Source organism: Siniperca chuatsi, linkage group LG21, assembly GCF_020085105.1.
Source record: "Siniperca chuatsi isolate FFG_IHB_CAS linkage group LG21, ASM2008510v1, whole genome shotgun sequence".
Taxonomy (NCBI): Eukaryota; Metazoa; Chordata; class Actinopteri; order Centrarchiformes; family Sinipercidae; genus Siniperca; species Siniperca chuatsi.
The window spans coordinates 10,091,198-10,619,779 of NC_058062.1; the positions used below are offsets into that span (position 1 = coordinate 10,091,198).

General features: G+C 40.7%; 31 protein-coding genes, 3 long non-coding RNA genes and 1 pseudogene across 72 annotated transcripts in view; 15 read left to right on the top strand and 20 right to left on the bottom strand.

Moving 5' to 3' along the window:
* Window positions 1–6,763, bottom strand: part of LOC122868637 (GEM interacting protein) — a 14,651-nt gene extending 7,888 nt beyond the window's left edge. Inside the window, exons 1-5 of the mRNA XM_044180776.1 lie at window positions 6,019–6,763; window positions 4,390–4,480; window positions 3,788–3,884; window positions 3,504–3,543; window positions 1,269–1,394 (exon numbers count right to left, since the gene is read on the bottom strand). Of these exons, the coding sequence (XP_044036711.1) occupies window positions 1,269–1,394; window positions 3,504–3,543; window positions 3,788–3,884; window positions 4,390–4,480; window positions 6,019–6,064 (400 nt within the window). The 5' untranslated portion in view covers window positions 6,065–6,763. The remainder of the gene's footprint in view (window positions 1–1,268; window positions 1,395–3,503; window positions 3,544–3,787; window positions 3,885–4,389; window positions 4,481–6,018) is intronic.
* Window positions 6,764–7,384: 621 nt separating this feature from the next.
* Window positions 7,385–14,972, bottom strand: colgalt1a (collagen beta(1-O)galactosyltransferase 1a). Its single transcript, XM_044180794.1, has 12 exons — window positions 14,601–14,972; window positions 12,082–12,192; window positions 11,865–11,982; window positions 11,084–11,218; window positions 10,754–10,958; window positions 10,532–10,651; window positions 10,281–10,357; window positions 10,045–10,151; window positions 9,811–9,943; window positions 9,605–9,732; window positions 9,303–9,509; window positions 7,385–9,182 (listed from the first exon to the last, which is right to left on the bottom strand). Exons 1-12 carry the CDS (start codon window positions 14,822–14,824, stop codon window positions 8,915–8,917), a joined length of 1,833 nt encoding a protein of 610 aa, XP_044036729.1. The 5' UTR covers window positions 14,825–14,972; the 3' UTR covers window positions 7,385–8,914.
* A 99-nt stretch (window positions 14,973–15,071) lies between these two features.
* On the bottom strand, window positions 15,072–18,067 carry pgls (6-phosphogluconolactonase). The gene is made up of 6 exons (XM_044180798.1): window positions 17,909–18,067; window positions 17,294–17,584; window positions 17,106–17,213; window positions 16,884–16,985; window positions 16,134–16,274; window positions 15,072–15,700 (listed from the first exon to the last, which is right to left on the bottom strand). Exons 2-6 carry the CDS (start codon window positions 17,555–17,557, stop codon window positions 15,554–15,556), a joined length of 762 nt encoding a protein of 253 aa, XP_044036733.1. The 5' UTR covers window positions 17,558–17,584; window positions 17,909–18,067; the 3' UTR covers window positions 15,072–15,553.
* Window positions 18,068–18,293: 226 nt separating this feature from the next.
* On the top strand, window positions 18,294–27,427 carry LOC122869510 (zinc finger protein 595). The gene is made up of 8 exons (XM_044182619.1): window positions 18,294–18,815; window positions 18,947–19,025; window positions 19,117–19,219; window positions 19,381–20,066; window positions 24,483–24,795; window positions 25,056–25,192; window positions 25,292–25,397; window positions 25,512–27,427. Exons 1-8 carry the CDS (start codon window positions 18,517–18,519, stop codon window positions 26,123–26,125), a joined length of 2,337 nt encoding a protein of 778 aa, XP_044038554.1. The 5' UTR covers window positions 18,294–18,516; the 3' UTR covers window positions 26,126–27,427.
* On the bottom strand, window positions 27,390–29,672 carry LOC122868645 (zinc finger protein OZF). 2 transcript variants are annotated; one of them, XM_044180797.1, is made up of 4 exons: window positions 29,239–29,672; window positions 28,998–29,116; window positions 28,623–28,728; window positions 27,390–28,553 (listed from the first exon to the last, which is right to left on the bottom strand). In XM_044180797.1, exons 1-4 carry the CDS (start codon window positions 29,513–29,515, stop codon window positions 27,685–27,687), a joined length of 1,371 nt encoding a protein of 456 aa, XP_044036732.1. In that variant the 5' UTR covers window positions 29,516–29,672; the 3' UTR covers window positions 27,390–27,684. The 2 variants fall into 2 exon arrangements, with proteins under 2 accessions (XP_044036732.1, XP_044036731.1); XM_044180796.1 differs by having other exon boundaries at window positions 28,977–29,116.
* Window positions 29,673–29,688: 16 nt separating this feature from the next.
* On the top strand, window positions 29,689–33,038 carry vac14 (vac14 homolog (S. cerevisiae)). The gene has a single exon (XM_044180793.1). It carries the CDS (start codon window positions 29,845–29,847, stop codon window positions 32,194–32,196), a length of 2,352 nt encoding a protein of 783 aa, XP_044036728.1. The 5' UTR covers window positions 29,689–29,844; the 3' UTR covers window positions 32,197–33,038.
* A 986-nt stretch (window positions 33,039–34,024) lies between these two features.
* trim35-13 (tripartite motif containing 35-13) lies at window positions 34,025–39,084 on the top strand. 2 transcript variants are annotated; one of them, XM_044180801.1, is made up of 7 exons: window positions 34,025–34,352; window positions 36,315–36,730; window positions 37,679–37,774; window positions 37,872–38,102; window positions 38,213–38,235; window positions 38,337–38,455; window positions 38,546–39,084. In XM_044180801.1, exons 2-7 carry the CDS (start codon window positions 36,329–36,331, stop codon window positions 39,082–39,084), a joined length of 1,410 nt encoding a protein of 469 aa, XP_044036736.1. In that variant the 5' UTR covers window positions 34,025–34,352; window positions 36,315–36,328. The 2 variants fall into 2 exon arrangements, with proteins under 2 accessions (XP_044036736.1, XP_044036735.1); XM_044180800.1 differs by lacking the exon at window positions 34,025–34,352 and having other exon boundaries at window positions 34,934–36,730.
* A 111-nt stretch (window positions 39,085–39,195) lies between these two features.
* On the bottom strand, window positions 39,196–45,234 carry slc27a1a (solute carrier family 27 member 1a). The gene is made up of 13 exons (XM_044180799.1): window positions 44,765–45,234; window positions 44,275–44,442; window positions 43,781–44,175; window positions 42,768–42,935; window positions 42,183–42,252; window positions 41,989–42,080; window positions 41,800–41,909; window positions 41,485–41,694; window positions 41,278–41,404; window positions 41,037–41,174; window positions 40,629–40,793; window positions 40,350–40,496; window positions 39,196–40,246 (listed from the first exon to the last, which is right to left on the bottom strand). The coding sequence occupies exons 2-13, from the start codon at window positions 44,439–44,441 to the stop codon at window positions 40,089–40,091; spliced, it is 1,947 nt and encodes a 648-aa protein (XP_044036734.1). The 5' UTR covers window position 44,442; window positions 44,765–45,234; the 3' UTR covers window positions 39,196–40,088.
* A 124-nt stretch (window positions 45,235–45,358) lies between these two features.
* ptger1c (prostaglandin E receptor 1c (subtype EP1)) lies at window positions 45,359–48,840 on the bottom strand. Its single transcript, XM_044180802.1, has 3 exons — window positions 48,567–48,840; window positions 45,949–46,872; window positions 45,359–45,817 (listed from the first exon to the last, which is right to left on the bottom strand). The coding sequence occupies exons 2-3, from the start codon at window positions 46,870–46,872 to the stop codon at window positions 45,575–45,577; spliced, it is 1,167 nt and encodes a 388-aa protein (XP_044036737.1). The 5' UTR covers window positions 48,567–48,840; the 3' UTR covers window positions 45,359–45,574.
* A 959-nt stretch (window positions 48,841–49,799) lies between these two features.
* LOC122868650 (adhesion G protein-coupled receptor E2) lies at window positions 49,800–58,467 on the bottom strand. 3 transcript variants are annotated; one of them, XM_044180804.1, is made up of 20 exons: window positions 58,387–58,467; window positions 58,119–58,175; window positions 56,578–56,655; window positions 56,138–56,299; window positions 55,859–56,017; window positions 55,507–55,653; window positions 54,851–54,913; window positions 54,644–54,687; window positions 54,442–54,546; window positions 54,033–54,186; window positions 53,660–53,782; window positions 53,332–53,522; window positions 53,078–53,242; window positions 52,766–52,960; window positions 52,279–52,496; window positions 52,110–52,170; window positions 51,936–52,027; window positions 51,516–51,684; window positions 51,342–51,437; window positions 49,800–50,800 (listed from the first exon to the last, which is right to left on the bottom strand). In XM_044180804.1, the coding sequence occupies exons 2-20, from the start codon at window positions 58,147–58,149 to the stop codon at window positions 50,759–50,761; spliced, it is 2,295 nt and encodes a 764-aa protein (XP_044036739.1). In that variant the 5' UTR covers window positions 58,150–58,175; window positions 58,387–58,467; the 3' UTR covers window positions 49,800–50,758. The 3 variants fall into 3 exon arrangements, 2 of the variants coding, with proteins under 2 accessions (XP_044036739.1, XP_044036738.1); XM_044180803.1 differs by lacking the exons at window positions 58,119–58,175; window positions 58,387–58,467 and adding an exon at window positions 57,382–58,102; XR_006376153.1 differs by lacking the exons at window positions 51,516–51,684; window positions 58,119–58,175; window positions 58,387–58,467 and adding an exon at window positions 57,382–58,104 and having other exon boundaries at window positions 50,759–50,800.
* A 6,022-nt stretch (window positions 58,468–64,489) lies between these two features.
* Window positions 64,490–206,874, top strand: adgrl1a (adhesion G protein-coupled receptor L1a). Of its 11 annotated transcripts, none has more exons than XM_044180809.1 (27): window positions 64,490–64,805; window positions 70,905–71,079; window positions 154,779–154,966; window positions 167,438–167,651; window positions 168,824–168,933; window positions 175,295–175,309; window positions 183,077–183,284; window positions 183,505–183,769; window positions 185,090–185,417; window positions 189,237–189,530; window positions 190,852–190,955; window positions 191,964–192,149; window positions 192,344–192,382; window positions 193,923–194,103; window positions 194,279–194,401; window positions 195,291–195,499; window positions 195,584–195,757; window positions 196,345–196,554; window positions 197,051–197,271; window positions 197,558–197,624; window positions 197,806–197,897; window positions 198,076–198,244; window positions 198,517–198,672; window positions 199,880–199,976; window positions 202,862–202,984; window positions 204,446–204,463; window positions 204,629–206,874. In XM_044180809.1, the coding sequence occupies exons 3-27, from the start codon at window positions 154,897–154,899 to the stop codon at window positions 205,540–205,542; spliced, it is 4,587 nt and encodes a 1,528-aa protein (XP_044036744.1). In that variant the 5' UTR covers window positions 64,490–64,805; window positions 70,905–71,079; window positions 154,779–154,896; the 3' UTR covers window positions 205,543–206,874. The 11 variants fall into 11 exon arrangements, with proteins under 11 accessions (XP_044036744.1, XP_044036746.1, XP_044036747.1 ...); XM_044180811.1 differs by having other exon boundaries at window positions 154,782–154,966; XM_044180807.1 differs by lacking the exons at window positions 64,490–64,805; window positions 70,905–71,079 and adding exons at window positions 116,000–116,823; window positions 132,812–132,902.
* Window positions 206,875–213,540: 6,666 nt separating this feature from the next.
* Window positions 213,541–225,931, bottom strand: LOC122868653. Of its 3 annotated transcripts, none has more exons than XM_044180817.1 (17): window positions 222,540–225,928; window positions 221,988–222,022; window positions 219,058–219,296; window positions 218,037–218,633; window positions 217,757–217,863; window positions 217,411–217,539; window positions 217,227–217,272; window positions 217,042–217,095; window positions 216,838–216,919; window positions 216,608–216,721; window positions 216,185–216,247; window positions 216,014–216,106; window positions 215,796–215,882; window positions 215,652–215,693; window positions 215,481–215,537; window positions 214,672–214,771; window positions 213,541–214,571 (listed from the first exon to the last, which is right to left on the bottom strand). In XM_044180817.1, the coding sequence occupies exons 4-17, from the start codon at window positions 218,122–218,124 to the stop codon at window positions 214,533–214,535; spliced, it is 1,101 nt and encodes a 366-aa protein (XP_044036752.1). In that variant the 5' UTR covers window positions 218,125–218,633; window positions 219,058–219,296; window positions 221,988–222,022; window positions 222,540–225,928; the 3' UTR covers window positions 213,541–214,532. The 3 variants fall into 3 exon arrangements, with proteins under 3 accessions (XP_044036752.1, XP_044036756.1, XP_044036755.1); XM_044180821.1 differs by lacking the exon at window positions 216,608–216,721 and having other exon boundaries at window positions 218,037–218,327; window positions 218,532–218,633; window positions 222,540–224,912; XM_044180820.1 differs by lacking the exon at window positions 216,608–216,721 and having other exon boundaries at window positions 213,541–214,592; window positions 214,672–214,864; window positions 222,540–225,931.
* A 1,969-nt stretch (window positions 225,932–227,900) lies between these two features.
* On the bottom strand, window positions 227,901–244,418 carry ppap2d (phosphatidic acid phosphatase type 2D). The gene is made up of 6 exons (XM_044180822.1): window positions 243,539–244,418; window positions 232,106–232,263; window positions 231,639–231,925; window positions 231,454–231,511; window positions 229,669–229,845; window positions 227,901–229,487 (listed from the first exon to the last, which is right to left on the bottom strand). The coding sequence occupies exons 1-6, from the start codon at window positions 243,744–243,746 to the stop codon at window positions 229,383–229,385; spliced, it is 993 nt and encodes a 330-aa protein (XP_044036757.1). The 5' UTR covers window positions 243,747–244,418; the 3' UTR covers window positions 227,901–229,382.
* LOC122868655 lies at window positions 232,270–251,998 on the top strand. Of its 2 annotated transcripts, XM_044180824.1 has the most exons (6): window positions 232,270–240,831; window positions 247,152–247,274; window positions 248,390–248,542; window positions 249,168–249,224; window positions 249,760–249,823; window positions 250,129–251,998. In XM_044180824.1, the coding sequence occupies exons 2-6, from the start codon at window positions 247,269–247,271 to the stop codon at window positions 250,485–250,487; spliced, it is 639 nt and encodes a 212-aa protein (XP_044036759.1). In that variant the 5' UTR covers window positions 232,270–240,831; window positions 247,152–247,268; the 3' UTR covers window positions 250,488–251,998. The 2 variants fall into 2 exon arrangements, with proteins under 2 accessions (XP_044036759.1, XP_044036758.1); XM_044180823.1 differs by lacking the exon at window positions 247,152–247,274.
* A 2,380-nt stretch (window positions 251,999–254,378) lies between these two features.
* Window positions 254,379–257,883, bottom strand: tnfsf14 (TNF superfamily member 14). The gene is made up of 4 exons (XM_044180825.1): window positions 257,310–257,883; window positions 255,773–255,803; window positions 255,612–255,686; window positions 254,379–255,382 (listed from the first exon to the last, which is right to left on the bottom strand). The coding sequence occupies exons 1-4, from the start codon at window positions 257,502–257,504 to the stop codon at window positions 254,997–254,999; spliced, it is 687 nt and encodes a 228-aa protein (XP_044036760.1). The 5' UTR covers window positions 257,505–257,883; the 3' UTR covers window positions 254,379–254,996.
* Window positions 257,884–265,563: 7,680 nt separating this feature from the next.
* On the top strand, window positions 265,564–268,659 carry LOC122868665 (transmembrane emp24 domain-containing protein 1-like). Its single transcript, XM_044180847.1, has 4 exons — window positions 265,564–266,026; window positions 267,158–267,255; window positions 267,574–267,760; window positions 267,908–268,659. Exons 1-4 carry the CDS (start codon window positions 265,778–265,780, stop codon window positions 268,124–268,126), a joined length of 753 nt encoding a protein of 250 aa, XP_044036782.1. The 5' UTR covers window positions 265,564–265,777; the 3' UTR covers window positions 268,127–268,659.
* A 53-nt stretch (window positions 268,660–268,712) lies between these two features.
* dnm2a (dynamin 2a) lies at window positions 268,713–297,342 on the bottom strand. 7 transcript variants are annotated; one of them, XM_044180832.1, is made up of 21 exons: window positions 297,043–297,342; window positions 289,838–289,911; window positions 289,464–289,613; window positions 288,197–288,400; window positions 287,767–287,865; window positions 287,527–287,687; window positions 287,282–287,424; window positions 286,566–286,701; window positions 286,372–286,439; window positions 285,527–285,665; window positions 283,682–283,768; window positions 282,346–282,416; window positions 281,019–281,070; window positions 280,090–280,101; window positions 277,625–277,735; window positions 275,747–275,856; window positions 275,500–275,611; window positions 275,129–275,293; window positions 273,813–274,036; window positions 273,254–273,517; window positions 268,713–269,472 (listed from the first exon to the last, which is right to left on the bottom strand). In XM_044180832.1, the coding sequence occupies exons 1-21, from the start codon at window positions 297,201–297,203 to the stop codon at window positions 269,442–269,444; spliced, it is 2,574 nt and encodes an 857-aa protein (XP_044036767.1). In that variant the 5' UTR covers window positions 297,204–297,342; the 3' UTR covers window positions 268,713–269,441. The 7 variants fall into 7 exon arrangements, 6 of the variants coding, with proteins under 6 accessions (XP_044036767.1, XP_044036769.1, XP_044036768.1 ...); XM_044180834.1 differs by lacking the exons at window positions 268,713–269,472; window positions 285,527–285,665 and adding exons at window positions 270,362–272,915; window positions 284,724–284,862; XM_044180833.1 differs by lacking the exons at window positions 268,713–269,472; window positions 280,090–280,101 and adding exons at window positions 270,362–272,915; window positions 279,853–279,885.
* On the top strand, window positions 275,866–277,922 carry LOC122868667. The gene is made up of 2 exons (XR_006376155.1): window positions 275,866–276,750; window positions 277,280–277,922. It is a non-coding gene; the product is annotated as an uncharacterized LOC122868667 (long non-coding RNA).
* Window positions 297,343–297,403: 61 nt separating the features above from the next.
* Window positions 297,404–302,674, top strand: qtrt1 (queuine tRNA-ribosyltransferase 1). 2 transcript variants are annotated; one of them, XM_044180841.1, is made up of 10 exons: window positions 297,404–297,545; window positions 297,828–298,023; window positions 298,148–298,216; window positions 298,373–298,511; window positions 298,629–298,823; window positions 299,379–299,517; window positions 299,625–299,700; window positions 299,811–299,920; window positions 300,248–300,332; window positions 301,981–302,674. In XM_044180841.1, the coding sequence occupies exons 2-10, from the start codon at window positions 297,916–297,918 to the stop codon at window positions 302,131–302,133; spliced, it is 1,074 nt and encodes a 357-aa protein (XP_044036776.1). In that variant the 5' UTR covers window positions 297,404–297,545; window positions 297,828–297,915; the 3' UTR covers window positions 302,134–302,674. The 2 variants fall into 2 exon arrangements, with proteins under 2 accessions (XP_044036776.1, XP_044036775.1); XM_044180840.1 differs by lacking the exon at window positions 297,404–297,545 and having other exon boundaries at window positions 297,679–298,023.
* Window positions 302,675–303,556: 882 nt separating this feature from the next.
* LOC122868657 (potassium channel subfamily T member 2) lies at window positions 303,557–345,237 on the top strand. Of its 3 annotated transcripts, XM_044180827.1 has the most exons (31): window positions 303,557–304,366; window positions 304,487–304,594; window positions 314,479–314,558; window positions 315,745–315,847; window positions 316,111–316,173; window positions 316,940–316,988; window positions 317,449–317,508; window positions 318,207–318,281; window positions 318,523–318,606; window positions 319,063–319,157; window positions 319,834–320,014; window positions 323,668–323,832; window positions 327,448–327,584; window positions 328,214–328,277; window positions 329,610–329,718; window positions 333,772–333,880; window positions 334,041–334,097; window positions 335,357–335,509; window positions 335,595–335,848; window positions 336,290–336,614; window positions 336,709–336,814; window positions 336,899–337,071; window positions 337,593–337,664; window positions 337,870–338,004; window positions 338,136–338,247; window positions 338,905–339,006; window positions 339,115–339,198; window positions 339,280–339,408; window positions 340,179–340,524; window positions 343,425–343,509; window positions 343,621–345,237. In XM_044180827.1, the coding sequence occupies exons 2-31, from the start codon at window positions 304,506–304,508 to the stop codon at window positions 343,736–343,738; spliced, it is 3,714 nt and encodes a 1,237-aa protein (XP_044036762.1). In that variant the 5' UTR covers window positions 303,557–304,366; window positions 304,487–304,505; the 3' UTR covers window positions 343,739–345,237. The 3 variants fall into 3 exon arrangements, with proteins under 3 accessions (XP_044036762.1, XP_044036761.1, XP_044036764.1); XM_044180826.1 differs by having other exon boundaries at window positions 303,557–304,594; XM_044180829.1 differs by having other exon boundaries at window positions 303,557–304,594; window positions 338,908–339,006.
* An 84-nt stretch (window positions 345,238–345,321) lies between these two features.
* Window positions 345,322–348,983, top strand: LOC122868666 (annotated as a pseudogene).
* Window positions 347,386–354,942, bottom strand: trim35-12 (tripartite motif containing 35-12). Its single transcript, XM_044180836.1, has 6 exons — window positions 354,146–354,942; window positions 353,767–353,862; window positions 350,169–350,399; window positions 350,066–350,088; window positions 349,855–349,973; window positions 347,386–349,656 (listed from the first exon to the last, which is right to left on the bottom strand). The coding sequence occupies exons 1-6, from the start codon at window positions 354,695–354,697 to the stop codon at window positions 349,097–349,099; spliced, it is 1,581 nt and encodes a 526-aa protein (XP_044036771.1). The 5' UTR covers window positions 354,698–354,942; the 3' UTR covers window positions 347,386–349,096.
* Window positions 354,943–355,082: 140 nt separating this feature from the next.
* On the bottom strand, window positions 355,083–360,125 carry gipc1 (GIPC PDZ domain containing family, member 1). The gene is made up of 8 exons (XM_044180844.1): window positions 359,801–360,125; window positions 358,798–359,361; window positions 358,501–358,686; window positions 358,133–358,313; window positions 357,454–357,566; window positions 357,267–357,348; window positions 357,036–357,172; window positions 355,083–356,870 (listed from the first exon to the last, which is right to left on the bottom strand). The coding sequence occupies exons 2-8, from the start codon at window positions 359,095–359,097 to the stop codon at window positions 356,844–356,846; spliced, it is 1,026 nt and encodes a 341-aa protein (XP_044036779.1). The 5' UTR covers window positions 359,098–359,361; window positions 359,801–360,125; the 3' UTR covers window positions 355,083–356,843.
* Window positions 360,126–360,340: 215 nt separating this feature from the next.
* On the top strand, window positions 360,341–362,057 carry LOC122868668. Its single transcript, XR_006376156.1, has 2 exons — window positions 360,341–360,632; window positions 360,939–362,057. It is a non-coding gene; the product is annotated as an uncharacterized LOC122868668 (long non-coding RNA).
* dnajb1a (DnaJ heat shock protein family (Hsp40) member B1a) lies at window positions 361,910–366,318 on the bottom strand. The gene is made up of 3 exons (XM_044180845.1): window positions 365,696–366,318; window positions 364,071–364,651; window positions 361,910–363,906 (listed from the first exon to the last, which is right to left on the bottom strand). Exons 1-3 carry the CDS (start codon window positions 365,904–365,906, stop codon window positions 363,676–363,678), a joined length of 1,023 nt encoding a protein of 340 aa, XP_044036780.1. The 5' UTR covers window positions 365,907–366,318; the 3' UTR covers window positions 361,910–363,675.
* A 767-nt stretch (window positions 366,319–367,085) lies between these two features.
* Window positions 367,086–375,060, top strand: LOC122868662 (very-long-chain enoyl-CoA reductase-like). 2 transcript variants are annotated; one of them, XM_044180843.1, is made up of 12 exons: window positions 367,086–368,938; window positions 369,107–369,454; window positions 370,265–370,316; window positions 370,433–370,477; window positions 370,591–370,694; window positions 372,070–372,185; window positions 372,406–372,511; window positions 372,638–372,710; window positions 372,799–372,842; window positions 372,970–373,027; window positions 373,159–373,247; window positions 374,071–375,060. In XM_044180843.1, exons 2-12 carry the CDS (start codon window positions 369,287–369,289, stop codon window positions 374,242–374,244), a joined length of 1,029 nt encoding a protein of 342 aa, XP_044036778.1. In that variant the 5' UTR covers window positions 367,086–368,938; window positions 369,107–369,286; the 3' UTR covers window positions 374,245–375,060. The 2 variants fall into 2 exon arrangements, with proteins under 2 accessions (XP_044036778.1, XP_044036777.1); XM_044180842.1 differs by having other exon boundaries at window positions 367,086–369,454.
* A 400-nt stretch (window positions 375,061–375,460) lies between these two features.
* samd1a (sterile alpha motif domain containing 1a) lies at window positions 375,461–383,825 on the bottom strand. Of its 2 annotated transcripts, none has more exons than XM_044180839.1 (7): window positions 383,122–383,825; window positions 380,215–380,563; window positions 379,651–379,790; window positions 379,465–379,525; window positions 377,622–377,703; window positions 377,201–377,315; window positions 375,461–376,811 (listed from the first exon to the last, which is right to left on the bottom strand). In XM_044180839.1, the coding sequence occupies exons 1-7, from the start codon at window positions 383,482–383,484 to the stop codon at window positions 376,665–376,667; spliced, it is 1,257 nt and encodes a 418-aa protein (XP_044036774.1). In that variant the 5' UTR covers window positions 383,485–383,825; the 3' UTR covers window positions 375,461–376,664. The 2 variants fall into 2 exon arrangements, with proteins under 2 accessions (XP_044036774.1, XP_044036773.1); XM_044180838.1 differs by having other exon boundaries at window positions 379,651–379,793; window positions 383,122–383,819.
* A 1,205-nt stretch (window positions 383,826–385,030) lies between these two features.
* Window positions 385,031–403,555, bottom strand: prkacaa (protein kinase, cAMP-dependent, catalytic, alpha, genome duplicate a). Of its 3 annotated transcripts, XM_044180849.1 has the most exons (11): window positions 402,749–403,555; window positions 397,801–398,104; window positions 395,091–395,152; window positions 394,494–394,622; window positions 394,072–394,170; window positions 393,886–393,968; window positions 393,590–393,716; window positions 393,383–393,478; window positions 393,028–393,150; window positions 389,689–389,853; window positions 385,031–387,982 (listed from the first exon to the last, which is right to left on the bottom strand). In XM_044180849.1, exons 2-11 carry the CDS (start codon window positions 397,922–397,924, stop codon window positions 387,857–387,859), a joined length of 1,134 nt encoding a protein of 377 aa, XP_044036784.1. In that variant the 5' UTR covers window positions 397,925–398,104; window positions 402,749–403,555; the 3' UTR covers window positions 385,031–387,856. The 3 variants fall into 3 exon arrangements, with proteins under 3 accessions (XP_044036784.1, XP_044036785.1, XP_044036783.1); XM_044180850.1 differs by lacking the exon at window positions 397,801–398,104 and having other exon boundaries at window positions 402,749–403,553; XM_044180848.1 differs by lacking the exons at window positions 397,801–398,104; window positions 402,749–403,555 and adding an exon at window positions 400,458–400,599.
* A 632-nt stretch (window positions 403,556–404,187) lies between these two features.
* On the bottom strand, window positions 404,188–409,892 carry asf1ba (anti-silencing function 1Ba histone chaperone). Its single transcript, XM_044180851.1, has 4 exons — window positions 409,498–409,892; window positions 408,278–408,393; window positions 405,783–405,959; window positions 404,188–404,980 (listed from the first exon to the last, which is right to left on the bottom strand). The coding sequence occupies exons 1-4, from the start codon at window positions 409,604–409,606 to the stop codon at window positions 404,789–404,791; spliced, it is 594 nt and encodes a 197-aa protein (XP_044036786.1). The 5' UTR covers window positions 409,607–409,892; the 3' UTR covers window positions 404,188–404,788.
* Window positions 409,893–411,435: 1,543 nt separating this feature from the next.
* On the top strand, window positions 411,436–414,876 carry crb3a (crumbs homolog 3a). Of its 4 annotated transcripts, none has more exons than XM_044180853.1 (5): window positions 411,437–411,750; window positions 411,937–412,040; window positions 412,356–412,581; window positions 413,983–414,029; window positions 414,125–414,876. In XM_044180853.1, the coding sequence occupies exons 3-5, from the start codon at window positions 412,410–412,412 to the stop codon at window positions 414,332–414,334; spliced, it is 429 nt and encodes a 142-aa protein (XP_044036788.1). In that variant the 5' UTR covers window positions 411,437–411,750; window positions 411,937–412,040; window positions 412,356–412,409; the 3' UTR covers window positions 414,335–414,876. The 4 variants fall into 4 exon arrangements, with proteins under 4 accessions (XP_044036789.1, XP_044036790.1, XP_044036788.1 ...); XM_044180852.1 differs by having other exon boundaries at window positions 412,381–412,581; XM_044180854.1 differs by having other exon boundaries at window positions 411,436–412,040.
* A 2,988-nt stretch (window positions 414,877–417,864) lies between these two features.
* Window positions 417,865–420,794, bottom strand: tubb4bl (tubulin, beta 4B class IVb-like). Its single transcript, XM_044180857.1, has 4 exons — window positions 420,624–420,794; window positions 419,646–419,754; window positions 419,366–419,476; window positions 417,865–419,246 (listed from the first exon to the last, which is right to left on the bottom strand). The coding sequence occupies exons 1-4, from the start codon at window positions 420,678–420,680 to the stop codon at window positions 418,189–418,191; spliced, it is 1,335 nt and encodes a 444-aa protein (XP_044036792.1). The 5' UTR covers window positions 420,681–420,794; the 3' UTR covers window positions 417,865–418,188.
* A 2,410-nt stretch (window positions 420,795–423,204) lies between these two features.
* On the top strand, window positions 423,205–427,082 carry LOC122868674 (nuclear factor 7, ovary). Its single transcript, XM_044180858.1, has 6 exons — window positions 423,205–423,998; window positions 424,248–424,343; window positions 424,430–424,660; window positions 424,746–424,768; window positions 424,862–424,980; window positions 425,059–427,082. Exons 1-6 carry the CDS (start codon window positions 423,600–423,602, stop codon window positions 425,589–425,591), a joined length of 1,401 nt encoding a protein of 466 aa, XP_044036793.1. The 5' UTR covers window positions 423,205–423,599; the 3' UTR covers window positions 425,592–427,082.
* Window positions 426,732–430,323, bottom strand: LOC122868675 (G-protein coupled receptor 183-like). 2 transcript variants are annotated; one of them, XM_044180860.1, is made up of 3 exons: window positions 430,280–430,323; window positions 429,348–429,491; window positions 426,732–428,349 (listed from the first exon to the last, which is right to left on the bottom strand). In XM_044180860.1, exon 3 carries the CDS (start codon window positions 428,320–428,322, stop codon window positions 427,354–427,356), a length of 969 nt encoding a protein of 322 aa, XP_044036795.1. In that variant the 5' UTR covers window positions 428,323–428,349; window positions 429,348–429,491; window positions 430,280–430,323; the 3' UTR covers window positions 426,732–427,353. The 2 variants fall into 2 exon arrangements, with proteins under 2 accessions (XP_044036795.1, XP_044036794.1); XM_044180859.1 differs by lacking the exon at window positions 430,280–430,323 and having other exon boundaries at window positions 429,348–429,702.
* A 6,232-nt stretch (window positions 430,324–436,555) lies between these two features.
* gcgra (glucagon receptor a) lies at window positions 436,556–482,451 on the top strand. Of its 4 annotated transcripts, none has more exons than XM_044180863.1 (14): window positions 436,556–436,602; window positions 469,112–469,247; window positions 469,773–469,869; window positions 471,259–471,366; window positions 471,473–471,567; window positions 471,788–471,882; window positions 472,724–472,913; window positions 475,120–475,279; window positions 475,471–475,531; window positions 476,170–476,239; window positions 477,978–478,066; window positions 478,171–478,315; window positions 479,285–479,326; window positions 479,430–482,451. In XM_044180863.1, the coding sequence occupies exons 2-14, from the start codon at window positions 469,194–469,196 to the stop codon at window positions 479,790–479,792; spliced, it is 1,569 nt and encodes a 522-aa protein (XP_044036798.1). In that variant the 5' UTR covers window positions 436,556–436,602; window positions 469,112–469,193; the 3' UTR covers window positions 479,793–482,451. The 4 variants fall into 4 exon arrangements, with proteins under 4 accessions (XP_044036798.1, XP_044036796.1, XP_044036799.1 ...); XM_044180861.1 differs by lacking the exon at window positions 436,556–436,602 and adding an exon at window positions 444,122–444,434; XM_044180864.1 differs by lacking the exon at window positions 436,556–436,602 and adding an exon at window positions 465,559–465,577.
* A 37,407-nt stretch (window positions 482,452–519,858) lies between these two features.
* Window positions 519,859–525,689, bottom strand: LOC122868888. Of its 2 annotated transcripts, none has more exons than XR_006376201.1 (5): window positions 525,627–525,689; window positions 523,580–523,774; window positions 522,854–522,943; window positions 521,779–521,849; window positions 519,859–521,285 (listed from the first exon to the last, which is right to left on the bottom strand). It is a non-coding gene; the product is annotated as an uncharacterized LOC122868888 (long non-coding RNA). The 2 variants fall into 2 exon arrangements; XR_006376200.1 differs by having other exon boundaries at window positions 521,482–521,849.
* Window positions 525,690–528,582: the final 2,893 nt, after the last annotated feature.

Here is a 528,582-nt window from a genome sequence, read left to right on the forward strand (position 1 = left end):
TTTTGCATCAGCTATTGATCTTAGTAAGAACTACAACAGGAAATGAACTCAGACCCATTTATTTTCAATGTTTATGTCTAAAACTGTGAAACGGTCTGTAGATAGTCTGACAGCTCTTTAGCATTATGGGTCATAACCTGATACTAGCACTCCTCTGACAGTGGTTCTTGATCTGACTGCTCTTTTTAAAAACACTGGACACTATACTGTTGCTATTAGGGATATCACAATGATGCTCTACTATGTGTAATCCACAGTAGATTGTAGTTGAGCTCCATCCAACATTACTCATCCATTGCTATTGCCTAACTGCTCCTCACACAGCTGAGCAGGGGGACTCTCCTGTTGTTCTATATTTTGATTGCTCCTAGACTTGCATGCTTAGCATCCCAGTCTGGACACTGGGCACCTGTGCAGGCTGATACAAGGGTAATCACTGTCTATGTACTCCAAAGGCACCCTGTCGCCTTTATTACCCTGCTCCGCCCTGATAATCTGCCCTCTAATCCTTTCTCTCTGTGTGTGCAGTGTGTAGCTCACTGGGGGACTGCACCGCCTGCAGACACCCTCACAGAGTGAAATAATACAGACAGGCCATGTTATGGCAGGCTACAACATGGTGCTCCACCATGCTAGTCAACGCTCTGACATGCCTAAAGTATTGGTTCTTTATTGATGGACAATATGAAGCAAGGCTCTGCTTTCCTGAGGCCTGCTGACTACTGCAGTAATGTCTCTATATATCTGACTTTTCTAGAAATGTGTGTGTGTGTGTGTGTTTCTTGTGGCCAGTATAATACAGTACCAAATCATAAAATCTTTTTGAATCAATAAACAATGGGTCTAGCTCTATAAGAAATCATATGAAAAATGCTGCATCTACTCATACAAAAGGATAAATAGCCTACACTTTAAAGGTCCAGTATGTAGGATTTAGTGGCATCTAGTGGTGAAATTGCAGTTTGCAACCATTTGAATACCGCTCGCATCACCCTCCCCTTCCAAGCGTGTAGGAGAAACTACGGTGGTTGCAAAACTCTTTTCTAAGTGTAGTAATTGCATAGTGGATGCACTGGATTCTCTGTTGTAGAGACAGCATATTTGCATTTTGTAAGCATCCCATCTATATCTGATTTTGTGTTCAGTTTCTATTCAAATTAATTAACATGGGAGGCACAGATGCCTTGGAAGAGGCACCACAGATATGTTATGACAATAATTTGCATGTTAGGCTACTGTTTCCTTTTCTCAACTGCATGTGCACTTACCCAAGCTGATTCTCTTCTCCATCCAGGCCAGGAGGTCTTTGGCGTAGCGGCACCACATTTTGGCGTACTGCAGCGCCGTCTCCACTCCATCTTCACAGCGACAGAGGGCCAGGTCTGCGTCCTGGGCTGAGAGGGAGTACATCAGCATCACTGCAGGCTCCAGACACTTGGAGCTGTACCCAGGGATCACACAGTGTCCATTGGCCTACACCCCACAGCTTGTCTCTCCTGGAGGACTCAAACAGTCTCCAGCCTCAAAGAAACACCTATGTACTATAGAGAGACAACCCCCCGGCTCCTAGACTTTATCAGACAAGATAAAGATGATCAAAAATCAAATGGCACAAAAAAGTATACACAAACCCAAAACAGGAAACAATGACTGCATATGGCAAGCCATGCTCCTCAGAATAAAGGTCCTGTGGTTTCCAGTAGATCTCAGCACACTGTACTTCTCTTGCATGTAAGCACAATGAATGCATACTGTTGTTGGTTGGCAAAAATCTCTTTAATCAATCCTAAGTCTCCCAGTTGACACAAATGGGTGTGTGACCTGAAAGAGGAGGGTTTATATGGACCAAAGACAAACAGCTTTAGCTAAATAACTTCCCTCCTCTCCCCTCTTCCACTCTCTGCCTGGCCCCTCCCTCTCACACCTGTTCACTTCCAGTCAGCTACAAAGAGACAAGCCGTTCTGTGAAAGCAGAGTTACCAACACCACTCAGTGCAAGTGTGCAGTATCAGAAACCGCCATGTCACAGCTCTGCTGTGGTCAGGCAGGCAGGGCGTTGATATGACAACCACTCTAGTTCTTCCTCTGTGACTCACACCAACACAGGGTGGGAGATGTATGCATGACAATAACGTGGTCTCTCAAACACTCCCCATAACACTTTCTCTTTTCCTCTTTCTCTCTGTGCTCCACTTCCAGCATTACATTTGCAAATAATTGTCAAAATCTATTAGAACATATCTTAATTTTCTCCTGTAACCAAAGGTTACAGTACTGACGCACTTCAAGAACTTTCACTTCTTCTAACTGTCCACAGTGCAGATCCAAGTATATTCAGCTATGTTTTAACTGAGCAAGCATGCATTGCCAGAAAGAGTGCAATGACTTCTCTCTCAAGTTCCTCACTCAAACATGCAGATTTCATTCTGCTCTGTTCTTTTGCACAGATGCCAAATCCAGTTGGAGTGGTATAAAAATCCAAGCAGGGGGATTTTTTCTTCTCTGTTGTCAAGCAAAATCCACAAGAAAGAAAGGCAATTTCAAAGGGATGATGGATTTGTGGCCAGACTGTGTGCCAAGGTTGACCTCTCTTAGCCGTTCCTCTCTGTGTTTTGTTTCAGAGAGAGCTCGGAGCACTTTCAGAAATCAGCCTCCAAGCAGATTCTGTGCTGCCCCATGCTATGGCCTCCTGCACTTGGATTGGGGATTATCCTAATCAGGTCCAGATTGTGGAGTGACAGGCTTTAGAAGAGCATCGAGTGAGGTTTACCTCCTGGTGTGTGGCCGAGCCCCCGGTTAAGGGGCTGGTGGTTATCCAGTCCCAACCAATGGGAACACATGAAACCAGTTTGAGCATGTTCTACTAATGTGCTTGGTTCCTATAGAATTGATTTTGGTTTGGTTAAGTTATATGAAAATGACCCATGCACAAATTAACTGGTCTCTTTGAAGAGTGATAGCAACAATTACATTAAACAGCATACAGCATCAGTGACTGCAGATAGGTTTGGACTATCTGTCTCTGTAATTCCTAATCTCTTACTATGTACTGTGACCTGTAGTTTGAGTCAAACTGAGGTTGGAGTACTTGGCAATGACTCCCTGTTTGGACTGTAAGTCTTTTTCTCAGTCTCCCCTGTATCTACTGCAATAGTCTGCATAATACTGATACCTCCTTTTGCTGTAGACCTCAGTCTTCCATTTGTGTCTAAGGTAAAAAACTGAGAGCAGCTGTCTCCTGCTTTAATCCTCTATCCTTTATCTTAATCCTGTTACAACAGGGCAATCACAACTCACGTGTAATAAGAAGAAAACAAGTAAAGATTGAAGAAGATACTCTATTAAGTGTCACAGACTGATAGCAGCTCCTGCACCTCATTACTAATGATTTGTTAGGATGATTATATGAGCAAGACATACACTGACCCACAACAGGAGAGCATTCACACACCTCCACACTCTCTTTATTCGCAATCCTTCTCTCTCACACACACAAATCATACCTGATTGGTTTCCATCCACTTCATTGGCTTCAGTGGGTCTCTGTGGACAAAACATATATCAGACTCTCACTTTATAAAAGCATCATTAATCCCCCCAAACACGCAAACAATATTCTGTAAGTGTTTTCCTAAAAACAAACAAACAAAAAAACCTCAACCCCATCAACACTGTCTCTGGTGTCAGTGAGATCATATTTTAGCAACAGAATCCAAGCTTTAACATAAACAACAACATAAGCAACAGTAATTTAATGAATTCTAGTAACTAGGTATTGATCCCTTACAGACACATCATGCTGCTCTGTGAGCTCTGCGCTTTCTGCAGAGATGGATTCTGAGATGGACAGTGAGTCAGTGTCTGCCAGCAGATCCTCCCCTGCACTGAACACAGAAAGAATGTAGTGAGACAGAAACTCCATGTACCTGCAGCTATGTTTCTATATAAACGTCTGCCAGACAGATGTAGGCAACTCACTAACTGCAAGTGCTGTGTTGGGCTCATCAGTATTACACAAAAATAAATTTTTTAGGTCCAGTACATACTGATTTACTTTACTGCACCTCTACTTCACAATATTCATACATATGTGTTTGTTTAGTTTCAATGCCACCCGCTCTCATAGCATGAAAGAATCTATATTGAGAGATCATGCTTAGCTGGCTGAGTTCATGTTGATGGCTTATGGCTTTGAGCTGACAAATATATCAGAACAGTTTCATCCTGCATGGTTTCCTACAAACAGCCAAGCTCACAGCATCATTGAATGACACCTCACTAACCACTGTGTTTTTCCGTCACAGTATTCAGGTCAAACCAAACATGCAGAGTGATGAAGGAGACAAAAGAAACACATGGTAGCACCATTTGTAAATGTATAATACTTACGAAGAGATTAAAGATAAATCAAGATTATCAAAGTCTCTGAAGATCTCACTGTATCGCTTGGTTTCAGATTTATGATGCACCCTTTTCACATCTGAAATGAGAAATGGAAAAGCTAAGATACCAAAAATAATAACATGGTCTTACTATTGATATCATACTGTAACACCATTGTAGAGTTGAGATCCTGAAATGTGATCCTCACCATCAAACACAGACTGCACAGACATGCTGACACTATCAACACAACACAAATATATGTGAACAGTGCGTAAACTTAAAGGCCAAACCAGAGTATTTAAAAGCTATTCTGAAGAAACGAAAGGAGTATTAAGTTCTGCATATGTGAACAGACTGCAGCTAACTTTTTTTCTTTTATAATGCCACAAGACAAACAGAAGTTTGTAGGTTAGAATGGTGAATAAGACATGTAGCTCTGATCTGCTTTCTAGTGGCCACTTACAGTATTTTACTTCTGCACCATTTATTAGCTGCTCAACAAAAGGCATCAGTCTAATGTAAAACATAACAATATACTTTAAGAGAAAAACATAAAAAAGATAATGATTTTGCTAAAAAGACAATTAATAAAGAAAATAAATCAAACTTAGTTCTTCTCCTGAAATCATATCTAATAGCATTTCCTTTACATTTCTGATAAAAATAGCTCTTTGACTGAATGTGAACTAAAATAAAATGAGGAACAATGTCATGCATTTTGTTAACAAAACCTCAACCTTTTGTACTCCCACTATTTAACTAATGCTTCACCTTGAGGCATACCAAAATGTTTGAAACTGATGATTTACAACAGATGCAACAAATGAGAAAAAGTAATCTCTCTCTTTCTGAGATGTCTCCATTTTGGTCAACCACATCCTGCTTGCAATTTGTGTCACGTCCCATAATGAACATGAGTCCTTGTTTTTCACACCAGCAGTGTTTCAGTGTAATAATGAGAATTGAAAGGCAAATAAGATGTTTCAGCAAAGCTAGAACAACGTTTTTCTGTCAAATTCCAATTAATCAATGACAAACCCTTCACTGTTTTCATTTGCTGTATATCTGCAATATTTCTAATTACTGCAAACTATTTTATATTCATGAATTTAAGTCACATTGTGAAATGTTCCTCAATAGGAACTTAGAAGCATATTACAAAAACGTCTAGTTAGATGTTAAGTTTTACCACACCAATCGCAATATTTTAAGTTGTATTCTATTCTTGTTTTTTTTTTTGTAAAGATTATCAGGCATATCCTGTTCATTAATAAGACACAGAAGTGACACAAAAAAGACAGAACAAGAATGTATCAAAACGGAGACAGAGTTCAGGAAGTTCATCAATCCCGCTTTGACGAGAATACCACACAGCACCTCAAACCCCCTGACAGACACATTAACAAAGAATATCCAGGCATAAGAGAATATTCATCCATTTAAAAACAATCTTAACGAGTGAAGAAATATATATCGAGTGAAGAAATATATATCACAATGGCAAAGGGTTTTGAAATCAAATGAACCAAAAAAGATTTAAAAGTACTTATAAGCATGATGGGTATCATATCCTATATATGAAGTGAAAGACAACACCTTGAAATTATCTCATATCACATTCTTTATGCTCACCTGTAGCTTGAGAGGAATCCTTGTTTGGCCCTTGATCTTCTTCCATTTCTATATTATCAACACAGAAGCAAGACCCTACCAACACCAGTCACACATTATCTGCCCTTAAGGTCACGCTACAATACACAGTAAAGAACAGTACAGTTGAGTGGGCACTAAATCTGCACTGCAGTGTGTACACACACTGACACACTTATGCTGAATTGTTAGCGTGCAGCTTTAACTGATCTGCCGTTTGTGCTCTCAAAAGGATATTTCTCTGGTGGAGGTTGGCCAATGTTTTCACCATAATGGGAAGAGGAAGTGTATCTCGCTGTTACTGTATAGGCCCCACCTACGCTATCACACCACACATAGTGAGAAGGTGCCACTATATTTAGATAGTGTTGTCTTAAATGTGTAAAAATGTTTTCTGACCTGGTTTGTTGTGGGTAACCGTGAAGTGCAAACAGTTTGTATAGCATATATTTTGACATATTACAGATATATGACATTTGTAACAGATATTTGACCTTGATATTGGCAAGTATTGATGTAACAAGACAGCTGATACTTCATCTATACTACATCAGAATACATAATTTACTTAATGAACATATGAGCTCATACTCAGGGAATTGGGTTGTTCTGTATTGGGTTGTACTGTATGTGCCACATACAGTACTTCATCTCTGGTTAAAACTAGGGTAGGTAACTTTGGAGAAATGAGCAAGAGACAGCTAGATTTTGAAAGTATCCAACCGAAAAAATCCCACCCCCTCCAGTCAGGCCTCCCTCCAAAGCCACTCCCCCAAAACACATTTTCATGTGCAGTGTGTGCAGGTAGGTAGGTAGACAGGCAGGTAGGCCAGCCAATCATTTCATTATGTGCTTATTACAGGCCTGCGACAGCCACAGATAACAATTTTTTTCAGAGCTTTTGAATTATTGATTGCTGTCGGGATGAGAAATGCTTCTGAAATACATTACCTATCCTAGCATTAAAGGTCCAGTGTGTAACATTTAGGAGGAGCTATTGACAGAAATGGAATATAATATTTATATTACTTAATATTAAGTAATATAAATATTACTTAATTTCAATAGTGTATATCACCTGAAAATTATTTTGGTGTGAATTTAAGTTATCCCATTTGGAATCATTTGATCATACAAGGACCCTTTCAATAATGTCTAATGGGGCTGTGGACGCCACTTAAGGTACATTTTTAGGTATTAAATGTTACAGCAGGACTGTCCTAACATATTGTAAAATGTTCTCCACCTAGTTGTACTTAACAGCTTGTCTCTCACATGACAGTTGAAGCAAGTGTCAGTAAAATGATGACACCTTGAGGGTTACCAGACAAAACAAGTGAAAGCAAGCTCAGTGCTACAGGCTTGTATTGCTTACGCAGTGTTTCTCAGTGACAGTAAGTATAAATGGAATAAATGGTTCACAGCCGTTTTGGGAGATCCACATGCAGTTCACAGTGTAAATGAGGTTTGAATGAGGTGATAAACATCCCACTCAAAATATTATACCTCTGTCACAATAATACATCAACACTTTCTGTCATAAAGTGCAAATTTGTAGAATAAAGTTATGTTAAGTGGTTCCTCACGTCTTTTATCTTGTTACTGGCTATAGCATTCCACTGTCATGAGTTAAATTTGCATAACCAACATTAACAGAGATATTTGGTTACACCAGCATGATAATATGCATCCTATCACAGTAATCATTCAACTTTTTTTAAAAATAAAACATTTTATTTCTTGTTGGCACAATGCACCAATGGTGAACGGCTCCCATTAATACCTAAAACTTCTTGGGACATTTAGTATAGCCATTTGAGGCAAAACCATGACAGAATAAATAAAATGTAAAGTAAGATGATCCAAACTTTACATGTTCTCTTTTGCAGGGGACTTTTATCAAGTATTCCTTACCCCAAATGCTCATATTCAGATTTAACTGACAATTATTAAGAGGTGGAGAGACTGATGTGTGTTTGGATATAGTTGGGTGTTTTTTTTTTTGTTGAGGGAACTTGGCATTTGTAGCCATGTTCCTCCCAAACCATCAAGTTTGAGGCGTGTACAGTGGTTTGTCCCATTTATAATGTCAGCCGATTGACACCATTAGCCTGGAAACAATCCAAAAGTGTCATCAAGGGACACAGGAATAACAAATTGCATTGGTGTATACTCTACAGTAGTGCAGTAAATCTATGATTCTGAGTTTACTACAACTGTTGTGTGTGTTGTTGCTTTGGTAAAGCTCTGCTGCAAGCATCTAAAGTGTTGGCTAATGATTATTCAAAACACAGCAATATGAAGTTTAAAAAGAGAAAATACTAAAGATCACAGAAAAAGACACAGATTCTCCTCTTGGACTTTTCATAAGAGAGACCATTGGATTTAGAATGATTACCGGTTGATTTAAGACAAGAATGTCTGCATAAGTCCTGATTTTGCTCAGTGACATACAGTTTGGTTATAGCCTAATTAATCTGTAGAAATTTATTTAAAAAAAAAAGCACTTCACTTTATAGGACAAAGTTAACTGCCCAATGACTGAAATGTAACAGTCCAATTGCATTCTTTGCTAATGTATAGGTTCATTTCTGTATGACAGACAGAAGTTGGGTACTGCAAATGCCATTCCAAATGGCAAGTCTAGTGCCTTTATAAAGTAAAAACTACAAACGAACAACATGACAGAAAACACAAGACACACCTGATCCCTTTTAAACTTGTCGCATCTGGATAAATTAAATCTTTTTGCGAACTCTGATGTCACATCCCTGCTGTGATGCAAAATCAAAAGTATCAAAGATGAAACATCATTAAAAAACTAAGGAGGTTGTCCTATGCAGCTCAAAATTTTTCCAAAGCCCTCATTCAGTTCCTCTCATAGCTCGTCCCGTGCTGTACTGTCCAAAGGTGACTGGAGCACATCTGAGTTCTGGGCCTCAGTGCTGATCTCAGCCTGCTCCCCAGTTTTCCCTGAGTGCGCTCTGTCCCAGTCTGTTTGGACCTTGTCATTGTCCCACACTGTGGAGGTTTCAGTGTCGCTGATGTAGCCTTTGTCGCCCGTGTAATGTGTTGGATACACTAGAAGAGGCTCGGCTGAAAATGCCTTCAGGTCCCTGGTTTCAAACTGTTCCATATAATCAGACCTGTGGAGGAGAAGGCAATGTCAAGTAAAACAAAAAAATGCTGCAAAAAAAGAAAAAAAGTATACTGTATGTTATATGTGTGGTGTGTGTACTTGTACTAGGTAGGGCACAAACACTTACACAGGGTGTTTATTGTACATGATAGGAAGAAACTCGTCCACTGGCAAAATCCTCTTGAGTGGTTCTGCTTTCAAAAGCTTCTCTGCACCTTGTAATGATATCATATAGCCTAGTGTCCAATATGAATAGTCCGCTTCCACTAAGTTGTGAATATTTGGCACTGCTTTCTCTGGGTGATCCACTTGCATTCTCTTGCGACCAATATAACTGGAAGAAAGAAATAGAAAGGCGAAGTGAGAAGGAATTGAAAACTTAAGAGAATCAAGGTCAAATTAAAGATTGTGAAGGAAGCACAAACTCACATGAGATCCCAGTCTAGTCCTTCCTCCTCCAGCTCACTCATCAAGTTCTTCAAGCGACGTTTGAAGAAGACCTCGAAGCGCAGGTCATCTTCAATCACCAGTGAGGTCTGCAGGCGTCGCTCCACAATCTAAGGCCAGACACAGATTTATCAATAAGTCCCACATCTGGTTCACAAATGTTCAAATACTTGGCCTCTGGGGTTCACCTCTTTCCAGATGTTATAGTGGGAAAGGAAGCATCCCAGCTCTCCCTTTGTCAGTGGGCGACCATGATAGGGGTCACTGTATCCTGGGAGCATGTGGATGCCCATAGCCTGAACTTCACTGACATTCATCGCTCTGAAATAGAGAGAGAAAAAAAACGTGACAAAATGGTAATGAGAAAGGGCAGACAAGTGTGATTACAAAATAAGTGTATTCATTAAACAGAGTGAACTTACTTTCCATCTACAGCTGCAATGACCTTACATGTTATCTCCTGCTCGTATAATGCCCTCAGCATACGTTCTCTGCGGTCAGTCCGCCTCTGCAGGTTTATCATGAACACCTGCACATGGGCAACAGTGGAGACACTCAATGTAATTACATATTTCTAACAGCAGGTGGAGGCATTAAGCACAGAAGTGGACAGAGGACCATTTTTGCGAACTCCATCTTCACATCACTCCTTACTCACCTCATCAAAGCCCATTTTGTCAGGATGTTTTCTATGAACAGGTATGTATTTGGAAGGCATCACTGGGGGATTTCGCACTACACAATGAGAGGGAAGATGGATGCAGAAATGGTATAAATGATATATAGAAACCCATGCTGATAGTTATCTTTAGATAAAGCAGCCGAAAGTAGAATACAGAATGAAAGCCAGAGAAAAAAAGGGAGTTAGATGCAAATGTAAAGCCCTCGGTTTGAATGCAAGCTACTCACCATTAACCTCCAGCAGGGAGTGCAAGAAGCTGTCAGCTTCGTCTTGCAAAGTATTATGAGATCGCAGTGGCACAGGGAAGTAGCCATAGGTCTCTTTATTACATACAAACATTTGAACATCTGTAGAGATGAGAGGATGCAAATGTTTTCTCAATCTGAAGTTACAACATTTAGGTTAAAAAGACAAACATCTTTGGATTTACACAGTAAACTGTAAAATACCTGCCATCCGAGCAGAGAAGGCAAACACAATGATATCATCAAAAGCCCAGCTGTATTCTGGGTGTGGCGGGTGAAAAGCCAGCTGCCTGGACGCCTCTTTCCTGAGGTCTATGAGGAAGGTGGAGTGGACCATGGGAACAGCAAAACAGCCCTTACGCACCTGCTTCCTCATGGGTATGTAGGCAGGGGTGCGCTTATAGTAACCCTGAAGAAGCCGAGTTGATTAACATTTGAGTTAAGAGAGGATTTAAGAGCATTCACTAAATCAACCAAACCCTTTGAAAACACTTGACATGCACAAGCATGTACATCCAATCATCTACACAGTACCTGGGAGGTCATTCCACACCAGAAGTTTGAATAAGCTGCACGGGATTCAAGCATTGGAGCAATGATGGTCTTATTCTCTTTCATGAGCTTCCAGAGCACATTGGGATTGGTGAGGAGGTTATCACAGTCCACCAACTGCACAAGGAAGAGAAGATAAACTGTAAAATTTGTTGGTGAATAGTCAAAGAAGTGTATGTGTAGTACACCATAAACTGACTCAGGCATCTTCAGAAGAAATGCTGAACAGGTCATGAAGGTTAAATGGGGCACTAAAACGGACATAGGAAATAAACCTACAGACTACTCATTTCAATTATGTTTTCAAGGGAGAAGGCAAAGACCGTTTCAGACATTTGTAGCACAAAATTATTGCATTGGATGTACTTTGCTTCAAAATTATACCCCACTGAAGCTGGACTATGTGGGCTGGGCTGGGGAATACAAATAGAAATGCGCACAGAGCTGCATTTTAAAATACAGATATGTTGAGTCAAGCTTTGTGTCAGTGTAAGGATCCAGATGAACCAGACCAGATAAACTTTAACCATAAGAGAGGGAAAAATATAAGTGGGTCCATTTTCAACACCCTTCCCGGTGCTTAAATTAACAATTGTGGTGGTGCTTTGGACTTGACTCTGTACTGTACTTATCCTTCAGCAGCTATTATTAATCAATTAAGATAGTCTGGGTAGAAGCATTGGCTCAATGTTAAAAAATGGAAAAATGTTCAGTGCTATCATGCTTTCTTTTGTGCCTGTAAAGAGTAGTTTTGTTGACCTACCATAAAGTAGTCTGCCCACATCTCACGAGCGGACTCCAGTGCTACTTGCCGAAGCTTCATAACATGCTCATAACGGAGGTCTGTCCAGTGCTTTGGACCATCTTCATCCCCATAATGTCTACAAGAGACATTTGGATACTAATCAGAATGATATTACCGGCTCTGTGAGCCCTTTAAGCAACACAAAGTTTTACCAGAAACTCTAGAAGAAACCAACCTGGGTTCCTCTTTTGGCCTCCACTCCACATAATGGTAAAGGTTCTGCACCTTGACAAGCCAGTCACGCAGAATGGCTGTGGTGTTGTCCTTGTTATGATCAGTCGCTACCCTGTGAATATGCAACAAATTTAAATTATTAGAATGAACTGTATTCAACATCAGAGGGGTTGAACATTAGCAACAACTGAGGCCAATAAATGGAAAACAGCAACAATGAATGTAGCACTAGTGCCAGACTAGATTCAAGCTGAGACAAGAGTTGAAAGATGATACCACAACTCAAATAACAATAGCCCAGTGTTCGTTTTTTGTAAGCTCATTGTCTGCAGCTGTGAGAACTGACACAAGTGTTAATGATACCAACATCACAAAACAAAAACACTGTACATCTAGTTGATATAATTTAGGGTAGCATATCACACTTTAAGGAACTTTCTGTGAAGGAAATATAATAAGGAAAACAATACCCTATAAAAGAAACAGCATTACAGAAGTGAAACTTTTGTCTTGAGAAAAATTGCATGTTTTAACAAATCTAAGAGGAATTAAATCCAGTCACATGTTTATCTTAAGAGTCGTTTCATCTGCCTGAATCTCTTTATCAAGACAGTAAGAAATCATGCCACAACACAACATCCACAGCCTTCCTTTCTTTAGCCATGTAGTGTTTTGTAGGTCAACAGTCTTTGCTGCAGTCAGCTGAGTTTGTATTTTGCTCAGAAGGACAACAGCCAAGCTGGGTTCTCTTGACAGATTTCACATGGATCTGTGAGAACACAGCAGCTCCATGCTAAACCATTTCTTCACTCACTTCTGCCGTCCATCCTTCCAAATTCTCAAACTTTGAATTACACTGACTCTTCTGCCTCATGTTCAGCTTAAATAAATATTTGTTTAAAGCATAGTTTTGAACCATCTACTATTGGTGCTCTATACATACATCTTTAAGTGGTGTTTCACTCACATCTAGTCTATTGTTGCTCTAGTTTAGGATGAAATGAAGGGCCAATTGCAGATGCCAAAGATTTAAATGACAGTTAGACTAAATTCTGATTCTGAGGCTTTGGCATGCTCATGAGCAGCTGCAAAAAGCTTCAGAAAAAAGCATGTAGTGTGTACACTATCTCACAGCTGTTTGCATTTTCTAGATGTAGCCATAATGTGCTTGCAGAACATGTCAAAACAAAACTGTCCTTACCTCAAACATATTTACAGAAGAGTTTTATGAGCACCAAACAAAAAAGGAGAAATAAAACTTTCACTCATGTAAATCCCCTAAATAAACTGAAATTTGTTCAGTGAGTGAAGAGCATACCTCTCGGAGCCCTCCAGGCAGTCATGCAAACTGCTCAGAGCTCTGATGGTACAAACATGAGGGGCTGTTGGAGCATGCTGTTAGGTTATTATGTGAGAAACACCTCCCTTTCACTCCCCTACAGACAGTTTAAATGGTGTATAACATCCATTTGCACTTCCCACAAGATAATTGTCTTAGAAAGTTAAGTTTGTCACAAATGACAGACAGGGTGTAACTGAGTTAGGTCTGGAAAATGGCCTACAGAAACACGTGTTTAGTGAGCCATAATACTGCATAAAACTAGTTTTAGTTTCCATAATGCAGAGCAAATATTCAATGTTGTCCTTGGACAAAGCATTTCATGTTTTCCTCCACAGTCCACTGTGAAAGAATGAACATGAATTACACAAACAGGTCCTTAAGAGGGCTAAAACAAAATTAAATTAGTGGTTAGTCATGTGTTTGCTATAGGTTAGTGCTGGGAGAGAATACTTAAGTTATTTATCTTACATGCTTTACAAATTTAAGTGTCACAGATAGTAATGCCAACAAAATCTTCACAGAAAAAGTCAATCACTTCACTAGTTAATGACAAAGAGGCTTAACCGGTAGTCAGAAGTTTTTATGGCTGGGGGGAATGATATCTGGAAGTGGCCTAAAGGTATGTTTATGTGTATTACTGGACAGTGCAGACACAACAATATTTCTCATTGTTAGGATTTGAATGTTAAATCCTATTTTATACAGTCTATGGTTAAATCATACAGCTCCCCTCGTGGCCAAATCAGTCCCGTCCCCTCCCCTCCACGTATGCAGATCAATGCATGAGCACAGTGGCCAGATGTGCTGACCTCTGGCAGACTAACAGCGGCTACCTGAGGTTGCTTAAAGTGCATATTTGAGGTCTGAACTTGGCATTGGTTCTTCGTTGTTTTCCTGTTAAAATGTGTGAGACATTTTCTAACCCGGATTGTACCCTGCAACCCAATTTGGCTACATTGTTACCATTACCCTGACATTCTCTGCCACCCCTTTTCACTCTTCCACTAAAACCCAGCCGTGCATTCAGTAATGGTTTTATGCAAATAGTATTTTTTAGGAAAAAAAACATAGGCAATAAAAAAAAGAAAGATGAAAACTTTTTGACTTTAGCTAGCAACGTGGACGTTAACTTTACTTCTTAGCTGCGTACTAGCTAACATTTCCTCATAACTACTTACCAAAGAGCCATACGGTCCTTGGGATAGTTGAGGCGCTCAATAGTACCGAGGAAATACGGCAAAGAGTGCTCGGAGTTTCTGCAGATAAGGGCGACCAGGACCCGGGGAGCGAGGAGCTGAGACTCGGGGCTCCAGCGCTCCTCCGCAAAATATCCCCGGGCAGGACTGCAGCAGGACAGGAGTAAGAGCAGCGGGACGGCGGGGAGGCAGGCGAACCCGTGCATTGCAATAATTAAGGAATATAACAAAACAAATCTAAGTGGGTGGTGGTTGTGACTCCTGATGAGACACTGCTATACAAGAGTTGTCTCTTTACTTTGTGCCGTCATCACAGAAAAGCAAAATATGTGCAGCAGCTCCTGATGTGAAAACACTGCGAAGTGGAGCTTTATTAAAGGGGTGGGGTGTGCTGTGATCTTAAAGGGGAAGGACTAGCGACCATTAATTCACAGTAAACACAAAAGTCAAATGTTTAATTAACATTTTATTTTTTAAATTTCTAATGAAAATAAGTGTACGTAACAAATGAATGCTGATTTTCACTGTCAGTGTGTGACTGGATTTGATATTTTACAAAGGGTGTGAAAGCAACTCAGAGCTGAGGGACAGAAAAAACATACATTTTGCACTATATTTATAAGGTAACTTTGTCGGGTTAATGGACCTAATACAAAAAAAAATACTTATGAACTTTATAGCCAAGAAAATATTTTATTCAATCCTCTCTCGAATAAAGGTAGACCTCTGACACACACAGACACACACGCATGTACACACATTAATCAACCTCCAAAAAGCGCTAAATGCAGTGCTGGAAATTACAAAGATGTCCCCATTGTTCTTTGTTTATCCTTATATCCTATCTCATTATCTCGCTTACATAAACCAACAGCATCATGTGAAAGTAGGAATGTGCTGTTGACTTCCTGCGTTTACTCGACAGATGGAAAGCTCTACAGTTTGGCCCCTGAGCCTAGCCGCTCTACCTGGATAGTCAAGGAGGCAGCAGCAGGGTCATCAACAAGCCAGAACAGCTCACCGTTAGTCGGGACAACACGGGCCGCTGGGAAAGCTGGACCCTCTCTACCCTCCAGCACCTCCTGCAAGAAAATGGTCACTGTGTTACAATACAACAGCAATGTCACATAACTCAGTAGTATGAACCATATTTCTGGTGGGCCTGTGGGTCATAAAAGTGCAGATCCATCCATAAATTATTTTATTGCTGTGACTGAATAGAAGAATAAATTTGTGCTCATATTCATCTTTTTCCTTCGCCTTTTTTAGCTTGGTTTTAGTCCCATCATGGTTTCTACTGGTCATCAGTCAACTTTAACTACTGAATCCTGTAACTGAACCTCCAGAGCCTGGTTCAGTAACATTTTTTCTGCATTGTTCTATTTTATCTCTGTCTCATATTTAATGGGTTTTGTGTCTGGACCTAGTCTAAGCTGATTTATTCGGTCATGGAAATAGAGTTTTAAGATTCTGAATTTGAAATGTGTATGTTCAATAAAAGTCTCTAAATGTTACCTTCAAAACGGGTGCTTTGCTTCCTCCTGTTGACACAAAAGCCACACAACGTGCAGAGTTCACCACTGGAAAAGTCATAGTTATACGCTGTGGCGGTGGTTTGGGAGAGTCGCAGATGGGGGCCACAATCTTCTTGGTTTCCTAAATATGGAGTACACCCAAACACACTCATCTATCATGTGTAATGCATACAGTCACCAAAAAGTGCCAATGTGACAACCACAACCCTATAGTATACAGTATATAGTGTCAAATACATGATGTAACATGAGTCAGATTGTGTCACAGACATGCAGCAAGAGTTGACTGTGGTCTTCATTAAGTCCAAGTTGTGCTTAAATCAAAACCTATCAATGATCCATTCATAGTCAAGGGGAGTGTCTTGAAAGGTACAGACAAAATACACATTGTTCTTTTTATCTCTTTATAGACATTCCTAAGATGGAGTAATATTGTCCAACATGGTTCAACATCACACGGAATGATGTTTTTAGGATCGTAATGATGATACAAAATATAAGAAACTTCTGCTTTTTAATGAAATATAAAACATGCATTTCAAACAATGCTATAATCCCTAATTGGTTAACTCAACTCAATCCTCTTAAGTCTGCAATGTGTATGGTGGAGAATCAGAGCAGGGGCATCTTCCTGCACTAATCCTTTTTCATAAGAATTCAACACACATACAGGTAAAAAATTCCATAATCGGCCTATATGTCTGGCAATTCACTAAAGTATGGCCCTCACCTCCAGAAGAGGGTGGTCTGGGAAGAGGGAACAGGTGTGTCCATCAGGACCCATACCCAGCAGTAACAGGTCAAACACGGGGAAGTCATCATCTGGGAAGGCCTGTGTGTTTGAAATGAGCAAAACAATCCTATGAGTATTCTGCAAAATACTAAAATCTAAAAGAACACGCCTGTGGGACTTTACAACCAGAACTGATCATGAAAAAATAAGACGTTGCACCTCTTTCAATTTGCGTGTATAGTCCTCAGCACACTCGTTCACTGACAGAGAGGAGTCGATGGTTAAGATCCCACTGTCAGGGATGTTGACCTTGGAAAACAGCTGACTCTGAAGAAGAAACAAAGAGTTACATTTGGCCCCAGTGTAACAGAATATCATACATTAATATAATCCTCCTGAAGAGATACCTTGTACAGCCCATAAGTGCTCTCAGGATCATCAAAGGAAACCAATCGCTCGTCACAGAAACCAACCACCCACTTGCTGCAGTCCAGGTCTGGCAGGGCGAGCAGCTCTTTGCTGAGCATGGACACAAGGCTTCCTCCAGACAGCCCCAGAGTGAACCTGCCATGGGAGAGGATGGCCTTCTCAGCCCGAGCTGTCACCAGATGGGCCAGCACCGGAGCAAGCTCCGCTGAGGAGGTGAAGACAACAACTCTTCTGGCAGCCATAAAAGAGCTGTCTGAATAAAGGATTTACTGGGAAGAAGAGAAAGAAAAAAACAAACAGGTTTTGAGCAATATTTAAAGGAAGTCAATTACAACACCATTTTGCAAGTCATCATGATGGGCATGTAAATGCTCTCCACATAAACTGTGTATTAAAGCCCTACTTTTAAAATATTTTGACTAAGTTACAGTTAGCTTAATACTGTAATGTAATTAGGCTGGGACTGTTCAAAGAGAGGACTGGAGACAAAAGCTACAAACCCCTGCTGATTCTTTATGATTGAATGACTGCATTAGCCAGTATCGGAAATATACAAGAGAAGCAATGCTCATTTCTTGAGATCTTAAACGAACCTGATATTTGAACTCTAACCCCACAGCTTTCCGAAAAAGACGTTGCTTTACCCACTGAGAATCTATCTCAGGAACAGGCTCTCATGAGGAGGATTTTCAGTCGGCAAATGTAATACGACACACTACTTCCTGAAACGCGTTCTCACCAGCCAATCACTATCTGTGTTTAGACCGCACTGCTTCCTGGTCAGTGGAGTCCCCGACTGAGTAATTATAACGACATAAAAAGTCAGCGTAAGGACTAACAAGTTAAAAACAGGCAATTAACAAAACACCTCAAAAGATTTCGGAAAATGTCACACAACATCAAAAGATGCTGAAGTCAATAGAGGAAGATGTGTCAATATTACAGATACACTGTATATACAGTCTCTGATACATACAGGTCAATAATGTAGATTTGAGTGTGGGTGTAATATTTCCTCCCAGCCGGCAGATGGCGACACTGTATCAAATTAAACCACGAGTTTTGAAGAGACACTCACGCGTATCATGTGAGCAAGCACACAGCGCTTCTCGTGTATTACGTTGTAACTACATTTTACGGTGAACATTAAGACCCCTCGACTACAACAACTCGCCCGCGTGTATCCAGAAACCTTATAACCATGTCGACAGTTTTCTCCTTCCAGACACAGCTCTTCTCCATCATGGACGCGTTATCCAAAACAGCTGTAATGGAAATAAGCAAACTCGTCGATATCGAGTCGAAGATGCTGAAAATAGAGATAACTCGAGGGCGGAACGAAATCGCCTCGCTCACAGAGAAACTGCAACTGATGGAGAAATTGCTTTATATTGCACAGGGGGGCAGGCAGGACGCAGCAACAGCAGCATGCTCAGTGGTGAGGGACTGTTCAGAGGACGGAATATTGGAACCTGACCGGACAAGACCTGCCATAAAAAGGTAGGCTTGTTGATTGTGTAGGTAGATAGTGTGTCTGTGTTGCGCTGGCACCATAAATACATCTCCATCATGACATTTGCTGTCAGCTACACCCTGCCTGGTGGATTTAATCTAAGTTTATTGCATCCTAGTGAGAGTCCATGGGAATGCACAACTTCGTCCACTGAGAGGAGCGGTTTGCATCAAGGTGAAGAGCATGCCGCAGCTGAAGTGAGTCCTGCACTGATCATATTATGTTACCATATTGTACTGTGTTCTTTATCTTTTAACAAGTGCAATACATATAATGTTTTCTCATTAGCTTCCAAATCCACCTAAAGAGCAGCCTGAACTGATAGTGGTAAAGGAAGAGCCGTCAGAGTTTGACAATGGAGACAATGAACTAGATAGGAGAAGCGAAAACAGTGAGTATTAAATGAAAGTTTGGTTGCACAGCAATGTTTAAAATGTATGTAATTATTCTGACTGAGGACAATACCTTTTTGTATCATAAAATGGACCTTGAGTCAGGGTCATCAAGGTAAAAAATGTTCCAAATTTTAACATGCTCATATGCTGTTAACAGGAAGGGAAGCGGTCACAGACACCCAGAGGAGTCCAGAAGTGATGCAGCCTCCCAAACCTGTCGCCGGCCGTCAGCAGCTTCTGTTCACTGAAAGCTTTGTGACACTAAACACCCAGTCGTCTCTCACTGGACCAGGGAGGAGGGAAACACAGTGGAGTCCACAGCTTACACCTGCACACACAAACCTAGAGGCTGGGAAAAGCTTGGCTCAAAATGTTGCCTCCCAAAGCTTAAGTGCGCTCAGGAATATGAAGCTTCACAACTTGAGGAACTCGGCTGCTAAGAGGTTCGGCTGCTTGCAGTGCGGCAAGAGCTTCAGATGCTTTAGCCAGCTTGAAATACACCAGAGAAGTCACACAGGAGAGAAGCCGTTCAGGTGCACACTGTGTGGAAAGAGATACGCACAAAAAGGGCATCTGTATACACACCAGCGCACACACACTGGGGAGAAGCCATACCGCTGTCCTATTTGTGGAAAGGGCTTTATTCAGAAATGCACTCTTGATATGCATCAGCGCACACACACCGGAGAAAAACCTTTTGTTTGTATCAAATGTGGCAAGGGTTTTACAAAGAACTGTAATCTAAAAAAACACCTTGCAGTACATCTGGATCCTAGTTTGAACATGTATGGTAGTGAATCTAGTGCACCGACATTTAGTGGGACATTCATAAACGGAACCACCTAAAGCAGCCATTCAAATGTAATTTCTCCTGCTGTTTGATTTGAATATTTTGTGCACAATAAAGTTATGTATCAGTGTATCATCTGCTTTTACTATCCAAATGATCAGATGTGATGAAAATATGTGTCAATATGTGTTATTTGCTGCTTACCTTTCATATATATAAGTTCCAACCAATCCCCTTCCAAACTGTCCAAACTTGATATTCAGTAACAAAGCTGAACAAAGATAGGTAAGACTAAACATGTTATGTACACACAAGTAGGTGAAAAAATAGGTGTATAGATAAATATATATCACAAGCAACAATGACCAACAACATTCAATGTCTATATACAAGTCAAGTGTTTATCATATTGATATTAATAACAGTTATGCTGATATTAATTAACAAATGTAATGTTGTGTCGCCATTTTTCCCTGTGACCGTTGGAGGGCAGTGAACATTCATGTTTGTAAATACACTCAGGTCAACTGTCAGCTCCACCTATCGTCAAGATAGACATAACAATAACATATTGACACTTCCGGTAAAACCTTTCAAAATAAAACAATCAAAAGAGACACTAGTGTGTCTAATATTCTACCTACTGTAGGTAAATTCAGAAGGGTAATTGTCATAGCAGGGCTGTGTCAACAAAGTATCTAATATTATTAAAGATAAAATTCACAATAGCAAACAACAAAACACAACACAACAACAAATACCCTTGTTGATACAAGTTTAGGGATAAGAGTGACAAAGCCCCAAGCTGTGATGAGCTAAAAGATAATTGGGAAGAACGACTGAGGAAGGAAGGAAGGCCATGAAAGTTTGCCATTTGCTTAACAGGCCTGTTGAATGCTCTGTACCTCATGCTCAAAATGTTAAAGAAGTGACATACATTAGTCCTGAGATAACTGAAAGTGTCATTGTAAAAAATTACAGGGAGCTGAAATTGAGTCTGGTAGGTTTAAAGAGTCTGGCACAGCTGTATTGCTAACATTCAAAAAAGGAAAGACTGTCAACAAGAGTAAATCTGGGATACACTAGCTTTCAAGTGAGAGAATACATATGCCCTCCACTGCTTTGTTACAAGTGTCAGCATTTTGGGCAGCAGCATATAGAGGAGCTAGAAGATGAATACATGGAGCGAACTATGACTTTATACAATGTCATGTTGAGGAAATCAAGTGCTTTAACTGTAGTGGAAACCATATGGCTTCCTCCAGGGGTTGTGAACATCATGTGGAAATTGAAAAGGTGAGAGCTGGGAGGAAAATGTCATGTGCGGATGCCTTGAGAAAAGTGAGGAGATTAGTGGAACCTACCAGACCAGCGATAGCTAGTGCTCCCTCTTCACTGCCTATGGTTAAGGATACAAGGAAAAACAGTCCTTGCATTAATGGCAGACATTCTATGGGCAGCTAGAAACCAAACCAAAAGGTCAGTTGTGGTAGATGCTGCTGAAAGATTTCTTGAGGAGGTACATTTAAGCCTAGGGGACTTGCACAAGTACATGAGGCAAAAGCTGGAAATGCATGAGAGAGGAGTGTAAGAGAAAGGAAGTGTACAGACAGGAGTGAGGATTACACTGAAGAGGGACACATGGAAATAAATTAAGATGATTATTAAGCTGCTGATGTTTTGTATCTTGCAATGGAATGCAAAGAGGTTGGTTGCAAATGGGCAGGAATTTAGGTTTGTTGATGTACTCAAAGATAAACCAGAGGTATTGTGTATTCAGGAAACTTGGCTTTGAAAGTATCAGACAGGGTCAAAATGAGAAAGCAAGAGGAGGTTGTGCAACATTTGTAAGATCTGATGTGCAGTAGCAAAGTTTGAAGTCTCCACTAGAGTGTGTGGTAGTAAGAGTATGGGGGAAGCACAAATGGGTAAACATTGTGAATTTCTATAATCCCTGCTTTAGGAGGTTATGGAACAAATAGGGACACCAGCCATTTGGGAAGGTGACTTTAATGCTCACAACCCCCTTTGGGGCAGCAGAATGAAAGATAATAATGGGAACGCTGTGGAGGAATTTATGGATCAGAATCATCTTTATTGGCCAAGTATGTGTACACATACAAGGAATTTGACTCCAGTTTTAAGTTGCTCCCAATGAACTTACACACAACAATTTACAGAAAGATTGAAATATACATACAAATCAAAACAACTTTATTATCCAGTAAAAGGAAATTCATTTGGTCAGTGGTGTATACAGGGGTGTAAACAGTACAAAAAAGTAACATGATTACAGAAAACATATAAGGTAAAACAGTAATCCATAAAAGGAACTGTATCAGAAAAACTACATCATCTATATTCAAACTATATTCACAGTGCTGCCCAAGCTAAAGTCCCCCCCCCTTTCTCCATTTATTATTACACACACACAATAGATTAATCGAATAACAGCTTATGTGCAATGGTCTTGTGCATCACATATGTGAAGCAAAACCCCAAAACAAAAATAATTGTACCATGGTGGAATAAAGCGTGTGATAAAGTGGTCAGAGGTAGGAACTGTGCCTCACGAGCATTGAGAAAGTGGCCAACAGACAACAAAGCAATAGAATATAGAGAGCTACGCATAGACTGTATAAAATAAGCTAAAGTTAGGAAAGTGATTGAGTGATTAAGACTGCAAAAAAAGAATGCTTGAGAAGATATTGTTAGTTGGAGAAATATGGGCAGCAGTTCACCGCATCTCAGGAGTTTTAAGGGGGTGGTCGCCACAAGTGATTTGGAGAAAGCAAAATTGTAAAGAAAATAAAAAAACAGTTTTGGGCTGCTCACAGTGGAACAAACATGAAGTGAGGAAGGTATAACGAAAAGGATTGAGACACTAAGTGTCTAAACTTGAGGTAAATAAAGATAACACTGATTTGTATTTCTCATTGGAAGAATTGCACAGAGCAATAAAAAAGGGGGGAGAACAGCACCTGGAAAGGATGGCATTAGCTATGAGATCTTTAAGCGATTAGATGATTCAGTGTTACATGAAATACAGGCTCTCATATATACTAAATGGAAAGAAGGAACTCTTCCTGGAAGCAAGCAGCGGTGGTCCCAATTTTAAAACTGGGGAAAGATGCCTTGCAGGCAATCGAAAGGGTAAAGGAAGTTATGCCCCTGTACACAATTAATGATTTATGGAGAAATGATAAGATCAAGATTAGATTATGATTGTTTTTGTTATGGAACAGCAGCCAAATTAGCTCTCAAGAGACTGGATGTAGTAGAAGCAAAGGCACTGAGAATATGTTGTGGGGACTTCCATACAACCCCAACTCCTGCCTTACTTATAGAGATGGTGGAAACCTCACTGGGAATTCTGCAATCAAAACTGGCAATACAGTACATTGTTAAACTAAGGGGACATCAAGGGGAGCACCCAGCTCCAAATTAGTTCGAGAAAATGCAGTGGGGAGAAGCAATAAGGAAGAAAATGTTTAATTTTAAGATGAGTAAAGAGGTGAAGCTGGAGTTTGGACAGGTAGGGGTGGCCCCTTTAATTTGGTCAATTATATCACTGTGGATTTTACCCACTCCAAAAGTAGACTTCAGTATCTCAGGAAACATAAACGCACATGATAGTACTGCTTATGTGGACATGGTAAAGGAAAGGCTGAAAAACAACTGGGAACATTATCTCCAAATGTAAACAGATCGGAACAACCAAGAAAACTAGGCTTTGCCTTTTACATTCCCAACATTGAAATTATAAAATACAAATGACTGAGAGGGTTTCGGTCTTTACAACAGAACTAATAGCTATAATATGGGCATTACAGTGGTTTGAGGAGATGAAGCCCAGACATGTTCAGATTCAGCTTCAGTTTTGAATGATGACACTTATGGAAAGCAAGTTAGGGGTCCGGTCATGCTGGAGACTCAATGAGTTTTCTTTTGGTGCCACCCCATGTTGGGGTGGAAGGGAATGAGGCAGCAGATATGGCAGCTAAAAAGGCACTGAAGAGAGACATAGATGTGAGAGTGCTCATTGGGACATCTGAGTAAATATAATATCAAGAAAAACAGCTGTGTGGCAGAAAGAGTGGGAAAATGAAAAGAAGGGCCGTCTTCTCTATACAAAATAATACAACACTTTCTCATTGAATGCAACCGTTACATGGAACAAAGATAAAGGCTATATGCTGCATTATCACGTCTGGAAGATTGTGAAAGAAGTCCTTGAATTCATCGCCGCGACAGGATTACACTTTTGGAAATAGACACAGCCGAACTGCAATCATACTCACGACCTGTGGGGGCAACAATGTGCCGCAAGTCATGTAGTCTGCCGAAAATCCAGAAGAAGAAGAAGAAAAAGCTCCTCTGCTTCGCGTAAGCAAAGAACCGGCCGTTTCCCACAATCCCTTGCGGCACAGCTATATGTCTACCAAAAATTTGATTAAGGAGAAACGTAGCAACGCTGGGAATCTTGTCAAAATTTCGAAATATTCGGCCTCCCTGTTAAGATGATGTGCGACACCACAAACCGAAGTTTTCGGACACAGTTAGCCGCTATCCTGGACAAGCTAACGAAGGTGGCTTTGGTTGAAATAGGCAGCCTGGCTGATGAATGCTCCTCCGTCCTTCACACCGAGATATCCCTGCACAAGACGGAGAATGAGGCGCTAAAGAAGAGGTGTTACTCACTGGAGGTCCAGCTGAGAGCAGCGAGGGAGGCACAGACCTACCCGGCACATGTCAATAATGTCAGCCGCCAGCACCTTGCAGGTCAGGATGGTCAGAAATCGGGACAGACAGTCCTGTCTAGGCTGGGGACCGGAGGGGGTTTTACCCAGCATAAAGTAACTGTTTATTTGTCAGTGTTATAGCAGACTACTTAGCTTTAGAATACAGCCACCTCAACTCACTTATGTTAAGAAAAAACTAAACAATAATGCTGTTCAAAGTTTTATTTGATCTTGGTGTATATTTTCCCAATGATTATTACCTACAGGAGGTCACAATTTCATACCTGATTCTTCTTCCAGAACAGCAGCAGCTTGCTCCAGCCATTGACGGGGTTTTTGGAAAGGACTGGTGCATGGATCTGTGGAGAGAAGAGAAAATCCCCTCTCAAAGAAAAGACACAGTAGAGCCTGCTGCTATGACAAGCATGGGAACACAGGTCAGTGACTCATTTACCAATAGGTTTTGTTTTTTCCTTTGCAATCATTTCCTCAGTGAGCTGAGATGACTGAAAGCTGTTGTCATGTCTTGTTGGTAGGCAATAGACTTAATGGAGAGAGACCCTGATCTCATCTTTGTTAAGGAGGAGACATATGATGATCATCCTATTGGCCTGCAGATGAGGCTCACTGATAACAGAAAAAGTAAGTTTGGATAAAAAACCACAAAACCAAATAACTATAATCCCGTGTGACATAATAACTATATAATTATAACTATAATTCTGTGATTTAACTACATTTATTCTCATTTGACAGTTGTTGGAATGTTTGAGGAGGACAGCATGCTTCATAGATCTGTTGATGAGCTGCAGCTTCACTCAGGGGAATTAAACAACTTCTCCATGACGGCTGACAGTCAAACACAACAACGCACACAGACTACAATTATGGACAAGTTAATAGATGATGCAACAATGATCACTCTGGTTGACAACACAAATCCTCCGTCAGACACCGCTGAATACTCGGACTATACGAACAATATCCACATGAATGCAACCAAAGAACTCACCATTCAGTCAAAACTTGTGAAGCCACCAAAACAGTTTCAGTGCTTATTCTGTGGGAAAATATTCAACTATTTGAGCAGTTTAAAAGTCCACATCAGGCGACACTCCGGTGAGAAACCGTTCAACTGCTCAGTTTGTGGGAAGCGGTTTGCTCAGAAAACGTACCTGAAACTGCACCAGCGTGTGCACTCAGGGGAGAAGCCTTACAGCTGTCCAGACTGTGGCAAAAGCTTTTCCCAGAAAAGCTCTTTGAACATACATCTTCGAACACACACTGGTGAAAAGCCTTATAACTGTGTGGATTGTGGGAAATGTTACGCATACAAGTATGGTTTAAATCACCACCAGTGTTTCAATTGACTGATCAAACCACATGGTTATTGGGAGTCTAACTCTGATACTTCTACTAAAGTGCTCTCTGTGTTGCTCAAAGTGGCTCAGCATGTGCCGGAATGTTTATGTGAAACTCAAATGTGGAAAAAAATATTTTATTTGAAATACTCATCTATATCAAAGAAAAGCTAATTTTGTAGCCCATATGGTTAACAGTGCTGCTATAACATCTTAGCTTGTTTGGTGTTTTTAGCTTTAATTTGAAGAGAAATGCTGCAGCAGCCAAATAAGGGTACAGAGAATAGCTGTCCTTCTGTGTACCGTTTGAATGGGTGGGATTCGGTTTATTTGATTAGTTAGGGGGTTTATTGATTAACAAGCCTTTGAAGTCATTTTCACATCATGATTGCTAAGTGTCAAAGATCAGGTAACACACATTTGCTGCTTACATTTAAAACTATGACAAAAAATACTTCAATTTCATTCATTGCATGTTGTCATATGGTTGGTGTTACATGTTATACATACCTGTCATATTTCAGACTACAAATAGCTTGTGTCAAATAATGCCAAAATAATTACTGTGGACAAGTGCTCCATTGTTTGCACACATGTAGCAGAAACCTTCAAAACTACCTCTTCACAACAATGTAGAAGTAAAACACCTAATTTCATTGCCCTAGTCTTACCACTGCTTTATATTTCCCATTTGTCATGCCTCATTTCTTGGCATTTAACAGGACAGAAAGTCGGTAGGCCTATCTCTTTAAAAAACATGACTGTTAAATAGAGATGTTGGTGTATATAAGTCACATACATTTCAAATGAGTTCCAGGAATTGTTCAGGTCTAGATGCCCGTTTTAAAATGGATTTGTATGGTTGGTTATATTAGACAAATTGTGTTGTCAGTGTGCAGTCAAGCCAAACTCTTAGTTTTTTTTCTAAATGTTAACCATTTCTGTTGAAGAAATCACATTTTTTATGCTGTACTAAACTGTCACCACACCTAAACAAAGCAATTATCTGTACTAAGCACCTGTTTTGCCTGTAATAATATGATTCCCCTGAAAAGACCACGCTGGCCCCACTGAGTAAATTATCCCTACCCAAGAAATCTTTTGGTGTTGGATTGTTTTACCCGTTCACTCAGAACTGCATGCCCATTACACAGCCCCATCAAATGTGCATTGTTCAAGTTGATTATGTAAAGACTCCGCTAATAAAACTGATTCCTCAAGTTCAAGACAACTTGAGTTTAGATTAGACAAAATGTAACTCATACTTTAGAAGGAGAGTTCTATCAAATAAAATTTTAATCAGTAAGTGAACATTCATGACTGTGTTTTATTGTAAAGACAGAAACAACTGAAACACTGAAGTGCTAATTTCTTAAATAAAAACTGACAAAAACGGGACATTTTGCTCCACATTCCTGATTTTTTTTAAGCACTATAATACAGACTACAAGTCATTCCAAACATGACATTAACTACCCTTACACTAATGTGAGAAGTAGTACATGATGCATTCAGATAATATTGCTACTGATCTTGCACCACAATCAGTCACTTACAGGTTTCAGCTCTTAAGTTTTAAGATGTCTCATAGCTATGGGCTTTTCTCCCACAACCTCACGATTTCTGTGCGCCATTAAATGATGGTTGAGGTTGACCTTTTGAGTGAATGTCTTCCCACATTTAACACAGCAGAACGGTTTCTCTCCAGTATGAATACGTAGGTGACATTTCAGGTTGCCTTTCTGGGTGAACCCTTTCCCACATAAGCTGCACCTGTAGGGTTTCTCTCCTGTGTGGACAACGTAGTGAATCCTCAGAGCCGATGGGTTTGCAAAGGTCTTCCCGCACAGCTCACATGACTTACTGACTCTCTGAGAGGGAACTGGAGGTACGCAGGTGTGCAAATTTAACTTGTTCCTGTGAGGGAAATGCTGCTTACAAATGTTGCAAAAGTTTGACTTGTGTGACTTCATGTGGTGTGTTAAAGTGCCCTTGTGGAAGAAAGTCCTGCTACATACTTGACAAGTGAATTTGCCTTTGTTTGGATCTCTGGTGGTTGCTACATGAAGCATATTAAAGTCATCATGTGAATCTTTATCCAGAGCAGTGCTGTTTTCAGAGTTGTTTGCAGGTAATGTTTGCTGATTGTTTTGGCTGGGCCCACCTGCAGTGTTCATCGTTTGCTCCTGCTGACTTTCTTGAATGAACTGTACATCATCATCATCAGCATCATCATCCTCTTCAATTGGAATGATATGAGTGCTGAAGGCCTCCTCTGTGTCATTGATGGATATCAGCTGCATGGACGGTTCTTCAATACCACCTGCAGACACAACCTGTTCTCCATCCTGATCAAATGACAGGCTGCAAGTGCTGCAGTCAGCTGAGAAACCAACGGAGAGTTGCTCTAGTTCCTCAGCCATGCTTTCTTCATGTTCTGTTACATAAAAATACAAGTCAAACACTTCAAACGCATCTAAAGCTGCTAAATTGCAGTGTCTCTTACCTTCTGTACTAAGTGTTTCCTGCTGGCAGCTACTGGCAGCATCCTCCACATAATCCTCCTCTTTGATCTCAGTCACAGTAATTTGGTCAGATAGCGTCGCCACAGACTGCAAAACAGTCCAAATGTTAAACTGTAGTTCAAAAGAGCAACCTTTTCTGTGACAGCAATGCTTTACCAGTATATATATATATATATATATATATGTGTGTGTGTGTGTGTGTGTGTGTGTGTGTTTTGAAGTTTGTATAGCAGTACTTTATATTTAAACCTGCATATTACCTGCTCTACTGCGTGTTGGACGCCTGTAAACACTGTTTATTGCATAAGGCCATAAAGATATCAAACAATGAATACCTCTGTAAACGTTCCTCTTACTTTCTCAGAGGATTGTGGCGAGTCTGTGACTCTCTCCAGACTGTATGGGTCTCTGTCTTTCCACAGATTCATACACCAATCTTTTCCAAAGATCCCCTCTATGGTGGGAGGCCCAGACACTGAGGAAAAAAAAAAAAAAAAAAAAAAAAAGTAAACAGAAAAAAAAACAGTAAACACAGAAGCAATGCTGATGATTTCTGTTCAAATCATCTGCGCTGTTGTTACTGTGAAACAAATGTACCATAAGCGTCCCCGTCACTGTAGAAGACAGTTTGTACACCTACGCTGCGATAACTTTTACCCAACTTGGGGGTGTCGCTTCTCACAATCGTCAACTCGCACTCCAGATTGTTTATTTTGTCTGCCAGGGCTGAATTAGCAACCAGGAGCCGAGACAACTCCAACCGGAGCTCAGCCGAGTCTTCATCCACCAGTTTGCAGACCTGACTCAGGGCAGACCTGGCCATCGTCTCCATGATGGACGAGAGTTGTGAGTGAAAAGAGAGTCGGCTCACCATCGCTGTAACAACCCTCTTTACCAATATGAAGAAAATTCAAGAAACTAAACTGTTAGTTAGTTTTAAAAATGAAAACATGCATTAGCTGTATAGGCTATGAAGCTAATTTGATCTAACGATGCTCGCAAAGCGGGACCCAAATAAATGTAGCATCCGTGACGTATTTCCGGCGGATGTAATCGGTCAGCTGCGTTGTATCACAAGGTTTCCTGGTTCGCGAGTGAAACCGCTGTTTTTTTCCCTAATAAGTGATCATAAATGCAGACTGCCTTATCACGTATCGACGTGGATTTCAGTAGACAGGATCCGGTACAACCACAGCTACGAATATGAACACGGAGAAGGACTTTTCGCCTCTGACGCCCAACATTGTCAGGGCTCTGAATGATAAACTGTACGAGAAGAGGAAAGTCGCAGCTCTAGAAATCGAGAAACTGGTCCGGGAGTTTGTGGCTCAGAACAACTCCACTCAAATCAGGCACGTGATCCAGATCCTGGCCTCGGAGTTTGCGCTTTCCCAGCATCCCCACAGCCGGAAGGGGGGTCTCATTGGACTGGCAGCTTGCTCAATCGCCCTCGGCAAGGACTCAGGTCTGTATCTGAAAGAGCTTATTGAGCCAGTACTCACATGTTTTAATGACTCAGACAGCCGTTTGCGCTACTATGCCTGTGAGGCCCTCTATAATATAGTCAAGGTGGCCAGGGGAGCAGTGCTGCCCCACTTCAACCTGCTCTTTGATGGTCTCAGCAAGCTTGCAGCAGATCCAGACCCCAATGTGAAAAGCGGATCTGAACTCCTGGACAGACTACTGAAAGACATTGTGACAGAAAGTAACAAGTTTGACTTAGTGGCGTTTGTCCCCCTGCTCAGAGAGAGAATCTACTCCAATAATCAATATGCTCGGCAATTCATCATCTCCTGGATTCATGTGCTGGAGTCTGTGCCAGACATCAACCTGTTAGACTACCTCCCAGAGATCCTTGATGGGCTTTTCCAGATCTTGGGAGACAACAGCAAGGAGATCCGTAGGACGTGTGAGGTGGTGCTGGGAGAGTTTCTGAAGGAGATTAAGAAGACACCCTCCAGCGTGAAATTTGCTGAGATGGCCAACATCCTGGTCATCCACTGCCAGGTTGCAGATGAAACAAAACTAACAAATGACCTGATCCAGCTGACGGCTATGACGTGGATGAGAGAGTTTATCCAGCTTGCAGGCAGAGTGATGCTCCCCTACTCCTCGGGCATCCTAACTGCAGTGCTGCCTTGCCTTTCGTACGATGACAGAAAGAAGAATACCAAAGAAGCAGCCAGTGCCTGTAATCACAGTCTGATGAAGCTGGTGACTCCTGAGGATGATGAGGATGAGGAGAAAAGTGGAAGTACAGGGTCGCCGTCCAGGGAAGATGGCCAGCCCAAGACGGAGGCAGACAGCAATGATATGCTAAATGCATCACAAGAATCTGTTGGTTTCAGTAATATCAGCTTCTTCACTCCAGCAAGTGCTGACAGGCCTCATGTAACTCTGGACCTGGACAGTATTGTTCAGGTGTTGGACAGGCACCTTCATGACTCCTCCACTGGCATGATGACCCGCATAGCTGTGCTCAAATGGCTCTACCACCTCTACATCAAGACACCACGCAAAATGTTCTGCCACACAGACAGCCTGTTTCCCATGCTGCTGAAAACACTGTCTGATGAGTCTGATGAGGTGATACTGAAAGATCTGGAGGTGTTAGCTGAGATAGCATCATCTCCTGCCGGCCAAACAGACCAAGTCGTCTCCTGTGACAACACTGACAACAAACTGGAGAGTGTCAAGCCAGGACAACAGCCCAGCACAGGCTCCAAAGCAGTGGACTCATCCCCGTCCACTCCCAGTATGAACTCCTATTTTTACAAGTTCATGATCAACCTGCTGAAACGCTTCAGTCTGGAGAGAAAGCTTCTGGAGAACAGAGGAGCTTTCATCATCAGGCAGCTCTGTCTGTTGCTTCATGCAGAGAACATCTTCCACTCCATGGCTGACATCTTGCTGAAGGAGGAGGACCTCAAATTTGCCTCCACCATGGTGCAAACACTCAACACCATCCTGCTCACCTCGGCAGAGCTCTTCCAGTTACGCAACCAGCTGAAAGACCTGCGCACTCAGGAGAGCTGTGCTTTGTTTTGCTGCCTGTATCGTTCCTGGTGCCACAGCCCTGTGGCCACTGTGTCGCTCTGTTTCCTCACGCAGAACTACAAACACGCCTATGATCTCATCCAGAAGTTTGGAAATCTGGAGGTGACAGTAGACTTCCTGATGGAGGTTGACAAGCTGGTACAGCTCATTGAAAGCCCCATTTTCACCTATCTGCGCCTGCAGCTCCTAGATGTGGAGAACAACCCTTACCTGATAAAGGCACTGTATGGCCTGCTGATGCTGCTGCCACAGAGCCAGGCCTTCCAGCTGCTCTCCCACCGCTTGCGGTGTGTCCCCAACCCAGAGCTCATGAGGACTGTGGATGAATCCAAGTATATGGACTCTAAACAGCTAGTAGTCTCCAAACGTGCCTCTCACACTCAGGTGGATTACAATGAGCTGCTCCAGCATTTTGACCGTGTTCAGAGCAAACACCTGGAAGTCCGACATCAACGCTCTGGACGTGCCTCTGATCACCCCGACAGGAAGCTCATGTGAAGTCATTGTGCCATCGTGACCTCTGGCCCGAGGTGCTGTTTAAGCCAAAAAGTATTAAGTATGATTAAAAACTGTCTTATCAGAGAAGCACTGGGTATACATAGTCAAAAAGCAGCCGATATGTTTGTACATTTCTTTGCAAATAATGAGGATAATGTCATAATAATGTTATAAGACACAAAACATTTTTAACAGAAAACAGATTTAATACTCTTCAGACTATACACGGACAAATTGATAGTTACTGCTTTCTGTGAAGATCTGAAGAATGTACATAAAATCTCATAAATCATGTATTGTGGTGGTAATAAAATGGCCATATCCCAAGTTTCCATCATGCCCTGTCAGCAGCTGAAATTTTCTCCAGCTAAATGTAATGTTCACTGTGTTTCAAGTGAATCTGAATCTCTATTTCAGTGTTAAATAGCACACTTGTGTTATTTAATGTCCATGTGAACCACAGTATTTTCATGGTGTATCCAGTATGATTAGAGTTCAGGGTTGCCTTAATCTCTTGTCAGCCAGAAAATAAATCTCACATGTAGAGTATTAACCCAGCTCAATTGAGAGTTTAAACTTTGGAAGCCATGGATGACTGAAATCTGCATAAATTCTGGGTAGGCCCATGTTGTCACACCTCTTGACATTTCTTTGTTAGTGCAACTAATCCGAAACTTTACCATACCCTACTACAGCTTTTAATTCCATTTCCTTCTTATATATTCTTCAGCTAATATATATTTCTCTTTGTACAGTGTCTGTTTGTCTTGCATTCTTAAAAAGATTCACACTTTGTCATTATTATGTGAAAATCAATAAAGTGGACCATGTGATTAAAAACATACTTTTTCCATATCCATATATTAAACAAAACCTGTCATAAGAAATACTGGTTAAACGTGTGTGTGTGTGTGTGTGTGTGTGTGTGTGTGTGGAGAAGAAGAAAGCAGCAGCAGACATGAGTGCTAATACTAATGACCGTTTCCTGTCTGTTACATCCTGCAAAACCTGCAGCCTTTTGAAAATGGTCTAGTTGATTATTTTGCTCTGGATTTATAATTATAATTAGGCTCATTATACATCAAGCTCCAAATGTCCAAATCCATTATTAAATAAATTTTACTTCTTTAAATTGTGTAAATGCATTCTGTTAACTTTGCCTATAGGTTTCTATTCTGATCATGAGATTGTAATACAGACCGGACTCTATTGAAGCTAATGAATAGTAACAATAAATTGCATTGAAGAGAATGCTTCTTAAACCTTAAAATAGACCATACAAAATGTTAACTGTGCTGGCAATTGCATACATTTATGTAAATTAAACGCAACTGTATTTTAGACTTATTGTTTTTACTTATAAGAAGCCCCAGAAATTGCAATTGTAGTAACTGAAAACTGCACTTTCCTTATTTAAGGACAAAGAGGCATAAAAATGATTTTAACAAAATTTTTAACATATAAATGATACATCACAAGATTTCCTGCCTTGATATCAATGAGTGCTATAAAGCTCATTGCTTAAATTCACAGTAACGCATTATATAGTTCACATCCCTTTCCACCATACTTAGTCAAGGTGAAAATTTTCACAGAATTTTGTGTCCTTTCCAGTTTTTTATTAGCATGGTTTGAAACGCAGCTAGAAACCTGTCTTTAATGTACACGTTATTTATGGTGAAACTAAAGGAGCTGGGTCTCTCCTCTGCTGCAGGACTGTGCGCAGTTAAACACACATGGTACATACTGTACATGCAGGGGGAATATAGGTCTCACTGCCTGGTAGAGACCCATCAGTACTGCACTAAATTTCACAGATGGAGGTTGACATCTCATGTCAGGGTGTGGACGAGTCCTGCTGCACCGTGTGTGGGGAAATCTTTTTGGCTCCTGTGGTCTGCTGCTGCATCAGTTGTGATCTTAGCTTTTGTAACTCTTGTTTGGAGCAGTTCTGGACACAACATGGTACTAAAGAGTGTCCTCTCTGCTTTAAAGAGAACCTTGGACTTCCACATAGAACATGTGAAGCACATGGAGTGAGACTGTTTCTCCTCTGTGTAGCTGATCTGCAGCCTGTCTGCGCTATGTGCCACAGATCAGGCCTGCATATGAATCACAGAGTGTATCCCATAAAGGAGGCATTCAAGGATTGTAAGGTAAGTTGAATAAAAAATCATTGTATTCTTTCTATTAAAAAGTGTTGAGCATAAATTTGATTGAATTTAAATATGTAGATCTTTACAGGTTTAGTAACCCCCACTGAAGTATCAGAAAAAATGTCAGGAAAATGTCATTCCAAATACGGATACAGGGGACATGCTTAATGTATCTGTAGGTCAAGCGTGTAGGTTATACTTCAACATGAAGAATGATCTTTACAGTAGACAATGCCCCCCTTGGGTTTCGAGTAGGCAATGCAAATGTAAAATGACTGTCAGCCTCATTATTTCTGTGTTTGCCTCTGTATGAGATGCCTGCACACACACACACACACACACACACACAGATGTGTGTAAACATGTAAACCCACACAGCAAAGCAATCCATCTGTCTTTTCCCAATTAATTTCATCTCAACCATTTACAAACTATTTTCAGTTTAATAAACTGTAGTTCAACAAATGAGTAATGTGGAGATTAAAACAGCTCAAACATTTTACCAAATTAAAACAGCTATTAAATTTGGTGTAATTCACCTGACTTTAAATAAAAGAAATGCATAGTTAAAGGAATATCTGTTATCTGTCCAGTGACCGTATGCAAAGCCACTATTAATCTGGCATGGCTGTAGTGTGTATGTGTGTGTGGGGTATTTTGGCTGTTGCTATCAATAGCTCTGAACTGCTGCCTCCGCATTGGCAAGGACACAAATCAAATTTTCACTTTGGCATCCAACAAGACTGTCACTTATTTGGTCAAGGATTGCTCAGGATGGGTTCACTCACTATACTACAAAGAATGCATTCAAGACCAAACTACTCTTATTGGACTCTTCACCTGTAATTTCTGTAATGTTGACATGGTTATGCCTTGCTGTGATATGTTAGAAGGCTTTTAGGGGAGTGTAAACATACAAATACAATTATACCTGACTTTATTATTCTAAAACCTAGAATAATAATATCTAAATTAATGTCAATACACAGGATAAGGCCTTGAGTAGCTAATGTATGTAACGATATTAACGATAAACTAATTTGTTACACATACAGTACACACTAATAACTCTCCTACCTGCATGGTTTAAAGCTGACTGTGAGACTGAGATGTAATGGCTACAATACGGTGTTTCACACACAAGAGTTGAAGCAGCACTGGGCTACACAGTGTTTTCTAATGGCAGGATTGTATTCTATCTCTATTTTTGGTGCAGCAGTAAACTAACTTCTGCAACAAAATATTGGATTACAGTACAAACAAGGTCAGCTTACTGTGAAATACTTCTGAAATGAACAAATTAACCTTAAAGATGACCATGCTACTATGTGCAGACCTTGCTTTGAAATACCCTCTATTTGCCCTTAAAAAATAAAAATTAACTAAACAAACATTAACAGTTTCATGTATTATACCAGAAGGGGGATTTGTCTCTATATTTTAAAAATAACTGTGTGTCAATTCTTAAAAAGCTGTTGTCCAAAGCTAAACTTGACTGTAGAAAAAAGCTGTTCCAATGGTCAGCAGGAGGATATTTCTTTACCCACATAACTTACACCTGTCTATTTATATCCTCACCCTGAGTCTTATTTTAGGCATTGTGTCTCCATAAACTCTTTCATTGCACTGTGACAGGTTGCTTCAAAAAGTGGTGATAGCATGCTCATAGCATAACTACAATCAAAAGACCAACTTGAGGGCAAATGTTCCATCGTCACCACACTCTCTTCTGTCATCCTTTGCTCTGATCTGCACAGATAGTCTCTTAAATGTAAAGCCAATTTGTTGTATTCTGAGATGTGGTGTTTATTTGAGAACGCTCAATGTGCATGCTCAATACAGGACAGATCAACACGGGATATGCCGTTGGGAGCTGAGGTATTAACACTTATTTCTGAGGTTAAGATGAGGTAGCCTTCCAGAGATGTGGGAGGGGCCTCAGATCCTGCTTTGTCATTACAGCCCTGTGAAGAAGAATGGCCACCAGACGCACTCATCTTGAGGATGACCTTTGCTGTCCAATTTGTGGACATATTCTCAGTCAGCCAGTGGTGCTCACTTGCAGACACAGATTCTGTAAAGCCTGTCTAAAAGTCAGCTGGGAGACACAAGGCAGTGGGGATTCACACTACTGTCCTTTGTGCTGGCGCCGTTCCTCCATGGATCAAATAGTGGTGAGCACTGTGCTGGAAAAGTCCTGTGAATCCTTCAAGCTGGACAGAAGCAAGAATGACCCAGAGGCTTGTAAGGAGCATGGAGAAAAGCTCACACTGTTTTGTTTGGAGGACTTGGAGCCAATCTGTGGTGTGTGTGGGAAAGCAGCTGCACATGCTGGGCACAGGCTCTATCCCATTGGGGAAGGTGCTCATGACTGTAAGGTAGGCAAGTTAAAGTTACAGGGTTGGTCACCCCAGTATTTCACATTGGTAGCACATTTTCATTGTTTGAGCTGCATATCTTCAGCATCACCTGCTTAGGAAATCTTGCATTACCAAAAACGTTTTCCTCTGTTTTACTGCTGATTTTTGCAGCTGGAATGAATGATGATCTGTCACATTGTTTGAATGCTGAATTTGATGTATGACTTTATAGACTAGTACCTAAGGTCGACAATAGCATGTGTGAGCCTTCACAATTAAAATGGGAAGATGATTCACTTAATTTGACAATCATAATTGATTAGCTTTTTGCAAATTTACAAATGAAATCTCAAAGGCTATCCATTATTTCATGAAAAGAAGAAGTGGTACTGTGTACATTATTATAATTTACAGCTTGTCAACATTTTGAAAACACATTGTTTATTGTGTTTTTCACCAGTTTTTCTTTTCTTTTCTTACTACTTTGTGCTTCTTTAAGCCTGATATGCTGATTTGTGTGAAGGTGTTTGGCAGAGTTCATTAACCTTCTAATAATAGATTCATATTTTTGGTTTGCCATTGCCGTCAGGGTCCCGAGAGGACTGAAACTCGACTCCCACAAGGTTTCTGTGACGCTACATTAATTCTACTCCTGCTCTCCTCTGCATTCTCTTAGAAACGGGAAACCTTGAGTACTAATGTGAAATGAATCTTTTGGTTGCTATATTGGGTCCCTGTCTTGATTCTAAGTTGCATTAGGTCAATTTTGCTTATTTTACCAGGAAATTAGATCATTTCCTATAGATTTGTCCCTTTAATTTGATGCTGCTGTATCATGCAGCTTTGCATTTACAGGGAATGCTGCCATAACAGAGTATGTGGCAGCTGAAAGCCCCACCTTGTGCTTGGCCATCTGCCAGACTGACCCTGTTTTTAAGTGTTAATGCCCTGTCACTGACTTTATAGGAGGAACTGAAGAGTGCGCTTCTGCCTTTGAAAGAGAAGTTGCAGCTGTACAGGAAGGCGAAAATGGCCTGTGAGGAAATGGCAGAACATGTCATGGTACTGTCAGTTCCATCAGTACATCATGTTACCTTGAACATACTAGAGAGCGAAGGTGTGGAGACAATGATTACCCATCAATCATATCTCTTTCCAGAACCAAGCGGAACATACCGAAACACAGATCAAAGAGGAATTTGAAGCCCTTCACCATTACCTGAAAGAGCAAGAGGCTGCCAGACTTTCTGCTTTGAAGGCTGATGAGGATCAGAAGAATCTGATGATTAAACAGAGGATTGAGGAGATGAGCAATGAAATTACGTCTCTGTCCAACACCATCAGATTAGTGGAACAGGACATGAAATCTCAAGATATCCCATTTCTTAAGGTAGATAAAACTTTGCTTCAGACATTTCAAATAACATCTTAACCAGAAATGGTCTTACATTCATATGCACATCACTTGGTGAAAGTTGTTCTCTTAAATTTTGTTTTCAGAATTACAAAGAAACAATAAGCAGGTAAGTGTTACTGCCACATCTAGGATCCAGTTAAGCTTTTTTTTGGATGATATAGCTCTACAGACAATTCTCAACAACTAACTGCTGAAGTATCTTTTCAGAACCTGGCAAACTCCCCTTGATCCACAGATGATTTCTGATGCTCTGATTGATGTGGCCAAGCACTTGGGCTCTCTGAAATTTAAAGTGTGGGAGAAGATGAAGAGTATAGTAAAATATAGTGAGTTCCTAAAACAATAACTAGTCACGTTTTATTGATCAGCTCTTTTCCTGCCACATAAGTAATTTCTACCTCCTTTTTTCTCTCAAGATCCTGTGATTCTGGATCCCAACACAGCAGCTAGCTGCTTCATCCTCTCAGAGGATCTCACAGTTGTGCAGAACTCTACCCAGATTTTCAAGCTGCCAGACAACCCAGAACGCTTTGACATCAGTGCTGAGATGCTGGCTGCTGAGGGCTATTCCTCTGGACGCCACAGCTGGGATGTGGAGGTGAAGGACAACACCTACTGGGTGGTGGGAGTAGCCAGCGAGTCCATCAACAGGAAGGGCAAGCACGTGTTGACACCAGCAGAGGGATTCTGGACTATAAGGTTTCGTAACGGAGAGCATAAGGCCTGCACAGCACCATGGGGGCCGCTGAACATGACTAAGAAGCCAGAAGTGATAAGAGTAGTTTTAGACATGGACCGAGGCAAGGTGACATTTTATGACCCTGGAGAGAGAACACCTCTCTACACCTTCACAGATGTAATCACACCCAGAGCCTTTCCCTACTTTTGCACTGCCTGTAAAGATCATCCACTGAAAATCCTACCCACAAGGATATCCTTGTCAGTGGACCACTAATTCACATTGGAGAGGACTGTGGGGAATTTCAGCACTACATTTCCGGGAAAGCTAAAAAAAATTAATAAAAAAATGCACCTCTAAATATTTTATGAATGACATGAAACTGGCATGTTTTAAAATATTTAATTTGAGTTCCAACAAAAAAAATGTAACCTGGAAGATCTGAAATTGTAAATAGCTTCACAATCTTTAACACCTATATATTACTATACTGATAAGATTTGTTACATGAACTGTACAGTCACTATGTGTGATTCAGCTTTGCATGACACAAAATCACTACTGTGATTTCCAAAATCTTTTGAGCTCCTTTCCAAGAAAAGCTTAATTTAAACTTATTTTTTTTCAACAGATCGGAAGTTTCATATAAGGCACATACAGTAACAACTTTTGTGTATTTGCAAACCCGTGCCACTGTCAGAGGTTCAAATATGACAAGTGAGATTAGTTTTCCATTGCATTAAAAAAAGACTATGTTTAGTGTTTTATCTAGTAGCCACATGTACTGCATGTCGAAGTCTGGTCTTTCAGCCTCATCCAAACACACAGCAGTAACTCTATAGCTTACACAAAATTATTCTGGCAGCATTTTTCATAAATGGGTATATACCCTGTAACAAAGTTTGAGTTGATACTCCCCCTTGCTGTCCACATTACTGTAACATGTATCCTATTTCAAATGGGTTGTGGAAGATACCCACTCTATGTGCGGTGATGCTCAACGGCTTTTTGAGGTGTTCATTTTAAAAAGAAAAAGTTATTAAAAAGGTAATAAATGCCCTCACATTATGTCCTGATATGTTACTCACACAGTGTTAAAACATCATCTTTAACAATACTCTGCCTATGTAAGTAGTCCTCTCAACTCTGTTACCTGAACAGTTAAAATCCAGGCAGGTGGTATACCAAGACTGACTGATCCTGAAATCAGCACACGCTATCCTCTCTCTACAGCATGTGTTTAACTGAGGCACCATGACTGCCCTGCTATGGCCTCCACGTCATAGAGACATTCTTCCCTCCGCTATAGCATTGTATAGCTCCTCGTCTACAGCCTCATAACGCGCAGCTCTAGTGTTCAAAAAGTAGATCTGGTCATTGGTGAGACGTGGGTCGTATCCCTCCCTCTGCAGCCTGGTTTTCTGGATTTTAAATGTACCTATGCAGGAATGTGGACATACATAAAATAGATGATTTATTGATATGAAATCAGTGATGGTTAACATTTTTATGAACTCAGGATGGATATTAGGACAGTTTACCTGTGGTGTCTACATGTGGGGAGATTCGCAGGAACACGGGGCGAGCATACGGAGGAAGAGCTCGCTGGACTTCCTGCAGGAAACTGTTGCAGTCAAAACTCCCTGTAGTGTCTGCAATGGCAGCCATGCCTGCCTTACCTTCCACACCTGGTATGACCCATGGAGATAAATACTTGTCAACTAGTGAGTACAGTCAAAAGCAATATGCATTAAAGAGCAATAACAATTATGGTTATAATGTGATGCTGAAAGCAGTAAGTATACAAAGTTAACCATCACCTGTCACTGCCACGCCATACACAGCCACATCAGTCTGACCCAGAAGACTGCTGAGTATGCCCTCAACCTCGGTGGTGGAGACATTTTCTCCTCTCCAGCGGAAAGTGTCTCCGCCGCGGTCACGGAAGTACATGTAGCCCAGGTCATCCATCACCAGTACGTCACCTAGGGTAGACATATGGAAAGATAAATAATTGCCAACCTTGATTCAAAAACTTGGAAGCTTGGCAATCCGACATTGCCTTTATTTTTCAGGGTTTAAACTTTCAAGAAATTACAAATATCTTGAAGACTTAAAAAGACTCATTACACATTTTTAAAATGAGTACTGCAAGCTGTGTTGAGTGGTATGATACAATTTAACAGCAATATAAATATATATTTTGAGAATTAAAAAGGATTGGTAACCTGATATATATGCAGAATCATTTTTCTTAAAGACATTGTGAGCTATCTTTTTCCTTGTAGCGTCCTGGTTAGCATAGCCATCAAAACGCCGTAATGGGTCCTGCTGGTTGATACGACCCACCAGAAGCCCTGGCTCCCCTGCAAGACACGGAGGAATCTAATAGAGTGCTTTCAGATCAATACAGTTCAACAATCACATATGAAGTAGCAAAGTCATTATTGTAGTATTAGTATTAGTTACCAGGGCGGCAAGGCACACAGAGGCCCCGGCTATCTCGAACCAGCTCCATGCTGTCCTCGTCCACTCTCACCAAACGGATTGGGTACACGTTGGGGAGAATGCGACTGTTGAATCCACAGGCTCCCACCTGGCAGGACAGAATTAGCTAAACTCTGATCCAATTCACATTTTATCAGTGAAAACACAAGTAACACTGTGATTGCTGACCTTGCCATCCATGTTGGCAATACTGCAGTTGCACTCAGTCGCTCCATAGAACTCGCCAATCTGTGCCACCCCAAAACGTTCTGTGAAGGCCTCCCACACACTGGGACGCAACCCGTTTCCCACTGCTAACCGAACTTTGTGGCCTTTTTCTGATGGCCGTACTGGCTGAGACAGGAGGTAGCGGCAGATTTCGCCGATATACTGCACCACCTACAACAGAAAAGAAATCCTGTTACTGTGGCAGCACTCAAAATTATAGTTATTGATTTAATTAAATATGGCACTTATCAATATTTTCCAAGCATAAGCGCTTACAGTGCAGTTGTACTTAATGCAGTCTTCCCAGAAGCGGCTGGCAGAGAATTTCTTCTTCACTACCACAGTGAGGCCATGGATCAGACACTGACCAACTCCCATGATATTACCTGGCAAGAAGAGAAAGCTGACACTTTACTATGCAAAACCCACTGTATTCATCAAGAGCTGGAGGCTACCATCACATACCTGCCGAGTGATAGAGAGGCAGGCAGTCATAGACGATGTCATCAGGGCGCATGCGAAAGGCAAAATACCCAAAAGCAGCGATTCTGTAGTAACTGTTGTGGGAACACAGGAGAGATTCTCAGACATCTATCATTAGCTATGCAGCAACTGTAACTTCTGGAGCTTCTGGAGATGCTTTTTTGTGAGTAACGTACCGACTGTGTACCACAATGGCAGCCTTGGGTAGTCCTGTGGTGCCGGAGGTGTAAATATAAAATAGACGGTCTGCAGAAGAGAATACAATAGAGCATTATAATTACTCACTCCCAGTTTAAGATCCATACAGGTGTCTTCACAGCATTCACACCTTTAATGCTGAGTTATATGTTCATTCATCTAAGACAGATTTACCACTGTCCGGAGATATGGTTTTGTTATTCAGACAGTACACATCTCACAAGTCATTCATAGCTCCTCCAGACAGCTGTCCAGAGAAAAATGTCAATGTGTGTCTCGAATTCAAAATGACTCATAACTCTCAAAGTTCTGCACAGCTAAGCATTCATCTCATCACGCTTGAGTCATATAATTACGGGGAAGACAGCAGAGTGAGAAAAATGTATATTATTCACTTTAGGAATTCAGAATAGAGTAAAAAAAACAACAACAAAAGGTTATCAGCCAAACACAGCATGAGGAAATAGTTTGAAGAGGGTATTTAAAAGGAAACTACTCATTAACATACAGATTAAGTCTTAAATAGAGTCAAAGTTGAGTTCAGTGATAGATAAAGTACTCACCATTCATGCCTTTGGGAGGAACACAAGGTGAAGAGGGATGTCTAGGTGCAGAGGCTAAAATTGGGTCCAGAGGTTGAGCACCCAGACAGGCCAGAAGTTCTGCACTGAGGTCTCCTGTACAGAGCCGTACCATGGACTGGCTGAAGGAGGAACTGACCTCCAACATGGCTGACATTCAGTAAGAGGAACAAGACGGAGATGGGAAGAGAGGATACCAGTCAGGTCAGTGCAAGCACTCTAGTTTGAATAAGAACATACTGTAAATATATATCTAATATTGTCAGTGAAATTAAATATATGATGTAACTTCATAATTTTTGTATACAGTCAAACTACTTATAATTTAATTTCTGAATCCATAATGCCTATAAAACTGACAAATGAAAACATCACAGACCCATGTGACAACATAAAGACAAACACAGAGAAAACTGACATCTGAGGAACAAATGGATTGCTGAATAATGAGAACATTCAGTAAACAGTAAAGTCACACACACACACACACACACACACACACACACACACACACACGTAGGACATCACAGAAACAACACAGAGACAAAGAAGTTAAGTGTTTGTATTATAACAGAGAACACAGGGAATCAAATGTTAAGCAACTTCAAAAAGAGATGGCATATAAGAAGTTTTAATGGCAGTAACCCTAACCGACAGCATGTGTTGACCACAAGTTGGAGACAGTCATTATCACAATACTGTGTTACACACAAAAAATGATTAATAAAGTGTGATGCTACAGGACGAAATGTTGACCACTTCACATGATGTTACACACAAATGTTAAACATAAAATTTGCTGCCGAAGTTGATCAGTATTTTAGGACCATTGCTTGCAATGACCATGTACCTTTTTAATAATTTGCTAAATAAGAGGTAAGATATCATCCTGTAATACAGCATTTTAGAATGTACCCCTACCCCTTGATACAGAATTAAAACCTAAATGCTAATTTCTTGATCAGCTTTTCCTACCTTGTTTAACACTTTCTTACCATCAGCAAGCTCAGCTCCGAACACAATAGCCCGTGACCCTGACACCCCGATACAGTGCAGGAGGGAATCATGGCGGAGGTTGAAGTTGATGAGTGCAGCTTCCACCCCAACCTTGGCCAAGCCCAGCCAAAGTGCCACCTGTAATGGCCTGCTTTCCATGAAGAGGGCCACCACATCGCCTGAGACCCATCCCTGACCTCTTGCCCAGTGGGCCACTGCATTAGACAGCTCGTCCAGCTGTGTGAAGGTCCATGTTTCCCCTGTGGCGTCATAGATCAGTGCTGGTTTATCTGGGTGGAGTTTTACTGTCTGGGTGAATATGGAAGGAATGTTACTTCCATTGCGCATGTAGCGCCATAAAGCCAGCTTCACTCTCAACAGCACATACAGGCCACTGGTGAGGGTCAGATGAGGAAGACAAGGAGAAATTAGGTAAGTAAAGATGCAGACCCACAAGCATGATCAGAACTATATTTGTACCTATTTAACTTACTTGAGGTCTCTCTTGGCGGTGCGTGCTGCAATGTAGAAGTATTTCCAGCTTCTTGTGCCCAGATATACCCCAAGGCCTGCTACCAGACTCCAGGACCAGGACACCCCGAAGAGACGCAACAGTCCCATAGACCCCAGAGAGGCTGATACACTTGCCGCATTGTGCATTCTTGTCATGGAGGAAATGAAGAAAGATGTTCTTTAAGGATAGAATAGGCAAATTGAAGCCTGTTTCACTCAGGAAGTTGAACTACTGTAGTACATGCTGGTACTTAAGTAGGCTACATACAAGAAACTTTTTTTAGGTAGGCCTAATAGCTAAAACAATTATATAAAAGCCCTGAGCAGAGATAAAGTGATCACTTAAGTTATCACAGATCAATCAGCTCACATTAGAGTAGCGCACATAAACAGATATCACTCCAGGTCACATAAAGTATCATCGTCAACTTAAGCGCAAAATCTACATACATGCATTGCAAACAACTTACCTACGAGTCAATAGACTGAAGCGTTGTCACCTTTCACCCAATAACCCCGCCGGTCGGCACAACTTGTTACTTAATTACTTTCGCGGAAACTATCGAGTAGCTATTCAAATCTTCCTCTGGATGTTGACAGAAGAAGATATACAATCTCGCGTTTTAAAGGAAACCAGTAGTTTGTAAGTTGCAACAGTTAAACAGTTTAGCCTACTGCTCGGCAGCGCGGTTGTTGTTAAATAGGCAAGTAAACCGTTTACATTCAGACGATTTTTGGAAATATGTCAAACATACGTGAGCGAGTCCTGTAGCTTGGCAAATATGGGGGAGAGTTCATAATTTGTGCCCGACATTCAAAAATGACCGAAATGTGAATGAAAGCAGTGAAATGCGGATGAATCTGGCTATTTTCTGTACTCCATATTGAATAGAGTCATTGCCAAAGAAGCACCGCCCATCCCGGACGTGAGCCTTCCTCAGCATCTCAGACATTTGTTAAACTCGGCGCTTGTCAAGCTTTTCTGAATTCTGATTGGACAATACTAACCCCGCCCAATTACCCAACCACTAGATTTGCAAGTTGCTGCTTTTGATAGTAGCACCGGCACAGACTACTAACTAAATGTTGTGAAATGTTGTGAAAGTATGTTTCCATCCTTTATTCACACTGCTACCTTGTAGACTGTTGGCTTGCTGAATATGGACCTCACGAGGCCCTTTTGAAAATAATACAGCAAACCTTGCATTAATTTTTCACAACACACATGAAAGAAATAATTTATTTCAGTCCATAACAGAAAAAGTCCAACAGCAACATGGTCATTGCAGACTGAAGGTCTGCCTGCCTGCGTCTGCACAGGAGCTATTCACAGTCACTGTGGGTCTCTGTGTGTAGAAAGCACGGCAAACTCTTAAAAGCACTGCTCTCCTCAGTAATATGTAAACCCAAGGATCCAAGATCTGATTCCAGGAGGCCATACGTAAACCCAGAAGAATTAACACATCTGTATTGTAGGTTGAGGTTCCATGGTTTTGGTTGAACTGCATCACAAGAATGTTGATCTATAATGTCGGAGAGAGAATCACTCATGAGGTGTAGCTATTACTTTATCATCTACAATATTCTTAAAAATACCTGTCCAATAAAGGTGAAAGTGGAAACAAATTCTGCAATCTAAAAGAGTAGTACTCACAAGAAAGGGACTCCAGCATACACAGGAAACCACAGTGATCACTGCCAGTTGCACCATCATCTCCACATCTAACGAACAAAACAAGGAGGAAGATGATGCGGACGATGCATGACGAGTACAGTGATCTGATGAATCTGTATTAATATCGTGGGACTTCATTCTGGCCTGCAGCAGTGTAAGACCACTCAGGATGTTGCAGAGTAGGGAAAGAGTAAGTGCAGTGAGGCCCAGACATGAGAAGGCCAGAGCCAGATTGGTGTCAGCTGTAGACTGTGGACCATTGATAGGCAAGAAACACCATGTCCCAGGAGATTGGGTAGTGTAAGTCCCCACAGCAAATAAAGGTAGAACTGCCATCACAAGTGCAAGAGAGGACAGAAATAACACAACTCGCCGCACGTGAGCCAATGTGATCATAGCAGCGTGGAAAAAGGGCTGGGTGATGGCCACACAGCGCTCCACTGCCATGGCACAACCCAACAGCAAAGGGCATAAGCCAAAAAACACCATACTTGCCCCAAAGATCTGACAGATTTCCTTGGTGGGCTTCCTGGCCTGTATTTTAGACCTCTGATCCATGTGCAGATACAAGGCAAAGGCGCCTGGGATCACATGACCTCCCAGGTCAGCCAAAAGCAAAGCCACTGTTAGTAGCAGAAATGGTGCTTTGGATTGGCGCCGGAATCGGACACTGGACTTAGCCAGAATGCCCAGAGCCATGAGGTTGGAGATGGCACCAAATGTCATAGTGAAGCAGGACATCCCTAAACCTGAATATTTGAGGGGTGGCCAGGTGCTGCTGTTCAGCCAGGGACTTGGCTGTTCAGAGGAGTTGCTCTTCAGGCTCTGGTGGAGGATGGATGGCATAGAAGAAGAAGAGTAAGCAGTCATGAGTATAGATGGTGTCCTCATCTTCAGTGTCATCTACAGAGAATAAAAGACAAAGTTAAAATACTTCCATTAGTTCCAACAAAGCCACTGAGTGATACTTTTTAGCAAATGCTTTTATGTCATCCTGTTCTGCTGTCTCAAGTAATTCATAGACAGCATGGGGGATATTTTGAGGGTTCTGCAAGGTGTTTTTGTCTTCATTACAGTAGATAGTCACAGAGGGAGGAAAGATTTGTAGTGAGACACATAATAACAATAATAATAATAATAATAAACTTTATGTATATAGCAGCTTTTATAACATAGAATGTAGCTCAAAGTGCTTCACAAGGGAAACAAATCCATCAACATTGGGTTTTAAAATATAGGATACATAATAACTTAGAATCACTCATCCATTTTTTGAGCTAACCACCATTTAAGATGCTTTGAACCAAACCTAAAGAGAAACTAAGCTTATATAATAATGGATAATTTTAAACAGCACATTTTGGCAACAACAGTGTTGTCTTTGTTGCAACTTGATATTTGATGTCATTAAACTTTAACCAGCAGGATGTGCCAATTTGCATAAGCAATTTTCTTCCTATTGTGATACATCATGCATCAAACATTAGACTTGATATTTGTAACAGGTTCATGGATTTCCACTCTCCAGAATGATTTTAATCTCTGCAATAATGTGTACAGACTTTCTTAGGTACGTGGATGAAAATCTTAGACAAGCACTCCAATAGCAAAAGGTTCCAGGAGCTGACCAAGCTGACATGTCTTTATATAAGAAGAAAAGAAGAAAGTCAAAACTGCAGCTAAATTTGATGTGGTTCTTTTCCATTTTCTGGTAAGATAGCATGGTCAACAGAATCCTTTGGATCTTGATTCCGGTCTGCTTTGTTAGCAGCCTCCACATAAACTGTTGAGGTTACAGACCTCCAAAGGTTAAAAAAAGACCACTTGGAGCTTCACAGAAAATTATTGAACTCCACTGCTTCTCTTTGTGTCGACACCAGTAACTCACAGCTGATCAGGCAGTACAGTTGTTATATCATCTTATTTTTTGCATTTCTGTTGTTACCTCCCTTTCACTTCATCAATAGTTCATACTGTATACCTACAAAGAGAGAAGCAATTTGCCTGGAGAGTGGGAGGAAATTGCAGAGGAACTGCATTATTAAAAGAAATCCAGGGGTTATATTCAGGATTGGGAGGATATTATCAGTAACAAAAGATATTTGTCTTGTCAATCATGATATATTTTATGATGGAAATTCTTCAGACATATACTGGATACTGTATCTTTTCTCAAACATCCAGGCTGTTACTCCATATCTCTTGTTTAATTCTTCTGTTACTGAATACTGTGTTCTTTAAGCAGAACAAAACATTTCTCAACAACTCAGGCATAATAACAGAACGCCCAGTTGACCTCAGGGTAGTGCTCCACCTGCATTATCCATTTCTTCAATATCTTAATCAGGACATCTGAGTCTCTCTTCAATTCCTCACATTTCTCATTCATAATGAGTGGATTCAATAAATGAAATCAATGAGGAATCATGGCTTTCCTAGAGATCCAACTCTTTAGTCATGCACTCGTCTTACTTCATATATTTTGCAAATATTTCAGCTTCACTTTCACTAATTTGCTACCAGAGAAGAATGTGCTAAGTATGTTATCCACCAAGTGAACTCCCATTAAAACATTATGAATAATAAATAAAACTTACCTTCAGATGACTCCAGATGAACACCGGATTGTTTGGGATGGCTCAGAATAAATGAGAGCAGACGAATGTGTCTCTCTTGTGTGTGGAGCTGCCTGAATGTCCACATTCAGATATCACTATGGTCCACAGTCATTTGCTCTCGTTCTCCTCCCTTTCTTTTCCCCTGCCTCTCTGACAGCTTCTCTTTCTCCCTGGTCCGGCTGTTTCTCTCTCCAGAGGCTTGGCAGCTATTTTATCTCTACATGCTAGACCTGCATTTTCCATCCTCCTTCCCCCTCTGGATGTGTTCCTTCCATCTATTCATCTCCCCTGCTGATCCTTTGAACCAGAGGGGATCTCAGCCATCACTTTCATTTTGTAGTATTGATCCAGTGCTAGCTGAATAGCTGAACAATGGAAAACATTTTCTCATTTACTTTCTCAAATTCTCAATGATAATTCAAATTCCCTCAAAACAAAAGGGACCAGTTATTCAACTGGTAACATGATGATTATCACCCACCACATAAACATAAGCACAGATGCAGACAACAGAGGAAGAGCATGATGGTGATTAGGTGCCTCAAGGGCTTCTGGTATACTATACTGGTGTCCTGTTTGGAAGAATATGATACTCTGAGCCAACACTGAACATCACCCTGACAGAGATTTAGAGATTTTAGATATAAAAAACACTTGTGTTTAAAAATGTATTTACATTAGGTGAGTATACCAAGGTTTGTGAATTTTTAAAGAGGGACTACTCTGTTTGATTGGCACTGATTTTTTAAACAGTAAAATGTGTTTTCAGGACTACTGCTACAAAAGGTTTGTTTGCTTGTTAAAATTCAAGTACCAATTTTGAGACTTCACAGTTGTTTTTGAGACCATCATGTCTGTATCTCATGTAAATAGGACAGAAGAGGAGAGGATCTTCTATTTCCTCTGTATGCATAACTGTTTCTATCTTTTAAGTCAACCAGCCAGATAAGTGTTCCAGCAGTAAGATAAGAGCCATGTAACAGAGTGTCAGACATGAAAGTAGAAAAGGAAGAAAATATCTTTGCATGGGTTTGGCAATGACTTTCTGTTTGCTCTTCAACAAAACTCTTAACTTCACTCTTGCTGTCTTGTTGTTGCTATTTCTGCTAAATCTGGGCTTCTGACATGTCCTTCAACTGTTCAACACTAATTTATGTGTTTTGAATCAAATAATTCAAGGCTAGTGGTGGGAAGACCTTCACACGCATGAAGTACAACAGAATATTTATTTAATTTAAAGCTTATTTAATTTAAAGCTTCCAGGAGAGGCGTGAAAACTCAAACTTAAACACTTAAAAAACAATTAAAACATAATTTTAAATAACTCACACTGTGACAGACAGAAGATGTAAATTGGAAATACAGAATAGAAGATAACTATTTTGACCAAACATCAATCAAAAAGTCTAAACTTGTGCTAAGACCAGTGCCTAGACAGTACAAATATTCTAATAGACAATAATAACAAAAGTTATCTTTGAACATTCAAGTTTTGAAACATATATTATCTGAACTTGGTAGATAAAAAAACTCCTTGCAAATATTTTAAAATAATACATTTAACATGTTACAGCATGCTGAATGGAGCAGGAATGCAGTCACTTACTGTAATAATACTGAATTGCCCAGCAATATGTATATACACAAACAAACATTTAAAATCCATTTCTGTCTCATAATCATCCTCCTTTTTGTTGGTCATATTTAGATAAAATCAATTTAAATTTGGTGAACAAGTTAAACAGAAAAAAGTGCTTGCCTCAGAAATATCTTTCAGATTGTCTTCACTGGTTGAATAAAGTTCCTGAATGACACAACAAGCCATATTAGATGTACCTGATAAAACAGGTCTTCATAATATTATCTATCATTTTTTTCCACATCTGAAAAAATTTAAACATTTTTTTCCAAAACAAGTGACATTATTTACCATTTGATAAATACACCAATAAAATCAGTGTTGGCATGAAAGTAAAGCACACTAATCATGGGTCATCTTAAAAGCTTTGCTTGAATATCAAAACATTCAGGTTTTGAAGACAGAATGGTCTTTTTTATGGTAAAACACAACTGGTGCATTGGCTACAAATGGCAGGGCAGTAGTTGGCCGTATGTCTGAGATGGCAGTCTTAAATAAATAAATCAGACTTGGCTACCACGTCACTAGGTTCTCAGATGTGAGACTCTCCTGTGTCCTGGGTGCTCTTGGATGCCTGAGGACCACAGAGGGGAGAGACAAGTCAGTCACGACAGATACTTTCAGTACTCTTTCATTATCAGGCCAGGCTCTGCACTGTCTCCAAGATACAACGCACTTCACGTCACACCTCCTATATAATATAAAACCTCGTCAACTCAAATTCCTGGAAAAGGATTACGTGTTTTGTCACTGGAAGGTTTCTAAAATGAAACTTCCAATGATTTAAACCCCATAAAATCTCTTTTTTTCATTACAGATCAAATGTTAAACTATGATGTCCACATGCAAAATTTTACTGGTGCTTGTTGATCAAGTAAGGCATCTCTTATTTAACAAGGAGTAAATAAAATTATTTTCTAACCCCTTTAGATAATATGTGTTTTATGAAAATGGATATGGTAGCCAAATAAACTACAAATATATATTATACTGTATTACACTTAATTCAGCACATTGCTATGTTGCATTCTAATGAAATTAGTGAATGTGTGTGTGAACGTTTAACATTCCATCTGAATCAGAGACACTGCGGTGAAATATAAATAACTGCTTACATTAGCTCTGCTAGAGTGCGAGGAATTGAACTCTGAGTAGCTCTTCTTCTTAGGTGCACAGAATCTGAACAGGATGTTTCCATACTCTTCCCTCACCTAAAATCACAAAGCAAATTCAGTTCTTACTCCAGAAAAAGCAGCTTGTTCTTTATTTTTGAGAGGAGCATGACCGACCTGTTTAGAAAACAGACAATGCATGACAAAGAGCATAACCCCCTGAAGGCTGCCAAAGATGGTGAACAGGTAAGACATGGCTATTGTGCCCTCCTCAAACTGGAAACAGCCAAAGATCCACATGGTGCCCAACACACACAGCTGAGCCACTGCAGTAATGGTGAATGCCCTGCAGGAGGCAACAAAGATACACACGGGGCAAATCTGAGGCACACCACAGGAAAGAGCTTGCTTTTTTAGGGAATAATATTTTTTATTTCATTAGTGGGAGAAGCAGTGATATAGAAAACGCGTAGTTCCACATAGCAAATATATGCTCACATTTTTACATCCATTCACACCTTGTCCATACACACATGTCCAGCATACGTGTGCCTGATTGTTGCAGGTACTGTAGCTTGTGGGTTAGTGCTGACTCACTTTATTTTCTGCAGATTGTCCAGGTCAGGGTTTAAACTTGAGAACTTCTGTGCCAACTTCCACACCGTTATGAGAAAGAAGACAATGTTTATCTGGAAGGCAATAGAGATGAAGTTTAAAAAAAGCAGTGAAGTCAACTTTAGGGATATTTTTTAACTTTATTTTCTTACTCACAATGAGGATGACACAGGCGGGTCCAAAGAAACTCCAAATGAATTCCAATTTTAACCAACAACTGCAATGCATATTGAGAGTTTATTGAGCAGAGTATATATCAACATAACCTGGGATTCAGGTGTAAATTAAAGATAAAACAAAATCAGCATCAGTAGAGGGAACTTACTGTCTCTCAGTGCCATATCCCTTGGCATTAGCTAAAGCAGAGATAGTGACAATTATAGCTGGGACTCCATAGCCACCTGCCATCATGTAGAGGGTTTTGAAATTGGTGTTAAAGACCAGGACCACCATCCTGAAGAGTTGTATGCCTTCCAGACACATCCAGCAAAATGCTGCCAGGTAGAAGAAATGCAGCAGCCCTGCTACCACTGCACAGCCAACCTAATGCATTAGGGAGAGAGATGAAGATCAGGATGACATCCGTGGAAAAAGGACAAAGGATGCTGAGAAATGGGGTGAGAAAGAAATAGTTAGAAACTACTTTCTGAATTGTTGTCTACAAATCTTCAGCAAACACATAAATCATTCAGTTGCTGTGCTGTGACTTTGTATATATTCCTCTGCTGTATTTGAAGGTGTCAGAAATGTTTCTGCACTCATCCAGAGAGTACAGGCATTTTGATTGTGCAAGCTGTTACAAAAGTATTTACCCGGTTCTCTGTATGAGAGATCCCTACAAGGAAGATAAGGATGGCACTGAAGAGGCTGATGCAGAGGTGCAGGTGGATGCTGGTTCTTGGGCTTTGGATGGAGTGAATGAACGAGAAGGTCAGGATGCAGAAGAACAGGCAAATTAGTGAAAGGGACAGACCCACCCAGGTGATCAGCTGCAACTCAAACGTGTGCTGTTGGGATAGAGTGAGAATAGTTACATTGCAGATCACAGAAGCAGACTGAAGTTTCAACTATAAACTAAACATGATTTACTATGTATCATCATGTATGTAACTGAGAGCTTTAACCTCCATCTCATAGAGCTCCATGAGAACAGCAAAGCTGCTCAGATGGTTGCAGGAACACACAGTGTATTCAGGGTTGGAATCCACCACACTGCAGCCACCAGCAGACCATGTCCCCCCTTCCTCCGAGGAATCCCAGAACACACAGGTGTGACTAGATTCATTTGACTGTGAAACAAAATAGACGATGGCCATTACAGAAGTAATATTTTCCTGCAGAGATAGATTATTATTCTTAATAGTAAACTATATGCTACCTGTTTCAGGTGGTAGAAAGTTAATTTGACTGGCTCTTTGAGGTGGCTTGTGTTTCTGTTACTGACAGTGACAGTCACGACTTTAGAGTTGATCTTAAAGCTTTGGTCCACTTGTGGTTTCATTCCCCTAAAGAAGCCATCTGCAGAGTCTTCCAGGTTTGCATAACTAAGGAAGGACAGTGCTGTAAAGCCTGTCACAATCATAACAGGAAAACACTGGATTAAGTGGATCTTCATTACAGTCATTGTTCATAGTCATCTAAGACATAGATGACTATGATGATATGATGTCTTAGATGATAGTCTGTATTATAGGCATGATCATTACCAGGATAATAGGAGGGATCTCCAGCAGCTGTCTCCAACTGGATGTCCAGCTGAGCTTGCTTAGATGATAAATTCACAGCACCCTGGGGTAAGTCAGCTCCCCTATGTACCAGCAGCTCCAGCTCTGGACCCAGATGCAAAGATTAGCTTTTTATCAACATGCATTGCTTGTCTCTTAATACTGCAGCAAAAGAAGAATCTACCAGCCTTTGAAAAAAACATTACATCTGAAGTGTAAACCTCTTGAAGGAACAAATTGTCTTTGTAAATGAACAGCTATGACTGAATTGTACATATCTTTGTGAATGAGAAACCAAAGCAAAGAATACAAAGAAAAATTCAGCTGCTTCACTACATGTCAATTTATATTTAACCTGTGTGAGTGGAGGCTCTCTTTATCCTGGGGGACTTAATCAAAGGTCCTATGAGCCTCAGAGTGTTTTCCACGATGTCCAGAAAGGTGGAGACCTTCCTGTTATCCTTGAAGGCTCCGCTGGACAAGAGCTTGTCGATCACAGACAACAGTCTCTACAGCCACAGGAGAGGAGGGGGAGAGGGAGCAACGTAAGCATGCACAGGGAGAAACAGGAGACCGAGGCAGACAGAGGCAGACTTTCAGGCTGCATACCACCTCAGGTCAACATAAACAGTCTACAGACATCTGAACACCATGGGACAGAGTTTGAAGGGGGAGGAACTTCCTGTTTCTGTGCTGGTTGTGTGGAACTGAAGGCTTTTTTTCATAATCAAATTGGATTTCAATTACGTTTTGTGCAGAAATACCTTTAGTGTGTCCTCTCCATCCAGCTCTGTTGGATCCTCACTTTCTGTAAGCTCCAGACAGCTTTTTTTTAACTGCATCACAAAATCATGTGCAACGTGAAATTTCTAGAAGAGTGATTTGGGAAGAATGAAACAGAAGTATGAGGCAATGGACATTTTAAATATATGTTGAACTGTGAGACTGTTTCTGGTATGTCTTTACCTCTTTCAGATTTTTCATATCTTTGAAAACACCACAATTTAACGCTGAGGAAACAGGAAGTTTTGTTTCATTAGATATGCTTGCTGATGACCATAGCACTGATATTATGGGGATACCTATACTAAAATGTTCTGTTTATATATTTACTGAACAAACATCAGTCTAGTAATGGATGTTGGAAAAAGATGAGTGCTGCCATGTTCTTACCAGTGCAGTAAGACCCTTTGTTGCCATATTTAGTGAAACCTGTGTGATCAAGCTTACATATGTCTAAAATGGAAACAAATCAGGGAGAGGAAAATGGTTACTCTGTGGTTTTCAGTGCTATGGAACAATAAATATCCTGGTCCACCAGAACGTTCATGTCCAAAATGGTGCTTGAGAGGTTTTTAAAGATAATGCATGAAAAACATAAAGCAGACCAGACAGAACCTAAATATAGGACAGCCATTCACTAAACCAACCAGCCATTTATGGTATCATTTCTGACAACACTTTAAAAACCTGTTAGTGCATTGTAACCAAACTATACTGCAAAGAATAATTATCTTTTCTAGTCTTAATATTCAGAACTTAGGATCAACTAACTTAGCAGTCAGAACTAAAACCAATCATTTAAACTTGCTTTCAATGATGTTCCACTTTTGTGGGACAATATTCTTGAAAGATCACACCACACAAGCATTAAGACCATGTCACTTGATTAAACAAAATCTAGAAACAAGTTAAATTACATCTGAAACAAGTTAAGTTACATCTGAATCTAGTGAACTTCTTTAGGTATTTTATAAAACAATGTGAAATGCATTACGAGATTAAATAACTTGTAGAAAGTATTTGCTGCATCATGTCATTGCCCTCACCTTCACATTGCTCCTGATTCCCGGAGAAGTTAGATTTGCCAGATTTCAGTCCAAAGCCAGCATCACAGACACAGTGATAACTGCCTGGTGTGTTGATGCATGTTGCATTCTGACCACAAACATTTTCTTCCTGACATTCATCAACATCTATATGAGCAGGAAGCAGACATTTAAGAATAGCTGATAAGGGAAACCATCACTCAGCCATCAATGTTTTCTCGACTTAAACACATAAAGAGATCACACTAACATCATGTCACTGCAGCACATGGTGAGAACAATTATACATACATACCCTATAGATAACTATCACAGTATTTTCTTACAGTGAGGGTACTGATAAGCATCTTACCTCTACATGTAACGTTATCACCGTTGCGAAACTTTTCCACTCCAGTAGTGGAAATGAATCCATCATCACAATTGCAGGAATAATGTGGAATTGTGTTAAAACATTTGGCATTAGGTCCACAGAAGCTTTTGTCTTTGTTGTCAACACACTCATTGATATCTTAAAGCAAAAGATAAAGACATGATATTTATATTTAGATGACAACTGCAGTAGTAAAACGTCAATAAAATTTGAATGAGAGTCTCTGCCATCATTTTTTCAATATACAAGATAACTTACCTTTACATGTCGCAGATGTTTCAGCTGTAAAATTCACAGTGTTTGTTGATGATCTGAAGCCATTATCACAGTGGCAGTAGAAGCTGCCTTTTGTGTTGACGCAAATCGCATTCGCTCCACATGGCCCAATATTATCCTCAAAACCAGCACATTCATTATCATCTTAATTAAAGACACAGGAATGTGAAAAAGATGGAAATCACGTAAATAAGCGCTTCAATAAGTATATATCTGAGATGGATCTAAAAACTAAGTATGACCCAAACCCTTGCAATTTTTATATATTATTTGATTTCACATAAATCATTTAGCAAACAATATTACATATTTTTAGTTTTTGATTTCGAAATGCAAAGATGAGCAATCTATGACAAACGCCATAAAAACGCACACATGCCACAACATGGTGGGTTATGTTAAGATATGTTTGCTTTTCATACCTATGCATGTTTCATTCTCAGCAATAAATCCTTCTGAGCAGAGTTCCGACAGGACCACAACAAGGGAGAGGTACAGAGCTGAAAAGCAAGCAGGTGACTGTCAGTTTACAGTTCATCACCTTGTGAACATTAAAGCATCTGCTACACTGGCATCCATGCTTAATCTACACTAACCCTTTTTTTTATCATTCTAAGATATTTCAGTGTGGCAACAGGAACATTAAAGACACAAACAATACCAGAAATGTTCTGAGTTTTAAAAAGGCTCTGCAGAAAAGGTAAATTCCCCAATTCTCTACCCTCATTTCCTCAGATTGTTCCAACAGCATCTTCACCATAATTCAAAATGAACAACACATGGGTGTCTGGAGAACTCTGCTTCCTATGGGTGAGGAAACATCAGCTGGCATGGCACAAGCACAAAGAGCATTACATCCTCAGGCTGTAAGAGTGCAGAGTCAGTCCTCTGTGGTCGCCTAAACAACACCAGATGGGTGTAATGTACAGTATATGGAAACAGGAAGAAAGAGTCCAATTACATTATTTTTTTCATGGTCAGTTTATACAATGAATTCAGTATAATCCTTAAAAGAAGCAGCTCATTCACTGTTAATTAAAGGGTCAGTTCATTCAAATCACAGAGGCATATTCCCAGTTATAAATAGTTGTATTTAGTCATGAGGTTAGTTTTTATAAAATTTGTTGACATTTTCAAAACTTTGCTGTCACACTAGTAAAGTGGCAGTGAATGAAATTTTATAGTTGAAAAAATCTCTCTGTCAACAGTTACACTATTTATTTTACCTTTGGAAGAAAATAGTTCCCAGTAAAAACTGTTGGCTAGATACAGTAGTACTCTCATGTTGTTCTGCTGGATTCTACTTCTCCTTGGCCTCCCTGATCTTCACCTTCAGGCAATCCAGGCTGACAGCACGCCACATTACTTAGTTGTCAGGCGACAAGTAATGGTGGGTGCTGTACGATGAGCTCATAGTGTAAAAATATCACTTTAAAAGCAGAAGAACAGAGGTCCTCTGTGCAGTGGGGCTCAGATAGTGGGTTTTTGGAAGAAAAGCTGCTGTGATCAGCAACACTCTCCTTCCTTTTCTCCTAATTTATTTGGGCTCTTTCCCACACTTGTAGACTTCAGGCTCTGACTGCTGCAGAGAGACTCGCATTAAGAACTGTGACAGAGTTGGAGTTTGACTATTAGAATTTTGCCAGTGAGACTTACGATAAGATTGCTGGCAGATTTTATCTCAGTGGAAAGTTAGAAATAAGCATTATTATATAAAATTGTTTTCATTTTGTCTGTTACAGTTATCCATTTAATCTTGTTTTAATTATGTAATTATATTTTAAATCTGTAAAGCACTTTGGTCAACAAAGACCTGACTATCATTAGACAATTATTAACTTTTTAAAATGGATACATTTACTTACAGTATATAGTATGTTTACTACTTGAAGTGTCATACAGCATCTGTCTAAAATGTCATCGTTTTCCATCCCATTCCATATTGTGCAAATGGATGACTCACCCAGTATCAAGAGGATCCACCTCCCTACCATGGTGAAGAGGGAAACACTGTCCAGACCTGAATAAGGAAAGTTAAAACAACCAAAACATAAACCTGGGAACTCTCTACACTCAGATGGTGCAGTTCTCTTCTCGTCTTTTTCCAAAGTTGCCCTAGTTGTTTCTGTAACTTAAAAAACGTAAAGGAAAAAAAATTCTGTATCCACTAGTCAAGTTAATGGGTTTAAAATTTATAAAAATGCTGGAATCAGTAGTGTCTCATCTCATACAATGACTTCTCCTTTCTCTCCGTCTCTTTCTCCGGTTTGAATCTTCATTTGCTCTCACTATTGAGGTGACATGCTGAGATGACTAGATTTTCTGGGGAGGAGTTTGTCTCTCTCTCCCTCTAAATCATGCCTCTGACACAGAAGTTTGTAGCAGACTACAGCCAGGAGTTAAGTCTGCTCTTGATGGGGTGGGGCGAATGAGAGGAAATGGCTATGCCTGCACACTCGATTCTGTTTCCATGACAGCAATGTGTTACTAAACAGTGTTTTTACAAGTCATTTCTGTCTCTCTCTCTGTCTTTGCTTTGCTTTGCATTGCATTTCTTTTCCCTCAGTTGGACTCTGTGATTATATATATATAATATATATATAATATGTTAAGTTTCATTTGGAAAGAAGTGAACAAAGAACAGATGAGTATATATATTTAATTCCCCATTCCCTAATGGCAGACCTACTGTAAATTAGTAAGCAAATTACTTAGGTCATGGATTAATGTTAAATGAAAAACAACAAAAAATTGTGCAAACTGCTACTGCAAACCATGATCTTTAACATAGAAAGTGTCTGTTAAATGAAATGCATAACAGGAACTATAGAGAAACCCTGTTGCATAAAGGTACATAATGTTCTTTTCCTCATCACACATTTTTGATGTTCACTATGTCTGTGTCACAAGGTGCCACCCCTGCTGTACATTATTAATTATGCAGATTTGTATGGGTTGTACTGGCTTGAGCTTTTTAAATTTGAGGAAATCCTGACATGCTGTAAGCATTTATAAGAGCAACCGAGTGGAACAAAACAAATTGTTAAATTTTCAGCAACTTTTCTTGTTTCTAGCTCACAATGGTAAGGTCATTTTCAGGACTGAACACTGTCCCAAGGCTCACTGACAGGCAGGGTGGGCTGTGGTTTCACACTTCTAAACAATGAGGTGGGCTTTGTGCTTTGTGGGCCTGGGAACATAGAGGTGACAGAAAGCAGGCCTTCAGGGACTACAGCTGTGTTACAGAGCATGCTCACAGAGGGACCTTGAAATGTACTGACATTAGCATGATCGATAAAAAAGAAAACCCTGCCTGTGCTTGAAGTGAATCTGTTTTCTGTTTTTTTACTGTAAGAATCATAGCGTTCACGTTCAATCTGGGGAAACTATTCTATCTTTTTAAAATATTTAACCCCAATACGTTCTTTCAAAAAACTACAAACATAAAACAACATTTGGTGACCATGTGGTTAAACAGTATGTGACACTTTTGATAAATAGTAGTAATGAAGCTTTCAGTCCTACAGCTCGGTCTCTGTGTAGTTGTATTGTAGCTGTTCAGTTGGGTAGATATTGGTACATGAGTCTTGGAGTAAAAACGAGATGAAACACAGATTGAATTAAAAAGCAGAATGAACATGAAACATGCTGTAACTCTAACTCGCTATAGCGACTTTTATAAAAACAATATATATTTACCACACAAAGAACAAAAAGAGGAACACGAGTTGACGCACCAGACTTTTTCATAGTAGCATACTGACTTAAGGTACATCTAGTAAGGTCATTGCTCTGTTCTTAGGTGACAGCTTGAGCCAGGAGTAGAGTAAAACAGATAAAATACATATTATTGTACTCTTTTTCACAAAGTTAATCATAATCAAGTGCACAGTATGCAATTCTTATATAAATGCAGCAAAATGCAGTTTATTTACAGTATTATTAGAAGTGATGGAAAGGGGATAAGGCGGCCTTTTTAAACTGAGCAGCGACTGATGCCACTGGCCCACACATAGAATCCACATTCTAGTCATTGTCAAGCTCTGTGTGTAATGAATTTTGAGGGGGGAAGTTGTGATCACTCCCCAATCTAATGTGCTAAACTGTGCTAAAGTGTTGAGGTCAGAGCCCAGATGCCAATTATCAACTCTGTACACACTCCATACTCCACTTGACTTGGCCAACTGAACTATAGTGTCTTGCTACAGTTTAATTCTGGCTTCTTTTTCAAAGAGTGATTTCTAGCCAATATGATCATGGCAAGCATCCAGGGCATATCCTATTATATCCCAACCTTCTTTCTGCCCATATCAATATAGTGTGCATATAGAGTTTTGGATGTTTTGTGTAGGCTGTGTTTTTTTTTTTTTGTTTCTTTCTGAATTCTCAAACAATGAGCAGGGACCTCAATGTGGCCCGGCTGTCTCAACAACTTCCTGACAAACCCTGAACAAAAAGGTCAGAGTGGAGACTGAGTAGTCTGGTCAAACCACTCAGTCTTACAGTGATGACTGAGACTTAGTTATTTCAAAATGTTCTATTTTCAAAGAAAGCTTCAGTCTGAGTCCTGCTTTTGGGCCCTGGGCTTTCTTAAAACACTACAAAGACTTTCTCTTGCACCAACAGTTGCCCTACCACACCATGTCTGAAACTTTAACTACAGCAGGTGGCTGGTGGTTAAGAAAAAAATTGGCCTTTGAGTTTATGATCTACATTGCTGGCAGAACTGTTAATCCTGCCAGCACACTGTGCAGTTCTTGTTTTTATATGGAAGAAGAGAGAAACATGGCCTAAATAGTAAACTAAAGTCAGAATGTCAAACTTTCTTTCTTCTCTCCTACTTGCCCCTGTGACTTTTCCTCTGTTCGAAACTATAAAGTCAGTAAAGCCATAAAAATAGTTACTGTCAAAATTCCATCTTTTTTCCCTTATGCTTTTATTTTAAAAGGGGCCATTTGCAGAAATAAGGTTAAATGCTTTATATCTGCCTAAACTAAAACTTCAGAAAGCCACAGCTAGACTCACAAGAGAAGCAGGATAGTGAATTTAACACCAATTGCAGACATCCTTTGGTGGGTCCTTGTTAGTGACATGGGTCAAAGCTAAAAAACCAGGCTAGATCAAACCTTTGTAATAAGGGCCTTTTTTTATCTTAAGTGTTTTTAAGTGTCTTTTTAAAACACATGATTTTCTAATCATTTTTGCTAAAATTATATTGTTTGCTTTTTTTTATTTAATTGCTTATATATTTTGATTCTATGTTTTTGAAAGTGAGAAAGCTTATTATTAATAGGCCTAATTTAAGTGCATGATGAGAACAACATGTTGTGAGAATGACACCAATAATGACACCAGTAACACACGCTTTTGAATGCAGTGTACAGGATACTGCCCCTCTGAACTAAAAGCCACAATATGTGCAAAATGACATTTCCCTTATATAGCTGTGAAAAAATAGCTCTCATACAAATAGAGGAAATGTGTTCATGTAATCATCACTTCAAGCAGAAGTTATATTCTCAGTGGAGGCAGTGGTGACAAACTTTTCACATTTATTGAAGATTTTTTGTGTTGCTGCTTGAATTATGTTGACAACTTTTAACAACTCTATGACGACTTTGATATTGTTTAGTGGCAGTTTATATAATTCCTCAGTGCAATACATCAGAGTGAGTTTTGTTGTTGATCTTTGTTGCATTTGGATGCATACTATCAGGTATTGTCCTTGTTGCGCTTTCAGTGAGATTCTTCAGCGGAAATATAAGACACTTCCTTGTCAGCCACAGTATCTGAAATAAGGTACTGAAGATCCTGTTGTGTCACCTAAAACATATAACTGAATCAAAAAGAAGATATAACATCAAGGGTGGAGGACAATGGCAGCTTCATACTCTCAGCAGCACCTATACTGTCTGCACAAACTAGCTTTGGAGTAGATCAAAGAATACTGACAATGTTTTATTCTCCTTTGTCAAAAGGACAAAAAACGACTGCAAGGGCAAAACACAAAGATCCCTAGTTCAGCTTCATACTGATCAAGTCCTCAAAAGCATATAATATTATCAACGACCCCACACGTGTCCTCTGTGACTGCTTTGAGATGCTGTCATCCGGGATGCGTTTTAGATCATCTGTATGTAAAACAAATAGAAGGAAGTTTGGTTTTATTCTAGAAGTCATTAGACTCGTGAACAGTCACAGTACAAGAAATGGTCAGTTTACTTTGTGTATAGACTAATATTCCTACACTTTGACCTTATCCGAATTCTAGTGTATGTCTTATTTTTATATACAGTATGTTTATATTTGTATCTTGTCTGTCTTGTATGCATGTAGATGAACTGTTTATGTGTACTTTGTTTGCACTCTCACTGATTTTAATTGCCCCTTGGGGGACAAATAAAGTATTTTTGAATTGAATTGAAAATTGTAATTTATTAAATGAAGTAATTTCCATTATGCCCTCATTCCTCTTTTCATTTGATGACTGGTGTGTGGTTTTTGTCTGAGTGTAACACAGCAAAAACACACCCAGAAGCTTACTGACACTGATTAATGTTCTAAATATGTAGACTATGATTTGAACACAGTGTATTTAAAGGCCCTATCAGACATGTTATGGCCATATAAATTACAGGTATCTTCATAGGCTACTGTATGATTAAAGACTTTGACTTCTAGATGAAACACTGCTGATTAGAAATACAAGCCTTAAAATAAATTATGAAAACAAACTTCTACAGCAACAGAAAACATTAAACCCTCAGGTTTAGTTGTTGCATAGAGTAACCCAGGCATTCAAATATTTTCAATCCATTTGGGAGTGATAACAGGCTCTGTTCCTGTGCTTTCTAATGTGTTTGGTTGTGGCTACTTTTTTTCAAACAGGCTTTTAATCCACTATGTTTTGGTAAGAACATACCTCAAAGCTGCACAAATTTAGCACAAGTTAGCGCCAAAACAAAATGGTGTGTTGATGCTCACTGTGAAGGTTTTGTCATAGTGAAATAGCATTATCTAGTGGACAAAAGTGGGTATTACACCATGACCCAATGAGATCTTCCTGTAAATTAAACTGCAAATGTTGGAAACATCGGACGTCCACTGGACGTAATTATCTTAATTTCTGAAATTTAATCTCTAGTGTTCATGTCCCTTCTGCACCACCTTGCTTTTTGATTATCACAATCTATAGCTGTATATGCAATAGTGCATCTATTGCATCTAGTGTAATTTTTGTTTACCATAAAAGCTTTTATTTGTAAAAATTCTTCTTGGTAGTGCAGATTAGGACAGACCGTTTCTCAGTAGAGACCGTAATAGGTGAAAGATAATTTTCAGTATTGAGAATTATTCTTATCAGGTGCAACGTGGAACAACAATTTACCTCCTGTTATTGGGTTGGAAATTAAGGCGGATCCACTTCAGCAAATTCAGCAAGTTTAAAGAAAACTCTTAAAGATGCTGATTTAAGCATTTTGAACATGATGCTGGCTTACATGTATAGTACCAAAGCCAGAGGGCCACTCCAGGGCAAATGATCAAACCATGTTTCATGTTAACAGAGAAGTACTTTGCATTGCAATACCCTCTCTAACCTCCCAGGTCCAAACATTTTCCTTGATTACAAACATTGTGAAGTCTGTACAGGTACAGTTTTTGACAGCTATAACAGATCTAGCCTAACATAAGAATAGTAACAATCACTGATACATATAACCATAATAATCATATACAAACATCTGTGTCTTTATACAGTGCTTCCTTTAGCACTCTTTCTGTGCATATTTGAGTATTGAGATTTAGTAATGTTTTCTGGACTGTGAACATCCAAGGAGACAATTACCAGGTACACATTAAGATAAAAACTGATACAAACGATTTGAATCATCAACCAAGCACACAAAAGTTGTGCATATATGTGTTTTATATATGTGTTGTATTATATGCATATAAGCTGCATCCACCAATCTGAGGATTTTGCATTGCTGGTTAACTTGACTTGTCCTTTTGTCCTTCTTTACTTTATTTCTGTTACTCAACATACAAATAAACACTGGTGGAAGTAATTAATTAAATTTACTTTCGTTACCGTGACGAACTTGTTTTCTGCATAGACTACTTGTATGAGAATTTTAGACCCAGCATGTTTTGAGTATTTTTGAGGGGTGCGGCTCTATCAGTGTGTGAACAGTAAATGCAGGGCAATGCAATAAAATGAAGGATGGCGTCATTGTGTGTTAAGGTTAGCTTTATTGTACGTGGGCAAATTAAAAAAAAAAGGTTGAAACTGCTGATTTAATGCGCCACCCGGCGTGTGCACACCCACAACGTTGCGTGACCAACAGGTGCATGCTGGGTCTAGCTAAAATACTATATGCTAACATGCTCATGGTGGATCCTCCAGTAGTGACTTCCATGTTCACTTAGGAATTTAGGTGTGTAGGCTACGACCTTTCTGCTGTTTTTGACAATCCCTGTCACAGTTGTAACTGCAGTGCTTTCAGTTCAAAACTTTTTGAATTTGAGGAGCGCAGCTGGACAGAGAGGCTGGGTGGGCTGGTTATGCTTTGAAAATAAACGAGCAACGTTGACCGTATAGCAGATTGTGGAGGACTTCATTGCTCTGACAATGCCGCCCTTCAGACAGGTGAGTACAACAACACACTTATTGACTACTCATTCTTCAACAACCACTGCGTTGCATAGCAACATAGGGTTGTGCGTGCACTACGTGGTGTGCAGTCTCTCTTTTTGCTTTAAGGTATGTTTGTTGGCCGGAGCTGTTGTGGACTTTATATTGCCAAGCCTCATACATCTGCTGTCTGCATTGATGATTCTGGTGTTCTCCATAACATTATTTCGTTTCTGTAGCTTATTCATGCTAGTTGCAGTCGCCATGGTGTCCATACCTCGTTATTTATTGTTGGCCATTTTTGTTTAATTATTTGAGTTTTGTGCTCTTTTCTGGTTGATTGTAGTAAGTACTGCAGAAGGTGTATATTTATAATTGATAATTGAAGGTGTATATTTATAATTGATAATCATTTGTAGCACAGGCTGCAAAGTGCCCGAAACTTCGTGATGTTGCTCCATTAGTTTATACATTGACATATCACAGCACTTTATTTTGTTGCCTAAATGTGTTCTTTAATTTAATGGGTCTATCATATATGATGACGATGATAATGTATAACATTTTTTATTTACCTTCTACCTCTTTTAAAAATGTAATGCAGTAACTTTTACTTAGAGTATATTTCAACTGACCTACTTTTTACATTTTTATTTAAGTACATTTTTACTTACTTACTTTTAGTTTTTAGTTAAGAGTTCTCAATAACCTACCATCTGAAAAATAGGTCTTTGGCCTTTTCAACAGTCTTTTTGACATCAACTCCTGCATGTCAAGATTCAACATTAAAGATTGTCATTTTGCTACTAATAGAGAGCTGTGCAGAGTGGCAGTTGCTCTTTTAATTCCCCATAGAGAGATTGAACTGGACTCGTCTAATTTGCTTCAAGGCTCACGGCCACCCTCTCAGAAATGGATGTGGATGAATTTTGAATCATCTTCCATTGCAATCTGGTCTGAATAATCAGTTCAGTTGCACCACAAATTAGAGACATGACGCAGATATAATATCTGCGTCATGTGGTGCAACTGAACTGCGCTGTCATTGTCAGGGCAGCCAAGAAGAGGCTGTCACTCACAAAACCAGTCATGTCTGCTGGATCATTTGCAGATGGAGTGTATACAGCAAAATAGAGTACTGTACTGTAATCTGGATCCGTATTCACACCTACAGATCTCCCCAGGTCTTTGAATGTGAATTCAGAATGACAGTGCCTAGCTACAAAATCTACCTGGCCCTGGCTCTGACCAAACACCTCGTATGCCTGGACGGAGATGATGACATGTAGGAACTAGAAAGCCAGCCATGCAGTATAATTCTCCTAAAAGAATGCATGCTATAACTACATCAGACACTATGCAGGAAGCAGACTTGTACAGATCTGTACCAATGATAATCAGGGGGAGAAATTTTGCATGATACCTATTTGGAACACTACATCTTAATGTTATAGCAAAACCACCTTTATATTATCAATATATCAAAATAATTCTATTCAATTAAATTTTATTTATATAACGCCATTTCATAACAGAAGTTATCTCATGGCACTTTTCCTATAGAGCAGGTCTAGAGCGTACTCTTTATATACTATTATTTACAGAGACCCAACAAATCCCACCATGAGCAAACACTTGGTGACAGTGGTAAGGTAAAACTTTCTTTTAAGAGGCAGCAACCTCGAGCAGAACCAGACGCAATGGTGGGCGGCCATCCAGTTTAGTGAGAGAAAGAGAGAGAGTGAGAAGGGGGGTGGGAGAGAGGGAAGGGGGGAGGGGAGAGGGAAGCACAATGCAAATACCACCTAGAATTTAAAAATAGTAATAATGTAATGGTAGTGATTATATTAATATTAATAAATGAATAATAATAGGAATGACAGACATAAGAATAATAATGACAATAATAATAACAGAACCAATAACAACAATTGTAGTAGCAGTTGTTGAGCAGGAACACGGGGGCAGCAGGTGGCCCACAAGCACTAATCCAGTCTCTGCAGCTCCGGAGGTAGAAATACCTGCTGAAAGTGATAGGAGTGAGGAGAGAAATGAAAAAGCACAAAACTATGGGAGAGAGAGGATGTCAAGTTAGTAACATGCAGTAATAGGATAAAAATGCATACAGATGGAGAGGGAGAGGAGGATAGAGGAAAGAGATGCATCATGGGAAGTCTCCCGGCAGTCTAGGCCTATAGCAGCATAACTAAGGGATGGTTCAGGACTCACCCAAGCCAGCCCTAACTATAAGTCTTAAGCCTACTCTTAAGATGGTGCCTGCCTCCTGAACCCAAACTGGGATCTTATTCCACAGCAGAGGAGCTTGATAATTGAAGGCTCTGGCTCCCATTCTACTTTTGGAGACTCTAGGAACCACAAGTAACCCTGCATTCTGGGAGTGCAGTGTTCTAGTCAGATAATAATTTTGATATTGGTATTATGAGATCTCTAAAATACGATGGTGCCTGACCATTAAGAGCTTTGTAAGTGAGGAGAAGGATTTTAAATTCTATTCTGGATTTTACAGAGAGCCAGTGCAGAGAAGCTAATTTTGGAGAAATATGATCTCTTTTCATAGTTCTTGTCAGTACATGTGCCACAGCATTCTGGATCAATTGGAGAGTCTTAAGGGACTTATTCGGGCAGCCTGATAATAAGGAATTGCAATAGTCCAGTAATGCATGGACTAGTTTTTCGGCATCATTTTGAAACAGGATGTGCCTGAATTTTGCAATGTTACGTGGCCCTGTGTGAAAAAGTGATTACACCCTAAACCTAATAAATGGTTGGGCCATCCTTAGCAGCAACAACTGCAATCAAGCATTTGTGATAACTTGCAATGAGTCTTTTATAGCGCTGTGGAGGAATTTTGGCCCACTCATCTTTGCAGAATTGTTGTAATTCAGCCACATTGGAGGGTTTTTGAGCATGAACTGCCTTTTTAAGGTCATGCCACAGCATCTCAATAGGATTCAGGTCAGGACTTTGACTAGGCCATTCCAAAGTCTTCTTTTTGTTCTTATTCAGCCATTCAGGGGTGGACTTGCTGGTCATGAACAGATGGCCGGACATTCTCCTTCAGGAGTTCTTGGTAGACAGCAGAATTCATGGTTCCATTTATCACAGCAAGTCTTCCAGGTCCTGAAGCAGCAAAACAGCCCCAGACCATCACACCACCACCATCATATTTTACTGTTGGTATGATGTTCTTTTGCTGAAATGCGGTGTTACTTTTACGCCAGATGTAATGGGACACACCTTCCAAAAAGTTCAACTTTTGTCTTGTCAGTCCAGAGTATTTTCCCAAAAGTCTTGGGGATCATCAAGATGTTTTCTGGCAAAAATGAGATGAGCCTTAATGTTCTTTTTGCTCAGCAGTGGTTTTCGTCTTGGAACTCTGCCATGCAGGCCATTTTTGCCCAGTCTCTTTCTTATGGTGGAGTCATGAACACTTTCAGTAAGTTTCAATGCACTTTTTTAGGCAAGAGTACACTAGTTTGGACTAGTGCATTATGTTTGGATTTATCAGTAATCAAGGTAATGGCCACATTCTCAGACATTATAACACCCCCCCATTAAAGCTGTCGCATCCTGCTGCTGCACCCAAAGTTATGTGTAATGCATAATTTATTGTATTGCGTTATATTTGTGAAAATATTTCATAAAATACTGCTTACTAATGTCTTTGAGGCTATTAGCCAGATTAACTTGGAGAAAGGGATGCTTTATGAGGTCGGTTTGATGCACAGTGGTTGAGGGATGGTAGTGTAAGGCTTTTTAATGGTTAATAATGAGGATATTTACTTCTTACTGAGCCAACTGAATACTGTAACCACTGTGTGTTAGTAGAGTACTGGTTCTCAGTAGAGGGCAGAGCCTTTAAAGAAATTGTTGTTAGGAGTTGCTAGATTCTGTGCGAAGTATGAAGTAAATTACCACAAATTAATTACATTAGTCTGATTATTGTGTTATTATGGTCATATTACTGGGGATCTTTTTGAATAAGTGCCGTATATGAAGCCAGACTGAACCACTAACAGCTCAGCAGTTGCACACTACAGAGCACTGATGTCTGTGGCTAATGTGGATTTAAGCATTCACTACTGTCAGCAACAAGCCCTAGATAGCCCATTTGTCTTAAAGCGAGCCCCTCCAGACCCATTCATCACTAAGTTAATAATCATAGACTGATGTACTTCATATTGTATGGAACACATTTGAACTTGATTACGCCATCATTTGATTGCAAGCGTTTACAGTATAAATGTAAATGTGTTTTTGCTTTTTGGAGAGCATGAATAAACAAAAAGCTGCAGGGCTGCTCAAGGGATAAATGATCAAACCCTTATATATAATAACATTAGGATAATTGCATTGTGCTATCCTCAATAGTATTCATAACTTCATACCATTAGTTGTGTCCATGCATGCATGTGTATCACAGAGTTGCACTCATAGGTCTTTTAGGAGTCATGAGTGCAAAAGTGTTTAGATCCACTAAAGTGCTTAGGTTAAAATATTCTGCTTACACTATAAAAATTGAAGCACTTTGGAAATGCAGTTGAGTAGGACAGTCAAAGTCAAAATAATGCTAAAAGTTTGAATCATAGAGAATTCAATGCCAAAGACTTATGACCCACTTTATTGGACCATTTGTTTATTTTAATTATTGTAAGCCAACAAAGAGACAACATATTTTAATGCTGTGTATGAATCTTTTTCTTTATTCTGTTTTTTTCTGAACTGACACTAAACTTGACTTATTATCAAAAAAAAAAAAAGGAATGACAGTTAGTGTGAGCAGACACTAATGTAGGTATACTAGTTGTACTCCCAAATCCCAGACCTTTGGAAGAAGTTTGGAAGCTGTATTTGTTATCTGTTAGTATTAAGCATTTTAAAATTCAACTCACATCTGAGACATGATCTGTTGATGTTCTTATACTTTGTACATTTGTGTCTATTGTTCCAACTGCTATTCAAGCACTGCATGTATAAGCTTTTGTCTGTGTAGGATTAATAGAGAATAATTCATTTGGGCATCAACACTTCACCAGAGGAATTGCTTTAGGAGTTGCCTCAAGAATAGCACAGTTCTGAGTCCCATCAGTGTGTTTTATCTGAGCACGGTGCAGTGGTAGGTTAGTCATGCAAATGGAATGTTTGGCAACTCTAAAATAATTCTAAGGCTTTTAACTCTACAAGTCAAAGATCCAGTTCAGTCTCTGGGTTGGGAAAAAGTAATATAACTTTTATCAGTCCTGCTCAAAATCAGGCTCTGCATTCCAGTTTAGCTTCAATCAGGGCTGAGTTTGCAGAGAGCTCCTGCTGTAAATGACAAACTGTAGATAAAGCAGGAGTTGGTCAAGTGGCCACATACAGTAGGGGAGGGTGTGAGACTTGTTGTGCTTGTGCTCAACCAGCAGGATGCACTGCAGCCTCATCACGCACCAGCTTTAATGTCAAGCTGAAAAGCACCATTTCAGCGAGTATGAGATGAATATTTATGTATGTGGGAAAATGAATACTATTTTTCACATAAATTAATATCTGCGGTCAAATTAGAGGTTGGAGAAATGGCTGAGATTATCTTGTTGCTTTATGCTTAATTGAAGCCAGCTACTAATTAGCTTGGCTATTATCATCCTACTTAGGCACAATTCCATATTTCTAAAACTTTTCAACATGGTGAGAATAGAATTTGGCCCCTAGAAATAAATTTAAAGCTACTGCTTTATGAAGAATTCTAATCAGTGTCCTCTTGTCACAGCTTCACCCACTGTGACCTCTTTTTAATTCTCATCCTGCTCAACATTAATTTAGCTAAGAGCAAAATCTCTGAATTAATGTCCCTTCATTCCTTTTTCTTACTGTCACCCTCGTTACATGCTATGTAAGTGCTGGGTGTCTTACCTCTCACAAGGGAAATGGAACTTCACTATGCTATATTTGCAGCAAATTTTCTTCACTGTCATTCTGAACACTGTGCTGGCTGAAACAAATGACACAGTATTTGCTATACAGAATGGAGTTGTGCATTGAGCGTTGGGGCCCTGAATGGATCCCTGTGGTTTTCATAAGAGTATAATTCCTCTGCTTGTGTCTGCACTGCAGGCTGGTGGCAGCTCTGATTGTGGCCATACTGCGCGGCTGCCAGTGTGAATGAATTGTTCCAAAGTGATGTCCTGCACAAAGAGCTTACCTGGGAACGAAGTGCGACAGATTTCGTTGCACTGCAACTGTGCCAGGAATTCTCCCTCTGGACCACAAACACTGGCACACCTGAAAGGTATTTTCTGGCTCGTCTGACCCCCACATGCAGCAGGAGTGGTGCTGGTGTTGATTGATAATTTCTGACCTGTGGGCGATCAACACTCACCCTCTCGCCCTCCAACCCTCTAAATACAGTATATTCTAAACGGCTGTCAGCCAGCTCCCATTCTGTCGCCTCCTTCTCCTCCACTCTCTTTTTCCACCTCCCTTTGAATTATTGAGCTCTTTCTTTCAAGGGGACTAGTTTCTCTCATCAGATGTGTAGGCCATCAAGCTTGCTTCACCGCTCCTTCACCCGTGGCTGCAGCCATCCCCATGTTGCCTCATGACATTGAGGAAATCACTCACATGTCCCTCACTTACTTCTCACTCACTCCACCACTTGCTCCTGCTCAATCTTTTTTCAAGCTCCTACCCTCCTAACCCCTTCTTTAAATATGTCCCTCTTGCCTTCACAATTGCTATACCTCTTTTTCTGCAATGTTCCTCCCTCTCTTTCTCCCAACCCCCCTTCCCTCCTTCCCTTGCTCTGTTTTTTTGTAATGTCACGGCCCACTGCTGGGTGTCACTGAGTTGATGGAGGGAAAAAATGGAGGAATGAAGCAAGGGAGGGGCTTGACAGGAGTGTGTACGTGCGTGGACGTGTTGTATGAGAGACGGGGAGAGAGAGACAGACAGACAGACAGACAGACAGACAGAGAGGGAGAGTGACAGACATTACGCCTGCGGTTGTGTCTTGTGTAAAATGCTCCATCCTGGTGAAAACACACCTGGCAGTTAGTCGCCACCGCTTGCAATAAAGCCATACAGCCTGGTGCTTGTGACTCCACTAATGGTGTTCCATTACAGTCTCCCAAAGGACCTCTTTCTGTACATGCACACAGACTTTAGTCAGTTTCAACCATCTTATGCAATCTTGTTCCACCTGAAGCCAAGTGCGTTGTCTGGCACTAATGTATACACATGGAAAAACCGTAGCATACTGATTAAACTGTTTGTAATACAGCTACTCATATTTACCTTGCAGTCGACTGCCAAATCACCGCCTCTATCTGGCTGTGGAGGAAGAGCACAGCGCTCTTTGTAGGAAGAAAGAGACCAATGGCGCCTTTATTCTCTGCTCTGTTGTTGTAGGTCCATTTTGCACCACAGAAAGCACTGAAGTGAATCTTAAGGATCCCTTTTAAAAGCTATGGTAGCAGTGCATGTGATCTAAAACCTAATCAGAGAGACATTTCAGCTTGGTGCAATTGCAACATTATGAGAGTCGATAAGACCTTACTGTTTAATACAATGATTTTCACGTGTCATCTCTTTTTATCGCTCAGGTCAGTCAATAGAATTGATTCAATCAGCAGCACAGCACAAAACACAAACTGAAAACAAAAGAAATCACCCATTCAGTGACCAACACAGTTCACACTGACAGTAGCAAACATCTCAGCCCCACAATGCACAAACACACATGCATGCTCACACAATTACTAAACAGGGATTTGGGGGTTTGGAGGTGCTTATGGGCGTAGGATTTGGACTCTGAATTTGGGTGTGAATTCTGTTTGAGGAAAAGACAGATGTGTGCTCAGCCACCAAGACAGTAAATTCAACGGGAAGTGCTTTTGGAAAGCCCCCCACAGCTATTCAAACAGATTAACGGCAACAAACAGCCAAACAAAGCACAATAAAACACTGACAGTGGATGGGAAGTTAGGAGGTTTGCAAGAGAAAAAGAAGACTAGTTTGTGTGTGTTTCTATGTGTAGGATTAGGGTTGAGAGGGGTCTCTGGCATGAGTGGGTGGTAAAAATGTCCCAACTCCTGTGATACGTGATGATCTGAAGAGGAAGTGGGAAGTGGCTGATCCGGTCCATGTTATTAGTCGAGCTCTGTTAGACCATGTAATAGCCTCACAGCGCAACAGGGAGTCGTTCTTCCAAGAGCCGACTCTGCCCAGTATGACATCCTGATATGGAAGATATTCGTAACGGTGCTACAGCAAAACTCACTGGATGGCTGTGTACAGGTGTGTGTGTGTATGTGTGGCTAGCTCCTCAGAGTGTTTGCATAAGTGCTGATTCTGCTCTTTCAAACCCTTCAGCTCTGCATTTTTTCACAGACTTTCCCCCCTCTGCTGTGCCCTCATCTCCTCTCCTCTCTTCATCGCTACACAGGTTGCCTCCTCGCCCTTTGCCTCAATTCGTCACACATAACTTTTCATTACCCCTTCGCTCCTTCCAACCCTGCCAAAAAACACAGAAAAAGCTCTCCACCACCTCCTGTCTTCACCCAGAGTTGCAAACAACATGAGGTAGTGGGCATCAAGCAATATCCTACTCTGGAAAAGTGAGAGCTTGACATTTTTGAGACAGCTATGAACCTTGGTGATGGTGAAGGGAACGAGTGAATACGGCGTGGATGGAGTACAGTGTGAGAGTGGAAGCAAGCGATAAGAGAGGGAGACATCATCTAAGAGCCAAGTGGAAGGCAATTACTAAGGACGAGAATAAAGCATGTTAAAGGGGGATACAGATTCTCCTGACAAAAGAAAAAAGTCATACAGGAGAAAATGGTTCTGTATTATGTGAGAAAAGTAAAAGAAAAAATACAGGCAGATTGTGTTTATGAGTCACTCCAGGTCTGACCTGCAGCCAAGGAGAATGTTGATCTTATTTCTCTGTCGGGCACCTCACCTACTTCCTGTACTTCAGATAACAAGAGGCTGCCAAGTAGCAGAGAAGCACTATCACTTTTGAAGATTACATTAGGAAATATCTACCCGGATCTTAAAAAGGAGCTGTATGCAGTTTAATCACAGACACTTAAAAGTTGTTACTATGCTGGTCTTTCAACTTTTTCAGTTGCTGCACTAGAGAGAAAATGTCGGAACGTTTACATACACAATGCAGCTTAGATACACATTGGAGCATAAACACGCACACAGTCCACACTCTACAGTGTGTGCATGCTCATGCAACCATACAGCATATTTAGCTAAGTAATAAAGCAGCATTGTTTAAAGAGAGAAAATACAGCAAATGAATCAATATACAGCCCCCATGCCAGGGCATTTTATGTGGCATCTGTTTTCCATTCCTTTGCTCGGCACAAAGAGCTGGCCGGGTGCCGCGGCACTGTGGCCAATCTCTCTCAGCCAGGGTTGAGGTATGCAATCTGCATTGGGCTTCATCTCATTCGAGCTCACGACAGTCTGGCTGAACATGCCTTTGTCTTTTCCCCGGAGTTTGGATGTATATCTATCAGAACGGGTGCAGAACAAAGAAACAACTGCAACTGCTATACAGGAGAACTGTAATGTACTTTACAGTGTGCTGGTGCATTATGGTATCATTTCTCCTGTCCTCTTTTGCCAACATGCCAACACTTCCTCTGTTCTGATCCATAGCCCTTCTTTCTCTTTCCTGTTTCTTTGCTTGCCTGCATCCCTCCCTCCCTCTTTTCCTGAGATTATTTGTCTCCCATCTCTTGTTTCTCTCACATTCTTAGCTATTGTAGTACCACTGGGATCTCATTAAGCCACTAACTTCAAATAAATAAAACATACTGCAGAGACAAAATGAGGGATCTATATATTATAAAAAACTGGATTGTAATGAGTTTTCCTTTTCCCTGTTCTGACACCTGTCTCCCCTCTCTTCCCTCTGTTCCCCGTCTTTGTCTCGCTGGCTGCCTCTGTCAATTCAATTAATTTCAAACAGGCTTTATTGGCATGACTGAGGCATTTTGATGGTGCCAAAGCTTTACAAAAAAGAGAAAAAACATGCTGCACTGTATCTGCCTCTCCATGTCTTCCATGCTTCACATCCCCACTCTCTCGCTGCCAGCGTGCAATCACTGCAGCCAGCAGAAAACACAAACTATCTCCTTCCTTCTTGCCCATCTTCCTCAGCCCCTCCTCTGTTTGGGTATTTTCCTTCTATTGTCCACCTGTAAGAGCCCTGAAACAGAGATATTCTATTGTCTTTCTCATTAGAGATCAAAAGACACCAATATGGAAGGATTGGAGGCTATGGTGTCTACATCGCTTGTTTCTCCTCTACACCCTCTTTCCCCTTGTTTCCCCCATTGGCCTCCCTCCTTTTCTCTCTCTGTTTGTCCAGTGTGTGTGTGTGTGTGTGTGTGTGTGTGTGTGTGCACAGTAGCAGGTTTGGGTATTTTACCATCTTCTGTGGGCTTTAGTCCTAGCTCATCATTTGTGGCTGGATTCTTTGTCCTGGAGTGTTGAGAGAGCTGGAGCTGATCCAGGAGTTCCTTTCAAACTCATGTAGAGGCTGGAATAGGGAGGCTTGACCTGCTGTTGCAAGGGTCGGCTTTGTTACATACAGATGAACTGGGAATGGACTAGGCCAGGGCAGAGGTGTGGGTCACGAAGACAAGATGAGCATCCTGGGAAAATATCTTATTATGTTAATCAATCAACCTCAGTGGGTGAGTACCACCAAAGATCTGCCAGTGGAGTGACTAGTGCCTGATGCTCCAAGGACTTCCACTGAGATCAAGAAGCTGAGGATGTTGATTTGAGGGAAAGAGAGAGAGAGAGAGAAAGAGAGAAGATGGAGTGATGGGGGAAAGCCAAAGAGAATAAATAGAAGGATAAAAGAAATCTTGATTTTGTCTGAGAGAGTATTGATTTTTTCCTCTGGGTTGGCCATGTGCGCACAGCCTGTTATTAGTTTAGAAAGTGGAGAGAGTTGGTGTGTGTGTGTTTTGTGTGTGTGCACTGCCTGGCTGCACTGTTTGCATGTGTTTTTGTTCTGCGTGAGAGTTTATGTTGCCTGAGTGGCATCACGTGTGTATGAGATGTGTGGGTTTGTGCATTGAGTGTGTGTGTGTGTGTACAGAGGCCAGGCTATTGGACTGGTGTATGGGCCCGTGTGGTTTGGAGCCCCTGGCTGGTTGGAGATGTTGGGATTAAGGGGAGATTAGAGCGGTGATTACACAATGTCTTCGCTCTAATGATCCCAACTGTTTGTTCATCTTATCAGCCGTGCTGCACTGGATTCCACGACTGCCGCTGATATGAGATAACACATGCATTACTCCCATACACCCCACCCTCCAGTCCCCCAACTTCAACCACCCCACCACACCAGTCAGAAAGAGGAGTGACCCAGGCAGTGTGGGCAAACAAACCCTCAGGGAAAGAGTGAAAGAGAGAGAGATGGACATGTATTATAAGAAATTCATAGATGGAGAGGGTGACTCACAGGGCTGACCTCTCGAGTCCACAGAAGCATTAGCCAGAGTGCTCATTGTTCACTGAGACAATACACTGACCCCCCGGAGAGCCCTCGGTCTGCAGTGCAATGTACCCACAGAGCCGCAGCATATTACAGAGGGAGCAGTGGGTGGAAGCAGCGATAAGGTGTCCAATGTACTCTGGTACACTATGTGGTGTGAGTGTACATTTTCTGGCTGTTGGGGAGAAGTATGAGGTTATTAGTGTGTGTGTGTGTGTGTGTGTATGTGTGGTGTACATATTTCTCTGTAAAAGGAAAAGGTAGTTGGTTTCAGTCAGTGCGGTGGCCTATGAAATAAAGGAGAGTGTCTTACAACGGATGTGTGTTTTTAATAAAGTATGGATCTGCCGATTTGTGTGCTTAAGTGTGTTTGCCTAAATATGACTGTGTGCGTGAGAGAATACAGTATATGTGTGTATCAGGATTCGTGTGTGCACTTCTCTCCATGCCTGCATGCCACTCTGATCTCCCCATTACAAGGTCGATTAAGCCACTAATCCCCAAAATACACGCGTCCAACAGCACGACACTGGAAAAAAATTCTCTCCCAAGGAAAAAATGGCTGAATCTTCCCTTCCCTGTTGCTCAGAGCTTAAGCCACACACCAGTGCAGCGTGCTACAGAGCATGAGCATGAAAATGTGTTTTACCTCCATAACCACACAGGCTGGGGATTAACAGGCACCCTAAACCCTGGAAAAGAAGCTCCTTTTACACCTCTATGGCCTCAGAAGAAAAAACATTAATACACAACCACAGTGACACAGCAGGACTTTGAATGCTTTACATTAGGTATTATTCATGTTAACTGAAATTCACAGGTTAACTAATTTTGAGGCTAGTTTTGGTATGGGTGATTGACACACATAACAGTTGGAGGAAACATGCAAAAACCTAGAACACAAGTTAATGGAACAAAGAAAAAAATCTAATTGCATCCTTTTTTTCCTCTAACATAGTACATGTGCTCAATGCTTTTCATATCATCTTGTCCTCATGACAACCAAACCACTGAAAACCACTAATTACTGTGGCTCTTTACCTATGTATCCCTTTTGTCCTACCCTGCTCACTGGATGAGATGTGGAGAAATCTGCCTAACCTTTAATTAGAGTACTGGTGTTCAGAGCTGAGGCTCCGTCAGGGAGATGGGCCAGAGCAGAGGACCAGGGGCCCTCAGAGCCGTCCTTATTCCACCTTCTACTGCCTAATTTGGCCTGATTGCCCAACACTTATCCTGCTCTAGTCTTCGCTGTCAGTAAGGTTGGTTAACATGGTGCAGGTTGAATGCTACAGATGTGTTGGATTTCTTTAGAAGAATAGTATCTGATGAAAAACATGATTTAGGTGATTATTATCATTTTGGTTGTTCAGGATAAGTTAGATGACATCACATTTTGTTTTGTCTGTCACTAGTTGCACAAAAGTTGCACTGATTATACCAAATTTTGGATCGCATTTGGATCAGTTACAATGGATGGTGTAGCTAATCAACAAAGGTCAAACCAATATAGCACCTTATAATTGTCAAAGTGATTATTACATTGATAATGATATAAAATTGTTCCTGTCAGGTGTTCTGCTCCTGTATCCAACTGTTGCTCTTTATCCCAAACCATGTTTCTACACATGCTGAAGTATAGAATAAATAATCTGCACACTCTGAACCTGACAAATGTTTTATTTATTGCCACAGATGTTGCTTAGAAAGAGTCCTTCTCAGTGTGCTAAATGTTAGCATTCTGTTTTCATAACGAATGCCAGCTCGCTAACCTGAATGACCTCAAATGTTTGTATAACAAACAGTAGCTGGTCTTGCTCAGTGAGGAGCTGCTGTAAATACAGATATAAATACAGAAAATTATTATTAAAATAAATAATTTTGTTGCAACCAATCATAATAAATCCACTATGGGAAAAAGCCTGCAGTGTTATGTTACACTATTAGTGACAGTGACATCTCAGAAATTGCAGTGCAGTGAGTTGCACTATAGGACAAATGTTACAGAGGACAAAGGACAAACGATATCTGAAGGTCATGTTCATGTTTATGATAGCTGTTTCTCTCTGTATGGTATATACAGTCAAGATTTCTTCCAAGGTTTTGCACTGGTTGAAACAACAATGGAGGATGTTCAGAGGGGTACTCTAAAAAGTAAGACTGGCAAGTTAAACAGATTAATTGAACTAATATTTATGGAATCCCTAAATTTACTGTTCTAAGAATAGGGCTGACAGAAAAACCTTTGTTCCACAAACCAGGTTTATTGAAAGTTTGTGTCTGTTATTGAAAACGGATGATCTGAAACTAACCTGTTAAATGCAAATATCAAGTTTTGTGTGTATTGTGTATCGGATGTAGAACTCCATCATTGTCCAAAAACAAAAAAAAATATAGAAAGAACCATGCCATTGTTCTGGCATTGACATGTTCCTGAATTGTGATCTACATGGTCAGTAGTTTACTCTAAAACAGCTCAACCTTTGTAGCTTTGTGTTGGGCAGATGTCACTGTGCATTCTTGGGCCTCCATTTTCTCCATGTCCACCACCTACATACTGTACGAACACACCGTTCACAAAGTCCCTGTGTGCAATAGTAGCACACAGTATATTGTCTCTTCCTGTGTCTGCAGTAATACTCAGGTCCTATTGTAGCTGGTGGTCTTTCAGCCCGCCTGCGGGGTATAGATCTGTTCTGCTCTCCAAGGATCCAGTTAACATGGCTGACCTCTATCTCTGCAGGTTGTGTGCTCTTAAAGATCTCTGTCTGGGAGTCTGTCGCTGGCTGACGTTTATTGCGCCACCAGGAGCTGCCCAGGAGAGACTCTGTCATGACCCCAGCCTAATTGAATTGTAATGAATCAGAATTCTTGTTTCTGGCCTCTACTATGTGCATGTCTGTATCCATTGAGGAAACAACTTCTTACACTTGAAATATATCTTGTAATCATATATTGTAACCATATTAGATCAGATCATGATGGCAAAACACAGATTTGCCAGTTTTGTGATAAATTAAAACTAACCATATGGATGGTAATAAAACTAATTAGCATCTGGCTTACTGAGGTAATTAATATGGAGCAATGCAAGCACAGACAGTTCATTTGTCCTGCTTACTTATGGCCTATGAATGCGTAATTAGCCATGTTAAGGGCACAGGTGATGTATTGTAGCTGTACCAGCCAATCATTAATAATGGATAAGCGTCACCTCTTCTAAAATTCTCATGAACTGCAAAGTGAGAAAATCCACCAGAGGTTTAGACACATTAAAATGAAATTACATGTAAATTATCCAACTCTTCTCACAAAAATAGACATCAGTATCATTCTTTCTTGTTGTAATCCCCTTTATGTAATGATTAAAATCTGGTGTAACTTTGCTCCATTTTAAATAAAAGGACTCCCTGACTCAAAGGGCTAATGTTAGTATTAATTATGGTAATAATATGTTGTTAAAGTGTTAAATGTATCCCCATCAGTGCTCAATTTAAGCTAAATACCTGATTTATCCTTGATTATCTTCTAATGAGAAAATAATTTGTGTTTTTGAAAAACACAACACAAGAACACAGGGTCCCTCAATTATAGTCTCCCAGCTGTTGTGACAACCTCAAAAAACATCCTCATGACAATGTATCTACACCCAAAAGGAAACAACAAAACACATTGCACAACACTACACACAGTTCCAGAAATAAAAAATAAAAAGGAAAGACTCCAAGGAGAAGCATTGTAATGGTACCCATTCTGACAGATGAGCACATTGTTTCTATTCAGATAGAATTTACTCAACACTTTACTCCATTTTTTTCTTCTCTGTGCTCTCTCAGGAAATTCCAGGTGTCGCCTGTGGGTGAATGAGCATGTGTATGATGTTGTGTTATATTTTTGTAGTGTAATTATATAGTGCGCTTTGCAGAATGGTGCTGCTGCTCCTTGTGACCAATCAATGAGTAAGACCCAGAGACCTGTAAGAGATTGGCTGCAACCTACACACAGAGGTCCTGCAGGATCCCATGATGCATGCCTGGAAATGTTTGGGCCTGTTCAACAGGGGTATGCACTCCCCAGATCTCATCCTCTTTGCTGTCCCTTCCCTCCTCCCACTCTTCCGCCTGATGGAAGTGGAGCGATGGACTTACATATACAGTATACCTGAGGGAGCAAAGTGGTTCAATAAATGGAGAAGTGAAACGGCTCTTGAATAGCATTTTAACCTGCGGACAAAGTCTGCAGGTTAAAATAGTCGGTCAGGGTCAAATAGAGAATGGTGGAGGGATTCAATGAAATCCTTAATGAAAGGTTGCCTGTAGATACCAGTGGTTTTCTAATTAAGTCAGGGCCACTGTTTAGTTGCATATTCACAATCCTTTTCATTTGATTGGTATATTTTCGTCTTCTTGAAGCAGCATGGGGCTACACTGTAAATGCTGTTCCGTCCTGTGTCATTTCTTGTGTCTGATTAATATTCAGTGCTGGTTCTCCTCTGCTTTCATTCTGGTCGTTATGAATGTTTGGCCTTGGCACACCCACACGTAGCAAACCTCAACGGTCCAGTCAAGCCATTGTGGGATTTCCATTTGACTATTTAATAACTGCAATGGAGATTTGAAACACCACGATAAAGTATGTCACTGTCATTGCTGTCAGCGCTGAAGTCCCCAGTTTTGCTACTGATGCGATTCATTTAGGATGGGATGAGGAGAGCATGTGGGAGGAAATGTGTTGTTGTTAGCCTGCATTATTCAATGTAAAATGTTAGGGTCAGCTCATTTCATAATGATAATGTAGAGTACATCTATACAGCAAATGTTACCACAGTAACAGCAGATATCTGTTGAGTGGTGAGAAATAAAGAGGGAGAGATAAGGAGAAAGGGAGATAAAGACATTGTAAAAGTTACTTTAAGTGCCGAGGAAAAATTAAAAGGCATGAAATATTCAACAGTTAATAAGGACCGCAGGCAGTTTTTAATACACAGAATTAGACACCTGCACCCTGAAAAGAGAGAGAAAAAGAAGAGAGTGAGAGAGTGTGTGTGAGAGAGAGAGAGAGAGAGAGAGAACAGAAAACAGAATATTTGGTTGTTGACAGGTGAGGTTGAGACAGATGCACTTCCTCCTACAATGTACAACATTCAGGGAAATAAGGAACGTTTAACAAGTTCAACTCTGTAATCTCAGATTTCAAAGAGCTAAATGACTTCTCAAAATTAAAAATACTCCTAGGAGAAGGAGACAGAGCATATCTTGCTGCCCAGTATATATCAACATACCACAACCTGAGTGTCAGTGAATGACCTACACACACACACATTAAAAAAAGATGTTGCAGTGTTTAATTTTCACTTTTGTATTTTTACTGTAAATCTAAATTATTATTATTATTTTTATTATTGTTGTTATCCTGTCTTAATTATCTGTATATATTTTAATATCAATTCTTCTGTTAATGTATGTTTTTATTTTACACATTCTCTGGCAATGTTAACATATCTGTTTCCCATGCCAATAAAGCCGAGAGAGAGAGAGAGAGAGAGAGAGAGAGAGAGAGAGAGAGAGAGAGAGAGAGAGAGAGAGAGAGAGAGAGAGAGAGAGAGAGAGAGAGAGAGAGAGAGAGAGAGAGAGAGAGAGAGAGAGAGAGAGAGAGAGAGAGAGAGAGAGAGAGAGAGAGAGAGAGAGAGAGAGAGAGATGAATAGAGTGTGCTGCAGTGAGCCAGTCCCTCAGGAGCACATTAAGTGAACAGTTCTTTAGTGTGTAGGTGTGTAATGTCCCTTTGTAAAACCTGCCCATGCTTCTATAGCAACACGCCTCTGTGGCTCGATGCACCAACGTGTAAACTCAGCTCTACCAGCTTTCCGATGGCCACAATCCTCAAGTGTTCCCACACTCTTTCACTTAACAGAAATAATAACACTCTACTCCATTGTGCTTGAGCCACTGTTGCTGCACTGTTGTCTTTTCATTCTGACACTGAAAGTGTTTACACAAGAGCTAATTTGTAAGCTACGTTTTTTGCTTAGACTCACTCACACCTGTGCATGTACAATTGCAGCAATTTAAAAAAAAACCTAAAAACACACTAAAACTCTGCAGTATTATGATAAATGTTTCCCCCTCAGGCAGCAGTAGGCTGATTTAAAGGTCTGTTAAGTAATCTATGACCTATATCGACCTCTATTGGCAACCTGCAGGAATTGCAACAACATTAATAGAACTCATCTCCTCCTACACAGCCACACCCCCCCACACCCCCAATCTCAACTGCTTCTGCTCCCTTGATCCAAGGTGGTCTGTAACTGATACAAACAATGCAGTCATATATTCACAAGTGAGATGAATAAGGTGGCTAATTAGACCAGAGATCCAACAGAAATAGCCTGTAAAAAGGTAATACATCACCATGCAAAATACAAAACGCTGCAATAATAATACTGCTGTGTCATTTGCTTTTTTGGCTTGAGCATGAGGCTTTCCAGCCTTTGTAGTTGAAATGTTAAAACAAATGTTAAAATACGGTTCGCTTGCTTGTAGCACCATCCTCCATCATTTAGCAATTGCAGATGCGAGTATAGATGAGAGAAGGTGTGAGCTGGGTATGGGCTAGAAATTGAGTTTTGAAAGCCAGAGATCATAACACCAAGGGAAATGATCACTGAGTCATTTGTATTGATTAAAAACCATATAACCACCCCCCACCCCACCCCCTGTGGATATATTATGGTCATAGAATTAAGAGACCCTTGCTACAGCACGCTCAGCTGTGTTGCACTGTGACTGGCCAAACATCAGCTCACTATGTGCATTAAAAAACTCCCACAGAGGAGCATGTTTTTTCAGTGGAGCTGCTAAATGAGTTTCCTGAGATTCACCCTTTAGACAGCTTGCATGTTTAGCTGCTGCATATTTGGTTCCACCGCCACATGGTCAGTACTACGCCTTGAATGTGGAATATAACAACATTTTGAGAAGCGCATTGTCTGTTCATGGCAGATGGGCAGATGGCACACACAAATTCTGTCTTTCTCTCCTTCACACACACACACACACACACACACACACACACACACACACACACGTTCACAGTTATTTTTGCTGCTGTGCATATTTGAAATTTCTGAGCTTCAAGCAAGGAGCAATGTGGGGGTAGAGCTGGTTGAGTGGATGTGAGTTTGTGCAGCAAAGCTTCTGATAAAGCCACTAAAATACTTCCTAAGCTTCACGTTTACCCCAAAACATGTCATCTGGGATTAATTTATAAGCCTTGGTAGCTGAAAAACTATTACGAGGCTCAATATAACTCCCACTTTTAAATGCCCATATTAGTTCAAGAAGGCAAACTAAGTTAGTTGATTGAGTAAACAACTGTGAAGGGACTCATAATGACTATGTCCCATTTGGGCACTCAACACCTGTTTTTCTTCCCAAAGTGAAATGATTCTTCCGCTAAAACATTGTCTCTCAAAATTAAGCAAATCCCTCACAAGAATAGACTTAAGTTTACTTTGAATCCCTGCTTCCTGGGAAAATAAACTAGTCTGCGGCATCTGTTACCAGCCTACTTGCCAGAATTGTATCACCAGTGTCCATATGGTCACTGCCACCCCAAGTCAGTCCCTTCATAACTTAGTTTTCTTAATTAAAATAAATATTTTTGTTTCTCTTACTGTAATTGTAAGTAAATTGGATAAACATTAGTGGTGAGAGAGATGATGAGAAAGGACGAGCGAGAGGAAAAAATAAAAAGGCTGGTAATGAAGGAAAAGTGTAAAAAGCTGAGAGAGCACTTATTGAGTGAAGTATGTGTGAAAATGATGTCTGAAAGCTTTGTCTGTGGCTGGCAGATGTGTTGAAAGGGAGCTTGTTTGCCATACTAATAGACTAGTCTGTTTTTTGGTAAGGTGAAAACGACAAGAAGACCATGTCACAGCCTGAACATGATTGAGGATATTACACTGTCATAAGGTAGGTTTGTTTTTACAGTATGTACTGCTGCATCAGATGATATGATGCTCTGTAGTAAGTACAATCTCTCTGCTAACACACTGACATGAACCCATACATGCATTCATAGGTTTGTAACGGCAACACACACAAGCACGCACACACACTCACACACACACACTCACACACAGACAGAGCAAAAGAATACATGTGTCTACTTGCCAGTTCTTTGGGCAGCACAAAAAGGTCAGATTCATTTCCATTGTTTTCAGGGTTAAGTGCTTCTCTTTTCATCCTCTTCTGCAGTAGGTCTATGACTGTTCTGCCAGCTTAGGAAAGACATCTCAATTTCCCCTACTGATATGGACAGTTTTATCTTACTTTGTACATTAGGGCAGAGTATAGCAGAAAGTCAAAAGAGAGTGAGATGTACTGACACACACACATGCACACATTATTAAGAATGTGATCAGACACCTTCCTCCCAACAGGTGACAGTACAATGAAAGGCTTCAGATCAGGATATTACGTGTATAAAGATTTCTGTGCCTTTCATTATTATTAATTGCTCTTGGGGAATTTCAGTGCATGTTGGTTCCCTGTCAATTAAGTGCACAACAATGGAGACAGGCTCACCTCCATTGGCCCTCTCCTGCGAGCACAACTGCTTTTTTTTCTTTCCCAGGAATCAATTCTCAATGGTAGACTTCAGTAAGCTCATTAGGCTCTCACTATGCACCGACTCCATTACGGCTGCATAATTACCACAGTTCTGCCTTCACCCCCCTCTCTGAAAGAAACACTGTCATCCTGGGCATGACAGTGATTATTGTTATGATACATCACTTGGGAACTGAGGGCTGAAAACATTCTTTACATTATCCATATCTACAGGTACATGCTGTGTGCTTGTATACTTGGATTAACCATATATAATAGATAGATTACAAAACCTAGACCCTCTCAAAATCTACATTTGCCACTGTTTGCAAGCAGTAAGTAGTTATGTTTGAATCTTATTTGATTTTATTTCTTTCCTCTGTGTAGATTATGGCCTGATGTGCCTGTCTTATGTTCATCAGGTTTTCTACCATGCATAAACTACAATAGATATGTATTTAATTTACATATGTTCCTCTGCTCTTGCATATGCGATTGTGGTTGTATGCTCACATGAAAGTGTGCATTTGTTTCTGTTTCCACTACTTGTGTGTGTGCTTTGTGCAAATTGTGCATGTGTGAATAAATGCACAGATGGGATTTGGGTGGCTAGAGCAGGGTAGGCTGCAGTAGCAGTAGCAGCCATGCTTTGCCTGTCTTTCCTCTCACAGGCGGTGCAAAGGAAGAACATGACATGAAGATAATTAAAAAAGCAGATCCTTATATATTAAAAAACACCAAAGTCCACTGTAGGAGGACTGGGCCAGGGATCGTTAGGATTCTGTCTATAATGTAAACTTAAACTGGGCCTTAGCTAACCACCCTGAAGGCAGAACAAGACTCTCAGAGAGCTGATATTTCATTACTCCAGACTGGAGGGACTGAGTGTGCCCCACCTCCCCAGCTCCCTGGTCTGTACCTGCCTGATGGAGAGCTGGAGACTCCCTGTGAGAGCAAAGCCCATACTGTGCAGCTCCACATTGGACTCTGGACTGGAAAATGACATTTTCAATCCAACCCACACATGTAAGGGTGACTCAACAAGCACTTAGCACTTGAGTTCTGTAGATGCTACCTCTCTGAACATGTAATATTAAATATTACTGCTTGCCAGAAAAAAAATCGATAAAAGATAATCTTCTTCAGCTATGAATATCAGCACACCAAATTGCTACCAGGTAGATTTTAGTACTTATTACATTTATCCCTGAATTCGCATGAGAGCGACAGAGATGTGAGCTGCGAAAAAGGCGTGATAACTGACATAATGTGCAACTAAAGCAACAGGGGATGTACATCATGTTGTTAACATTGAGATGTCAACACATCTGTGCCTGTATTGCACATGTGCTGCTGTGAGCTAAGCTACCCTCACGCTCACACACTTTAAATAGGTTACTTCCTACAGTATGCATCTTTGCTCCACTCTGTGTGTGCATTTCCTGAAGTGGACTGTTTACATGGCAGCCCCTGGCCACCCCGAGAGTACAGGAATTGGCCATGATAACAGCTGTAACAACAGAGTATATGATCTAATAGGAACCCAGTTGTACAGAGGTGAATATATTTCTTGAGGGGATGATTAAATGAGAACATTGCAGAGGAGGTGATAGATGAAAAGAGAGAGATAGAAATGTGCTGGGAAGGAGTGGGAAGGCAGCAGATAGTGAAGGAGAGAGAAAGGCAGAAAGAAGTGAAAATTAGCAGGTGGGTGTAGAAGAGCTGAAATAAAGAAAAAGAGTGAGGCAGGCTGAAAGTAATAGACATATCACGGAGCTGGAGGGAGTTAGGAAAGGAGGAGAACAGTCTGATTGTTGGGAAGAGAAGGTACAAGAATATTAGCTGTTTCATTACACAGAGCAAGAGAGCCTGAATCTTTCCACACAGAAAGGTGTAAGTATCTTCCATTAGAGAGCTCCGACTCCCAAAACAGAGCTCCCCGTTTGGCCCTAATTTTCCCGTCCCATTCACCATGAAAGCAGGGTCACAACACAGTGGTGAGAAGTCCTGCTTGTCTCTGTGTGAGTTCAGCTGTCTATGAATTTAATATATGTTTACATTGGTCTGTTTTGAAAAAGATGACATGTTCTTCTGTGCAAGCAGTGTTCTAGGTATTGTGAATGGGATTATTAAAGGGTACACAACATACTGTAAGTTATCTCTGATAGACAACTGCTCCTAAAATGTTGCTGGCAGGTTGGTAAACAGGGCCGAGATTATGTGGTGGAAGGTAGGGAAGGCATGGTTTTCGCGTTGTGTGTTTTCTATTTTACTGTATCTGTGAAAGAGAAAGGGAGAGCCGCAGGTGACTTCATCAGTCAGAGAAATGGGTGGGTTTCGTCAGTGTGACGGCCTCGTCAGCGGCCCATATTAAACACATTAAACACTGGGCCGAGCTCCTCATTAATCAGCCCAGAGGGATGACAGCCAGCTCTGCTATCGGCCCCATACATCCACGCATGCCCAGGGCTGTCTGGGCCCCAGGTAATATACCTCTTCCGCAGATAACACCATGATAGATCGACTGCAGCCTCTCTGATTGGGGCTCGCTAGTGTAATACCACCTTGTCTGGCTTTATCAGAGAAGCCCATTGAGCAGTCATGGCAGATCAGCTTTTCAAGAGCTTCACGATTCAACTGATTTTTGACTAAAAGGGAGTGTCAGGATGTTCGTGTCAGCTGATTTAGTGTGAGACCTGTAAAGTGCGACAGGTATTTTAAAGGTACCATCCAATCTCTCCCCCCTCTTGGGGAGAATGACACCTTGTATGTAACGCGTCACATTAATTTTAAGTGTTATTTACCCTTCAAGAGACCCTGTACCAGCATGAGAGGTGTAACTGATTAATTCTCACAGTTCCCTGCAGTTCATGTGATTTGAGATATTTCTGATTTTCATTTGGATATCCATGGTGTATGGTGTGTGTTTAGACTTTCCACATAGAAGGTGGGATTTTGTTTTAAAGCTGATGCCTAAAAACACCAGAAATCATTTGGTGTCTGTTTACATGCAGAATACAATAAAGGCAAAAGAAAAGTTAATGTTAACTTTGAGCACTACCATTATCAGGCGTCTCCAAAAGCAATCTTTTTTTGCATTGTGAATTTAATTGATTTCTAATTACAACGCCTACCTGAAGGTTGGCTTTTAATCATCCTTAGTCAGTAATATGAGTCTCATTCCTCCTATATACACACACCAAGCTGATCAGCCACAAAAGCTGACACCTCATCTATAACCAACTGGTCTCCCTTTTGGCCTACCTAACAGCCCCCACCACCACCACAAAAAAACGCGTCTGAGGCAGATAGTGAGCGATGTGCAAATCACACCAATAATTGCTGTAGTTAATGGTTCAATTTGATTAATGCGGCTTTGTTAAGGTTCCTTTAAGAGAGAACGTGTAACGGTGATGTGCAGTTAAGTCAATTGGGATAGAGAGCGTTGTCCATGTCCAGGGGTAGATGGGGTTCGGTCTACACCACTAGGTGTCTCTCTTCAGATAGGCTAGAGTCCGGGCTTGGAGCTGACTGAGGGACTGAGAGAGGTCAGACCCAGAGAAGAGGGTGGAGAGGGAGAAGAGAGGCGAGAAGAAGAAAGAAGCGAGGGCAACTCTACGAGGTCCTCTGCTTCTCTTTGTGCCCTTTTTTTGTACACAGACGTGACTGTTTTCTCTGCTGCCTGTTGTGCTGTTGTGCTCTGTGCTTGTTGTTTCTGCTCACCTATTTGCCTCAACTCATTTTGTGACGTAAAATGCAGAATGCAGAACTGCCTACAAATTCTGTAGAGATAAAACATTCCTAAAATCCTGATGCCAGTGAATGAAATGTCTCTTTTTCATGTATTCATTTACCCAACAAGTTCTTTGTATTCATTATTTATCTTCCTTTTTCGCCTCCCCAGGCCTTTCGTTATGTCAAATGCACATTCTCTTTCTCTTCCTCTCTGGTTTTGTTGAGATATGCTGCTTTCCATTCCTTTGCCCACCCCAAGAGGAACGCACACATTTTTCTCTTTATTGTCTGCTCTTCTATTCCCTTGTATCAACTGCAATCCTGCGCTACAGAGGTTATAGCATTTTGTATTGGAGGGTCAGAAGTGCAGCAGTATGTTCGCCCACGGGCAGCTTATCTCAGCAACGCCATAAGACTAGATTCCAGCAAATCCCACAGAAACCACATAACATATTCAAGCTCGGTCAAATACTTGCAGAATGAATAGGGAGTGAAAACTACAGCACAAAAATATCCATAGGCTTTCTATCCCCTCACAGACAAACACCATTTCATTCCCTGGTGTTTGTGTTTCCGTGTGACAGTGTGCAGGCCTTTCAACTGTGATTCTCGAGAGTGTGTGAGGATGTGGCCGGGCAGCGGGCGTCATAGTGCCACAGCCTGCCTGTGCTGCTGCTGCTGTGGAACAGACATGGAGCCAGTGTAATTACTTCCATTATCGCTGCCACACAACACAGAGCGACAGAGACGAGAATTGAGGGGACTCACAATGGGGTCATATGAAATCTACCTTTAACTCGTGCACACCGGCAGATTGAGAGAAAATGAGGGAGTCATAGAGAGAGGTAGGGTGGTGAGAGGAAAGAGGATGAAAAAGAAGATGGGAAGTAAAAGAAACTATTCTGGGTTTGCTATGGTAGTGTGTCTCTTTGTGCATGGCCTCTGTGCATGGAGTGTTTACGCCTTTTTTCTTTTTCATGTTTGCAAAGAGAGGAGAGCTGTGCAATCATTTTCTCTCCCCAGCTTGTAATCAGCAGGCATGTCAGTAAACAATGTTAATGGGGGTGGACACTCTCTCCCTTTTCACCCAAGACCCCTGCAGTAGCTAATTGGGATAAATGCAGCTCCATGCTTCATTTACCCTTACCATCTCTATTCCTTTTTGTCTTTCCCCCTCACTCTGTCTTCCTCCTCCTTCGCTTCTACTTTAACCTCATGTTTCCCCTTCTGTCTGTCTTCTGTTGCTCTCTTTGCTTGTGTTTGTTAATGGCTTCCCGGCTCATTGATTCATTGATACCCCAGATGTTTTTTATAATCAAAACATGAGAAATGGTAGAGTGGACACGACGCCGTCTCTTCCACCATGGGTGATTGAAATTAGCTTTTTCTGTGTTTAACATGGGCACAAGACAAAAAAAGGTATTGGGTAATGAATCACATATGAGATACTGTGAACAACTGTTAATACTAGTCACTTGTTCCAATTTTCTATGATTAGTGTAAGAAAGTTCCTGCATATATGCATACTTCATGTAAGTCAGAGTGAAGAAATAAGTAGCTGATTTGATGATATTCATTATGATTTATTATTTGCTGCTACCTTCTGCCCATGCTCTGTGTATATATGATGGTGTAATGTATTCATGGGATCTGCTGCACCATCATTGCTTTTGTGATGTAATCTCTTTTCCCGTGGCTTGGACCCCACCTGTGGGAGAAGGAGCGAGAGCTGTAAGTGCTTGTGTGATGTAAAATGCCTAATTTGGGGGGTGATTGATGGTTTAATATTGCAGCCTGCAACCTTGCTGCCCCCACCTACCCAATGAAGCTGCAGGCAGGCGCAAAATTGTAGCACTGTGTGTGTGTGTATAATGTCACTTTCTATTCTCACATTCAAACCCAGCTGGTGGAATTAAACCAATTCTGAGTTTGTTTGTTTTGGTGTGTTTGTGTGCGCATTGTGGGCGTGCAGGAGCATTTCTTCTATCGCAGCACAGCTAAAATCCACTTAGATATATTGACTGTGGTCTAGCGTCAGTGGTCAGTTATTGCCGCCATTTCTATTTTCCTCATTTTAACCAATCTTCCCTCATCTCTCCTGTCTTCTCTGTTTTGCCTGAGATACAGTGTGAATTCTGTGTCACTCATTACCGTTCCCTTAATGTCATGAATACCCTCAACCCTTCTTCTTTTGTTGTCTTTCTCTGCCTCTTCTTTTCACTTGTCTGCATACTTGTCTCTCTGTTTTGTGCAATGTGTGTTACATTAGGATCCTAAAGATTTTCCTGCATATTAGTCATGCACCAATCTGATACACTGGATCAGTATCAAACTTCTTTTAATATACAGATCACATTGTCTTCTCCAGAAGAATGATAGCATTGATTGTTTGTTCAAATGCCTAAATGGACCCGTGGCATAGTGTCTCAAAACCTCTTAGGTTGGGGTGCATGCTCAACAGAACGTGTGATTTGACATGTGACATGAGCGGCCGCTGTTCTTATCCTGCTTCCTACCAATAGTCAATGTTGTTTTCTTTTAACCATGACCACAATATTTCCTTAACCTTGACAAAGTAGTTTTTGTGCCTAAACCTAACCAAACCTTAGACATAGAGATGGCAGATGGTATTATCATATGAATCTTCTTTAGTTTGGGGGATTTAATTGAGTTGATTTTAGTTAAATTAATGTTTGATTAAACACATTCATAATTTTTCACATTACCCTACACATAGAAGAAAGGTTCCAAACAGTTCCACAGCGAGGTTTGCAGATTTTAAATTCAGTCAGTACCAGGTATTGCTGACTAATATCTAGTTTAGCTGTCAGAATCAGTTTTAGTAGGCAAAAAGTGCAATCAGTGCATTGCTAAGGGTGAAGACCCACTACAAGATGTCTAGTGCTAACTATTTATCCAAAAAAATGCCAACTTTGCCTGGAGGTGCTGTCAAAAAAAAACTGACAGATGTTGGCCAGAAAGTTTTATCTTTACCAGATGTGGAGGAATAACTGTGCAGGAGAAGATCATTAAGTTTCTGGGATTTCTGTTTTGTATGACCCTTGCCACAAAAAACAAAAATGAAGTGCTTCTTGGCACAAAGTCATGCAAATTTCTAGAGAGAGTGGTGGGTTGCTTATTTACTCAATACTTGCTAACAAGCAAAGTTTGCTAAAGCTTATGAGTATTGACACGCCCACAGCAACAAGCGAGAGGTGGTGAAGGTGGTGCTCAATTGGGTGTTCACAGTAATGCAAATCATGTAAGAATACTGTAATTGGGCAACTCTTAAAGCCTTTTGCTTTCAGCATTTGCTGATCTCTCCAGGTTTCTAGTTCTGCATTTTCACAGACTGACCTCTCGCCCATGAATCCTAGCTTCATGTGAAGATGGATGCTACCTGAGGAGCAGATAGAAAAATGAAGATCAGTAGTTATTTCAAAAGTTAGACAAAGTGCCTTTAGATCCTTCTGGATGTTTTCATCACCACGTTGATGTTGTTGATCTGTATTCTATACAATTGTCAGTGGGGAAATGAATCATGAAACTATGCCTCTGAGTCATCTAGCCGTGCAGAAACTATGTGTCTATGTGATTATATTGATATTTTGTCTACTATTAGCCATAAGGAACTACTGCTCACAGTGATATGCATAATGCCAGCCAGTATGGACAAACGCTAAGAAATACACTGAGAATACTTTTTCTGAATATGAAATGCAGACACACGCACACACACACACACACACACACACACACACACACACACACACACAGCACACAGCACACATGCATGTGTGTGGACACAGTCTCAAATGGTTGTTGTGCTAATATGTTTTTAATGTCTTTGGGATGCAGTCGACATCTCTAATTTGTTTTTGTCTAAGCTGTGTGCTTATGTGGATGGGGGACATCAAAGCAGTAAAAATAGCATTTCTCATTAACCAGCCTTTCCTTCTCATTTATTTTCCTCATGCTCACTTGCCAGTTTGTCCACGAGTGTTTTTTTTTTTAGGCACAGCTTGTGAAGTTGTGAGGAGGAGTTGCTGGAGAAAAGATAATGGGACAATGGTGTCCGTTTGTTGCTTCCTGTATTTGGTCCTCAGCAGGCTTTCATCAGGAACTCATCGTCATTTGAATTACCAACTGTAAAAAGCTTGTGACAAATCAAGTTACATAATGTGAATGAAACAGCCAGTTTAGTTTTTTAAACTCCAGACAGTACCTAGCTTGGTACAAATAATGTTTGAGACCAAACAGGAATAGCAGTTTACTGCAAGTGGTTTCATGACACAAGCAATAACTTTTTATCAAGCTCTTTTATACTATTGACTTCGGTGGGTTTTTAAACTCTGAAAGAGAGTTGGAACTTTTTTTGATGAACTTAAATTACCTCTGTATGGATTTAAATAAAAAAAACAGTAGGCTAGTGAGCTTTATGTAGGCCAGTGCGTGAAGAAAAACAAAACATGAGAGGACAAACATTTACTTTACTTTAACCACCACTGTACAGTTAGGCTTCAGTTCATCTTTCTGAAGGATGACAAGATATCACTAGAGTCATTTACATTAAATTAGCATAAAACATATTTAATTTTTGATAAAGGTACGTTCAAGTTAATTTCAGTTAGTTAACTAACTGTAGCAGCCACTGACACACTTTATAACAGCAAATGATTTAGCAACATCTCTATCTGACACTTGTCTCCATCTCTTGACTGACTTTATGTTGGAATCCTTGGTTTTATATTATTTTGATAAATAAAGCATTGTGGATTTAGCAAATCCATGCAATGCTAAATTGATGCATCAGTTTCAATGGAGATGCAGCCTTTGAATTTTAGACAACATATTTTAGCTACACTCTAGCTTCTGTGTCTTCTGAATGAGGCTTACAAATAGATACCTATATTCACAGTCTTGTGACTGCACCATAATGTGGGGGTTTGTGTCTCTGTTAGCTGAAAGCTAATGGTTTCATTGCTCAATTTAAGCATTTCATGTGCATAAATGACAAAAAGAAAGGTAAAATTATACTTGTGTTATCCTTTTAACAAAGGATTATTTTTCAATCGTTCACTAATGTAATGTCACCAAGAATAGATCTGCTTCACATATTTCTATGCACGTTGACAGGTTAACAGTCTCTTATTACCACAAAACAGTAGCCTGTTAAATAGCAGTATGAGCAAGGATTACTGAATATAAGTGGTCCATCCTGCCCACCATTTTGTGGGCAAACCAGATTTCACCTCTGCTTTGCTGCAGCTGTAATCATAGTTAATTAACAAATATTTAATATTTTTGTCAAACAAACACTGAGGTGGGGAGAGAGTTGCTTTGACTGACTGATTTAGCTGCTGATGAAAAGTATCTCACCTCCACAATCTATTACAGTCTTATTATTCAGTTCATTATGACATTTTCATGTCATCTCTTCTATTTATTCTGTTTAAATACCAATCTTCTCAAATTTATGATTTGGCTATAGATTGTTAATAAGAAGAACATCAAATTTCCTCTTCACTGATCTTTGGTTTTGTGAGTAGGGTGTGGTGTCGCATGCACCTTCTACCCTCCACTTGGCTGAAGTTGCATTGTTTTATTTAAATTGGTTTTGGTTTGAACTCCTCATCTGAAACATGTTTTCATAATTTAATCGGGAGAGCTGGTACTATTTATTTGTCCTTGAGGAAAATCACATCAATGCACAATTAAAATTAGAATTAAACTTTAATAGATTGTCATTACAATTTAGAAAAATGAAGTCAGTCAGTTACATTAAGTTTCAGTAAAATTTTGTTGAATCAGAACCAAGAATATATGCAAATATTCAGTGGTTAAAAATAATGTGAAGCTGCTGGTTTGCCAGTGATTGAAAAACAATTTATTATTCTGCTTGTCACTGATTCAGGCTGCTTGTGAGTTGCTATCAGTATGGTCAAATGCTGTTGCTGGAAAATAGTCAGTTCTGAAAGATGTGATCTTGGCCTAAATTTCTGATTTGGATTGGATTTGGTTTCCATAGTAATGACCACAGACTAGTCCATCCATTGAATGGTGCCAGTGGACATGCATTTTTATGACTATTCAGCCAGTCTGTATAGTTTTGCATCCCTTCCCCCTCACATTACTATTCAAGCAAAACTGTTGCTCAGTTTAATCATGTAGCTAACCCAGTGGCAGGTTACAATCACTTCTGATGTGCCTTTAAAACATTAGTGTGAGACAAGGAGTCTAACGCTGATGTTGAAACAGAACAGGATAATGCTAATAAGCCCCAGCCATAACAGAATACATTATTCTTAGCCACTTCATGTTGCTGTGGAAACTGTTTAAGAGTCAGTAGGTCTGCCAAGGGTGTGCAGATAAACATGTCATTTTGTGTGTGTGTGTGTGTGCATGTTTGTGTGGCTTGGCATGCTATGTGTTTTATCAATTGAAACGTTGCACTACCCGGCGGCAATACATGTTTGACGGGTTAATTTGAAAAACAGATGAACAGATTTGAGGAGATTCATGGTGGGAGAGGCAGAAATGGAAAAAGTAAAGGCGGAGGGAAAATAAAAAGACAGATGATTGGCGAGAAAGATTCACTAAGAGTGTTCGAGGGACGGTGAGCGAAAGAAGGAGTGAGGATAGAGTCTGGATCAGAAAAAAGTGTGAGTCAAAGATAAATGGACAGAGAGACAAAGCTTGAGATATGGAGAAATTCAAGTTTTGACATGTATGCACAGTATACAGTATATAGATTGTTATGGGGGTGTGTATTAAACCCTCTCTGTGATGTGCGATGAATTGGCTCTATTAATGAAAGTGTGAGCCACTGTGTGGTCATGGATCCAGGACGCACGCACACACACACACACACACACATAGACACACTGTGTTCTCTCTCCAGGCTCATATCATTACCCATCATTACACCCCCCATTTGGCATCAGCCGGCCAGATCGATCATGGCCGATAACTCTGTCTCACTCCAGGCCGGCCTATCTATCTCTATCTCACCCCCTCTCATATGTTATTTTCTCTGTATCTCTCTTTTTCACACCATATCTCCTCTCTCCCTGTCTCATCCCCCTCACACAACTCTCTCCTGCCTACAAACTGTATCAGTTTCAAAATTACTTAAATCGTCCGCCTACCCTGTCCTCCTTTGCTTTTTAGCTTTGCTCTCTCCAAAGTATCTCTTCATCTCCTGTCGACTAAATCTCGCTATCTAACACTCACTAATCTCCTGCTGACTCCTCTCTAGGTTCTGTACCATATTTCCCTAACTCATATCTCTAGCTTTTGCCACTGTGACAGGCATATCAATCACCTTGTATTTCCATTTGTCGCTGACCTGCTTTCAGCTTCACTATAATACGTCTCCTCTTCTTCCACTGTACCCTCCCACAGCCTTTCATCTTTCTCTCAGTCTCTGTTCTCACTCAGTCACACCAGCTGTGTCTTTGCACATGACTCACCGTGCTTCCTCTCTTCTTTGCTGTGCTCTCCTCTTCTCTTCCTCCTCCTTCTTCTCCTCCACCACCACCTCCATGTGCTCCTCCTCCTCCTCCTTCTAAATCTGCACCCCCTTCTTGTCTGCAGAGAGAAAGTGGTACTTACATCAAGACTTGAAGGCTCAAGGCTGAGCTCAACAGTCACTTGGAAAAGTTGGGAGTTTTTTGTGTGTGCGTGCATACTGCTTGTGAGAAAGCAACTGACAGGCAGATGCGGAGATGAACACTTGAAGAACTGAAAAAAAGATACCAAATTTGATTCATGCTGATCTCATTTGAAGTCTTGATAACATGGCCTGAAAAGGAGGAGAGTGATCAGCTGCTTTTCCTCTCCTTCTCCTTCACTGTCCCTCTCTTTACTTAATGTCTCTTGAATCTAATGATGCTCTTGCTTGTGTATGTTCCACATTGATTCTAATTCAATTTGGATGGAGCGGGTCTTTCAGACAATTGTCTGCAGCGAGGGCCCCAGATGGATTTTTAGCTTCTTTTGCAGGCATGAGAGATTAATGGGAGGAAGGCCACACTGGACAGAAGAGAGCAACAATCAATTTCTCAATAATTCCATATTTACACATTCTCATGTAAAGACAGTAATGAAGAAGGGAGAAAAAGGAGGGGAATATACCACTTTGTATTGCAGGGAGTGGAGCACCTGCCTCTCTTGGGAGAAAAAACAGTATTGCAGGAAGAAATTAATGCAACATTGCCACAACAAGGCGAGTCTCTGCTGTTTTATTTCAATGACATGCTCTTCTGTTGCATGAAACATGGGCAGAGAGTTTTGATTAATTCATTTTCTATGAAGATTCACTTTAACCCAGTAATAACTCCAGAATAGTTAATAGTCTTACTTTTATTTGTATCCTTACATTATGACTTTATATTCACTATATTGGCTAATATTTATTTTGAGCATGGCAACATTCTCCACTTTAGCTTTTTGCTTTTACAGATATGGGCACATTAAACATGTGCATCCACAAACAAATTGAAGCTACAAACAAAAAATTAATTGCTGATATTTATAGCTCTAGATCTCAACAATCAAGTTGAATAAATTGTTGTAACTAATATAATTGTTAGCCAATATAAACCAAAATAAGACCAAAATAAGTTGTAAAAACACATTTTTTTTCTTTAAACACCTTGGCCAGCCACTGCAGAGTCAGAGCCGTGGCTATGGTTTCTATCATGCAGTGACACACCGACTTTGTGCTGTAAATTTGCTTTGACACAGTCTGTTTTCATGCCCACTGTTGTGACACCGTTGCCACAGAGAACTAAGTACGCGTGTGTGCCTTTTGTAAAAGTGTGCACAAGTGTGCTAGTGTGCATTTGCGTGTGTCCTGAGGCGTATCACTTTACTGCGCTTGTCTCACGTCAAAACACTGGTGACTTGCCAGACATGAGTTGTGTGGTGATGTCATATAAAGCAGCCTAAACAGCACGGGTCCACAGTGCAGCATCCCTGGCCCCATAATATCCCTGGCTGTCTGTAGTAACTATTGTTTCCTGGCTTTCCAGCTCTTTGAGCATCTGGCTGAGATGGTCTCTGGAGGCCGTGCTATAAGCCCCAGACTCGCTCCCTGCATGCCGTCTCACTGACAGGAGATCAGGCTACATCAGTATGTGTGAGAGGTACAGCGGGATCTGAGGGATGGATCCTATTTCAGCTGATCCAGCACACTGAGATGTGGTTGCCAGAGACTCAAGAAAAACTTACGTTGTGCACCTCTGTGTGTGTGTGTGTGTGTGTGTGTGTGTGTGTGTGTGTGTGTGTGTGTGTGTGTACGTACATGTGTTCAGACACATGCGTGTGCCTGGTTGCGTGTGATGTGAGTGGGTTTAGAAAAAGACAGCAGTGAAAGACAGTTGAGACAGTTTGTTGTGTGTGTGTGTGTGTGTGTGTGTGTGAGAGAGAGAGAGATGGAAAATATGTTTGCCCTGTTCACACCGATCTGTTTGTGTGGGAGTGCATTAACATCTATGTGGGCTGCAAGGGAGGCTGAATATGCAAAACAGTTGGAACAAAGGCTAATAACTCTGGAGCTGCTGTGCAAAAAGATGGTACATTTCCTTGACTTTTGTGGAAACCAAACAGGCTTTAGTATTGTTTGTAGGAGGAACACAGGTTTCTGTTATTCTTTGAGTAGTTTAGAGAGCTTATCTGAACCATGGGGGGAGATTTGCAGTCTCAATGGCAAACTGACACGGGTGAATTCGAAACTACTTAGCTTTCACACTTTTGCAGTCCTTCTCTTTCAGCAGAGCTCATCTGTTATCCTGTAAAGTAAGTTTAAGTAATGCCAAAGATAATACAAAATTGTATTTAACAGCCCAAAACCTGATAAAACAGTATTAGATCCAAGTGTCTATAGCAGAAGAAGAAGGTGATAACTAATAAAAAAGATTTTGAGTGTGTGATTTAGAAATTTGAGGGCACAAATTATTAATTCAAGGGAGCAAATTAAGTAATTCAACGTTACAAATGACTAAATTGAGGGAATGAAAAAGGCTACTGAGTGCACAAATTAGTAATTTGAGGAGATGATTTGTACTTTAACGGCACAATGTGCTAATTTCAGGGAACAGCTACCTGGCTCCTTTTTAGAAAGTGCATCCAGTCATAGAATTGTTTTCACTGTCACTTTTGAAATACCTTTGTTATCACTGAAATATTTTCTCAGTCATTCAGTTGAGGAATGTGAAAGGCACTGATGCCATTTTTGTATGAGTGCGAGCTAAAAATGTCAGGGTTATGTTGTATTTTGTAAGAGTGTGTGAGCGGCGATGTGCTCATGTTTTCTAGAATACACACAGCAGGGTGTAATTGTGTGTGTGAGAGAGAGAGAGAGAGAGAGAGAGAGAGAGAGAGAGAGAGAGAGAGAGAGAGAGAGAGAGAGAGAGAGAGAGAGAGAGAGAGAGAGAGAGAGAGAGAGAGAGAGAGAGAGAGAGAGAGAGAGAGAGAGAGAGAGAGAGAGAGAGAGAGAGAGAGAGAGAGAGAGAGAGAGCTTTCTTTTATTTCAGTAGTGGAAGGTTGCTGGCAGTAAAGGGATTTGAAAAGTGCGGTTTTGAACTTAGAAGTCAGTTTGATCAATGTCTGCTGCAGCTCTCACTTGCTTCAGGGCACAGTGAACCACTGATAAATGAATTCCTCTGTGTGAGCCCATGGACTGATGTGTAGGTGTACAGTGGGGGAAAAAGAGAACAAAAGCAAATCACAGAGTCTAAAAGTGTGTGTCTGCATGTGTGAGTGTACACATACCATAACTGTATCTTTTTTGTAGGGAAAAGGTGTGAGTGTTGTGTATCTGTGAGCTTCTGCATCCGTCTGTGCGTGGTGTCCACTGATTGAATCACATATTCAAAGCCTCTAATTAGTATCATCTTACTCGTAGGCTCGTAGTGGCTAACAAAGACACCAATGAGTCTCTGGACTTTATCAGCCAGTCCAGCCATGAAGTCGGGCTGGCAGTCAGGCCTCAGTGCCCAGCCTGGCCCTGGAGCCCAGCGGCCTGTAGAGGAACCCATGTGCAAAAAACCTTTTAGAGCTCCAGCAATCCGATTAAGGCAGCTCTTTTTTTTTCTGCAGCACTGTTGATGCTGAGATAAGTGTTCTAGTAGGCTCCTCAGATCAACACTAAAAGCACTATTTCATTAAAACAAGAACTCAAATTTCTGAGTGGATCATTTTGGGTTTCTTCATACATTTTAAGGAGGTGAGGCAGGGTAGAGAAGCTTGCATACATGCACACACGCAGACATACAGCCGCAGCCATCAAGATTGTGAAATAATGATGCTGGATAAAAAGCGGTGAAGCCGCTGCTGACAGAGTGAGGAGTAGCTGATGAATAGGCACAAGAAAGATTTTTTTTTTTTTTTTCCACATTTGATTTGCAGAAATAGATAGGAATTATGAGTCGTTGTATTCTTACTCTATGTGTGTATATGATTGTGTGGTTTTTCAAAGACAGGTACAACTTGAAAAGCCTCCATATTTATCTCTAAGTGTTCTGGCAGAGCGTCAGTAGGATGATGGATGATGTCTTCATCGGTGGCCAATTCTCTGAAGTTGTGGTTTGAGCGCTGGACTGAAAAACAAGATTACATTTAATGGACATTCACTCCCATCCAGAATTAACTGCAGGCTAAACACATACAGCTGCGCATAACATGGCGTCCAACAAACCAATTCAATGTCCAGTGTTTAAAGAAATGGCTGAGAAACACACAGCTAAATAAAATTACCTACAATTTTAACAATAAAGTCTTTAGTGAATATTGTTTTGGAGTGATGAGGAACACATCCTAGACTGTCAGCTGAATGGAATAAAATGTATTTATTAATCAATTCGGTATTTTCAGATAACAGTGTCATTCAGTTTTTCTAAGATGTGCAGAAAATGCCAACCAGACTATGTGGGACCCCAGTGAATTAGATACAAAATGTTTTTTCACGGAAAATTGTATCTCAAATTTGGATGCTATTGCCATGTTGTAACCTCGTTTTGAACTGAGGTGGAAAAAAATGTGCTTTAATATTAACTTGCTCTTTAAGGAGGACATTTTTATTGTAATGTTGAGACATTAGGAACAGAAAATTCTAATTTGTAATTAGAATTCATAATGACACAGTTTTTTCTTATTATTTCAAGTAACTAGTGCCTTACATTTAGCCATTAGCAGAACAAAATATCAGTCTCTAAGAAAGGACGTGTTACAGGAGCATCTTGAAAAATGGCAAGGTGAGAAGGTGGAAATGCTGGTTATGTGACAGAAAACCCTTGATAATGCATCAAATTAAATTCATAACTGAAACAAGCAATAATTGATTTTGATAAGTACTGGGCTCTGCAGGTAACTTTGTAATCAACATGCTCCTAATTGTACTTTTTAAACAACTATTAATATACTAATATAGTCTAGTCTGCTTTTCTGTTGTTCTTCATTTTCTACAGCAGTGTTAACAATCACTGCACATCACTGCTGCTTTGAAATGAAAGTGTGTGAGAATGTGGATTAATTTAGTAATAAGGTTTCAAGCCAGTTAAGATACTAAATAGGTATGCAGAGCCAGATGCAGCTTCCTATCTCCATCAGAGGGTGACCTTTAGCGTGGCCTGTTCCTGTATAGTTTTCCTCAGGGTGCGAGGATGTGGGCAGAGCTCGGCTATATACAGTAGGAGTACTCAGTAGGATCAATAGCTCTCTCTAAAGCTGTTCCCAGACATACCTGCTGTACCCGGGGTGGCCTTTGTGACACAGAGATAAAGAGAAAACACTCCTCAGGCTGTTAGTGTCTGCTGATCTCCTTCTGTCCCTGCTTTCCCTCTGCCTCCTCCTCCTCAACCTGCACAGAGGAAGATGGATAAATCAAACTCGCATGACAGAGGGGGAAGTATTGCTAATATTTTCAAGATCCACAACAATATTGCCGTGACTTAACCTTTTCTTAAAGGCGAGGAAGAAATCCCCCCCATCCATCCATGCCGGGCTGTGCTGAGACAGCTGAAAGAGCTGGAGGGCGGGGTCCATGTATATTTACTAACTCTCTGCTCCATTAATCAAAAGACACAGCGTGTTGGCTCCACCTGTCTGTCAGTGTCATCTCACATTCCCTGGCCACTTCCTCTCCCCCGGCCACTCCACTGTCTCCTACACTTGATATGTGCATGTTTAAGGTGAGCGCTCCCCTCTTTGTCTGACTCTTTTCTGTCCCTGGTCGTTTGTTGCTGACTCCAATCTTCCACATTTAACTGTCTTTTCTATCCTTTTAATCCCTGCCATTCTTGTCCAATTCCTGAATGCAATTTCCCAATGCTCCTGGAACAGTAGTAGTGTGTAGTAAGAGTGTGCTGTCCAAGCAGGTTAGAGAGGGTAATTTAAGCCTTTAAGGGTGCCGTGGGGCTTGGATCTAGTTTTGGAAGGTGTGCTGACTGTCAGCAATCCGGCACTGATCACACCAAAGTCACACGGATCGGTAAGATGTGTAAAATCCTGGTGGGAAAAGGGTAAGTGTAAATGAGTTAAGGAGAGAATGCAGAGAAAGAAGTGATTGTAGTTTTATCCACATAGACAGAGTCGACAGCAATGTCACTTTGCACTGTGGGCCATGTTAGCTTTTGAGCTGAAGTCCATTTGCACCTGACACGATGGTAGAGCAAGTTTTCTGCCTGAATCGACATGTGTGCAGGATGAAGAGCATATTCTTTGTGCTATGTGTGTGGGTGGGTGCAGTGTGAGCTTATTTAGAAAAATGAATTCAGATGTTGTTTATGTGTTTAAAGGGAGAATATGTCTAAGCCAAGAGCTGAGCTTAGTTTTGACAGAACAATTGACACATACTCAATCGAACAACACACAAATACACCTAGAGAGAAAGAGAGTTGGAGTTGAAGTTGGAGTTTGAGTGGAGTAGACAAGCGTCTGGTATAGAAGCAGTTTTAATATGTTAGCCTGTCTCCCTGCTGGCCTCCCCTCCCCCTTTCAGGGACGGCACTAATGCCATTAAGTGTGGGACAGATCTGTTCCATGTCTGCAGGCCTGCCAGTCTACTGGTCTGCCCCGAGACCACTCTCCATCTAATCCTATCCTCTCTCTCCCTTTATCCTCCGCCTCCCCTCCACGCCAGAGACAGGAAGTGGCGGCTGGGAGAAAAATCTAATAAATAAATGAGAGGATGCAAGAGGAAAAAAATATATAAATTAAGTTCTCCGTTCTCGTAAATCATGTTGCCAACTTCCAGTAGACAGGAGGGCGGAGCTTAGGGAAGGGAGAGAGGGAGACCATAGGAGGAAGAGAGAGGGAGAGGCAGATAGTAAGAGAGAGAGAGAGAGAGAGAGAGGGAGTGAGGGAGAGATCGTGAAAGAGGTAGAGAGTGCGGGAAGTGTTTCTGTTCCGCCCTCAACCTAGGCTTGGCTCTGGAGACTCAGCGGCGAGGTGTTTTTAATTGATTTTTGATTAGATAGACATGAGGAGGGGGGGTTGTCCATTAGCATGAAGGGGATGAACCTCTGAGAGGAAGTGAGTGAGAGAGGAAGGTACAGTGAAGGAGAGAGAGAGAAAGAGAGAGGGAGAGAGAGAAGCTGAGATAAAGAATTGTCAAAGACACTGTGAAGCGAATGACAAGTAAATATATGTATATGCATATTTGATATGAACCAATGGGATAGAAAATTTTCCTTTAATTCAAACTGCTTTGCAGCTTAATTGACTAAATTATTTGCTTTAATTATACTTTATTACCCATGGGTTTAAGGTAAAGGAACATTTTCAAACCTGGAGATAGAATCAGGCCAGATGCACAGGCCAGAGTTTACTCCAGGATAGTCCTGACTTGTGAAAATTCAGATTTTTTGATTTCTCCTGGGCCTGTCCTGCTCAGAGATGTACTCAGAACAATGCAGATAGACAGTGGTATACTTGTGATCAACTCTTTTATTGATGTTATACAATCACTTACAAATATACATATGCATTATCTAACCTTATCCCAGCCAATGGCAACACCCACCTATTTTCTTACATCTAAACAGTGAGGTAAAGGTGGATATTTAAGTTCAAGTTCATGAAGAAGGCTCCATGACTCCTGGTGCCTGAAAGCTTCATATATAGAATTACATTTAACGTGTTGATCCAGAGTGGAATTGACAGGTAGTGAGTCTGTAAGTCAAGCTGTACATGTCAGATCTGAGTCATCATATAAAAGGAGGATTCAATGGTAACATGTTATTGTTATGACAAATATATCAGATAGTAAGACGGCAACTTGTTATCAAAAAATAAAATGCAATAGAACGATTAAAAAACACATAGAAGACCGAACATAGCAGTTTAAGTACATAGTGCAGGGACAACTCTAAGCAAGCCTATGTTTAACAAAAATAACACATTCTTTCTTACAGAAATGAAAAATAAAAGCAAAAATTTATAAGCAACAAAAAACACCCATCCTCAATTCAATACACTCAGGGGTTTTGCCACTATATTTTACTTGTTAAGCTATGACCAGTGGCTAATGTTAGCCTTTGGTCAAACTTGCTTGTAGATTTTTCTCTGCATTGTGCCTTCTTCATTTTGATTAAATAAAACCCTGTTTATGGTCCACATTTTTTCAACAATAGCCATTCAGTGTGTTTACATTCAGTAATTACCTGTTTTATATATTTGTTTTCATTGTTGTGCTGGATTCAAATTGCCTTTACACATACAAGGTATTCACAAAAATGATGCAGCATGTAGTCCAGTGTTGCTGTTTTTAATTTTATCTAATAGATATCAGCCTCATTGTTTATGATTTACTCTCCATATCAGAGCTGTATTAAGTTACTGCTTTTGCAAACCAAACATTTCCTACTACTGCTGCTTCACGTTAAAAGCATTCAACTGGCAAAACTTTTTGCAAGGAAGTGATGGAACAAGAAGGAGCAGCCACAGTGAACTGTTAGATGAAGAGCAAGGTAACTAACTTACTTTGCCCTGCTGTCATATGGAAAACTACTTGCGCCATGGACAGCATGAAATCACATCATGGTCACAATTATTTTTGACATCTTTAGTCAAACAACGTGTGTTTGTTTGGCTGCACTGGAAACAGCTACAACAATTGCTCCTCTGTGGTATTTCTGACAATTTAGCTGCTCAAGTAGTGTTTGCTGTAGTTTAAAATCACATTTGCTGATATCACCATGGGTGTCACCAAATCAACCAGGACTAAATTTCTTAAGGATTACAGCTTTAAACGTAGGATCCATCATCAATTGTAAAAGAGAGCTTGACTGTGTGATGAAAAGTGAATCATCATCAATGTAGTTCTAGCTTGCCTAAATAAAACAAACTGTTCCACAGTTTCACTAAACTGCTCCAAACAGTTTGGTGTTATCACACTATGTGTCCTGTCAAGCCGACTGCAATCGACACAAAAACTCCTGCCTCAGTCTCTGCTAACTGAGAAGGTGCTGAAGCTAAACCTGGTCATACTATTTCATGCAAATGATACATGTTCTTGAGCAATACACGTTTCTAGACACACATCCGTCCCTTTGTAAACCTGAAATTTGTTAATATATCACATTTGCACCCTTGGGCACATTTATTTTGGTACATTTCTTACTTTCACCTGAAAATATACTCATGCCCAAAAGATACATACTCATGCCCAAAGATACATACAGATCTATTTCATAAATCTGGCACATTTGTCTGTATATTTCTGCCTAGGTGGTCTTACAGTGGTTGCCAAATTTTATGTATTAACTGCAAACTTTTCCCAATCTGCCAAAGGTCAGCACAGTGAGAATTATTTTTAGCTGTAAGAACTTTGGTATTGAGACGATAGTGACATAATAATTAACATAATTTCTTATTTATTACATTAGTGTTAATGTTAAATTACCTAATTTCTCCTCAGCGAAAAGTTAGTAATTTTATCTTGAGACCACCTTCTCTCAGACATGCATGCTAGACATGCATTAGACCCTGCACTAATATGATGAAAACAGAAGGGAATTTACTGCAATTACAAGAAATCTCATATAGGAGAACTGTATTGCCATAAACAAAAAAAAAGAACTATCCTTGCATAGAAAAAGCCACAGAAAAATGACCTTTCACATATTGATTTCTGTTCACCCAGAGCCTCACGCACAGCATAATAGCAACCAACATTGAGCATGGTAGCGTTGATATTTGTTGTGGGTTTTTTTTATATATATATTTCCTGTTTGTCCTCAGGTTTAGTTTTAATGGCTGAGCAAACCAAGGCGAGAAACACAACACAGTATTCTCCAACCATAAATTAGATTTGCACCTCCAGCAAACTTTCACTTTGCTACTTGGTAACTTGTCTCAGTTCTCATAAGTTTTTCTAGTCTCCAGACGCCCCCCTTCCCCTCTCCAACTCTCATCCTCCTGGTCAGTGAAACTGGTCCCAGCTGCACTTAAACAGAAACCCAGAGCTGCGGACGTAGACACATTCACACACTCCCACTCCCTCACCGATTCCCTCTGAGGCACATAGGGTTAGAGTAATATCCAAAGTGCAGGTGGGACCTCGCTTTTGTAGCGAGGCTGAACAAAGCAGGGCGAGAGCATGAGCCAAGTAATGGAGTGATGATCACTGCAGAGATTGAACAATCAAAGTGGGGAGGCCGGTGGTGGGGGCACTCATGGACTTAGGGAACTTGCACACTAATTGTATCTTATGACTAATTGGTAAATTAGTGAAACCTATTTCAAGGCGCCAGGCTTAGCTTTGGGGGACACCCACAGCTCATTATAGACTCATATTCTGGGCAGAGGAGGAGAAAAATAAAGGAAATTATACAATTGCTCAGGTGAGAATGGCAATTAAGCAAGTGCTTAAGAAGAGGAGGAAATGAAGCCTCATACACGCATAATTTACTATACTCTCTTGTGTTTGGCTTTAAATCACCATCGATCCAGAGCATGTATTTATTGTGGCATGGAGAGAGAACGAGCACTGTATGTGTTTTTGTTTGCGTACCTATTGCATCAATGTGTGTATGTTAATGTGCATGCAAACGTGTGCATGAGTATGTTTTCCTATGGTGTTTGGACGTAAATATGTATAATTATGCATAATAACTGAGGTTGATGTGGTTGCACTGCAAGTTTTAATCAATTTCTTAAATGCAAATTACTGAATATTTAATGTCACTGCAAGGTCCATAAACAGTAAATCTGCTCTCCCAGTGAAACCATAATAAACCTTCCCTGAACAGTATTTTTACACATTAATGTTATGATTTAGAACTGTTTAGGCCTGATGCTGTGAAGAAATATTAACACATACTGCAGGATTTAAGAACAGAAGAGGACAACTTTGTTGAGAGAGCGATACACTACCAAATGTTATTCACTGGAGATATAATGATATTTTTAGATTCAGGCCAGTTAGCTTTACAGAAAATAAACATCCATGAGTCCATGAAGATAGGTGGCTGCAGAGATGAGAACACAGGTTTATCTGGTTTCCCAGCTGTTCGTTTTTCTTAAATATTGATTTACCTGTCGAAGATCACACAAATTACGCAGCAAATTCTGTTTAAGAGTAGATTTTCACAGCTCCAGAGTGTACCACTCCTGAGAAAACTGTGAGCCAAGTTATATCTAAAAATACATACAGTACAGAAGTATGAGGTAGTTCAACTATTGGGAAGTTAGAAGTTAGAAGCAGATGGCATAATCATGAGGTGAGATATGTGTAATGGAGTCCTCTATATTTTTCTGTATCTTCAATCTAAAGGTGTACTCTGTACAAAGACCAGGGACTACAGATGGAAATTATCTAGTAGCTAAATCTGGTACAAAGTTTTTGAGATTAATGTATTTTGTACACGGTCCCTGATATAAATTAATTTAATAACTAAACTAGAGTAAACTAAACTGTGACTTGAAACTCACTTGGCCCTGCCTCCTCTTATGCTTATGTTCCATCTCTTCATCACCATTTGGTGGACATTTGGGATATTTCCACAAGGACACCATCGATCCCTCCAAACCCCTCCACCCACCCTCCCCAACCAATTTGCCAGCAGTAAAACTAATATTGTCTTTAATCAGATGCAATTAGGCCTGCAAGTTAAGATCTCCTCCCAATTAAAACTCATTAAGCCCATAATGTCATTAGGGGAGTCTTGAGTAACCACTGCTTGCATAGGTGGCCCACACATCACAAACAGCAGTGCAAGTCAGTAGCTATGGCCCACGTGAACCATTTGTTACTATATGTTTTATCCTGTTCAGACAGTTTCAGTGAAGAAATCTCAAACTAGAGAAAACCAAAAGTTCAACCTTACATCTGTGACAATAGCTTAAAGGAAAGGTTGGCTATAGTAGCAGCCAGGACAACTTTAGTCAAAACTGTACTTTTGTTTAACCTTGAGACCATAAAGCGAAGCTATTTATACGTAAAAGTTCAAACACTTCAAAAGTCAAAGTATGCTGAAGCTTTGGTAGTATGATTACAGAATAACCATGGCTGTCTGCACCTGTTCATTATCATTCATGAAATATAAATTAAATGGTGTGACCCTTTTGTACATTCCCATCAAATATATATATATTTTTATAAAAGCAGAATTTGGTGTAAAGGAAGGAAGCAGAACAGTATGAGCAAAAAGGTCTTTGGAATTGGAGCTTTCTAAAATCTCAAAAACATGCATCAAATCATCCAGCTACTTTTATAAACTGGTGTCATTTGAAATGTTACCTGAAGCAAGTTGAATTAACCTAAGGTAAACTAGATGGCGTTTCTTAAAGGATTGTCCATTTTAAATAACACAATGGACACTTTGAATAGAGTAATTTACAGCACTGTTGTTAATGATAGCACAGTGTTGCAAACCTGTAATTATGATGATTTTGGGGGAATGCCATAACAGAAAAATAACACAACAGTGGTTAAGCAGTGACCATCACCTGTTTTGTTTGGAAACCTGATCCACATATATGCATGGTAACTGTTATATATATTCGTCTCTACTGTATAAATTTGCTCAAAGTACAAACAATCCATAATACCGTAGACTGTGACACTTCTGTAATACGACTATAAACAAAAGCAGTAGCAAGGTCAAATTTTACATTTTCATTACTGACTACAAACTAAAGAAATAAATGCATTACTGCGTACAAAACCTAATAAAACGTAAAATAATCACAGATGCACAACAAAATGAAAATATATGAAGTAACTGATTTTCTATTTTGCCTGAACTACTCTACATTAAGCTACTTAAAAAAAACGAACCCAGACAGCAAAACTGCTTAAGGTATATTGAATTTGTGGGTCTCTCTGTCATGCTCAAAAGCAGTTCATCATTGATTCCTATGCCCACTGCTGAAGAGTTTTTCTAAAGCCTTGAGACAGCACTACCTTGAAGTTAATGTGCTAAAGGCACATAGACATGGTGCTCACACTATCTCAACACTCCTTTTGAAAGCTCTCATAGTACACGATTTTCCTTGGGCATGTACATAAGTAAATCTTAAAGCATATCATTATGTAATTCTGCAAACTTTAAATGTTGTGATATGTTGGTGATAAGGCAAGAGTGGCTGCATGGTGAAAAGGACCTTTAACAATACAAGGGTTTCAGTTCTGTGGATAGGGCCTGTAAAATGTCTGTGTGACACCAATCAGCAGTAATTACCATAGGGGTTTGAGTTTTCATCCCGCCTCTAATTGGCCTTTGCTGTCAATCAACAAGTGATTTCTGTTCACAATTGAACTAAGGGGAATGATAGAAGCAGCGATGGTGGGATAATTGAAAATAATTGAGCAAATTGCGGATTTGAGAAGTTGGCTTCATCAGCACTGCGGGGGCTGAATATGAGCATGTGGAGAGAAGGGAGGTGAACAGAGGAAAAGCCAGATCTTAATGATAATGAACAAAACACTCTGCTCCATTTTGCCTCCACCCCTGAGGATGGATCTGCTTATCTGAATAATCAGCCTGTACATGTCTCAGTGTCACATGCATGGGAGAAGATGAGCACCTTTGATCTCTGCATCCTGAGCTTCAGCAGCTATTCACCAGCCTGAGGGCTTACATCCTGGCCCCGGTCTGAAAAGCCTCTCAAGCACAGAGGAAGTGTACCTCTGTGGTGCAACTGTGTTGGAGTCTCTGCATATAATTAAATGTGTGAATTCAGCACTGGGCATGTGTAAGCCTGAGGATGAGAGAGAGAGTGCGCGTCTATATATGGAGCATTTTTACATGTCAATTTGATTTAACAACTCTGAAAATGTCCAATATCAAGTCACATTTGTAAATGTAATATCATAGCTAATGTATGCGTTTTTATACAAAATTTATTTGGGCTTCACAGTGTGTATGTGTGTCGCAGCATAAATCAACCTCAGTCTAAATTTTCTTTCATGGGTGGATTTGTGTATCTCATAGAGTAGGAATACTGACAAGCTATTGAGACTAAAGGCGGTCCCTCAGTTTCAGTTGTTGGTCATCTCTTCCTTTTCTTCCTCCTACTCTCCCCATCCTCAAGAGCGGCTTACCTTCCACAGTTTCGAAAAAAAACCCCATCTCGCCTGCAATTTACATTTCCATATGCTGCCAGTGGCGCCAGGGAGAGTGGATAATTGGGTTGAAAGTGGTGACGGTGAGAGCAGCATAGAAAGGGATACAGAGAAGGCCAACTGAAAAAAAAAAGCAAGCCATTACAGGATGGTTTTCTTTTTTTCCCCTTCACTCGTCATTTTGCCATGCTGCTCTTAACCACTTGTGTAGCTGAAAAGATTTACCTTGGCCTCTCATTCTCTCTCACTCCTGCAGAATCACTCTGTACTTGCCTCCCCCAGTGCCTCGCTCCCGCCCTGCTTCTGTCTCATCCATATTCATCCTGCGACTCTCTCTCTCTCTCTGTCTCTCTCTCTCTCTTCCTCTCTCTCACTGTGTCACCCACAGCATGGCGTTAATACACCAATTAGTACTAAGAGCAGATAATGGACTATGTCATATTGCAAAAGGGAAAGAGAGACACAGACACAGCGAGTGAAAAAGAGAGCAAGATAGAGAGGGTGAGTGAGAAAAGGAGAGAGAGACAGAGAGGCAAAGAGAGAGAGAGGGGGGTGAAGGTGTCTTTATGGATGTGGTCTCTGAAAATGTTGAAATGCTGCGTTTGCTGTGAACATCCATCCAATGGAAAGAGCATGATGGGAAGAGCGCTCTGGCGGTCACTGGGTTGCTATATAAAAGCTGAGGTGTTATACCAACGCTTTGCTGGCTTCAAATACTGATGTCAATTTGGCTTTGTTGGACTTTTAAACCCTTTTCATTGGTTTCTCCCCCTTTCACTACTGGAAATACCACATAGTTTCCTTTCCTGCCACTATGTTCATATCTACTGTACGCCTACAAGACTTCTACTCCACCACACTGTATATACAGGGCATGTATGAAAGACTACAAAGACTTCCTCCATGTGATGGAGTAGTATGTTTTTATAAAGAGGATATTGATTCTTTAAAATCTGTCTTTATGTTTTAACAACATAGCAACATGATAAAAACAAATGCAGGTATTTAGTCGATTAATGTGCCACCAATATAATACAAAGTGCATAATAGTGATTTGTATAAAACAGATGCATTTTGAAGTAATGCATTGCAGTGATGACTGATCTGTGTCATTCATATAAGTCCATAATTCACTATAACAAATTGTGTTTCAACCAAAAAATACATATTTTAAACTATTGTACTGATTATTCCATACGGCATATTGGAAAATGCGATGTACTTTCATAACAAGTCTTGTAACAAGAAAAATGTGATTTTATGTTTTGTGGTAAAGGAGATCATTTGTCCATCACTGCAAAACAAGAAGCTGTATAACTGTGAAAATAGGAGCTATTTGCAAATAGGGCAAGGTGTTATGTAAATAATGGTTCTGCATAAACATGAGCTCTGACTAGGAAAAATTGGCATTAATTAAACATGAGCTAGAACAAATTAAAATATGCCAGCTGTATGAGTCCATTTTCTCCTCCTTTTTAGAAGAAAACAAGAAATATTCAGGCAAACAGGACCACTGATGCTTTGTTGATAAACTCTGTTTTATCACGCAAGACATCGCTGTATTGAGAATATAAATGCAACATGGAACACAAGTGAACAAAAAGAATTATTATTAACAATGACTGAAATTTTCACAGTCATGGTCGAGGCTGAATGAATTTATTCAGTGCTAGAACGTCCCCACACACCAGTACAAAACCACTACAAAGCTAGACAGTGGCAGGCTGTTATCTTGGATTTCCTTTCATTTTTTTCCCCATCCCCTGTGTATTTTAACCAGTGCATTTATCAACACTTATCTGGATCATTTTATTTGGGTGAAAGCAGGAAAGTAATTACGATGTGGTGTCTAAAAATTGAAGTCTATTTTGAATATAGCTGGACTGATCAGCATCGGATCCAAAAAACAGTTTCCTGTGAGTTTCTGAGCTGCATCTATTTATTTGGGAACCTCTTCAGACAATACAACCATACTGAATACTAAAATAAAGTGCATCTTAATGTCATCCTTAACATTAACTTTGAATGTGCATTATACTCTATCTATTTTGACCTCCCTGAAAATGACAATCACAGTCATCTGCTTGAAAAGACAGAAGGCTGAGTTCAGTGGACTTTGTAAAAGCTTTAAGTTGTGTGTGAAAGCACATGAACATGACCTGACCTGATAAGCTATTGATTGTTTTTGTAGTGTATTTTAAGACTACTGCACTGACCATTACCAGAGAATACAATTGAGTCTCACAACCACCTAATGTAATGATATACAGCTTTGATTAACCAAGTATAGAGCATCTAGATATCTTTTTATAGAAATCTTTTATTTTTATATATATTTCTCTTTCAGACTATTTGACATTCTAAGATGACATTATTTACGAGTGAAGAGATCAAGCATTGAGGGTTGCAGTATTTGTAACAAGGGACTACTGCTTGTGTTTAGTGGGCCAATCAGCACTTAATCATGTGTAGTCTCTATTGTTGTTGCTAAGAGACCGGGGTGTGATGAACAACTGCTCAGACTATGCAAAGCATGACTTGATGCTGTAAATCTGTCCACATATGGATCTTAGTGGTCCATTCAGTACAGTAGGTGATGGGATTTGCCTACAGTATCTTCTGATTACACAGAGCACTGTGACTTTGCATGAATCTGATCTCGAACAAAAAATAAATCCTGATAGTGTGTGACTGCCACGAAGCACATACTACATTATGCTAGCTGTTTATTGGCGCAATGAGTCAGGCGGCCCATGAAGGTCAATTGACTGGATTTGAGAGCAGCATAACAGAGTAGGTACTGTGTGACAGAAGGCTAAGTGGCAAAGGCATGTAGAGCCCATTCAATAGAGCCCAATATTAGCTATCATAATGGAAACTGACAGAGGCATTTTCAGAGGGGAGTGAAAAATTGCAACATGTTCTGTGCACTGGTGCAATTGTTGCATGTGATATGGAAGGTAAATCATTTCATCTGGCAGTGTAGCCTACCCTGTGTTCACCAAGAGACCAAAGACTGCCTGGGATTAATCCAGAATTATTAGCACTCTTGGCAAGACTGAGCTAAAGAAAAAAAAAAACAATTAAACAAAAAATATTATATAATCTGAGTTCAGATATTTTTGGTTATAGTGTTCAAACTTAGTGGGTTTAGTGGGTTCAAAACAAATACAGCAAAATAGATTCCACTAAAAACGTTGTCAACAAATCTGCCTTTAAGTGAGATGTAACTTCTACTGAACAGCGAACAATGTCCACAAGTCACAATTGGAGGATAATAGCACATTAAATTTCCCTTCAATGTCCAATAATGTCATGTTTCAGTTAGAAGACATCATTATTACTCGCCCTGACTGAAAGTGAGTGGAATAGGACCACAAATAGTAAACACGTCTCTTGGTGAGGTGTGTGAGCTTCTTATTTTATTTTTGTGATAAATTATATAATAATAAAATAATAATAATAATAATAATAATAATAATAATAATAATAATCAAACTTTATATATAAGTACAAAGTGCTTCACAAAGAGAGAAACAAAATACCTGAGTGAATGATAAATAAAATACATACAAACAATAAAATAAACAGCCAGTTCAGGTAAAATCAGGATATGCTTTCCAATACAAACGTATTTTGAGAAGAGACTTAAAAGAAGACACTGACTCAGACAACCTAATTTCTTCAGGCAAGTTGTTCCAGAGCCTCGGGGCCCTGATGGCAAAAGCTCTGTCTCCCTTAGTTTTCATCCCGGACTCAGGAACAGATAGAAGACCCCTGCCTGAAGATCTCAAACTATGTGAAGGTTCATAAGGGATTACAAGGTCTAAAGTCTAGTCTGGAGCCAGGCCATGAAGAGCCTTAAAAGCACTATGAATGTAGTGTAACAATATCACAAGTAGAGAAGATTCTTAAAGTCAGTGTGCTGACACAGTAATGTCAGTTACACAACAGTATCTACCTGAAGTTAGCTAACATTAGCTGACATTAGCCATCTTAAGCTACTGGTCATACCAGAACAAGTAAAGCTGTAACAACGAAACCCCAGACTGTATTGAATTGAGGAAGGGTTTGCTTTATTGCTAATTAATTCAACTTTTTGATGTGTATATGTTTAAATATTGCTGCATGTGTGTGTATGCACTGTATGTATACTGTATGTGTATGCACTCAGTATATTGAACCTACTCATCTAAATGTATGTTATAAAATGTTACTGTATATTGCTTCCCCCTGGTGCTGCACTTTCCTCTGTGTTGTGATATTGATGTAGTATGGTACTTTATATGATAAGTGTAATACTGTACATGACTTATATATGATATAATGTGGTACAATATATAACATAAATGATGCTGTGGAAATGCAGCCTGTAGGTACACTATAATATGGTAAAGTATATGCTGTGTAGACCTACTATTCCCTTTTTATAATGTGTAAACCATTTTGATGTGTCTGATGACTGGCTAGATAAATAAAAGAAGATAGTTAATTACTAACAAATACTGTAAGTAAGTGAATAATTGATTTGTCAGTTACTTTGCCCAGTATACTATAGCACCAGCCTAACATAAAATAAGACTAAAGTGGCTTTTGGCCAGTTTTCTATTTATACCTCCAGGATAAAACTGGAAGTGAGAAACCTGACTACTTAGTATGGTGCATGCTGGTAGTTCAGCAGGCTGAGGAGTAACATGTACTTCCAATGTTTAAAAGTTTCAACTCAGCTTGGAACTGTTGCTGTGTGTCATCCCCTGACTCACTTGCTTCCCATAGAGCGTCTTTTATGTGCTGTACAGTAGCTAAATCATGTTCCAGTAAAGGCTTTAAACTTGTTCTTAGTTTTTTATTCCTCAGATTATTTTCTTTTTTTGCTCTCACCTGTGAACACCCTGAAGAGCCCCTGAACTGCCAAATTAGGACACTACTTCCACCTAGTGCAGCACTCTATCTCAGTTCTTCAGCAACTTGTCTGTCAGTGGAAATACCAGAAAAATAATCTTTAGAAAAATCTATCTGTGCACAGGGGTAACAAACTGTTATCTTATAAGGATTTTGTCCCTTCTGAGAATTAGTGCTATGACATTAATCTGACACATTGTCTTTAGTGCTGTTAAACTAATGAAAAAATATAAAAAGCCCAATGAGATGCATTTAAACTCAAGATGGTGCACTTCGAAGAAGAATCCACAAGTCTCATAATACAAAAGAGTTGTAAGGTCGCATGTATACGATTTCCACACAATGTTATTATGGCTTTGTTTATTAATTCACTAAGCAAAGTATGAAAATTGCTGGATCTGTTGGATCTTTTAAAATAAATCTTTAGTGCTCACTTAAGATATTACCTGAAATACAGCACTGAGGCCTCAGCTCTGTCTTCACATCAGTCAAACTGAATGAGTTTGAGCTCTTACACAACAAGGTTCAATCATATGCTGATTGCATGCTGTCATGTGGAAAACAACTGAATCTCTTATGAAAAGTCTCATCCAGGTACTTCTGGAGGATTACACTAGTGAAATTAAACTATATCTAATTTTGCAGAGCAACCACAGATGACCATTTCAAGGACCTCTGGTGGTTCCTGAACACCACCTTTGGAAATCACGTGGATTAGGCAACAAACAACAAAAAACCCCAACAACAATAAAAAAACAAAACAAGTGCAGGTGCTACACAGAAGAAGCAATTTAACTAGTGGGCGGGCAGAAGTGGCACATTTTTCCTGCCTTAAGTCTGGGTTGGTTATAAAAACTGTCTTTAGGCTAACAAACTGTATTTGAAAGGCAATGATGAATGCGCTCGGTTGTAATAGGCCTGATGCAGAACTGCAGTGGTCGAAAATACCGTGTGAATGGTCCTGATGAGTGTGCGCTGCCTGCAGACGAAGAGGGAAACTATAGACGAGTGATCCGGTCGGTGCGTCAGGACGCACAGGATAACCGCAGATGGCCTGTGTAGACTATCCTAATTCCAACGGGTGATTTCACATCGTAGACCTTATTTTGCGAATACATGAAGGTGACGAGTCTACAGTTTGAAAATAGAAGCGTCCTGTGAACAGAAACATATCAGACATCCAAGAGTCTGATTTGTCTTAGGCGGACGTTTTGCGACGGTGGCACATTTGTTCACATGCTCACCATCTAAGCAGCGACGGACGGACAACACGATTACAACTTCAATTTTGTTAATATTCCACCTCAGTTTCACATTTCCGCCACCGCTTAAAGTGGTAGTAACTCGCATGTTATTATTGTTTTTAAGCTGGACAATGGTGTCGTCGCTGTTATTTATTTTGATGCCCACACGGGCGCATTTTCGTGAGAATCTGCTCTGTCCGTGAGGATTTCCCCCCACTGCCTTTATCATATTCTTAGTCGGTGGATTTTTCCCCTCTTTGTCTTTAAGATAGCAGGCTATTAATTTTTAATTCTTATGCATCCGTACGAAGACGGGACCAGAGAAGAGAAAACGAGTGATAACCAGAGGGGGAGAGAAGGAGAAGGAGGCAACTGAGGAGGGAAGGGAGAATGAATGAGACACACTGAGCATTTAAGGAAAAGGAGATTGGAGGAATCAAGGTAGGAACGAAGTACAGTTTTCATGTTATATTATGTTCTAAATAGATTTGATACCAGTGCGAGAATAATAGCATGTGATGTGCACCATCCAGGCTTCCAGTCTAGGGCTGCGTGAGGTGTTCAGGCGTGTAAGCCGAATTATTTATTGATATTTTATGCTTTGACAGATACGAGTTCGTGTTTATGGTGCGTCAACAGCAGTCGCTTTATATTTAAAATGCGTGCTGGATGCTCTTCCGGATTTGAGAGTAAGACTACCGTTTGTGGGCCTGTGCATTGCACCGTGGCCTGCACACTAATAGATTTTGGCAATTTTAATTAATACATACAGTCTGGGAGCAGGGAAATGACTGTTTGCTTGTCCTATAAATTTAAAGTGGCGGAGGAAATTTACAGTTAGGCAAATGTAGGCAGGTGGTACTGGAAAAACGGAGGCGGATTATGAGGCTGTTAAATAGCCAACAATGTAGGAGTGACGAACTAATTCATTCCTGGACGAATTGTTTGGTATCATCCTTACCAAAAAAGTGTGAGGAAAAGAGATGTCCTGGGATGTTGGCTACATCTCATAGTTTCTTCTTTTTTATCAGAGCACAAGTTCTGTCCAAGAGAGAAAGCAATTAAGTACCTCATTGACTATTAGAGGAATAAATGCATCACAGTGAAGTGTTCAACCTCAAAGTGAACTACTCTACCCAATCCCCCATGTTCAGACTACACCATTAATCCTGTACCTCTTCAAATCATTACCTATTGGCCAGCTGCTCTCAGAGGGGTCTGGGGAGCCCCAGGAGTCCTTGAGGAATGTTCCATGGTGTCCCCAATAAAATTATGTGGTTTAATTTCTCTCAAATTTAACTTATCTGAAATCCCAATTTGAGAATGTATATGAATGGCCATCCTTTTATAGGTTCATGTCTTAAATAATAAATGTATCACCTCACTACAGCAAAGAACAACTGGAAAACTCCTCCCATATATTCAAATTTTATCAAATGTGACCTCATAATGTTGAGGGGTTCATATGAAAACTGAGGCGCCCTCATATTGTTACTATGCTGAACTAATTCCCAATTTAATAATAAAACATCTAATAAAAAGGCATCAACAGCCTACATTGTGTGAAATTAAACCTTTTGTCTTTGTGTGTTATTATGATAAAATTGTACCTGAGGAGGCAGACAAGAAAGACCCTGAAAACAGTTATTTTCTGCTGGTAAGCCTTTTCCTCATTTCACCGGGGTGCATTGTATTTGTCTTGCCAATTCTTGGGGAAAAATTGGCATGTCTACTATTCTGAAGGGGCTGAATGAAATTCAAATTCTTCAGGTGGTAAAACAGCAATATTGCAACTGTCTGATTGCGTTATCTGGGCATTCAAGAAGCCAGACTTGGAATTGGTTTACTGCCAAACACTCTCCCCGGGAAGACAGAAGGATTTATTTCCCCCTTGTCTGTGTGTCACATCACCATCAGAAAAATTATTCTCGGCTTTCAATGGGTGAATAATAGTCATACATTAGCATGGCATTAATGATCGTCAGACTTTTAATAAGTCACTAATCATAATTAGATTTATTTCAGTGTGAGTTCAGAGTTTTGCGAGGCTCTGCAGTACTGTGGTCAGGATCCGACGACCATATTATTCTGTTGAAGGTACTAGTTGTGGAGGAAATACTGTATACAACCTGCCCAACGGTCTGTGCACAGAATAATTCAGATTAATCAAATGCATTTAGTTTTTAAAAATGTGTGTTCAGTGCACATGTGTGCACACAACAAATGCACAGGCTCATGCTTTCATATACAGTATGAGTGTATATGCACGCACACACACATGCACGCTTTGTATGAATAAGAATAACAGTGCTCTATCCCCAAAGTGAGTACTCTTATATTTTCTTTGCATTTGTGTTACTCTCTCCTTTTTGCAATGTGTATGTACCCCCGGTAGCTCTTTGACAAGGCTGACTAAATGAATATGTTAATAGAAAATAAGCAGAAAGATACAGCACTGATACGAATTTCAGAAAATGACCTATGATGTTTCACACCCTCAGGACAGCTAATTGTATTGCATCTATCCTGGTTCAAAGAATAATGTGAGAATAACATTCACCGGATTTTAAAAGATGTTGAAAGCTTTTGGTATCATGATAACATTTCACAAATTACAGCAAGGGTCACATATTGAATGCTATATGCCAATAAAGGATTGTTGATTTTGACACTGCATGGAGATTTGTCTTTAAACTGTGAAGGACACTGACATCTTTTTCACGCATAGAATGGTGAAAAGAAAAAAATGGCTTTTAGAAGCAGCACATTATTTTACAGTTGACAATGGGCTTTGTGGTAACAAATAACATCATTCAAAAGGCAGACAAAAACAGACTATAGACCACGGCTGTAAGAATTCACCAATTCCATGATTCAATTCTATTTTCTATTTTGAGATTCAAATTGTCTTCAATTTTCAATTTTGTCCCTCATCTTCAATTTCTTACTTGATGCGTTACATTAACCCAATGCTTTATTGCACATATTCTTAAAACTGTGAACATTTGCACACTCCTTAGTCAGTATTTTGCATACTCCATCCTTTTTGTTTTAAACACTGTGTAGCTCTTTTCATTTTAAAACAGATATTTTATAGATTACTTATTGTAAATTTCTATTTTAAATTTAAGACTCTCTCTAAGACTTGCAGTACTTGTTTATTTTTATTTTCTCTTACTATGTTTATTGTGCTCGCTATTCACCAAAATACCAAAGCAAATCCCTTGTATGTGAAAACCTACTTGGCAATAAACTTGATTCTGATCTCAACAGACGATTAAACTGTGGCTACTATTGTTCCCTTATCAGTTTTGATTCATCAAAAAATGAAAGAAAGAAAATAAGAAATAAAGAAAGAAAGAAAGAATGAAGGTAGTCTGTCAGTCAAGTATAGGATTTTAAAAAATTCTTATGCACAACAATGCAAAATGTCTATTCAGGGAAAAAACATGCTCCAGTTAAATTTTAGCATGCGATACAAAAAGGACAATGAATAAATATACACCTAAGCTATAACAAAGCTACAACAACACAGCTTAAAATATGTAGCCATTTTTTCCATCACGTTTCCTTTTTGTTCTTTTTGCGAGAAAACTTGGACGAGTAGGTTTGGGATTGCAGTCGTTTGTCAACTCTGACACAGTGAAAGCATCCATCCTGTGTCTGTGTTTAATAGCGATGCAAAGTTAAAATTGTTGCACCCACAGATATTTAGCATATCCAGGTGTTTGCTGATGTAGTCTTAACACACACACATGCTTAACACACACTTTACTGTACACACATGCTGCCACAGTAAGCTTGTTCAACCTGCAGGAGAAAATGATTGGAGAATCTTTAGTGCCAATACAGAACAGAGGACTTCTACGCTGGCACTGCAGTATATTCTGATGATAAACTTAATCTCATCGTTGCCTCCTAGATATGATATCCGATTAGAACTATGCGCTTTGCAAGCTAGTCTGTCGGTCCCTGGCTTCTCATGGTCCATTGTATAGGGGAATTCATTTTGAAAAAAATCACGTTCATGGTCCGTATTGATTTCTTGTAATTCTGAAGATTATTTGCTATTACAAGCCATTCAAAACAACCCTTGGCAAAATTGAATTGTATCTGGACGTCAATGTCTTGACCTTTTTTTGCCAAAATGTCATTTTGACATTGCACTCAAAATCATGTTGATAACTGGGCTTCTAGTTGTGACCTTTACCACAACAATTTTGGAACAGCATTTGCCACCCCATCATTACATGTTTGCTGACATTTGCAACAAAATGGATATGCATTTGTTGATGCTATTATCAGAATGGGTTGAAGATTCAAATTGTCTATTGTAGTTTCAATTTAGTGGATGCATAGTGGGCTCTCTTTAACTTATTCCATCTGATTAAGGTGGAGGTATCCAGTGATGAATGTGGCAGTACTAGGATGCATGCATTTTTTTATAGTGTCTCATGAGGTGCTGATATGTACCCCTTAGACAAAGGCTAATCTTTTATGCCCTTTTCAGTTCTGTCAAAATGCTATGTCTCCGTAGGGCAGTATTTCACTAGACTGACCTAGAAATTGTTTATTGTGTAGTGCCAGGTAGCGTTTCCTCACTGATTCCCTTCATAGGCAGCACTGTTTACCTGGCAGTGGCAGCTCTATGGTTGTCACCAGCCTGATAAGTCTTGTTCTGACAGGAAAGCCATTATGATTATAATGACAGTTATTGTGGTTCAGTGTTTTGCCACTGCCGACAAAACACACTGAAAATGGTTTTAAACAGCTGTTGTTGGACTAATTATTGCAATCAAAACTACCCTATTATGTTTTCTAAGGATATTCGTAATGTGCTGGCTGTTTTCCCCTTAAATGCTAGAGTACATTTTGGGAGCATGAACATGCAGTAATAGATTGGAAAGAGAGGGAAAGAAAATAGAATGGGGCAAAGACTACAGAGTGCAATAGCAGAGGGGGACAGGTACATAATAGGCAACAAGCAGAAAGTCTTTGCTGTGGTGCCAAGGTGCAAAAGTGATGGACAGTGTGCGTCCATTTTGAAGCTCATGGCCTTTGTGCTGTAGAGTTCTCAGTGAATGTAGCCATGCAAGAAGCAGCCTGTAACTGCAGGCTCCCGGTTCTGTGGTCTCTGCTACATCTGGAGAAAGACTGAAGGTGTGGGCTTTGAGATGCCAATCTTATAGAAATCTTACCACACACTAATTTAATTCAATTGCTGCCAGCCTTGTGCACATGTAGGCGCCAGCATGGTGAAAATGAACAGGAGCAACAAGAGCACATGAACATAAAAAATCGATGAGGACTCTTTTTCATAAATGGAGTGGGTGTTAAATTAGCTGGATGGGCCCATGTAGCAACACACTGGATTGAGTGCCTGGTGTATTTGGGTTGTGTCTATCGACTGAGAGACGACTTGGTGTACAGCAGTGAAAAGACTCAGTGATGCTCAATCAATGTGACCAGTCAGCCTCACCAGCAATTCATTTGGTTTTATACAGATTTGTCATCAGGGGGAAGGGGACTTTGAATTGGTGTTTAAAAAGTGCGTCAGTGCAGTTTCGATGACCAAATACTAACCACTGTTTGTAATGGTCTACTTTTATTGTCCGTTTGAGCTTGCCTGATTTCCCTATTCATGTTGTTAAAAGCTACTTCAAATACCAGTTATCAGCTCACTCTGTGTTTGTCAGTTTTCATTTCTTAACATGTATTTAACGGGTTGTCAAGGCCCTGTGCCAAGATGCAATGTTGAAGGCACTTGAGAATAATGATCATAAATCAATATAATCTTGCACTGCTGGTTGTCTTGCATTTTAGGAAATCAGTTACAGCTGCCCCTGCCAAGGGTATATAATGACAATGGGGCTCTTAACACTGTGAGATCAATTCTGATCCTTCTGCACCTATAGCAAACCACACATACAATACAATGCTGATATATGCCAATAGAGATATAGGAATCAAACACAAACACATGTTCAGACGCACTGAACAACTTTTTTTCCGCAGGATTATGATATTTTTTGACACAAATTGAGTGCTAAATTTACAAAAAAACTAAAAGATGGAGAGAAGGTCCATCAGGCCATCTTACTTAAACCTTTGTTCTCAAGTAATTGGAGTAGCTTTCCACATCCAATCTGTCCATCTGAAAAAGGGGACGCACACAGATGAAAGGAAACAGGGATCAATTGACCTAATAGCTTGTCCATTCAATCCTTATGTTTTTCTGATAGCTTGACAGAGGGAGCAGAGTGGCGGATGAGCCCCTCTAATTGGCTCGGCCAGAGCGGGCTGAGTGGTAATGGCAGGAGTAGTCGTCACTCCTCCTCACACCTGGCGCTCTCACTCTACCAGCGTCAATACCGACACCTTTGTCCTCATTACCTTCAGTTTAGTGCCATGTACACACCCTTCATCTGCCGCTGCAGGACTCCACTGTTCCTTCATTACACCTCCGTATACACAATCCACTTTCCGCTTTCTGTCACTGACCCCTTACACTCAATGACTAATACAGGAGTTACCTGACATCATCTAAGCTGTCAACGCATTCAGTCAGGCACCAGAATTAGGAGAGACATGTATATAAACAGGAACTCCATCTGTCCAGCTGTCTGGCTCTTACAAACAGTGATGTTCACCTGAGACTCACCTGAGTCATTCCACAGAGACTGGCTCTGGTGGGTTCGTATTTGTGTCAGAAGTACTCCCCTTGGAGTATATGGTGTTCGACTGGTGTGATCATGTTTGTGTTTGTGCGTCTGTGTGTTTGTGTGTGTGTGCGGCCGTGCTGTGAGCTGTGAGAAGAGGCAACACCAAGAAACAACACGGGACTAAAAGAAGCTGTTTGTTTGCTTGTCTGCCAAGATGGGAGTTGGAGGGAAGCAGGTAGAAAAAACAGAAAGGAGGTATGGGAGGAGGGAGAGGGGAGATGAAGCTTCTAGACTAAGGTGTGAAAGGGCACGTATATTCATAAACAGCTGCAAAAACACCTAGAGAATAATGCATACAGTAGGCAGATGCCAGATGAGACAGAAAGGGGGAGGTGCACCACGATGGAAAAAGTCCATAAACACCTACAGCAATGAACTTCGAGAGAGAGAGAGCAAGCATGCATCCGGAGTGGATTAATTAAGGATTATAATTATGTTGGGACTATGTGTGGCTCACCTGAGACTGCCCTGTGCCGCTCCTCTCCAATCCTCATGCCCTCTGCTCCTCTGCACATATGGACACAAACCACAGGAAAATACTTGTGGTATCATAGGTTCACCTCTCTGACACTGTGCAGAAAAGTGAATGAGTGCAACAGGATATTAACCTTTTTGCTGCCGTTTTTAAACAATCCACACTGGTACATATAGGTTTGTGGTCAGATGAACACTGGCTCAAATCCCCAATATTTGGTTGGGGAAATTAAGGTAGAGGTTTGTGAATACCACTAACTGGTGTTAAAGAGCAAGTTCACAATTTCTATTTAAACCTGCATTAATCAATCAATTTTTCAGCCACTAGGGGGCAGTGGAACAAGCTGTAAATACAACATTGATATAATATCACCTTATTAAGTTGATATGGTGAATGTGTTAGCAAACAGTTGCCTATTTATACATCCAGTAATAGCATTTATTTGGAGACATTTTTCTGGCCACCTGACAAATGTAAGTCAAATATTCACTCTCTTTTAGCTCTGTTGTTTGTCTCCACCAACTATCAACCAACTACTGAGAGAAATATCTGGCTCTTTAGCTGCTAAATACTCCACTATTTTCATTAGATAGTCACTAACTTTTTCTGCTGCTGAACAGGTAGCGTCCAGTGGGTATATCAGAGCTTTTTCACATATACAGGTTCCTGCTCTGACTGGACATGGGGTTGATGAGAACGGTGAGACTAAACCAAAACAGGACAGTTGTGGGACTGCAGTGTCTCTGCGAGTTCGTCTCTTTGAGCGACACCTTTAACATTACACTTAGTCATGTGATCCATTGTTAATGAAACAATGTATTAGAGCAGCTTAAAAGAAGCATATTTTTAAACTGACAGGAAATTCAAATGTTCTGCCTTTCAAGACTCTTGACTACTTGCAACGGTTCCTACAATACCCAGTATTCATTGCAAATGTTACATTGTAGAATCAGTGGCAGAGCACCCATTATTGTGGTGTAAATGTTTTATCACAGGTTACATCATATAAGTATTATCGATATGCTCTAGAATATCACTATCAGGCACATGGTCCATGACCTATGTTACCTTCCAATACTAGTGAGAAAACAAGATGGCAGAACGATTTCTCGGTTGTCCGATTTTGGGGACATTTTGGACCTCCCTTGGAGTACAAAATACTATATATGAGGTAAATAAAGCCTGTGGTTCAAGCCAGACTGCAGCTGTACGCTAATCCTGCTGCAGAGACAGGCAGTGCTGGCGAGCTCTGGAGACACAGGCAGCAGATGTAATTTTTATGTCAGATTTTCTCCTTACATTACAAAGGTGGGATTGAGGTTGTGATGTCCCATGCCAATAAGGGGATGGAGCCTGATGTTTTCAAGTGAAGCTGCACAGTGGTCAACAACTAGCAACCAGGTGTGGACTTAACAGTATCAATTTGAAGTAAGATGCTGCTAAAAATTACCATGCATGCTCAGCAAACCTTCCCTGGTTTTTTGTTTGTTTCTAAAAACTACAGTGCAGTGCAGCAATTTTTACCAACCGAGTGCTTTGCTACTTTCATTTGAAACAGGGACAAAAAAAGGGGAAAAGTTTTGTAAGAAAAAAATCAAAATGATGGGCACCATGAAAGGCTACATCGTGGCTGGTGAAGGACATATTTCTAATAAAATACATTGGCTTGTCAGTCAGGATATTAATGCGCTTATAATCCAATAACTATTACTATCACTGTGCTCCCATCCTGTAGTGCTATTAGAGTATGAACATGCACCACACGTTATACGTCATCTGACCACAAAAGACACTTGCCAGACCACAGCTTAACCTCTGGTAACCTCACAGCCCCAAGACAACACAAAGAAGACACACACACGACATAAACTGACCACCAAAAGCGCACACGCACACACACACACACACACACACACACACACACACACACACACACACACACACACATTTGCTCTGCAGCCACAGACATGAGGCATTTAGGGAACAGAATGGAAAAGGATTTAATTGAGTCTTTGATCATTATAGAATTACCATGTGCCTTCTTGGCACCCTGGTTATTGTTTCATGGATTAATCGTTTTCATTCCACAAATTGTGGAATCCACATAGCAAATCAGTGTGCTGCCTGCTTGACATAGATATGCAGTTGGAGCAAGGGAATTTTAATGTGTTCTTGGCCTCCAATTGGCTCTAGCCGTCCATGCGACTTGATTTATTTGAAAGATTGGTTTTATTGATTTACTGAATTAATGTGGTGCCAGTTTAATCAGTGTGCTATAGAACTATGCAGAATTTGACATCTCTGTGAACTCAGATGAATTGAGTGTACAATATTGATCTGGTTATCCACAGTATTTATTCAGCTATTTGTCTAAGAGCTGATTAATTCAGTGTGTATGAAATAATGTAGGTATGTGTTTATGAGGCTGTGCGAGTGTTTATGTTTGTGCATCTCTCCCTCTCTCTCTGTATTTGTGTAACTGGTAATTGCATCTGTTATGGACTGCAGGTTTCACCCTTTTATTGGAAAAGCAGCAATTACAATTTATACCTGTTCTGCACATGCAAAAGCATGCTGCTACTGTATGTTATAAAATGACACATTACATGCAGGCTCAGCCCATGCACGCTCAACATTAATGCACATGCAAAAATGCAAGCACACACAAATGCACACAAACACACAAAAGTAAAGTATATACATGTATGAATACTGTGCTTGGATGTGTGCAGTGTGTGAAGTGTCATTGTGTAACAGCAGTATGCATTGTAATTGTAGGGCTGGAGCAGTGTTCAGCACCGGTATGGTGATTGAGCAGTATCTGTCAAATAGGGCCAGAGGAGGGAGAGCAGTTCTCCAATTAGAGCTAACGCAGGATGGATATGGATGCTTTCTGACAGCTGTCTCATCTGATTCAGCTGCAAGTGGAAGAAGAACATTTGTTTGGAGATGTTTGTTTAGGCTCATTATGGGTAAAAGCAGAAGCTTCACACATCTCTTTCCTCCTATTCCATGTGTAATGGAGGACCACCGATTTTGATATTACACAGAAGAGAATCTCATCTGTCAGTTGGCTGCCCACATTCATAGAGCTAGTTCTAGTCACAAGACATTGTGCAGTCCTAGCTGCAATTTTACAAGGCTATTTGATTACATATTGGTAAAAACAATTGACTGGATTAGAGAGATCATCAGCAAAGAAAATTCTGAATTTCTGAGGTTTGGCATGTAAGTGTACAGTAACATCCTAAAACTGTATACTATTGTATGTAGCATACTATTGTAGAGAAAAATCCAGCGAGAGCAGTGGTAGCTTGTTACTGGAGGGTAAACTCAGCCGTGTAATACAATACAGCAGAAATGAAAACTCCAACTCCATGTGTTTATTTAATCATATGACATGGACCGCAGCTCAGGTCATAATTACCATACAAGTTCAAACAAATGCAAAGGGCAGCTCTCTGTGTTCTACTGGCATTTCTGCTGTGCATTATATTACACTGTATATAGTTAATAAGATGAATGAAAGATACTCTGGGAATGATCCTTAGGTTTACAGGCAAACAGGACGGGGAGGTACTTCAATTTTGTAAGAAATGTCAGAATGTAATTCATTATATTTTGTATTGTCTGTGGTTTTCAACAAGAGCCATGTAACATTGCTAGAAAGTATATTGTGGATGCCTGAAATTCCTTACCTGCATTTAAAGACACACAAGGAAATGCTAACCTTCAGTACCATGCAGCATTTTCGCAGAATCTTTTTTATATCACATAACTACTTTACAGTGAGAGAGGTAACATGAATGCCAGTAACTTGATTATAACTAGATTAAGGCAGTACTGAAATTATTGCACTTGTAATGTAAACATGTTAACTAGATTATTTTAGTTGAATTAAAGCCAGAATTGAAGAAAGGATAACTCAATTGTCTGACTTTGAAGTCAATATTTTTTCTGTACTCACTTCCATTCTGAATTCTTTTGGTATTTTGATTCTGTGCAAAGTGGTGTTTCTGTACAAATAGCTGCATGGCTAGCTGTGGAAAACAAAGCAAAACACACATTTTTGGGGGCGACAGCAAAGTGGCTTTTATGTTACAACTAACTCTGCAAGTGACAGAGCCTGTGTTAAGGGGTTCTGTAAATTCATCATCACAACAAAACATAGACGCACATAGTCCTCCTGTGGTGCTAAAAAGACATTTTACTCAACTACTTTGTGTCAAACAAATCATGTAAACACTGGCTATTGAGGGAATGGAGTTACTGCAAACCATAATCGTACAATCGCCTTGAGGTGGTTATTCACAGTAAACAGGTTATAGTGTGTATTTAAATGAACTGTTTCACACAGATCTACTACTTTTGGTCTCTGCAAAGATGCTAGACTGCATATTAAACTTCCTTATTCCATAAACCTGGTTGTTTTTCTTTGCACTAACAGTCTGAAAGAATCTACATTAACATTAATGCCCTTTTCTGTGATATTTCTGTTACCCTCTAAACAATTTGTTCTGCCCTCACAGACTCTATTTGTCAACTTGTCTAAATAATTATGGTGCTTCAGCCCACAGACATACCTGTTTGCTCACCTACCATTTGCAGTTTACAGACCTAAATGTCTATGTGCTCACTGGTTCTCCTAATATGTGTCTGTTTACACTCTCCTGCCCCTGCACCCTGCACTTACATGCACCTGTGTGGACTCCCCTTCCTCTGCGAGTGTACTAATGTTTGCCCTACATTCACCTTCTCTCCTGTACATGTGTCCCCCTCACTCCGATGGTTGTAGATATGGATGGAAATACAAATGACCTCTGATGAACCCAGATATTGAGCTGTTTCAAAGCTGGAGGCTTAAGACAATATCCCTTCCTTGCGTCAACGTGCTGGAGAAGGAGGGGCTGGGGTTTCTCACTACATCTGTGTTTTATGGGATTTATGACCCTCGTCCCCAGCAGCTATCTCTCCCTCTACTGGCACTTCTCCCACTGGCTAGAATTAGCAGGCGAGGAAAACAAACAAATTACAAGGAAACAAACATAACAGCTAATAAGCATGTAGTGACATGAAAAGAATGCTTTCAGCAGGATGCAGGCTGAGAGAGGGAAGGGAAGGGCAGGGTATAATCTTCTCTCCCTCTCCCCTATCTTCTGTTTCTGCATTTCCCTCTAATTTACTCCTGCCCCACTGTCCCCTCCACCCTCTGTGACTCGCTGGTGGGGCTCTCTGAGGAGATCATCTCCGAGCATGGGCAATGTGAGACAGATGGGCGGATGATGGATCTGACGTGATAGACAACGGGGTGATGGATGGCTGGCTGGCTGATAGGGGATTAATGCAGAACTGAGGCCGCTGCAGCACAGAGGATGGCTTAGTGATAGATAGATAAAACTGACGAGCAGATAAACAAGAGACCGCTAATCCACGCCCCCTTGATGGACAGAAAATCAAAGCAAGGTAAAGAACCACCGAGGGAGAGGTGGACCTTTTTATATTGCCTTTGCAGGGTGTAGAGCTTTCATGGGAGGGAATGTAAGTGAACACAAGGTGAGATGAGGTAGGGGCTGAGGAGAGCAGCAGCATCATGTTGTAGCACTGTGTAGGCATGGGTCAGTGATAGCACAAGTCTGTCGAGCCGTGCTTGGTGCTGGATATATTGGATGAGGGCGGGAGTTTAGGTGATATGGCTTGGCAGGTGACAGCGAGGGCTGGTGATATGGTATTTCGAATGATGGCAAACAGTTTGACTGTGGAGGAGAGATTGGGCATAGTGGCAAATTGGCCGTAGTGGGATGTGATGGGATGATTAGACAGCAAAGAGTGTGCTGGTTGGGTATTGAAGATAGGAGTGATTGTTGTCTGTTTGTATTTTTTAATGCACTTCCCTCAGTGCAACAGCTTAACCTTCTGTGTAATGTACGAAAATAAAGGTTTTGGGTCTCTGTTTATGCAATTCTGCCAACTGGCGAGTTGAAAAGGCCTGTCATGATAAGAGAAAGAGGGGGAAAAAAAGAGTGAGGGGAGTGGAGGACAAGCCCAGGGAGAGTTCCTCTGAAAACAGGGAGCAAGCTGCCTATCCCTGCGTTATTAGCAAGTGCTAAGCTTTGTCTCTGTTCACTGTTTCAGGGGACCCCAGGGGTTCTGGCATCGATCCGGTGTGCTCAGAATGCACTCCGGTGTCACCTATTTAAAAACAGTCAGCCGCTAGCCAACAGAGACAAGTCTTTATTTATCAAGCCTCTGATTTTGGCTGCATGGATGACAACCTGATTAGCACTTAAAGGAGCTCTTAAATCTTTTATTGGAATGGATGGAGGCAATCTATAATGAGAAGGAGACAACAGTCTTAGCCAGAAAGAGTTATGGAGGATGAACAGAGAGGTGGGGTGAGGGACTATGTCATCCAGGGGGTTAATGAAGGGGAGAGACAGACTGGATGTGCAGTATGTGACAGAGACAGCAAGAGAGGAAGAGAAAGTGTGTGTGACTGGGAACAGTGGGTGAGAAATAGAAGCAGCGAATGGGTGAGAGAAAGAGCGAGCATGTGACTGAGGAGTGGTGGCAGTGATCGGAGGATCAGATGAGAGCACAAGTGGCTGGGGCCATGAACGAATGTCAAATGAGTGGGTGAGAATATTGTGATCAAGTGAAGGCCTGAGCAAATGAACAAATTGCTGAACAAACAAGTGTGTAATGACTGTGTGTTTGTGCAGATTGCGGGGCATTGGTGCACGTCTGCGCATGTGAGCAAATGAATGAGTGAGACATGATGGAAGAGACTAAGTGAGCGAGTAATGGGGGTTAGTGATGGGTGTGTTGACAGAAAGTGTCAGCTTTAACCACACTGACCCGCGAATACAGGCTGCATGCACAAGTGGCTGACTTTGAGTGTCAGCTTAGACGTGAACTGACTGTAAAATTGGATGTGAATTTCGAGTTGGATGTGAAATGAATGCAAATTTGAAAAGTAGGTGGATAGTATTTGTACATCTATCTCTGTGTCAGTCTCCTGTCGTTTCTGCATCATTTTAGATGAGCCCAGGGGATGAGCATCTCTCCAGTCTCTTTGGCAAATAAATGTAGCTACATTTGAACACATCATTTCATGTTCTGTGTAATTATAGCAAGTGGGATTGCGCTGTGTTTTATTTTCCTCTATCCTTGTCTCTTGACATCATCAGGCTACCATATTAAGGTTTGTATTCTATTAAATAATAATCCCTAACCTTCTTGGCATGCTGTAACTGGGAACCATTTTGTTTCATGTAATAGATGAGCATATTTACTCTCGTCAGGAGAAGAACACTAAGTGATGCCAGTGCTCGATTAGAGAGGAGCTGTTACTAGAGAGCAGCAAGATAATTTATTATTGCTCTCTTTCCCTCGGGATGCCAATGACCGATTCACTTTCAATGCCAATAAGTGTGTGTATACGTTTGTTTATGTGTGACACTGGTGGTGTGTTGATGTAGGGACGTTTGGGACAAGGCTATTGTCAGTCCTGCAGCCTTTGCTACACTCAAATCCTTCCCCCCTCTCACCTCGTCTCTGTCAGTAACAGCAGCAGCAAAACAATACTGCCTGTGAAATGTCAAGAGAATTAGCACAGCATAAATGCACACACATTGTTTACTGTCCCCTCTTCTCAATCAGCCTTTTGCTTGTCTCTCTCACCTTCTTGTCTGGCATGGCTCTGTCTCATGCCCTCTCCACCACCCTTGGCTGCAGCATGCTTGTCTAGCCCTGTCGTAGTCTCCTTCAGGTCCTGTCTCTTGGTGATCAAGCTTCATTATTTATGCTGTATCGTGTTTCACCATCAATTCCCGCAATGGAACAATTGAGACAGATTTCCTTGACTGTTACAATAGCAGTGAGACTCTGCAGAGGTTGGAAATGGGATTAGCCTTAAATGGAATTTAATTTTCACCGTTGTTGTCTCCGAAGCCTGTCTACCACCCAGACACCATGACGCGCTTTGGTAATGCTTTCACCATTGTGTGTTGTCTGTGTGTAAGAGATTACTGCTATGCTGCACAATGGCAAGTGTAGCATTTGTAATGTGATGCACATGTGCAACAGTTTCTTTGTTTTTTAAAGCACTGCAATGCAATTGTTCTGCAGTTTCACTCTGTTTTATTCAAGAAATTCTTACAATGACAACTTAGAGTTAAGACTGTAACATGTCAATGCTTCAGTCCATAATACAGCAGGAGGTGGTGAGTGCTTTTTTTTTGATTGATGGAAAAATACACAGGAGCAGCACAGTCTTCCATAACAAACAATAGAAACTTTGCTCTCATTTTTGTGTCGAATGAGTGAAAAGAAAAAAAATCCTACGTGAGTCAATCAATTACCAGCTGGCACTTTGACATGAAATGTATAAGCGAATGAATGAGTAAAATTCTGATAAATGAATAAGCAAGTGTGAATCAATGTTTATGGATCGGCATCCAAAGTCCTGCTGTGCTCCAGATGAAATGAATGTGGTGGTGGTTGTGTGCATGTGTGTTAGTCTGTGTGTCTGTCAGTATGATGGGGTGGGAGCTTTGAATCTGTCTACTATATATGTGTGTAAGTATATATATGATGTGTTCGTCCTTGGGAGTTTCCTGAATGGCAATGGTGGCTGTTGAATTTGATGAAATCTGTTTGGGGTTTTTCTGATTTCCCTTCTCTCTTTTTCCTCGCTCTTAACACAAACATGATCAATACTTGAATTAATGTGTAAGCACAGAGTCAAAACATGTTGCACTGGCCTTGGCACAGGCTGCCTTTGTGCCAATCTGCCTGCATTCCGCTTATATAATCTGTCTTTTTTGCTGCTATATTAATTTTAGTAATTATTAATCGAGAGGTAATTATGTCTTGCTGCATGGGTGATGCCTTTTGTCAGGGAAGATAGCAGTGTGGTGAATGACTCACATGGCTACATAGGCCACAGGTCTGGGTGTCGGCTCAGGGGAGGGTGTGAGTTTGTATGTGAGAGAGAGTCAGCATTTGTGTGTTGTATTTGCGTGCGAGTGACAGGGTGTGAGGCTCAAGAGGCAGAACGGTGATTTGTTAGTATTGTATTCCTGTAATCTGCTCAGATCAGATCAACCAGAGCCAATAATGCAACACTGAGCCAAATATCCGACTGCTATTTCTTCATCTCTCACTTCTATTTCTCTCTCTCACCCTCTCTGTGCCCCCCTCCCTCTCTCTGCCTTTCCCCTTTTCACTGCAGTGGGAGCCAGCTTTGCTGCAGAGGGAAAGATGGAGTAAAGATGGAGAGAAAAGAAAGAAAGACAGACTAGAAAGAGTCAGGAAGATGGATGGTGAGAAATGGAGATAGGACTGAGAAAGATACTCAGAGAACAGAGGAGGAGATGGAAGGTGGACGGGATTGAACAGTAAACGATTACTGCTCTGCTTGTGTGTGCTCCTGGTAGAGCCTGATACCGAATCTAACAGTGCTCTTTCTCTCTATTGACACACACACACACACTAGCCACAAGCATTTGAGTTTGTTTTTGGCCAGTGCTGGGTGGTGCTTGGCACAAGAAATTAAGCCTAACAACCGTGGCATCTGTCTCAGCAGCAGGAGAGTCCCGCCTCCCCACCCACACATGACCTGCCCTGCTTTCATTCACTGAGCCGCCTGCTGCCAGCCTCAGGACGGGCCGTTGCCTCCACCACTGCCCGCCACCCCCCTCCATCCCGGCCTCTGTGCACTGCCAACCACTCTGTGCCCGCGCCCATGTTCCCCCCCCCCGAGCAACAACCAGGAGCCTAGCGATATGGCTGCTTCAAATATTCATAACAGCCACGCTGCAACACAGAGCAGAGAGCTCTCCATTTTGCAATTCTCATGCCGTAGCTGCTGTTAGCCTGAACATGGTTTCTGTGCTCCGAATTAACTACTTTGTGGTCAGTGTGTATTAACAGTATTTACTGTAAGTATTAAGCAGTGCTTTGAATCTTCAGTCTGGCCTCCCAACTGATTGTGCATGGAACTACATATAAACACTCATCCTTTCTGTTTGCCACCATCCCTCCATCCACTTCCAACCCTCCCCCTCACCCAGGGCTGAGCACAACCACCAGCCTGCTAAAGGGGTCATGCTGCTTTACACTACAGTGAAACCCAACCGGAGCCGGGGAAGAGCAAACTAGCACACATGCAAAAGAGACACTGATGCTATACTTAGAGAGCAAGCACACCACAGGCACACATACTGGGCCGGTGCTTAATACATGCAAAGACTATTAAGCACAGAAATGTATCTGGACTTCTCTGCACTCACAAACACGCAGGCCCACAGAGTGATGTGAGAGGCGGCTTCTGGGTAGAGAAATTCTACTATGTGTCTCTCAGGAAGCCACAGGCTGGATAAAACATCCATGTGGAGCAACAGCAGATGCCTCAGTCTCCCTCTAATGCCCGCTCCTCCCTTCCTCTCCACTCTCATCCCCTCACATCTTACCACCTACTCACTCCCTACATCTCACACCCCTCTCGCTTGCTCTCTTCTTTCTGCCTCCTTTAAGGAAGACTACCCCCCACTTGCTCTACCCTTCTCTCTCAATCTCCCTTTCATTCAGCCACCTCCCCTTCCTTTGCTCACTCCCTGTTGTCTCCAATTCTCTTTTTCTCTCCATCTCTGTCCCTTTTTCTTTTATTCTCCTTCTCTTCTCATCATGCAGGCTGCCTGCTAGCCCTGGGTCCTGCTGCTTATCCTCCGTATTTACTTGTTGCATCTCCAGATTATTTTTCTGGGGGGCATCCTGTGTGTGCTCTCCACCATACTGTGTTATCTAGCTCATCAAGTGGGTTGGAGTGGATCAGGATGGGTGGGGGTTGAGGCCTGATGCTCTGGCTTGTGGCAAACAGGTGGCCCATAGGGACGAGCACTAACAGCGATAAGTACAAAGGCATGGGAGTATGGTAGTGTTTCTTTAGCAATCTTTTCTGAACTGGCATGGTTTCTAAACAACAAGCCATTATTTGTTAAGGCGTGCCATTAATATCATGAAGTTGTGAAGCTACACAGTGAGCCCACCAACCGCTAGTGAGCTACAAGATGGATGGGATGGCTGCTGGAACTAATGTGGCAGCTGAGTCTCAAGGCATGAGCTTGAATAATGTCTGGCATAGCAGCTTCTAGAGCTTGCTTTTATGTGATTATTTTAACTGTGTTGGGGCACTCGCAAATTGGCATTGATCATTGCTGGTTGGCTGGCTTTTAACAGCTGGGCCACTGTTTAATGTTCCTGTCAGGGAGGGTTATCATGTAACCTGTTTCTCCTGTCTCCTGTCCTTGCACCTGCTAAATGGCAAGACATCTTCCTATGAGAGAAGGAGAGAGAGCATGAAAAAGAGAGCAGTGCAGCACGGAGCCCTTATTAAAGCTGTCCTCCAAGGCTGCCCTCTGACTGATTCCCCCTGTAAATCTTCCCTTTAATTGGAGAGGGCACAAGAAGAGAGGTGCTGCCTCAATCACAAATGTATTCTGTGTCTCTAAGGATGGATGGAAGAGAGAGAGAGAGAGGCAGAGAGACAGACAGACAGAGAGGTCCACAAAATATGTGGGTGGAGACCAAACAAAAGTCAGAGATATAAACACGATGAGGGTTTGAGAAGTGAGATGACATATTTACATTCGCCTGGGAAGTGGGAGGGTGAGAAGATGAAAATGTAATGGAGAGATGGGCAGAGAGGCACGCCAAAGGTGATGCAAGGATAGAAGGAGAAGGACAATGGGCGAGGAAGAGAAAGTAATGGAGGGAGACAAATAGAAATGGCTAGCAGTGTAAGAAAAGGAAGTGTGTGTGTGTGTGTGTGTGTGTGTGTGTGTGTGTGTGTGTGTGTGTGTGTGTGTGAAAGAAAGAGAGGTAGAAGAGAGACAGGCTGATTTCACCAGAGTTGCAGCCTGAGTGTCCTCCCTTAATGGGGTTGCCATGACAACAGTGTATAAGAGAGTCAGGCTCCAGCAGAGTGTGTGGTATGTGGATGTGGGTGTGTGTGTGTGCTCTGCTCCTCAAGTGATTGATTGTCTATGAGACAATATACAGTATGATACCGTAATACAAGTGCACCTTGGGCATTTTTTTGTAAAAAGGTGGGTGGGAGTTTATTTCCTTTAACTGTTTGTTTGGTCGTATATGTCCTTGTATGAATGACTAAGGGAGGGATGGTGGGAGGGAGAAGGAAAGGAGCAGCTTCTCTGTCTGTGTCATTGCCCTTCCTGGCAGAACCAAGTGAGTGTGCAGTAGCTGTTGTGTACTGTCCATGTCCCGTGTACCACTGGCAGCCATGTTGAATGAGGTTAGGTGATGTCATGCTGGTCAGGTGACATTGTTTGGAGGGCCCAGCTGTCACGAAACAGAGGCAGTCCCACAGGAGCGCCAGTCTGTCATCATTATATTAATGACACGCATAGCACTGCTAGCAATGTCATCTCTTGTGTGTGCCAAAGCTAACGAGCAGCGCCCTAATTGTAAAATTAATTGAAAAACATTTTGATTAAAGACCACCCTCCCTCCTCCGGCCCTCCTCCATCTTCATCAGCTCCCCTTTCACTCTGTGCTGCCATCTTTCTATCTCCCTGGTTATGTCCCTTTGAGTTTCCTCCCGGGCCCAGCAGCTCTCACATTCACACTATTCTCGCTTTCTTTTCTCTCTCCTCTCGCATTTGCATCTCTGACCTCCCATTTTCATCTGTGCTCTGTTTCTCCTTACACCTTTTCTAACCCACCAACATGCTCCCTAGCCCATCATTTTCTTCTCCCCTCAACATACTAATTTTCTACTATCTGTCACTCTTCTTTCGTTAGGCAAATTACAACTCTTTTATGTGCTCGATCTCCCTCTTCATCCCTCCCTCCCTCCCCTCCTCTTTGTCTTTTCCCATCAGGCTCCCCTCTGCGCTGCTCTCTCTTGTCTTTTCTCCTCATGTCTCCATTACTGTCTATTTTACGCCCTCAGTATGTCTGTGTATGTGTTTGTATGCAGTGGTGGAGTTATAAGGGGAAATGAGTTGGTAAGGTGGTTGTCTGTGTCCAGCTTTGCCTTTTTGCTGCACCCCCATTCCCACTTAGCCCTTTGTAGCCTCAGAGACTGGTCAGTCTCTCGTCTCTGACTCTCATTCACTCACACTCTTTCTTTCTCCTTCCCCTCTCTCCAGCAAAGCTTCAGAGCCAGAGAGAGAGAGTGATATAGCTAGTATACATCTCCACCGGTCTTTAATTCTCTAGCCTCCCCTCTCATCTTGCCTCTCCTTCTGCTGCTCTCGCTCTCCATCTCTCCGCTGTGTGGACAGAGGTCCAGTTTATCATTCTGCAACAGACTCCACAGCAAGATTTCTGCCTTTTGTGCAATCATGCACACACACACACATACACGTGTGCACACAAGTGTGTGTGTGTGATTTCTTGCACATCATGATCTAATTAAGTAAATGACACATTAGGTATTGTAGCTCCCTCTGTGTGCCTGAGAGCATACAGTATGTGTGAGTGCACAATAGAGAGAATAGCGAGAGTACATATAAGCTGGGATAATGGGAGCACCAGGGCTCATTAATGTCACTTGTTGCAATAATTATACAGACAAGGAGGAGACATTGATCATCAGCGAATGATCAATAATGTGCCATATTGATCGGAGCAACAGTTTGTCACCATGCAGTTCGACGTCCCTGCAGGAGACCAGACTCCCATGGGAGGGTGTTACTGCCTCACCGCAAGCTCCTATGTTCATTTATTCAAGAGGAAACATACAGGCACAAACAAATGCCACTCTGATGAATGTCTGTTTTGTGCATAATTTGGTGAACATAGCTCTTAGTCAATAGGAGAATGGATTCATGAATTAAATCTTCCTTTGTGAATAATACACTCTAAACATGGGTATTGAACAGCACGGGCGCATCCCTAAATTCTTCATGTTAGCCTTAATAGCTAAAGTGAGAGAGAACAAAACATTAGGGGAAAATATACTCATACAAAACCATATCAGGTGCCTACATGGGAGACTTGAGCATGCTCTCTTTTCCTGGCTCCCTTTCCTTAGTCCACTCCTTTTGGCCCTTTTTACAGGACCCAGACTGCCTCGAAGAATAGCTGGCAGTGAAAGAAAAGACAGCAAAGTGACTGTAACACCGGGTGGAGTGTTGCCATAGAAACGCAGCGTCACAGCTCCTAAGCCGATAACACATTTGGTGCCATTCCCTTCATCGTGATTCCCACATCCAATGATGGAGAGGGAACAGGTGTGATCAACAGCTTTCTTAAATATTAGAGGGGAGGGATGAGGGAGTGTTTGGCACCAGGAGGGCTAGTTTCTCTCTGAATTTAGAGCAAAGCTTGTTCTGTTGTAATGACGACCTTGGGGAAAGAGTGTGAGACAAGTCTGAAGCCTCGCCAGCATGCAGTGAAATGCAAAGCAAGGTGATGTTGATAGAGGTACAGTTGCAAAACACATTGTAGTAGTTACAGTTTCTAATCTGTTACTTCCTGCATATATTTATTTCTAATCACACAAAACAAGTGCTTGTTAAATTGGCCATAATTTCAATCTCATCCCTCCCTATACACCCTCCCTTTCCCCCTTTCTTCTTTTATAGTCTAGAGAAAAAGAGGAGATGGCAGTGTTGGACAAGATGTTGAATGTGTTCCTCTTCACGTGTGTGTGTCTGTGTGGGGCTGGCCCAAAGGCAGATCACCAAACAGCTGTGTGTTAGTGCCAGTGAGTAGACATTTGGTCCACTCAACCCGTAACGCTGGCACACAGGCTGGGGAACGGTGTCCAAGTCCTCCTCTCAAATCCTCGGTCCATCCGTCCATCCCCTCTCATTGTCCCCGGGGCAGCAGGCGGCCCCAGCTAAATACTGATCCGCCTGAACGGGCACAGGTGCAGCAGGGGGTCTGTCCCACTGCCAAATGTTGTGCTTCTGTTTCCTTTGGGCTTATGAGAGGGTTGTGCAGCTCTCTCTTTTTCGCTTCTGGAGGGATTGAAAAAGCTGCAGATGCAAGTGTTTGATCAGCCTGCCGATACAACAGGAAACAGGGTAGAGTGTGAGACTAAAGAGCATAAAGACAACAACAGAGAAGAAAAATGGGAGGACCGAAATAAGTGACAACAGTGATGCGATTGTTTCAAAAGTGTTTTGCAGCTCTGGGACTCACCAGAAATGGAGTGGAGGTCTGGTTGTACGGACGGACACTGCAGTATGCCTGCAGCTGTCCTCAGGGAACTGTGTTTGGTGTGGATGTGTGTGCCAGGGGTATCTTTAGAGAGGCACGCTGCAGGCATCCTTTTGGGAATGCAGGAAGGGTAGGGAATAGAGGAGTGCTCTGGTTTCATGTCTCAATCAGGAAAGCTTCAGGAGTGCCTCTCAAGGCTCAAGTAGAAGCTAACGTCCATTTGTAGTGTATTTAAAAGAGAATGCCTGCACTTAAGGGCTACTTATTGCTTCACGTAGCCAAACAGAGACAGTGAGCGAAAGTAGATACATGCGTAAAAGCCTTGGTACACTCAGAGACTGACACATAGCACAGCAAGCCTCTCTCTCTCACTATCTCTCTCTCTTTGAATGCCCTTGCTTTCTCATTCACTTTATGTCTCCCAGGACAGTGCTCAGAAATGTTGAAATGGGGCCTAACCCACGAAGCAAAGAGGGAGAGTCGTTTAAGCTAAGTTAAACAAGGGCACTTAGATTTTAAAGGGCCATAATCTTCAAAAAGGGGTGCTTTAAAATCAATTGACAAGACATATAAAAGGTAAAGACAGATTGAGAAGAGAAAGGTGTAGTTGTTGGCAGTTAAGTGACTTATTTTTATGAATGAGCATGTTTAATTGAATATCATTGATACTTGTTTTGAGTATGTGTCTTTGCATGTGTGCGTGTGTCCACGTCTGCAAATGTGGGCTGTGTGTGTGTGTGTGTGTGTGTGTGTGTGTGTTTGTGTGTTTGCTGAGCAGCGCAGGTGGGCTGGATCAGTATCCAGAGCAGCACTAAGCCAGTGATTCAGCCCGCACAGTTTGGGCCAGAATCCAATCAGGGCAGCCATCTGGTGACCAATCAGGGCCCTGGCTGTGATGTCACAGCAACAGATCTTTGGGTTCTATGGGAGCTGGGAGGGGTAAATACCATGAATCACATTGGACCTCTGTGCTGGTAAAGCTGGCTAGTTGGGCCACAGAACAGACTATCAGGCCATAGCTATGTGAGCGTCAGCGGATTGGATGATCAGGCATGAGGGGACGAACTGTGCTGCTGAGCAGGATGCTGGGTCACTGAAACCAGGCTGTTGTGATTTGTGTGGCTGTAAATGTGGGAAGCGTTGTGTTTGTGCTTCTTCACTGACAAGCGGGAATTGTTGGCCTGTATACAAGTTCCTTCTTTATTCATGGCCGGGCAGTCTAGTACACATAGCTTTACTTTCAGTGTGTTTACTGTAGATGTCTTGTGGAGAAAATTGGCATTTCTGTCTTTGTTTCACTTTGCAGATGATGGCAGTGGCACTGGAGCTCACGCAGTTAGGGCATGAGGGCAATGTACTGTGTGATTGACAGCTCTGTTAATTCTAATGTGATTAATATTTCAAGGCTCTCCTCCATGTGAATGTCTCGAAGAGCGCCAGCCAGGTCTGTAGCACCCAGTGAGTCACCCTGAACCAGACCTATAGTTGAAATCTTCCCAGCTTTCACACCACTTGCGGTTAGCAGGCCAGAGGGGTGGCGGATGGCTTGGTGACAGAGAGAAGGAAGTCTCAGGAGAATGGCTGTCACTACCTAAAGGCCCTCTGCAGGGCATCAGAGGGGAAACAGGACAGGTTGCCAAGAGAGAGTCTCAGTGAAAGTTGACCTTAAAAAGCTTCACAGCACCAGATATTGCTGTAACACTCAGGTCTGTGAATATTTCATCAGCCCTTAAGCTAGTTGTAGAATATAGCAGGTTGGCGATGGTGGTATAGCTATAGTAGTAATGCAGTGCTATACTGTGAAATCTCATATTATGTCTCAGGCTATATAGAAAAAGGGTTTTACATTTATATTGTAGCAGAGTCCAAAGCAGCATACAGTATTAATGGAAATCTCTCAGTTGGGATGTACAGTAGCATGAATAGAGGAGGGGGGATGGACTGTTGTGATTACTAAAACCAGTTAAATCCACCCTCCTTCCCTCTGGTGCTTATCTGATCAGTGGAGCAACCAGCTAGCCCCTCAGCATGGGATTTAATATCAAACACAGGCCGTAAGCCTCGTTCAGTAGGCATGACAAGGATAAACATCAGTGGAAACATGCAATGTATCGCTGGCCTTGCCTGTGTATAAGGGCAGCAGGGGTGAGACGAGCACAGTGTCTTGACATCAGTGCATACGTAAGTAAACAGGGGAGAGTCCACAAGCTGGACCTCGCATATACTTCACACAGAGAGTGTGAGTGCAACAAAGACGGAGAATAAAAATTAGGGAAAGATAGAAAAGGAAGAGTGAGAGGTGGAGGCAATCATGCAGAGAGAGACAAATCTGAGGGCCTAGCATGGAGGTTGAGGAGGTGGGAGGTGTGTGAACTTGTGGAACTGTTTGTGTGAGAGTGTGTGTGTACTCTGTATGTGTGTATGCCCACTCTGCCGCCCTGGTGACTTCAGGTGTTATCATCTTACCCTCCAGACGTGACAGTGAGATAATTAGAAATGTTAACACTCACTGGAGCTTGTACTTCTATGAATTCTCAGTTTCTTTCTCTCTCTCTCTCTCTCTCTCTCTCTCATTTGTTCTTTCTCCTGTCTGTCTTTCATAAACACACATACACACACACATACACACTCTCGAATTCTATTATCTCCCTTAGCCCGTGTTATGAATGACACACTTAAAGCCTGGAATGACTTGGCCATGCGGCAGTGGATCACAATTAACGTCGACGCCAGCATCTGTGGAAATAATTGTCACAGCTCAATTTTAATGTGCTGATGACCTGTTTTTCCTACTTTTAATAAGAAATACTTTTTAAAATTCACATCTATCTGCACATAAGATTATTCATTTGTACAGTGCATTTGTTGCTAATTTGATAATTCATTAGAATTGTGAGAATCAGTTGTTAATTACAGTATTTTCAAAAAAGGAATGGTGAAAAAGGTGAAAATGGAATGATAGAAGAGATATGAAATTAATTACATTCACAGTTGGATTAATCAGATAGTAGAATAAGAATCAAGGATAGTAAATAGCAGTTGCATTTTATTTCCTTGAATAGACATAGACAATAGACATCTATTTTTGAGGCAGTCAACAAACAGAGCCCGGTTTACTGAAGCAGTAGGAGGACACTGTTGAAATTCTGACAAATGTCTTGGCTCAAGGAAAGGGAGAGAGATACAGAAAAAGACATGCTCACTGGAGTGTTTCACATGGAAAAATGAAAAGTGACAGAAAGCTGACGGAGGGATGACAACCTTGTTTGTCCTTTACTGGATGATCAACATGTGTTACGTGGATATGGGTCCCCAAGGTGGACATGGGGCGGCTGATACAGAGGGTTCCACGCTCCACTGGTATTCCCCTGCCTTTAAATTAGCATCCTAACTCCGCTTACTCAGCTAGCGGCACAAGCTGTGGAGCAGTGTGTGAACACTGGCGATAATGAAAAAGCACACCGTCGACATCATTAAAGATAATCTTGGCTCATTTTGTGCTGGGACACATAATCCTAGGAAGATGCCGTGAACAACAGGAAGAGCTAATTTTGCCAGAGCAGGGCACATAAACACCTTCCTACTATCGTCTCACTGGCTCCCACCACTCTCCACACCTCTGATGCTTGGTTGGAGGAATTACTATAGGTTGGTTTGCAGGAAAACCAGGTCAAGGCAAAGGCTTGTCTGAAGGCGTCTCCAGCGTGTGTCTAATTGAGCTCTGTGTAGTTAATTGTTTGTGCGTGGGAGGGGAGAAATCAATCTGTTTTCTCACTGCCGTGACTTCTAGGCCCTGGGGTGAGAGACTGGAGCTGGCAGTCACAGACACACACATACACACACATGCGCAGCTCTGCCAAAAACACCCAAAACCATGCCTTGCAAGCACAAACTTGCACATAGCACACACACTCAGACACACACATGCACACTCACTCCTCAGAGGAAGAGGATGTGCATGAGGGTTTATTGAGTCAGGGTAAAGTCAGATCCATCTATCGATTGGCTGCTTGCTGAGAGAGGAGTCAGGAACGTGAGACCTGCACAGGTCAGAGGGCCAGGAGACAGAGGGGATGAGAGACAGTAAAAGAGAGAAAGAGAGAGAGAGAGAAACCTACAGAGCTTACAGCTACCAGCTACCACCCCCACCTATTCTTTCTGAATGCAGAGGCAGCGTTCTGCTTTGACGTTATTATATTATATATTAAGTGAAGCTCTACTCAGCTTCATAAACATTAGAATTAGATTTCTTCAATTTGTAACTTGGGTCAGTGCCATATGTCAGATAAATGGGAGAGAAAGAGACGATAACTAATTGTTATCCTTATCTTTTTATCTGTATCCATTGTTATAGATTATTCTATACTTAATGTGTAATATATATAATTAATCTACAGTGAGCCACCGTGTCAATTAACATATAAATGCCTTCTACAAATAATTAATTAATTTGCATATTCAGCTAATCAGCTCATTTGCATGTGTTTAGTTATTTTTAAGGGTGTTTCAATTTATGACTGAGTGCTGCTGTCAATGAATGCATATTTGCATTTTAAATCTTTCACAGTGTGGAAAAAATTGTGTTTCCTCCAATGCACTGGTCATCTCTCACAGAGCAAAAACTGTTGTGCTAGTTTAGGGGGAAATCACACCTAAATAATTTACTTTTCCTTTCAATGGGATTGCTTCTGATCTCATTTGAGCCACCAAAGCTCCTTTCTCATTGGTTGACAGCAGCTAGTGGAATACCTGTATGCACCCCCCTTGATTGGTTGAGAGTTGTTTATTTTCACCCAGTCAAAAACCTTTCCATTATTAATGGGAATGAAGCAAACTGGGATCTGATGATGAGATGTAAAAATAGGATGAGAACTGCAGAGGGATGGAGGGAGCATTTGAGTACAAAACAGTGGTGATGGGGGGTGTGGAGGGGCAGGACGTGAGGTTGAAGAGAGATATGTAGAGGGGGAGGGGTGATAAGGTGGATGTGCACAAATAGTACTATCCTTCACTTGGATAGCAGCAGCAGGCGCCATGAGATGTCTGTTGATTCATCTCCCTTTATGCACTTGGTTCCCTTTCTCTGCCGAATCTTTTTACCCGAACAAAGGCAGACGGAAGGAGTGATTCAGAGTGACCAGACGCCCGAGCCTCCCGGAATGGAGGGGGAGAAAGGTCACATGAAACAGGAGGTTCCATGGAGACCACCGACCAGAACAAGATGTGTTGATGAACTGATGTACTCAGGCCTTCAGGGACAAGATAAGATGGAGGGAAAAATTTGTATTTGAAAAGAAAAATAGTATGGATAATGACAGAGCTATGTAAGTTTGCACATTTGAAGGTGTTTGTCTGGGTGTACGTGTCTCAAGGCGTAATCATTACACCAGCATGCATAACAACACAAAAATAAAACGTAAGTAGTGCAGTGTTTGCATGTGTACTTTTTCTGTGTGCACGTGTGTGTGTGTGTGTGTGTGTACTTGCTTAGCTTCAGTCTATGAATAGTAGGCGAGGAGACGGTCGGCACAGACCCTCTGGATCCTCTCCATGCACTAATGGGTGTTCACCTGGTGTGGATCCCGGCAAAGCGTATCCAACATTGCGCTGTTGGTAATTAACAGAAGCAGGCAGTGGAAAGCAGCACCTGTTACAGCCTGACTGACTGAGGCCCTGAGCTCTGGGCTCTGGGCTGTGTCTCCCATTGCTCCTCTCTAATAATCAGACCGCCACTGCCCATCCCTCCTCCGGGACCTAACAGCATGAATGTATGCACTTGTGTGTTTGTGTTATTACGTGTGTTGTTCAAAACAAGAAAAAAGAGGCGGATTAAGAGGAGGTGGGGACAAAGAAGGAAAGATTCTACATCATTTCAGTAGTAATGGTAGCTCCACACATAGGTTGAGGCTCTCTGTGTGGTTCTGAGGGTAATTTCCAGCAAATGTGCATGCTCGTGTCAAACATCTACCTGTTCTGTTCCTAGACAGCTGAGCAACAGAAAAATACAGGCAGCTGTGTGACGATGTCAGTGGTCTATTTTTTGTCACTTCTGTTCAGACTTATGTATACAAACACCAGCAATTTCTCTTTCACAGTTTAAAATTACAGAATAAATAAATTAGGGGTTTTCAGCATTAAGTTGTTTGCATGTGCACATGCAAGTGTATATGTAGACTTTTTTTTACTCCTCATTTATTCTTGAGTAGCTATGACAGCTGCTGCTGTGCTGAATGTGGGACAGTGTCAGTGTGCCTTCATGTATGTGTGTATGTGTGTGTGTGACAAAGGTAGACAGAGAGAGGAAGTGAGTGACAGCCATGTTTTAGAATTGGGGCATGTCAGCCAGGCCTGCTGTGTCCGAATCTCCTGATGCCCGCTCTGCCCATCCTAAAGCTGGATAACCTTGGCAGGCAGATTGGGGTCACTACTATCAAATTAGATACATCGCTCACACACACACACACACACACACACAAAGACATACACACACTGTTGCACAACACAAATCACTCAGACATGTGCATTTGGAAAAGGTAGACATGTTTGCATGCACATAAACAGGCAAACTCCTACTCTCTGTGCTCTTGCGATGCACAACAAAATCATCTCGATAACTTCAGACAGATATAGAGGGTCAAGGAAAATACAATTCAAGTTGGAGTTTGGTTGAATTGCTAAAATCGCCCTAAATTGGGTTCTCAACTGCCCAGCTGCCACAATGAGATAATTCCCTGGGTTGATAAAAGTCCAGATACACTCATCTGAGGTTTAATTAATGTGCGCTTACATTAAAGGCTAGAAGCATATGCTCATGAAGCGCTCAGAATGCAAACTGCTCTGTGCCTGTGTGTGGGTCATTTACATGCTAGTGTGAAGCTCCGACATTAGTATTGCTAATTAACAGCACTCTCCAGCTATCATTTCAGAAATCCAAACCCTGAAAATAAACATAAACCTGGAAAATTAATCAAACACTGACGTTGTCAAAAGGATATAGCCAATAAAAAGGCTGCTCTTTATCAGTTGACTGCCAAGACGACAATGTTGGCTTTATGTTCAACGAGCAGCCTGCAGCACACTTTTTAAATCCAAATGCATTGAAAGGGATGAAGCATGTTAAAACCCGGTATGAAGTAAAGAGGAGGAAACAATTCGTTTTGGCGAGTTAAATACAAAACACGATATCAGCGCATAACACTCAGATGTTCTAGCTGCTCGGCTCACCTCACGGTCACACCACTTCATACACTTCACCATAAATTTGCTAAAAATTGTTATTTTCAGCACCGATCAATTTGTTTGAACTGTTTAAAAGCAAAATGTATATGTCTTAGTTTGATTTTTGGTCTGTTGGACCCTCCTGACTCTTGAAACCAAACCTACACTTGTAAAGAGAGTGGATCTCTAAAGTGGCAAGTTGAAGATGTGATGGAATAATTAGTTGACACAAAAGATGGATACTTCCATTGTATGGGTCTCAGCAATGAGATGAAAAGAATGTCAACCTATTTTTAAATGTCACTGTCTCTTTTTGTTCTGAATCCCTGCTCTACTTTGTGCCACAGATCTAAACTGGGTCAACATCACATGTGGCGCTCCGGTGGGCTCTTCAGTGTGTGTACATGTGTGAGCGTGTGAACATGTGTGTGAATGGTTCAAGCCATGATCATGTGCGTCTTACCATACGCCAACACCAACACTTAGGACGGGGTGTCTACAGTCTGCCTTGAGTGAATCCCAACGGTTGCTAAACAATTATGAATTAGTTTTTTCCACACGTAATTATTGTCTATCGTCCCCAATTAGGAGTGAGCATGCATTATCTACAAATTGTTTAAGTCTGTTGCTGTGCTCATTATTACAGAGAGCTGCAGGCGGGAGTGTAAAAGTGTGTGTAGATGCATACAAACTTTGCATGTGTTCGTCTGTGTGGTGTGCATCCGTAGCGTCTTTGTACATGGTGTATGCTTGGCTATGGTGTATTGTAGCGCAACAATGAGGCAGGGGTTGCCCTGCTGGAGCTTTCAGATTAATAGACACTGATAATAACACACACAACTCACAGCGCTTCTGTCCTTAATGAAGATGGATCTAGCCGGGCCTGGCGGTGCACAGGCACTCGGGGTGGCAGCCTGCCAGTCACAGCCAAGTGACATCTGGGAACAGCTCAATGCAAAGGGCGGGAGGGAGGGAGCAAGATTCACCAGAGAGTACAATTTCATAACATTATCATGTTATATCATAATCCATTGTTGGTGGCTCATAAGATTAATGTCAGAGACAGCAGTTATCACTCTTGTTGTGTAGACTTAATGGTCACAGTGAATTATTCATTTCCTCCTATTGATTTGCAACGCAACTCATGCTGACAAAGTTGACAGCACAGGTTGACTGATATAGAGTATATCTAATTTGACTGTGAAGTTGGGAAGCAGGGGGAAAGAAATGGAGTAGAAAGCGTGAGAGAAAAAGTCAAAGGCCAGAAACGAGATGAAGTTATGTTTCAGTGCAGACAGATGTGGCACACATTGTGCTGCTCAACTTTCTGTGTCTTCTAGGTGTTTTTATATAGTTTCTATGTATTCAGATTACAAAAATGAGGCCTTTGTCATTGCAAATTTTAAGACTGAATTAATGTATAATTTTTCCACTGGTTAGCGGTTGGTTAAGAAGTGGCTGCCAAATTGGGACAGAGGTTCCATCCCTGTAAGATATTAGAGCCCATTAAAGTGGGGCTGCAGCCAGTGTTTGTGTGAGAAGACAGGTGGGTGCTGAGGTCACTTCCTCTGGCATCTGTGGCGGGCATCACAGGGCAAGCATTGATGGGTGGTGGCATTGCCTCCTGTTGCATCAGTAATAATGAATAGTGACAAGCTCTCCGCCGCCACAATAAATCACAGGCCACACTGGAGACACTGAAGACCAGGCCAGGGAGCATGCTCTCTCTCCGCTGCGTGGTGTCAGTGCTGACGAACAGACTGGCTGGCTGGCTAGGGGCAGACTATCTTTCTATCACTCATTCATAGATGCAGCAATGTTATCACACACAGTCAACCCCATTCAGATACTTGTGCACTCTGATTAGCATGTACAACTGTCACTCATGAAATATTGGGCTCTTACTGGCTACTTTATAGGCAGTAAGGCCTTTTATTTTATTTTATACTACTACTGTTTCGGAAACATATAATAGTTAAAGTGTAGACTCTAGAGATGAGGAGGTGTGTGGGTTGGGGTGTGTGGAGAGCTGCAGCCGAGGGCGGATGCTGAAGCAGGAAAAAGTGGTACAGGAGTGTCTATTGAATAAAGTGAGAGGGGCTCTCTCTCTCTCTCCCCCTTCCCTTTGCCTTTACCTCTTTGACAGCCATACTAGCCCTGTTTGATATCCCTCCGCTGTGTTCTGCAGCTCTGCCGATTCCCTTGTCTCATTTGCATTCCCTTAAAGCACACTTCCATTAAAGTCTCTCCCTGTTTTTTGTCTCTTCCTTCTTTCCTTCTGTTTCTTCAAATAGGTCTTTTTTCCCCTTGGTTGCTGTTTTGGAGGGAGCCTTATTCCCTGTTGACTACACAGCCTATCCCCGCTTTCCCTGAGTCAGTAATCAAACACATTGGCCCTAATATACAGGCTATTACAAGAGCTCTGATGTTCCATCTGCACACAGCCGGCACAATGGTGTCATTATATAAACAACCCTGCTGCTGCAGCCAGCAAGATACTACCACACCAGAGTCCCGGCCTTAACTGACCTACCCCAGTAAATGGAGAAGTGTTGGGATGATCTGACCTGAATGTGCTTGTGTATCTGCTGCTAGCTTAACAACATTATCCATCCTGAATGAATGCTCTAGTGTTAACAGTAGGCTATCAGTTCTCACTATGACCCGTGTGGGCTGTTGAGCATCAATGCAAATGTAATAGAATCAGGTTGTTGTGAAGGAATAATATCTAATGCTATTATGTTGTCTTTGCTAGCGATAGCCTCACCAAAAAGGATTAGGGAGATTAGCGAGGGCGGCGGTTTATACAAGCTGGAACCTGCAGTGACATTGATTCGATCTTGTTTTGGCAGTTGTTAAGTGTACAGAGGTGGGATTGTACAATTTGTAGAACATTATGTTATTTTTTAAGTTTAGCGTTTTAGGACATTAAATACTAAAAGGGCATATTTCCTGTTGTTTTGAATGTGATAGATAATGGTGTCAGATTGTGCCTTGCCCTTGATGTCACTTTTAGCACAGTGATTGAAGCAAACTCTTTTTTCATAATCAGAATGATCTGATTCCAAGTGAATCCATTAATTGGCAGTTTTGACACACACAGCGCAAGTGGAAATGTGTCCAAATCATCACTTTGGCTAATTTGAATAATCATTGAATTAAATTCAACTGTCCTGGAAGGCAGGTTTGACAGTAAAAACACAGCCTCCCACTCAGCAAAGCTCGTTCGCAGATGGTGATGGTAATGATATTTCATGGTATGTCTGTTACGTTTCGAAAGGAAAAGTAGGATAATTATATTCACTTTGGTGAGTGATTAGTTTTATGGAGGTGAAGAAGTAATTAATGAATTCCATCTCATCCTCATTTATTGTTACACTTCCTTGTATTGCTCCCTCTTGCCTAACTCAAGAGAGTACAAAAGAGTATCGAGTGTGACAAAGCTTCAGCACCGATGAGTCAGAGGGAGAATTACTTAGAGGCCCCCAGGTGAAGCATACGTTTTTGTCGTTCTCTGCAGTCTCATCAAACTCTAATACTACATGGCTAGCCTTCACTGAGTCTAGTGATACTTTCCACTGAAATAAAGTGCCTGTCTCAGACCTGACTGAAACCAAACCCCAACAACACTGAGTACATTTTTTTTGTTGTTTTCAATTTATTCCAATTTAAGAGGATGTTGGAAGTTTATTTGAACTGAAATTTTACTTTATTACAAATATTTAATGCAGCAGTTTGCATCACTTTCTGATTTGTAAGTGAGATGTGATTGCCATTCAGTTTTGCATGCTCGACTGTGTCGGTTGCTAGGAGGCAATCATTTCCTTCATAGCGGGAGCTTTGCTACTGAAACAACTATTTGTTGTTGAAGCATCTGAGGCATAAACATCAATCCTAATAGCATGGGAAATGCTGGTGCTTCATCTTAAGATGCAAAGACATGCATAAAGCAACAGACCATCAGAAGTTATGACTGTCAAATCTTTAAATCAATCACAAGTGTTTTCCTAACCAAATAAAATTGTGTGTTTGTGTTCTCCCGCTTCCCGCTTTACCCCCCATCGGCCTGCATGATTTTCACTTGTTCACACAACATACCTCATCTTCAAATATATTGAAATGCTAATTAAGATGTTAGCAGTTGTCAGAGCACTTTATGTACGCAAAGCATCTTTGGCAAGCTCTTAGGAGAAAAATTGCTTTTAAAGCTGCAGTGTTACTCCAATCAGCGATGTGGATCTATAGCCTTCTGACCACCGGCTGCCCAGTCATACACACAAATGCACAGACACACACCGAGTCAACTCGCACTTATCATACTTGTCTCTCCCACCTTGATATCAGATTCCTCTCGGTGGGGGGAAAAACAGAAGAGAGAAGGCCTGAAGCTGTAACATTTCTGAGAGCACCAGCTTTTCTAATTATGCTGCAAAAACTGTCTACCCAAACACTTTGTTCTCCCTCCTTTTGATTCTGCTCGAGTAATGTTCCTAAATGCCTCTTTCTTCTGTACAGAAATTATATGCGTGATGGGGTAAACATGAATGGTTCTCGTGACAGACACTCACAGCCTTTAACAGTACCCCCCTCCCCAAATAAAAAGGGCTTGTGACACCCGGTTCTTGATGAGCATGTCTGCTAAAGCAAACAGATCTTAATGATCATGGTGATTATCGTAATGATCCAATAGAAGTGGATAATGAGGTTATTTGCTTTGGATCAAGGCAGCCTGTAAATTAATAGCTGAAGAAATGGAGGGTAGCATTCCAAACAAGATGACAGAGGTGTGTACTTAAGTGTAACTCCGCCACCGCTTCGTGTAGATAGCCGCATGTCTGTCTTTGTGTTGATAGAAGTGACTGTCATTTGCCCTGCCTCCCACTTTCTCTCCTGCTCACCATTCTCACCTTTCCACCAGTGCAGTGAAATTGCTGTCCATCCTCCCATTTTGTGGACTCTGGTCTCATATGGATATGATGTTCCTTTCTATTAGAAGAGAAACAGTGATGATAATAATGGTGGATGTGATCATTGCAAAAGGTCAGCCTCTGGCCTTGGGCATGTAACATCCTCCAAGTAGGGAGAGCATGGAGGGTGAAGACACCCATCTCACACCCTCCAAAGACTCCTAACCTTCCTCCACCCAGAGGCAGACATAGACACAGGCAGAAGAAATATGTTCTCCTTTGCCATTACTTCTTGCTTTCTTACTCTTCCTTTGCTGTTTTTCAGCAGTTTCCCCTCCCATCCACTCTCTCTTATTTAATCTCGTTATAGAGAAAGTCATCCTTCCCCTACTTTTTCAATACAATTTGACCTTTATTTAAGATACAACCATACAAATAAAAAAAACCAAAATCAGTTAAAACAGTTACAGGCAGGTAATGGATAGTTATTAAGTACAAGAGGTATAAGAGTATTTAGTTTTAGGTAATATCTGCTGCACTAATACTAAAAGCAGACTAATACTAAAAGTTCAGTCCTAGCACGAGGTATATGAAGAACCAGCCAGTCGCTGGAGTGAGCTAAATGTGGACCAGGGTTCTAATTTAACATAGATGTGATGTATGATGGTAATTTTCCGACCAGAGCGTTATAGATATACAGACACCAATGATTATTTCGTCTCTCAGTCAGAGAAGACCAACCGACCTTATCATAGAGGATAGTAGAGCCTCATAGAGGTAGTAATAAACCTCAGGGCTGAGTGGTAAACAGAATCTAAGGGCCTAAATGTGGAGGCAGCAGCGTGTCGGTAAATTATACTCCAGAACTGATAGGAGAATTGATTCAACAATCCTATTCCTACAAATGAAACGAAAGCTGGTTTTATTTCTGTATGAAAAGCCAATTTATGCAAATTACAGATATGCAAATTACAGTTGTCTATCTTTTTGGGATCTGGAGAAAACCATGAATTTCGTTTTTCGTATTTGTGTTAAGTATCAGTTTAAGATTAGTAAGAGAATGTAAAGGATAGTTGCAGTTTCTCAGTGGCTAATGGAACAGAATCAGCAATACAGTACAAAATAGTATCATCTGCGTCAAGATGAATTTGACAACCATGCAGGGAAGAGACAATTTCATTGATATAAATGGTGAACAGGACAGGGCCCAAAATAGGTCCCTGCAGCACACCCTGTTGAAACTGGCAGGAATCCAGACTGGACTTCCTTTGCTCCTTCTGTTCCTTGTTTTATTAGTTAGCAGGCTGCATCATGCTTCCTCTTTTTTTGCTCCATCATTCCTTTGTTTCTTCTTTTCCTTAATTTTGGCCTTCTTTCGTCTATTCCTTCTGTTCTCCTTTTCTACCACATTGAAATGGAGTGTTGTGTAATGCTAGCTTTCTTTTTGTCACAAAATAAAGTCAATTTATCCACCCTGCACTTTTCTCTTCCTCCCTCAATCCCTAATTTGCCCTACCTCCCTCCCTGCTCTCGTTCTCTGGCCCTCCTCATCTTCTGAGACCACAGGAGAGCTATTGTTGAAAAGTACTGAAGTACAGTCAAAAGAAACAAGAGGAACGACAGATTTCTCTTATTAAAACCACAAACGTTGGAGAAAAAAACTAAGGCCTGTCACTGCACAGGAGTGGATCACTTTTTGACCATTAATAATACAGAGGCGATCTGGAGGCGGGAGAGGAAAGGCCATGAAAGAGAGCAGAACAGCCAAGGCTTCTACAGTACCACATCACATGTCCATTGCTATTTGTTTACTGCTTTTCTACTCTTTCTTTGTCTGTCCTGCCCTCCCTCTGAGCGTGTCCTTTTCTCTCAGCTGCTGGTCATAGAGGGTGGTCGCAAACAAACTCAAGGCACAGGCTGCACTCTAGTGCAGAGGTTGTGTGTGTGTGTGTGTCTGTGTGTTGTGCATATGATAGAAATAAACGCTGGTGTAAAACAGCTGTGGATGTGCTTTGTACTCTGTGTTCTGCTTTCGTTCCCTCTTTGCTGTTTGCCCTCCCCTTCTCTCTCACTCTGTCTTGTTCGTACTCTACGACATCCAACATACTAATCCACACAGTGACACCCAGGCAGGTCGGTGACTGTGGGCCAGGCGTAGCCACTGGGGAGGAGGGTAAATATCAGAGAAGGTCAGGAAGAGGAGGGGCTGGAGAGATGGAGGGGAAGCCAAATCAGTGATGATGAAGAGAGGGGGTGAAGCCACCCAGTCTCTCAGGATCTGCCATCTTGGCTGCCAAGAGAAGAGAGCTTGGCCATGCCTGCAAGTTGTTGTGTTTGTTGCTGAGCAAACATACAAGGATGAAAAGATTACAAAAATGAAAAATGCAGGAGCAGTTTTATAATTGTCTGTTTTATAAAGTGATTTATGTTTTAGGTTAACATTTAGAATGAAGATTAGAATTAGGATTAAAAATTCTGCATGTATTGTTCCTAATATTTACTTTGAAATTTTGCTTAAATATTTTACATGCTTAAAGATATACATTTTTCCACACTGTTTGAGGACATCACATATTCGGCTGTATATGCTTAATCCCGCACCTTTAAGCTTTATCACATTTTATCACTTGGCTGAAACCTGAAATAGAAACATCTTAGATGTCTTGTGCATCCTTTGCTTACTTTTTTGTGATTAAGCAGGACATATTTGCTACCACTGGAAATGTTTGGCTCTTGAAAAGAATTACTGAGGTTTAAAAAGATCTATAGGCTTGTCAACCTAACACAAATTTGTAGAGTTGAAGCTACCAGATAGTTAAGAAGTTTATTTATTAGTTAGTGAAGGTTAGCAGACAATGCTAGGGCTCAGACTTAGGAAATGAATGGAGTCATTGAAATGTAAACACAAGTACTGTGTAGTAGCTGAACCTCTGTGTGTGTGTGTGTGTGTGTGTGTGAGAGAGTACATGCATGCTTAATCTATTATACTGTAGGAGGGCATAATATAAGTTGGTAGGATCAATCAAATAAAGCAGGTAGAGGGTTGGAGAGATCAAAGGAAATCCTCTCAAACACCCCCCCCCAAAAAAAATTTTTTGCACATACGCAGATACAGAGAGACGCAGTCTAATCTGTCTGTTTCATCAGCAAGCTCAGCAGGAGGAGTATTAGCTCTAACAATACCGTCTCTTCTGTTTTCTGTCTTTCAGCCCCTGCAGGGACAGAGCAGTTTCTACTGTCAAAAAATCAGAGCTAAAGTTCCAGATTGTGATTTATTTCATTAGGCAAATGAGATGTATGAGCCCTATGGCACTGCTGACTGAGTCACCACTTTTCAATGTCTCACTTTGTGTGTGTGCCTGTACACAAACACTCAAACACAAACATACACACACAGAAAACATGTATTTTTCACATGTTGAATATAGCTCCGTCAACAGCCCCAAAACATATGTAGCATTTCTGTTTTAGTCAAGTGTTCAAACACTAGCTGGTAGTGGCAACAGCTTTTGCCATGCCATCCTGCACAAAATGGCCTCAGATCTCCCTGTCTGATCATTTTACCTGACCACCACAGGGGGAGCCTGCCTCTCTCCTCTCCTCTCCTCTCCTCTCCTCTCCTCTCCTCTCCTTTGCATGTTCTAATCCCATTTAGTATGCTGTACCAGTCATGAGCCACTCAGTTTTGTGCAGAGTTATTATCACATATTCCAGTGATAAATGCAGAATAAATTTGTCAACACTGTCTAATTCAAATGCCATACTGAGATGGGAAAGAATGAAAAACAGAACAGTAGAATAATTCCTCTTTATGGACATACAGTTGCACACAAATTTTTATGAGGCACTTACCTCTCTGTTATTTCTATCTCTCTTTGCCAGCAGGATCACCCTTGGGGAGGGTGTAAGCTGAGGAAGTGCCGCCCCACTCATCTGTGCCTGCTGACCACCTCTACACTTTAGCACCACCCCTTGCCCTGCCCCCTGGTCAGCCTCCAACATGGCTCTAGCAGTCTGGATCATCTTCACCTGTGCTGTGGCTTTCAGCAACATTGCTCCATCCTCGCAAGGTACGTAATAAATACCAACATTGTGTGGTATTTTTTATATTGTTACATTACATTACAAATAACTAAACTCATGTCTATCTGCATTCAGTATTCATACTGTATGTTCACTGTTCATTTATATATATACAGCATATACAACATGTATAATTTTGATTTGTAATGTTGCACATAAGTGCCTGTTGGTTTCACTGTGCCCTGTAACTGGGCTGACTAGGTTATTGCAAATGAGGATGTAATATTTATATGTTAGCTACGTGATGAAGGTTGTAAGTATATTGACTTACTGACCAGCCTAGAAACACTGCACTTGATTAACCAAACTGTCTCTACAGGAGACAGAGAGAGAGTGTGTGTGAGTGAGATAGAGAGTGCATGTGTGAATGTCTATAAAATTTCTTGTCATCTTGATGTTAGTTGGAGCATGGCAAGAATATAAAGGGGAATCCGTGCATGTAATGGTGCCATATGTGTGACCTCCTTGAATGTGCCATGTACCATAAGATATTTTATTTTGTGTTTGTGATAGCTGTTGTAACCTGGTTGGGCGGAAGTGATGCTGGAGGGTGTGTGTGTGCGTGTGTGTTGGAAGATGTGTAGGAGGGAAGAAGCAGGGATTGCAGGGGTAGGCAGAGGGCAGAGGAGGGAAAGGAGGGGCTGTTGGGTGTCCTGCTAGTGGTCTGCCACACAGACAGCAGCACACCATCTGCTGTATGCTCTCAGTCAGCTCTGTGCCAACGAGCCACTGGGTGATGGACAACTAGGATGAGGAGGAGGAGCATCAGGAAGAGACATAGTCACCACAGGGAGGGGCTAGTGATGAAGCAGGAGGAGTCGAAGAAATCAAGGGAGGGAGGGTAAAATAAAAATGTGCTCGTGTACGCCTGTGTCAGCATTGGATTTAGCAACCCCTCTGTGTAAGCTCTGATTGGCCAGCTGCGGTTCTAATTTGAGTAGGTGCTGTTTTTTTCCCCATCTTAATTTGGCTGCTTTTGTAACATTGGATTTATGTAGCATACGTTCTGCTCCATCGGACACATTTGGCCTCTGGCGCTATGTTGTTTTGTGTTTGTGAGTGTGTATTTTCGTGAAAATAAGCCTCCAACTATCTGTGTGACCTGGCACTTGGGGTATTAATAATGCATTAATAATCAATTGACTGTTATCTGTATTCAGCCCCAAAGCACTGGCACAACATTTGGTTTGATGAAATTAAGGAAACCTTTTCTTTTTCTATTGGAAATAGGCACACACATGCACACAGACACATGCACATGGACACCCACACCGTTTTGGTGCTCATAATTGTTAGCTGAAACGTATTTTCTCTATTGCACCGTAGTGTGACCAGAGGAGCAGGAGAGAAAAAGAAAAGAGAACAAGGGAGGTACAATTTAAAGAAAGAGGGCAGGGTTTTGATGTGGCAAGAGCTGCTGAAATCACTCTCAAGCTAATCAGAGCTCATTTGGAAACCTGCAGGATCATCCCACATGGCTTCACAATCTAATGTGTACCCCTGCTCCTCCTCTGTGTCCCGACTAATCTGCCATGCTTTAACCTAGCTTGAGTCCTGGCTGCACATTCTAATATTTACCCCTAACACTCACATATTTATTCTCCTCTGGAACCAGCTCTTTAACGCAAATGTTCCTAACCAGCATGAGCTTTGTACACATTTTCCCTTCTCTGTCCCACAATTCTCACTCACCTGGCCATTTCACACAGTGAATATTTATCTTGTTAAATCACTGTGCAACTCTCCATTTCCCTTTTGAAATGCAGTGGCTGTGTGAAACAAGAAAAAAATATTTTTATCTGTGAAACTCATACAAACCTAGGCAAATAAAGTCATGTTCCTGTGCGGTATATACAAAACCTCTCCACCAGCCCATCCTGGCAGACTCCCTGACAGACTGACACGCGTTCCCTGACAAACAGAATGTCCCGCTGATTCCACAGAATGCTCGAGAATGTACAACCCTTCATACGCAGTGTTGTTGCTCTGAAAGCCCATTAGGCTTGCTTAATGTGGCAGGCATTGCAGGCAGCTGCGCCGTACGTGATGAAGCCCTGACACAGAGCTTTCATTTAGCACAGCGCAAGCATCGGTGTGTGCATGTGTGTGTTTGTATTTCTGTGCACAAGTAGTGGCAGCCAGACCATTATACGGCTACTTGTAGGTTTGTTCAGTCTGTAATGTGTGGGGTGTGAGAATTTGCAAATATGTACATACTATATGTGTACAGTGGATAGCGATATATGCTGTGTGGGGTTTTGTGCATACATGAGTGTGTTCACATGTCCAGATGGTGTGTGTGTGTGTGTGTGTGTGTGTGTGTGTGTGTGTGTGTGTGAGCATTTATGCAAGTGTGTGTGTGTATGTGTCACTCATATCAGGACGCCAATGCCAGCTGACTGGTGGAATCTGTTCTCGTCTCCCCTGTATTTAAGCCTTTGCTCTCAGATCAGTCGCGTGGAAAGGCCCCTGGTCCTTTAGTGCACACGCAGACATTTTTATCTGTCTTTGCCTCCTCTCCCCGGCTTTTTTCTTCTGTGCTTTCTACCCTGAACGGTAGTTATTATTTAAGGATGGGAGACTAGCTGTTTTTACACATCTTCTCAACAAAGTGCTTTAGTCTCTCGACTGTCCTTGGATGGTGATAGAATGTCTGAATGGGGACTGATCTCAATGCAGTATTTTGCTTCCTATAATGCAGGGGTGGGTAGTTATTTTTCATGGAGGGCCGCATGAAGAATTCACTATGCCTTTTGAAAGCCAGATGCTTTTTTATGTCTGAGTTGACAGTTATTTGGGGTCAAAGTGTTGCTCAACCCTAGATTCAAAATTCTGAGTGAAGATATGAAAAAAGACTTGACCTGAAACCACATCCAATATTGAATTTTTGCACTAAGAGAGTAGACTTTCAATCCTGCAATACTATAATATTAAAATGATCATTTCAAAACTGCGACCTACTCACTAATTCATAAGAATTGATTCTCTGACAGGCTTGTAGCAATAATATTTCGAGAGGAGGCAATAAAGCGGCAGCGCCGCAAACCTTGCTATGTGCACTTGGCTTCTTGTTGTGTAATTTGCTGAACAGCATATCGTATTGCTTTAATGTGTGTTTTGTAAACTCTTAGCTCTTCACTTTTGTAGCCATCAGACAGGTCTGAAAAATTGAGCATACTTCAGGCAGAGCACTGGAGTTGTGCATGGTATTAGCTGATCAGAATCAGTTGACACTAGAATAATTAATTCAAACAAATCAGTGAGGTAAACTTTATAACCTGGAAGGCTCACACTCTTTTCATTGCTCCTACCTGCTGCACCTGCTGCTGTTAAGGTTGTGCTGAATTCCTTTTTTTTTTATTAATCATACTTTGAATTAATTGGGAAGTATTCTGGGAAGTATTTTTTTCACCAAACACAACAGTACAACCATGTATTGCTACAAATGGCCCAATTTCCTTTGACATAAGTATCAGTTGCAGAATCATAGACAGACTTAAGCCGGACTTCAATGGTTTAAATTCAGAACTTACAGACAACTTGCATTTTCAAGTTTCTAATAGCTTTGTGTTTTATAGGCCATCAGAACCGGCTGGTTATGTATGTGTTTATAGAGACAAGTAAATGCTCTCATTTAGTCTGAAAATGACTTTTGAATATGTTTAACCATGTTTTTTCTCTGCCATAAAGCTGAAATCCACAGCCTTCACTGACACTAATTGCTAATCTAGTGGCTTGTGAATATTGCTGCACATCATCTGGATTTTGCAATAAAGAACTGCTGTAAAGCCTTTTTTCCTGTTTCTCTCTTTGCCTATCGTGTACATGTTTTCAAGCTTTTGTTGCCTCCCCATCTTATTAGCAATAGTCGGTGCTTCTCTCTTCTCTCACTCCTAACACTCGCCTCTCATTTTCATCCAATCTCTCTGCTTTCTCTCCCCTAACACCTCAGCTATTACTCTCTGCGTCGTGATGTCTTTCCCCCAAACCCCCCTCTTTTTACTTTCCCTCCTTCTCTCACTCGGACCCTCTTCCTTTTTCCCACCATGTTTTCTCTTTCGCCTCTATCCTCTTCTGCCCGCATTACCCCACCGTCTATCCAGCCTCCCTCATGAAGTATCACCCCCCTGGCTCTGTTTTCCTTTCCTTACTCGCTGCCTACTATCTGTTAACAGTGCACATCTCTTGTCATTGTCATTCCCTCCTTTCCCTTTCCTTTCACTCTCTTTTGCCTCTTTCTATCTTTCTCTCATCTCTCGTTTGCTGCCTCCCTTGCTCCCCACCCGGTGCTGGGGGTTGCTGTGCTCTTCAAAGCCCTTGGCTGAGAGCAGTAGATCACAGAGAGGCCTGTGTGAGTGAAAGGTTAATGGATGGCCTTTGAACATATATTGGTAGTTGGGGGCGGGCGGGAGAAGGAGGGAGAGGCCAGGGCGGAGTGGCGGTGTGTTCTTTCAAACCTCCCTTTGAAGATGACGTACACTGCTCTCATGTGTCTGCGCCTGTATACAGGGGCTGTACTTTTTGTTTATTCATTGGTTCACAGGTTTGGTGTACGTGTGTTTTTGCATGTGTGTGCCCATTGTATTTGTGTGTTTGTGTTTGCTTGTAGTTGTGTTCGTCGGGGTATGTTAGTTTGTGTACATTGATTTGTGTACCGCAAACAAGCTCCTACATAAAGGATTGGGGACTGCATTCCTGTTTGTGCAGTTGTGTGATAGCTGCCTCTTTTCTCTCAGGGCCTAGCTGCGTAACTTTGAGGCTTTGTAGCCGTGAAGGACTGTGTGTGTGTGTGTGTGTGCGTGCAGATGTTCTGGTGTGTATGTGTCAAGCATGTCATGTGCTCAAGAATGTGTGCATTTGCTATTCGTGTGTTTTGTGGACTATAGATTGATAATTACCAGCAGCAGCTTATGGCTAGCAGCCAAGGGCAGAGAGAGTAGAGGGGGGAGAAAGGGAAATGCAGGGAGAGAGACGGATGAGTCAAGAGGCTGGTAAAACTGAGAGAGGGGGTAAAGGAGGAGAAAGGGATGGGAAACAGTGTTTCCTCTAGGATTTTTTTCAGCAGTGGGGAAAAGGGTTTTGTTGTACCTGGGTGGTTAGTTTCTAATTTGTTAAGTTAGTACTAACTTGTCAATAATCATAACCATTCATGCTTAACAATGAGTTGAACATTTCAACTGTAGCACATCAACCTTTTTTTAACGTCCTGCCCATCCAGGCTGTGATTGGCCGATTCACAAAAAGTGACAATGACGAGCGCATCGACTTTATGAAAAGTTGAACATGTTTCAACAAAAGGCTACCGATATATCTAAAAAGCCAGGCAAACCCAAACCTTGCTTATCTTATCCCTATTGTCTTCTGTCTTACGGCTTCAGCTGTAAAACCTTGACCAACAGTTGAATTGGTATTGAGGATCTTGAGGAGGAGGATGTGGGCTGGTGCATAATCAAAGTGGGCCGACAACGCATCTCTCTCACTCTTGTTTTTGTTTAATGGGCTGCTCAAGCGGCCCACAGAGCGACCGGCCCACTGTGATTCCTCCCGGTGCTTCCGATGGCCAGTCTGACTATGCTCTGCCCTGTTTGTGCTGTACTCGCACTGTTGTTTATTTGGTTGTCAAGACGAGCGGGCAGGCCACCGCTGCAAAATGTATATAACGGAAACACTGGAAAGGGAAGAGGGGAAAACTGGAGGCGAAGGGTCAGGACAAGAGGGAGGAATGAAGACATGGAGAGAACGAGGGTGAAGAGGACGGGTAGGGAGGGTAAATGAGAGCGTTTCCGGGTGGATGAAATTGGATGAGGGATCGAGGGATGGTGCTGAGGTGAAAAAGAAGAAGATAGGAGGAAACATCTAGTATGTTCAGTGCACTGCAGGTGGACAAGATGGCACACAAGGATAAGAAAGATTCAGTAGCGTTTTACAGCCAAATCCATTTTTAATTCATAGATATCAAACATAAAGGTACAGGAGCACCCAAAATGCTGCACACTGTAGCTACCTACAAATACTTGCAAACAGATCGATCAGCTCATAAACATGAACAGCAAAAATACACACAGACACATCCAAGCCTTTGGCTTAGCGTATAAGGAGGTTAATTAAGTGTCTAATGCAGCGGCAGGGCTAGGCTTTGACACTCATCTTTTCTAACAAGTCTCTGGATGCGACTTGCAACTCTTCCAAATGCGCACATCTTTCTGACAGCAGGTCTTGCATGATAGTCACTCAGTCTCCCCCTCTATCCTCCACACTTCATCTCTCACTCTCTCTCCTTTTTCTTATCACTTTCTTATCTTCAGTCCCTCACCACCTTTCTCACTTTCCTGTCTCTGCTTCATTCTCCCCTCATCCCTGTGGCTGTTTCCCTGCATCACCTGCAGTTTTACTCCACCACAATGTTTATATGAATCTAGGTCTGACTCACTGTCTGCTGGCTTGCCTCTTGTGATATGTGCTGGAAACAGAATAGAGTTGTGTTGGGCCTGTAGCACAGCTCCCATCCCTGGGGAGATAGAGGATATTTTACACCGGGTGAATCTCCTACTTTTTAGGCAGGCTGATTTTTATTTTGGGCTATGTCGTTTCCCCCCGCTGAGGCGCTTTTATTGCATAATTAGGCGCCAGGGCCAGCAATGAAGTGGTTTGACAGTATGAGCACGTCCCGTCTCTCCTCCCTCCTCAAGTTTGTGTGTGTGTGTTGCTCTGTGTCTCAGTGGCTTTTTAACCGCCTGTCTTAATCTCTCTGCTATGCCTGCTAGTTCCCCCCGCAGCAAAGTTTGTCAACACACACTGAGAGTTCTCGAGGTTGAGAATGGATGAGGGTTAGAGCTTGTGTGTGTCTGCCAGCAAGAATTTTGGTGTGTGTGTGCATGCATCATGGCAAATGCATGAGTATGTGTTGCGTGAGGGTGTGTGTATCCCATTTCCAGCGGGGCAAGTTTAATTATCTTATGAATGATGTAATGTTATGGGCTGTGCTGTAATTCAGTTCAGTTAGAAGACTGGGCTGCTGAGGAGAGAGGCTGTCTGTGCTGGGCAGATCAGAACAATAGGACGTCCTCTCTCCCACGAATCTGTCTGCCTCACTCCTTTTATGTAAGTGACCTTGTGCCTCCACAAAGAATCGTCGTCATGTTCATCTTCTGCCAGCATCTAGTTTGATGGTTTCTATCTTTTTCTATTGTTATCCTGTCTAATTTGCTCTCCCACTCCATTTCTCCCTCCCTGTGTGTTAGCTTGACTCGACTCCATCATAGTGGATGTGTGTCATTTTGGCGCTGCTTTGTGTTCTGACCTTATAGCACGGCTGGTGACTCCCCATACAGTCGCGCCTCATCTCATCTCCTCTGTCTTAGAGGAGATGAGATAGCATCCTAGCTTTAAGGCTAGTCTTACCCCCTCCCATCCACACACACACACACACACACACACACACACACACACACACACACACACACACACACACACACACACTCACTCTCTGTCCCACAAGCAGCCCCCACCCCCTGCACCCTCATGTTAGGCCTTTAGGTTTGTCTCAGGATGTCACTTTGTCACAACTCCTCAGCTTGAAGGCTGCCTGGATGTGACAGTTCTGGCCGCATCGCCTCAGCTTGTCTGTGGTGACAGGCCATGCCCCAGCGAGTCATTACGCTAACTCGCAGTGCTAAGCTGATAAAGTACTGAAGAAATTGGTCGGGATGATTCACTGCTAGAGAGGGATTCCCATCACTGAGACCTCTTAGTTATTCCCAATGACTGTAAAAGTACTTGTTCTTCTTTGCCAGCTTTACTAAGGAACTAACCTGAAAATCATGAGGGAGTTAGCTCTTTTGGCCAGAAATGAATTTAAGGGCATATGTAGATGTATGCAGTATGCTTTTAAAATTCCACTGTGATCTGTGGGCAAAAAGAGCATACTCACCTATTAGCCTTAATACCACTTAAAGTTCCTTTTAAAGATGGTGAACAAGAATCCCACCTCATCAGCAGCATGCCCAGTTTTTTAACTACCAATGTTGCTTGGTGAGAATGTTCTCTGGCACTATGCTTCAGTGCTATGCTAATGAGTAGCATTAGGAGATGACTGCTGGAACAGACAGAGGGGCTAAGAGGGGCTGATCACATTTCGGCCCCTGAAAAACAGTCAGTCATCCAGCTAACAAATCAGCCTCAGGGCCACAGAGCTCCACAAGTATAATCTCCTATTGTGACTCAATTGCATAGTCCCTATCACAGTCCCTGGCTACCTGCAAGGCCAAACCTGCTCTCTCGATTATTTCTGAGAAAACACACTATAGAGCGTTTGTGATAACACAGTCCAAGGTCAAATTGTCAAAGACGTTGAAATCAAAGTGCTTTTATGTTTGAAAACATGCCACTGATGATGGAAAGTTTTTGGTAAGGTTTCAATGAAGAGAAATCGTTTTCTATTCATACTGTGAACTTTTCAGAATTCTAAATGTAGTCTCTCTGAGTCACTCTTGATATAACAAACCAGATTTCCTTTAACTTTCCTTGGTTGTAGGTCACGGCTCCTCATGTACAAACGATGTTGGCTCTTCATAACATTTGTGTGTATATGTGTGTGTGTGAGAAAGAGAGAGAGAGAGAGAGAGAGAGAGAGAGAGAGAATAGAGACTCATAATGGTAGAGAAGAAATGAGTGTGCGCAAAGACTAGCTTAGCTTCTGCAAAACTATGTTCTTGTCTGAGGGTCCAAGCATCTATCCACCCTCAGGCTTTAATTACTGTGTGAGGATAATGAGTCAAATCCAATCAGTTCTCTCTCTTGCTCTTAATTTGTATGGAGTTTCTATTATGAAGCCAACCGCTTCAGCCCCTCACACCAGCTGCCCTGGAGTGACACCAGGCCCTGTCTGTTGTGTGTGTTTGTGTGTGTGTGTGTGTGTGTGTGTGTGTGAGAGAGATCTCTGTCTCTTGCACACCGCCACATCCATGCAAATCAGTGCGTATAATTATTGAATTGACTCATATCATCATCAGTATGTGTGACAATTGATAACCATCTCATCCGAATGACAGATATTAACATAGTTTTATATATCACGGGAGATGAGTCATAGTCTAACTGTGAAGGATTAGATCCACCTATACATATGGCTGCTGCTGAGAAAGACACTTTGTCAGCCAGCTATTATGAGTCTGACAGGCACGACTAAATGGCCATGTGTGTATGTGTGTGCGTCTGTGTGTGTGTTGGCTGAAGAGACCCTGAAACCTTAATGGATTCCTGCAGAGTGAAGGACAATCGTAGCCCTTGGCCAGTCCAAGCTTATCCTCTGCTCATCTCATCTCAGCTCAGCTCAGAGCCAGCCACAGCTCCAGCTAGGCCTCAGGCCATCTGGCTGACACACAGCCACACACACACACTCTCTCTCTCACACACACACACACACACACACACACACACACACACACACACACACACACACACACACACACACTCACACACACATAAACGCTGAATCCCTGAAGTTAAGTTCCATACCTGTTTATGAATACGGCATTCAAAAATCTCTGCGTAAATCAGTATGTAAGGTGCATCCCGCTGTATTTACACGGTTAATTCCACCTTAAATCTGGAACTTGTCAAACAGTGGGCCCATAGGTGTGAAATAATGTAGGTGTGAAATACGATACAATATGGTAGAAGTCGAGATTTGCAGTAGTGCCAGAAATAGGCTAGTTATCATGGTTGCTGCCACCATTGAAATGTACTTGCTCAATAATGGGTGTGCTTAATTACGGCTAAATATATACTGTAACAGCCGGCCAGAAAAAGAAATACCTGGAAAAGATTAATTTAGGTGATTTAGGCGCATACATCACATTCTGCATAAGATTGGACTTTTTTTTTTTTTTTACCAAGTTTACATCATTGTAATTAAATAGACTCATTATATTTAGTTTTAGCCTTTACTCTAAAACACATCTTGATTTATTAGTTAGCTCAGTTTGACTAAATAAACAATTGGCATGTCACTATCTAGTCACTATCTAGGTGATATAGGTCTACCAGATGTAACAGTGGTTGTAGCAAGCTGAAATCATCTCCACAAATACAAGTTGATCAGCAGAAGTTCCAGCAATTAAAATTGACCGTTATTGACCAAAAAAAGTGCAGCAATTGTATGTATTTATTCAGAACTGTCAAAACAGCCTAGTTCTAACTCAAATAAATTGAATCAACTGCTCATTGGGCTGTTTTTCCTAAGTTCTGAGCCCTTTCACACTGTAACTATTTGTATTAGCGCTCAGTGGCATGGCAGTAGGTGGCCCTGAATAGCCAGAAATATTTACCATATAAAGTGTGTTTGGTATGTAAAGTATGTTTAATGTGTGGTCTGCCCCCTCTGATTTGGGCTAATGTTCCTGTTGTGTTGGTCCACAGTGTAAGTGGAGTGTGATCACTCCTGGTGGCCCCCTTCAGTTTTACTCTACTCTTGGCTCACTGTGTGGTTCTAATCGCTGGCCAGCTGTACGCTGCTGTGTACTTACACCACAGGGTAGTTAAGAGAACAAGGCCACACATTGACACTATGCATTGTAATCCCACTGTCCACACCAGGACTCTGTGTGTGTATGTGTGAATGCACGCATGCAAGTATGTGTGTACTTGACTGTGAAGGCGCACATTCATCTGACCAGTACATTTGCGTATATGCTAATTTGCTTGTGTGGATTTTTACATTTGTGTGTGGATTTGTTTGTCTGGCCTCGCCTGCTGTTTGCATCTCTGTGTGCTTTAATTAGTATGCGCTTTTGCATCTAGGCCTTTGTGATTTGGCACTGGCACTGCATGCTGGCGAGGCATAAAAGATTTGAAGTCTGTCTGTGCTAGTCATTCAGCCTTAATGGCGTTAGTTACACAACTGAACTCAAGTCCCTACTGCATAAATGGGTGTCATTTAGAAATATGAGCAAGTCCGATGGCAGTGAATCATGTAGCTCACCGCTGCAGAGCATGTCTGTGATGACTGACATTGACATTGACCCAGATAGGCACTCCTCCTGAATGGACAGCGGCTGAAACCTAAGCAGTGCTAGCTCAGTGTCAGAAAGGGAAAACAGCCCCGCTCTGTGGGTTTCAGCACTAACAGTAGTGGGGGTCAGGGGCTGACTCAGTGCCCTTGTCTGCTGCTGAGCCTGTCAAGCAGGGGGAAATGCTGTGTAGTGAGAGCCTCAGTTTATAAAGAACTTCTAAATTTCAGCCTGTTTAAATGGGGCTAACACTGGTCTGTTTAGATTTGACAGTATGGTCTCCATCGGTCTAATATGTGCCATGTCCTCCCTACTGACAATGCAGAGGAGAGCTCAGTCAAAGCCCTCCACTCCTTCAGGAAAGGGGACAGTTCCACACCTACCAGTCTCAGATGCAACTCCAACACTTTGGATGCTATTTTCCCAAAAGAAGTTTTGTCAGTTCAGGACCATGGACAGCAGCTCTTACAGTTACTGGCAGGAGTGTTGGCACAGAGAAATGCCACAGAGAACTTCACTGCCAGATCACTCACTCTGTCTCTACTTCTAATTCTGTTTATCTGCCCCTGCCTCCACCTGGGCTGTAAAGGAAGCCGGCAGCCATTTTGTTATTTGTGTGTGTGTGTGTGTGTGTGTGTGTGTGTGTGTGTGTGTGTGTGTGTGTGTGTGTGTGTGTGTGTGTGTGAGAGAGAGAGAGGCTGAATTTAGAGGCAGTTGGAAAGGTATGCAGTTATGGAGAGAGCTGGAGAGACAGTGAGTGTATCTCTCAGTGCCTCTTTGCAGCCCTCTTTCATGCCTCTCAGCCTGGCTCAGCGATTAACCCTGAGTACCCTGCTGTCCCTGCTGACCCTTCTCCACACAGAGCTCCGCTGCTTGCCACAGCAGTACATTGACATACCGCTCAGATGGCTGATTAGCAGCAGTTAGTGGTTTTTTGCTTGTTTTACCATTACTTTCTCTCTTATTCAGAGTGAATCCTAAGGTGCTGCTCTGACACCTTGTTGAGGTGGAATAGACTAAAGGATGCTGGGAAGGACGCACTCTGGTGTGGGGATGAGTATGATAAGCTGCTGCCTGGCTGTGTGTAGGAGTTTGTTAACATTTCATACTCACAGTTTGTTTCACAAGTAGTGCAATATCTTATTGGAGAAGCTGGTCCGGCTGCAAATCCTTCCTGCCAATATGTGATCTGTGATGTTCCAATGTGAAAACGGGATTGCCAGGCTGTGCATCAACAGTACTGAAAAAATTACTGTTCAGTGAAGGCGAGTCGATAATAGCTAATTTGAGTTTTACATGAGGACAATAGGAACCACTTTCATTCCGCCAGCTCTTGTCAAATACTACACATCATATTTACAATGTGGTCGAATAATAAAGTGCCTCCTAAAAGTATTAAGGTTCATTGAATTATCAATAACTGTACCTCTCTCCCTCTTTCCACTCCAGCTCTGAGCCGGTCAATGATGCCCTTCGGCTTGATGCGTCGAGAGCTGGCGTGTGAAGGCTACCCGATCGAGCTGCGCTGCCCTGGAAGTGATGTCATCATGATTGAGACGGCCAACTATGGTCGCACCGATGACAAGATCTGTGACGCAGACCCCTTCCAGATGGAGAATGTGCAGTGCTACCTGCCCGACGCCTTCAAGATAATGTCACAGAGGTAACTATTGATCTGTTTGGATCTTGTGTATGTGTTTGTAAAGAGACAGAGCCTGTTATTGGTCGAGGAAACAAGATACTATTCCACAACATAATTCGTCCAGAATTTCCTGCTTTTCCTCCTGAGGTGTTGATATCTTGTGTGAAATACTGAAGTCAGCATCCTTGTTCTTTGCAGAACACCACTGCGTCTTGGCAGGACGTGCATGTGTATGGTGGTATATGTGTGTGTATTTAGTTGCGTGTACGTGCGTGACGGTGTGTATGTGAATGCTTATGTTTTGGATTGTTGCAAGAGTGTTTGTAGGGCTTCCTACAGCTGCTCACTGTGCTTGCGCTCAGCATCTGCTTCCTCTGAGCTTAGATCAATGGAAGCCCTCTCCTAGCTATCTATCACGCATGTAATGGAGGCACAGGGTGCTAGCTTGGGGAGAGAGCAAGGGAGGGAGGGAAGTGGCAGAGGGTGTAGGAGAGAATTGAGGGGGTAAAGGAAGGAAAGAGACTGCTAGAAATGATAGGATGATAGAGTGAGTTCAGCATAGATTTGAGATATAAAGGGAGTGAGAGACAGCACAGGGGAGAAATGCTAAAAGCTGGATAGAGAAGGATTATGTGATGAGAATGAGTGAATACGTGTGTATGTGGATGTGCATCTTTTCTTCCGTGTGTGTGTTTCTCGGGGTGTGCATATGTGAGAAGGCATGCAGAGATGCGGTTTAGTTCTAGGTATTATGTGCATATGAATGTTTTCCCAGTGCGTGTGGTTTAGAGTATTTGCCTTAGCCCCCCTCGTCCTTCCCTGTTCTCTCACCTCTAATTGCTCCCACTCACAATCCCCCAGGAGAGCAGCCTCTTACGTCACTCGCCCTCTCTCTGCCTCTTTTCTCCCACCTTCCTTCTCTCTATCCTTCATCCCACTCCTTTTCCCCTCCCTTCCTCTCCCTCCCTCTCTGTTTCCAACCTCCCTTCGGGTGCAGCTGTCACATGATCTAGTCTAGTGTGAAATTACTCCCTTCCCTGCCGTTCTCTCCGTCTTTGAGAGCCTGAAGATGATTTTTTTTTTTGTACCCACTCCTCTTTGTCTTTCTTACAATGGTACTCGTCATTTTTCTATCACTTACTTCCTCCCTTCTCTCGCTTTTCTCCCTTCCTTTCCCGTCTGTCTCCTCTCAGGTGTAATAACCGCACCCAGTGTGTGGTGGTTGCAGGGTCAGACGTGTTCCCAGACCCCTGCCCAGGGACCTACAAGTACCTGGAGATCCAGTACGAATGTGTCCCCTACAGTGAGTACTGAGACCCTGTCACCCCCCCCCCCACCCCATTCACTGCCCCTTACATCCCTCCCTTTACTCCCCCACTTGAACATCCTACCCCCTCTTCAACTCCCAAAAACCCTCAACAAATGACATTCTCACACTCACACGTGCACACTTGCTCTCTCTGGCTTTTTTCAACACACACAAAACACCAGACAGTCATCCTCACCTACTTTCTCTCTCTCTCTGTCTCTCTCATACATTTACAGTGCACAGACACACACACGCATACACTCACACAGAGCGCTAAACCTTTTTTCTTCATCGACAGAGCGACGCACCAGTAGCTGAGAGGGATTTTCACATGGGGGAAGGTGCTCCACAAACACAGGGTCCGATGAGCACTTCACACACACCCACTACAAATGTGGGGTCAGCCCTTATTGGCGATCACAGCAGTGTAACAAACACTGCCCTACACTCACACACTGATTGACCCAGGGGCATGTCACTACCTTTATCTGGTGCCAAACACCTTTGCTATCCCTCTGATTTCCAATAAAAATTAAAATTGGGCGCAGTGAGACCGGGAGGCAGGGGGCGTTGTGTGTATGCCGCACCTCACAATAGGAATGTTAACATGAACAGCAAAGGGCTTATTTTAGACCACATGACCTGGAGCGCCACACACTTTAATGTCCCCATGGTAACGGCTGACTTCCTCACGGCACTGCTCAGAGCTCTGTGGCAGGTGTGACATACACACATGCCTGCACACACGCACACATACACACACACACACACACACACAAGTGTACCTCACACTCGCAAAAGGGGGACACACAGTTGCTCTCTTTCTCTCCTCCTCTGACTCTTCCTCCTCTGAGCAAGCATACACACACAAATAAGCACACTCACACAGCCAAAGGAGCAGACACAGAAAGGATTATATGGTGTTGTGTTGATCCTCGTTCATGTGAAAATCTCCGCTCAGTCTCCCCTCCTCCCTCTCATGTGTTATTACTCTCAGCATTGATCCCCTCACTGTGCAGGAACACCTGGCTGGAGGGGAGGAGCAGTGGCGCTCCCCTCCACCAGGCAGAAGCAGAATTGGGATGCAGGAAGGGGTGGAAGGACAATTGAGGGTGTTGGGGTGGTGGTAAACTAGGAGACATGGGTCTTCTTGGGGTGCAAGGGCTGTATGATTGATCAGGGTGGGGATATGGGTTGATTCTCTGTTTTTTCCTTTAGGCACAGATGTGGTGAGCCGTCAACGCCAAGCAGCTAACCTCCTTTACGCTCTTCTTCCTCTGCTTCTCCTTCATTCTTCTCATCTCTTCTCTCTGAGGTCTCTTACTCGTCCTCCCTTTGCTTATTATCTCTCACAGTCAATATCACTGCTTTTCATGTCTCTTAACTCCACTCTTTCTTTTTTCTGCTTTTCTCTCTTTCACCCCCTATCTACTCTTGAAGGTCTTTAATCTTCATCCATCGCAACATTTCTCTCATTCTTCTATTTTTACTCTCTGTCCATCAATCTGCCACAGTATCTTATCATTCTATTCTGTCTCTTCCACTGTCTCTGTTGTTTTTTTCTTTTACATGTGGGACAGATATTCAAATATCCAACCATCCAGCTCTGACAGAAAGGCTCGGAGAAACTCAGGGACTTCCAAGCACCTCTTTCAGTCTTTGCCCTTCCTCTGCTCAGTGCTTTTGTGCCCTCAGTTTACCTTTCGAGAGACTTTGTTGAGTCAGGTTGCAGCCACAGTCAGAGATAAGAAGTTAGCTGGGTTTCTTGCCATTGGGGATTATTCTCTGGTGTCAATATTTTTTTCACAGCCTTCCTAGTGGCAACAAGTGTTCTTCTCGAGTCTCCTCTGCCCTCTGTTCACCTGTCTTTCAATTGTTAGCTGCGGTCAGATTGACCCTCTCTAGGCATATGATTGTTAGTCCTCTGGTAGATCTGTGCTGTAGCTTGGTGTCCTGTATTGTCATGGTAGCATTGCTTATTTGTACCTGCCTTCTCCTCCTCAAGCATTTTAACCTTGCCAATTTCCCTCTGACTGCACAAGGGAGCCTGTTCTCTCTTCGCGAAGCAATCAAAGGGATGATTAAATAGCTGCTGACTTGCATTTTTCCTCCCCGTGTTTGGGAAAAAAACTTTGTTGATTGCGTCTGAAGTATGGCACAGCTTAGAAAATTGGAAGCTGATCCCTCTATGATGAAAAGTCCCAACTATCTGAGGTGACAAAGAAGAGCCAATTACCCCTGTCCTCTGCCACTCTCCTCTGCTGGAGAAACATGACCACGCTACACTCACTCACTCACACACCCACCAGAAATAGAAAGATGTATGCATGCACGCTTATGCACAAAACTCATACTGCAGGCTGCTCTACGTGTTTTTGCTCATTTGACAGAGTAAATACAACCTGACACATTCAGACTCAGAGCTGAAACTGTTCATCCCAAAACCTAGTCACCATCGCACCACACGCCACTCAACTCGGCCACTTTTAATTACCAGGAGAGGGGGCGCGTCGCTCTCTTCAGTTCTGCCTCAGCAGAGATTTGTCAAGATTAATTGAATTTGCTGATGCTAATCGCTCTGGTAATGCCCCATCGTTCACGTCTGGCTGGGAACGCTGGGTACTGTGGCATCATCCAAGGCTGACGCATGTTTTTCATCGGTTGTCTCGACAAAAAGGTGAATAATGGAGAGATGATATGTAAAGGTTGTGTGTCATAGCAGCTGAGATGGTTTGCAGCAATGTTGATGGCTGTGTGTGATGTTTGCGTCTGACAGGGTCCTCTATGTGTGTGTCACAGAGGCGCCATGTTACCAGTCACCTGAAACGTCGAGGTGACAGCCAGAGCCGAGCTGACACACACACACACCTCTGTCGGCTGAGCTCAAACAAGTGTCCGGAACGTGTGGGTGTGTTGCTGAGCATGGGATCGCCTTGGCAAAATACAACATCCGCCAACAAGTCAAATCATATCACATCGAGCCAAAAAGCCCTGCGAGGCCTCCCCACCACATTACATTGTTTTTGCCAGCCGGAACAGAGCAAGACAAAATGGCTCGACTGAACTCTCATTTTGCACTGTCACAGCCTGCTGTAGACTGCTGGATTCCATTAAGACATCACAGATCTATGCACATAGCTGCAGCATGTATTTACTGCAGTAGAAACCCTACACTGCAGTCTAACACAGATGTACACTGTGTCAAAGTAAATCTACCCTGCGAGAGAACTCTGCCTGTTCCCCCTCCTCCTCCAGGACACAGTGCTACATCATTATTGACTCCTAATGCTCTCTGTTCGGGACATCCATGCTAGCCATGCCAGAGCCATTAGACGTAGTTGTGCCTCTGCTATTTCATCAGCTGTGATTTATCTTGTTAATATGCACAGTGCAGGTAGTTGAAGAACTGGCTTTAAAAGCACCTACTCAGGCTATACATTAGAGATTCTGCAGAGCTTCTTAGGTAACTCCATATTCTCCACTTTTACATTCATATTTTGTGGCTCTGCCACTGTTTCACTTTATACAATTGATTCTTCCCCACAAATGTATTCAGCACTGCCTATTCATTATGAGACATCACTTTTTGGACACAAAGCCACAGGAAATGATATTTGACTTTGGAAGCGTTTGTCAGTAGAAGGAATAATGGCATTGTAATATGACAAGTTTCCAGGGGAGGAGAGGAAACACTTTGATATAGCTGAAAATGAAATTCTATTAATATGTATAGGGGCACCATTAAACGTGGGGCTCATAAATGTTTGGTGAATGAGAAGCAGGAGGCTTTGCTCAGGCCGTGGAAAGGGATGTTAGAGAAGGAGAAAATGGAGAGGGGAGAGGATGGAAGAAGCTGGAGAGGACACACTATCTCTCAGCACAGTGAAAGAGACAGAGGAGGCTAAGTTGTCCTGCAGTACTCCAACAAAGTGTATGTGTGTGTGTATTTGAGAGTGTGTGTTTCTAGCTGTACTCATTAGTGTGGGCGTAATTGATAGGGTTGTAGAGAGCGCTGAGCAGAGTGATTAAGGGGAGAGAGGGCAGTGGCTTATTTCTCAAAAGGGCCCTGAAAGAGAAATGCTGAATGAATCAGACAAACAGCCAAGGTGGCCTTAAACTAACCTCCTGCTCACTGTGAGGACAGTTTGATGAGTTTTTGTCTCTTTTTTCTGTGTGTGTGTGTGTGTCCTTAGTTTCATGTGATGATCTTGTGTGTATCTGTGCTTAGTGTCTATTTTTCAGGACAACCAAGAGCAGAAGAAATGGAGTCAACAGAAGTCTTCCACTTACCCTGTTCTTCTTCTCCCTTTCTGCAGTATTGAAGAAGTTTTCTTTCCTCTCTCTCTCTCTCTCTCTCTCTCTCTCTCTCTCTCTCTCTCTCACACACGCCACTGCTGTGCATCACACACATCATTTTCAGTGGTCCATTTATAACATTGCATTTACTATACCATTTTTTGAGGACTGTAACCTCACACTTGCATGAAACGGACAAGCTCTGCTGTCGATAGATGCCTCTATGAAAAACTCCATATGTTCAAGCTCTGCTGAATTCTGGTGTCCCCATGCACCCCCCTGCAGTTGTTTCAGTGAGGATGAAAGCTCTGGATGTTCTCTGGCCGGTTTCTCCCTCCCCTAACCTTGGAGCTAATGATTGCACTCGCAGTTGGTGGCGGGGATGTAATGCTTTCTTGCCCCCTCCCCCAGCGTCACAGGACTTGCATTCATAGCTTGGCTATGTTTACCCCTCTAGGCTGAAAATGGCTACCATTCCCCAGGTCTTCATGGAGGTTGTTTGTCCAGTTTGATCTTGGCACAAGATGATAAATGATCAGTGTTGCTGCTGATACTGATGCTGCCTCTGCTGTGCCACTGCCAAGATGCAAAGCCATCCCCCACACAGATCAGGCTACTGCTGCTAACACTCCCTTTTTCCTTTTTATTTTGTTAGCTATTTGTCTCTTTACATCCCCCTCTCTCTTGCTCTCTCTCTCTCTCTCACCTTTTTTCTTTTTCTTGCGGGCAACCCTGCAAGGTATCGTGACAATTTCACAGGGCTCTCCGGGGACATCAGACTTCCCGCAACACATACACAACAATCACGCTCGCAGTGGGGATCCACCAGCCATGTGCCTTTTGACTCGTCTCTTCCCGAGAGACATGACGATCCACTTTCACACCACTTGTGCTTCAGCAAACACAGAGGAAAGGCGTGTGCCAGCGCTGTAATGTGAAAGGCGGAGCTGAGATCCTTGCTAGCTTCTCCTCAAGTCTCCAGCTGCTCACGGACCTCCCCAGATGCGGCGACACAAGCAGGTACCAAACAGCATCATGTATGTCAAGGGAGCCACGCCTTACCTGCTTGTGTCAGCTGAGGCCTTGGTGTGACTTAACACACCAACCTATTGATTCGTGTGTGATGTAGACATTTCTCTCATCTCTCTTTTGTCTCTACCCTCTTTTTTTCTTCCCCTCCCCCCCGACCGTCTTGGTTTCTCTCTGTGTTTTTGAGGCATTCCACTCTGTCAAGCCCTCCCTTTCCCCTGTTGTTTGTTCTCTTTTTCTTTGATGAACCAGCCTCAGCCAGGCAAGCCGGCAGCTCCCCATTGATTGGACGGTCGATGGGTTGAGTGTTTTTTCTGGCTTCTATAGCGAGCATCCTGACTCTGTAAATTGAGCAAAGCCAAAAGCACCACTTTCTTTAGATCAAGGGACCGTTCTAATGTCAACACAGGATGTACTTGGAGAGAGAGGAGGAGAGAGGGATTTAACAATCCCTCCGAAGACAACTAGCCACAGATAGAGACATCTCATCGCCACCTTTCCATATACCATCCTCCCATCTCTTTCTTACTTTTCCCACTCTTTATTTGCTTCCACAGCTGAAGAGGACTACAGCACAAAGATGATCTCCCTCAGTTTCTCTCTCCAACAGGTTCCTGGAGCTGCACTTTTGGTGTAAGGGAAAGTGGGAGGGAGAGAGGGAGGGATGTGGCAATAAGAGGGGTGGAGGTGGGGTCGAGAGTGTGTGGTTGGGGGTGGATTGTGTTGTTGGGGGATTATTGATAAAGCTGAAATGAAATGGAAATGGATTTAAACCCAGGTCAGGCCATTTTCCCCTCCTCATTTTCCATTTGAGCCATCCTTTCTCTGAGTAGCCAACCATAACACAGACAGATAACTTGTTTAAAAAAAGAGAGAGAAAGGACAGCGTTTTATTTAATCTCAATTTTCTCTTTTTTCCTGCACCTGTTTTTCTTTCGTTCTTTTTACTTTCCCTCTCTCTCTCTTCCTTACTGTCTTTCTCTTTTATCTTTCTATCTCCTTCTTTCTCCTTTTTCCGATGCTTGAATAGAAGTGGATCAAAAAGGTAAAGACCACAATGAACATAACAACCACAGCTCGCCCCTTCCTCCCTTCTCCTCCTCCCTTGTCTCCCCTCCCCCCATACCCCCTCCTAACCCAGCACCTTGTGTAGTGGTCATGTTTGATGTTGATATCCCTCCCTTTTCTTTCTCGATCTCAAAACGCCTCCTCTGCCCTTCTCTTTCTATCTGTCTTTGAACTATAACCAAAACTCTAAAATCCTTCTAGATTTCCTCCTTGGTTCTGATGACCTGCACACACACACACACACACACACACACACACACACACACACACACACACACACACACACACACATACACACATACATACACACACACACAACCCACTCACACAGACACACAAAAAGGCATCATGGGAGGTCAGTCCAGTATCTATGAGAGATAAACGAGAGATTAACTTCATTCCTTTCCTGTACGAAGTAGCACATCTCAGCCTAAACTTACAGACAATATGCATTCATATCACCTCATGGATGGCAAAATTCTCCTCTTTTTCCATCCCCATCTTCCTCTTCACACTGTTGCCTCACATACACCTGACAATTTACATTTCTCATTACATTTCTCTAGTATTTGAGTATCCACTCATTTGGCTACTATGATTTATTTGTCCCTCCAGATCTAAGAAAAAAAACCCTCCTCTCTCTTTATATTACTCAGCTGCTCCTTTTCTCCATACTGTATCTCTTCCCCTCTTTTTTTTAGTTTCTCAGGACTGATTCAAAGTTTGTTGTTGCTGTAATCTCGAAGCAAAACATTGTGTTAAGATAACACAGTATCTGGCCAAAGTTGCTCTCAGTATCATTTTTACAGTATCCCATTTCCAGGTGCTTCAGTGTCCTTCTCTCATTCTGTCTCTCTTCCTTTTTCAATTAATCACACTTCCATTTAACTCCTTTTCTCTCACTATCCCCGTACTTGTCTCTGCTTATTTTTCTCTGCTGTGTTTCTCACCCTCCCTTTCTCTTGTTCTCTTTCTCTTGCCTTTCTCTGATTGGTTTATCTCTCAGATCACATCTGGCCATCACAAGCAGCTGCAGGCTCTTTTGAGCATCTCTTCTACCTCCTCCTTTCTTCTCCCTCTCTCCTTCTCTTTCTACAGTTTGTCACTACCAACATTTCTGTTTTCTTTATTGCACATGCACTGTGAACTTGTGCGCCCCTATACCCATCCACATCAGTCAATCCCTCCTGGTTCCTTATGTGTTCAAACATGCGCCGGAGGGGGAAGAGAGGGCAGGGGATGGGGGTGGGTGGTGTATATCCCATAGGGAGTGCTGCAGCTTCTTGTAATGGCCCCTCAGATACAGCAGGGCTTCAGCAAAAGCACTCCTAAAGAGCCTCAATCAGCATGACCAGGCACCTCAATCACTAGCTTCTTAAAGAGGAGAGGTAGACCTGACCCATGCCCAAGGTCACAGCCATTAGTGCCAGCTTCCCCAAGAGCCGTAAGTCCCTCTCTCAGGTCCCCACCCTCCTCAACTCTCTCTGAACCCCCCTACTCACATCTGCTTCAGCCTCAGCCATTTCCCCATGACTGGATCCATATGTTGGAGGAATTAACTCCTATAGAGGTTGCCATTAACTGGTTTATGGACCCCTTTGTCTGTTGTTGTGTCCATGGCTTTTCATTAACATGGATCATTGTCTCACATTTTTCTCCCACCGCAAGCAGCCATTTTAGCTCACTCTCCCTGCTTGCGGTGGAAAAACCAGCTACAAAACCTTCCTCCTCCTCCTCCTGCCGCTTCTGCCTCACCCAACTAGTTATTTTTATTTACTACTCTTCCTCCCACTAACACTAAGATGAATACCCCTTTCCTCTGTCTGCACTCCTGCCCTTACCCACCTTAATCCATCCATCCACTGCTGCTAAACACACTTCCTGTCTCTGTTTATGGCTGAATTAACATTCTAGACTTGTGTCTTGCCTGTGTCTGTCAAATTAATCCTCACTGATTGATCAGCTAATTGACAGATTTGGATTGGGATGACGTGCACAGCGCGATGATGATGTCACATGCAGGAGATCCTGTTCAATGAATGTTCAATACTCAATGTCAACCTACCTACTGTTAGGCTATTTTAAGTCTATGTTGGCATTAGCCAACTCTCTTTCTTCCCATCACTGCCTCTGTTCCTTTTCTCACCCTTTTCGCTGACAGTCTCGCAGAGTACACTACCCACATCATTACAGTATTTCCTTTATCACTGCTGACAGGACCAAACAAGTGTCCACCATATTTTTCTCACCCCCAGTCTGTTTGCTTCTAAAGGAGAAGAGGCAAGAAAAGGAAGCAGTGTTAGACTACTGTGAACAATCCTGGTATTTCCATGGAGGGCGGGGTGGGGGAGCATACAAGGACAGAACCATCACTCACACAAACAGTTCTCTACCTGTGATTTGAAGAAGTGAGAGGGAATGAGTGAGAAACCACTGCATCGTGTGACAGGAAAACACAAAGAATGGTATAAATGGAGAAAGAGAGGGAGAGCGGTCGCCATAGAGACGATGAGTCAGGCAGCATCGCCTCATTAGGAATGACCCACCACACACAACCACAGTCATGTGACTGAGGCAGTGCAGGCACCCTATTCAGTGACACAGGGAGATAGGAAGGAGTGTGAGGATTGACTGTACATTAAGAAGTCATGTATTGTTAGAGCCAAAGAACAGAGAGGTGAGTGAGTGAGGCAGGTGGTCATGAATATAAATCACAGCTTCTGGTTTCAGGACCTTTTATGGAGAGACATCACCTCTGGGAGGTCTGATTCAGAGCAGAAGGGAAGAGAGAAGAACGTGCAGGGTGGTGTAAGGCTAAGCTAGGCTAATATTACAGCCATGCAGGCATACTGTTACCCTGCTGCTCAAGCCTCTGTCAGTCAGTATAGGGTATGCCCCTCTGTTGACTACTGTATCCACAGCCTGTAGCCTCTGCATCCATGTCCCGACCAACTTTCCTGTCACTCAGTGTCAAGTTCACTCCAAGGCAGATAAGACTTCGCTTTCAATGGACACTATCTTTAGCTGTTGCCAGCTTTTGGTCTCAGTGAAGGGTATTCTCTGGGGTGAATGTTTGGGTTGATAAAGGTGCCAGTTTGACACCTGCCTCTTCCACTGTCTGGGCAGTGTGCACTTGTGTGCATTGAGAGTCTGTGTGTGTCCTAAGGGTGTATGTCTGTGTGTCTATGTCAGTGCACGGCTGTTTGTACTGTATTGTGTTTTTACTCCCATGACTTGACTCCCTTGTAGTCTAAAAGGAAGCGGAAATACTATGGGAGCTCCTCCCTCCTTCTTCCTTATTTCTCTTCTTCTCTCTGTCACTATATGTCACTCCTCAGCAGATTAATTCACTCCCAATTCTCATTTCACAGGAAATAACCTATTTACTCTCTCTTACTCCACTCCTCTCTCTCTTCTTGTTTGCACACACAGAACACGCTCACATGCTTTTTCATGCTTTCTTCTCTCTTTCTGCCTCTCTATCTCTCTGAATTGCACACATGCATGCACACACACACACACACACACATATGCAAATACACAGTAAGACACAACTACACACACTAATGGGCTGATGAATGGACATCAACATACCATCAGGAGACTCACTGCACACTCATGCACACACGTTAACCCTTAAAACCTATTAACTGTCCAGCATGGACACGGGGTACCATGCCATGCTCCATTCTGCCCCCTGCTGCCTACATGCTGCACCTGCCAGTAACAGGTGTGGGATTCAATTAGAGCAGCATGCTCTCAGCAGTCAGTCCTGTGAGCAGGCCATGACTGTGGACTAGGCAAAGACTTGGGCCAGCAGAGCCCTCAGATCCCTGTAGCTAAAAGCAAAAAAACTAAAATGCAAACACCACAAGGACACCACTTTAGAAACAGCTGCCAACCATTGGCAGGGGGTGTTTAGATCATCAAAGTCATGCATTAACCATCACCATGACACTGTCACATCAAAGATGAAAACACCATGGATTGCAGAAGACAACCAAAATGAAAAGTCTAAATTTAGCCTAAAGCTGTCAGCGCTCACTTTTAATTGCGTTACCAGTCGATCACAAATTGCTGCTAGACACTAATGGGAGATATTTAGTGTCATTTTCAGGAAAGTTCTGGCACTTTTATCATTTTATACTGCAGCCTCATATTGACAAGTAACAGCTGACCTGTGCCTGGGAAAGGGATTATGGAGATAAATAGTCAATTAGTACAGCAGTATTTCCCTGTGTGTGTGGCAGTAATTGGCATGCTAGAGTATTATAGCTACAGCCTGGGTTTTAATCCCAGATAAGGTAAGTTTCATTAGCCATCTGGCTAGTTTGTAGGGTAAAAAAGTGTTGTGTCTGCGCTGCCTGGTGACTTCACTGGGATGATCATGACTGCAAGATTTCCATCCGCACCAAAACAGGAATTAATCTATTAATCTAACTAACTCACTTAATCCCAGATGGCTCTTACTCCAGCTAACCTGCCCTAGCCAGACTAGGATAATGCCTAATCTCAAGATTTACGCATAATGCTTAATGCCTAATGCCTAATACCTCATTCATACTATGGTCATAATAGCCTCTTGTACTATAGACTTTACTGCTAGGGTTTGGCTGCTCCGGCTTCCCACTGCTACAATCACCCTTCACAGTTAGAAGGAGAGAGAGAGGGAGCCAGCGCGAAGGAGAGGCAGAGTGAGCTGTGTGTGTGTGTGTGTGTGTGTGTGTGTCCTCATGGCCTGTGTGTACAGCCTGGAGGCCTCTGATGAGCCCCTTTGACACGGGGCCCCCCATTGACCAGTTCATTAGAATAAACCGAGGCTCACTGATCGGCAGCCGGCAGGGTTCGTATGAGAGAGGAGGAAAGAGAGAGGAACATGGAGGAAGAAGGCAAAGGATGACAGACTGTTAGTCTATGATGCGCTGCAGTGTTATTGTGATGATGAGCCCAATAGAGTACAGGCTGCTACCAATTTAGGACAGGGTTGGAAGGTTGGGTGCAGTAATGAACAGAATCACATAGTACCTTGGGGGGCGGGCACAATGTAGTGAGAGTAAATTGTATTGCAGACAACAACTATTTTGGAGCCATGATAGCTATAGTGCATTTCCCTGTCTTTTACCTGTATATTATAGTCAGGCACGACTCAGTACAGTATCCTCCTCCAAAGCTCTGGATCCAATCCTAACTTTTATTATTGTGCTATCAGGAGCTTATATCTGGACATGATAGATATGAATGTCATACTGTGTGTTTAACAGGATCTTAAAATTGTGAAGCACAGTTAAAGCTGGTATCCTTCTCTGTATCAGAAAATACAAAAACTAGTACCATTAGAATGGTTAGGTTATGATTTATTTAGTTTCTGTTGAGCAATGTTAATACGCTAGATGGGTCACACCAGTACAAATTTATAACACCAGCAAACTAGCTCTGATTTGCTCATTAAGTCATCCTGTTGCTGTACGATTTTGTACATTTTTGTATGTAAGATTGATGTGTTTTATTGGATGACCATGAAGCAAATTGTACCATAGAGGCATTACAGATTTGCTCTGGCCTGTATTGTTTAATGTGTCTCAGTTTTACTGTATCGTGGTTGTTGAATTGGATGCTAGCGTGCACATTAATACTTACTTTTCTGGTTGGTCATCCTTTTTGTGACAGTAGAGAAGAGGCTTGCATGTTTGTGTTTCTTTGTCCTTTATTCTACCTTCAGGCAGAGTGTTCCTGGCTTTGTTTATGGGTCACCTACATGCAGAGCTGCTGCATTGCTTTCTGCATGCTGTTTATTTATCTATTTACAGTAGCATTGTACTTTTGAGGCAGTGTCCTACTTTTAGTGGTTGTTTGTTTTTTCCCACTCTATAGCATTCTGCTCCATTAATACCTCGCCCTTTACGGCCTTTATTTGAAATATTTTGGAGCACAACTTTGGAGTCTGGATTGATAAAGATGTCATTTGATTGTGGTGTGAGGGAGCGTTGGCATAGATGTTAGTTAAGAAATTAATTGTTCAGCTGTCTGAAAGTGCCAGATTTAACCATTGCTCTGAACATTGTTTTGCATATTTCAGTCACCCACGTTCATATTTGCAAAGCAAACACCTCAGGCTTTCGAGAGAGCATTTTGGTTCGACAATGAAGCATGACAAGCCTCCTCCCTGTGAAGAGTCTGTATTCACAGTGTTTGTTTATGCCTGAGCTTGATTAGATTCCTGTTTGGCTGCCAGTTTCAATCCCTGTTGGACCCCCTCAGACAGAACAGGCTAATTCCTAAGTGGCCCAGCACCACAGATCACCAGCCACTATCAACAACAGCATGACACACAGCAAAAAGAGAAAGCTGGATTTCCAAAAGCCTGAAATAACTTCTCCATCTCCACCTCCTGCTTCAGACTGCATGCAATATACAAGACAGTCTGAGTCTAGACTGATCCATCACTCTAACAGTCACTGTGTGACAGTGTATGAATGTGTGTTGGTGTGTGCATGCATGTCATGTACTACCCTTGTGTGTATTTGGATGATTTTTTGTGTGTGTCTGTCTGTGCATCCATGTGTGCTGTATGTCATCTGTGTCCAATGCCCCTGCAGCGTCCAATTAGTTCAGAGATGCGTTCAATCGTGAGGTGACCAGCAGGTATCTGGTTCTGTCGCAACCCCAAGCCAGAGAGCCACATAAATAAGCTGGCAGAGGAGACATGGGGACTCCTCAGCTGTTTTATCCTGTAGTGCCTCCAACTCTCTCTCTCTGTCGCCGGTGCCCCTGTGATGTCAGTGTGGCGATGATGCCAGCAGCTTTTCTCATAGATCACCTGACATGCCTAGTGGTCCCAGGGCACTCTCTCTGTCAGGCAGGGACACAGAGCATCAGCCAGCCAATTTACACCAATCCCCAGAGGATGACCTCCACCTGCCTAAAGTAGACATCCTCTGTGTGTGTGTGTGTGTGTGTGTGTGTGTGTGTGTGTGTGCGTGCTTGTTTGGTATATGGATTGTGTGTAAGGGTTCCCATGTAATTTTGTGTGTGCATCTGTCTGTTTGGAATAGGGACTTTTGTTTGTGTCTGCATTTGTGCGTGCAGTATGTGTGTGGGTGTGTGAAGCTGAGTTGCAGTTGCTGAGGAAGAGGAGGCCGGGCCAACCTCACATCTTTACCCCAGGATGCTTTTTTCTTTGAGACTTTACTCTTGACTGAGAGCCAAATTTAAGTCCCAATAAAACAAGCTCCACAATTACTGTTTTACCACCTAGTAGCAGAGTAGAGAAGCAGAGGTCTTTGAAATAGAAAATGCACAATCAAATAAAAAGTAGGCCAAGATAAATTAGATTAGAGACTACATCTAAGCCGCGGCAGCACCCAGAAATCTCCCATTTATCATATCCAGACGCTTTCTGACCACAATGCTGATGTTCTACAAATGAGCTTTTATGTGTTCCTTCATTTTAAATCTGATATTGTACCTCAACTCACTCCCCCCTTTTCTCCCATTCTTCTCCAACTCTTTGTCTCCTTTTCAATTCTCAACTTACTTTTATCTACTCACATCTCTCTTCCATCCCCTCCATGTCTCTCTTCTGTTCTATATTCCATGGTCTTTGGCCTTTTCCCATATCCTCTCTCCCTCCCTTGCCATCTTCATGATATCTTTCACTTTTTACAATGCTTTGTTTTCATTTTCTATCTCTTCCTTTTTGCCTTCTTCTCCTCCTCTCTGCTCCAACGCACCATCTCTGCGCCAGTCTTTGTGTGTCCGGGGACTCTGCTGCGGGTGCAGGCGGCCAGCTCTCTGCAGGAGGCAGAGCACCAGGCAGGGGCGTGGTGTAAGGATCCGCTGCAGTCTGGAGACCGTCTGTACGTCATGCCCTGGACCCCCTATCGCACCGACATGCTGTATGAGTATGCCTCCTGGGAAGACTTCAAACAGAACCGAGCCACCACCACCTACAAGTGAGGGCGCCTCCCACTGTCCTGGATGATCAAATAGCATCTGCTGTTGTATTGATTTATTGGCTTTTGATGTGGATATGGATGGTGATAACGGAATGATCCCACTGTGGTGTCAGCTTGCTCACAGTGAGGCCATCTTGTAGGATTGTGTCATGCAGAGTAGATGAATTGACTTGTTCTCCTGGATTTCTGCACCACTCATGTGATTCTCTCTCAACAGGTTGCCCAACAGAGTTGACGGTACGGGGTTTGTTGTGTATGATGGTGCAGTATTTTACAACAAAGAACGAACACGAAATATAGTCAAGTACGACTTACGGACGCGCATCAAGAGTGGCGAGGCCATTATCACAAATGCCAATTACCATGACACCTCGCCCTACCGCTGGGGAGGGAAATCGGACATTGACCTGGCTGTGGATGAGAACGGCCTCTGGGTGATCTACGCCACTGAGGCTAACAATGGACGACTGGTGGTCAGCCAGGTGGGAGAGCAGCGCTGCACAGAAGGGGATAAGATGTGGATTATAAATGCAGGAGGGGATTATATCTAAATCTCATCAGACTAGTCAGACAAAGGTCATATGTCACACATGAATGACTTACTATTGAGATTACACAAGTGCACCGACAAATGAGTTACAGGCCAAGAAACAGAGTCACATAAAAATCATCTTAAAAGGTTAGGCCTAATTTCAAATCACATTATATCCAAACACTAATCCTCACTAGTAAGGTTTCTTTCTGGCTTCAAACCTTGTATGATTGAATGACTTACAATCATAAAAATCTGGCATTGTTAGGTTGTCTACTCATTTCTGTGTCAATAGTTTAGAACCATATACTGTACATACTGTACATGTTTTAAACATATAATACTGTTTGTCATCTGTAATCCAAAGTCACATTACTTTGTCCTGTTCACTTGACAAACTCTTAACATGATCCATCACTGTGAACTTTGGAACATTCCTATTTCAATACCAGGTGGTCCTGCAATCAGGCAGCAAGTTTCCACACAGAGTTTGGATTAATGTGTTGTTCACATAGACGGGTCCCAATGCAACCGCAAGGGGGCACAAGCCAGTATCTTCTTGTGCCAGTCCCAAGTCTGGATAAATGCAGAGGGTTGTGTCAGGAAGGGCATCTGACGTAAAACACATGCCAAATTAAAAATGCGAATCGTGAAAATGACTTCACATAGACGGGTCCCATTTATTATCACTATCTTTGACCATACCAGGAAATTGTTTTTCAAACTGTATAAGTTAAACTATCCATCTAAAATATCAAACCCTGCATGAGCTATTATAGTTTAGAATAATGGAGCAACAAAGTAATAAACAAGAAAGTGATAATTTTTATCATCAAGGAATTGTTTGATAGTTTTATTATTTTTCTTACTTGTGCAACAAACACATGGATTATGCCTCAGCATGCAGTTTGAAGGTATATTGAGCAGAAGCAGCTTTGCATAAAGAAATATCTCTTCTCCAAAACTGAGGGTTGAATTACTTTTTAAATGGTTTTACAAGTGCTTATAAATCTTTACATTATTGTTCAGAAGTACCATTTGTGCTGCTGTGTAAACATGAGTAGTATGGGAAATGCTACATCAAATCATTTCTTCTTTAAGGCACTTTATAGATTAATTAATTAATTAATTACAACATGTAGTTTTGTTAACCAGACATTCATTTTTAATTATGTATTTCCCAACCTTTGAGTTGCTTCTTCAAGCTTCCCAGTATGATCATTAAACCATTAAGCCTTGGTCCAGCTCAGCATTTCCTCTTTGCCCATAGGTGAACCCTTACACCCTGCGCTTTGAAGGCACCTGGGAGACCAGCTTTGACAAGAGGATGGCATCCAACGCCTTCATGGCATGTGGTGTGCTTTACGCAGTGCGGTCCGTCTACCAGGACGATGACAGCGAAGCAGGCGGCGACCTGGTGATGTATGCCTACAATACCAACCATGCCCGCGAGGAACCTGTCAACATCCCTTTCCCCAACCCCTATCAATATATTTCATCCGTGGACTACAACCCTCGAGACAACCAGCTTTATGTCTGGAACAACTATAATGTGCTGCGCTACCCACTGGAGTTTGGACCACCAGACCCCACCACTGGTAAGGAGTGATCCCACAGAAAGCACACAGAAACACAGTGTAGAGTAGCAAAGATGCTTGTGGCATGCACATCTCTTTCTGGGGAACGTTTGATTTTGTAAATTGGTGGAAACTAAAAGGTTATCACAAAAAAGTTTCCCCCAATTATGCTTGAGATGGAGGATTTTTAGTATTTGCTGAGCTCAAGCTGGAAAGACCAATAAGGGTTAATATCAGTTTGTAATAAGGTATTATGGTAACATAGATTTATTCATAAAATATTTAAAATTCAGGATTACCAAGGGATGGTATAATACTAAGTAAAAAAGGAGCATCCGACTAAGTTGTAAAACCCTTCTGATTGTTGATATTAAGTTGAGTATTTAACATCCTTTTGAATAAGAAGAATCTAGGAAAGGACCAGCACAACAGGAGATCAGGGACTGAACAAAGTGAGACATGTATTAACAGAAACAATTGGATCAAAAACTTATCAGACCGCATCCTGACACAGGCAGAAAAAGATGTGCTCTCCAAAGGGCTCAACTTTTCAGTTACATCCAACCACATCCCTACAGTGGACTACATCACAGCCACCGAAACAGCCATTAGGAAGAACAAGATGACTGAAGCAGAGGCTGCAGACCTGAGGCTACGTGTCACTGCAACATTAAAGAGTGCCAAACCACCTCCTTCCAACATTACATCCGAAGAGAGGAGGGCACTCTCAGCACTGCAGAAGGATCACAGCATAAACATTCTACCAGCAGACAAGGGTTGCTGCACTGTGATTCTGAACACAGCCGATTATGAAACCAAGGTCAACAACCTTCTTGAAGACACAACCACATATCAAAAACTTAAAAGAGATCCAACCAATGGCTACAAGAAGAAGGTTATAGACTGTCTACAGAAGCTTGAGAAGGAGGAGGTGATAGACAGGCCTCTGTACTACAGACTATACCCTGGGGAAGCCATTCCATGCATCTATGGCCTTCCCAAAATTCACAAAGAGAATGTTCCACTCAGACCCATCGTGTGCAGCACAGATTCCATCACATACAACATAGCCAAACATTTGACTACAATCTTGGCTCCGTTGGTGGGGAACACAGTACATCATGTGGAAAACACACAGAAATTTGTGGACAAAGTGAAACATCTCCAGTTGGACCCAGATGACGTTATGGTTTCTTATGATGTAGTGTCCTTGTTCACTTGCATCCCAACCTCAGAAGCAGTGTCAGCGGTGATGAGAAGACTGCAGGAGGACTCCACCTTGCAGCAAAGGACCAAGCTTACACCTGAACACATATGTAAACTATTAGACATCTGTCTCAACACAACCTACTTCCAATTCCAGGGACACTTCTACAGACAGATTCACGGTTGTGCTATGGGCTCTCCGGTCTCTCCCATTGTGGCCAACCTGTACATGGAACAGTTTGAGAAGAAGGCATTATCCTCGTTCCCGGGCACACCACCAAGTCATTGGTACCGTTACGTGGATGACACCTTTGTGAAAATCAAGAAACAAGACTTGGAAGCGTTCTCAGAGCATATTAATACGGTGGACCCCAACATCAAGTTCACGCGTGAGGATGCAAAAGAGAACCGCTTGGCCTTTCTTGATTGTTCTACTCTCAGAGGAGAGGACGGAAAGCTCCAGATAGAAGTGTACAGGAAACCAACACATACGGATCAATACCTGCTCTTTGACTCACACCATCCACTACAGCACAAGCTGGGTGTAATCCGGACATTACAGCACAGAGCCAAAGAAGTGCCCACAGGCTCAGAGGGTAAGAAGAAAGAGGAAAGGCATGTCCAGAATGCACTCTCAGCCTGTGGTTATCCTACTTGGGCTATCAACAAAGTTAAAAGAGCCAAAAACAGGACAAAAGTGTAACTGAACCAAGAAGGAACGGTGTCTCCATTCCTTATGTGTCTGGACTGTCTGAAAAACTACAAAGGATCTTTAGACAGCACGATGTTCCTGTCTTCTTTAAACCAGGCAACACTTTAAGACAGAAACTCGTTCACCCTAAGGACAGGTTACCCACACAGAAACAGAGCAATGTTGTCTACTCCATTCAGTGCAGTGAGGAAAACTGCAAAGAACGGTACATAGGCGAAACCAAACAGCCACTTCACAAAAGACTTTATCAGCACAGACGACACGCTAACTCAGGATTACAGAGCGCCGTGCATTTGCATTTAAAAGCTACAAACCACACATTTGAAGACAGCGAGGTGAAGATTCTTAGTAGAGAGAAGAGTTGGTTTGAACGGGCGTCAAGGAAGCCATTTTTGTGAAGAAAGAGAACCCTCTTTGAACAGAAATGGTGGTCTGAGATTTAATCTGCCCAAAGTCTATCAGAGTGTATTATCACCTTGGTCACGCCTATCACATGCTAATCAGGCACTTAGCAGTGATGAAGTAGATGCAGCCAGAGAACAATAGGCCTGATTACTGGGCCATCTTGAAACTATTAGGTCAGTTTCAGGTGAAACTAGCTATTTACAGATACTCAGGCAGATTCCTTCCTGAGGGCAGGGCTTATGTAACTCAGAGTAGTTTAAATTTCCAGTTCCCGTCCAATTTTTTCACAATTGAGAATGACTTCCGGATGGGAGCCGAAACGTCTTGATTCTGAAAACAGTGTCCAGATGACTACGACTGAAACCTTTTCTACGATAAGTTGAGTATTAACTCTTGACTCTTAAAAGAAAGTAAAACCCTCTGCTCTTGACTCAGACACTACTGCAAATATTCTGAGTAGAAATATTAAGGGTGAAGGGTACTTTACAGACCTCACACTGTTTTCTTCCAGAGGAAATTACTTTGCTTACAAACTGACAGATTTATTTGCAATAAAATATCTTATGTACTTGCAATGACTACATTCCTCTTATGATTATTTCATATTCGTAGAACATGAAATTATGAAGAAGAACCTTTTTAGAGTTTATGATTGATTTGGTAAAAAAATATGCTTTTTTGCTTGAACCCATGCAGAATGTGTTTGTGACCGTTTCTTAACTGACATTTGGGTCCCTCAGATATCAAATCATTGTATTTCCATCCCCAGCCATAGTTACAGTAAAGAGCAGCCTCTCAAGTATGACTGCTGTAGCACTTCGCATCAACTTCTCTGTGCTATGGATAATGAAAAAGTCATTCTGGAATGATAAGGGGGAGGATGAAATGAGAATACAACACTGCATTTTGGCAGTCCATCAATATGAGAGGGAGGTTTGGATGTATTGTATATCTAAGCTGCATAAAGGCCTGTATGAAGCTCGGATTAGGCCCACAGAGAGTAGTGGCAGAGGCACACAGGCAAAGGCACTCACAGAGTTGTGCACTGACTCTGCTTTTGATCATTTAGGATTTTGTAGTTGTCATGTGTTGCTTTTATCTTCACATTAGGTTTGGTTGTTAGTGATGGTGACTTCTCTGATACATTTGATCAATTATTTACTTCTCCCTGACTTGTGATGATGCTTTCTCTCCAACTCCTCCCCTGCTTCTCCTCGTCTCTCTTGAGAGCAGGCTTTGAGAGGCTCAAAAAAGTATTTGTCACCCCAATTATTGTCGGGCTAACTTTTGAACTCAACTTCTGAGAAACATTGTACTTTCATATGTATGTGTCCTTCACTCTCTTGATCTTTTTTTTTTTGGCTTTTGCTGTCAGGTTGAGCTGCTCTCTAACAAATCCCTTACAGTACAGTAATACAGTACACTTATAACTCTCTACATGCCACTCACTCTGGGTCTCATTCGTAGCCTCTAACTCTGTCATCTCTTCTCTCTGTATTACTCTCGGGTTACCTCAGGTCCTCTGACCACCACCCAAGTGACCACCACTCTTCCAGCCAGGCCCTTCACCTCCAGTGCCAGCCCTTCTACCGCCCGCCCCTTGGTCCCCACCTCTCGCCCAATCGGCTCCATCAACAAACACCCTGATCTTCGACCAATCACTGCCACTGTGCCTGTCACCCGCCATCCACCCCGGCCTCCTCAAGGCCCGGAGTCCCATGTCTGTGAGGCCAAGCTGGTCCGTGGTGTCCAGTGGCCCACCACACAGAGAGGAGAAACAGTAGACCGCCCATGTCCCAAAGGATCTCTAGGTGAGGACATCTGCATGTGTGTATTTTTAAACTTTCCACTCCATGAAACAAACAACATGGGTTGAAGTGTACTCACACAATATGTCCTCCATTCATGTGGGTGTTTATGTGTGCAATATATCTCTGTGCATGTGAGATTGCACACTCGTTATTTTCCACTGTTGTCTTCTTCTGTCCCTGCGCTGGTCCCACCAGCAGGCATAGTCCCCGAGGACTCACAGATGAAAGCTCGTCCTCCACAAATGAAAGGCTCATCTCCCACAGAAATAGAGCTGATTGAAAGTGGCAAATAATGAAATGAAAGGCTAGACAACACAGGCTTCACCTCCCTTCATGCTAGCTTCTATACCTCTAAACATGCAGCCATCAGAAAGCTCTCTTTAGTCACAGAAAAGAAGACATCTCCCTCCATCTTCCTCTCCAACTCCTTTCGCTGTTTCTGTATGTTCTCTCTGTGAAAACAGCAGTAACATTAAATTAGCAGCTGGCTTAATTGCCGCATCTTGGCAGAGCTCTCAAACCCAATCTGTGGTCAGCGGAGGAAAGTATAGAGAAAAGCGGGAGAGGGGAGAAAAAAATCACTGGGAGAGAGGAAAAGGGGGTATGAAATGCCACATCTGCTCTGATCCATCTACAACTGTGAAGCCTTGCTGCATCGTCTCTGTCTCTGCTCTTCTGTCCTGCTTCTATCTCTCGCTTTCTCTCTCTGTGGTCTCTATTCTTCTCTTTTCTCTGCCTTGTCTTTGTGACTTGATATTGGTTATTTGTGTTAGCAGCAGCAGATAGACCCTTCTGTGGTTTTATCCCCGCATGGTGTCCTTTCTCTGAACCCTTGTAACTTAACAGAAAAGCCTAGCTGGAAATGAGGGTTGGTGGAAGGTGCTTCCCTTCAGTTGTTTTTATTTGACAGTGAGGGATCATACCTGATGTCTTTGGTGTGTGTCTGTGTGCGCGCAGTAAATGTTATGTGGTATGTCTGCACATATTCCTTTTTAAATCATTCCTTTTAGAGAATGAAAGCTTGCTCCTGCTGTCTTCTTCCTCCCTTTCTCTTCCCTCACTTTCTCACTGCCCTACACTCCATTATTTAACCTTTTCCACTTCTGACCCATTTTCTCTCAGACTTTTTACTCTACCTCCTCCCTTCTTCCCTCTCATCTTCAAACACTTGAGTATTACATTTTTAAAATTCATTTCATCCCATTTTTCTTGTGCTTATCCCTCTCCTCCACACTTTCCCCTTTAATTGCAGACACCTAACGCTTATTATCTCTCCATTACTTCCCCCTCCTCTCTTTCTTCTCCCTCTGCTCGTCTCCAGGCATCGCTTCGTTCCAGTGCTTAGCGGAGCAGGTCACGTGGAACCCGCGGGGTCCTGACCTGAGTAACTGCACCTCCCCGTGGGTCAACCAGGTGGCCCAGAAGGTGAGACCTGGAGCCATACCCCCTGGCCATGGGCCTGTCTTCTTCCTCTGCCCCACTGCCCCGACCATCCTCCCTGTCCACCTCCACACACACATTAACATATCTCCAAGGCTGGCCTGATTAAAATACAGACTAATTTCAACTGGCCCTTCATTACAAGGCATCTGCTCTTGATACTTAATTAACTCCCTTTTTTCACTAATATACTTAAATTACAGCTAGGTGAAATTATTTTCAAAAATCAGGCCTCACACCTTGCAAAGTATTCTGCCACTTCAATTTCTCCATCATAGCCAAACATTGTGGTCTCTAGATGATGTACAATGATTTTAACTTAGCTCACTGCTATTTAAATTGCCCAACTGTGTTACTATGTACAGTACACTAGTAAAGTACTAGTACAGTAGTAATCTGATAAATCCCCAATTTTGGCAGTCAGAAAAGTCCATATAAATGTGAGTTAAAAGTAAACTGGTTAACGCAGCTACATTTCTGCAGGAGAAAACCCTGATTATTTAGCCATGCGTATCCTTAAGTGTGTGCATGTGCCTGGAAGGGAAAGTAGCATCACGTTGAAAAGTAACATCGTTGAATGAGTCCATTATACCTTCTCCTTTTGGCAAAAATCAATTGCAATTGCAAGCTGGTTGTTAAGGGTGTGATTTGCAATTGAAACTGCACTTAGGAGAATAAAAACCTCACGATGTGTTCTACCAGGTCCATCTTTGTTTACAATATTGCGAGAGGGGCTGATAATAAAGATCCTTTTTTGGAGGGGGTCTGGGGAACTCTGATTGCTGAACCAGCATGCAAACAGAATTCTTTTTTAGTGTTGAAACTAACTCAAAACGTGGTTTCTTCTAATGTTAGTGTGCATGTAAACATTTAACAGATTGAGTTTTCCAGCTGCTTTGAATATGACTCAGCTAACTAAAGCAGATCTGTTTTATCATCCTTATACTATCATTGTATGTAAACATGTATGTGTTTGTGTGTGTTAATGTGCAGATAAAGAGCGGTGAGAATGCTGCCAACATAGCTGGAGAGCTGGTGAACCACACACGTGGTCGGATTCAGGCTGGAGATGTCAGCTCATCCGTGCGACTGATTGAGCAGCTGCTGGACATACTGGATGCCCAGCTTCAGGCACTGAGGCCCGGAAACAAAGAGTCAGCTGCACGAAACTATAACAAGGTAGAAGAAAGTGTAAACACACACATAAGTACACACACGCCCACGCCTATATTTAATTCAAGCATTTAAAAAAGGACGCTGAGGTTAATGCAAATTTACCCCCCTAGTGCACATGCAAGGACGAGTGAGTTTTTAATTTACAGGGTTTTTTTTGTTTAGCTGTTTAATTCCAGGCTTTGTTTTCTCCCTTCCAGCTCCAGAAGCGAGAGCGGACCTGTCGAGCCTACATTCAGGTAGCTTTCTCTTTTATCTGCCTGCTTTACATGCCTGTGGAGTAGGACTGCTCTGTGACTTAGAATAACTGGGGGAAGATAAATCCTTGAGTAGACTGGGTTTGTGGATGAGATTCCTTTGGCTCAGTGCTCTGTATTATGATTTATATTGCCTTTGGAATCATCACTTATAGAATTTCTGGTTTGAGCTGAAGAGCACTGTGAGTAAGTTTTGGTATAACTCCTGGCAGACATCATATACAGTATTTAAATGTTGGTGTAGTATTTCCTACAGCAGTGAAAGCTGATTTGTAGTTTTTCTATTGCTCATGGTGTACATATCTTTGAAATATGGGTTCAGCTATTGTGGAAGTCATCTGTCTTTGACATACTCTTAGCTTTGTTGGACTGTTATAGGGCCTAACTGTATAGTATTGGCATTGGCCTCATTGTGTTGGACAATAAGGTACAATATCTGTGGCTCTGAGAAAATGTAATTTGACGATAGTATGAAAGGCAACAGTTTGTGTTACTACACCCTTCTGTGCGTTTTCAATATTTGTGCAATATCTCTGGTTCTGAGAAAGCTGTAATGTAATATCATGAAAAGGCCTCGTGTATGCTTCTCTGTAATAATGAAATGCGACACTCTACAGCACACAGTCTTTTGTGTGTCTTGACCTGTCTGCAGCATACTGTAATTTGACACCACATCTTCTGATCTCTGCTGGTGCAAGATGAACATAAAGGCTGCTATGTAGTATGCAACTGACCATTATTTTTTGTTACTTGCTGCAAGATAGCTCAGCATACCCACACTGTTAAGAAGATTTACCAAAAACACCCTCCGTCTTTAGCGTAGCAGATAGGGTGCATTCTGATTCTAAATTAATTTTGTTAACAGCAATGCTCTTTATTCCACGCAGCAGTCAATCCTTCATTTTGAGAGGCCTGAGCAAGAGAATTACATGATTCATCAAGCAGGCTACTCCAATAAATTGGATAGCTGATACAACCATCAAAATTACCATTAAACGAATTGTAAGTGTGAAATAGAACGGTAATATGTCTGACATAGTATAGTACTAAATGTAGTGCAGGGGAGTGGTGAGTTTCTATGAAATTATAGTAGAGACTTTTTACTTTGAACTGGTCAAGTAATATGTTTACACTTAATAATATGGTACAAAAATGAGTAATTACCAAGGAACGGGTAATAAAGAAATGAAGAACTAACTGATAATAACTGAATAGCTAATTAATAGCTAATGGCACGTCCTGAAAGCTTAGATCAAACTGTTAGACACTGTGCACAAAGACCAGTGTCTAATGATTAGTTATTAGATATGTATCTGCAAACTAACCACTTTCTTAATGAATTGTTCTCGATTTACTAAATTTTAAGTGGGAATGAGCTGTCTATAACTACGTATGAACTATTCATTAATTATCAGTTGGTTCCTGATTTGTCATTCCTTGTCAACTACTCAGGATTTTGTGTACCTTGTTGAAAAGTGTCCTCACTAATAGTAATGAATACTACACCTCCTTCATGTGCCAGGCGGTGGTGCAGACAGTGGACAACTTGCTGCGTCCAGAGGCCCTGGAGTCGTGGCAGGACATGAACAGCACAGAGCAGGCCCACACTGCCACCATGCTACTGGACGTCCTGGAAAAAGGAGCTTTCCTGCTGGCCAACAACATGTATGGAAATCGCTTTTCTGACCGAGCACCCAGCATTGGTAAGAAAACAGTATTAATGGTGTTAATTATAGTGGATGTATGGACTAACCACAGTTTGGACCACTGTTTGTGGAATTGTACATCTTGGTTGTGACCTTCTCTTGGGCTTTTTTTGCATCTCTGACAGCACAGAGGTCTTCATAAAATTTTTGCATGCTGTGTTTCCACCATCAGATCTCGAGGTGCATGTTCTAAACACAGAGATGGACCTGCAGGACTTGTCCTTCCCACAGAACTATGCCAGCGACAGCACCATCCAGCTTTCTGCTTCCACTATCAAACAGTACAGTCGCAACGGTCAGCAGCCCTTACCCCACCCCATCCTCACTCCTGAAAAATTGTACTGTCCCGTGCAGCCCAGCTCTTATGTTTCCATTTGCATTTTCATGCAAGCTTAAAACAATCTGCATGCAGTTATTGGTTCATAATAATAGGCTAATCAGATTAACAAAAGTGCTGAGACAATTTCTTTTCTTGATGGTTTCTTAACAGCAGTCTTAATAGAATAGCTGGGGAGGCGTGTAGATTACAATCGGCCCCAGTCTGACAGAGAAATCTCAGCACTCCCTCTCTTCTCTCTTCCCCATTCCATTCCCTCGCTCCGTCTCCCCGCCATCTTATCCCCCTCTCTCATCTTTCTTGTTTCTACCCCCCCCCCATCTGTCAACCCCCTCTCCACTCCCCTCCTCCCTCCATGGCCCCTCATCCCATACCCTTTTCTGTTTTCTGTCTCCGCTCGGCTCTGCAGTGGGAACGAGATTAGAATGATTGAAACAAACGCACATGAAATATTCATATGGAATAATAAGAGATCTGTGAATGCTTGAGGGATGAATGTTCCATTGCCCTCCACATTAAATCTCGCTCTCTTCCACCAGTCAAAATGAAACGGTCCTTACCATCATTCTAACCTTCACTAACTCCCTCTCTCTGTCTCCCTCTCGCTCACCCTGTCACTCCCCACTCTCTATCTCTGTCACTCTCTCTGCCATTACCATATTATGCCCCCATTTCTGTATTTTGTCCCCTCCCCCCCTTTATCGTTCTGTCTGTATCTCCCTTTTAATATAACATCTGCCTTTTTTTCCCTTCCTTTTCTTTTCACTCTCATTCTCACATTCTCTCTCTCTCTCTCTTTCATTCTCTTTCTCTTCCTCTTTCCGTGTTTGTCTGCCTTCATGTGCAGGACAAGTCAAGGTGGTGTTCATTCTATATAAAAACTTGGGATCCTTCTTGTCCACCGAGAACGCCACAGTGAAGATGGAAGTGGAAGGGCCAAGCCACGATAAGAAGCGCCTGGCGGTCAACTCCCATGTAATTGCTGCCTCCATCAACAAAGAGTCCAGCAGAGTGTTTCTCACTGAGCCAGTGGTCTTCACACTCAAGCACCTACAGGTGGTCAAATTCAGTCCTTATCATACTTAATTTACATTCTGACACATCAGCAATTTGTATCATCCCTCTATTCTTTTTCCACAGTTGGAGAATTATTACACTCCAAATTGCTCCTTCTGGAACTACTCTGAGCGCTCCATGACAGGCCAGTGGTCGTCGCAGGGCTGCAGGCTGCTGGACACCAACAACACACACACCACCTGCTCCTGCAGCCACCTCACCAACTTTGCCGTGCTCATGGCTCACCACGAGCCTGATGTAAGTAAACAAGGGCGTGGCAGACACACGATTAAAATGGTAGTAATTTATGCAAACATTCATTCGTGCGAGCATTAGCGTTCACTCATTCTCAGTCACACACCCTCACACACATGCACATTAATGTACCCTCTCAAGGCTGACAAGCTCTTTGTTTAGAATTTTCTCTTTTCCTTCTTTCACTCCGACATTCAGGGAGGCACATGCTTACAAATTCATGTCCTGCTACTTCTAGCTGACATTCACATGAATTTGAATGTCATGTATTTTTTTTCAGGATGTCTTGTCTCTTGTCTCTACACTTTAGCTCCTTGCATATATTTACAAATATTAAATAAATCAATTTTGCTCTTTCTCTCCCCTCCCCCGTGTTCTGTCTATCTATCCCGCTATTGTTTCTTCCTTCCACTATTCTCTAATCCATCTCTGTACTCCTCATCTCCCATTTCGCTGTCTTGTCCTATATTTTTCCCTGTCTGTCTGATTCTGCTGTGTATCTGTGTCCCTTTGCCCTCTCTTTTTTCCCCATTCCTCATTACACTCTCAACCCCCCACCTTTTGTTTACACCACACTACCCGGATCTCAGTACCAGGGGCGAATGCATGAACTGATCCTGTTTGTGATCACCTGGGTGGGGATTGTCATCTCCTTAGTATGTCTAGCCATCTGCATCTCCACTTTCTGCTTCCTGCGGGGCCTGCAGACCGACCGCAACACCATCCACAAGAACCTCTGCATCAACCTCTTCATCGCTGAGCTGCTCTTCCTCATCGGCATCGACAAGACAGAATACCATGTGAGTTTGTAGCCACATGATACCTGCCAAGGATGTTAGGTTCTCACTCATAAATAGGGTTTGTTTGTTTTTTTGGAAAGAAAATATATTATTAGATTTTTACTGCTCTTTTTAAAAAGCACTGCAGTACATCCCCTTCTTTTAAAACTCAGTTGACACACCTGTGCACCTTATGAAAGTAACCCACAAGATCAGGTTAGTTGAAATGACAGAGAGAGGTACAGTACAGCATAACACAAATGACAACTTCTTTATTGAATAGTGACTGTGAAACTAAAATTGAACCAGTCACAGAACCAGTCACCCAGGGGGCAGCTTTTCATTTTTCCTCTGTGAATGTCCAAAACTACTACCCAACAGTCACTCTTTTCCTTTCTCTCCTGTTTTTCACTTAGTTTTATGCCTTAATCTTAACTGTTTCTCCTCCTTCATCTTAATATTTTCATTCCTCCTCTTCTTCTTCTCTCTCTACTCTCTCCTTTGCTGCTATCCTCAGATTGCCTGTCCCATCTTTGCTGGCCTTCTGCATTTCTTCTTCTTGGCTGCCTTCTCCTGGATGTGTCTGGAGGGTGTGCAACTCTATCTCATGCTGGTGGAGGTCTTTGAGAGCGAGTACTCCCGCAAAAAGTACTACTATCTGTGCGGCTACTGCTTCCCCGCACTGGTGGTGGGCATCTCTGCGGCCATAGACTACAGGAGCTATGGGACCAAGAAAGCGTACGTGTGAAGACAGGCCTTTTGCACCTGCAGATTGAGAAGTAGGATTATGCTATTCCCCCAGCTGGAAATGTAATATGCAGTGCTGTGTGAACGGCTCTTGCACCTCCCCATGGACTAGCTTTTCTGAACACACTTAGCCAAAGCCTGATGATTAGCCTTCATAAGATAATCCACTGAGACAGGGAAATAGTGTGTGCATGCCTGCCTATGCCTGTGTGTGTGTGTTTGTTCGTTCATAAGATTCATTGCGCGTAACTCTCTCTTCTCCTCTGTGCCACTCCAGATGCTGGCTGCGAGTGGATAACTACTTCATCTGGAGCTTCATTGGACCCGTTTCATTTGTTATTATGGTATTAGCTTTACTGTCAGACAGTATTATTCCCCTCTCTATTTTGATATCACCCAGTCTAACCAAAAGTATTTCACCATGCTTGCTTTGTGAGGTTATTAACAGTGCAAAGTCAGTATTTTTGGAGCAGACTGTAATGTTCACTACACCTTTATTTGATCCTTCCTATCTTCTGTCCTTAGCTCAACCTCATTTTCCTCATGATCACTTTACACAAGATGATACGCAACTCTTCAGCACTCAAACCTGACTCCAGCCGCCTGGATAACATTAAGTGAGTTCAAATCATTCAGTGGGAGTCATACTCCTTGAAACAAGTGTTTGGTTGTTGTTGTTTTTTTTTCAAAAATATAAACTTATGATAAATTAACCACACTGTCAGATGGATTCCAAATTGATTCAGTTTCTCTGAAACTCATTATTGTTGACATTTCCTTGTCCACTTCCTTCAGGTCATGGGCTCTGGGGGCAATTGCTCTGCTGTTCCTGCTGGGGCTGACATGGGCCTTTGGCCTCCTCTTCATCAATGAGAACACAGTAATCATGGCCTACCTCTTCACCACCTTCAACGCTTTCCAGGGCATGTTCATCTTCATCTTCCACTGTGCCCTGCAGAAGAAGGTAACAATATAAGACTAATCTCTGAAGAGTTACTATTATATTATGTATGTAATTATAAATAAGCAGATGCAATGTTGTGGAGATGGATGGATGTACATGTCTGTTGATAGTCAGCATACATGTTCAGAGTGATTGCATTAAGTACATTTTGCTGTTGTGTGTTAAAAGCCTCTGTTGCTCCACATTGGGTCCAGGCTATTGAAACTAAGTGTTTGTGTTTATGAGTGGCTTTAAAACCTGCCCGCTGTGCCGGTGGTGTTATTTTTTTACAGGTCCATAAGGAGTACAGTAAATGTCTGCGTCACTCCTACTGCTGCAGCCGCACCTCCACCACCAGCTCCCACGGCTCCCTGAAGAACTCGGGCCTGCGTGCCAACAACCGCTACTACAGCGGCAGCCAAGCTCGCCACGCAGCGGCCCACAGACAGGTGCGGGCAGGACAGACCCACACACATAAATGATGGCACACACAAAGCAGTATGCAGGCGCACCTGTTCTTCTTTATACATCAATCAGACCTCTGTGGAGTTTTAAAATTGTGTTTTTCTTTGAACAAATGAAAAGAAAATCTGCCTGTGTGGCAAGATGATTTCACTTGTTTTCAGTGGAAATCAGCTTGTTTTAGTGGAATGGAACAAAAAATAAATGTTCTTGAATCAAATGACTTTCTTGATACAATCTAACTTTTTTTTAGAACACTGTCAAAAAGGGTGTCCAAACAAAATAAAAAGCTTTGAATACAAGGGAAATTTCCTCACCCTGCTCGTATATTTTTCCCTTGTTTAAAAGGTCTGTTATGTAAGATTCTGAAGTACAAAATTAGTGTATCTGCGGGGGTTTGATTGCTGATCAATAACAATGACTCACCGATTACTTTGCAAAGCACTCGAATTGACTTACTTACTTAACTTACTTTTCAGCCCACAATCACATTCTTTTCATTCGCCAATGACAGAGATATGCAGCAAGTGAATCTCTGATGTTACAATACATTTGTTCTCAGTGACAGAGCAGTATTAAAGTATGTTACAACATGATATATGATGTGTTCATTAGACGTTTGTCTTGCAAATCTGGTCTAATCAGCCGGCGTGCTCACCTCTGTTGTGAAAATGTTACTTTTATGATTCTATCTATTACTGGCAGCCCTGTGCTCTGGCAGCCAGAGTAGATGACTCATTAATAAATATATCCTTTGAAGTCCATGTACTATATATAGACACAGGCACCAAACAAGACATCCAGAAATACTGTGCATGATGGCATATGTGCAATGGCACAGACATATACAGTACACACACACTGACAGTTAGTCCTCACAGTCAACAACCAAGCTTTCCCACAATGTAATAGGACGCTTCCAAATAACAATTGTATCAGCTACTGCAATCGTGTCTTACACATCTCGAGTTTATTAGCCCCCCTCATGATAACATGACATAGCTGTTTGCCTCTTTACCCAAAGCCTCAATCTCTTTGTCTGGTGTATTTGCCTATTGTTCTTTGCGGATTAGAGCGAGCCCCGCAGTTTTGATTACAGCAGCCCCACTGAGTTACTAAGTCTACCCGCAGAGTTTCTATATTTAACTTGTTGTCTGTTTGCTGCCACTCACTGCGCTCTGCTCCTTCTTCCAGAGTCGGATCCGCAGGATGTGGAACGACACGGTTCGGAAGCAGACGGAATCTTCCTTCATGGCGGGAGATATCAATAGCACCCCAACTCTCAACCGTGGTGAGGCCTCCTTCTATCGCTGCTATCCTTCTCCTCCAATAAGCTACGCACGCTTAAATGCACACAAACACATACACACTCATATAGGCTTACAAAATAAAGCATGGGAATAGAGTGGACAGAGCCAAGGCACGGCACTGTTATTAAGTGTTAAATGTGCACATATATAGGATGATGAAATATATGTTCACATGCCTGGTATATTAAGGTTAACTAATGATTCAGATTGCCTTGCAACAAGTGGGCCAGCCAGCAAATAGCAAATAGCAGTTAGCAGCAGCAATCGCCTAAACTGAATAACATATGGTTGAAGGCTGGTTGCTGAGTAGTGGGTTTCAGTTTGCAGTGCAGTGGCAGCCACTGGTCAGTGAAAGCACTTAGCAGCAGCTGAAATATATGGAGCTCCAACACTCTGTTATGTGAATATGTGTGTGGGTGTGTTGTTGGTTTTCATGTTCCTGCCTGAACCTACACAATAAACTAATTTAATTGTAATTAAGCAGATTTAAGTGTATTTATAATTTTCAAGACAATAATATTAATTTAACTTCAAGAAAGAGGTGGTGTCCACTTGACCACATCTTAGATCACATCTATCAAAGGGTATAATTATTTTCCAAGTCTTCATAACCATCAGAAATGGTTTGCAGCCATTTGCAGTGAAATAGTTTGTCACTGAAAAAGAGTAATCTGTCTTTGCTTTATTTGTTAATTTTAGCTGATTAGTGATTTCCAGTGTTTCAATTAAATAAAAAAAGCATAATTTGGACAAGGATTGAAACAAATAATCAATATCACAATATATTGTGTCATTGTCTCTTACCATAAGTTTAGCACTTTCTGTTGCATTACCAAACCAGACATATTTTCTTTTTTCCTACTAATATAGGTTTGATTTACCCCTTGTAAAAATATGTTCTTCCTGTTTGGAGGATATTTTCCACATAAGTTAGCATGTAGCATGTCTAGCAATATATCATAGAATTGAATGTGTTGTGATACCATCATTATAGCAAAATATTGTAATAGCAGTGTACCGTGAGTTAACCTGAGATACCCAGCCCTCGTTCGAACTCCTCTCAGCCTTTTGTATGTGCATGGGGTCAATCACATCCAAACACACATCCATATTTTCCTTTGCCTGAATGCAGTGATGCATGCAGTCTCCTCTGCATGCACTAGCAATTATTTAAGAACTGAAGAAGTGAAAAATGTGTGTGGAGTCACTGATTGCCTCAGCAACTGGTGACATTGTCACAGTGATCAGTGACATAGAGACGATCAAGGTTGGCTCAGGTTTCAGGGTGGGGGGGTGGGGGGGTTGTTGTTGTGATGACACAGAGGCACTTGCTAAATCAGCCGTCACTCTCTATGCTAATTTCATCCATTTTATTTTTAATGAACTGATTAGCGTGTGAGCGAACAGGGGGTAATTATTCTAATTGAGGAGAGTGACAGGAGCAAGGCAGGGGGTGAGGAAGAGGGGTGCTATGAGTGAGCTGGATGGATGAGAGGTGTGTGTGTGTGTGTGTGTGTGTGTGATCGGGCAGGTCGGTTTCTGGGGATTTTCGTCACGATAGAGCAATCACCAGGCCTGGTGGATCATTCCATATTGGCCTGTCAAACACAAGCAACTGTGCTGTGAAGCCTTTATTTTCTGTGCTTCTGAGAAAAGTTTGTCAGTTGGCAGAAAGTGAAAGATGAAGGGGAGAGCAGGAGGGAGGGAGAGGAAAAGAGAGATATAGAGAGAAGTGCTATCATGGAGGAGTAATTAAAGAGGCTGAATCTGGAGAGGAGATGCTGCATCGTTATCACTGGTATCTCGGATCTCTTTGATTTCTCCACTTCACTTCTTTATGAACCACAATCTCTTCCTGACAATAGTAATGTGTCCAGAAGACAAGGCATGCAGTACACACACACACGCACAAAGCCTCCCATGATTCCCCTTGCCCTACTTTCTCTCCCCACTTAAAGCTAGTTCCTTTAATTTTCTACAGGATATTCCTAGGAGGTACATACAGACAACTAATCCCAACTAATTTGGTGTTGTTTGTAAAAATTCTGGCATGAGGAACTGAGAAAATGTGGTTGAGTCAAGACACAGCAGAATGAGCCAGAGAATGGAGGGAGAGGGGTTTGTGTGGCATGCCAGAAAGATGGACAGGGGAAGTGTAAGAGGAGGGAAAATGACAAATAAATAGCTGTGTGTGAGTGCATATTTTATTTTTTTAGAATTCCCAGCTCCCTTGCTCTGTGATGAACGGTAGGCGTGAGACCTGAAAGTTGCACTTTGCCTTGGACTATTCTCCGTCATGCTGTCCTATTTTTAATTTCATGGCATTTCTGGTCGAGTTGCCTCAGGCTGGAGCCATACATGGGCATTATACAACATTCTCAGTGTGCCATTTCTTTGAATTATATTTGTCTTGTAGTAGCATTCACATTTCACTGGGAAATTAACTGTGTTTCAATGGCTGCACTCCTAGACGACATAATGGCATGCATTACTGTTCTCCTCCATCTGACTACAGTGTCAGGAGCCAAAGAAAAAAAAAGGATGGCAATGCTCCAAATAGTACCTTTCCCCCTGCAATTGTATTTTTACTCAAAGGTTACAATCAGCAGGCATAAATATTGAGGAGAACACTGGGAATTGCATTACTCCATAAAGCACTGGCATAACAAAAATAGCCCCATCTGAATAAAGAGTAAATATTTTTATGATTCCAGATGTTATTACTGAGTCTTGAAATGTGAATTTCAAAACGTTACGCTTAATGTGTACACTGTTTCTGCTTGTGCTTGCTTTGCATACATTTGAGGCAAAGATGAGAGCCTATTTCTGATTATGTTCATTTTTTTTAAATGTTTGTGTCTTGCAGCGACCATGGGCAACCACCTTTTGACGAACCCGGTATTACAGACTCGCACTGGTTCCTCTCCTTACAACACTCTGCTGGCTGAGAGCTTCACCCCGCCCTCACCTGGCGTCTTCAACTCTACCGGTTAGCTCTTCACAAATGCTCCATTCTGTGTGTGTCTTGTCAGCATGTGTGTATATACAGCATGCACTCAACTTGCTGTCTTTCTGTCTATTACTCTGTCAGTAGTTTGATGCGGTCTACACAAACCCACTACTGTATTTGAGTGCTTGCACGTGTGTGTGTGAGAGCTTGTTTGTGTGTTGTTTTTTCAGACTATGTAGCTGTCAGACGGATTCACTAGGCTGAGCAGAACAGAGCCAAACAGTGCCTACAGCCTAACCAGCCATCTGGTCAGATCTTGAATCTTCATGAGAACAGCCACAAATTGATTAGAAGTTTAGCTACAGCTGTGACTGCCAGAAATCTTCAGGACAGTTTTCCTGTTCCCAGACAGAAAAAGTAGTTGGCTTAAATCATGACGGCCGTAGAAAGGGATCAGACAGCTCGGTGGCCAGGAACAGTCCATCTGGGTGTAGGTCGGTCAGGTGTGAGTGCTCACTGTAATTGCCTCTGTGTGTGTGTGTATGCTTGCCTCTATCTCAAAGTGGGACTTTTTAAACAGCCTGATGGCTGTTTTATCGCATTGCTGCATGCCCACACCACTCTTCGGATGCCTGTAATTGCTGAATTAGACATGTTCTGGTAATTGCCCCACTACAGTACCAATATTCACTTGGTAATGGAGAACTATGACTGTGTGTGGCTGGTCGCTGGCTGAGTGCGCACTGTCAGACTATCAGGCCCAGTGTCTGAGGACTGAAATTTAAGGCGGCGTTTCTGTTAAATATTTTAAAGTCTCTCCGCACAATACATCAAGCCTGATGGCCACAGGCCTGGCAGCCAAGACATTTTTAGAAGAGAGTGGGAGAGGAAGTAGGGAGAGCACTTCATTAGAATGTCTAATTACCCACACCACCACTGAAGAAGAATGTTGATTAAAGTCATACTACACATTAAATTTAAAAAATGAACACGCTTCTTACTTTTTGTGCGGCTGTGGCTTTTGCTTTGCTGTGTGATGGTAATTTAGGAGAAAAAGCACAATATCTTTGGTGTGTTGGAGGGAAGTCGCAAAATAAACATCACTGTTACTGTGCAAGGTTTTGTATGAATTATGTATGTATCCAGGTATCACTGACAGTAGTAAATAAATATCCAGAGTATTTTATGTGGCTTAGTTGTAAATGTTCGAAGAATATGGTGTCAAACAAACAGGACTATGTCTGCATAAATCAGAGTTAATGTGACTGTGCATGTGTTTGTTCGTGTGGTAAGAGTTGGACGGTTGGGTGTGAATGTGAAAGACACAGAGAGAGAAGAAAAGCGTCAGATGGACAAGGATATTTTTTATTCTGTTAATTGTTCCCTTTTGAAATGTCTTAAAAATGAATACATCAAGTTAATGTTGCATCAGTAAAGAACACTTACTGACTAGTGTCTTTGATTTTATTCACTCTACATGACTTTCTCTGGTGTACACAGGAACCTTCCGTGACCCAAGTAAGTATAATTCACCTCAGTTCACATCACTGTAAACTACTCTAGCTTACATTTTACCATCGGATATTTATTCTTTTTTTCTTACTGACACTTGAATCTGACTGTATGATAATAATGCCAAAACCCTTTGTCTTCTGTCTCTCTTCTGTTTGTGTTTGGGTCCAGAGAGCACGTTATGTAAGGCCCGCGACCCCTGTGGGATGGAAACCCTGCCCTTGAATGGTAACTTCAACAACAGCTACTCCCTGCGCAGTGGCCCAGGTGGTGGAGGCGGGGGCAGCTGTGATTTCCTTGGTGGTGGGGACAGTCCCCCACCCCTCCTCAATCACCGTGGCTCAGAGGCCCTGGGAGGTGGAGGCATCCGACGAAACCTCTCAGATGCTGCAGCCTTTGAGAAAATGATCATCTCTGAGCTTGTGCACAACAACCTGAGAGGTGGTGTTGGAGGAGGAAGTGGAGGAGGAGGTGATGTAGGGGACAGGGTGTGTGGCAGCCTGGCCAGGGGACGTCCTCACGGTGGGGTTAGTCAGGGGACAACGGGGGTCGGGCCAGAGCCATCTATGAGCATGAATGAGGACGAGGACTTTCTGAGAGAGGGGCGGCAGTGCACCCCGCAGGATGTGGAGCTGCTCTATAAAGCTCTGGAGGAGCCCCTACTGTTGCAGCGTGCCCAGTCAGTCCTCTACCAAAGCGATCCAGAGGAGTCAGAGAGCTACACGGCCGACCTCACAGAGAGCCTGGGCCACAGCGGCCACAGTGGCCTGAGTGCTGGCGGGCAGGGAGGCAACAGAGCACCAGACTCCCCTGCCCGTGACTCCCTGTACACCAGCATCACCAACCTGCGAGACTCACCCTACCCTGACAGCAGTCCTGAGCCCCTAGAGGTGGTTCCTCGTTCGGCTCAGCCCCCTGAGGAGCTGTACTACAGCTCCGGGAGGCCCGCCCTGGGCTCTCGTGGGGCCCCCATGCAGACCTTCTACCAGGCACCACCCCGGAGACCGAGTGGGGAGGGGCACCAGGTTCAGGAGCCTGCCCACAACGAGGGAGATGGACAGATGCAGCTGGTCACCAGCCTGTGACGGGAACCTAAAGGAGGAAGTTGGGGACTTATGTGATGGCCAGAGCCGCCTCCTAGCCTGCCTCGTTCTTGCGTTGCTCCACTTTCTGCTTGTTTGGTTGCCTTTCTTTCTCTTGACTTTTATTTAACTAACAAATGAGCAAACAGAGTGACCTTCAGGGGGAGTTGTGGCTGTCTCTACAGAATCAGCCTTTATCTTTAGCCCTCCGTCTTATGGAGATGAGTGATGGGTGTTTTTCCACAGAGCATTCATCGGCTCGATCCAATCCCAGTCCTCACCACTTCCTTTGGTACCCTAAGGCCAAGTCCAGCACTGAATGTACCAATCCACCCCCTTTACCTTCAGATATTTCAAAACTTTAAAACTTTGGTAAAGTTTTTCATGTAATTTCTCTTCAAACATGCCTCCGGAGATGGGAATATCATTTTATATTTTATCTCATTTCCGTTTCGTACCATCCATAGGTCTTTTTTGAGTCATCATTTGATAAGAGTAGTTAGCCGTGGAGATGGGAATATAGTACACTATTATAACCTAAAAAATGTCTCACAGAAAGCTCTTCATTGTTGCCAAAAATATATTTTATTGAGCCAGAACAGAAACTAGAACATTTACAAGGCAAACACACACACACACACACACACACATATATGCTCACTCATCCAGAAGTGCTCATTACTGAACATCAAAAGTGAAAACAGTACGCCATCTAAGTAAAAGGGAGCAAGAGCTTTTGTTCCAAGCAGGCAGTGGAAGCTGATTCCGTGTAGTTGCCTTCATTTTCACTTGCTGTGAATCAACGACTATGTACAGAAGTGGAGTGGAGGCAGAGACAGAGACTGAGGAGGCACTGCACCACCCTTCCAGAGCAGAAGAACCTGCATCCGTAAGACTGGCCAATCCTCTCCACTGTTCTATCTGGTTGTTTGCTTTAGGCATTTGAAAAGTTAAATGACTGCCTTGCTATTGTTTTGAAGATAGTATTCAATTTGTTGACTTTGGGTCTGCATCTTCTGGGGGCTGCAAGAGCGGACTGGTGTCGCCCCCTCCCCCTGTACTTTGCTGTTAGAGCCTAGCCAGTTGAAGTGGACTTGTTTCCTGTGTGTGGTTGTGACAAGCAAGACTGTAAACGTCGCAAACGCACTGGTCGACCAATTGGTATAACCGTGTACATAGGAACCACACATGAATCTACTTTATTCCTACTATGTAAATAGAGACACCAGATGATCAAAAGCAACAAAAAGTAACAAATACTATGAAAATGACTTCTTGTACTGCAACAAACCAACGAAAGAAAAAAATAAAATGTTTTGGAGTTTGTGACCTGAATTATACACTCTATCTCTCTCCCCCATTGCTTAAACCCTCGCTCTCTCGTTCTTGTGCCCTAGCACTGTGCCATTCAGTGAAAAATCCTTAGTGATCCAATGGAGAGAGAAAGGCAAAGAGAGAGACAGATTATAATGTGTAGTAGATTTTATTTATACAAATGAAAAATTGAACAAAAAAAATCCTGGCACAATTTTTATGTAATATAATCTGTTACATGTTGTTAATGTTTGACCTTTGACATTCCCAGGGTGGAAATGCAGATGGCAGCGGGGGGGCGGGAGGTGTGGGGAAAGCGAGATAGATGTCGTCAAATGTCTTACTGTGCCTCACAGGCACGATAAAGCATTGTGGGTGAACGACAGCATCCATAAAGTGATTTGGTTTGTTCTTGTATTATTTGGAAGATATAACCAGATTACATACTTTTAACAACATGGATTTTAGCATGTATGATGATGACATTTGTTTTGCTATCAGAGAATATTGCATTTTGCTGTTTCTTAAAGATAGTTTCAGCATTACTCCAGACCCAAATGGGACAATTCATTAATTTCCTGTGTGCATGTGTTTGTGTGTATGTGCGTAAGTATGAATGTGTCTGAATGGCTGGTTGTGTGTATTAAGTGTCCAGTGTGCGAGTGTGTGTGTGTGTGTGTGTGTGTGGCATGCACCAGACTTTTGTATGTGCACACACATTTGAAAGGCTATTTTTTGTGACATGACTTGAATGCACATCAGACTCATCTCAGAGAGCTGCCATTACTTCTCAGCCTCAAATGGAAGTTGCTCTTGCCGTGGTTTTCAGGTACAAGGAGGACAGGAGAAATCAGACCACCTCGGGAGACGTGAGATAACATATACCATGAAAATGACAAGCAGGGTTGACCGATTGGGAGGAACATGTTTCCAATATGCCACTTTATGCAAGAGATACATTTGAGAAATTAGCTGTCAAGAGAGAGCTGCTCATGAGGCTCCTTTCATCCAGCTGAAATCTGTCTGACCTTTAAAAAAAAAACAAAAACTTTTGAGTTTGCCTTCTTCTACGCTGTATTTATAGGTATTTGTTATGGTTTATTTATCAGTTTTTATGTATGTTTTTGGAATATTTATTCACATTGATTTATTCATGGCTTTTTTTTTTCTCCCTCATAAACCTGCGGCAAACGAAAGAGTGGGATGTGTGGACGGAACGTGAGCAGAAAATAGATGCATCCACTGCAGTGTGACATTTGGCTAGGGCCTGACTGTCCCACTTCTAAGAGAACCCAAAGGACAGGTTTTAGCTGTGGCTCCTGGGGCTGAAAGAGAGAGAGGGTTAAAGACAGATAAGGGAGAGGGATTACAAGGATTTGCCACCATTTATATTCTTGTTATTCAAATCACTTGTGTAAGTAACACTGTACGGGCCACAGAGCGCGATGAGGCTCAGAAAGAAGGCCCTAGTATCATCACTTGAGCCATAGGGGGAACATGTGCAATACTGGTTTGATGGTACATGACTTGGATTTGCAGCTGAACCTGGGAGCTGTCTGTGTTTACAAATGAAAAGACAATATGCATGTGTTTTCTGCTCTGATGCAGTGCTGGACAATGTGAAGCAAGGATCTTATGGCTCACTGGTGGGTCACCGTACCAAGGCAACACTCACTGGTCAGCTGAGGACAACTGAATGTATTATAACAAGCAGGACTGAAGATAAAACAATTCACTCCAGGGTGTAAGTGTTAATGGGAAACACAAGACAGCCATCATCATCTTTATCCTCATCATTCTCATCTCCATCATCATTAACTCCATCCCTCCCTCATTGTATTTGATATAATGTGCTGATGCTGATCTCTGCTGCTCAGCTGGGACCCGCCCCAGGGAGAAACACTGTTTAGACAGACACTCCCCATGAGAGGAGGAATGTGCGTCACCTTGGGCCTGCTTCTCTTTTTTCCAGCACCTCCCAGCTCTTTCTCTTTTCCTCCCTCTCCCCCCATCTCATCCACATTTTAATATCAATCTCAATGGACTCCATTAGTGCAGCACTTCTTTGAGAGTGTTAATTTGTTTTGTCAAAAGCTTTGTTTATCCCAGATTAATATCTCAATAAACAGAGGAGGGCTGTACTGTGGTAAATGATCGTGATTATACAGTAGAAGGTCCATGGCCCATGCTGTTGGACGGAGGCTCACACAACGGAAGTTTCTCCATCATTCAAAGCCCTCCAAACCTCTTATTACAATAATAACACTGGGGGCACTAATTTACTGCAGAGAACTCACCCTCACTCTTTTCTGCTCTCTTTGTCTCTTTCTGCAAATGTTTAACACGATTCCCATTCCATGCTGGTGGCAAGCCTGACATGCTTGTGCTCCAGTGGTTAGGTGGGAAGTTGTTTAAAAGGTGGGATTCCCAACCTTTGACACAGTGCTGTTTCACCCCTGCAGCTTAGTGTCAGGGGAGAGTGAGATGTGGCATTGTTCAGTCTATCATTAGACAGCAGAGGTCACAGCAGGCCTACAGTCAGTTTACTTGCAGTTGACTCTTTCACATACAGACCTTTTTCTATTTTTCCTTACCAGTGATTTGTATAGCGCATATCACACCAGGAGGGCGGTTGGGGGGTGAGTTCAACAGCAGCATAGGAGCAGAGGTTCATTATGTCTGCAAAGACTGGCCCGAGAGGGGACAGAGCAGGGATGCAGAAGAGATGTCACAGATGTCACAAATTCATAGCCATAGGCAGTGAGAGAGGGGGGGTGGCTGGTTAGGGGTTTGCAGTGAGGCTGTGCAGGATTGGATCTGGAGATAAGGAGATGGATGTTCTGCTTTGTTTCAGAGGGCTCTCTGTTGGTGGTTTGCAGCCCAGAGGTTATCACTTTATTGTTTAAATTGATCGAGCTGGCATGTCAGATCTCAAGTTCGTTCATAGAATAAAACAAATCTGTCTGTAGAGAAAGAAAGATGATGTGATTGTTGTTTGCGCTAATGGATGCTTCCTTAAAAAAAATGTGAAAATGAATCCACTGCTGCATCAGCCGATTAAATCCAGATTTTTAGAGTGCTAACAAATGCGACAGGATTTTCCTATAGAGATTTTTAAAAAGCAAATGTAAACAATAATAAAGTAGTACTATTTTGTTATTGATCTCTTGTTACGTGTCCACATGACTGCTATACAGTACTTATAGTGTAGTTTTAAGAATATGTAGGGGTATGGCATAAACCCAGTGATGAGGATTGTGCTGTTTCTCTTTTGTGTTGAATATGTGTCCGTGGAGCTGTGCCAGCAATTCAGGCGAGCGGCCATCTTTGATGCACAGGGTGGGACCAACAACAGAGGGGCTTTTGGGTAGGATGGGGTTCTCCAAATGCTAAACATGTGAGGCCCATTCTACATAGAGAGTCCAAGGTCCAAAACCAAAACAAACATATCCTTTGACACACAGACATACAGTATATACAATACACATCTTTAGTCAGGTTAGGTTTTATACACTGAAGTGGAGAATGACATGGATCTACTGTTTACTTGTTAACATCCTTCCACATACAGCAGGCTGAATCTCTAGGCATGATTTTTTCTTTTTCTTCCTTTTCCTCCACTGCGTGCACTTTCTCTGAGAGTGGGGAGGAGCTGAATTGTACCTGCATGTGCCTGTCCATGGCTGTAGTGATCGTCCATCGGACAGGCCAGGAAATGTTGCCCCAGATGAACTGTGTCCATCATCAAAGGTAGAATAGCTGACTATAGCAGGTGTGAATGAGATATTCTGAGTAGCAGCTAAGGGCTGTATTAAGTAGCTCAGTACAGTACAGTATTGGACATCCCTGAAATGCTTAAATTTATGAGAATAAATGATTGGGTGCTGGTGGTTTTACATAGAAGGCTGTAGGCACTGGTAGAAACACCATGTGGGGTTCTACATATTGCATCATTTCCAGAGCTTTCTGTGATTTTTTTATGAAATGGATAATTATCATGTACCACTGAGACATTTGTAAACTGAAGTTAATATAACACCTTGATTATGTTTCTATTTTCTTTGAGGAATGGTGTTTATATTTTTGATTTGATTTTTTTTTTCTCTCATGGTCATTGCTTTGACAGCTGTCTGGGCCAAAGGGGATGATTTTCTGTGAGCGTTTGCGTCATCGCAGGTCAGAGCGACCTTGTATCAGCACATATTAATAAAAAACTATTGAAAATATACACTGTTCATTCTTCAGGGTTTCTCTGGGAATATCTTGAAGGGGCTCAATTGTGTGTGTGTGTACGCTGATGTACAGCATAATTGCTTGTATGCTTATGCATGGGCCAGTGTGATAAAAGCGTAACAGCACACAGAAATTATTATTAATCCTTCGCATATGCATATAAACTTCAATATACCTACCCCGTGATTCAAACTGGAAATGAAATGTCATCTTTAAGCACTAATACAGAGGTTATGTTTTATTCATGGGCTGTCCTGCAGGTTACGACAGCATTGTGTTGCTCATCTGTGCACTATGGGAAGCAGGGGACTGAAGCCAAGCAACCCAGCCCCTTCCTGAGTCAGCTCCCCTTTGAACCACACACTGTATGCATATGCAGATTTGACCTGCTGGTTGGGATGATGATTCTGTCAAACACTGGTCTGTGTCCAAAGCATACTACACAAAGTGATCAAAGAGATGCAGAAAAATGCAAGCTGTCAGTTTAGGAGACAAAACCTAGAGCCCCAACACTGTTAGTGTTTGGACAGGGACTAGGAAGAGCTTTACGCAGTGGGGAGGATAAGAGGACTGGTCCCATACTAATCTGGAAAAAGCAAGGCTTTGTTTCACTACAGTGACCCTAAGTCTGTATTACCGAGACCAACTACAGTGACGCTTTCAACCATCTCATATGTATCTGTATGTACATGCAGACCTGTGGGCATACTTGCTCAGCTGGATTCAGCTTTACAAAAGTATCAGTCAAGGTTAATTAATCGTACGGTGTGGTGTGATCCCCGATGTAATCTTTTAATAACTGCTGTATGAATGCAGCTCACTGACTTTTGAATGCAACACTGTTTGCTTGGAGCTGTCTGTTAAGCCACAACAGCACACACCAGTAGGCGACCTTTAGCACACTCCAGAGTAAGCATAAACATTGTGATCAGTTCGGGATAACGCACCTAAGTGTCTGGGTTATTGTAGCCCATCTAGCTTCCCTTAAGCCTTCTTATCCCCGATGTGGTGTGATCAGTGTTCAGCTCCCACTGAGTTTTGTTTCCTTGACTGATTGTTATACCGTTCACAGTGGAGTGTGATTGGTAACTAATTAGCCGATATCTAATTATGTGCATCAGAGCATAGAGGATTCATCCATAATTACAGCCTCTCCCATGTACCTCTTTTTTCCATGTCATACTGTACAGTGTACGTGTGATTACATGTGATGACTCGCCCCCTACCCATTCACCCATCTGCCTAGCTCCTGCGTTGCTCGTGTCCCCTCAGTGAAGCTCCCTGAGAGGGGAGGCTCTGAGGCCTTGACCATTCAATCACCCTCTTTTCACCGGTGGTACAATAACACTTTCACACGCTGACATACCAAACATGAGCAACAAAGCCTCTAACCCCTGACACACTTGCTTCCTGGTACTCAGTCCATCTAAGAGGTAAAAAGGTTTTTTTCCCCCAAGGTCATTGCACATTTAGGGAAGCTTAAAATAGAATCACACATGAACTAACCAAGACTCACAGCAACTCTCAGCAGATCCTAAGAGATAGAGAAAAAAGATGTATTAAATTCAGCCCCTGTGTGTATAACACGGTGTAGTCCCTCATTCGTCCAAGAGTGTTCTATCATAGAAAAGGTAGTTCAGTCGTAGTCATCTGGACACTGTTTTCAGAATCAAGATGTTTTGGCTCCCATCCGGAAGTCATTTTCAATTGTGAAAAAATGGACCAGGAACTCAGAAATTTAAGATTACTTAAGCCCTGCCCTCAGGAAGGAGTCTACCTGAGTATCTGTTGATTACTCTGCCTAATTTCACCTGAAACTGACCTAATTGTTTCCATGATGGCCCAGTAATCAGTAATCAGGCCTATTGTTTTCTGGCTGCACCTCCCTCATCACTGTTCAGTACCTGATTAGCATATGATTGGCGTGACCAAGGTGCTAATACACTGTGGTAAACGTTGGGCAGATTGAATCTCAGACCACCATTTCTGTTCAATGTATAACTGTTTGTGTATAACTTTAATTACTACCATACATCAAGCCACAGGGGAAACACATCTTGTAAGTACTGTAACATACATATATAACACTTAAATCAACCCCAAAACAGACACTGATTGCATAAAAGAACTACACAATAGTCAATTATCAGTACTATAAAGGAGCCTTGACTTATATAAACAAAATAATTTTTAGCCCCACCCGCAGTGGTTGATCATAGGAATACAGTATGTGAAAATAAGATATATATTTTGTAGGTGTTACAATTCACAATTTTGGAAGCTATTGCAATCTGGAATAAATATGCATTAATTGAGGTGTAATTATGTTGCCTATGTACCTCATTGATGTAGTACTCGTGACTATTTATTGCCCCCTTGTGGTATAAAGTTAATACTCCATGGAGCAGTGTTGCCTTCATTAGCTTAGAAATCAAGGTACAAATGACAAGCCAATGATCTCCAGGATGGAGTAAACAATTTATTTCAAAATTGCTATTTTTTTAATATACCTACTGTCATGATTACTATATTTAAATTGATCAATTAATAAGCAAAAGCAATGCATCTGAGTAAATAAGAAACAAAAGAAAAATACAAAATCACAATATCTTCGAATTTCACAAATTCCAGAGTGAAAAGCAAAGGATGCTGTGATCCAGATGGTAAGAATAAACATGTTGCTAGATTATGCAGCAATAATGGAGTAAAGGCAGGCTTACTTATTATAATTGACTGGATAAATAAGAAATTACATGTAGTAAACTCCAATAGAGGGGGAGGTGGGCATAGAGTCTAATACAGTCTAATGATGTATAATATAATATAGAATATTTTATATAATATATATGTTTAGTTTATACATATATTTATACTATACAGTATACATTAATATTAATACCTTAATATTAAGTCGTCTCATAGCTGTGTATGTGGTACTTTTTCTGACATGTTTACAGTCCACCCATCCTTTGGTCAAGCCATCCACTTATATATTCTCATTGTTTTTGTTTTTTTTATGAGACCAGTGTTTTCCCTTTCATCAGTCAACCTCTACTGTGATTACTGTCAGGTAATTTAATATTTTGGTAAAATGTAATAGGTAATGTTCATCTTAAATTAATGTCTTATCTGATCTGTCATCATATATCAATGAATAGGCTGAAAGCAACGCATGGTCAACACCAGTTTCCACCGGTGTGGATGTTGTAATCATATAAAATTCTGCACATAGGGCTTATAAAAAATATATTTTCTAACACTGTGAAAAAAGACAGCATGCTCATCAAAAGAGCAAAGCATGAAAATGATTATTTAAACAAAAGTGCTGGACTTGATCACAAAGGAGATGCCAGTAAATGTGCCACATACCCAGACTGTGAGAAAACTTGATATAAATAATATAGGTTATTATTATTGTTATTATTATAAATATGTATTTATGTATACTAATTCTTCATGTTGTGTGTTGACTCCACGTCAGTGTCCTGCAGCAAACAAAACAATTGCTAAATCAAAAACAACATAAAGAGAGCATTTTAACAGAAAAAAAGGTAATAAATCATATATAGAAAGCTTTCTACTTACTGGTGCAGTAGAGCACCCGCTGACCTGGTCTGGGTCAAAGCCGTGCTTGTTCACCAAAACTGCGGCTTCACCTGTCATGTCAAAAATTTGGATGGCAGCTCTGGAGACAGAAACAACAAGGAATAGAGACAATAGAGGTTGTCCTTCATTGTCATGATCTTCAGGACCACCATCACCATGCATTTCCCTTATCCTGGAGAAGAATTGACAGCCATCATTAGTTAACAGCTGGGCATAGGAAGATCCAGGGTGATTGCTTCAGGTCGTTACACTTGGAGTGGCACATGCAGTGACGTTGTTGTACGTTCTGTATAGTATTGTCTGTCTCTGCTTTTTTTGTTTGTTTTATATTGTCTTACATATTTATTTAAGTCTGATTGACTTACCAGGATGACCGCTTGTTTTGTTTACATATCAACTCAAATATTTAGGAAACAATAGTTTTTCCTGTCAGCTATAGTAAAAGGTGGAGTTTGGGTTAGGGCATGTTGGCAGGCTCTTTAAATAGCTCTATATTTTATTTTCAAAATACATCACCTGCACATTGGCAGTTTGCATTTTCTCTTTCTAGCTTTCATCATATTTTATCACTGTGGATTTTTTTCACTTTATTCTTTTTTTTAAAAATCATTTTGCAAACATCCTAAACAGAAGCTAACATAACCTGTGAGTTGCTGTAAAATAATTACATTCAATACAATGAATAATAAATATTTCATACTGAACTACTAATAAGAAGTGATTAATCTTAATGTAAAAATTACAGTACATGTGGTACAATTGTCTAAATTATTACACTAAATACTTACCTAACAATGTCTTTTCCTTTGTTGTCATTCACTCCTCCTGGATCATCCCTCAAGTTCCTGAGGCAGACATATACAATAGTTGTTAAATAATAGTGATGATTGAATAAATGAAAAAAAATATATTGATAATAAACACACACACAGACAATCCACCCAGGACCAAAAGTTTACCTGTGCATGGCTCGATGATTAGAGGCACTGCTTGTGTCTCCACTGCAAAACAAATACTAGATAAGAATGGCATTGAATCTCTTCTGAGAAATCTAAGAAAATAGGCTACAGGAACAAGCAAAAGTAAACAATTCTCCTTCTCACTTTTTAGGCGGCTGGATTCCCTCATTGCTCAAATTGCGGTCCAGACTAAGGGATTGAGGAGTCTTGCAATCAGCCTTAGGATCAATACTATGGAGACAAATGTAGCTTTTAGCAGATTACAGTCTAGACCTCCAATTGTTATTTTAAAATACATACTTTGACGGTTTTGACAAGCAGACTAACAAGAGGTTAGAGTGAATATTGTTAATGTGGCTAACCTGTGAACATGCACGCTTCCAAGTGTGTTATCTTCCTCAATATCATTTTCACCACTTCCACGTGGATCGGTGGCAGAAGGTATTTCACTCAGCCTACAATAAGATGCCTTCATGAGGATGTATTCAACTCCACTGATCTGTGCTGAAAGTAGCTTCTGAATGTTAGCTCACCTGATACCATTGTTGTGCTGAGTCTCCAAATCATCAACTGTGACCTCCTGGTCTCTATGGTGTCTTAAAGGGACATTCAAACATAAAGCCAGTTAGTTGTCCAATTAAAATGAGTTAGCGTAATGTTGAGGCTTGAATGGAGTAAGATCATTTTTGTCATTTTACTTGTTTCCAATTCACTTTTTCTCTAGAGCAGCTACTACAGAGCACTTTTTCAGCTAAAAACAACTTGAAACAAGTTTTGAACTTTAAGCAGGCAAAAAGTTTTTGCCATTGACCAACTTTTCCTCTTGTAAAAAGTCAGTGGTCGACTACATGTTGATATGGATATGCCTTGAAGATAACTAACTGAAACTTAATGACAGAAGTGCATTTATGTGTGCTCAAATGAAGAGTGAAACGTATGTTAAAAGTAAGACTGACATAGTTTCTGTCTCTCCTGTATCTGTCTGGGAAGTCCCTTTTCTAAGACTTATGGAAGTCCATAGGTGTCTTAAAAAACTGAACTGAGAAACTGTAGCTGCGCCTTGCTGTTTCCTGGCACAAAAAACAAACAACAAATGCACAGAAGTCCATCGAATAGTAACGTGGTAGTAGTAAATGTGTAAATGGCATTGACAGTCGATTGTTATTGCAAATAGAATAGAACTCACTTCAATTCCTTTTTCCAAGACAGGTAACAACAAAGTATGGAGATGATCCCAAGGATCGCTATCACAACAAATGTTACACCAACTGGATGACAGACACAATGCAAATATGTTATCATCAAATATTAATTTGAGGTATTTTATAGAAGATGTATTCAAAGTATTGCCATCAAAAATGTTGTGAGGCACTAGAATAACTACACTCACTGATGAGCCCCCATTGTGTTGGTAAATCATTGGGATCTGGATTCTTCATTTTCTCTGTTTAAGGTAAAGAGGTGGGATAACTGTATATATCATGTATATATGATATATATGTATGCATTTATGATCAGAGATGTAAGATAAGATTCAGTAGTAAATCAGTTATTTATAACATTTTATTTCCTTACCAGTAATTTTATAATTCACACAGGTCTCTTTCACATAGTGCTCTCCCTAAAAAGCAAAATCAAAGTCTATACTGTGAGAGTGTATAGTATGTATTTCACATTTACAACAAAACAAATCAATATGACTTTTATTGATTCAATTCATATAAGTAGACATACACACTACAAATAGAGGGAGACTCACATCAGGAACTATGCATTTTACTTGCAGGTCTCGGCAGTCTCTTGTGATGACTGAATGGCTGTCCATGCTCATCACTTCATTAAAATACGTAAAAGAGTGATTGCCTAGCAGAGCATGAGCAATCACGATCTGTTGGGGAAATAATAAAAAGCTCACTTCGATTGACTGCAGTTAGACCAAAAAAAATGGCCAGTTATTAACATCAATGACAAACTTTCGCTTTCACTCTTATTTGTTCCCCTTCTCTCTGTCTCTCTGTTTTTCTTCAAAAACACATAGTAAAAGATCGTAAAGCCTTTGTCAAAATTATTTTCGAAAATAAAATTATGGACTGCTATCAAAATACCTCATTATAATGCACGAAAATCTCACTTCCCTCAGGCCCTTCATATGGGAACTTGAATCCGTCAGAAGTCTTAATATCGTTGCAGGAAAGGTTTCTCTGAGGGCATCCTGCGACAACAGAGTTGTACAGTGAATCATTAACAAACATTTAGGCTCTCTACAAACATTCTACAACAGCAACACCATTACCGAAGCTCACAGTTACCAGAGAAGAGTTATAATAACCCGAAAAACACATAAAACAGGAGAGACATACATATTCACAATGATCCATTCCTTACCTAGAGTTATTCCCATACAAAATGCCATAATCATGGCAGGAATTAGATGCGTTTGAAAGGTCATTTTGTCGAAGAGAGAATAAACCATTTGAGACTGGTGAAAGGAGGAAGCAGGCCACAACAGGAAGTGTGTCAAAGCTGAAAGTTGGACCAAATTTAAACGATTGGTTGAACTACTGAATATATTATATTGCCAACTGCTCCTGCTGTTGGATTTGTAGTTGTGCACATTGAACACAAGGGGAGGCCATCATCCTACAGGTCAGAGACACATTGAACACACTGCCCTGACTGACGAGAAGAGACACAAAAACACCACAGGGTTTTAATTTCATTCTAAATAAAATGAAAATAAAGATAAGACAACAAATAGTATATCTTCAAAAGCTGTGGTTCCAACATGATCTCTGAAAAATACACACAAACAGATGTGTCATTAGATAAGCACATCCTATGGCCCAGTATGGATTCTGTACTGTGGCAGGATGTTTTTACCTGCATTTGTATTTATCCATGTTCACATTTGTGTTGCGTATATCCTCCTGTTATCTTTGGAGATCGGTTGTGGACAAAGGATGGCAGTCCTCCCGACGTATTCTAACCATGAAAAAACAGAAGGAGAACAGAGGCCACTCAGTACTCTCTTTCACACACATACACAAGCGCACACACAAAGTGCGAGGATAAAGCTGAAGCCGCCATGGTGCAGAATGCTTCATTTACACTGCATCTTCTCTGGTCCACCGAGAAAACACAGACCATAGTCTGTGTCACTCCATATGGGCCCCTCTCTATCTCTTCAACTCCATTTACTTCCATAACTCCATCTCTCTGTCCCTCTCTTCCTCTCCTTTGCCCTTCCCTGTCTCTCTCACATTGCAATAGTCCACCAACATAGTCGAGCAAAAAAGGTGCTTCCAAAACATACTCTTAAGTTTCTACCTTAAACATAATTATCACACTTATAAATGAATAAAGTGACATTGATGCCAAGCATATTAGCCAATTTGGTGTGACTAACCAGTTTAACATTGCATCATTCTTGATTGCTTCATCCGTTCTTGGCGAGACCCTTACTGAATAAAGATGACAGCATCACAACAGGCATGAATGAGAGAGTAAATGGACTTGGCTCAGCTCCCCTGGCGGGAAGCAGTGTGGAAGTGGACTTGTCCACTCATCTGATCCATTTTCCATAGACATCAAGTGACAGTGGGAGGCTTGGATGTCCTACCATCCCTCTCCATATCCACAGAGCCCCTGCATAAACATAGGAGAGCAGTGATGACGCAGGACAGGGTGAAAACACACACAAAGCTATGAACATGCATGTCCCATGGCCCACACACTCACAAACACTATACGTCTAGTTCTGTAGTCTGAAAGAAGGAATAAATTCCAAACAGTCTAAACAGGACTTTTAGGGTAAATAATTACAATTCTGCTGCATTTGAGTCTCCTCTTCATCTATCTCAGCTCTTCCCTTCTTCTTCATAAGAGTGGTGAGAGATAAACAGCCCTCTTCCCGTCTCACTGCCACCCCCTCAATCCCTCATTCTCTGTCCATGTGGATGAGGGTAGTACTCTGAGAGTTTGAAAGGTAGACACTTTTGGCTCTGGCATTTGTAAGTTTTTTTAGGAACAAAAGAAGGACAATGGTAAATGAACTACCATAACATTTGTACAGTTCATTATTTTGAACCCAAGTTTAAAACAAAAACTGGGTGCACCATTCAGGGCATGTGAGTTGTGGTGTCAAAGTTGAGGCAAAGCAACACCCTGAGAATCCTGAGTAGCTCTGAAACAATAGTGCTGGCTGCTCAGTACCCTACTTGGCTTGAGCTCACGTAGCTCCATAACGGTTTCAAAATACACCCAGTAGAAAGTCGACCGCAACCAAAACAGCACATACAGGCCAGGAGTGACTCCTTTTAAGAAAACAGTTTCATGTTCACACACTTATAGTGAGTATTTTAGACTTTCTCTAGTTAACACAAATTTTTCAGTTATATTATGCAAGCAGAGAGCAACACCACAGGCCTTTACATGGCATTTTCCCTGAACCCCAACCTTAGAAGTGCCATGTCTAGGAAAAGTATTGAGTCACTAGGGGTGCTTTCAAGTAAAATGGTAATAAGCATAATCCCTCATTCTGAGTGCAAGACCAAAGGAGAGGTGAGTTCAGAGAACAGCAAATCATACTGGGACTGTTACAGACACTTTGGTCTGTCCAGTTGGCTCAGTACGAAGCCTGAAACCCCCACTGGTACAGGTTGGATATCACAAAGGGACATCTACACACTGCCAGCACAGGAAGCACACTAACACCAACACACACTGACATACTTACTTGCACACAGAGAAATATGTACACAGTAATCACATTCATCTGGGCATTTAACCAGCTCACCCACTGTATAGCAATGTGTCAGTGTGTTCTGTAATACATAAACATTCAATCACGCTATGTGGTTATATCATGGCACTTACATACCAAAATAATGAACAGCTAATAAAAGTAAATTAGCAAATCTGAAAGTGCTTCATGAGTGCTAGGTGTGGAAATGTCATGGGAATATATGAATATATATATATATATATAAATATGAAGTCACAGGGCCTCACACAATACCATGTACACCCCCACCCCATCTACCCCTCCTACACATTTATTAAAGCTCCTTCCATAGCGGCCAACTCTCCTCCTCATTTCCAAAACCACAGCTCCTCTTTACAGAGCTTGGTTAGCCTGGGCACAGCAACCTGATTCTGCTGAGAAAGTCTTATAAAAGGAAGCAAATAAAACAACCCAATCAAAAACACCTCTCCTCCACCGAGCCAAACATGAAAGATCGGAAAGATTTCAGCTTAGAGGCCAACCCCTGCTCGAGGGCCTATCAGTGTTTGAATATAAAGGCTTGGTGAGGCTGTATCACATACATTAGGCTATAACATACATTCAGCCACGTCAAAGTACTGTTCACTATAATGCACAGCAGCTCTTATTTGCATGGTGCTGAGGCACATGTTGTGCAATATCAGAGAGCAACTTGGATAGCTTCTATTATTAATTTGTTTTCCAGCTCAATCTCCTGAGAGGGATCTCTGTCAGAAAACAAACCTCTCTGTTTGAAGCATGGCCTCCAGTTAAACTTGTTCATCTTCTGCCTTTCTCTGTACATTTCACTCTCCCACTTTCCCTCTCACTCCACTTTTCTTCCCGTCAACTCTTCCTCTCTCTCTGCTCTTTGCTCTCCTTTGCCATCGTTTTCCCCCTGTGTGTCTTTTCTTTACTCTCTCCATTTCTTTCCCCCCTGTGATTCGTTGCTGGCGCAAGTCTCAGTATTTGGCTGGGCGAACCCAGGGCGAGCGTGTCTTGTTACAGCAGTCCAGGCCCTCTGATAAAGCTCTACATTGTAAAGGATAATCCCTCAGAAACAATCAGGATTTTTATACCGTGCCCTCTGTTATTACTGTAGCCTCACATGTAAATATGCACACAGCATGCACACACACATACAATACAACTCAACTCACGCCACCATTTGTTCTGACACACAAACAAGTACATGTGCAAGCATTGGCATGCACTGCACACTAAGTGGACTCATGAGAAAGTATGCAAGACGTTCACATCAAATTACCCTTTTGGTTAATTTTGTTTATGAGCTGCTCTCTGTGCATACTGCTTCATGTCACTCACAGCAGAACTAAATACTGTCTCACCTAAAGCTATGAGTGACATGACTGGAGTTTTAGGGGACAGGGATTTGTAAATGGGGAGTTGCTACAGTGCTGTAAAATGTCATTCAAGTGAGTATGTCTATCACTGTCATATTTTGTTAAAGCAGCCTTTATGTAGCTGTTCACACTTGGCTGAGCCCTATTGTTAAATAAACAAAGCCTTGTGTTTGGCTGTGCTGTGGATCAGTGGGGCGATCAGGCACTCACCTGAGTGCAGGTGAACAGAGCAGGAGAGCAGCACACTGCAAGAAATGCACATTTTTAAACAATTAAAAAATTAATTAAAACCGATGCAAAAATGTGCCAATAGATCATTTTCATTTTGACAGACATTTTGACATGAAATAGCATGAAAAGCACAGGTGAAATGAATAACACAAACAATGTGCCATTTAGGTGTTCCACTTCCAGGGCCCTGGTACATTACTGGGACACTCAAATTGAGTGGAGCGGTCATTAAGGTTATTTGTTCCATCTGTGACTTTCCTGCTATGACAAGTCAAAACATCAAAAAAGGAAGAGTGCAACAATTTCTCTCTCCATTCTTTGACATAAGGCTGACCACTCAACTGATTACTAGATAGTGGCGTTCAATTCAACAACGTTCATTAATAAAGCTGATATGCACTATAATGAATAAGTTGTTCAAATACATTCCTTTTTCAATTTCTGAAACACGGTTACTGACTTGTGGCCCTCTTTTTGCAGTGTGTGAGTTCTAGCCCAAGACAGCTGTTCAGTGTCTAGACAGGTAGATACCTCTGTGGTTCCAGGTCTGGGATTGTCTCCCTGTCACTGCCATCATTCCTCATCTTCCAAGAGGAGGTTTCCTTCACTGTTTTCCACGGCTGTTATCATCTGTCACCACAACCAAGGGGAAGGAGAAACATAATTACAGGACAGAGGCGACCATAACTCACCCCCAAAGGATAACACTAATAACAATGGAGGCCAGTAGCCGTGATTGTCAGACTGACATTGTTCAACAATTACAACAAATAACTGTAAACAATGCATCATAAAAGCTGTTGTAGTTCACCTGTTGCCCAATGCTGCCAGGAAAAAGATAATTTATTTTAAGAGATACTAACAGAAAAATAATAAAAGAAGAAAAGAAAAAGCATAGGCGACAGTTTTAATAATCAGTTATTACTGTTATTAAACATAATATCTGCTACTTACTGTCCTGTATCTACCAGTTACACAAGTTCTCCTTGCCAAGTGATGCTAATGGATCAGCATTACATACACAAATTACTCACTAGTTCATCTCATTCGTAACTAAGAATTACAGGAATTTTGTCAGGTGTCTGCATGCTCATTAAACTATTGGCACTAAGCTATCATCACACTTAAATGCAGAAAAGTGTAGATGAAAGTATGCACAGTATACACACATACACACACAGCAGCTCCTAGGCTCCAACAAGCACATTTCATTGGCTCTCTAATGTACTGCAGTGTTGTGTACCTCAGCACCTCAGGTTTTTTAATCCTCCATGTTATTCCAGCTGGTTCCTGGGGAGGACTGTAATTAAGAGCACCGCTGCACTGTTAGCACCATCCTCACTATCACAGACACACTGCATCACGGTCTGGCACATACACCACTTTACTGTCCCACACACAGTACTGCACTATAAACTCTTACATGCTCACTCTTACACACACATTCATACTCTCTTATACTCACATCGGCTACAGCAGCCTTATGCATCAAGAAGGAGACAAGGTAAATAATCAGAAAACGTATACCATCATTACCTATACCATACCTATATCATACCTATCATTTTAGCAAAACAAAGTGAATTTTAAGTTGTCCTTAAAGCGAGACTATGTGACTTTGGCTGAACAAAAGTTGGATACAAAATAATGGCACATTGAATTTCCTTGTAGGCCTACTATCTGTTTCATGTTTGTAATGAAACCATTGAAATATTTATCTGTGACATGAAACAATTTACTGAAACAGTACCACAAGAAGAGAAGAGTCATAAAGTCAGTAAACAAACTCAGTAATGTCAGTTTTTCAGCAATATCTATCTTAAATTTGCCATTAGCTGCCATAAGCTAAGTGAGACTCTAGCAACAAAACCCATGAGAGTACTGAGTAGGGTTCATTTGATTGTTTTTCAGTACATATTGTTATTGTAAGATTGTGTTATTTCTTCTTACTCTTCTGTGAGACTTTATACACTATCATAGTGTCCACACACACTATTAAATTAATCCACACACCACTTTTCTCTCTCACAAACACTATCATTCTTTCTCTTTCTCTACTGTTCTCTTTGACATGCTGTATATGCAGTCCCACTCACACACAGAATAATCCTCTTTTATAAACAACATCAATTTTTCTCATACAGACCAGTATTCTCACATTTATCACAATAGAGGGTGAAATGGTACATGTAGGAGAGTATGATTGTGTGGGAGAGCGTATAGTGGTGTATGCTCTATGTGAGATTATAATGGTATGTGCAAGGGGAAGTGTGATTTATGGCCTAAACAACCTCTTAACCACACGCACAGATTTGTATACAGGTATGTGCATGCTCACACACATTTTAACCTGTAAACATGGAGTCTAGTGGGCACAGATTAAACAAACACACAGATGTTAATACACAAATGAAGACACAGGCATGCACTGACCCAAAGTTTTTTAAGAGACATGTTTTCTGAAGACATATCGCTTGTGAGATCATCTCCTTAGCGCTATAGAGTGAGCACTGAGGTCAATTGTATACATCTAACTTTATGAGGTTCACTAGAGTAATATAATGTAGTTTGCTTAAGTGAAGAATGGGCTGTTTTCATGATTCCCCAGCTTGTATTAACATGGGTCGAGGGTCATGTCACTATTACATTACCACTAAATGTGAATGTGTGTTGCAGGAGGCTTAGCTTGTTGACCTTGGAACCCAGAATCGTCCTCCCACCTCTCCACAGTCGTCACTGACACCTCACGGATCCTGACTATTGTTTTTATTCCCATGATCTTGTTTTTGCATACCAGGCTACCCTCTTGCAGCCTGCAAGTTAAGGAATAAACATGAACACACATGCACACACACACACACACACACACACACACTAGACATCTCTCATCCTTCAGACCGCACAATATAAACAAAGTGGTTTGGTATCTCTATCGACAACGTGTCTTGTCTAGGTCCTGGTAGATAAGCTTGTTTTACTGAAGAATGTTATGTCAAAGTTTAACTTGCTTGTTGTGATTCTGAGTCAAATCTTTACCTGTCAGTTTCATCCTTGTGCCTGGAAAGACTATTTAAATGTGTTTACTTCTGGTTTACTTTACAGGTGACAGAGAGAGAGGAAGAGCAGGATAATTGGCTAAAAACACCTTGTCCTCAACGCTGCAGGTAGCTAAGGTCACGCTACCCTAAAACATTCAGCTTGACACTAAAATAAACACACCACACATTATGGCGCCAGGTCTTATCAGGTAACCTTTTCCATTGTATTGTACTTTTGTAACACCTCCTCACCCTTGCAAAGACAACAATATGACCTCTATGATGGTAAATTGTGGCTTATGGATATGTTGAGACATGGTTGCTTTTCAACAAACCTAAATAAAATATAATTTAAACAATTTCTCTCCCAAAGAAATGTGCAGCCCTGAGCAGTCATAAAAAGTTTTATAGTTCTTTATAGTTTAAAAAGCTGACAGGAAATTAGGTTCTTAGAAAATTGTGTATATCTTGTTTCTATTAATTGATGCTGCTGTAAATCATGTAACAGAGATATTTCTGAGAATTATTCTTCCAGGGAGGTATTTCGTCAACACACAGTGACTGTCTCTCTCTCTACAACTCATTACCAATTCATATAAGCTTGAAAAATATAGTGCAGCCTCAGTTGACTAGCACGGAATGTAAGTGATGCTATTCTCATCAGATAGCACAATGACACTGTCCTCATCAGATAGTATGTGTACTATCTGATGTGTACATTTGTGCTGGACTGAAAAATTAGGTATGTATTTACTGTTGTGTAAGTGAGGAGATGCACAAACACCACACACCTACACAAACACACAACAAGCCAACATGGCTTGGCACATCCTAATCCCTGAAGAGCAGAGAAAGAAGAAAGGGGAAGCAAGAAGATTTATCTAACTAGGAACATGTAAACTAATTCCTTTCACAGATTCATATCAGGACACAATGTGCCCACTTGCAGTCCTAATGGCAGCAGCTAGCGCATTCACTGACTTTCATTACTATGAGAGATTTAGAAATATGCATAGCAGTGAGGCTGGGGGAGCAAGCCTGAACTTGAGCATACTAAAGAGCCCATTAATCCTTTTTAATTCTATTAAGAATTGGACTACAGCTGGATAAGAGGCCAGCAGAGTTCCAGAGACTACGTCTGTAATGCCTTGGAGACCCTCAACGAAAAGCTCTTACTTAACAAAAATTCATTTGCAAGGAAAATCACACTTCACAGTTGAATCAATTCACAGCCTTAAGAAGCTTTTACTTGGTAGTAAAAGATAGGTTGAATTTTGTGAGGACTGTGCATTGGAAGAGGTATGTTTTACATCTCCATCAAAAGAGCTATTTCATCACTTCAAACGGGCAGTTTCGTAAATGGAATTTGGCTGAGCTGCACATGCCTTGATGATGTTATCAATGTCAGACAAAAAACATGTATGATACAAGTGTCCTTTCCTCAGACATGAAGAGATATGCAGGTGAGCTACGTGCCTTCCGCAGCACACTTATCTGTGTGTTGATTTGGATCAGCACTCCTTAGCATCCGCCCTGCTATTTTTGCACCTGTCCAATTTCACAAAAATCCTAATCTTATCAAGGAATTCCCCAAAGTTAAGTATGAGGAAAAGGGAGAAAGTGGGTTTAGTCTTCTTTCACAGTGAAGCGTGCGGACAGTAATGGCTTTCACCTGTTGAGATAGGAGTTCAAATACCCCCCATTCTAAATGACCAGTGCCGAGCTACCGTTCCTACTGTGTGTACAGTCACAGCAGCGTAAATAGTAAGGCCCTTCTGCCTGGACCTCAGTAATCTGAACATACAGAATGTGCCTCTGACTGCCGACCCCCATTCATTTCCATTAGGGCCAAAAGGTTAGCGAGGACACCAGTCACAGTGTAAACGAGATGTCATGTTTGACAGGGTGTGTAGGCTCAACTCTGTGGAGCAGCCTACTTCTCGCTCAGCTCAGTCACACACACCTAAACATACGACAATACCAAGGAGATAGATAGACAAGAACCTGTCACACAAGCACAGGCATATACGTTGCTCAGGAATGAAATGTGTCTCCTTAGTTACAGTATTATGAAACAAAACAGGCCTGAAAACACATTCCTTCCCAGTCTGACACCCCACGGCCATCACCCTCACACTCCCATATCTGCCGCCCCAGTTCTGCCAACTGCTCCATTACTCCTTCCCTTCATTACTGGACAACTTTTCCTGCTCATCTGCCCCCCTTACCTCAGCGTTATGCACAAACCCATTACTCTCTTGCATTTGTCCTCTCTGACTGAGCTGGGCTGCTTTTCATTCTCCTCCCTCATCCTGGAAGTGGATCGAAGAGAGAAAAAAAGAAATGAAAGAAAAAGCCCCAGTCGCCCCGACGTGTCTCTTGCTAAGTATCTCCATGGTAGCATGACCTCCTGAAACAGCCCATCATGCTCCACTGCACTCAAAAAGAACTGAGAGCAGGGAAGGGGCAAAGTGAGGAAGGGTGTGAAGGGGGGAGAGAGAGAGTTGTAGTGAAAGAAACTGGAGTGGAAGCTTCCAAACACAAGGAGGTTAAATCACTTATCATTTCAGTGTTTACGTTCTGTTTCAGCCCAGACTTCCTTACCTCCTCACAGAGTCTGGTATCGTGTTTCTAAAAAAATGAATGGTTGTATGCTGACGGACTTACAAATGGCTAAATGGCTTACTTTGCCAACTCTGCTCATGAGGAGCCAGAGACAACCAAGATGACATAAATATTGTGACACGGAGATTAAGTATGTCTGTGTCTGGTAGGCATGAGAGGGACTGTGGTGCATTACTTTTCTTTTTACGTTTGCTGACACTAAAAACAATAGAGGACAGAAGAAGTTAAAAACATTCAACATTCATTTTATTGGTTTGGTTTTTTGAGTACAGTGGTTATTTCTGCCTTTCTGGCATTCACAGACAAAACAAACAAATAACAATAACTGAGAACACAAAAAATATAGCTTTCTGATCATATCTGTGGCTCAGTCTAGTAGTTACAACAGATACAACATAACTCTCGTACCTGATCGACACAAACGTAAATACAAACACTTAATAAACATGTAAAAACTGTCCAAAACTGGAACTAATACTTTTGAAATTCTGCATGGTTTATAAAATGACATAGCTATTTACATTCAATTTGAATAATTAGCATTTTAAAAAAACAAAAAACAAATAGTGAATGAGTCTGACATTAACAAAAATAAACACTGATTATTCAAACTTGTGATAAAATATATAATATTGATTATAATTAAAGGATCCATTATGTACGTTCAAGTGCTATTAATAAAAATGCACAGGAGGGCCGCTGGAGTCGCAGCCACTTCGGCTCTCCTGTCAGAGTGGCATAAATCAAGGTGCAGCTCAGAGAGTTAGGGGGCAAAAGTCAAAGGTTATAAAATTCAGTCAAACCTCCACCTCTGAGACACAGTCAAAGTGGTTAGTACAGAAAAGTGGTAGTGATGGGGAAGGGAATTACTCGGTCAGATTCCTCCCCATCACTACCTTGGTTACACACAAAGTAAGATAACATCGTATTACTACACATATACTGTTTTTTTCCCCCCTTGCTTACGTACAGGTTATTGTTTAGTCATAGTGATGTAGGGCAGTCTGATTACAGCAGTGGCACATTAGGCCACTGAAGGTAAAGATGGTTAGAAGTTGAAGCCAGTGCTTGTTCCTTATCACTGCCAGCTCTGTCACTTGGTACAGAGCTGTCTTTACATCTGAGGTCTGATGGTCTCAGTTCACAGCTACTGGGTGATGTTTTCCAAGCTGAGCAGAGGATCAAAAACAAAGAGGAAGTTGGCGTTTTCTCCTCTCTCTCACCCGAAGACCAAAGAGTGGCCAGTTCCGCTTTGAAAGCTAACTAAATGCACCGACCAAATGCCTCAATCACAGAAGAAAACAAGTTCAAACTGGAAACTATCAACATTAGCAGCTTCTAAAAAATCCTCTTGAAAAATAGACATTTTTTATTTTTTTCATATATAAAAAAATATCTGTAATATTACTATGTAGTTCTTTTCACTGGACGGGTTTGACTTACAGTCAGATGTGCTTCTTGTGTTTCACGTGTGAGTGTGTGAACATGTTAGATTACTGTGTGAATGTATGTGTATCAGTATGCCCAAAAGAGCAAGCATGTGTTAGATTGTACTTGAATAGTATAATTCACTTGTGAATGATTACCTTTCTTAAAAACTTAAGTTTCTCTCTTCTCTCTACTCTTCACCTGTGCTATCTACCATTCTCCCTGTCTTTCTGCAGTCCATCTTCTCTTCTCTTCTGATTCCTGGAATGACTGCATATGCCTGCTAACAGACAGTTTGCTGGCTGGACAGTGGACTCTCCAGGGACATGGTAGTGGGAGACAGGTCTGGACGGGCGCAGGGCTTAAACATGGAGGAAATGTAGAAGGCCTGCAGGCACAGACACAAAACATGTCAGGAAATATACACAGACCACACATGCTGTCAATCATTCACTGTTTATAAACACCATGAGAGATGAGAGTGAGGAAAATGAGGGAGAGAGCCTATTGTATAAGCTAAGAAACAAATCCTGTGAAGATAGAGATAGCAAAAGTGATTTTCGACCTACCACCCAGTATGCAGTGAGCCCTCCTTGGATGAAGCCTGTGAGGACGTCAGTGGGGTGGTGACGGTAGTCAGAGATGCGGCTCAGGCCGGTGTAGATGGCAATCATCACTAAGAGGAACTGTATTAGTGGGCGCAAAAGCCGAGCTCCTCGCCACGACAACCGTGCCTGCAGGTAGAACTGCAATAAAGAAGATAAATATTGTTATTATATTGTTACTGACTTTAAGATTACAACAGAAAAGTGAATATATGAATGTGGGTGCTTGTGTCTTAATGTATGCCCCACAAACATAATCAGATAATTATGTCTAATAATTCAAGTTCTATAAACACAGACGAAGCCCTTTAATTGAAACATGGACATCCACTCAGTCTGCTAACCCAGAGAGGAAAGAGAAGCTTGGCACGAGTCCATTAACACTATCTAAACCCCATTTCCTCCTTTTGTTCATCCTCATATCCTGCACCAGCACTGCAATACAGAATGGATGTTTGTGTCTGTAAAAATAGGGTCACAGGGCAAGCATGATGCAGAGGCAGGGCTAGCTTTATGAGGGAGCTGGAGGTCTGTCTGGACCCGTCACCCACTGGGGAACATGTGGCCTACATTCCTGCGTTGAGGCCGACCCTCACCGGGTCCTTGTCTCCCTCTCCTATACCAACTGAGAGCAGGTGTCACTGTTCCTGTCTTAACACTAGCAGCTGGCCACGGTCTGAGTGGCATGTAGCTACAGGTTTGCCACAATATCTTCAGGTTGTCTACAGTCTGCTGAAACACTAGCAAGCAGCAAACTTGCATGTGAGGCTGTGTGTATGTGTCTACGGTGTGTGTGTGGAGAAACAATGGAGTGAGATGTGGAGAGAACAGAAAACAGGGGTAACAAACACTGAGACTGTTTTTCTCAGACCACTTCTTCCCTTCAGTACTTCACCCTTTTATTCCTCTAATTCAGTCTCCCCCTACTCATCCATGTCTGTCTCTTTCTCGTCAGAGAGGAGCTACATATAGTGCATTTTCTTTTCTCCTCTCTTTGAATTTTGCAAAGCAACAGCATCATTGCATTTCATTCAATTTAGCTGTACACAATAGAATATTTAAGTCACCTGAAACTATAATTTAAGGGTTAATGAGGGGAAATACATGAGGAATGTGGACATTTTATGGTTAATAATGTGCTTTTGTCTCTCTCTAACTGTCGTTTCTCTTCCACAATGCACCCATGACTACTGGGCAGTGCAGTGTGAGAGAAAGAGAGAGATGGGGGGGTTTGAGAGGGTGTCTCTTGCTGAAAGAAGCCTGTCGATCTCTCAGCAGGCATATTCAGCCCTCCAAATGAGACCCACAACAAGGCCTCCTCTGTCTGCGTAGTCTCTTCATCTATTCATGTTCCCGTGGAAAACATTCTCCCTCATTCTCTTACACACCCCCCCCGTCTCTCTGTCTTACCAGCTCTTTCAGTTTGAAGCAGGATGCCTTTGGAGAATTGCTACTCTCAAAGATCTCCTCCCTCATGATCAGGAAGTGTGAATATATTTAACAACACATGTTTTGGTGTGTGTTTGCGCATGTTTAATTATCCTATCTAGTTAAGTTGCACACAGTGTTCCTGGCCTCTAGGGATTGGTGTTGTCTCTAATAACTGAAACGAAAGTGAGAGCTGTAATATTCCTGTGACATTGCAAACACAGTACCAAATACTGTAAATACACAACACAAGCTCAGGTGAACGTGAAGGTCATGTTCCAGATGTGTATGTGTATATAAAAAAGTAGAGTAGGGACTTACTGCCAGATAGAGCATGGTGTACATTGCGAAGGAAGCATGGCCGGAAAAAAAAGACTTCCTGAAAGGGAAAAATCAATAAAAGATGCCAAAGGTTACACATTAACTGCATGAGTCAAGCTATTGTATACTATACCCCACCCTTAGTAAACAAACCAAATCATTTCTGTGCACTCATGCACACATACCTTGCTTCCTCCACCATCTTCTGATTAGGCTGCCTGCAAGTGACCTGGGATACGTAGCTGCCCGGAGTGCAGTTGATGGATGCATAGGTGATGTTACAGACAGACATGAAGTTGGGTCGCAGGCGTCCCACACTTAGCTTGGCCATATTGGTGAGAGACTGACCCACACAGCAACCAAACAGGAAGCTTCCCAACTCCTTGTACAGGCACGACACATAGCAGTTTTGCACAAAAGCCCGCGAGTGGACACCTCGGAAACGCACCCGGTAGCATTCACCCAGTGCAATCTGAGAAGGAAATAAGAAAAGAGAAACTGGTTAACATAAGTCATATAGTACAGCTGCAGAAATACTGGAACAGTGAAATTTTTGTTTTACTAAAACAAACACAAGCTCAATTACACCATATTAAAGTGATGACAACTTTTAACTCACTGTGCTAATACTTAACAGCTTTCATTGTCTTACCGTTAGGCCAGTGATGGCTATACCACCAGCAATGAGCAGGCCGTCAGGGATGGCCTCTCTCTCCACGTAGGGATAGGTGATGCTGGAGTCTCCACAGAAGAAGCCTCGCCTGTACGGAGTCACCGCCTTCAACTCACACGCAAAGAATGGGATGGAGGCTGTTAAGAGAGAGTGGGAGAGAAAGGGAGGGGAGGCAGACAAAAAACAAAAGATGGATTGATAAATGTCCTTGAGCATGTGGTCTGTGAGAGCGAGAGCGAGAGACAGAGAGAGCAAGATACAGAGATAGTTGGTACAGTAGGCTAACATAAAGGTGGCCTTCTCCTGTCTCACAGGAGCGCAAGGGGAGCAGCATTAAAGTCAGTCATTTGGTGACATGATTTCCAGATTCCAGGGGGATGAAGCATTCCACATATAGCTGCTTCCATCAGAGGATCAGGTGAGAACGAGAGATGACAGACAGAAAGATAAATAGACGGGGAGATGGGCATGACAGTAGAAAATTAAGATGAGGAAGGAGGAAGAAGATATTAAAGGGCATGTTACAAAGAAAATTTCAGTGTGCCAAAAGAGCAGAATAAACCCACTGTAGGAAGTGTATTGTTAAACAATGCCACTTTGTTCCAGTGAAAGGCAGTGACTTTTAGTTCAATCCATCTAATCTTACATTAACAATTGCCCTACATATGTGTTCACTATGTTTCCTGGCTGGTCACTAATTAAAAGAACTCTGTATCAGGTGAAAAGCGGTCAAGGTCTGGCATGCTTAAGCAAACAAGCCTCACAGCCTGATGGTGAAAGTTCATTGGGTTAAAGTTGCGCAACAGATTGTGTGTTTATATCCCCAGAAACAGGGTATGAGCTTTTATTCTGTGTTGTACTTCAAACTAATAGCCAATAGCCCTGTAAAAGCCTGCCCGGCCTGCTCCATTTCTCTGTCCCTTATCCCATGTCCCCTTGTCACCCCATGGAATGCAGCAAGAACATGGGACTAATCATTAACCTCTGTGCCTCTTCCTGTCATCCCAGGCTTGCTGGCTGGCTGGAACGCACCCAGGCCAAAACACTGCTCCTGCCAGGGAATCTCTTAGAGTACGTGACTAAGTAGTGCACAGGATACACACAGAAAGGAACAACACACAAATACACACTCAATCACGCAAACAATGGTTGATAAATCAACAATTATTGACTGACAAAGTGAAGGACATGAATACCTGACCTACTAAAGGTAACTGTGCACTTTAAGATTTGTTTCAGTTTTAGCCATTTTTTCTGTGTGTTTGCAGTCAAAACCATACAGTCCACTTAAAAAACATTCATATCACTCATCCAGCCTCACTGAACTGATAAACAAGGATAACAAGGGAAATAATCTATAGGTTTGAGGCTGTCAGCCTAGAATACACATGAAGAAGCAACTCTTAACAGCTGTGTGAAGATAGCTGAGACATAGCCTGTCTGGATAAAGAATGTTATACTGTAGTCAAAAGTGTGTTTGTGACCTGTGTAGTCAAAGTCATGCTGCCCTAACAGAATGACAAAACACATATAAAAGCCGGCCCACTTCCATATATTTTAAGAGGGGCCTTAGTAAGAAAGTGAGGGAGGGAAACACGTTGCCGGCAGATAGCAGAGGCTGTGACGCCAACAAAGAGAGAGAGAGAAACACCTCTCATCTGACCCCAATCTCTCACTCATCTCATTCAGTCGCCACGTCTACAGGCGTCTCCTCACACACACCTACATAAGGTCACGCACTGATGTACCTCATGTAACACACACATCTACAGGTCACATACAGATGCTACTTGTTTTTTCAGACAAAGGAAATTATGACAATGGATCTATTCATGATCTATTTTGAAGTTCTTTATAACAAATGGCAGTTGAATCTTGTCAAACAATTGTATTATGAGTGTATTAGGTACAACATGTAATGCAATGCATTGAGATAACCCTGCTATTAATTCTGTAGTCAAATATTATATTGTAAGAATCTTACAATGTTGAATTTTTTGGACACAGTGTTACCACCACAATTAGTAGTGGTGTTATATTGGCCTACAGTATACTAGTGAAAGGTATTCTCAATGTTAGGTATAGTACATTACATATCTTTAGGAACAGTAATATTACAGAAAACTGCTTGCTTGAAGTAATTCTGATTAGTTTATTTTAGCTAAGATTGTTGACGTATTAAGATAAATACTTTGGGAAAGTAATTTTTTCAAGTTCATTTAAAAATGTATATCCTGTATGAGGATTTCCTGGTTCCCTTCTGCCACCTGCATAAAATACACACACATCTCTTAATCTCCTAATCATAATCCATTTATCTGTGTGTATCATACCTTGGTGGAGACCTGCAGTGATATGGTCTGGTTCATCTCTGGTTCAAATTGAGTGGGTGTGGATTTTTTACATTTGGTTATAATGCACTGCACTCCATTTTAACTGAAAATCCATACAATTAGCAGTCAACAGTCGCCGCTTGCTGGCTTGACAAGACTCCTGCTGTGCATGTACTGTATGTGCATCTGTGTGATTATGTGCGTGTGTGTGTGTGTGTTTATATTATGTGCATATATCAGAAGCGGGGAATAGAATCATTGTGCTGCAGATTAGTATGTGAGTATGATGAATAGAAATGACAAATATGTATGAAAATTGTATAATCACTGGTAGTTCTCATTATACAATAAGTAAAGCAGCTTTTTTCAGTGTCATTTATGCCCAAAAGTGGACAATGCAACAAATAATGAAGGGTTTTGTAAGCCATTTTTACAGACTCTGATATGCCACATTTTCTTCTGAAATGTGTTTTTAAATCATATTTTGGGTGGTTCTTCATATGTTCAAATGTTGCAACATAAAGTACAGCATTTGACATTTATTCTGTCATAAATAAACTGCTTTGGATGTAATCAGGTCAATTTTGTGGCAAGTAGAGACCTTTTTTGCTTTCCATACCATCCATTAACAGGATCTATCTGTGCCCTCATCAGATCCCACAATATGGCCAGTCCTCTCTCAATAATCAATATTTTGCTGCATTGACAGAGAGGTAATGGACAGATTCTCCATTAAGGACCAAACACTCTGCGGTTACAGTAGCAACATGGACTTCTAAAGGGATCATTTTCAATGCATATGGAGGTCTAATGGGAACCATGAAGTGCTGAGCCAGATAACAGCATATTTGATGACCTCAGGCCTGCCAATGCTGATGGCTTGTGTTGTTTTCCTATTTTTGCATGAAGTCCATGGACAGACTCGACACTAATGGCCATGAACCAAAGATCACTCCACTGTGGCAAAGCTGTTTGCAAAGCTTCTCAATAAAATAAATCCACCGAATTTACCTCAACCTGAGTTGTGTCACAAATTTGCAGTGCTGTACAATAAATAAAAAATATAGCAATAGTGCTAGAAACCACAAGCTATTCAGTATCTGCACAATCCTAAACAAATTTCAAGCTCCTGTGTCACATTCAACCTCTATGCTTTACAACTACATTAAAACTGTTTTCACAACAAGACACAAAAACACTCCAGAGACCCTCACATCATCTGTCAGGCAGCTGTGAGCAAACCTCTGCACCTGGCCCAAGACATGCTCAAAAGAGAGCCAGGCCAGGAAAGCCTGCAAGGGAACCCAAAAGGAGGCGGAGGAGTGGGTCGGCCCACACAGCCAGGCCAAAATGTGCTGCTCGCTGGGTCTGACACTCAAAGCAGGAATGCTTTCAAATAGTCAAAAGGGATAGAAAGAAGGGGGGGGGGAGGAATGAGAGCAGAGGGGATATGTGCCTCACTCTGAGAAACTCTTCTGGTTCTAATTTACACATCTATGACTACAGCCCAGAATGAGCTCACTGTGAGAGGACAACAACCAAAAGCAAAAAATAAAAAAAAACCTATGGAGAAAGTGATTAAAGGCAGAGTCCAAAAGGAGAGGGCAGATGGTAGTTATTCATCAACATGCTTTAAGGTCATCCTGCTAAACATCTGCTGATCAATACAGCGTCATACTAAAAACTAGGCTAAAATTCATGGCCAGGAGGCTAGAATTGACAAATGGGGGTGAGGGCAGTAATGCTGGGGTGAGAGAAAACTGGAGAGATGGAGCCAAGAGAGATGCGGCAAGGGTCTCTCTACAGAGAACAGCAGACGGAGGCGATTAGTGGCGGTTCTGGAATGTGAGGGTCAGAGATCTGAGCTCTGCTGGGACCCACTCTGTAAACACGACCCCACCTCAACCAGCAGAATACTCCCAACACACATACAGACTCAATACACTCACATACACATAAAAACCACACTGGGATGCAAACAAACCAAACCCACAGCCACATAGACTAACAGACAACCAAACAAACCCACCAGCACCTGGAAGAAAAACTAACCAACCAAATAAACCACGCTAGAACCAAAGAATCTTAAAGACGTGCATTGAGGCAAACAGCCTATTCACTATCGCAGACCTAAATGAACTCCTGTGGATGCTGCTGCTGTCGGACAAACAGCCTAGGCATCATCATTGATTAGCATGACACTCAGCAAAACCACAATAATGAGCATCTGCTTCATCACACCCAATAATGTTTGACTGTACAGGCCTCATTCTACATTTTCCCTTTAATAGAACTGGAGGATAAACAATTAGTGACCTGTCAACACAGGCCCATCTGGCCTGCAGTTTAGGACTGGGCTCAGCCTGGGCTGTAGCCCAGTTTCCTATAGCACCCATCAGGGATGGTCCACCCTTGCTGGGCCCCTAACCAGCTTGCATGTGCCAGTGTTTCCCAACTAAATTTTAAGCTGCTTGTTAACCTTCAAGTCAAACTTGCAAAAAAATAATAAGATGAAGTAAAATCTGGTAAATTGAATCTTTGCAATCATGATAATCCCTGGTAAGGACATTACAAGAAGCAGTGTCACGGCCTGCCTAACATGTTCCTAAACAGCTGTCTGCAGTTGGGCTGGGTGGGCTTGTACAATTATTTGTGCAGTAATGACTTTAACCGCACAAGCTAGCCTTGATCTGTTCTTTCATCTAATCACTATTCAGTTTGAGTCAGGTACTTTAAGGGTAAAGCCAAGTCTGTCATGTTTCACCTGATATAAAAACGTTTTTGTTTGAAAAGGAAGTCTGGGAATAGACTGTATGCACCATCACACAGGCTCAAGCACACAAAAGAACACAGAGAGACACACAGGCTGTTGTACTGTAGGGCAGATAACACTTAAACAGCACCAAGGCTGTGATTATGATTGGCAAACATAAACTGCCACAAACCCAATTAAAGTACTGTGCGTGTGTGAGTGTGTGTGAGTCACTTTCTGTTCATCCTCGGTGGCCCAATCCAGGTCCCCCTGCACTGACACCCATTTCTTGTTCCATAATTGTCTGGATTGTTCTGAGTGACTGATCTGTTTTGTCTGCCCTGATGGCAACACAAAGAGACTAATCGGTGAAGAACAAAGATGGACTGAGGAGCCACAACAGTCCTGGATCTTTGTTAACCATCTGCTATCATCAGCATCTGCTGATGCTGGATTCCATACAACCTCTTTAGGTAGACACCCACTGCTTCATCTATCATGGCACATTACCCCCCCAAACTTGTAATTGTAAGCAATGTCAGGCCTTTTTTTTCTTACCTTCCACCAGTGCACCAGGAGAGCGCTTGCCATACTGTTACTGTTACCGCTGGCCAGTGGAGACATGCTTCCCACAGCTGCTTCTGTTCTCTGCACACTTCACTGCCCTGCTTCCTGGGGCCTGGCTCTGGAGTTCAGGGCATGAGAGGTGAGGTCTGAAGTGAGTTGTCTGTCTGCCTGTCTGATTCAGCAAGAACTTAAAGGACCCGCCACTTCGGTATGTACCTTGAAAACTTTAAAGGAGCTCTCTGGTGGTTTTTGTGGTGTAAAGGTAAGGGTGTGCACATTGAGGTGAGGGCTGGCAATATGCAATGTGAGAATAATGCAGGGTTGTGGTTGAGACTGCAGGGGAGGTATTTGGCATGGATCAGCCTGATTGTGGTAATACTGTATGTGAGGAAAGAGTTGAGGGCTGCAGGGTTGTTTTGTCAGTGTGTTTTGGTTTGCAGGGGAACATGCAGTTGGAACTACTTCAGAGTGGAGCTTGAGAGGATGAAGGGAGGGAAGGCTCCAGCAGGTGAGATGTGACACAATGATAAAATGGTCCCGATGATGGGTACCCATGCCATGGCGCCAAGGGGGGTCTAAGTCTCCTTGTGGGGAGACAGACAGAAGAGGATGAGTCATTAGTTCTGACAGACGCAAAGGCAAGGCTTCAGGCTGTATTCGGATTCAGGTAGATACTTTGATGGGAAGCCTCTCCAAACCCATTCTAGCTAATGAGCACTGAGGATTAGAGTACTACACACATCTTTATTCACTCATTATGACTAATACCTATGGACCACCCAGGGCACTTATGGAACTGTCATTGAGGAGAATCCTCATTAAAAGTACATTTGAAGCTATTTCCTGCCTGAACCATTCCTATCCTTCTCAGTACTACTTCCGCACTAGGACATGAACAGACAGCTGTGGATAAGATCCCTCAGGCGCCCCTGGGTCTGACCTCTGACCCCTACTGTAGATCCTCAACCCCTTCTCTCTTTCCACGCCTCACTCTACTCTCCCACCCCAGGGCTGTTCACTCATTCAAGCACTCACTTGCCCCTCAGCCTTCAGGCAGCTGAGACATTTCTAATGCCTGGTGTGTTAATGGGGGAAGGAAGACGTATTGACAGAAAAGTACATGTGCCCGTGTAGTCTGTCTGAGGAAGGGTGCAGCTAATGGATTCCTGAACCTCTGCAGTGCTGTCAAATGGGAAGGAGATGCATTAATAAACTTACGAGGGAGAGTAAGCAAAATCACTTCTTCCACTAGCTAATGATTTGACTGAGCCATTTTTAATGGCTTTCCATCTGTCAACCGCAGAGTGACGCCAGTGTGTTCCATAACTTCAGAGAGTGTTTGATCAGGGCCTAAAACATGGAGAAAAACACAACCGGCAAATTTGTCAACAAACAGCACGCACATGGCAGCTGTAGTAGGGTGTCCGCGTTAGCAGCCACGATGACGCATACACAAAAACACCCACACCCACCCTTTTACTCATAAACACACACACACACACACACATAAATACACACACATAGGAGACAATTTAATATTCCTGGCCCTACACACACTGACATGCTGTGACGTGTTGGCCTCTTGTTGTCTCACTCACTTGGCAGCTTTCTCTGCCAAAAGAACAGCTTCTAACATAAACCTGCCACCCGCCCAAAACACACAAGCAGACATAAAACACACACACTCACACACCTCACTACATTGCTAGAACACCTTCAGTCCCAAAATAGAGTTTGTCTGAAGAAAAGAGGAGGAAAAAGAGAAGGGGGCATAAGCAGAGATAAGCTAGAAAGAGGGAGCCCTTTTAGAATTCAGATCACTTTGGCAGATACCAGTCCTCTCATCATGGCATGCTGCTTCACGTCTAGAACAAAAACACACACTCACACACAACAGTGATCAACTGATTCCAGCTTTCTCTTTCTAAAGAATCCAAAACTAGTTCTGTTTTTACTATTGAAAGAAATCACTTTCTTGTTTTAAATAGACAAATCTATGCAATTTATTTACAGTGTGAATTATTTTTAACCCAGCTTAACATTTTGGGCATAACAAGAATGAAACTATTTCACAATTAACCTCAATCATGGCAATCATGGCACGCAATGTTCCTCTAAGCTGTATAAGATAATAGTGGCCTTTCAAGTGCCACTTCCAATCATTTTCCAATTACCCTTAATAGAGTCAATAACTGGCTTTATTGGGGTGATGACAGAGTTAGGACCACCTGTGCAGGAGGGAGGCCTGTCCCTGCATGCTCTGCAGATATGACAAACACCTGACACCTCCTGACCTCTGGGTGGCTGGACGCTAGATCTTAGATGCAGCCACAGGGCGCAAATTCTGTCAGCTCTCTCCTGGTCAAACCACCAGGAATGCATGCACACACTTAGACACACAAGCAAAAACTTGCATTCTGCAGATACCATGGAACTTACTGACACTGAGCTGAACCAGAACAATCCATCTCTGTGAAGCATCCCTCATGTGCATGTCAGAACAAACCCATAAACAACACTGCCTTAGTACTGTTAGACAAGCCCCGTGTTGAGAAAGAATGGGATCAGGTAACCTGAGTCAAAGCCTCAGTTAATGTCCTCAATATCCCAGCATTCCACATACAGATTAAAGTTCATAATGCCACACCATACTAACTTTATGTTGCCACTTTAAATGTGAAGTAAATACTAAAACACATGGACAAACCTCAGATCATTGTGGAATCCCTCTTCAGCTGATAACATAATGAGGATGGGATGCTTCAGGGTAAAATTCCACACTTACAGTAGTGAATGAGCTCCTTTACAGGATGAATAAAGCCGGCGGGTCAACCGTCTGAGGGAATCTGATGATGGCATTTTAAGGGAAAATTGGGTTAGTCAGAGATAAGAGGGTTTAGCTAAATGAAGGGCCCAATTCATTTCCACTAAGTGATGGCATTCACTGCCGACAGCCCACAGATGAGTCAAGGTCAGGCCTCTGCTGATAACTGACTTGATGGTTAACAGGGCAGACAGAGACAGGCAGGATGCAGTCAGACAGCTGGGAATCTGTAAGTAATCTAATTGCTAATAAGCTCTACCAGTAGAAAGAATGGGTGAACCAATACATTATATTGTACTATACCATTCAATATTGTGCTCTCATTTCAGTACACATAATGTATTGTACAATTCAGCACATGTTGTTTAACAGGTAGTGTTGTGGTTATTGAGATAACGCCTTTTTGTCAGCACATCTGGTTTTGCTTGATAAAACTGTAAAGCACAGTTTTTGTTTTGTGTATATTTTTACTGCAGTGAAACTACACTACATGGGTGAGGGAAAACGTTTTTTTTTCATCTCAATCTCTAAACCTTATACTTTTAGAAAATCCTAAAATGAAAATGGAAACATATCAACCTATCAAATCAAACCAGGACTTTTGCGATTGTTACATCCATAGCAAGAAGGTGAACTCCTTTTGCTTTACAAAAGTATATTTCAGTCACAAGACTAACTGACTCTCTAAATCCTCTCAGCTGTGTCCAGCTTGAGGCTCAGTGACTCAGTGTTGTAATCTAGTCAGAGGGGGGATAAAAGGGGTCAGGTCACGCAATATTGTGAGAAAGCAAGTGGTGTGCTCAGTGTGTGTCTTAGGAGGAGAACTGAGAGAGACCATTTCCTCCATCGTGCCGACTGATGCTGGGTTCTAGCTACTTCCTAAACCCAAAACAAAACTGCTGAGAAGTGTGCAGAGTGAACAGCTAATAGCATACCTGCAGGGGTTAAGAATAACACGACGATGAACGTAACAGCCTCACACTGTTGTTTTGTCTGCTGTGCTATTTCCAATGCCTTAACTGCCAACGAGACCGAGACCTGTCGATCTGCCTTGACGGGTTCCTCCTCTCTCGTGTTTACCGCCGGTCGGGATACACAACACCGATGCTCCCTTCCCTATCATGTGAGATGACGACAACTTATGAAACTGTATTCTGTCTCACTCTTCACCAAATATCACAGTCCAGTACAGCTGGTACCAAAAGTGAAACTGGGAACCTCCAGCAGGCTTTGAGAGGATTTCAGATAATTCCGCACTAGACTGAACAGAGGTGGAAAGTAATGAAGGACTCAAGTCCTGTAGGAGTCCAGTGCAATTCTGAGGTATTGGCATTTCACTGGAGTATTCCCATTTTGTCAGACATTTACGCCACAACATTTAATAGCGAAATATTGTTCCTTTTCCTGCCCTACAAATCTCTGACAGCTTCAGTCAATAGATTCTTGGCAGATTAACTTTACACATAAAAACACAGAATAATCTTCTAAAATATGATGCATTGCTGTTTGAATTCCTGAACACATGAATCAGTTCTACCAAACATGACATGGACAAACAGTATATCGTTAAAATACTGCCTACATGTTGATGTGAATAATAAAATTTAACTTATACTTTGCATCATTTTTAGTTTAACTGTCTGTTTTTGATGTAATATTTTAACATTTTGGATTTTGGTCTTGCTACATTTATGCAACTTAAAGATTTGGAGACATTTTATGCCATTCAGTCTCACTATTACGGTAATTGTCTTCATATTAAGTTTCAGTTTATACAACTGTGGTAATCCTACCTAACATAATAACAATTATCCTGCTCTACATTGAATCATCCTGATGGATAGTGCTGTTTATGATTATTTATATATTAGTTGCCATTTATCAAGTAAAAATACAAAACACTTGCAATCTAGCTTTCCTCATTTGTAAGTTAAAAACCTGTGTGATAGTAAGTAGTCTTTAGTTTCAACATTTTAAAACAAAAATAGAATGTAAAATAAAATGTAAATAAACAAACAAATGATTGATGGTTTAGGTCTACTTCATGATAGAAAACAATCATTACTTGTCACAATTATCTTACCAAATCCGCTATCAAATGGAATTAGGCCTAGTTGTGTTTATGTAAATATAGAGAAACTCATTTTGACCACTCCTTTATTATGGTTATGTTAGTGGCCTCTGAGTTGTTGTCCACATGTTGTTACTGATGTTTCTCCTTGGGAAAACTGCTGGTTAATGTTATTGAATTATAAGCTTGTACAGCCTTCCAGCTGAGCACTGTTAATTACTTGTGGCTGACGTTCAGTAATCCTGCAGTTAGAGACGCTAAAGCGCTCCTTGAACAGAGATAATTTTCGGCACGAGAACACAAGCACTGGGCATGTTTTTATCCCAATTCCCACGTTCTTCTCCCGGGAACTTTGCGGTTACCATGGAAACAGATGAATTCCCGGGAAAACTCTACTCCTGCCAGCTGAGCCCCCACCTCCTTCCCTCCCTCCTGCCCCACGTGCACCAAGGGGACCGAGCTGAAAGTGTTCTGCCCTTTTGAACAGTTTCCATTTGACTTCTGGAAAAATGCTTTGCAGCTTCGTTAACTTTAACAAATCCCCATCCAATGTGTTTTTTTCTCCCGAAAACCACCTTCGTTTAACCTCCTTATAGGCCAACCTCTAAAAAGTTTATATGATCTACAACACTTGTGTTGACATACGCGTGCAAAGACAAGCTGACAGAGGTGTGATGGTCCTTTCAAAATATTAAGTGAATATAAGTGAATTATTGTAAATTCAAAGCATTAAAATTGTGGTAAAGTGGCCTTCAGTGCATTTAAATCGGAATTATGGTAGTTTAACTGCAGTCATCCCGCAATAACACAAAAACTGTTTGCCTAAGGTCAAAACCATTAATTTAAAATAAGTAAATAAACTTACCGACACAAAGACATATTACATCCAAACCGACAAGCATCTTTCTCTTGGTGCAAAACGAGCTTTCCTCCTCAGGTTGGGTGAGGAAATGCTTCCCAGCGCCGTTCTCTTTCCCTTCCCCGGATCCTCCGCTGTCAGCTAACCGCAGCTGGAGATCCGCGTCCCGGGGCAGCGTGTTGCTGTGGGAACCGGTGGAATTTAACTTTTGCATGTCTTTAACTAAATACGTTAATTACAACTTGTTTAAAAAGTAGTTGCAGTGAGTCTTTTGTCGTGGCTAGCTGGTGAATGATGGAAATCCTCAAATTTTTCAGTCCGTCCGTCGTCGGTGCAACAACTCCATGTCAACGAAAGTTTGACAGCAGCAGACCCTGGTCAACCAACAACCGCTAGTTGAGGTTACACATCAAAAACCAAAATTGTAGAGAAAAAGAAAGATGGAAGCTAACTGGAAATAGGAGGGAACACAAACATCCGAGTAGCCTAAACTTCAACTCAGTTAAACCTCTCTACAAACTTCTTCTGAGTGGGAGTGTGCTGTAGGCTACTCTATGCTCTCAAAACGTCCTGAACACAACAGTAGCCTACTCACATTTAAGCATGAATGAAAAACAGAACTTTTGTTTCAAACCTTCAAAATAAAGTGCTTTCTTGATTAATGTTAGTCACGCCTTGGGTCGAGTAACTGTGAAACAGAAATTTTGGTTGAAAAATCGTATAATTTCCGGTGTTATTCGGTTTGACTTGACGCAGCTGCAGTTCTGAAAACCTCCGCGGTAAAAAAACAAAAAACAAAATTCACCCCAACAAAATCAATGTGTAGCGATGAGGCTGGAGCTCACAACATGTTCGATCCACCTGACCTGACAGTTTTGTAACGACTGGTCCTCTTCACTGAGATGTCTCCTGTCCCATTAAACTGTCCCACCCATGTGAGGACACGTCCCCAGACCAATAACCCAGATTTAAGGAGATTTAAGGAGAGTTTGCACAAACTCTGCAGAAAAGAAACATTAGCAAAACTTTTCTAATATCGATATTTAATGTAACAATTAATGTAGACTACTCAGTGGTGATTTAATTCTGGCTTAGCTGGACAGAAAAGGTAATAAATTATCCTTTATTTTGGTTTTTGTTTTAAATGAAATCAGATTTATTGCACCATATGTGCCTTTGCACATGCAAGACTGCCTGGCAATTAGATTTTTCCACAGTATTAACTACTGCTGTTTGACTGTCTGCCAATGCACTAGACAGACAGAAAACTATACATACAGACAAAACACAATGTGAACACATGATACAGTCTTTCCTTCAGGAAGCTTATGATAAGCTAAGGAAATGCATGTTGCCACAAATTTTATGTCTTAAAGCAGTCAACTAGCTGCACATGCCATTTGATTTCTCACTCCTGATTGTTATTAGTAATACCTTGCTCACTGTGTGTAGTAAACTGGGTAAGAGTTTTCCTGCCACCTGGTGTAAAGACAGAGACACAGCTGCTTCATCTCTTCTCAAAGGTTTCTCAGAATTTTCAAACTGTTAAGACTTTGGCTGTTGTTGTTTGTTGCACTTGAATGTTTATGTTAGAAGATGGGGAAAAAAACGCCTAATATAATTTCTCAGAGCCCAAGTTAACATATTTATGACATGTAAATATTAATCATAAAAGACAAAGAATACCAGCAAGTTGGAACAAGTGAATTTTTGGCATTTTTTCTTAAAAGGTGACTTAAACAATTACTTGATTATCAAAATAGCTATGATTAATGTTCCGTCATTGGACTAATCAATTCATTGACTAATAATTTCAGCTCTAAATGTAATATTCCCACTTTGTGTTTTCGCTGACATTTACATTTAACACTGCTTTTCGGGTAAATTACATTCATATTTAAAGAAACGTACGGTCCTAGATTTTAGTCAAAATGAAGAGAGAAAATTTAAATTAAATTATTTATTAATTAAATTGAAAACTGAAAATTACCTGAGAAATATAAAATTGTGTTTTTTTTCTCCCTCAATTTTCCATTTTCTCATCTGCTTCTTTCATTTTTACCCTATGAGCTATATGCAAACTACAAGGTGTTGCCTTGATTTAAACCAACGTTTAGACCAGCTAGTAAGCCCTCTCTGTCTAAATAATTGTTTTTCTTCAAATTGCTGGTGTTTTAGTCCTTTTTGATTTTGATTCACAACTGATAAAACGTATTGATTTTAACACAAACCCCAAATAAGAAAAAGGAGGAAGGGAAGTGAAAGTGGACATTTTTATATATTGCAGGTAATTTTCCATTTTAAATTTCTGTATAGATGTTTTCTTTTCCCATTCTCCACTGCAGTTTTTAGACACACAAACGATAAATTATACTAATGTCATTTCTAACAGTGACAGATAGGTTGGAAGAGTGCTCCACATAGTAATTAGTCATGCAATGTCATCTCTTTTCTATTATTGTTTATGTACTTATAAGCACCTTTGTAAACATGTCTTCACCACAGCTGTTTTTTTTATCTGTGGTTTGTCTTTGGGGAATCCCTCACTGATGTAATTAAAAACAGTGAAACACCACCTTCACATGTGTTTTAGGATCATACAGTGTTATAGTTATAAATATATTGTAGGTCAAGACTTCTAAAGCATAAAGCATATTGTAATTAGTTTCATTGCCTGACATTTTCTATTCTTGTTTAATATCAGGTCTCTCTGTTTTGTGCATTATTGATTTACATCCACTAGATGGCTGTAAATCATAATTTAAAGGCCAGAAAATCAGAGGAAGTAAACAAACTGTATATCAACAGCAGTCACAGAGGAGTGGATCTAAAATGGGTGGAGTCACTATGATTCTTCCTTTATATCATTTTGTAATGTGTTTTAAAAGACATCAAGTTAAGGCCTTTTTAAACATATTTAATACTTTGAATATCTCCTTCATCACTGTGTTTTGTGTAGCGCATGTATTGCAGTCACTATCGGTCTATGACAATCTACATGTTGGTGCCCTCAGATGATTCTGATCTGATTTTCCATCCTCCTTTGATATTACATGTCACTATCTCCACTGTTAATGTAGCCATTATCACAGGTATCCATCCTCACCCACTCCAGTAATGTTGGATCAAAGGTCTTTTTAAATAATTTCTAAAACCGGGTTTCCTCTGAGACTCTCAAGTGAAACTATGATTCATTCACGGTTACGCCACTTGGTTTGGCTTTTATATGGAAAGTGTTACATCCCCTGAAAATGCAGAACTAAGCTACAAACATTGCTGAAATGATTTTATTTTCCTCTGCATTTCAATCATATTTGTCATCACAGGCCAAGAAACACAAGCGATTTCTCACTACTTTTTATATGTGCACATGACTGGATACTGCTGACTCTCAAAAATGCAAGTGCACTTCTGCTTTTCCTGTCCAATTCACATATGTTCTGTCTGCCATTATTTAACCAAAATACAATCCTTCTATTCTACAGTGCACATAAACGTCTTCAGCCACTGTGGATTAAAGTCAGTAACAAGTCTGGGCATGTTGTTTGTTATTGTGTACTTGATCACTTTACCAGTCATAAAGGTAGACTACTACATGCATTGTTTTGTCCTCTTTCAGTGTGATGACACATACCTGAACCAAAGCCCTATCTGTTTTGCTGCCATGAAACTTCCCCCAGGCAAAGTACAAACGGAGAAAGTAAAACCACATGTACTGACCTCAGCCAGAATTTAGATGCAGGTGGGAATTTTCAAGAAGTGCAAATAGTAAACAGCATATGACATTTTGTGAGTTCCACTACTAATTTGACTATGTCATTTTGTTTGATATATATTGCTAGCTTTGTCTAATGGGAGCTGAGATAATGATAATGATGTTTAAGTGCTGATTGTTTGATTTAATCTAAATACATACATAATCTTACAACATATTGTTGATTGAACAGTTGAAGAAGTACAATTTTGTACCCAACGTCAGTTGTGGAATTACATAATAATATTTGAAAGTGATTAGCTTTTACACAGTAAGGGTGTAATTTCCTCCTAGGATTCTCAAATATTAGTTCCCATAAATTTCCCCCTTGTTTATTTTGGTATATTCTGTATTCATTTTATGTGTAGTTTCTGGACTTATTAGCCTTTTACCCAAAGATTTTAATGGAAACATTGATACAGAGAAAAATGCTGCCAAAATCCAGCATTCCATGTTGAAAGCTTCAATAATTCAATGCTGAATTAATAAATTAGATTCTTGTTTAATTGTTTTAATCAACCTTTACTCACATTCTGTACATTATCCTGCTCCAAAGTAGTTTTAAGTATGTCAAGAAATTTTACTCTACCATGTTTAATAGAAAGACATGTAGAGGGGAAAAAAGGGGGGAAATGGGAGCAAAAACAGAAGGGGATAGATTTCAATGTTAGTAGACAAACAATGTAAAAAAGGATAATATACATACACCACCACCACCCAAACATTCCCCATAAATAAGGAACTGGAATAAATGTCTTCACTCCTTCCTTCTCTCCCTGTTAGTGAGTCTTGTTCCTCGTTTTTCTGTGAGTTGTGGTGAGTAGGAGTAAAGGGCCAGCCCCAAGATTCAGATACAATCTTGGCCTGCTTTGTTTGCCTTCAGTAACATACAGGGGAAAGTACCATCTGGATTCCTCTTTGTTCTATAGATACTCAGGGCACGGCAGAACACAGTCAGACATCAAAACGTCCTCATCACATGCACACACTGAGCTCAGGAAGCGAACACACACACACACACACACTGCTTTGGTGCACAGCAGAGGAAACTCAGGACCTGTACAGTCGTCAGCTCTTAACATCTGTCTTCCTGTGCTCCCCAGGCTCAGGCTGCTCTGAGCTCTGCCATCGGACTGACGATGCCACAGCCTACCCAGCATTCCCTAATCCATGTCCTACTGTTGTGGACCACCATCCTTTCCATTATCCAGGCTGTGTTCATCATCCTCTTCTTCACAGCTGGACATCATGGCCTGGTGAGAGCTCTTAAAATATCCTCAGAGTGAATTTACAGAATGCTACAGTATCTTATGGTCATTAATGATGACATACAAACTTTATATTGTAAACTTGTACAACAGTTTTACCATAGCCCTATCACATTTGAATGAATTAACAGAGTATAGGATGAATGTCAGTGCTGGTATGTTATAACACCATCAGCATAACATAAGTTCTTTACTGTGGTTTTGGTAGTAGCACAGCTGGTGAGAAAGACACCCCTGTGTGGTCTGCAGCTGGTTACAGAGACAGAGATAGATATAAATGTTTGTTTTAGATGAATCCATACCCCTGAGAAAATACAAAGCAACACAACAAATACAACTATAATAGAGCATAACTGGTATAAAGTCTAGCATTATGGTTGACTACTAACCAAATGTGTTTACTGTTAGTGTTTAGTTGAATAGTTTACAGGAGAATGCTTTTGATGAATGCTTTGCATTCAACATTTTGATTTAGCAATGCCATTTAAAGAGCTTGATTGGTTTTATTGCACCTACAGTTGGGTCAAACTTTGTTCATTGGCACTTCTGTTTTTCAAAATCCTCTTGTAACATTTATTATGAGCATATTTTGTGCTTCTGTTTCCTTCTCCAGTCTCAGAACAGTAGCGCTGTAGCACCAGAGCGCACAATGCAATTCCATACACCTTCGGTAAGATAACCACAGCTTCAGAGTTTGTGCTTCTCCTGTTGACCTCACTGTGTTGTGTTAAATATTCTCACAATATGAATACACATGTTCTTGTTGACTAAGATGTCATGCTATTGTTATTCGTTTTTATGTTTTTGCAATCCCAATATTCCATACACACAAATCTTGCAGACCAGGCAGATCTATCTCAAATTACTTTTCTTCTGAGTTACTTATGTCAGGCAGTCTAACCGCTCTCCTCACGTCTTGGAGGAAGCACAGTGACGTCATTGCCACATTCGGGGAAATGCCACTAAACTATCTGTTGTCTCTTCATTTTCCTTCTGAAGATAGTTCATGATCTATTCTGTTCTCAGTTTTAAGATGGAGAATGTAGTCTCATCACCACGTAAAAAAAAGTAACATCTATGACACAGATGTTACATGACATATGATTCCATGTGGTTGGTCTGTGTGTAGGAGCCATGCTGGCACCACGTTTAATGTTATATTTTTTTATATTTTGAGATTAACAGATCTCTTCCTCTTTCAACAGTCCCCCTCTGAGCACGAGCTTCTCTTGGGCAAAGGCAAAATGCTCACTTTTAAGGCTACTGAAGGTAAGGCGGTACTATTTTAAGTATTTCCTTTCTCAGAATGTATAACACAGGCTATGAAAGTTTATACACAATGAGTCAGGTCACCATTCATAAGCTGTTGTAAGTACAGATAATGCCCTGGTCAGAGAGAACATATAATTCCAGCAAATACAATTTCATCACATGTAATTTCATCACTAATTACAGTACACTGGCAAGAGATATAAATTTGCTTCATGTGAAACCGTCACTCAACACAGGATATTCAGAGTACAGTTCTAAGAAAACAAATTTGCAGCTAATAGCAGCTTTTCTGTCACCCACAGCCAACAGGACAATTAAATGGGTAGCAAAGAATCCAAGTAAAGGCCTGGTCTCAGAAGAAGGAGATGTTCTGACCATTAAGAAGGATGGCTATTACTTCCTAAATCTTCAGGTGACACTGAATACACCACCTTCAGGTAAAGAAACAAATGGATTGAACCACACGGTCAGTCTGAAGTGGAACAACAAAGTTCTCCTCCAGGGCAGGATTAACACACACAGCACCTGCCTCCTCAGCAAGGTACAGGAGCTGTCTGCTGGAGGCACCCTGGTGGTTGATATCAACCTGCCAACCACTGCAACTATTGATGAAACTGAGTCTCTTACTCACCTGGATATCATCTATATGGTCAAGCCTTAGATGCAGCTCTGGTACTATACATATCTATATTTTAAATCCTTGGCATGTTCCAGGGCACCTGTCCAGCTCTGGGACCCCCTCTGCAGTAAACCTGCTCAGATGCAAGGATGGTAGAGTGCACTCTTGTTACCAAACAGACCTCTTTGCCTTTGGATCACCAGATCACTTAACTGGCCTTCTGCAGTCAGAGAGGTAACTGAGTCACAGAGAATGGATGAAAGGGCTGGATTCAACATTGAAGACAGTCTTTTACCCACAGGCTGGGCAAAAATCTCAACCTGTTATATTCTGGTCTACAAAAAAAAAAAAAAAATCCACCCTAAAACAGAATTTACATTCATTCAGTTATTTTGGCCAGTAAAGTAAATATACTGTAGAGCAGCTCAGCATTGGTGTAAGGTTGACGTCATCACTACAGATCTGTTTCTCTGCTGTTGTTCTTAAGGGAAGACTTTTCAAACTCACACTTTAAAACTCAGTCGTATAGTACTATAGAAGTAACATGAATTATTAGTCAGTGAAGAAGGTAATCAGAGTGAATCAATCTTACTTGATTGTTTGAATTTTATTTGTTATTTGAGTTTCTTACATTTAAAATGTGTAGTAGTTAACTGCAAGAATGTATTATTCTAAAGTGCCACATCTATTGGCAGAACTGTGTTATTTGCACAGCTCCTATTTGCTACTTGCTGATTTAGTTCTTGATACATTTTTAACTGTATGAATTATATATTTATGATGTATTTATTTATTGTTTGGGCCTAAAATATATACAGTATACAGGTCTATACTGTATTTATCAAAATTCCATGGGCAGGTCAGTGAATAACCAATGAATGTATGTCACTGTGTGACAATGTATGTCATTGTGTGGTATACATACAGTGTATTGTTAGTGAGTTACTGGAATGTAGAGTATTTTCTTTATTAATTATTGCAAAAATATTTAGCTAAAATCGACAACATGGTTGGTAAGTGTTTAAGAAAAAAGTACAAAAATATAGATATGATTTTTTTGTTTAGACATGGTATTATGGAATTCTTATGTCTTTTCACAATCTGTAATAATTTTAAGAAATTGAATTGTTAATCATGTAAAAACGAGAACCACAATTACATACATTAATATTCTATTTTCATAATCAAAATTTTAAATTAAAAGTGAAATTACTTTACAGAACTAAGCTACAAATCTCCTTCACTACTTGCATCACACATTATGACACGTGAAATCACGACTCATGGTGGTTTATGCGGAAAGTTTCATGTGTTAATAGATGCTGAAAGAAAGATTTGGTTTTGTCAATGATTTTCAGTTGTCTTTAATGCAACGAGGAACTGCTTTCACCCCTGATGATGTGTGTACATTAGTGTGATCATGCTTTCAAAAAAAGCATTGCATTTGTTCTGGGAACCTTTAAACATGTGTCTTTACATCTGACTGCATCAACATAACAGCTGCCGTGAAAATATTTTAACAATGTTATAATTAAAAAAACATATTTTCTTCATACTGTTTATTATATTTGTTGTGTTTAAAAGCCCCATTATGGAGATAAACAGAGTAAATGAAATTACAATGATGAATTTGTGCTTTTGAGTGTGAGTCATTGTGAGAGGTCATAAGTTAACAGTGGGACCCCGCAGATAATGAGTCACTAATAGAAATTTACACCGGGACCCTTCTTGCCGTATGCTGTCGAAGAATATTCCCTCCAGACTCTAACAAAGCAAAATAGAAAATCTGCCGCTCATTCAACATCATACCTACTGACCTACATCACAACAATAAAGACAGAGTACACAAAAGGTCATTGGAACATGACATTAGTCATCACAGCCAAGACACATATTTTCCAAGTTACTGAGGTTTCATCTGAAAACTCTTCTTCTCCGAACCTTAGCTGCAGAGTCCTATATCTCATACAGTTTGCTGTATGTTGCCACCACAGCTTTCGATTATACTGAGGAGAGGTCCAAGATGTTGAATTCAAAAGCAGATAACAGACATACCCAGATACCACCCACTCTGTCTCATTTATTAGCGACATCTGCATGGGTTGGCTTGTTCCTACCGTTGCTTTCCACTGTCCAATGTCAAGGCAGAAGTGCAAGAGTTGTGTATCCACATAAAGATGTGTGGCAGCTTCTGTGAAAACCCTCATCACCTCTTTTTATCATTTCCACCCGAACGTCACTGTGTGTCTGTCAGACATGTTTTCAATGTGCAGTCATTAAATAATATGCTCTACTGTTCAGCTTTTCAGTGACTGCCAGTACCTGCCAGTTAATAATCAACATTCCCAGAATTCAAGATATGTGAACTGATTTTTGGGAAAGAGCACCATCATAAATCCAGCCACTGGACCTTATGCCTTGATTAAAAATTTCATTACTATCAAATACGTGTAAGCAAAAGTTATGAATTTGCTAAGTGAAAGATATTTTCAGTAAACTCAGCAGCAAAGCGGACCCTCTGAATACATTGCTTACAGATAATTCAAACGTTAGCATCCTCTGCTACTCTACCTCATCTAGAGACCAACACAAGGGGACAGCATTTAGCTGTGGACTGTGTGCTGTGAACCATGACCACCTCTTTCAGTTTTGCTTTGCATAAAAATGTCGCTCTAGGCATCCTTTATTGTTCCTTCATTGTAGAAAAAAAGGCTTCGAAGTGACAAACAGATAGTGGTTTATTTCCAAAGTAGCATGTAAAATTGTCAGCACATTAATATGTGACAACACAGCCCTGCTTTATCAATGGAAAATATTGGTTTCATATATGGTGTGTGAATAATTTGTTTGAGATTATAGCCAGTTATAGAGTACTCTCATCCCACATAAATTCTCTGTAAATCATGTCTAGACCAAAGTTTAATGACTAGAGAAAAACCAACATCATGAATCCCAACCACACAGCTGTCACAGCTCTCCCTCCTTTGCTACTAGTCTCTCACACCTCACAGGTCAGCCAGCGCTGGAATATAATGACTCATACATGCATCGAGAAGCATTCATGAAAACACAAGGAGACTGTATAAAATGTCTGAGCCAAGGCCACCCTTGATTTGACAGATAATATGTGTACTTATGCATTTAGACTATGTATAGCCAAACCCAAGACTGTAATTAGTCTCAACTGAGAGTGTTTTACCGATTTGAACAAAACGTGTAGTACATGCCTGAAGGAAAATCAATTTGAGGTTCACTTAACCTACACACCCACCTATATACACATGCACGCGCACACACACACACACACACACACACACACACACACACACACACACACACACACACACGCACAGTCCTGCTGCAGTACATTTTCACCAGTCATTGCTCTCCGGGTCTGGGGTTGGAAAGTGAGTCAGGCAATCTGCTACTGACACCCCCTCCCCTCTAGCGGCCCCCACTACCACTTCCTCTTCAGTTTACAAATACACAACTCTGTGGGTGTTTTCAAGAGTGGCTTCTTCGAACAGATACAGCTGAAGGGAAAACATAACACTGACTGCATGAGAGATACAAAAGAAAAAAAAAAGCTTGTGCTGTTTGTACATACATGTCAGCATGCTTGTCGCCATAGTGATGAACCATCAAGAGAAGTACATCTGTCTAAAAGTTTTACAGCATGAACACATTCTGGTTAAAGGGGGTTGACATGTCGACACTTTCTCGTTCTGGGTCACTGCTGTATTAAAAAATACCCTCTCTACAGTGTGTGCGTGTGGTTTGAATGAGTGGGTGAAACTTTTGCTGCAACTGAGACCACTCAGGAAAGGCTCCAGTGCTGCCTCACCTGACGCAGCAGGAAGTGCATACAGGAGCTCACTTCAGCGACACAACAGCCTGACAAAAGGCTTTAGAAAACCAACAAATGAGACTTTGTTAGAATCGTGATCTGTTTATTTTATTGTTTTGTATACATTATTGCACATAAATACAGCAGAATTGAAAAGCAGTTATATCATTCATTCTACCACAGGAGGAATAAATAAATAGTGTGCAGTATGTGTCACAGCAAGAATTAAATGTGTAAGGTTACAGTTTGTTTGTTTTTAATTTTAGCATGACACATATGTCTATACTTAGCAACACTATATATATATATATATATATATATATATATATATATATATCAGGAAGAATGAGTAATGTATCAACGTGTTTTTTTATCCATCTATGACAAGTCATTTTGTAACATTCAGAAGATTTAGTAAGTATACACGTATGCACATAAAAAGTCCCTGATGGGAAAATGAGCTTTGTTACATTGTCAAACATAATTCAAAAAATGAAGTTTCACTCCCCCAATAAAACCTGACCTTCATATCTCTCAGAGGAACGAAGAGGTTTTCACACCTGCCTCTCTTTCCGGTTATTGACCTGCTTTTACATTGCAAAGAGAATCATTAATCCTTGAGAAGATTCTATAACATTTTGCATCCACTTTTATTTACTCTTACTCCAAACTTTCAGATTCATGGTAAAATATCAATGTGATATTTATATCATATATGCTCCAAAGACGTTCTCAAAGGATTTGTGTCGCACAATTTTTGATATATTGCTCACTTTCACAAAAAGGGCATCATCTTTGTAGAGGTGAAACACTCCACCCAAGTAACTGTTGGATCGTATGTTGCTGGACCCCTCTGAGTATTTCCTGGATTTCAGGAGGGGAATACTTTTCCCAATGTACAGTTTAGTTTTCAGATGAACAGAGTGGTGAAATACATTGGTATCCATGAAGGAAACCTTGGAATAGACATAGTAAAAACCCTCCTTCTGAATGACAAGACTTCGGTCTTTGTAGTCCATTTCATGGAGGAGAGGGTCTGCATCCATGCTCCATGCCATGGTTTGATTTTCATGAACTACATCTTGTCCATCTGTAAAAAAAAAACCCAGCAACAATGTGGAGACTGATTCTTTTAAAACAAGGGGTTCAAAATGACTAATAGATTATAAAGAGGCATTTCGCTCAAACCACATGATGCACTTTAAGAACTGTGCCTTAATTTTACTGGCAAAAGCTATGACATTATATGTGATTTATTTTCTGATTTGGTAATAAAGTGAACACTATGGTAATGGAAGGGACATCAACACTGGTCTTACCTGTCAGATGTGCAACCGGTTTGGAAGGAAGAATATCAAGACTGGGCATTTTAATGGGAGAAGTAGCATCTTCACCTGTGTGAGAACCAGACATAATGTCTCTGATGGGCATTAAGTAACTGAAGTTATTTATTAATTGAGTAAAAAGTCCTGAAACATACCTGCAAGCTTAGAGGTCGATCCTGAGGTGGCCTGCAATGGAGATAAAAATGGTTTACCTGTGTCTTGTATGTGTATATTTGTTGATGCAATCACTATATCACTAAATGTGACCAACTTGTGAAAATAAGATGTGAAAAACTACGATCTCGCTAAATGTAATCATATCTTTTCAAAATTCTACACATCTTAAAATCTGAATTGTGTTTAAGGATCCCTTTTTGTTTTTCTATGATGTTATCTGTCTGCAGAACAAAGTAGGGCAGGTCTGTCTTTTTGGTAATGAGCACAAGGTAGATAACAATCATGCAACAGGAAATAGACCACTTCCTTTTCTCCACTGTCCCTTGTTTGTACAGAATGTATATACCATTGTTTGACAAACAGTGTCAAACCAAGAAAGCCATGTCCCCCTCCCCCTCCCCCTACCCAACCCCGTTACTGCTGCCCTCACACAGAGGATCAGATGAGTCACAGCGATACAGGGAAAGCAGTGACCATCCACCCTCATGGAACATCAAGTCTGCATGCCCCTGCCCCCCGGGGACGTCAATGGAGTTCTCCATAAATGGGCCGGATTTAATGTACTTCTCCATCTCTACTCCACTCTCTTCCCCATAATAGTGAAATTATTTCACCGTCAGCAGTTTTTGGAGAAAAACAGTCATTCATATGATTGGAGTAAATGTCAGTTTTGTTTCTATCACAAGAGTCCTTTGATTTATTGATGACTTTGCTTCACCAAACACGAACAAGATTTCCACACATAACTGTTGTGTAAAGAGAAGTATTGTCTAAAGTGTGGGCCTGCTTTTATCTTCAAATATACTAATGACATATTTTTTTAATCACACCAAAACTCCATCATGACACTATGGAAAAAGTTTCCACTTTGGTTATGCAAGTATGACAGCAAAGCAGATCATTTCCTACAGGTAGCATGTGACTCTGAAATGCATATTAAAAAGCTATGTGAACAATGGTAATTGTCCTCGTGTTTCTACCTTGAATTGTATATTTAATTTAAAAAATTCACAATGTTGAAATTTTACGGTTCTAAAGTGATTCTCTCATCACCAACACATCAAGTGTGCTGCTTTCATAATATTTCATGATGTCATTTTATGCTCTGAGGTCACTAATTTTTATATTTAGCTATTTTCATCTTCAATTCACTTCAAGTAATTACAAGACTCAAGTTTTAAAAAACAAAAACAAATGTTGCTGAGAAAACCAGAAGAATTCCTATTATGAATGCTTACAATTTTAAAGGAAAATTAAAGGTGTTTTTGTCAAAAACAAAACACAAGAGTTTTGGGTTGAGAGTGACAAAAAACAAGTAAGCTGTTAGAAAAGAAAACTGAAAGTGAGAATAAGGAGTTAAATCTGAATGAGCTCTTATGATGAAAGTGAGATTCAAAAGGGTTCAAAAGAAAATGTAAACAAGCACAGTGACTTTCAGTTAATGAGAAATCACAGGATGAAATTGTGAAAGGTGTTGTAGGCAGGTGCAGCCTCAGAGATGAGGTTCATACTTACAGATTCAGGTTTGTAGAGACGGTAGATGAAGCAGGCTTCTATGGCCATGCCGCACAATGCCACGCTCACCAACAGGAACAGCAGGGTCTGTGCCACCCCGGCACGGCGTTTACCCTTGCTCAGCTTGGGTGGCACTGGAGGCAGGGTTGCATGGCTGTCCACCACATACACAGAGGGATATCCATCCTCGGCCATACCTACAGTGCTCGTTCTGTAACTGAAAAACGATTCACTGTGGAAATATCCTCTAGAAGTTGTCGGAGCGTGTTGCTTCAAATGGGCCTCAGAGACAAACAGAGACTTGAGAGACAGAGACGTGTGAAAAAGTAGCAAAATGGGTGGGCTCACTTGTGGTTGGTTCAAGTGGAGATGGCTTACGAGTAGTCAAATTAAGAACAGACTCAGATATAGAAATCTTGAGATGTATCACCAAAGCACAATCTAAGGCTGTCAGAGAAGCACCTGCCTGCACTCAGTAACTGCAAACATCAAAATGATACTGTAGTTGATGTGAATTTTTCCAGTGCAGCTGCAGAACCTGACAATCGACCAGTTACAAAGCCTCAAGGTAGAAGGCGACAATCACTAAGTGGGAGACCAAGCACGATGCATTTAAACCTCCCCTGCACACCCTCCCACTTCACTGTAATAGCAATGTTGAAATATCTCCAATCACACTTCCTCTCTTGCATACACTGTCTCTGCAACTTGCCTTGTAGTCTGAGAGCAACTATTGAACAAAATGGAGTTTAAGATCCAAATCTCAACCACTTATCACTTTGTTATCCACAGTGTTTACCTTTACCTGTGCTTTGTTGCAGGAGATAGAGCAGAGTTGTGAGGCATAAGCATGTAAAAAAGTTTTAAAAAATAAAGCCACCACACTCAGCCAGTAGAGGGGGAGGTGAAGCGGCAGGTTTAGACCAATGTATGTTTGGTAAATTAATTGAGGATGCGTTTTAGGGTGTAAATGATATACATGTTGCTCTGGATCCCGCCTATGAGACAGTTTATTACCTCCTAAAAGAATTGTATTTTTGTGTGATAGATGGAAGTAAAAATGAGAAAAAAATGTGAGCTACAAATCTGGGTTAGAAGTTCTTTGTGGAGTGAAGGCTTTGAAAGAGGTGGGAGCTTGTCAAAATACTGCAGACTATTTCTCAAACAGACTCCTCTGACATCTAATGGATAAGCAATTAGCATCCATTTAGTTGACAGGGAAAGGACCAGCTTCTAAACTTGGGTGACGTATAATAAAGCTGTGACTGCATGATTGCAGAGAAGAACCAGTGAAGGGGCAGGAAGAATCAGAATCAGAAATACTTTATTGATCCCCGAGGGGAAACTCTTTTGTTACAGCAGCTCACTATCATGTCAGTGCACACAGGAATAGAAGTACTATGCAAAAAATATAATACACTATAATACAGTTCAGAAAATAAATTAAGTACCAAGTGGGTATAAGTATTAAATTAAAATAAGTGTGAAGTACAAAGTGGGTTTACCGGTTGATGATAATAATACGGTATAAAGTAATAGTGCATGAACTGTCAAGTTAAGTGTAGCTTATAAAGATTATAATGAGATGGAGGATATTGCACAGCAGTAATAGAGGTATGAATAAATATCAATAAATAGGGAATTTTAAACTGAAAAGAGTATATTAGTATAGCAGTATTAACAAAGAATATTGCACAATTATGTCTAGTATTGCAGAGATGTTACTGATCAATGTCCAGTTTAATGACTTAGGGTCATATAGACTAACACTTAGAGGGAGGCGTTAAAGAGTTTGATGGCCACAGGCAGGAATGACTTCCTGTGGTGCTCTGTGGTGCATTTTGGGGGGGGGTGAGTCTTCCGCTGAAAGTACTCCTTTGTTTGACCAGCACGTCATGGAGTGGGCGGGAGACACTGTCCAAGATGGCATGTAGTTTGGCCAGCATTCTCCTCTCTGACACCACCGCCAGAGAGTCCAGTTCCACCCCCACAATGTCACTGGCCTTATGGATCAGTTTGTTGAGTCTGTTAGCGTCCGCTACCCTCAGCCTGCTGCCCCAGCATGCAACAGCATACAGGATAGCACTGGCCACCACAGACTCATAAAACATCTTCAGCATTGTCCGGCACATGTTGAAGGATCTCAGCCTCCTGCAGATGGTTCTGCTCACACCATGAGACAAAGTTCCCCACCACAGCCCTATACTCAGACTTCTCACCACCGCTGATACATCCCACCACAGCAGAGTCATCAGAAAACTTCTGAAGGTGGCAGGACTCTGTGTGGTAGCTGAAGCCTGTGGTGTAGATGGTGAAGAGGAAGGGAGAGAGGACAGTCCCCAGAGGGGCCCCAGTGTTGCTGACCACGCTGTCCGATACACAGTGCTGCAGATGCACGTTCTGTGGTCTGCCAGTCAGGTAGTCAACAATCCAGGACACGAGGGGGGCATCCACCTGCATCACTGCCAGCTTCTCACCGTAGTATCCACCATCCAGCCAGATGGTGTTGAAAGCACTGGAGAAATCAAAAAACATGATCCTCACCGTGCTTGCCGGCTTGTCCAGGTGGGTGTGGATGCGTTTCAGCAGGAAAATGATGGCATCCTCAACTCCCAGCTGGTGCTGGTAGGCGAACTGAAGGGGGTCCAGGAGAGGTCTGATCATGGGCCGCAGCTGTTCCAGCACCAGTCTCTCCAGGGTCTTCATTATGTGGGAGGTCATTGCCACTGGTCTGTAGTCCTTGGAGCCACTGGGATGCGGCGTCTTCGGCACAGGAACGAGGCAAGATGTCTTCAACATAGCTGGGGGGCACAGACTTTTAGCATCCTGGGGCAAACTCCATCGGGGCCTGCAGCCTTGTTTGAGTGGAGTTTCATCAGCTGTCCTCTCACCTGGTCAGTAGTCAGGCACACAGCAGAGGTTACAGGCGGGGGAGGGGGGGAGTCATTAGTGTGAAGAGGGCCGTTAACCTGAGAGCCAGTTGAGGGGGAGTAGGACTCTCCCAGGAAGATGGAGGAGGGGGGAGCAGAGTACTCAGAGGAGCTTGAGGGCTGACAGCAGCTGAGTTAGAGGGGGGATGAGCAGGAGCCGGTGTGTCAAATCTGTTAAAGAACAGATTAAGGCTGAAGGCCGAATAAACTGAATTGACAAGCACGATGTGATGTAAGAAGATTCCAGGCAGCATGGTTTTGCACCGAGGAGGACTGCTGCTCTGTCCCTGACTTCTGACCTTCTAGTAGATTGAAAAACAATATTGTTAAACCCTATTACTGATACTACTCCAACACGTCCCATAAATATGACAATAAAAATCTTTTTATTAACAATGTTTCGAGCATATGCATGCCTTTTTCCATCATATATTTTTAAGAGCACAAAATGTGGCAAAACAAACCTTCCCCCCTACTACAAACACCTAAATTGTCAACAACATTGACATATACAGAATATAACAAAAATAAAAACGAAACCTAAATAAATTGCAGAGCCATCTCACTCCTTCTAAGGTTTCCATAGAACCAGATCTAAGCCAATTATAGATTGATGATGTTAAACCTCTATCACTGCAGTTTTTTGTGGTGATTTTTTCCAAACATGAAAAATTGTGGGCCTTTCCAATGATTTACTTTGTGCAAAATAAATAAAGCTCTGTATTTGCAAATATGTAAAAATGTTTCCTTGAAATGTTATACTTTGCTGTGATTTCCTCAAAGTTCATGAATGTTTCATCTCTGTATAAAAATAAAAAGTTCTTTCTGTGGAGAACTTTACTGATGGAGTACTTTACTTTCTGTGGAGTACCTTACTTTCTGTGGAGAACCTTACTGTCTGTGGAGAACTTTACTGATGGAGTACTTTATTCTCTGTGGAGAACCTTACTGCCTGATAATGTTACTGTCTGTGGAGAACTTTAATGTATGTGGAGAACTTAACTGTCTGTAGAGAACCTTACTGTCTGTGGAGAACTTTACTGATGGGGAACATTACTTTCTGTGGAGATCTTTACTGATGCAGAACTTTACTTTCTGTGGAGAACTTTACTGATGGAGTACTCTACTTTCTGTGGAGTACCTTACTGTCTGTGGAGAACTTTAGTGTCTGTGAAGAACTTTACTGTCTGTGAAGAACATTGCTGTCTGTGGAGAACTTTAGTGTCTGTGAAGAACTTTACTGTCTGTGGGGAACATCACTGTCTGTGGAAAACTTTACTGTCTATTGGGAACTAGTGATGGAGAACTTTACTGACAGAGCAGAAGTTTAATACATTTTATCCAGTTTTTTTCATTTAATGTTGATGATCAGACTTTAGTAATCACAGTTACACATAAAGGCTAATTACACATAAAGTTTAGTTCACTCATCATGAGTACTACTACTATTACTACTACTACTACTACTACTGCAACTACTACTACTATTAATGCTACTACTGCTGCTGCTACTGCTACTACTATTAGCCTACTGCTACTGCTACTACTACTTCTACTACTGCTGCTGCAACTACTACTACTACTAATGCTACTACCGCCGCTGCCACTGCCACCGCTACCACCACTGCCACCGCCACCACCACTCTACCACCGCCGCCACTGCACCACTCCACTGCCACCGCCACCGGCACCGCTACCACCACCAATGCCACCACCGCCACCACTAATGCCACCACTGCTACCACCGCCGCAACCACCACCACCCCACCACCACCGCCGCAACCACCACCACCACTAATGCCATTACCATCCCCACCACTCTCACCACCACCGCTGCCGCTGCCACTGTTACCACCACCACTGCCACCACCACCGCCATTACCGTCCCACCACCGCTGGTTGTGCTGCTGCCACCACCACCATCCCACCGTTGCCGCTGCCAGTGCCACCACCACCAACGCCGCTGCCACCGCTAATGCCACCACTGCTGCCACCACCACCAATGCCGCCACCACCACTCCTCCCACCACCGCCGCCACCACCACCACTACCACTCTACCACCACCACTCTACTACCACCACCGCTGCTGCCACCACCACCCTCCCACCACCGCTGCCACCACTACTACTACCACTCTACTACTACTACCTGCTGCTGCTGCCACTGCTACTACTACTACTATTACTGCTGCTGCTACTACTACTACTAATACTTCCATGCTGCTGCTACTGCTACTGCTACTGTTACTACTACTACTACTACTACTACAACTACTTTTTGATATCCAGTCTGTGTTATAAACTGGAGGTGTGGAGTTTAAAGATGTCTGTTTACCAGGCAGGGAAGTTCTTATGAAACACATTATCCAGGTGTATTATGGGAAATGTAGGTAATGGAGTGACCCTTTAACTGTGGATTCCAGACTCCTGGATCAAGGCTGGACTGTTGGCTGTGGTCCAAAATTAACTTTAAGGGGTCAACACTCAGGAGAACATGGTCTGAATGCCCTAAACTCCACATTAACCAATCAGATGATTGAAAGGAACAGTCTGAGACCCCATTTACAATGAGATTTAAATATAAGATTTAAATATGATATGTCCATATACAGTATGCCACGTTTGAACTCTTTTTCTGGTCACAACTGAAAGCCTACATCAGATTTCTCCAGTTTGAATGAAATATTTCCCCAACCTGAACTAAATCAAGACAATGTGTTACCTATATTCATATATTTATAACGAAGATTTAATGCATGACGTAAGGCAGGATGTAGCATGAATTCCTGTTACTCACCATTAAGAAATGATCAAGTCACTATGAGTTTACGTTTTTAGTTATTTATTAATGGATCATTTTGGATCATAGTTAAGCATGTGTATTGTACCCTACCGAGTTTATGTGGTTCACTTACCCACATCAAGTTCTTCATAATATGTCCATGAAATCAAAGCTTTATGGCCTGCTTTATATCTGCTTTTACCCATAGTGCAGGACATTTATTAGAAGTAATTAATGATGTAGAAAAAAATAACATTTTGCACAAGTAAAAATCAAGTACAAAAAGTATGAGAAGTGATAAAAACTTGTTTTGTTTTTTTAATCCAAATGTACCTTCAATAACTGTACAGGCCTTCACACTCCAGGTATCATCAGGCTCTTATTGCACCTTGTCACCCCTCCTTAGTTTTGCATGTGGCTGCAGTCCAGACTACAGAGTGCTATCGGTCGACACAGGTGGTGGCTCCACTCATTCAGCTTTGATCAAGGAACCTGTTGCTGTCAGGCTATTTTCCAACCATCGAAGTATGAGAGTAAGCAATTACAGATTTACAGTATAAGTGCTTTATGTGCTTGTGTAACATAGTTGCTCAGAGTTGGTGGAAGTGGAATAAATGGACTATGCACTGCGGGGGGAGGATGATGAATGTGTCTGCAGAGCTCTGTTTGCTGGCATGTTTACTTCTGACTGTAGGCTTGACTTTGGGTTTGGGGCCAAACCAAAACATGGAATTTACATTTCTATTACCTGCTGGCACCACAGGTTTTTACCAAACCACCGCAAGGAACGACAAATAAATAAAGAAATCTAGGCAGCATATTCATTTTCAATACATTTAACCTGCCAACTAGAGAGATAGGTAATAACATCTTTCCATAGATTTTGTAGTATAATCAAAGCTGTTCTCATTGAATTGTGAAGGCAGCCAGTCTCATATGATTCCTGATACATGTCAAAAAGAGGTGTCTAACAACACCCTTACACCCTGACACCGTTTTTGAAAAATATGTCTCATTTTAATTTTAGATTCTAAAATGTACATTTTTTCCTGTGCATGTTGACATTTTGTACTTATGTAACTTATAATTGGACCCCTGATGAAAGCCTTAAAGGCATCCCAACTGACAGAAGCAGAGGTCTGTGATGTGTTTATTTCAAAATACATAGCAATCTTCTTCAATCAATCAATCTATCTATCAATCTGTTGAAACCATTTTGTTTGAAACTTCACTTTATAGGAAACGTCAGTTTTGACTCCACATATACCATGATAACCGCTGCATGATCGGAGATGACTATACTATCATAATGGCAATCTGCAAATTTTGAAAGAATTTCATCAGAGACCAAGAAATCATCTATTCTAGAGTAGCTTTTATGGACACTAGAATACAGCAAGCGCTCTAGCTAATGGGTTTAGATGTCCAACAAATTGAGTTCTAGAATAAAATTATGTAATACTTTATTAGTCCTCATATAAGTATTATCCATTCTAGATCTGTGGATCCAGGGTGCAGATTTATATCTTCTGCCATGATATATTTGCCTGACAGTGTGGAGATCTTTAAAAAATGAATTGTTGTAAAAGTTAGCATCAAAACTGTTAGGTCCATGTGAGTTAATCAAATATGATCACTTAATGAGGGTATTGATACCAGTGAGAAAGTACATAATCAAGGTATCAAGTCAATCAGTCCATTGCTGTGCCTAGTTGACACCAGCCACCCGAAAATACATATGTTTCAAGTAATTTGTGATGTATTCAGATTATTTCTACTGTCAGTCAAATATATCTTCGATCTTGTTGTATATTTCTATGAACTACTTGCTAATAGCTGCATGATTTGTATCTATATCTGTATATAAAATGCTTTTAAGAAACAATATGATAATGTGGTTGTAAACATACCATACCCTAATAAAGGACTATATCATGAACCTCACACTCTCAGAATAAGGAATTAAAGTATTAGGAATTTATGGTAACTTTAAATTAAGTGTACAAAATACATGCTTAATTCATGGTTCATGAAGATTTAATGCATGGTACATGAAGATTTAATGCATGATGTAAGTCAGGATGTATCATGAATTCCTGTTACTCACCATTAAGAAATGATCAAGTTACTATGAGTTTGTGTTTTTAGTTATTGATTAATGGATCATCAGTTAATGATTGTTAATTCACAGTTACTTCATGCATTGATTTATATGCCAATGTAAATGCTAATCATGGATTAGGTATGCATTAGTTAAGCATGTGTATTGTACCCTACAGAGTAGCACCCTACAGAGTAGCAAGTTCTTCATAATACATCCACGAAATCAAAGCTTTTTGGCCTGCTTTTTGTCTGCTTTTACCCATAGCACCCCCTACAGAATAGAAGAGGACATGAAAAGTCCAACATTTATTAGAAGCAATTCATGATGTAGAAAAAAGAACATTTTGCACAAGTAGTACAAAGTACAAAAAGTATGAGAAGTGATAAAAACTTGTTTTGTTTTTTTAATCCAAATGTACCTTCAATAACTGTACAGGCCTTCACACTCCAGGTATCATCAGGCTCTTATTGCACCTTGTCACCCCTCCTTAGTTTTGCATGTGGCTGCAGTCCAGACTACAGAGTGCTATCGGTCGACACAGGTGGTGGCTCCACTCATTCAGCTTTGATCAAGGAACCTGTTGCTGTCAGGCTATTTTCCAACCATCGAAGTATGAGAGTAAGCAATTACAGATTTACAGTATAAGTGCTTTATGTGCTTGTGTAACATAGTTGCTCAGAGTTGGTGGAAGTGGAATAAATGGACTATGCACTGCGGGGGGAGGATGATGAATGTGTCTGCAGAGCTCTGTTTGCTGGCATGTTTACTTCTGACTGTAGGCTTGACTTTGGGTTTGGGGCCAAACCAAAACATGGAATTTACATTTCTATTACCTGCTGGCACCACAGAGTGTTTTTACCAAACCACCGCAAGGAATGACAATATGGAAGTTGGATACCAGGTAAATATAATTTTCTCTCTCTCTCTCTCTCTCTCTCTCTCTCTCTCTCTCTCTCTCTCTCTTGTCTGCCTGTGTCTGTCTGGTACAGTGACTGTGTAATGTTGTGTTTAAGTTCTGGATAGCTTTAATAAAGTTTGTGAATAATCTAAGTCTTACTGAAAGACAAGTGAACAGACTTTGGACTCTGGTCTTGCTTGCAGAGATAATAAAACCATTGCTGCTGTTGTTGAAGACACCTGTACTGAGATGATTCTTTACATATTGCAAAAACACATTGCAAAAGTACTTAACATGCATCCTGCACAAGCACAAACACAACACATCCAAAATATATAGCTACCACGCCAAATACAAATACATTTTTTTGACACTTTTGACCTTTTTCAAACATAGCACTAAACATCAAACTTCAAATTCAAAAGCAATTGTTCTCGAGTCTCTTATAATGTGTTATTGACCTCTGTCATTTTATGGCCATGACCTTTGCATTGCTTCACCTCCCACCATCACATCACAGTCATCATATTGCACCTTCTGGCAGCTGCAGGACTGTATTAGTGTAAAGTCACAGTCTTGGCTGCCCCCCCCGTGACACATCTCTGTGCTTTCTGAGCGTGGAGTCAGAGAAGAGCCTGGCAGGAGTACTGGGGCATCGTCACTGGAACAGTTGACACATGATGCTTCCAGGGCTGCTGTGTGGATGTGGAGGTCTTATTCACCTATCTGCCTTTTCCCAAACCTTCACTCAGTCACAACTATGGCCTGTATAATGGCCTGTAAGGTCAAAGGCTGCTTCATGATGTGGAACTGTGGAATTTTCTGACACAATGTTTTGAGAATATTATTCTTCTTTTACTAGATGGCAAAGTAGGGGCAGTAGTGGGTAGCGAAAAAGAGAAAATCCCTATGCAGATACCCAAACTGTCCAATTAATGTCACTGTGGAATTATATGTGAGCTAAGTTATTGCTCAGTGCTATCAGGGCTTTAATTTGAATATCAGACAGCCGTCTGCATGTCTGGAGTGAAAATGTGAAGATAATCATGGAAATGTGAGTGAGTACTGGGTTACTGTGACTTGGTGCCTGGATATCCTGCATTACTGAACTCAATCCCTCTGTTTCTTTTGCAGGTGATAGCTGGGTCAGGTCTGGATGTTGGCTTTGCCCTCATCTCACCCAGTGGACACAAGCTGGTCTCTGACTTCAGGAGATCTGATGGCATTCACATGTGGGTCACCTAAATACTTTCCAACAACCTGCACCTAATGTGATGCTCAGTTCCTGTAATACTGTTTATTTGTATTGAAACAAATTAACCATAAGCAAGCATCAAGGCAGCAGTCGAGTTAATTCCCCAAAATACATAAAAACCTATATAAAAAAAATTGATTTCAGGTCAGCACTTTCTCTCCCTTTCTAAAAAACTACACTGTAGGCCTGTATGCATTTTCACCCAGAGATTAAAAGTATTACAATACCATTTTGTTGTGTTATTATAGTGAGTGGTTTTAACCAGAGAGCAAATGTAACCATTTTTTCCCTACAGGGTGGAGCCCACAGAGGATGGAGACTACCGGTTGTGTTTTGACAACAGCTTCAGTAAACTGTCAAAGAAGATGGTGTTCTTTGAGGTGATCATTAATAGTGAGAGCAGCGCAGGTAGAGTCCGAGATGAGTGGGCGGACGTGGCCACGCCAGAGAGCATGGTGGAGTATAAACTGGAGGACATCAGGGTGAGATGGAAAACAAAGAGCCATCACATCTGCTGCAGCTATGATTCCCCTTCAGACAGCACTTGAATTATCTGATGTCATTCTTTTTGATGTCTACACATCCCGACACTGACTTTCATCTTCTCCTGTCTTTTCTTCCTCTTCCAGGCGAGGATGGACTCTGTGTACCGGCACCTGGAGAGGAGCCGTCAGGCTCAGACTGTGCTGCGGGCCTTTGAGGCGAGGGACCGCTACCTTCTGGAGGACAACCTGTGGCGGGTGTCCTTCTGGTCCTGCCTCAACCTCTTTGTCATGCTCACCGTTGCTGTCACTCAAATCTACACCCTGCGACGGCTCTTTGATGACACCAAGCGGGTCTGCACATAGTCACAACAAAACTGTTTCATTAACCTCCAGCCAAGAGAGTGCAGAACCTGCATGTGCTCACACTTGAAAGTTTGACCCCAAACCCTTAACTGACATGTGCCTTGTGAGCTGAATTAAAATGCACTCACTACTCACTTTTTGAAAACTGATTCATCATGCACTGAGAACTTTTTTTTATTGCAGTCAAAAAGTGCTTGCTTTGATGTTTTGTGAAATTGTGAATTCCAGTCACATCAACTTCTGAAAATCACATTTACAGCAGCCTACTGTAATATGCACACACACCGAGACACCTGCTGTATTTATAAATAAATACACACACACACAAAATACTTGCAGCACTGATCTTTCTTAATGTCATTGGGGAAGCTAGAAAACCACAGCTGTTGTCACTGGAATGTTGTTTTATTGAATTTCAGATACCGCATTTCACATTTATCAAACCAATAGCCAAAACAAGCCTCAAGCGGTTTAAAAAAAATCATCTAAAATCTTTACTGTGATAAAAAGATGTATTCACACAGTCATAAAAGCAATCTCCATGATCAATTTCTCCATCTGGAGGTTAAATAGGCAGAAAACTGTGAACTCATGCAGATGGCAAGTTAGTTTTGGCTGAAACATTAATTTCCTTGCCATTATTTGGATGCATTGCAGTCATTTGTTCCATGCAATTGCACTTAGTGGTAAAAACATACATAATGCAGTAGGCAAAACCTATTGTGCATTTCAATCACTACCACTATATTTTCTCACACTATGTTGCTTCCTGAGACATCATTAACATTTTCTGTCTATTAAGCATATTCAGTGGTCATCTTCCACAACTTGACAGCCATTTTTTTCTCTCTTTGTCATCACAGATCAGAGACATCCTGTAATAATAATAATAAAAAAAAACATTCTAATGTTAAACTGTCTATGCCTTGGCACTGTATTATAATTAATCCCTAAGAATTCAACCATACTGTATCTCAAATTATGGTTCAAATAAATAATTGACAATGTTTTGGGAGAGTGTGTGGTATAAACTCAGAAACAGAAAATATCAGCATTAGATTAATGTGTTCAATTAGATTTCATGATGTAGTGCTCAGAACTATTTTAGACAATATTCACTATTCAGAAAATAACTTTGATGCTTCAATAACTACTATGTTTGTGTTTTACTGACAGTATCAGATTACTTATGTAGGCCTTTAACAGCATTGTTGGGGCATTTTGAGTGAACTGAAAATAAAATATGTAGTTCTCCTGTAATCCTGCTACTGTCATGGATTGAAGTCAATTCATATCCACTTCAGGCTGGTCAAGGTCACCACTGGTTTCGACGGGGAGCTGGGCGCCTGTTCAGGAAGAATCAACCAACATTAATCTCTTAACCTTGTGACATACACTTACTTTAGTATAGAACAGCAAGGGCATTTGTAATGAGGCAATCTCTGTTAGAAAGATCATCTTCCACTCTCATTGGAGGATATAATTAGACACAAAAACCTGGAATTAATGAATTAATCCAGGTTAATTCATTAATGCTGCAGCTCAAAGAGAATTACATTTAAAAAGACTACATTTGATAAGATGTTGTACTGCATATATATATATATATATATATAGAGAGAGAGAGAGAGAGAGAGAGAGAGAGAGAGCGATAGATAGATAGATAGATGTATATATTGCCTATAAAATATTCCCACCACCTTGGAAGTTGTCATTTTTTATCTGTTTTGTCTTACAACATTAAATTAGAAAGTAGATGTTTTCATTTTTGACAGAGTATTTCCCTGTTGATCAGTGTCAAAAAAAGTCATATTAAATCTACTTTGATTCAATGCAGTAAGACAAAACATAAAAACATACAAGTGGGGGGTGAATTCTTTTTATAGGCAGTGTCAATGTTGATTCAATCGATTCAAACACAACAGAAGGCTATTACTATGACAAGGTGTTGATTTTTTTGTTCAATCAAAATTTGGTGAAAATGCATGTGCTGATAGTAAAGAACAGTGACCACTGTTTGAGCATTGTCTCTAAAGCAGGCAGCCTGCCAGTAAAGGGTTGCCATAGGAACATGTGCAGGCTTATGTCAGTCTGTATTGGTTTAGATGTAGAGAGGGAGGCAAATGAGGAGAGGAAAACCAGGAGGAGTGCTACATTATCTGAGAGAGAGAGAGAGAGAGAGAGAGAGAGAGAGAAGAGAAAGTGGATCACACAGGACACAAGGAGACACCAACCCCCAGAGCCAGTCCCTTTATTGTACACAACACCTCTTTATTTACTCTCCAGTCTAAATCAGTTCATTTTGTTTATTCAAATCAATTAATTGCTACAGAGGCACTTGACAAGAGTTTGCAAAACAAAAAGAAAAGAGACTTTTGCAGGTTGGTTTCCATCCCCTTCCACCAGATTCAGACAGGGGAGAGAAAGAGGAAGGAGGCAGGGTACATCCATTAGAGAGAAAGGCAATATTGCCACAACCTAATGTATTACAGGACATTTACAGTCTGGGCCCATCATGGGCAGGCTGAAGTGACAGGCACAAGGGAATTTTTAACAAACTTTGGCCAATAAGAAGTTTTATCACATGAACTACTAACTTTTGTGTAAAAGGGATTTGTGGAAGATCGAATGTGAAGGGTGTTCAAACTATAGATTCAGGGCTGTTTTATAAGCTTGTTTTACTCCTTCTGGCACTGTCACTGAAAGCCAGACCTGTAGAGCAATACAGGGGAAGAAAACGCACACTGTCTCTAGAGTATGTGGTTTGGAACAGTTTTGAATTCTTTAGTTTTTGTCATGTCAGGTTGTCTAATTAAAGTTTCTATCCCCTTTGGTGAGAACAGAGAAAAGTTTGGACAGCTTCTCTAGACAGGGTGTGCCTTCATAAACCACGAATCCCACCACCTGCTCACCACCACTACTGATCAAACCAAAAACAGAAAACATCCTAGTGGTCCAACGTCCCACTTGACTAGTCTTCGCCTAAACGCCTACACATGTTCAAGAAAAATTGGTTTTAAATGGTCAAATACCCTGAAAGAGTAATCAAAAGATAATATCATATAATCACAGCTGTGTAGACAATATCCAGCCCCAAGTGCCCTCCCAACATACAACACGTTTAGACAGCTAATCCCTGTAGCAGAACCCTAAATAACAGTCCAGGAGAATCTGGGGAGCTGAGTTGTACAGAGCTGATACAATTGCAACCAAAAACATAAAAAGAAATGACAAATGCCCAGGTTATAAATAATGCATAAGGAGATGACCAATCTCTTTTTCCCTACATCCAAGGCATATTTATGAAATGACATTGTTAGTGCTTCCTTTAATGACAACTACAGTTGCATGTTAACATGTTGGGCTATTATCAATAGCATGTTTTTGTCATCAACCCTGCAATTAAATGAAATACAAGTGCTCCCCAGTATATGCCAGCTATATACATTGATCATTTTAATGCATGGAAGCAGAACTGATAGCAATAATAAATGTCCTTGACAACAAAGCCCAGAAAGAGATGTGCCAACTCCTAAATGCTTAATACCATCTTTATACTCTAAATCACAGACGTCTTCATCTACACACCCCACCACTTTACTGAGTTTTATCTCTCGGAGAGGAAACTGTACTGTGTGCTCTGCTCTATATGAATCAGCTAATCCAGGAATGAACAAAGTCTACCCGTAGGCTAAAGGTCTCATTGGGGTTCAACTGAGACTAAAGGGATTAAAATTCAAGGCTTTAACAACTAAGAATTAGTGGAGAGAAAGCATCCATCCCACAAAGTGCAGACAGCCTTCAGTCTGTCTCTTTCTCTCTCTCTCTCCCGGGATTTTGTGCATAGTGTTCTGGTAACGGACTACAATATCCCTGTTATGAGTGGCTTGTTGTAAGGCTACATGGTTAGAAGTGCTTGGATTATAATGGTCAATCTATCTGACATCTTTTCATCGTGGAAGGATATTTCACAGAAGGGGGCTGAAGCTACTCAGTCTCATGCAACCCTGCCCTGTGTCTTTTTATGCTTTGTTTTTTCTGTGATTAGGATTTCATTTTTAAAGCTACATTTATGACGGTCATTAAAAAGGACAAAGTCACTCAAATAAAATAACACAAGGAAAAGAAATGTAATCGACATCACCAAAATAACAACAGTGATAATAAGCTATTGTTTTTCAGTATGAAATCAGCTAGGAAATGAAAACCCAGTAAAACATTAACAAGGCGTGTATATTACATAGAGATCTAGACTTGGGCATCTGGGCCAATCTGAAAAAGGTGGAGGGAGGGGAGAGGAAAGCCAGCCTGTAACAGTTAATAAGTTATTCAATGAGCTTCAGGTGAGAAACTTGTCAGAGGAAATTACAGTTTATTACAATAAAAAAAGCTCTCTAACTGAATTTGATACACCATCTCCTACTGATAGAAGTTAAATGCATCCCACAGATCAGCTGGGTTTTATTTTGTATTACACAATTTCCATAGCAGTCAAATGTAATATTCAAGTGGTTAAGGGCTTTCTTTCATTCATGTGCACTGATAAAGACGGTATTAGCAGCTTATTACATCGCTTGAAGAGACATTAATAAGGCTGGACAACGCATATTATGCACCGCTATCAGTTGGCCCCTCCCCTCGAGCCCCCGCCCTTTAGTGTGCAGATACACACACCCACACACAAACACACACACTTAGGTGGGCTTGGCCACGGGTCTAGTCTAGCAGGGAGGGCTCAGCAGGGCGGATAATGGTGGGCCGGTGAGAAGGAGCGCCAGGGGGTCTTCGGCTGCAACGGGAAGAGAAGATACAGAACAAGGAGTGAGACATGCTCACAAAGAGACAGAGGAGAAACCAAAACAACCCAACAGACAGAGAAAAGAGGGAGGGTGAGGACAGCGGGAGAGTGAGAAAGAAAAAACCTAGAGTGAGAAGAGAATGAATGCCAAGAAATAATATTAAATATAGAGATAGGATAACTGGTGAGACTTAGAAATGACAAACAATGCCTGTGACTCATGAAAGACAGAGGATGAGATTGTTGTGACAAAAGGTTACAAATACAGCACAACCAAAATTGCATAATACACAAGGTATACGTAATCACATCATAACAGGAAGTCGTACCTGGGTACACCGGGTGGGATGCGGGCTGGCCGGGAGGGGATCTGTGGGGGTGCACTGAAGGGATCCAGGTTGCTGTTGAAGGCGTTGATGGATGGGCCTGGGCGAGAGGGGATTGGTGGCGCACTGAAGGCGGGAGAGGGGTTGAGCGGAGCTCCAAAGGCAGGGGAAGGGTTCATGGGTGGTCCTGGTGTTGAGCCCCGAACAGCAGGCGGACGACTGGGAGGTGGGGCTGCTGCAGGAGGTGGCCTGCGCTGAGGGGTTGGGCTGAGAGGAGGATATGATTAAATGAAACTGACATCGTAATAAACACCTAAAAGATCCAATTCACCTGTAGAGGTTGTTTGATGCTCTTATTCAAGATAAGATACACTGACTATTATATATAATTGCACCTCTTTTCAAATTCAGCAAGGCAGGCATAAGACTACCAGGCTAAAGACTTGCCCTTTTCTCGCTGTTAATAATATCAAATATTTAAAACACTGCAACTCGCTATGTAAAATTAGATACTGCTGTTGCACCTAAAGCTCAACTAAATGCTAGTTACCCCTTATCTCACCTGGCTTCTTGGATCCAGGTGTCATTTACAGGCGGAGGTAGTGGGGTGGAGATGGTATTGACGGTGATGTCACCAATAATATGCAGTGCCTCCTTGAGTGCATGATACATTCGTAACATTTCATCTCTGCGCTGGGCCTGGTCAACCGACTCCTCCATGAGGCTGTTCTGGTCCCCAGATGAGTAGAGGTAGGCCAGCAGCTCTGAGTGGATGAAATCCTTTGCCTGAATGGAAGTTATGATTATTAAAAAACACAGATGGTGGCAACTTACATCACAAACACTGACAATTTTTAGATGAGATGATCAGAAGGTTCATAAACTGGAAAGTGTGGCTGAAAGAAGTGAAAGACTAAGGGTAAGAAAAGAGGGGATTATTCAACCACAAAAGAACAAACAATATATCAATTGGACATATTCGATCCTTAAACAAAATAATAACAAACCTAGGTAAAAGAGCTGCCCAGTGGACAATGGTGCAAGTGTTGGTTTTGTGTGTGTGTGTGTGTGTGTAGCTGCTAGAAGCAATCAAGTGAGCTCACTAGAATAATAAAACCTAATAAATGGACAGTGGACAAGTCACTGTGAGCGTGCATCATATATTTTGTTAATTAGTGTCTTCAAGTTTATGACCTTGTGTTAACATGATATACATGACTACTGTTGCAATTAAAATGACCAAGAAAACTAAACACTACTCTGCACAGCTCTATAGTGCAATGACATTCAGACCTAATTAAATAGCAGTTTATTTGATCACAGCTCAGATTACTGATTTATCAGGTGCCTTGATTACTTTCATAAATAATTTAGTAATATAGATGCTACATTTGCCAGACAATGGCAACATTTCTGTCAGCATACATAGCTAATGGCATATTGCATCCATCCATCCATACATAGAGGTTTGCATAATTTGTACAAAAATGTACTTTATTTGGTGCGTAGGATAGGCACCATGTAGAAATACAATATGCACTCTTTAGGCCATGAAGAGCTCTGCAAAATTGGATGTTCACATTTACAGTGTTTCGGTAGAGATCCAGCTACTGCAAGCATTTAGCATAGCACACAGCCTTAAGTGTGAGAGGATCCCCTTTAACTAACCAACCAAATGCGCTGGGGTGTACACTGCAAAAAGTGGTAGTCATAGCTCAATAAACTTCTTTTCTATAAATTCTCCATAAGTGCAATACAGTTCACAGTGTGTTAAGGTAATAGACTCAGATGATCTCTTTTATTTTAAGTCTGTTTCCAAAATCGGCAGACACTGCCTGTTTATGGATTGTGTCTGCTGCGGAGGACTGTTGGACTCACACTATTGATCATGAGATGCATGATGGTCTTGGGCATGAGGTCTCTGATGGATTTGTTGATGATGCCGATGTACGAATCCACCAGGTTGCGGATGGTTTCCACCTGCCGCTCCAACTGAGGGTCCATAGAGAATGTGTCTGCAGGGGCAGCCTCTTCATTCTCTGTCTAACACCATCACCACCACACACACACCAAAGATGAAGTATAAATATATCAGAAATACATCTTCATAGTTGCACTCTGGAGAAGTAGCAATTATGACAATTGTCCTAAATTGTGAACAAAGAAATATGGAGGTGTATGTGTTAATGACCAACGTAATATTAACTAATTTATGGTTTATATAGAAACTGAAAGCCCCACCCACATACCTGGTCCTTCTCCGGATAAACTCCTGCCCTGAGGAAGGACGCTTTCCAGCTGTCTACATCCTCTTGAGAATCACAGGCCAGTTCCACTTGGCGAAGATCCTTGTACACGTTCCTGTACAGATAAACAAAAGGCAAAACGCACGTGCTTGTGAGTGTGTGGGCTTACCCAATACACAGGGAAATGCATGCACACAATAACACAAAGATAAGGTACATGTGCATTCACGCGTCTTAACATAACCCTGACCTCTGTTCGGTGTTGAAGATTGCGAAGATGTGCTTTGTGGACATAAAGCCTTTCTCCACATCTCTGAGCTTCAGGTTATCCAGGGGCAGCATATACTTCTTTTCCTTCTCCTAGTATGAGACAGACAACAGAAAGATGTTCTATCTTCATAAAGTGAGCAATTGTATATATTTTGGTAATGGGGATAAAAACAGGACATCATTGCTAACACTTCTCCATCAATGAGCAGACATGGAAAGCAATTCCTCTGTGTGGACCACCACCAGGCTGGTGAGATGGAGAAATGCATGATGAGGGTGAGGAGGAGAGGAAGAAAAGGAGGAGCATGAGGGAGTTCTGGGGGGATGGGGTGCCAGCTTTCACTGTTGAGCAGAGACATCTGGAAGCATTTACGTCTGCACTAACACAGAGAGCGGCATAGGCCCAACAGTTACATCACTCACAGTTCCACACAATCCCCTGCCCCCAACACACACACACACACACAGGACTAAATACTTGACTGCACGTGCAAAGACAAACAAACATACATGAGCCTGAACAAACTCAAACACATATTATGGGATTTTGGAGTGTGCGAAAACATGCACTCGTACAGATATGACCAACTGCTGAAACACTAAAAAGTACAGGAGGACTCGTGCACAAGCGCCTATACGCATGCACGCTTGTACACACTTGTACACACACACACACACAATCACACCCCCCTCCAGCCCCCGTAACCCAGTACGATTTCCTGCAAATTCCAAAGTCAGATCCCGGCTGGAACATTTCAGCCCGCCTGCCACGTCAGTTTGCCTCCACCATCCTCCCTCTCTCATTCTCTTTCTTTGCTGTTTCTCAAAAGGCTGCCGACATGAAAATGCACTGTTTTCAGTTGGTGTTTGGGCACACTGAGGCCACTGGACTGGAGTTCATCTTTAGTAGTGGTATCTTTAAGGGGTCTTTTTATTTTGCTGGAAGAATGGATATGACCGAGGCCTTGGGAAGAAGATCAAGCGGTGAGTAAGGCAATTGCAATGCTATTTATGCACTTAAGACATTGTAGACAAATGTTCGATCATTTAGTCAGTCTTTTGAATCAAGTCTAAAATCAAATGATCAGTGAAAGTATATCATTTGATTTTAGATAACGTAAACTTTATCTATCAGTGCACTGACATGTCCCTTGTACTGAATGTTACTCTCCAAGTCCTTGAATACAACCTGAAGGTCTGTAATATAAAGTAACTGTAGAGCAGAGTCTGCTGAGTGTGCACATACTGTAGTTATACAGCCACAAGGGAATGCAGTACACCATGTCTATATTTATTTGCCTGAATCGGTTGAACGCAATGTTATAAGAAGGTTCAATTTTTCATATTAAGCTCTATTTAAAATATGTTTAATAAGATAAAAAGTATTGTGGCGTTTCGGCAGTATGGTTCCTGATATATCAGCCGTTCCAATGTATGTGGCTCTTTTCATATGTTGTTGTATGCTGTTTCAGTGTAATGTTTGCTCTCTGTGTCCTCTGTCCTACTGTCCTAGGGTAGCGACCTGCAGCCGCAATGACCTCGGGGTCCTTCCTCCCATCAGTCCTCCTCATCTCCCCACCCCACCCCCACCCCCGCCTGCCCAGTGTTCAGACTACCTGTTCATCAGGCTACAGCTGAACAGTAGTCTGCACATTGGTTAGGCTGGGCTGGGATGCACACACCTCCAGCCATCGTGGGTGATTACACCAAATCTCCACTTGGGATAGTTTATCACAACAGTGCCAAATATAGTATCTTCATCTTTATGCATTCCTGAGTGACTGTGTCATCTTATCTTAGCTAGCCATATCCCTGTGTGTCCACTGAAATACAGCATTGGAACAGAAATTCCTCTCACCTCTTCATCTTTATACCAGGACAGGGACTCAGCAGTCAGGACAAACCAGTACTCCTTGGAGCCTCCCTTCATGATGCTGATGTTAATGGTTAGCCAGCCTTTCCTGATCACCTGAGAAGATGTGGAAGAGAAAAGGGTGGTAGGGAGAGAGAGGTACCAGGAGGATGGAAGAAAACAGCTTTGTCAATCAGGCATATACACTGGTGACATGAGGGCCCCATGATTGTTGCACCATTAATACTGGGATGTGACTGACAGTAATAAAATCTTACCTGCTTACCTGCTAGGTCACTGCAAATGTGGTTGTCTCTTATCTTTATATCTTTATATTCTACATTTTTGTGTCTGTGAGTCTAATGTTACTTAAATATGCACTACAACACAGAAGCACAGATTAAATGTGAAACCTATTGAGTAAACAGCATGGAGTACCCAAAGGACAGTAATACATGCATAGTAATACATACTCTGTGTAATACAGCTAAATGTATACAAAAGATTTAGTTGAAAATACTGAAAAAGGGATGTAGTCCTTCTTTTTCACTCGACAAAAGAAATCCTTAAACCAACAAACAGGACCAGATGGTGTCCAGACCATGCACCGACACAGAGTCAAAAGTCGACGGTGGTATGTTAGTGTCAGCGGGTCAGTAAAAGCTAACCTACGTATTGGTAGTTTTTAAAGAAAGTGGGGTTAACTGGACTCTGATATGGGGGGCGGGATAATAATAAAGGAGGAGAAAAGAATTGCTATGAAAGAGATTAAATGCATAGGCTAGTTAGCTGATTTAGTAGAGTTCATAGAGAGACAGAAATCTAAACTCTAAAAATCTAAAGTGGAGAGATGGAGAGGGAGGAAATATATCAGACTGAGAGGCCGAGATGAGTGAACCACTTTGAGGAAAATAAGCCATTTTGCATTTTGGAGGAGCCCTCTTAGCTACTATGTCTCTCCAATGTCCAACTCCAATGCATTTCAAGTGCAGTACAAAGGGGGGGAAACTATCTGTGAAAAGTGTGCTCGTGCTAAGTAAAGCTAAGTGGAAATGTCAATTTCAAAGTCTGCATTAGACCTCTCTCTTGCACTCCCTCTCCGTCCAGCAGAGGACTGGAGTGAGTTACGGAAAAAAAGGTTCATTAGTTCAAAGCACCAACATAAACATGGGAGAGGAGGCAATTACATAGGAGCTAAACTAGCCTTTGCCTTCGCGAGGAAATAACTTAAACTTCTCAGAAACAAGGAAAAGTTTTAAATCCCCTGTATTAAAGTTAGTTGGAAATGTTATAACCAGATTGACATTAAGAAAGGAGGAAACAATGCAATGGTGTCACAGATGAGCTGCTTTCGTTTCTACATTTGCCAGTAGTAGACAACTGTCAAGAAATGTTCAATCTATTTCTGTAAATTTAAGTGGTTAAAGATGTACGATTACATGTGAGATTAATGCCAAGGGTTCAAAGAATTTTTTTTTTAATGATTAGAATGAAACACGCCAATTTAAAATTTGGCAAGATCAGTAAGTTATGAAAATAATGAGATGTTAACAAGGAATTTTGATTAAATACATCCCAAAGCCATGACCAGTCACCATACTAAATAACAGGCAATTTTGATCAGCTCTCAATACAGAAATAACAATTAGAGACTTGGAGACAGGTGGATTTTTGTGACAAAGTGAATTTGGATATGAATGTACTTAATCTACAAAAAGAAAAAAAAATCACTAGAAATTAATGTAAAGGAAAGGTTTACTGTATTGTGTGTTGCTGATTTAATCACTCCCCACTCCCTCCCCGGTTTGTCCCCAGTGATGTTTAGGATGATTCTCACAAGGCAAACTTTTGAGTCACCGTGCATGAGGCAGCAGAGGTATAAACCTGAAGACATGAGAACTGACGCCGTACACAGTCACTGGTGGAAGATTGCCTTGTTCTCTCTCTCTATGGTCCTTCATAGAGAAGACACAGCATTGCCAAGTGCCACAATCTTTTGTGGGGGTAAAATAATTCATATTTCGTTTAAAATATTTGGTGGAGAAAAAGTAAAATGTTAGTAGCAGCTCAGATGTGTACAATTAAAGACAATTACTGTCTCATTATAATGAAACCAATAATTACGAGAGCAAACCTGCCGTGTGTTACTGTAAAGGCAGTTCCAAATTATTGGAAACTGCATGCTAATGCTAGAATAGTAATTAATATCAGTTTGATCAGTCTGGAGACTCTACCTTCTCCTCGTGGACCTCTCCCAGTCCGCCATGCTGCAGAGAGTAGAACAACTCATTATGGTGAAAGTTATCGACTCCTGTATTTCCAGGAAACTGTTTATCCTGTTATCTCACAGCAGTTTGTCTTTTCCACCTTAACCATATTGGCTGACCTGTGTGTGATCGCCTCAGTTCTTCTGCATGGTCTACCACTGCTGCCCCCTGGCAGGGTGTGGTTTAAATCTGTGGGGTACTTACCAGAATCTCACCCTGCAGTAATAGTAATAGGAGGGAGGCAGTGTAAAATCATAACCAAAAGAAATGACAAAGCAAGCAAGCAAAGGTGAGAGGTAGGAGGAGGGGGAGAGGAAAAGGGTGGTATGTGGAGAGTTGGAAGGAGAAGAGAGAAATCAAGAAGGAAGAGACAGTAGAATGAAAGTTTAAAAAAAAAAGGGGAGAGAATGATAGGTTTGAAAGAGGCAAAAACAGGAGGAAACAGAAAGCAAGAATCCATGAGACAACCAGAGAAAGACACATGAAGAGAGGAAGGAGAGAGAGAGAAAGAGAGACAGCAAGAGAGTTACATGCAATTAGAATTACTTCACGTATACCACAATTTGGTTATGTCACATTTGTTACTCAGTTGATAGGTGCGAAGTACATGCACATTCTCAATTTCAATACAAAAGACGCTTGTGAGTTGCTTTGCTGTGGAACAACATGCCTGGGTCACATGCAAACAGCAATTAATAATAGCCATGGAAACAAATACTCGTTTAAGAAAAGCAGGGAAGTGGGGTCTTCTTTGAGTTCACTAAGGCAACTTTCCCCTCACTGAAACTTTCTCTAAAGCTGACTAACAGTATTATAATCGTGTTTCAGGACCTTACAAACACACATTGAAATTCAACAAACTTTGCTAAATATCAGTCTGAATAAAACAGAAAAGCGAGGTACCAGCTTTAGAACATTGTAGACAAAGACCAGTCAGTAGCTAAAATGCTGTACAGGGGAGGTATCGTTTCCAGTTAGATAGATCGAGATAGATTAATGGCTATGGGCTAAATCATTGCTGGAATGAGGTTTCTTTCATGTGGTTGATTAATAGAGTGGTAATGGGAGGTATCAGTTAAGGGAGATTAAATCTGGGATTGGTGAAAAGGCCAGAGCCGAGTGATAAAACATACCTGGTTGGGTATGGCCCTCTTCTTGTTTGCAGCTGTGTTCCTCTGCTGGGCACTGTCATTACACAAAGATGGACAGAAAAGACAATAAATATTGATGACACTACACCAAACATAACCTGTGTAAAATATACACACGCTAAATATTCAAGTGTCACTTGTGTTCCAATAATATTCTATTCTTTTCCAATTTTTTGATTCATATGTTTTCTACATTCAGTCTTTTATGTAAATCAACTGTCTGGTTTTCGATAAGTACAAATCCAAGGTTTTTGATGTTATCATTGTTATTATTATACTACTACGCACATACATGAAGGTTTAAGTGGGGTTTGGAGGAATTTGGACAAAATGGAGGGTCAAACTGTCTCTCACACACATACTGTACTCACAACCCTACATCCTTTCTGTTAGCCCACCTGTTGTTGCCGTACCCTGGGGGGCTACCATCATCCAGCCTTCTGTAGTCAAGACTGAAAGTGACGTCATGAGAACCGTTAAACAGCCCTAGCTGACCTGCGACACATTACAGCAATCCACTTGCCATGCACAGGCTAGACATAAACCCTCACACACGCACACACAGGAGCTTTCTTTGTTACTCGGACAACAGCACGACCCACGCAGAGGAGGGGAGCTCCACTCAACTGCAAGCTACTGTAACTGCTACACTAGGGACTATGTGAATTCAACCAAGAACTCTAAACCACTTAGAGATACACCACAAAAAACCAGTGAGTGCTTTGCATTGTGCAAATGAGTTTCTAGTGTACAAAAGCAGCTACAAGTGAATGCAGTAAAACATTAACATTGCTCTGTACATTGGTACAGCAAGAATTCTTTATAATAATATTCAAACAGCTTGTAGCAGACGAGAAGTTTATCTGCCAAGCAATCAACCACGCTTGACTGACTGGGGAGCGGCATTGTTGCATGCAGTGGGGAGAGGTGGGCAACTAGTGCAACCTTGATCAATGTGGTATCCACCTCCCTCACAGGTTAGACACATGCTCTGATGTGGCTGGATCACTAATTGGCATGCTACATCACACTGATGCACTGCAGCTTACAACATGTGGCTAATTATAAGAAACACTTTGATTCAGTAGCAGTGTAAAGTGTAAAGTTTCTGAAATGGAAGCTGGGTTCCGCATGTATTGATGGCTGAGAGTTAAAGGATTACAGGTATTTACCTTTGTAAATCTACAGAATCACAAGCGCACCTCAGACAACATGTAGTTAATCGGGATCACAATGCCTGCGCTGAGACTGGGGTCACTAACAAACTGTAAGTTGGGCTACAGAAAGGTGGGGGAGGAGGGGTACATACTTAGCAAAGCCTATGAAGTCCTCATGGTTGGTGTTGATGTAGGACAGCTCAATGTCAATCAACAGCAGAACCTTAATTAGAAGCAGAAAAAAATGGAGAAAATGGAGAGGTCTCAATTACACACCCCTTACAGAAGGCACAAGGTAATAATAATAATAATGATAATAATAATAATAACAACAACAAAGATCTGAAATCAATACTTTTTTGGAATTTTGGAGTTGTATAATGTTTATTTACATCGTGGGGGGAAGAAATACCACTGCTCAAAATTACACAATTCAGAGGTCATTAATTCATTTTCTTGTAATGTCTTAAAATCATTGAGCGATCTCTTAAATCAAAGCTGCAAACTGCTGTTCTGTCACATATCTATCACAGGATATTTCTGTGTTAATGTAAGAACAGTGGTGTCAATACTCACTAACACTGTCAACTTAAACTTGAAACAAATTGAATAAATCATACAATAACTGATATTGTACCATGATGCAGAATGGTGCTTAGCTGTAATATAATTATAACAATGGCTAAATAAAACAGGAAGTTGGAAAATAAGTTTGTTGCATCTGTGGTTGTTTAAGTATTTCTTCTCTAGAATAGATAAAAGAATCTGACAAAAACAACTTGTTTTCGCTTTAACTCATTTGATCAAACTATTGCTCGGAAAAAGACCTAAAGCACAACATATCTGATGCCTGGAAGGGTCATACATAGGCCTTTTCCACCAACATGGAACCATCTCTGTTCTGGTTTGCGCACCTAATTCTGAACTGTTCTGAGCAGTCTGACCAAAAGTAAATTGGTTCGGAATCCGAAAAGTTGGTTCCCAGCTGGAACCAAAAAATAGCAGGTTTTCCTTGCAAACCGAAGTGGGTTTGTCATATTCTACAATGGTTCCGCTCAAAACTGGTGGAAACGCAGGTCGGTTCCCTAGACAGCACCAAGGTTCCAAGAATCTTGAATGGAAGCAGTTCAAGAACCAGAGCTAATTTGATCGAAAAACACTAACAATGAACATGTTTTTTTGTCCTTATGCTGCAGAGACAGACAATGCCAGATGACACATTATTACAGCTAACAGTAGGCGTACAGAAGTCAGTCGCCAACTTCACCTTATGTCACATTCCCCTTCCCCCATTTATGCGATAACTTGGGAGATGTCCACCAGCATCTCAATATAATATTGTGAGTGGGGCTACATGTGAATTGTAGATTGTAGCTCTTGCTGTATTTTCTCTGCATATAAAAAAAGATAAACATTAAAGGCTGACCTGAGCTAACTTGGTGTAATTGACAGCAACTGGTCCATTTAATCAACATCCTAGCAACTCACCTGGTCCTTGGTCTTCCCTTCTCTTTCTCTGACGTAGGTGGTGACAATCCTCTCAGTCTCCTCTCTCAGTCTGGGGTAGGAATTGAGCTGAACGGCAACACAACACACAATTGCAGTTTCAAACGGAGACACACACACACACACACACACTTACATGTGAGCTTGAGCTTAGTAAGACTTACCACTAAGTACCAGAGAAACAGGAGTGAGAAGTGAGAATAAGTAGAGAACAAAGAAAAGGGAAAGCGATAGTCAAGTGACATTTCAGTGCTGCGTGTATCCAAACAACCACAAACCAACACACATATACAGACTTTAATTTACTATCAGCCATGGATAACTTGAAAATGAATAATGAATCAATGTGGTAATGCTGTAAGTTTGAGATTGCCGTGATCATGCATTTTTTTTGAATATCAACAAAAAAAACTTTTTATATTCTAAACAGAGCAATGTCCAAATTTGAAGACATGTCAATACATTCCAAACTGTCATGTCGAGCTGATGGTAAAGATTGATAGTATTAATATTAGTGAAGACTAGATGAGAAGGGAAAGTGACAGAATGGGGTGAGGCAGAAGTAAACCCGAGAGACAGAGGGGAGGATGGCTGGGTTTACTGTGTGTATGTTGAATAATTTCATGGTGTGCAATGCCTTCCTCTGTCCACACGATGGCAGTGGAGCACCGTTGCTATGGAAACACTCCCTTCAAGCTGCGACTGCACCCACAGCCCACGGGCTATTAGCATCATCTCCCCCCTGACTTCACTCCCTTTCCATCCGGTTCAGCAGATAGCGGAATGTCAGTCTGCCTTGTGGGTGAGTGAGGGTGCGTAGCGGGGCTCTGCTCTACTGACAATCCAGGCTGAGTCTTGGGCGGGGAAAGAAGGAGGAAGCAATGTGGAGGTGGGGAGAAAAAATGGATAGTGTAGTGGCAAGGGTGGGGCTGATTTCACTGGGATTACAAAAATAGACATTTAGAAAGAAAAGGAATCCCTTCTCTTTTCATGCCATCTTCCCAGCAGGTGTGTCCCTGGTTACCTTAACGGCACACTTCATGACGAGTGCGGTGAGCTCGGACACCACAAGGTCCACACATTTGAGGCTAGGCTCTTTGAGTTTGAGGATCTGCTTTTTGACAATCGCCTCGAAAGCCAGGTCAGGGGTGAAGAGCCCCGTTCTGAAAGGTCATGGGGTCAGATTGCATTTTGTTGTGGTGATAGAGAGAGAGGGATAGGCAGAAATTAAGGAAAGAGAAAAAGAGGACAGCCAGGGAAAGAGAAGAAATAAAAAGAGAAAATGTATTTGTTCAGTTAGTCATTTCTAGTTGTTGACAGACAAATCAACCAGTGGAGAAGGACAAGCCACAGGTTTTTCACATCCCCTTTCCTGACAAGCCAGTTCCTCTAAAACTAGGTCAATATGGTAGAGATGGACATGTCACCTCCAACTCAAGGCCAAATTTCAGCTTAAGACCACCCCTTGTTTTGCTGGCTATGTGTAGTGAGCTGTGAAACCTGCAGCTTGTCCAGGAGAGACCAGAGATGCTCAGACAGGTTGAATCCCCGAAACATCTCATATCCACAACAACACGTCACCCGTCACAACACTCCACAACACGACAGCACTGCCTGCACACGGGGCTAACCAGGCTGGGCTGGGGGCAAACTGCACAGAATGTTTCTTTATAAAAACACAAGAACTACACTGATCAGTAGAGATTTCCCCAGAAATTGTAGGAAGCTATTGGCAAATGTTCTGTGTCAGTGGACCCTCTGCCCCACCCATGGTTGTGGCAGCCCTATGTCTCGGCTGGGTCGGGAGATGCTGGACACCTGCAGTACCTTGTTGGTGCACTGCCTGACTGTGTTGATGAGCTCCTGAATGACCAGATCGATACATTTGAGACAGGGAGTTTTCAGCTTAACGATCTGCTTTTTCACGATGACCTCAAATGCCAGGTCTGGAGTGAACAGCCCCGTTCTGAGGATGCACAGAGAGACAGAGGTACAGCGACAGACAGATGGGACAGTTAACAGACATGTAGGCCAAAACAAACCAGATGAATAGACAGATAATTAGGTACACAAAAATACGAACAGATGACTGAAAAGATCTGAGTTTATGGACAAAGAGAAAGAAACAGAAAATTAACATAGTGAGAGCCACAAAGGGGGGAGAGGAAAGATTAAGCGCCAAAGAAGACCAGGTGTAAATGTAATTAAGCACACAACCACAAATGAGATGAGATATGACAGACAGGAGTGTATCAGTGAAGAACACATGACAACATTAGCGCAATGGACAAAGATACATGTAACACAAAACCTCATAATAATTTAATGCTTCAGCAGACAGAAACAGAAAAGGAGTGGGGGGTATTGCAGTGTGGAGATAAGGGGACTGGGAGAACAGTGAGGGTAAGTTGAACAGAGGAAATACATTTCACATACAACAGAAAAAAACTTTTCTGAATACACCACTTTGAATTGGTGCTTTTAGTCTGTGATAGCAAGGCTTGATTATAAAAACTTGTATTAAATTCTACTTAAATTATAGTAGAATAACAGATTTGATGAAGGGAGAAAAATGAAGCATGTGGGTGTTTCATGTAAAAACAGAATACAGGTGTATATTAAGCTCGGTGGGTGGCACTTTGGGTAGGTTTTTTTGTCTCAGCTCCACTTGCCTGACACCATGGACGTTCTTGATTGCGTGACTGATTTCTCGCCTTAGCTCCTTCTCGTCAAACACAATCTGGGGGACAGGGAGAAAAGAGGCAAATTATACTTTAACAACACTTCCGTCTTTGTGAAGACTCCTAGAGCCAAAACACTATATCAATAATACCCAACATATCACTCCTCTTCATGGCACACTAACCTTGACCAGTTCGAAGGGGAAGCGTTCATGGAAGATGCGGTTAATCTTGGCGCCACCTGAAAGCTCATTGGTGTCCACCTGGTCCCCAGAGCCCTCAATGCACTTCTCAAAGTCCACACCAAACTGCTGCACCATCCTGATAAGAGTCAAGCACAAAAGACATGGAGCTGACATGAATAATCTCCTTGCAACAGCTAGACCCTTCCAGGGGATCCACGGCAAAAATTGCTGTTCATTAATGCAATTTTATCTGTACAGTGATGCTACAGCTTAAAAATCTGGGTAAAATAATGTTTATTTGAGGTCACTGTATTATAGTAACCCATGTTATCTTGGCACACCTTCTCTTTACTCTTTAACAGTGAATGAGAAATGTTTCTGCACAGTTAACCTCAATATAATTATTTGTTTTAGCTTCATTATTAGGCTTAATACTCAGCAAGTCATGCAAGGTGATGTTAATACCACAACCTCTAGGCACAAAATGAATACTATTGTGTTAAAGAAAGTGCTGGATAAAAGACCATACAGCAAATATTTTACCAGCATTGTTCTACAATGTTGAGACCGTTTAGTCATAACTTGCAAATATCTGCTCTCAGATGCAGTTGCCCTGTGCAGTGGCCATCCAATATGGCAGCCACGCCCATGTTATCTACTGTAAATACCAAATGTATGCTGCATTGTTGTGAACGGCAATATTCAGATGCACTCACTGCAACAAGGCCTTGGTCTTGCGTGTCGGATCATCTGGACGGAAGTTCTTGTACTCCTCCACCTCCTTCTCCAGGGAGAGAAGCTGACTCTGTAACTTACTGCGCAGACCAGGCAGGGTGTCCCTGATGTGGTTGGTCAATTGCTAGGAGACAGATAGAGGTAGTACTGTTATTTTAGAGAATCAATGGAATGGTAGACAGGAAATTATAGTTTACAATTTAAAAACAAACAATTGATAGCAGACCTGGTTGAGTGTCTTTTGTAGATGTGGTGTGCCCATACGCTCTGCTATATGTCTGTAGGCAGGGTGGGAGAGGAAGAATTTCCTCTCTGCAGCCAGAGCAGAGCGAATGTCCTTCTTCCCATCGATGTCTTTCTGGCTGCGGTTCACCACACCAATGTAGCCTGCAGACAACAACACAAATAGTCACTCTAAAGTAAGAAATAAAGCCTATGAATGTGTATGTGTGTGTATAATCTTCACCTCTACGCAGTGGCAGCAGTTTATTTTCAAGGATGTCCTTAGCATCCGTCCCTTCATCCATCAGGTCCAGTTTTGTTATAACACCAATGGTACGCATACCTGCACAAAATTATAAAGTGTAACTACATCAATTCAAACAGATTTATTACCTCTCACCTTGTTTCCTACTACATGTCTTATGGAATAATACAGCGCAAAAGGACTGAAACACAGAATAATTATGTCAGTGGCGTTGACCTTCTCCTAGCAGGGGCCAGTTTAAGAATACTGACTAAATAGCAGTAGCAGATTAAATGAGAAGAAATAGATATCATGAGGCAAGGTTTAATGTAATTTTTCTGTTTCATGGGATAACATAAGAAAAAGTTGTTACATTGTGTTCATAGGCCTGCTCCTTGACTTCTGAACTACTACAAAGCTACAAGCCTACCCTGTGGGTCCACCTCTTTGGCAATTTTCAGAGCATCGGAGTTTGCCAGGTCAGTGTTGGCAGGGGTGACGGCCAGGATGAGACAGCTCTCCTTGGTGATGAACTGCATCAGCATGTCCCTGATCTGGTGCTCGATGTCTATGGGCTGGTCTCCGACAGCAACCTTAGTCATTCCCGGAAGGTCAATCAGGGTCAGATTCAGCACTAAATCACAGACAGAAGTCATAAAAATGAGACATGCTAATAAGATTTTCCCATCAGCTGAGTTGAAATAAATAATCAGGCTTCCTAAGTTCAGAATGTAGTCATATTACAAAACAAGCCTACACATATCTTAACAATATATCACAATAATTTATTCGAGTAATGTGTTTCCATAACCATTTTTTTTTTTAACAAAAGTAGTGTATTTAGTTTAATGTGACACATCATCAACACATCAACATTTGAATGGAAACCCTGGTTGTGATGGATGTGAGATAAATAAATGTTTGACTAATCAAGAGTATTCTTAATGACAGGGCAATCAACGTGTTGACAAAAACACAGCCTATTCATAGTGTTGTTAATATGTTCTTTTACAAAGCAAGATAAATACAGTCCTTTTTTTTTTTTAGGCATGTGTCAATTTAATTTCCCTCCTTTTTCATAAAAACATCAACATAGATCTACACTATCAGTCTCAATTTAACATGTTAATGGTTGCTTGTGGTGGTTGGAGAACCACACTGGACCAAACCACAACAATCTGTTTTTCTAATATCTTACAAAGCTCTCTGAAAAACTCATTTTGTAAACAGCGAGGGGTAGATGTCAGTAGCATAGAAAATCAGTTACATGACACAGAAAACCTCTCCATGCTCTGTTTGTATTAGGGGTGGGCAATACGGATACAATCTTTTATCATGGTATAAGTAATATTATGATATATATTGTGATATATTTTCTCAAAATTAAATTGAGAAATTATTTATGGTCATCAAAATAACCAGACTTATGGCTTATCAAGTGAATTAAATACCTGACAGATCAAGATACTTCACCATATTGATTCGATACAATCCTGTTATTATAACTTCATACAACCACAGATATTAAAAAGGATAGATACCACAGTATAAACAGTATGGGAAAATCTCTGATGGTTGGCAAATTTATATCGTCTCAGGGTATATCTTGTCATATAACATGCAAATTTACTTTAAATAAGCCAAAGAGCACAAAGTGTTTACAGTACGTGTGTTTTACACAGACTTGTGTCCATTACCATGTGGGGAGTAGACCCTCAGGTTAATTGGGATGGGAGAGATGCCTTTGTTGGAGCCCGTTATCCTCTCGGTCTCTGCCTCAATTTCCGACCGCACTTCGTCAAAATCCACAAACTTCTTCCCTTTGCAGTGCAGGAATTCAGCATATTCTACACATACGGGAGCAAAGTGACATACAGAAGGGAAGGGTAGCGGGAGAGAAAAGGACAAAGAGAAAGAAATAGCAGGAAAGAGAAAGAATATTAAATTATAGAGATAAAGGTAGCAAATAGCAGACAGTGAGCTTAGCTTGAGGCACTGTAACAGAGAGGCCATATACAGACCAGTGATGAAATGAGACGGGGATGTGGCTGTGCACATGACAGGTACTCACCTGCTTTATTGTTGACCAGCTGCAAAATGAGAGGTCTACGGGTAACAATGCCTGATCCCCGTGGAAGAAAGTCCCTGAGTGAGAGAGACAGACAGAGGAAGAAAAATAAACACCAGAATTGTAGGGATGAAAATGAAGGAAATCAAAACGAGAGAGAGCTCAATTAATCATTACATTCAATGTCCATTTCCTCACAGCGTGGCCTCTAGTAAATTGATGGGCACAGAGGAATTTCACGCCTCCAACTTGTCTCACAACAAATCAAATGTGACAAAGTCATTTTCTCTCATCATTAGAGCTTTAGAGATCAATTCATGCACACCCACTGTTGCAGTTATAAGGAAAATCCACCATAAAATAGAATTCATAGATCTACGATATTTTACACCTCAGTTCACATTTAATTTATGAATTTGAACAAGTCCCTCCTTATGCTAAACTAAACAGACTGTAATAATGATAATAATAATAATAATAATAATAATAATAATAATAATAATAACAATAATGAATAATAAATCCTAGGACTGCTCCACAGATAGTGAATAATAGAACAACTCCTAGGACACTATGATAGCACCTGTGGTGATTTTACTGGGATATGAATAATTTTTTTGATTCACAGCTGAAAGGCTTACCCCAAAATGGAGCTTTTCCAAAAAGGCCTCCAGAGTGTGTAAATTATAAAATGCCTGGATTTATGTTGATTTTGTAAGATGACGTTGTGATTATAAAGTAAGGATTTTATCACAGCAGCTTGGAAATGACTGCTAGTTAACATGTAGTGTTTATGATCCGCGATTAAAAAACTATTTCATACTCGTTCAGTTGTCTGACAACAGAAAAATGAGAACAACTATATTGTGAATTTGGCTGCATTAAAACACAGTATAAGTGACCACAAAGAGCAAGAGGACACTAAATGAACGTGTAACGGGGTGTCACTCTGCATAGTAACCGGCTGTGTCGGTAGCCTAGTCACCGGCGGGGGGCTGTAAGGCAGCAAAGTTAAGGCAACCTTTTCTGTAATCACGCATTTAATCATCGATATAGCCGGTCATACAGCACAGCTGTTGTCATTGACCTGTATTTATGTTGATTTTGTCAGATGACGTCCCGACAATGAAATAATGATCTGGTCAGCTGGACTGTCCACCAGATGTTGGCTGTGAAGCGCAGTTTTGCTGTTTTCCAACTGAAAAGAGGGTGAAGAAGAAGAGATTTAGCCATTTTCATGTTGTTCAGGTTACTGTAGACAGAGGTCTCTATAAAAACGACCTGGAAACACTAAGGTTGACGCAAATCTGTTTGTTTTTGTTTTGTTTTGGGGGGGGGTCATCTGTGTTTGTACAATCATTGGAAACGTGCCATATAAATTCCGTTTTAGGGTGATTTACCCTTTATGGTTGCAATGATTTTGTAGTGTGCCATTTTTTGATTGAGGAACTTGTTAGATTGCAAATTTAAAGAACAGGCAAGGCCCATGGTTTCAGTTTACCACTGTTTTCTTTTGTGTGAGCCCAGGCAGTGTCAGTACAAGAAATATCACCCACAATAACGCCTTAACCACACTACCCTCAGGCCTGAGACTTGACATTGTCTTGCTATGTGCACATTCTCAACTACAAACTTCATGCTACTTTACTGCACAATGTAATGCATTGCACGAAGCATGAGATGACAGTAAACAAACATTGGCAAATGCTATTGGTGCAACAGTGCATTATTTAGACACTAGCCTATAGAAAACAATGAGAACTTTTTCACAGTCGGCTTGTTTGTTCCTCTTAAAGTGACAGGGTACCTGAGGAACTTTTAAACACATAGCCAAAGTTGCTTTGTCAGCCCTCAGATGAGGCTCCTCCACCCAGTCTTCTGCACTCCCCTCCCAATTCTGAAGGCCCTTCTGCTGCTCTGCAAACATACTAACATCTGGTGGTAATCACCGGCCTCAGTCCTGGAACAATCATAGCAGAGCTGAACATGTCACTAACCCACATTCTCCTTTTCCTCCTTACTACCAGACCTACAAGCCTGAGGGGACTATGGTGGTGCTCAGGCTGCCTGCTGACTTCAGACCAGAAGCAATGTGTCAGCCACAGGACCAGAAAAAAAAAAAAAAAAAAGAGGAGCGAGAGGAGCTGCCATACTACATACTGCCTGCTATTCCTACACTGTAGTCCAGTGGTGAAACAGTGGGGAACATTCTGGATGTTCCTTACATCAGCAGAAATCCACCACAGGTCTGTGGTTCACCACTGGAGCTGTGTCACGCACATAATGTGGAGCATGCAGGCATTTGTTCACACGGCGGACAGTATAGAAAGCCCTGGATGACGAACGGCAGCAAGGGAGGGAGGGAGTTAGAGATAAAGAACAACGCAACTATAGGCTGAGGGAAAGGATAAACTAAACTGACTTGGTGTGGAGAATGGTAGCAAGATGCTGCTGAGAGATCAGAGCTAGAAAGCCCTCTTCAAAGAAATGCTAATGTACTGATGCATCGCTCCACTTACAGGTGACTCTCACTGGATTTTCAGACGCCTCACTGGCTCAACAAGTGGTCACTGGTCAAAGATTCACAGCAATAAATTAAGCGCCAATGAAGTTTAAAACACACACAAAGAAATTGTTTGCTCAAAAATGCTCTTCTGAAAAGACATAAAGCAAGTGCAGAATTGAACCAGTCAGTCTTCATAAATAGAACTGGATAAACAGCAGAGGCATATTGAAAAGAAACAAGAGGCCAGGATTACATTATTGATGCGCTGTAAATGATAGACGAAGCTGAGCAGATTGTGTATCATTTCATGCATTATGGATAGCCAAGCAAAGAGCATCAGTCTGTGAGCCTCCCTCCCTCACAAGAGAAAGCAAAAGCGAGAGAGAGTAGGGCAGGGAGAGAACGGGAGTGCCAACTCCCCTCCCCCTGCCTGCCCTGACAGCCTCTGCTTCTTACAAACAGGCAGAGCAACAGTGAGGAGCCATAGCCCACAGCTGATCCTTTTCCTCAATTCTACAGAGACCTGGCAGAACTCGTTTTCAAACATGGAAACCGGTGTGTGAAACTCTGAGGTCATAGTACACTCTCACAGGAGGATGTAGTACACAAAAATGTGTGTGATGGGACTTATCCCATGGGTCTCTGGTGTGGCAACGAACATATAATTATGGCTACCCGCATTCCCACACCAGTCTGTCAATGTGGGTACCAAGAAGCATCTCTAGGCAGCAAAGCCTTTTCAAGCACTACCAAAATCCAACTGCTTAGCGGAAAATCCCTTCGCTCTCTGCCACTTAGCTGTCGTTACTTCTTCCTAACAGAGATGTCCACTGTGCTACACACAAGACTGGTGGACATTTCTGTTCAAATTCCTTTATATATCCATACCACCACCATCCTGGAGTAAGTCTGCTGCAACAAACAGAGATGGTAGCAATGCATTTAACGCTAAGACTCAATCAAATAGGTTTTAATGATGCAAACATGTCATATTTTGGTAATGGTGGCACGGAATTAGAGCAAGGCTGCCACATTTAATTCTTTATCGATCACAAACAGTTTTTAATTAAGCTCTAGTATAGCTTTAAACTTAGGAAAACTGTTCTAAACTCCTGGTTTCTCAGTAGTCTATTTGCCACAGATCTGATAACAACCTCCGCCCAGGCCAGCTTGCAGTGCTAAATATGAAGTCTTTACTCCCCACTGGGACAATGACATCACAACACAGCACAGTCAAAAATGGAAACAAGGGGCTTGATCATCAACTCTAAACTGAGAGTTAATTATGATCCAATAACGCATTAAGCTGTAGACAAACCAGTAAAACAACACTGAAAAATTAAGCTAAATGTAATTCGGTATAAATTAGCAAGTTTACTAAAATCAAGTTATTCCCTCTAGTAACAATTATTTTCAGCATTTTGTAACCTTTTATGAATCTCGTTTTATATTCTTTTGACGTCTTTGTTGTTTGTTTCTGAGCAGCTCTTGGTGTCATTTAACCAGTTAATCAAGAGTAGACCTGTCTAAAGAGTCGAGCCCTACAATGTAATGTACATATAACAGCTGGTGGAGACAGGTAAGTGCTGGCTTTTCTTATAAAATATCCATCCCAGACCTTTTTCACAGTGGACATTTTGGCTTGTCATAGAAATAGCATAGGTACATACAACTAATAACACCGATAATGGTTCTTTTGTCAGTAAGTCATGCCACTGAAGAAACATTCACAATATCAGGGCCATGGCATTGACACACACAAAAGGAATGCAGCCATTATTATTGTTATTAGTTAAACCTGTCTTGAGAAAGTTCTATTAGGTCTCAAACGCTAAGGCTAAATGCTTGTACAGCAGATTTTAGTGTATACAATAAATTTTGTGTATGTTCAATGTGTCAGCAGAACTTAAAAATCCCTCTTTAGGTTGCCTTGATGCAAACCTAAACAAGGTAACAAACACATATACACATGCCCCTACCAAAAGACAGAAACATTCACAAATACATGAGGCTGTTGAGCCAGCCGAGTGATTTGATTACCTTCTGTCCAGAAAAGAATGCAGACCAGCCAGCCAATGTGTTCTGGTCTCCAGTAACACACTTGGAGGCAAACAGAGACCATAATCACATCAACAAGATGGGTCACACAGCACAGTGAGAAATCTCAATCCCACTTGACCTGCCTGGGCTAAAAATCAGGACTGTGACAACTGAGAGAGAGTAACTACACAACAAATATGGTCTATCACTACTTTCCCCTACTCCTTCGGAGTCAAGAAATGTAAAGCAGAAACTGAGCAACGACAGACATGAATATTATGATGGAAGGACATCTGCCAGTTACAGAGAGTGAAGCAGTAAGTTAGGTTTCTTGACACCCATTACAGATCATGACATCAGCATGGAGTTCAAGCAATTCGGTGTCTGAATCAAACAGACTATAGTAATTTGATAATCATACAGACTATAGTAATTTGTCTCTTCCCAGAATTAAGTGACTATTTCTGGTGTTGGTGTCACAGAATAACAATAATGGGAATTATTTTCATGCCTGGGGACACGGGGATGAAGCCAGCCTTTCACACACAAAATGCACCTCACCAAAGAAAAAGACCTCAGCCACTGGGGAAATCATAGAGCAACAGAGTGACAGTAGCTCATTGCTCATGGTTAAAGTCTATTGTCACCACAGATTTTGCAAATCAATTATCCAACAACACTAAACACTCATAGCTTTCTGTAACATATGACTGAAATACATGGTATTGGGTATAGGTATTGGCCGCTCCTAAGCTCAAACAAGCCCTTAGATCAACAATGAGTCACCTCTACATGAGCGTGCCCGTTGCTATAGTGATATGCAGCACCTCCCAAATGCTTCCAGGTTGAGGTAAGACTCGACCTTGTAAATGAGTTTGACCTCTACTGTTCCACCTTGTCGGCCCTCGTGTTCACCTGCACAGCAGCAACAGGCATACAGAGTAGCTGCTGTACTTTTTATCCACTCAAATACTTCATAAAAGGATGTGCATGTACAAGTGTGTATGCCATAGCATATCTGCAAAGTGCTTGTAGGCCCTATAACTTTTCAGCACATGGGTGTATGTTAGTCCTGTCAACAGGCAGAAAGTGGAAGGCCTGCACAAGCAATAAAATTGAGGTCACCATGAAAATGTTAATTACAGCTGATATGTGTCAAGTGCTCTCACAGTGCAAAGTCCCACTTATCTGAATTAAAATGCTGTGAGTGGTAGTCTAATCTATGTGTGTGTTCTTACTTGAGAACAGTTGCGACATGATCTTGCCAGTGTGTTTATAACCAAAGGCCTGTCTGTATGCCATCTTAATAGCCAATATACTTCCTCTTCTGTCGGCTGGCCTGCGTGTATGTGTGTGATTGTGCGATCCCTGTGTGGGTTGGGTTACATACACACTGAGTGAGTATCTCTCAATGGCCTGGAAACCTGCTAAACAAGCCGCTTTAAAGCGAGTTTGCTTTGTTTCTTTATCTGCCAGGTGATCTCACTCACTGCAGAGAGGACAACAGGACCAGATTGTCAAGGAGCACTGTAGCTTGACCTTAACACCACAGAGAATAGAGACGACGAGTCTATTTCCTTGATTTCTCAAGTTTAGCCAAAAACAGTAACAAAAGAGGAAGGTGGTATGGGAAGTTGTGTCTGCTACAGATGTGAGCTTGTGTTGTTTGACAAATTGTCAGAATTTTGATGAAAGACTGTGTTTTGAGGTCAAAAGTGAGGCATTATGTAAAATACACTGGGGAAAAATTCAGCTGCAAAAATCCACATCCTCTACTTCTTTACAGGCCTTTCCAACAACATATTTTTACTCCCACATCTGAAAGAATAAGCATAATAATCTAATAACAAACTCTTACGTGAACCAATACAACTCCAATCAACAGCTGTGACCAACAGATCAAAACACAGTTACTGGTAAATGCAAATCCTGTAGGACTTTCTGGGTGTGGCATGGAATTATGAATAGAACCACAGGAACATTTCCCATTCAGAACTAAGGCCATAGACAGATGGCAAAACAAGATAATCTGCACTGTGATTTCCTGAAAATAAAGTACCACAATGTGTACTTTAAAAACACAAACCTTAGTTGATGCCATTTTTATAAAAAGGTCTTAGTTTGTCATGTTCAAAATGTCAGAGTGAAAAGAGGGAACCAGGTACACAAAATATTTACTGACAGTTTTAGAAAGCATAAATATTGTGCAAAGTATTGGCAATGATAAATGGAACAGCCTGGGAGCCCACCGGGGCCAAGAGCATAATATTCTACTTACTTTTACGCCTTCAATCACTTGAAGATTGCCTTGTTAAAACTAAGAACGCCTACACTTAAGCCCTGGGTGCACAAAACTTCATAAAAATAGATTTTTTAAACCCACTGGCCGCGTGAAGGGCGTATATATAAGTCAAGTTATTGAATCTGCAGACACTTTACACTATCAAGGCAGGTTTACGACAAGTGCGTAACTTAATATTGACGTTACGTACTGGTAGAGTTACTAACGTTAGCCTAGCTGTATGGCAAATGGCATTTTAAAACGTATTGTACCTGCTGGAAAATCAAAAACAGTTTCAGAATGTTAGACTATGCAAGAAACTATGTAAACTATGAAATAACTGCAGTGGTTAATTTAATTAAGCTTAATCACTTAACTCACCTGCCAACAAAATTTTCCAAGACTGAGCTTTTTCCGGCGCTCTGTCCACCGACCACAGCAATCTGAGGAAGGTCCAAATTGCAACTCTGGCCAATGGAGCTGAAAGCGTCTTGAAGCTTGTTGATCAGGGGAATCAGGTCTTCCATGCCCCGGTTCCCCATGGCTTCGTTAGCTCGGAGAGCCCCTTCAACACAACGCAGACCAGAGGATAACGTTAGCCGCGTTAACTATGTAGGTAACGTTAGCTTAGCAGCAAGGTGCTCTCGGGTTACTCTGAAGTGTTGAGTTCCGCCGCTTCAAACAGCTCAGGCTTTTATTCTCTCCTTGAGCACTTTAGCGTTTACCGGTAATGTAATTCACACTAATATCATGTCGTTTTTATGGAAGCGCATTAACTAAATACTCAGTCAGTCGAAACGGACGGAAAACGGAAAACTCGCAAAACAAAACTTCCTCTACACAAACACCATCCGGTCTTCGAAGACGACATCCGATCGAAACCGGTGAGTATAGACCCGCCCCTTGTCTGCAAAACCAGGTAGTCTATTGGCTAATTTGTCTGCCTCTCCATTAAGATAACATTCCGATTGGCTATCTAAAAGAGATGTTCTTCACGCGAAACAAATTGCTCATTTCAGATTGGTTAACTTGATTATCGGTTGCAGCCGTTTCACGTCACATGGTCACTGCAACATGGCTGCTACCATAGAGTGTGGAGCTGTTACAAATACTTCAGAAAACAACATGTCCCTAAAGAAAGCTCTGTCTGTTGCTTCTCCCCTCAGTCTGCGAATCGTTGCTGAATGCCCAGTGACAAAAGCAAGAGCTTGTGATCTAACACTGCCACACTGCGCCGTCAGCACCCCGGTTTTCATGCCTGTCGGTACACAAGGGACTATGAAGGGAATCACTGTAGATCAGCTGGAGGGTCTTGGATGTCAGATTTGTCTTGGAAACACATACCACCTGGGCATGAGACCGGTAGGTAATACTACAATAATAGCAGTTCCGTTTTTCTGCATTTGATTTTAATAGCGGCTGTACGAATTCATGACAACTTTTCTTTTGTAAATGTGTTTTTCCATTTCAACTCTACTGCCTGCAGGGGCCCGATTTGATCGAGAAAGCCAATGGTTTACATGGGTTCATGAACTGGAAGAGAAATCTTTTAACTGTGAGTGTAGCTTTCCGACACATTCATAGATGACGAGTTGAAGAGTTGAAGAAGAGTTGAATGCAGGGGGAGATTTTTATATTCATAAAAGTACAAGAGGTAACGTTAGGTGATGAGCTTGCTGAAATCTTGTGTTTCACTTTCCTCTGCCTACAGGACAGCGGGGGATTTCAGATGGTGTCTCTTGTTGAACTCTCGGAGGTTACAGAGCAAGGGGTAAAGTTCAAGTCCCCCTATGATGGCAAAGAGATCCTCCTAAGTCCTGAGAAATCCATCAGCATACAGAACAGTCTGGGTCTGCAAGGAGTAAAATAATTTTCATCAAGTAAAGAAAGAAAAAGACTTGGACCTAACCCCTTAATTTCCCTATCGCTAAAAGACAGCCTCTCCATGTTTCTCTTTGTTTTTCCAGGGTCAGACATCATGATGCAGCTGGATGATGTGGTTAGCAGTACCGTGACAGGACCACGGGTGGAGGAGGCAATGCACAGATCCATTCGCTGGCTGGACCGCTGCATAGCAGCCAATAAAAATCCAGACAAACAGAACCTTTTTGCCATCATCCAGGGAGGGCTCAATGCAAAGCTGCGCAAGGCCTGTCTAGATGGTAAAAAATCCTGCTCTGTGGTGATCCTTTTTCCACTTTTGATCACCTATCTCTGTCCCTGTATATTTGGTATTGACAAGGATGCTGGAGGATTGATCATATTTGGATGGAGCCTCATAACATGTTTAAATGTCTTGAAAATTCACTAACTTTTTTTGTAAAGTTGCCATATTAACTAGAAAGTTTACACGTCAAGTTTCTCCGCTCCACGTATGTATGAATGAATGTAAATAAGCTTTTACATACCAATCCGATGAGGAAGTATGTGTGAATCAAACAGGTGGAAGGCCGCTTGGATAGTAACAATCTTGTTCAAAGTGTCAGGATGTAAAGAGGAATCCAGTAATACAAGATATTTACTGTAAAATTTAAAGAGCATAAATATTGTGCGAAGGTATTGGCAGCAATCTGCATTTTGACAAGGAAAACAGAAATACACACACATTTTAATGTCAGGTCAAGTTGTAAACTAGCCAGTTCTCAACAGTTTGACTGTGAGACAATGATGATAATTGCTGAAACTTGTGCTTTAGATATTATATCCCCTTCCTGTAGAAATGACTCAACGTGATGTTCCCGGTTTTGCCATTGGAGGCCTGAGTGGAGGAGAGGAGAAGGATGACTTCTGGCGGATGGTCACACTGAGCACTGACCACCTGCCACGAGAAAAGCCTCGATATCTCATGGGTGTGGGGTACGTTTGCCTGTATGCTGAAAATATCTCATGAGAAATGTTATGTTAATGTGCTATATGGTTTTATAAATTGACATAAGAGCATGTATGATCCTCATGTGCTGCAGTTATGCCGTGGATTTGGTGGTGTGTGTAGCTCTGGGATGTGATATGTTTGACTGCGTGTTCCCCACCCGCACTGCAGTAAGCTCTCTTCACCTCACACACTGATAATCACTTTTAAATTGTCATTGTCATATCAAAATCTGATTTCAGCTATGTTTCTGACATCTGTCATGTTTCTTTTCCCTCAGAGGTTTGGCTCTGCCTTGGTGCCTTGGGGATCTCTCCAGGTAAAACATAAGCAATATGCCAAAGACTTCCAGCCCATAGACCCAGACTGCCAGTGTCCTACCTGCAAGAGGTAAGTCAAGAACAAACCAAAGATCATAAGCCTGGAGGTTCGGCCCACATGATAAGTCTTGTCGTTTTGCTCTTGGGAAAGTATTTTTCCACTAGAGTAGACTAACTTTAAATGGTTATTTTGATCTCTCTTGGCTCTAAATCTTCAGACAATGCAGTAAGAGTGTAACTTGCACTTAATGTGTGGATAGGTACATTTTTGTCAGTGCTGCAGTTTGGTGCCCGTGGGTGACTCCTGGTGTTGAGACATTTTGTACCACATAGAGTATATGTTGTAAAACTATTACTGGAAGGAAGATGTAAATAATAGGCCTGTTTTCTGTTTCAGACATAGTCGGGCTTACCTCCATGCTCTGTTCAAGAGTGACACTTCAGCCATGCATCACATCACAATCCACAACATTGCCTACCAGGTCAGTACTGGAGATAGTTAACATGATACAGTATCATAACTCAAGACTATATCAAGATTAAACAACAACAAAAAATAATTTGCCCCTCAACAAAATACTTTCCCTTAAAGAAAATAAGTTTATATCTTTGCCTCCAAAAGTAATTGGAACAAAATAGCAGTTTTTAAAAGTTTTGTGTTTCACTTATTTTAACTTCCACCGTCATTGCTGCAATAAGGATGATATTCCAGTTGATTTAAATAAAACAAGTATAATTAAGTCTCAAAACGCTGCTAAAAGTGCTGTTTCTGTCAAATTCAAATAAAATTGTGTGATTATGAAATTCAACATTGGAGCAAAAACATATACTGATTTCTTATTTTTTTGCATGTTTGTTGCACTTAAATGTTTCAGATCATCAAACAAATTTAAATATTAGTCAAAGATATCACAAGTAAACACAAAATGCAGTTTGTAAATGAAGGTTGTTATTTTTAAGGGAAAACAAATCCAAACCTACGTGGCCCTGTGTGAAAAAGTGATTGCCCCCTAAACCTAATAACTGGTTGGGCCACCCTTAGCAGCAACTACTGAAATCAAGTGTTTGTGATAACTTGCAATGAGTCTTTTACAGCACTATGGAGGAATTTTGGCCCACTCATCTTTGCAGAATTGTTGTTATTCAGCCACATTGGAGATGCTGTGGCATGACCTTTTTAAAAAGGCAGTTCATGCTCGAAAAAGGGGGCAAACACTTTTTCACACCACTGTACATGCTTTTATTAATATTAGGCACACAATTAACCCATTTGACTTCTAAAAAAACTGAAGCTAAACATACATGTTAATTTACAAAACATTAAAACAATTTTATATTGTTCTATGTTTACATTTTAAATCCAATGACTTCAAATTACCACAGTATTACTTTTTGCTGGTTTCCTTATTTGCTTTAAAGAAGCTGATATATCTGAAAGGCACTTACTGCATGTATTAAGTGTGTTTTATCAGTTCATTAGTTTCCTGTATCTGCAATCCTGCCACAGAGAGATATCAACCCGGACCACAAGACATAACATTTACATAATGTTTCAAAGTCTAATCGCTCTCACAGAAATCTGACAAGATGTTGAAATTTACAGATGTATGTGACATGATTCAGACTATGTCCTTGCCTCAGTCACAATCATTTAGCCCTTCAGTACTATCTGAACCTCAAAGTGGCACAAACTTGCATTGCTGCTCTGGCATTATCAAAACAATGAACAGATGTGTCCCAAAACATAATGTTCATGTTAAGAGATCAGAACAGATAATGTCTGATTATGCAACATATTAAGTTCTTGATGGGGTTTTTTTTCCTTCTTTTTTCCCATTTAAGCCGCACTGGTAGGGTGGCTTTAGGGATGTCCATGTTATGTTGGCCTGTTGGCCCGTCACTCTACCACTTTGAAATAGTGGAAGTATTTAATTGCTGTGAAACATTTACATGTCACCCTAAAAATGTTGCCATGGTAAATAGTAGCATGTAAACATTCTTACTGTATACTCTGAGGATGCTTACCTGTAGCTGACAAATACACTCTAAAGTTGCAGAGAAGATGATTTCCCACTGGAGATCAATAATCACATTATTTTTCTTCGGTTCATTAAACATTTCTCTTTGCAGCTCACCCTGATGCGCTCTGTGAGACAGAGCATTGTGGAAGGCCGCTTCCCTGAGTTTATACGGACGTTCATGAAGCAGATGTTTCCCTCTCGTGACCGGTACCCCAGCTGGGCTGTGGAGGCTCTCGCCTCCGTCAACGTTACACTGGAATAGAACTCGGAAGGCAACTGTTGTACTCTAAATGGGGATAAATGTCAAACAGTGACTGAAAGATTTCATATCTTTTAAATGACTTCTTTTTTGTGGATGATTGTTTTCTACTCTTTGTTTATATTTGTCTACGCATTGCCAGTTTTGAAAATGACTTTTGTTCTGAAGGGATAAAGCCTGATTGTCTTTTGCAACAACCTGCTTTACTCAGCCTCTGCAAATTGTCCTCAGAATACACATTATGATAATGTGAGACTGAATGGGGTTTAAATGAGGTTTGAAACACATGAACTATCTCTTCTGATATGCAACGACACTTTTTGTTGTTACCATGGCTACACAGCTAGGCCCACCCACTTGAAATGGATGCCTTCCTGTCAACGTCTTAGTAATTTTTTGTTCCTGAGTGCATTACAGAGGTATTTCATTTTTTTCAGAGGTACAGTATTAATAAATGTATATGTATTCTGGTGTTTTAACCTACATCCTAACAGACTAGTAGTTGTCAGCTAACTGCTTGAACAGATAAATGAATCTAGCTACAGATTGTGTGCTTGTGTCATGGTGACCACCAGAGGGCAAAATGTAAAACTGAATGATATGCTGTATAAATTTCTCAATAGAGTATAAGCAGTTCAGCGCTCTGTAAGTAAAAATAACATACAGTTACAGTAAGATTAGGCATATGAGCTGAAATGTAGGAGTGCACAAAACATTGATATCAAAATTATTCACAAACTAAATACAGCATACATCTAAAGAGTATCAAATCATTCTTATCCATTGTTATTCTTAATTTTCCCATCAGTTCAGTAGGCAATAATCCTTTTTGACCCTCTATGTGAAGGTTTTGTTTGGAGTTACGGAGGTGCTGGATTAACAAGGCTTGTTTGCGGGTGATTAATATTAATCATTGGAAGTTAATTTGAATAACACCTGTTGGCTGTGGCTTTGAGTCAACAGTCCTCATAAGTACCACATTTGAATTTCATTACTGCCTTTGTTATGACCACAGGCTCTATGAGATTAAACCTGTGACATGTAATGAGTGGCAGGCAAACTAATATCTACCACAACAGTGTAGTACTACAACAGTTGATGCAGTTTACAAGTGCTTATTAACTAGTTAAGAGCTAACTAAACTATTCATAGGGGGAATTGTGCTATGATAATAATCCATAGTGACCTTTTGTATTTTTATATTTTAATAGCCCACATTTCAAGGAACTTCTCGTTTTATGTGAGGATTGTGTTGTTTTTAAATATATTACAGGATTATGGTTCTTTTTCGTGAGAGGAGATATTTATTTCAACAATATCTTCTGTTTCCACTGTGTATTTTTATTATATTTAGTATATGAATGCTTAGTGACAGTGCAACAGCATTCAGAGCTCAGTTGGCAAGCTTACAATAAATAAATTAGATGTGTTCCCATGTATACATTTCAGCAAGATTTGTTGGGTCTGTAATTAATAATATAAAAAGTACGGTCTAGACCTGCTCTATAGGACAAGTGCATTGAGATAACTTCTGTTGTGAATTGGCGCTATATAAATATAATTGAATTGAAATTGAATTGCAAGATAATTACCAGCATGTCATAATTGCTCTTTAAACTGACTCTAAAAAGATCTATAGCCCCATAATATTTAATAGAAGCCCAGTTAACATAAGGAAAACTATAATAATAAATCTACGTAAGCGTAGTTTAGACTCACGACTGAGATGCGCACAGGTCTCCACAGAAGTATGATTGGCATATACGGAGATCACGTGTACATTTGTGACAGTTTTATTATCATTCAGGATTAGAGAGGATAGTAGGCTATTAAGCTCACAATGCAGCGCGATGTTGATGGAGAACGCTTATTGTACAATATTGTAGATATTTTGTGAGTATTGTGTTTGTAATTGTTTCTTTTTTGTTGTTTCTTAAATGAAAAGTCGTCGCAACAGTACAATAATCCCCAACGGTTGGCTACACATTTGCAGTCAGTGCGTCTATGCGTAGCACAGGCAGGGAGGATGCTGCCGTTGAGAGAGACAACCAGTTGCTCTTCAGCTGTCACTGTTAAAGTGGAGCCTCTCCTACGCACCGACGGATGAACATCCTCGACCTGTTGCCTCGGCGGGAAGAAAAGTAGAGTTGCATTGTGACGGGTGCCAAAGAAGAAAGAAGTTGATTTTTCTGTTTAGGAGGGAGGTCGAAGACGATGCCGTGAGGTGTATCAATGTGTTCGTTATTTATCTACTACGTTTTGAATACCAGAAGGAAGAGAAACGGAGTTGGTTTTGGGGGGTCCACCTCCTCGGTGGGCGAGGTGCGGTTTGCGGTGATATCTGTCTCTGTCTCAGGGCTCTGAGGAGGAGGACCATGGTCGAACTGGAGAAGGAGGTGCTCCCGCTGCCCCCTCGGTACCGGTTTCGAGACCTGTTGCTCGGGGACTGGCAGACCGACGACAGGTAAGGATTCAGCTACTTGCATCGTTTACGCACGGCGCACTGAATCCGTTGCGCATCTGTGCGCCATGAGAGTATCATAAATAAAGTACCCATTTCTTTTGCGTTTGCATTTTCTCTCTGTGATCTCGTTGATTCGGGTGTATGAATGTGTTGGAGTATTTTGGGCAGCTCTGTTGTTATGGATGCTGCAACAGGTTTACTCGTCCCATTGTGTGCGCAGAGGCGACTGTTGCTGGTTGGTAACACTATTATCCCACCAAAAGCAATATACTAATTAAGAGAAAAATACTCAAAAGAGAATGATAGACTCAATATTCATTCAGGAATATTTATTTCGTTTATTTTCACGCCATGCAAGTGGCACATCTTACCTGTGTATGTTTGAAACATTAAAAAAAATATTTGGTGGCATCAACCAGGAAGGACATGAAAAACGAGTAAGTAGGGTAGGCCTACAGTATGTTACCGTATTTATGTTACTCCTCATGCCATAATTCTTGAGATTTATAGTGAACCATATGTCACCTGGACAGGCAATTTCAAGTGGGTGCTCTCAGTAACTGGCAATTAACCTTTGCTTACACTCCATTTGCAGGACAGTAGATTTGATGTGTTATATGATATGCATTGCTTAATTTGGCTATTTCATTATACTGTCTAATGGAAAATCCTAACCTCCATTTCACGCGTGGTGTCTCTTGTTGCTAGGTGGAAATGAGGACCGAAACGCTTGTGGACTTGAGTGGGTGTTTGGAATCAGATAATTGTGGAATCTTGCTATTGACCGAATGGACAACGGGTCTTGTTTTGCGCAGGTTTACACACTGGTCGTGCTCTTCTGGCCTTCTGTAATTTGTCAGCTATTGCCCAAGGACTAACGTTTCCAAACTAGTTCAGTGTGACCTGCTTGTTTCTTGGAAGAAGCAAAATTACTTTTTATAGTCCAAGCACCTCATCCTCTTTAGCCGAGAAAAAACAAAAACAGTTGACAACAATGAATAATTTCACCAAATGAATGTAACAGAAACAAAATAGGTGTATAATGACAGCATGGTTGTGACTGATTTGGTTGCTTTGGAGGCTGCTGAAACAGTTTGAGAGGACTGTGTGTGTGTGTCAGTGCCACATATGTGTTGTAATACCTTCTAAACACATAATGATCATGAGTGTTTTCAGGGATATCCTGGTGTAGATCACTTCAAGGGCTCTAGAAGGTACTGAGGTTCAAATAAAACTTATGTGGGCTGCGCATGTTAACATTTGTTTTGTCGTAGTGCAGAAGTGTAATGTCCAGTGCACTCCCTGTTTCACATAGTAGGTAGATCCTAATTATTGAGTGATTTGTATCTAGCAAAGTAGAAATTTAGTCTTTTAACTCTGATGTGTGTAACTGTGTGTGTGTGTCTGAGCATTCATATACATGCATGCTTTCATCTACAAACGTTGAGACACAGAGAGCGATTGACAGAAGGTCAAGATGTTGATCTCAGTGGCCAACAAGTATTAGCTGCTATGAAATGGACTGATTAGAAGTAAAGCAAGAGCTGTGATTGATAGTGACAGAAAGCTTAATTAAGCCTGAATCACACAGAGTTTAGCCGCCATGGTCCATTAATCTAGGAGTGGCCTTTAACTAACATCCCCAATGAACCAGAAGGTACCAATGGGCACGGGTGCACAGATAACTCCAAACTGTATGACCGAGTCCCAGGGCAAAAATACTCTCACTAATCAAAATGTCATCATGTGTACGCATAACTTATCTCCTTGACACATATGTTTGCACTCTGCTCTGGGAAAACATACATTACTGAGTCCTATAATCCCTCTTCTGTCACCCTCTGTGGGCCTTCTCCCTGCTCTCCTCTCCTCTGAGTTTGCATCCCTCTGGGTGTGTGTGTGTGTGTCATACGTCACACTTTTATAACATTAACCCCCCTCTGTCCCTCTCCTCTACATCTTAGTTCTGATTGAAGTGCCTCCAAAACCATGCTTTCCCCCCTTTCAAGAGCTCTCCTGTAACTCAGTGGAATACATTTTGCTGTAGCGGTTGAAAGGCTCTCTGGTGAGGAAATTTTCAGCACAGACTTTTAATGATGGGAATTGATTTAATAATTTATTTCACATACAGGGATCTCCTATCCTGCCATTGTTTGTATTTTCTTTAGTGGCTAAAACATACAAAACTGCAAGCATATTAGACTTTGTCTTGACAACACAGCATTGGATATATCTCATTTTTGTCCAATCAGAACAAACAGAAATTAAATTTGGTTCAGTTTTCTCTGTACAGTCTGAAACAAGCCTTCTCTCCCAGACAGAATTTGAATAGGCGTCTGCTGCTGAAGGTTTGGCTACATCTGCCAGTTATCTTTATCTGTATAGTTCCCATAACCCATAACTTTAATCAAGGTTGTGCCTGATAATTGATCAGTAAATGAATGTGTGTCCTGCTGTTACAGAAATGTGTCAAGGACAGAGAAGTAGAACATTTTAATGATACTGTTCTGATTACACCAACACCATTTATATTTTCTGGCAGTGAGTCAGAGACTGTTTTGAGGAAATGCCAGATGACTAAACAATTAAATACAGATCTTTTGCAGGCTGATAAGGATTTTGCCAGTCAAAGGAGCTGTCTTGTTTTTGCCTAAAATTAACATGATATTGAGGCCAGAAATGGATGAATTCCTTTTGGCTGGTTGTTGATATTAGCAGTATTCTTTGACTTTGTGTAAATTATATTACAGCCTGGTTAAATTTGTAAAATAAGCTAGTTTTCTGTCTGTGTCTTTCACCCAAACCCTCCCATCTACCTATCCTCAGTGCTTTTTGTGGACAAATGAACTTGTTTCATACATCTTGAGGATTCTTAAAAGAATGCATTTCTGGCTCAATGTACAGCAAATTACTGTGTTCCAGCAATGCAGAGCAATATACCATTCTTCTCAGAGTTGATAGTATGTTCATGACAGCTCATAAAAACGCACGACTCCCAGCACAGCTCTGCTTGTAAGTCTAATTTGGTAGAAATGAAATGAAATACAACAGTCTCCATAGCTCCACATTAGAATCCCTCAGCGGGAGCTTTCCTCAGAGTCCAGGATTATCATACAAATGACAGCCTTTTGTCCTTAGAACAATCTGTAATTGGCTGTCACCTCCATATCTTTTCTCACTCAATCTCTGTCTCAGTCTACTCTCCGCTATCCTTACTCCCCTTGCCTCCCTTTTAATTCTTCCAGTCAAGCCTTAATAAGACCAATGTAAGGCCAATGTAGAGCATTATCCATCACTAATTTCAATATTCATACCAGTTTTACTATGCCTTGGCCTCACTATAAGGTGGATGCTGGAGTCCTTTAGTGAGCCTTTCAGAGCTCCTGTAAATTTCAGCCATATCATTTATATAACAGTGTAGAAAGCTGATAGCTATCTCTGTCAAAAATTGTAGAATCAAGGATGTATTGTGCGTCATGTCTGCAGTGCCAGAGCTGGCATTAAGGGAGGTTATTAGCAATACAAATGGCTTGTATGATGAAAAGAGTCACTCTGTGAAAAGGTGACTTTATCACATTTGAGGCTAGGTGAGAGAGAAGTGTTGATGAGGGAGCATGCAGACCTCGTAACTTCTTTCATGACTCGTGCACATGTCCTCACATAATTCTGCCGGTAAACAACTAGAGTGAAGTTAACTTAAAAACACCCAGTTACTAATGGAAATTAATTGGAGGGCTCTGCATAGTCGATGGGAAGCTGGGGGCCTAGAGTGGGATACGCTAATAAAACCAAAACGTCAGTCCTGACGAATGTCCCTTCCTCTTAATCAGAAAAGGCTTTTAAAACAACATCCTAATTAATTAATTAATTAATATTGGCAAAGAGGAAAGGTTGCCAGTAGGCCTGAACATTAAGGATAGGTCTGTTTGAGAATAAATGAGAGAGCATGGTGGGAGGATGGAGGGCTCATATACAGTCTGAGCGTGATCCTGCTGCAAAGGATATTGTGCACATGATGCCTGGTGAACATGAGCGCCGCTCTCCTTGTGAGAAGACTGTGTACAGTAGAGAGAGTGAGAGACACTTCAGTTTGGTCGCACAATCAGAGTTTATTAAATTTGATTCTTTGTTCCTTTTACTCCAGCAACCCCTGCATCCTGTGGCTAGGTGTAGATAATTTAATATATACTGTATGTTAAAACTTTATCCTTTTTCATTGTTAACACTGATGAGCAATACCCCAAGGGTGTAGAGAAAACAGAGTCAGTGCAGGGTGTGTCCCTGGTGGTCATCTAGCACTCATGGTTCTTTTATTTTTAGAGCTTTTTTTGCTACCACTGGGCTTTAATAAGCTAGATATTGAATTCCCTAACCAGCCTTTCGGTTAGACGAGCACTGTCAACACTTAAGATCCTTCCTGCTGTGGATACTAACACAGCCGTGGGGCTGACTAGCATGCGTCTGAGCACCTCTGGGCTCTAGCGGTGTTCGATGTTGCTGGAAGGCCCGTGGCATCAGACTGGGGGCAGGGAGCTGCTGTGCAACGCTGTTGTGGGGGATTACAAACACAGTTGTCCACCGATCTCAGCTCCCCTATTCCCAAACTGTGTTAGCTTCATACACTGCAGGACCTTCAAATCCAAGCAGCCCCAGAGACACCAGGGGAGGCAATAGAGATGATTCCTCTCATGTTTCACTCCTCACTGTCGCACATGTTATCCTCAAAGTGGTGATTTGAAGACGATTTTGAAACAGATTGATATCCCACGTTGATTTGATCAAATGTTAAATGTCTGTGCACATCTGAGGCTAATGTGATCTGAAGGGACAGAGAGATAGAATGTCATTGGATGGGTTTTAATATAGTTGTGCAGCAATTTAAGCCCTATTTTGTTTCACAATAGAAGGATGAATGGGATGTTTTTTTTAGTGAGCAAATCATGGACCCAAATAGTGCTTTTCTGTGAATTCAACAGTTAAGAGGAAGTGAAGCAGCTATTGTGTTCTGTTCCTCCTTAAGGTAAACAAATGAGACTATTTGAATGTGTCAACAGATCCTCCTCTAAGCAATAAATAGTGAATGATCATTTCAGGAAAGGATGAGGCATGGCTGGTTTACGTCAGGGAGCAGGGGGCAGCTGGAGCACTTCACAAAGTTTGAATCCATGGGAACCCAGGGGTTGTTCAGGAAATGGAAATGAGTGAAGGCTACAGTGCACGCTTACTTACTGTCAATATACTGTGGGATACATTACACATTTCTTGTACATGATGGCTGTCATTTTCCTGCTGTTCTTTTGGCAAGGCTAATGTGGTAGAGAGAGTGATTGTTGGAGGCTATAGACATGTGTATGTATACACAGTAGATAAAATAGTTCTATAAATCAGTCATGACATAGACTGGTTGATTTTCTCCATATACACAGATAAAAAGACAAGGAGAGAAAGAGACTCTTTAAAGGTCTCAGTCATCATTAAGTTATTATGAAAGTACTTGCTTGTTTCATTGGAGTGTTAAAATCTATTTTGTGGCAGCAATGAGTGGTATTTAAAAAAATTCCACATTCTTTTCATCTGACTCCTCAGTCAGTATGAACTTGTGCATTGTCAGTGTTAAAAGAAAAATGTGCCTTTTACCACAAGAAAAGGATTTTTCTTTAGCGGAGATGTGTACACATATTCTCATTTTTCATTTCTTTTTCTTCTTTATTCTTCTCCACCTGACAGTCTAATGTGTGTGATGGTTGTGTATCTGGGTCAGGGACGAGCTGTCCTGTCAACCATTGGTTGGATGAAACAGAGTACACCTTGCTTCTTTTAAGCTGTTAGAGGGGCCCTGTGGTGATGTGCAATTTATTTGCCTCTTGTCATCCCATTGTAGTCTGTGTATATTACTATTGCATGGTTTTGTCTCATCTTTCCAGTCTTCGCTCTTTTTGCTTTGCCCTCTTTTCTCAAAGGATCCCCTATTCACCCATTCATCTTAAGCAATACAGTATGTTGCGTAATAAACTTCAAACTGGTTTATGGCCATCAGCGCTTCTTCGTAGAATGATTCTCCAGAAGCTACATGTTTCCTCCAATTGATGTGAACAGCTTCTTAAGAAATAACATTTTCACTGGTGCGCTGATGTCTGTCTTAGCACTTACCTTTTCTAATGTGTACACCTTTACAGGGAAAGTCATTTGCCAGGAAAGTCATTTGTCCTCATTTCCATATCACCACATTGGTCCACATTACACAGTATAGACATGGCAGGCAGCCTCTACCTGAATTTGTATCCATATTTATGATAGATTTTTCTCGTTTAATTGTGGATATTCAGATTCATCCCTTTTTTCCTTACAGCATGTTTTAATATTTATTATGGATTTATTTCTTCCAAAGGCATGCTCCAAAATTAATTTCCATTTTTGTTTGCTTTCCATTAGTTAAACAGAATAAACTTTGCTATCATTGATCTTACTGTGATAGAAATTTTCACTTGGTTACCATATTTCTTGTTTTTTTCTACTTTAATAGTATAACTATTTCTGATGCGTGTGGAGGTTGTGATGATCCAGTGCTGTGCATTGTTGTGCATGCACATATGCATGCATAGATTTGGGTTTCTTTAGTCTCTTCCACTGTGTCATTAGATGGCTAGGGCTGTGTCATTATGGAGCACAGGCATGGGTGGAAGTAGCAGGAGAACAAGGTTCAGCTCTCTCTCTCTCTCAAACATCCTCCTCCGCATGCCCCCCTCTGTCTTTCTGTTCATCTGTCTGTGTCTATTTATCTGTCTGTATTTTTGTCTGATATCTCTCTCTCTCTCTCTCTCTCTCTCTCTCTCTCTCTCTCTCTCTCTCTCTCTCTCTCTCTCTCTCTCTCTCTACATGCAAATGCCACTTTCTTCATGGTCTCTTGTTTCCAGTTATTAAAGCCACTATTTTTGCTTTATTAAAGCCCAAGAGATGATTTTAGAAGTCTGACTCAAAATAATTAGTTTGATAAACCTATATTTTGAATGGGGAGCAGAGCAGAGAGAAAGAGAGGGGGACCTCTTTGGGGGTTATTCTCCCATGGTGAATCTTACATGATACCCTGAAATGGTTGTTCTTTAATCCAGCGACATATGTTTTTTTTCTGCGCAACAGTCCCCCAACTCAGTTTTTTGCAACAAGTATTTCATCATTTATTTTCCCTGTGCTTTTTGTAGGGCCTTCGGGGGCTAGTATGTGGCTATTGCCCAGAGGTGCCATCATGATGTGCTTGTGTGTCATTTGTTTTGAAATAATGCTGTTTATGAGCTTCTAATGTGTTTTTTTCCCCAGTCCTACCCTTCGATTAAAGATCCCAACTCTCAATCTATCCTACAGCTCAACTCTTTATTGAGCTATATTTCCATTTTATTTTTCATCCTCTGTTGTACACTCAAGCGGAAAAGCTCTCGTTTAGAGAAACACATCAAGGGCAAAATGACCTCTGAAATTATCCTCTTCTCCTGGGTAGTTATCACAGCTTCTTCTTTTCTTATTTGAGTTTGAAGACGCTTTAAGGACTTTGATGAATGAAAAAAACGCACGGAAGGCTGGATTTAGAAACGTATGTCACCTTAAGTGTCATAAGGCAATAATAAACAGGCAATAAGAAACTGGAGATTTGGCAAAGAATAAAAAACACTGTCCTGGTCAGACGTGGAGGTGCAGTGCCTGATTGATTTGGTTGTAAAAGAGGACATTATCTTGAAGGAAAGCGAACATTAAAGCTTTTACCATTTTGGTTTGTTATGAGGATGATAACCTGACACTTGCCACAGTGGAGCTCTTCAGAAGACTTGCAACACATGTGCAATGATCTCATCAGAGCCAGTAGGACTTAGCTGTGGGAAACCTAACTAAATGCACATTTCTAGTCATAATGGCATAATTTCACATGTGTGCTTGAACACAGGATGGCTTTAGTTCTTTATAGATGGTTGGGAAGGTTATTTTTGAAATTTTAATGAGTCACAAATGACCCTCCTTATATTGTAATAAGCAATTGAGTCATCTTGATTGCATCATCATTATAATAAACCTAGTTATATTTGATACTTTTGGATTATTTTCTAATTAAATGTGCGCAAGAATAGTGTATATGTACACAGTTAAAACAGAAAAAAGGTTACTGTGGTTTCTGATACTGACCTTTGAAGGAAGGAAGGAAGGAAGAAGGGTTTGTGTTTTAGTTAAAGGGAAAGCATTTTTCAACCTGGACCCTATTTAATGGGGACAACAAATTTTGAAATTGGTCCAGTATTGAGCGAGAGTGCTGCAGCTGGCAGCCGCGAAACGGGCTGCAATGTAATCCTTCTGGGCAATTGCGCACCGTTAGCTGCCTGAACTGACCTTTGTTCACAGGATGCAAAAACATTACGCAGTATGGAAACACTGTTTTCTTACTACTGTTTCTGTTACTTACTGTTCTTAGTCTTGAACATCATTCAAGTGTAAACCATTTGTCTATAACTCAAATTGCCACAATGGTATTGACTGTTTGATTACTCTGTGCATGAAAGAACTCATTCAGTCATATGGTCCATTAGCTCAGTACGACTCACCACACACAGAGATATATACATACAAAATCTTTCCTTACTCTCTGTGACTGCAAATACTGCAGTGCGTCCCATCTCTCCAGAAATTCATACAACAGTCATTTTTTAATGACAAAAATAAATACATAAAATAAAATAAATAAAAATAAAAGGTGCAATTACACACCCTAGGCTTTTGCCAGCCTGGGGATCTGTGTGTATCTGCATGTTCTTCTGTTCCATCATGTGTGCAAAAGCCTTATTGTCAGCAGGCTGCTCAGAGTGGAGAGGGCTATCAGCTCCAATGGCTGAACACACTTCACAATTATGTGTTTGCACACATCTACTCATGTGAGAGGGAGGGAAAAGGGGGGGTGCTATATAGTGTCACTCTAGAACCCTGGGAAGACCCCCCCACACACACACACAAACAATATCTCTTCCTCTTCCTGCAGAAAGGAGAATAGATTGCAGTTGTTCTGCCTCTCTTTCATCTGTCTGTGTGTTGTGAGACCACCAGTGAGCCGGGCCTGGCGTTTTTCATCCTCAACCTGAGTCATCTACTCTTCCCTCCATAGGATGAAAGGAGAGCTACTGAGAATTATCCCCTGAGGTGTTCAGACAGGAAATACAGTCACCTTCAGTCTGTCTGGTTATGTGTCTGTACGTACACGTGTAAGAGCTGTCTGGTCTGAAGAGTGTCTCTTTGTCATTTTCATAATGTCTCTCCATGAGCATCCATGTCAGATGGACTTATGAATGGGCTAATAATCCTAATGACCTGGTTGCAGTTGTGTATTTTAGGCCTGTGTGTGTACAGTAGGTGTGTGTGCCCCTCAAACAGGAGGGTGCCAGAATGGAAAAGGAGAAAGAGCAGTAATTATGGCCTTCTATGTTCAGCAGAAACATCAGAGGGAAGTAATTTGTTGCTCTATATTTAATCAGTGGAGATAACGAGACTGACTGCAGCTGTCTGGGCCTATGGGCAGGCGGACAAGCAGGAACACTATTTCCTCCAAAGCCCATTAGTCTTTAATGCAGCCAGACATAGTGTCTTTTTTCCATACTTTTCAGTGTTCAAATAATCATTATCACCCTTTCTATCTCCAATTTGCTCAATTGTACACTTTTTCTTCCTCACCTTTATTCTATTTCCTTTTATCTCCCAACCCTCCACTTGTTTCCTATCTTCTGTCTCTTGACTTGATCCCATAAAATAAGTATTTCATCTCTTCAATCACCTGCAGTGCCTCCTGTGTATTTTTCCTCTTTTCTCTTGCACCATCCTTATCTCTCTCTCTCTCCATCTCTCCATCCCTCTCTTAGGGTGCAGGTAGAGTTCTATGTGAATGAGAACACTTTCAAGGAGCGCCTCAAGCTGTTCTTCATCAAAAACCAAAGATCCAGTGAGTTGCCTGTGTTTGGGATCACACCTTCTCAGCCTGTAATTAGTGCCTGTTTTCTTTCCACGCTCTTATTTTTTGATTGAAGAGATGTGTTTCATTTTAGTGTGTGATGTTCTGTCGTTCTTGCTCTGCATTTCATCACCACTTGTCCACTCTTTGGATTTAGATTATCTGTTGACTCATTTATGGAAATGTCATACCTTTTATATTTATTTTCTCCTGTATGCATAAAGTCAAAAAAATACATATTCATAAAACCCTGAAGTGACAGTTCACCCCAAAATCAAAAATGCATGTTTTACTCTTACCTGTAGTGCGATTTATCCATCTAGATTGTTTTGGTGTGAGATGCAGAGTTTTAGAGATATTGGCTGTAGAGATGTCTGCCTTTTTTAAATATAATGGTACTATACGGCACTCTACTTGTGGTGCTCAAAGCGCCAAAAAATACATTTGAAAAACTCAACAGCAATGTCTCTTTCCAGAAATCATGACCCGGTTACTCAAGATAATCCTCAGATTTTTTGTGAGCAGTTTCATGTAGGAAACGATTGTTCTCCAAAACTCGGCAACTCGCACCAAAACAATCTAGATGAATAAATATAGGGAAGGGGGAAAATGTGTATTTTTGATTTTGGGGTGAACTATCCCTTGAAGTAGAAGTTAACTTGAAGTAGAAACAGGTGTATAGGACAGGTTTATTTTGTATTAGTTTAATATTAACAAATAGTTATAGCCTTCATTTGTTTTTATAAAGGAGTTAATCACTGCTTAAATAACATACTGTAATAGTAATATAAACTGAGGTGTAAGGAATTGGAAGATTGACTTCCAGCAGACAAGATAAAATACTGAATACATTTTCTGCTATGTTAAGCCAACCATTGTCAGTCAACCAAGGCTACACATGCTTTATTGAAAAGATGTGATGAATCATGTTTTGGAGTACACACTGAGGGACTGGTGAACTTTTTGGTAGTAATGATAAATGGCTTTTGAGGTGCTATTTGTTCCCCAGAGATTTTCTTTTATTTGTGGTGTGTCTTCTAAAACCTTTATCAGTATCTTAGGTGCATAGAGCATTAAACTACTTCAAAGAATCCTTCAGTGTCATATTTTTAAATCATGCATGTGTTTTTATAAATTGAACTGCTGATATTTATTTTTAATGACTTTTGCATTGCAGGTCTGCGAGTGCGGATGTTTAACTTTTCTCTGAAAGTGCTCAGCTGCCTCCTCTACATTGTCAGAGTCCTATTAGACAACCCGCAAGCGGAAAGACAGGACTGGTGAGAGAAATGGCTTAGTGAGATGAAACAAATTCTCTGTGAGTGTCGAGGCCTGATACCAGGAACATGTGCATCAGGTCAAAAGATAACAGTGTGTATCGAGTTTCCCGTGAAAGGACTGGATGTGAGATGATGGTGGGAGAATATAGAGGGTGGAGATGCAATCAGTAAAGTAAACTGATATTTGGACTGAGCTGGGGGTCCAGAGAAGCTGGACAATAAGTTACTTTCATTGCCGTTTTTGTGGTTTCCCCCCCTTGCAGCGTGAGCGGAGTGAACTGCACCAAACAAAACACGTCCTCCCGTCCCTGGAGTGAGTTTGACTGGTAAGCATGTGAGTCTCTAATTAGGAGTGATGGCTTTGGCCTGCAGAGAAGGACCATGAAACCGCACACCCCGGAGGACTGGCATTCCCACTGGTTGGAGACGTTGTATAACGCAATCAATGCAACTTCACTTAACTTATGCAATTCACAATACTGATATTAAGCATTACAGATCCACATTCATTTGTCACAATCCAACTGTATGGATTACCTGTCAACATAATATGTATGTAGTGCCTGTGCGGCCTAATCAGCAGCGATCTAGTGGAGATAAAGCATGTTATATACAACAAGAGAGAGAGGGGGAGAAACCAGGAAGTGTAAGTGGACCTGAGGCTCTGCCATGTCTCCTGCTCAGGGACCTATTGATCTAATTGGTGACTGGTGACACTGGCTAAGCTCTGGCTCCACATGAATAAGGAGCCTGACAGAGTGAGCTCAGGAAAGGGATGGGCCGCCTCCTGCTCCAGGCAGCAGACTCGTAGGAGCAAATCAGAGCATGGGCAGGCAAGCAGCCATAATAAGCCCTAGTGTGTCTTTGGGAGAAAAAAAACGGCACTTCTCTCACAATAAGGCTATAAATTTCCATTTAACTGTTTAACTGTTAATTAAATTGTACGTAGTGACATGAGCTGTGTTCATGGTGAGTGTCATTGTGTTGAGCAGAAAAGAATTTTAATATTTTGGCCGCAGTCTAACTTGTGTCTTTTTCCCCCCACATCTCTCTCTTCTGCTTTCTCTTCTTTCCTTTACTTCTACTCTGTAGGAAACTGATAATCTGGGTGGATAGACCTCTACCGCTGTGGGCACTGCAGGTCAGATAGATCAGTACTCCTGTGTAAACAAGGCCTTAGTCTGTTTACACATATTTGCATACATGAATGCACTCACACACAGGTGCACATCATACTTTCTGCATTCCTTTTATTGATTTAGCAGCATTTAATTTTCATCACATGATTTCAGGGCTTCAGTACATGAAATCAGATAATTTTACCTGACAAGAGTATTTACACTTACCGTATGACTACACACATACAGTATATGTACACAATCAGACATCAGACCGTCTCTTGCTTCACTTAAGCCAGTTCCCTCTAAAGCTCAATCATCAGCACGCCTACTGATTCCACCCACACTCTCCTCTTCCATCTCTGCGACTCCTAATTTCTCTCTGCTCTGGTCTCTCTCCAACTATCTCGACTCCTCTCTGTGTCTGCTCTCCCTCTGTGTCTGCAGCTCTCAATTCCTCTATAACTCTTTCTCTTTTTGCAGGTGCTTGTGGCTTTCATCAGCTTTTCAGAAACTATGTTGCTCGTGTATCTCAGCTACAAGGTGAGTTACTGGTGGCCAGTCTGAAGCCTTTTGTGATGTCTGTGGCTATGATGTCTACATGTGTGGCGTGTGTGTGTGTGTAGGCGTGCAGGCATGCAATATGCTTGAGGGTGGTGTTCGTTCACTTTGCACTTTGTGTGTTCACTCTACTAAAAGTTTTCTCCCCTGATGCTGCTCCTTTGCTCTTGCATTTGGAAAGCACCTCAGTGGGCCTTGAGGCTTCCTCAGCACTGTCCTGTTATTGACACATCAGAAAGACTTTCGGGGAGGTCCCTGTGTTGCTGTAGTTGGGGGCCGATCCATCAACGGGTTGCCCTGCCTTTGATGTACTTGACACTGTAAGCCTATAAAGGGCTCACTCTGTAGATTACTCTGGAGGCTAGAGGCCTTAGCATTTAGAGCTGACTGATTCCTGTGGACATACCCTGTGCCTGTCCACCTACACTAGTCAGATTCAGGTCAGCCATATGCAGGTGGCACACACAGCCATGGCTGACATATTAATTGAACAGCAAAGCTTAAAGGAAAGAGCACAAGGGAGTTGTATAACCCTTATACATCCCAATCTATTCTATGGTGCAAAAGCTGGTCAATTTGTCCCCTTCCACTCTTCACAATCGGGCCTGATATGTGGTAATCCCCCAAGGTCGCCATGACAATGGAGTTTCCTGACCCCTATGTGTGGTTTGTGTTTCCAGGGCAACGTTTGGGAGCAAGTATTACGTGTCCCCTTCATTCTGGAGATGATCAGCGCCATTCCCTTCATGATCACTGTGAGTGGAAGGATATGCATTACTGAGCACTGGCAGCACTCAAGCACCTCAGTCCCATCCTCCCTTCTTGAACACACATCACACCTTTAATACCTGCTACAGCAATACAGAAAGGATATCACAACAGGCGCATGCTCACACGACACCTTTCTTTGCAAAAGATCCTGTGATTGTACACAACATATGAAAAAAAGTGATAAGACAGAGAGCCAAGCAGACTGAAGCTTTCTCTTCTTCACAGGTGATTTTGCCCTCCTTCAGAAATCTCTTCATCCCTGTATTTCTCAATTGCTGGCTGGCCAAACACGCTTTGGAGAACATGATAGTGAGTGAAGCACTATCTCCCTATCAAATTTTTCCATTACTTTCATCTCAACATCTCTGTTATGTTATTTTGTTGGCATGCGATTGCCCGTCTCTGTCTCTGCCATTTCAGCTCACCAGCTTTTTTTGACATGAAGGTAAATCAGTCGCAAAACATTTCAACTTTCACCTTGGGCTTAGTATTGAAGCTTTTCACATTCTCTGCCTCCATCTGTCATATGACATCCAGCTAACTAAGCTTGCTTCACATTTTTTAATAAATTGTCTCCCTCTATGCTCCATATATTTCAACACTTCGCATTTTCATCTATTTTTAGTGTATTTTCATATTTCATCTATTGTTTTTTTACTTTTTGCTACCATCCATGAACTGCATTTTATCCTCATTTTACACTGCAACACTTGGGCTGTTGTCGTTTCCATACATTAACTCATAACTGTGTCTGTCTCTCTGCAGAATGATCTCCACAGGGCGATCCAGCGGACACACTCGGCCATGTTTAACCAGGTGGTGATACTCATTAGCACGCTGGTCTGTCTCATGTTTACGTGGTGGGTACCCTTGCTGCTGACACTGAACTGAGAGGGTGGCAAAAAAAAAAAGAGTGGAAAGAGAGACATTAAATTGTGGTTTGACAGCATGTGAAAGGTGTCACAGATGTGGACAGGGTGAGGACAAGGTGAGATGGACAAGAGACGCAAAGCAATAGTGTGATACATGCAGAAAAAATGAGCTAGAGAAAGAGAGAAAAAGACAGAGAGCAGAGAGGTAATTGATATCTGTGAGAGTCAGATAGTGCACTTAAATGACAACTGGCGATTGCTTCAGTGCAGTGGAGGATGTGTCAGCTTGCTGCATATCTGGTGTGAAAGCCTGAACTAATCCAGAAGATCCTACACACAGCATGAATTAAACTCTATGACCATTTCAGGGTTGACATTGTCTGTTGACTCATCTATCCCTTAAAGAACAAAATAATATGTGCAGCTTGCACTCACACACCTATATACACAAATATACAATGTCCCACAAAGGTGCTCAAGTATGCATCCACCCCCATCTCCACACACACAAAGTCACACATATATGCACAGGCGTGAAAGAGCTCTCCAAGTATAATGGCCCCCACAGGCAACTATACACCCAGCATGTGAAGACTCTTTCTCAGCGGTGCTTACCTCCTCTTCTTACTTTCTACATCTTTCCCACCCTGCCGACCTCCATCAGCATCTGCGGTATCCAACACCTCGAAAGAGCGGGCAACAACCTGACCCTGTTCGACTCGCTCTACTTCTGCGTGGTCACCTTCTCCACGGTTGGTTTTGGAGATGTCACCCCCCAAATCTGGCCCTCGCAGCTCCTGGTGGTCATCATGATCTTTGTTGCTCTCATTGTTCTTCCCATCCAGGTGAGGAACATTGGTGATATCACAGACAGTAGCTAAACAAATAGATGCAATCAGTACTAAAGTTTTAATGGAATGCAATGCAACAAACAAGATATCACTATGTAACAGAAAAGGTTTCAGTCGTAGTCATCTGGGCACCGTTTTCAGAATCAAGATGTTTCGGCTCCCATCCGGAAGTCATTCTCAATTGTGAAAAAATGGGACGGGAACTAGAAATTTAAGCTACTCTGTGTTACATAAGCCATGCCCTCAGGAAGGAATATACCTGAGTATCTGTTAATTAGCTAGTTTCACCTGAAACTGACCTAATTGTTTCCATGATGGCCCAGTAATCAGTAATCAGGCCTATTGTTTTCTGGCTGCACCTACCTCATCACTGTTAAGTACCTGATTAGCATGTGTGCTAATGCATGTGATTGGCGTGACCAAGGAGCTAATACACTGTGATAGACTTTGGGCAGATTGAATCTCAGACCACCATTTCTGTTCAAAGAGGGGTTTTCTTTTTTCACAAAAATGGCTTCCTTGACACCCCGTTCAAACCAACTCTTCTCTCTACTTAGAATCTTCACCTAGCTGTCTTCAAATGCGATTCTAAGTAGAGAGAAGAATTAGTTTTCTTTGGTAAGCTCATTACAGTAAAGTTTTCTCTGTTAAGGCTAATAATTCTTGTATTTCCCCCCTTGCACAATAATGTGATGACTCATTGCATCCTACGTAGATTTACAGCACTATTTTTATTCAAAGAACAGCGAGAGTGTCTTCCTTACTCGCGCTATTCCCCAAATCCCTCTCCTGTCGTTTAGCTGCACACACACACACACACACACACACACACACAGATACACTGTTTGTACACAGACTGATAAAAACACCCTGACAAAAGTATCAGTTGCTTTGTATGCTAATGGTTGTTCCTCATATTTGTGTAAACCTTTCATCCCTGAGGTAGCTGGCGTATCTGTGTGTCTCCCAAAAGATGTGAAAGTGCTAATAGGAGGAATTTCCTCTGTGTGTTTACTGTACCTGCAATCAGAGGAGGGCCTCTTTGGGCAGGACATCCAACTCACACACTACTGATAACTTTACTGACATTCTTGTGTTGTTGTAAATTGGATGTCTTTTGTGATGGCGCTGAACATCTTTGATAGCTATTCTTTTTTTAATCGTGTCACATAAACAGTAGGTGTAGGGCTGCATCCTACGCATGCCTGATCAACTGGCTATTGAACACACTCTCACTGTTTTGTTTTTTCCCAGCCGCTGTGACCAAGTGGTAGCAAATATCTTCACTAAAGCCTTCATAAAAAAAGAAAGACATGAGCATGAAGGCTCTTTCGCTGAACTTGCACGAGCCGACTCATAAAGAAATGGCGATCCGTGCATCAGCAATATGGATGCCATGTCATCCTCCCCTTTTCCTCTCACCATCTTTCATCCATAAATACCCCTTGACATTTAGAAACTGACCCCCCTTAGCCCCAACCCCAACCCCCACCCGGAGTGTGTGTGTGTGTGTGTGTATGTGTGTGTGTGTCCGTCTGTCTGACTCTGAGTCCTGCCATGTCGGGTCTCCAGGCTGCACAGGGGAGCCACAGAGCACATCAAGATTCAGCTAGTCTTTTTCGTATTGCGGCCTCATTATTTGGCATATTCCTGTACTTGTCCACAACAGGAAATGTACCTCTTGACAAGTAATTTTGAGTAATTTTGAGCCTTAAAAGGATATTGATTTGAAAATAAGATAAAAAGCCAACCATTTCAGTAATTCCTCTTGTTTCTAATTCAATTTCATCAGTTTGGATACTTTCCTTGAAAATAATCACAGTACTCTAAAATGGAGGCTTGATTGTTGTTGTTGTCACAAATCTACCACAGTTGGTGCCATCGAGAACTGGTTGTACACAAATAATGGAACTATTGTAGTATGGATGCATGTGGCCTGATGATGTTCTCCAATTTTAACAAGCTGACATTATCTCAGCTCAAAATCTATCACATTTATGGCGGCAAAAATGATTCCTTCCCAGAAGGAAAAACAGCACACAAATGAATGGTGTCTATTGAATTTTGTTGACATGGCTGGGGTGTATGTTCAGAAACATTATCAGCCATTCATTGCAACTGTTGCTGCTCAAGAGCTGAGGACCTCCATTACAGCTGGCAGAGGGTTCAGTACATCAGCTCTTTACCTGTTTAGTATCGGCTTCATGTCACTTAAAACAATAAGATTCTTGGGGAAAACATAATTGGAAATGAGTGTGTGAGTTTGTGTGCTAAAACCAACAAAAGTCTCAACACCACTTTTTATGAAATGGCTTGTTTGGATTTTTGGGGAAGAACACTTTTCCTACTTACACAGGATGATGCAAAGTTGCATCATAACAGTTCTTGCTGGACCGGTTAAAACAACAAAGGGAAAACAGAAAGGGAGGAAATAAAGATACATTTTTACCTTCAGTGTCAATGAGGTTGACAGGTGTACGAACAAAGGGCCTTCAGAGAGTGAATAAGAATCCTCTGCCACTAACTGAAATTTTAACTATAGTTAACTATTTTATAGCTATAGTTGATTATTTTTGTTTTCATTGGTATTTTATTATTAATCCAGAACTTCAAAAATCAATGCCACGTAAATCTGGTTTAAAATCTGATTTTAAAAATACCACTTGCAGCAAAACCACTCTGTAGTTTAAAGTATAATACGAAATGTGTTTATTCACTTTCTGGCAGAAAGTTAGATGACCACTCTCACACCTGTATGGTAAATTTGAAGATACCAAAGATAGCCAGCAGCCAATTAGCTTAGCTTAGCACAAAGACTGGAAACAGGGGGAAACTACTAGCCTAGCTCTGTCCAAAGGTAACAAAAACAACAACTGGCCATTTTATGAGGTGTTATGTTCCAGACTATTTCTTTGTTAGGACCAGTAACTTCTGGACTGTATATAAAGATTTTTTCCTTATATACACAAGAGAGCCAGGCTAGCTGCTTCCCCCTCTTTCCAGTCTTTCTCCTAAGCTAAGCTAACCAGCTGCAGGGTGTTGCTTCATACTTACTGTACAGACATGAGAGTTGTATCAATCTCACTCTATTGCATAATCAGAAGCTCATTTGTGTTTTTTGCAAATTCATTTCTGCATTTTCTAGTACTGAAAAATGTCCTGCTCATTGCAGGAGGACATTGTTTACTGCAAATTACAGTGATCAGCGGCTTTTTGAATAAGTTTAAACCAATGTGCTTACTGTAAAATATCTGGGTATTTTTCAGTGGAAATCTGTAAAAAAAACGACTCTCTTGAATTTTATGACTCTTTCTTGCATCTCTTCATCTGTAAACTCCTACCATCCATCTATCCACCTGGCCCTCCCCAGCAAATAAAATAAAAAATCAGTGCAATTTTGCTCAGGCCTACAGTTATTTCCATAACCTACCATCTCCTATTAATCTCTGATATCGTGTTCCATTCAGCCACCATCCTGAACCAAATCTCCAGTTTTATTAATTCCCCAAACACTCTTCCTAATCAAACTGAAACACTATACAGTACAAGTCATTGTTTTCTTTTCATGTACCACCTGGTTCCTCCTTGTATTCCAGCTAACCTAATCCAATTTCCATTTGTTGAATGTGATGTCGTCCTGAATCTAGTTCGAGCAGCTGGCCTTTCTGTGGATGGAGCGGCAGAAGTCCGGGGGGAACTACAGCCGCTACAGGGCGCAGACGGAGAAGCATGTGGTGCTGTGTGTCAGCTGTCTCAAGATCGACCTCCTCATGGACTTCCTCAATGAGTTCTTCGCTCACCCCCGACTTCAGGTCTCTCCAAATGGTTTTAAGTAGGACAAGAGGATGTTCGGGGGTCTTGTGTTTGTTTGTGTTTGTTGTCTTTAATCCTCTTCAGGAGCCTGAGCAACAGAGGTTAAAGCAGAGGATTAATTTTGCAATAGCACAGGTCAAACTGCTGTCTTATTCATGTTGGAGCAGATGTGTGTGTGTTTGCTTGAGGGTGCATCCATGTGTGTGGTCCAGTATGCAATTTACATAAGTGTGATGTGGAAACTACACAATAATATTTGCATATACATAGAATCTGGAATTTTCAATGAGGGAGAAGGAGTAGATGTAGTTTTTTAAGCAGGTAATTGAACTTTTTTTGTGGAAAACCCATAACCAACACAAATTATTATTCAAAAGAGTATTCTTTTATGTATTAAACATGTCTGGATGGGATCATTAAAGGTGCTATTGACAACATTGATAACATCCAGCCACTAGATGACACACTCCCCCTTCCATTCCATTTCAGTGGTTGCCAGTTCGTTGCACAACCTACATATTTCATGGTCGAGTGGAGTGAGTGATGAATCTTTCGTGATAGAGTAATGAATTAATATATCAACATATAGGTATACATTAGCTATAGATTTAGGTTACTTTGTGCAGTGGTGTTTCATATAACGTTATCTATGGTAACTTTAGGATATGGCTAGCTAGCTTTAGGTAACCCCCCGACCCCATCATTTAATAATTATAGGGGCCCTATATTGCAACACTTACCGTAAAATGATATTTTAATCGTCCTTAAACTATAAGACAATAGGTAAATGTTTAAATTTTAATCGAATCGAAGAGTACAGTACATAGTAGGGATGCTATTAAAACCCACAGGGCTCAACATTACACAGACAGCTACAGTAAAATTTAACGTAAGCTAGCGAGTAGTGTTGACCTAATATAGTCAACAATGGCTACAGGGAGAAAGGACAACTGTATGATCATGTCAGTATTTTCAGATTTTTATATTAATGTGAGTACTGTAGCTGTTGAGCTCAATGCAGCTGGCTACATGGCTAGCTAGACACAAGTACCTCAGCGAAATGTCTAATAATACACACATTGGTAATATATCTGGATCCCATGTCCACTCCATTCTTAAGGAAGAGCGACCATCTTTTCATAAGCGGACCAGTGCGCCACCGGTCCGGATGGACCAGTGACTGGTCAATCAAGTTGCCCTGCGTAATTATGTTGGACCCTGGCCCACTTCTAATTCCCCTCGGATATGCATCTTCGTTATAACGTTACATTGTTTGAGGGAACTATAATGTTAGGTAACTGGACGCAACGCAACCGTCACTAATGCTAACATAGTTCCTCAGGGATTCTGAAGCTGTTAGTTTTCAAATTTTGACAATCTAACCAGTGAAAACACATTAGTTAAGGTTTTAAGGACTATGACTGCCGGTAGTTGTTGTTTATTTTGTTTAAATATGCAGAACTGTAATTTTATGGGTTATTTCATAGAAAAGGTTTCAGTCATAGAACTCTCAGACAATTTTCACAATTGAGAATGACTTCCGGATGGGAGCCAAAACGTCTTGATTCTGAAAACAGTGTCCAGATGACTACGACTGAAACCTTTTCTACGATGGAACACTCCTGGACGAATGAGGGACTACACCATCTTGTTTATAGGTTATTGTTCTTTGGACGATTAAGCTAAGATAGCTAATAGGTGCTAACATCAGTGTCCCATTTTTTCCACACTAACTGGCAACTATACTATGTGATACCAACGTTGTTATACTATTGGCCTTGTTAGAAGCAGGAACCAAACATCAGACATCTCACACAGAGATAAAACATTAATTTTGGACCCATCAAAATTTTTTTAATTATTAATTCACAATCATATTTTATTTTTATTTTTTTAGGAAAAGTGATACTTTCATTCCGCACCTTTCTAAAAGCTCTGGATGTATTTTTTTTTTAATATTTGTCTACATAAAAATGTTATCAATATAACCTTTGACTTACTTAGCAAAATATTATGACCTGAAAAAATGAGAATCTTCATAGATGTTGCAATTCATAGAAATAACCTGCATGTTAAAGTTAATTTACTTGTTTTTATTTGAATGTTTTGTGAATTTGTGAATTCACTATTCTGTTAGATGTGGTCCAGATCTTGTAAACGAAGGTCACATGGACTCAAGAAGCTTGTTTACTAGACAGAGTGTTGTGTTACAGATTTTATTGCATGAAATCAAAATAAATATAATTCACTTTCCTGTAAATTTAGACCAATGACTGAAAGTTGGTGTTCAGTTTGCAAAAAACACTGCTTGACTCCTGCAAGTGTGACGAACCTATAGTTTACATGGAAGAGGACTGGGGCCTCTATGTTCGGGTTCAGATTAGGTGTTATTTGCTGCACTGCCAAGTTACTGTTGAGTTAAATCAGCTTTGTCATTGAGATGGCTCAGTTGTTATCACGTGACCTAGGTATGAAACTTTGGTCATGTGATAGCAGGTAGTCGTACTGCAGTGAATTGTATCCCCTGTCTCTGTTCAGGGGTTAAGAGGTGACAAACTGTAAGAAGTTAGCAAGTGGACCTCGAGTTAAGATTTATTTAATCAAACAACTCTTTCCAAGGTCAACGTACTTTCCCACTCAATAAAATAATCTCGTCATGGCAGGGATTAAGGTTAATTGTATGAGTCTATCATTTTGAAAGCCATCAAGTTGTCATGTCATTTTGAGGATGAAAATCTTTTGTATTCTATTTTCAAGAGCAAGAGGTGATCTAATTTAAATTATATAGAAATTATGACATATTTATACTCACTTTTAAATGAAATCAAACAAATATCAATATGTTTTATGTCTCGTAACAGGTAGTTCTGGATTTTAAATGATCTGTTTTTAGGTCTAAGGAAATTAATTACCTCTAAGCCTTATGGTTGTATCAGCTATACAGGCCATAACATACCCTGAAGGCCTTGATTGCCAAAAACAAGAAAAGGCTTTACCTGACACCCGGTGAGCACAACCTGCTTTCCGCAGTGCCTTCATTCCTCTTCCGCAGTGTCGCTAACCTGACTGCATGGTTGGGGCCAGCCCTCTCCGGTCCTCTTCTTGGGTTGCCAACCATGCACTGAAGTCGGTGTCAGTTTCAATTCATTTAGGTTAACAAATAGACACAGGCATAATCTAAACCAAAACACTTTAGGATTATCATTCATTGACCATCACGGTCTCAACGAAAAGTTGCTCTTTGCTATCCTCTGCAGTACGCCACTCTCAAGCATCCACAATCTCAACTCTCCCCTCTCATATTATACCCCCCTCTTGAAGATTGGCAACCAATCAAAAATAAATGACAAACTTTGACCATGACACTTCACACACTGAAGAAATGTCCTGTCTGTATATTAAGCGATTCTAAATGGCATGCCAACCCCAAAGTTAGGAACTCTGGATTGCAGATTGAATGTAGTCAGTGGAATATTTACACAGTACAAACTAAATGCGAAGTATATGCCTCTGCCTAAAGTCACCTGATCCAGCAGACTGCTTGCTGATGTTTTGCTTGTGGTTAAACCTTCAGCCACAATACAAATTGTGTGTGTATGTTTGTGTGTGTGTAGGACCACTATGTCGTGATCCTTTGCCCAGCAGAGATGGATGTCCAGGTTAGGAGGGTCCTTCATGTCCCTCTGTGGGCCCAGAGAGTCATCTATCTGCAGGGTTCTGCCCTCAAAGACCAAGACCTGATGAGGGCCAAGTGAGTCACTGTGATCAAAAACAACAACAACAATGAAGAGTTTATAATTAAAACATCTATCTGATTTTATACATGCATTTAGTTTTATATCTCCACTGTCTATTATCTGTCTCTACAAATCCATTAGAAGCATTATTATCACAAAATAATTCTGCAACAAACTAGCCCTAAAAAAAAGCAGAACAGACCTAAGTTTAAACACCTTGAAATGAAAGGCCTCATATGTAGAGGCCAGAGCTCATGCTTAATACCTAAAGCACCTACAGCCTTGAAGTAACTGCTGTAATTACAGTTTGAGTCATACTGCTTATTGTTTACCTCCTGGCTTCTGATAATACAGCCGCAGCACCTTAGGCTGGCTTTGTCTCAAGGAAAGAAAAGGAGTTAACAGCCTGTTTGTTTAATCTCCCTGTCTCCTCGCCTCCTACTATCTCATCCATAAATGGTGTGGGCTTGAAAGACACATTGGTTCGTTTGTTGTTCTTTTGTCCTGCTTTTTCTCTTTTGTACTCTCCCTCAATAACATGACAACACTTTCTCTCCTCATCACTTCCCCAATTCTCTCTCCCTCTCTCTATTTATCTATATCTCTCACTCCCATGGCCACATGCTCTACTAACTGCCTGCAGGATGGACGATGCTGAGGCCTGCTTTATCCTCAGCAACCGGTTTGAAGTGGACCGCATTGCTGCTGTATGTTCCTCACTGCTTCCCTGTATCGCCATGACTCCTCAAACTGCAAAACATCCATATTAAGACTTCTTGCCTGATAATAAGTCTTAAAATTTTGTTTTTCTTGCTTTTAACAGTTTACTGGAGTGAACTGCTTTTTTAGAACATTACATTAAACATAAATTGCAACTTTTTTTAATTGCAATTAAAAACAACTGAACCTGAGAGTAATAGAAACACAGGCTTGACACGAAAAATATACTATACACCGACATATGTGCAAAACAAAAGAAAACATTGAACTTCATAGGTGCGGTGTTATATAGCAGTGCATAACATGATAGTGTTTAATCTGCAGTCTGGAGTTCACACTGAATAATTTGGCAGCACATGCCTTCCTTAACTTGTCATGTCAGTAAACCAGAGCTGAATTGAACATATGAGTCAAAATAGATGCAAAACAAATCTAACTTTATAATTACCTATAATTTTCTAAGCAGGAAACACCAAAACAACTGTGTGATAAAATATGGAAGTGACAAGTAACCCTCACTCCACCAAATCTGTATCGCAGGTGTGTTAGAGTTGCAAGGTAACTGAGATAGGTAATTATTTTTAAGCTGAGATTTTTTTACTAAACGCTTGCTAGCCATGTTAGCGGTATGGTGCTACTAAGGTAATGTCAGTCGGTCCATCGCTTTTCAGACTTAAATGTCTCAACAACTATTGGATGGATCACTATGAAATGTAGTATAGACATTCATGTCCCCCTCAGGATGAATTGTAATTACTTTGGGGACCCCTTCATTTTTCCTCTGGCACCAAATACCAAATACCTTCAAAACTAATGACATCCCCATCAACCTCAGCTGTACTTTGTATTTTGTGCTAACTAGCAAATGTTAGCATATAACACACTAAATGGTGAATATGGTAAGCAAACATCAGTGTGTTAGCATTGTCACTGTGAGCATGTTAACATGCTGACATTAGATTTTTAGCTCAAAACCCGAAGTACAGCCTCACAGAGCCGCTAGATATGGCTGTAAACTCTTAGTCTTGTTTTTCCTTTGACTGAATTTTCAACAACTATCTTAGGGCCAGTTTTACTCAGTTCACTCTTCATGGCTACGTGTTCTGTGCAGCCTTGAATACTTCTCCATCGAAAGATGTCAGAATTGCATTACTCTGAAATGTTGCGAGGACCATTCAATTGCTCTGTGCAGTCTGTGCAATCTGATGCTGCTAATGATTGATTTCTACCTGTCTTTCTCTCTCTGTTGCACTTTTCCTCTCTCTCTCCCTTGTTTTCACTTCATCCATCACACTCCGATCCATCTCCAATTTTCTCAGGATCATCAGACCATCCTCCGAGCCTGGGCAGTGAAAGACTTTGCTCCAAATTGCCCCCTGTACGTCCAGATTCTCAAGCCAGAGAACAAGTTTCACGTCAAATTTGCAGGTGGGGAAGGAGTGTGAAATCAAATGCACTGGCAGTGACTTAGGTGTCAGCTAAAGATGAGGTCTGTCCTGTTTGGATGCAGCTACTGTTATTTGATTACATCAGGATTCAGGAAATAATGGGATGACACCTACTAAATAAAATATAAAAATACATCTTCCTGGCCCAATTTGACAGGTGATTCTGCTCAGTTTGTGACTGGAATCATGTTGTCACCAGTCATGATACATAGCAACTTAAAGATGGGTCATTAGCTAAGCATTTTTATATTGCTTCTGCAGGGTTGCATTGTGATGACATGGGCAACAGAGTTGTCCTGTCTGCACAATTTCCAGTGTATGTCATTAGTCATGTCCCATTTTCTACCTGAGTGGATCCGCTTCATTTGTAAGCCTAAAAATGGTCTTTTCTATCTGCATGCCTGTGGAGCAGCACAGATCTCTGTCATCCCAGCTCTGAAGAAGCGCTGGACAGATTGGCTCGGCTTGGCTATAAGCTCTCTTTGAGGGTCTCTGTGAGTTTTTACATTGCCTTTTGGAGAGCGTCCCTTCTCCTGCTCAGACAAGACAAGACGCCAGTCAATCATCTGCGAATGAAAGTAGAGGAACCAAACTCTTTCTCACCCTTTCCTCTCTCTCACACATCTCTCTGCCTACAGCCTCTGAGAATTTCAAACTCAATTCTAGCTTGCCGCCCTCATCCCAGCTGTCTCTATCAATGATTAACGTTTTACTTTGCTACCATGGCAAAGAAAATCCCCTTCTTTTGATGAGTTCTGCTTGGGCAGACGAGCTCTCCCCACAGGCAATCCTCCTTTGTCACAGTCAGACTGAGGGCTTTGTTATTAGTGGGGCAGGAATTGTCAGGTAGAAAAATAAATTCATGTTCATCCATGATAACACACGCTCTATATTATATGATTATCAGTTAGCCCTATGGGGTGAAACTCCCACTCCTGTGCTGGAAGTCAGACAGCTGTAACATGTATGTTTTGATTGTTATCTTATATTGACATAGTGTTGGACATGTTCAAATATCCTCCTCATTCATTTTAAAATATGATATTGTTTCTTATGAAATAGCCAATAGCCATGCCCTTGTGGACACAACAGCCATTAAGTGCTGAATAACAAATTCCCTGGAGGACTTCAGTGAAAAGTAAAGTACCCCTTTAAACATGCAAAACACAAGAGTTTGAACAAAGCAAAGTTCATACTTGACTGACTATAATGTCCCTCTAATCCTCAGGTCAAATCAGTATGCAGTCACATGGGCATTACTGTAAGTACAGATGCCATGTTTTGACACCACTTGGAAAATACTCACTAAGTGCTAGTGTGGGAGGCATTAATGAGCAAGAGATACAAGATTTAATTTGAGCCGCAGGAATAGCTTAATAACAGCCTGGCATTCATTAGGAAAGATCTGTCTGTATGATGCTGCAGCAGGGCAGGAAACCCTGAAGCGTTTGAGTAACCAAACAAAATAGGGTACAGAGCGTCGAGTGATTATCTCCCCAGTTTATGTTTTGAACGACAATAGCCAGTCGTCTTCCTGAGCTTGGCTCATTGTAGCTGCACAACGTTGATAGCAGCTCACTCATACAAACCATAATGGGCTACTGATTTAATTAGCTCAGCCGGCGGACCTGTGGTCAGGTTGTAATTGCTCTCTTGCAGAGGGTGCAAATAACCACATCTTCACACACATATCTGCACACACAGGATTACACCTTTAATACCAGTCTGTGATAGAAAACAACATGCAGTCTGAAGAGATGGGTACAAAAACCCAGATCTTCTAAGCAAGGGCGACAGAAGGAGAAGAGAGAGAGAGAGAGAGAGAGAGAGAGAGAGAGAGAGAGAGAGAGAGAGAGAGTGTGTGTGTGTGTGTGTATGCACAGTGTGTCAGGGTCTGTAATTGGTTTCTCTCCTGATCTGAGTCCAGGCACCTGAAGGATAGAGAGCAGGATGGAGGGCTGTCGTGAAGGGTAAGCAGAGAAGAACATGGGAAGTGAAGGGAACACAGTGGTGAAGAGAGGTTCAAGAAGAACACTGGAAATTGGAAAACAAGACTCCATTTGGTGTGTGACAACTCTGTCTGTGATTTGGGTGTTAGGAATGTGTGTGTGTTGATGTGTAAGAGACAGACAGAGTGGAATGTGTGTGTAACGGTAATGAATGCTGTTGCTCCATAGATACAACATCAATGTCTTTGTCTTTTTCTCTGCAGGCTTTAGATGGCCATTGCTCTGTAAAATCTTCCAGACTGAACAGCAAGAGGCTACACTGTGTGTTTGTGTGTGAGCTGCATTAGGACGTACTGTTCTGAGCCAGAAGAACATTGGTACTTCAACAAAAGATCCACAATCAGCAGTTTTAATTGCTGTGTCTCTTACCTGCTCAGCTGACTAATTTATTAAAAACTGCATTTACATCGCAGCTGGCCTCCTGTTACTCAGACTGGCAATTGATTGAGTCTGATACTTCATGTCAGGCTTTGACGCTTGTCACCAATTATTTCCTAATACAGAGCACATACTGTGCTTTTAGGACCTAGCTCAACATTGTTGGTAAACAAGGTAGCCCTAATATGCCTGTGTGCTCATCACTGAAGGTAATGCAATCAAGAATTACACAGCAGGGGAAATGGATGCTCCCTGGGTCTGATTCACTTATTGGCTTACTACAAACATTAATCACTCTATTGGTTTTTCCTTTCAAAGAGGAGGCTGTGTAGCAACAGGTAAATGAGAGGACTATCATCTGTGTTTGTTCAGGTTGGTTTGGTGGGCGAACAGGCAGGGCTGCGGTAAGCGTTCGTTAATGTGAGTGAAAGGTGGTTTAATAAGGCTGACACTGAATCATTGGCTTGTTGCTAGGTCTTCCGATCACCCCCAAAAACTGAGCAGTGGGCCACAGCTGTGACCTAAAATTGATCCCATGGCAGCAAACAGGGAATGTGTCTAAGCAGGGGGAAGGGGATGATGGAGGATCTTTGACACTGCTGTCTGTTTGACTCATTTGTGTTAGACAAAGTGACATATTTTCCAACATAACATAGTGACATATTTAATTGTGTGTGTGCGCTTGTGTCTCTTAGTGGTAAGCTGGGGCCTCATTAACACAGTCTAATAAATGAAATGCATGATACATTGTGTGTGTTTGCAAGAGCCACAGAGCACACACATGAGTTTTTATTGAGAATTTATTGAAAACTGTTCACATTGTGGATTATACTGAGTAACCAGGATATTGTTTCCAGAAAGACATGTTGCTATTGAGTGTTTCAAATGTTATTTTTCAGTTCTTTGAGCTAGTGATGAAGCATTTAGTCAATTAACTGATTAGCAGAAAATTAACTGACAACAAATTTGATAGTTACCATTTAAGTTGTATACAAAGCAAAAATGCAGAACACTTGCTGGTTCTAGCTTCTCAAATGTGGAAATATGCTGCTTTCACCTGTTTTATATCAATATAAATTCAATATTTTGGAGTTTTGGATAGTTAGTTGAACACAACAAGCAATTTGGAGACATCACCTTGGCAGCTGGAAACGTGATGGGAATTTTTCTCTTGTTTCACATTTTATAGACCCAATCGCTTATATAAAAAAATAGATTAGCCCTTCTTTTAGCACCACAAATGAAATTTTATTCACTCTCTTGTGTCGGGTGCTACCATAAATTAAACTAAACAGAGATGTATATCTCCAACAGATACAAGTGCTATATGTATGGCCAAATATCACTAGGGGTTAAGTGAGATCATTTGTGATTTTTTTGTGATTAGGTTGAATAGACCCTTTAAAGGATTTAAATCATCTTAAACCTGTATGGCCCCCCTAGGTCGGTTACACCTGGATTAATGGACTGAAACCATCAACTTTCTCTGTTACTCACCCACATCCACACTGACCAAGGCAGGGGACAGCACATTTGTATTCACTGCAGGGTTCGTGGGTTCAGAGTGAACACAATGTGAATGTTTATGTTTTGCCGAGGCATGTGTGACCTTGGTCACTTTGCCCTCTTGTTTCCTGTGTCTGCAGATCATGTGGTGTGTGAAGAAGAGTTTAAGTACGCCATGTTGGCTTTAAACTGCGTGTGCCCTGGTACCTCAACACTCATCACTCTATTGATCCACTCCTCCAGAGGACAGTGAGTTCCCTTGCTTTCTTTCTCTATCTTCCTCTTTCTATTAGACTTTTCACAGTACGGTCTTATTGCCTTGATAGCCAAATATACTGTAGATGTAATGAATAGAAGTGAGCTGCTTCTTGTCTCCTCACTGTCACTCAACTTTGTTTTGTTTTTTCAGAACGGCACCCCAAGAGGCCTTTAAGCAACGTGTTGGAGCCTTTCAAGCCCTCAACAGGTAGGATCCATCTGATCTGTATTCACACCCAGGAATTCTGTGGCACATTTGTGCTCAATGTTCACTCAAATCCTCTGTCAACTTCCATAGTTTGCACGCTGTGCTGCTGCGAGGAGATTTTGTAAAGAGAAAAAAAGCTTGTTATTTAGAAATTGTGGTTAGAAGATTAATTTATGATGATTATTATAGCTCATTTTTGATGTTCAAAATGGCAGCTTGTTTTATGGGTTTGAAATATCTGAATTAAAATACCCAGAAATCTGAGGATGTGACATCAGTAAACTGCAGACAGCATGTCAAGTTTTACACTCAATCTATACAAGAGAGGCAAAATATTAAATATGAATGAGTCTAGTTTGTTAGGTGGTTCATTCACAGCTTTCACTTGCTGATTGAAGTGACTGTTTGGTATTAAGTAGCAGAACTATACCAGTGATTAAAATGGTGCTAGTGTAAATAAGATTTTTTGTTGTGGTGGTGAGTTGACAGACCGTCATCTTAAAACCACAATCTGTGATTTTAACATGAATAACAGGGTATCCACCCAAAAAACAATCCTGCTATCACTCCTAAAATAATAAGTCAAAGTCAACTCAAATCAGACAAGAACCAATACAGTACAATAGACCTATTTTTCAATTATGCATAGGCAAAAAACTTAAAAATGACAAAGTATTTGATTATATGTGAAAATACACGTATTTTTATGTTAAGACTAATTTAAATACTCTATAGCTTGTGTCTGATGAGTTCAACATTCAAAAGCAGGGTGTTTCAAAAGTATGCTTCTATATCTGGACTCGATGCCATTTGGTTTATTGGCTGTGACAATGCTACATGACTAGGATTTGTCCTCCTCCTCCCCTGCCTTGCACTTAGTTCCTGTAAACTGCAAATTTGCTATAACACTTGTTTATATAATGCAGGCTTTGTCGCAGGCCACCCACATTCCTATTGTCACCTCTTTAGCATCCACATCTAAAGCCATATCCCCTTGAGAAAAATGTTGTCCACTTAACTGTGTGAATGTGTACATCTGGGACCTATTGTTCGGACAGACTGGGTGTCCTTCCATACATCCATGTGCTAATTGAAGTATTTATCAGCAGTTCTGACAGAGATGTGAGATGTTACCTCTGCAACCCTGAGTGGAAAATATTCTGATGAGGCCCTGGTGTTGAGCTGGATGCTTTGTGTTACGTGTTCAGGTCAGGTCAGTCTTTCCCTACAGGCCAATCAATCCTATTTGTTTGTCTTAGGGAGGGCGGTGCGTGTTCAGCGGACCAATGGCACCGAACCTACCGGCGCTGCTCAGCCAATGAGGTGCATCACATTCGCCTGGAGGAAAGTAAATTCTTCGGGGAATACCAGGGCAAGAGTTTCACCTTTGCCTCCTTTCATGCTCACAAAAAGTAAGTCATAACGTGAAAAAGCCAAGACATGAGAACACACGCCAATCTGCACTGTTCAGAGGTGACCTTGTCTGTGTGCCTGCAGGTATGGAGTATGTTTGATCGGAGTACGCATATTGGACACCACCAACATCCTGCTGAACCCTGGTCCCTGCCACATCATGGGGGCCTCTGACACATGCTTTTACATCAATATCTCCAAAGAGGAGAACTCAGCATTTGTCAGGGGCCAGAGGGAGCCATCATGGGGCAGCATGGGAGGAAATGCCAGGGGAGTGCACCAAACCATCTACCATGGACTCACCCGCCTGCCTGTCCACAGTATCATCGCCAGCATGGGTCAGTCAGATGGGCACGGCACAAAGACTATGTAACATTTACACTGACCTTCCATTTGCAGTTTCTGTGTTGGTCAAACATGCAAGCCTGTCATTAAACTGTCTTAGACAGTCACAGCTGTCCGAATTATGCACTTCTCACATTTGAAACCTATCTGGGTGATTAAAAATATTCATAACTTTTCTGAGGAATTGTCATGTATCTGATTATAAGTCACACATGATAAGAGCAACTGCCAAATGAACTGAAATGCCAGATACTATGGTTTTACAAATACACCACCTGGTGGACAACAATAAAACTGTCCAGCTCACAGGGTTTCAGTGCTCTCACTACATTATGTATTATCAGAGATCTGGGCAAACACATCACGTACAGTGTTTGAACCTTAATCTTGATCTGTGCCTTGATAATCACTGTGGTTGTGTGTGTATGTTTCAGGCACAGTAGCCATCGACCTGCAGGACTCCAGTGACAGCAGCCCAGAAGGCCAGGACCCAGGGAGCACTGGGCTAGGCAGCGGAAGAGGAAGCAGGAGCAGCTCCAGAACAGAGATGGGTGGCGCTAACACTTTGGCCCTGCCTGCCATGGGAGACTCAGCCGAGGAGAGGCGGCACAGCATCGCCCCTGTCCTGGAGCTGGTGGATGGTGTCAACAACCCCGCCTTTGACCTGCTGGGAGACCAGTCAGAGGACGAGGGAGGAGAAGAGGGCAAGGAGGACAGTGACAGAGATGAGAGCGCCTACTGGTGGGGTCGACACTGCGAGTAAGCAATGAAAATGCTGTTTGAATTTTTGTTCATGGGTATGTTGAAGTGTAAACTTGTTCAGAAGGTAACTGTGTGTGGGCTTGTGCTACAGATGGGTGAAGGGATACCCGCTGAACTCTCCATACATCGGCAGCTCGCCTACGCTGTGCCACCTTCTTCAAGAAAAGATGCCTTTCTGCTGCCTGCGCATGGACAAGGTATGTGATTTAAATGGCTTGCTATCAATATTTCACAAGTTCACATTTCCATCATCCTCCATGGCCGCTATGCTTCTCTCCTAGGCTTGTCACCACACCCTTTTTGAGGATGCCCGCTCCTACGGCTTCAAAAACAAATTGATCATTGTGTCCGCGGAGAGTGCAGGGAATGGTCTGTACAACTTCATTGTGCCTCTACGGGCCTACTACCGACCCAGGAAGGAGCTCAACCCCATTGTGCTGCTGCTGGAGAGCATGTAAGGACACATCTACGTTATTTGGTGTGATGCGGTGCCTATGCTTGTAAACATAGATTCAAACTGAAATAGGTGACATGTTAGTGTTGCCCAAATTGTTGCTGTGAGCATGACAGCTAAGCTACAAATCTAGGTTGCGCAGGATGGTAAAATTGGTTCCTCCTTAAATAGCCAGTGCAGGAGAAAAAGTGAGCTATTTAAGGTCACTGTAAACATGATTTGTGAAATGCTGAATGCTTTCAGGACAATGCGCTCCACAATCATGTGTCGTGTTTTGTGGCTGGTACACAAACACAGTCAGCCAAATGAGAGAGGAATCCAATAAAAAGGCAATAAAATGCTGAGTCACTCCAGTGTAGTGCTGTTATTTTCAGCTTTCTCTGCAGGCAGTTTGGCTGTGTTATATTTCTCAGGCTGAGTGAAGGGGTTCTGCCTCTGTGGGGACGTTAGCTCTTCATCATGGCATGCATAAATCTCTACTGTTGAGAATCTTAAGTATATTTGTTTTTTGATTGGTTCAGACCTGAAGCAGACTTCCTTGAAGCAATCTGTTGGTTCCCCATGGTGTTCTACACAGTGGGCTCCATTGACAAGTAAGACAGACCAAAGCTCCAGGCTGATTTCATTATTTATGTTCCTCTTTTTCATTTTCTGCTATTTCTTTAATATTTTTTTCATCTTTTGCACCTTTCAATGGACTTAGTTTACTCTTTGATTTGTTATTCCTGCCCTTGAACACAGATTTTATTCTTCTTTATCATGCCCCCCCCCCATCCTTCTCTCTCACTCTCTCCACAGTCTGGACAGTTTGCTGCGATGTGGAGTGACCTTCGCAGACACGATGGTGGTGGTTGACAAGGAGAGCTCCATGATTGCAGAGGAGGACTACATGGCTGATGCAAAGACCATCGTCAATGTCCAGACGCTCTTCAGGTCTGCTTTGCCTAACCTTACTCTGCAATCTCACACACTAGCTTAGCTTATCTGCTGAGGTTTTTTACTCATTATTCTTGTTATTTTTTTACCCATTATTCTTGCTCTGTCTCTGTGCTTCTTCCTCCCAGACTGTTCCCAGCTCTTAGTATCATCACGGAGCTCACCCACCCAGCCAACATGCGCTTTATGCAGTTCAAAGTCAAAGACCACTACTCTCTGGCTCTGTCCAAACTGGAAAAGGTGAAAGCTTCATACCTTCAAACCCCCATTTCCTTTCTCTCTCATTTCCCTTAACCCAGACTTCAGAGGCCATAATGAAAAACCAATGAGAACAAACGTGGCAGACTGTTTTGCATTATGAAAGCCATCCTTTATTTAGTATTCTCAGTGGTCTTTAGAAATACATTCATTGAATCACTGCTAATGTTACCTTGTATTGATGAAAAGCTGCATATTTTTGGTTACAACCATTGTAAAATTTTGCAGTGAACATTTCTAACTGATTTTAGTGCTGTGGTTTTTGTTTTTCCACCCCAATGTTGCTTGCCTTTTTAAATTTCTGTTGTTGTTAATGTAGTTCTCTGTGTAGCAGCTAATGAATATCCCCCTTGGGCATCAATAACATTTATCAACAAATCAGTAAAGGCATTAACATTATTATGAGATAACTGTTTTTGAAATTTCTAGCAGTGATGCCTTGCAGCAGGAGGGACCTTTGGTGGAGATTGGCCATGAGAATGAATGTCAGTTTGAGAATTAATGTCCATAGCCCTGAGTGTTAACATTGCTTTCAGCCCAGTGCATGCTGGACTGGATTCTTGACTGTAAATAAATATGATTTTAGAAAAAAGTGTGTGTGTGTGTGTGTGTGTGTGTGTGTGTGTGTTTGATCTGCAGAAGGAAAGGGAGAAGGGGTCCAACCTGGTGTTTATGTTCCGCCTGCCCTTTGCTGCAGGGAAAGTGTTCAGTGTCAGCATGCTGGACACTCTCCTTTACCAGGTATTTCAAACTCTGAATAACTGAATAACAAAAATCCTGTTTCTCAATGTGGCAAAATGCCAAATATGATCCATTTCTGTTGACTTATTTGCTGTGTTCTCCTGCCAGTCATTTGTGAAGGACTACATGATCTCCATCGCCAGGCTACTACTGGGTTTAGACTCCATGCCTGGCTCAGGTTTCCTCTGTGCTGTAAGTGGCCGAAAACAAACAGCTTTTGTTTGGACTGTGAAGTTTGAATTGAGGTTGGTTATTGCGTTGTTTCTTTTCTAGATGAAAATCACAGAGGACGACCTGTGGATCCGCACCTACGGCAGGCTCTACCAGAAACTGTGCTCCTCCAATGGAGACATTCCCATTGGCATCTACCGGACAGAGGCACATAAGCTTCCAGTCTCTGAGGTCAGCTGCTACTGCTACTAGTTTTGAGGTCAAAAGCCACTGGTTAAAGTCACTGAACTGGCTGGGACAATTGAGCAAGATACTGACGTTAAGCTTCAACTCTAAAGCTCTTTAAAGCTCTGCTAGTGGCTCCTAGAGGCCACAATGTTCATTACATCCCACAATTCAAAAGATAAAGAAACTTAAAACTAAATATAAAGAGAGGAGATGTCAAAAGGTTCATTCAATTCCCCAGAATTAAATTTAATTGCTTGTAAAATATTATACATAAATCTTTCTAAATATTTCCTCCAATGTCACTATTTCTGTCATTAAATTAAAAAAAATTACAATAGTGAACCATTTCCTTTTAAGGTTCATTGAAAATAGTTCATTTTGTCCATGTTTTGCCAATAAGTGGATGCAGAGACACAGTTAGATCTTAGTTTTGACATGTTTATTCATCACGTGAGAAAGACATGTAAAAATAACAAACAAAAAAACAACTTGCATAGTCCGAAAGAAAACTACATATTAGACTTGATGCAGTGACACCTGAAAATTTTCCCAGTGTGGAACTGATATTATTATTATTTTTTTAAACAGCGGTTATGTTGGTTACACATTCATTATATGCAACAGAGAGTATCTTGTTCATTATTTATTTATAGTATGTTAAGAAAGTATTAATTCCTCTTAATCTTGAGAAATCAGAGACAGTGTGATAAAAAGTTGATTTCGCTGCATAAGGAAATTAAAGGTTTTTGTTATGTTATGACTGTGTGTCACAGTCCCAGGTATCCATCACAGTGGAAGACTACGAGGACACCAGAGAACCCAGAGAGCCCCTGTTGTCCCGGTCTGGTGCTCATCGTAACTCCACCTCCTCTGAGCCTGTCTCCACCTCTTCCCACTCCTCAGACCACCCGCTGCTCAGGAGGAAGAGCATGCAGTGGGCACGGCGGCTGAGCAGGAAGGGGGGTCGGGGCTTCAGTGCAGCCAAGGGGGGTCCGGGCAGCGCGGCAGAGAGGATCAGCCAGCAGAGACTGACCCTGTTCCGGCGCTCAGAGAGGCAAGAACTCAATGCCCTGGTGCGAACGAGGATGAAACACTTGGGCCTTTCTCCAACTGGATTCAGTAAGTTTATATCAGTTAGTGTATGAAAGTATTCTGCTCCTGATCTCAAGTATAGGTTACTTGTGGTTGAATATAACTACGTACATTTACTCAAGTTACTGTACTTAAGTACAATTTTGAGGTAGTTTACTGTATATACTATATTATACTTCTACTCTTCTACATTAAAGAAGTAAATATTGTACTTTTTACTCCACTACATTTATTTGATAGCAGAAGTTACTAATTACTTTACAAACAAAGATTTACATAAATAAGCATATGATACGCTTATAATAATACAATGCATTGTTAAAGATTAATGTTCCCAACCTTTTTGTCTTGTGACCTCGTTACTTGGGGCCCCTTGTCAAGTTTCAGATGTCTGCAAGGTAAAATTATTCAACATTTAACAAAAAAGCAAAGATTAGGGAAAAATTTAAAAATAATAATAATACAAATTTGTGTAGCAGAACCTATTTTCTTCCTTCCCACAACATTAATAATCTCGCGATCCCTCAGATTTATCTTGGGACCCTTTGAAGGGGCCTGACCCCCATTTTTGAACTAGTGTACTAAACTACCTAACTGTATATAAAGTAGTTAAAACTTTCTCCACCTCAACCAGCTACAGCAATAAATTGCTACATGTACATTAATACATCAATCAATCAGTATTGAAAATATAATAATGTCATATATAATTATATATAACTCACAGGCCACATTTTTCTGCATTATGAGTACTTTTACTTTTAAGCACACTTTGCTGCAAATACTTGCTGTACAAGGAACTTTCATTTTGTGTTGACTCTGGCAGCCTCTGTGGACAAAAGCGGTAGTGTTTCCATCGCCTCCTGTCGTAAAGATCTTGATCTGGCTAGCGCGTTGTCATAGAAGAAACTCTTCAGATGGGCCAATAAATCACTTAGTTTTTCAGTAATTATCAGTCAGTTCAAAAACTTAAAGACAGTACCTCAAAATGAAGTAAAACACTGAGTCAGGCAGAGTCAGCTGCAATTCATAGATTTACTGTAAATTCAACCCAGAAATACAGCAAACCGAGGCTGGTTCATGAACCAAGACACTGAAGACTGAGTCACATTATATTCCCTGGGGAGTCCCTATTATGGTGGAGCTTATTCCCCAGGGTGACACATTTTTACCATAGTCCCAGTTACCCAGCAACCTTTTCCTAACAAAATGGTGGCTTCAACAAAAAATGAAAACTATCTTTATTAAACATATTAAACATAGTGATGTATAAAGCATATCAGACATTATGACAAATAAAACAACTGCAATCAGAAATAATGATTGCTAAGGATGGTTTTTACCATAGGAGAGAATAAGGGCCCTTTAGCCTTTCATACCTATTACTTACATATGGTGCTACTTTTACTGTTAACGATTAACAGCCACAGGCATTGCCATCAACTAAACCAACAAGCAAACAACCCCTTTCACATAGCCCACAGTGCATCGCTCTGTTCCATCCATTACATGATGTCTGTCTTTCCATTACACAAACCATACAATGTTTGTCTTTCCCTTATGTGTAGGTGCGTTGCCTGAAGCCTGTAAGCTAACTCCAAAAGCATGTAGGCTGACACATGTTCACTCATGATTGGTTATATTCACTTCAAACAGCACAAACATCATTAGCTATATTAATGTCATACATTCTATGTGATTAATATATACATGTCATTTTGTTAATAAAATTACACCACAGCGTGCATTTGTTTTGGAAGCGAGTGAAAGAAAGACGCAACTTATTTTTAATACTATTTTTGTTTTTTAAACACAGCTGTTTGCAGGACGCATAGCGATGTGGTAATGTATCTATTTTTGGCTATGTAAGATTAATAATTGTAATATGATGATGGTAAAAAAAAGTAAACTTTGTTTAGTACATGTACATCTACAAGATGATATGATACAGATTTGGTTGCTCGGTAATAGTAATTTTTGAGAAAGCTTAAGTTTCCCTAGTAATGTTATGTCGTCATAATAATAACCCAAAGGCAAGATATAGCTCATTTGCAAGGCCAACATAATTTTTTTTTTTTACGTTACAAGCCAGTTGTATTACAGTAATGTCCACCGTGACCTATACCTCCATGGACTGTACACAGCCAAATAAAATAGACATATTACATACCGGTCTAGGAGGAAGATGGCTAATTCAGAATAGGTTTTGAATCCTTTCAAATCCCACAATTCTCTCCATCTGTTGAATGACCGACCAAGGTTTACTCGTGTTTTTGCCCTTTGCTGATCCTGCCCCATTATCAGCCATAACCACAAAATATAACTTCAAACATAAAATTCTCTAAAGAAAAATTTCCTCCTGCTTCCTTTTAACATACTACTCATTGCAAATCGTTGCCTGGGAAAATGAAAACATATGCTCTTCCGGTCTGCGTTGTGCAAGCCGTAAATCGTTTTGTCTGATTTCGCGGGGAATCGGACCCGGTGACTAGCATTTAGAATATTTATAGAGAAATAGCCAATTTTCTCACTGATGGTCTTGTTTGCTTATGTAGTTCATTTAGAGGCATGAGTATTAAATTGAGACTGTTTCATAATCAGTTAACAATTCCTTTTAGTTGCTTTAATTAATTATTTGATTTGATTTTGAATGCAGGACTTTTACCTGTAATAAAATATATTTACATTGTTGTATAGGTACTTTAACTTAAGTAAAGGATCTGAGTACTTCTTTCACCTCTGTTGTTTACTGTCTGTTACTCTGTATGTATTCCGCTTGTGTCCATTTTTATCTAAATATGTCTTCCTGTCTTGTGACTCACAGTAGCGTATCCTCTGTTCTGTGTGTACGGATGTTGCACAGCCGTTTGTATATCCTGTGCCTATTTTATTTCCTGCCTCACTCACCTCTTTTCTCCCTGTGTCAGATGGGATGACAGACCAAGGGAACAGACTGTCTTATATCCTCATCAACCCTTCTCCAGACACCAGACTAGAGCTGCACGATGTTGTGTGAGTACACAACGCTAAATATAATTGATAGCACTGTAAAATGAACACGGTGTGAAAACTATAAATATTACAGGACTCTATTTGTCGCCCCTGTCTGTGCCCCATCTGCAGGTACCTTATCAGACCCGACCCCCTCTCTCTGGTACCCAATCAGGGAAGCAGCAGGAAGTGCAGCACTGGGCTCTCAGAAAGCCACAGGTTTGATACACAGGACAGCACCCATCTGTGAGAGACAAATATACTGTCAAAACACTGCCAGAGAGAGGAGAAACAACAACACAATCAAGAAATGGTGAGATGGAAAGGGTTGCAGCCAAATGGCACACGGCCCTCGTATTTTCTCCACATTCAGTCTCGGCGAACTCACGGGTGCCGGACATGCATGGACCTTTTCTGTAACGATGGGAATGTTTTATTTATGCACCTTTCTATTTTCAAAGCGGAGAGCTGCGGACACAGAAGTGCATTTAATGAAAAACTGTATGTATTTATATCTGTGTATGTGCATGTTATGTACTGCATCATGTATGTGCAGTGTGTATGTATGTGTGTACTGTATGTATGTGCTAGTGTATGAATGAATGTGAATGTATGCTTATGGACCAAGAGCAAGACACTGCCAAACGAAAGTCAAGGGATGTTTTTTCGTTTTGTCCTTCTCTTTGTTGTAGGTGTGTTTTGTCACACTTAATGTTGTTTGAGGTATCTGAAAGGGACACTACAGTGTACACACCCTGTGAGGTTTTTTATTTTTTATTTTTTGGTCTTCATAAAGCCTTTTTGAAACTTTTTACCTGTTGCTTACACGGTCAAATGCACACATTCGTTTTACGCTCACCAGCAGTGTAGGAATCCAAAGAGTACGAGTCTCAATAATGGAGATAAGTAGACAGCCAACATGCATCATCAGTGCAGGGCATTTAGTCACATTGCTGTCTGAAGTATGTTACTGTCTTCAGTTATGTGAGTACTCTTAGAACAAACCTGTTCCTGAGTTTATTGTTTGCCTGTTTTTTCTTAAAGTCCCACTCTCTCTGCTTTTGTCAGTCAGTGTGAGCCGTCCTGCCACCAGCTTGCTTTTGCTGACATGCATGTTAGGGGATTGACAAAATAACAGGAATATATACCATGATATAATGCCACCCAGTACAATAGTCCTGCAGTAAATACTACCTTTGTGAAGCTTATAATGTCAGAAAGGTGTTGATTCAGTTCTCAGTTTTGAAGCAGATTTATAAGCTTTACAATTAAATATTTGCTGTATTTATTGTACACTGCAATAAATATCAACTTTTCAAGTATTTAGTTTGCTAATTGAGAATTATAATCTATTATGTAATTTGGTTTTCAGCCAGAAAAAAATCTAATTTCTCTGAAAACAAGTGAAAAATGTGCCAGTAGAGTGAAATCATTCTGCTTGTTTTTTCCGCCTAGTCTGCCTTATTTCATAGATTTTCAGTTGTTGAAAGAAATGTGAGATTTTAATCTGTTATATTGAAGTAAATTACTTGTTAAGTAATGATTGCTGATGATTGATGCCGTTTGTATACCAAGGATTTGCAAATCTCTGTAAATCTTTTGTCAGAAATTCTGAATGTGCCGTTTCACACAGAAATGGTGCAGCCATGTGATGGGAATGCTCACCGTCTTCCCTGCCAACACCACTGCTGTAGCTTTAGTGCCATTATAACATATGAAAGTATGTATATATTAAAGTCAGTCATCATAGCTTGTTATTGGTTTATTGCTGTTTTTGTGTCAGTTTGTGCAGCTACAACCAGAATCTCTTCGGGCCATTTCACTCAGATTCATAATTTTAGTCATGTAAAACCACCTAAAAGTAGTCACATTATTTTGATTTCTAAATTATTTTCTGACACGGTACGTCTTTTGTGTGGTTTACCAAGCTCACATTCCTGAGATATTTTGCTTCTATACATCAACAGTGTGTATGACTCACACTAAATGGCTCTAATTCATCTACTGTAATGTCCCCAAATTCACCAAAGACCACTCAATACTGCCACATGTGTTACATCAGTTCATTTATGCATCTACATTACTTAAAAGTCTAATATGACACCCCACCCATATGAATCACTCTTCACATGTACACTGGGTAAGTTTGTGTGGACAAAATGGAGAGTATATTTTTAACTAGAGGTCAGCTCACTGGACTTTTCCTTTATGTTCAGGAAGTCCTTTGCTGTGTGTTGCTTTGCACTGTTGTTCTCAGAGCTGTGAAAAGCTGAACATGAACTACACTCAATCTCTTCATCTAGCATGTTTAAACATTATCACATCTTGATCTTATTAGTATGTGAGCCAAGCAAGCCCTACACATGCTTGACTTGTTACAGTGACTTGTTCAATTTTTGAGTTGGAGCTGGAATATACACTCACATAGGTGTAAATAACAGGGGGGTTGTAACCCCCCCAATAATCAAAACCGGCCAGTACACTTGGGTGTGGCCAGGCTAAAGACGAAACATTCAACAAAGGTTTAATATAAGAGCTCAGACGTAGAACTGTGCAAACTGAGGCAGAGAAAATGGCGGCGCAACCAGTCAGCATGCTTATCACAGGAGCCAACTGAGGCCTGGGCCTGGAGATGGTTAAGCAAATGCTGGAGGTCCCCTATCCAGTGAGAAAGCTGTTGGCCTGTTGCAGGGACCCCAATGGACCCAGGGCTGAGGTGAGTCTTTACTTCCTCTGTGCTTCATTGAGCTCTTCAACAAATAACTGTGTTTCTACTCCCTAAATTATGGACAGAAAAATTTGACAAAATTATCTTGCAAACCACAAAGTTGCAGTGATTGATAGGGCTGAGAAGAAGCAAGAATCCTGCATAGATAAAAGTGAGTCCAAGTGATCAACTGTGTGTGGGATTCTTTGCTTCTTCTGAATTATAAACTTGTCTTCTCTGTGTATTTACAGGCCTTGCAAACACTGGCAAAGAAGCATCCTAACATCATCTCCATCACTAGAATGGGTAGAAGCTCTGTTATATTCTATTAAACTCTCCGTCCTGCCCCCATGTCCAGGCACGCACTGGCCTTGCTTCTACTATAGCCCTGTGTTGTGATATTTATCTGACTGTCTGCTGATGCCGCTTTCTTTCTCTCTCTGTCAGACGCCACTGACCTTTGTAGCATAAAACAGTGGTGGGGACGGGGGGTCTCAACCTGCTGATTAACAATGCAGGGTTCCTGGCTAAAGGCACCAGTCCTGAGGACATGCAGAATACTATAAACACCATGTCATGGGCCCTATGAATATCATTAAAGTAAGGGAGAGGAAGATCGAGTGTCCTGTCTGAAACACAGAACTTCAATACTGCATTTTTTCTATTTAAAAGAAGGAAATTGGGTGGTGCCATCCCACTGTAGGCCTACATTGTTTTGTTTCCTCTCGCTGGCTTTCTTGCTGCCTAACCTACGTGTAGCAGCGAATGCCAGTTAAATGTCAGGGATGTCCAGCATCAAAGCAATCATCGTCGACATGTCCTCACTTCTGGGTTCAATGGAATCTTTGAAACAGTCAAATCCCTACGTCTCTGCCGTCTCCTACCGCATCAGCAAGGTAAGTGACAAAACCTGCTAACACTGTGACCTGCTACTCAAAGTCTTCATCTTACATTCATCGAGTGGAACTTTTAACCCATCACCTCAATTTTTCTGTCCCTTCATTTTCCTCCGACTCTTCTCTTCTCATGCTGACACTGTGTGCTGCAGAGGAGCTGAAGAAGGATGAGATCCTGTTTTTTGTGCTTGGCTGGGTGCGCACTGACATGGGTGGAGAGGAGGTGAGTCAGCAGTTTTCACCTCACCAGTCTAGTCATAAAAGATACAATGAAAGAATGTAGAGGAACCAGTGTCAGCTCTGAATGATATTTTACTTTATTAATTGAGAAGCACAATTAACATCATGTTGTATGATTTCACATTTCTCACATAATAGCTTTGAGTGTTAACTTGTTGTGGTTTCTGAAAATAGCAAAGAAACAACTACAGTAGTAGTAGACGAAAACTAAGAAAAGTAAGCAGTTCTCATGGTGACAAATATTTTTACAAAGTAGGCTTTAATCACATTGCAGGATCCCGCTACTCAATTCACATGCTCTTTGAACTTTTTTAGGTGAAAGTGTTCACGCTCCCAGTGTGTCCAATATCTGATACCAGTCTGAACAAGTAACCTAACTGTAGTAATCCAGATATTCAAAACAATACCAAAGACGTCACACAAAGCAAGATTAAAAGTTAGACATTTATCTGTGTTAAGAAATACCTACTCATTATTCACAATCATCAATATATATGACAGAATCATATTCATAAAACTTTAATTTTAAGTTTTGTTTTACAGATTAAAATCCAGTTTGCCAGGATATAGCATAACTATCGCCATAGCAACATGTATCTTCCTAACTTGCTTATTCTGCTTTGTGAAGTAACTTCAAGGGATGCAGAAGTATACACATGAAAGTTTAAGACCACGTTGATTAAATTTTCTGTAGTCTGCTGATGTCGTCACACAGCTCCAGTGTTTTCATAGGACGGATAACTGCATTAGAATATTGATCCTTGTAAAATGGACTTGTAAAGCAGCACTGGCTTCTTTTATTCAAGCATTTAGCTTTTTTTTAAGCAGTGTTGGGAGTAACTGTAATTCCACTACTTTTGGCCATAACTAGACATGTAAATAATTACTTTTTTAAATTAAATAACGCAATTACAATTACTGAAATTTAAATAGGCTCATTACTTTAGTTTTAGCCTATTAGCCGTTTTTTCCTGTCTAACATCACCCGATTATGGATCAGGCCTTGCAGCGATTAGCCGCAGGTTCGTGTGGAGGTATGGGCGTGTTTATTTGTGCTTTAGAACGTAACTGCTGTGAAACAATCAGAAAACAACGTTTTATTTATCTGATTCACCGGCACCTCCCTTTCCCATTCAATCTATAGGTCGCTTGGCCACTGCTGTCTCTCTCTCAAATCAGATATGGATCACATATGACATAAAAATAGCAGATTGAGAATGTTGTTTTGTTTTGTTTTTTACAGTTTACACTGACAAAAACTGTTCTGTGTCACATTTGAGGGGAAAAAGCAGATTTGAACCCCTTATATTGCTTTAAGTGTGAATGCAGCTGTAGAGTCTATAACTGGTCTGTGGGTGCAAAACATCAGTTTTGCCTTTTTTCCTAACTAAGAGTGAGGAGAATTGACCCGCTGTGTGAGCCTTCATGTTAACTGTGTGTTTCCGACCACCAGGGGGAGATTGATGTTCAGGAGAGTGTGCAGGGGATGCTTAGCGTGATGGCTTCCCTGACTGAGAAGCAGAATGGAGCCTTCTTGGATTATACAGGAAAGACCATCCCCTGGTAGCTTTAAACAACCACTTTGTGGTTCATAAACTGCAGTCAATCACCAAATGAACCCAAGTGAAATAAACCAATACTTGTTATAATTACTTTGATTGTATCGTGGTCATTTACACACCAACATGCACTGACATCTGCTTAAATGATTTGATTCACACTTGGGTAATTTCTTAAATTTGAAATACATTTAAGAGCTCTCAAATCACCATGTCACACTGTTCCACACAGCCACCTTGGCGTGGCAGATCTTAAGTGGTTTGGGGTTATTGCCATTGATGTTGGCTCCAGGACAGAAGAAGGGGTACATCTTCTGAGTGAAGAAGTCGGTGAAGGTGTAGATGGATGTCATGCTGACAGGGTTGGAGAAGGTCACCTCTCCGGAGTCGTAGTCCAGCTGCACCCTGACTCGGGTGAGCTTTCCCTCAAGATGCAGCGGGGTGCTGGGCCTTGTCATGGCCGAGTACTCGCCCTCGTAGTGTGAGATCATCCAAAAGCCGCCCTCAGGACAGCCCGAGATGCGACCTTTCCTGTCGATGGACTCCTTGACCACCCCGAGCATCCAGTCCGCCTTGTCACCCACCTCCACCTCCCAGGCATGGCGGCCCGAAGTGAAGCCTTCTGAGCCCAGCACGAATACAAAGTGTCCAAAACGTTCAGGATTGTCTGGGAGCTGTTGGAGGGATCCATGGTTGGTGACACTGGTCAGGTCTGTAGAGAGGGACAACCGGGAGTAGGCAGTGTTGGGGTCCAGGGTGATGGGTGCTGAAATGGAAAGACAAAAAACAGAAAGTGATTTTTAAAAGCCTTCACAGTGACATGCTTACATGGGGCCGGCACATATTGACCACACACTGGTCTTCCTCAGTCAAACTACTGATTAATACTATGCTGACCTGGTTTCACAAAATTATACTTTATTTTGTTACCAAATGTCACACACAGAGTCAAGTGAGTGCTTACTGTACTGAACCAGCTCCACCATCTTCTCCCACACACGGTACTTGATGGAACTGACATGCTTGGCCACATTTATAAGAGCACCTGACACTTTTCCTGGATCCCTCTGTGGGATCTGTGCTCTGTGAGGAGAAAATCACACACAGGAATCAACCAATACTGAACAACTTCTAAGATGAATCCGGTCTAAACAGATGCAGATTAGAAAACATACCTTTTCTTTGTGTTGGTATAATTCTGAAATCAAAAGAGAGAGAGAGTAAACTGTTTGCAAGGTCAGATGAATTCAGAGAGAAAAATGTATTTAAAAAACTTACCTTAAGGAAGAGAGCATCATTAGAAGCAATCTCATTCTCAATGGCAATGATAGCGTGAGACAAGGTGAGGATACTGCTGGTGATGCTCTCTGACTTCTTCTTCACCAGCTCATTTTTCTCCTCCTCCTCCTGCTGCAGGGCAGCCAGTCGAGCTGTCTCCTCCTTCTGCAGAAACTCCCGCAGTTGCTCAAACTCCTGTTTGATCTGCTTTTCTGTGGCCTGAGTCTGGTTCTAGCATGCATTGAAATAAGGGTCAACACAGGAAATACAGTTAATGTACAATAATGTGACTGAATTGTAGTCTGTGTAACTCTCCTGTATAAATCTTGAAAAATAAGAGTCCCTAATATTTTGTACATTAAATGTATTCCCTGGCTATAAAACAAAAATAAAAATCACCACAACACCCTATTATGACCCTGCAGTTTCCTCATTTCTCGTATTTGGTATCTCTAAAAGCATCACTATGATAAACCTGTTGGATTTCATCTCCTTTTCCTAGTTTTGCCTCTATCAGTCTAGTTTCCCTCTAAAATATAATTCAATGTTATTTATATAGCGCCAATTCATAACAGAAGTTAATTCAATTCCATTCAATTGGGCTTTATTGGCATGGGAAACAGATGTTAACATTGCCAAAGCATGTGTAATATAAAAAACAAAAATAAACAGGAGAATTGTGATATTAAAATATATACGGATAAGTAAGATAGGATACTACTAATAATAATAAATTGAAGACTTGTTATCTCACTGCACTTTTCCTATAGCGGAGGTCTAGCCTGTACTCTTCATAATATTATTTACAGAGACCCAACAATTCCCACCATGAGCAAGCACTTGGCGACAGTGGCATGGAAAAACTTCCTTTTAACAGGCAGAAACCTCGAGCAGAACCAGACTCAGGGTGGGCGGCCATCTGCCGCTGCCACTTGTTTAGGGAGATTCACATACTCCTCAGCTCTTGGGTCTAGTGTAGTAGACTATGCAATCACGGACATGAACCCCTCCACTGTCAGTGCATTCACTGTCAGACAGCAATCCCCCCTTTCAGACCACAACCAAATAAATGTGTTCTTTAAACTCTCAGGTTAAATGAGTGACACAAAAAGGGAACCCAGTAAGCTGTATAAATTAAATCCTACTTAAAGATAGGCCCAAGACAGTGGAGACAAATTCATCATGGCCTTGAACTCACCTGATCTGATGAATGACATATCAGCATATAAACATTATCAATATGTCCCTACCAGAAAAAAGGCCACTGATGATATCAATATATTTCATAAGGCAGCTATTAAAGCTAACCTTATAAAACAAAAACAAAAGCCTGTTAAAAAGCAAAACACTGACAATGGTTTGATCAAAAATGTAAGGCTATCAGAAAAGATGAGAAAAATAGCAAATGAAAAACATCGCCACCAAAACAACCCAGCCTTGCGCATTAGGTACAATGAAATTTTAAACAAATATACTGTAAATGTATAATTAGGAACAAAAAACAAGTCTACCTACATGAAACAGAGATATTGAGAACTCCAAGCATTAGAAGAATTAAAAACTACCAAAACCCCCTTGATTTCCTAATTACTTGGAAAGAACTGACCACACAGACAAAGTCTCTCCAGAAAAGCTTGTGGTCCGGACAGCATTAAAAACGAAATGCTCAAATGCAGCACCCCAGAGATGCACGGTGCAGTGTTGAAGTTGTTCAATATCGTATTACAGTCAGAATGTTTTCCTGACATCTGGTGCAAAGGGCTCATTTCCCTCATTCATAAGAGTGGGCACAAATCAGACCCTGGTAACTACCGTGGCATCTGTGTCAGCAGTTGTCTATGTAAACTATTCTGTAGTATTCTAAATAAAAGAATACTAGATTTCCTTGAAGAGCACTCCATCTTGAGTATAAAATTAAATTAGCTTCCTCCCAAAACGCCGCACCACTGGCCACATATATTCCCTTCACACTTTAATTAACAACCATACACCAAACAAGATATACACTTGTTTTATTGATTTCAAAAAATCTTTCAACTCCATTTGGTATGAAGGGCTCTATTACAGACTTCTACATTGTGATATAAGGGGCAAACTGTATGATCTGGTTAAATCAATGTATTTGCAAATTAGGTGTGCTGTTAAAATTGGAGACAAACAAGCTGAATTCTTGACCTAGAGAAGAGATGTTTGTCAGGGCTGCAACTTAAGCCCAACTGTATTTAATGTGTATATAAATGACCTTGCTGTACAGGTGGATCAATGTGCTGCTCCTGGCCTCTCCCTCCTAGATAGAAAGGTTTTTACGCTGATGACCTTGTTCTACTGTCTCCTATTGAACAAGGACTAGAGCCACAGCTGGACAGTACTGTCAGAACTCGACCCTGGCAGTAAATATGAAGAAAACTAATGTCACGATTTTGCAAAAACACCCTAGATGCCAGGAGAACAAATACCAGTTTACCATAATCATGAACACAGTATGAGTTATACTGACCTTGGTATAACCATAACAGCATCAGGGAGTTTCAACATGGCAGTGAATGCACTAAAAGAAAAAGCTTGAAGAGCTTTAAAAGCAACAAGAGAACATTTTATAATTTCCAAATTCCAATTAAAATTTGGCTTAAAATATTTGATAGTGTCATCCAGCCCATTGCGCTGTATGGTGGTGAAGTATGGGGTCCACTCAGTCATCATAGCTATACCCATTGAGACAAACATCCAACAGAATTGTTACATGCAGATACATTTTACACAAACACAGAAAAACACCAACAAATGCATGTAGAGCAGAATTAGGCAGATACCCACTGATAATTAACATTCAAAAGAGAGCACTCAATTTTTTTAATCACCTTAAATCCAGCCCCCTAGACACCCTCCATTCCGTTCCAAACCCGAGTGGTGAGCCCAGAAAAGAGTCAAACTTAAAAATACTGCAAAGAGGAGGAGACAGGGCATTTCTTGCTGCCCAATATGTATCATCATGCTACAACCTTAGGGACAGTGAATGACTTAGACACACACACACACACACACACACACACACACACAAACAAAGGTCGCAGTGTTTAGTTTTCACTTTTTTTCTTATTTGTATTTTAACTGCAAGTCTACAATTTAATTATCTGCATATATTTTAATATCACAATTATTCTGTTTATGTTTTTATTTTACACATGCTTTGGCAATGTTAACATCTGTTTCCCATGCCAGTAAAGCCCAGTTGAGTTGAATTGAAAGAGAGAGGAGAGAGCAAGAGGAAATAGAGCATACAGTAGCACAATGCAAGTTCCACATAAAATGTTAAAATAATAATAATGTAATGGTAGAGGTAATATTAATATTAATAAAATATACTATAGGGCTGCTCTTGTTCTGAGTTAAGCAAAAACCTTTTCTAAAAGTGACTGCTCTGTCCAAAGAACATTGAGACCCAATGTGAGAACTTGCACCCTAAAAGCAAGCTAGGTGGCTTTTCAAACACCTTGGCTGACATGTTTACACACCAACACCGTGTGGCTCGACTTCAGTCACAGTCAGGTCAGTAGTCATGCTGGTCCTCTAGTGTTCGTGGATTGCTGTTTATTGATACCTTGATGTGCACCGTTGTGTCATCACACTCCTGCTTGGCTTCATACAGGCAACGCAGGTTTTTCTTCAGAGGAATCAGCTCTTTCTTCATCTCTGCCTAAAGGGTAAGGGTAGAGAAAGTGTCAAACAACAAGTGTCAGTCAACATGCATCCTATAATCAAATTTGGTAGCTCAAAATGATCTTAAGATGGGAAATGCTTCTGACGTTCCTGACTTTGCACGGCTACTAAGACGGGACGTCACTTTTCTGAGTTTCACTGCAGTGGTGTGAAATTTAGTAGATTACACTGCTTAAACATTTCAGTGCATTTCCACTAATGATTGAAAACATGTAGTCTGTTTAAATAACATAAACTGCAGCTAAACAAGAAGACATTACCTTGAGGTCCTGAGCTCCCTCTTCCAAGGGACACACTCTGTGTCCCAGGTGCTTCTTGGAAGTGTGACACACACAGCAGAGGACTTCAAAGTCATCCAGACAGAAGAGCTTGAGAACTTCCCCGTGTGTGATGCAGTTCACCTCCACTATCCCTGCTTGCTCCCCCGCCCCTGCCCCGCCGGCCCCTGAACCTGTCGCAGCTGTGGCCGTCTTGCGCTCCTGCTCCCTCAGGAAGGTGTCGGCCACGTTCTTCAGTGTCAGGCTGACTGTGGGCTCCGTCAGGGAGCACTTCCTCCTGCAGATGGGACACTCACGCCTGGCCTTCTTCTTGTTCCAGAAATGCTGCAGACAGGCTTGGCAGAAGCTGTGGCTGCACTTGAGCACTACGGGGTCCTTGAAGATTTCGCAGCAGACAGGACAAGACAGCTCATCTTCCAGCATGGAGCCTGACCACGAGGAAACAGCCCGCGGTCGAAGGGCCGAAGCCACCTTGGGACTCTGGAAGAAGGAAAGTTTTCCAGGCTGAGAGGAAGCACGCGGGCGCAGCGCCATGGCAGGTTCCTGTTGGCTGGCGGCTGCTTTTATAGCTGTGGTTTGTTGCAGAAAGTGCAGTTAAGAAGGAGAAGTGCTCCTCTCTGACTGCAGTGGGAATCCAAAGTAATCTGGACCCAGTTTATGAGCAACCAGGGTTATAGATAAACAGGGACTTGAAGAACAGGTTTACTTCACTTCTAGTAAATAAAGGACATGTCACCACCCCTCATCTATCAGCCACTCCAAGGCTCTGTGTAACAGGGCAGACTCCAGCTGAGTCAAAAGGAAGTTTTCTTCTTCATGGAAAAAAGCAAGAAAGTGCTCTGGCAGTTTTTGAGTGAAAAGAACAGCAAATGCAGGAGGTATGGTGGTAGGACATGTTAAAAGGCAAACAGAACTCAAAACAGCTGCATAAAACTTTATTGTAACATTTATAATCTAAACATATTGCAAAAAAGGTATTTAGTGCTGAACTGGGACAGATCTTCCTTGATTTAAAACATGAGGCCTGGAGGTGACCCTGCTGAGCTTGACCAGCACTATCAAGTTTACCGAAGTGTATCTTATTACATTACCTCTGATGGCCTGCTGACACTCAAAGTGATTTCACTGTCTAGTTAAATGTCATGTATATTTCAGGGGGGGACAGGAGTGAGAAAAAAACACACGCTGGCCCAGGGATGGTTTCTGTTAATGTTGGAAAACACTCCAGCAGATCACAGCAGAAAGCAGCTAACAGTGTTGGATAATCTGATCCAAATGAACATTTTCTGATGCAAAGCACTGTGTTGTTTTTAGGAAAGACCAAACAAAAGGAAAAACCTGCCATGGCGATGTTATTATTGCATTATAATTGGACATTGACAACAGTGTAATACAAAGCCATCAAAATAGCGTGTTCTTCTCAGTGTTACAGTGTTCTAGCATCAGTTTCATTACATAACCATCTATATATTCATTAACTCTGAAGAATGAAACAAAACTACAAAATAGCTTCATACATTTGGATATACTGAAAAAGGTTAACACCAAAAAGTTTTAAGACACGTGTTTACCTACGCTGAGTGGTTGGTGCAGCATTGCCTGTTTTTCCTCTCTATTAACAACACAAAGTCACTGCGACATGAGATGGAAGTAGTTTGGTATCATTCTGCTCCCAATGACAGGATACTTGATTTTTCAGCACCATGCACCAGAATGTATACTTCTAACAAAAATGTATAAAATGCATGAAATGAGAAGAAATTAAAGGCATTTTGTTCTTAACAGATTCCTTTTTTTCTTTTTACACAACTACTCCATATCATGACTTTCTCTTCTTTAATACTGCCTTTTGTAATGCTTCAAAACAATAAAGTCTTACTCTGTTTCACAAACCTGGTTTTAAAATATACATCACATCACTTTATATAAAAAACACTAACTATAAAAAAATAAGTCAACACATCCACAAACCTGGAAACCAACTTCTCGTTCTTATATAATGACCTTCAATTAAAAAGGTACATTAACACTGATTTTCTGTAACACTGTCAAATGTATGAAAGTACGACTGGAATGTGCAACAGTTCATTACACCATGGAGTGTGTTAACGATGAACAAACACCACTGATCTTTTAGTCAGTGAGCTACACTTTACTATGACCCTTTTTTGTAACTACAATTGTTTCTTTTACCAAAAAAAAGAACATAAAACCAGCAGAATTCATTATGAAGATAAAAATATAACAGCACATGCTTGTAAAACTGATCCAGTAATATCGAGTGGTTCATTGACAACACTGTAACTCAGGGAGGCCTTATACTGTGCAATAACTGTGCCACTCACCAGGTGAGGTACAGTGCTATCTGTTCACTTCTGTTGTTTACAGCGCAGTGCAACACAGTGCAATGTGGAAAAAAAAAAATCACATTTTATTTATTTTTTTGCTAAGTATCAAAGATCTACTTTGTGTTAGCTGTTGTCTTTCATTTCTCCCATATAAGAGACTTGTGCTGTACTTGTTCCACTGCCAGCAACTACAACAATGACATGCAGGGGTCATGTGACGCGGTCAAATGGGAACGCTCATCAGCGTGCTTGTAGTTTCTGGAAAAAGCCGGAAGACAAATAAAAGCACTTGGGAAGTCATCACAGTCACCTTCTTCTCCCATTAACTGGCATTATCCTCTTTGTCTAGGCAGAGTCTCCTAAAAGGGTACACTCTAAATTAAAAATAGTAGGAGTATACAGTGGAATAAAAACAAACTCATGACGGTAGTGTTGTGTTTCCTAGTAGTGATGAGTGTTGTGGGTGTCACGGACACACACAGGTTGTTCTGCTCCATTAGTTTCTGTGGTTAAACTCGCCCGACCTTAGCATCGCCGATGGCGCCCCAGACGTCGAAAACAAACTCGTCTGGGAAGGCGAAGTCTCCCAGGGTTTCATCTAAAGCCTCGGCAAACTCATCCGGGTTCTTTTTGTCCTTTCCCAGCTCCACCATGGTGGCCGCTGAGGAGACGGAGTGAGGTCAGAGAACAGTTAGTGAACACAAAACAGCAAGTGGCAAGCTAATTCTGACACCTGTAACAACAAACGTACATACCCAGCTCGCTGTCTCTGATGCCCATGTAGCTCTCAAGAAGGTCATCCACCTTCTCAATGGCCTTTTCCTCAAATGCAGAGGGCTGCAGTGAAGAAAATCCAACACACAGACTCAATGCAACAGAATTATGTTTTCTAAACAATACAGAGACCCGTTATTAGTCCACGTGTGGTGTAAACACACTCACCAGCTCCTCCACAGTAGCAGGACCTTTAGAGCGCAGCCGCAGAGTTCCTCTGCCGGTTCCCAGCTGCACCCCTGATGCTGACCTGGACCCTCCAGACCGCTGGCTGATCATATCTACGCACAATGATTAAACAGAGATCCCTAAACACTTTGCAGAGACCTAAAAATCAGATTTCCTACTGTTATTCTCCAGCTTTTACAGTGCTGAACATCATGCCCTGTCACACATCTTACCCCACAATACCTCTTTTTTAGACAAACTCAATGTCATTTTGCTCTCACTGAAGGAAATGACTGAAGAAAATTGACCCAAAGGGGACTTAAATGGCTTAATATGCCACACTATTAATATGTGCAGCAAGGGCACTTATATCATTAGGTCTATTCATTTTATGCAATAAGATTTTAGATTATCATCTATAAATCTGGGAGCAGCCCTGAAAACCAAAATAAGGTGTAAAAAACATGTAGTATGGCGACTAAAACTTGATGAAATCTAACCTTAAATACTGCTTTCATAGTCACATGTGACGGTATTATTATCAATGACTGTTGGACTACTCCAGTAAGTCAGTGTGTGCTGAATGATTATCCAGGGACGGACACACCACACCTGAGATTGTGGAGCTAAAACTAACAATCACGATCAAGCCCATCTCTCAGATGACTCCCACACCTACCAAAGGCCTTTAGAGGCTCCACCAGCTTGATGGTGAACTCCTTCCCTTTGGGCAGCTCCTTCAGCATCTTGGCCACCTCATAGTGTCGACACCCAATCAGGCGATGGCCGTTGATCGACTCGATCATATCACCTACGTTGATTACCTGGATCTGGTGGATGATGCTCCCCTCGCGGATTCTCTGAAAACAGCAAAATTCAAATAAATAGTCCAACAATCAAACTATCCAGCTCATCGCTCTCTCCCTACCACATGGAATTTATCCACATTTCATATTCTGTGCTGCCATTATTCCCTAATATAGTTCCTGTGGATCCTTGTGTCAAAAGAAATACATTTATTTTCTTGGTCATTTTATCATTTCTCACCTTGATGAAAGCGTAGCCAGCTCCATTATCAGTGATGGTCAACCCTAATGCATCCTCTCCTTTGAACACCTCTATTTCCTTTCGCTGACCTTTAATGTGGGCAAAAATGAAGTCCTCTAGCCCAATCTGACCTCCCAACAGTTTATCCATGTCCACCTTGTGAGTGTTCAGTGTGCAAAACATAACCTGTGGAGAGAAACAACAAACAATTAAGATTTACCATGATGCTTTCTCCCCTGGTGAGCTGAAGCAAACCTATTTATCCTCACACCCATCACAATCAGCAGAATGACTCACCTCAGACGGTGGTATCCCAAAGGCCTCACCAATCTTGGCATAGAGCTCCCGCACATTACTGAAGCCTTCAATGCGGCCTGTGGGGCTGCCGTGAGCGAGCTGCGTGTGGAAGATGAGGCGAGGTCGCATGCTGCTGGGTGGAGGAGGCAGACCTTCAGAGGTGGCACCTTCTCCCAGCCCGACAACACCTCCATCTAGGCCATCCATACCAGGCACATTGAGACCTGCGCGGATAGGCTCCGCTTCCTCGTTCTCAACCAACGGGGACGCCTTCTTCCTTCTTCCCAAACCCAGAGGCATAGTAGTCCTACAGGGAGAGCAGAGGGAGGGGAAGGGAGGAGGCTGCTCTGGGGAGTTATGCTACGATCCAGGCCAACATACGCCTGTTCAGCCAAATCAGCTGTAGGTCTGTTGGATGTGTATGTCACAGTAATAGTACAGTCCTCCAGACCAGCTTGAAAGCGGTCTTAACCAGGTGCTGTATGGATTTACAAATCCACACATTAGAGCAGCTCACATAGCTAGATCTGTCAAATCCAGCAGTCTGCAATGGGTGGTCTTCAGCTGTAAAACAGAGACAGAAACTCCTTAATTTTCATACACTTACCAAAGCAGTGACATCTCGATTATACCAGCAGTGTCATTACATCTCCTCAAAGTAGTATATAAGTTTGGTAACATTAAAGAAATGTTTAAATTAGTCCTGTCTTTAACGTTAAACCTTAGCTTGGACAGTCAGGATATCAAACAGAGCTAATGTTAGCTGCTAAGTTAGCTGTGAGGCACATTTTCCACATATTTTTCACTTCTAGCAACTCAAACCCTGACAACTCTCAGGTAGCTAGCAACTTAGCATGTTGCTATAAAAAACGGAAACTAGTTAAATCTGTTAACTGTTAATCCCTCTCGGTAGTAAGTTAACAGCGTGGTTAGTTAGCTAGCTTGACTATGATGGCTAAATGTGAACAGATGGGAGTAAACATGGCAGGTCAGTCATTCTTACCGGAGCAGGAGTTTTAACTAACTGTCGTTAGCTCTTCCTGCTAGCTCTTCCTGCTAGCTTAGCCTGCAAACGGTGCTGCTGTGAGTTGTCAAAAAAAATAACGTTACGCTTGCAGAGAAAGCCCAGTTAGCTTTTGCTCCTCTGCTCCTGACAGGTTGACTTGGCCTGGGCAGATTGTGGGGTAAATACAGTATCTGTGTCGGTATGCTGCTGTAGATTTAGCTTTCTGCCAGCCCAGCAGGGGTGGAACAATGACGCCTTCAGGTTTCCTCGTAAACTCCACCTTTCCAGTGAAACGATCTTCGTGCTTCAGCAAAAGAATAAACAGGAGGGAACATGAGTCATGAGTGTGCTGTTTTAAGTTACTTGTTTTGATTAGAGGAACTTTAAGTTAGCCCAGGTGTTGCGTCGAAGTATCATCATTACATTATTATGTTATTATAGACATTACTCTATTTTGAAAGTTTTATTTTACAACGTGTTCACAAAGTGTTAGCATGAAACTGTCTGCCTTAACGCTTGTTAGAGTTGATCTTTGCCATAAGAGCGTTGATAGTTGTGAGTATACAATGCCCTCTGGTAGTATCGGTGCATCACAACGCCTCTGGCTTACTATCAGTTTTATTTTGAAGGTTATAACCGGAAGTGGCACTATGCTATGGTGTCGCACTTGATATTACTCGCTGTGGCCACTAGAGGACAAGAAAAACAATGATTCCTAGTTTGTCAAGCTAGTAACATGGACTGACTATTTGAACTGTAGAAGGGATTTAGTGGATGCACAACTGTCCGCGAAAGCTACTTTCTTCGTCAAAGAGAAAAACGATGCAAGGTTTGTTTCACATAACCTGCCATATTTCTCTCTTCTGATACGTCTATTTAGTTTTGATAAAGTAATGCTCGTTGTTACAATCAGGAGTTTTTCTGCCCTCTAGCGGCCACAGTGAGTAATTGCAATGGCTCTAGTATCAAGGCAGACACAAAAGCATAGTTATGCTTCCGGCTAAAACCTTCAAAATAATAAAAAAGTAACAAACATGTAGTTACTCACTGTGGCCACTAGAGGGTATAGTACAATGTATAAACGTGACTGTTTTAAACACAACTACTAATGTAACTTGTTTGTGTGTTAATGCAGAAGATGAGGCTTACATTTCAATTGTTATCTGGAAATGGCCAAGAAAGTGCTCTTCTTGTAAAAGACAAGTTAAGTAAAGACATTATGTCACCATCTCTGTTCCAGGAAACACAGTCGCCAGTTGAGAAAAGGGTTGAAAATCTTTTTTGGAGCCCTTGTCCAATAAGGTTGGAGGGTTGGGTATAAGTGGGGTGTTTGCCACAAATTGCGGACAGCCCCTCTCTCAATTTGGTTTGATAACAGAGTGTACATTATTAATACCGATGTTGCCTCAAATGCAACTAGTAATACTCTAATTAATACGTCTAAAAATAATAATAACCAGTGTTCATTACTCTTTAATCATACTATTATTGTATTGTATTAGTGTTATTTGTAATAATCATAATAATAATGAGTTAAACAGCTCTTTCATCTCTGTGACGTTTTTAACTTGGTCAGATATTTTACCCACCGTTTACTTAATATTATTCTAATGTTGATGTTGAGCTTACACTTCAGGAAATGGATGAAAATCTTTTTTAAAAGGCATGACATTTTACTGTAAGACCATGTTGCATAAAATTCATACACACATACATGATCTTCTATTGTCAAATCTGTTCACAAGATATTGAAGTGTAACAGGCAGACTACCACGAAGTGCGCTGAGGTTTGCACCTATATGGAACAATCCCTTTTAACGTTCTTTGCTTCAGTGTGTATGTTGTATTATTGTTAGTTATGTCCGACTATTTCATATCGTGGGTGTAATAACAATTTCAGCCTTCAGGTGCTATGGGGACTTCAGACTTTTACATTTGTTTACTGATCCACAAACACAAACAGTGTATTGATTAAGGCCTGCTGTGTAGTATGGAGATAATAAATACAGTGAATGCTCCTTCACATTTCAGACATTTGAATGAAGGCTTTGGGGGGAAAGCTTTAATGCTAAAATGTCCTCAATAACTAGAACATGTAGGCCACCATTGTTAGCCAGTCTCTTTAATGTGGAAATGCAAATCATCACAGCATAGGAAAGATTAATTAAAAATGTCTCCTCACATTATCAATTCATAAAAGCTTTGTTGTTTAAAAAAAAACCCCTAAATATCTTGAATCTCAACATGAAGAAATTCAAAACAAAAACAAGAGATATAAACAAAATAATGATTTTTTTCCCCCTTAAAAAAGGAAAATGTTTGCAAGAAAAAAAACAAAAAGCAAATGTCCTTTTTTTGTTTTACAAAAAAAAGTTACACATCACAGAGATTACACATCTCTACATTCATGTTAAACCACATGTTTGTGTCAATTAGAAACTTAAAACTCCAGCAGGTGACAGTCACATCAACACCAAAAATACTTAAAATGTGAAAGTGAACTGACTGATTTACTAACCTCCTTCATCACTACAGTCAAAGGTACACAGGGCTGAATGTGACAGAGTTCAATAGTTTTACCCACTGAACTGTGAAACTACATACTTCCAGATATTGTACATCTTGGACCGAATGCTGTCAGGTATGAGCTATAAGGGAAGGCATAATATAAGAGAATAATCAAACAAAAATATATTCTGCAGGCCTTTAAGTTGCGGGCTGCACCGGGTTTGTACTATGTTGGGTTAAAAAAAAACATAAGAAGAAAAAACTGGCTTTAGATTAAATAAGTAGTCAAACAGATTGGAGAGTAACACCAGGTGAGGAGGAACTGAAATATTACACATACTGTTCGATGTGCATCCTCAAAGGGTACGAATGAAGTAAATAGCTTTATACGATTTGGTAGTTTGTCAGTCACACATGACAGGATACACACATGCTCTCAACATATTTTCTCACACACACACACACACATTGTAATTACATGGGGACAATTATTTGCCATCTTAAACACCAGGGATTTTATTTCTCTTCTTTACCTAAACTCATATTTAAAATCTGTTTAATGCTTCCTCGCTGTGTGGAACTCCCTGGAATCATTCTAATGTTTTACACAACTGTAACTTCATATCTCTTCCTTCTTCTTGGAGACATCCATATATCACCATTATTCATTTTCAGCTTGTGCACATTTTAATTATATTGTTCTAGTCAGTTTATGAGATTGTGGCCCTAAAAACTGGCAGTCAGCTGTGACTACGAGTGTAGATGAAACACTGAACTGACAAAGAAAGTGCATTTAACGTTGATCGATACTGATCCGCTTCATAGTCAGTGTTGGTGGATCAGATCAGTGCATCCCCATATCTCAGGGTGTTTAAGTCTTGATTTTATCTAATAGCAACCCAAATCATGTCCTGTTGAGTAATGTATTGTAGTTATAGCTACATGCGTCACTGCACCTGAGGTATTGTTAGCTGGCTGCGTGCTACTTTAAAGCACTCCCTAAAACTGCTGCTGTGAAACCAAATCCTCACTTACTAGATTACATTTTCAAGTGGCGCATTTCAGCAATTTTTTAAAAACAAAAACACTCTGGTTTCTCCTTCTTGCAGCCAAACCAAATCACTTGACACCTTGCATGATTACCTATATACACATGATATACTTTCTATTATTATCTTTTCCACCTTTAATCTGACATTGTGGCAGGCCATTACTTAACACTGTTACTCAGCTGATTGCTCATTGACTAGATACTGGGTAAGAATATGGATTTGGCGTTCAGATAGTCAAATTAAACGCAGCTGGAACTAAATCTGCCCTGAGCCTCAATCGTTGGTGGAAATGTTAACTTTTATCATTTCACGTCACGGTGGAAGGACCTGTTTGAGTGCATCTCGAGTGCTTTGGCCCAGTTTGTCAGGAAATTTTACTGTGAAGTCCAAGATCATGTCCCCCCTCTTCTCAGGGCACTTGGAGAGAGGGAGCCCTTCTCCAGAAATACGCTTTTTCATTCCAGGTTTGACAACGTCTCTGGAGGTCACAGTGATGGTCCGGCCGTCCAGTGTCGGGGCGTTGACTGTGCATCCACACAATGCCTGGAGAGAGACGGGGAGAGGATGGAAAACAAGGTGATTAGAAAGATAAAGCCACTAATGTTCAATTAATCAGCATCTTTAGTCAAAATATTACTGGAACAAACAATTAATTTGTCGAAAAATAAATGTCCGAGTGATATTTGGTGATACGAGTGTTCACTTACGTCTCTGAGTGATATTTTTGCAGGATAAATTATATCCGAGCCCTCTCTTCTGAACACCGGGTGGGGTTTATCTTTAACTACAAACACCACATCTGCAGGAATGTTGGCGGGAGTTTCATCTCCCTCTTTGGGAAAGGTGATTTTTGTCCCCTCCTTCCAGCCACGCTTGATGTCGACTGTTAAGATCTTGTCCTCGTTCCGCATGGTGCAGCCATCTGGGTTCAGTCTCTTGCGGGAAATCTTCATCTTTTTGGTGCAGCCTGAGAAGACCTCCTCGAGGCTCACCTTCAGCTCGTGCACCACGGCCGGGTCCTTCTTTTTCTCATGTGCTCTGTGATGGCCTCCCGGGTGGGATTTAAAGGACCTGTGAAACCCACCCATGCCGCCCATTCTCCCCATGCCAAATGCTCCAAAGGGGTCGTTGATGTCCATGTCATCCCCATTTTGTGGGAAGAAATGATCGAAAGGGCTGCGGCCACCGAAAAACTCAGCGAACATTGCATGAGGGTCTCCGTGGAAGGTGTAGTTGTAGCTTGAACCGCTGTGTCCTCCACCTCCACAACCAGGAGAACCCTTTAATCCTAAAGAGGAAGAAGACATGAAGCAGAGAAGGACGGGAGGGAAGTCACCATTTTCATTTTCACTGAAAAATCTATCTAAATCATGATATTGTGACATTTGTTGGGGTCTGTACCAAACAAACATGTTTTCTAACACCTAGAGAACAAGCTTTGTAGGCCGGGGCACCTCTGCAGCGCTACAGTACTTTACCTTCATCAAAAAATTGCAGCTTCTGCGATTTGGATATTGCACTTGGCCATGTTGCGATTTCGATAATATTTCAAATAATTGTGCAGCCCTAGAAATAACTAAAGTATCTGCAAATAGAGAATTATTACTAAGGAAATCATAATTACAATGAAATTCTACTGTAATAGTAAACATATTGAAATAATGGGCTGACAGTTTGAAAAAGTTAAGACACTGTAATTTTAATCAGTTTTTGTCATCAATCAAGTAAATTACCAAAATATTATTAGAAATTAACAAATGCTAATATTGTTACGTGCTCACCTATGTTTAATTTTACCAGTAAATGATCAATCTCCACAAAAATCCAATGAATAATCTGATGATGAAAACATTCATTAGCTGCAAGACTAATAATGATCATGCTGCTGTAGTTCATGTATAAATGTAGCTTGTAACGCCTCAGATCTCTGTCCCTGTACCATGAAGAATGTAGACTGTAAAATTACAGCCTAAAGGCACAAATATGAGCATTTTTTTTAAAAACTGGTTAAACAACATTATCATTCCAGTGACAGACTGACAGAACAGGCAAGAACTCGCTGTTTCCAGTAAGTTCTGCAGCCGCATCTATTGTACACACACACACACACACACACACACACACACACACACTTCTTCATTGTCTGGTTACTGGTGTAGAAAGATGCCAGAAACAGCAATGAGCGATTAGGAGGATGCATCAACTAGATCTTAACAGAACCAGAAAGTGCAAATGCTGGGTTTGCTGATTACAGCAACATCACAAGTAAGTAGTTGCACAAACTAACGTTAAAAAACCACATGCAAGTTGCAGGGAAGAGGAGTTCAGTTACCTTCTTCACCAAAGCGATCATAAATGTCCTTCTTCTTGGCATCACTGAGGACATCATAAGCTTCAGCAATCTCCTTGAATTTATCTTCTGATCCGGGAGTCTTGTTTTTGTCAGGATGATAGCGCAGGGCCTGTTTTCTGTACGCCTTTTTTATCTCATCTTCGGATGCACCTTTGGCTATTCCGAGCACTTTGTAGTAATCTTTACCCATTACAATGACCGGTCAGTTCTTCTTCCACTTCATAAAGACATTGTCAGCGCAGATGCTTCAGTGTTCAGTGCCAGCAACATATCCAGCCTGTCCCGTGTGCGGGTAACGGACTCCGACGCCTCCGCCGCCGCCGCAGCTGTCACTGCTGCGGACAATAGCTGGCTAGCTAACTATGAAGGTTAGCTTCCCTCACTTGTCACAGTCCGTGGACAACTTTCTACTCTTTACTGAGATGAGGAGAAAAGATGTCACTTAACTTACACCACGCAACTTAAAATAACGTATTCACGCAGGAGTGTCCGTGTGATGCCGCCGAGCTGTAAACCGCGAAGGAAACTTCTGGAAGAAGCCGCTGCTGCTGCTGTGTGTCATCACTACCGAGCCGAGAGGATTCACACCCAACAACTTCCGGTTTCGCTTGAGTCGCAGTAGACACCAAGAAGTGGCCAGAGCTGTCTTTAAATTAAAATACATACACTGAACCGCAGCTCATCCGAATGAAATTGGTATTGCTTGGATTTCTGGAATTAATTAATTGCATTTTGCATCAGCATGCCATGGGCCCTTTTAGTATTTTTTTTTTTTATTTGAATACGCATGCGCAGGCGCCTTGGTTCGTGGTACTTTTGTTGCCCTTATGGCCAGGGGCTTCACTTAACATACTGTGGGCTCCAATTATCAGCAAAATACTCATTCTGCAGTAAAATGGTCACAGTGTTGCTTTTATATAATTATATCATTAAATTAAATATTCAAAATTATTTAAGAAATAAATTAAAATAATTAAAAGGAAAAGCAGTAAATCCTCACATTTAAGAAGCTGGAATCATGGAATGTTTTTGCATGAAAACTGACTTAAACACTCATCAAAATAATACATTTTCTGTCAATCGACTTATCAACTAATTGTTTCAGGTCTACTTGTATATACTGTTAGGTAGTTTAATTTAGAACAGAACATCATATTTTATAAGCTTATAGCTACTAAGTAAAGCTGTCAAATAATTGTGGTGAAGTAAAAAGTACAACATTTCCCTCTGAATTGTAGAGTGGATAATATATATATGAAAAGAAAAGACTCAAGTAAAGTACAAGAACCTCAAATGTGTACTTGAGTAAATGTACTTTACTTTATAGTATATATTTATATATTTATTGATTTATTTTTACTTTATATTACATTTATATATATAAGATGGGAATAAAATAAGCATAATCAGAAACAACTTTATTTGCCAAGTACACTCATATTATACTGTTATTTAGTCTCTCATGGACAAAATATTACAAACACCCCTGGCATCTGTGTGTATGATGGCACATACAAATAATTTGACTCGTGTTTCCAGTAGCTCTCAGTATATTTACACAGCAACAAAAACAAGTAGGCTATACTGGAAGAACGACGTAAGACAACAAAGCTGAACAAAAATGAGCAAAGTTAAACATACAGCTATTATATACAAGCATGTAGGTATGAAAATAGATATATACAACAACAATGAACAACCATACAGTGTGTAGTGCAAGTATGTATATCCAAATAGTGCAAGAGTGCATGGCAGTGCAAAGTATGCTGGAATAAATAACAGTGTATGGCTAATGTAGTTAATATAAATACAGAGGTAGTTTATGTGATCTTGTTGATGGATATACAGAATATACAATCTGCTTAGTAAAGGGATTATATGCGTGTGTTTGTGTGTGTACATCATTTGTAAGTGCAGTGTAGCGATTTGGTATTGCATGGTGATTTCACAGGATTACTCTGAGACCTCAGGTGGCTAAATGAATTGTTCATGATTGTGTTGCTTTGTGGAAAGAAACTGTCCTTGTGTCTAGTTGTTCACTGGTTGTAAAGTGCTCTGTAGCGCCCACCAGAGGGGACAAGTTGAAATAAGTTATGTCCAGAGTGTTTGGGGGTCTTTAATCAGAACTGCAGACTCCAAAATTTGCATGTAGTAAAATCAAATGCTTTCTGACACAGATTCAACAAAAAACAAAAAGCTTTGCAAAGGTAATATATTTTGTAGGACTATTGTGTTTCTATTGTACAAGTGCTGCTGTTACTGTGTCCACCAGTTGCAGTTCATAGAAAAAAAACTCAGGCTCCGTTAAATTGATGAAGTTACAGTATATTATTCTGAATATGAATAGTAATTAAATTATTTTTTATCCTTATTGCATGCCACGCAAATAAAAAAAAATCCCAAATCAAATTAAGAGATTAGAATCATTATGGAATGTAATACATTTACAAACATCGATATAAAGTTACTTAGATTACATCTTTTTTAAATGTCAAATCTTTAATTACATAGAGAGAGATTAAAAATAAGAATTAGAATTAGAATAAAAAGGATTAGGTTTGGCACAGGGATTTTTCTAATACAAGGTTCAAAAACGATCTTGGAATACAAACAGTGATAGCCCTGCTTGCTGCCAGCTTTGACTGCTCCTACCAGTTATAAATAGTCCTTAGAATATAGATATGCAGTTGGCTATGTGCGATGATCAGTTGACCCTGAGTGACGAACGGCATCTTTGATCTTCTCCCAATCAGCATTTTCTTCACCCTCCTCCCACCACAAACCTCCTTGAGGTATTTTAGAAATGATGTTGTTCATTCAGCACGCAAACCTTGAACCACACAGGCCCTGAAATAAACATGTCTTTGTTCTGGAGGTCAGACAGAGAAAAGAATAGCAGCCACACAGGTGGTCTGGGTGGGGGGGCGGCATGTGGAGGTCTTTCATCCCGTGGATCAGGCTTTTAACTGTGTAACCAAGTGAGGAGCAGAGCACACAGGAGATGTGTCTTATAGGTCTAATGAAAGCATTGGCATTTGCCACAGGGAAGGGCTGTATGTGGCTTCCCAAGGTTACCAAGCTGGCGCAGAGCAAATCAGGCGACTTATATTTAGCCTTGCAAATGGCGTGCTGTGGATTATGTCTTGGTGCTCTCCAGTTTCGTCTTCAGTGCATTTTGTTGCATGAAGGGGGGCTGTTGATCATGAAGAGGCTGATATTCAGGTGAGGAGCAGGTTCATTTCATGTTCTTAGGCCAGCTCTCCTTCCACTTCTCCTCACTTTCTTTCCTGCTTCGCTTGCCTCCACTCTCTCACATACACATGCTCCATCTGGGGGTGGAGGAAAAAAGTGTTTATGGTCTCACATATTTCCGTCACTCTTCTTCTGAAGGCTGAGGGCTATTCAGAGAGTCCAAAAGACACCAAAGACGACACTTGAGTTGGACTGACAGTTGTGTGGAGGGTGAGCAGGGGGTTGCTTTCCATACCAGTAGAGGACAACCGGTGTCACTGGACATATCACAGACTATTTCACCAGGCTACTGACGTTTTGTTAAAACAGTAGCCTATCATGGATGTACTCGCGTTAGAGGCAAAGAATGTAAATGAAGCAGAACCTGAGAAGAAGTCTTCAGCGAGGCCAAAACCAAAACCTCCCAAAAAGGCCAAAAGGATTGTTTATTTTGAGGTGGAGATCGTGGACTTAAAGACTAAAGAGAAACTGCTGCTGCTGGACAAGGTAAGTGTCAGGATGCCGGAGGGTTTCTGTTTACACTCACCTTTTATATTGACCATAATGATTTTTAGAATACTAGATAATACCTGCTTTAACTGGTACATGATGCATTCTGTTCACAGATCCCTATCCCTATACAAAAGACACAAAGAGTGTTCGAGAACGTGTAGCATGCCATAGATTTTATGATCAATTACTACAGTTTATCACCTCCTAGTGGATTCCTTTTAAAAGTTTCATGATTTAAATATGTCTCTTCTAAAAGTAGCATAAGCAGAGGCTTGGATTACTTACTGCAGCGAAGTCAGAGGAAACATGTTTGTGTTAGCTCAAGAACTACAGGGTCATCACTGTGAGCAGGCGGGTAATTTTACAGATAATCATCTACTTCACAGGCGGCCTGGTCAAGTGCAGTCATTATCAGTTACGTTTCTATTGAGCGAGGGTTGCAGTTAGGAGGTGAGAATTCCCTCTTCATCTGACAGGAATACAGCACATGCCTGTGCTACAAGGGGCCAACAGGCAGGCAGGCAGACACACATGATTAGCAGCTTGTATAAATGTGCAGTTGTGTTGAAAAACACAAGGGATCACATTGCAGATGAAAATGGCAAAATGCAAGTCTGACAGATTCCAAAAGAAATTAAAACTTCTGCACTAAAAGACAATAATACAGATGACTACTGCTGTTGTATTTTTAGCACTCAATATCTTGTAAATTGACTTGTAAATGTCAATATGGCAGTCTGCACACTAATGTTGCTGATATTAAAACTATATTAAGTATGGTTTATTTTTACATTTTGGTTGCAGGTGGAGCCAACTGCCACTGTTTTGGATATTAAAGCTTTGTTTCACAAATCATGTGAGTAAGTTTATGAAATTACAACAACATTTTCTTTTTCTATTTATTCCTATCTTCATTTTTAAGAAATGATCTCTCGAGCATGCCAAGAGTAAAGTTCCTCTCCATTTCGACAGATCACAAGTGGTATCCAGCCAGACAATCCCTGCGTTTGGATCCAAGTGCGTCTGCTTTTTACAATAAATTCTGCATTTATCCAAGGTGTTGTGATGAAGTTATGTGATGTTGTCTGGTCTTATTTCGGCTGATGGTTGTGGACTGTCATGTTTCTCAGAGGCCAAGTGTCTCAGGGATGAGGAAGTTCTGCAGACACTTCCTGTGGGAACCACAGCCAGCTTTTACTTCAGTGACCTAGGACCCCAGCTCACATGGGGAACCGTGAGTCCACATGTGCACAGACACAACATTCAGGACCATACAGTGGTGTTGCATGTTTTAACCGTGCATGCTTTAAATGACTGTAAGCTAATTTCCAAAGTATACTATACGACATGTTTTTAGATTGATTATCACCTTCCATATTCCTTTGGTATCCCGTAATAAAAATTAGCATGTGGAAAATCAGTTTTGAGTACAGTATGTTTTGAAAAAAATCTGCCTGTTGTTGATTTCAAGGATGCTCCAGCATGCAAGATTCTGATCCTCTAAACAACAACCTTTTTCATACAAGACATGATTAAATTCACATGGTCCTTTTCAACTCCAAAGTTTGCATGCTTGTCTTCTGGATATGAATCAGCTGTAGCTCATGAATGCAATGTTTTTCTTTTGCTGACTATCAGGGAAAGAGGCTTGCTTTGCAAAATGGTGTGCAAAGTGTACACGATTTGTACTTAATGCTAAAACATGCAAAACCTCTGGTATGGTCTTTTAAGATTCTTGCACTTTAAATGTAAACAGACACCCTCTCACCCACTCAGTAACTCTTGAATATAAATATCAACCCACATTGACAGATAGAGGTGATTTGCTGTGGTTCGTTTTTCTCTCACCTCCTGCACCGCCTGTCCTCTGTCCTAGGACATATAATCTCACGGCCCCATTTCTCCCAAAGGTGTTTATCCCCCTGACCTCTCACTTGCCTTTCACTACGCCTTTTTACTCACCCTTGCCCACCCAGTCTCTACATTCCATGTCCTTACCAACCCTGACACAACCACCAGCACCCTGCCAGGCTTCAGACTGATGGCACGGTGGGTGGAGGAGCATGTAGTGCTCCCAGCAGAGCTTGCCAGTAGCTATCGGTCAGGCATGCTGAGCCAGGGGCTCTGCTCCAGGTGCTGATTCAGGGATCGATTTCACTACCAGCTGTGCTGCTTAACTTGATCATATAATTTGTGGAAAGCTGGTATTACAAGCTGTCTTAGTGTCTCATTTGCTCCATGTGCACATGTTGAATACTATTATTGTTGCACTGAATGGTTGTCAGTGCAGGGGAGAAGTACATGAACTGTTTTTGATTTAAGAAGGCTTTGACAAGAAGGCTTGTTAGAGAAGCCAGAGCCATACTGGTGTCAGTTCCATGTTCACCCTTTGGCAGAGGGTTTAAACGGACAAAGTGCTGATCTAACAGGGAAAAAATATTTCTGTTTGACTGGTTAGTGTATTTTCTATTAGAGAAGTTAAGTGTTAGCTGTTGTAATGCTGTCCATGGGTTCATTCATGACTGCTACGTTTTGTGCTTTGTGTTTTTTCTGCCTTTTTTCATATTTTTGCACTTCTCATGCATCTGGCTGCATTTTGCTCACTTCAGGTGTTCCTGACAGAGTGCGCTGGCCCACTGATCATCTACTTAATGTTCTACTTCCGCCTTCCCTTCATATACTCACCGAAATATGACTTCACCAGCAGCAAGCACTGGGTCGTACAGTGAGTGTCACGTTGTCATCTTATGTTTTTGGGGATCTTTTGTTATGTTGCTGCAGTGTATCACGCAATCCCAGGCTTTGCACAGATAACTCCTAAACATGACAAACAACTGTGAAGCACATTGCTATGGTGACACTGAGTCAGGGCCAAGTATAATGGACTGCAGCAGGGCAATGTATTAATAACAGCTAAATATGTAAGTGTGTGTGTCCTGTTGCAGCTTGGCCTGCATGTGTCACTCCTTCCACTACATCAAGAGGATTCTGGAGACACTGTTTGTCCATCGTATCTCCCATGGGACCATGCCTCTCAGAAACATATTTAAGGTGAGTGAGCTGCATAATTTTGACCTTTGAATGTGATATACAGAATATTATTATTTTGTGCTGTGTTCTGTATGTGGAGCACTATCTTGACAGTTTGACTTATTATAGCCCCTCTTTCTATTCCAGAACTGTGGCTATTACTGGTGCTCTGCAGCTTGGATGGCATACTACATCAACCACCCTCTATACACCCCACCCTGTAAGTGCAGACCACTGCAATTCTCACTTTAACTCATCAGTAGAAGTTGACTTCCATCTTAATCCATTTTTCTGTGACACATCAATAGATTACGGGCAGCAGCAGGTGAATACAGGACTTTACATTTTCTTGGTGAGTTTGAGATCTGTTTAAGTTGTATATCTCTGGCTCAGTAAAAGTATCTTCCACATATTAAACCCAACAATCTATTGTTATGTAGATGATCATCTTTGGATGTTTTTACTGTTGTTTTACACAGTTCTGTCAAGTAGGGAATTTTTCCATCCATGTTGCTCTTCGTAACCTCAAACTAGCAGGTGAGCATTTTCTAACAATGCATATAGTGTTCATTTGCATTTTTACATCAATGTCATTCTAATATTTTAAAAAAAGCAGCAAACAGTACATGGCAATACAATATTTTATTTGTTTTTACCAATCATCTCAGGTTCAAAAACCAAGAAGATTCCTTACCCAACAAAAAATCCCTTCACATGGATTTTTTGGCTGGTCTCTTGTCCGAACTACACATATGAGGTAAGCAGATACATAAGTCTAATAAAGGAAAATAAGTACTGAAACATATTGTAATCATTTCTCTTGTTCACACTGGCCATTAAGAGATTCCTTCTTAATGTGCTTCCATTGTATGTGACGTGGGACAAAATCCTTCTCATTCTGTGCAAAACTGTATTCCAAAGTTTATATGAAGTTAATATGAGGCTCAGGTAGTCTGATCTAGTCAAATCAAGAGGATATCTTCCAAGTCTTTTTAGTACAAATTCCCTCTTTTTGTTACTATCCCTCCATTGCAGCTCAACAAGGAAATGCTTTTGCACAGAACTAGGCCTGTGAATTTTGACTTCACTTTCACTTACATTGAAAGGAATCCTTTACTGGCCAGTATGAAAAGAAGACGTGCTAAACCTGTTTTAATGTTCACATGGGCACCTGACTATTGTCTTTAGACAGACTTGAACAACTGTGACGCTATCCTTTAATTTTAAAATATGATTTTTTTTTTAAAATTTGTTTAGTTAGTTTAGTTCTACTTCTTTATGACTATGAATCTGTATAAGAATATTTAATTCAAGGGATTTTTGTTTCTTTTCAGTTTGGTTATTAGTTATGTTTTGCAACAAATAAAGTTCCAGTTTCAACACTGAAATACTGACAGCAACTGTGCGTGTCTGTGCAACCCAGTAGTAATAGCACACAGTATCTGTATTTCATCCTTGCAATAAGATGCACTATTGCTGCCATCTACTGGTTATGTCCTACACATGTACCATAAATCTCAATGCCCTGTGTGTGCCTGTGTGTGTTTCTGTGTGTATGTGTGCAAACGTCTTGCTCACAGCTGGGCTCCTGGATGGGCTTCACAGTGATGACCCAGTGTGTGCCTGTGGCTTTCTTCACTCTCGTGGCCTTCATCCAGATGACTGTGTGGGCCAAAGGCAAACACCGCAGCTACTTAAAGGAGTTCAGAGATTATCCAACCCTGCGCTCCTCCATACTCCCCTTCATCCTGTAGAGCCTGGCAGAGAAAACAACAGTTGCTACACACATCCACCCCCTCGCTGATTAGGGTCCTTTTAAAGGGGCCTCTCCATCTATTGGATGTCAGAAAGTGTTTGCTGAGGTTAACAGCACGGATGGATTTTGGTCATATGGACTCCATGTAACATTTTCCATAACAAGGAGTGGCAGTTACAGTTACTCTGAGTGTTGGACTAGTGAATGCAGGACTGTTACAGGCAAAGAAATCCTTTAGAGTTAAATGCAGCAAAGTCTTAATTTTATGTTGTATGTGATCTTGAAGAAGCAAGAGGATGAAATTATTTTTGCTACTTTGGTAAGTTGTTACATGTTTGATTGAGAGTGCTGTTTAGTTTTTAACAAATCACATTGTTTTCATAGCTTTTGGCAACTTAATCATTGACATTTCCCACAGTGCTGGGAAAACCAGAAACTAATCTGCATTGTCAAACTACTGTGCAGCCTGGAGCTGACAGCTTTGTGGCCTCATGCAGTATTCTACTAATCTGACTGATCCAAATGACCTTTACACTCCAGTTAGTGCTATCTGGATTAGAAATTGTATGCTGATTCCCACATTTTCCACCATGTCTGTACATAGATCAAGTGTATTTCTGGTGTAGGAAAAATAACAGAGAAAAAACACAGCTGACAGCAGGCACAGACATGTAAATATATATCACTTACATAAGATGATTATACTGTACAAAAAGTGTTCAACTGAAGAAGTGAAAAGACCAAGTTTCAGTCATCAAACCATTGTCAGTGTATTATGTATCTACTATAAAGTTTCTGTGCATTGTCAGCGTTGTGCAAATCTTTTCCCATGCTATTTTTTGTTTACTAATTTGAAGAGTTGTGCAGATACAAACACAGACTGAAACTCAGTCTGACGGTGCTTTCCAAGATTGGATAAGGAATTTATTCTCTGCTATTCCATTTTCACTGAATGTGCATTTCACAAAACGCTGCATCAACTGAACCTTTAGATTAATTGAGGAACTTGGATTTTTTTTAAATGTCCTGATGTAATTTTTGTGAGGAGAACATTCAGTGTTGAGCAGAACTTTTATCTTAAGTGGAAAGTTTGTTTACAATATTTGATCACTTGTATTCACACTCTCTCAAGGTGACGCCGACCCATTCAAACAATTGTTTTCAGGATAATTATTGATACGACAAGTATAATGAACTATCACAAAACAAATGACTGAACAGAGACACAAGCTTTATTTGTGACTCTGGAATAAGTGTCAATGTTACAGATAAAAGGGGGAGGAGATACATTGGAGACGTAGACTACATTATATGGAATGTCACAATTCAAGAGGCTGACTTAGATCAAAACACAAAGAGACACCGGACAAATTATAGACTGATGATAACACAAAATATTGCATTTGATCAAGGTATCTACTCTGTAAACAAGCAGTGAGCAGCTGTAATAAATTTAAAACAATATATCAGTATTACAATAACATTTACCCAAGTTTATTTTGCTTATGTATAAAAGCAAATTCCATTAGGCTGCACATTTCCTGGTCACATCTATCTGCAATTGTGCCTCAAAATGCAACTGTATTAAGTTGGACCACAGTCAGATCTAAATAAGAAAGAAAAAGAAAGAAACTCAACATTTTGCCTTGCTAGCAGGTAGTAGGATATCATTATTGGCTATACCTCAGAGTTACAGAGACATTGAAGACATAATCCAACATCAGCAGGTATTGGTGGCATGATAAGTCAGGAATCAGACTCTGGTAACTTTTGATGCAGATATTTAGATAGTCAGACTTCCCCAGCACTTTGATGACATTTAATTCAACTCATCATATGTGAAAAGGAAAACACACAACAGATGTGCTTTATGTTTATCCACTTACAAATGGTTTCTGGACTAACAGAAGGTACCATAATAGATTCAGCGAGGATGCAGGGAGACATTTTAGAGCCACAGTGAGCCAACATTTCCTTGTGGACCCAAAACTGTGACAACACTTTGCTCACAGCACTATGCAGTCACGTCTCTGTGGGTATATTAGCCCATAGGTGGTCCATGGTGCAAGGCTCAGTCCCCTTCAGTGGCTGCATTACTCATCTTTTACTTTTGCAAAAAGATCGTTGCTCCTCCACTTTAAAACATACTCTGAATGCAGCTGTCCATTCCCTTGACAATGCAATCAAATGGCCACATGGGTGAAATGAAAACCAAAGACCATAATGAGAGGTAGCATGACTGTCTTTCAGTTTCTGGTCATTCTCACAGTGAAAGTTAATTCCACCGCAGCCTCTCCCCCCACTCACCCTCTACATATTCTGTATATGAAGGTGGGTGGCAGGATCCAGAAGGGAGAGGGCACTGCATGCACGTTTGGGTCAATGCAGCATTGTCTGTCTGTCATGTAAATCGCCACTTCAGAGGTCTTCGTATTCCAGGAAGTGGGTCCTCTGCAGCACCTTTACATGGCGCTCATAGATTTTGAGGGCAGGGCCGAGTCGAATAGACAAACCAGTCAAGACGTCACTGCGCTGCATTAGGAGAAGGGACTTCCCATCAATTTCCTGTTAGCGAGAGAGAAGATATTTTGCTCAGTTAGTGTCACCCATAGAGCTCTGAAGCGATGTTCTGAATGCTTAATATCTGTAAATGTAACTAATGTAATATGATTTTTAAATGGCCACCAGGACACACTGTAGTAACTTTGTATTTCAAGAGAGGTCTGGGACTTTTCCTAGTCACCTCAAGACAGCCAGTTTTCTTTTCTGGCAGTCTTTACCACGCAGCTTGATGTACACAAATGAATTAATACTGGTCACAGCATACACTACTTTTGGACCGCGCAACACAATATATATTAACTGCCTCTGAAAATGCACTGGGTGATGGGATATGTGTGGTTTTTAGTGTACATGTAGCGCCTTTTGTGGCAGTTTTGTGGTGGTGCACATACCTGTGTTCGAAACGCTGCAGCCTGCTCTGGAAAGCCTGCAGCTGAGAAGTAGCTGGCCACATCTGCCACAGTCCACTGCAACAAGTTCTGGCTCATCCTCTCCTTCTTCACAGAGCTGGAGGAAGATTAGATAAAAAACAGTCACACACCACACACCACAGACTGACCTTTCTTCAGCAGGTAATGTCTCACTTTGTTGTTGTCTTTTCCAGCCTTTAGGTGACCTTCTGTGTGGTTAGTAGTTATTTAAAACGTGAGTTTGTGCCTCAGAAATATGTAGATTAATAATTCAAGACAATAATTGAAAAATAAAAGCCAAGAGAGGTGTATTAAACCATTGTAGAGAGAGAGGACATGCTCTTAGAATTTAGAATTTGCTAAAATGCATTTCCAGTGGAGAATGAAATTACAGGATACTCACATTTCACCACCTTTATCACCATTTAGAAGACTGTCTTCAGTCACAGTGAAGGAGGATATATCTATCTTATTCTTCAATGTACCTGTGAACAAAATGGAAGCAAAATTACTACAAATGTTCTGCAAATGTTACCACAATGATTTAATAGATATCATGACATGCTCTGGGAGAAACCTTGACTGATTATTGTCTGCAACATTTCTTTAATGATCACTAAAACACAATGCAGAATTGATTTCACTGGTTTCTATTAAAGTGATCATTTGACAACATGTAGAAGAAACACTTCAGTATTCTGCCATGTCTTAGAAAGTGAGAAAAAAATGTTAACATTTTCTTGGAGTCAGAATCATCTGCGCTTGTTAATTTCACATCAAAAGCCATTACGCCTCTTACTTCTTGCCGTAGCAACGTGAACGGCTACAGTATGTCTTCCTTTTGGCCTCAAATCATTTATGAAAACTGAACTAAGATATAGTTCATATGACTATGGGAGCAAAGAGAAGGGTTCAGAACCATGGTTTTAACTTTTTCCAATTCTGCATCAATGTGCAAAATACAATTCAATAAAAATGTAGTTGACAATAATATTTGGAATATTGGAGTTTTAAATGTGCAGATGCATATTCTTGACATTCAGTGGTGTGATGCTGAACAAACAGCAGTGGCGCTGTGATGAAATGGAAGTGATGCTTTTTCCATGGTAGTTGTATGCCACACTGAGACTTCTACTGTCACAGTACAGTATGTTTTTCCATTAGAGTTTGTTCACGGTTCAGTACAGTGAGGGCACAGTGAAAGAGTGTTGATACAGCACCCTTACTATACAGTACCAGGCCACTTTCACAGGATGCTGGTAGGCCTGTCTTCATGCATGTGACACATGACAGGGACGAAGCCCCCATTTTTAGATGGGTACTGCCTCTTCTAGCCAAACCATATCCAGGCCCAGCACAACTACAGTGTACAGTGGCATGGTACTTGTGCAGTGGTAAAAACATTTTAGTATTGTTTATTTCTTTAATGCCACGTTAGTTATTTGCTTGGAGGTCTCTTGGGAATGGCTCACTAAGGAGGGAAAATCTACAACCACTTCTCTTGCATTAAAAGCCAGAAAGTCACATTTCAGATTTTAAACAAAGAAACAAACTCTGAAAACACAACAAATGATGCTCATTGGTATACACAAGCAAGCTAGAGGAACCTCAACCAGGAATCAAACCCTGTGTCTCTGAGGGGTGGATGGGAACTCTAGTAACTTTTCAAGTGCATACAAAAATCTGAAAGTGTTGTGTTGCCTTGCTTATCGACCAACACATGCATACCATAAATATGAAAAAGACCTTTCCTGAATTATTAAGAGCCATCTGTAAGCATACATGTTATCTACCAAGCATCTCTTAAAAGCCATTTAAATGGACAGCTTTTAGAAACTATCCACAGCTGTATGTTTATTACATGGTCATGTGGTGATTTGTCTTGACTGGAATCAAACTGTATCAAGTCTGCAGACTTCCACCTCTACAATAGGGTAGCATGGTTTGAGCGACAGCCTTTAACAGTCAAAGTGAGCACCACCTGGATGGAAGGCAGCAGGACAAGCTTATGAAGCATTCAAAAAATCTTGAGCAAGCCTTGAGGCAAGCACTAGTTGAAAAGGCCAAATAAGAGCCAGAATGGTATTTGAAACTTAAGCTGTCACTACTTAATTCCCTTAACATGTGTGTGTCTTATTAGAAACCATTTCCCAAAATGAGAGAGCAGTCTAGTGATAAATTCATTCTCTGCAAAACAGATGCAGGCTATACAGCAGCTTTAAAAACAAAAACACTGTGTTACTCACAGTTTTCAGATGGCAAAGACAGTGTCTGTGGTCTTCCATCAGATACATTCTTGGTCTCATCCTGTTGGCCAAACAAAACAGAACTAAACAAATGAAACATGAACATGTCAGGTGTGAAGCAGAGAGGTCAATGAAGTAGGAAACATGCAGGCGGTGTTTGACACAAAATTATTAGAGACCAGTTACCTGCCCTGCTGCATAGTCTGGTACCAACTGGTCAGACGAAAGGCCATTATCCTCCGCCTTGCCTCCATCTTCTTTCTTCATGTTGTTCTTTAAAGCACCGGGGCTGGTAGTTACAGAGTGGATTGCTGACTTTGTGGCTGCTGCTAAGAGAGTGAACCATTTACATTACATGCTGATATAATCCATACTGTCACACCTGACTTTATTCTTGACAAATTCTAGTGCTGATTAGAAATTAATGCAGCTGAAAGCTATTTTATGTATGTGTTTTAACACTGTTTATTAAACCTGAATAACTGGTACAAACAAGCTAATGGATGACTCCACTTACTACTGCAGGAAGACATTGCTAAGAATGAATATGTATTATTTTCTTCTGCAACTCTGTGTCTAGATTACTTTAACTAAGGCATTTCTGCTGTCAACAACCATGTCACCCATCCAGCTCCCATTCCTATTTCACATCCAATGCAAAACTAAGTATAAAGCCTGCGCATGAAACAATATTCGAGTGCTCCATAATGCCGGGTGTGCATATTAGACTGTGTCTAGCAGCATGAATACCTTTGTCTTTCTGCATTCCTGGGTGCTGGCGCTCTGCTGGGCAGACAGCAGAATGATAGGCCCAGTCATTGTGTGCGAGAGCCCTGGGGCTGGAGGGGGGCAAGGAGCTGGGCCTCTCACCAGCCTTCTGGAAAGAGACACAGTCCAGACCCGAGCCAGGACTGCAGCCGGGGCCAGGTCGAGTGCCAGAGGGAGAGCAGGGGGCAGAGACGGCTCGCACAGAGGCACAGTGCACGGTGGCATCTTCATATGTGCGGCCAAGAGAGGGTCTGTCTTGCCCATCCCTGCTCTCATCAGCCCCCTCCTCATCTGCATTACTGTCTGTATCCATTGCCATAGAGGTGTCAGCCTTCAAAACAGAAGAATCATATAGTGAAACATGTAATTTCCATCCCATTGTATTATAATTGTAATCTCTAACGATGATTACATGCTATAATATTTAAAAAAAATCTAAGGTGGGTGCAGAATTAACCAAACATACATCAAGTAGGCCTATGTACCAATCTTTGCTTGGATCAATGGGGACAATAAGCTTGAGTGGATAAGAAACATTTAATTCAGTGGAAGAAAGGCCACTATCGACAGTTAAGTTCATTATTTTGACAACAACTTAAAAAGCTGGTAAACCCTGCAAGATTACAAGGGATTGTTTTCGTGAATGAGTACTAATTGTAGGCCAAGCGTGTCACATGAAAACACGCTCATACAGATGTCGCAATTTGACGGCCGTGGTGGTAAATTATTGCCTTTGAATGCCTCTGTCCCTTTCCGCGGTGCAGTGTTCACTCCGCAGACACACTGTGAGCCCTTCCACGCTGCTAAACACTTGAATATAATGCTATCTGATTGCATATAACTAGTTTTCACATACGCACTCCTTTCCTTTCGTTTGGGGGGTTTTGTCGACGGCGCCCTGAGTAAAAAATTACCTTGTGTGCGACTGCGTGTCCAAGACACAGCAGTCGAGCACAAGAGCGCACTAAAGCCCGCCCCGCTCCTGTGAACAGAGCCGCTTGTATGGCATTCATCCATCGCACTGCATTTCACATAACTTTCACCGAGACACGGTCACAAAAACACCCCGAGGATCTCAATCCAGCACGAATTTCATCTCGGCTCACATAAAACAGTCGATGTGCTTGGTGCGTCCCGGTCTTTAGAGGCCTTCCTGATTGATAACTGTAACACACAGGAGCATAGAAGGGCCGATGGGAGGCGTTTTGGGATTTTCTCAAATTTCCTCCAAAGTGCGCATGGAGTTGGGTGCCGCTGTAAAGACCTCGCCATTGTGTCTGAGGTCTGTAACGGAGCGCTTCCCGGGGCCGAGCCGCGGCAAAGCAGTCCAGAGATAAAAACCGAGCTTTAACTCGACGGACAGATCAACGCAGCACTCCGATCAGAGCGAGCACCAGTCGCCTCGATCACCAGTCTACTTTGACTTTGCACCGGGTCAACGATGTAGCTTACAGCAGAAGCGAGCGAACAGAGAGAGTAACGCAAATGAGCCCGTTATCGGACACGTCACTGTATACATTTACCCCCATATTGAGTTAAAACCTGAATACAAGCCCCGAGAAGCAGTCTGTTCAAAGTCATCACACGTATTCGTTTTTGTAGCGACACACACGCCTTTCAAAGTCAATTTGATCTCAGCTTAACCCAAATCGGATAGGGCATCCGCCAGCTAGCGCTGCACGAACAGTTTGCGGTCGCTTTACGTTAGTTCAGGTCTCACAGTGTCACCGGCTCCTACACATTTCATTACTTTGCAGTGATGTGGCTCGTCTTAAAATACTGTCAACAAATAGTTGCCAGACACAAAGAAGTGATGCCATTGCTGTACGGGACGAGAGAGGCCATAACAGCAGCCGACACCAAGCATTAGACGTGACCGGGCTTGGCTGCGTGTCCGACAATGGATTTAGGGGTTCGACTTTATGCACTGCGTCGGCAATCGTCCATCACTCGAAAGATAGACGCAGTTTGCATACATGAACTGAATATGCCTTTATTAAAAGCACTTTGGCACCGATAATAATCGATTGTGCAGCTGTTATATGGGACAAAACATAGTAATGGGCATATTTTAAAGTGCAGACGGAAGGGGTGAAATCTCGTCATGGGCAGACAATGCGTCTGGACGTGGCTCTATACATTTCGTATTTTGCCTGGGATGGTTGTCCTTGTTTTTCTAAGGAAGAAAAAAATAACACCCAAGCAATGTACCAACGTCCCCCATCAGGCTCCTACATCCGCGGTGTTTGAGACTTTTTTTCCCCTTCACCCACTCCCACATTTAAAAGCCAGTGAGATTCAAAGTATGTATTTCCAGCCCCGGCTTTTCAAAATAAAACCCCTATTGGTGAGCGCGTATTTTGACACTATTATTTTGAAAGCTAATTTGTTCATCTTCCGGGCTACGTCTACTCATCTCTTGCTAGCTTGGCAGAGTCCCCCCCTCCCCTTCGCCCAACGCCGAGTTTGGGGCTTGAAAAGCGCTTTCTGCTGCTGATAATGGTGGCTCGGGTTGTTGTGGACGGACAGGACGGTGCAACTTTTCCTGTCTTCTGTTTGTGCGTTTACATCACCCGTTTAAAGTGCTTTTTAACCGGCGCTGTGTAAAATATGCCATACTCTCACCACACGCGCACCTTCTGTTTTTTTCTCGTCTCCACCTCGGTAGCGCTCGAGCGAGGTCCAACCGCCGCTCCCCGTCTGCGGCAGTTTTGGGTGCACTTGCAAATCACTCCCCTCACCCCTCCCCGTGTAGACACAAAAAGACGTTTTTTTGCAAACCACACACTACCCCCGTGCCTTTGCTTTTATCTCCACCTGTTAATTTGGTAAGATGGGATATGACAACGAGAGGCGAGCTCGTTAAACGTGTCTCTCGCATCAACATACCTCCAAATCCTCCTCGTCCTGGTCAACAGGACCGAAAGCGCTGTCCCCGTTGCTCAAGTCAGAATGACTGGCTTCTTCCACCGCGCTCCTTCTCGCAGCCGTCGTTAACGTTACATCGTCTTTTTTTCTGCTTCTCCGCTGAACCTTGGCGGCGTTTCGGTACGAAATAGAGCCCTTGTAGTTAACTTTCAGCACGGTTTGTTCCTGAATCAGTTTCTCCAGTTCTGCGCAGGTTCGGTCAGGCTCGGACCCGTGTCGCCTCCGGACCATTCGGCAAATCCTCTCCAAGTCCGGCCGGGCTTTTCGCGACCGCAGCGAGTCGATAGTGTCCAAGATCCACTCGCGGTACTTGGATTCAGACATCTTTTTTTTTTTTGCTCGGTTGGTTCGCTTTCTTTTAGCTTTTTTCTCCCTTTTTCTCACCTTAGTGCGTCAACCTTGTACGTTACACACGGTGTTTTTCGTGAGCCGCGGTCCGAGCCCAACTGAGAAGCGGAAACCTCGCTGTACGCCTCCTGCGTTTGCGTGTGCGCTTAAGGTGGACCGACGGAGTTACAGCGAAAAGTTTCACTCGCGAGTGGTTTTTAAGGTGGAATTTGCAGTCCTGGGGGAGAATGAGCGCGCGCTCTCGGGCCCATGTGCGCCATAATGGGTGCAAAAGGTGGTCATTTCAAGAGTTAGAAAGTGTGTTGCCAACACAGCTGTAACTGAAGCTAGATCACATGTGGTCCATTCTGTTTCACTTGGCTTCACAAGATGAAATTAAAGAAGCAGAGGCGTAGAAGAGAAATTTTGGGATCCATGCCCCCACACACACACACACACACACAAACACAAGATCAAACTATGAAATAATTAAGTAGACAATAAAGTAGATTGTCTACTTGAGTAGATACATAATTAAATAAGTACATCAAATAAAATAGGCTACTACTTTAATGAATCCAATAAAAAAGTGACTGAAACTTTATTTAAATTGTAGGCTAATTGAAAACATAATCATCCTTTTCCAATTGTTTACAAAAAAGTAATCCCACCAAAATCCAAAACATAGAATCCGAACCTGCTGTGTCTAAATAATAAACTGACTTTTAATATATGGACTAACGCTATACAGCTATACTATTTGAAAATCATGGTTTTCTGATGCAGTTAATGGTTTGATTAACTCAGCAATATTTGTAAATATATCTCTATTGTCAATTATGATCAGATAAAAAAAAAATCACAAAATGATTTACACTAATAAATCATAACTTTTCAATGGTCTTTGTAAACATACCTGTAATTTATGTAGTCCAAAAAGTACTTGTCTAAGTTTAAAAAAAACAAACCTATTTTCTGGCATCTTTCTTGGATTTCTTTACTCATTTGTAGCTCTTTCAATGTGTCTCATTATTGTCCAATTACCAATTAATTAATTACTTCCTAACTTGCCATTCTTTGATGGATTTATTAATTATGGAGGTCTTTTACTTATCTTAATTGTTTCCCAACCATATGGATGGCCCTCTCTAGGCCCTTCACATGCACTTGATGCAGATAGATGTAATCCTATAAAAATAAAGACTGCAGAGGGTGGGAATACATGTGGAGAGGGTGGCTGAAGGCTGTCTGGTAATTGATCCCGTACTGTGACAGGATGAACACAGCACTGCATTATTCAATTGCACCTGCCAGCCTCTTAAAACATTCACAGTAACAGACAGGACAGTGAAAATACAGCATCTTCCCTCACCTACCAACAAGCATGTTCCTCTGATCCAGCCATGAGAGTAGTCTGAAGCTGCGCATACTTGCCTTGAGATTTGCATGTCATAAAAAACATTTTTTTTTAATGTGACAAGCGTAATTTAGCAGTGTGACATTGTGCAGGGTGAAGAAAGACCTTAAATATAACCCAGACATATTAGTCTTAACAAGTAAAAGTTTATTGGAATGATACATTTTGCAAAATATTACTTTATGTATATTTTTTTAACATACTCATTGTGTTCTAAGGGTATCTGTCAAGTTCTCCAGAGGGTAAGATAGTTAAGACTGTCAAAGGCAAGGATATACAGTATTGTTTCCCAAAAGGTACAATAGACTACACAATCACTGTACCCAGGTCATGAGGAAAAGATTAATGTTGTTTTTGCTTTTTTGCTTTTTTTGAAAATACAATTAGAAAATATGAACGCAAAACATCTCAGATGTAAAAAGTGTTATGTTTGAATGAAGAGTGTGTGGAAACTTGATGAAAATAGAAGGCAAACACAGGAAGAAAACCTCAAAATTAGCACAGAGCAGTTGATAGTGTTTAACTGACAGAAGAGAATTAAAGACAGTTAACAAGTTTTGCATGGGAAACAAAAATTAATTTAAATAAAAAAAGCATTGTGATGGCTTCAGTATCTGAAGTGGATTAAGTGCCTTTGCCTTCTAGCAAACTCTGATTTAATCATTTGTCAGAACATAAAGACCAAAGATATTACATGTGCTCTCTTCAAAGCATTACAATGTGTCTTAAAAGTTTCAAATAATTAGCACAAATCATTTAAATATGAGATTTCAAAGGGTGTGGCATGTGCTTCCCTATTTGCAAAAGACTGGACAAGTTAGTTGGTGATCCACTGCATTGTTCAATGTGATGCTCTAACAAATCAAAAGGTTAAACAGTGATGAGACTGTCAGCTGTGGAAACAATGATTTCTCAACATGTCTCAGGTCCAGGAGATGTCTTGCCGTTGGGTTGCTTTACCACATGCAAGAAAAACCGAACTCACCAGAGAAACATGTATTATACAAAACACACATCATGTTTCCAAACAGCATTGAAACATCTCCATCAGACAATTCAAGACATTCAAAAAAGGTATCCTGCGTTTGATCTCAATTACATAGAGACTGCCAAAATAATTACTCAATCATTTAGAGTCAAAAAACATTCTCAAAAATGTCATTTTACAAGACCTTATGACAAATAGATTGATGCACATCAATTCACAGAAGCTTTTCAGTGAGATGGACAAAGTCTAGCACCTAGGGCCTATGGAGGGCGGGGTGGCAAAAACGAATATCCTTCATCAAACCAAAACAATGTGTTCAGTCAACAAACCAGGAATAAGATTTGGTCTGCGATTGTCTTGCATCCACAGAAATAAACTTGGCAAAAGGGGACAGCTTTAGGATAGCTTCCTTAGTTTAATTTGTTACACAGAAAGCTGGATAAAGGAAACAAAACACTCCAATCTCAACAGTCCCAAAAATTTGGTTGGACTGCAAATCTATCTGAAGGTGTTACATGTACGGTATATACAAGAGAAAGGGGAAGGGTGGAAAAAAAAACAACACAATTATCAAGGTGATAAGCACAAATTCAGTGACAATTATCAGCAAACTGTTGCCCTACAACTGAATAATGAACAAAGCCCAGAACTTTCCGACACTTGTAACTGGGTCTTGTTCCATCTTCAAAATAGAGCAGCCGAGAGTCCATTTTAATAGTTAAGCAGGTTATCCACGATCTCAGGTACCTCAGCACAAATAAAGCATAATGCTCTGCCATCTTTCTTTAAAAGTGATATTGTACAAAAATAACATGCACATTTTGTTGAAACGTTTTGCTACTTTTTGCGTATTAAAATCCACCACCATTATAGTTACATACAGAAAACTTTGCAATGTTCTCAGTTTAGCAAATTTGGCAGAATTTATATTTGCTTATTTATGAAATCTTAATTCAGTTCAGTTTCACAACTATGAGACAATGATGAAAAGATGGATATTTCATGTTCTCATATATATATATATATATATATATATATATATATATCTCTCCTATGATTTAAATAAACAACAATAGTCAGGAGTGTGACCACAATGTTAGTTGCTGCTAAACCCACCCTTGAGCACTAAATAACACACAAGCACAGAGATTGACATAAAAAGGACAAAATGATCACCAATAGGATTCTTAAAATGCTCTAATAAATTCAGCTAAGAGAAAGACGGACTTAAATGCAGACTTTCACTCTGATCAAAGAGGTCACCACTGCTTCAGCTGCAAGCAGTGAGTGCATTATCTACCCAATAACCATGCCACATTGAGCAGACAAAGGCAGGTGCAGAGAGTTTTCAAGCTTTAAACCAAACGGGCACAAGGGCTGATGCCACCATGGCCAAAGCTCTGCACCAATGCTTTCGACACAGTTTTCCAACCAGTTGGCATTATGATAGGCACATCTGTTGGACTTGGTATTGCTTGGACAGATTCAGGATGGAGAGATGGAGTGGGGTTGACCAGGGTGACAAGATACAACAATCACTCTCTGAGAAGCTTGTAGAGAGGGCCCGTTCAAAAAGGAGCTTAGCAGATTCAGTACCTTAACAGAAAACCAATGCCTCAACCTGCAAAGACTGAAAACATGTCATTACATCATCAGAAAGATACAAGTCTAGCTGGACAGCCACAACCTATGCCTGTTCTCCTCGAGCCCCTGCCACAAACACAAGAGGGATAAATAAAATGAATAGGTAACAGTTGAGAAACAATCAGAAAAGGCAACACTGCTGGTTCTGTTGGATCTTTCCTCACTTTGCCTACCTTTCCATTGGGGGGATTTTACATTGTTGTCGTCATTACAAATAAGCAAGTTAGCAGTCCACCCTAGCGCTTCCTTCCTTCTGACCCCCTTTTACTTTTCTAAATCCTTGTCTCTCTCTCTCTCTCTCTGCTACTCGTGGATGGAATCTAGAACTCTGCAAACTCCTTTCCACACTTCTCTGTGAAGGAGACTCTGATTTCCTCTTCCTCGTAGTCATCAAAGTTGCTTGTGTCACCAGGGCCTTTGCACTTAGGAATAAAGGGAGCTTCCACCTGGAACACAAAGGACACTTAAATCATCAGAATGATGCAGTGTTGTATAATAGAGAGCACCAAAGCCATAGCAAGCACTATAAACTACTGGATGACATTGGAATAGGCCCCAGGAGATAAAAAGACAATTAAAAACAGATTTATATTCACTTACAGTTGTACATAGTAACTTAAACTGATTGAAATGGCAGTAAAATACGTTATACAATCAAGAAATCATGCATGTATACTTAGAAGGCTTGTCCATTAATGTGTGGTCACATTGCAGGACTAATTTTGTGATCATGTGTTGTCATTTGCTTTCCCTGAAGCCAACTCATATTTCTAATTCTGCTGGTAATTTCTTCGATTTCCAAGAATGGATTTCACCAACTGCATGAAAAAAATACAAACTTGCTGCATTCATTTGCATGATGTGTAGGCAGAGAAAGAAATACTGATAACAAAACTAAGAGCTCAAGAGCTTTTTTCTGTTAAAATAAATCCACATAAAAAGAATGAAATGTGTGTTTTAAATCACATGGATTCTTATAGTTATACAAATAACTACAATGTGGACCAAAACATGGTTACAAATGAAGGACTTAGAGATGATAGATAGATAGATAGATAGATAGATAGATAGATAGATAGATAGATAGATAGATAGATAGATAGATAGATAGATAGATAGATAGATAGATAGATAGATAGATAGATAGATAGATAGATAGATAGATAGATAGATAGATAGATAGATAGATAGATAGATAGATAGATAGATAGATAGATAGATAGATAGATAGATAGATAGATAGATAGATAGATAGATAGATAGATAGATAGATAGATAGATAGATAGATAGATAGATAGATAGATAGATAGATAGATAGATAGATAGATAGATAGATAGATAGATAGATAGATAGATAGATAGATAGATAGATAGATAGATAGATAGATAGATAGATAGATAGATAGATAGATAGATAGATAGATAGATAGATAGATAGATAGATAGATAGATAGATAGATAGATAGATAGATAGATAGATAGATAGATAGATAGATAGATAGATAGATAGATAGATAGATAGATAGATAGATAGATAGATAGATAGATAGATAGATAGATAGATAGATAGATAGATAGATAGATAGATAGATAGATAGATAGATAGATAGATAGATAGATAGATAGATAGATAGATAGATAGATAGATAGATAGATAGATAGATAGATAGATAGATAGATAGATAGATAGATAGATAGATAGATAGATAGATAGATAGATAGATAGATAGATAGATAGATAGATAGATAGATAGATAGATAGATAGATAGATAGATAGATAGATAGATAGATAGATAGATAGATAGATAGATAGATAGATAGATAGATAGATAGATAGATAGATAGATTGTAGATAGATACTGTAATCCACCAGATTTTATGTAGATAGATAAATAGATAGAAAACACGTTTTGTGTGTTTTAGATATTTTTCCATTAGCCTCCCATGTATTATCATCTGTGCAGAGGAAGCACAGATGGTGTGAAATTACCCGTAACTGCAGATGTAGACTAAAGACGCTTCCACTGACCAAAGTCTCATTAAAGCAATTTTCCTTTGTCAGCATCACTTTTCTTCTGCCCTTCCGATTTTGAAAAGGGATGTGGGCTCTATTTGTACACATTAAGACTCTATGAAGGCTGGCCTCTCACCTTCCTCTGGTAGATGGCAATCCAATCAGTGGTGGCAAACCACTTATGGCCCTTGATATCATTGACTCCATTCCTGAGGTTGCCAAAGCGCTTGGTCAGGTCCACCTGCAGCAAATTTCTCAAAAGATCCTTCAGGTCTGAGCTGAAGTGGGAGGGAAAGCGAACCTGCCAACAGTAAAAGCAGTGTGAGTTTGTGTTCTTAAGCCCAGCTTTTTATACCTCATGCTATGGTTTTGAAACAGACTGCAAGACTCTGGCCTACAGCTGTACGTTAGTGCAAGCCTATTAGTTATTTTGACTGGGCCTGAACGCTCTGCTGTGAACATAGTGCTAATGGGAGAGAAGACTTCCCGTGATTTTTCAGAAAATAAAAACCAGGACTCTATAAAAACGTAGCTACCAGATTACATCGCTGTCTCCATCTCTCTCCTCTGCTCTCTGTCATGGATGTAAAAAGAGCTGCAGGTCTGTGTGTCTGACTGAGGGCGGGGCTGAGCTACACACACATGCAGAGCCGACACAGTGGACAGGATGAAGTGTGGCTTCAGCTCCATTCACACAAACTCCGACAATGTGGCTCCTTCCCGCAGGGTTGTTTCGGAGGTGTGGCCGTGTTTATTTGTGCTTTAGAATGTAACCGCCATGAAACAAACAGAAAATAAGGTTTTATTTCGCTGATTCACTGCTGTTTTCGCTAACGCTGCTCCCTCTCTTCATCCCCCCCTAACTCTTTTAATCTGATTAATCACTTAATAAAAAAAATTTTTTTAGGCTGACGGAAGTCATAAAATATGACAACAAACATTTGAAGCTTCATTCGAAAACCTCAATAGAAGAAAAAAAAAAAAAGACATTCGGTACAGCCCTACATTTTTGTTTATCAAATGAGAAAAAAAAATCAGAAACAACAGGAAAATGCATAGATTTCTGTCAAATAAGGTAACACAGACTCATTGCCTTTACTGTATGCAGACCGATCATGCTTACTGTTTTACCATTCTGAGCCAGGAAAAACCTGCAATGCTCTAACTGATGCTAGGCAACACTGTCGGCCTGATTTATACCATTCACTGCTGAAATGTACAATTTGAATGACATTGGTGTATGTACCTAATAAACTGGCAAATCTGTGACTATATGCTGTTGTACATGTGCTGTGAGATCACCAGGACACATGCTACAACTTATCAGTTAGACAAACACCCAAATACGTTGATACTTTTTAAAAAATAGAAATAAAACCAATTGTTTATTTTCACTTATCAGCACCCATGTTCATCAAATACAGAAAACTCTAATTTGTAAAATACTAAGCGTGTTATCAATACTCAGTCGGACTACGGGGCTACAATTATAAACTAAGGGTGTCAGCAGTTTAGCGTATAATAAAGCAATAAAAACAAATGGAATGGTCAAAGTTGTCGTATTGACATTTAAGGTGTTGATTGATTCACAATGTCAACTCATGCAACAGTAAGTAACATGCAAAAAGATATAACACCTTAAAAGTTGCCTTTGAGCAGCAGTCTGTAGCTAGCTAACGTTAACTAGTAAATATGAACAGGCAGCAAAACATCCTTTCATTCATAATTCACTCCTCTGACAGTTTCTTTATTTGTGGAACATTTGCAAAGAAACATTATAAAGACAACCTGTTAAACTTGGCCAGCTTGTGCTGCATCCACAATGCCTGCAGGGAATGAAAGCTTGCTTAGCTACGTTTTCATAGCCTAGCCTATTAAATGAGCTTGACCTCTGCATGCACTGCAACTTTTCCTCAGAATGGATGTTTTGATGCGGCTTCATTCAAAACACAAACTATTTGTGTTCATTCACCTATAATTTATTGCTTAATGCCATGCTAAATCCAACCTATTACATCCATGGTATTGCCTAATAATACTTAGCCAACGTTAGAGTAAAACATTTTTTTAGGCCCCCCCCCCCCTTTACTTTATAGTGCAGCGACGATAGACAGGAAAGGGGCAGAGAGAGAGGAGATGACATGTGGCAGAGGGACGTGGGCTGGATGTGAACCCGAGAAACAGCAGTAAGGACTCAGCCTTGGTGCATGGGTCACCGTGAGCTACCGGGGCGCCTGTGCTGCATAATATTTTTGACATGTTGAAACTATTTATAGTCAGTCTAACATTTGATCGTGTGGTCAGTTATAGTTGACTAATATTTGTAAACTTGCCACCGTAGGAATCGGTGGTTACATAACCTTTGAAAACAGGCCACAACTTAACCGTGCATGTGCACGCACGTCATAAGTGCACTTCGGTACTTAAATTTTACAGATGTATGGTGCTATTTGTTTGTCTGATGAAGGCGGAAGCATCTGGAGGCAACACCTCTAATCTACACACACACACTTTCAAGCGTACCACAAGAGTGAGGCTTCCAAAATGGGCCCTGCAGCGCTACAGATACTGGCCGTCATTGATGAATATCTTTTCTTGTAAAATGTTCAGTGTAATCAGTAACACCAATGTAGGTGTCCCTACTTGAAACTAATGCATTTTGAATGAAATACCACCATTTGACTGGCCCTTAAACTAACATTGAAATGAACAACTTCATCTGAAATAGAACCTTATTGTACCAAATTGTGGATCCTTACTGGAAATTTTAACCTCTAAAAACATATTTACAAAGAACAAGCCAAAAGTAACATTAAAGATTAAAATATTTTTATAACAAAGTTAGGAAAAACTAATAATAATGTTAAGCACAAAATGTATTAAGAAAAAGTCCTGTCATGTCCTATTAATTGAGACAAATAATTGCACAAATAATTTTACCAAAGACTGTATTTCAATGCAAGGGGCAGAGGAGCTGATGAGTTAAGAGGAGCAAATTTGTTTTCTCCCTATAGTGGTGATGCAATGGTGCCAAGCGTAAGAGGCAAATTAAGGTCAGTCAATTAGACACATCACTAGTCTATAGATGGAGTGATTTCAAGGTTTAAGGCATTTGAGAATGTTATTTACAACAAAAAAATCTGTTGTTTCTTAGGGAGAATCCACTTAATACAGGAAGTTCCAATTCCCCTTAACTTTTAATCTTTACACTTCAGCTGCAAATGTTTCACAAAACCACCACAATCCTCTAATAATATAATTAAGAGTGATGCACTGTGACACTGTTTTCACACCCGAGGAAAATAGCATTGGTATGAATTATGAACTTTTAAAATGCATTTTGAAATAATTTTTAAGTTTGAAAACTATAACTTGCAAACCACCACCTCTGTTGAGCAACAGTGTTGTGCTGGGACAATGAAACTACTTACAAAAACAAAAAAGGGATTATTTAGGTAGGCTTCTCTAAACTCACCTTCCCTGATACAATCTTCTCGTAAATTTGAATAGGCTGGTCTGCAAAGAAGGGGGGGTAACCAGCAGCCATCTCATATATCAGTACTCCCAGGGCCCACCAGTCCACTGCTTTATTGTAACCCTGGAAAACACAAAGGAAATAAAGGGCAGTCAGATATGTCCTCAAAGAAAAACTCCCACACATTAGTGTTACAATAGATGCTAAGCAGCAAATTGTACCATAGGCCTAAAGTTGATGTCCAGCAACAATGAAATGGTTTTCCTAAATGAAGTCCTGCATTGAGCTGAGAACTCCCCTGCCCTTGTGACATAAAGAGCAGTGCCATTCATTGTGGGTCGAGCTGAACACTTACCTTACTGAGGATGATCTCTGGTGCCAGGTACTCTGGGGTCCCGCAAAGCGTCCAGGTTCGGCCCTTCACCCTTTTCGCAAATCCAAAATCTGTTACCTGGCGAACAGAGTGTACAGCTCTGAGCATTGACCACATACTGCGAGAGCACAGAGACCAATCAATCATAATTGTTGTTGATGGCTAAGACGACAAACACAAAATCCTTGCCTGTATGTAACCTTGCTGGTCGATGAGCAGGTTCTCCGGCTTAAGATCTCGGTAGATGAGATCCAGCGAGTGAAGGTATTCAAAAGTCAGTACAATCTGGGCTGCGTAGAAGCGGGCGTGTGGTTCACTGCAAAACAGATCAGGCACAAAATTTACAGTCAACGAGTAGTGCATGGAAATATTTAGGAGTTAACTAAAAGGGCTATATGCTGTGCAGATTGTAAAGCCCCTTGAGGCAAATTTGAGATTTGTGATATTGGGCTATAATAAATAAAATGATTTAAAAGTCAACTTACCTGAATCTACCGATTCTCCTTAAGTGTGAGAACATTTCGCCCCCGGGTACATACTCCATTATCATATACAGATTACTGTTGTCCTGTAGTGAGATGAGCAAAGTCTTACTTTGACATGCAAAGCACGCATACAACAATTAGGCGACCTTGCTTAGAAGATAAACAGTTGAACTTTTTAATGCATACCTTAAAAGAGTGCTCCAGTCGCACCAGAAAGGGAAAGCTGACAGCTTGCAGGATACGTTTCTCGTTCAGTGTGTGTTCTATCTGCTTCAGCTTTACTACCTAGGAGGGATCAGGATGGATGCTTATTGAGACAAAATAAGTGGACAAAATGGCTCAGCATACATATTATAGAAACAAAAAATAGGATCACTACTTGATTCAATAGTCTTATGTTATACTTATGTCTTAGTACAACCAAACTAGCATTTGAGCACACTCATCTAAATTAGACATCTGTAACATCAACATGTTGTAAAGCCAGGAACTCTTTCAGTGACAATAAACTAGAGAGTAATTTCATGGCACTGTAGGACCCCCCCCAAAAAAAATAACCATATTTATTTACCAAGTAGCATTTCTTTTGAATATCATCAGTACAGTACCTTCTGTTTGTCGAGTATTTTCATGGCAAAATGCTGGCCCGATTCTTTGTGTTTAACCAGCATGACTCGACCAAATGAACCAGTGCCTAAGGTCTTCAAACGCTCAAAGTGGTCCAATGCTGCAGTTTGCTGTGGGGTAGAAAAGGTCAGTAAGAGTAACAACTTGCCAGCAACATACCATGAAAAGCCCTACTTTAGTTTAGCCCTAAATAATACCTTAACTAAAATGTACTGTCATGTCAATAACAAGTATTTATAAAAGAATTCCACTCGTTTTATTGTGAATTAGACATGTTGTCATTTTGTAATTTTTTTTTCACATTAGCCCAGCAGAGGGTGCACCTCCCCTCTCAAATAAACAGGACTTAATTTGTTCATGGGCGGGACAATTTCCATGAGTCTGCTTGCCTGAGTGAACAAGCATGTGACAACAGAAGTCAAGTTGATTCAGGATTTATTATAAAGATGCATTATCACACAAAAAGACAACAACAATATGAAAAAAATACAATAACACTATACAATAATAAGAATAGAATAATAAAACAATGATGATTTAACAGAAAAGGGAGAAGTAGGTCTCTTTCCCTCGCTCACCTGTGCTGGATTCTCCCATTTCTTCAGGAAATCTTCTTTGGCTTTGGCAAGAAACTCCTTCACTGTAATTAGGAACAAAGTGCATATTCATCAGAGAGAGTTCATCTGTTTTAAAAACCACCAAGTCCAGACATATAGGATTTTGTATAATAGGTCACTTCGTGTAATCACCAAGACCCAGAAAAGACCACAATATTGGTGTTTTATAATAAAAAGTGGTGGCCTTAGCAAGATATTCCAGCAAATGAGCATGATTTATGTGCCTATGTGTACATGAACATAGATACTGTCTATGTGATCAGCTGATGACAGTCTGCATTCATCTTCTCAGCTTGGACTACTTTCTTTGATGCTGTGTACCAAACAATTGCTTCTGCCCTAACCATGAAAGTGGACAAGATAAATAATAAGTAACATCTGGCTGACTTTGTGAATTAAACTAATGCTAACATTTATCTAAACACTAATACTGCTCAAGGTAATAATGCACCAGTTTACCCATAGAGTAGAACAAGTCACTTGAAATTGATTTAAAGTACAAAAATAAAATACAAAAAAGACATTATGTGTACAACAACAGTTAGCCGGGTACTTCACAGGTCACAGCTTTATGGGAGAGTGGCAAAGAGGCAGCCACTCGCGTGACATCTCAGCTAGTGTTTGCCAGAAGGCATGTGGGAGACTCTGAAACAAAGTGGAAAAGGTTCTATGGTCTAATTAAACAAATTTTGCCTTTTTAACCATCATACTAAATGCTATGTTCAGCAAGTCAAACACTGGACATCATCCCCAATATGATTTATGGTGGTGCCAGTATCATGATGTGGGGATGCTTCTCTGCAGCACAACCTTCAAGGCTTGTGAAAATACAGGGTAAAATGAACGCAGCACAGAAATCCTGCAAAAAAACAACCTCTCGAGACAGATGCTTACCTCCAGCAAGACACCAACCCCAAACATAAAGCCAAAGCTACAAAGGAATGACTTTAACAACCTGGTGTGGCCAACTCAGAGACAAATCCTCAATCCTATCTGGAATTTGTGACAGGACTTTGATGTTGCTGTTCAATCATATTGTCCATATAGCTGAGCACAACCTGAGCAGTTTTGCAAAGAAGACATTAGGACTGCACATGCTGGAAGCAGCCACTGCCACACACCACAAAACCCATGCTAGTACATTATCATTGTCAGGGGTTCTCCACTTATGAATGCACCATTGTGGAATAAGGAATAGATCTGGAATAATAACTTAAACTGCTCTCTTAGCACAGATCAACATGAGGCTAAAATGCCTTAAGAAGAAACCTACACCTGGCCTCTGTGAACACAGTTTATGACTTGGGAATGCCAAAATACACATGCAACACTGCATACACACACACACACACACACATATCCTATTATAGACCAACAGACAGATTTTGACTGCTTGGCACACAGTGTCATATGCAGTAGTCATTTTTCTAGCGCTCATCTTTATGGAGCTAATCACAGTGCTCTGTGGGAACATGTAGATAACAAGTCCTTCCTCATTCCTTTTTACAGTCTGTGGTGTACTAGTTTTGAGGACACTGGCAGCAGATGAGGGAGCACAGCTTTTTTAGATTTTGTTAGCCTGGGACACAAGATGGTTGAGGTTGTAAATATAGGCTACATCGATTGTCAAAATAGGACAATAGTTTAAATGTATTGTGTTCAAGCAGGTACATAAAAAAAAAAAATCATGCTTCAAATTATATGCTTAACATTTTGAACAAAAAAATTTAAATATCGGACTGAGTTCAAAATAAAAATAATTGATAATTACATTAATACTAAAAAAATATTATGTATACTTATTTATGAACAACTGAAAAACAGCAGAAACATAAACCATGTTAAGCCTTGCAGGATAATGTGGAATGACTATCTGCATGGGAAATTGCTGCAAACCAGCCTACAGCATAATTTACATAAAGCCAATCAGCTGTCAATAGCGAAAGTGCATAGCAATTTTGTGGCCAACTTTTGAATATTGATATTTAAACCAATATAAAAACAACCAGCTTTTGGATATATTCAAACTAGAAAACTAAGATAAATATGAAAACATTACATATTAACATATAAACAAATAACTACACAGAAATTTCTCATGAAAAAAAAAAACTGAGCCCCTCTCTCTCTCTCCCTCTCACACACACACACACACACACACACACACACACACACACACACACACACACACACAAAAGCTTAATCCTGATCTTGCTAATGTGATTTCCTGCTAACTCTCTAAAGACCAAATGCTCCAACAATAGGATGGGAGAAAGCCAGCAAAAAACGGCAAAGACCAAAGTTCGCATAAACATGTCGAGAGCACTGTTACTCTCACAGACAGCAATGGAAGCAGACTGGTCAACAGGGAGAAAACATTTCCCGTGAAAATTGCTCAACTCCCACTTTCAAGCAGAAAGAGCCGCAAATGGATCTATTTCTGTCATAACTTGGAGCTGTTTAGAGGAAAGACGTGGGTGTTGCTGCAAAAGTAGCCGGGAGCTAAATGGCCAAAATCAACAGCTGTCTTTGAGTTGAATTCTATTGATCTTAATGGAGCCTCTCTTTCTGTTAGATTTAGGAGGCTTGGCTGCCATAAATAACCATGGTAACTGCAGGTGATCAACTAAGGCTCAACACCCCAACTCTCCTGCAACCCCAAATTCCTTACCATCTGGGATGACTATGGGTACCTCTGGTGCTGCAGCATCTGCCGATCGCGACCCTGATTCACTTGAGCGCGAGGATGACTCCCTCTTCCCTGCATGCCTTCTGGAGCTCTTCCTGTCACACATTAGCCCTGCAAAGTCTCCCCTGTTCTTCTTCCTTGGCCTCTTCCTCACAGTCACTGACTCATGACCTATCCTCGCCCTCTGAGAGCACTCTGGTCAGATCAGCAGCCCCACTCATCCACAGAAACCAGTCGTGTCCTTGTCGACAGGGTGTCTCCAGTCTTGCCTGTGACTGTCACTTTGCTGGGGACCAAGTTCAGAAAGTAGCATCCACATTCAGTGTGCAGTCAAATTTAGCATGGAGAGCAGCACTGCTCCCGTTACATTCACACAGATCAATTGGACCCTTGCTTTGGTTTGTATCAATATTTATTCTGTGCACAAAGTACTCTCTGCCGTTCCCTCCCATGTAAAACACACATGCAAACACACACAGAGGCTATATATTGATCTGAACAGGGCCATAATCACCAGGGGGAGGTGCATAAAACACTAACTGGTATATTTATCCAACCCAGAGAGGAAGTCCTATGGAAAACTAGGCCTGAGTGACCCTTGAGATGAAGTAGATACATCTAGATGCAACTAAAACTTTCCCTAATTAGCAGAACCAATCAGATGTCGCATCTGAGATGAAAAACTTTCAGAGTTAATCTGGGTGTTTTCAAAAACATAAAAGTGGCTCTCTCAGGAGACACTAGCAAAGCAGGAACGCACAAACCACAGTGATTTTTTTCTCCCTGCCCAAATGCACCAGAGAGTCTGTGTAGTGCCAGTGCTGAATTGATCCTCCAAAAATCAATCCTACATCTATCCCCTGGGCCTCACTGGTCCGCTCTGACGCAGGAACAGAGGGGTTATATTAGGGCAAGCTGACCGACATTAAACTGTGAAGCGCGCCAAATCAGGTCCCAGTCTACACCACGCCTTGTTCGGATAGCATACATCCCTATGTGGCAAGAAATCAGAGGGCAAACAGAGCTGCATGTAAACCAGGAAGGTGTTTTCATTTGTGTAAAGGTGAGAAATCAATTGTAGTGATCAGCTCAATACTGGCAGTGGATATTTTACTGTGACTGGTGAGCAAGCAGTTACTAAGAAAAGCACCAATGGGAAGTTACTTTACATCATACGGTAAGAATTGAATTGGCTAGTTAAATTACTGACCAATTCAGGAGCAGATGAGCTGACAAACTGAGTTGATGGTCACATCACACTTTCATGTTCCATTCACCTCTATTCAAATGCATGTGGAGGACAGTTAATGTGCACGCATCCATCTGTCTCATCGTATACTTGTTGCTGAGCAATAGAGATGCTCAGTATCACCAAGACCCCTTTGCTGAAAAATCAAATGCAGAGAGTCTCACTTTGTGTTGTTCTGTATGGGTTACAGTGTATTTAATACATATCCAGTTGGTTAATTTTCAACTCCCTGCCAATATGTTTCAATGGTGGGAGGTTAAGAGCTAACCAGCTACATATATAGTGGCTATCTGATAATCTAATGAACATTTTACACATTGTGTCTGTTGTGATTACCACTACGCCTGCAGTTGCTGTGAGAGTCCAAAGGAAACTAGTGTTCCTTTACCAATCACTGAACTCCATCCTCAGTTTTACTTTGCTTGCTGCTGGATTTTTCACCTCACCTTGTTCCCTGCTAGTATGTCAGCTTGCCAGTTCAGTGCTGTAAGCTTATCTGAGGTGGCTGATAGGCATTTCAATAGTAAGTTCCACTGGTAATCAGTGCAGGCCTACAACAAAGCCCCTTTAACTGGAGACAGGAAGTGATGAGCGATCCAAACACAAACCTGCCCCTGTTACACAAACCAGCTGCTTGCAGAGCAGGGGCAGGACATGAACCACATAGATATTTATAGATATAGGGGAGTTGCACTTTGACAGGGTGCCACCACTTTATATGACCAAATTCAAAACACACAAGATTCCATAAAACAATCCCATATGTCATAACTGGCTATGAGCACAGTTTTCCTCAGATGTTTAAGTTTAAATGTTTCCACGCTAATAAAAACACATATAATCAGGCAGACTTACAAGAGCCCTACCAGTGAGAAGGAAGAAGAACGACACAAGAGCTTTGTAACAAAAAATAAAGTATGTGTGTGTTTGGATAGGTTCATTATTACAATACTTAACAGTATAAGGCTGATAGTGCCTGACAGACACTTCCAAAATAACTGAGAAATGCCTTCCTATGAACTGTAACTAGAAAACAAACAATACAACAGAGCAGAGACAAACAACAGGCTGCTCTGTGTATGTATTTGTATACATGGACATATGCACACACACAGACACCTCAGCTGCTGATCATAAATACCAGTACAACCAATGTCTGTCAGTATAAAAGATCACTCCACCAAAGCCAATAGACACTCAGCTCACCAACCAGGTCATGATACAAATTTAGTAACAAACATTACCAAGAAGAAAAAAACCCCAGCTTGATTATCTGTTAAACGTATGAGTTCGAGCTAAGCCTGTGATTGGCTAACCTAGTGGGACATAGCATGGACCACGGCTTCATCCCTAATCCAGGCTCCTATTCAGCTTCAGAATGAAAACTCACTCCAGCAGCAAGCCTCTAGCTCCTCCTGTGGTTGGTCATGTCTGCCTTCTCCACTGCCTGTGTCCCCTAGACAGGGCCCGGCTCGTTGAAACAGCCTTCCTGCCAGCCTGTGAATAACAGACATCATACAAGGCAGGAGGAGCCAGCGTAGTCTCAAACCTGTCGTATGTCCGGAGGTTCTAACAAGTGGAAAATCCAGTATATGTGATACCAACAGCGTCTTAAGGGCCAAAACTTCAATCTATTCTGGTCGGCTGTGTTTAGTTCATCGTTTAGAGCAGTAGGCGATGACCAACTGTGCAGAGACTGGGCAGGACCTTCCTTGCCCCTTCACTTCCTGCTGCAGTTCACAGTGTCTATCCGCCCTGCTTCCTCCTGTGGGCCAGAAATCAGCTTTGTATACTAGTGCAGCGACTCTCTGCTCGTCTTCTGCAGCATGGAAAGTTCAAGGGAAACAAACCCTTCGCACATCAACAGGCTCTCACTCTTTCCGTTCTCCGAAGAAACCAAAACGGGCTGCCATGTTGTCCTTAATCTCTAGCTGCTCTGTGGAAAATTACGCTCCTGGGCGGGGGCTCTGGACCCCTGGTCTGCACCTGTCTCTGGGGATCAGGGTGGACCCTAAGCGATCAGGCTGATAAAGATGTGAAGCATGACATGTGAACAAACCTCTCACCAGCAGTGCCTCCTCTATCCCTGCTTCAAACCTACAAATCCCCCAATTTCCATTAGCCTACTTCTTGAGCATTAAAAAAAACCTCTGTGCTATAACACCTGAAAGTCATGGGCCTTGTTACAGGGGTTACCACTAATGGGTTAACGTTACAGAAGGACTGGAGGCTTTTCTTCACACATACTCTCTACCAGCAACATAGAGCTGACACTCATTTTGCAGATACCTGTTCAGACTTTGCACTCTTGAGCGTTATTTATGGTGTCATGGATAAAACATAAAACAGTGTTCTCCCAAGCCTTCTCTATGGCTAGTGATCCTGACTGAAAAGGAAAACGCTTGGATTGAGTTAAATATTTTATTAAGAAATTAGATGTAGTTAACATTTAGTGGTCAACCACTGAGGTTCATACTGTAGATAATTATCATTTATTGTGTTAGCTTATACAAATGTCCCCTTATTTCTTTTTTTTAATGTTATAGTGATAAAAACTGGTGTCAATCTGATGTTCGACAAGCTCATTAACAAAATAAAAAGTTGTGGGGAGCAACAGCCCACAAAATGATTGGCAAGGGTGAAGCATCTCTTCCTCTTTGTCCCACACACAAGCATGCACGCGCACACACACACACACACACACACACACACACACACACACACACACACACTCAGTGACACATACAAGTGCCCTTGTTCTAAATGCTGCTCATCACATGATGTTCAAGAGACTCCTCAACTCCCAAGTTTCTGCCTGGAGAGAATCACCCTAATGCATCATATTATCCCATCCTGGTGCCTTTTTCCTTCTCTGATAACAACCAACTCCCCTCTACTCACTTACTGTCAAACGCAGTCTGTGGGACTCAAAGCTCGGGTCCACATTGCATTAATATTCCACTCATCACTTACATGAACACCCTGAAATATGTGCATCTCCACTTGCGCTTCAAATTTCTGCATTTCTTAAAACATACCCTTTTTTTCGATACACAGAGGAATATTTTGTCCTGAAACAATTAGGTTAGGTCAAAGTACGTAAGGAAACTCCACAGCAATGTTTTTGCAACCTTTCATAACCTTATGAGAGGAGGGAGGAAAAAAAACATCTGAAACACATGAACCACAAAAAAACCTATGACTGTTGTATAAGGCTAGTTGTTGTCATCCTCACTGGTACCTCTGACTATAACCTGGGGCTTTTAATCACGAGCTTTCCCACAGAATCTGAAGAGAGAATGAATAACATCCTCTGCTGTTCATCTGAGATGAACATGGTGTCACAGTAAAATAGCTTGGCTGAAGATTATATGTGTATACGAATGGCCACGGGTATCATCTAAGTTGACAACCCAGTAAAGTTTAGCATATTCTGCTCAATCACTTCTCCATATTCAATTACATTTTATTTATATAGCGCAAATTCAACAAAAGTTATCTTATTGGAATTTTAGAATAGGGTGTGAAAGCACTGAAATATGGTGTCATTGTGGAGGGTCTTTGGGCCTTGATGCATTATGCAGGTATTAAGTTGTACTTTATATTTCGCTGCCATTATGGGAAACAGCTAATAATTACAGCAAAACGATCCAGCTGCAGCTGAGGGTAAAGAGTACTCACCGCTCTCCATCTCATTGCCCTTCTTTGCGGTGGGCGTGTTGCCCATGATGGCAGGCTGATGGTGGAGTTCCTGGGCTCGGACTGAGTTTTCCTTTACAAGTCGTTGAGTGATGCTACACCGCTAACGCAGTCGCTGGGCTCAGTGAAGCTGACAGCTAACGTTAGCTACTAGCTAATAGCTATCATTATTGACTAAAGAGTGTAAATGTATTTACTCCAATACCTCTTCTTAGCGTGTTCAGAAAACTGCAACCAAGCGAGTATATCCAAGTATACAGCTAACACTAACGCGTTAGGTTAGCACGCTAGCTAACGAGCAGATATGGCCAGTGGATGTTAGCTTTGTAGCTCGTCAATTTCCAAGCGAGCACTAGCAAATCAAGATGTCACTCGACTGTCCTTTATTTCCAGAGACAGCTTGGTTTGTCAAAAATCCAATCCGCAGCATTAGACAGATCGTCGAAAGCTGTTTTCCGTCATCTAACGAGCAAGCTAGCGTTAGCTTTTAGCGTCCCTCGCAGTCGTATCCTGGCCCGAACCAACCAGGTGCTATCTCTGTGTAGGCAGGCCTTTTCAGTTGAGACCTGGATAACAAAATTGGTGTCCAGGTTATTCGTTTTTTCCGCTGTTAGTTATTTCAAATGGATATCTCTCCATTCGTTTCTAAGTCAGGCATCAAGTGCAATGGTTTCCCGGGACCGACCATCTGATAGTCGATTCCTAAGATCAACAGACTCCTTCCATTAATCTTCAGACCGCAAAGGAAACTCCAGTCATCCATCCACCGGGTCCCGCCTCTGACTGGCTCTGATTGGCTACATACACCGATACTTACATGACAAACGTCGCAATTCAAGTGCTGATTGGATAAGCATCAATACAGCCAATCATTGCATTGATGCGATTCGTCTGTCAAATCGTTTTGTCCCGCCTCCCGGACGTGCTAGTATTCAACACGCCAATAACTGAAAATGTGTGTTTCCTTTTGTTTTAAATGATCAGCTGTTTGTATTTATCTGACTGAATTTCGTGCAGGATACAAATCAAACACAGTCGCGTCTTGCAATCATCATCCTATTTGCAGAGCAGTATTTTCTAAAACCAGTTCTGTAGCCTAGCCACCCCTTTTACCCGACTGATCTGTGATTGGGTGTGACGTTAACACAGGCTATTTTTAGTAAAATGTGAAAATATAAGGGGATATTCACACTGATATTTGTGTTAAAGAGTTGGCACTATGTTGTGTTTAACCTTATAATGAAATTATATCATGAAAATGTTTGGTGCATTCTTAACAAGGACAAGAGTAAAAACATTTGTTTTCAGTGCAGAATGCATTCAAAAGTAGTTTGTTTTCCTGCTTTTGTAATCAAAATTTTAAAAAGGGAGGACAAAATAAGCCAATTAGGGGGAACGTAGTTCATCCATACACAGATACATAACAAATACAATGTTTTTTTTATTTGGAACACAAAATTGCAAAAAACAAAACATGGAGGAAGTGATATAGCCCATACAAAGCCCATCCAAAACTCCACAATCTAAGTGGGAAAAGGTTTAAGTGCAAAAGGAATTTGAACACAACTATAATGACAGATTATCAAATTCCTGTACAGCAACATATTGCAATTTATTTGCCTATTGCTTCAGTTCTGAAATCCTCTTAAATGGGTATAAATCAGTTCTGCACCAACAAAAGGAAGGAAGGTGAATCACACATCAGCTTTCTGTTCTGTTTCAGTTCAGCTGTATATTTTCATAGTTACAGTTTTCCCTTCCGTGAGTTAAACTACTTCCAATATTGCTTTCAACATCATGGCAAGGAACTCCCCATCTATAAGTGATGATAATACCAGTAAGGTGTTCATAATCGTCCTCATCTGAAGCCCAAGGTGAGAGTTCATTTTTGACATGCTTCAGGTAAATAAGGGCAGCTTTAAGGCAAAGATGTCTGTACATCCACTCTAGAAATGTCCACAGGCATTCTTCAAAAATAAGGTCTTGTGCTGTAAGTTATCACCTTTGGGGCAGGGGTCATCTCTATAAGCAGTCCATAGAGTTATCTGGTAGTATCCCCAAGGGTGGGGCCTTGCCTGGTAGACAGGATGGAGGGAGCATGGAGTTTGATGTGGGATCCACATTTTCAGAGTCTTCCATTCGCTCTGCACAGCCTTCCCAGTTTATATGGAATCTGGTAACACGTGGGTTTGATGCCAGAATATTTCTCTGGAGCTGAAAAAGGAAGATGGAAATATAGATAAATACTACTAATTCTAATAAGTATATGCAGTCATTAAGGAATATATGCCTATTTCTAATATTAGTAAGCAATACATCCCACTTAATTTGGCATCTTGACTCAGAGCAAGACGATGTGAACCCTGTACTGTAGATCAGAATGGTACAAAAAGGTACCAAATGGTATTTATCCAACAATGAATAATCAAATATACAACTTTATAATAACTTATATTAAAACTACAACTTTAATCACTCATTCACAGCTAAACTCACAGTAGCTTATTACTGAAGTTACTATCTGAATTAAGAACATTGCTTACAGAGTAGTAACATTTCTGCTTAACTAGTTATATAACCAAGGGAATTTGATAGGATTATTAGTCATTTTTGAAGGATCAAACAATAATTTTTTGTTCTAAAGTGCCAGCTCAACAGCTTCAATTTTACAATGTATTAGTGCACCATGCTGCTCGATGATGATGATTAACTATTTTCATGGTTAATACAATAAAAAAACATGTTCTTAAAATGCTAGGGTTATGTAGTGTATTAGGTCTTTCACCAATTAAAAGTGTGATTGTTAATTAATGTTTGTATGTTGTGTTTTTGAAGAAACATTTTGAATTTTTATAGCAAAATTCCCTCAAAACTCTTCTTCAATCAGACAGAACACTATACATTCAAGCTCATGAAATTTTTTATCCAAAGTATTATTTCAAACTGGTGACATAAACATTAGGCATGTTGGGAACAGAACAGAACAGATTTTTCAGAAATCAACCATTAGTCTGACCTGCGTGTAATCTGGCTTGATCGGTGGATTTTCACGAAGCTCTGGGTCTGTGTATTCATTGTTCACATAGTAACCAATGCGAATGAACTCCTGGCCACGGTATGTGCAGGTAATTAGCACTACAGTTACACCAACAGCATCACTTTCAGGAATCAATCCAGTGTTCGGGGCATCAGCCTGTTAAAAGAAACACAACACTAAGCAAAAATATAAAGCAAGTTTTTGTATACATTCATTTCAGGGATTTAAACTGTCCACTTCTCAAACGGGGATTATGGCACCAGGGTTGTGATACAATTAATCAAAATCTGTCAGTGTGAAAGACAGCCTTGTAAAACTTCAGCCATAGTCTACTTTGACCCTTTATTTGTCTATAAGTGGATAATAACATGGTTAATTCAAATGGCAAAATGGGCTTTATAGTACTTTGATAAATTGCTTATAGATGAATAAGTAGTTATAGATTGCAGTGAAATCAAGTAGAACAACATAAAAAATGTAAATAAAGGTTCAGCATGCTGATTGCTTAAAGTTATCATTAGTAGATTTGTATGACAAATACACTGAGCTTGATTTTTAAAAAGACTAACTTTGTCCCAATTTATTGATTCCTCAAACTAGGTTTTCACTGATTAACTGGGAACCAGTTGAAATTGATATTTGCTGACATTTATTACGAACAATTATGAATGTAGGTGAAGAAAATAAATTTACGTCACTTGTCGAGTGATCCTACACCTTAAAAGGTTTCTGAGGCAGTTCATGATCCTGTACAGCCGCCAACAGACTTGAGATGATCCTGCTGACAACGTAGGACTAGAAGCTGCTGGAGCCAGCCTGTGTATGCTATGAGCAAACAGAATTAAAGTGTTTTTGCTGAACTGAAACAGGCTTTTGACGAAATCTTTTTTGCAGAGTTTCTTATGTCCACATTGTCAGTCAACTCATTATAATCAGATGTTGAATAGCCACTATAGCTCGACTGATACAGGATTTTTGAGGCTGATTCCAATATTGATATTTGAGAGCTCTGATGACTTATCTATGGTATTAATTATCTTTATGCAACCCATAAACATTTTTGACGAGGTTACCTTAAAATTGCTTTTGTTTTTAAATAATATTGGCCCTCTCCAATATGGCGACCGTGCAGACACATAGCTGCGACATGGCTTAGCTTCACCACCAGTCAAGATGGTGGTGAAGCTAACGAAAACAGAGATTTATTAATCTCATTTCGTGTCTGACTTTAGTGGATTGGGTATGGAATTAATCTGGGGACGCTCCGGTTCAAGTTGAGACCAAACGTTTCTATTGGTTGTCAGTTTTTGAGCGACGACAAAGGCCAAAATGTGTCCTGCAATAGACTAGGCAAGCCTTGTTTTTAGCCTAGCAGTTGTTAATCGCTTGCAGCCGGTTAGGAGGAGGGAGGAGTCAGCAGTTGGTATAAAAAAGTCAAAGGCCAATCCCCATAAAGATGAATTTCCAGCCATGCTGGATTAAATCTACACTCCCTGGCATATTTAGTGTTCGGTAACGGGCTCGCTTAGAGCGTATTTGGTGTGATTTGACAGTGCGGATTACAAAGAGGAGGAAGAGAGAGAAAATAGCGAGGGGCACAGAGAAGAGACAGGCTAGAGAAAGTGTTCATGAAAACTCTGTACAGTGTGTCTTTTGTAAAACTGAACTAGCTTACCACAATAGCACAACGTCTATGCTTCAGCATCTCGCATCCAGTCCACAAAGCGGACCTGACACAAGGTGTGTGTGTATATATACATAAAAATAAAGGTTAGTAAAGACTGTAGGCTACGTTAATTATGACTATAAGTAATGGCTAGTTACGTAAATCAATATGGTGGCTAGTTATGATGTCCCTAAGTTAGCTAAGTTTTGTTCAAGATATCAACCACAGAAAATAAAATGCTGCGGTCAATTTGTGAAAGCCTGAGCCTCATTCATGTTATTTATTATTATGATAGTCACAGTTCCTGTCCACCAGTTTTTGCCTCCTACAAATGCCACAAAGAAGACAGTAAAGGCTTACATTATGCCTGAGCAATAGTTAGGTTTAAACTTGTAGTTCGGAAACCTAAGTATATATACCTACTTTAAAGCAAAAGGTGTTTGTTTTTGCATTTAATACATTTTTTTACCCTACATGATATGAAACAACTGTGTGGCTGCATTATTGTCACATGGCCAGATGAACAGGTAGTGAGAACAGGAACTACAATATAGTGCCCTGGTAGTCTGAATGATCTAAAAGTGTCTGTTTGTAATTTCTGATCTTTCAAACTGCTCTGTGAACAATTAGAAAGCTTTGCAGGAAAGAAGGAGAACTGTCCAAAATTTTAAAGGCAGGACGTCGCAATTGCTGATTTTGAAAAGTGTAATAGAATATAACAGTTATAAAGTGACTGTTCTCAGTATATACTATATGGTTAAAGCAACACAAAGCACTGTTTCAGTTAGTTTGCCTCAACCAAACACACCTGAAACACAAACATATGTCTGCCAGCAGGTACTGGGCCGACCAAGACGGAGTCCAGGACTTGGTCATACTCTTCACTCTCTGCTGAGCCAACGTAGATGATCTTCCATTCCAGGTCTATAAAAAAACAAAACAAAGAAACTGAAGTTATGTTTCACTACAAAATGCAAAGTTATGAATGTAGTGCTGAGACAGTTAGTCCATTAACCAATTAGATGATTGACAGAAAATTTGCCAATTATCACTGATAACAGATTGATCAAATTAGTCACTCATTTAGTAAAAATAGTAAACACAGTCTGGGTAAAGCTTCTCAAATACATAATAAGTAAAAGCTTTTCTGATTTTCACAGTTACAAATCATATTTTATGTGATTTTGCATTCATTCTCCATAGCAAGAGCATGATATACAGAAATGTATCCAAATACAGTCACATTTACAGAGACAGATCAAAATGTCTATGTCAAAGTGTCAATGTCAAAAGTCTATGTATTACCTGTACAAAACTACTGTGCATAAACAATAGCTGTGTTATGTGTGAACAATAATCCATGTTACTATGAACAATAAAGAAAATAGCAAAGTTGTTCATATACCAATAACAATGTAAATATACAGCATATATTGTAAAAGTAAATTGAAGCTCAAAACGTTGACACTTGTAGCTAGCACTGACACCATTTCTTGGACGACGTGCGATAAAGTAGATTAAAATAGACACTGAACTCTACTGTGACCATATTTACAATCCATTAATGGTTATTAGTAGCCTTTTATAGTTACACTGCAACCCTTGAAACATACTTCAACAATACTAAAATTAGGAGTGCCAAAGGCTAGTATTGACATGAAAGGTATGAGATTAATGCACTTCAGGCTGTGCTTGCTATGACTGACAATTTTAATATGTAGTCTGTATTAACACATTTATATCAGCACACTTTTATCTGACTTAGGTAACGTTATATTACACAACTTAGAGATGTGTCCATCATGGGGAACACATTCAGTCAAGCTGTGTATCATTACTTTGCTATTGCCTTGTGACATTACGTTAACATTCACAAATTTGACGGCTTTCTGACTAAAATTAGCTAACGTTAATGTATAGCTAGCTAACTTAGCGTTAGCTGTTAGCAATCTCTAACACAGAGACTAAACTAGCAACGCTTTGGCCTCAGACACACAATAATGATAGCTTTTCTGCGATTGTGCCTACCTTCGGGGAGGTCCTCCATACACTCAAACGTAATTTCAAACTGAAAAGGGTTTCCAAAGGGACTCGGGTTATCTAGAACAGCAACATTCAACACCTGTACCTTCGCCATTGTTGCTGAAGCGCTAAAAAGGGGGGCTAACCAAAAACAAATGTTCAAACCACTTTCCCGGGTAATGCTTTAAACGCAATACTACAACACAACAGTTAACTGAGTCAACGGTATTATCTGCCAAACACCTTTGTTTTTACCAAACTTCAGCCTTATTTATACGACTAAATGCACACTACTCACTTGATTAATGTTAAATATAACTAGCTTTTAATAAATTTGCTGATAGATATCCCGCTCTCCCTGTCTTACCCAAGCTTCACCGCGCTTACGGCAAGCGGTGCGTGCGTGAAAGAAGAGCCGCCTCCATAGAGGGAAAGGTAAAGTGCCTCTATCGCCCCCTAGTGGCACGGCAAGAGAGGCCTGGGTTAACAGAAAATGAATTGCTCATAGCGTACATCATTGACTGTAATTACTTGAACCGTTAACAGATACTTCCTTTCCAGACTTACCAAAGTACTAAATCAAGTTGGAAGTATTATTGCAACGTGGCATAAACATTGGATCTATCAACACTCAAGTCAGTCCATATGTTGCAGGTATTTTGCTACTGTTTTGATTGCCAACAGTTCCACATAATTACCTTGGGTTGGGAGCATAGGTTGGGAGGTACAATAAAATACACTTTATGGTGTCCCATCCCAGGAAGGGAGGACAACAGGCACATTTCACAATATAGCATAATGCATACAAATACAACTATGCTACAACACAACCTTTAAAAATAATTTTACCTTGAAAATTATTCTAGAAACAGTTTTCCACTGAACAAAAATGTATATGTATAAGCTTCACAATGGTAATAGTTATTGCAAGACTATTACTTTTATTGTATATGAGATGTTTCCACACCCTGTGTAAACCATATGCCTGCAGTCATAGTCTATGGGACAACTCTCTCTAGTAAAATGTCCATATTGCTTTATGCAACCAAGAGGACAAAAGCTAAAGGGAGAAAGGGAGAAAAGCTAAAAATGTATTGTTTTTAAACTGAATGTGTTCTCCATTGGCCAATAGGTGACTGTGATTATTCTGAAAAACAAGCAAGACATTCAAATAAATACATAAATAGATAATACAACAAGACAGAGGCCTACAACTTGTTCAAAGCTTTTATACAATAAAGACAGGAAAAACCTGCTCATGGGCTGTCATGCCTTATTTCCATTTCTTAATTGAATTTGATGACCACCCAGATATTCTGTGATATTACTGAAGAAGATACCATATAATTAAAGTAATTCAGTTGGCCATATTTTCAGCTCTCCATATAACCTTAATTCACCACTAAGTTCCATATGCATCAATATAATGTAGGTTACACCATCACTTTTTTAATTAGGGTGTTGTAATAAGTTAACTTTGCCTGACTCATAATTTGTCTACTCTCATAAATAGAATATTGTAAATCACACAGCAAATTATGATTCCAAAATATTATATTACTGAAATAATGTATAAGACAGTAAAAAACACACACAAAAATGGTATGGTCATGAAGGGAGCATCTCCTCAGGCTGACACACTGCTGTAATACAGGAGTAATTTTCCATAGCAGTTCTCAGCTTTTTAAAAATGCCTCACTGCTCTCACACACTGTCCAAATGAAAACTATCCGAGTACCACTGATTAGGTCTGAAGCAGCCCACATTTTCTTTGCCCCTCTGAGTCTGAGAAGGGGAGATTATGTGAGGATTAGAGCCCACCGGACCAGCTGGCCGCCGAATTCAACCTCAAAATATCTCAGGAATGTTGACATCCTTTCTCATGTTGGGTAACATGAAACCTGATGGAGGCGCTATTTCATGCCACCACCATCAACCAGGTTGCTAGGTAAGAGCTGAACAGGGAGCACAGTCAAACACTGTACTCCAGCAGGCTGGAGCAAGTGAGAGCAACCTGGCATCATAGACTATCCAAAAAAAGTTCAGTTCAAATCAAGTATCAGGAGCTAAATAGGCATAATGTGACACAAATGTGATTAAAGTTATTTTGTAGATAATATAAAGTCTATTTTGAGGAGGGTTTTTTTAAATGGCAACAGGAGAAATCGGGTCTGCTCTGCTTCAGTAAAGTGCGTTTTTCTTCGACTTTGTACAAAGGAGTATCTGTCCGCTCTGCTACAGGTGGATAACTGCGCTCAGGTAATGTAACACGAAACTGAAGCATGTGACCAATGGCGATTTGAGGAGTAGACGGAAAGAACCGCTTACAAAATACACCAACTGGTAGTGTGGTACAGGATCTAGTCTAGTAGCCTATTTCAGTAACACGGTTTTTGTCTTCATCTGTTACCTGTCATTTTCACTGGACTAAACCATTTGTTGCAGTTTCATTTTTGACAAGGTGAGGCGGAAGCAATATGGTTCATCCGTAAAATCAACCTGTTCGACGTTTCCCGTTTTGCTTCGATCACCTGAAAACAGCCTGAAGGGTATGTGTCTAATACACAACTGGAAAACTAACTTTACAACAACATATAACATATTATATTCTTTATTATTAATAAATATAATAATATTGTTGAAAGCGAGTTTGAAATGTAACGCTGTATTCAGTTTTTAATACAGGTGCTATTAATAGCTTATTATTTTCCTGTGGTCTGAGCAGGTTTCGTGGTGAATCAGCATCAGGCTGAATGTGTGACTCAGTGGTTGTGTGGTTGTTAGCTTCCTGACTCAACCTCAGATTAAAGGAGTCTATAAGAATGTCAAAGTGAACTCAAAATTTCTCACACATTTGTTTTTAGATTACTGACAATAATGTGTCTTCAGCTGTTCAAGGGGGGCAATAAATAAAATGAATGCTGGACCTAATGAAATGGAACTCAGCTGATACCCCAAAGTCCCAGTCTGCCCTCACTTGGCCCTGCAGGTCACAGGTAGAGATGGCAGCATGTCCCGATGTGCTGGCCATACCTGGAGTTGTGGTTGGGAGTGTTTTACTGCTGGTACTGAGCAGTAATCCTGTGTGGGGTGAGTCAGTAACCATCCCTTCATCTTCAACATTCCCACACACATAAACCACCCTTCACACACACACACACACACACACACACACACACCATTAAATCCTGCAATGATAATGCAGATTTAAAAAAACATAAGGGACATTCCAGAGTGAATCTGAAACATGCACAGGCTTGTCAGCCTGTTGTAAGAACATTGGACTAAGAAATGAATTAAGAAACACACTCTTCCTTATGAGAAAAAGCTATATTTATATCTGGATTTCTCTTATTAATAATTACATAAACAAAATAGTTCAATTTCACAATACATTCAGCTTTCTCTTTCAAGCATGGCTGCCCTCTCCTGTAATCCCTGCTTTTTGTTATCAAGCTGTACTTGTGTCCTTCCAAAGTTTACTATTTGCCCTAGTGAATGATTGACTCAAAATGGTAGAGGAGGGTTTAAGTTTCCAAAACAAAACCTTCTTATTAAAGTGATTCTCAGTACCTTTGTAGTGCTTAACACAAACAAACAAAACAATAGATTTTAAGTTTTTTTCCATAACAAGCGTGGTGTTTGACTCAGCTGACTGTATAGTTGCAGTACACTCTGCATTCCTAAGCTTTTCCTCCTCCTCATTCACGCTCCTGGTCAAGTAGTAACTATGTATTTTTGTGACGTCCCTGAGTAGTCACATGGCCGGTCATGGATAAAATGGCTGGAAACAGTAGTAGACTGGGGGGGATGTCTGGTATGCAGCATTTTGTGTTTGTTGCCTTAAAAATGTGCATAAGGCAAAATGCAACTTCTGCTGTGCTGTTGGTTCCTCTTTTTTCTACTTGTGTAAGATAATGTTACCACTGCATTAAAAAGGGAGTTAAACTTTGATGTGAATAAATCGCACAATTTTAAAGGTAATTTTAGCATAGCTATAAGACTGGAAACATGGGGAAACAGCTAGCTTGGCTCTGTCTGAAGGTAAGAAAATCTACCTATCAGCACCTCTAAAATTAATTAATAATTTCCACATTATATCTCATTTGTGGGACCAGTAACTTCCTTGAGTCTTCGGTAGTTGCCTGGAAACTGGTCCAGCCAACCAGTTTATTTTCCAAAATGTTGAACTATTTCTTTAAATTCAACCAGATTACTTGGACAAACCAGGTTATAGCAGAAGTTGGATACATGTGCTAGTATGTGGTAACCTGGTTTCTCAAAAACCCAAATTTACATGTGCTCGTCAATTAAAACAACTAATCCTAGATTATTAATTAACTGAGACTTCTTTTAGTTAATGGACTGCCCCAGTAGGTTACAAGCAGTTAGGAGGCCAATACTCAACTGTATGTAGTATGCACAAGCAAGCAGTGAGAATTAGTTTGCATTGTTGCTACAATGTTCCTGACGTTTCTGCTCTTTTCACAGGGAATTATACTATTCTTGAAAGTGACACCCGTTTTAATAACACTGCTGTAAGTGAAAAACTTTTTATCATGACCAGTAAATGACACCAGAAAGTATCCAGTGTCACCAGATTGATCACTGTTCTGTATTTTTCCATTTGCAGGGCCCTAACATTGCAGCTATCGTGGCCCCTACGGTCATCCTGGGTGTTCTGGCCATAGCCTTGGCTGTTCTCGCCTGGCTCCTCTGCATGGTGAAAAAGAAGAGACAGACTGAAGGGACATATAGACCCAGTGCTGAGGAACAGTCTGGTGCAAGCAGCGTGGCGACACCAGATGCACTAAAGTTACCAAAGGAGGAAAGACTCATTTGAGATTTTGTGCTTCATGTTTGTACAAAAGGACACAGGCTGCAAACATTTGCATGGCAGCGTGCCTGTGTGACGAGGCTCTCTACTTTGAGCTGATCAGTGAAAGAAAAATCTCCCTACGTTTAAGAGAGGACAGGTTGCCAAGTTTGAGACATCATAACGCGATGCATTTACTCACTGCTTTCATTTCAACAAGCCCTGAATGGTTCCTGCATGGCACTATAAAGAAAAGCACCTGGATGTATGGATGTAGCAGATTTTAAGAACATCTGAACATTTCAAGGAGGTTTTGAACATTTTTTCTGAGCAAATGAAACAGTATTTTATCACCACTAATAATTTTAGTTTAGAGATGTTTTTCTTGTTTCAGTTGCCTTGATATACCATTTACCATGTACATGTACTTGATTTAATTCAGTCTATTATGAAATACTGTCACGGGCAAAATCTGTACGATCTTTTACCTCAGATTTTTGCCTCTGAGAGTCCTGATGAGCCAGATTGAGACAGATGTTTATTAGCCTAATAAATGTAATTAAAAATCACATGATGCTATACTGAGAAATGATATCGAGCCAAAGCAAGTAACTGTTTACACTTCAAATATTCCTTAAGTAATTAAACTAATTTAAAGTCACATTATTTAAAAATTTCATCAGATCAGTCATGCAGTGTATGATGCACCAAAATCAAGCAGATATGTTTTAAAGTGTCACATGCTTATTTATGCTTTTGTCAAATAAACAAAATGTTATATAGTTGAAATAGTTGAATAATTAAACTTTACAAAGCATTGAAACTATTTAAAGCATCTCAGAGGATATCATCCTGTTCTAATTTACAGGTTTTCTTAAAAATACATGATATTATAAAAGGTATGATTATATTCACTGCATGAAATCCCAGTCAAAATAAGATCTGGGTACGAAACAGGGGAACATTTAATAAAATTAATATGTACCACCATATCCAAAAAATAAGTTCAGCTCCTGCAACAACCTGTCAGACTGTACCTGATAAAGTCACCGAAACACTGAAGCCATTGTTAGTCTCTCTTGGGAAAAAAGGTTTTCTATAATGTAATCAAAAATTGTAGAGAGTCTAATTTTTTATGTACAGGTATTTTATAAATTACAATATTTGAAGAGGAAAGGTGGCCAACATAATTTAACATTGAGTTATAATATACACACATTTTCGTGTCCTCAATGGTTCCAGAATGGAAATAGCTATCAAAATTCACAATCAGTCAGAAATACTTTATTGATCCCCGAGTGGAAACTCTTTTTGTTACAGCTGCTCACTATCACGTCGATGCACACTTGAGAATAGAGGGAATAGAAGTACTAAGCAAATCGAAATATAATAAGCTATAATACAGGTAAGATAAATTAAGTACAAAGTAAAGTAATAAAATATAAAAGCTAAAATAAGTGTAAGTACCACAGTGGATTTAGAGGTTGATAAGTATGTACGGTATAATAATACAATTAATAATATAAGTAATAAGTAATAGTGCAATAAGGAGTACTGTCAAGTTAAGTGTAACTTATTAAGAAGTTTATGAGACGGTGTATATTGCACAGCAGTAATAGAAGTATAAATAAATATCAATAAACAGGGTATTTTAAACTGAAAACAGAGTATATTGCACCGGAGTATTAAACAGAGAATATTTCACAATTATTACACTATTACAGAGATGTTAATGATCCAATGTCTAGTTTATCGACTTAAGGTCATATAGTCTGACACTTAGAGGGAGGAGTTAAAGAGTTTGATGGCCACGGGCAGGAATGACTTCCTGTGGCGCTCTGTGGTGCATTTTGGGGGGATGAGTCTTCCGCTGAAGGTACTCCTTTGTTTGACCAGCACGTCATGGAGTGGGTGGGAGACACTGTCCAAGATGGCATGTAGTTTGGCCAGCATCCTCCTCTCTGACACCACCGCCAGAGAGTCCAGCTCCACCCCCACAATGTCACTGGCCTTATGGATCAGTTTGATGAACCTATCCTCAACCTGCTGCCCCATTCATAATTTCTACAGTCATGTTGTGTCATTAGCATTATACATTAGCATTTTCACTCAGACTTCCCTGTGCTGGACCATCGGCTGTCCTGGGACATCTCTCTCTCTCTCTCCTGACTGTCTGTGCCTCATTCCAAATGTTTGGATCTGGATTTTCATCCTCCAGGAGATTCAGCCTCTCCTCTTGTCTCTCTCTCTCTCCCTTATATGCATGTTGTCCTTGTCTCTCCCTCTCCCTCCATGTGTCTGTTCCTTTCTCCTACCTGTGTGAATGGTGTGCTTGAGATCTTACTCTTGTGTGTTTGTGTAGTCTGTCCTTTTACAGGTCTCCATGGTGGAGAGGAGGTCATGTGACTCAGGTCCTATCTGTTTGGCGACACCTGAAGTTGCTCAACGTCCTCCTCGATCCATATTGTTCATATATGTTACAATCTATTTATAATTTCGTCAACATGATTGTTCATACTGTATTTTCATTATATTGGTCTTGTACACGACATCTATTGCATGTCTGTCCATCCTATGAGAGGGATCGTTCCTCTGCTGCTCTTTCTCAGGTTTCTTCCATTTTTTCCCCCATTTTCATTAAAGGGGTTTTTGGCGAGTTTTTCCTTATCAGGATCGAGTGTCTAAGGATAGAGGGTGTCGTATAGATTGTAAAGCTCTTGAGGCAAATTTGTGATATTGGGCTATATAAATAAAATTGACTTGGTGACTATGGTGGATGTTAAATAACACTGCTGTCTACCTAAGTTTGGAGTTGTAATGAGCTTGTTGATAAAGTATGGGAAGTGTGGGGACCTTCCCAGACTTCCCTCGAATCACTTGATTTTATGCTCTGAAATGAAATTAACTTTTTAATAAATTAGAGAACACATCAAGGCAGGATTTGAAAATATTGGATTGCCAGTTACTGACTCAGGGTTCTGGAGAAAAAATGTGTCATATTCAGCGAGACATCCCACTGATTAGAGATGCCTATCTACAGTTCAGCTAAGCACAGAGCAGGTAGAACTTGTACAAACAGCCCAGACTGCGTTTTCACAAGAAATTGGTATGAAAACTGCTCAAAATAATTTGTTCCTTTCTTATTCATGGGAGCTGGGCTAGTTTCACAAAGATGAACTGTTCCTACCATATTGTATTTCACTCATTTACATTATAGTAAGTAGTATAGTATAGAGTCTCTTTCCTGACTGTGTGTCTATCCACTTGTAGAAATATAATTAATTTTGGGTAATCATAGTATTTATTGCTTTTCTGTTGAATACTCCCCAATCTTGATTCCTAATTTATGAGTCAATGTGGACTTTTGAAAGAGGGCTGTGACACTTTTATATTCACTACAAGATTAGTACCCAGGGCTTCTCAGAAAACATGTAATTCATTTTTCTGGTCTTGTTTTCACCTTCATCATATTTGCATCATACTTTGATTTACAGACTGTAGTCAGAGTACAACTGCCAAAGATCACACATTAAATTAATCAATAAAAACTCAAAAAGTGGCCTTTTAATCAGATTTTAATTATCCTCCAATTTCAAGACTTCACAGTTAAAATCACTAGTTTTTAAATTCCACAAGGCAATGACAGGACAGATGTAAGGATGCCAATAATTCAGCACATTCACAACATACAAAAACATTTTAACCAAAAACGTCACAAGCATCAGTTAACTTCAATGTCTAACACTAGAGCAACAGTGATCTAGATGGTGATGGTGTTCAGACTGTGGTGGACCATTCATGATGGAGAGGGATGAAAGGGATGGAGTTGGGGGATGGTGAGTGATGTGAAATGAGGTTTGGCAGCTGGGTAGGCTGAGGTTTTAGGCGACTTCCTCCTCTCCCTCTTCCTCAAACTCGCCCTCCTCAGCAGTGGCATCCTGGTATTGCTGGTACTCAGATACCAGGTCGTTCATGTTGCTTTCAGCCTCTGTGAACTCCATCTCATCCATGCCCTCACCAGTGTACCAGTGGAGGAAGGCCTTACGGCGGAACATGGCGGTGAACTGCTCGGAGATGCGCTTGAACAGCTCCTGGATGGCTGTGCTGTTGCCGATAAAAGTGGCAGCCATTTTGAGGCCACGGGGTGGGATGTCACAGACGGCGGTCTTCACATTGTTCGGGATCCATTCAACGAAGTAGCTGCTGTTCTTGTTCTGCACATTCAACATCTGCTCATCCACCTCCTTCATGGACATGCGGCCCCTGAACACTGCAGCCACGGTGAGGTAGCGGCCATGACGTGGGTCGCAGGCAGCCATCATGTTCTTGGCGTCAAACATCTGCTGGGTGAGCTCGGGCACAGACAGGGAGCGATACTGCTGGCTGCCCCTGCTGGTCAGGGGGGCAAAGCCTGGCATGAAGAAGTGCAGACGGGGGAAGGGCACCATGTTGACAGCTAGTTTACGAAGGTCAGCGTTGAGCTGGCCAGGGAAACGCAGACAGGTGGTCACCCCGCTCATTGTGGCGGACACCAAATGGTTGAGATCTCCATATGTGGGGGTGGTGAGTTTAAGTGTGCGGAAGCAGATATCATAGAGAGCTTCATTGTCAATGCAGTAGGTCTCATCTGTGTTCTCTACCAGCTGGTGGACAGAGAGAGTAGCGTTGTAGGGCTCCACCACAGTGTCGGACACCTTGGGAGAAGGCACCACGCTGAAGGTGTTCATGATGCGGTCAGGGTACTCCTCGCGGATCTTGCTGATGAGCAGGGTACCCATGCCAGAGCCAGTACCGCCACCCAGGGAGTGAGTAAGTTGGAAGCCCTGGAGGCAATCGCAACTCTCAGCCTCTTTCCTCACTACATCCAGGACGGAGTCCACCAGCTCGGCTCCCTCTGTGTAGTGGCCCTTGGCCCAGTTGTTTCCAGCTCCACTCTGACCTGTAGTAAAAAGTATCACAGTTCATTGATGTAGGAAAACCATTCATAGCAAAAATTAACACAATCAATTCTGATGTGATTACAGGTAAGTGCATCTTCACTAAATTTACATAGCTTACCAAAGACAAAGTTGTCAGGTCTGAAGATCTGCCCGAAGGGACCGGATCTGACTGAATCCATCGTACCAGGCTCCAGATCCACCAGGATGGCTCGGGGCACATACTTTCCACCTGAAATCAGGTCAAATGGATCATCGATGTCATTCCTTGCAAATGTTACAAGCTTGTTAAGCATGATGCATTTAATGTAAAACACAGACGTATATGTAAATTATTTTGCATAGGAGCTGGGTATTTTCATGAGAATCTGTTGTGTATTACAGCTGAATCTGTAGCTTACCTGTGGCCTCGTTGTAATAGACGCTGATCCTGTCTAGCTGCAGATCGCTGTCTCCATGGTAGGTACCAGTGGGATCAATGCCATGCTCATCACTGATCACCTCCCAGAACTGAGAAAAAATAAGCATGGAAGGAGAAGAGGTAGAGACAGATGCTAATTTAGCCCAAGGTAAAAAAACCAAAACATAATATAAATAAGTTAATATGCTGAAAATAGGTAACAGTGCCCAGATTCCCAACACCCTGAAATAGCATATTGCTACTTTACAGGAAGCTATTTTTAAACATGCAAAGCTGCAAGTTTAATTCTCTTTAATTCAGGTCGAAAGTGCAGTCTATTAGTCTGAAATGCAGACTGTCTCAGGAGTAATCAAGCAGATGGCAGTAATCTGATAAGTAACAGTGTCTTCGTGCTATAAGAATACACTGTACAATGAAAGGTCAACAAACTTAAAACTACTAAAGATACAATCATGCCAATGTTAAAGGAACAAAATAACACTTTGAATTGGTGTAGAGAATTTTTTTCAACAGCAATTGGTGTAGAAAAGAATCATAGGTAAAACTAGGTCAGAGGGGGAGGGGAAGCTGCTGATACTGTGGCAATAAGGTTACATTATTACTACCGTCAATCGGTCATATAATTGTCAACTCACAAATAACTCGACGAAAGAAAATTTTGCATGCAATTATTGAAGCGATTTTTTTTCCTGTTGCATAAATCAACGCAAATAAACGCGTACACGAATCGTGAGCCTAATGCAAGCCCTGCAGGGAATATCAATGAGCAAATCGTACTTGATGTTAATTTTTATTAATTGCACAAAGCTTTAATGAAGACACCGCATTGGATTTATTCTAGAGGATTCTTGGAGGATGGATTGACGGCTCCTCTCAGCGCCACCGTGGCATGACAGCCTGCACAAGTCATCACCACAACGCAAACCCTAACAGAGAAAAACAAAAATCTTTAAACTACCTTGGCTCCGATCTGGTTTCCGCACTGACCGGCTTGCAAATGCACAATTTCGCGCATTTTAGATTTATGGATACGAGGATGATCGAGTAGGATCTTGTGGATCTGAGCAGCAGAGGTTCACAGGACAGGATGATGGTTCCTGCTGTCGAATGTCCGGGATTTGTTGCACCGCCTCTAAAACCGTTTACTGGGCTGAATCGGTGGTGCAACTTTACGTCATCGCCATGGCAACCAAACACCGGAGGAGAGAGGGAGGGACCAAGACCCGTGGAAATGGCGGATAGGATGCGAGGAGCTGCATCAGTCATCTATAAGATTATTCTCACGGACTGAGTGCACCCACCCCCCCCCACACACTCACACGCACACACGATTGAGGCCTATTATAACCAAACACTTTAGCATCAAGGTCGTTGTTGTGCAGTTTTAACAGTGTAGCCCGTTGTATGCACCATGACGTTAAACACACAACATCAATCAGCCTTGGCTTGAAAGGACAAGGACAATAACATGTAAAATGTATCAACTGGAGTTTGTAGGCACTTCTGAAAAGTATCAACTTGATATTATCCCAAAGAAAAATTAAGAACTTTTTGGTGCCATTAGGTCTGCATGTTCAAACAGGACAAAAAGACTGAAAAAATACCCAGGATGTGCAGCCATGTAGGGTCAAGATGTCAAAGGTGTGCTTTACTACCTTTCCCTCATTCTACTGACTGAGGTACCCGCAGACCCCAGAGGCTTTTTTTCATATCTCACTGTGCTTTATTCTATCATTCCAATTTTTCTTGACTTTTCAATCAATGTGTTCCTGATGACTTCATATCACTGTTTTCTGTTTCTGTTTTAATTAGTGAAAATATATTGGGGTCCTGGGGAACCCCAGTACATTTTTAACATGGGTCCTAATGTGAAGTATCACACACCATTGGGGGGTATGCAGTACATACAGATTTCCTCATGTGCTCTGTCGACAACTCTATATACTGCTCTTCCTAAGGTAAGATGATGTTCAAAGTCAGAAATACAATACATAATTTCTTAATAACATCTTTTATGACTATCAGATTAAATGTTTATGTTCTATTATAAGACTGTAAAGTAGTGTGTCATGCACATGATTGACATGCAGTAAGAGTATGATGAGGACATGTTGTGAGTGTGGGAAAAAGCACAAATGTAACCATTTTTGAGGCTGCAGAGGGAGAGGGCGAGAAGGAGGGGTATGCAAGGAGAAGGATTTAAGGAGGTTTGCTCTGTTTCTCAGAGCTCCAAGCTGTGTTTTTTTCAGATGACATTAATTACATAACTAATAATGTTTTGAGAAGTAATAACATTTTGCTATGATGGTTGTTTCTTACAGTAGTTTATTCTTACAATCAAAATGGGACAAAGAGAAAAACACTGACATATTTATGGTTACATAAGAGAAAACAAAACAAAACAAGTTAGAGGGCTGGGCAGATACAGGTCAGTCATAAATGTAACTTCATAAACAGCTGTTGTCCTTCAAGTCCATGATCATATAAAATGGGCCAAACTTCACAGTTATTAATAATAAGTCCATTAAAGGACAGGTTTACAATTTTGTAAGTCTGTCTTAAAACAATAGTCAGGTGCCCATATGAACACTGAAACAGGTTATTCTTGCTACGATCATTCCTCCTGTTCATATTGGCCAATAAAAGATCCCTTCCAATGTAAGTGAAGGGGGACAAAATCCACTGTCCTTGTTCTGTGCAAAAAAAATGTCAGAATTGTGAACCTATCCTTTAAGTCCTTGAGCCAGTTTTTAAAGTTAAAGCAGTTTAGTTTGCATTATTTCTATGTTATCACGACAGTCTGTTTAACTGACAGAAAAGCCTATATTGTATGTAAACACTGAATATTCTCTACCCTTAGGCCTAAAAGGCAGACACTATCCTGCACATTGTTGTGTTTTGACATTCAGAATCAAGGACACGTCTAAAATTAAATTATTCTAAATACCACTCACTTGGAATAACAACCTGCAGCCACACGTGTAAATGTTATGCTGCTTCTCTTCACACTTACCAAAAGTAGGCTTTCAGATGAGATGTTCACTGTGTTGTTTGATCTATTTTTGGCTGCCACCTATTGCCTTCCTTGGATTGCAGTTTTCTTTCAGAAAAGAAAAGAAATGTTTCCTCTGGTCCCTAATATGTGAGCAAATATTGTCCTGCAGCATACATCTTGTGTTATTATGTGAATCATCAAGACATACACCAATTATGTAAATCACATACATATTAGACAGACATAGTCACATAAATTATATCACGGCCAATATTATCAATAACCTGTCATATAAAATTTACAGCACATTAACATGTTTTTAAGTGACTTGTTTGTTAGTATAGTAAAATCCTGACTGCTCTGAGCTGGTCAAAACTAACCAGCTAAATGATAACACAACGAGAGTGTTGGGCAACAATGCAGCAGTCACTAAATTCACTGATGCATGAAACAAGTTGCAGTTTATTGTTTTTACCTGACCACCCCCAGTTTAAATGGTCAACTGCTATCAACTTTCACAATTAAGTAGGTTTGTTAGTGTGCAGCCTTGGGCTGTTACATGGATGTCAACACTGAAACTTTCACATTCATATCTTGAATGACGACATTCCAAACATGCAGTAAGTTACCAACCAGTTATCCAACAACTGGCCAATAGGGCTTTATTTCCTGTTTCCCAGCCCTACATGCAGTGTTTTTTCACACAGCTGCATGATTTAAGTTACTCCCACAGAAGTCATGCACAGGAAAACCAAGAGCATTTGCTACTTCTCGTCAAGAATAATAGATAGGCAGTTAGTGTGCTCTGAGGCTTTCAGGAGACAAGTTTAACTAGGCACACTAAATTATGCTGTTGTTGACAGAGGAATCAATAAGGACTTAAAGCTGAGGACTTACGCTGATTTGAACTTGATTTACTATACTGTACATGACAAACTAATGATCATGTCAATCCCAGAGGAGGATCTTACATGTCCAATATGCTGTGACATCTTTACGGACCCTGTTTTGCTTACATGTAGCCACAGCTTCTGCAGGAGCTGTCTGAAGCGCTGTTGGGACACAGGGTTACGGGAGTGTCCAGTCTGCAGGAAAAGAGCCTCCAAGTCCAGTGCTCCCTCCAATTTGGCTCTGAAAAATGTCTGTGAAGCTCTTTTGCAGGTCAGGAGACAGAGTTCAGTGCTGGAGGATGAGAAGATGAACTGTAATCTGCACAGAGAGAGGTTAAAACTCTTCTGTCTGGTTGACAAACAGCCAATCTGTGTGGTGTGTCAATCTTCGAAACTGCACAAGACTCACGACTGCTCACCTATAGGAGAGGCAGTATTGGACTGCAAGGTAAGGAAAATAAAAATATCAATGTGTTTCCCAACTATATTGTAACAGAAACCTGGTAAACAGACTCTGCTGTCTTTAATTAACCTATTGTATTTAAGGTAACACCTGAAGGTAGAATGCTGTCCCACAAGTCTGTCCTGATTGTAATCCACACTGTTAACTTTCAGTTATGAATCCAGGCCTAAAATATGAAACATCATTCTATTAAGTTATCTGATCTCTGCTGATTGAGGCCTGCTTGATTTTCAGGATGAACTTGCTTTATCCCTCAAGAGCTTGCAAGACAAACTGGACAGCCTCAAAAGAATTCACCTAACCTCTGTGGACATGTTCAAGTACATCAAGGTAACCTGTGATGAGATGATAGATATTTGATTTTGACAAAAAAATCTAATAAAAAAACAAACAGAATTTGCAATAATCTCCCTCAGAGTCAGGCGCTGGAAACACAGAGATCAATCAAGAGCCAGTTCAAGCAGCTCCATGAAGTCCTCTACCAAGAAGAGTCAGCCAGAATAGCAGCTGTGGAAAAAGAAGTAGACCAGAAGATTGCAGGAATGAAGGATATGATTAAGGACCTTTCAGCAGAAGCGTTGTCCCTCTCAGAGACCATCATAGTCATACAGGAGCAGCTGAAAGAAGATGATGTGGTCTTGTTGAAGGTCCGTGCAGTCTAGTATACAACAACTTTTTAATCATTGTTCCAAAAAACCTCTTGCCTTGACAGTGAATTTTTCTATTTTCCAGAATTTCAAAGCCACTCAGGACAGGTAGGTCAGCAAAGTTATGGGTTTACACTCTTTCTTGGTTTGATGTGTTGACTGGGACATATTCTCAGTGTAAAGTATCTGTTGTTATCACAGAGGGAAAAGCGTAGCACTTGGTCCAGACAACATGTCTGGGTTACTGATTGATGTGACCAAGCATCTCTGCAACCTCAAGTATAGAGTCTGGGAGAAAATGCTGGACCATATTGACTATAGTAAGTACACAAAATTGTTATTTTCTTCAGGTTCACAGGTTGGAAGAGTAGAATTGCTAAGTCTTTCCTGTCTTTTAGCTCCTGTGACTTTGGATCCAAACACAGCACACCCCTGCCTCATCCTGTCTGACCACTTCACTTCCCTCCACTATTCAAAGCAGCCCAGCTGTTGCCCTGACAACCCAGAGCGCTTCCACATCAGCGCTGAAGTGGTAGGCATGACCGCGCTGGGATCAGGAAGTCACCACTGGGTCGTGGAAACAGGAAGTAATGAGGATTGGCTCTTAGGCGTGGCCTCTTTGTCTGTACCAAGGGACGCTGAGATCTCCGCTCGGCCTGAGAATGGCTTCTGGACTTTGTGTTTCCGGGACGGAGAGTTTAGGGCAATGACCTCGCCACCCACCCCACTGACAGTTACAAAAACGCCCAAACAAGTCAAAGTGCAACTGGATTACAACAAAGGGACAGTGTCTTTTTTTGACCCTGCTGATGACACACTCATTTATGCATTTACACACACATTCAAAGAAACTTTACTTCCATATTTTTATACACAGAGCAGTCATCCATTGAGAATATTGCCAGAGAAGGTCACAATGTTGCATCAATAAGTGGATGAATGATTTATTAATTATGTAAGAAAAAAGGATCCCAGTCCTATTTTTTCAATGCCAAAAAATTGGCATTGGTGGATGGATTGACCAGTTATAATGTTAATTTCTCCCACAGAGGGCATGCAAAGTATTCTTCATCCAAGTCATTTTGCAGCTTCAAAAACATGATGCCACATTTGTTTTTTCATTACTTCTTCCTTTACGGAATAGTCTGACATTTTGGGAAATACACTTAGTTACATGAGTTAGTTAAGAAAATTGGTAGCGCTCACATGTCTGTACGATTAACATGAAGCTACTGCCAGGAGTTAGCTTAGCTAGCCTGGCTCTGTCCAAAGGTAATTAACATGTTATACCTTGTTTGATTAAGTACAAAAACGGAAGTGTGAAACCTTTAGACAGAGCCAGGCTAGCAGTTTCCCCTTTTTTCCAGTCTTTGTTCTAAGCTAAGCTAACTGGCTGCTGGCTCCAACTACATATTTACCAGACAGACGTTAGAGTGGCATCAATCTTCTCATCAAGGGTCAAAGGGTAGAGATTGTGAAGGCAGATGTGATTTGTGATTTTGGTCTATATAAAATTGACTTTATATCAAACTTGGCCAGAAAACAAATAAGAGTATTTCCCAAAAATATAGAACTATTCCTTTAACAGCAATGTTCACACCCCTGACTAAACCGTTAATGGTAACTAAACTATTAAATATTCGGTGTAGTATAAGTGGCCAGTGAGGCTCTTCCAATAATTATTTCTGTCATACATCCTAAAATGCTGCATTATGGAATTTCCTTACTTTCAAACCCAGCTGTTAAATTGGCATAAAATTCAGGGGTTCCTAAATTGCTAACAAGTGGCTAAATATACATTGCTCTCTCTGGTGGAAAAGGGGAGAGCACATTTGCATTTGATGAAAATGTTTAAATAAATATCAAGAAGTTATAGGTTAATACACAACTGAGTTTTGGTGTGACAAGCACTTTAATAATTTTTTATTCTTTTTAATTGCCTGTGACTTACATTCAAATGAATGATACTGCTGTGCAGGTGTTCTATGATTATTCTATTGATGATAACTATATTAGCTTGGCGTGGGATGGGGGAGATGTTTCTAATCCATTCAGCACCATGTACTTTAAGAAATACACATCACACATACCACACACACACACACACACACACACACACACACACACACACACACACACACACACACACACACACATTCATCAGTGTGTGAATTTGAGTAGTTAAAGAGAAGTAACAAGTACTCTGCAGCAAAAGGATTAGACTGTATGGTGCAGTTTATTGGTCTCTTTTGTACACATGATGGCGCCAAAGTCAAACAAATATTTCGAAGGATTTCAGTTTAGAACAATACATTACAATAGAGATTACTTTGAACACATAAACCTTATGGTGTTTGTAGAAATTAATCTTCCAGAACATGATCAGTATATGAAAACATGAAATTAAAATGTTGATTTTCCACTTGTTGACTCATTATTGATGCATATTTTTTCAAGATAGATTTTTATCTTTCAGGATTGCTGTCCCTCTACATAAAAATCTATTTAATCTATTATTTGGAAAATAATAGAATTAAAGAGAAATTAAATCAGTCACAAATAACAAACAAACATGAAATCACAGTTGTATTGTATTCACAGCATTCAGTTCCTTCTCTCACGGCTCTTCTTTAGAGACAAAGGTTAAACTGAGCATCCATGAGGTACAATATGTGTATTAGATCTTCTTAAAGCTAAGCAGGTGGGTCATGAATAGGTGGGGTTTTGTTGTTCTCTGCAGAGACACAGGTGCAACACTTCTTAACGCAGGTGTCTGAGAGGAAAGGCACCTTCTCCAGACGAGACAGATAGACAAGTGGCTGGATGGTGCTGCTGATGTTGAGGAAAGCGAAGCCCACAGGCTGCACGTAGCAGCGAAACACATCAGGGGAGTAGTAGTCTTCAAAAGGAAACAGTACTACAGGTGGCAGGTAGTTAAACACAATGATATAAAGGATAGAGAGCACCATCTTGAAGGCCTTCTGCTTCATAGGGTGCATCTCATTTTTCCCTGCACCACGGGACTTCTTCAGGGCCCGCAGGATACATACATTACACACAGCCATCCAAGTAAATGCTGCCAGGATCTCACCAGTGAACACCTTCTCGAAGTTGGGGAGGCCTCCCACAACCTTGGCTCCTGAGTAGGCAAAGGTGAGGCAGAATACCAGCATTGAGAGGTTCAACCTGTACTTGATGTGTTTAAGCTGCCCAAACATAATTGGAAAGAGCACAGCCACAAAGCGATCTAGGCAGATACAGGAGAGAAACAATGGTCCGCTGGTGTCTTTCACACCGTAGGAGAATTTAATGGCGGACCACACCGCCTTGCTCTGCCAATGGTGAAGGTTAAGGAAGCTGACGGGGGTCATGGCACTAAAGTAGGCATCCATGAAGGCTAGGCAGCCCAAGAATATGTCGGAAGTGGTGGGCTCTTTTCGATTGTGGATGAGGATTGCAATGACAAGTAAGTTGGCAGGGATTCCCACAACTATGTTGATGCACTGCAGGGTTAGGTCAAAGTAAATGCCTTCTACCTGATGATCGCACCCATCAAACACACTGAAGGGTTTTACTGTGGCATTGATGTCAGCGGTGGTATTGAGAGGGAGTTGAGTCGAGAAAAAGGTCAAGATGAGTGGTGAAGATACATTTCTCTCCATGATTCTACAACTGCAAAAACCAGGACTCTGATGGGAGAAGAATAAGAATAGTGGTGATCAGGGTTTAACATAGTTACCATCTTCTAAACAGCACTCACTTACTCAGCCACAATGATACAATTTCCCATTAAAGCCATGTGTTTTGGACTTATACTTCATCTTGTTTTCCAGCTTAGTGCAAATGGTACAGCCTGTGTCATGTCACATACTGTTGTTCATTGTAATAATTTCTGATCTGCTGAGAAGTTTATTCTCAGTAGAGTTAAACTAGCCACAGAGTGAAGCAAGACAGTTCCCGAAGAGCAAAAACATGTTACAAACACCGTCAGGGCTTCTCCTCAGGCTGTTATTTTGTTATTGTGTCTGTGTGGACCTTCCTCTGGGAACTGTGACTCCCTGTATGCAGGGACATCTAACTCACTTAAGGGACTCATACTAAAAGCACCACCCTTTCACAGCAGAATAAAAGGGAAGCTATTCCCAAATCAAAATGGCAAGGTTCATATTCTGCACGTAGACAATTGCTTAAGACTATTAGTTACTAAGGGCAGTGGAAATTTGGTAATTTCCTGGAGCTCTTAAAAGCCAGTTTCTGACATTTAGCTATTCCTAAAGCTAATTTCTGACCAGAAAAGGACGATAACCTGGAGAATAAATGTAATAATGGCTGGATTGATGGAATAATAACGGGAGGCAGACATGAAGCAAACCATTACAGGTGTCCTGGGCTTTGAGCTCTGTGTCTTTGGCCCCTACAGAAGGACCAGAAATGGAAGCTTTTTTTTGCAGTTTTTCTAACACAAGCCCTAAATGTCAGGTTTTGTTCTGGGCTCTGGGACTATTTACAGCAGCTCTGAGTCAGGCGGATTTGCACGACCTCTTTGAAATTGTGAGTCTTCACATGCAGCACACCTGAGCTCCAGAGCCAGAGGCTGTGATCGTTCCTTGTTCAGCCATCAAGGGGCCTATTCTGGTCTAATATGGACCTTCTGCCCCTTGCTCCCTTAGTGGGTGGTGTTTCTCACCTCGCTCTGCTGCCAGCTCTACCTCAGGCCACACACACTCCTGCGGGACTAATCACACTGATGGAGGAGAGAAGCTCTTTGCAAAGATTCTCGTCCCTAGAGATGGCAAACTTAATCAGTTGTGTTTTTCTTCAGGCATATCTACTGAAAACGAAAGAAACAAAACAGAATATTAAACAATATTTTGGAGCATTTAATTATGTGCTGAATACCCTACAGTATGAATAACTGTTTTACATGTATTGATTTAAATTTTCAAGGCTTATACTCAGAAAAAGTGACTTTTTTTAGAAGCATGTGTCAGTAAAAGTTGAAAACTATTCGTAACAAATTTGTTCATTTTTGTTACCGTTTGTAATTATAAACATTGATTAATCATAGTAAAACATATATATGCCTGTTATTAGTTATTAGTTTGTTTTTTCTTCTGTTTTTTTTGCATTTGATATATTTTAATTCATTCAGAGTAATAACAATACGAATAAATTCAGTGTAACTATTTTTGTAATATTTCAAATGAAAGTACAGATGTTCTTACTCAAGATTTAAAATGGAATACACTTTTACAGCTGAAGACATTAAATACTTGTTTCCAGTCACATGCCCTGATCTTGAAGATTCAAGGGATGTGAGGTGATGGGAAACCCACTTAAACTCAATTCATCCATATTGTTTTATCCACAGTTATTTGCAAAATGGAGTAAACCACGTCTAAGATAAATATATTGTATTAATCTCAGTAAATAATATCAAACTGATCCAAATGAAATGGAAATGACCAACTGAAATTCAACAGTTAGGCAGTCCTAATGCATACTCTCTTTTAAGGACATGTATTGATTAATGTGCTTTACAATTACAGTTTAAAATTGACTAAATCTAATTGACCTGTGGAGCTTTTTAAAAGTTGAAATGGTATTGTTTTTACTCACCAGCGTGGAATATTGTTCTGTGCTGAGTAGGAAGTGTGATGCAGTGTGTGTCAAACATCAGTGTGTATTTCAGGGATTCATTTATAAGTCCTCTATGTCGTGGATTTGACGCTGACCAGGGGGGAGGGGAGTATCTCCTGGAGTTTTTGATATCATGAAGGAATAGTGACTCAGTCGAAGTCTCTTTATTAAGATGCCTCCAAGTGTTCGAAGAAAAAAAAAGACTGGGGATCTGATTCTGAAGATCTGGTACCAAATTGCAGAGATGGAAAGTACATTTATTCAAGTACTGTACAATTGTGAGGTACTTGTACTTTACTTTTAGTATTTCCATTTTCTGCTACTTTATATTTGTACTCCACTACATTTCAGAGACAAATTATTGTACTCTTTACTCCACTACATTTACTTCTTTATTTACTAGTTACTGTGCAAATTAAGATTTTACATAAAAAACACATGATACGCTTATAAAATAAAATGTAATGCTAAACAACATTTTATTACATCTGTGGTTCCCAACCTTTTTGCCTTGTGACCCCTTCATCACGGATGTCTAGCACTTTCACCAAACAGTGACTTCCCCTCTAAACTTCTCAGATAGTTTCATTTTAATCAAGTCAAAAGAGGTGAATATTTCACAAATAATAGCAAAGATTAGAGAAAACTTGAAACAAAGTTATGTAGAGTTGTTCTTTTTTTTTTTTTTTTTTACCTCTTTCCTACCCCATTAATCATCTCACAACCCCAATATTTATTTTCTGACCCACTGTAAGGGACTGGGTTGGGAACCACTGAGTTAAACTAACTAACTACATAAAGTAGTTCAAATTTGCTCCACCTCGACCAGCTACAACAGCAAAATACTATTTACACATTAATGCATCACTGCTATCTAATAATGTCATATATAATAATATACACTTACAGAGGCTGTTTTTCTGCAGAGCATGTACTTTTACTTTTGATGCTTTGAGTAAATTTTCTTCTTTTTTACTTAAGCAGGATTTTTAATGTAGGACTTTAACTTGTAGTGGAGTATTTCTACATTGTTGCATTGATATTTTACTTAAGTAAATGATCTGAGTACTTCTTCCACCACAGCTGAACTGTGCCAGAGGTTATAGATATGTTTGCCACTCTCTCATTCCCTCCTGGGTTGTCAGACTGGGCATGACATAGATTCAGGGAGCATCATGGGACTGGCCTGGTGATGTCTGTGGGTTTCCTGGAGCGATATGTGTCATCCTCACTCAGCCTTTCATCGTTTTCTCCTGTTACTGGTGACGCTGAGCACAGGTGCACAAGAACAATATCAACAGCCTTGGAGCAAACGTCAATGATGTCTAAGCTTGTTTTGTTTGGTTTTACTACATTTTCATCACTATGTCACAGAATAAATAGCCTGTGTACAGCTAGTGAAGACTCCCTCTGAAGTGTTAACAACTGGAGGTGGAAAAAGACTTGTAAGCGTGTAAAACCTGTGTGGGAGTATGTGTCAGGGTGTATAGGGATTAATTGTTTTACAGGGTGGTTAATTACATTTTAGCCTTTGCTTGGGTGAGTAGAACCCAATGTTCTGTTCCCATGTGAACACAGAGACAAAACCCACATTGATCCATTGTCTTAATGATGTGTAAATGACCAGAGAGAACATGATAGTGTAATTTGGTTGTTTTACCTTTTTTTGGTCTAAGGGGGCAGTAGCTGTCTGCACTTCACACTAAATATTTGACGAGGTCAGCAGGGTTTCACCAAAGGGACTTGAAGCTTTTGCAGACATGACAGGATATTTACATTATATTAAATTCTTCAGGACAGACTGAGTTCTGTCAGGTCTATTTCTCCCATTCAATAAACATTTAGTCTAATACCTAGAAGTGCTGGATGAAACATCTAATTTTGTTTCACATGTGTAATATTTTGGATTAAACACATACTCTTTGTACCAGCTGCAGTTTTATTTATACTACACTCTTTATACTATACTCTTTCCTATTCTCTTATTTTAGGTTCTGTTCTTTTTTTTCACAGTTTCCAGAGAATTTTCTGATAATTTCTTTCCTACATTCCCTCTGCTTAGTGTGTTTGTATCTACCTCAGCCTCTTTCAAATTGAAATAACAACTCAAGATAGTCTTCTGGCATCACCAACAGTGTCAGTGTTGCCAGGGCAAGTAGGAACAGACAACAACTAGCACATTTTGAAGTAAAATAATTACATATCCAGTGGGGAATGTGTTCATGAAGAATCATGATAAATAAATAACTCATGAAATCTGATCTTGGACAAATCTACTTCAATTTGATATTATAGGATTAAATCAAGAACAGTCTATTTATATAAAAAGGCACTGGAACACAGGACATATTCTGGGCTGCTCCAGTGGTTCATGTAATTGTAAGAGAGCTGAGTCACGTCTTACATAAACACATTGTAAAATTGTGCTGTTAGGAAATCTCTGACCTCTTTCTTGTATTTTCTGTCTAAAATGTATCAATTTTAGCAAAGGGGTACTGTTGCAGGAGGCAGCATACAGTATGTGGTATCAGGCATTTGTATATATTTCCCCGCGGATGGTCAAGATGCCAAAATTGGGTGAATTTTTATATAACTCACCTGTTTAAATTGTGTTAAGTTATGCCTAATTAAGGACGTGGCCACTGTGAGTGATAGGTGGGTGCCCTATCGGGTGGCTTGCCGCTAGGTGGTTCAGCAACCAGGCTTCATTTGCCCCACCTCAGCTCCACCTATTTCCCCATTTTTGGATTAGCCGCAGTCAGGCACTGTCAAGATGGCTCTTCAGAAACCTATGAGTGACGTCACAGACACTATGTCCATTTTTTTATACAGTCTATGGTTCCGGACTGAAACATCTCAACAACTATTGGATGGTTTGCCATTAAACTTTGTACAGACATTCATGGTCCCCAGATGATAAATCCTAATGACTTTGACAATCCTCTGACTTTTCATCTAGCACCACTATGAGGTTGACATTTGTGATTCTAAGTGAAATGTCTCAACTACTGGATGGATTGCCATGACATTTGGTTCAGACATTCATGCCCCCCTCAGGATGATCCTTTTACTTTTCATCAAGTGCCATCATCAGATCAACATTTTTCTTTATGACCAAATACCTGCAAAATGACATTCCCATCAGCCTCAGCTGTATTTTGGGTTTGGTGCTAATAAGCAAGTGTTAGCATGCTAACATGCTAAAGTAAGATGGTGAACATTACACCTGATAAACATTAGCATGTTAGCATTTAACTCAAAGCACCACTATGCCTAAGTACAGCCTCACAGAACTGCTAGCATGCATTGCTGTACTCTTAGTTTTGTTGTTAAATCATTACATATGATTTTGTTGTTTTTATGACCTGCACAACCATGGCTTTTTTTTTGTGGTTGGAAGGTGGGTTTTATAGTTTTCCTTTGAAACATTGTGGCAGTGAATGTGGCCTGAAAAGAAGGAAGAGATATAAACACAAAGCAATATTACACAACTCTTCTGTTTTTTAGACAATTTTCTTTTGTTTCTGTCGTAATGGTTGTGAGAGATGAAAATGGCTGTAAGAGAAACCCACGTGCGTCATGGTAGTCGGAAGAAAGAGAGCTAGAATTAAAAACAGGACTGAAACTTTTCTGTAAAAGCACACACCCTGGAGAAACTGTCATCAATCAAAAACCCAGCTGTCTCAGAGGCATGAAAGTTGAGAACCGAAGCAGAGACAGGAACCGGCAGAGACAGAGAGAGAAAAGAAACAGAAACAGACAGGACAAAGGACAACACTTCTTCTTTAATAATATATGTTAATATACAGCAATTGAACACTGGGCAGCAATTAGAGCTTTAAAGTTTTAGTTTATGTTTTGTTCATAATATCTGATGAAACAGCACGATGGTCAAAGCTGCAGGAAAATACCATTATTGTATATTTACAACAGATCGTCTCAATATCAGTGCAGCAGTTGTTTTAATTTCTATACTGATATTAATGTCAATATTAACTGCATGTGCTGTGCTCCAGAGGATGAATAGACATTTGTGTGGGGTGAGCAGCCACTGAGCTGACTCCTTTTAATGGGATTTTGACATGGACATATACAGTGGAACTAAGTGAATGGCCTGCAGCCAAAATAGGAAGCATCCCACCAGCTCTTCACCTATTATTACAATTTGCCACTCTAAATATGCACTAATCACCATAATTATGGCCGCTTAGTCTTGGGGTGGCTAACCAACAAACAAACAACCCAGAGTTCCATTTAGCAATCACTTCTTAATGGAATTAATTAGGGAATCAAACAACAGGATGTGATTAAGCATTTTTCAGTTTTTAAAATGCATTAAGGGCTGCAAGACAGGATAAGCTTCCACATTTGACTCAGTGTCATAATAACAGGTGTTTTGTGATTATTAAACCCTAAATCCAGTTAGCAGATTCATGTCAGAGGATTATAGAGTAGCACAGGTCTCTGAAAAAAAGCACCGTTTCAAGATAGAAAAGGCACTTGAGAAAGACAGCCCTATTTCAAGATGATTTACAGCTTTGTGCCTGTAACACTCCCTTTGAAGAATTCAGAGACCACAACAATGTTTTACATGAAAATAAAATTGCTATTGGAGAGAAAAATGTACCTTAATCACATGCAGCCTTCTGGAAGTATTATCAAGTCAGAGCTGTGTGGCATCTAACTAGTAAGACGGTGTAGTCCCTCATTCGTCCAGGAGTGTTCTATCGTAGAAAAGGTTTCAGTCGTAGTCATCTGGACACTGTTTTCAGAATCAAGACGTTTCGGCTCCCATCCGGAAGTGTACAGTCGGCTTCCGGATGGGAGCCAAACGTCTTGATTCTGAAAACAGTGTCCAGATGACTACGACTGAAACCTTTTCTACGGCATCTAACTAGTATTTTTGTAATAGGGATTTTATTTTACTCCATGTGTGTATCTTCTTTGTCAGCATTAACTTTTTTAGAAGGACAGTATTAATCAGTTCATTGTACAATTAATTATCAATGTTCTAAAATTCAATTTGTTTGTGCCTTTATCTGCTCTTTCCACTTTTCAAACATAATTACATTCTCAGTAATCCCCTTTACACAGGGGGTGCTGTTAAGTTAAGCAGTGGCTCAGTTAAGCTAACCTGTGTTTGTGTGAGTGATGAATTTAAGGTCAAGTGCCACTTAGAATAATGGTGATCATGATTTGAGTAAATACAGCAGTTATGGAATAATTGTGAATGCTGTTATGCTGTTTTTAACTGTTGGATGATGTGTTTTGGAGCAAAATATAACACTAACTGAGCATTTGATAGTTTTCATTTTGCGGTGATGACAGGATATACAATAGCTGTTTGCAACTGTTTGCAGAATTGATTTATTGTTAAAGCAGCACAACATGGTAGAAGTGGTCACCTTTCATAAATATAAATGTGCGTGTCCATCTGAGACTCTAATTCATCTGCACAATTATAGATCCATTTCTTCAGACAGGCAGAATTTGAGTCAACGAGTCAAAAATGCTGACATGAGATATGTTCTACCATTTTTGAATAATATGCTTTTTGTCTAGGTTCAACCAGTCCAACTCTCTATCACTATGCTGAATTCACACCAACACATTGGCAATGTAGAGTAACAAGATTAACCCAAATCAACTCTTGATGTGTTTTTAAGCTATTTTAGATGTATCTTTGAACTGCATTCAGCTGGATCTGAAACACTTTCATAACACTGCTGAATAAATAATTGGAAATAAGAAACAATAGGGTTGTTGGTTTTTAAAAAAACATCATGTATGGTCCGATAACTGTATTTTTTAATGCATAAATTATTAGTTTTAGTTTCCATCAACCAACTGCAACCGATATTGGAAGCCAACAAAGCAGAAACCTCACATATACCTTAGACTTCTGAATGTATGAGCTTGGACATTTTCTAAAGAGAATACATCAGCATCAATAAAGATCACTATAATACAAACCAGTCATGAATACAGCAGTATGAGACACACATCTAACAGGGTTTGGAACATATTTAAGGTCCAGTATGTAGGATTTAGTGGCATCTAGCGTTGAAATTGCAGTTAGCAATCATTTGAATTCCGCTAGGATCATCCTCCCATTCCAAGCGTGTAGGAGAAACCATGGTGGTTGTGAAACTCACTAAACGCGAAAGGCCCTATCTAGAGCCAATGATTGGTTTGTCCATTCTGGGCTACTGTAGAAACAGTTGTCCAGAATGATTGCGACATGGCGACCTCCATGGAACGGGAACCTGCTCCCTCTCTGGATAAAAACATCTCATTTTAAGGTAATGAAGACACAGTGATTCTTATTTTAAGGTGATTATACACTAATGAAAACACACTTATAAATATGATATTCCATTTCTACCAGTAGCTCCTCCTAAATGTTACACACTGGACATTTAAAGGACTAAGTGCATTTTTACTGTATGTGGCTGTTAATGTTTCATATTTCCAAAAATACATAACTTAGCTAATGTTTTGCTAAATAATTTGTTAGCATAGATACTTGCTTTGCAGCTTGTCTGCAATGGACTGTGAGATGTATTGGGAAGACAGAATAATTTAATGCTCTACGAATACAAAAATAAAATCATCCTGTAATGATTTCTAAATGAGTGTTAACCTCTTTCTTTATAACCGATAGGCTACATACCTCTAAGGCTCTACATTTCTCCCCACAAAAATATAAATGTAAACAAACTTTTGAATCATGTACTGCATTAAAAAAAAGTTGTTGTCAAATCCTACCAGAAAGAGCTTTAGAATAATTTGAGAAGGAAAATCCTGCTGGGCTGCTCTTTTGTCTGTGTTTGCATTATTTACTGGAAACTAATAAACCACTTAACCACTATTCAAGTCTTTAAGGAAAGATTTGACTTTGGTTTGGATTCTCTGTTACATCACCTCAGCATTTTTTGGGATTCACAGAAATCTGTAATCTGAACCCTGCTGGATGTAAGAGAGAGTTGGCAATTTTACAACATGAAGGAGGGACAAGGGGGAAGAAAAAAGTGTGTCTTTATTGGTCAGTAGTTGTCAATAGGGAGATAACGCCATCCACCAAATGGCTATTTTTGCACTCAGGGACATGGTCCAACTCTGTGACATGAGCTGCTGGGCTCTATTGTACCTCCGTAGTCCACAGGAATAAACACCTGTCGCTGTTCTCAGAATAATTATACTGTTTGAGCCGTCCTGTCAGTGAGTACAGAGCTCTCCGTCCAGAGTAAAAACAAAATTTCTTTTTAGCATCCATGGATAAGTAAGTAAAGGTTATTCCCAGAAAAATGCTCTGCAATGCAATGGATCCTTAAAATAGAAACTGGTATGGTAACATTCACTTTATTTTTAACTAAAATAGATAAGTGGGTTAGACTGAACTTTAAAGGATCCAAAAACACATTTTCTCAATCAGTTTCTTACTATGAGCGATGTGATCCTTCATGAACACAACATTTTCTGCCAAAGTTAGAATTGTTTTGTTTATTCTACATAACAGATTTCAGTTTTTGTCTCTTCTTTTGTAAATGGTTTGAAGTGAGCGGAGCTCAGTTAAAAAAAAAGGTGATGTCACAAACTTCCATGCACCAATCAGGCTTTAGCAACATTTGAAGACAAGTGGGGTTGTTTGCCTTGGTTGCCAGGCTACTGGCAATAAAATCTTATTAAACCACACCCACACAGTCCTGAGTAAGCAGATTAGCTGAGTTTATGAGCCTTAAACTCTTAATAAATTATAACATGTATATATATATTTTTTCTTGTTTTTTTTCTGAACTTTAATTGTTGCTTATTTAATCATGAATATTTAATGTTAGTGAGAAAAATGTTTTTAGGGGCTTTACACTTGCCTGAAGCTTATGTTGGTCCCAACAGACACCATTGCAAAGCAGTGTCTTGCGATGTCCCTAGGTTCAAAATCTCTACAATAAAGCCACTGAGTAATATTGTTGTGTAACAACTATGTTACCAAGACCCATGTTGTTGATGTTTTAATTACAGAATTAAAAGTGCCTCTCCTCGGTTAGCCCTTGGAGTTATGAAACCGTAAACTGAAAAATGCATCATTGTCAAGCTCAAAGTGATGTTTCTGAGTTCCTTAAAAATGTGCATGTTGGAGATAGAAACTTTGACAAAGAAGTAGTGATATAGCACTTATCCTCCACTATTCAGAATTTATAAGCAGTATATAAACATTGAATAAATGACTTACACACTATAATGTAGCTGTAAGAAGATCTTTTTAAGTGTTGATGTAGTTGTCAACTAATTTTACTCCTCCTGTGAAGCATCCATATACTATATAAACCGGTATATAAAGAGTTAATGAATGACAATATCATATATAATTATATAAAATATGTCTTCATAGGAGAAGTTATAATTGTTGAAAATGCTGTGCATTAATAAACACTTAATATGTCCTCATATTTGCTAATGTGTGATAAACATAATAGGGGAGGGGTTATGTACATATGCAAAATTATGATGGGGAAGTCCAAATCTGAAAGATACTATCAAATAATAATGACCCACTGAAGCCTCTGTATCATTTATAAAAGCTCTTCTGGGTGCCATGAACCCAGCCTGCATTTAGAGAGGGTCCTGTAGTTTCACTTAACCCCCCGTGTCTGATAAGAGGTGCCGCCCACTCCGGTTTCTGTAGCGGCCTCCCCGGGGGGAATCATGCTCTGGCCAGCTGGCTGTCAGAGGCAGCAGGGTGAGAAAAGAGCTGGTAGTCTTTCAGCATGACTGTATCTATCAGCTCCTCTCTGAACACCCTGCCATTACTGCTGATGGAGATCTGGCTGAAGAACAGAGCCGTCACATGAGCACATAGAGGCTTGAATCATACACAGATTGGCTGTTCATGCAGTGTGCTGGCTTTGTCGCCTGGTTTAGGAATGCATGTGTGTTGTTCCATTACATGGTGATCCGTCCCTCACATCACTTATCTCATGGCAGTACAGCAGTAAACTCCTTATTAAAACCCTTAATTACTTGAATGGAAGATAATATGGCAAATAATGAGGAAGTGAAGCGAGAAACATTATATAGGATGGTATTTATTGTTGCCTTATGTGACACACATGTGGTGCATGTACAGGATACCTTGAACTGAACTGAAATGTAAACCCAGAATTTTGCACTGATCTCAGTGTGTGGCATGGAAAATATGATTCTACCAAATGCCAGTTGAATGGTCAGACTCAAAGAGCGTGACCAGACTCTGAAAACTAGCTTGTCTCCGAGGGCCCAGAGGGACCAGTGACCAGGCCACAGCTGACCCAAACAAACAACACACTGCTACGTACAGTTTCATGGTAGTAAACAATGTGTAGCAGAGATTTTCTACCTTGTGTGAACACAAGTTTATTTCGGCAGCAGTATGTCCCACTGGTGACATTTGCGTAAGCTATTTATTCTGATGTAAACAAATACCCTGACAACATGGGAAGTTATTTTTACTTTCATGCCTTTAAATACAACACAAGATGTACCAGTTGGGTGTACAGTGGTGTATCAGGACTGTAATACACATGAGCTTTTTTATGTGACTCAAACAGTTGCATAAAACCTGCTCCGAGTTGTTCCGTTATCCAGGGTACAGCATTTGTTTTTGTAACCTAGTCATGTTCCAAAACCAGAAAACGTTGTAATTATCTCAACTATACATCCAGTGTTTACATTACCTTTTGCAGTGAAACTAATCTCTCTTCAAATATTAACCTTGCATAAAGTTGTTGACAGACGTGTGTGCTGTAATGTGACTGGATAGAAGACAGGAAATATGTAGAGCCTGCAGAGACAGCAGAGAAAGAGAAGTGGAGTGAGTTTAGAGAAAAATCAGAACAAGCCATATTTAATATTTCATAATGGTATGTGTCTCATCATTAATATTAATTCAGCTGTGTGTCTCCTTGTGTTGGCATTGTTCTACAGGCTCCCTCTGTTGGATGGTCTAGGGACTGCCCACACACACACACACACATGTTTGGGGACGGTCATTGACATAATCCTTTTCCCAGCCCATTGCCTTAACCTTAACCATGACAACTAATTGCCTAACCTTAATCCTAACTGTAACCTGTACCCCAAAAACAAGTCTTAACCCTCAAAAAGCAGTCTCTACCCATGGGGACCTCAAGTTTTGTCCCCACGGTGACACAAGTCCCCATGGGTTAGTGTGCATTCAGGTTAAAGTCCCCACCAGGATATAAGAACATACAGACACACACACACACACACACACACACACACACACACACCCCACACACACACACACACACTTTTACTGTCATTTGGTTTATACTATATGACTTTTGCTATTTTCAGCCATAGCACTCTTGCATATGTGAATAGGCTTAATGTGTTTTCCATTTTGTGCCCTGCAGGTCTGTTTTAAAGCACAAGGAATAGTCTTAGTTGTTGGTATTAAATTATCAGACATTTCTCTTTTTATAGCTTATGGAGTGCCTCTAGAAAAAAAGATACAGATGGTGTCATGATCAAATAGTTGTTAAGCAAGACGTTATTTTGAGTCAAATAAAATCTATAAATGTGCCAGTAGGCTAATTCAGAAGCTGTTTATTAATAATGTCTCAGGGGATGGGGGGAATATATACATCTTGCTCTTGACTGAACTTTTCATTATGTTCACCTGATATAAAAGCATTACAATATAAAGGCAGTGATGCCTGCATGACAGACGCTATCATAGCATTTTGTGTGACACTGTAGCCGCAGAGAGCTCAAGGCTGTTTTAACCACACAGCTCAGTCAAGTTGTATTCTTGCATATATCATGTTTCACATCAAGAGGAAGCTGGGCATCTTCAACAACAGCGGTTACAGCATGCGACTGATAAAATAAGGTGTAGGTGGAGGAATTTGATCTGCTGACACTGTCCACTCCTACTGGAAATGTATGTCTTTTCTTATCAGTGCAGTTAATAAAGAACAAATTAAAGAAAAGTTGAAAGGGTTAATAGGTCAAAGCAGCACTTTAGATGCAATAACCATGATGATATGACCATATAATAAAGTTTGACATAATGGATGACTGCACCAAGGTTCTCCTGTACGATAAGCAGTAAATCATAGGACGTATATTATGGCAGAATAGTTTGTTTAACAATATTATATTTGAGGGAGAATTCTGCAGCAGATCATTGCTTCAACTCTGCAGAGCTTATTGACACATGCAGTAGGTCCTTGAACCCTGTTTATGGGCAAAGTTCATGTTAAAAACTGTGTGTGTGTGTGTGTGTGTGTTTGGCAAGAAGAAACAGTGTTTTGTTCAGAGATTTACTGCAACAGCATACAGCTGTCTACACTTCCTTTTCATTTAAGTGTTGTTATGGGAGGGATTTTATTCACAGTTCGATATGCAGTCAAATTGATTAGTTGGTTAAGGGTCCAAGAAATTCCCCAGACTGTGAGTGTTAATATAAGGAGCTATAGTGGGAAAACAAAGATATCCCCATTAATTCTGGAAACGCTGACGGTATTCGATGCATTTTCAGTAGCTCACTCAGTCTAATCCTTTGTGAACACATCCATCTGACCTTACTCTACAACACACTCCACATTTCTTACGTGATGGATCCTCTGCTAAAAACATAAACTCAGATTCAGTCAAGGATGAATATAACAAAGGAAGGCATTGGTTATTTCAACTTCAACTTGGCATTTCAGTGGTGATCACATCAAATTCAGCCCTCATTTGCAGTAAAGAACTATTCCTGCCATAAAATTGCCTTAATAAAAGCATTAGTTCTGCTCAGTATAGGAAATTAAATTGCCTTGCCACGGGTAAAAAAACACAACACTCACATTGCGAAATGACAACTGAGAGCGCATCAGAGATGGAGCACCAGGAAGGAGCAGGGCAAAGTGTACTCAGCCAATAAACTATTTCTGAAATTGGAGTGAAGTTTGGAGACCTCAGTCTCTCAGGAACACACAGGTCCCAAAATATTACATTGATATACTGAATAAAAATGGAATGAAATAGTATGGTTTAATGAAGTCACTAAATACAAACATTCATCAGTCCCTATAGGAATATTATACAAATACAAGCAGCACAAACACAAAGCCCCACTTTGCTCAGTACATAATTTATCCATTTTTAAAGAAGTAGGCCTAAGTAGTAAGGAGACCACTCTCATGTCTTAACGGTAGATATGAAGCTACTGCCAGCAGCCGGCTAACTTAGCTTAGCACAGAGACTGGAAACGGGGGAAACAGTTAGCTTGGCTCTGTCCAAAGGTAACAATATCCACCTATCAGCACCTCTAAAGCTCACTAATTAACACGCAGCTTGTTTTTTAATCCATACAAAAACAGAAGTGTAAAAACACTTTTGCCGTTTTACGGGGGTTATATACCAGGTTATTTCCATTAATGTTAGTTAATGTTCCTGGAGTCTCTGCTGGTTGCCTGGCAACTGGTTGGGGCCAAGAAATAGTTCAGCACGTAACCCACTGTAATACTGCAAATTGGGCGTTTTTACACTTCTATTTTTGTACAGATTAACAAGATACAGTGCTTTAATTTGTGAGCTTTAGATGTGCTGGTAGGCAGTTTTAGTTACCTTTGGACAGAGCCAGGCCAGCTGTTTTCCCATGTATCCAGCAAGCAGCAACCTCTGGGTCTGAAAAGTGAAGACAATGTAGCTTAAACTTGCATTCTTTCTAATGGCCAGAAGGGGGCGACTCAACTGGTTTAAAAAAAAGTCTGATTGTATAGAAGTCTATGAGAAAATTACCCTACTTCTCACTTGATTTATTACCTCAGTAAACATGCTCCTAATGAGTTTATGGTCTCAATTGCTAGTTTCAAGTCTTCTTAAATACAGCATGATCTTCATTTTGTAAATTATGGTCCCATTTAGAGTAAAACAGACAATAAAACATGCTTTAGGTCGTGGCTACATTGTGATTGACAAGTGGCGGCGACCTGTCAGTCAGGATAGAGGCGATGTGTATCCACTGCACTGTGTACATTTAACTAGCCGACTAACTTGTTTTGGGTGCTGTCAGTGTTTTCATCTTAGAACTTTGACCCTTTCTCACTGTGTGAACTTTTCAGTTCATTAAAGTTAATTTTAACATTTCGTTCGGTTGTACTAAAAGACATTCTAAGGACTCGGCCATTCATTTTTTCCGGTAAGTAGCCCACATTTTGTTGTAAGCCTGTTTTTGGCTATAGCCAAAATTACCCAATTAATATAACAGTTAAGGTGAATTACAGATGCACCTTGCTAACCAAGCTAGCTAGCTCCACCCTCTTGTCCAAATATGGTCACTTCTGACTGGAAAAAAAATAAGATGGTGACGGCCAAAATACCAAACTCTGGGCTTCAAAACAGTAGTCCACAAACCAATGGGTGACGTCACGGTGGCTACTCCACTTCTTTTATACAGTCTATGGTTTCCAGTCTGTACAAACATGGGAAATACGCTTATTCTCTTTCGGCAGGCTCGAAAGAGCTAAATTGTCGAACTTTTCCTTTAATCAGTGTTGTGCATCACATCCATGCACATTTAGTTGGCAAAACAAACAAACAAAAAATAAACAAATAAACACACAAACAAACAGATATGAACTACAACAAATATTAAAACCAGAAGTCAAGTCAACGAATCGTTGTTTCTTCCTTCAACAAAGGAAACCTGTCAGTTTGTGAACTGAAACATACGTTGTTACCCTATGGTTGACACACACACACACACTCCTCGGTCCTGGGTTTAGATAGCCCCCCTCCTTGTTACGTCACACGGGTACAAGGAGCGCACGTTTGCAGCGGTGCGGCTCGAGCTCACTCAGCCACCGCTGCCAACTCCAACCACAGAGCTAAACCGTCTACTTTACTTTTTAAATTTAATTTCTCTTTTAACCATTTTATTTAAAAGCACAAACCGTGAACTTAGTTGCTGTCACTGACAGGACAGATGACTTATTTATGAAGCTGAACGAAGCAAGCGGTTCATTTATTTTTAAAGTTGGATTACTTGAACTGAGAGGAAATATTGTCTGCCAGATGCTGCTCACAAGATGAGCAGTGAAGGCTACAGGCTGTGGAAATAAGCGGAGTCCTGCTGTCAACGGTAATTTGTTTTGTATTTATTTCATAGTTTGATGATATTTCCACATGTGCTTCAAGTGAACTGAAATGTCATCACTTACATGGAAAAAATATAGGCTGGAGTAACTCTTACAAGATCACAACACAAATTTCTATAAAACTGTGATTTTACAGGGAGATTATAAATGTGTTTTAGTTCGAAGTGCGATTTTTACGATTTACAAACTATTATCGAGAGTCCCAGACACATTGTTGGTTACTATAGGCTTGTGAATTCTCGTGAGGTACAAGTTGGGACAGTTTAATTTCTGGAATCATTTCCAGATTTCCAGCAACTGCAGTTGGGGTCACTTATCGCTGCTGTTCAAATGCCGTGTTATCTAAACCATCCTCTATCTGGAATCTGCACTTGGTCTGCTGCCCGGGTCAGTCAAACCCACAAGTGTGTTTTAGTCAAGTGGATGTCTAGGTAAATGTGACCCGCGCTGTTCAGGAGCACAGTAATGCAGTGTTTTAAGTAGCCTAATGTATTTTATATCAAACAAATATCCGTTCATCACGCCAGAGTTTTGACTGTTTATCCGGCTCTTAATGTGGTTCAAGTAGCCTACTTTAATGGTGAAACACAACACAATTTCTTAAATTCTTTGAATTACAAGATACATTATTGCTTCATAAACGAAATATATTCTTATTAAACAGAAGTCCAGGCACATATCTGCCTGTGTGCAGCCTGCTTTACTGCATGAACACTATAACAATACTTTCCATATGATATAATGCAGGAAATACTACAAATACAATGCACTTTTTTGGTGAGAAGTGAGATTTAACTTAAAAGTAATTTTGATCTTGTAAATTGTTGGTGTTGTTGCATTGCATTTTGTGGTAGTGTGCGTCTTTTATGGTATCCACCCTATGTGTACTGTATAGTGAGGGCTGTAGAGGACTCTTCTTCACTCCAGCTCAGTCAAACAGAACCTAGCCCAGAGTGAATTCACACTTCAGACTAAAAATAATGGGCATCCTGAATGTAGCTTAGGATTGTGGGACAAAAACAAACAAACAAACACTGTTTTGAATAACTAATTGAGTTATTTTGCCCTCTTCTTGCATCTTTCACAGAATTATGAAATATATTCAAGCCTAAAACAACTGAGCCAGGATGTGTAGGCTACAAGCTCAAGACTTTAAACAAATTAATTTATTATTTCATTTTACAATGGACTTTGCTATTTTAAGGCAGAAGCAAATGAACCATGGGCATCCTGTGCTGTATATTAGAAAAAGGAGTCTAATCATGTACCAGGCAGAATAAACACATTATTACTTATCTGTGTACAATTTAACACTGAATACATATGAATTTAATTGTTAGGGGAGTTGTCTGGGTGTGATTTTGAAACTAATTAGACCCAGTTGGGGAGCATCACACAAGTGAGAGAACAAACATATTGGTTCTCAGTCCCTTGTGCATTTTGTATTCCACTGCACAGAGTGTGGCTGATAAATGTACCTATTGTTAGGTAAACACCTCTCACAAAACTAAACAAACATGCTCATTACTACCACAACACATCTGTTGCAGTGATATAAGAGATGCCCGCTTCTTCTTGAAGCAGCGGCATCAGCCCTGTGCATACAGGTGCACTTCATGCATGAGTGATGCCTCGCTGTATGTTGTCTTTAGTGGTAATTTGGAAACATTAGCGGGCGGCACAGGTGCTTCAATGCATACAAAATACACAATAGTGCAGTTTTGTGATGCATAAAGTAATCTTTTGCTTTCTAAGTGCTACTACAATCAGCAGGGTGGACTTTTCTTGGTGCCGAGTTCCATTATGTATGTAGATGAAAATGCTGAATGATAATATGGGGCTTAGGGGTTGCATTTGTTAATAGGTTACATATATATATTTGACCCTCATATGCATGCAGCACATCATGCATTCGAAAAAGCTTGCCAGCTAAATGACTCAAACTATGATCTGGCCTCAAGGTGCTAAAGCTGAAATCAGTGAGTGCTTTCTGATCTTTTCAACCTTCAGTACTGTCAGTACTGTATGCCATATGAGACAGTTCAGCTCCAGCTTCCAGAGGTCTGTCAACTGGTTCATGGCTTTATCAGCTTTGGATAAGGATTTTTAAATTTTTTTTTTAATCAAAGTTCATGTGAGAAAAGATGCATTTAAATTTTAATTACTCGACTCTCCTTCTTCTCTCTGTCTGTGCAATTTTGTATCAGAATCATATAGTGTGAGCTCAGCTGTGATTTGTTATGAAGTGCACCTTCATGAACCAAGTGAACATTGCCTTTTTGATGTAACTATTTATGTAAAGTAAAATGTACAGTCCCTAATAGAATAAAAACAAGAAGACATTTAGTCATGCATCTAGGTCAAAGAGACATATATCACAGTGCTGCCTGCAAAGCACTTCAGGGCTCTCCTTGTTCACAAACATTTGCTTGTCCTGTACGTCTTTGATCTGTAACTTGCTGAGTTGAGTGCTGGATACTCAGGCTGCCAAGACAAGAGTTATCTGTCAGTAAACATTCAGCTTTCTGTCTGTGGTGACTGTGGCTGCTGGAGAAATATAGTGAAGACATTCTGTGAGGGATAAATCAAAGATGGGGAGGACACATAACATAGATCAACTGATTCTCTGGACTCAAGTGTACAGTTCATCCTCACAGTTGACGGCCACTGCAGTGTATTGCATTTGACACCAATTGCTTTGATGTTTGTGATTTTCAGGATAGACTGTCAAGTATTTAACACTGAAAATAGGGAAGAAACGTTTTTATCTAACGCTTGAAAATGCATTTGGTTGGTCCATGATGGTGTAGTGTAGTACATAATTGACATGCTGCAGGTGAAAGACTTGAAGCTTGAGAAAGGAAGAGAGAGGACACCTTTACATATCTCTGCCTTTTGTGGTTTCCTGAGTATGAGCCATCTAAGAAGATGAGAGCGAGAGAGAGCGAGTAAGAGAGCGATGGATAGATGAGAAGAGAGAAGCACAATGGCTTTGCTCATTTCTTGCTGTGCTCCCTTCTACTTTTTCTCTTTGTCTAGTGCAGAGAATAGAGCTGAGAGCTAAAGAGAGAAAGACAGAGACCAGAGACATATAGATAGAAACAGTCTAAATTGTAGATAGACAAAGAGACAGACTAAGTGAGCACACAAAAGACGTAGAACTAAAGAGAGAGACGATCCAGAGATCCTCTGCTGGATGGTGTGGAGGACAGGTTTGAAGAGGAGTGTAGGTATCAGCACCCATCAAGTGATCACAGACGTCCTGTGAGGTTCTACAGGCTCAGATTTAAACTGAGCCCCACAATGGACCCACGAGGGCTAAAAATAGCTTCCACTACAAAGAGCTGTCACTCTGGATTGCATGAGTGAGTCCGTCTGGATACTGCCGCTGGGCTCCATTTACCATCCAGGTCATAACACCTTGTCTGTACACACACACATATGTGTACATACTCATAGGTACATGAGCAAACACTAAAAAATGCTCAAATAATATATTTTTTTAAGACATGCAAAAAAAAAGTCATCCCTTCAGAAATGATGCAGGCACCTCTTTGAGTCAAACAATAGCAAGTAAACAAAAATTGTACTGTCTGCATCCTTAGGCCAACTTGTGTGATTTCTAAAATAAATGCAATAAGGAGCAGTGAGAGGCGTCGCTCATTTAAGAAAATCAGATCGGCAGCAGCCAAGGGTCTGCGTGTCATACAGGCAATTAAGCAAATTTAGTGTTCCTCAGAGCAATGATACACATGATTCCCATTTCTTTTGTGAATAACCATCCAGTAGTGTCAAAGATACTATGCTTCAAAAATAAACTGTGGCCAATCAGTAGTTCATGTTATGTTTTTTTGTTTTTGTTTTTCTTTTTCTCGTGGGGGACAAAAATCTACCATTAAGGTGAGATATATTCACTTGTTTTTTTATGCAGTTTGACTTTTTTTGAATCAAGTAAGTTTTAAACAAGTACATTCACTTTAGGAATAAGTTTAAACATTAAAAGTTGAATTGTCCCTAAAGAGAATTTCATAACCCATTAGAAGACTAAATGACTTGCTGATAAAGGCATTTTTTCAACTGCAGCTATATACAGAATACACACCAGTATAAAATATGTGTGCACTTTCTTTCTCTTTCTCTCTCTCTCACACACACACATAAAGACACACACACACACACACACACACTGTATATGTACAGATACACAGTGTTTATATACACAATTGAACAGGAAGGATCAGAACCAATGCCGTTTTCCTGCCGTTAACGGGAAGGGTCCCGTTAATGGCAGGAAACATCTACTGCTTATCGAATAGACATCGACTCCCATGTTACTGCGAGCCACAATTTGATGGGTGATTTTGCTGTCCAGCTTTCAGGCACGTGCTGGGTTAAACGGATAAGTTAAGAGTTTATTAAATCTTCCCAAGTACACCTAACAATGTGCCAGTAGCAGAGCAACTGTCAGTTCCTTCAATGAAACCTCTTTGAAATGAGCGCTTTATTTCTAGAGGAAAATCAAATTACTTATTTATTTTTGCTGAACAATAAACACATACACTTGCTATAGCAACAGAAAACATCTGGTGAAAGTGGAGGACGCAAACAGGTTACCTTACATTTTCCCAATGTTAGGGATTTTGAGGGATGTTTTGATTGAGATACATACCAAAGCCTTTCTTCATTTTGTTTGTTGTTCCAGCCATGGCTACGTTATGTCTTCAGTTTTCTCCATAAAGGCCACAGCGCAGAGCGGATTGTGTTCTGAGCGGAGTCCTGATGTGGCTCTCTAGTCTCTGGGTAGTGTCTGCTGCCTTTCCCCCATGTTCTCCGCTCAGTACCAGGACCAGAATCAGATATGAAGTGCAGCACATTCCATCACTTACTGTGGTCTGGGTGACTGCCAACAGCTTACCTTCCTCCCCCTGTGAACAAATCCAGACAATGTTTTGATGTTGCCTAATCTGCAGTGGGAAAACGACAAGATTAATCAATCTGACATGCCAAAAGAGTCGTACATCCCCTCACAGTGGACAGGCTGGATTGTTTCTGCAGCGGCGGTCAAGAGGAATCAGCACTTGAGCTTCAGCTGTTGTCAACAAAAAGGAGCTAAAAAGTGTTTTTTAAATAGTTTTTTATGTATTTGTGTTTTATTAAGTGTGTCTCTTGCCACAGTCAGAAAAGATTGCGTCATTCCTTTTTCCACTTTCACACACACTGAACATAAGAAACCTATTTTAATATTGTAAATAAAGCAAAACCAGAGATGCAGTGCTCTTTAGAAACCCAATGCATCATTTCATTCTTGGTTTTGTAAGAGGTTTGCTATTTCAGCCTCACAGCACGAAGATTCACCACATACACTTTGGCTAGACAGCCAGACACCGAAACACTTAAATCATATCCCTCTTGTCTTCGCTCAATCAGTTCAACAAAGTCCAACAAGGAATAGTTTGAGGATTACAGCGTCCCAGTGTGTACAAGTTTCAAAGGCGCATGTCTGATAGTTTGAGCCGGCGCTGTTAAGTAATGTAGAGCAGGCTGTTCTCAATCACTGTTCGTACTTATACCTACGAAAAGTAATGCACTATAATTCGTATATAAGGACATTGTTCAATTTATTGTTAGGCAATGACCTCTAGTGGCCTTAGTAATTATCAATGGAGCAAAGGAGGAAGTCAGGTGAGGTGACTGACAGGCTCAGATTGTTATTATAAGTGTCTGACAACGTTATGGAAAGGACCCTACAGAGAAATAAAATGTTTTTCTTTACCTTTCGCTTGTCTGTTTGTTATTGTGTCTAACCAAGTCTCGCTCAAAGAGAAGTCACGTTCTGAAATCTCATAAGAGGTGACTTGCTGCAGGAAGACGATGGTGGGTGAGAATTGGAGAGAGGAGTGCCGCGAAGAGTTTGTTGTGTTGGAGTACAGAAAGCGTAGCTTAGTGTTATCTAAAAGATTTTCAATGTCATGGCTGAATATTTAGCTGATTTCGACAATATGGATGAGGCCTTTGAATTCGATGGCGGACCCGTATTTATTTGAGTATATGGATGAAGAGCTCCTACAAATTGAAGAGTGGACAAGGTGAGAGACGGGCAATAAAAATGACCATTATTTTTAAAAATCAAATACCAATTTCAGAAATCATAGATCAGTATCGTTAAAATTGCAACAAAAAGTATCAGTAGCATATAGAATTTAAAATGTTTGACATCGCCCATCCCTACTGTTGCCGCTTGAACTGTAGCGATTTTATGAACTATTTTTAGTGCCCGCCTACAAAGACATTCAACCTATCAAATTACAGTGCCGACATTGTCAGTCAGAATGAAATATTCATGCTCTCATACTAATTTCAGTTTGACTTTAATATTTAATACACAGTTCCATTTTGAGGATTGCAGAACACACAGTGCTGATAAGAGTAAAACTTTACTGCAAGCATTAGGATGTCATGCAAGTTTGTGTTGCTTAATTTGGCATTAAATATTAGGATGAAAAAAAGACATTGGCTTTCTCATGGGTAACCTCAAACTAGCCAGCTAGAATTGCTTATAATAAAAACAGCAAGTTTTGTGATAATTTTTTCTTTGCAGATTTTTTAAAGTGATAGATTTTGTCCAAACCGTATTTTAAAGTCCCATATATCAACACCCTTGATTATATAAAATGAACAATGTATGGGAGTGAGAGTGGAGAGCCAACTGTCTTTGATATTTGAGCATAACAGATGTGGACCAATAATAATTTAGTGCTCCTATCCATATGTTAATACTTAAAGTAACTTCTTAAGGTCTCTGGTAAATAGCAGCCTGCCCATTAAATTCAATCAGAGCTTATGTTTTGTAGATGGACTGAGATATAGCCTCATACTCAGAAGGTCATGACTGGAATTATCTCTGAGGACTCAGATAAGTCATGTTGGCCAGAGAGAATTCAGTGGGTTGTGATGATGGAAACACATCACTTGTCTTGCTCTAAGATGAATCACACAATCAGGCTCAATACAGCCCATATGATTACGTACTAATGACCAACCTACACGCTCCAGTGTTGACTGAACAGGGGCCATGTGTGCGTGGCTGTTCAGAGGTCATTATTGATCAAGTTTTGGATGAGATTTAAGAGTTGAAAGGTGGTAGTTGCGTTCATGTCTGGCTCACTTCTTACTCAGTGAGGGAGTTAACCTGCCCATCCTGTGGGAAGTAAATTCCTCTTCAGTGCACAAAGAGACATTTCCATGCAGGGAGGAGACTGAAACAAAAAGATTTCTCGCAGGAGAATCAATACCAGCAAAGGATTTGTAAAGATAAAAGAACACAACAAGGTTTTGCTTTTCTCTGAACTGCTTTGTAAACCCTGGAGGAGGTAAAGGTATTGAGCCATTTTTTGTTTGTTCAGATCCACATCGGCGTGGCACTAAAAATACACCCTCCTCCCTCGTAACGTGTGTGGGTCGAGGGTCAAGTGTAGCTCCTTTTGCTCCCCAGCACGGCCTATTATCACAGTACAGAGCACAAACAACAGTTGCTTTATCTCAACAACTGTTCAACTGGAAACTGTCGCAATCATGCCCTTGCCATGGGCTTTGGGTTGCATGCCGTCCACATGACAACTTTTCACAAATGATCTGAAAATTCTGGTCCACTGCTCATCGTTTTTTTTTATTATGTCGCTTTTTTTGAGTGAAATGACTACATAAGTATGAAGGCAGAGTGTTGTTCAAGACTAAAACATCAAGGGTTTCTGTCCCTCAATTCTATGTCTCTAATCCTACATCAAATATATAAAATAATAATAATCTTAAAGCTACAAAGGCTTCACAGGAATAAAAACACACAAACAAGGGTAAAAGCAAACAAAAGCGATAATAATGAATACATCTAAAATGGTAGATAAAGCACATTGTATTCAGGTTATAGTGATTTTAAATGAAAAATACCCATAAGGAGCAGATTGATTTCATACAGATTTTATGTTTATTGCTGTAAATGAGGTCCTCATGCAACAAACAGCTCAGCAAATACTTGCTGAGTCAGAAAGAAAGCAGTCTATAAACTACATAGTGTTTTGGGTGCTAATTGTATTTTATTATTATTATAGGTTTTGCATCCAGCAGAGCTTTAGTTCATTTTGCTAATAGACCTCAACCAGAAAATGTGCCGGTATTCCCTTAAAAATGATGAAACCACAGAGGGAGTCTTGGCTTACTTTTCCTCCATAGTTGCAGGAGTAACGTATGTGAATTTTAACACAAGATATACTATATTTTCCCTAACTGTAGAGGGAGTGCAGTTCATGTGTGGTGATGTATAGACTATTCCCACTACTGGGATAGATAGTACAAAGTGTCTTTTCATAGTCACAATACCTTGTAATAACTTCAAAATGATGTACATACATGAAATAAGAATACATAGGACATATAAGTGCATCTGGGAGAAAACCCTTTTGTTTTATGGATAGAGAAAAAAAAAGAGCACAACGGGTTCAGGCTAAATATAGAATAACATTCATATGATACTGTTAATGAAACTCTTACTCTTCTTTTTTAAATTACCTGATGTGATAGAAAAACCACCAACAATCTTAAAGGGCATTTTGGAAAATACATTTATTCATTTTCTTACTGAACATTAGATGAGAAGATTGATACCACTCATAGCATAGCGCAAAGACAAGAAACAGGGGAAACAGCTAGCCTGGCTCTGTTCAACAGTTACAAAATTCAGCTACCATCACCTCTAAAGCTCACTAATTAGCACATTATTTCTTTTTTGTTTAATTCATACAAAAACCGAAGTGTAAAAATGCCAATTGCCATTTTACGAGGGGTTAGGTGCCAGACTATTTCTTGGCTTGGACAAGTAACTTCCTGTCTCTGGCATTTGTAACTGGGTGTGTATATCAGAAAAACTTTAAGAGAGCAACACAACACTTATCTTAAAACCACCACAGAACCAAATATCCTCAAGTTATTGCAGGTGTCAACAGTTGCTGCAGTGCTGCCTGATGTTAGTGCTGTAACAGTTAAATGGTTTGCAATGAGGGCTCGACATAAATTAAAGGATTTGAATTGCAGACAATGTCAGACTAATAATTTCCAGAGGAGCGTTTTTGTCTGTGTTACCTTTCAATGAATGAAGCCTTTCTTTAGTGGGAGTTGAAAAACAACATGTCCTCCTGCGTCACTAAAGAGACTGCTGATGTCAGTGTGTTTTTGACCCGAGGGGCTGGACAGGGCCTCCGCATGCTGTGTACACAGCAGGAGACATTGACCTCCATCCACATGTAACAGACACACACACACTCACACTCCCTGCTTATGGCTTTCACAAGAATACAAGAAACACCCACAAGGTTTGGTGTTGGTTTAGGTGACTTAATCAACCCACTGTACAAAAGCGTCTGTGACAAACATTGAAATATTGTTTTGCCAAGAATAATTTTTAAAGGAGAAAATTCTGCATGTTTCATTGGCATATGTCACCCTGCCAACTATCAGTGCTGTTTTCTGTTAATGCTCCTAACATTTCAGTTTCTGTAGAAAAACATGACTAAGGGCAAGGCGGAGTGAAAAGCTGGCCGTCATAGAGAGATCTATGAACGATATCCCTGCACATTTTCGGACAGTCTCTCCTGGAAGGCATTCATAGTGTTGCATTCAAAGTGAAAGAAATTGTTGTGTAAAGAATGAAAAAAGAGAGCTAGAGAGAGAAGTTCAAACCCTGGGTCCTCTCTCACCTCCGCACAGCTGGCCAATTACGGTGTGAGGTGTGTGTGTGTGTGTGAATGTTGGCTTGAGGTAATTGCTACCATCAACATGCTAACATGCTCAAAATGAAAATACTGCCATGCTAATGCTAAGCAGGTATTAATGTTCCATGTTCACCATCTTAGTTTAGCGTGTTAGCATGCTAGCATTTGCTATTTAGAACTAAACAAAGTACAGCTGAGGCTGATGGAAATATCATTAGTTTTGCAGGTAATTAGTAAGTAAGTATTGGACAAATTGAAATTTTGACTCCATCTGAAGAGGTCAAAACTCCAGCAACAGGCCTCAAGCCGAAATGCGTTGGTCTGACAATAAAGTTATTCTTTATATTAAAGGTTTTGCTGGAGTTTTGACCTGTTCAGACTGTTTACCTTCTCCATGCACCTTGGAAGTACGTGAAGTTGTGCCATAAATCCCTACTCTGCTTCTACATCCCTAGAGCCATGGCAGGCAAAAATTAAGAAGGAAGTTTTAGATTTAGATTTTTTTCCGGCCAAGATGCATTTAAAATGGAAAAATACACTCTCTATTGTAACTGTACTGTATGACACATACTGTACATGTTATTTCTATGTGGGGACAGCTTGGGGAGCAAAGATGTGACAATCATCACAAACAAGCAGTGGAAAAGTTCACTTTGTATTAGAATCACAATAGAAGTTGTGGTGTATCACACTAGATTAATTTTCATTCATTAATTTAATTTCATTAAACCTTCATATTATACTGATGAATGAAGCAGTGTTTAATAACCAGGCAAGGTTGAATGGGCTTCCTCTAAAATTGTGTGTATTGAGTCTGAACACTCCTGGTGAGGATTTATACATAAGACAGAGATACTTCCCTCTGTACCATCTGCTGGCATTTCATCATGTGCTGTGTCTAAGCTTGCGGAACTGAGCCATGTCAGGGCATTTATTTTTCTTTAATGACCCCCCTCACCTGTCTGTAGCTGACTGAGTCGCTGGCTTCTTCTTCCTGCGCTGCCACCTCGCCTCTACAGCTCTCTCCTGTCAAACCTCATCTCCTCTCTCCTTTAAAGAGCTGCCATGCTCTCCCTCCTTTACTGAGCTGTGTTGTCATAAACTAAACACATCAAATGTTCATTACACACTAGCACACTGCTTCTATGAAGTATTATTCATGCCCTCTGCAGACCTGTGTTGAACTGCTGAGGGTCTTTCAAGAGCTCAAGACAGCCACCCAACAGCTGTTTCTCAGGCTTTGGCTATCAGCACAACCGATCTTGTCTGCAAACATATAAGCGCGTGGAGGTGGAGGACAGACACATTTACATTCAGTGTTGGGCAATCTACATGGAAAGTGTAGTGAGCTAAGCTACCAGTTACTCCACATTAAATTAAGCTTCACTACACTGAAGCCCTCAGAGAAATGTAGCAAGCTAAACTACAGCAACATGGCAAAAGTAGCTTACTACATTGAAGCTTTTTTTTAAAAACTGAACCAACTTCATTCCAAGTCAATGCTATCTCAGTGATCAGTAAAACTGTCAATAAGCTGTGCTCTCTGCTCTCACTGCTCCAAAACCAACCATGCTTAATTTTAATTATTTTCTGCCAATAGAAAATGAAGAAATTGTAGCTAGCTAGTGATTAGCTGCTGGTTAGCTTATTCAGTGGTTATGTTAGCTTATTTGGGAATCACCTGAATGTGTAAACCCTAGACTGTATATATAGATGGACGACGCATCTCCACTTCTTCCCCATAGACTGTAATGAAGCCAAAATATTCCGGATACAGGAGCCATCTTGCGCTTTTGACGTCATTTGGAGCCAGAGTCTGCGAAGTAGTGATGGGAGTTGGAGCCATGGTATTGAGGTCCCGCCCATACACCCAGCCGACTCAATCGCGAGCAGGGCTCAGCTGTCAATAATGACATGAAACCCTGTTTTTATACTATCAAATAGCTAATTAAAACCAAACTTAACAGTTTTATTTCAGACCGCAGCAGAAAACTCAGCTGCGCTTTAGCTTCAGAATTGCTCAAGTTTACTCAAAATGCTTGGGTAAATGTAACTTTAGCTTGTGTGGATGCTACTGCATTACTTGATCAATTAAAGAGCTAAGCTACTGAAAAGCTATATTCGCTACTGAGAAATGTAACTAGTAATGCCGCTACTGCCCAACATTGTTAATATTCGAGCCCCCTCTTTTATAATCCCACTTCTCTTTGTATGGACCTTTTCTAGTGAGTTTGGTTATCATAGCTACAGTCTGTCACATTTCTCCACAGAATCTGTAAAGTAGATCAATCCATCTAGCGATCCATCCAACGATGATACTGTAGTGTCATATGTGCTTAAGGTTTTTCTGTGTGATTGCTGCACAGTGTATGTCAGTCCTCCTCAGTGATGAGAGGCAGGATATGTTAATATTTTACAGTCCATAAACTACATCTCCAATGTACAGACATGGGAAATGATAACCCTGTAGGTCTCGCCTGCCTAATTAAATGACTGAAAATAAACCAGGCCAGAAGCGTTTGACGGCATACAGTCCACGTTCATGGATCAGCTCTCTGTTTTGCTTTTTACTGTATCTCATGCTGAGCGAAACTGATTTATGTTTGTAGATAACGTCTGTTCCTACGACCCGGACTGTTCGCGTGGTTAATTCATTCATAAGTGGGGTCAGTTGTAACAAGGGAACCCATAGCTCTTCATGGCAGACTAAATGAAGGCTCTTTAAGATTAAATACACTGAGGCACCGTTTGTTTTCTTGTTGCTAACAAGCAGCTGGATTTAACAAAAAAACAACAACATGGCTACGCATGAAAAACCACAAATGAGATACCTCCGGTGAACAGAAATTATTTCGGAAGCATTATTTACATAGTGATAACTTTAAGCATCTACTGTAAGTGTATCATTCTGCTGCAAGTGTGTGTTTGTGTGGGTGTGTTTGAGAGGTGAGTGAGAGAGAGAGTGGCAGAGCGTAATGTGTGTGAACCTGAGAAGATGGAGCAGCAGATAAGTTGCTTTGCTTTCTCTGCCAAGTGGTAGTAAGGAATTGAGTTCTTTTTTTTAGATTAAGGATGATACAATCATGATGGCAAGAGGGGGGAAATGGAGTGAGATAACACAGATGAGGAATTGGAGCGATAAAGAAAAGAAAGGGCTGTGGGAGCCAAGTGAAATCAAAACAAATCCCCTCGATTTAGTTATGTCCCTTCACGATTCTAACAAACGATGCATTGAGATTTGCAACTTGAAACCCCTTGGACATCTGTTTATGGCCAGGTTATAGTTCAGGAGGCAATTAATCCATCATCAAAACCTACTGAGCCAGTCAGGGCTTAATGGGAATTACTTTTTTGGGATAACATTACTGTCAGCTCTGAGAATCCTCCCCCTTATTTTAGGGACCTGCTGCACACACACATTACATTAATATCTCTCACTGAATCACTGTAGCCTGAAGGTTAGAAAGTAACCAGCTGGGAAAATCATGGTGAGCAAAGTAATAATTCACAACCTTCTCCTGGAAAAGAAAAGATAAGGCTGCTGTTATTTTATCTTTTTGTTATCATCAACAAATCCCACAAAAATGGATTTAACTTGTTTACTTGTTTAAGTAATCTGCCTCTTTGTCTTAGACTTCTAGTGTTCATGTAATCTGAAAACACATAAAATATCCATAACGTTGCATATTATTATATTATTGGATCATTATTATTGATGTATCAATATATAAACGGTGCTTTAATGTTGCAATTGGTCGAGGTGCAGCTAATTTTAACTACTTCATATACTGTTGGGTATATTTGACTTTTCAGTAAAGTAGGACGCATCTTGTATCAGTTAAATGTTTGAAATAAAGAATGGAGTCTGGATTTTTCAATGAGGGAGAAAGAATAGATGTAATTTTAAGAATGTTTAACAACATAATTTAACTTTCTGTGTGAATAAAACATAGACACATATTATTATTTCCAAGCTGAGTATATTATATGTGTTAAAACATTTCTGGAGGGGATCTTTAAGTGTAGTACTTGAATGTATTTATTAAAGTACTTTTCACACTGTATATCTGTCCTGATAGTGAACATAGTGTTATTTATTGCTCTCAGTATGTGAGATCAAAAATGCAGTTGTGAGTTGTTTCAGAATAAAACTTCACAGGTTATGTTCATGAAAGGAATTTATCATCAAGTGCAACGATCTTGTGCTTTAAAAAAAAGTTTTTGGATAGCAAATAAATTATGGCACAGAGGGCAAACTTTCCATATATCTAAGTATATATCAGACTGAGGCTACACAGACAGTACTTGTTAGTGGGATAAATTCATTGTTGCTTAAGGTCTCCTCAGGGGATATGGTGATAATAATAAAAACATAAAACAACACCAGCCTTTTCCTCTCTATTACAGTAGTGATTTAACTAACATCCACTTCAAGTGCTTTTACATCTACTGTAGTACAGAAGTATAGTGTCCCTCTTTCCTGCTGCACAGGAGGAGATGTGTTGTAAGTTTACAAAAGCAAAAACAGCAACTGGTTTGACATAGAAATGAAACTGCAGAAGATACATATAAAGTTGTCCTCTGCACTGTCTGTCTTTATTGCTTACTTGACCTTCTTTACCTGATCTGATGCTGTTTTTTCAGTCATGAATGCTGAGCAGTATTGCAAGTGCACTAATGTCAAAAAATACCCAGGGTTAGGGTTAATTACCACTTTTCAAAGTTCCAAGTCTGTGTTTATATTAAGCAGCCTCTGAGCACACAGTACGACCCTCTCCCCCTGCAGCTTCTCTCTTATAAATGATGTCATTTATTTTTTGGGCCTGAACTGCTTCGCTAAATAAGGTTTAAGCGATTCAGTATATCTATGTATGGCGTCCACTATGCTGTGCAGCTTTGCCACTGTATATGACATACCTCCCCTTCCTCCAAGTGTTTGATAAATTCCAGGCTGATGGCGGAGTGACAGAGCAGCGTAGAGGAGCTCAGGGGATTACTGTACATAAACACTGCCTGCCAGCATCCATAAGAGCTCAGCGTACAATATAGGCATGTGGATACAAGGTAGAGGAGACATGGTGTAGGGATCACACAGGCCCTTTCATAATTCAGCAGGTCTGTTTGGAGTTACCTCATAAACATTAAACATTAAAATGGACAGTGTAGGAGGGGCATGTGTGTGTTCCTCTGCTGAACATACTGTATATATTAAACATATAATGGTCAAACACTCTACACAGGGTTTTTGTTTTGGGAATATCTCTGAATGTGGCTACAGTGAAAGGAAGTGAAGTAAGTTTTTCTCCTCTCTTTATCTTTCGTATATGCCTCCTCTCTATTGCTTGTTTTGTTGTGGAGCCTCATTTCTCATTTCCTCATTTCTGTTTATGGCATTTCTCACAATCCCATCAATCGATCAGACAGCACATACACCATCTATCAGGAGTCTCATTAGTGTAAGAATGAGTCGATGCCAATCTGGGCGTCCAGCGTCCTCATATTTCCCTAAAAGTGTTGATTGAGGCTCTTTGAAGTTTTCAGATCTGCTTTCTGACTCTGCCAAGTCTTGTTTTACTCTTCCTGGTGTTATTTTGTTTGTACAGTAACGTTATGTTTTGCTCGGGGACAAACTGTGTCCATGCAGAGACAGTGAAAAGGATTTGTTTTTTGTCTTTCTGTAAGCTCTCTATTTGTTTATTTCCCTTAACAGTTTTAGTCCACATTGGACTTAATTAGGCAGGTTTATCATATGGTCTTGTTCCGATAACAGTGTTTGTTTATCAAACAGTGGCTCCTGTCCCTGAACTTGAGCCCTTATTAAAGAAGTTGAAGTTGTACATTGTCAGAGCATCATAAGAAAGCCCCTGACAGTCATGTTTAAAGAGAAAAGCAGCCCGGATTTTAAAAGAGACTTTAAAGAGAAAGCAGCGTCTTTGAATCACTCAGCTGGTGGAACATTTTTTCTGTTTATCAAGCCACACCCTTTCACATAAAAGGCAGTTGACACCACAATCTGAACGGCCTTACCATCATCTTTTGGTACAGAGAATGTTTCAGTAAATGTCACAGTAAGGACTGTTTTCTATTCGCAAACAGCTGAATCAGTGTGTTTGACTTGTCATGCTACCTTGCAATTATTGACAGGTGAAATTGTTGTGTTCGCTTCGCTCCTTGCTAGCTTTTTTAAACCAAATCTCAGGCAATTGGTGCAAATGTCACAGGAAGATTTATTACAGTGACAAAGTAGTCCTTTTTTATTCTAAAGAGAAATTATTTACTATTTTTGTGCTTTATATGCTGTTTTTTTTTGTAGAAATATACGCTCACAACTCATAGGGTTGCATTTGATGACCAGATGAATTAATTTAGCAGCTTTCGACTGGATTTAAGACTTGTTAGGAGCTGAATTGGTTCAGGTTATATACGGTCCCTCATTTTGATGCTCAGGTGGGTTCAGCCTTTGGCCAGTGATGGCTGGTGATTATTTAACTGGTTACAGTGGTGCAAGAAGTATTCAGATGCTTTACTTTAAGAAAAGTAGCAATACATTCCTGCATTCAAAATATTACTTAAGTAAAAGTAAGTATTATCAGAAAAATGTACTATAAGTATCAAAAATAAAAGTGCTCATTATGCAGAGTGAACCCTGTCAGCAGCATTCTAATGTTGTAGCTGGTCTAGGTAGAGTACATTCTGACTAGTTATTATCATGGTTGGTAGTTTAATCAATAATAATTCATCATATTTTATAATATGATCAAATATTTTGTATGTAAAGTGTGAAGATTTCTCCCTCATCTATCTGTTGGTTTTGTTGTACAACCTACCCTGTTATCAGCCAGAATAATTGCAAACACCTGTGTGGGTGTGCAGAGCATTTTGCAAAGTAACTAGCAACTGGTATAGCTGTCAAATGAATATAGTAGAATAAGATGCACAATATTTCCCTTTGAAATGCAGAGGCGGAAGTAACTAGGTACTCATGTTACTGTAATTGAGAAGCTTTTTCTTGTACTTTTTTGAGTATTTTTCAAAGTCAGTAATTTTACTTTTACTTAAGTATGTTTTAAATGAAGTAAAGTAGTTCGCTACATTTGTACATCCAGTTACTGAGTAAATTTGTTTATTTTTTCTTTAAACATCTTTTTGGGTAGATTTTACTTTAACTCACTGTATAAAAAAAGACATTAAAAGAACATTTAAAATTGGTACCCCCACTCTCAGCCTTTGCCTCCTCACCACCTGCATGGGGAATCCACACATTTCATTTAAGTTAAAATAACTTTTACTTTGAGTACTTTTTAAGTGAGCTACTTTTTACTTTTTACTTGAGTCATTTTTTACACAGATACCTTTAAATTTACTTGAGTACAGTTTCGGTCAAGTAACAGTACTTCTACTTGATTAAGATATTTCAGTACTCTTTACATCTCTGCTGAAATGTAGTAGTAGTGTTCCAGCTTCTCAAATGTGAGGATAGTAGTGTGGTTTAAGTACAGGTGTAAAGTTGCATAACATGGAAATACAAGTCCCTCAAAATTGTACAGTGCTTAAGTAAATGTATTTAATTACATTCCACCACTGCTTGGGTGGATCCACATGCACTGAGGTTCTCAGCTTACACACACAGATGCACACAAGTTGCCAAAACACTATAAATTGCCCTGAACTGAGCACTTTGACTCATACTATGCTGAGTTACCAGTTAGGTAAACTTGTACATTCTAATCAATGCAGTGTTTCATATTGATTTCTGGTTCTGATTCTTAGCATATTATTTCTGGCATATATTGTAAAGTCATCTCTATGCCAGCTAGGTGAATATCAGCAAGTACACAGGCAGAGACAAAGAGCCAAGTGCTGCTCTTGTTTGAAGCATGTATGGGTTTATTCCTGCCAAGCTCAGAGATCACAGATCTACAGGATGGTGGTCCTGCGCTTTGCTGAAACTGGCAACAACGGTGGTCTATAATTATACTGATGTCTCAAAGTCAGGTTTTAATCTCAGGCAACTAATCTTTGTTCATTTTGTGGTAAGAGGCTACAGCACAGTTGGAAACTGTTGGCTTGTTATCAGGGGGTGTGATTGGCTTGGCTCTTGGTCAATACAATCCTCTTTTTAACAGCAGTGTGCTTTGTGTAATGGAAATGTTAACAATGTTGTGATGAAGAGCACAGTTGCATCACAAAATAGGTTCTCTCAGTGAGGAAACTGATGCCTTTGTCGAGGGGCTGAAGAATCACCTTGTGAATATCAACTGAAATAAGCAGCTGAGGGCAGATGGACTTTTACTCAATGTATGACATAGTTCAGTGATAAAATAGATGGGCAACATACTGTACATAATAGGTCAGTTAATAGTGGTTAGTGACAAACCTCAGGGACAGTGTGACTATGATCATACAATGTAACACATGGGAGACAGGATTGATTAATTTAGGGAATTACTGTATATCAAAGTGTCCAGCATGTCATCCATATTAAGGGTTGAAAGCTTTTCAGTAGGCTGAAACTGTGTGTTAAAGCCACAAAAACAGCATGGAAGGACTTCACTGTTGGTATTTTGATTATTTATTAATTTAAATAACAAATAAACAACCACGTTATATAGTTTTCCATCAGTGCCACCCATTGTTTTCTTACTATAGGCCGTACTGATATTTGAGAGTTAAATTAATAGTCATTTTTTAAACATAAACAAACAATCTAAATACGGATCCCCTTCCATTTGTTTTTTTTTAAGAATTGAGATCAAGATACATACCAAGCAGGACGAAACTGACTTTTCAGTGCTCTATGGTAAACAAACTATGTAATGAAGACACCATCTAAATTACCTCAAACATTTCTGTACTGCAGTTTTTTTGTTACTTATTGGCCTATACTGATATATCTGTAGTATCGGCTTGGACAATACATCAGTCTAGCTCAATTTCTTATTTTCTTTCTGTCTTTAATCTCTAAAAAAATCCAATTTGGGCTCATCCTCTGCAGTTATGCTTACTACATATAAATCTTCAAACTGGACGACTCAACTAGACAATCGGTTGTAGCAGAAACAGTGCAGGATGGTGAACATGGTAGCTGATAATCAAAGGCTCCCTGAAGGGTTGTTGTTGCTTCACAGCAGACATAGTTCACAGGTCCTCATGAAAGACTGTATGAAACAGCATCCAGCCAGTGCCAAACACTTCCCACACAAACGTCCATGTACAACACAGAAAAGCCCCACACACTCACACAATACAGGTACATCTCAAACGTTATACAACCGTTTTTCATTGTTTCCCACCCACATTTATCAGATGTGACCTCTGAATAGGAACTGTGAATGTTTACCAAAACATGTGAATAGAGACTTTGAGCATCCAGCTGCTAGGTCACTGGAGCTGTGACAGCGGGACACAGATGGGTCGCACTCTGCTCTCCCACATGGTAACAGGGTCAGTGACAAACATTTTGAGCATTTCAGAGGTCAGCCACATAACATAGCTGAATCTGAACCATGGTTTTTCATGTGTTTTTTAGGCTTAACGCTATCTCCATATCTCGCACACACGTTCATGTCATGTCCATGTTAAATAATGAAAATAGTATGACAAGGATGTTGGCCAATGAATTTCCTTCTACATATTGACTGGAGGCTGTAAATACTGTTTTCTTCACTGTAGTAAAAACATCTCTGGAAATGTATTTGTACAAATTTTATTATCTTATAGATGTTGGAGACGTTATACAATGAACTACTACTGTATATTCTGGACAGTAAAATAACTAAGAAAGACATGATGATTTTAATGTGACTACTACTTTCTCTGCAAACACAAAACACATATTTTTGACCATTTGCATAATCAAGTGAGAAGTGCTGATCCTTCAACAAAATGTTGTACAGTGTCCATGCTGACAAATTTGACTTGCATATTCAGTGAAGTACAATGTCCTTTTGACTTTTTGAACACATGCTCTAAAATGCATGCATGTAAGAGCAGCTTAAGCTCAGTTGTGGAATATTTTAGTGGATAAAAAGGACACTTTAGCAACCATTTCATCAAAATTATTATATTCACCGAGACATGGAAAAGGTAAAAGCTGTATTTTTTGAGACCTTGCGTCATGAACTGTGTGTTGACAAACTCACAACTGAATTGTGTGGATTCTCCATGTAGGTGATGAGGAAGCAAAGGTTGAGAGTGGGGTTTTTAAATGTTAAATCCTAAACACTGTATCTTTAATACTTACCATATGACTATTGCTATTGACTATTGCCATGAATGGGAATCTTAATGATCACTACTGCACTCTACACAGTGTGTTGTGTTTGGATGATGCAGAAGGCAGCTGCTGTCAGAGTTCATGCATGTTTAAGACACGCATGGACAATGAAACGCGCTCCAGAGAAAAATGGGTTTTTGTTGTTAGTCTGAGTTCAAGCTTCCTCTTTGTTTAATTGTAATCTTTACGGCTGAAGGACTTTCAGCTACAAAAAGCTCCCTGGGAGAACCCAGGTGATCTGCTCTGGTTTCTCTTTTTGTAACATTTTGATGTGGTGCTGTAACTGCAAATCAAGCAGAATCACTGGTCTGCTTTTATTTATCATTTGCTGATATGTCTTTGAGTAAAGTAGGACATCAACAGCAAGTTTTCATCAGGATTAATTTCCTGTTGAGTCACAGTGATTTGAACTGTAACTTTGCCTTGATCATAGTGAGGTTTTGTTGATTTTGTAATTAAAATTTCATTTGTTTTAAAGAAGCATCCCCCTCAAAAACACTTTGACACTTTTTGAAAATAGCTATTGGCAATGCACCTTGCATATCTGTTCAGAATGGCTACCCGAGCCGCTACAATACATTAACAATATATATAAATGAAATCAGATCAAAAACCAGGCTCCACACTGTACATGAAATTATAGGCATGTTCTCTGGGGGTTTTCAAAATAATTTCTGAAGAATGTTGGAAATCACTCACTGAAGCAAAAGTGCACAGGCAGCAGGAAATCAGATAACAGCTGAAATGCATTTAACGAAAAAACACAAAAAGAGCATTATCTTTTACTGACCTACTAAAAAACACACATCCTTGCAGTTTTAGAGTCAGACAAAGAAAAGTCAAATAGCTGAGGTTGATGGAGCATTTATAGAGTAACAGATAAGTGTGCTATCTAACCGAAAATCAGTTTATTCATGCAGAGTGTGATGCCTACATTTATGTGATGTCTCGTCTTCGTTGCAGCAGCCAAGTTGCAGAGCGTGTTGTGGCATGATGCTCCGTCTCCTCTGAACTCTGCTTCACCCCATTATAAGATAGTGGGGCTCTCATCCAGCACTGTCATGCTTAGTGTAACATCTGCAGCCCTAAGGTATGAGCTTGGCATGCTCTGCCTTGACTTATTTAGTCAAAGTACAGGAAGTGGGAAGAATATACGAAGCGGTAGCTTTAGAGTTATGCTGCATTTTTTCTTTAGCGGTCATCTATTCGACTAATGTCTCTTTTAGATATTTCAGAAACAAAGCTAGATTAGTGAATGTTACTTTAGTATTGTTAAATGCACGTAGGCCTCATCAATGGCAAGGAAAGTTGTAGAAGATGGGTGATGCAGGAGGGTTCTGCATTTGGAAAGCTGCATGATAGATTGTTGCTCAGGGGCATTTTCTGAACCGGACAGTTATTGTGTTTTCCAAGAGGTTTGTTTTTAATCCTTGCCGCTCCCCTTTGCCCGCATTCATGCACGCATACTCCCCTTTTCTAATTTTATTTGTTAGACAGTGTAATCAAATGAAACGTAAGTACTCTCGAACAAACAACAGTAATTGTTAGTGGCCATTGTATTGAGCCATCCAACATGCACTTGAACACAGCAGTTTTAATGTTTTTGGGACATTCAGAGAATTTGCGTCATTCACTTGTGATTTTTTTACACAAATATAAATAAATGACCAGGTATTATTCAAACAAACAGCTGTTTGTCCTTTCAATCAAAGGGAGCAATGAAATATTTATGTTAAAATTGCATGTATTTAGTTTAGTATTTGGCGTTTATCTGAAAAAATGAGTATTTCCACATTTTTCACACATTGAACATCCCCAGACAGAGGTGAAACATTTTGGCTTGGAACTTGTTTCAGGATGAAAAACACCAAAGGAAACAGGCCCAAACAACCCAAGAGGTCCCTCTGGCTCGGCCTGTGTGACCCTCAGCCGTTGTTCCACCTCTTAAATCAGATGTGCAACAATAGCGAAAACAGCTCCAGGTTATTTCCTGGAACAGAGAGCTAGTGGGGCTACACATGTTCCAGAGGATCCACATAAGGCTGTAGCTCTAGCAGGATATCATAACAGAAGAATACACAAGCATAATTAGCCTCACACCTTCAAGCCCATTAGTTCCACTCCAACTCCCACCAAATGGCCAATGTGATTCCCATCATCCTGCATCAAAGGCATCCAAGCAGACATATTGTACGTGACAAATCTGCTCAAATAAAACACTAGAGACTTATGGTGTGTCTTTAAAAAGCCTCTCTTGTTCTGGCTTTGCTTTTTTTTTTAGCTGTGAGCATTACAGGCAGTGAATGCTTATTTAGGGGAAAGCCTTATTGTGTGTTCTGCTTTGGAGCATTTGGTGATGTTACATCTAAAAAAATGCAGATACAAAATTAATCAAAGCAGAAAACTGGCACATCTGTGACGTGAGACTGATGAAAATTGTCAAAATGTGAAGGAGGGTAAGAGAAGGGAGGTGTTAAAGTCACGGAATAGGATTAAACAGGAGATGTGTGTTTAGTGTGGCTTCAATGGTTAATCACCTGATGTTGCTTTACTTTCACTCACAAGAGAATATTGTTTTCATCTAAAAAGAAATGTCTGTGGGCTCTGAATTTTTGTTGATGCTGAATGATGAAGTTATCAACATTTTTATATAAGCTATTAGGAGCTCTGTCCATGCTCTTGGAAACATATTGTAAGATATGCTATTCTCAAATTCACACAACAACTTCATGAATATGTAATGGCCAGTGTTACGAGTGTTGGGACGTAAATATGGGGTCAGGGGCCAGGAAGGGTTGAGAAACCCTTTTTTACCCTCTATCACTCTCTCACTTTGGCATACCCTCTCTCTGTCTCTCTCTCTCTTTCGTCAACCCTCCTGCAGGACTCTACCGAACGCTGGGTCTGGTTAATCATTGCTCCTACTTGGTGCTAAGTTGCAGAAAGTGGTGCAGGCTGGCCGGTGTGTTAGGAAATGAGTCTCTATATGTGTTTGTGGGAAGGGAGGGAAAGATAGAGAGGGAAATAAGGAGGGAACCCTTGGAAAACTGACACACACTGCTGTAACACTTATCACTAAGCAAGAGCATGTGCTCACCCACATGCATGTCAGCCTCTCTACTGTACCCGGACACATGCTTAAATGTCATGCACTTGCAGAATGATGCCTGATCACTTTCTCTGGTAAGAACTTACATGTATTGGTCATACTTACAGTACAGATGTTTGGTATAGCAGAGCTTAATGCCCAATCTGGTGTGACTGACATAGCTTGGCGGTTGTTTTGTTCATGCCATAAGTGTAAAGCATCAGTTTTACATTAAGAATGTGATTTCAACGTCCTAATGAATTACAACAGATCCTGGAGTTTTTTAATCAATGCTGACATCTAATAGAGACATCTCACACCAGGGATACTGCAGATTATTTGTTTTAAGCCACTAATGTTGCTGGAAAACTCAGTACATAAAGGGTAATAGCAGTGGAACATGTCTGATGATGTTAAGGGCACAAGAGTCAATGCTGTGATCTCAGCTAGATAAGGTCCTGACCCGATGTCAGACAAGACAAGAGTAGCTCTGATCCCTCAGGCGCCCTGGGCAATCAGTCAGTCTGTACTAGTCTGCTCCTGTGATCATTACGCTGAACAGGCCTTTTTGAAAGTATGGCTCTTTGTTTAAGATATTATCTGAAGTCTGACTTCCAGTAGTGCTTTGTGATATATAGGGCAGACCTTTCAGTCAGAGATTGTGACTGCTGGTAGTCATTAGTTCAACCCAGACTCTAGAAGCTTGTTGACATGTTCAGTCAAAACGTGGAATAAAAAACGTGAATTGAGGCTTTTTTTTGGCACATACATTACATACTGTACGACACATTGTGTTCTTATCTCTTGAACAAATACCATACCCCCAGTAAACAAAAGAAATACCAAACACAACAACATGAGCTCATCCTCCTCCCTGCCACGAGACTGGAACAGAATGGAATTTGAAACGTTTTAGCCAAAAATGTTTCCATGGTCAACGAGTTTTTTGCAGAAACGTTTCAGATTTCGTTCCGTTCTCTGGCTTCAACGATGCTTCGATCGATACACAGGTGAGTGACCTCTGGCACACGCTGACACAGGCTCAATCAAACATTGACAGGCTTTAAGATGAAGGTTGACAGCAGCCAACTGTGAGTCACTGAGTGAGTGCAGCTCTGCTGAGCCGCAGCTGCCTCACTGATGGGACAAACAGCCGGGAGGTTTTTGGCTTCATGCTTGATGTTCTGAACAGTCTGGTTCTGGGTAGTCCATTCCAGCTGCATCATTCAGCTGTGTACCTTGCTAACTGTGGTTATGCTTGGTATAAATGACAGGATGGAAATGGGACTGGTCAGGCTCACAATGGATATTCCCCTCTATATTAACTGAGCCTGTTTAGGATACAAGTTACACTAACATATTCTCTTAATTTTACTTCTGCATGCCTTCAAATCTTGGTGTAATTGTAGTGTGATAGTCATGACCCAGCCTTTTGCTGTTTTGGTCCTCTTGTTTCGCATGGCCAAGTTGAGCCGAGGTAATAACTAGAGTGTTTGCAATGAGCTTTGATGGATTGTGTGTCTCTGTGTCATCCAGGCAGTGTGGCGAGTGTAGATAAGCCCCCTTATGAGGTGAAAACCTTTCCCCGTCCTTCCAGCACCAACAGCAGGAATAAGGCATGTCACGGCTGTTCCTCCTTTTGGCAATGCTCATTGTCTACTGCAGCATCCAGGTGGGTCCCGAGAGCACACTCACACATACACACATGCACACATACATACATGTACACACTTTTTCGTAGATGTAAACAACCCCCATGTGAACTTCCATTAGTCACTGGCCTTTACAGTGTGGGCGTGGGTGTTGTTTCATTAGCGCTGCTGCCTTCTTAAACAAGCCAGAGAGAGCCAGCAGTGTACAATATATCAGCCTGTCCATGCAGTAGCACAAGCCCCCCCATACAGACAACACATTAGAGCTGGACACAGCCTCATCTTGATGAATTATATCCCCATCTTGAGGATGGGTTGTTTACAGCTACTGTATATATGAAGTGAAGTGAAACAAATGAATGCCATTTCAGTTAATACACCCATTTTGTCTTTGTCACCAGGTCTGTTTTGTGTGAAATCCACATTCTCAACATTTTTCTTGCCCACCTGCTTACACTACATCAATTAGTCGAAGAATAGCAGACCTAGTGTAATTGGACTCTTTTGTTGTATTTTTCCTGTTATGTGCTCCACTGTTTTCTTAGGTGTCTCCTGCTGCTACTCTGGATAAGCTGAAGGAGAGTTGGAAATTGTACATGGAGGAGTGTGATCGCAACAACAGTCGAGACCCACCAAGCACTGGTGAGCGGAACATCCTGTAATCATTTTCAATGTTTAAACCGGCAATAAGTGATTTTTATTGCCCACTTGGTGGAAGCAGGAACAAGCTGTAAACACCGGCATATTATCAACTTCTACAGTTGATATGGCGAACTTGTTAGCATACAGTTACACATCCAGCAGATATGGAGCAACATATAAGCATTCATTTGGAGTCGTGTTTCTGGCCATCTGATGAATGTAAGTCCAACATGTAGTCTCCTTTTATCTCTGTTTTTGGTCTCCACCAACTCCTGAGTGAAATATCAGGCTCTTTAGCTGCTAAATGCTCAACTATGTTCACCAACTAATCTTTAACTTGTGGTGCTGGACAGGTAACATACAGTGGGTTAATATGAGATTTTTTTATCTGAGCGGGAATAAACTGCAGAGTCGAATGATAATTCTCAGTGGGTTTGTCACTATGAGCTACAACTTTCTCATACAAGTAGTCATGTGAGCCACTGTTAAAATATAATAGTTGATTTTAGCCACTTTAACTACTTTGGCATCACATCACCAATTGATAAAAATTTTAGGCATTAACATCATGTTCTTATCCAGAGAAACAACAAAGTCCAACATATTAATAAGCTTTGACTCCTAAGTCATCAGTGGTGCTCTGACAAGAAGGAGATATTTTTTATACCTAATTTATATTCACATTAGAGAGAAAATCAGTATTTGCTCTCACCTTGTAGTGCAGTGGAAACTATGTAATGCAGTAGAGCAGGTAATGGTTAAGTCGCACTGTCACCAGACTATGGAATGGTAGCAATTTCCTCTCCCTGCTCAAACCATTGTATAATCACTCTGCTTGCAGCTGCTCCCAGTTTTCTATTTGCTGCACCGCACTTTCTGCTCACGCTGAGAGAGAACTGGCTCCAGTTTGCTCCATCAACAGAGTGTTTAACTACATGGCGAATGCAGCCCTTCAGTTGCATTATAGTCTGTTAGCTTGTGGAATACAGGCGGAGTACAGTGACGCTCCAACTTTCAAAAAGGCCGCTTCCCACACTGCACACAAAATCACACCACTCCGCAGCACTCATACACCCTTCCTGTCACCCCATGAGTGTAAGAGCGAATTAGCAGGTGTAGAGGAGATGGGTCAGACTACTTTATACACCGGAAACATCCACCTGTCCATACACTAACAGCCAGCACTGTTGACAGAAGATGAAAGGTGTCAAGATGTCAGGATGAAAGACCATGATGTGTACAGATGTCATAATAGCGATCAGCAGCCATCACTTCAAAGACATGTTACTGTATTTCATGACTTTTACCACTCCAAGCCATAGACATAGTGTGTAAAGGCTGTGATTATATAGAAAAATCTCACCCATCTTTCATGCTTTTTATCCCCAGGCCTTGTGTGCAACAGGACTTTTGACAATTACGCCTGTTGGCCTGATGGACTCCCCAACTCCACTGTCAGTGTGTCATGTCCGTGGTATCTGCCGTGGCACCATAAAGGTAAGAGATGTCTGGGTTAGTAGATACACACTGTGTGGCAGTCATGCTGATGCAGAGTAAATCAGAGTATGTGTCTGTGTGTGTGTGTGTGTGTGTATGTGTGTAGTTCAGCACGGCATGTTGCATCAGGAATGTGATGCAAACGGCCAGTGGGTGACTACAAAGAATACCAGCGAGTGTGACTCTAATGATCCAAGTCAGGTAAGAAATGTCTCTCTTGTTATTCTTTCTGTAAGGCATTAGACATAGAGAGAAAAAAAAACAATAGGATACTAATATTTCACCTGCAGTAACTAATTTAAAGAGCACATATTATGTGCAATGTTACTGTTAAAACTGAAACTAAAAAATGAACGTGTCACATATCACCACTCTCAAATAAAGCTAACAAATCTAAAGTCCAATGTGTTTTCATTTGCAGCAGTACTATGGCCATATTCGGATAATGTACACAGTGGGCTATTCCTTATCACTGGTGGCTTTGGTGTTGGCGCTTGGCATCCTCATATTCTTCAGGTAATAATTATTTTGGTTGAAATAAATTCTAAGAAATGGAGTAAAGTATAAGGAAACAATTCCTGTTGACCACTACAATAGATTCTGCATCAAACACAGCAGGGACGGGAAAATTACATTTAAAACAATAATTAGAAATTTTGGGAAATACGCTTTGGTGGAGAGTTAGATGAGAAGATTGACACCACTCTCAGATCTGTCCATTAAATATAAGGCTGCAGACAGCAACGAGCTTAGTACAAAGACTGGAAGCAGGGGGAAAGCTAGCCTGGCTCTGTCCAAAGCTAACCATATCCGCCTCCCAACACCTCTAAAGCTCACTAACACTACTAACTAACACATTATATCAAAGTGTAAAATGACATTTCACTGTTTCATGTGCTGGACTATTTCTTGGCTCTGAGTAGTAATGTCCTGGAATCTCCGCTGGTTGCCTGGCAACAGCTCCCAGCCAAGAAATAGTCCGACACTCCCCCAAGCAAAGTGACGTGTTTACAATTTGGCTTTTGTACGGATTAAACAAACAAGATATAACACTTTAATTAGTCAGCTTTTGAGGTGCTGGTGTTACCGTTGGACGCCAGGCTAGCTGTTTTTCTGTTTCCAGTCTTTGTAGTAAGCTATGGTGACCAGCTGCTGGCTGTAGCTTTGTATTTACCGTACAAAGAGTGGTATCAATCTCTTCAACTAAAGCGCAGTAAGAAAGTGAATAACCACATTTTCCAAAATCTCAAACTATTCCTTAAAGCAGAAAGCTGGATTGCAAATTCATAATCTGTGCGTGATCACGGTGAAAAAAGACAGAGTATCTTGTAGATTATTATTGCCTCTCATTCATCAGAAAACTGCACTGCATGAGGAACAACATCCACATGAACCTGTTTGCCTCCTTCATCCTGCGAGCGCTGTCCATCCTCATCAAAGACGCTCTTTTGGAGGCCAACATCACATCGCAGGACCTCAGCAGAGACCAGGAGCAGGGATTCCCCCAGGCATCTATGCCTCCAGTGGAGCTGCTGGTCAACAATGAGGTCAGTAGTGATCTGAATCCAATAGTCGCAAATGAGGCTTCCAGTGCACAGTGGGTCATATGCAGAGGACAACAATCTTGTTTCTGTTTCAAGGACTTATTTTTTTCATCACACTAAATGTAGTCTCTACCAAATGTCGTTTCCTTGTTCACTTTCTTCTGCATCACAATAAAAAGTTTAAAAAGGTTAAATGTTTAATTTAAATTAAAAATATATATAATTCAGGTTCTGCCTTTTTTTTATGATGCCAAACATTTTGAATAACCTAATTCCACTGCTACTTAACGAATTTATGGCTATTGAAAATGACTGTTTCATAAATATATTAAAGCTTAAATTGGATTACACTGTCTTAAATACTTAATGCTTTGTCTTTTTTAAATTATTAATGATGGAATGAGTTGTACCAACACAGAACTATATTTTGAGTTATTCAAAATTGCACTCAGAGAGGGTGTTGCAATATTTGCTATTTTTAACTTTTTTTTCCTGGGGGGAGGTGCAATTTTAAAAGCTGAAATCTAGTATTTAACCTCCCTCCCAACTGCTGTTGGGATTTACAATGGTTAAAGGGGCACCAAATTGTGTAGGTGCAATCTGTAACATGTAATTAAATTTGGCTATTAAAATGATCAAATATAATCAAAAATAGTAACTTTAATTAATAAAGTCCTTGAGGGCACCACCCTTAAACAAGGGAAAATGATAGCTAATTAATTGATTCAATCTAAAATAATAATTAAATTATTGACTATAACCAAAATTGTCATTAATAGTAGGTTGAAGGATTTGGAGTTCAACATAGAAGAGGTTGGCAAATGATTCATTCTTGTGCAACATTAAAGAAACTGGCATAATTACACACAAGCATTTTTTAAAAGATAAACAAAGCAAAAACACATAATATGAAGTCTAACCCTAAATGCACTGAACTACAGAACAACAGGTGTGTGTGTGTGGGTGGGTGATCCAAAATGGCTGCTTGGATCCAAAATGACGGCAAACAAAGAAATGTTATTCAAAATGGTGACTGAGCAGCGGCCGCGTGGTTAGACAAAGAAAGGAAATTCAAAATGGCGGCAAGGCCATATATGTTAAAGAGAATCAGAATCAGAATCAGAAATACTTCATTGATCCCTGAGGGGAAACTCTTTTGAGCAGCTTAACAAAAGAGTTTCCCCTGGGGGATCAATAAAGTGTTTCTGATTCTGATTCTCTTTAACATATATGACCTTGGCACCATTTTGAATCTGAGAGGGCAGCTGCTGCTGAGCAGCAGTGCTGTAGATGAAGCCAGTAGGAAAAGAGAGAACACTGGCCACTGACCCTGGTGACATCATGGCTCACAGGCCAGACTGACCAATGGTAGCTACAAGCTTGGTCCATGGGGGGAGTTCACACCTACGTGTGACAGAAAAAAGAGCATGCAGTCTCCTAATAAAAGTTCAATTAAAGTCCCACAAATGAATTAGTTCCAAATGGTGGAGTGCAAGTGGTCCCAACACTGCAGTAATTTTCATACAGTCCCGAAGAATTTGGGACAATGCCAAACTAGAAAGCACTCACAGCTGCACAATCCTGCAAATTAGTATCTTTAATAATGGAAAATGTTTACATTGTTTTAGTCTGCAACTGTACCATGGTCTGCATCAAATTACTCATTATCATGCTGATTATCTGATGCGGCCATTATGTTTGTATACCCTATAAATAATGTACATAATAATAGGATACAAAAACATAAAACTACATAAGTTCTATCAAAGTTTGTAAAAACAATATGACCAGCATATGTGCTGCCATAAGTATGATTTGTAAAACAGTACAGTACAACTGTATAATAAATAGGTGAAGTAAAATAGTTGTATGTATAGAAAATAATAATGGTAATCTTGTAAAAGGGTAATAGTAGCCACAAAGATAATTGTAGTAGGTAATTATCCATAAAAGGGATGAGGGTCAACGACGTGGGTTGGTGTGTAGAGTGCTTGTGTTTATGTGCTTGTTTTGGGGGTCACAGCTGGCTGTGACTGGGGTTAAAGTTGTTGCTGTCAGCACAAAGCCTGAATCCCGGCAACAGAAGGAGCTCTCATCTGCTGCAGCACTGATCTCACCATTCACACCACTCACAACTAAATAATGTTTAACATCAGAAAGCTTGATATTATTTATCATTTGTGAAATAAACCCCACTGCTGTCTTGCAGACGACGGTTAGCTGTCGCATCGCAGTGGTGATGATGCAGTACAGTATCATGGCCAACAGCTACTGGCTGCTGGTGGAAGGCATCTACCTCCACAATCTCCTGGTCATCACTGTGTTTACAGAAAAGAACTACTTCAAAATCTACCTGTGCATTGGCTGGGGTGAGCTGGCCTGTCGGGTGTCTGTGAGTGTGTGTTTGTTTGTGTCTGCAAGTCGGGATGCAAGGTAATTATGTGAGGTATGATACGTTTGCATGAAAGGAAATTAAGTTAGAGCAGATAAACGTAAAAGGTTGTTTCACTGGTGTACAAAATGACTGTTTTGCATTTAGACAGCTCTGATTTCTTTACAGGTACCCCGTTAATATTCCTTGTGCCCTGGGTGGTAGCTAAATACCTATATGAAAATCAAGAGTAAGTTTCCAAAGTGCTCTCCCTCTCTATCTCTCTTTCTCTATTTCCCTCACTAGCCGCTATCAAACCCTGCCAAACATTTTACATTTTAGCTCATAACAACTCATATCAGAAAAAAAGTTGGCATGGTCTTTCTCCTAAACATATGAATGTTGATACTCAGCAGCTCATAGTCACCTTAATACGTAATTACTACATGAGGAGTTGGCTACAATTAAACTTTTCACACCGACACGTTTTATCTTCTGCAGCATGTCAAATATGGAAAGCATGTCATAACAGCAGTTGTGTTTGCACATTTTTAATATTGCATGTTAACATTCAGCACCCAAACTTTATTATGGAATCTCTTAGGGTCTAGCGTATACACTTCAAGAGCAAATGGGGGTGAAAGGGATTTTAAGATAGGACTTTCTAGAGCGCCAACACATTGTGCTGCTATGTAAAGCATTAAAAACCCATGATGGCCCGTCAGTCTCTCACATTTCATCAGCCAGGGAGAGGAAAGCTTTCTACTGTTGCAGGAGTTGCAAAACAGTTTAATAAAATGTGTTACAGAGTGAGCCTTGTTTGAAAGCATGTGAGGTATTTCTGGTTGTCTCACACTGATCTTTCCTCCAATGCTTCTTCTTTTTCAGATGCTGGGGGCAAAATATAAACATGAATTACTGGTGGATCATCCGTTCTCCAATACTACTGGCAGTTGTGGTAATTTCCCTTTCCTCCTCTGTTGCTGTCTCCTGCTTTTTTTTACCATTATCTTCCCTCCTTTCCTCTCATGAAATGCTATTTCCTAAACATTTGAATCCAAAGTGCCATATAAGTTGTTTATTAGTTTTGCGTTGAAAATACATTGGCAAAAAGTGTATTCACCCTAAAATCCTACATGTTTACCCAGCACTCGTCTTTTCCGCATTCATACACTATACAATATTAAACATGCCTCATTTATTCATGAAGTGTAAAAGGTTGTCTGTGTCTGTGCTTTAGGCCCAACATGTGGCAAAAATCTTAAGAGTCAAAGGTTTTCGGATTAAAGAAATATGATTTGTTTTGCACCACACAGTTAAGCTAACCTCTATCCATACTGTGACCATGCCCTTTGTTGTAGGTATGCTCTGCAAAGGTCAGTTCTGAGCTTTTACATAAGTCAAATTTGTCATGGCTCTTATGTCAGGCCAGTTGCACAGACATCCCGGCATTTTCCATGCATTAATCCTGTAATGTTAAGTGGCCTGTATCCCACAGGAATTCCTGTGTTTGAGTTGTTGCAGGGACGGGAGGGCTGGTTCCCATTTCAGTGTTTCCCACTTTATCCTGATCTCACCATGTTCAAGTTCAAGAGTATAAAACTGCACTCAGTAGTAAATCCCTTTGTGTGTGTGTGGGTGTGTTTGTGTATGTGACTGCCCCTGCAAGAACATGTGATTTTGTTTTTGAAATAATTCATCAAAGATCAAAGTCTATGCAAATATGAAATAACACATACATACATACAGTATATAGATGTGGTACAGATTGCAGTGTGTGTATATACAGTGTATGGAGTAGTTAAATCCACATTGTGCTTGTGATTTTGAACATGAGGAGATACAGAAAGCTGCAGAGGTTATATTTGCGTTTTCGTTACCCTGCGATTGCACTGTATAGACATTATTTTTCCATTTAATCCTAATAATATGTGATTTATTATAGCCTTAAGTTAACATTCCTTTGTATACTAATACAAGTTGTACTTTAAAAATTCAATAAATGGGCAAACTTCATATGTAGCTATACTGTTTCATCCATCCTGAAACTTTCAAAGTTTCATTCCAGCAAATGTACTTAACTGCAAAAATTGCCCTGTGTTTATAATAACCATGAAATGCCTGGACAATAACTGCATGTCCAAATTAGGTCCAGCTTCTTCCAAGCACCTGCAAATTACTGGTAACAACTTAGTTGTAAATAAAAAGGTCACATAAGTGATTTTCATCAGAACACCCACCGTTTATTGACATGCCAGCTGCTGTGAAAGGGTTCCCTGATAACAATGTGCTTCTCCTGTATGTGTAATAATGTTACATGTCACAAAAAACAAGTTTTGTACTTGTCTTGGTATTGATCCATGCAGATAGTTTTGGTTTTATCAGTTTTGAGGTTTTCATCTGAGACTTTTGCCATTTACTTGTTCCCTGTTCAATTGTTTTCTAAGTGGATTATGCTGTGTTTCTGGAAAGACACATTGCTGTTCATTTTTTCAAAAGTAATTTTTCAATTAAAATTTCATACACCTCCATTGTTTTAGCCTGGCAGTGTCTCAAAACCTTTGCACATACAACCCAAACTATGACTGCACATCACTATTAGTAAGTGAGAAAATATGTTTTGGCTTAACTGACCCTTCAAGATCTGTTTGTCATGCAATCCATACTATCAACACCGGTGTCTCTGTCTTCCATAGATCAACTTCCTTATCTTTATCCATATCATCAAAATTCTTGTGTCAAAACTTCGAGCGCACCAGATGAGATACACAGATTACAAATTCAGGTGAGTTCAAACGTTAAAGCAGTTTTTCTCTTTACATAATACATATATACTCTCCATTTATTCTGTGCTTTCTCTCTCTTTGTCTCTCATCCCCTCCATCTCAGGTTGGCTAAGTCGACTCTAACCCTGATCCCTCTGCTGGGTATCCATCAGGTGGTCTTTATCTTTGTAACAGACGAATCCACCAAGGCCACCATCGGTCTGCGTCTCACCAAGCTCTTCATCGACCTCTTCTTCTCCTCCTTCCAGGTTGGACTCTGAAAAAAGAGCTTAAGCCAAAGCATCTATTATTATTTCCACAAACAAAGACCACATCATTTATGAAATAACTCAGCATCATCATTCAGCTGAGGGAGAATTTCCTGGGATTGATGAGGCATCTTTTGGTTCCATAATTCCCCCCTGTTGTTTCTATCCTGAGACAAAACTGAAAAAGAAAGCATACAATGTGTTTGGGGCAGAGATGTGAGCAATGCAGGAGATAAAGGGGTAAGACATGCCTAAATAGGATAAAACAGAAAGTTTTATAGCACGGTCTTTGTTCTCAAATTTGAGTCGATCCTAACATAACTAGTAGAAGATGCACAACTTCAGCTGAGAATTTATCTCCTAATCACATCCTGATCTCATAATTCATGCTGTATTAAAGCATACCACAAAGGTTGTTCTTTCATCTTGTAAACGTTTCGTTCCAGATGAGCTTGTTCAGTGATTTGTTCCCATCCCCCAGACAACTGAGAAGTGTTGTATTTACTTGTGTCAGAAGGGATTACATTAACATAATGTGCTGTCTGCGCTGCTAACTGGCTGTGTCACACTGTGACATAATGACGGTGATTTTTTTGCAACGGGGACACAGATGACGTGTGTCAACATTACAGCCAACCAAGAGGGGACTCGCCTTGATGAAAAGAGTGACACAGAGAGGAGAATGCTATAAGAATCCCAAAGTCAAAGACGACAAGTATATCCACAAGACTTTCAACTTAAGACAGAAGATACTAAGATACTAATGCACATGTGCTTGAACTGAGTGGTTTAGTCATAAAGCAACAAACTTATAACTGCACCATTTAACTAAAAAGGTGCATAATTGACGCACTAGAACACTTGATGTCTGAGTTGTGTTTTCATTGCTTCAATAATAATGTGTGAGTGAATATTGTAGCTGTCATGAGTTAATGTAGGGGACTGACTCAGTATTGGTTGTCTCCACAGGGTCTCTTGGTGGCCATCTTGTACTGTTTTGTCAACAAAGAAGTGAGTCTCCTCATTTACACGACAAAAACACTTTTGTCAACCCCTGACTTTTCTCCCGTTATCACATTAATAACATCTACTTTTGTCTCCGTCCTCTCCTCAGGTGCAGTCCGAGATCATGAAGAAGTGGAAGCGCTGGAAGCTAGGGAGGAACATCGAGGAGGAATACCGCCACACCTACAGCAATACCCCAAACACGAAGACAGCCAGCCTGTTGAACCATGTGTCTCGACTGTCTCATCTCCCAGACATTGCAAAAACCTCTGCCCCGGTCTGCAGCCCTGAGGAGAGGCACAAACTTGTGGCTGGATGCCACAACGGTATGGTCCATGGTAAGGACGCAGGCCAGTCCACCTCGACGGAAGAAGGAACCATCAGCCACTGCACCCTAGTGGAGGACATCAGCCTTACGGACAAGGTGCAGGGTTATAAGGGTCAGAGAGAGAACGTGGAGAGCCACATGTGAAAGCCACTGGGAACGAGAACTTGATGAAGAAACTTGGAAGACCTTTAGCTCTGGCTCTGACATGCTGCCCTGGGTGGCTGTGAAGAGCTGGGCTGATAGTCATCTGTCAGAGCAGTCTTTGCCCAGAGATCAGTGTCACTGGGAGACCGAGCAGTACTCAGCCCTCTCCACAGCATGAGAATGGAGAATAATATGGCAGACATCCATGTTGAGATGTTTAATGTGTTGTGAGCCCCATGAATGGATTTCTGTAGATGTTTGTCAGATGGTGAAAGAAACTGATGTATGTTGAACAATGCGACAACAGCATCTCAAGGCAGATAAGCCATGTAAAATAATACGAAAAAAACCCCTTAAACCTCAAAAAGCAACAACGGAACCAAAACAAGACAAAAAAACAACAAAAAAAGACACAGGGTCTTTGCTTGAACCTCTGCTTTAATTTGTGCTGTGTGTCAAGTGTGTGTTTTGTGGTACTGGAGGTTAAAGACAAACTGGACATTGAACTGCATACACAAAGAAGACCAAACAAGCTGACCCAAAACAAGATGGTAGGGAACAGAGGAAAATGCTTTTTTTTTTTTTTGCTTTGCTCTGATATCTGTAAATGGTTTCTTGTCTATACTGACTTTGATGAAAATGTACAGAAAAAGAAGAAACATTCTGTTGACTGTGGTGACCACAGTGTTGTTCAAGCGGCCCCATTCAGGGCCCATTGGAAATTGGCAGCTGCTCTCACCAGGTAATTCCTGGCTTACATATAGATATTAAAAAATGTCAAAAGATGGTATGGGATTCATTATAAATAAGCTAAAATGATCATTGCTTGACTTACTTAGGTGTTTTACAATAAAAAGAAATCTTTTTTATGTAGGTCTAAACCTTAGATACTGCTGAGGGCTAAAGTTGTAATTGTGTAAATATGCCAGGTGTGTTTTCAAGAGGAATAGTTGCAATTCTGTGCCATTAAATATGTTTTCTTTTCCCTTTGCCATCAGATGTTGTCTGACACATACCTTTGCGTACTTTATGAACTTCTACACAGTAGCACACTCAACCCTTGAGATGGAAGCTGATAGGGGAACTCATGCATAAAGTATGAATACAACACTGTGACTCTAAAAAACATGTCAATCCTGTCTACAAGGATGTTTTTGCGATTTTAAATATAGGCTGTCATGCATGCAGATTGCGCAGATTTAGTGAGCTTAAGTTAAAAATATATATAAACTGGGGGGAATCATTCGCTGAGGATGCATGTCGTACAGTGTCATCACATCAGTATCTCCACTGTGCAAACAGCAAAAAGTCAGAAATCCTGCACTTATGACTGCTCGTGCCCAGTTACTCTACAGACAGTGTTTATTATTCTACCTTATCCTGTGTCTGCAGGCGCTGTGGACACTTAGAACAAAACTCTGCACCCTTAAAGTAGAACAAAACCTTTCTAGTAAGCATTCTAGTGACAAAGAACACTAAATTAGCAGTGGTACATTTGCTTCTGAATACATTGCATTTATTTTTAAAGACGGGATGCCTCCTGCAGAGCATTCATTCATCTTTGATTTGCTAAACATTTTGCCAGAACTAACTCAACTTGACTTTGTATGTGTGACTATTTGCACAATGTTAATTTATAATGGGCAAATACTGTGTGTATATATGTGTTTATACAGGTGATTTATTTGATTGCTGTCAATATATTTCATGGCATGTCTGTGTGAATGCGTGTGTATTTTCGGGTATGAATGTGTGTAGTTTCAGTATTCCATATTTGTGGATGTGTCACAGTAGGATGAATCATTTTCTACAGCCAGATACACGATGGGTTGATATAAACCTGTACAAATGGCTTCACACAGAGCAGAGGTCGCCATAAGTTGCCATAAGTTAGTCCCATACACAGATAGCTAAGTTAGATAGCATACACAGTATCGCACCACATGACATTCACAGAAGTCGTGCCTATATAAGGCATAAGGAAGACACAGCTCTGTGTTTATTATGGAAGCTTCTCAGTATCATTTTGTTGTTCAGAGCTAAATTAGAGTCCACCAGCAACATGTTTATCATTCAGATAATAGCTCTGTGCATTTCAGCCAGGTGCTGACGGTATAAAAAATTGCAGGTTGTGGCTGTTTTTCATCAGCATCTGCTGAGGACTGTAATAGAGCAGGTTGATGTCTAATACTCAGAATTGAGCTGGGAGCATGATGCACACTGAGCTGCTGTTGCTTAGAGGTGAATTTGCAGTGTTTTTCTTGTTTTACAGAGCAGGAGAAATGTTTGGATACTGACACAGTAAGAGCAGAGTATATAAGTATGGTCAAAGTATATTGCTAATTTCATTTCAAACTAATTTCAAACATGTATTTTAAGCTGTGACCATAACCATGTATGTTTTTGAAGCCAGCAGCTTGGGTCACTCCCCCTTCTGGACCAAAGTGGTTCTGTCTGAATGTATTCTTAAAGAGGCCCAAATCAGTATGTTCCTTTTGATTTTCTCTTAAAGGTGGTTATGTACAGTATATTAGCTGTGAAGAACCAATCAGTAAAAACTGACTGTATTCAGGTGTATACAATTCATTATATATTGTGTCTGCTTATCAAACTTTGTCAAAATAGTGAAAGAATAAATTACAATGTATGTGAAAGAGGATTTTAACTTGCCGTGTCTTTTGTATTGGTTAATCATATTACATTAGTTACATTCATAATGTTAAAATAAAAAAGAGAAAGCAGTACAGATTGATTTTCTTTGCTTGTTGATGATGTAGGCTGCAGTGGCTAGCGGGCATCTTTCAGGCTGACTGAATGCCAGGTTGGCTTATAAGAGAGGTGAGTATTGATTTTAGCCCGGGGTCAGCTGCTGTTTAAGAGCACACACTTTTCCTTATTGTGGCCAAAAGCCACTGGATAGGTCAGCTCATAATGACTTATTAAAACCACTCAATTTCAACTTCCTAGTATCTTTAAAAAAAAAAAAAAAGGTGCCAGCATACACTATCAGAACTGCTTGTCGGATGGTCAAATAATTTCAGAATCCCCAACCCCCACACCTTTCCGATGTCGAAATTGGGAGGGCTTTCTGAAATTGACATCTACCTCACACCGTGAGCGGCCAGACATGCGGAGGTGAGAAAGGAGCCAGGGTTTCCTCTCTATGATGGTCGTTTTTTTCCCCACCTTTGAGTGTGGCTGTTCAAGAAAACAAAACCCGGCCCTGATGGTGGTTACTGTTAGCAAAGCCTCACGTGTAATAGCGGAGAAATTAAAGACTAAAAGGACAGACAAGGCCTGGATGGTGCATCAATTTTTAAGAAATTGCTAAAACAAATAAAAGTAAATGTCTCCACCCTTTGGCGGCCACAGTTTTCGCCCTAGGAGGCTGAAATTTGGCATGGAGCTCAAGTGTGTGTTTGTGAATCCTTCATTATCGGACCATTATTTAACAACTTTTGAACTCCTATTACTGGACTACACGCCATTAGGCAAAAACTCCTACTCTAGATGTCTATCTCATAGTGCTGTAGCTAAATTTAAGGAAGTGATTCCATCAGCATTTAATTTGGTGCTATGTCTCAAATTAACAGAGGACTCCTATGCTAATTTCAGCCCCTCCCAAATTGACCATCTTGTTGATAGTGCTGCAGGCTCACTGCGAATGACACTTGATTCTATTGCCCCTCTAAAAAAGATGATAATAAAACAAAGAAGGTTAGCTCCATGGTATAACCCCCAAACCCACAAATTAAAGCAAACACACATATATATATATATATATATATATATATATATATATATATATATATATATATATATATATATATATATATATATATATAAGACTACGGTCTAGAACTGCTTTTTAGGAAAAGTGCAATGAGATAACTTCTGTTATGAATTGCCACAATCTAAATAAAATTGAACTGAATTGAAATTGAATGCCAATTGGCTACAAGGAGCATGGCAGTGGGAGTGGCCTTTCACAAAAAGGTGCATAACTTCCAAAGGGATTCACAGACAAGATTTTGTGGAAAGAGCCAAAGGACAGCTGATTAACTGTTCATGCCAATTGGCAAAAAGGGGGTGTGGTAGTGGGAGTCGCCTAAAACAAAAAGGCGCATAACTTCTAAACGGATTCACGTAACATGACCAAACTTTGTAGAAACACACACACACACACACACACACACATCATTGGATTAAGCAGAGTTCCTTTGTTATTGGTGATGGTTTGCCCCCTTTCATAACTCATGAACTCACTGTGAGGTTGTGTGTGTGTGGCTCCTTGAACACATGGATTCATTCGCATATGTGGTTGCAGTTATTGCAGTTATTCGCGCTTGTTCTAATGTCAACCACAGATGCAAGCAGAAACTGTGCAGAGTCCCATTCACTGCCTCTGTGCTGCTCTCAAACTTTGTGGTTTTGTCTTTGTTTGAGCATCACCCACATCATAATGTATAATTTAATAATGTAAAGCCCATTTTAAACCTGTGATATTAGCATAATCATATTCTGACCCTGCTGAGACAGCGCAACCTGTTAAAGATTCTCAGTTTCAAAAGACTGATAATTACTTACAAAAAAATATCAAATGTGCTAATCTTAACAGCTAACTCAGACTATTGTATTGTACTCTCTTGGCAAAACTCTGTGCAAAGGAGTCTTCTCGACTGCTTCTTCAGCAACATGTGATTAATGTAAGAAAAGCAGATGTTTGAACTCTGACAAAATGTCCTTGAACATTTTTCTGCACAGCCATACCAAAATCAGCGAGCAGTGTGGAGCGAAGAGCAAGACATCTTGTGACAGTGGTAGTTTTCAAATTTACCGGATTTCTGATGTAATAGCAACCCTGACAAAAACACAAACAAAATGTATCCCTAGAATATTCATTTGAAATTACTGACATGTCCTTGTTTGCCTTAACAACTAATTATGTACAGCATGTTGTTTAGCAGGGTCAGCTTCCTTTAAGAAAAGACCACAAGGGTTTATTTCAACATGGAACAATTTAACGTCCTTAGGGTATAAGAAGATGGGAAGTGGTGGAAACAGCATCTTTTCTGCACTCCATAATGAACAAGGAGTAAGTAAATATATTGGGGGAAAGGTCAATGGATGTAGTGTTTATGTTTTCTCCCTGAGGCCTGTGAACTGGCCTTGTGTCCTGATATGGACAAAAAGATTGTGTGAGAGTGGACCATAAAGCCAGTGTGGTATTCTCCACCCTCAGCTATCTGACAGGCTTTTGGCTGTGTGCGGCTATCATCAGTTCCTTAGGATCCTTAGCATGGCACAGCTGGAGAGGCATGGTGCACAGACAATGTGTATTTGTGAATGAATATTTAACATCCACATATCTCACCAAGCTACCTTAAATTCTTTATCTCTCAATGCAGTGCACGCATATGTTACTAAATTAGTTAACACTGTGAGTGACCTGTGACATGTGCTGAAATTGTTACATGAAATTATTACATCACAACAGATTACATCAGAGTTTTGGTTTAAAAAAATACTTTGTGCATAGGTAACATACAGTATGTCATAAGTTATATTCATGGATGTAATATTAGTGCTGTCATATTCTTCTTGATGTCTAAATGAGTAAAAAGTACTTAGTACTCAGTTTCATCTGTTTATCTGACAAAGGGATTGTGTCATTATGGTTCAGAGCAGCACAGTCACTGAACATGCTGAATTGTAACAAGCAAGCTTTTCAAAACAAGCCTTAGTTCTGCAGTCATGATATGATTGCCCAGAGCACACACGCTAGAAAATATCAGATATCACATTCTTAACATGTAAATGAAGACTGCTCTTACAAAGTGTGTATTGCTTCTAGCACTGTTTCTTCTCCTATTGCTCTCTCTCTCTCTCTCTCTCTCTCTCTCTCTCTCTCTCTCTCTCTCTCTCTTTGTGTTTTCGTTATCTTCTTCTCTCATTTGTCCAAGAGAGCAGGAAGTGAAGAATGGAAAAGAAAGTAAAATACTTTTTTTTAAACTTTTGGCTGTTTGGAAACATTCATGAGAAACCATTAAATACGTTGGGTGCTTCTCTAAACTGCTCTTTGCTAACTCAGTTCAGCTATTGATCACTGTAAACTCTACGGAGTCATCAATTACCAGCCTCTTTTATTGTCGTATAAATCCCCTCACCAGGCAGCTCCCATTCATCATGCCACTCCACCCACACTAAGTAAGCGAGCATGGGCACTGCCAGTCACAGGAGCAGCTCATGCAAACAAAATAAGGCAATGATCAGAAACTGGACTTTTTTGCATTAACCAATTCATCATTTCTAATGTAAGCCAGTGTACACATTACAGCATTTACCTTACCTTTTGACCTATTTGAAATTCACATGAAAACCGTAGGAACATAAATAATTATAACCAAAGATCTAAACATGTTTGAAAACCATTTTTTTTATATTTTGGTTGAGACACAAGCACATTGAAATAATTTAGCTAGAAAAAACATTTCTTTAGGCACATTAAAAGCAGTAATGTGTGTAAACTGGTGAACATGGCACACACCTGCTAAACATCACAATGTTGTACATTGCACATTGTCATTATGCAGTTTCCATAAAAAGAAAATTAGTGATATAAATGTATCCCTTTAAGCCATTTAGAAATTACCCTAAGCCCAATGCACAACGATTCAATGAAGCAATTACGTAGGCTAATTAATCTGAAAATTAATAGGTTTTGGACTTTTTTAAGTCATAAATTAAAAGTAATTTCCTCTTTTAAAAGGACTGTGATGCTGACAGTGCGGATTTGCAAAATCTATGTCAGAAACCTTGTAACCCAGAAAGCGGATGTGGGTAAGTTCAAATATTCTCCCCTACACAACTACATGTGTTTGTCACATCATTTTTGTCTCGGCCTATGAAAGCGTGTCACATGACTGATGCAAAAAGCTAGCCTACACAAAAACATTTCCTCATGTTTAGGGTTTGGACTGCTGCTCAGCTAAATTAGCACATCATTTACTCTGTTTCACAGAAGGTGGAGGAGGAGAGGGGAAGAGACGAGCAGAGAGAGAGACCGGATCGGTTTGGTTAATGCATGAGCGTCATCAGTCAGGTTGTTAGAGCTCATTAACTGTGTTTGAGAGGTCCTGTTATCGTCTCTCTCAAGCAGAGCAGAATCCCCTGGGTACACACACTCTGGGTCGAAGCAACCCAATCTACCAAAGCTACTACATCCCCATGTAATATGAAGAAGACCCTCTCCGCTTACGCACACACACTCACCACACGCACCACAGAGCCTCATCTGAGAAATCCCCCTCACCACGGCCTAATAGTCTGTCAGCAGCCCTGCATGGTCTGGTCTCAAGCATGCCAAATTAAATCAACTAAATGTGCAATCAGATTATCGCCATCAAACACAGAATAAGTTGAATAAATCCAATATCTCAGACAGCGTGGTGGTTGGAGTGGAAGCACTGAGGTAGAGTGACTGACGTGGCTCTGGGTAAATTCACTGGCTCGGATGGGAGTCTGATACCCAACAGCGTCTCTCAGAGGAAGATTAAAAGAAGAGCTCTCAGTGCACGTTACCATTCTGTGCTCAGCAGTGTGGCTCAGAATAGCAGAGGGAATAAAATACCATTACTGATATCCAACAGTAGAAATGCCAGTTCAAATTTTGGGATATACCCTTATTCATTTACTTAGATGAGAAGATAGATACCACTCTCATGCCTGTATGGTAAATATGAACCTACAGCCAGCAGCTGGTTAGCTTAGCTTAGCACACACTGGAGACAGGAGGAAACAGCTAGCCAACAGTCACAAAATCCAAAGTGTTATAATGATAATTATCTGCTGGACTATTTCTTTCCTCTGAGCAGTTGCCAGGCAACCAGCGGAAGCTCCAGGAAGTTACTGGCCCCAGCCAAGAAGTAGCCTGACACTTAACCCCTTGTAAATATATGATATATTATTTTAACTAGTGAGCTTTTGATACCTTTGGACAGAGCCAGGCTAGCTGTTTCCCCTTGTTTCCACTCTTTATTATGCTAAGCTAAGCTAATCAGCTGTCGGCAGCTTTATATTTACCGTACATTTACCGACATGAGAGTGGTATCAATCTTCCAAGCTAATCCCACCAGAAAGCAAATAATCGTATTTCCCAAAATGTTTAACTATTCCTTTGCATCTGTAAAGCTGGAATCAGTCAGCTACAAACTAGTCCCAATCTCAAAACTTTTAGTCTTAATTCAAGCAATCATATCATTGTGAAAGACGCTTTTTTTTTTTTTTAGCTTGTTTATCATTTCCAGAGGAGATTAGAATAATAAAAGACAGCTGGACACAATAATTTACTCAAATCAGGATGTAAGTGCTATAGTAATAGCCTCAAAAAGCCTAAATGAATCATTCAATTGCTTTCATGATGCTATTATTTAAAAGACACTAATTCTCTTGTATTATGTGATGAAAGCCCAGTCACAGTTTAAATTTGTTAATTTATAACCGTTGAACGATTTGATACATTTGACAGCTTGTGGCTGTCATACACACTGCATGCTGCATTTAACAGCAGTTGACACGAGTAACTGATGTTTTTTTAGCCACTCACTGTTTCATTCACTCTGATGGACAAGATACATTAATAATGGCGGTCATAAGAATGTGAGGAAAATAATTAGACATTGACAAAACAGATGTTAATGTGGAAAATGATGCAGTGTATTCAGAACTGATTTAATCTTCACCTTAAACTCAAAGGCAAAGGATTTTTTTTGCGCACATGATTTATTTTTTTGTCCAACTTACTGTACAAACATCCGCACTTGGGAAATACTGTGGGGCACTGTGGCCTCCTGTCAAATCTAACATAACAATTAATGATTAATTTTTCCCTCCCGGATTTTCCTACCTGGTTAGATGATTGGGAAGAAGCCACAAGCCTGATATGAGATTTAAATTCAATTCATCATTTATTATTTTCCACAGAATGCCTGTGGGTATTTTCTGTATTTCATTTGGGCCAAACACTCCATAAAACGCTGGTTAAACAAATACTGCCCAGGCTTTCATCACATTTCAATAAGACATATTTGTGGGTAGTAACCATTTCATGCGTTACTCGGATTTACAAAACCTTGCTGCAAGGAAATTAGCAATTATGGTGCATGGCAAACATCCCAAAGAGTTTGGGAAGCCAAACTTATGTTGCAGTTTTTCATGGTTTCTTTGGGAAATGACAGTAGCCATAATCGACTGGGCAACTGAACAGAGTTTCCTAGAGAGATTGTACCACTTCACCTCAGGCAGTGCCAGTGAAACCTCTGTACCTCAAAGACTGTCAAGCCTTTACAGAGGTTTTTAACTCCTCTTAAACTCTAAATGTCAGCTTTTCTGACTTGTACAGTTCTCACACTCCCTTAGGTTATTCCATCTGTCCTGACCTTTAGTAGCAGTGAATCACACTGTATCCTGTACTGTATCCTGACTCCAATGGACAAATTTTCCTCTTAGCTCCCAAAGGTTAATTTTATGCTTTACTGTCAGGTGTATATTATTTATGGCCTATATGTCACTAGAAATAAAACAGGTTACTCCTACCACGTTAGCCTACACATGTAAATTGTACAAAATATGACATTTATGCAGGTACTAAACTTTTGACCTGCAGTAACTCAGTGATGAACTAAACATCCTATTCAAAAGCCACGGAAAAAGACCCGTCAGAGAAAGACAATTTATTTTTTCAAAGCTGAAAATTTCTATTATAGATAAATCAATTACTCTACTAAAGTACAGACCATTATGTAGTTTTTCAGAGAAATCCTCAAAGCCTTTTATGAGAAGCTGAACAACTATGAGCATAAAAGCTTGTCAAAAATGTAATTTAAATGCAGAAAAGGACGAGGATGTTATTGAAATGAGAGAAATGGCAGGGGATGGGAAATGGCAAGAAATGCCAAGAAGTAGTTTAAAAAATCATCATCTTTTAAAATGTTTGTTTTATTCACTCACACTTCACAGATCTATATTTTACTTTACTGTTGGGTTGTGAACTATTATAATCTACTCTACCTCTTATTAAACTTACATGTCACTATTTGTTATTGACATTTTGTACAACTTACAGTACATTTGTGATCATTTTCAGGTGAAACGTGAGCTTGTTGTGTCTAACACTGGGTCAAAATAACTATTTTAATTTGGGTAAATAAGCCAACAGTAATATATAAAAATATCACTAATACTGGGCTAAAAACAGCCCATTGTCTTGGGTTTTATTGGTGATCCAATGGTTAAGTTAACCCAGTCAAGTCAATTTTATTTATACTGTATACAGCACTTTTCTGGTCTATTGACCATGCAAAGCACTTTACAACACTTGTCACATTCACCCATTCACACACACATTCATACACTGATGGCAGAGGCTTCCATGCAAGGTGCAAGCTGCTCATCAGGAGCAATACAGCACTTCCTGTCCAAAGTGCTCACCATGATACTAAGCTTACCTATACACACACTCACACACCGACTACACAGCCATCGCGAACAATTTGGGGTTCAGAATTTGCCCAAGGACACTTCAACTGGACTAGCGGCCCTCCAATTACTAGCCGACCCACTCTACCACCTGAGCCACAGCCATCCCATTTTTGTGCGTGTAGGTAGGCAGGCAGGTAGGTAGGTCATTTTTTTCCCCCAGAGCATTTGATTTATTGATTGTTGTCAGGATGTGAAGATAATTTCTGATGAGATCAGAGTAATAAGAAGTAATGTGACTATATTAACCCAAACTGGGTCAGTTTTAAACTAGAGATTCATTCATTCATTGACATTCGTCAGCGCAGGCCTTACATTGATGCTGTGCAAAATGAGACTAAGTAGTATTCGTAAATATTGATTTACGAATAGTGGCAGTAGTGGTAACGGACACTCTCTTACAGTCAGCCTGTAAGTTGCTGCCAGCAGTCCCTGTTTAAAACCATAATTAAGTGACATCATCATCATTGTTGGGCACTGAATTTCATCTGTATTATAACTCATCAGAATTAAACAGCTTGGCTCCTTATTATCCAGATTACATCATTAAAAGCTCTGTATTGGATGTAGAAGTACACATCATTATTAGATAAACCCCCAAAATTGAGCAACAACGTCCTGACTCAAATGAATTTTCCTGCCTACTGAAATTGATAAGCCTCATGACATCTGTATGACCATCTCAATGGGGCTCTCTGACCAGACCATGACCTTCTTATTACAGTGTCACATCCGTGGATCCACCCCTCGCCTAAAGGACCAAATGTAACTTCCTGCTCATGGTTTCATGACCTCCTTGATGGTCTTTCTAGTTAGCAAGAACATATGATATGTCATTCCCGTTTGGCCTTGTAGTACTAATGAGAGTGTTGAGCAAGAGGCTACATCAGCATCATGCTGCTCTGCAACCTGCTGCAGCTTCACACTGAAAAAATAGGTCCAGTGAACAGAAGCTGCCAGGAGATTAAAGCTGTCTCCCCAGTTCTCTGCGCATTCATTTACCCAGCAGCCTGGTGAGTGAATCCTGATGCGCGATTTAACACTGAAACCCCCCTAGTAGGAGATGTAAACAAAGAAACAAGTTAATGATTACCTAATGGGAGTTGCACTGTTTGCTCATCTACAAAGCAGGTGGTTTTAAGTAAAAGACAGAAACTTGCCTGCTTTGAATTCATGTCTGCTCATTAATCCTCACTGCATGTACCAAGGCCCCATGAGTGCGCTAATTCTCTGGTGCCAGTGGCTGCACTGGGGAAGAGGAATCTTGCAGACAGTAATAGCCTAACTGAGATGCTCTGCAGAGAGGTCATTCACAGATGTTGTATTTCAATCAGATGTTTCATTAGTGTCTGGTCAATAAGGATTTGTGTTCTGTTCTCTTGAATGGCAGTCACAGATGAGGTTATTCAAAAACAGGATGGAAAGTGGCAAAGAATAAGTGATGCAGAATTCACTGAGGAAACTATATTTAAAGTGGTAAAAAAAAAACTTAATTTCTAACTTCAAAATAGAAGACCACAAATATCAAAGGTCAAACCTGTCTCAGCTCCTCATTTAGTTGATTTGAAACATCTCTAGCATCTCATGGTTGTCATTTTTTGAGCGTGAATCTGTTTATTTAGCCTTTACAAGTTGTATTTCTTTCCTCAAAATTTCGTTGTTGGTGATACAGATACAGGTTCAAATGTTGTATCCAAAGATGGGAATCAAGAGAGCTCATTCTATGAAAATAAAAAATAAAAAAATCATCTCTAAACCCTTCGTTCCATTCTCTGTTTAATCCATCTAATATAAGACCCCTGATTACAAAACAGGCTATTGCCCCTCACTACGAAGCCACATTCTCTGACCACAGACTCTTTGTTACAGACAGAGCAGGCCGGAGACACTAGTAAGAAACAGGAGGTTTTTATTGTACAAGTAATAGATTGGCAGAATAGGAAATGGCACTGATACCGTCCTTAGACCAGCCGAACTGGAGATCTGCGGCTGCAGATACACACACGGGAGACTGAGGACCTTGGGCTGCTGAGGCGTACACAGGAGACTGGAGGTTTGGGGCTGAGATGACACTCACGGGAGACCGGATACAAACGGAATCAGGATCGGGAGTCTTGGAATGAAAAAGGCGTCTTGACGTAGCGAGGTAGAGTCCGTATTGTCGTACTTTGACAGGCTACTGTGATCTGTCCTTTTCCAAACGAAACCGGACACTGACTCGGGTGATGAATGGGGTTTTATAGTGAGGTGAAGTGCTAATTACGTGCAGGTGTGTGATTAGTGACAGGTGTTTGAAATTAGTACTCAGGTGAGGGAGTGCGGAGTGTATGTGGGGTTGTGGAGCCTGGCGTATCTGTGACAGTCTTCTGTCAGCCTCTCTGTGTTTGGCATCTGCTGACAAGCCTTTATAATCTGAGGAATAGGAAAGATTGGTCTGCTCATCTGAGACATCTAACCTTTTTATCCCTGATCCCACCAGCAGTTTCAACTGGATACAAGCGCACTTCACTCTATTAATCCTACCTGCTCTGCCTGTTGTTATTCCACACTCATGTGCTATAGACTGCTCCTCAACAGGGATGTATGTCATTACTGTGGTAATAGCATGACTATGTTCTGCCCAGTTGGAAAAAATAAACAAGTAAATGTACATCTATTCAGCTCAGTATTTCCCTAAACCACATGGCCTTGAGAGGGATGGATGGAGAAGAACCAAGCCAGACATGAATCAGTGTAATAGTTTTTCTAGTTTGTGTGTAATAGATGATGGCGATAGCAGCTATCTTACAGGCAAATCATGGGCAAGATTAGTTACTGGTGTGGTCAATTCTAGATAAACTAGCAATGGTTGTATTGTTTGTAGGTTTTTTGCTAATTGCATGTCTTATCACAAGTGTATATTTTTTCCTGATACATTTTGCTTATGTAACAACAACACATTTTCAAACTTCAGCCATGCTAGCGGCTCTGTGAGGCTGTACTTAGCCACAACAGTGCTTTAAGCTAAACATACTAACATACAGCATGCTAACACATGCACAATGATGATGCTAACATTGTGATGTTTAGCAGGTATGTTTGCCATGTTCACCATCTTAGTTTAGCATTTTAACATGCTATCATTTGCTGATTAACACTAAACACAAACTGCAGCTGAGGATGAAGGGAATGTCACTAGTTTTTCAGGTGACTGGGAATGAAACAAAGTACTGGACAAATGTCAACCTCATGGTGGCCCTAGCGGAAAAGTCAGGGGATCATCAAAGTCAGTAGGATAGTTCTGGACAATAAATGTCTGTACAATCTGTGTCCATCAAATAGATGCTGATGAAAAGTCCCACCTGTACCAAAGTCCATGCCAATCCATACAATAGTTGTTGAGCTATTTCAGTGTTGGACAAATTGACCAACAGACCGACATTGCCATCCATAAAGCCACGCAGCATGACTAAATACTCTGAATAACTTTGAAGCAACTACTATAGTTAATAAACTAACTGATGCTGCTCTTATATCTCTACAAGTAGAATAATGGATCCCAGAGTATACATTATGTTTCAAGGGTACATACAGAAAGCTAAAAATTGCTCTGTATGGAAGCTGAGCCTTTAATGCCAAGAGCACTGATTGAGGATGTAACAACACTTTTAAGTGAGGAAGTCAGCATAATGTGCTAAGCTAGAACAGCTGTGACCCTCCGGTAACACATCTCTTACTGCATATCCCGAGTACCACATCTCTTGTAAATAGCCGTGCAGCCGCGCTAAAGTAATGCCTGCCTCATCACTTATCTTCATCTCTGTATGTGTCCAAGCTAGAGAAGAAAAAGAAAAACAAGCAGGATCCTGGAGTGAAGCAGAGCCAGTGTGCCTGCAGCCAGACTGTAAGTGGCAGAAAGCGAATGTGTCTGATGGGAAAAAAAGCAGAGCAGTGTCTGTTGAAGGGATGTAGTGGTTTTTGCCCTGAGATTAAAAGGGACATCAAATCTCATTTTACATAAAGACCTTGTTGATTACAACATCCATTCTAACCAAACATCCATTTTTTTTACTTGCTGTAGCTCTCACAGTGCCAGTGGACTTTCGAAAGAGTTGTTGTGATGGCTTTTAGAAGGAGTTATCAATCGTCGACAAGCAACGGTTAGGCACCTTGGCAATGAACGAGCAAAGCACACTACATCTCCACTGACAGATTCTCATTTGTTACCTCACACCATACCATTAGACAATCATACATCAGCGAACACAGTATTTACTGGAAAAAGCAGCAGAATAGCAAGCCTCAGTTTTTGTCATGAACATTTATGAACAGACATCATGTCTCCTCATTTCAAGAATGTACCATGTTTTTCTTTGTACTAGACTTACCAATGAACCCAGTAGTAAGGAAAGTCCATTTACCATGAAGCAATGCTGGTAAGCATCTACAGTACATGTTGCTGTCTGGTAAGTGACTGTTTATGACTTGGATTACTGTATGCTAGTGTTTAAATGATAATGTGTATTAGTGTAGTAAACTATAGCAGCCACCTGTGTTTATTGCTTTTAAGGGGTTCAGTTTGACATGTTAAGAACGACAAGGGGACTGCTTATTTTAATGAAAGAGTCCACTCTAGAGAACTTGTACACTGTTATATGCTGTCAGTCATACCCATTTGGTGTACCCATGGACCCAAACCTGTATTCATTGATTTTTTGGCCACTTGGGGGCAGCGCAGTGTCAACATATTATCACCTTATCAAGTTGATGCAGAACGTATTACACCGCGAGCTTACAAGGAGCGACAGTGTTTAGCAGAGTCATGTTGGTCGTGTGTCCATGATGAACGTAAGTCCAATCTTCATTCTCCTTTTTAGTTTTGATTTCTCTCCACGAACTTTGGAGAGAAATACATCCATAAATCTTCTCTTTGGTCTTCCTCTAGACCTCCTGCCTGGCAGCTCCAACCTCAGCATCCTTCTACCAATATATTCACAGTCTCTCCTCTGAACATGTCCAAAACACCTCAGTCTGGCCTCTCTGACATTATCTCCGAAACATCTAACATGAGCTGTCCCTCTGATGTACTCATTCCTGATCCTGTCCATCCTCGTCACTCCCAAAGAGAACCTCAACATCTTAAGCTCTGCTACCTCCAGCTCTGCCTCTTGTCTTTTCTTCAGTGCCACTGTCTCTAAGCTGTACAACATTGTTGGTCTCACCACCGTCTTGAACACCTTTCCTTTCATTCTTGATAGGAAAGGTGTTCCTGATACTCTTTTATCACACAACACACCTGGCACTTTTTCTCCACCCGTTCCACCCAAATACTGCATCTGTTGTACTCTTTCTAGGCATGAAACCATATTGCTGCTCACAAATGCTCACCTCTGCCCTTAGCCTAGCTTCCACTACTCTTTCCCACAACTTCATTGTATGGCTCATCAGCTTTATTCCTCTGTAGTTGCCACAGCTCGGTACATCTCCCTTGTTCTTAAAAATTGGCACCAGTACACTTCTCCTCCATTCCTCGGGCATCCTCTCACTCTCCAAGATCTTGTTAAACAAACTAGTCAGAAACTCTACTGCCACCTCTCCTAGACACTTCCATACCTCCACAGGTATGTCATCAGGACCAACTGCCTTTCCACTCTTCATCCTCTTCAATGTCCTCCTCACTTCACTCTTGCTAATCTTTGCTACTTCCTGCTCCACACCAGTCACCTCTTCTACTCTTTGTTCCCTTTCATTTTCCTCATTCATCAACTCTTCAAAGTACTCCTTCCATCTTCCCATCACACTCCTGGCACCTGTCAATACATTTCCATCCTTATCTTTAATCAACCTAACCTGCTGCACATCCTTCCCATCTCTATCTCTTTGTCTGGCCAACCTGTACAAATCCACCTCTCCCTCTTTAGTGTCCAACCTAGCATACAAGTCCTCATATGCTCTTTGTTTGGCCTTTGCCACCTCTACCTTCACCTTACGCTGCATCTCCCGGTACTCCTGTCTACTCTCTTCAGTCCCCTCAGTGTCCCATTTCTTCTTAGCTAACCTCTTTCTCTGTATACACTCCTGCACTTCCTCGTTCCGCCACCAAGTCTCCTTGTCTACTTTCCTCTTTCCACATGACACACCGAGTACCCTCCTACCTGTCTCCCTGATCACATTAGCTGTAGTGGTCCAGTCATCTGGGAGCACTTCCTGACCACCCAGAGTCTGTCTCAGCTCCTCCCTGAAAACTACACGACATTCTTCCTTTTTCAACTTCCACCTCTTCGTCCTCTGCTCTGCCTTTGTCCTCTTCATCTTCCTCACCACCAGAGTCATTTTACACACTACCATTCTGTGGTGTCTGTCTACACACTTCCCTACCACTACTTTACAGTCACTGGTCTCTTTCAGATTACAACGTCTACACAAGATGTAGTCCACCTGAGTGCTTCTACCTCCGCTCTTATATGTCACCCTATGTTCCTGCCTCTTCTGGAAGAAAGTGTTCACTACAGCCATTTCCATCCTCTTTGCAAAGTCTACCACCATCTGTCCTTCTGCGTTCCTGTCCTGAAGACCAAACCTGCCCATCACATTCTCATCCCATTGAAATCTGCACCAATCACCACTCTCTCACCTCTGTGGATGCTCTGCATCACTTCATTTAACTCACTCCAGAATTTCTCCTTCTCTTCTAACTCACATCCTACCTGTGATCACCGCTGTCACTGCTTCTGAGGTTGGGATGCAAGTGAACAAGGACCCTACATCATAAGAAACCATAACGTCATCTGGGTCCAACTAGAGATGTTTCACTTTGTCCACAAATTTCTGTGTGTTTTCCACATGATGTACTGTGTTCCCCACCAACGGAGCCAAGATTGTAGTCAAATATTTGACTACAATCTTGACAGCGGTGATGAGAAGACTGCAGGAGGACTCCGCCTTGCAGCAAAGGACCAAGCTTACACCTGAACACATATGTAAACTATTAGACATCTGTCTCAACACAACCTACTTCCAATTCCGGGGACACTTCTACAGACAGATTCACGGCTGTGCTATGGGCTCTCCGGTCTCTCCCATTGTGGCCAACCTGTACATGGAACAGTTTGAGAAGAAGGCATTATCCTCGTTCCCGGGCACACCACCAAGTCATTGGTACCGTTACGTGGATGACACCTTTGTGAAAATCAAGAAACAAGACTTGGAAGCGTTCTCAGAGCATATTAATACGGTGGACCCCAACATCAAGTTCACGCGCGTGAGGATGCAAAAAGAGAACTGCTTGGCCTTTCTTGATTGTTCTACTCTCAGAGGAGAGGACGGAAAGCTCCAGATAGAAGTGTACAGGAAACCAACACGTACGGATCAATACCTGCTCTTTGACTCACACCATCCACTACAGCACAAGCTGGGTGTAATCCAGACATTACAACACAGAGCCAAAGAAGTGCCCACAGGCTCAGAGGGTAAGAAGAAAGAGGAAAGGCATGTCCAGAATGCACTCTCAGCCTGTGGTTATCCTACTTGGGCTATTAACAAAGTTAAAAGAGCCAAAAAACAGGACAAAAGTGTAACTGAACCAAGAAGGAACGGTGTCTCCATTCCTTATGTATCTGGACTGTCTGAAAAACTACAAAGGATCTTTAGACAGCACGATGTTCCTGTCTTCTTTAAACCAGGCAACACTTTAAGACAGAAACTCGTTCACCTTAAGAACAAGTTACCCACACAAAAACAGAGCAATGTTGTCTACTCCATTCAGTGCAGTGAGGAAAACTGCAAAGAACGGTACATAGGCGAAACCAAACAGCCACTTCACAAAAGACTTTATCAGCACAGACGACACGCTAACTCAGGATTACAGAGCGCCGTGCATTTGCATTTAAAAGCTACAAACCACACATTTGAAGACAGCGAGGTGGAGATTCTTAGTAGAGAGAAGAGTTGGTTTGAACGGGGCGTCAAGGAAGCCATTTTTGTGAAGAAAGAGAACCCCTCTTTGAACAGAAATGGTGGTCTGAGATTTAATCTGCCCAAAGTCTATCAGAGTGTATTATCACCTTGGTCACGCCTATCACATGCTAATCAGGCACTTAACAGTGATGAAGTAGATGCAGCCAGAGAACAATAGGCCTGATTACTGATCACTGGTCCATCTTGAAACTATTAGGTCAGTTTCAGGTGAAACTAGCTATTAACAGATACTCAGGCAGATTCCCTCCTGAGGGCAGGGCTTATGTAACTCAGAGTAGCTTAAATTTCCAGTTCCCGTCCAATTTTTTCACAATTGAGAATGACTTCCGGATGGGAGCCGAAACGTCTTGATTCTGAAAACAGTGTCCAGATGACTAGGACTGAAACCTTTTCTACGATAGAACACTCCTGGACGAATGAGGGACTACACCGTCTTATGTCAAGCTACATTTAATTTATTTTCTCACTTATAGTCACATGTTCAAATATGGGGCTAAAAATAAATCAGTTTTTCCTACTGCTTGTGGCAGAAAAGAAAACGTAGTCCTTCTAGTTCCTCCATTATGAAGACGCTACCTAGCAAACACATAGCCCGAATAATGTGCAAGTCTAATCACATTAAAACTTATATATAAATAAATCTTAGCAGGCTGCATAATTACTTACTGTAGAATTTGATTAAAGGTTCAATAACTGGAGTTTCTGTCAGTTCTAAAGAGGTCTCTGCTGTAATAGAGGCTTTCATCACCAAACAGTGTGGGCCATGGGAACCAGGGCCACTGTAATAAAAACACTGAGATATGATGCAGTCAGACCACTTGATTGCAAACAGAATCAGGTCACTATTTATGCCTTCCCTCACTTGGTTATCCTTGGGTACCTCCATCTCCTGTATGGATGTATGGTTTTAATGTTCTGCCCCAAGGTTAAGTGTTTCCAATCTGAACTGTTTAGAGGTGATGGAGCATCCCAAGAGCATCACAGACAGTACGTGGATCCTCTCTCTCGCACACATATATACACACAGCAGCTTTGCACACTCCCATTATCACTTTGAGTATCAGCTAGTTCGCCTCAGGAGAACGAAAACTAGTTTGCCTTGCAGATTAAATTTAAATGTAATAGAAGGAACTTCAAATCCCAGATGCCCATCCTTGGAACTACGTTTTAAAAACAAAATAGGAAAAAGAGCCAACAGCCATTTGCTCTGCTCAATATCCTTAACATGAAATTGTCAGTAAACACAAGGACTAATGTATGAAGAAAATTATATAAGCCTTTTGAAGACAAAGTAATGTGCCTGGCGCATGAACAATTAATGTTTGCATCGCTCTCATTTCTGCTAACTCTCGGCAATCCCTTCAGAGCCATTCGCTAAACCCTTCCCCAAACAGCAATTGTTCAGTCATAACTTAGCAACCATCACTTTTCTCAGCATATTGAAGTGGTGTGCATGGGGCTGTAATAAGAGCGATACTCTGTAGAATTTGTATGGCGATTTCTTGCATTTACCTTCTCCAAAACCAAAAATAAAAGAGCAAAAGTGTAAGGAATGGATTAAACAGTGTGTCTGCTCTAACGTAAGATGAAATATTTAGCATACCTGGCTTACTAACTTACAGTAGTAACCAAGTTATTATTATTAATATTTATTTAATAGGGACAGATACAATATACATAATGAATTGCATTAACAACAATTGTCCAGTGCAATGTATTACAGCATGCATAGCTACTGCTAATTTCCAATGCCTGTCTCTAGTTACTTCCAAGACCATGGGGCCACATTAACTAACTACTTTTAGTTTACACCCACAGTGTAGTACTGCCTGGATGCCATTAGAGTTTAGGGTAACGTTAGCAGCTCTGTCCTGCTCTTAATTGGATTTGGCAAGACAAGACAAGTCAGCTTGAAATATTAGAAAGTCTGAAGGAGACAGCGTTTTCAACTAACTCATGGAGCCAATGTTTGCTTAATTAGCTATCTAGCTACAGCTACATAAACAGATTCCAGCTGACAAAATCGACGATCGCCGGTTAGCAATGAGACGCCTGCTTTTGTCTGCCTCTGTCTAAAATTAAGGGCCCATTGTTTCAAAGTAAGTAAGGGTGGGCGGATCAAAGTGTAGAACGTTCAGTTGTTGTGAACACATCTTAGTGCATGTGCACTTTGCTTTTCCTCTGCTGTTGTCATGTCAACATACACGTCTCGCACCTGCAGTGTGCCCTGACTAATTTAATCCGACACATAATTGCAGTGATGGCTGATAAAAAGGCGATCATTGTTTAGAGCTATTTCACAGCTGTGAATGAAAACGTTGCTAACTGCAATGTGTGTATCAAACCTGGGTTTCACAGGTGGCAGGTAGAAATTCTACCATTCAGCTAACCTTACAATTATTGCTAACCTTTGAAAGATAATTTAATGGTTATGAAAATGTATTCAGATTTATTCTATTATGATGCATTCAGCTCAGAAATCATGACACAGTGCTCTCCTTTACATGAAGGTACATAAGCCGCATTTAAAAATAAAAAGTATCGGTATTGATATTGTTGATTCTGGCCCTGCATTACTTGGTATTGGATCAAAACAAAATTTTGCGGTATCGCCCACCCCTATTTCAGTGATTACTAAGAATTTCGAGCGGTAAATCTACCACTGTTATCATTGAAAACTCCTTATGTGCTGTGAGAGAACAGGAAGCTTAACAGGCATAGCAACAGTAGGGGGTTAGCATAACTGATGAGGGCCATTTGAGAAGAATAAATTCAGTGTATCTTAATTAGCTGTATTAAAGTTTGACAGAGTGATGCTGATTACTCTTTACAATGACTTAAGGGAGTCTTGCTGTTAAATATACTCAATGATCCCAAATGTACCCTTAACACAATCGAATGTAATTAGAGTTTGGTTTATCCGTGCGTAGATACCGTCATCAGAGCTCTCAGATATTGATGGTAAACCATTTCACTTCTCATTTTCTGAAAAAAACATTAGTGTTTTTTAATATAGCAGGAAAGACTAAAGCATTAGGAACCTTAATTGCAATAGAAGGAAATAATTTAATTATAAGCAAATGAGTGCTTAGAAACAATAAGGGGGTAGATGTGTGCGTTTGTGTCTGTGTGTGTGGGTGGGTGGTGTCAGGGTGGGTTGCGAGGGGACTAAATCCTGCTTCATATTACCAGAATGGGCTCAAAAATCAATGAAAATTAATGTGCCAGAATCTGAGTTTGCACATTGTCCCTGCATCATCATGATTATTTATTTTTTCCCTCAAAGATGAAACCATCTTGCGTGGTATGGCACACTGTAATATACAAGAAGGGACAATTGTTCATACTGTATTTATCTGTTCCCTTAAATATGACCTTCTCCATCTGCTTGTGTCGCCCATGAGGTCTGACTCTGTTTTATTGGGTTATTAAAAATTCCAAAATATATCTATCAAGCACAGCAAACATATGGTAAATTATTCCATTTGCAATTAAGAGTGGTAAAGCTAAATATCTTTTCAATGACATGGCTATGATGCTCAAATGTCATAGGATCCCTGCGGTGGATAGGAAAGATTCACAATATTACCCCACAACACTGTTTTACTCTTCTGCAGTTGTGTTTCTCTGAGATTAATCCTTAGCCTTGGAACATCAGCCCTCCCTGTTGTTCTCTCTGTGGATCTTCAGTTTCATTCACAGCAGGGCTCAGAGTGCCAGCCTCCTGTTCTACTACAATGCTCTTGATGATTTTTTTTTTTTTTAAACTGCACTGTGTGTCTGCCCTGGTCAGCAAAATAACTGGTGCAGAGACTCAAAGATTGTACAGATGGTACTGTCTATAGAGTCTCATCTTTCAAGGAGACAGAAGATTTTAGAGTAAAACTAGTTTAATTCAGTTTGTTTCTTTGCACAGGTAACAAAACACAAAAATTATATATTAAAGGATTAAAAATAAGATTGAGCTGTTGAGATTTTTACAAATGGGCTTCCGTAGACATATCACCATAAAACAAATAAAACAATGACAACTAAAATTAGATTTTATCAATGAAGAAATAAAGAAACAATAAAATGATTATCAAATCACAGAAGTGATCAATCTGACTACTAAATGTAGCAAGTCGGACAAAGATTCTTCATAACCTTTTTGTAAAGAAAGGATCTTAATAAGTTTGGTGGAATAAGTCGCAGCCCAATCAATACTGTAATATAGAGTGAGGTATGGGAAAACGAATCTATAATAAAGAGATAACAAACATTTGCTTTTATTGATGAGACCATTTGATTTGTTATCTTACTGCAAACTTAATGAGTATGACCTTTCCAGCTCAATGTTTTCATCAGGTAAAACACCAAGAAATCTTGTAGATGAGAATTGAGAGATATTTCCATTGAAAAGGCAAGAATAACATTTACAGTAACTTTTGTTTTTTGCATTAAATATCATGCAATTGTATTTATTAACATTTTTAGAAGGTTTGTTCATTTTAAACCATAAAAAACACCAAAGTATGTGTGTGTATGTATCAAATCAAAGAAAGAACTGAGTAATGTATAGAAAGAATATCACACTGTAGCTAATTGGAAAACCAGTCTATGAAATGGTCCAATTTCCTGTTTCTGTCTCTGCATCTGGTCCTTACTGCTGGTCCTAATCTGCTTGAGTTCCCACGAATCCTCATCCTGACAAAACAGCCATTTCCTCAGACAGTGGTTTCCATATTCCTCATAAAGCTGACTGAACATGAAACTGATGTCACAATAGTTCACAGTTAGTGACAGTTTGACTCTCCAGCTTTGGAGTTTGCAAAGCACGTGGGAGTGATGTGGTGATGGGAACTAGACGAGAGGAGTGAGAGGAGGCAGGGAGTTATCTTTGGAAGGCAGGTTGTAATAATTCAGCGTTGGCACAGGAAACGGCATGGTTCACACCTCACTGCAGATTGAGTGGAATTAGGTGAGCAGTCCAAGAAGTGTGGAGTGGAAAAGGGAGAGCAGGATAATGTCCGGCAGCTGATCAAACATGTCTAGTGAGAAGAGAAGCGAACAGGAGTGCAGTCACGGTTAGGTCTGACTCTGCCAATCCACTGCTTTAACATCTGTCGTCTGCTGGCCAACTGTGCCCTCCTGACCACAAATAACAACTGTGCTTCTCTCTATATGTGTGCACATTTGTACATGTGTAAGTACTTTTATTCATTTGATTAACCTGTTCTGAATACCTTCATAGACATCTATCTATTTTAGCTATTGAAAAATAGGGATTTGTCTTATCTCTCATATTACAAAACTAATTTGGCTCCATATCATTGCTCAAATCATCATTATTATCATAATCAGAACTATGGGCATACTCTATAAGACACAAGGATCACCCATTTAAAAAAAAAAAAAACCTCAATTAAGGCCTTTTTGTGTTGTTAAACAGCAAGGTAGCCACTAAAGGAAAGGAAAGAGGATATTTAAATTAGAAATGCGCTCATTCAGATTTCATGTCAATCTGCCATTTAGATTATGAGACATCTTGTGTGCAATGCTGCCATTTTGACCTGAGTGGAGCTGTCCAAAATGGATTGTGATATTTTCATAAGTGGAAATCACCAAAAATCTTCTGGGGGAAATCCTTGGATATCAGGTCATTCGTTTGTCATGGACCACAGTGTTGGTGAAATTTTGGCCTGACAGTGGTGCTTTATGAAAGAGTGTGGGGTCACAAAAATCACTGGGAATAATTCTCTGCTGTTGATGAATATCCGCAACAAATTTCATGGCAATCTGGCCATTATTTGTCAAGATATCTTGATGCAACCTTATCTCCTAGACAATAAGCCCTCCAAATTATATGATAAAATACATGGTTGTTGATGCCCTCTAGAAGGACACATAGAAGTATTTTCTGATCTGACGCCCATATCAGCAGGAGGACATTATTTGTCTGTGCCTTTCAAAACTGTTACAAATCACTGTTGAAAAATACATCGGTTTTATGATGTGACAACACACTGGTTAAGGGGTTGGTTAGGTTTAGGCACAAAACGATCATGGTTTGGGTTAAAAAAGTACTTTGTTAATGTTAGGGAAACATCGTGATCCGAGTTAAAATTACTACTTCATTAAGGTTAGGTGATCTTTGCTGTCATGGTTACAATAATAAATACGTGGTTAAGGTTACAGAATGATCGTGGTCATGCTTTAAAAAAAACAATGCTCACTTTGTCAGTCAGAAAAAGGAATCAAACAGTAGTCTCCTTTGTTAAAATCCGACATTTTGTTGACTCATCCATCCACTCATGTGGACTTTGTCGCTCTATAATGTCACCTGACTTCCTTCTTTGCTCCGTCATAATTACTACAGCTGCTAGTTTTAGGGGGACTTGCTGAAACAACTAATGCTGGCATTCTTCTTGGGAGGACTCCTTCTAGAAATTACGTTTATATTGTTCTAATTTGTTTTCCCAATTATGTTGTGGGAAAACTTTGGTTAAGGTTAGGGACAGACTGTGGTTTCAGCTAATTGTCAGCACAGCAAAAATGTCGTGTCTATCATTTCCTAACATTAACTAAGTGGTTTGAGTATCTAAACATTGCAACACAAAAAAAAAGTTTAATCATAGTTTAGTTTCTTCGCGATTATTATATTTTAAGAGCAGATATTGTAGGAAAACAAATGCAATACGTTGTTAGTGAACATTTTACTGATATGTTTAGTTTCAACATTTTGCGACTTGCCAATTACATTAATTAACAAAGTTTCCTAATTATGTTGATAAAAAAATGTAATTTGGGCAGAATTACATTTCCATCAAAACGTATTTGCTGTTACAAAGTAGTTGTATAAAAATGCAATTTGAGACAGCTTGACAGCGAAACTTATACAAACACATCAGCAAGGCACCAAGATAAACACACACCTCGCATGCAAAACCACAGAGTTAAACCCACAGAGCGGATGTGTCTCATAATCAGGTCTAACATTTTAACCTTAAAGGCATGATCCCGCATGGTCGGCTCGGAGTCAGTTGAAATTAGAGTCAGTTATAACACAGCTCTTCCTAATTTAGAGCCGTGTTACATCATCAGAGGGGACGGAGACGCCCGGGGCCACAGGGCAGCCCTTTTTCACAGAGCCACACAGCTGTCACTAATGAGCAGGAAGAAAACACTGGGGGGGAAAAACAACATTATTCAACAGTTATAAAAGATATTTTTTAGGGCTATATGGTATAACTGTAAGACTTGGAATTGACTCTTACGGTGGTTTTGTGATTCAAATATGTAACAGGAGTTTCGTGCCTGTTTCTTGTCGAATTCAGTCCCTACCCACCAGATACTTAGAATAACTGAACAGTTGTTGATTCAACTCAATATAATACGTTTAGTGAGCTTATTTTCTCAAGTTCAGTTAACTTTTGGTTTTACATTTTCAAAACTCATGAAGACAACTTTGAACTAATTGTTTACGTTTTTAAATTGAACCAGTTTAAAATGATTTAGTGGCTGGATTAGATGAACAGAGATAAACAGAGCTTCAAAGTGAACTGTCTGCATGTGTTGGCCATGACCTCTTATGGTGACTGAAAGGGGAAAGGGGAGAAAAAACACCCACAGATACTCTGACATTTCAAAATAGTGAGAATGGAAAGAAGCCTTTTCACATTCATCTTCAGCCAGCATCTGACATTTACTATTTTTGTTTTAAACAGTTGAAAGATGTAAATACTACATATTTAAATATTCTATATTGTAGATGGACTTGATGGACCAAACAACAGAAATAAAAAAACATCTTATTTTAGAATATAATTTTTAATTAGAAGTAGTGTTTTTAGGCAGCCACTTTTCTTTTCTCAGATAATAGCCAGCTTGCAGTGTCTATATAATCTATGTAGAGAGTACATAATAAGACTAAGGCATACAAGTGACCTTGTAGTTTTTCTATGAACAGCTCAGGCTTCCTCATCTGCATTTCATTATGTAAAGATCAACTACTGTACTTTCTGCAATCTTTATCCTACCACCACTTCAGACCCTCAAAAGCCCTTTTCTACTTTATGAGTTAAAATGATAATCCAGCACTATTTTCTTTTGGCTGTTTTCTCCTCTGTGCTCCACTGTTAGCAGTGCCGGCCGTGCCATGGCACCGGCATCATCCCTGACGAGATGATTGCCCTGTCAGCCTTGTTTAATTATGCATGTTTTCAATTTGTTTTCATTCAACAACGTGCATGCTAACTGATTCTGGGAGAATGTGGAGGTGAGAAAGGCGCTGCTAAGATATAATTAATCTTTTTTCGTTGTTTGGCTGACAGTGTGAGGTGTTCTGCCCAGCAGCCATTAAAAACAATACTGGCATGCTAGAGACACTTATGAACACACCAGCAGGGCAGCGAGGGCAGCGGGACAATTAGTAGAGAGTTGATGGGCTTTTCCTGTTCCTCCAAACGCAAGCGGTGTGATTGTGAAGTGTGAAGTGGTAAATGAATATGTGTTATTTGCATGAGGATCCGCATATGGAAGTGCACACATAATAGCATGTGTGCACACATAATGAAAAAAGCAAAAATGATTTACTTGGCAGACTCGTTTGTGTAATTGCATACTTTTTAAAAAATGTACATTAGCCTTGGATTTGATCAGGCAACTAAAAAGATTATGTGTAGCTGAAATTCATAAACCTGATGTGCATCAAATATATGAATTCATTGCAAATGCTTACAACAAATGATCACACTGTATTAACACTGGCGTCTATTCTTTTCTAACAAGACTACTAAAGTAAACAGCTGTGCTACTGTAGCGGCTCTGTGAGGCTGTACTTAGGCTCTGTGTTGTTCTAAGCAAAATGCTAACAACAGAATGCGTACATGCTAACGTTTAGCAGGTATAATGTTTACCCTGTTTAACCATTGTGTTAGCATGGCAACATTTGCTGTTTGAAATTTTTGATGAAAAGTCATTGGAATCACCAAATTTATTACAAGTCATCCTGAGGGGAACATGAATGCCTGCACAAAATTTCATGGCAATCCATCAAGTAGTTGTTGAGATGTTTCAGTCTTGACTAAAGTGGTGGACTTACCAACCAACAGACACACATCACCGCCCATAGAGCCACGCCGGATTGGCATGGCTAAATATGTCATTCTGATTGAATATTTTCACAGTTATTCCAATATGTGATCAGTCTGATTGAAACAATTACTTTGATTATAGAAAGGATGTTAAGCAAAATGTTCCTGAAAAGGTCATATTCAAAATGTACAGCAGGACAGTTTTTACAGTGTTTGAATGATCCATCTGCACGTGATGTGTAAGGAAACATATTTCGGCATGCAGCATGCATGCAGTGAAAAGTGAGAGCTCCTGCATGTATCTCTGCTTACCACAGAGACTGTAGAGGTCTTGTGCTGCCTGCTGGGAATCATTATCCAGTGCTGGAAGCTAAATAAGGAGGCTGCCAAGAGTTAACATCCTGACACCCCTTCATACACACCCTCAGTGGATAGATGTGAACTTGCTATGGCAGGATACTGGGGAGCAAAGTGTCACATTCACAACCTTAAGCAGATAAAGAGCCACATACTCACACTTATATACACACACAAACAGGCTCTTGTTTATGTTTTTGACACTTTCACTCATCACCATTTGAATGTATTTTGTGAGAGTGAATCTCAACAGGAGTAATTAATCAATTAGAGATTTTAGAGGCTTGTTGTCCTCTGCTGAGTGGGATTAATGGGCCCATTTGGGTGATGATAAGGCAGTGTTTTCACCGGGGCTCTGAAGCTGTGTCATGCGGGCGGAACCATGCGAGATTGCATCCTTGCATCTGGGTTGCTGTGTTTAAATCTCCACCTTATTAGTCTGTGAGTCAGTAATAATCATGTTCACTGGCTGTACCTGATACCGGCAGTGTTCCCATTCATGCACTGTCATATCTTCAAGTGTCAGTTCTCTGGATCATTTACCTGCTCCATTCTCCCCCCGAGACTTTTTCATCCGAGAATCACTGGACATAAAATGCAAATAACCCCAGTGATGAGAGTGGCTGATGTTCAGCTGCAAGGGCAATCAAGCTCCTCCATTCCAGCCAATCCTGTATCTGAATGACTGTCATCAAGAGCCCATGGTGGGAAACACGTGCACACAGAGTACTCCACATTCCTTCACCTTTTTTGGCCACATCTGGGTGCAATGCAACACAAAGTGCACCTCATAATCAAACATGAGGCACCAGTGTTGAATTGTAAACCAAACACAGCAATAAATCAGTCCAATTACAACATTTAAATGCATAAAACACATCATTTGTTTGTTTTACTTGAAGATATACAGTACACTTAAGTGCTGGTAGATTACATTCGTTTAAAAGAGGCCACTTGAGTGAGCGCATCAGAGGGGAAAACAACGATAAAACTGTCAGTGGTGGAAGAGGTACTCAGATCCTTTACTTTGAGACCAAATAATTGGACGATATGGACTTAATGAGTGATGTTTAAGTTTGTGGTTTAATGATATTCTGTCATTGGTTGTGTATGTGTGCATTTTATTGTGTGTACAAGACTGTTGAACGTATTGGCAGACCATTTATGTAATTTATTTTTCCTCTCCCTGCTCGTCCGTCGATAATGGAATGAGTATTATGTTGTTACAGATGTACACTGAAGTAAATAAATAAATAAATGAATGATGTTGAAGTACCAATACCACAATGTAAAAATACACAATTACAAAGTAAAAGTCCTGCATTTGAAATCCCAATTAAGTAAAAGTATAGAAATATTATCAGCTAAATGTACTTAAAATATAAAAAGAAAAATTACTTGTTCTGCAGAAATTTGGCCCCTGTGACTGACATATTATTATATTGTTAATACTGTTGCATCAATGTGTAAGTAGCATTATACTGTTGTAGCTGGCTGAGGTGAGTAGTTTTAACTACTTTATATGCAGTTAGTCCAGTGGCTCCCAACGTGGGGAGTCGGGCCCCTCCAAAAGCTCACAAGATAAATCTGAGGCATTGTGAGATGATTAATGAGGCAGGAAATAAAAGAAAAGTTCTGATACACAAATCTGTATGAATTTTTTGACTTTTCTCTAATCGGTGATTAATCTGCTTTTTTTGTATAGAAATTTTATTTTGTATAATATTGGATAATTTTACCTCTTTGGGCCTTGAACAGTAATTTAAATGAAAGCATCTGAGAAAAACAACTCATAGACATTTGAATCGTGACAAGAGGCCCTAACAAGAGACTGCGTTTTTGTAAGGGGTGATGAGACAAAAAGGTTGGGAAACACTGGTTTAATCTTTAAAAATGCATTGTATTTTATAAGTTTATAATCTGTTTTTTGTAAAATCTTAATGTCACATGGGTGAGGGAGAATTGCAACAGGGGCGGTTGAAGTAGACAGGATTATTTCAGTGATTTTTTGGTAAAAGTACTGGTAGGCAGGTTAAGGTTAAGGTTTGGGTTCAGGTAACAGAACAAAGGTAACATTGCAACTAGGATGATCTGACAGAGGAACAAAGGATCCAGACCAGTATATATAAACTCAGGTGAAGGGATTGAGGTGATTGCAGGGTACATGGGAGTGGCAGGATCTGGAATGAAAGAAGAAAAGTCTGAGGGCATCTGGTGGACAGGTAAATAACAACGCTGAAGGGGCCTGGGGAAGTGGAGATATGGCTGAAGACAGGGACAGAGAGGGGGACATTGTGACACTTAATCTGGGAAGTAACTAGGAACTATAGCTGCCAAATAAATGTAGTCGGGTAAAAAGTACAATATTTCCCTTTGAAATGTAGTGGAGTAGAAGTATAAAGTAGCATAAAAAAGTACCTCAAAATTAAGCACAGTGCTTGAGTAAATGTACTTTGTCACTTTCCACTGCTGAAAACTCATTCACTGCTGTATGAAAACAAACTCATTGAAATTAGCCCTCACCTGTGTACTTGGCCTATTGCAGCTCAGTGTGTCTCAGAATAGAGAGTGCTGAGACCTGTTGACCTGTCACATTTTTGGCAGAAAATGTTCAGTCCCCATTTGATGACACACGGCTCTGCTAATGACTAACATCCGCCTCCCTCAGGATTGCTTCTATATCAGAGGCCAAGTGTGAGCAAAACACTATGCCACTAACGCTGTTCTTCCGCTGTTTACTAAAGGAGGCATATAAGAATTGAAATGACAAGCTTAAAGACATCAACAACAAGCAGCTCCAATGTACGTCTAAAAGAACGTTCTAGCTATAATGTTAGGTGTTATTTCCATCAAATGAAATGTGCATTTATAGGTGAATCTACTGTTTATTTTAAATCAAGTCAATTTGGCCAAAGGGGCAAAACATACAAGGAAAGGAAATGAAAGCAATTGCTGTATAATGTGGCCACAAAACAATATTTGACTGTTCTTATGTGTTAATAGATAAAGAACTGCAGGCACATTCATCATGCAAAATATAAAACTCAGTTAGAGGCAGGCAGAGGCTGGGAAATGTGACTTTATTTTAGTGATCTATTTGGACTAAATGTCAGGACAATTTACCACAAACAAGGCTTAAGTGAAGGGGAACACTGCTGTGTTTTTTTTCATTTAACTCAAAGCATGTCTCACAAAGATACATTAGCCTTTTTAGAGAGCCAGAGACATGTTACCATAAAAATAAAAGCAATTCAGATTAAATGCATTCTGTATTGTCTCTGTCTCAAATGTTACAGAAATTTGATTTGGTAGTCTGTGGTTTCATGCTCCATTAAAACAGGCATAATGTTGCTGCAAATTAAGAGGAAAATGCAGAAACGATCTAAGATTCCTTAAAATGGCGGATGTGTTTTGACTAATAACATACAACAGTGACCAGAAATCAGATCTATCAACTACTTTAGTAGATTTAGATGCACTGCTCCTTATCAGCAAATCCATTTCTAAGAAATCCAATTAATGACTTAAATGTGAAAAAATGTAGTGAATGTGGAAAAAAAGGGAAAATATTATTTTCTATCTACACATCACTTTTTCAATTAACCAAATAAACACTCATTTGTGACTGCAAGATAAATATTTACTTTTTGAACATTTTTCCCATGCTGAACATTTATTATGTATATTTAGTCTGAGTGTATTGTAGTTTCACAAACCAACAGGTCACACTGTTCATAATGTACGTGCATCTCAGTAAGTGTGACCCTGTTTGAGACATGGCTTTGTGCATATAGAATATTATTTGGACCTAATGTTTTCAGTTTGATCTTGTAAAGGTGCCTGTTGTATTGAATATTTGTTTTGAGGTCAGTAAACATGACTAATTCTGTTGGCTGTCTGCAGTGCAGTGCACAGCCTCATAGGACAGGCTGGATACGTAGCTCTCAGTTTCACTCATACAAGCATTAAATGACCATGTTTTTCATGTTATAGCCCATTTACTACAAACTGTGTATGAAATTGTCCAAAGCATAACACAGGTTTCAGTTTAAGCCAGTCCTTCATAAAGGTAATCCATCACTATTATTGTTGCATAGAAATACAGTTGAAAGCGCAGACTTGAGGAGAACTATTATGAACACAGTCTTTCAAGTGGTCCATTCAGATCTGTTGAAAAGCTCAGATATGAAGGACTTAGGATTTGGTTGCCATTTGGTTGCTATCCATGAGCTATGTGTGCTGCCAGAAAATGAAACCCATCACATGCATTAGAAAAATTAACATTGTGAAAATAATGTATTTGCTAACGTACATTTTGTTGCATTTTGCATTTAAGGTTGCTGTTCTCAAATGATACTCATGCCAGAGTTTCTCACCATCACCAACTAATGGTTTTATGGGTATTTTTAGCTTCTGAAAAAATTTTTTTGGACAGCTCTGATCGAGCTCAGGATTTATCAGGAGGACAGCTGCTGTACTCCAAACAGTTTCACTGTATGAACCTGGACTGTGTGTGTGACCTTTTGGATGTGCAGAAGAACACAGAACATTAATTAACATCAGATCCTGACCGATTGGGAGATTTAAATAATCAATGAAGCTGTGCCTTGTGCGTATATGCGCACAGCGTCTCTCTTAATGGGGAAAGCCTCACCCTCTTTCACCCACCCACAGCCCATCTGTTATTAATCAGAATGTTCATTTTTATGACCTGATCCGTGGACATAACTGCAATCTGCACATCACTACTGGGAACAGTATTTTTGCTGTCGGAGCATCGACATTCCGAATTGAAACGCTTTTGAAAGGCACAATGTCTCCAAGAAACACGTCCTGTGCCATGACAGGTGCGTGGCAGGCAGAGCAGCCCCCCTCCCCTCAGCATTTCAGCACCAAACTGAAGCAATGAGGAGTCAGAAATGATAATAAAATTTAATATTAACATACAACCATCACCACTCATAATATAGCCAAAAAAGAGCTGTCCTTTAGTCCATTAAAAAAACATTTATCTGCACCTTTATTCCTGTTTACATTTACATGTGTTAAGAAATTGGCAATGTGCATGGGAACTGACAAAAAAAGGTAACGCTTAAAATTTATTATTGGGTGCCCCTAAATGAAAAAGTTAGGAGCACCAGTGCCACCAATGTATAAAGTTAGTCTGGAGACCTGATGTGTTGAGAAAAGTGAACTGGGTTGGTATTATGTCATTTTATGTTTTTACAAAAAGAAAGAAACTGCGTGATAACAAATTTCTGTCCGTTGATCGATCCAGTCGAAATACTTGTTCATATGAAAATGTGAATGCAGGACAACCGGTAGCGGCTAAAGTGGTAGCGTTAGCAACATGGCTACCGTTAGCAGCCTGGCTACTGTTCAGAGCAAGAAACAACTGTAAAAATCTCAATTTGAACTAGAAACCCAGATCTCAGTGCTATGATAAAGGCAGAGTAAAACACCCAGTAGTATTATAAAATAGGCAGGCCGAGTTTTGTTACTTACGGATCTAGCAGAAAAAATGCCAACTGGATGTCGGTTTGGAACCCTCTCAAGTCCCTGAGCTTTCTCCAGCGAGTGAATGCCCGTCCAAGGTTCACTCTTGATTTACCTCGGTTTTTATCATTCTCCTTCTTCGCCTTCTTTGCCTCCTCTTTTGGTTGCGTAATCATTGATGCACTTCCTTTGTGCCGTAAATCAAGCCTTCATTTTCCCCAGGAAATCGTACCCGCTGACAGACAGAATTGCACAGTGATAGCAAGGCTTATAGGGAACCAATCTAAACACAGATGGCGTCATTATTCTATAACCATTACATTGGGCAATCAAAATTTACTTCAAAATGGTAAGTTAAAGCAAACAACGTGTCTATTGCCACTTTAATCCAATGGTCAGTCTACTCATCGTTGACACTAAAACTGTCCAAATCCTGGACCTGGTAACTTAGGAAAAAAGGTTAAAGTTCAATGCATGGACACTGTTGTCAATCTTGCTGTGCCTTATTCAGCATTGAGTCAAGTTAATATAGTTGAAATTAACAGTCTTAACTTGCACTATATTGATATTTATCAGGAGAAGTTGACATGCCATCTCACTTGTATCTTCCTTGTCAAATTCAGTTAAATTCAATACAAAAACTTCCTGCATCACAAGACAAAAATATTGTTTGATCACACAAATTTGAGGACATACTCTGTGGGAGAGGGGAAAGCGTGCTAACGTTTGGGTAGGTGGTGAAAACAACGGATCCTGCTGGGGGAGAAAGCCGTTCCGACCACAGTGTCACCACATGAGGAGAGGGCTGTACACAATGATCAGAGCTGATGCCTCCGCTCTCTCCAGCCAGCCACTGGAACCAACTTGGCAGCCTTCATCCTCAACACTTAGAGTAATGAGATCATGCCCCACCAATTATCAAAATAGCTCAGAATTCAACACCAAATAGTTTTTTAACACAGGGTGCTTAAGTAATCAGGATTTAAAGTCATTGGTGAAGTGCATAATATTTCCTCTTTAAGCAACTGTCTCCAGGTTATTACTATGGCACTAAAAGCTGGACATCTGCAAGCTATTCATGTCTACAAACATGTGTAAGACTGTAAAGCTGCTGAGTCATTAATCAGTTCACCTAATTATCATCAATTTTGTTTAACAGTTTAACTGTGTGATGCAGCAGCAGCTGTTTTATTTTTCCTTCACTGTATTCCACAGAGTAACTCCAACCAAAACTTGAAAATGTATCTCAATGTTGCCTCTATTTATCTCAACACAACAATGCACATAGTACATTCTGGTTTTCAAGTAATTATTATACATACTGTCTTTTCAGGACAGCTTAAGAAATGTATGTCATTTGTTGTAACTTTAATTTGAATCTTTATATAATGGCATCCCCCTGAGGAAAAACAAGAGAGAATAAAAAGCATGAGATAAACTTCAGACCTCCTTCAGAGGAGCTGCAGATCTGCATGAGTGAACTTTGCTGTTTATCACAAACTTCCATGTAATCTCAAGTGACATTTAAAGCAAAACAAGTGGATTACATCATTCGAATTAAGGGTTAAGTTTTGTTTTTAATTTCCCACTAAGCTCTTTTCACCCTCTATTGTTGAAGTCATGCCTCTGTTACAGGAAAGCCAAAGGTTACAGGGTTCAGTGTCACTGACTCAGTGTCTAGGCTATATCGGGTTGATAAGAAATATGATTACCTTGGTCCACTAATAGCTTCTGTAGGTCCACTGATGTTATTAAGCAAATGCCCACAATTCAGTCATCATTTTTGTTTTGTAACTTCACTTCCTGCTGCACAAGCCAAAATGGACTGAAATTAAAGCAAATACTAAATTGCTGTGACAGGGAAAATGGACCTTGAACATTTGGATATAGCACATTTCTCCTTGCAGCTGTTGTTATTTTGGATGTAGGAGTCCTGTCTGACCTTTTCTAAGGAGACTGGATGACAGAACCACGGTGGGCTAATATCCTTTGTTAGCATGAGTCTTCTACAAACAAAAACAACAAATTCTACAAAACAATTGTGATGTTCCAGGCTAATGGCCCGAGTGTTTGTCTTCTATGATCTGTTTAATACTGAGCTGTCACTGAGAACACAACCAGCTGGGTCCTGCCTTTTTTCATCTTGATCATTATCATTAGCAGTCAGCAGTATTGACTCTGAGTCTACACTAGAAGTTTGCTGTCAGACTGAAAGAGCTCGTTAGCTCTGCTTCACAATTAGAGAAATTGCTATTCAAAGAGAGAGAACACAGATAAATACAGAGAACATCTTTTGTTTGTAATTTGGACTAATTCCCGGTTTAAATAATAGTATTTAAATTTACATATTCAATAGCTACATAACACACACTGTTTTACACACTAATTTGTATAACACTTGATGTGCAGCAGGACAGAATAAACAAGTTCTAAAGTTTCTGATATTTTTTTGCTTGCTTGGTTCTGGACCAAATGAAATCAAACTGATGCTCTGCTCTGCCAGTCACAAGACTCACTATCTTTCTTATATAATGTCTTTGTGACATCCACCCCTTTGGCTTTAGTTCCTGTTTGTGTGAAGATCACTGTTCTGGTTGGCTGCAAAGGATTGGACTGGAGGCTGGAGCAGAGGCTGGGAGGCACGTAGGCTTAGATCCACAGTCAGACCTCGAAAGAGAAGCCTGGCTCCCACTCTCCATCCCACAAACTTTTCCATAATGTGAAACCATCGCTCATACTCTCAACTCTGCCATCGTTCCCAAACCAAGGAGATCAGCACTGTTACCACCCAGTGAGAAACAGGCAACAAAATACCTCAAGAGAGAGGAAGAGAGCCATATCGCTGCTGTCAAGTGAAAACCTGGAAACTTTGATTTTGGGCTTTTTCCTGTTTAAATATAATTTCACAGATTTATGGCTCCTCTGTTGCACACATCTGGTGTTACAAAGCCCATTTAAAACACTTTGTGAAAGTGGTATGGCAGCAGCTTCAGCTTTGAGCTCAACCTGTCAAGACTGGCCCAGGAGGTGGCACAGATGGTGCCATGATCAAGTCCTGGACAAGTAGGGATCCTATAGACATGGAGATTTAAAAGGCAAACAAAGATCATGTCCAGCCACAAACAACACTGGGTTCATAAAGGGAAACTGGTCCGGTGACAATGAGAGTGGACCTCAACTGACTTAGCTAAGTTGTGATGCCTGTCAAACTTTCCGTTCTCACACCACAAATGCAGTTTGCTATGATAATGGTGGCAGATTTACCACCCGAAATTCTTGGTTATTTAATTCTTCCATAACACTGTTTAGCTGCTTAACTTACATACTTGGACAGGGGTTAGATGCTTTATTTTTTGTATTTTGAATGATTATGTTTCACTTTTAACATTACAAGTGAAAAGGCTTTTAGGGTGAGGACTAATCAATGTTTTGTAACATTATCTAGGAGAACGACTTTGGCTGGCGCTGTTGGAGTGTAAACTTCTTCCTTATATCCAGAAGCAGGACAGGGCCACTAACGTTAGCCTAAAATCCAAAGCTGGACTGGCCTGCTCTGCTTATGGTTGCTAAGCTATAATCGCTATTCAGGTGAGGTTTTTAGCGGTCAAGCAGCCTCACCACTCTGCGCCTTGCTAAGGTCAGAGATTGTAGCCTATTAATGCTCCTGGATTTAAGAGGTTAAACGCTGAGAAGTGGTGGCCCCTGACTGATGATCCTGCATCTGGTCAGGAAGTAACCCACTGAGCAATGGACGTCATTTTAACATCGCATCTATGCTTTAGCTCTGATATAGACCAGGGTTTTACACCATATTTTAAAAAACATCATTACAAATTTTAAAAATGCATACAAACCTGTAAATATGTAACATTTGCACTGCACACCCCCGCATTTATAGTATAACTGTTTATTTTTTGTCATACAAACAGATTACTCATATGCCACAATGCAATGTTACGTTGAATGCACGTTTAAAATATACGTTAATAGGGTAGTTTCATTTCTTTGACATGGTCTACGCGTAGCCACAATTTAGCTCCCAATTGGACCGGCTATTTGCAGCCCACTTCTAGCCAAAATAGTTTCTTTATAGTTTTTGGTCTGCATGAAGACGTAATTTCAACACCTTTAATGTTTCATATAAAATGTCATAAATGGAACTATAATATATTATATTATATAGGCTGTGTGCTGCCAACAAAAGCTTCAGGCACATCATAATGGGAGAAGTTGTACTTACTGGTGTAACGCGCATGTGCAAGTACTTTGCACTTTCTGGCAGAAGGGCCTTAGGAAGTCTGGTGACATAGTATACAAAACGAAAAAAATTTCCATATTGACAGGAAGATGTGGTGGATGAGTGGGTAACACACAGGAATAACCTACTATTTGCACAAATGTGAATCCTATAGCCATTATTTTGTTGTCTGTCAGACATATATGCAGTTGTTCAATAGCCATCTAATTAATGGCTAGGCTATGGTTAGACGTCTACTAAACTTTCACTTTTGAACCAAATTTAACCACATTTTAGACTAGACGGCTAAGTACCATTTAAACGTCTTTTAGATGTCCAATCAACAGAAAATTGCTCAGTGGGAATAGACAGCAGTCAGTTTGTGTTTGCAGTGAATTTAGTTGTAGTGCAGCTAAAAACTCCAAATACACATTGCTCCATGCAAATGTCCACTTCAGTAAATTAAATTAAGGCAACATATGAATCACTGGGATGTATGCTGTCCCACTGGCTCTCATCACACACATGAGAATGTGGAAATATAATGCAATTAAATTAACCTTTGTTGCATTAAATTGTTAACAGGTGCACGCTGATGGTGTACGGATACAGATTTATTAAACCAGAGCTGAGGTGAAAAACATGAAATCACATTCTGCTTATACATGTTCATTAATTACAATAAATAGTCTTTGACCCATAAAGTTTTAAACATGGATGCAAATGACTCTCAATGTAATAATTAACAAACATTTATTGATGGATGGGGAATGTTGAGGACAGACACAGTTTAAGTAAACATTGTCTTCTCAGCATGTGTTTCCCATTTATGGGCTCCAGAAGAGTTTGAAGAGGATAATTTTCTCAGCAGACCCTCATCAGTTTCCTAAAGAAATGTCAGCCTAAACAGTGAAATGCTACTTTAATTTTTCAATGGAATTTTGACTCACAAATTACAAAATAAATGTTTGAGGTTGACAATTTATTTATTGGCCAAAATACAAAATTCAGTCAGGATTTGTCATTTATGTAAAAAGGCTGCAGATTAACTGTATCTTAAAATATCATTACCCAATCCTGATTCAAGTGGTAGCATTAAAATAAGCATTTCAATATTTTAGCTTTCTAATAAAATCTCCTTAATCACTTGCTAGACAATTTCAAATTCGAAGGTAAAACTCTACTGTGCAATATATTAGGTTTTTGCTCCTGCAACCCTGTCTCATACTGGTACGAAACATAAGTCATAAGTTGTTTGGTGTTGACTTTCCATTAAGAGGCAAATATCTGATCAGTGTTTACCATTATAACTGTGGAACAGAAACCTTGTTAGTTCTCCTGTCTCAACACTGTGAAATTGAATGCCTGTCCACTGCATGTTTTTCATCAAACAGTTTGTCAACACACTCTCTTTATTCGTGTATTTGCACAGGCCATGTTACTCTGTGAGAGAGGAATGTGCTCTGTTTGATAAGACCTTCACAGAGACAGAAACGTTTTTAGACGATTTCAAGGGAGTGGTCAGTAAGAAATAAAAAAAGCGACAAAGCATGTTTGTTCATATACACAATGAGCATCTGATCAGATAAAAATCATAGCTGTGTGCTGAGCATTTTCCCTTGTGTTGAGATATGAACCTGCAACATCTGGTAAAACAATTATTCCAGTTTGAAATCTTAAGTTCCAAAATATTCAGTCTATCAGTTCTCAACTTCAAACCAATGTTTGAGGTCTCTTTCTCCTCTTTTTACAGAAACAAAGAGGAGAAAGAGAGAGATTGAAGGTATGTACTTGTGCCTCTGTATGTGTATCATTAACTGTATCCCCAATGGATGTTTTCCAGCACAGTGGTCAGTCAGTGATAGAGTGCCTGATAGAGAGGAAACTACAAACCTGCGTCTGTGGCTTCACTACTAAGTAAAGCAGGACGCACACTGAAAGAGAAGGAGACATACGCAGACATACGGTTCTTATATGGTGCATTATGTGTCATTACCAACCTATGTCATCATGCTGCCCTTTCAGTGTGCTCCATGACAACCACAGATGATAACTGTCTCCCCATTAGATGACTTTTTTCACAGGTTTAACAGAGTTATGTAACCTGTCCATTAACAACTTGAGAGTCCCACACTGTAACCAACAAAGTCATATTACCCATCAAAAGAGCTAATTTGGATATATTCATCCCTGTACACATTAATCTCTTGTTGATATCTGTCATTCAACAGGTTGGACTACAGTAAGAAAGTGAACCTGTCTTTTCTCTTTACTTTTAAATCATGGAAAAAGTATTAAAAGTAGAGCTGTCATGGTTTGACCCTAAAGACAACTATCATCGCTCAAATACCGACATCAATATAGACAATAAGTAAACCCTGGGACATGGAAAAATATCAGGTGTCTTTTAAAGCCGAACATGATGGATTGTACATCACTGTAAAAGGTAATACTTGGAAAATAATACATGGAACAATATAAAATAATAAGAAGCCACAAACCCACATACTGCTGCTGAACCAAGACTCACAACTCTTCTTCTCAGAATTTTAGAGTGAAACATTTGTATCTTCAGATGAACATTGTTTCACAAGCCCCCGCAAGGTTTAAAAAGCTCCTGTCTGTCCTCATGAAAGCACATTCGTATTTTATTAAAGTGTTCCTAATTGTGAGCTTTTGTTCACTCTAGTACACGCTGAACCAGCCAGTTTAAGTATACCTGTTGAAGAGAGAGGAGACCTGAAGGGCAGCTACATAAATGTGCTCAGACTGACAGAAGCTCAGTAAAGAGACAAATTATCAACAAGGCAGTGGCACACAAGCAGATAAGCAGAGATTGTTTTATTAATTAAATCAGTCTTGTAAAACTGAAACATCCTCTCAGGGATAAACAAAGTTATCTTGACTCTTAACTTGACTAATGAAAATGTGAAAATTATGCCTCCCACCAGAAAATGTAAACACTTTTCACAATATGAAAATAAATCACCTTGACCAAAAACTGTCTGGTACAAATATGCTGAAATTCTGCATTATTACAAACAAATACCCAGTACATATAACATAGACACATTGTGTTTCAGTGTAACACCCAGAGGGCAAAGAAGACCTACTTAAAAGTGTAATTGTCTGGTGCCAGACTCAACAGGATTAAAAGGTGATTATCACCACTAAACCTTCTTTTCACAAACCATATGTCAGATTATAGTTGTACTGTTCATCACATGTAATGGGCCACAATGGTGAACTGTTTTAACATTGGAAGTTAACACAACCTGAGACATACATCACATTTCTTTTCATGGCAGTGCCTTATCTGTGCTTTGCGTGATAATGCATGAGTCACTTTCACTTTGTGTTATGGATGAAAAAATAATGTTGTATTAAAATGGATCTTTAGAGGTGCATTGCAATGCGACTTCTTCTTGGTTCTTGTTATTAGTGGTATCTAGTGGAGTCTGTTATGTAAGAATACCATCAATGATGACACTGTCCAACACAGAGAACCACTGAAATTGTAAAGACCAGCCATGGCAACCGTGAGGAATCATTTCCTTCCTTCCTTTCTCTCAACTACTGCACCAAAATGCTGCCTCAGTTGTTCGAGGTACATGAAGGTGAAGACTGTGTGAGGGATGAGGCGGACATCTGCAGGTACAAGACCCCGGACACAAATCATATCATTTTTTCAGTAAGTGAAAAGACGAGAAGAAGAAGAGTCATGTTTTTGACAGGAAGGTGTAGTGTAAAACACAATTTCTTTGTGTTATAGCGACATCCACCGTGTAAAATTCCTTCAAACTCAGTTTTGCTGTTTCTGTTAGACAGTGAAACACCCTGCAACAAAGAGACACAAATACGAAGACATGTCAAGCTGTGCAATTCTACCCACAGTCCATGAATAAAACATACATGTCAAAGTGATGAGAGGGAGACCACGAGAGATTGTTACCCCAAACCTGCTGTCCAGCAAAAGATAAAATCAGAGTGTAGAGAGAAATCCCACGACAGCATGTGTTGCACACAAACTCACCCCATATTCCAGTTTTGAGTTCATTAGCCTTGTTTGAGTGGTTGGCACAGGATTGTGGCACATCCACCGTGTAGAAAAGGAGAAAAGGTGTCTTTCATTTTGGAAAATGTGGCAATATTATCTACACAGTGACAGAGATGAGTCACTCACCGCAAACATGCTGGCCAGGAAGTGAGTGAGGTAACCAGTAGCTAGAATCAACTGCTTGGACTGGTCGTAACAAGACAGCCGCGTGGGGCAAAATGCACACACATACTGCAAAATAGTACAGTGATTCAGTAGCACAGAGGTCTTTACCTGTCTGACAGAGACCAGTGCACCTCTAGTAGAAGCCACTGTAGAGCCAGAGAACAGTTTCCTCAGACCCTCTACAAATGAAACAGCAGAATGGAGATTGTGAGAGATTTGCTCGTGAATTTATCAGGTAGGAGTAACCACGTGAACAATCATGTTACACATGAAAAAAATGCCTACTCACAGGCAAAAAAACATTTGTTAACTGAAATAAACATTTTTCACACTTTGTCACCTTTTGGACATTGTAATAAATTGATCCTTCTTTGCAACTGAAGAGCCCTTTTCAAGTCATTTGTCAACATTTTTCCTATGGAACATATGAAGGAGACAAACTTCAGCTGTAAGTAAGAAAGCGTTTATGAATCTTACCCTCCTTCCAAAGACGTAATAGTCTGTGTAGCGCATGAGCATAACTGGTAGATAAAAAAAAAAAAATCTCACAGTGTGGTGATTTGCATGCAACTAAGGATGACCATAGACAGTTTTTGCTACATTCAAGCTGTACAGGATGTATTCTCATTTTCAGTTTTTACTCATTTTCCCCTAAGCTCTACCAGCAACATGACATCATTCTGCATTCTGCACAGATGAGAGACTGAAATATTTCAAAGCCAATTAATTGTCAGGATGAGTAACCTTCACAGTGATTATCTTGTTATTGAATTCAGTGAAAACTGGTCTATCAAACCTGAATGGTGAGCACAAAAGGTTGTAGCTTCTTCAGTTACCAATCCTGCATTTCACATTGCAGCACTACTTGGTACTTGCCCTACATGAAAGTTTAAAAGAGAGGGAATTACTTTTTTTAGTAGGATAACAGCACCCTTGTTGATTTATTTATTTCAGTGCTGAAAAAGGAGTTTTTTTACATTAGATTTGAGTCCTCCATCGCAGAGTATTGTGCACCTCGACAGCAGTACAATAGTAGCACTGCATTGTATGATAAAAGTGAAAGTGCAGTTTGTGACTTCGACCTGGTGAATGACTATTAAATTAATAATGTGAAGTACAAAAGAGCTAAGTATCGAGTATCTAAGTAGAGAAAACACATTAAGTACAAAAATAAAATACAGACCCTAACATGCTAAATACTGTCTCTCCTCACCACGTTAACAGTCATTTCGATCATCCTCACCCTCACCTCCTGCTGCATCTGTAAGTGCACCTGGAAATGAATACATGGAAGCAGTAAAGAGGGTCAGTCACACTTTTACTGTGAGCAACAACCACCTGCACATGTGTAAAGTGACAGTAGATATTAATAAAAAAAAGTATCTTCCTGTCTTAAACGGATGTCAGTGTGCATCAAGCAAACACAATTGGCTCTTAACTTAGGGTGATATTCAGACTGAGTGGTAATGTAAAAATCACCACAAACATTCAGTCAGCGTGCTGAATTAATGAAAATCAATTCAATAGCTGGATGATAGCTGCAGGAAATACAAAATGGAACCAATAGACCTGTGCTAAAGATGTTTCTATCATCATTTTATGCACTTCAAAGCATCCAAACAAGCCTATTGACTGTCATAATAGGTAATTTAGGAAATTGGGTAAACTGAAACATTGCCATAAAACAGCTAGTTATTCTGGAAGTCAGTGTCAACAGAAAAGAGAGCATAATAAACCTTCAAAGAACATAATTTTATTAACATTTTCCACAATACAATCCAGAGGCACATGTGAGAAACACCCCAGACAGATCAATGAGGCCTAACTGGATCATTTTCTTAATTTCTTAAAGGGAAAATTGAGCTAAAAGGTAATTGAATAAAAAAATCAATTAGCTTTATATTTTTACCTTAATTAAATTCAGCGGGCATGTTAAACAGGCAGCCGCGCTGGAGCAGACTCCAGCAAAATACCAACGAGAAGTGCGATTCTCCTTCATGTTGTTAGAGAAGTCCAAAGGAAGAAGGCAGTGTGTCGGCTCCTCAAACGTTTGACCAACCTCTTGTCATTCTTTTCCCTCAACACAGCCAGTGATGGTCGGACTCTGTTCATATTAAATGCACAATAGACAAACTCAGTGCAAGTGTCTTTTATGTAAATCTGCATATTTGTCTCTCAGAAAGAGCTGGATATTTTGGATTAACATGTGGCTGAACTTGTCCAGTGGAGTAAGTGCAGATACGTACTTACTCCATCTTTCTGTGCCAAGAAAGGGTCACAGCTGGTTTGTGGGAAGAAGTGTACGTGACTAATATAAAAATAGTAAGTCAGCTTCACTGCTGCTGTAGTTTTGTGAATGTGGTATGCCAGCATCCCAGGATTCAACTAACACAGGTCATAAAGTTCAAACAAATACTTGTTAAGAATAAACGCTGCCTTCAGTCTCAGGGTCAAACAAAGGACCATGAGGTCAAACACATTCTGCATGTCTTCACTCTTATTCAGGTAACAATATTCAACAGTTTGTACTACTGTTAATAAATTATCTTTACGTTTTCTGGAAGTTTCTTAAAACCAAGTGTCTGTTTTGTTTCTTGAGAATGCCATGATTTTAAATGAGTAGTGCAGCAGTGGTATGAATGGGCTGTCTGGGACTGCACTGTGTGTGCTGACTCAGAGGGAGGGGGACAGCTGACAGACACAGTAATTGGATACCCACTCCAAGTCAGAGCAAAAGCAAGACATGAGCAAACACTCTCCAGGGCTGCTGGATCTGACACATGCAGAGACATGTAATGACACCCAATGATAGTTAATATTCTGAATCAGGTTTCTGTCCTGTGGCTGGCTGTCATTAGTCCAGACAATAAGAGATAATAATACATATTTTGAGGTTTTATCAGTCTATGATATTCCCACAAATCTGATGATGAGTCTGAAAACTGAGTTGCCTAACTTGATATTCTGCATTTTTTGATTTCACTGGAGTAAAATGCCAAATAGCCTCCTATGGATGTTTCTCTAAATTACCTGCACAGATAGAATCTAGTTTTACATGCAGTTTGATTTTTATCTGTTATTTTTTTATCTCAGTTAAACTTGTAACTGGATTCGATTTCATGTGCCGCCTTCCTGCAGTGATCCAAGTTACTGTCTCAACACTACAAAGCAGCCTGAAACCATCATCAGTAACACAGCAGGGTTTTGCTCTCCAGGACAACTTTGCAGGACTGGATTAGAGTTTGCTCACTGAAGTAATTGGATGATAAGCCATTTGTGATACATGCCACACTTCCTCCTCGTGTTACATCCCTACACATCCTCCTGATCAGTCTCTGTTCTTTCTCTCCTCTACGATATCTTGGCCTTTATGCAAGCTGACATAGATGTAACAACAGGCCTTTTTCCCGCAGAAGACATTTTAAAATGTCATAGTAGGAAAAGCACAGGTGTAAATAATACAATTAATGATGGTTGAATTCCATTTAGCTGCTTCAGTTCCAGGGTCCTGGACACTGTCTGGGACACTTGAACAGAACAGAGCCAACACTAATGTAACACCAGAGCTTTTCCTACTAAGACAAGTCAAAATGTCTGCTGTGAAAAAGATCTATATGGTTTGAAATGACATAATATTTAATATTTAAGTGAGTTAAAGGTGGGGTATGCAATTATGGAGAAATCCAATACCATGACAAATACCTTGATATAGAGTGAACAACGACACAGCAAGTAATGTAACTAACGTTAGCTAGGTTGTGGGTTAGCAAACTGTCACTACAGTTGCTGCTGCAAAACAGCCAGAGAGGACGAGACGGTTTCCCAGAGCCAGCAAACCAGCTCCAGACAGCGATACTCACAACTCTCCTGCTACTATAGCTAACATCACAGCAACAGCATGTCTTGGCAAACTAGAAAGTAAGCTGAATGTCCGTGGGCAAGTCATTTAACGTTACCTGACACACAGTTCATGGCTGGAATAGTGTTGTGTGGCTCGGTCCGAGCCACTTGGTTTGTTTCCCATTTACAGAGGCAGGGCTGTGTACAAACACAGAGCACACACAGAATGGACGGCTAGCAGACCGTGAGGACATATTCGCTGAATTTGACAAACATACGTGTACTGGATTAGAATTGCATACCCCACCTTTAATGTAGAAAAACAAAAACATTTTCAAATATTTTCTACCACATCCTGAGGTGTAAACATTTTTACACCTCAGGATGTGGATGTTTTACTCCCCGATGATTAATGTTCACAGCTCCCCCTGGTGTTCAGGATGTTTCCAAGGTACTTCCCTCTCCACTTTAGGCCAAACCTCCTCATTTACATACAGTTAAAAATCAATGACAAAAGCAAAATTGAGGGGGGAAGCAAAGAAAATTAATTCAGTTTGCTTTCTTTTTTCCATTGCATTATGTAATTTAAGCCTTTCTATTTGAGCATTTAATTGGAGCATTTCCATTTATGCTTTTCTAAAATGTTCCACTTCCATTTGCATTTTTGGTGATTTGGATTCAGATTTTGCATTTAACCTTTTAAATTGAGCTTTTCCATTTGTGTCCATTTTTTATTTTCACTTTTCATGTTCAGGTTGCCAGTAGCCTACATATACTATCATTTCAATATAAAAATGTATTTTACTATTCCTTTTCTATGTAATATTCGTGGTGTTTATTGTCCCTGAGGGTAGAATAAATGTATGCTCTCTTTCATTTTTAGATTTTCTCCATTAATGCTTTTCTCTGAGCAAATTATCTTCCTTGTAGGTTAACTGTTTTTGAAAACACACTTCAACAGGCTCCTCAGTGTGTTTTCCAGTGCATCTGAAAAAAGAAAGTAATTCAGTATCAGTCTGAAATTTCTCCTTTCAGTTGTCACGGTCTCTTGAGGGAGCTGACTGATGTGTGTACCATATATTGGTTTCAATTCAGTCTGAGAGTTTTGCTGCATGTCATCTCCTCCTCATTCCTATCCATCTATCGTTCTCTTTCTCAGCTGCCTTGCAATTTAGGCAAAACATGGAATGAAGCCTCCAAAAGAGAACAGCTTTAACAAATGCACGGAATGCAGAAGGTGGCTTTCTGACAGTCTTTTAGTCGTCTTTAACATTTTTTCCAGGCACAGAACATCTAACGAAAAATGCACATTTTTGTTGTTTTGGAAAAATCCTCAAGGAGGTTCATGTTTACTGACATCTAAATTAAAATCAAAACACAATAAATAAAGCAGCCTATAGTTACAATATGCACCATTAGGACTATCAGTATCTATATGTTTCCAACCAGACTCCTGATTATCTCATTGAATGTGGAGTAGGCCTACACTAGAGTATAAAAAACAAGATGATCGCATCATTATTGATAAATGTAGGTGTAATCTAGGTGGGTGGAAGAATTGATGTGTATTTTAAACCCATGTAAAATGAGCCCTGGGTTTATTCTGAATCTATTCTCATATGGGCTACTGATGAAACTCAAATGTAACCCATATGGTGTCTATGTTGACTTAATAAGAATGTAATCCTATTAGCTTATTTAAAAAAAAAAAGGAAATACAACCCCCTACTGATAAAGTAGTGCCACAGCAAAAGCTGAAACCATGCATAAATACACCTTAGACTGGCCACAGATTCCCCTGAAACAGCATTCAAAAGATATTAATGAATAGATGCACACCAAAAATTAGGTCCTGGACAGTGACAAATTATGAACAGAGGATGGCCGCATTCTAAGATTTTATTTTTTAACATTTCAACCACACTCGTTTTTCAAGGCAAATTTAAACTGTCAAACACAGCCTTGAATACAGACTACATACGCCACCTGGTGGCCATCTAAAATCAGTCAAGTCAAAAGGTACACTGAGTTCATCACAAAATACCTTCACCAGCCATATACATTTTAACACATCAGTTGTTGTATGGTGGAAAAATGTCAAGGTCTCAATAACCTAACATAAAGGCTCTGCACACCCACGCAAGTGTTTTCACTTATTTTGGCTAATTAAACTTCTGGTTGAACATGGGTGGAGCTACGGTGGAAAAGTGAGGTATTGAAATACATGTACTAATAGAGATGATAAAGGTTTAAAGTTGACCAACAGGAGAGTGAGGGAAATGTCAGTCATGCACAGTCTGTACACGCCCACATAATCCTGAAGAGAGAACATTTAAAATCAAGTGTGGGTGTACAGGGCCTTTAAATGGGTGTTGATGTATCAATGTTGTTTTCAAATGATACTTGTAGGCCTTTTTTTCCATGTAAGATTTTTTTCACAGTAGGGATAGCACAGGTGTAAATAAAAGTATTGATGGCTGAATTCCATTTAGCTGCTTCAGTTTCAGGGTCCTCGTATTAAGCATCTTGGTATTTGGCTCACTGTCATGTCTTACTGGAACATGTTAACAGAATGGAACCATCAATAATAACACCTGTGCTTTTCCAACTATGACAAGTCAGCTGTGAAAGAGACCTTTTGTTTGTGATAAACTCTGCGTACCTTTTAACTTCTTGCTGTCACTAATTTTTTTTTTTGTATATTTCAGGCAGTATCAAACACTTAAACACTGATGTAAAAATAAAACGAATGGAGCTAAAGTGCAGCCATCCTGTATTCAAAATATGAACTAAACTGACCACAAGTGTATGCTTTGGGTTTGAGACAAACAAGGTTCTGTAAATGTTTAAAGTTATTTTACATGTTAGTCTAACTATAAATGGCATTTACTGTATCTTTCCAAAGCATAAATTAACCCACGTTTTGAAACTGCTTTCCATCTTCCAGGACAGCAACTGGATTCTGTTCATGTCAAAGTTAAATCTGCATAATTAAAACACATTTGTAAGTTTACACAGGAACAAAATGTGGTTCTAACATCTACTCTCATCCTGTCTGATGTGATTAAAAAC

Bases quoted from the DNA above. Each gene is read 5' to 3' on its own strand.
- crb3a (XM_044180854.1), top strand. From the start codon at position 412,410: ATGCTGGACCTAATGAAATGGAACTCAGCTGATACCCCAAAGTCCCAG. The intron at 412,582-413,982 runs GTGAGTCAGTAA...CTCTTTTCACAG, and splicing joins GAGCAGTAATCCTGTGTGGG to GGAATTATACTATTCTTGAA. The intron at 414,030-414,124 runs GTAAGTGAAAAA...TTCCATTTGCAG, and splicing joins CCCGTTTTAATAACACTGCT to GGCCCTAACATTGCAGCTAT.
- prkacaa (XM_044180848.1), bottom strand. From the start codon at position 400,584: ATGATGTCTGTTATTCACAGGCTGGCAGGAAGGCTGTTTCAACGAGCC. The intron at 395,153-400,457 runs GTGAGTTTTCAT...TCCTAATTACAG, and splicing joins GCTAGAGGCTTGCTGCTGGA to TGAAGGAGTTTCTTGCCAAA. The intron at 394,623-395,090 runs GTGAGCGAGGGA...TCTACCCCACAG, and splicing joins AATGGGAGAATCCAGCACAG to CAAACTGCAGCATTGGACCA.
- LOC122868665 (XM_044180847.1), top strand. From the start codon at position 265,778: ATGTGCTTGTGTAACATAGTTGCTCAGAGTTGGTGGAAGTGGAATAAA. The intron at 267,256-267,573 runs GTGGGTCACCTA...TTTTCCCTACAG, and splicing joins AGATCTGATGGCATTCACAT to GGTGGAGCCCACAGAGGATG. The intron at 267,761-267,907 runs GTGAGATGGAAA...TTCCTCTTCCAG, and splicing joins ATAAACTGGAGGACATCAGG to GCGAGGATGGACTCTGTGTA.
- trim35-13 (XM_044180801.1), top strand. From the start codon at position 36,329: ATGGCCACCAGACGCACTCATCTTGAGGATGACCTTTGCTGTCCAATT. The intron at 36,731-37,678 runs GTAGGCAAGTTA...CTGACTTTATAG, and splicing joins AAGGTGCTCATGACTGTAAG to GAGGAACTGAAGAGTGCGCT. The intron at 38,456-38,545 runs GTGAGTTCCTAA...TTTTCTCTCAAG, and splicing joins GAAGAGTATAGTAAAATATA to ATCCTGTGATTCTGGATCCC.
- gcgra (XM_044180863.1), top strand. From the start codon at position 469,194: ATGTCACGGCTGTTCCTCCTTTTGGCAATGCTCATTGTCTACTGCAGC. The intron at 469,870-471,258 runs GTGAGCGGAACA...TTTTATCCCCAG, and splicing joins TCGAGACCCACCAAGCACTG to GCCTTGTGTGCAACAGGACT. The intron at 471,883-472,723 runs GTAATAATTATT...CTCATTCATCAG, and splicing joins GGCATCCTCATATTCTTCAG to AAAACTGCACTGCATGAGGA.
- LOC122868653 (XM_044180820.1), bottom strand. From the start codon at position 218,124: ATGGTTTATTCTCTCTTCGACAAAATGACCTTTCAAACGCATCTAATT. The intron at 215,883-216,013 runs GTTAGCCACATT...TTGTCTCCATAG, and splicing joins GGAAGCGTGCATGTTCACAG to TATTGATCCTAAGGCTGATT. The intron at 214,593-214,671 runs GTAAGTAGAAAG...TTTTTGATTTAG, and splicing joins GCGGGTGCTCTACTGCACCA to CAATTGTTTTGTTTGCTGCA.
- trim35-12 (XM_044180836.1), bottom strand. From the start codon at position 354,697: ATGGCGCTGCGCCCGCGTGCTTCCTCTCAGCCTGGAAAACTTTCCTTC. The intron at 350,089-350,168 runs GTAAGTTTTTTA...TTTTGATTTCAG, and splicing joins ATGATGCTCTCTTCCTTAAG to AATTATACCAACACAAAGAA. The intron at 349,657-349,854 runs GTAAGCACTCAC...TTTCCATTTCAG, and splicing joins GGTGGAGCTGGTTCAGTACA to CACCCATCACCCTGGACCCC.
- vac14 (XM_044180793.1), top strand. From the start codon at position 29,845: ATGAACACGGAGAAGGACTTTTCGCCTCTGACGCCCAACATTGTCAGG.
- LOC122868657 (XM_044180826.1), top strand. From the start codon at position 304,506: ATGGTCGAACTGGAGAAGGAGGTGCTCCCGCTGCCCCCTCGGTACCGG. The intron at 327,585-328,213 runs GTGAGTCACTGT...AACTGCCTGCAG, and splicing joins CAAGACCTGATGAGGGCCAA to GATGGACGATGCTGAGGCCT. The intron at 328,278-329,609 runs GTATGTTCCTCA...CAATTTTCTCAG, and splicing joins AAGTGGACCGCATTGCTGCT to GATCATCAGACCATCCTCCG.
- LOC122868662 (XM_044180842.1), top strand. From the start codon at position 369,287: ATGGATGTACTCGCGTTAGAGGCAAAGAATGTAAATGAAGCAGAACCT. The intron at 369,455-370,264 runs GTAAGTGTCAGG...TTTTGGTTGCAG, and splicing joins AACTGCTGCTGCTGGACAAG to GTGGAGCCAACTGCCACTGT. The intron at 370,478-370,590 runs GTGCGTCTGCTT...CATGTTTCTCAG, and splicing joins ATCCCTGCGTTTGGATCCAA to AGGCCAAGTGTCTCAGGGAT.
- samd1a (XM_044180838.1), bottom strand. From the start codon at position 383,484: ATGTCTGAATCCAAGTACCGCGAGTGGATCTTGGACACTATCGACTCG. The intron at 380,564-383,121 runs GTATGTTGATGC...TCTGTTTTGAAG, and splicing joins AGGACGAGGAGGATTTGGAG to GCTGACACCTCTATGGCAAT. The intron at 377,316-377,621 runs GTGAGTATCCTG...ATCTTCCTCCAG, and splicing joins GGTGATAAAGGTGGTGAAAT to CTCTGTGAAGAAGGAGAGGA.
- asf1ba (XM_044180851.1), bottom strand. From the start codon at position 409,606: ATGGCGAAGGTACAGGTGTTGAATGTTGCTGTTCTAGATAACCCGAGT. The intron at 408,394-409,497 runs GTAGGCACAATC...GTTTTTTTATAG, and splicing joins TATGGAGGACCTCCCCGAAG to ACCTGGAATGGAAGATCATC. The intron at 405,960-408,277 runs GTGTGTTTGGTT...TTCTTTTAACAG, and splicing joins GACATATGTTTGTGTTTCAG to GCTGATGCCCCGAACACTGG.
- dnajb1a (XM_044180845.1), bottom strand. From the start codon at position 365,906: ATGGGTAAAGATTACTACAAAGTGCTCGGAATAGCCAAAGGTGCATCC. The intron at 364,652-365,695 runs GTAACTGAACTC...CTTCCTCTTTAG, and splicing joins TGATCGCTTTGGTGAAGAAG to GATTAAAGGGTTCTCCTGGT. The intron at 363,907-364,070 runs GTAAGTGAACAC...GTCTCTCTCCAG, and splicing joins CAAAAATATCACTCAGAGAC to GCATTGTGTGGATGCACAGT.
- ptger1c (XM_044180802.1), bottom strand. From the start codon at position 46,872: ATGACACTGAAGATGAGGACACCATCTATACTCATGACTGCTTACTCT. The intron at 45,818-45,948 runs GTGAGTACTACT...CCGACATTATAG, and splicing joins TATGCTGGAGTCCCTTTCTT to ATCAACATTCTTGTGATGCA.
- LOC122868650 (XM_044180803.1), bottom strand. From the start codon at position 57,439: ATGAGAGTACTACTGTATCTAGCCAACAGTTTTTACTGGGAACTATTT. The intron at 54,187-54,441 runs GTATTTCTGCAC...CTGTGGCTGTAG, and splicing joins ATGGAGAGGACACACTAAAG to AGACTGTTGTCTGTGATCGA. The intron at 50,801-51,341 runs GTAAGCAGTTAT...TGTGGTCCTCAG, and splicing joins CGCACTCTAGCAGAGCTAAT to GCATCCAAGAGCACCCAGGA.
- slc27a1a (XM_044180799.1), bottom strand. From the start codon at position 44,441: ATGCACAATGCGGCAAGTGTATCAGCCTCTCTGGGGTCTATGGGACTG. The intron at 41,910-41,988 runs GTATGTGATGGT...TCTTCTTGCCAG, and splicing joins GCCTCTCTATCACTCGGCAG to GTAATATCATGGGAGTTGGT. The intron at 40,497-40,628 runs GTGATGGTTAAC...GGGTCATACCAG, and splicing joins GTATGGCGTGGCAGTGACAG to GTGTGGAAGGTAAGGCAGGC.
- qtrt1 (XM_044180840.1), top strand. From the start codon at position 297,736: ATGGCTGCTACCATAGAGTGTGGAGCTGTTACAAATACTTCAGAAAAC. The intron at 298,824-299,378 runs GTAAAAAATCCT...CCCTTCCTGTAG, and splicing joins GCGCAAGGCCTGTCTAGATG to AAATGACTCAACGTGATGTT. The intron at 299,701-299,810 runs GTAAGCTCTCTT...CTTTTCCCTCAG, and splicing joins TGTTCCCCACCCGCACTGCA to AGGTTTGGCTCTGCCTTGGT.
- dnm2a (XM_044180833.1), bottom strand. From the start codon at position 297,203: ATGGGGAACCGGGGCATGGAAGACCTGATTCCCCTGATCAACAAGCTT. The intron at 285,666-286,371 runs GCAAGTGGAGCT...GTGCATCCTCAG, and splicing joins AAGAACGTCCATGGTGTCAG to AACGGGGCTGTTCACTCCAG. The intron at 274,037-275,128 runs GTGAGTCCAACA...ACTTCCATTCAG, and splicing joins TGCATCTCATGATCAATAGT to GCAAAGGATTTCATCCACTC.
- adgrl1a (XM_044180809.1), top strand. From the start codon at position 154,897: ATGGCTCTAGCAGTCTGGATCATCTTCACCTGTGCTGTGGCTTTCAGC. The intron at 190,956-191,963 runs GTGAGACCTGGA...GTTAATGTGCAG, and splicing joins TCAACCAGGTGGCCCAGAAG to ATAAAGAGCGGTGAGAATGC. The intron at 194,402-195,290 runs GTCAGCAGCCCT...CTTCATGTGCAG, and splicing joins CAAACAGTACAGTCGCAACG to GACAAGTCAAGGTGGTGTTC.
- LOC122868674 (XM_044180858.1), top strand. From the start codon at position 423,600: ATGATCATGTCAATCCCAGAGGAGGATCTTACATGTCCAATATGCTGT. The intron at 423,999-424,247 runs GTAAGGAAAATA...CTTGATTTTCAG, and splicing joins AGGCAGTATTGGACTGCAAG to GATGAACTTGCTTTATCCCT. The intron at 424,661-424,745 runs GTCCGTGCAGTC...TCTATTTTCCAG, and splicing joins ATGATGTGGTCTTGTTGAAG to AATTTCAAAGCCACTCAGGA.
- tnfsf14 (XM_044180825.1), bottom strand. From the start codon at position 257,504: ATGGCCGAGGATGGATATCCCTCTGTGTATGTGGTGGACAGCCATGCA. The intron at 255,804-257,309 runs GTAAGTATGAAC...TCTCCATTGCAG, and splicing joins GTCTCTACAAACCTGAATCT to GCCACCTCAGGATCGACCTC. The intron at 255,687-255,772 runs GTATGTTTCAGG...GTTCTCACACAG, and splicing joins ATCGACCTCTAAGCTTGCAG to GTGAAGATGCTACTTCTCCC.
- LOC122868645 (XM_044180796.1), bottom strand. From the start codon at position 29,515: ATGGTGAGCCGACTCTCTTTTCACTCACAACTCTCGTCCATCATGGAG. The intron at 29,117-29,238 runs GTACATTTGTTT...TTTTTTCCTCAG, and splicing joins CAGTGACGGGGACGCTTATG to TGTCTGGGCCTCCCACCATA. The intron at 28,554-28,622 runs GTAAGAGACACT...TTTATGTAACAG, and splicing joins GGAAACACTTAGTACAGAAG to AACATGAAGAAAGCATGGCT.
- colgalt1a (XM_044180794.1), bottom strand. From the start codon at position 14,824: ATGCACGGGTTCGCCTGCCTCCCCGCCGTCCCGCTGCTCTTACTCCTG. The intron at 10,358-10,531 runs GTGAGTAGCTTG...CTCATTGTGTAG, and splicing joins CTCCCTGCTGGAGGTTAATG to TGCGAAATCCCCCAGTGATG. The intron at 10,152-10,280 runs GTGAGTAAGGAG...GCCCATGTGCAG, and splicing joins ACAAAATGGGCTTTGATGAG to GTGTTCATGATAAACCTGCA.
- LOC122868675 (XM_044180860.1), bottom strand. From the start codon at position 428,322: ATGGAGAGAAATGTATCTTCACCACTCATCTTGACCTTTTTCTCGACT.
- gipc1 (XM_044180844.1), bottom strand. From the start codon at position 359,097: ATGCCTCTGGGTTTGGGAAGAAGGAAGAAGGCGTCCCCGTTGGTTGAG. The intron at 357,349-357,453 runs GTGAGTGTGTTT...TCTTCACTGCAG, and splicing joins CTGCTACTGTGGAGGAGCTG to CCCTCTGCATTTGAGGAAAA. The intron at 356,871-357,035 runs GTCGGGCGAGTT...GTACCCTTTTAG, and splicing joins GCGCCATCGGCGATGCTAAG to GAGACTCTGCCTAGACAAAG.
- LOC122869510 (XM_044182619.1), top strand. From the start codon at position 18,517: ATGTCGACAGTTTTCTCCTTCCAGACACAGCTCTTCTCCATCATGGAC. The intron at 18,816-18,946 runs GTAGGCTTGTTG...ATTGCATCCTAG, and splicing joins ACAAGACCTGCCATAAAAAG to TGAGAGTCCATGGGAATGCA. The intron at 20,067-24,482 runs TAAAGCAGCCAT...GGAGAAACGTAG, and splicing joins CATTCATAAACGGAACCACC to CAACGCTGGGAATCTTGTCA.
- LOC122868655 (XM_044180823.1), top strand. From the start codon at position 240,808: ATGCAGTCAGACAGCTGGGAATCT. The intron at 248,543-249,167 runs GTGAGAGCTCTT...TTCCTTCTCCAG, and splicing joins CAGCTGGACATCATGGCCTG to TCTCAGAACAGTAGCGCTGT. The intron at 249,225-249,759 runs GTAAGATAACCA...CTCTTTCAACAG, and splicing joins TGCAATTCCATACACCTTCG to TCCCCCTCTGAGCACGAGCT.
- ppap2d (XM_044180822.1), bottom strand. From the start codon at position 243,746: ATGCAAAAGTTAAATTCCACCGGTTCCCACAGCAACACGCTGCCCCGG. The intron at 231,926-232,105 runs GTAAGACAATGA...TTTCCTTCTCAG, and splicing joins TAGCCATCACTGGCCTAACG to ATTGCACTGGGTGAATGCTA. The intron at 229,488-229,668 runs GTAGGTCGAAAA...CTGTGCCTGCAG, and splicing joins GGCTCACTGCATACTGGGTG to GCCTTCTACATTTCCTCCAT.
- pgls (XM_044180798.1), bottom strand. From the start codon at position 17,557: ATGGCTGCCAGAAGAGTTGTTGTCTTCACCTCCTCAGCGGAGCTTGCT. The intron at 16,986-17,105 runs GTGCAACGTCTT...TCAAACACACAG, and splicing joins ATACACGCAAATTGAAAGAG to GCCTTCCCAGATGATGACTT. The intron at 16,275-16,883 runs GTGAGGGCCATA...CTCCATATTTAG, and splicing joins CAGACCACCCTCTTCTGGAG to GAAACCAAGAAGATTGTGGC.
- tubb4bl (XM_044180857.1), bottom strand. From the start codon at position 420,680: ATGCGCGAAATTGTGCATTTGCAAGCCGGTCAGTGCGGAAACCAGATC. The intron at 419,755-420,623 runs GTAGTTTAAAGA...ATTTTTTCTCAG, and splicing joins GAAACCAGATCGGAGCCAAG to TTCTGGGAGGTGATCAGTGA. The intron at 419,247-419,365 runs GTAAGCTATGTA...TTTTTACTACAG, and splicing joins ACCTGACAACTTTGTCTTTG to GTCAGAGTGGAGCTGGAAAC.